The 520,748-nt window shown below is 39.1% G+C and overlaps 1 protein-coding gene and 3 non-coding genes across 4 annotated transcripts; 2 read left to right on the plus strand and 2 right to left on the minus strand.

Moving 5' to 3' along the window:
- Positions 1 to 389: 389 nt before the first annotated feature.
- On the plus strand, positions 390 to 524 carry LOC142454130 (small nucleolar RNA SNORA49). Its single transcript, XR_012785651.1, has one exon. It is a non-coding gene; the product is annotated as a small nucleolar RNA SNORA49 (small nucleolar RNA).
- Positions 525 to 12,506: 11,982 nt separating this feature from the next.
- Positions 12,507 to 235,698, plus strand: THEMIS (thymocyte selection associated). The gene is made up of 6 exons (XM_075553732.1): positions 12,507 to 12,597; positions 46,565 to 46,723; positions 80,573 to 81,031; positions 114,632 to 115,680; positions 230,384 to 230,541; positions 235,641 to 235,698. The coding sequence occupies exons 1-6, from the start codon at positions 12,507 to 12,509 to the stop codon at positions 235,696 to 235,698; spliced, it is 1,974 nt and encodes a 657-aa protein (XP_075409847.1).
- On the minus strand, positions 164,368 to 164,502 carry LOC142454049 (small nucleolar RNA SNORA42/SNORA80 family). The gene has a single exon (XR_012785581.1). It is a non-coding gene; the product is annotated as a small nucleolar RNA SNORA42/SNORA80 family (small nucleolar RNA).
- Positions 235,699 to 407,444: 171,746 nt separating the features above from the next.
- Positions 407,445 to 407,517, minus strand: TRNAK-CUU (transfer RNA lysine (anticodon CUU)). Its single transcript has one exon. It is a non-coding gene; the product is annotated as a tRNA-Lys (tRNA).
- Positions 407,518 to 520,748: the final 113,231 nt, after the last annotated feature.

The raw sequence follows: 520,748 nt of genomic DNA on the forward strand, positions 1-520,748 counted from the left end.
TCATGCCCTTTTTTGTCAGCACCTGTTTTAAAACAATAAGATATTACCATCCAATAAAAGTCAGGTTATTTAACATGAAAATAATAATTTGACCTGCAATGATAAAACATTTATTAGTTGCAAACTTATGAACATGATTTGATTGGAAGCATATTTTCAGCTTTCCTTAAAAAACCAATAACTTCTTCCTGGCAATTGGCTAGAGGTAATATAGGCCACTCTTAATGGGAACCTGGGTTTTGCCACTGTATCACAGCACTGTTTTCTTGAATTTGGTCTCTTCGGTACTTTTTATTACCTACCTTTACATTATATTTGAAGATACACTTTTCGATTGACTATCTAAGACAAATGTATTGGGCAAAGTCACAATCATATATAAAAGAGAGCTCCCTCAGCCTTACTCCAGGGCCTTGTCGCTGTGGAGTGCCGGGGCATTGGCTGAGGATAGATAAGAAAGCTCATGTCCCCCCTCCCCAGGAAGAACCCACTTTCTTCTGGGGACTATACATTGAGCTGACAGTGAAGAAAGAGAGATGAGGCTACAAAATAAATACAAAAGACTGAGAAAGAACAGATAGAAAAGTAGAATGAAAAATGAGGAAAATCAAGGAAGGACTATTCAAGGGGATGGGAATAGGCATAACCCTGAAGGTAAGATATGGAAGGAAAATTTCCCATAAGATATAATTAAAATGCAAAAAGATAATATGCAACGTGGGTGAGGACAGCGTAAAGAAAATGCTGAAGATTACAGGACTGAAACAAGCATATGTGTGTGTGTGTGTGTGTGTGTGTGTTTAAATCTCTATATGTTCAAGAAAAATAGTTTTGTTGCTTTCTAAACAAAAATGTAATTGTTTTATAAGCACATACAATTGTATTGTTTTCTAAGTATATGTCGAACAACTCAAAGTGTTACATTCGACACTTACTATATACATTCTTATCTATGCTGCATCTTCCCTGCTCCAATGTCTTTTAAAGATTCATATTTTAAACTGTTGCAGAATATGAATAATAGAAATCTAGCATCTTGACAGCTTTAAGTGTACAATTCAGTGGCACTAAGTATGTTTGTAATATTGTGCAATTAACAACACTATAATTTACAGAACTTTTACATTCTTTTCAATCATACCCATAAATCCCTACCTTCTCTTTCATCATAACCCCAGCCCTAGACAACCTAATTTTTGTCTATCAATGCCATGAATGTGCTTATTCTAGCTAACTCATATAAGTAGAATTGCACAATAAGTGTCCTTTTGAGTGTGGTTTATTTCGCACACCTAATGCATTCAAGGTTCATCTAGGAGGGAGTATCCCACCCACCCCCAAATGGAAGAAGCTCCACTGGGCAGAGCTTTTGTAGAATGCACTTTTCCTTCTAGGCAAACATCAAGCAGCTCTCTCTGAGTTAGTGCATCCAGTGGTGTCACCTGGGAAGGTCTGGGCTGGTCACGGTGAATTTTTTCATAAAGGCAGTTTTTCTTGAACCTCATTTTTTTGGTGATGGCCAATTTAAGAGAACAGCATGTGGCTCTGAAATGTTGTGTCCTGCTCAGGGAAAATGCCAGAGAAACTGTTGTGATATTGAATACAGCTTACAAGGACAGTGCTATGGGGGAAAATGCAAGTGTACAAGTGATTTTCTCATTGTTAAAAAGGTGAAATATTGATTAATGATAAACCTCATTCTGGACGTCCGTCAACATCCCAAATGGATGAAAATGTAGACAAAAGTCATGCACTTGGGCTCAAAGACTGATGGTGGACCGCTGAAGAGATGGGATATTCTCAGGACTATCAGTGAATTTTAATGGAAGATTTGGGAATGAGAAGTGTCCCTGCAAAATGTGGGCCTCAGGTTCTGACTGACCAGGAATGAAAGTGCAGACTGGAAACATTCTGTGCTCTGAAAGAACAGCTCTGAAGCGACCCAGACTCTTCCCCCGGGCTGTTGCTGGCGATGAGACAGGGTGCTATTCTATGACCCCCAAAGCAAACATCAACCAAGCCAGTGGAAGACGCCATCATCCCCTCACCCCAAAAATCTAGTCAAGTGAAATCAAAGATCAAGACAATGATCATTTGGTTTTTGTTGATGCAAGAGGGATAGCGCTTTGGAGTTCATTCCACCAGGTCAGACTGTTAATCAAGTTTTCTATTTAGAGGTTCTGAAAAGATTGCGCAAAAGTGGTGCAACAAAAAAAGGCCTGATTTGTGGTAGAGTGGGGGCGGGGTGGTTTTGCCACCACAACAATGCACCTGCATGCATAGCCATCTCAGTACACTAGTTTTTGGCAAAAAAACAACAACAACAAAAAAAAAAACCAGAATGCCTCTCTTGCCCCATGCACCTGACTCACCTGACCTTACTCGTGCAACTTCTTGACTTCTTTTTGCCTCTGAGAATGCAGAGGAACTTGAAAGGACTGATTTGACGATGTAGAAAAGGTGAAGGAAAAAAAAAACAAGCAAGGTGTAGTCCGCCATTCAAATAGATGAGTTTGAAAAATGTTTCCAAGAATGGAATGGCAGATTCGATAAATGCATTAAGTGTGATGCAGAGCACTCTGAAGGTGTTAAGATTGTTTTGTTAAAAAAATTAAACTCATAGCTTTGGGGAGAAAAATCATTTTTGTATACAAATCTCATATGTATCAGAATTTTATTCATTCTTATAGCTAAATGAAGGGACATCTAGTAGCTAATCACCAACCCTCGCTGCGGGAGAAAGAGGAGGCTGTTTACTGCTGTTAAGAGTGACAATCATAGAAACCCACAGGGGGCAGTTCTATCTTACCATACAGGGCCACTATCATTCAGAATCTTGATGGTAGTAATTTTGGTTTGAGTTGTTGGTGCTGTCAGATAATCATTGGACCACTAACTGGTTAGTGGCTCAAACCTACCAACTACTCTGCTGGAGAAAAAAAGGGGCTATCCATTCTCATAAAGATTTATAGCTTCAGAAACTCGACATAGGGTTGGTATGAGCTGAAATTGACTAGATAGCAGTGGATCTTGCAGTTGAACAATAATTTATTAATCCATTTATTTTATTTGTTGGTTGAATCCGTTCATAAGCACATGGATTCTACCTTTGCAGTCTTGTGAATGATACACTTAGGAAGATCAGTGTAAAAACATCAACTGTCACCTGATATACAGGTATTTTACCCTGAAATTGTGTAACCAATTTACCCATGCCAAGTCAGGGAAAGAAACAGAAATTTTAATTTAAAGGATATAACAGGATGGGGAGGGAGGGAAGGGAGATGATGTCATGGAGTCCATGTAGAAAAAGAGTGTTTGGAAACTGATTATGGTAGCAATTTTACAATTCTGAGAGACATCATTGAACTATGAAATATAACATATACTAATAATAAAATTTTAATTAGCAGAAAAAATAAATTAATAAAAGATATACCAGTGAGGAGACTACAGCAGTGCAAAAGACTGTTTTTGGTGTGTCCTGTTAGAAAGCAGAATGCATAGGGAATATATATCTTTGACTTTGGAATTTACCCTTTGGGGAGTCACATATAGCTATATTTCCTTAACTCAGAATTCAGGGTAACCCAGAAAACAACTGTTGACCATGAGCAAGCCAGCAGAACGATACGATGCTTTAAATCTTAAGTCAGTCTCTGAATGTCTTTGTTAACTAACTAGATAGCAGGGTCTAGCTTTTAATCACTATCTAGGTAAATAAGAAACGTTTCTCAGCATTTTTCACTCTTTTAGGTGACATCAGCATCCAATCAGTCTTTTGAGAAATGTCGAGAGCTATACAAATTCCATAGAGACTGCATTTAGGAAAGTGCTTTAGCCTAGCTGTGCTTTGTGATGGATAATTTTCCAAGTACATTAAGTAAAATAATGTGGGTTCCAGTATCTATTTGAGACTGCTTTGATTGATTTCCTTTCCGCTTCAGAAGCCTGTTACAGGAGTACATATAATTTGTCTACTTGCTCTGTTTGGGTATCACAGTTATACTGGCTTCATATAATGAGTTTGCCAAATTTTTCTATGCTTTGGAATAATTTTTGAAAGATCAGTATCAGCTCTTCCCTGTGTTCTTGGTAGAATTCTCCTGTGAAGCCAACTGGTCCAGGAGATTTTTCACTGGTAGTTTCTTGATAACCATATCTGTTTCTTCTTTTACTGTGTGTCTATTGAGATTCTTGACCTCTATCTGGGGTAATCTAGGGAGGCATTGTTTTTACAGGTACTTGTCCATGTCTTCCATGTTGTTGGATTCACTAGAATACAGACTTTCATAGTACTGTAAATCCTTAATCTTGTTGGGGTCCATTGTGATTTCCCCAGTTTCATCCCTCATCCTGCCTATTGATGTTGGCACTTTCTGTTCCTTGGTTAGGTTTGCCAGTGGGCTGTTAATTCTGCTGATTCTTTCCAAGAACGAGCTTACTGCTGCATTGATTTTTGCACTGTTCTCTTATCTTCCCACTCCTTTAACTGCTCTGCTTTTTATGATTTCTTTTCTTTTGCCGTTGGAGGTATTGTTCTGTTGACTCTGTTCTAGTTGCTGAAGGTTTTGTGGTAGAATATCAGTCATAAGTCTCTCTTCCTTTTTCATATATACATTAATTGCTATCACGTTTCCTCTAATAACTGCTTTTTCTGTACCTATAGGCTTTGGTATGTTGTATTCTTATTCTCATTAGTTTCTATAAAATTCCCTATTTCCTCTCTAATCTGGACAAGTACTCATTCATGGTGCAGAAGATTGTTATTCATCCTCGAGCTGTTTGCCTTTGTTTTTCTGGTTGGACTTTTGTTGGTATCCAGTTTTATGGTTTGGTGGACTCAGAGGGACATCTGAGTGATCTCTATTTGTTTGAATTTACTCAAGCTCAAGTTGTATCCCAGCATGTGGTCTATTTTTGAAAATGAGCCATGCACACTTGAAAAGAATGTGAATGCTTTTGCATTTCAATGGAGAGCTCTATAATTGTCTGTTAGATCCAGTCTCCTAATTGTAGTGTTTAGCTCTGTATCCTCCTTGCTGAGCTTCTTTCCCATTGATCTGTTTTTCTCTGATAGTGGTGTATTACCTACTATGATTGTTGAGTCTGTGATTTCCTTTTTTATCTTTTGAATAGTTTGATACATTTTGGGGGTCTCTTGTTAGGTGCATATATGTTTATTATGCTTACTGGCTCCTGATCCTTTGAACATGATATAGTGGCCATCTTTGTCTCTTGTTATGGTTTGTACCTTGAGGTCAATTTTGTTGGAGATTAGGATTGCACCCCTCCTTTTTTTTAAGGTGCTGCTTGCCTGGTGTAGTTTCTGCCAGCCTTTTAATCTTAGTCTATTTTTGTTTGCAAGCTTATGGTGTGCTTTTTGAAGTCAACAGATTGATGGGTTATGTTTTCATAGTCAGCCTGCTAACTTTTGTCTTCTAATGGGCAAGTTCAGGCCATTGGCATTCAGAGTTATTAACACCATAGGTGGATTCACTGCTGTCACCTCATACCTTTGTGTTCAGTGTTTTCCTATCTCCCTTTAAATTAGTGGGTTGTGTTTATGTGGGGAGCTTCATTCTTGCCTTCTTTTCTCTCTGAAGCAATTGTTTTTGGCACATTGTCTTCTGGATGGATTTGAGCTAGGTGGAGGTCTCCTGCTAGTGCTTGGTGAGTGTTGGTCTTCTGACCACAGTGAATTGGCAATAATTTTCCCCAGGGTTGGGTGTCTTGTGGCATATTATTTGAGTTTTTCCTTGTTCAGGAACACTCTTACCTCACTGTCTATCCTAATAGATAGTTTGGAAGGGTAGAGGATACTTAGAATGGTGTTTTATTTTCTTTCAGCTTTCAGATGTTACTCAACTCTCTCTGGTATCTGCTGATAAGTCTGAGCATAGTCTTACCTGAGCATCATTGTGTGTAACCACCTTAGTTACTCTTGCTGCTTTTAACATTTTCTCTTTTTCCTCAAAGTTGGATAATTTATTATGTTCTTTGGTGAGTTCCTCATGTGGTTTAGTCTAAATGGTGTGCCCTGCTTACTGTATGAGTGATTCTCATTCATTAAAGTGTGTAAGTTTGTTTCCAGGATTTCTCTCACTGATTTAGCTGTAGACTTCTTTATTGTGTCTTGTTCTGGAAGACCAATTATTTGAATATTGTTCCACTTCATAGCATCTGTGATTGATTTCAGGTTTTCTTCCACCTCTTTTATGATCTTGTTTGACTGTCTCCCATTTGTTGAAGTCTGCCTGCCTGATTGTCCTCGAGATCGCTGGTAAAATTCTCCACCTATTCTAGTCTGTTAGTGAGGTCTGCGATCTTGTGTTTTGCTTCTGTTACCTCATACCTTAGTTCTTGTATTACCTTTTGGTGCATGGACTTAATCCCCTCTATTGTGGACTTCATATCCTCTCTCCTCGCATCCTCATTCTGCATTGCTTCCCTCATATCCTGTATCACTCCAGCAGCATTCTGAAGATTTCTTTGTGTTGAAGATCAGCGTCTGTTTCTTCTATGAGCATCGTTACGTTTAGGAGTATTCCCACTGTTGCATTTCGTTTTCTTGTTGAGGGTGTTGGGGTATGCTGCTCTCTGTGTGTTACTTTGGAAGATCTGGGCACCATATTTCCAGGAGACCCAAGGGCCTTGAGCTCTTTCTCTGTGTGACTAAGTTTGGTTTCAGGGACTATCTGTGATCTACTACGGTGGTGAGTCATACTGGTATGTAGGTAAGGTGCTTTGGTGACTCAGTGACTCAAGGCAGTGGGGGCCTCAGAGGATGTGCTGAGGTCAGTGACTGTAGGCATGCCACTGGACAGGGTTGAGGCAGGCCTGCAGTGTGGGCATGGGTTTGGTCTGGGCTGTCTGGTCACATGATTTGCAGACTTTCAAAGACCCTCTATGGGAGCCCCAAACTGGTAGAGTCAGTTTTTGGCTGGGGCTGTGGTTTTCAACCCCTGACTTTTTCTGCTTTGTTAGGTTAAAATCCTCTAGGCTGTGCTCTGGGGATTCTGAACTCTGTTCTCCTGTTTTGTAGTGCTAATATCATGCTAACAGACCAGGGCCAGGTTTCTGATGGCTTACAGCAAAGGAATACACCTAGAATTGTAAGTGTTAAATTTTTTTCCCCTCTTTATATAATGGGCTTGTGGCATGGCCTATTATTGGGGATATGCTATGATGTCTCCCAAGGAAGAGGGACAAGATTAACCAAGTGGTTTGGGGGGCTGATTAGATCTGAATTCTCCCCTGGCTGCACTCCTGTGTCACTCCTGACTCTATTGCACAGCTATCTCAGGGGGTACTCAATTGTTGCAAATTAGTGACAAATTGTTGTTACCCATGCTGGCAGGCATGGAGGTGTGGAGATGGGGTGAGGGGGTTGCTTATGTAGTCAGTTTGTTCATGGCTGAGGAGGGAAGATTCAAGAGCAGGGTGTCTAGCAGAGAGGGGAACTCTGGTGTGAGGTCTTGTGGCTAGTTCTCAGAGAGCCTGGGATTATGATCCCCTTTAGATAGCTTCCTGGGGAAATTACTGTACACTGTGAATTTTGTATATTGGGCATACGAAGTGTTGGCAGATGCCATCCCACTGGATATGGTGAGGGATTAGCAGAGCTTGCTGGCAGACATGGTGAACTTACAGCATTTGAATGAGTTCTTGAATAACTCCATGAGAAAAAAAATCACAGGGGGAGGTCTAATTGAGACCCTAGTACACAAAATCTATTTTTAGCACCCAGCCTCCCTATATTGGCCTCCTTACCTCTTAATTTTCTGATCTAACAACAGGATCTAACAACTGGTGGGTGATTCTACCTGGATGCCATCTTGAATCCTCGATTTTTTTGTCATCTGTGTTTTTGATGTGAGGGGGATAGTGCATTTAGAGTTCCTTCCACTGGGTCAGATGGTTAATCAAGTTTTATATTTAGAGGTTCTGAAAATATTGTGCAACTGTGTGCAACAAAAAAGGCCTTCTTTGTGGTAAATGGGGGACTGGTTTTTACCACTCTGACAATGCACTTGCTCAAGCAGCCATCTCAGTGTGCCAGGTTTTGGCAAAAAAAAACCAAACAAAACCAAAAAAAACCAACATGCCCCTATTGCCCCACGTACCTTACTCTCCTGATCTCACTCTGTGCAACTTTTGTTGTTTCTGCTAATGAAGAGGAACACGAAAGGACAGTGATTTAATAAAGTAGACGAGGTGAAGAAGAAAATGAGGGAGGTGTTGTTAGCCATCCAAACAGATAAGTTGGATGTTTCTAAGAATAGAACGGCAGATTTGATAAATGTATTAAGTGTAATGGGGAGTGCTTTGAAGGTGATAAGGTTGTTTTGTTAAAAAAAATTAAATACACAGCTTTTAAAATTTTCCAGTTTTTTGGTATAACCCCCACAGTACTGCCCCCAAAACACACACACACACACACACACACACACACACACACACACACACATCATAGCCTTTAGTATTGTGGGGGAAAAGGCATTTGTGTGGAAGATGTTAGTCTTGCAAAATTCTATCATTCAGTCTTCAAGCTAGTTTCTGTCACCAACCCCTCTTTTCCAACTATTGTTCCTTCTTTGTTTCCAATGTTTGCATTCCAATTTCCAATAATTTATCGACGCATCTTGATTGCATGTTTTTTTCAATTTCAGACTGAAAATGCTGGTAGAATTCTTCAACTTCTTTATCAGTAGCTTTTGTTGTTGGGACCTAAAATTGAATAATAGTATTAATTGGGTGTCTTTGTATGCAGATAGATGTAATCCTGTCACAGATAGCATCATACTTCCAAATAGATCCTGAAATGTCCTTTCAGATGATGAATGTGATGCCATTCCTCTTGATAATGTCATCCCCAGAATAGTAAACCACATGGTTTTCTGATCCCAAATGGCCAATATCAGTTTATTTCAGCTCACTAACACCTAGAATGCTGATATTTATGTGTTCTACTTCATTTTCTACAACTTGAAATTTCCTAGATTCTTACTTTGTAAAAATTTTGAGTATTAGTTGATGTTTACGGTGACCAGATGTCCCACTTTTTAAACAATTTTTCCCACGTCCTGTGGCATTTAAAAAAATCTCTGATTTTTGGAAAGAATGCACGACAAGCTAGGGTATACGGTTTTCGGCTGCCATGTGGCTTTGTCGCCAGGATATGAGTTTATCAATGGTGACCAGCTTTACCAGTATTAAAATTTGGTCACCTTAGTTTGTACCTAAGCCGTTTAATTTTGGGTCATGTCCCATTAGCAAAGGAATATCCAGAAGGCTTACTCGCATAGGCTTTACTCCATCTATGTAATAAAGGGTGACTCTACCTGGAGAAGGCAGCTCTTCTTTCGTCATATTTTAAATACCTTCTGACCTGAGGGGCTCATCTTCTGGCACTATCTCCAACAATGTTTCACTTCCTTTCATTACAATGTTCTGATGCTGTAAAAAAAGGGGGGGGGGTTTAAGAGCTAATTCCTCAGAAATAGTAGACTATGCCTCCTCCATTGTGTGTTCTTAGTCTGTAAGCTTGCAGAAGCCTGTGCTCACTTGAGTGGCCCTGCCGGCATTTGAAAGAAACCCAGCAGCAGAGCTTCTAGCACCTCAGCATATAGGACGTGGGTAACAACAAGAGAGGGGATTGGCTCCAAGAAAGCACTCTCTTTGAAGCAGAAAAGAGATGGAAACCTCAGGACCCCTGGAAGTTGACATTAACGGTGGAGTGGTGGAGGGCAAGACCAGAGGCTGAAAAAGAGAGTATGATACAGAATGGAGGAACACCACCAAAATTATGAGACTCTGGGGCAGAGTAGCAGGCTGACTTCCTGGCTCATGAAGGCAGAGAACCAAGGACAATGTGGCTGAGAGGCTGAGGACTAGACAAAGATTTGGCTACTAACTGAGGACAGGTATTAAAGTAGAACAATGACTATACTTTTACTCTTTACTGCTTCTGGCTTCAGGTAACTTTTTAACTTCCCTGACAAGCCACCATGATGGTTAGTATGTCTGTGAGTTATGCATTGTCATTGCAATGCATTATTGAACCCAGAATAGAAACAGAGTGCCTTGGGAGAACGGTTGGTGTCAGAATAGGGAAAGAAGGATGGGACTTGGAGGCATGGCTGGCCTCTATCTCATGGCATTAGGGAAGCCAGATGAGATCAGACATAATTGCCCATTGCCACTGACTGTGTCTATCTATTCCATTGTTCTTCCTTACTTACTGCGTTTTTCAGTTTTGCCTGAGATCATATTCCTTTTGCTAAAGAAAAAAACTTCAGTATTTCTCCATGGTCTGCTAGTGGCAAAATTTCTCAGTTTTTATTTTTCTAAAAAATACCAATTTTGACCTTACTTATTCTTTTTTAAAACTATCTTTAGATACTATTCTTTTTAGGTGGTATTGAGACATTTTGACTCATAGTAACCCCATGTGGCAGAGTAGAACTGCCCCATAGGGTTTTCCAGGCTATAATCTTTGTAAGAACAAATTACTGTGTCTTTCCTCCTGTGGGGCTGCCGGATGAATTTAAACGCTAGCCCTTCTATTAGCAGCTGGGCATTAACTGCTGCAGCGCCAGGACTTCTTTGGCTAATGGGATAAAAAGTTTGACTGAGGATGCTTAGAAGAAAAAAAAAGAAAGAAAAATCAAGTAAGCCCATCTGGAATCAAGTGGCAAATGAAATGCGTTGTAGCACCATTATGACAGATGTATGCTTTTTAAGGAAGAGTTGTATCATATAGTCAACAGTATGAGAAATGCGTTAGGTTCATCAACAATGTTTGCAGTAGAATGAGGAACGTGAACTTTGGGGGAGGGTAGCAGAAAGCAGATCAAGTTTGGGAGACTTACAGGCAAAAACGTTCCAGCACAGGTAGAAGAAACCAGTGAAAAAGCCAACTGTTGATGTAACCAATCATAAATTCTAAATTGACTATGAAAGAAATGAAGTTAGGCAGGTTATTAAATGTCTCAATTGTTATTATAAGCAGCTGAATGAGCATTCCAAAGTTCTATTTTAAAAGAAAGCAGCATTTTAATACATAGGTTACGGAGAGAGAAAATATGATGGAGTCAGGAAGATCACTGACCTTCTCTCTCTGGCTATGCACACTTCTGCCTAAGGCCAAAACACTTTCTAGGCAGAAGTCTTGAGTTTGCTTTATAAGGAGAATGTACAGTTTTCTAGCCTCTTTTACCCTCACATATATTACCAAGTCTTCTATTATTCATCAAAAAATGACTCAGTGAGTATTACTTTGCATTGCATACTCTTGTCCTAAATATTGTTTCAATTAAACACGACTAATAGAGAAATGGAAGATTCTTAATTAGATCAGATTACTTTATTTCCTTTGAATTTGTAGGTTCCCCACTGAATTTCAGCCTGAAGATCAGAATTGTAGATGCTGGGCCTTGGAAGAGAACTTATTTCTCTCCTTTTATTTCCCCCCCATTTTACAGAGGAAATAAACGAAGTCACTCTACAAATCAAAAGCATAGTTCAACCCGGAAAACCCAGGCCTCCTGATATTTATCACTGTTCTGTGGAGATTAGAAAATTCATACTTACTTATTCTATCACTTTGCATACTGCACCCTTATCTAATTCTGCTTTTAAGTTTAAGCAAATTCTCTTAATGCGGTAGAGTAAGAAGTGGTTTTCAATCCTCTTTCTCTAGAGCATCAGGGTTCTAAAAGGAGCTGACACAAAGCACTTTTGCAACCAAATTTCATATAAAACCAGTGGGAATATGCAAATAAGGTATTATAAAGCCAAGCTTTAGAAATGAACTACAGAGATAAATATTTAACAAGGTACCATTTTAAAAATAATCTTATTGGGGGGCTTGTACAGCTCTTATGAAAATTCATACATAGGTCCATTGTGTCAAGCACATTTGTACATATGTTGCCATAATCATTTTCAAAACATTTTCTTTCTACTTGAACCCTTGCTATCAGCTCCTCATTTTCTTCTCATTTGTCTCCCTCCCTCCCCCACCCTTGCAGCCCATGAACCCTTGATAATCAAGGTACCATTTTTAAGGCTAAATTCTAGTCCTGCATTCTCCTCTACTGGTGGACTAGTCATAAGCAAATTTGATCCCAAATAGTCTTGCCCCTGATGGAAATGCACACCTGGACAAGCAACAGATGGAGCAAGCTATGTATGAAGTCTAATTTTTCTGACAATGTGTGTTGAAACAGGCTCACTCCACCCCCATCCTGTTCTACTTCTGTCAGAAGGAAATGAAGCCACAATGAGAACAGAGACCAGTGAGACCTTTGATCTTCTGCCTCTCTCTCCTTTCACAGAGTCCTCCCTACCCAGAACTGCTCCTCCTCAGATCTGCTCTAGCGCGACATTCTTGCTTGCTCAAAGGAGGAATGGTGTACAGGAACTGCAATTGAAAACCAGTGACACTCAGAAGTCGCAGTCCCCTGTAAGAACCAGATCAGCACAGAACCCAAGTCGAAGCAATGGCATTGTCGCTGGAGGAATTTGTCCACTCCCTGGACCTCAGGAGTCTCCCCAGGGTCCTTGAAATCCAGTCAGGCATTTATCTTGAAGGTAAGCACCCTGATAACGCTTAGCTGGCTATAGAGTGCTTATAAAATATACACGCTCTCGGGAGTTGAAAGGGAACATTTAAATACAGAATCTACAAATTCCACTGAAAGAATTATAAAGGGGAAAAAGATTTAAGAGATGAATGGTCAGAATTCAATAGTGTCAGAGAAGGCAGAAACGAGATAGCATTCTAGGGATAAGAAGTGCATCAGTTCTTGAGAATTTTTTAGGTCTTCAAGAATTCGTCATAAATGGTAGGTGAATTATTCTGTCTTTTCATTGACTTTGGCTGTAATTGAGTGACATGTGTTTTAAATATATATATCTATGGTTAAGTTTCTGGATTATAAAAACTTTTTCTTAAAACAAAAAACAACTATCCAAAGCAGTGTTTGGAAAGAGAAATCTCTTTACCAGGTTCTACTATGTCTAAATGTTACTTATTTCAACAATTCTCTTACTCTTTCTGTAGTGGCCTAACATTTAATTCCTCCAGATCAGTGGTTCTCAACCTTCCTTATGCTGCGACCCCTTAATATAGTTCCTCATGTTGTGGTGACCCCCTAACCATAAAATTATTTTCATTGCTACTTCATCACTGTCATTTTGCTACTTTAGGAGTCAGCCAACCCCTGTGAAAGGGTCATTCGACCCCTAAAGGGGTCACGATCCACAGGTTCAGAACTGTTGCTCTAGATAATGACTTTTTATTCAAAGAAATTAGTATTTATTTACTTATAGGATAATTTACTTAAAATATATGCTGGAAAGTCACAGTTTCCTTAAATTTTTGAACAATGAATGATTGAACTTTGGTGTAACTTAACATGATAATTCATGTAAAATAATATCAAAGCCTTCCATGTATATTTAGACTCTTTTAGCAGTTAGTTTGAATACATGTGTGACAAGACTCATTTTTATGCAAATAAATGTGTGTTTCTGGTTCACCAACGTAGTAGAATTGAGAGAGTAGTAAACAGTCTTTGTGGAAAGTAACGTAAGGCTATAAGCAAGTCGTTTTTTATAGGCAAGTCATTTTTACCATTCATAGACAAAATCATGGATTATGTATTCTTTTATAAAATACACGCAAGCTCGACAGATATTAGATCAATTCATAAGCATACATACAGATACATATACCTGGAAGTGAGAAATTGGTACACATTATTATTAGTTTGTAATAGGGTTTTGTTTAATTCATTAGCAAATTGGTTATTTGGAATAACACCATGTTTTGCCATGTCTACAAAATTATGAAATGTCTCTATGTTCCTTAAGTAAAAAAATCAATTGCCACCAGGGGTTTTAAGGATCGCAGTTTAATAGTAGATTTTTTTTATGTGTATCATGCGCCTTTTCTTCTGTGTGGATTCAGACCGCTAAAACTTCAGTCAGCTGCTGAACGTATCAGGCATGTGTACTACCCAGTGGTTATGTATGTTCCTAAGAAGCCCCAAGTCCACTTTTGACTCATGGTTCAGGATTTTGTGTCTTTCCATACAACATTTTTCTTTCTGTCTAGGCTAGAAAGATCTTCTTTGATATTGTTACCTTTTAATCCATTGGAAGATCACTTTTTTATTATGATGCGTCCAGAGCCAATTTCAGTTTTCTTCATATAATAAACCTGCTTTTCCAAACTAGATACCTTTTCCCCATTTTGTGTTGTTACCTTTAAAGTGGTCATATCTCTATCAACCTGTTTCTGAAATATAGCTTCTGGTCCAGTAGTCTATTTTTCCCCTGTAATTGTTTCCAATCACTATTTTTATAACTGGACACTGGGGGAAAAATCTTAATGTTGTCGATGTATTAACTAATTCTTTACGTTTACTCTTCTTTTTCAAAGTTGACTTATATGTTCATAGACATTTACAATATATGTCTGCATTTAAAAAAGAAGTGATTCATTAAAGAATGAAACAGAAATTCACATTGGAATCTATTGCTTATATGAATTAACTTGAGAAAATTGACATTCCTACATTAATTCATTTTAAGTATGTCTCTTTATGTATTCAGATGACCTTTTATTAATCGACTATGGAATACTTCAATTAAGAGAGAAAAACAGTATACCCGTGCTTGTTGGCTTTTCACAAGAAAGAACATCATGTAACGCCATCCTAGTTCGAATATTCTAGTTTCCTAGACATGTTGTCTTGCTCACTTTCTCAATCATTATCCATTATCTTCCCTCAACGTGCCACGACCACGGCTTTGGTCCATTTTGAACGTTATATAATGTGACACTACAGTATGAAATATTTTTTCTGGTTGCCATAAATGGTCATCCTTATGTTTGTGAAATTGATCCAGGTGGCTCATTCATAAAATGTTTTTCTGAATGAATATACCAAAATTTGTTCATCTATTCTGTTGTTCACTTATACTTGAATTCTTTCTATTTTGGAGTTGTTAGTAATGCTGTCATGAACATTCTATCTATAGTTACATGTGTGTACATTTCAAGTGAGTATCTAAGAGGATTATTGCTGGATAATATGGCATGTGTGCTCAGTGTTTGTGGGCAGTACAACCCTGTTTTCCTGAGTGATTGCATCACTGTACATGCCAAACAGCAGTCTATCCAGTTTTTAATTAACTCACATGTCTGCAACGCTTGATCTTGTTGGTCTTCCTAATTTTAGCCATCCTGCGAAGAATGTCCTGTGGTTTTAGTTTGTATTTCCCTGATAATAAAATTGAGCAGCTTTTCATATGTTTATTGGCCTTTTGGCCTAGCTCCTTTATGAAGAGACTATTTAAATCCCTTGCTCATTAAAGAAAAAGGAAGTTTGCTTGCTAACAGCAATTAAAAATATCATGAATGTATTAATTTTATGTATGTCTATTTTTTGATTATATATTTTTATTTCACGTTGATCATTGATTTAATTTTGAATACTAAACAAAGCTTTAACTTGTGATAGAAAACCAATTTAGTCACATAGCATTAAATTTAGTTTCTATTCTTACTTCTCTTGCTCTTTGTATTTTTGGTATCAATTAGGTCATTATATTGATAATGTCTTTGATGTTTTCATATCAAATTATGCTGAATTTAAGCAACATCTTGGATAATGTCCCTTTTCCCCCTTCTAAAGATTTTGTGTAAATTTGGTATTAATGTACAACAATTTGGAAGAATTCTCAAGTGAAGCCAATCTGGGATGAGATTTCTCATCCTGGCTTCAACATTTTAAATTATAAGATCTTTTCCTCAATGAGTGTGGTTCATCTTTGTTCAAAAAAATCATCTTCAAGAAAACGTCTTTGAGTTTGTCTGTTCTGAGTCCCAAAGGGATATTATGTTTCTAATTTAGGTTCTATAAAGCATCTCTATACACATACATTAATATCTATTTCTCTTTCGAATCATATTTGATGTTGGGTAAGTGTTGAACTACTAACAATAGGTAGTCAGTTGAAATCCACCAGAAGAGGCTCTCTGCACCACTAGTCATTTTCACCCTTGGGAACCCAGTACAGGGTCGCGATAAGTTCGAGTTGACTCACTGACTGTGGGCTTGGTACGCTTTTGAATGATATTTCTTCCTATTTCTCACCAGTTATTGTTGAATATAACTAAATGTTATTAGCCATATTTAACGAGTCTCTTAGCAATTCCAATTTTTTATTTAAACAAAATGGGTTCCTAAATAGATATTCATATCATCTGCTAACATAAAGCATTATTTTTCTTCTCTATCACATTTTATAATACTTGTTTCCTTCTTACATTTTACGTGTAGACCAGGTAGGTCCTCCAATACTATGTTAAACTATATTGTGCATTTTTCTGTATTCCTTATCATAAAGAAAATGCATCTAAAGTTTCTTTTTAAGTATAGTACTCTGTGTTTTGGAATTTCACTTTCACCAAATCAAGGAAGTTCCCATCTATTCCTTATGTTCTAGAAATTTTCATAATCTATAGGCATTGGACATAATTGATCCTGTGTTAATAGGTTAAATCCCATTTAAAGATTCTTCTGTTGTTGATAAATTCTTTCATATTTTACTCAAATATATGGTTTTAATGAGAATTTGAAATTATATTTAGGATTTTTTGAATTTATATAATAAATAAAATGAAACAATTACTTCCTTTGCCTTGTACTTATCTGTTCTGGATTAAAGAAGACATTAACTTCCTGAAGTGATTTCAGTTCAACACGTAACCACTGTGCCACCGGGGCTCCCTGAAGTGTTTTCAGTAAGATAAGCTGCTCTACTTGTATGCAGCACAGAACAATGGGTTAGAAGTGCAGTACTCTGCCTACTGGCTAAGTTATAAATAAGACATAATTCTAAAGTCAACTTAAAGTTGTCAGCAATTATTTTTCTGTTGTTAAAAGAGACTTCATCATGTCCTAAGTGTAAATTTGATAGTTCATTGAGTTATTGGACATTAAATATTTAGCAAAATGAGTAGCACACAGAAAATACAAACTGGATCCTAACTGTAATAATAATTATTACCATTGTCCTTGAAATATTATGAGAATAATTTCTCACTATTTATAACACTTAAAACAAATTTATATACCACCCCTATTTCATATACCAATATAAATTAAATATGGATAAATAATAAACTACAATATTAATAATAAAACGACACAAAGGATCCATAGGAGAAGAGTAGACCCAAGAGTTTAAAAACTGGCCATCATCAGGTGCGATGATTTGGTTTTGTTTTTTTAATCCTTTTATCGGGGGCTCTCACAGCTCTTATCACAATCCATCCATCCATTTATTGTGTCAAGCACATTTGTTCATGTTTCCTTGATTATTTGTTAGAAGGACTCACAGAACTCTAAAATTCTGTTATAGCCATGGTTATGGTTTATTAACAAAAGTAATATAGAGTAAATCAGCAATAGAAAAAGGTGATAGGGAAAAGTCCAAGAATATTAGGTGAACATTTTCAGTTATCCTCTTCTAGTGTAACTGTACAAATAATGATTATTTCTTTCAACACAATATCACAACACATAAAATATTACCAACTAGGAATACTAACTCAAAGTTTGGTGCTTAGGGTTTTTATTGAAGGCCAGTCACTTAAGCATGGGGCATCTGTGTGGCTGACATCGTTACTTGGCCTCCAGTCTCTTCCGAAGTCAAACAGCAAAGCCCAGCATACCGAAGAAAAACAGGCGTGCACCATAAATCACCATATTAGCCTAAACTATCTGGCATGGCTCAAAGCCCTAGATATGTATATAAAGAAATCTTATCAGGCAAGATACTTAAAGGGGTTATCAATCACCTCCCCAAAACCTATTTTGCTCAGTTAACTCTTAACAGGACAGTTTTCCTTAGAAGAGTTTAGCACATATATTTCAGTCTGCACGCATCTTTAAGTCTATGATCCATTTTGAATTAATCAGAATTTTCTAACCCTCTAAATATAACCAGTGGAAAGATTCAAAGGATTACCGTAATGAACTTTGCTACCAAGTTGCAAAGCATGATCTTCTTGGATCAGCTTGAGAAAAGTGTAGGAATGTTGACATACTTGAAAATTAAACAAAACACGGAAACTAGTGAAGCTAGAGATAGAGAGCAAGTACAAAAAAAAATCAGAGAGAAAATGGTACAGAATCGCATATGATTTGGGGGACAATGCATGGGTTTTACTCTATAAAAAATGGTGAGCCTGGAGATATCAATTTCAATTAGGCAAAACAGTTAAACCCATTACAGTAAACTCTTCTCTTTGCTCTCTATTATATGTAATGTTCCTTTCCCTGTTTGTCAAAAAGAAAAATTTTCATTAAACTGCACGTATGTTTGCAGAAGTCAACACATAGTTTCACTTAACTGAAACCATAAATATGATGCTCAACATAAAATTGATTGTTTTAATTGTATTTGATGAAACAAAATTCAAATGATAAGAACCTTTTCCCTACTAGTGAATCCAAGGTTTTTAGTTCAATGTTTTGCATTACTTATCTTAAATATTGTATTTCTCATTCCTGTAAAAATATGTCAAAATCATGGAATTAATGAACTAAAATGGCACATCCATTTCTCTTTCCACCCCTTTCTTCTTCTTTAACTCTTTTCATCTCTTAAATAAATAGTGAAGCTTGCCTTTAAGGAGTCCATGGCTTAGTGAAAATATATACTTTTTATTAGTCTTTATCATACTATAAACATGTCTTTATCGACATAATTTGTTTTGAGGACACACAGGAAAGCATGCAGCATCACCTGTGGAAGCCAGAGAAAGCCTCCGAGCAGGTGTGATGTTTGTGCTATGACTTGAAGTTGTATAGCAGATGACCAGGTACACTAGCGTTCTTCGGAAGGAGGGAAGAGTAAACACCCTTGAACACGCAGCCTGCTGTCCAATGCAGTTGAGGGACTAATGAAGTAATTTGTAGTTATATCGTAACTGACTTCTACACTTTGGTAAAGATATTGAATTCATACTCTAATCAGCAGGAATCTTTTAAAATATTACTTTGTATGAGGTGGTTTCCTAATTTCAAATGAAAGCATATTCATTATAGATTATTTGAAGATTGCAGGAAATTTTAAAGAATCCCTGAGATGTTTAAGGCAATAAAACCTGATTTCAGATAAACGGAATGAACCATTCATTCTAGTGGAGGTCTACAGCACTGATTTAAGTCAGAGGTAAAAAGGAAAACATTATCAGCCATTGATAAGGAAGGAGGAGACAGAATCAAGAACTTTTTGGTAGAATTGTTTAACTTTGATTGAAGAGGGAATTTCCAAGTAAGAGAGAGGTGTTGAATATGGCCCCAATGTTTCAGGAGCCAGTAGTTTTATTTCACTGCCAGAGAGTTGATTCTGACTCATGGAGTAGAATTGCTCTTGTGGGTTTCCAAGACTGACTTCTTATCGGAGCAGAACGCCTCTTTTATCTGCCTCAGAGCTGCTGGTGGTTTCGAACTGTGACCTGTGGTTACCAGTCCAACACAAACTCACTGTGCTACCAGGCTCCTTGCAACATTATGTAAAATGTCCTGCCTACGAGTCACAGGACTCTGACTCATGAGGAGACTTGGTGGCATACTGGTTGTGCCGCTATGCATAATGGTTATGCCATTATAGATAATAGAAATATTAATTGAATGTGGAATGATGAGGAGTTGCTGTATTGGAGATGAAGGTATATTTCAGTTATAGTCCAATGAGTTTGAGGGCAATATAGGATATTCAAATGCAAATGAATGCTAGATTGCCCCAAAGTGCATACCCATTAAAGGAAGTGGGAGGGTGCTCGGGCAGGCGCTGCAGCTGTATAAAGGCTCTTCTACTCTAATTACATAGTGCTGCCTTAACCGAAAATGCTTTTTTCTCAACATTTAAATGCTGAAAGCACAAATCAGGGTTGATTCCACCGGTAGCCCTGGGTATTCCTGATCATCATTCTTTGGCTTGTAGACCATCCTCTCAAGGTGCCTCACTTTCTCAATGTTTGTATCTATACTGTTCTGAACGTTTTACAACTCAGAAGTAATTAGGTTTAGGGTGTGTGCTAGTCTGGGTTGACTAGAGAAACAGATTCATAAACACTCATGTGTATAAGAAAGATCTTTATATGAAAGAGCAGTCGAATATTGAGAAAAATCCCAGCCCAGTCCAGATCAAGTCTATAAGTCTGTTATTAGCCCATATGTCTGATACCAATCTGTGAAGCCCTCTTCAGACTCAAGAAACACATGCTGAATGCAAGAGGATCACAGGCTAGTGGGTGGGAAGTCTTGTGGATCCAGGGGCAGTGTAAGCATCTCAGCGCTGGAAGGGGTCTCCACGTGGCACCTCCAGCTCAGGGCACTAGTGTAGCTCCATGTGTCTTCTCAGCTGGAATATCTCCCAGGGAGTCAATCTGTCTCCTGCCTCCAGTAAGCTATTTATCTCCTTAGTGGCTCCAAGTGAGGTCATGAAGCTGTGACCTATTGACAGTCTGGACTCCATCTCTTCACTCTTAATTATCTTAAATTGACAACAGATTATGTAACTACCACAGGGTTACTTCATTAACTTAACAAAAATCAAACCAAACCAAATTTACTGCCGTCGAGTCGATGTTGACCTATAGCAACTCTGTAGGACTGGGTAGAACCGCCCCCCTGAGCTTTCAAGGCTGTAACTCTTTAAGGGAGTAGAAAGCACCATCTTTCTCAGAAAGCCTAGTGGTTTCAAACTGCTGACCTTGAGGTTAGCAGCTCAATGTATAAGCACTATGCCACCAGGGCTCCCTAACTTTACAAAAGAAGAGTCTTATTTTTAAACAGGATGAAATCAACAGTGTGGTAGTTATGTAATCTGGTGACAACTTGAGACAATTAAGAGTGAAGGGGTGGAGTTTACCCTGTTAATCAGGGCTCAGCTTGATGACCTCATTTGGAGGCAAGAAGGCGTAAATAGCTGACTAGAGGCCAGATACAGACTCTCCTTGTGAGCCATCCTCCTTACAAGCCACATGGAGCTATGCTGATGGCAGCCAGAGACTTGGTATGTTTTGCATGAATCCGAAGAGAAATCTACAGACTGGTATTGAACATATGGGCTAATATAAGGTTTATTGACTTGATCTGGACTGGGCTGGGATGTTTTCTTAATAAACAATTACTCTCTTACAGAAATATCTTTCTTATACACATCTAGGTATCTATGAGTTTGTTTCTCTAGTCAACCCAGACTAACACAGACAGATACAAGGTCCAAAAATATAAACATACAGGAAGACCTAATTTTATTGTGCATCGCCAAAACTGAAGTTTTAACAAATTGAAAGTTTGTGACAACCCCATGCCAAGCATCATTTAGGACTGTATTTTCCCACCAAAAAAAGAGAGCTTGCTTTATGTTTCTGTGCTGTATTTTGTTTATTGTCAAACATTTCTATAATGCTATTGCACATTTAACAGGCTACAGGATAGTTCATTCACTGGGGAATGAAAATACTTGTGTGACTCAGTTTATTGTAATATTTATTTTATTGCTGTGATCTGTAACTGAACTCGCAGTCTTTAGGACAGCGTTTACCCCAGACCCCCTTGTTTGAGGGATTGCACTGTGGTGCATGGATTATGTCAGAAGAAGAAGGTGGGCGCATGGCTAGAAGAGAAGCCTGGGAAGGCCATAGAGCGTTAGAGGAGAATCAGGGAAAAGGGAACTGGAGGTCGTTGATGAAATAAAGGACATGAAGTATCAGATGGAGAGAATGTCAAGAGTAAATATGTGTTTAGCAAGTAGATTTTTTATCCAGGTAGATTATAAATTATAATTATAGCTTTCCATATTGAAGACTTTATGGCCTACAAATATGTATATACATAAACAAATAAATGTACACATATGCACATATGGAGAGAGATAGAGAACTCCCTCTGTCAACTCTGACTCCTGGGGACCATAGGTATACCAATAAATAGCATGTGCCCAGTCATGAAGATGAGCATGCTTCAGTCCATTGTTGTGGTTATTGTGCTAATCCGTCTCAAGTAGCAACCCCCTTGCCTTGTTGCCCGTCCACTTCAGCAAACACAATGAATTCTTCTAGTGATTGATCCACCCTGATGACACACCCAAAGCAAGTGAATCAGAAAATGTTCGGTTTTGACACATAAGGGCTATCAATGGCTAACTTTAAGAAGTCGATCACAAGGACTTTTGTCCTGGTCTGTCTTAGCCTGGAGGTTCTGCTGAAATGCATCCTCTATGGGTGACTGTACGGGTGTTTGAAATACAGAGAGTAGCATAGCTTCGTCCATCTCAACAGCATGAAAGCTAGAACTGTTTGAAAAGCTGACAGATGGGGTGGTGGATGTGCATGTATTTCATCTATGTAGACTTCAGTAAATTCATGAAAAAATTGCAGTATCTCTTATTCCATTTTCCCAGGAGTTTTTGAAGCCCCCCTCATACACACACTCAATCCCATACCTTCTGCCATTGAGTTCTTTCTGATTTATAGCAACCCTACTGGTAAAATGTTGGTCTGCTAATTTTAAGGTTGATGGTTCAAACCTACCAGCTTCTATGTAGGAGACAGATGTGACAGTCTGCTTCTATAAAGAGTTACAACTTTGGAAACTCTATGGGGAAGTTTCACTCTGTACACATTAGTCTGACAGTGAGTTGACCATTTGACCATGCCAACAGGTTACTGAAATAAACATGAAAAAAAAACAACCCCAAAGCAAACATCCTTGTCTTGTCTTTTAATGATTCCACCTCCAACTTGCTGCCATCGAATTGATGCTGACTTAGAGCGACCGTACAAAACAGAGTCGAAGAGCCCAGTGAGTTTCTGAGACTGTCACTCTACCAGCATACAATGACCTGTCTTTTGAACTCACAGTGGCTGGTAGTTTCAAACTGCTGGCCTTGTAGTTAGCAGCCCACAGTCATAACAACTAAGCCCTCTAGTTACTGAAACAGGGTGAACATTTTCATAAATAATAAATGTTAGCTGAATACGTGTATGAAATAATGATAATACTTAGAAAACTATGCATTTAATATGAACACGGCTTATAGAGTTGATGTGTACATGAGAATCATTTGGCAAAAATTATTCTCATTTCAATCTTAATATGATTATTATATGGTTGGTTAGATTTCATTTTTTTAGGCTTGATTTAATTAGTCAGTGAAATGGTGGTAAATTCAGAGTAAATTTGAAGTTATACATACGCTACTTAAACTTATTTATATTGTGTTGCATAGACTTTAAATAGTCATACAAAAGAAAAACTTCCCTCATTTAAAGTATATATTCACAACACTGTATGAGTTCAGACAGACTGAAAGTGAGTCAAGTGGAATGAAATTATATTAACATCTAATGAAACATGGCCTGTCAGATGTCTTTATATAATTTCAGCTGAAGAAAAATGGAGACCTGTTATTGTTTCTTTTTAATGAATTTATGTTTGTGAAAATTTATTAAAAATAAGCATTACATTTGTAATGTACAAGGTTTGCTTTGGTTTTCCATTGGAGCAAAGCATGTTTCTATTGACTTTTATGAGTGTAAAAGTGGTCTTGAGATTCAAAAACACTTAAATTCACAGACGTTCAAGATTAAAAACTTTTTTGCATTTTCGCTTTTTAATTAAGCAAAACTTCAGGAGTCCCTTTGTGGTACAAAGGGTTGAAAGGTCTTTGTGACTAACCAAAAGGTCGGTTGTTTGAACTCAAGGGGCTGCCCGGCAGGAAAACCTGGTCAGAGCCTTGAAAACCCCGGAGCTGAACTGACGGCAGCTGTGTGTGTTGTCCTTCTATTCTGACATTTAAAACTGATCACGCTGTATTAAATAAATACCAGTTTCCTTCACTTGTACCAATGGGCTACAATCAAACACCTCTCAGAGCACAATTTGGAAAACGTAAATGTTCAGGGTCACTTAATTATATTGAAATTGTATCGATTTAGTAATATGCAAAAATGATATTTTTGGCTACATTTCTTTAAGGCGCAATCTTGTTAGAAAGAACAGTTGATTTTTTTTTCTTAAATAGATTTTGGGGCCTTTGTTTTTGATCTAAAGTTTGATCCTTGAGCTAATGTATACTTTAGCCGCCAGAGCGCCTGTAGACCCGACAGTATTGGCCAATCAGAACCCTTGCAGTGTAATTAAAAGCATTCAACTTTTGACAATGACCATCAAGCAATGAAGTTAAGAATGTAAATGAACATTTAAAGTTTAGTGCACTTTTGTGCGTGCCCTTGAATAGAACGCTTTCCTCCCTCAAATTCAGCGTTGGCAGGCTTTCTTATTTTAGGAAAGTCTTAAAGCAGGTCTGTGAAAACCAAGCAAAAGAAGCTTAGATAAAAGTAATTTCGGTTGTATTAGGTTGGGAAGCTGGAGAAGAAAATACACGCCATAATTGTGTGTGTGTGTGTGTGTGTGTGTGTGTGCTTGTCGTTTACCTAACCAGAGAGACTCCAAGGTGTGCACGTTGTTTATATCTGGACTAGCGTGCTCACACTCGCCGAGTCCTGACTTGTCTGCAGTTCAGTGCTGAGCTATATTCCTGAATGAGAAGTTAGATCTGGAGCACTTGAAGGTGTTTTCCCTCATAATCACCGAAGTAAAGGTTATTTAGGTGATTGTTGCCTTTAAAATAAACGAAATAAAAAATTCTAGTTCTTATTTTCTAGATTCTCAAATGCTATGGTGTGAAAATTTGGGTTAAAGTGGAATTACCTAAATTTATCTTTAGAGGTTTTTTTGTTTTAACAATAATAACTTATTATTGATCAGTTATTGAGCAATGAGCAATAGTTTCTAAGGGAAAATCAAATCAAAACCCTTCCTTAAGCATCACAGCTTGCATTTGGGTGCTGCTGCTGATTACTAATGAAAATAGGAGAGAAAGTGACTTCATATTAATAAGATTTTTTTTAAATAGGGAATTTTTTAAAGTTTATATTTTCATTTGGACATTTAATTTGTCTTATTCCTAATAAACATTTGAAATCCTGGCACCTTTTGAAGATCAAGACTTTAGCAAAAGCCATTATATTAAATGTATTTAGTGGAAAGGAATCCTTTTTTCATATGAAATATTACTTTTTAGGGAATTAAGCAATGGCTATTTCACTAGGCTTCTGTTGGCATTTTAAAGAAAAACTGTTTACTGAACCTCTCAGGACCAGTTGTGAGAGTGGCGATACCGGGAGGTTGGAGGGAAAGTGAGGGAGAAAGGGGGCACAGATTACAAGGATCTACATATAGCCTCCTCTCTGGGAGACGAACAACAAAAAGTGGGTGAAGGGAGACGTCAGAGAGAGTAAGATATGACAAAATAATAATAATTTATAAATTATCAAGGGTTCATGGGGCATGGGGAGGGGGGAGGAAGGGGTAAAAAGGAGGAGCTGATACCAAGGGCTCAAGTAGAAAGCAAATGTTTTGAGAATGTTGAGGGAAACAAATGTACAAAAGTGCTTGCCACAATGGATGTATGTATGGTTTGTGATAAGAGTTGTATGAGTCCTCAATAAAATGATTTAAAAAAAGGAAATGAAATAAACTTTCTACTTTTATGTTATTAAATGTGACCCAACTTTTTGATTCATACAAAGAATATATTGGATGAAGAAGGGTTGCATTCAAGCCTAGCAGGATTGCTTTCAGTGATTCAGCAGTCATGTCCGTTGAGGAAGAACACCTGCACTTCTGTGATGTGTGAAGTCTAACCGCAGACCAAAGTGCGTCCATTGTTTAAACTCTCTTTCTTACTCTTCTGTTGACAGCAGGAAAAGCTTAAGCAAACTTAAAGCATTTATTGACTTATTCCAGAACTCCTGAAATCCGGTCATGCATGCTTTGAGTTAAAATCAGTTTAAAAACCAGTCTGATTTTAACTTCAGAGGATGGTTGTGTTAGTTGCCTTGAGCATCACAAAGTGGGTGGCTGTGAAGAGCAGACGTTTATTTTTTTCTCAATTCTGGAGATAATCCAGCCAAAGTCAAGGTGAGAGCAGAGCTCGATCCTCTCTCTTTCTGCGTCACCTCTAGGGCAAATATCCTTCCTTTTCTCTTTAGCAGGTTACAGATTGGGTTGCTACCCACAAGTTTGGTGGCTCAATCCCTCCTGCTGCTCAAAGGGAGAACGCTGATGTTCTCTGCTCTTATAAAGATTTAAAGTCCAGCTAACCCCGTATGGGAGCACTCTGAGACAGAGACCAGCAATGGCAGTGGAGTTGGTTTGGCTCAGTTCCTAGTCGCTCAGACATGTCTTTCTTGGGGCCGTGTTTGCCGTTCCTTTTCTTGTAGCCACCCACTGCCACTGACTTGATAGACTCCAAGCTCACTGCCATCGAGTCGATGCCAACTCATAGCAACGCCCTGTGCGTGGCTCTCCGAGACTAGCTGCTTATGGGATCAGAAAGCCCAAGGAAGACCCCAACTTCCATAGCTGTTGTATCTGTTTATTTAGCCAGGCTTGTCGTCTTTCCTCACCCGGCTCATCTTTGTGGTCTTCCCCAGCTTCTTTAAAAGGCGTGGTCCATTCCAAACCTGCTGTATGTGTCGAAGCAGCCCCAGCAGCTGATTGTGATGCTTCAACAATTGGGATTGATTTCAACTGGAATTTTGTTAAAAATTCATACTAATATTGACCCGGAAACATTTTTTTCATGGTCAGCAAAGTATCCTTTTTCTGAAGGCACCCTAAGAAGAGTAAGAAGAGTGATTACCCAGAGCTTGTCTGTAGTCATTCACTAATCGCCGAGATGTGCCTTTATGTGTATTTTGTGTGCCATAAACATATGCATTTTTAAAACTGGAATCCGGGAGCAATACCTTTGGACTTACTCTCACCTCCTTAAGGGATTGATTTTTTTTTCTGTATAGAAATATTTCAAAGAATGTATTTTTTTCTGTTGACAATTAGCAAACTACTTACCATAATACATGCCTTACAGCTGAAATGAGTGTTTTACATGACTGTGGGTAGAAGAAAAGAAAATTTATTTTTTTCTATTAAAAACTTTATTTTCTTAGTAGGAATAATAAGGCATTCATTAGCAAGTTATCATTAAAAAATTGACAGTGCAAATTATCTACTGATAAATGCCATCCATCTGACAGTGACCATTATATTTTTACTGCTCAATGCTGTGCTAGTTGCTTTTCTAAATCAGATCCCTTTGAAAATAAAGCAAAACATTTCACGGAAGTATCTGTTTTTAAAAAACACACTTTCTACTTAGTAAAATTCAGCAGTTTTATTTATTTGGGTAACTTACTGATAAATAGTAATTTAATCCTAATTGTTCTTAGGCGCTTTTAAGTTGACTCAGATGCAGGGAACCTATCCAACAGAAAAACAAATCCTAATAATAAAAGAACATGAAGATTTTTAAAAACCCAAAGAAACACATGCAAGACTTTCTGAGAAAATGACTATTGCCTCAAAGTAAGCAGAGTTTATTTGGTCATTCATTCTTATTCACTATTACTAAATTCTTTTTGGTAGATATTCATAACCTTCAATCCTTTTAAGTAGATAACAGTTACAGGTTTCTTTCCCTAAAAGGCTGTTGCTTTATTATCATGAAAAAAAAAAACCCCAAGCCTTAGACTAAAATTTGCCAAATATGAAGTAGTTAACTTGCAAGTGGGCATAAAAAAGTCAATATTATCGATGAACTCCCAGCCATCTGTTTTTTTAATCAATCTGATAGCACCTTTTATGAAAGATTCTTCAGTAGCTTCTTCAACAATTTTTCAGCAGTAGGATTTTGTTACCAAAAAACAATCGAAACTCACTGCCATTGAGTTCATGCTGAGTCAAAGTGCCTGTCTGTGGATTTCCCAGTCTGTAACTGTTCTCCTGAGAAGAAAGCCCAGTCTTTCTCCCGTGGATCTGCTGGTGGTTTCCAATTGCCAACCATGCAGAGAGCAGATCAACGCATAACCACTACACCACCAGGCATCCTTGTTAAGAATCTGCTCACCTAGTTAAAATCAGATGGCAAAAGATGTTTTCAATCAACTGCTGCTATATAGCTGTTACGTATCTTTCAGACATCATGGTCAGGCTGTGAGTCAATAAATAGAAGGCTAAGACTGGTCCACTAGATTCTTACGTAATCCTCTTCATGGATAGGGGTGCCTATGGTACAAATGCAAATAATCAACATATTTGAAGTTACATTCATTTCGCCAATGAAGTAGTCTTAGGAAAACCTTTGTGTTAATAGCAACTAAATGATAGGTGTTGAGGACTGTGAACTTCCGATGAATCATTTGAATGTTAACCAGTTCTGATTTGTGGACTTCAAATGTTAATCGTATTCCCTCAATTTTCCCCCTGAGTTGTAGACTTAAACAATTGAACATAACCATATACATTGCATGATCAACTTTGAGATATGTTAAGTAAATTATATGCACAATATAGTAATTTTAGGCATTCATTAGCACTCATGCCCCAGATGTTCAATTCTCACTTTCAGTGGAGTTTTCTTGCTTTGTTTTATTTTTTCCCTTTATAGTTCTGACTACTGAAAAATTTGCATGACGGAAGTCCTTAGTCCTGATTCCCCTTTACCTTTTCAACGATTAATAACACTATTCCCCAAGCTAACAACTTTGGAATCTACAGAGGAACTAAAAATCTAAACAAATAAATAAATAAGACCTCATCCTAGACTCTACCCTGAAACTGCTTTTGGATTTCTGGAGTTCAGTTCACAAATTTATTTTACAAACCTGATGCTATTGCAGCCTGTCTGCAGACTGTTTGTTGTAGAGGAATCTGACATGGCTAGCTGACCTTATGGGTGACCATTGACTTAAGAAACAATGCATCCAGAAGGAAACTAGCGGTTTCCTCCCCAAACTTTTCACAACTGTGAATGACATCGTCATTCTCGTTTGACTCCAGCATCTCAATCTGGAACTCATTCTGCTCTCAGTTTCTCCTTCCCTCCAACCAGCGCCTGGTGAACGATTTCAGAATGCACAGCCTCCACCGCAGCGAGACTCTCTCTCACTGCTGCCAAGCCAGAGCCCTGCAGCACCTCGGCGGAACGCATTGTCCATCGATTCTCCTGCTACCCAGAAAGCAGCTTTTAGGAAAACTTTCTTAGAACAATAGTGTCCTATTGGCCTACGTTTCAAATGGAATCATCTTGGAAAGACCAAGGATGCCATACAATTCAGTTGTTGTTAGTTGCCATCTAGTCAATTCCAGATCATAGCGACTGAGTATGCGCAGAGCCAAATTGCTCCATGGAGTTGTCAAACTGTGACCTTTCAGAAACGTCACCCGCCCTGTCTTCCGAGGTGCCTGGGTGGATTTGAATCAATGCCAGCTAATCCTTGACGATGCAATAATTTGTTCACGTCTGAAAAGTGATATTTCTACTTTCTGGAATGCCTTTCCACCCATATCAATAACCAGCCTTTCAAGATTGATTCCACATGGCTGAAATTACACAAGGACCGTATAGGTGGGAGATTGTCCTTTAGCTAATTTGTAACCAACTTCCCCAGCGTCAGATGACAGGTATGCTCTCCATTGAGAGCAAGACTTCAGTGCCTGCTGAGGTTCCCTTCACCTTTGTTTACAGCTGTGCATCGCAATATAACCAGATGTTGCTACTTAAATTTAAATGAATTAAAAGTTAATAAAATGTATTATCTAGTTCCACAGTTACCTTCATTACACGTCAAATGCTCATTGGCCGTGTGCTGTGACTACAAGGTGGGGCAGCTCCAATGATAAAATGCTCATGGTGTCCCTGTGAAGGTTTCCAACATTGGAAGCGCCTCACGTTTTCTCCTATATCAACATGGCCCACTGTTTCCTAAAGGGTTGCTACTGTTTGGGGTCTTCTCCCACTTTCTCTACTTTACTCTCATGTGCTTGTGCCTTGACCCAAGTTTATGTAGTTTGTCACTATAGTGAAAAATTTGCACCTCAGCAAATTTACAAAGTTATTTAAATTAAAATTTTAATTTAAAAATGATTAAAAATTCACATGAAGTTAGTTGTAAGAAATAATGTGGGAAAATCCCATAGCTCCTTTACACAGTTTCCCTTAATGGGGAGAATCTATAGTAAAATATCACAACCAATAAATGACATTGATAAAAACAACAGTCTGTTAAGTAGGATTCTCTAGAGAAACAAAACCAGGACACTTATGATTATATATACTGATAAGAGGATAGGTTTATACAGTGAGAAGTAATATAACAGCTAATTAGTCCACATAGCAGTACAGAGGGCTCAATTCAACTCACTTCGATGAAACAGTTAATATATTGGAAGTCTTTTAAGTCATGTGGACTTCTGGGTCCAAGGTCAAGTAATCGGACATCAGAGTCCTCCCTGGAGCAAGGCAAGCAGAGTCTGCCCACAGCCAGCAAACAGCAAGGTGGGTCAGCAACAGTCAGTAGCTTGGGAGTTTAGAGAAACAGGCCCAGATGGGATATCGAAATCAAGCAATGCAAGGTGACCAGATCCAACAGCCTCAAGCTCAAGGGATGTACCCACCAGCAGCATGGTGAAACATGTCTTGAAGGAGACTCAAGCTCTAGCAACATGATCCATAGGTTGGCTTGACCCACAGGTGGTGTAGTACACAGGTTGAGGCAGAGACTAGCTAAAGCAGCAGCAGCGTGCTGGTCCAATCACCAGACAGCAGGAGAGAGGGGGCAAGCCTTGCAGAGCACTTTATCTCTTTGCTCCCCAGGGAAACTGTGACCCAATTAAGCCGACATGTTCCTATTGGCTAGATTGTCACAATAAACCTAACTATCACAAACGGCAGCAACTATCATTCTAGTCCCGAAGTCTTCCTTTTATGCCTACACCCGTTTTCCATCCACTTCTCCCATGCCCCCCCACCTCAACCTTGGAAACTACTAATATTTTCTTCTGTTTTATACTTCGTTATACCAAAATGCTATATAAATAGATTTATATAGTATGTAAGCTTTTTTTTTGGATTGGCTATTCTAGTTTAATATAAATCTCTGGAGCTTTATCCAGGTTTTTGCAAATATCAATATTATTCTTAGTTGATGACCCTGAATCATGACGACCCCATGTGCCACAAACTGAAAATTATCCACTCCTGTTTCATTTCCATTTGAAATGTTGCAATGAGCTGATGAAACACCAGAAGCACTCACTCATCATCTCTGCCAGGGAATTTGGAAGACAGCTAGTTGGCAACTGACTAGAAGAGAACCATTTTGTAGCAATGCCCAAGAAAGGTGACCCAACAGAATTCTCAAATTATAGAACAATATCATTAATATCACAAGCAAGTTAGATTTTGATGAAGATTATCTAACAACAGCTGCAGCACTACACTGGTGGGACTGGAAGAGGCTTATTAAAAACCTGTGATGTGCAGATGGCACAACCTTCCTTGCTGAAGTGAGGAGGAACTGAAGCACTTGCTGATGAAGATCAAGGATTGAAGTCTGCAGTACAGTTTGCAACTCAATTTGAAGAAGACCAAAATTCTCACACTGGATCAGTAAGCAATATCATGGGAAACAAAGAAAATATGGAATTTGTCGAGGATTTCAATTTGTTTGGATCCACGATCAATGCTCATGGAAGCAGCAGTCAAGAGATCCAAGGATTCATTGCATTGGGTAAATCTGCTGCACAGGACCTCGTTAGAGTATTGAAAAGTAAGGTTATTACTTTGAGGACTAAGGCATAGCTGACCCAGGCCATAGTATTTTCCATGGGCTCATATACATATGAAAGTTGGACATTGAATAAGAAAACCAAAGAAGAATCAGTGCATTTGAATTGTGGTGCTGGAGAAGAATATTCAAAATACCATGAACTGCCAAAAGAAGAAAAAAATTTCTGTTTTGGAAGAGACACAGCCAGAATTCTCCTTAAAGGCAAGCATGGCGAGTCTTCTTTTTCCATGCTTTGTACATGCTTCTAGAGAGATCAGTCCCTGGAGAAGGGTATTATACTTGGTAAAGTAGAAGGACAGCGAGCAAGAGGAAGGTGTTTGACAAGATGGGTTGATGGGTTGGCACAGTGGCTGCATCCTTGAGCTCTAGCGTAGGAACAATTCTGAGGCGAGCACGGGCTGGGCAGGGTTTCATTGTGTTGTATGTAAGTTTGCTGTGAGTCAGACCTGACTCAACAGCACCTAACAACAAGAATCAACTGGACTTTTTCCATTTGAAATGAACAAATGAAATAATCTTTTTTCAACAAGGTGGGAAATTCTCTTATGTAACACACTAAAACTTCTTGTGTCCGTCATCTACTAAATTGTAAGCATCTGTGAGCAAAACTTCTTTTCTTCACTAGGGCAATGGCCTTCCTGTCTTGTCTTTACTGGGGGACACAGTTGGGGAGAGCAATGCAGTTACAACTCAGCTTTAGAACAACAGCAAACTTACCCACTGCAGATATTACTTTGATTTATTGCTAGACAGAGCAAATTACTGTTGGTAATGTGAAATGACTCCTTATTTATGACTAGCAACCTACCTCCTTTGAATTTCTCTGATAAGTACTGTCTCCTCATAAGACGCAGGAGTGCACAACTTTGGAGGCTACCATGGTGCATAATTCCGAAGCATGGCGTTTATATTCACGTGCTGAGTGTTTCAAGTAGTTTTATTATGCACAACTGATGCTATTTGTAATACCCTAAACATAATGAAATGTTTTGATGGCTTTATTTGTCAGAGAAACAACTGGTAACAGCTATTTTCAAACATTTTAAGGCTGTTATGATGTTGTTGTGGTTTTAGGTGCTGCCAAGTTATTTACACCTCCCAGTGAGTTGTTATGTACAGCAAGATCTAGGTCATCCTTCCTATGTTTGCTCCATTGTTCCAGCCACCGTCTTCAATCCATTGCATTGAAAATCTCTTTTTCACTGCATTTCTACCTTATCACATATGATGTCCTTCGCCAGGGTATTTTTTACCTACTGATGAGATGCCTAATGTACTGGAGATGAAATCCAGTGCATCCTCTCATCCAAGGAGCATTCTAGCTATGTTTACAAGACAAACTTGTTTATAATACTGGCAGGCTGTGGTATACTCAGCACTCTCCACTAACACTGTAGCTTTTTTCTGTATGATCTCAAACACAAGAAACAGTTCTGAACTGTGTATTCCGTGCAAACATAGATTGTGCATAACGAAGCGAGTGTTTTTAACAGAGAGACTTACCCCAAAGTAATTAGGTCACCAAAAAGGAATGCCATCAACGTGAATCCTCAAATGTCGCTTGGAAAGCCGTTTCTTACAAACATTGTGTAGGAAATACAGTCTTTGTAACATGTTAGTAGGATAAGATGGCATTTTAGTTCCTGCCTGACATCCAGAGTCTATGATTTGAGAGATCATTAGAGTTTTGACACTTTGCTGGAGATGTAGATAAAACTCGTAACTCATTCTGTAGCTTCTATTGGGCTGTATAAATTTGAGATTATTATTAAGTTTAACTAGATGTTCAGTGTCTCAATTTAGTTGGCTGCCCAGGGGGAAATGATGGACTTTGAGGGTCCATGTACTGCTACCAGATTTTTTTTTTTGACTAAACCTTTGGGAGTAAATTAGCTCAATCTGAGAATTAAAAATTTAAAGGTAAATATCAGTCAAGAGGACTTAAAGAAAACAAGATTAATTTGTCCTGAAGGACTGGGCGGATAATTTAGACCTGGCATGACATCTTTTGGGGGAAGATATTTGCTTGGCAATTTATATTAAGGATGTTTCTTAGAGCACATCTGAATTCAGCTAAAAATGCTCCACTATGATTAGTGATGAGAAAGAAAAATTGGGAGACTATCTTCCAGATATTAGTCACATCTTTCATGGAAAAGATTTGGAAAGCTTTTCAGGGAGAACTCAAGGCGTTCATCTCTGAAGGGAGCCCATCCGCTGGTGACTTTCAACCTTGGCTGTGGAGGTCCATCAACTCAGAGCATGCAGGGTCAATTATAATGTACAATTCAGAATACCAATCTAATAATTTTCAATTAAAACATTACTGTCAATTTGATTAAAATTCTTATGTCCTTTAGTCAGGGCCCCAGGCTACAAGTGATATTGAGAGAGATGAGTTATTAACACTTATTAAGACTTTGTGTATTAAGTTATAACTCTCCTTTTCTCTGGATGTTCACATTTTAATCTAGCCAAAATTATAGCTTGGTTTCCTGAATTGAATGTGATCATATGTTTGTGTTTAATACTTTAGGGAAGTACTTCTGAGACTATCTATGGTAATGATCCAATTTATTTTCTTTTTCCAATTTATCATGGACTGATATGTGAATAAAATACAATTTAAATGAATTAATAAAAAATGAAATAACAAATTATAAGCTCAGGTTTTTATTATTTGATTCAATGAACATAAAATAGCTTTCAACATTTCTATAAAAGTTTCTGCCTTTACTCTCACTTTGTGAATTATAATTTAAAAAGTGTATAGTAATTAATGATTAATAATGGGGAAGCTTATAAAATACTATAGCTTCATTTTTGATGTATAGTGTGAACATATGATGGTGCATTGGAGCCTCTGTATAATCAAAGGAGTAAGTACATTTATATTCATTAAATGGAACATGGAAAACAGTTTATAATTTTAAATAATCATAAAAGTCTACAGTAGCATTATTTTATATTTAAATTATAAAGCATAAGCAAATCTATCAGAGTCTATAACATGTAAGTGAAACAAGTTCCTCATAGGACAATAAACCAATACTCAATGCAACACTATTCAGAAAAGAAATTCAGATGTATTATTTATGATGCCATGGGGGAATTATGGAATTATTTGGTCAACAACAGTCTCACAAGATGTGGAGCCAGTGGTTGGTTCCATCACGATAGGAAAACATATACATCCTTAAAACCTCTTTCCTTTGATGATTGCTGTTTGTGACTTCTATCAGCACCACATCTTGAACACTTTCGTAGTAAAATTCTATTTAATCTATTAAATCAATATCTGATGTCATTAAACAAACATTAAGTTTTTAGTTGATATATGTATTGGAATATTTTTATGTCCCCAAGAAAAGTGCCTTACACATCCTTCCAGTGGATGCAATGTTGCTCACTTTCGGGTTTCTGACTTTGTTACTATTTTAATTTGGAGTATTGACTCACAGGCTCCACTGTCTCCAACTCACAAGAGGCTTTCATTGCCTCGCCACAAACAGCCCTTGGGGATTGCCCCCCATTCACTGCACTCTCTGATACCCCATGCCTTTTAGCTTTACTTCCTGGGCAATACTTAAACTCCTAACTCACAAGCAGAACTCAGTATTATTTTCTTAATGATGAGAGTGACCCTCTTTATACTGATATTTGGGGAGTACCCTTTACAGGGAGAATCCCCATGACTTTAACAGAGATATCAGATCACAGAAATATCTCCCGGTAATATGCCCAATATTTAAATAATAGAATCTATTCCTCGTGTGGTTTCAAGCTTGCTCTTTCATGCCTCCTTTTATGTATGTTGTGCACACATATATACACCAGTAAGACTCATACACACTCAGGCGGCACTTTGATTTATTTATAGACATATTATTCATACAGTAAGAGTGATTTTTCCTTTTATTTATGGAGCATAGAGTCATTCTCTTTGTGGGAGTCTGGCCAAGCAGACTATTGCAGCTATAGACTACTTTAAAGGTCTTTGTTTGGCAAATTACCTCAGGATTCTTTGGAAAATTTAAACATACTTCTAAAATAATGATCCTTAATATTCTATAGACTAGCAAATTTAGTGATATAAGTGCCAATAAAATCATTTCCCACTTACATGTTCTCTATGAGGGGATGCTTCTTTTGATAATTTGCACTATTGTGAAGCATAGGACAATCACATCTGTTTACACAAAGCAAAGATGCTTCTCTAGCAGCAACCCCAATCTGGGGTGTATTTATGTATTTATTTTTTTAATAATTTTATTGCCATATAATTCATGGACCATACAATTCAATAGTTCAATCATATAAAACTCATTTTTGGAATATTTCCTTATTTCCCTCTCATTTGATTTTTTTATTAATCAAAAAAACCTTATTTGTATTTATGAGGGGGCACCCCCCTAAAAAACCCCAGAATTGCTCTGGGCAGAGCAGAGCTTTCATAGGACAGTACGTATTTTTTCCTGCTTAGTGAGCATCCAGTGACTTGCTCTGAGTTGGTACACTCAGTGGCGTCACCTGGTAAGTTTTGAGCAAACCTCGTTTTTAGTGATGGCTGATTTAAGAGAACGGTGTGTGGCTGTGAAATTTTGTTTCCTGCTGAGGAAAAATGCTAGAAAAAAACTATTGTGATGTTTAACGCAGTTTACAAGAACAGCACTATGGGAAAAACTCAAGTGTACGAGTGGTTTTCTCACTTGAAAAAAGGTGAAATGTTGATTGATGACAAACCTCATTCTAGATGCCTGTCAACTTCGCCAATGGATGAAAAGGTCAACTCGCAGTGCATTTGGAGTGTGTTCCACCGGGTCAGACAGTTAATCAAGCTTTCTGTTTAGAGATTTTGAGAAGATTGTGTAACAGAAGTTCTGAAAAGATTGTGTGATTAAAAAAAAGCCCTGATTTGTGGCAGACGGGGGACTGGTTTTGCCACCGCAGCGATGCACATGCTTGTGCAGCCATCTCAGTGCACCAGTTTTGGGCAAAAAAGCCCAGCATACCTCTCTTGCTTCATGCACTTTGCTCACCTGAACTCCCTCCATGAGACTTCTTTTTGTTTCCACAAATGAAGAGGGACATGAAAGAACATTGATTTGATGACACAGAGAGATGAAGAACAAAAAGAGGAAGGGGCTATCAGCCGATGAGTTTGTAAAGTGTTTCCAAGAATGGAGTGGAAGATTGGACAAATTCATTAAGAGTCATGGAGAGTATTTTGAAGGTGATAAGGTTGTTTTGTAAAAAAAAAAATTAAATGCATAGTTTTGAAATAAAAATTCCATTTTTGGCCTGTTCCCCCTCAGATTTAGCTTTCTGACTCCGTGCTTATGCCTTCAACGCGTTCACAATGTTCTGCTCCTCAACAGGGAAGCTCGCTTGATCCTGTCCTGGACATATTTAGCACTCATGGAACTACCATAAGCCTTGCTGACATGGTTTTTGTTTTTGAAAACCTCATGAGAACTTTAAGTCTCCCAGCACTACCCCGAGAAGATGGCCTGGGTACACATCACGTGCAGAAATTTGTGCTTTACCAACCTTCTTCGTATAAAGCTAAGCAAGTCTATAACCAGCACAAGCTGGTGTGCTTCTTCCATGTGCTTTTGAGCTAGATGGCCACTTATTTACCTTCAACCCTTTAAGACCCCAGATGGTATATCTTTTGATAGCTGGGTACCATCAGCTTTCTTCACCACATTTGCTTGTTCACCGGCTTTGTCAGGAAGGTGAGCATCATAGAATGCCAATTTAACAAAAGAGAGTATTCTTGCATTGAGGTAGTACTTGAGTGGAGGCTCAATGTTGTTTTGCTACCTTAAGACTAAACCTATAAATATAGGCACAAAGATATATTTCCCCATCTTCATATAGACATATATTTGCATATGTACATGCCTTTATCTAGACTTCTATAAATACACTTTGCCTCCCAGCTCTTTCCTCTATTTCCTTTGACTTTCCTCCTGTCCCACTATCATGCTCAGTCGCCACCTGGGTTTCAGCAATTCCTCTTGGTTACATCACCCTTGATCATGCCCTACGAGGCTTCCCACACCTTCCTCACCACTGATTAGGATCACTTTTCGTTCCCTTGTCCCTGGCTTTGTTAACACCACTACCTTTTCCCCCAACTTTCCCTCTCCCATGTCCCCCCGGAACTGTTGGTGCCATTGTTTTCTCCTCCAGATTGTTCTTACAGGTCTATCTTAAAGACCTGCGAAGATAATAACATGCACAAAAACAAGACAGAACAAAACCAAGCAACAATATAACGCAAAACCAGAACAACAACAAACCAATGACAAAACAAAACAAAACACAAGAAGAAAGAAAAGCTTGTAGCTAGTTCAAGGATTGTTTGTTGGCCTTAAGGAGTATTTTCCAATCCAGTGTGTTGGGGCGCCACTCCCTGGCCCCAAAGTCCACCTTCGGCATTCCCTTGGCACTCTCAGTTCAGTTTGCTTGCTGTTCTGTTGCACCCCCTTAGTGTTTTGTCTCGGTGTGGCGGGATCAGATCAGGTGCAATGCCCATACTGTGTCTCCGGTGTTGTCCCCTGTAGGCCTATAGGTCAGTGAGAGGTGTCATGTCTCATAGTGCAGCCGGCCATATGGTCTTCTCTGTGGACTGGCTGCTCTAATTGAGAACATTGTCCTCACAACCTGGTGGGCCAGAATATGCTCCACTTTCTCCTCCTCTCCCGTCATAAGCTTCCATGTGCTCTGATCAGATATGTCCCTCTCCCAGAGTAGCAGATTCAATGACGTCCTTTGAAATAAATTCTTCTGGGGGGAGGGGAGGTGTCCACTTAGTAGTTGGGATTGGGGCCTACCCCCCAGACCTCTCCACTGGATCCCTACTCCACGCCGGCATGTTGCATTCACATCTTGGAGCACTGGGTTGAAGTCTGGTCCCTCTTTCCCTGTGGAGATATAAACAATACCCTCCCCTTGGGTGGGTTAGTGCCCTGTGCACCCACTACCCATGTCTTTTCCATTATTTATTTTCTTTTTTTCCTTTCCCCACCTCTTTCTTAGTTGTCTACCGTGTGTATCCCTGTATTTGGTCTGGTCCCTGCCATATTACCTGGTCCTCAACCCAGGAATGTCTGTATACAGTAGCTTTTTCCCTATGCCCCTTTAGCATTTTTTTTAAAGCTTACTTCAGCAGACTCATGTTGTACTTGGCCTTTTGTGCTTGACTCACTTCACTTAACATGATTTCCTCCAGTTCTTCCCATGCAGCGATGAGCTTCATACGTTCATCACTGCTTTTTAGAGTTGTGTAGTACTCCATTGTATGTATGTACCATGGCTTTTTAATCCACTTGTCAGTTGATAGAAATTTGGGTTGTTTCCAATCCTTGCAATTGTGATCTGTGCCGTAATGAACATTGGAGCACAGATGTCTGGCCTTGGTTTGTTTCTTGCCTCCTCTGGATATAAGGCCAGTAGAGGGATTGCTGGGTTGTATGGTAACTTGATATCCATCTGTTTTAGGTATCGCCGGATCTATTTCCATAGTGGCTGTACATACTTACAGGTCCACCAGCAGTGGATGAGAGTTCTGTCTCCCCACAAACCCTCCAACACTTGTTGCTTTTGGATTTTTTGAATTGGGTTACCTTTGACAGTGTTAGGTGGTACCTCATTGTTATTTTAATTTGCATTTCTCTTATGGCTAAAGATCAGAAACATTTTCTCATATGTTTGTTGGCCATTCAGATTTCTGCCCCTGTGAAACTTCTGTTCAGGTCCTTTGCCCACCTCTCAAGTGGGCAATTCGTTTTGTTTTTTTTTTTTCCTTTTGGAAGCTAGCAGAGTAGATTTTAGTAATAGGGCCTTTGTCTGATGTGTCGTTGCTAAAGATGTTTTCCCAGTCCGTGGACTCGCTTATTACTCTCTTGGTGAATTCTTTCGATGTAAACAGATGTTTTATCTTCATTATATCCCATTTGTCAATTTGTGCCTCCTCTGTGTTTGTGTCCTTCCCTATTTCTGATAGCCTATGTATTCCCTGTGTCAAAGTTCTCAAGTTGGTCCCAATTCCCTCATTGATGGCCCTAATAGTTTGGAGTTTAACTTCAAGGTCTTGATCTCACCTTGGAGTGAGATAAGGGTCTTGCTTCATTTTTCTGCAGGTAAATATCCATTTTTTCCCAGTATACTTGTTAATGAGGGCATCTGCTTCCCATTGGATATTTTTGGGCCCTTATCAAAGATCAGTTGTTGGTATGCTGATGATTTTATTTCTGGGTTTTCAGTTCTTTTCCATTGGTCTGTGTATCTGTCATTGTACCAATACCATGTGGTTTTGACAGCTGTGGCTGTATAGTATGTGCTAACGTCAGTTAACGCAAGCCCTCCCACTGTGTCCTGCTTGAGGAGCTCTCTGCTAATTCTGGGCTTCTTCCCTCTCCATATAAGTTGGTAATCAGTTTTTCCATTTCTTTGAAGAAAGATGAGGGTAATTGTATCAGGATTGCATTAAATTTATATAGTGTCTTTGGCAGGACTGACATCTGGTAGCAAGGCAATTCTATATGATAGTAATAGCAAGATCTGAAAGAATTCACCCAATGCTTAATCCATGTGTATTTACTCTTCCCTTGTTTGTTTGTTTTTAACTGAAATAGTTTATAAATAGGTCAAAGGGATGACATGGTTTTTAGACGACAGTGTCATGTAACACCAAGTAGGCTTTGGGAAATATAATTTCCTACACATCCCAAACTATTTCAAGTGATCTCATGACCTCTCTTCTTGAAGTCAAGCTGGATAAAAATGGCACACATATGGTAAAAAGGCAAATTTCACAAGGAGAGTTTCTCGTTTTAGGAGTTATCACTGTGAATGTTCCAAAGGTGGGCAGCATATCTGACACACTTGTATAATTGATATTAAAACATAATTCAAAAATGAAGCACAGCTGCAAATAAATAAAACCCAGAATCCAGCTGCACACCATGCCAAAACCTTGAGCTGACCGTGCCATCTTCCCAGGGACTTATTGCCATTTCACTGTAAAACTCTTATTCGTCAACATTCATTAACGATCTGGGTGACCAACACTGTGTTACTAGCTGCATCTGTTTCAGGGGAGTAGTATATGTTTATTATAATGTATCACTAATATATTTAAGATGATGTCTTTTATCTGAGAACCCATACTCTGTCTCAAAATAGACACCATGCCCGTGATCATATAATAATGCCCTAAACCAGACTAACTTTGATAAGTGTTATAATGGAAAGAGATGCCAAGTGCTATTTGAACAGAGGAGAAAATTCACTGTGATTCAGGTGTGGGATCAAGGGAGGCTTTGAAGAGGATGGCTTTTATGAGTATACTCTTTAAGTTGCTGGAAGAGGGGTGGTCAAAGAAAGGGAGAGTGGGGGCAGCGAGGCTTCTTGAGTAAAAGGGAAAAAAGAATCTAACAATGCAAGTTCCCTCTTCCCCATAGGCACACGGGTTTAACTTCGAAGGTGGTGGCAAGTCTATTGAACCAATTGTTTGGGTTGTTCTGATGTGGTCATAGTACTGTTTATATGAATTGTCAAACAGGAACGAGCTCATAAAAAGATATTAATGTGTCGTTGTTGTTGAGCAAAGTAGCATTACAGAAAAGGTGATTTCAAAGGCACATGGCTCTTTCATTACAGCCTTCAGGGGCAATGTTTGATCACTGAAAACAGGCTGCTTTGTTCCTGCTTTCTCTGATGTTTGGCATTATCCTCAGTACATATGCTCTGACTTGGAAAGAATCATTCTGCAAAGATTTAACAGATTCATGATTTGCATATTCAAAATACATATCTTGTAGTTAAAATGAACTGAAAAACATTTTGCTATCTATGCCTGTATATACACAAACGAATGTTTTAGACACACATCTCAGCAAATTTTAAAAAGCAATTATACATAGTATATGTGCTTGTTCTGGTAATAGGAGATCAGGCTATTGTTAAAGCTTTCCATTTTATATTATTACTGAGAAAAGCATATATTTTGAAGAGATATTATATTGGTGGATATATATCTATATTATATAGATATCTATATAATATCTATAATATATATATAGAAGCCTTCTAGTTTCAAAGGTTTGAGCTTTGCTGTATAGTCTTGCCACGGGTCATAGACTCAGAGGTGTTGGATGAAGTTTCAGGAAGCAGTTCAAATCTACAGACTACATTGAGGGAGAAGAGAGGAGGCAGTCTGCTCCTGTGAATATTTATAGCCTTGAAAACTCCATGGGGAAGTTCTGCTCTGGCCCTTACCCTTGAATCAGATTCCACTGGAATGCAGTATGCTTGATTTGCGCTTGACCATAGACTCAACTTTCTAATGCAGGATGTTGCTGCTCCCTCCTTGTTGATTGGGAGTTAACAGCATTCCTGGTTAGAGAAAAATGGATGTTACAAAATATCAAAGTATCAATACCAGCACCAGTTGCCAGGTAGCTGGCTCTGGCTTATGGCTTCTCTCTCTCTCTCTCTCTCTCTCTCTCTCTCTTTTTCTCTCTAATCAGAACAGGACTGTGCATCTTGTTCAATGCAGCTTGTTCAGTGTGGACATGAATTTCTGTCTTTTCGATTAGTAGCTGGGTGCATTAACTGAAGCACCCAGGGGCTCCAAATATAAAAGAGAAATGGTAAAGACTCATATTTGCATGAGGCCCTTTTTCCTTATATGAGAAGAAGAATGGAAATATTTTTTTTAAGGAGCAAGACATTTGGAAAAATACCAAAAGAATAAAAAATATTTTCTCGGTGACTGAAAGACTCAGAATTTGTTTCTGTAGAACTTTCTGGCCTCTGTTGACTGTTATGAAATCTCACAGAGGTTTCCCCTTTCATTCTGACTTCCAGTTGAACCTCTGAAAGATGGCATTACAAGCCCATCCTTCCGATTGACACGGCATCCACAATTAGACACTCGTGCTGAATTAAGCCTAATCATATTCTCCTGAAATGGACAAGGTTCAATACGTTTCTATTTCCTGGAACAAAGAAAAATAACCCCACCATTTCTCTCCCTCAAACCCTGTCCCATCCCCACTAACAACATGTTGTATCTCAGTGACGCCAGTGCCATTGCCTGGCACGTCCTCCCTCTTGGGGGAGGTTTGTAACCCTCTCAGAACAGAGACTATTGTAGGGATCCATCTGTTGCCCATTCCACTGTTTCTCAAATGTCAGTGCACCTAATAGTTCGCATGGGATTTTATTAATGGCAGATTCTGATTCAGCAAGTCTGGAGGCCAGTTGAGAGCTAACAAGCTCTCAGGTGAAGCAGAAGAACACACTTCGGGGAACAAGAGCCTAGAGTGCATATGAGCTCTCATGAAATTGGTATTTGTGCTTGGAGCCTGATCCCTAGACATGTTGAATTTCTGACTTTGAAGTGGTTCCAGATGTTGAAAACTTTTTGTTCATTTGTTTGTTTATTGGTGATATCATAAAGCCTGCAGCATGTGTGCCATGTTCACTTCTCTGGTTTTATTTCTTAAAATTTTCCATTCTTTTTGAGACAGACTAGCACCAGCCACTATAAGGCCCTCATGTTGACCGCTGAATGACTTGCCACCTTCCCCTCCCATCTCAGAAGGCCTCACTAGTGATTGATTTTAGGATGAACTCTCATGTTCTCAAGATCAGAACTTTATAATTAATAACATTGTTCCTTTGGATGCTGTAACCAAGATATTACTATTTTTATTTTATTTGCCAGGCCATTATAATCAATGTTATACCCTGTAATGCTCACTAAGTCTAAAGAATAGTAACGTTAATTTTGCTTTCTGCTTTTGTCCACACTTGCTTAAGTCCTAGACAAATGATAAATGAGTTTTTGCCTTGAAAGATGGACTGGAATGTCCACTTTACAATCAAGGAATCACTTTTAGATTCTAGAAGTCTATTTATAACCAAATAAAAGCTCTTCTAAATGATCAGGACATGATAGTGGCTGTCATTTATTCGAACCCATACACATCTTACATTTTAACTTGACTGCTTGACACTTTTAGTCTATATCAGGCTCTTTTACAACTCAGCTTCCAGGGAGCTTTCCCTAATTTCTTTCCTGTGTAATTGCTCAATAAATGTCCCCTCCCTATATGCTCCCACGTATGTGCCCTCAAGTTGATTCCAGCTCACGGTCACACTGCAGGACAGAGTCGAATTGCCCTGGGTTTTCTGAAGTGAAAGCTTTATGGAAGCAGGTCTCCAGGTCTGTTTTTTCATGGAGTAGTTTGTGGCTTTGACGTGCCGATGTTTTGGAGGGAAGCCTAGTGCTTAATCATTGTACATGAAGGATCTTCAAGAATTCCCATATTATAGCTTTCTCGTCATCTGTTACATATATTGGCCTCCCTTCAAAGCAACAGCTCTTGGAGGAAGAGATTATGCATTTTATCTCTATAACCATTGTCCATCTCAATACCTGACATATCTTGGGTTTTCGTTAGATTTTGCTGAATGAATGCAGAAAGGAAGTTGATGTGTTGTGGTTATGCACAATTACAGCATGATATTTTCTCTAGAGCTTACAATCAAATTGGGAGAAAGAAATACTAAACTTAGATAACATTGGGTGTAGGAGGAGGTAATGATATAAAATGTCAGTATATGATTATTTGCTAATGGGATTATAGAAAATAACTATCCTGGGTTCACACGAGATGGCATTGTGAATTTATTATTATTATTTTGACACCTCAATTTGTGCCATCAAGGATTTGAACTTGTATTGACGTTAATGAAAGTCTGAACTGAAGGGAACCGTATGAGAGAACAGAGTCGCTCGGTGGGGGGCATGTGTACATGCTCACCTAGGATCCCAACTGTTGGCAGTGTGACCCAAGCAGAGGGGCCTCATTCGCAGATTAGAGAGGACTGGTGATCTCCTTCCTAAAGCTCATGGCCTTGAAAATGATGAAGTAGTTTTCCCTGCACCCGGGGTTCCTATGAATCAAGTCCACAGCACACCCAACAACGAGAAAAGCCTGTCGGAGTACCTACTCAGAGTTTGCGGAGCAGCTACACTGCTAACCAATTTCCATCGAGTCAGGTCTATGTCAAGGTGACCTCCTGTGTGTCGGAGGCACTATGCTGCCGAGGATTATTGACGGTGAATTCATCGGGCCTTTCTTCGTTGGAATGGACTTCACAGGGATAGGTTAATTCTTCAGAAGTCAATTTTCAAGTCTTTCCTCTGAGATGCATTTGGGTGGATTCATTCAGCAACTGAATTTATGCCACCCAGGCGCTCGCAATATCCACCGGGACTGAAAATGACTCCCTTGAAGTAGTAGCTAACAAGGCTGATGATCGTGCTGGGTATGCAGCTCGGCCTCGGCTGGGGATGCTGGTCTCTGTGGGGATGTCAGTGGATTCCTTGTTGGATGGTTCTTCCCTCGATTGGGCCAATAGGATGCCCCAGCAGAAGATCAAATGCAGGGAGAAATTTTAGGTGTGTGTACTTGTGCTTGCGGTGGCCTAGAAGTGACTGTGTCCCTAGTTGCAATTTCTTTCAAGCCATTCTACTGCACACAATTCTATTCGTTGTTATTTGGATCTAAAGGTCGTTGTAACTCTAGTTACTAGTTCAGGGATACTTAACTAGCTTTTTAATACGTTTTCTAGAGCCCATGCCCATGTACTTTGCCCCTTCTCAAATTATTACTGCCACTTGTTTTCTACTTGGGGTCCAATACAGTTGTAGACAGTTGTTTCAAATGGATTTGAAGTCAGGCTTAGGAACATTTAGGATGAAGATTAATCCCTTAAACATGCTTTCGCTGGCTGTCATATATCAAACATGATTCTATGATGTAGGAGTTCAGTAGAAAACACACTTGTCTAAAATTCCGTGTTCATATGCTTTATATTCTAGCAAACTAAAGAGGATATATATTCATCATTTAGTTTACTGTTCCATTAAAACATGATAAAATCCCAAAGATATGGTTGTTGGCTTACACTCCCCCCGTTTTTATAAAGGTAGATTATCCACAAGTTTTGTCTCTTCTCTTTCCTATTGCTCTCACAACCATTATCTTTCCAGCAGGAACATAAAAGATGAAAAGTTACGCTTTAGCATCGACAGCATAAGGTTTGGTGGAAAGAAGACGGGGATTCTGAAGTAAAAAGATTTTTAAATTCACCTAGGCTGGTCTGCCCTCCATTTCTATAAAGATATTGATAGTTGCTTTCAGCTTGCCAAACACCCAGAGTTAAAAGTGGAATAAAAGTCTTATGCTCATAATGATGGAGAGAAACAAGTCAGAAATATAGATATGTTGCTCTTATTACAAAGCCCTGGTGCGCCGACCTTCTCTCTGTCTTTATATCTTAGAGAGTATTACAACCTTTTTCGTAGTTCTTACTTAGATCGTTGTTGACTCATGTAAGCCTAATTCTGTGACCTAGCAAAAATGGAAAATAAATCCCAGCAGGGCTTCCCTGTTTCTAGTTTAACCTTGGAATGAAGAGCGAAAGGTGCTGAAGAGACCATAAATTCAATTTGGAATAATGATTTTTTTTAAAAAGGTTTGTTTATACTTTCCTCAGTAGATACAGTGAAAATCTAATATGTTTCCTGCTACGTACTATATATTTTCCCATGCTTGATTAAATTCCTGTTTAGAAGATAGCTGAGAGGAACTGAGTAAAAAAGTCTATTTTGAGTTTCCTTCCTATTTTGTTCTTCATTGTATATATTTTCAAGTTGGTTTTTCTTTTTCTTTTTTTTAGGCTCAGTTTATGAAATGTTTGGAAACGAATGCTGTTTGTCAACAGGAGAAGTGATTAAAATTATTGGCCTCAAAATTAAAAAGATCATAGCTGAAATCTGTGAACACAGCGAAGGTAGTCAGTCTTCACGATCATTTGAACTGCCTATGAATTTTCCAGGTACAGTACATGACAACCACTTTGGATCAATAAGACCATATTGTTAATAGTTATGTAGATAATAGTTACATAACTCTGGACTCCTCATGCGGCGCCAGTGGTTGAGCGCTGAGTTGCTAAGTGCAAGGTTGACAAGTTGAATCCTCTCTGAGGTACCTTGGAAGATCCCCTGGGGATCCCTCCCAAAAGATCATGGCTGCTTAAAACTCGGTGGAGCACGATTCTGTTCTGACATACATGGGACCCCCTATGAATGGGAATGAACCCAACAGAACGTGATTCATTAGTTTACATCTTACAAAGGAAAACAAATCTAAAAGGCAGTCATTTTCTTTAGGATTTTTTTTTGTGCTTTATTTCTTGGTTATTGGGTGGGGGGATCCTTTTGATTTCAGTATGCTGATGGCTTGATAGTTGAGTGTCTAGCTGCTACCTGGAAGAGTGGTAGTTGGACTCCACCAGCCATTCTGTGGATAGAAGCCCTAGCAATCTACTCCAGTAAAGATTCTAGCTGAGGAGGCCATATGGGGCAGTTCTATTAGGCCCTATAGGGCATTCACTACCATCAAGTCAATTCCAAGTCATAGTGATCCTATTAGACAGGGTTTCCCTGTTGCCCCATGGGTTTCCAAGACGGTAACTCTTTAGGGAGTAGAAAGCCTAGTCTTTCAGCCAAGGAGCAGCTGTTGGGTTTGGAATATCAGCAGCTATTCCGAACATAACCACTACACCGCCAGCACGCCATAAGGTCGCTGTGAGTAGAAACGGAGTCAACTGCACCTAGCAGCAACGGAATACGAATAGAGGCGAATACTTTCCTCTCTGTTCAATAAATGCCCCGTGCTTAAGACAGTCTTTTTAAAATTGATACTTAGTAAGTGCCAACAATATGCACGAGTGACTATGCTAGATGACAAAACCAAACATGTTGTATTTGTAAGATTTTTGGAATTCGTTGTTTGCTATCTCGTAGATACATGTGCCTTCCTTGCGGCACCTCTCTAGTCTCGGGACCATGGCTAAGCTAACCTGTCTGATCTTCTCCACAAAGGAGTTCTGGTGGCAGAGTGGGGTACTCATTGGGCTAGAAACCTCTCTCTCTCTTTCTCTCTCTCTCTCTCTCTCTCATCCATGGAGTCAGTGCTGACTCACAGGGAACCCCCGTGGGTTTCTGAGACAGTTACTGTTGATGGGAGGAGAAAGCGCAGTCGTCCCCATGAAGAGTGCTGTTCGCTTCAGACTGCTGACCATGAAGCTAGCAGCCCAACAGGAGGCACTCCACCACCAGTGCTCCCTCCCTGTGAGTCAGGATTGCCTCAACGGCAGTAGGGTTAGTTTACTGCGACCTTCTTGAAAACTTGACAGCTCTTCTTTGTTTATATAACTCTAGTCACCTTAGGAAATTAATATTATTGACCTCTGTTCACATTCATGGATCCTCTGACCGAAGTATTAAATTTTTTTTCCTTAAAGCTAGGTTGGTAGCCTTCATGTTCTCATAATACCTTGGGCACCAGATTGTGTACTTCACTGGGTGCTCATTAACGATTTCCTTGTTTGCCCTCCTTTATTTCCAACCTAGAGTCAGCCATCATTTTCTGTAAAGGATTAGAGTTTTTTGTTTGTGTGCTAAAGTAGTAAGTTAAAAAAAATAATTCTAACGACATGGTTTCTGTTACAAATATTCCACTCTGATGTTTCAGCATGACTGCGACTACAGACAATACATATACCAATACAGTTACATACACCTTAATAAAACTTTACTTAAAAACAAAACAATAAGCAGATGGAAGTAGAAGTGGCCTCTGGACCATAGTTTATCGAAGTCTTTTCTAGACTAAAACTCCTCGACAGATATGACATATTTGACTTTGTGTTGTCAGTACCAAGCATCTTTTCCAGCAATGAGAATGTTGCACAATAAATGCTTATTGACCTCAAAAGGATTAGTGGGAGAGATAAACTAAGAAACATGCATAACAGAATGTGAGTCATGATGATTGACTCACAGATAAGGAATCAAAGGACCCTTAAAAAGAGCATCTAAGTTTTTTCAGTCATGTTTTAGAACATGGAGTCTGGAGTCTTTATAGCTGAGTTCCAACTCTGTTACATATTAGTTGTGTATAAACTCTTAGGTTTGTAATGTTTAGTTATTTACTCTTCTCTCATGTAAACTGGGAAAAATAACAATAATACCATCAATCTCCTCAAGTTGGTGGAGGGATTAAATATTGAAATGTACTTATAGTGCTTATAATAGTACTTGACCTATAGAAAGTGCTAGATATGTGTTGGCTTTTATCACTGCTATGAAGATTATTGTTATTAGCATCATCAGAAGAGTCAGGAAAAACTTTTCCGAAAATTTCATGTTTTAACAGAGACTTGGAGAATGAAAATAAATTTTTCATATTGAGGAGAGCAATTTTCTTTTCTTTTTAAAAAAAATCGTTTTATTGGGGGTTCATACAACTCTTATCACAATACATACATACATTCATTGTGTCAAGCACATTTGTACATTTGTTGCCATCATCATTCTCAAAACATTTGCTTTCTACTTGAGTCCTTGGTATCACCTCCTCATTTTTCCCCTCCCTCCCCATACCCCCTCCCTCGTGAACTCTTGATAATTTATAAATTATTATTATTTTGTCATATCTTACACTGTCCAACATCTCCCTTCACCCACTTTTCTGTTGTCCCGTCCCCAGGGAGGGGCTTAGATGTAGATCCTTGTAATTGGTTCTCCCTTTCTACCCCACCTTCCCAACACCCTCCTGGTATTGCCACTCTGAACACTGGTATTAAGAGTTCATCTGTCTTGGATTCCCTGTGTTTCCAGTTCCTATCTTTACCAGTGTATATCCTCTGGTCTAGCTGAACTTATAAGGTCGAATTGGGATCATGATAATGGGGCGGGGGGAAGCATTTAAGAGCTAGAGGAAAGTTGTATGTTTCAGAGTTGCTACACTGCACCCTGGAGGAGAGCAATTTTCTAAGCCGTCTCTTCAATTGAAACCCTACCTATTATTCAGTTCTATTTATTCATCCTTTGTCATCTCATTTCTTTACAAATGTTCCTGTACATTGAAAACATTTCAGTAGTGGGTTAGGCAGGGCTCTCTAGATAAATGAAACCAGGACACTTATGATTTTATATGTATATTTATATAGGAGGATGGGTTTATATAGTGAGAAGGAACAGCTAATTAGTCCATGTAGCAGTACAGAGGGCCATGTAGCCTTTTAAAAAAATCCTGATTTGGGGACACTTGCCAAAAATATTCTGATTTATTTGGCCTGAGTAAATTTTGGATGTCAAGTTTTCTCCCAGTTCCCAAGGAGATTCTCATGATTGAGAAGCACTGCTTTATAAGACTTTCCTAAGATGGAGCAGTTCTTTTCAAAACCACTATAGGCTTTTTACACATTTTTCATGGTATTTATCACATATTACATGTAACTGAAATTGTTCGCTTGCTTATATTACCAACACCATCTGCCCAACAAATTACAAGGTTGATGAGACCAGAATCTGAATCTCATTCAATTCTATAATCCTCACAGTGTTCAGGAGAAAATACACACAGTAAGTATTTAGTAAGTTAAAAATGCCTCGAATCTTCTGGTAGGAGTAATGTTTCTTATTATCATAGTTGAAACATGTACCATTTGGCTGAAAGTTTCACTTGAATAGTCGCTATTGAGAGCATCATTCTGAGCATTCTGGAGGCATGATAGAGGAGCCCACAGGGCATCGTGGATGATGTGCTGGGTGGCTAACCCAAAGGCCAGCTAGTTGGAAAACACCGACTTCTCTATCCTTTCTTCTCCCATAAACACTTACAGTCCAGAAGCCGCAAAGGACAGCTCTACTCTGCCCTATAGGCCTGTACAGGGTTGCTATGAGTCAGAATTGCCCCAACTGTTATCCACCACTAACAGCAACTGGAAAATGATGCTCCAGAAAAATAGACTTCTCGTTGGGTAGCTCTACATTAGAAAAATAAACAGCAGCCTCCTACAGAGTCACCAGATTGACCAAACAATGAAAGGTCTCTGGAAATAAGGTTTTGAATGAGTGTCCACAGATTTCTGTTCCCTTCCATGGCTGTCAGACTGCTGGTTTTACTGTAATCAAAACTACCTTAGGACTGTATGGTGGGTTTAGGAATATTACACCATGAAATTCAATGTTCTTTCCAAGATTCTGCACCACCACCCCTTTTAAAGTAAATGTCTCCAGATTACTGAAAATATTTGGTTAATTTGTTGGGTCTTGAAGATGAATTGATTCTGACAGTTTTAATTTTCTCCTTTCTTTGATGGAGGAAACAACTTTCAGAGGTCCTTATTCAGCTCTTTTTGCTGACGTAGCCCATGCTTCCTTATCAAAGCAAAGTATTTCTAAACCCTCAGTTTATTGTAAAAATTCAAAAGTTTCAATGTAAATGGCAATAACCTTGGCAAAGGTGCCTAGTATGGGCTACTTTAAAATAACAATGCTTCAGTGAAGAAAGATCCCTATATATTCTGCCTTTGCTTTATCTGTATCACTAAACAAATACACGATGGAGCAAATGTCAAGAAAGGAAAATCTTGGAGGGATTTTGCAAGGACACTTTCAAAAGACAAACTGGAAGCTGATTTTTTTTCACAGAAATATGAATGAGGAAATAAACTTCCAAGATATGCCACTCAAAAAAACAAAGTCACTGCCATCAAGTCAATACTGACTCACAGTGACCCTGCAGGACAGGGCAGAACGGCCCCTGTGAGTTTCTGAGATGGTAACTGTTTATGGGCGTAGAAATCCCATCTTTCTCCTGAGGAGTTTCTGGTGATTTTGAATTGCCAACTTTACGGATCGCAGCCCCACCCAGGACCACTAGGCCACCATCTGTATCTATATAGTTGTGTCTTTTATGAACATTATGTTTTCATGTTGTCTTTATCTTATCACTTCAGAAATTGTTCAAATATATTAAAATAAACAAGAACAATCATTTCAGTACTATATAAAGCAAACATACAGCTTTAGGAACACAATTTACTCATTTTAAAGACAGATAGTTTTTCAGAACCTTTTTACAGGGTAGAAAATATGCCACTCTTGCCAATACAGCAGAAATATATCTTGATATCTGAGAGTAGATTGTGTACTACTATAGATGGGTAAATCATATAATGGTTGGTTTAAAGTAAAGTTCCCAATTTCTGGGTTATCTCCTGGAAAGATTTGTTCCTCTCTTTTATTGTTACAGAGCATCAATAATAAATATCTCCTCTTTAGTCATGAGACATAGCCTGGAAGAAGTAGTTTCAGTACATTTTTTATGACAAGGGGGGTTTATCGTTTCAAAAAGTAAGTTTACATTAACTGTCTCTGAACCATATATCTAAAAATCTGTGGTAACTTCTATGAAACCATTATTAAGATTACAAGGTTGGATTTTTTAAAAGTCTGAATTTTTATCTATCTATCTATCTATCTATCTATCTATCTATCTATCTATCTATCTATCTATCTATCTATGTTCTGTGTAGGAATGCTACTGCTATACATATGATGCGTGTAAAAATGTGGTAATGCAGGTTAAAGATGGAGACTTCTCTATTACCCTTCACTCTACCTTGCCCATATGACATGCCAAAATAAATATCCTTATTACATTAAAGAAAAAAACTTTGATAACACACTATACCAGCAGGCACTGTTCTAAATGTTTTTACCGATAGAAATGCTCTAAACAGGACGAGAGAATATCATGCCAGAGAAGTCAAGAAACTTGCCCAAGGTCACACAGTAAATGAACGATTTGAATCTGTGCCAGCCTCGTGCAACAGAAATATAATGTGAGCCACAAAATGATCTTAGATGTTCTAGCAGCCACACTGCTCTAGTTATCTATCGCTGAACATCAAGTGACCTCTACATATGGTGGTTTAAAGTAACAAAACTTTGCCCATCATTTCTTAGGACCAGCTCTCTGGGAATGACTTAGCTGGCTTAATTCTGACTGATGGTCTCTTTTGAATTTCAATATATCCGGAGACCGTAACTGCCGTATGGAATCTGGAAGATCCACGTCCATGCTCATTATATGGCTGCTGGCTGGAGACTGTCTGCATTTCTTCACTCCATGTTCCACTCAATAGTGTTTTTCCAGAGTGACTGATGTGAGAAGGAGCGAGAGTGGAAACGTGAAGCCACCACTCTATAACCTAAACCTAGCTATCACATACTATCCTTTCTGCACTTTTCTTCTGGTCATGGTTATATAAACCCACCTTGGAACAATCTGGGAGGGGCCGATACAGGATGTAACGACCAAGAGGTATGGAACACTATGGGCCATCTAGAAGATTCACGACCACAAAATAAAAACACTATTTTTAAAAGAACATTATATTTCTTATTCAATCAAGCCTGTCCAAAGTGTCCTTCCAGTGTTTAATCAATATGTAAAAACATAAATGAGAATTTTTCTGCCAAGTCGTTTAGAGACAGGTACAATCCTACACTTCCAACACATATTTCGGCGTCGAGGAACCACGTTTCCCGCAGTCCTGTGCAAGTGCTCTGCAGAGGAGCTGCAATAGCGAACACTGTATTGGAAATCACAGAAGAGACAGTCTGATCAGAGGATTTGTGTTCTGAATGCTTTCTCTACCGAGAACCCTCGTCACCATCACCAAACCTTAGGAAATGAATTGGCAATTGCATTAGGAACACCTTTGCATTATTGACTTTCGCCAGATTAGTCTCCTAGAAAAACTTGCAGTTTCATGATTGAAGACCTTATAGCAAAGGTTCTCAGCCTGTGGGTCGCGACTCCGTTGGAGGTCGAATGGCCCTTTCACAGGGGTCATCCATTCATAACAGTAGCCAAAATTACAGTTATGAAGTAGCACTGAAAATAATTTTGTGTTTAGGGGGTTACTACAACATGAGGAACTGTATTAAAGGGTCGAGGCATTAGGAAGATTGAGAACCACTGCCTTATAGGAAGCTTAATAGATAGGCATGTACTTATACATCTATACATATTACCTATGTTAAAGTATAATTTACTAAGGCCTTGTATGCTAAAATTATTAGTATACTAAGTATTAACCTATACTGAGCAGCTTCATAGTGATTGGCCTTTGGGGAAAAGTTTGCTGTGGGGCTCAAGCTATGAGGCAAGATTCGCTCCTCTTTTTCCATCTGGGTCTGTGATACCATATGATCCAGCACCGTCCTACATAGGTATCTTTAGTCTCTTGATAACTTGCTATCTGAAGGATCAAGGGTTATTCTTCCATTTTATCCGGGCCAACTTTTCAAAAGCTACCTCTTCCCCTCAGTGCGCTCACTTAAGCAAGATAAAGTCATCCGTGCCTGGTATACAAAGCGTTTTCCTAGACATACTCTCTGAAGAGAGTATGCAAAAACTGTGACTTAATCAAAATAGGCAAAAAGGTCTTTGTACTAATTATTCAGTTCTAATTTCTGGCCTATCTTTGCCCCCTCCCCCTTTCTCCTAATCTTTAGTACATGATCAGACTATTTCTCTGAGCCCTCTATATTTAAACAGCTACCATAACTCTTTTGCGGTAGAAATTATATTTCCTTTATAAATTAAAATGATATTTCACCCACCGGGGTTGCACCTCAGGTGGCCTCTCACAGGCTTTTAAGACGCCTGTCACTACTCAACCAAGTAGGATATGGATTTAGAATATTGCCTTTGTGAACTGTTAGACCGATTGATCTTGGTGTCTGTGTCAACTTTGGCCCTGATACCTTCGCCCATGGCTAAGAAATTTTCATTACTTTGGTCCTTGTGTGATTCACCATGTTCCTGAATATTATTTGCAGCAAAGGAAAATACTCATATACAAATATCCTATGCCAGACCTAGATACGTTCCTGGATCAACTCCCACTCTTACTGCCGCACCTGTTCAGTCAGCATGTCTATCCAGGTATCTGTGTGTAGATTACTGCTATTGCAGGATTGTGTATAAGACACTATTTCCCTCAATCCTTGTCTATCGGGCTTGTGTATATTTGGCTTAAATTTTTGTAAAAATTTATATTACACATTATCTGTAGATTGGGTGAGTTTATTCATCTGTCTCAGTGACCAGTTCTTTAAAAAATCAGTTTCTGCATCTGCAAAGTTGGCATATTAATGCTATTTACTTTATAATGACCCCCCAAATTAATAAACAAAATGAGGTGATGGTTCAATGCTCACTACAACCTCAGCACATAGTAAGTGCTCAATAAAGTAAAACCATTGAAACCTGGAATCTGTATAAGGTGGAAACCTGTCAGAGAAAGAAAGTCAAACATGTTCCATTAATGCGAAGTGGTAAGAAAGACTGTACCCTGTCAGAGGTGGAACACTTAGGAGACCCAGAGAAACCAGGCATCTGTCAAGTTCTACCCCTCACCATGTTTGCTATAAACCCATATTGCTCTTCGCTGTTATTCTTGTTGTTTTTGTTACCTTTTTACAATTCAGAAGTATTCTTCTGTCACACAAGACCAGCATGGGTAGACCTTTAACACTTTTCTCATTTGAATCCAACCCTTGTGATTGCTGAATAAATTCTTTCTACTTCTCAGAGCTGGTCCTTAGTCTTAGTTTGGCGTGTTATGGCCATGTTGCCATCTTTTTCTATCATTTTCTGGGTTTTCCTGTGAATATTTTGTTGGGAATTTAGCACAGCTAAAAATGTTCCGGTCTCCTAATTAGCCAATAGTTAAACCCTTTTCATTTAGGTACAAACCATTCGGGGTTTAAGTGATTAATATCTAGTTCCTCTGGCCTTCCATGAAAACCAATCCATGGCTGATCTTGGGAGAATTCTAGAGGCGTCACTTACATCAGGTCGTCCAGTGCTGTAGAGAGACTCATTGCAAAATTGCTCTGAACTCTTCTCCACCGGCGATCCTATCAGTTCTCCTGCTCCTTTCCAGGTCAAGTTCCCTGGCACGTGGGGAGTTGTCAGTTGAAGAGCCTATTGCTGATGTTAGGTGGGATTTCCAAATTGGCTATTGCATTTAGTTTTTGTTACCTAGTAATATGACACCTGAAAAATATGCTCTGAAAGATATGCTCAGATATGCTGGTGAATTTAGGGGGAGGAAAAAACCCCTCAATTTTCTTTATCATGCAAATAAAAATCTATTTAAATCCTAAGCTCTGAATCCATTTAAAATGTATGCCTATATGAGAAGATTATATCTCTTCCTAATTTGAATTTAATGCAAACTGATTTTTAATTGTTTTATAAAACCATGGGTAACAGATTTTTTTTTGAGTACTGCATGGTAAAAATCAGCAAATATGTCAGACAAAGCATGACATTACAAGGAAACACCACAGCATATGTTGACAGTTATAGAAGAATTGCTGCTGTTTTCACCCTTCACACCAGAATAATTTTTTCAATATTTACCTCCCTTGTGTAGAGATGGAAACATATGGGGCTTTACGTAATCATAAGCATAAACAGGTGGCTACTTAGGTACATTTAATTTGCAGGCAACATCAATACAGAATAACGCAGTCAGCTCCACATGGCTCCCAAACGCTTTCTACTCACATTCCATTAGCAAAATTAAGATCATTAAATTGAGGGAGGGGATACTCCTTCCTCAGCTGGCTTCAACTACCTTTCAGGGCCCTGAATAAAGCACTTTGCTTTTTCTTTTGTTAAAGAGTACTTGAGCAACTGTGTATAATGCATACCTTGTGAATGACTACAAGCAGCAAAACATTTGCATATAAAATGTGCTTACAACTTTTATTTCCACCTCTGATCTGCTCGTATGGGCATACAATTATGGTGGGGAAATTCTGAGCAATCTATCAAAACCTAGGGTCAAATTCCTCAAAATAATTTGAAAATATCTCCCCAAGGAGGCGGTTCACCCCCAAAGTGTCACACTTGAGACTCATTTCCAGGTTCTAGAGTCTTTGATGAACCCTGTGGAAAGAGTTGCTGCGAATTTTTGTGTGTGTATCCTTTTCATCAATTTCTATCTGCCACTAAACTATGGATTTTTATGGATTTTTCATCTGATTAAATTCAGACTGTGGTAGCTAGTTTGTCTTCTTTAGCACTGAACTTTTATACCTGACTACATTACCATCTTGTAATGTCTTGGGATTCTAGATCAAAATAAAATGAAGGGAAAGAATAACTATTGTGTTTGCTTTTCTTTTGGTTTCAGTTTCAATGCCAAACATGTATTAAATACTATCTGAACATGTTATGTAAACTAATTTAATCATCAAGAAGGCAGTATGACTAGAAGTTATAACTGGCCCCATTTTGCAGAATGGGAAAGTGAAGTCTAGAGAATGTAAATTCTCAATTAACATAGCAACGAAGGGTTTGAGATTGGGTTGAAACCTGCTGAATCCACTATCTGTTCTCTTAATGCCTCCAAATTATTGTCAAGATATAGGTTTACCCTGATACTGAAGATTATTCTGCTAAAGTCACTCAGGGGCCAGGATTTTTTTTTTAATGAGGCATTTTCAAGATCTTCCTAAAGTAACAAAATCTAATGATGTGTAAGGTCTATGGAAGAATCTCTGGGTGGTTTTGCTATCCAGTGGTTAGCTGAAAGGCTAGAGATACAAATGTACCCAAAGGTGCTTCAATACAAAAGCAGAGAGATCTGTTTCATAAGGTCAAAGTCACTGAAAATCCTATGAAACACAATTCTACATGGAAACACATGGGGACTGTGAGATCCTTCCCTGTTCTGACATCTCTATGAATCTTCCCATAATGAAAAGGTCAAGGTGTTTCAGTCCTGCAAAGGTCCATAAGACGAATGATTTCATATTATATTCTCTCCCCTCATCTTGTTACGGTGTTCTAGGTGGCACTGAGTCAGTTGTGACCCACAGCAACTCTATGCACTCCAGAAAGAAACACATCCTGTTCTGTACTTCCTCACACTTGTTCCTATGCCAGAGCCTATTGTTGCAGCATTGTGTCAATCCATCTCCCGAAAGGCCTTCTTTTTCACGGACCCTCCACTTGGCCAAGTGTGGTATCCTTCTCCAGGGACTGAATTCTGACAAAATGTTCAAAGAATGTAAGACAGGGTCTTGTCGTCCTTGCCTCTAAGGAGCACTCTGGTCCCATTTCTTCCAAGACAGGTTGGCTTGTCCTTTTTAGTAGTCCCAGGTACTATCAGTATTCTTCAACGGCACTAAAATTCAAATGTATTGATTCTTCTTTTGTCTTCATTATTCATTGCCCTACTCTCATGTGCATATGAGGCCATTGAAAATACCATGGCTTGGATCAGGTACACCTTAGTCCCCAAAGTAACATCTTTGCTTTTCAGTACTCTAAAGGGGTCTCACACAGCAGATTTACCTAATGCAATACGTCTTTGTTTCTCTTAATTGCTGCTTCTATGAGCACCAATTGTAGATTTAAGCAAGACAAAATCCTCAAACACTTCAAACTTATCTCCATTTATCATTATGCTACTTGTTGGTCCAATTGTGAGGATTTTTGGTCTTTTTTACATTGAATTATAATCCGTGTGTTTAAGGAAAGTGAGCAAGGTTGTGTCACCTGCATAACACAAATTGTTAACAAGCCTTTCTCCAATCTTAATACCACATTCTTTTTTCAATGCTCAGCGTACAGATTGAATGAGGATGGTTAGAGGCTATAACCCTGACATGCACCATTTTTTAAACAGTTTTCTTGGCACTTCATTCACCTATAATGCAATTCATAGCTTAGTCATATCAAGAATTGTACAATCATTCCCATAATCAATTTTAGATCATTTTCTTCTTCCTGGTACTCATTTTTAGTAGTATAATTTTTGAAAATTGTGGCAGAAATATATACAACAAAACATTTTTCAATTCAACACATCCTTCGTGTCTACTTCAGTGACATTGATTTTACCCTTTATGTGGTACAACCATTCTGATATCCTTGTCCAAATTATTCCACCACCATTAAAATAGACCCAATACTCCCTAAGCAAATACTCTTCTTCCTTCACCTATAATAACCATAGGCTATCAAGTTTGGTTTCTTTTTTTAAGTAGTTTTGTTTTTACGTACTGCTCACATATCATACACTTCCATAGTTATATTGCTATTCAAAAAGAGTCGTATATGCCTCAACACGTTCAGTTCTAGTGCTCCCTCCTCTTCCATCTTTCCTGATTTAAACCTTGTTATGTTCAAACAACTGACCCTTGATCCATGTACAAGCTCTACCTGAACACAATGAAGTGTTCTGGAATACCATTCTTCTCAAGGTCATCGACAGTTTGTTATGTGCCACACAATGGAATGCTTCTGAATAGGCAACAAACACAAGTTAGCATCTTTCTGGTATTCTCTGCTTTGAGCCAAGATCTATCTGACATCAGCAATGATATTTCTTGGTCTGTATCTCCTTTTGAATCTAGCCTGAACCTCTGTCAACTTCCTGTCATACTACTGCAACTGGTGTTAGATGATCTTTAGCAAAATGTTACGTGCATGTGATATTAATGATATTGTTGGAGCATTCTGTTGGGTCACTTTTCTTTGGAATGGGTGCAAATATGGACCCCTTCAAGTCAGTTGGCCAAGTAGCTGTCTTCCAAATTTCCTGGTATAGTAAGTGCTTCCATTGCTTCATCAGCCAGTTAAATCATTTCAATTAGTCCATCAATTCCTGGAGCCTCGTCCTTGGCAAATGCTTTCAGTGCAGCTTGAAATTCTTCCTTTGGCAACATTGATCCTTGCTCGTATGCTATTTCATGAGATGGTGAACTGTCAACTAATTCTTTTTGGTACAATTGCTATGTGTATTCTTTCCATCTTTTTTTTTGATGCTTCCTGCATCATTCAATATTTTTCCCACAGAATTTATCTTTCAAGATTGCAACTTGAGGCATGGATTTTTTTCCCTGGAGTTTGTTCAGCTTGTATTATGCTGAGCATGCTCTTTTCTTTCGGTTTTCAAATTCTAGATGGTTGCACATCTCATTATAATATTTTGCTTTGTCTTCTCAAGCTGCCCTTTGAAAATTTATATTTAGCTCTTTAATTTCATTGTTTTTTCCATTTGCTTTAACTATTCTAGGATTAAGAGCAAGTTTTGCAGTCTCTTCTGACATCTTCCTTGATCTTCTTGTCTCCTATCTGTTTAATGACCTTTCCTTTCTTCACAAATGATGCTCTTGACGTCCTCCCACAGCCCATCCAGTCTTCTGTCATCAGTATTCACCGCCTCAGATCTGTTTTTGCGATGTTCTCAAATCGCGTTAGGCGAGGCGCAGCAGCTGCTTCTGGCTCTCATGGACTCGCTTTCATTTTCTTCAGTTTTTATCTGAGCTTATGTACGGAATTGATGGTCTCGTCCACAGTCAGCTCCTGGCGGCCTAGTTTTCGTTGATGTTATTGAGCTTCTCCATCATGTCTTTCCACAGAGGTAATCAATTTGATTTCATCTGAAGAAGTCCATCTAGGGAAGTTCATGTGTACAATCATCTTTTGTATTCTTGAAAGAGTATCTTCTGTGAGCAAATTGCTAGTGTTGTAAAATTCTATCATGTGATATCCAGCTCCATTGCTGTCACTGAGCCCATACTTTCCAACTAGTGTTTGTTCCTCTTTGTTTCCAACTTTTGTATTCCAAATGCTAGTAATTCGCAATGCGTCATGATTGCATGTTTGATGAATGTTCGATTGAAGCTCTTAGTAGAATTCTTCAATTTTTTCATAACTAGCTTTTGTGGTTGGTGCATAAGTTTGAATAATAATTGTATTGATTGGATTTCCTTGAAATTGGATAAATCTAATCCTGTCACAAACAATGTTGTACAAGATTTTTTTGACATGTCTTCTTTGGCAATAAATGCAACACCATCCTGTTGATTGTGTTATTCCCAGCACAGTAAATCATGCGACTTTCTGATTCAAAATGGTCAGTTCTAGGCAATCTAAACTCACTTAAACCTAGGATATTAGTCTTGATGTGTTCTATTTCTTTTTTGACCACCTCCAATTCTCCTAAATTTATACTTCACACTGTCCAAAGGCTCATCATCAGCAGATTTTTTGTGGTTTTTACCTCCAACTTCAGTCATGACCCATTGGCAAATGAAGATTGCGAAGTCTCCACTCCCACAGGCTTAACTCTATTCACATCACAAGGGTCAAATGGACTCCAAGAAAGCCCTCCTCCTCAGTCATATTCAGAGTGCCCTCCCACCGGAGGCCCACCCTCCAGCACTCTCGTCAACCATGTCTGCTTTCACTTACTAGGCCTTCAGTATCCGACCATGTTTCAAAGCTAAGCACATGATTTTCAGAGGCTTCTTCCTCTGACGTGCACAGTTGATTCCTTCTTCATTGTCTGGTCTTCGTCTGGAAACCCTGCTGAAACCTGTTCCCTTTGGGTGACCCTACCTGCATTTGAAATCCTAGTGACATAGATTTCAACACCTCAGATGTACACAGGCCACTAAAGTACGACAAACTGACAATTGGTGGTTCCTCCTCTTAGACCTATTCATTCACACTGTTTGTGCAAGGGAAAATTGTAAAATAAGTAAGGGTATATATGACAAAATTACAAATAAGTTATGTTTACAACAGAGTTTGGGGTATAGATATCCAGTTGTAGTATTTTATTCCAAGAGGTAACATTATTCATGTACATTACCTGTTAAACATCTCAAATATCAGATATTACAGTCGCTCATTTCAAGATGTTTAATTTTTTTGAGAATGAACATTTCTTGCTGTGTATTTTCTTATGCAGTGGTTCTAAGAGCTCAAAAAGTATAAACATTTATGATTTGTTCTTTTTATACTATAATTTAAAACACAATGAAAACTGTTAATAACTATTCTAAACAATTTTTATTCCATTATAAGTAAAAATACACCTTAACAGGGGATGGATACACCTTATCTAACGTTAAACACAGGAGATCACACTCTCTGATAGGTTTTCTATCTTCTCAATGAAATTGCTGTATACTTTTTATAACAGTTCAAGCTTTTATCACCTTCCTAATTTATGCTCATGGAAACTCTTCAGTGAAGATGATTGGAATCATCTGGTAGGTTGCACTCCTCAATAATCCTACATGGAATGTGAGAAATACGGAGAATTTTCTCACTGATCGTAAATTATTATTATATCATCTGACTTGGAAGAAAGATAGCTGGCTAATCAACAGAAAGAGATTTTCATCTGTAGCCATTGCATAGAAAGGTGACCAATAGAAAGCAGAAATTATCAAATTATATCATTAATAGCACATACAAAGAAAATTTTGCTTACGTGAATTCTAAAACAGACAGCTGTAGAAAAACATTAACAGGGAGCTGCCAGAAATTCAAGCTGGATTCAGAGGAGAACATAGCATGGGGGAGACATTGCTGACATCAGATGAATCTTGATGGAATGGCAAGACTAGCAAACAGAGGCTACTTGTGTTTTATTGACTATGCGAAAGAAGTTAACTAAATGGATGAAAACCAAGTCTGGATAACAGTGGAAAGGACAGGAATTCCAGAGCACTTCGTTATGCTTCTTTGGAACCAGCACGCACATCCAAAGGTAGTTGTTTGAACAGAACAAGAGGATACTGTGCACTTTAAAATCAGGAAAGATGTGGAACAAGCTTGTAGTCTTTCAATATATTAACTCCATCTATATACTAAATAAATAATCTGAGCAGAAGAAGAATGCAGCACTAGGATTGGAGAAAGTCTTATTCGGAACCTGTTATATGCAGATGCTTGCTGAAAGTGAGGAGAACTTAAAACACTACTGATAAAAAGCAAGAACTGCAGCTTACATATGGATTACAACTCAATGTAAAGAAAACCATATGGATTACAACTCAATGTAAAGAAAACCAAAATCCTTCCAACTGGACCAATAGGTAAAATCATGATAAATGGAGAAAAAATAGAAATTGTCAAGAGTTTTATCTTGCTTAGATCCACAACACAGGCTTTCTTAGTCATTCTCCAGCTTTAAACTTCATGTGAGATTATTGAAACCACCATGGATTGAATCAGGCACATCGATGCTCAAAGTGTTTTGCTCTCTACCACTTTAAAGGATTTTTTGCAGCAGATTTGTCCAATGCAATGCATCATTTGATTTCTTGACTTCTGCTTCCCTGAACATCAATAATGGATCCAAGTAAATTGAAACTTTTGACAACTTCAATCTTTTCTCCATTTATCATGATGATATCTATTTGTCGAGGGTGATTTTTGGGTTCTTTACATTGAGGAATAATTCACCTGAAAATGGCAGCCTTTGATCTTCATAAATTATGCTTCAACTCCTCTTCACTTCCTGCAAGCAAGATTGTATCAACTGCATGTTGAATTTCCCTTGAACTAACCTTGATGCTGCATTCTTCCTCCTATAGGCCTGCCTCTCCCATTCTGTGTTCAGCACCGAGGTTCAATAAGTATGGTGTAAGCAAACCGCCTCGTGCACACATTTCCTCATTTTTCACCATGCACAATTCCCTTATGCTACTCAAATGACTGCCTTGTAGACTGTACACTGATCTTTCACGAGCGTAGGGAGGGGGAGGTACTCTGGATTTCCCATTCTTTGCAATGTTATCCATAATTTCTTGTAATCCAAAGAGCCAAATTCTATTGCATAGCTTTTAATGTACAAGCAAACATCTGTTTGGTATTCTTTGGCTCACTCACAACCCCTTTGACATTGGTAATATTATCCCTTGTTTCATGTCTTCTAAATTCATCTACATTGCTGGCAGCTCTCTGTTTGATGTACTGCTGCAACTGTTTTGAATTACCTTCAGTATGTGTTATTAATAGTATTACTCAGTTTGCTGTATCCTTTTTCTTTGGAATGGGCACAAATATGGGCTTAAACATAGCAACATTTTTGAAAATGGCACAAGGCAGGAAATGTTTCGGGTTGTTGTACATAGGGTCATCGATGGCACCTAATAATAATATCGTTCTGTTTCAGTTGGTTGGGAAGGTAACAGTCTTCCAAAATTTTTAACACACATGAATGGGCCCCTCTAACACTGTCATACCATGTCAGGGTTTTTTTTAATATTTCATTTCTTATTCAGTCAATTCCTGCAGCCATGTTTTTGGCAATTCTTTCAGCGCACCTTTAACATCTTCCTTCAGTATTTTCAGCTCTCTTATGTATGTGCCTTCCTTAAATGACTGATTGCTGACCAGTTATTTTTGGTACAGTGATGGAATACTTAGCTAGTCCTTCTATCTTCTTTTGATTTTTTTGGTGTGTTGTTCATTAAAAAAAAAACCCTTCAGTTTTTTTTTAACTGAAGCTTCCATTTTTGGGGTGGTGGTGGTAGGGGGGGGGGGTTCATTATTTGTGATAAAAGTCAAACAAGTGTTTTCCTTTTGGTTCTCTGACTTGAGTTCTTTTAATTGTAGTAATTTACTTTGTCTTCTTGAGCGCCCCTTCAGGATTTCCTGTTCAGTTACTTCATTTCATCTTTGTTCTAGTTTTTTAGCTTTTCTATGTTGAAGAGCAAGTTTCAGAGCCTCTTCTCACATCCACTTTGGTATTTTCTTTCTTGATTTCTTTCTTTCTTGTCTTTATAATGGTCTTTGGCTTTCTTCATGAATGATATTCTTGTCATTTCACAACTCTCCAGACCTTTGGTCATGAATGTTCAATGTGCAAAATCTGGTTTTGAAAGTTAGATGGGCAACACTCGAAATTGTATTTGGATTCTTGTGGATTTGTTTGAACTTTCTTCAGCTTCCACCTGACCTTTCATATAAGCAATTGATAATCAGTTTTACAGTCTAGTCCTTGTCTTGCTTTGGTTGATAATATTGGAGTCCTCTATCATCTAATCTAATATGTGTAGTTAATTTGATCCTTGTGTATACTATTTGATAAGATCCATATTTATAGTTGCTGAAAAAGATCTTTAAATGGAATAATTCTGGTTTTGCAAAATTCTATCTTGGATCTTTTAGCTTAAGTTCTATCACTAAGGCTATATTTTTCTAGCTATTGATCACTTTATTTCTTTCCAAGCTTGGAATTCCAATCATCACTAATGATCAAGGCATTTTCATTAAGTATTTGATCATTTTCAGATGGAAGAAGAGAGTAGAATTCTTCATTTTCTTTATTAGTCACTATAGTGGTTAGTATAGTGCATGAATTTGAATCATGATGGATTTGATTCAAAATAGCCAATAGTCATCCATTTCTGCTCATTAATGCCTCTCCTGCAACTTGTCCACCATGAGTGTCTTTGATGGTATTTGAGATACCAGTACCCTAGCTTCCAGAATCAAAGCAACACACAGCTACTATGGAACAAAAACTTACAAATGAGTGGTGATGTTTTGTTTGTAACAACCTGATATGTTATTTTGGAAATGAAAGTACAGCATACATGTCAATTGTTAGCATGTTTTAAGATGCTAATACTTAACTAATATTGATTCGAGTGTTCTAAGGAGAGTATGAGAATAAGGGAGTAAAATTTACCCCAAGATTCCTTATCTCAGAGTTTGAGGAAATGTATTCGATAGGAAGTAGGGAAGCAGAATAAAGTTAAGTAGGGGATAAATTTGTGGAGTCATCACTATGATCTTGTGCCATGTATATAGTTATATTATTTTAGTATGTAGGAAAATATCAATTAAAAAATTTCTGTATTTGAGTGGGAATTAATGAAAGGGAAAAAGGGAAATCATAGCAAAAAATATAAATTATTCCTTCTCTTAGAGTTGAGAATTTGGGAAAAGGCTAATTCATGCAAAGAGAGGGCTGGCTTGTAAGAATATATCTGACTTGCGAACTGGAATAGCATATTATCATGAGCTCTGTCCTCGTTATACTTACAACCCAGAGGCCAACTTGACCCGGTGGCATCAGAACAAGGCTTGGATGTCAAAACTCTCTTTCAGCATCGTAATTCATTATAACTAGCTGTAAACATTTGAAACATATTTTGTCCCCAGTAGTAACATAAATATGTTTGATTGTTATTAAAATATTATTGTGAGGACAATAAGTCATATGAAAAATTGTTAAAAATTGTAAACTTCAAAATAAATTTCAGTTGTCCTTGTATATTAAAAATTATTATACAACTGATCTTTAAGACTTAGTCAAAAAACAAACTACACACTAAACCTAATATTTGGGAGGAAGATTTAAAAGTTTAAATATATCTTTCGGTTAATTTTCTACAGCTTTATTTGTTTTATATCCTCGTAAATTTTGTGTCTCAAATGACATAATAATGTTGAACCATGCCTATTAATTTAAAAATAGAAATAAAAATCTATTAGCTGACCAGAAAGGTGGCAATATAAATCTATTTTCTTACTGCTTTTTAATTTTCTCTATGAAGATTTCATATTGGTTTGTTTTATATGAACTCTTGTGATCTGTCATTCCCTAAACTAGGTTTTGTTTTTCTTTGGAAGAGTAGCAAAATGTATTTTCCCCTGTAGAAAACTGTTATGCTCTTTGAAATTGATGAAGAAGAAATTAGTCAAGTTTGAAGTTGATCGGGCCCGATGGGGTTTTATTTTATATTTATCTTCTTCCATTGTGAAAATTAAGTCTGAATATGACGACAAAGAAGCAAAAAACAAAAACATCCCAAAAAACTCTTCGAAGTCATGTGGGACCAAATAACCGTTTATAAGGAGAGAGTCTTTGGTTAGGTTACCATTATATAATGAAAGCTAAGTTAATCAGATAGATTTTCCTGAATCTGCCACTTACTATGTTAAGGTGTATACTTCATCATCTTCTAAGGGAAAGCACACAGATGCATAGATGCATTTTTCTTATAGCCCAGGCATCCAACAAGACAGTGTGATTAACTTGAAATAATGGTGGCCCGTAGGGTTTCAGGCTTTTTCTACTTCATAATATTTTAGCTCTGTTATTACCTTACGTGAGCCCTATTCCCCAAGAAAGAAGATGCAGAATTAATTCCTCTGTGACTTATGTCATCAATAAAACTGGGATAGATATAAAATTGTATGTCTCTACCTTTTATGAGATTCAAGATAGCTATTTTTTAGAACTTAGTTCACAAAACTGCTGAATTTTCTATACCTTGATAATAATCGTCAATGTTTAGAAGTAAATCTCCACACACTGACAAATTGGATTAAAACTTGCATGTGCATGCACACACACACAAATATATTTACTGTGGAGATGGCTATTTTACTGACTTTTTCCTGATACAAGACATTATAATATTTTTTAAATCCCACAAAGTAAATGTTTCTTTCATTTACTGTGTTCAAGCTCGGAGAATTCTGTAGACAAGCACTATTTGATTCTTAAAGGTTCGGGGACAGAATGCACATGCTGCATTTGCCTTTCCTTGTCAGGAGTTTGCCATCTACTTTCTCAGAAAGTTGTTATCTACAAGTAACCTAACTTCACTTTTCTGCTTGTTTCTTGAAGCAAAAATAGACTTCTAAAATATCTAAGTATAAGTCTGTTTAAAAATACATAAAAGATACTACAACCAGTTAAATAATTGTATAAATAGCATATTTAAATAGAATATAAAGTATCTAGTTGGAACAAATAGTACGACTAAAAAGTTAACAGTCCAAACTCGCCCAGGAATGCCAAACCACCTCAAAAGCCAGGCCCAAATGACTTAATTATTTACTTTGGAAAGTTCTCGCAAATCCCAGCTATCAGGTCTACTCTGCACATATGGCATCTCTTGACAACTAACAAAAATTAGTATATATTTTTCAGTAGATTAATAAATGAATTTCTGAATTACATTATTCTAAAAAGAAGCCCTGTAGCCACAGTGACTATGCCCTTGGCTGGTAACCAAAAAGTCATTGTTCAAAGCCCACCAGAGGCTCTGCGAGAAAAAGATATGACAGTCAGCTCCCATAAACCCTATCGGGAGGCGATGAAGGGGATTCAATTCCTTGATGATTCTGATGATTATGACCGATGACTGATGATGATCGAGTAATTGTTTTAGACATTGTCTTCTTAGACCATGCTAGTGCAAATTTTTGCTAATTTATTTTGATTTTAGGACTTCAATATTTTAATATTTTTAATGTGTCCTATAATTTATTAAAATGAAAAAAACACTGCTAAAAGTGACACACATATCTGATATGCCCATAAAACAAAAACAAATTCAAACAGTAGAAGGACTTATATATGCAAGCTTAAAAAACTATGTCATAAATATTGTGTTATTGAAAATTCGGTGAAGGTTTACAGAGCAGATGATTAGTTTTATACTCAATAATTCATACACATTTTATTTAAACTCATCCATTGAAATGCTATTAAAGATCCATTATTAGATCACTTCCTCCCTGTTTCCTGTTTCATTCCTCCTTTTTTTGTACCCCTTGGAATTTTATCTTGTATAAATGCTATCTTAAGTGATTGCTTCTTCTAGTACAGAAGAAGGTCAGTTATAGATCTGAAGGCTTACTAAAGGTCATAGTCTAGAGGGAATTCCATAAGTCTATCTGACCAAGAAGCTTGGTGTCTCTTACAGTTTTGTTTCACAGTTTTCTTCCACATTTTTCAGGATTTTCTAATGTGATCTTTTCCCAGAGTAGTTGGGAACAATCTACTTTTAGTCTTAGGGCTGTGAAGATGGATGATTGTGTGATCCTTTAGTCCTAATGGATTGCTTCCAGGTGTCTTTTGAGTTTCATCATTATTTGTTCTTTGGGACCTGGGAGACCAATAGTTGCACCGTAGATGATCTCTCTGACCACATGTTGGTTAGTGTTTTATTCTGTGGTGGCTTGTGTGAAGCTATGTCACCACTGGTATGTTAAATGCTAGCAAGATCACCCAAAGTGAGCAGGTTTCAGCGGAGCTCCTTGACTCAGATTAGATCATGGAGAAGGATTGGGTGCCCTACTTCAGAGACAGAAGGCACTGGGTATGAAGCATTCTCACATCCTGGAAGGCTACACAAAGGAAGCAGAACATTGTCAGAGATATTGCTGGAAGATGGGCTCCTCAGGTCCGAAGGCATTCAAAATATGACTGAAGAAGAGCTGACTTCTTGGAGGGGATTTGACAATTGTGATCCAAATGGGATAAAGCCTGTGGGAAGAGAGTCGACAGGATCTTCATTTAGTAATGAGAAACAGTTGCACAATCTTCTAATGATTGTAAACTGGAATGTGCAAAGTATGAATTTAGGAAAACGAGAAGTGGTCAACAATGAGATAGAATGCATGCAGATAGATATCCTAGGCATTAGTGAGCTGAAATTTTGTATCAGAAAGTCATGTGATACACTGTGCCAGGCATAACATAATCAAGAAGGTGTGCCAGTCAATGTCAGACTCACGCTAAATCCATCTTGAAGTGCAATGCTATCTATGACTGGATTATATCTATCTGCCTTCAAGGAAATCCAAGCAAAACAAAAATTATTCAAATTTATGCACCAACCACAACAGCTAGCGATGAAGAAATTGAAGAATCCTACCAATGACTTCAATTGGAAATGGAGAAAACATGCTATCAAGATGCATTGACAGTTATTGGTGATTTGAATGAAAGGAAGGAGCAGGAGTTGGAAAATATGGTCTTGGTGATAGAAATGAAGATGGAGATTGCAGGATAGAATTTTGCAAAATCAATGACTTGTTCTTTGCCAAAGCAATGACTGTTCCACAATAGGCGACCATACACATGGACTTCTCCAGATGGAATACACAGAAATCAAATTTACTACATCTGTGGGAAGATGGAATGGAGCAGCTCAATATCAGTAGCTCAAACCAGACCAGGAGCCAACTGTGGAACACACCATCACTTGCTCACATATAAGTTCAGAATAACGCTGAAGAAAATGAAAACAAATTCACTTTGAGTTTATCCCACTTGAGTTTCTAGAACATTTCAAGAACAGATTTTATGCACTGAGCTCTAATGACAGAAGACCCGATGGGCTGTGGGAGCACATCAAGCACATCCTTCAGGAAGAAAGAAGATATGATAGCCTTGGCTCAAAGGTATGCTCTGTGAAGAAATGAACTTTTATTTGGAAAAAAAAGAAGACAGGAAAGAAAGAAAAGATCAAGGTGGATGTCAGAAGAGACTGTGACACTTGCTCTTAATCTTAGAGGAGCTAGCACAAATGAAAGAAAGGCTGACATCAAGGAGCTGATTAGAACATTTAAAGGGCAGCCCCAGAAGACAGAGCCAAATGTTATAATGAAATATGCACGCACTCAGAACTAGAAAAACGGAAAGAGAAAAACATCCTCCACGTGTCTGAGACGGAAAGAACTCAAGAAAAAAATTCAAGTCTCAAATTGCAATTTTGAATGATCCTGTAGGCAACCTATTGAATAATGCAGGAAGATCAAGAGTAGATGTAAAGAATGCACATCCCACTTTACCACGCAGAACTAGTTGACAGTCCGCCAATTCAGGAGGTAGCATACGAGGAAGAACCAGTGGAGCTGAAGGAAGACGTTCGAGCTGCACTGAATGCATCAGCCAGAATAAGCTTCAGGAACGGACTGAAACCCCACTGAAACCCTTCAGGGAGTGTAAGTAGCGCTAGAAGCATTCAAGGGTCTCGGCCAGGGAATTTGTCAGATAGCTACGTGGCCTCCTAACTAGAAGAGATCCGTATTTGTGTCCATGCCAGAGAAAGGTGATCTGACAGAATACTCAAATTAAAGAACAATATCACACACAAATGAAAGTTTGCTAAGTCCACACAATAGTTTCAGTAGTATATTGTCAGGGAACTTCCAGAAATCCAGGCCAGGTTCAGAAGAGGATGTGATTCAGAAGAGGATTGTTCATGTCAGATGGAGGTTGGCTCAAAGCAGAGATGCCTTAAAAATGTTTCTTTGCATTTCGCTGCCTATGCAAAGGCACTCAGCTGTGTGGACCATGATAAACTGTGATGGTCTTGAGAAGAAGGGGAATTCTGAAACACTTCATTGTGCTCATTGAGAACTTGTACACGGAGTAAGAAAGAGGCAGATGGAATAGAACATGGGGATAGAGTGTGCTTTAAAATCAGGAAAATTGTGGTTGTCGCCTCTGACCATACTTGTTTAATCTATATATAGTCAGCAAATCATCAGAGATGATGTATTGTACTAGGAAGAGTGCAGCATCCGGATTGGAGGAAGGCTTATTAGCAATCTTTGCCATGCAGACCACAGAGCCTTCCTTGCTGCCAGTTCGGAGGAATCAAAGCTCCTGCTGATGAAGATAAGACTTGTAGTCTTCAGTATGGATTACAACTCACTGTGAGGAAGACCAAAATCTTCACATCTGGACCAACAGTAAACATCTTCATAAATGGAGAAGAGGTTGAAATTGACAAAGGTTTTATCTTACTTGGATGCACAATCAATGCTTATGGAAGCAACGGTCAAGAGATCAGAAGACACATTGCATCAGGCAAATCTGCTGCACAAGACCTCGTTAAGGTATTGAAAAGCAAGGCTGTTGCTTTGAGGACTACAGTACACCTGACCCAAGCCATGTTATTCTCCATCGCATCATACGCATATGAAAGTTGGACTTTGAATAAGGAAGATGGTAGAACAATTGATGCATTTGCATTGCAGTGCTGGAGAAGAACGTGGACCTATCATGGACTGCTCCAAGGACAGACGTTTCTGTACTGGAAGAAATCAGGCCAGAGAGCTCCTTAGAGGCAAGGAAGGCAAAACTTTGTCTTACCTTCTTTGGGCATATTGTCAGGAGAGACCTGTCCCAGGTGAAGGACACCAGGCATGGTAAAGTGGAGGGGCAGCAGAAAAGGGGGGCCCTCAAGGAGACAGGTGTACACAGGTAGTGTCTTCAACAATGCACTCAGGCACAGGGACACTTACGAGGGTGGAGCAGGACTGTGCAGTGGTATTTTTCTGTTGTCAACAAGATCGCCAGGGGTTGGAACTGACTCGATGGCACCTAGCAGCAACAACTTCCTCTGATGGGCATCTATTCTATGTTGTTTCAATGTTTCTACTCATGACTTTTGCTGTGATGGACATGGGTATGCATGTAGCTATTGGTGTCAGCTCTTTTTCTCTAAGATGTTGTTACCAGCTTATATAGTCTATTCCCAATTTGTTTTTGTCAAGTGCCATACTGTTTTCCTGAGTGGGCGCGCTATTTTACATCCCTACGAGCAATGTATGAGGGAACCAGTCTCTGATAACACTCACCGGCATATTTTATGTGTTTGTTTGTTTGCTTACTTTTCTATCAATGCTGCGGAGAGGTGATATCCCATTGTGTTTTTGATTTGTGTCTTTCTAACAGGTAATGATGGTGATTGTTTCTTCATATGCTTGTTGGCCATCTGAATGCTATCTTTGGTGGATGTTATCATCACACTTACAAAAATCCTTTCTATTCTGAATTAGGTGAAAGGTTACAGAGTACCGTCATTTTGCGTTCAACAACTCATTTGGCCATTCCGATGTTTTCCACTGTTTCCATCATTTTTGCCCACCATCCTCTTGTTGAATCTTGCTTTCTCTTTCACTCAAGTTAACACCTGTCTACTTTTTAGACTCCGTGGCTTCAATTTCTCCCCTGCCTTTCTGACTCCTGGTCACCATCAAAATGTTTCTCTTTTAGTTTGAAATTAATCCCTTGATTTCTAAAATAACAGTAGTCTTATACAATATTTGTTCTTTTGCGGTTCCCTAATGTCACTTAGCATCATATCCTTCCGGTTCATCCCTGTCACATGATGTTTCACAGATGCACAATTGCTATTTATTGTCATGTATTTTCTATTGTGTGAATGTGTGAATTTATCCATTCTCCAATGCTGCCTCGGCCCATTTTCAATCGGATTTTTTGCCTTTTTCTTGTTAATGTTTGGAAGGTTTCTGTACATTTTAGAGATTGGCACCTCGTCTGGCATGTCTTTACCAAAACGTTTCCTCAGTCTCTAGGTCCTCTTATTACTCTTCTGGGAAGAGTTTTTGGTGCACACAATTGTGTAATCTTTAGGAGGACCCAGTCCTCTGCTTTATTTTCTGCTGTTTATGTGCATTTTTCATTATGTTTGATAATGTGTTTATGCCACAGATGAAAGCCCCAAGTTTGTCCGTATTTTTCATAGGTCTATATATAGATGGTTGTACCAATACCAGGCTATTTTGAGTCTGGCTGTGTTTCAGGCGTTGAGCATGGGATCTGAGAAGCCTCCTACTCTGTTCTTTTTTCAGTGGTACATTGCTTGCTGGGGAGTTTCCTTTCTGTATCAACTTGGTAATTAATTTTCCATCCCTTTAAAGAATGATGTTGGAATTTGTACCAAAACTGCATTATATTGGTAGATTGCCGTGGGTGGTGTAGACATTTTACAAGCTCAAATCCTTCTAGCCTTGGTGTCCGTGTTAGGCTGGGTTATCCACAGAAACAAAACCAGTGACATATAATAAAGAGCTTCATCTCAGGAAATAATTTTATATCAAGAAGACATTCCAATCCAGTCTAACTCAAATCCACGGGTCCAATGCTAGGCAGAGTCTTCCTTAGACTCCAGTAGCTGCAGGCTCATGGCACAGAAAGGTGAAGTGGGAAGCGGAGAGAACACAGGCCGGCAGGTACAGAGTAGCATGGCTCCAAGTTCAGAGGGAACGTGGCAGGGCGACCACAGCTGGGCCCACGTTCACACTTGGGGCTTTCATCTGGGGGGGCAGGAAACCAGGGGGGAGGAAGGAGAAGCACAAGAAGATGGAAAGGTTCTCACTGTCCTCTCATAAGAAGGCCACACCCTCAAGGAGTCATCATCAAATTGTGACCTGATAGGTTGGAGTCCACCTATCACCAGGTTAAAGTTGACATAAGATCTTCCTGCCACAGTGGTGTCGTGGGTTAAGTGCTGGACTGTGAGCTGCAAGGTCAGCGATTTGAACCACCAGCTGCTCCCTGGAAGAAAGAACGGGGTTTCTCACTCATGTGAACGTTTACAGCTTAAGAAGTTCTCAGGACAATTCCTGGAGGGTAACTAAGTGTTGGAATTGAAGGCAGTGAATTTGGGTGTTTTTTTGGCATGTGTGAGCATGGTATTATCCCTCTATCTATATAGATAGCCTTTGGTTGCTTGTGGTAATGCTCTGTAATTTCCTTTGTAAAAGTCTTTTGTTTCTTTGATTGTGTTTATTATTAGATATTTTATCTTCTAGGTGGTTATTATAAGTGGCATTGCTTCCCTGAGTTCCTTTTCAGAGCTTGCTTTGATAACATAAAGGTACCCAACTAATTTTTCTATGTCCTTATACCCTGTCACTTATTAGAATCTTTCAGTTACTTCCAACAATTTTTTCACCAAGTTGTTGGTGTTTTCTATGTGCAGGAACACGTCATCTGAGAGCAGAGAACGTTTTACTTCTCTGCCAAGTTGGAAATCTTTAATTTCCCTTCTTGTCTAACAGCGCTGGCTGAGGCTGCCAGCACAATATTGAGTAAGAAGGATGATGAATTGTATTTTGTCTGGTTCTCATTCACAAGGGGAAGGTTTTCCGTTTTACTTTATGTGTGTGGTTTTGTATATGTGCACTTCATTATACTGAGGGATTTTCCCTCTATTTCTATATTATTGAGTGCTTGATGGGTGTTGAATTTTGTCACATGACTATTCTACATCAATTGGCATGATTGTGTGGTCCTTTTCATCTGCTGTATTTATGAGATGGATTACATTAACTGCTCTTCTAATGGTGAACAATAACTGCATTCAGAGTATGAGTCTCACTTGGTTGTATATAAGTTGTATTATTTTTGATAATTGTTGGCATCTATTGAATAGAATTTTGTTGGGAATTTTGTTATACAGTTTTTAAAACTTTATTTAATTTTGTTATATATAATTTATTGATATATAAATATATAAATGAATAAAATATAAATATATATCATATAATTTTATATGATATATAAAATATATAAATAAATACACATTTAATATAATATACAATAGAATAATATATTATTTTGTCAAATATGGTTCTTCATAGTATTTTGTTCTTATCTAGTTTTACATCTATTGCTTCTGTCTTGATGGCATCCATTTAATTTCTTAGACTTATTTAGATCTTCTTTTTCTTTGTTAGATTTGCCAATGGTTTGTTGATTTTGCTGATTTTCAAAGAGCTTTGTTGATGCTTTCTATCCTTAATGTTTCCTGTTTCATTTAGTTCTGCTATAATCTATTTTAAAAGTTTTATTGGGACACAATCCACATATTATACAATTCGCTTGTTCAATCATATCAAGAAGAGTTGTACAATCATTACCACCATGAATTTTAGAACATTTTCTTTTGTCAGCTTCTTCTATCAGTTTACCACCACCACCCAAACTCCCCTGACACACAATTAATCCAATTACAATCTTCATAGATTCACCCCTCCTGGATTTCATTTACTGAAAAACATACAAAAACAAAGAAACAAAAAGCTCATAGCAATAACAAAATAAAATATAAAATAAACTCTATCAAAAAGAGCAGGGAGCTAGGACATTTTAAAATGGGTCACAGAGAAATCAAATGATAAGGTGTTAAATCTTCACCTAACTACATTTACCATAATCTACTTTCTAATATGCGCTGCATGATAGCAAGACTATTCACATCCCTGTTCTGTGTTCAGAGGGGATTCACCAGAAGCTCAATTCACATGTATTTTTCCTTTACTTATTTTTAAACTGATAAAACTTTTAAATGAATCAAAAGGGAGATCAAATAAGATGTTACACTTTAACCTAACTGTGTCTGCTATCATCTTCTCTACAGTAGTCACTGTCTGTGAACAGGACTATTCATATTCCTCTACTATCGCCAGAGGGGAGTCAACAGAGGCTTAAAGGGTGGAACCTGCAAAGGGATTTGGGGCTTCCTCTGTCAATTGTTGCCCTCTGAAACCAGTTGTTCACCATTTAAGCTCTGCTACCATTACCTCCTTCTGATTTGGATTCTATTATTTACAGTCCTTGGATCACACATGTTGGTGTACTCCTTCCATGTGGACTTAATTGACTCCTCACTTAGCTGGCTGGTTGTTTCAAGGCAAGCCCTTAAGACCTCAGACACTATTCTTTCTGATGGCTGGGCACGATCTAGTTTCTTAACCATGTTTTACTTTATAATAACTCATTGTGTTCTAATGTATTTAGGTTTGTTGTCTGGCCTTACCGATGGTCTGTCCTGGAGAACGTGTCATGTACTGTAAAGGAATGTATATTGAGTTGAAATTGGGTGCAGTGCCCTCAGGAGGTTTAGTTGGTTGACTTTCTTGTTTAATTCTTCTGTGTTCTTGTTAAATTTATTTCTAGATTCTCTATCCCTCATAAAGGTATAGTGAGTTGCCACTATGATTACAGGGCTTTCTGTTTGTCTCTTCAATTCTGTAAGCATTTTCATTGTGCTCATAGATGGATCTTGGCTCAGAGCAGAGAACACCAGAAAGATGTTTATTTGTGTTTCATTGACTATGCAAAGGCATTCAACTGTGTCGACCACGATAAACTTGTGGATGACCTTGAGAAGAATGGGAATGCTGAAAAAACTTCTTTGTGCTCTCTGGAACTTGTACATAGATCAAGAGGCAGTTGTGTGTGGTTTTGAAATCAGGAGAGGTGCATCAGGGTTGTATCCTCTCACCATACTTGTTCAGTCTGTATACTGAGCACATCACCAGGGAAGCTCGACTGCATGAGTCCATGAAGCAGCATCAGAGTTGAAAGAAGGCTTATTAACAGCTGTGATATGCAGAGGACACATCTTTCTGCTGAGAGTCAGGAGGAATTGAAGCACTTGCTGATGAAGATGAAGGATTATAGCCATCAGTGTGGACTGCAACTCAATGAAAGCAAGACCCAAATCCTCACCAGTGGGGCAATAGTAACATGATAAATGGAGAAGTTGAAATTGTCGAGGATTTTTGTCTTACTTGGATCTGCAAGCAATGCTTATAGAGGCAGTAGCCAAGAGATCAAAAGACACGTCGCATCTTGCTCTTTCATACTTCAAAGAGCCTTTGCTGCACAAGACCTCTTCGAAGTACCGAAGAGCAAGACTGTTTCTTTTAGGACTAAGGTGTGCCTCCCCCATGGTGTTCTCCATTGCATCTTATGCATATGAAAGTTGGACACTGGATAAGGTAGGCCATAGAAGAAGTAATGCATTTGAATTGTGGTCCTGCAGAAGAATATGAATGTACCATGGACTGCCGAGAGGACAAACATCTGTATTGGAAGAAGTACGGCCAGAGTGCTCCTTAGAAGCAAGGATAGCAAGATTGTATTTTACATATTTCGGACATATTGTCAGGAGAGTTCAGTTCCTAGAGAAGGACATTGTGGGTGGAAAAGTGGAGGGGTAGCAAAAAAAGAGGAAGGGCCTCGAAGATATGGACTGACACAGTGGCTGCATTGATGGGCTTGGACACAGAAACAATCGTGAGGATGGCACAGGACTGTGTACTGTTTTGTTCCATTGTGCACTGGGTCATTCTGGGCCGGAGCTGACTTGATGGCACTAACAACAACTAGCACAGACATTGATTATGGTGGTGTCCAGGGGTGAAGGGAATCAAATATGTAATAAGCAGTTTACTACCTTAAAGTAGTTTATTATTTCATAGTTAATGCTTAAATAAGGACAATAAAAGAAGTACATAAAACTAGATCATAGCACAAAATATTCATGTAAAATATTAAATAATACATGCAAAAAAGTGGTGAAAATTTTATTTAAGATATTTCTATATTGGTTCTTGATTGGCATCCTCAATTGCCATAGTCTTTGCTTTTTAACTAAGTCAACTAGACAATAGTTATTGTGGTTGATATATTAGAAACAAGCAACTTCTCTTCTTTGAATATATTATGTTCATCTTTTAAAAAACCCTTTCTGCTTCTGCTGAATTTACAACAATTATTTTGACAGTAATTTTAGCTCTTTGAACACTTTCAGGAATTGCATAATTCACTTAGAATATCTCATGGGAATTGGGGGCATAACACAAAGCTGGAACAAATGACAGCAAGCCACCCTCTGGCTGGTTGACACTTTCTCTCTTTACATTACCTGTTTGTTTACTGAAGTAACAGATGCCAGGGAATAGAGATGGAGTATTTCATCAAATGTATAACAATGAATTTGTGTGACATGGCCCTGCCTGCTACTTGCTCTCATGATATCACAGAAGAATTGGGTGCCATCAGAAAGCATGGTGAAGAAATCGTAAGGTGTGTGTCTATAAGGAAAAATAGCAACCTTCCTTCTAATTGAGAAGCCATCAAAGTCCACACAGGAGGAGCACTGCAGCCTTCATGATCCAAGGATTATAAACAATAAGATCCAACCCCTTAAGGGGTAACAATAGTACTGCCCAAGTTCTAAGCACCCAGTTTCTAGAACACTGGGGATGATCTTGGAAGCCCCAGATCCATTTGCTGGGTCCCTATGTGAATTGAACACCTGGTGACTACCCGCAGAGTAAGAATGTGACCCTGCATAGTATCAGACGAGAGCCTTGGAAACAGATTCTTAGCAACTGTACATAGACTGGCATGTAACACCTTGCTATGGGATGTCCCTTTGGACCCACCTTCTATCAATGGATCCTAAAATTTTAATTTTGTCTGCTTCTTCTTATATTGAGGTCTTTCTTCCTATTCTCTGTCCTTGTCTTATACGATTTTCTCTCTAGGGAAGCCCGGATTTCTGAAGACAGTAACAGAAATAATAAGTACCTGGGAATATGGAAGTGGGAATCCACCTCAGTGGGTACAAGAAGGAAAGAAAGGTTCCAACGTTGATTGGGGAGATGAGTGCACAAACCTTTTAAATATAATTGAACTAATGAGTAGTATTAGGTGTTCATTATAGCTCAACAAAACGCACACACAAAAGAAGCAAAGAAAGGAGAAAACTGTGGTAGGCGGGCAAGGACCCTCTGCCAGCTAAGGAGTTCTCCGGGGGGGGGGGGGATCATGTAGCTGGGAACGTGTTAGTAAGTAGACTCCCTGCTGGCCTAGATATTGTTTAGCTCAGGGTATATGATGAGGAAGTGTATTTCAAGGTGTCTCGAATTGTGCCTGATGTCAGGGTTTTTACACCCAGAAAGAAGACTTTTGGTTCAGAACGTGGCTGTTGCTAGCATGGATGGTTTAAAGAAGTTCCTGCCTGTCAGGGTTTGCTAAGACTCACATTCTACTAGGCTGATGAGGTGGCGTTCATATACCTTCAGACTTGGGGTGAGCACACAATGCTCTGTCGAGGATGGTGAGCTCTTAACTCAGCTTGTGTAAGATGAGGGTGTCTCTGGCTGGTGGGTGGGTGAAGGTGCTCCTGATCATCAGGAAGGTATGGGTACCAAGGAAGGATCCCACCTCCATCGTCCTCAGCCACCCATGTGCCCAGGCACGGTCTGGAGTGAACGCAGCTTGCAAATATTCAGGTGACCGTGCTGAATCAGGCCAGCTGACACTTCACTCGTCTGTCTCCTCGCTCATGGCTTTTGTTCAGCTTCTTCTTCTCATTCCGCGGAAGCTCACTTGTATGTGGTTCACTTGGTCTCTCTTGCCTCAGTTGTTCAGGGTTTGGGCAGGTTGTCTGTGTAGTTCATTATTTTGCTGGAAGTTTTACAGCTATATCTTGAACATTAATAATTCATTAACTTAGTGATTATCTTGAAAGAGGGGATTAAAACAAAACCCTGCCACAGAAAAGCTCTAACAAAAGTAGTGAGTTAGTGAGAAGAAATAAAGGCCTATAAATAGAGAGAGGTCAATCCAGGAAAAATTATCTAATCTAGAAATTTCCAAAGAAATTTTTGTGGAGTACTAGTATGCTTTGATATATTAATCAGTGTTTTCCCAAATTGTTTTACAATCAGGGGAATTCTGCATGTTATATTTTTCTCCTAGGATGCAGACTCTATCAAAAATTTTTAGAAATTTTAAATGAATTGTGCCTGTATAAAGTTTTACAAGTGTGTTAAAATAGACATCATATACAATTTACAATTTAAAGCAGTTTAAAGTATACCAGGCAATCACATTTGTAGCATTGGCAATGTTGTACGGCTATCTACTTTCAGCTATATAGATTTACTTATTTTAAATTTATTTTTATTTTTGCAAAACACAGATGACAAATTTTCCAGTCCAACATGTTTCATGTATACATTTGAAAGACAAATTAAATCAATTATACTGTATAATCATTACCAATATCCATTGCCAAATGTTCAATCATTGCTAAAATATTTTCTTCTGGAACACATGAATTTATTTTGGTGTTCCTAGGTAACATTCACAGAAATACTGAAACTAGGCCCCTCATTAATTTTATTTTTTTATGTGCTCATGAGAGACTAAATGCCTTGCTCAAGATCAAACAGGTAGTTAAGGAGAGAGCCTGCATCATGTACAGATTTCCCAGTTTGAAGAACTGGGCTTCTATTTCAAGACACTTTCATTAGACTCAATTTACATATCCTGACCTGATGGTCCAGTAATCAATAGCTAATACAATAAATTTTACATAGGATAACTCAGAATTTCAATAATTACCTCCAATCTTTTAAAAAAGGTACATTGTTTTTAAAAGCAACACTGTGTTAGTTTTAAACTTTTCTCATGATAATTTCTTTCTTTCATTTTAAAAAAATTATTGGACCTTAATCCACATGTCATAAAATTCAATAATTCAAGTATATCATAATAATTTTCTTATGAAGGTTTCATTATAAGAACTCTCCCTAATTCACACAATTCCTTTCTTAGGTCTTTTTAAGGTTGTGGCTGATAAAACTCCGTACCTTACCATGGAAGAAATTATAAGAACCATTCATATTGGACCAGGTAGGCTAGGACATCCTTACTTCTATCACCAGAAGGATATACAACTAGGGAATATCATCATAAAGCAGGGCGAACACTTCACGCTCAATTCAGTTGAAGAGGTCAATGGAGAAATTATGGTGAACTGTGGCGTGAACAGAAATCATCAAAATCACTCATTTACTTTGCCTTTGTCACAAGAAGGGCCCTTCTTTGAGTGTGAAGATGAACATATTTATACCCTCAAGGAGATTGTGGAGTGGAAGATCCCAAAGAATAGAGACCGAACTGTGAAGCTTACCGATTTTTCTAAGAAGTGGGACTCAACAGATCCATTTCCAAAAGGCTTTTGTGGCTCTCTGCTTCTCAAGCCTGTTTATGAAATTCAAGGTGTGATGAAATGTAAGTATTCACGGGGAATAATGCTATATCAACATGACTATTATAAGGTTTGGGAAAAAGGAAGGTCTGTGGGTTTAAGGAGTGCCTTGTGTATAAAATGTGCTTAGTTAGACTTCTGTCCCTGACTTGTTTGTAAAATCTACTGAGTTAATCTTCCTCATCTGAAAATTAAAAAACCACATCTTTATTTCAAATTAAATTATGTATATGAAATATTTTCCATATACAGATGTATATATCTGGATATATATATATATATATATATATATATATATATATATACTCATCTGCAGAGGTAAAATGCCATAACTAACTGTTAGGTACAGGAAGATTATAATACTAATTCATTTATTTTACTACCAGTTAAAGTCAGAATAGAACTACAATTTTTTTAAGAGAAAGTATATTTGATTAGAAAGAGACTTTACTTTTATGGAGCTGACCAATAGCAAATGTAAGAAAGCAAAATTTCCTTTAATGTGTTTCTTACTTTTATTCTTCTGCTAACTTTCTGTTTTTTCAGACTCTGGTCACTGGTCATAAATCACCCCTGTTAGTTGAGAGCTCCTCTTTTAGAAAATGAAATGATAAATTAATACACACATCATTGTGCTTCAATATGCAACCTTCAGATGACTGTATGCATTTTAATAGGAGTATCCGGAGAGAGCAGTGTTAACTCAAGTGCATGAATACCTTAATTTTCAAAAATAGGACATAAAATGGGGGCAAGCGGTGGCCCAAAATTTATACACTTGTCAGAATTCCGAATTCTCCTTATGGAACCCTAACTTCATAGTCCATGTCTTTGTGAGTCATTTAAATTACCTATATCATTAGCAGGGTTTTTTCATCCCCTTCTGCCCATCTCTCAGTGCTCGTTTGAAAGTGAAATAATCATCTTTATGTATGATACTTACAGAACTTAAAAATATCATGTAAAATTTGTTCTCATTAATGTTGTTAGTCATTCATGCAATAGTGAAAACTTTGCTGAGACCCTTTGGGTAGGTTTTAGAACTGCATGTTGAACCTTGTTACACACAAATATCTAACTAGCAATGGATCCCTTCCCTGGAGCTAATGGTAACATTACATAATGCCTTCGAAGGAGTGAGTGTTTTTAATTCTACAAAAATTTATAGCCACAGCAACTTTCCGACTTCACATTAGTGTTGCTTGCTAATCCAAAATGTGCCATCAAAATGGATCATTGGGGTTTCCTCATTTTTAATGAATAACGAGAGGCATGTCCCCACTTTCTCAATGGACTCGTGTTTGGAAACGGATGCCATCTGCTACCACCTGGGAGCAAATGGAGGCAAGCCCACAGCCTGCGGTGGTTATCATATCTAAGGACACTGGATTAAGGATAAGGAGGAAGTCTGTGTGTCAGAGACATTTCAATAAAGACTAGAGAGTACTTGGGAGCTACATAAGGTAAGACAAAGCTGGGGGAGGCAGCGCATCTGGGGGAGCGCAGGTAAGCACGCAGGAGAGGAGAGTGCTGGTCTGTCCTGGGTGAGTGAAGAGAAGTAAGGTACTCTAGTCTTGAGACAAATACCAAACACGCACAGGAGGGAGTGGAATCAGTCACGAGAGGTTAGAAAATATACATGCAGACAAAAAGCTCACTGGCATCGAATCAATTCTGATGCATGGAGACCCTACAGGAGGGAGGAGCGCTGCTGAATCAGTGGGTCTCTGGGGCTGTAAATCTTAATGGTAGCAGAGAGCTCGGTCTTTCTCCCTCAGTGAGACTATTGGTTTCCACTTGCTGACCTCGCTCACTACACTCCCAGGGCTCCTAAAACACAAACACTAGGGGTAAGCGTGTCCTAAAGGCAAATTAAGAAAGCGCTTTTGGTGGAGAGGGCCAGTCAGATTTCCTCTTTAAATCGTTGGGAGGGGTGTGGTGTATGTGCTGAGGGGACCCTGGAGCACAGGGCTGCTAGACTGATGGCTTTCTGCTCCCGTAAAGATGGACAGGTTTCTTCCACCAGTTGCCCGGTGCCTTTCTTTCTTCTCCCATAGGTTTACAGGCTCAGAAGCCTCCAGGGCAGTTCTACTCTTTCCATGAGTCAGATGGACTCAAAGTCGGGGAGCTTAGTGTCTTGGTACCTTGGGGTGTGAGGCCAGTGAGAGCTGGAAGTGCACTCTGGAGGTTTACACAAAAGCACCATCAGTGGACACACCCAGAGTGATGCACACGCTTCATGCGCTCAGCTCTGAACTGAGAGCTGGAGGCTGAAGTCACCCAGAGGTATTTTATAGAAAGGTCTGGAAGTCAACTTTAGTAATGATAATAAATCAGCCACTGAGCACGATGTAGCCCAGTTCTAGTACACACAGTTGGGGTTGCCAGGAGTCAGAATCGATGGCACGTGGTTTGACTCGGTGGCAACAAAGAAAAGTAGTTGGGTCAGTCTTGAGGATCTGGAGATCTTTGGGAAGAGGAAAGAATTCCATCTTACCTTTTAGTATTTTGATATGCGCAACTGTATGATGATGGTACAGTCTGCTAGATATGAATACTGGCAGATGAGCCTCCAAGCCCCAAACCCATTTTCACTGTGTTGGTTCCAGTGGAATCTTGCCTCGTGGGGCTTCCAAAGCGGTAGGAAAGCAGATTGAGAGAGCCTTCTCTCCAGAAGCAGCAAATGGGTTCAAACTCACTGCCAATGCCAGGGAGGGCGCCTATGACAAATGAGCTGCAGTGGTGGATGGGATTGTTTCAGTGAAATTAAGTGTGTTTTCCTGCTAACGAAAGTACCAGAAGAAAGTCTTTTGGCTGAAATAAAATCCTTCACAAAATGCTTTCGTCTAGTTTCTATTGCTTAATTCTCTTAAAGTGAAATTTTGATGTTAATTAATTCACATTTTAATTGCTTAGGGCTTGTTTAAAGCGTCAGTCCTTATGGTTTAGCCCTCAGGACAGGTCCTTTGTGTCTTGGGCTGGAGAGTACAGTTTCTGGAAATGGGGGTGGATAGGCATGACGACATGCCCAATATTTTATTTTGTTATTGTTGGAAGTTTTCTTCTAAATATAAAGCACACTATTTTTCAATCAGTTGTGTGTGGCCTTATTTTATAAGATTTTTCTTTTGGATGAATCAGAAATTTGAACCTGCCTTGAAGTCAAGGGGGCATTACTAAGCTGTCTTCCATCACCCTTTAGGAACAAAAACAGTCGAAACCACTCCAGATTCAAGGTTTCTGTGCTAAAGTGACAAGACAGAATAGGTCTGGAGGGGAGGGTGGTGGGGGTAGGGAGTTTGAAGGATCTCTTGCGGGGAAGGCCAGATGAAAAAGATTGAGAACTCCTAGAAACTATGAAATATTGATTTGTTGAAAAGAGAACAGAGCAAGTAAATAGGATAAAAGATATTCTACTCTGAGATGATGACAACTGATAACAGCATCACTCCTGCTGTTTATTAATATACATTATTAATAATTGTCATAGCAGGACGCCTTTCATATTTATTCCTATAAAAATTTGCACTCCACTTAAAGAAAAGTAGCAGAAAGGAAAAAACATTTGTTCCTGGAAATTCTTGGTCAAAGGCCCATGAGTGGTGTAAAGCCCTTCTAATCTTTACAGTGTAATCAGTGATTTTAAATATCTATGTATATTTTAAACATATATATATATATATAACTTTAGAACATGCATATAAATCACAATATAAGATTGCATCAAGATTTGTAACTTTCATAAGAAGATAAAATTCATCATACTGTAATAAACATAATGTCTCCCCCAAAATTAGATTAGCTATTTAAAGTTGCTCATCAAGAACTGTAATTTCCCCTTTAAAACTTTTTAAAGTTGTAATGTTTGATATAATGAATCCTGGTGACACAATGGTTAAGCACTTGGCTCCTGCTAACAGACCGGTCATTTGAGTCCACCTAGTGGTTCCTCAGGAGAAAGTTTCATAACCTTATGGAATAGTTCTATTTTATTGCCTGGACTCATCATGAGTCATAATTATCTTATTGGCACGTAACAGTAAGATATTTTGATACTTAGATTAATACTGATTTCTTCCCTATGTAAATTACAGAAGAGTTGAGAGCGTCTTAATACTTTTAGAAGAAAACCTCAGTGTCTGACCTCTAAAATTTGGCAATACCATTTTTGTTCCCTATGTTGTTGTTAAGTTGGCTCGAACTCATGATGAAAGAGGTATTGCTGTGTCCTGTGCCCATCAACATCCAGTGGAGCGAGATCACTGAGTCCGTGTCATCCTCACAGTTGTTAAATTTAAGTTCAGTCTTGCAGCCACTGTGGCACTTGACCTCCTTGAGGGCATTCTTTTTCTCTGACCCTTCACTTCACCGAGATGATGTCCTCTCTTGAGATCAGGAGCAGCTGTATCCTAAAACATGCTGAACATCCAAAGGAAAGTCTCCTATTCTAAAGTTGAAGGAGCGTTTTATTGTATTTCTTCCAAGAAAATTTTGTTCTTTTGGCAGTCTATGGTGCTTTCAATATTCTTCCCCAAAATTCAAATGAATCACTTCTTCTCTGGCCTTACTTACCTTTTACCAACTTTCACATTCATGTTTAGCGATTGAAAATACTGTGGCTTGGATCATGCCCACCTTCTGCCTGGAAGTTATGTATTTGCTCTCTAACATTATTTTTTAACATTACATGATTTCAATGAATATTTATATGTTTTTAATGTGCAAACTAGCTTCTAGTGTATGTATTTTTAATACATATTCTTTTTAAAAAATCATTTTATTGGGGGCTCATATAATTCTTATCACAATCCATACATATATCTATTGTGTCAAGCACATTTGTACATTTGTTGCCATCATCATTCTCAAAACATTTGCTTTCTGCTTGAGCCCTTGGTATCAGCTCCTCATTTTCCCCCTCTTTCCCTGTCTGCCCTCCGTCACAAACCCTTGATAGTTTATAAATTATTATTATTTTGTCATGTGTATACTGTCTGATGTCTCCCTTCACCCATTTTTCTATTGTCTGTCTCAGCGGGTTATATGGGAATCCTTGTGATCAGTATCCCTTTCTCCCCCACCTTCCCCTTCCACTTTGGTCTGGCCCCCAGGGAGGAGGTCACATGTAGATCCTTGTAATCAATTCTTGCTTTCAAACCTACCCTCCCTCTACCCTCCCAGTATTGGCACTCACACCCTGGCTGGCTCATCTCCTCCCTAAGACCCTTCTGTCAGGGATGTACAGAGACCTACAAATGGGTTTTGGGTCTCCACTCTGTACTCCCCTCTCATTCACTATAATAAGATTTTTTTGTTTTGATGATGCCTGATACCTGATCCCTTCGACACCTCGTGATTGCACAAGTTGGTGTGCTGCTTCCATGTGGGCTTTGTTGGTTCTGAGCTAGATGGCTGCTTGTTTACCTTCAAGCCTCAAGACTCCAGACGCTATATCTTTTGATAGTCAGGTACCATCAGCTTTCTTCTACACATTTGCTTATGCACCCATTTGTCTTCAGTGATTGTATCATGGAGGTCAGTACACAATGATATGATTTTTTGTTCTTTTATGCCTGTTAACTGATCCCTTTGGCACCTCGTGATCACACAGGCTGGTGCACTTCTTTTCTATGTGGGCATTGTTGCTTCTGAGCTAGATGACCACTTGTTTACCTTCAAGTCTTTAAGACCCCAGATGCTATATCTTTTGATAGCTGAGCTCCATCAGCTTTCTTCACCACATTTGCTTATTCACCTGCTTTGTCTTCAGCGGTCGTGTTGGGAAGGTGAGCATTACAGAATGCCAATTTAATATAAGAAAGTATTCTTGCATTGAGGGAGTACTTGAGTGGAAGCCCGATATTCTTCTGTTACCTTAATACTAAACCTAAAAATATAGGCACATAGAGCTATTTCCCCATCTTCATATAGAAATATATTTGCATATGTACATTTCTTTATCTAGACCTCTATAAATGCCCTTTTCCTCCCAGCTCTTTCCTCTATTTCCTTTGACTTTCCTCCTGTCCCACTATCATGCTCGGTTCCCCACCAGGGTTTCAGCAATTCCTTTTACTTACATTACCCTTGATCATGCCCTACCATGCCTCCCACACCCTCCTCACCACCAATTTAGATCACTTGTTGTTCCCTTGTCCCTGGGTTTTATTAACACCACTACCTTTCCCCCTACATTACCCTCCCCCATGTTCCCCGGAACTGTTGGTCCCGTTGTTTTCTCCTCCAGATTGTTCATCCAGCCTATCTTATTTAGATCGGCCTGTGAAGATAACAGTTATGCACAAAAACAAGACAGAGCAAAACCAAGCAACACTATACAACAAAACAACAACAAACCAATGACAAAAAAAATAAATACGACAAGAAAGAAAAGCTTGTAGTCAGTTCAAAGATTATTTGTTGACCTTAAGAGTGTTTCCCAGTCCATTTAGACACTATATCTTTTGATAGCCGGGCACCATCAGCTTTCTTCACCACATTTGCTTGTGCACCCATTTGTCTTCAGTGATAGTGTCAGGAAGGTGAACATCACAGAATGCCAGGTTTTTAGAACAAAGTGTTCTCATGTTGAGAGAGTACTTGAGTGGAGGCCCAATGTCCATCTTCTACCTTAATACTAAACCTATAAATATATGCACATAGATCTATTTCCCCATCATCATATATAAATGTATTTACATATGGACATCCCTTTGTTTAGACCTCTATAAATGCCCCTTGCCTCCTAATTCTCTCCTCTATTTCATTTTACTTTCCTCTTGTCCCACTACCATGTTCAGCTTTCATTTGGCTTTAAGAAGTTCCTCTTGACTACATTGCCTATGATCAAGCCCCACCAGGCATGCTATATCCTCCTCACCATCGATTTTAGATCACTTGCCGTTCCTTGTCCCTGGGTTTGTTAACACCACTTCCTTTCCCTTACATCCCCCATGTTCCTCCAGAGCCATTGGTCACGTTATTTTCTCCTCTAGATGGTTTATCCTGCCTATCTTATCTAGGTAGACCTACAGAGATAATACTATGAACAAAAAACAAGATAGAGCAAAACAAAACAACAAAAGAAAACAACAAAAACAAAAAACTAATGACAAAAAAAAAAAGAGAAAAGCCTGTAAATAGTTCAAGTGCTGTTTGAACTTTAGGAGTGTTTTTCGGTTGAGTCTGATGGGGTGCTAAGCCCTGGCCCCAAAGTCTATTTTTGCTATTCTCTGGGACTTTGTTGCTCTGCTCCCAGTGCTGTTCTGTTGCATGGCCTTAGTGTTTCACCTCCATGTGGTGGGGTCAAATTGGGCACAGTTCCAACACTTTGTTTCCAGAGTTGTCCCCTGTAGCACTGTAGGTCAGTGAGGATGTCTTGTTTCATAGTGGGGCCTGCCCTATGGTCCTTTCTGTGCATTGACTGCTCTGATCTGGAATATTGTCATCAGGTCTTGGTGGGCCAGAATGTGCTCCTCTCTCTCTTCCTCCCCTTCATTTGCTCCTGTGTGCTCTGAGCTGTAGCTTCAGTGCTATCCTCTGAAGTGAAATCTTCTGCAGGCAGAGGGTGCTGTCCACATAGTTGGTATTGGGGCTGGACCCTCAGACCTCTCTGTTGGTTCCCTGTTTCATGCTGGTATGTTGCATTCACATCTTGGAACATGGGGTTGAAGTCTGATCCTGGTAACCAACTAAAACAGGAGAGAGGAAAGGGTGGGAGGTGGATAGTGAGGGAACAGGGCACTAACCTACCCCAAGGGGAGGGTATTGTTTATTTCTTTCTATCTTCTTTTGATGTTTCTTATATCATTCAATATTTTCCCCATAGAATCTTTTAATATTGTAAATCAAAGCTTGAAATTTTTCCAGTTCTTCCAGTTTAAGATATGTGAGTGTGATCTTCCTTTAATTGGGTTTCTAACGGTAGATCCTTTCACATTTCATTATAACATTCAACTGCCGCCTAGAGCTGCCCTTGGAAATGATCTATTAAGTTATTTGACTTCATCATTCCTTCTGTTTGCTCTAGCTACTCTACAATTAAAAGCAAGTTTAAGAGTCTCTTCTTACATCCACTTTTATCTCTTCCCTTTTTCTTGTCTTTTTAATGATCCTTTGCTTTCTTGAGGATGTGCTTGATGTCTCACAGCTCGTCAGGTCTTCAGGCATCAAAGCTGTTCTTGAGATGTTCTCAAAAGTCAGGTGGGTTTTCATAGTTTGACTCTCATGTACTTGTTATAATATTTTTCACCTTCAAACTGGACTTACAAATAACTAATTAATGGTCTGTTCTACAGCCAGCCCCTGGCCTGAGTTTAACTGCTAATATTGAGCTTCCTCGTCCCCTTTTCACACAGATGTAGTCAATTTTATTTCTGTGCATTCCGTCTGGAGAAATCTATGTGTATAGTAGCATTTGTGTTTTTGAAAAAAGGTATTTGCTATGAACAAATTCTTACAAAATATTCTTACAAAATTCTGCCATGCAATCTCTAGCTTCATTTCTATCAGCAAGATGATTTTCCAATTACTGTTCCTGCTTCTTTGATTTCAACTGTTGCATTCCAAAAGCCAACAAAGATCAATGCATCTTGATTGCATGTTTGAGCAATTTCTGATTGAAGTCCTTGGTAGAGTCCTTCAGTTTCGTCCTCACTGGCTCTTGTAGCTGGTGCATAAATTTGTATAATGATAGCATTGATTGCATTTCCTTTCAATTGGATAGATATAATCCTATCAAAGACTACCTTGCACTTCAAATGACCTTGGATGTCTATTCTGAATGCAACACATTTCTCTTCACTATATCATTCGTGGCATAGTAAAGCATATGCTATTTTAAATTCAAAATGGCTACTACCTGTCCATTTCAGTTCACTAATGCCTAGGATATTGATTTTTAAGGGTTCCATTTCATTTTGACAACTTCCAATTTTCCTAGATTCATACTCATGAATACCACATTCTGATTATTAGTAGATTTTTGTAGCTGTTTTATTCTTACCTTGGATCATGCCCTATTAGCAAATGAAGATCCCAAACTCTCCCATCCCACAGGCTTTACTTCATTCACAGGACAATGGTCAACTCCAGTCCAAGAAAGTAGCTCTTCCTCAATAACATTTCAAGTGCCCGCTCATCCAAGAGCCCTATCCACCAGCACTATTTTCAACAATGTTCTGTTTCCATTCATTAGGCCTTCATTATCTGACAATGCTTTGAAGCTATGCGTAAGGTTGTCAATATGTACTTTCTCTGTAATGGGCAGTCAAACCCTTCTTTGCAGTCTCTTCTTAGTCTTTACTTTGGATGACCCACGTGGCATTTGAAATGCCAGTGACATAGCTCCATCATGACAGCAACACACAAGTCACCATAGTATGACAACTGGAAAGACACATGGTGGAAATATTACATACTATGTCTCTACTATTCATTTATCACCTAATAAATATTGCGTATTAGGTGACAAATGAATAGCAGAAAAAGTTCTTTGTCTTTTAGTATTCCAACTCTTCTAAATTTTATTTGTAAATTATTTTCAGACTTTTTTGGCAAAAAACCTTGTGCCCTTGCCAATTTCCGATTTCCCACCACATGTTGCTATACAGAGGTATTTGTCCCTGCTCTCTGGTACTTGTTTTCATAATTTCAAATCATATATATTTATATTGTTCACATTGTTGACTTTAGTCAGTAACATGTTAAATATGAAAATATAATTCTTTCATGTTTCTAAGTTTTCTTTCCCACTTCTCAGTGCATGGCTGACTATGGCTAAACATTAATATTTTCCTCATTGCAATACCCTGATGGCCCTTTAGGGTAAGCATTGAACTACTCACTGAAAGTTTCACAATTCAAATCCCAGGGAGAAAAATGAGGCTACTTCTCTTGTAAAGATTTATAGCCTTGGAAACCCTAAATGGTCCATATGAGTCAGAAACTACTTGGCGGCAGTTGGTTTGGTTTTTGATTTATGGAATGTCCTTCATAGATAAGCCAAGTAGTGTGTTATGACTATAATTCTATCCTCAAATAAACCTTTTGTTTATGTATTGTTGTTCTATAATAATGATCGTACTGCACTCAATGCCTGGTTTTCTTCAGCCTGCTCCAGTTTTGTAGTGCTTTTATCAGCTCAGTACAATAGAAAAAATGTCTATCAATGCACTTTTCCAAAGCCCTGACTTTTAGGAAACTTCTCTCTTGTGCTATTTTCCCCATGCTCCCAAATTCTTTCTCTTAGAACCATTTACTTTTATGTTTCTGTCTCAACTGCTGGCATTTCAATTTCACTCCTCCTGGTGATTCCACTTTGACTTGCTTCTGCGGTGACTAGCTATTTCCAGAACCAACTAATGTACATTTTTCTGAATTGCCTGCTTCCAATATTCATGAAGTCTTTCCTCTACTTGGTTGGAAGTGGGCATGGGAAATGAATTAATCAAATGACATGCATATTTGGAATATCTTTATTCTGCTCATACATAAAATTGATAGAATTTTAAATTGAAAATAGTTTCCTTTAAAAATTTAACATCTTTACTCCCTTATCTTCTACCTTCCAATGTTGGAATATTATCCATGGCATTCTGAAGTGTCACAAGAATGGGTGTTGTGATGTGTCTGCACTTTTATTGCAATGGAGTTTTCAAACTGTAAATTGAGTCATATTATTTCTGGGAAAATTCCTTTTGATAACTTACACTCAACTGCTGGGTTTTTTTTCCTTCACTTCTCCACTTCTAATCTCATACTGATGCTTCCATACCAATATTCTAGGTTTCTTCTATTTCATATATTTGTCTTCGGGAAAATTTTCTTAAATAAAGTTCCAACTGGTCCAGTGGATTTGAAAACATCAGCTATTATATTTATAATTACTAAGATTTATTTTTATATACTTTAAAAATGTTATTGTTTCCTAATTTTAGGCATGCAAGATCATATGTTTCTGAGAATCCTTTCCAAATGGGCCCTAGCACTTTATTTTCCTCTTTTGGTTTCCTTTAAAAAGAATCTGTCATTAATGTTAAATATTTTCTTTAAATGTCTGATATTTATTCATATTTATAGATGAGATGCTGTTTAAAAATTATGAGTGCTATATTAATTGTGTATAATCTTTTATTTATGAATTTTAGGATTTATTGAGCCAGTTTTGTCATTCCCCACAATCAAGCTTTGTGAACTTTCACTACATCCCAGGGATTATTAGAGGGAAAATAGGTGATGGTCACATCAATCACCCTAAAGATTCAATGAGTGGATAAACCAGCTATAATATATTTAGTGTTTCATATTTTCATAGTACAAAGTTCTTCTAGTTAAGTAACAAGTTTATCTTTCTCATTAAGCATAGACAGATTTGACTCATATAATAAATTCAAAAAATTTAAATCATTTCTTTCCTAATACACCCAAAACATATATTAACTATGACTTAAACATTATGTTTGGGATCAATATATGTCACAGTTAATGTTCATTTCATATTTTACTTTTAGGCTATAATCTAACTTCTATTAGAAATATCATAGTTTTTATTTAGTGTGTATATATAAATATATAAGATATGCTTTATGTATATTATTTACTTTATCTATAGGTAGATATGTTTAAAAACAAACCAAAATAACCTCAACTCACTGCCATTGAGTCTTTCCAGATGCATAGTGACTCTATGGGATAGGACAGAACTACCTCGGTGAGTTTCCAAGACCATCACTCTTTACAGGAGTAGAAAGCCCGTCTTTCCCCTTCCAAGCAGTTGATGGTTTCAAACTGCTGACCTTGCAGTTATCAGCCCAATGAGTAACCACCATACTACTAGGGCTTCTCCAGATATTAAACTAGCACACAAACATTTATGGAGTTGATTCTGATTCATGGAGACCCATGTGTTACAGAAAACAACTAAGTCAGGTTTTTATTGGTGGTTTCCTTTACAGAAGATATCACCAGATCTTTCTTTTAGAGGCTGTTGGGTACATTCAATCCACCAGCTTTCACATTAGCTCCTTTGGGCCAAGGGATCTGTGTACATGTATATTCATATATTTATATTCAGTCATAGGATTCAAATAATTTAAAGACCCATTCGCTGGCCTAGTAATTGGTTTAAGTATAAAAAAGATGTACTGGAAGGTGGTTTATCATTTCAACATGATATCAAAACACTGCCGCTGCACAAATGAATGCTAAAAAAAGAGTAAGGACTGTGAATATGTGATTTCCACATTGGGCAGCCACCCAACTGCCCACCGTAGAGAGAACCCTGATGAAAAAGTGCCATTTTAAAAATTGGTTTGCCAAACTCAACAAAAAGTTATTGGTTTGACTAAACCAGTGAGAACCAGCTGAATCCCACGACTGTGTGTGTGTATTTATATTTATATATATATACACATTTATATTTATATACTTATACTTACATTTGTATTTACATACTTATGCTTACATTCATATTAATATTTAGTTCAAACAGTCTTTGAAAAAATCTATTGTCTTTGAATTCTACTTTGAAAATTTATTTTATTTCTAATCCTTTTATTGGGAGCTCATACAGATCTCATAACATTTCATAGTTCAGTCACATCAAGCAATTATCGTAAAATTGCTATCACAATCAGTTTCAAAACATTTTCTTTCTTCTTGAATCTCTTATATCAGCTCCCCTACCCCTTCCTACCTCCCAGAAACCCTTATGTTTTTGATCCCCTATAATTTTTCCCATATCTCACATATCCAATATATCCATTCACATACAATTCTGTTGTTTGATCCCAATCCTATTCAGTTGGCTTATACAGTCATCAATGCTGTCAGCTCCCGATTCACCTTTCCCCCACCCCGTCTCTTCTAATACCCTCAGGGAACCTTTACTCCTGTTACTGTTTCTGAAGGGTTATGTATCTTGATTCTCATGTATCCAACAATCTTAAATATACAAATGAACATATGCAAATCTAACATGATTAATGTGGTAAAACAAATAAGAAGCCATAGCAGTAGGAGGAGGAAATATTAAAATTTAAAAGGAAAAGTATTATTACAAATAAATTCACACCAAATGTAGGCATATTGATTTTTCAATGCAACTCATTTTATTTTAATCATCCTCACAATTAGTGTACCTTATGCATACAAAAGTGACTATTTTTCAATTGCCAAACCAGATCTTCCTGATATCTCTAGACTTACAATGCAACTTCTACCCTGGCCTTTATTTGCTGTGCTGGAGTTCTCCTGGGGCTCTGGGTCTTGGACTGGCTGGTTTTGATTCCTTTTCTTATTTGACCTGTGGTAAAATACAATGGCCTTGTGTCTTCTTGCCCAAGTAGGCTTTTTTATTTGAGTGGACTTTTGGCTTGAAGTCTTTGGAAGGAGTCTTTTCATCTCCATGACTTTCTTCTTCTGTACCTTCCTACTCTCTTTGGACTTAGGTTGATAAGGAGCTTCCTTCTTCCTCCCTTGTGTGCATGTTGTGAGCTTGTGGCTGGTTGTTCCATAATTGTGCAGGTAATCTTAGCCATAATTAAGCCTTCAAGTGGTACATCCACCAAGGCCTCTGGAATTTTCTATATAAGCACCTCCCTGGAACAATGAAGAGCCTTCACTTTTGATTGGCTAACAGCCATTCTCCCTCAGTCAATAGTGGCTGTAAAGGTTTTGATAGTAGAAAACAACACTCTGACACCTTACTGGGGGAAGAAGGTGCTAGGGAGCCCAAGATGTTCTGGTTGGAGAAAGGGGTCATTAACATCCCTTAAAGAGCCTTTTCCCAAACCTGTCATTCTTCCTTATCTCTCTTGACTCAATTCTATCCTTGCTGGTGGCAAAGATAGGGTATTGCCTGTCTCTGGGCCCCACAGCCACCCCATTCAACAGTTCATTCTGGCCTTTTCCAACCTCTATGATTATCTAGTATTTTGGATGTCTCCTAAATACTCTTACTAACTCACTGATGGTGTGAAGACTCTGACTCATGGAGACCCTATAGGGCAGGGTAGACCTGCCCCTGTGGGTTTCTGAGGCTATAACTGTTTATGGGAGTAGAAAGCCCTACCATTCTCTCATGGCACCTGGTGGTTTCAAACGGCTGACCTCATGGTTAGCATTATAATGCATAACCACTATACGACCAGGCCACTCATCCTCATAAATACTAGGATATATTTATTTCTAGAAAAGGCATACTTAGGATATAGATACCTGAAATCACTCCAAGTGAATGTGGCCATATTTGTGGTTTTGTAGAGATATGAATCATCATACTTTTCTGAAACAAATTACCTTTGCATTCCTTAAAGACAATTCACTTTTTGATGGCTACCAGATAACTTTCCCACCCTACTTCCCTTTCTGAATGTCTAATGCTGTTCAGTTGTCCAGACTGACATGACTGCTCTCGGTTCTCAAGTCTTCAGTGACTAGACTTGCTCCACTGAGGAGTCTGGTCTCATTTCAAATCTGGTGCAGTGTCATCATGGTAGATGAAGCACTGTAAGATGAGGTGGGCATTACCAGGTAGCTGAAAGAGCATTCTTTTTATCATGATTGGATGGTTCTTTTCCTCGTCCTGGCTTCCTGTAGGCCTCCCCAATTCTGTAGATGAAATGTCTGGTCCCTGACACCACTGAAGGAAATGGCCCAGGTGACAGGCCCTGTGGGAGGGCAAGCGTGACGACAGGGTGCCAGCTTGTGGGAGGCTGTTCTGTCATGGGTCAGTACATTCCTTTTTCACGACTTAATTTCTCAATGAGGGTAAATGAGAGTTTTTCTTCCTATAAAGCTAGGCAGCCATCCAAAGTCACAGTCTCTGTTTAGAAATAGAAACAGAAGAGCTAGAGGAGAAGCATCTCACAAAATGATATTTCACAGCATAGCTTCCCATGTTAAGAGAAAACTAAATAGATGAGGGAAACTTGATTTCACAGATTATCATAGCAAAAATTGAGACCAAATAGATGCTGTGAAGCAAATTATAATTTAAGGCAAAACATATTAAGTGCTAGGGGGTCCAATAATTGCCATATAGTAAAGAGTATAATGCAATGCAATATGATAAACAAAAAAAATCACTGAGTAAATGAGAGATGGAGATGAAATTGATGAAAGCACTTTTGAGAAACGTAAGTGATAAAAAAAATCACACTTAGAACGTGAAAGCATTTAACAAATATATAAATTATTGATTTAACAGTGGAAGATCTGGAAGTTCTGAGAAATGGCAGCACTAAATTTATAAAACGTGTTGGGTGGGGGGAGGAGAGAAGATATGTGAATCAGATGATCTGGGCAGGTTTCCAGTTTTGTAAGAATGCAGGTCTGATCGCAAGACCCTCACATACTGAGTTGAAATGGAGAATATTTCAGAATTGAATATGCCCTCTCCAATATTAACCACGCTTAAATAGACATTTTTCTCTTAAAAGCCAATTTCTATTAGATTTCCTCAAAATTCAAGCAAGGCTAAGGAGAGTTGTTGCAACCGGAAGTGCAGAAGAGCACCATGTAATGATTAACAGGAGCCCTCACTGCTAAGGGAATTTCCATGAAATCAGAAGTGGAGAGATTAAGTTTAATGAAATGACTAAGCAGCCAAAAGAGGAAACCACTGCCCCTTTTAGAGAAAATGGAATGATAATTGTACTTAGAAAAAGTTCCCTTTGGAAAACCAGAAAACATGCTTAGTGAAAACAATTCACATTCACCAAGAGAGAGAATTTGGGAAGTGTAAAGTTAAGAGTGCAGAAGAATATAATGTTTTTACATTGCTATAGTTTGCCACTGGAAAATGTATAATAAATAATTCAGTCTCTCATGCTCAAAGTCGCTGCCTTCTTTCACTGACATTTTGAAGTTAAAAAAAGTTTCAATAAATAAATGTTTAATAAAATTGTATTCTATTTTAGCCTCCATTCTCTAACAATTCTTGGGGAAGTTAACAGTTGTTTTTCCAATTGAAAGGCAACAAATTTGCACACAAATATGATTGGAACTATATATACCAAGATGTAAGCAGTGGTAATTTGAAGATAAATTTATACAACTTTATGACAATTTTCTTTTCTGTATCATTTGGAAACATATTGTTATAAATCATTTATTTCTTTACCTTTTTGCTATATTAAATTAATCTGCTAAATTCCTACTTTTAATTTGGCCTTTGTATAGTGTAAATATTTTAACTTTCTTCCTGAAGTAGTTATATGTATGGTAACCTGGCATATTTATAGAACAATGGGGACCAAGCCTCATTGTTCTGGTTGAGAATGTCAAAGCTTGATCATTTGTTAATCATTGGGCAGGAGAGCCTGGTTGCTTAGTGGCTTACACAGCAGACTGCTGCCTGCAAAGTCAACAGTTCGAAACCACTCCTGTACAGATTTCCAAGGGCAGGTCTAGCCTACCTTATAGGGTCTCTATGAGTCCGTCTGGATGGCAGCAAGTATTGTGCCCTCATAATTAGAGTCTCAGGAACCCACAGGGGCAGTTCTACATGGAATCAACTAAATGGCAGCTGGGTTTGGGCCTCTGCTTCATTATGAGGCTCTTGCCATCAAGAATAGTATTTCTTTTTTTCTATTTTGGCCCATAATGACTCCACATCCTCAAAAACTCACAAGAAAGCCCTACCTTTCATGACATGTTTACTTAAACCGCATCTTTTATATAATTGAATTTTATCTCCTCAAAAAGGTATGTTGAAGCTCTAACTTCTGTACCTGTGAAGATGTTATTTGGGAAAATAGGGTCTTTTAGTTACATCAGACCTGAGTAGGGTGAGAATTCATTGCAATTGCTTCTGAAAGGTGCTATGTAGAAGGGGAAGAAAGATTTGAAGGGGAAGACACATTAAGAACTCTCAGCTGCCACTGGACGTGAGGACAGAGGCATCAATACTGCCTCTGTCAAAGTCCTGAAGCAGCATCGACATAGCTAATACTCTGGCTTGGACTGTTCGCCTCTAGAACTGTGGGAAAATAAATTTGCTCTTTAAAGCCACCTGTTTTGTAGTATTTATTATAGCATCCCCATGAAGTGAATACAACATCTAAATCTCTATGTGGTAGTCTAAAAATATTTTTTCCTGCCTACTCTGGCTATAATTGAATATTTGGAATGATTTTATATTTTCCTTCTCTCAGTATGTTATTTATACTTCTTTAAAAGTGTTGTCTAGTGGTTGCTCTAGAGTTTACAACATATATATCTATATATATTTACAAATAATCTAAATCCACTTTCAAATAACACTCTTGTTTCATGTTTAGAACCTTATAACAGTATATCCCTAATTCCTTCCACTAATTCATTTTAGCATTTTTATGACTCAGTTCATTTATCCACAACCCATAATCATCCATTATATTGGTGTTTTTATATTTCACATTATTATCTGTTGCAGCAATTAAACATAAAAAACTCACTGCCATCTAGGTGATGCCAACTCATAGTAACCCTGTAGGACAGGGAAGGTAGAACTGCCTCTATAAGTTTCTGAGACTGTAACTTTTAACAGGAGCAGAAAGCTCATCTCTCCCTTGGGGTGGCTGGTGGTTTTGAACTGCTGACCTTGCAGTTAGCAGCCCAACTCACAACTACTATGCCACCAGAGATCCCAAATAAGCATAAGAAAATATTTTATGTTACCTGTATTTACCCCATCTCTAACTTCCCTTACTCCTTTATCTAGATCCAAATTTCTACCTCTTATCATTGTTCCTCACCTTGAAGTACTTCTTTTAGCATTTCTTATATTGTAGGTCTACAAATTCTGGACATTTTTGTTTGAGAAAGTCTTTATCAGAATTGAAGGATTGAAGGGCAAGTTCACAGGGGAGAGAATATTAGGTGGATGATTCTTTTCTTTCAACACCAAACATTTCCTTTTACTCTCTTTCTGCTTGCATGGTTTCTGAAAAGAAGTTCAATTTCACTCTTATTCCAATTCCTTTATTGGTACGGTGCTCTTTTCCTTCCAACCACCTCCAACATTTTCTCTTTGACTTTTATTTTTTGTAGTTTAAGTACGACCATCCTGCATGTAGTTTTAAGGAATATGTCCATCTTGTTCTCTGAGATTTCTGCATAAATCATTTGTTGTCCCTCATGAATTTTGGAAAATTCTTAGCTACTATTATGTCAAATACTGCTTCATTTCTCTCATCAGGCCTATATTAAGGAGGTCTAGTGGTGCCGCCAGCGATGTCTGTAGTTCAAACCCACCAGCAGCTCTCAGGGAGGAAAAAGAGTTTATCTGCTCCTGTAACAATTTATAGCCTTGGAAACTTGGTACGACATCTCCATGAGTCAGAATTAACTCAATGGCATTTTTTTATGTGTATGCTACATGTTTTGTAAGTATCCCATGGTACTGGTTTTTTGTTTGTTTGTTTTTTAACATTTGTTTTTATCCTTGCTCTGTTTGGGAAGTTTCTATTGACATATCTTCAATGTCTGACCCTCACCGATTCTCTCCTTAGCCATGTCTGGTCTATTATTGGGTTCATTAAAGACATTCTTCATTGATGACACACAATTCTTTATTTCTAGAAGTTTCTTTTGACTTTTTTTTTTACAATTTCCATCTCTCTGCTTTCATTATCCATCTATTATAATATTTTGCTCACTGTTTCCACAATGAGTCTTGACATTTGAGATAGAGCTTTACTCATTTCCTGGTCTGATAGCTACACAATCTCTGCTTATCTGACTCTGGTACTGGGGCTTGTTTTGTCACTTCCCATGGTTTTAGCCTGTTAGAATGTCTTGTAATCTTTGCTCTACAAAAGTCAGACATGACATGTCAAGTAAAAGAATGGAGGTACTCACGTCTTTGTTCTTAGATTTTAGATGTAGCTGAGAGGAGTTGTGCTGTGTATACTGTCTGCTGTAGCCAAACATCTATAGTTTCTTTAGTATCCTTGTTTTTGTGCCTCCAATTGTCTTTGTGCTGCCCTAGAGACTCCTTCATTTGAGACGTGTCTTCCAGTTCCTTCAGTTGAAACCCCCTGTTACTATACGGGAGCCCCCGATTAATGTGGTGCTAATGGAAGCATTTGGTAATCCTATGGTCAAGGATCAGTCTTTTAGTGAACCTCTCCCCATAGGATGGATATGAGTTAAAACTGACTGCATGGCAGTGAGTTGAATGCTCTTGGGTTTGACCTTTGCAAGTTTTTCGTAGCTTCTTCCTCCTACCCCTTGGTTGGCAAAGGAAGGAGAGAGGTGTTTGATGCTGCTGCGTATTTTCTTTTTCATTATGTTGAGGGTTAGAAGGGGCTCAAGTGAGATATTTCCCTTCTCCCACGTTGCTTAGGTTCTTGTAAAACCCAGATTGGTTAAACGCTGGTAAAATCGTTTTTTCTGGAGAGCAGGCCTTTATTGAGGGTGACATAGCACTTGCAGTAGGTTACAAGTTGGGTTTCTAACCACAAGACCCACCGTTGAAGCCCTCCAGAAGTTTTGAGATGAGATTTTCTCTTCCTGTAAAGAGTCACAAGCAATAAATGATGGGCATGATGAATAAATGACTTGCAAAGACAAAAAGTGAAACATGTCATGGAAAGTAAATGGAATCCACCAAGTTTCAGGGAGGGTGGCCATTTTAAAAAGAGTAGTTAGGTTAGGTCTCATTGAGAAGAGATTTGAAGAAGATACATTTGCCACCAATGTATTTGGAGTCCTGCCTGAACATGGGTTCAGTTCCTGGCTGCTAACAGATAGTTTGGCATAGGGTTATACCTTCCAAGGGTTCAGTAGCAGCCTGATTTTATAAAAAGACAGCAGCCTTGCAAGCCTTGGTCTGTCCTCGGGTTGCTATGAGCCTGCAGTGACTTGACAGTAATTCTGTCTTTTAAAATTTGACTGAAAGTTGTAAGAAACTCTCTTTTAAAAAAAAGTATAATCTTGTCTGAAAGATGTCAGAATCAGAGTAAACAGGCAATGCAAACACTTGAGTCTGGTTCTGGTGTCTGAATTAATGAGGGGAGGTTCAGCTGAGGGTTGCCTGTGTGAGGTAATGTAGTAGCAGATGAGATACAAAAGGTGCCCATGACCATGCCTTCTAGTTTAATTCTGAGTGAAAAGGGCTGCTCTTGTAGGCCTTCAAACAGCAGAATGATATTGATTGATATATTTAAAAAAATCAACGTGACCATCACATTGAGATATGAGCATCAGGTAAGGCAACTATTGTTATAAACCAGGCAAGCAATCTTCTGGCTTGGACAAAGGTAATCCTAATGTAACGAAAGTGAGATGTCACAGCGAATAGTCAAGAATGCTCTCAAGAATTCAGAACTGAACATGGAAAAAGACTTCATTAACTGAGATAGGAAAAGCCAGGGTTTTTTAGATTTTTTGGGGCAGTTTAGATTTCGGCTTTGACATATCAATTTAAGAAAAATAAATCACTTTATTGGGAGTGCTTACATATATTATAGCAAACCATACATCTGTTATCTCAAGTGGACACGTCCAATTATTGGTATCAACAATTTCTAAACATTTGCTTCCTTCTTGAGCTCTTTGATATCAGCAACTCTTTCCCTCTCTCTCCCCTACCCTGCCACCTCCATGAACCATTAATATATTATGTATTGTTATTACTATTTATACGTATCTTACACCAGCCATTCTATCCCTTCACCTACTATCCTGGTATTCTTCCCCAGTGATTCTACTATCATTGATAGCCATTTCCTCTTTCCCTCCCATTCTTCCCCTTCCCTTCACCTATCCTCCTGTAATTATTGCTCCCATTCCTGTTTCTGAGAGGGTTTTCTTTCCTGAATTCCATATATTGAAAGCTCTCATCTATGCCACTGTCTGTACACTGGTCTAACAGGAATGTCAAGATTGTATTGAGACCATAATAGTGGGGGAAGGAAGGACTGAAGAACTAGAGGAGTGTTGTATATCTCATCAGTGCTAAACTGCCCCCTGGATGCATTTTCTCCCCCGGGCAGCTCCTCTGCATGGAGACATCCAGTTATCCACCAAAGAGCTCTGAGTCTCTAGTTTGACCCCTCTCCATCACCTCAATGAGGTTGTTTAATTTTGGACCTCTGATGTCTGTTCCAATTGACACCTCATGATCACGCATGGTGGTATGATTCTTCCATATGTGGTTTGTTGCTTCCCTATTAGATGGCCACTTGTTTGGCTTCAAGTTTTTTTAAAAATAATTTTATTGGGGCTCATACAACTCTCATCACAATCCATACTTACATCAATTGTGTAAAGTACTCTTATATGTTCATTGCCCTCATCATTCTCAAAATTAATTTTCCACTTGGGTTCCTGGAATCAGCTCCTCATTTTCCTTTTTCCCTTCCACCTCCCTGAGGTTATCACTTTTAATAACCAGGCACCATCTGCTTTCTTCACCACCATTTGTTTATGCACCCAATTTTTCTTCAGCAATCGTGCTGGGGCAGTGGGCATTGCTACTACCACATTATTCTAACAAAGTGTTCTTGTGTTGAGGGAATACTTAAGTGGAAGCCCAGAGTCCATCCACTGCCTCAATATATTACCATTGTAAATATATGTTCATAGGCCAATACCCCTATTGGTATGCATTAATATATTTACACTTGTAGACCTCTATGTTTATACTTTTTTCCCACACCCACACCCTGCCCCGCTCCCCTCTATGTGTATATCTTTATAAAAAGTTTTGCTTCCTAGATCTTTCCTCTATTTCCTTTTGCCGTTATCCTGCCACTATCAAGTTCACCCCTTGTTTGCTTCTAAGTAATTCCTCCAGCTAGATTATGATTGCTCCACCACTACCAGGGTTTCTACTGCCCTAATGCTGTTGATTTTAGAACCCAAGTTGGTCCCCTGTCCGTGACCTTGTTTGCTCACTACTCCCTTTCCCCCGACTCCTCCTCCCTCAAGACGTCTGGAACCATCCAATCTATTGCTTTCTCTTCAGACTTACTTCTGATGCTTATGTTCTATAGGTAGACGAAACAAAACCAATGACGACAAAACACCAACCAGTCAACACTCAACCACACAGAGGAAAAGGAAAGGAAAAGGACCTATACAGAGTTCCCAGTCAGTCCACTGGTCTTTTTTACTATCTATCTCCCCACCCCCCCAGTCCTGCAGGGTTCCAGAGCCTGAAGTCTGTTTTCAGGAGTCCTCTGGCTTTGTGATTTACCTCCCATTGTTGGGCTGTTATATTCCATTCTTTCCCACCCACTCTGTGTCTCCAGTACTGTCCTCTGTAGCGCTCTGCTTCCCTACAGTGACCTCATGCCTTGAACTGTTGTTGGCCCTACAATACTCTCTGTGCCTTAGCTGCTCTGAGCAGGGATGTCCTCTTCAGGACTTGGTGGTCCAAAGTGCGGTCTAATCCATCACTCCCTTTCTTTCTTAGTTTGTTCTTAAGTGAGCAGGATAGGCCAGTCCTTCTCTCCCCTGTAGCTTCACTGATCACCTCTGTAGCTTATTCTTCTAAGGAGAGAGTCAAGATAGCTTGGACTGGGGCCAGTCCTTATGGCTGGGTGCTCCTTGATGCTATCTGCACTCTCCTTTTTCTGTGGAGATATAAACAATACCCTCCCCTTGGGTAGATTAGTGCTCCAATCCCCAATGTCTTTATCCCTCCCCTTTACCCCTGCTACCCCCAATGCCTTCGCACCCCCTCCCCCCAACCTCTCCCCTTCTTTATTTTGGTATGCCATATGCATCATTGGGCTTTGTCTGTCCCCTGCCCATGTGCCTGTCCCTCAACCCTTATATTATGTATTAAGTCATTTTTCTTCTGTACTCACTATGTTGATAGGATTTATCTCAGCGGACTCATGTTGTACTTGTCCTTCTGCAATTGACTAACTTCGCTTAGCTTAATTTTCTCCAGCTCTTCCCATGTGAAAATGTGCTTCATTTATTCATCACTGTTTTTCAGGGATGTGTAGTACTCCATTGTGTGTATGTGTCAGAGTTTACTAATCTATGAAAGGAAATTTAGGTTGTTTCCTGATCTTTGCTGTTATGAATTTTGCCGCAATAAACATTGGAGCACAGATGACTGACTAGTCACGGTCTATTTCGTACTTCTGGGTCTATGCCCAAAAAGGGGATTGCTGGGTCATAAGGTAGCTCAATTTCCATTTGCTTTAGATATCACCAGATTGCTTTTCACAAGACCACCATCAGTAGAGGAGAATTCCTATCTAGTCATATTCTCTCCAATATTTGTTGCTGTGGCCTCTCCTCAAGGTTGTTAGGTGGTATCTCGTAACTGCTCTAATTTTCATTTCTCTGTTTGCTAATGATGGGGAACTTTTTTCTCATATGTTTATTGGCCATTTGGTTTTCCTCCCTGGTAAAGATTCTGTTCAGGTCCTTTGTCCACCTCCTCAGAGGACTCCCTACTTTTTTATTGTTGCAGGATAGTAGGGTATTGTTGATTTTAGTAATAAGACCTTTGTCTGATGTGTCATTGCTAAAGATTGTCTCCCAGTCTATGAGTGATCCTATTACTCTCTTGGTGAAGTCTTTTGATACACACAGGTGTTTTATCCTTAGTATGTCTGTCCCACTGATCAATTTCAGCTTTGTGTGTGTGTGTGTGTGTCTGTCCTTCCCTACTTCGGTTAGTCTATGTATTTCCTAAATCAAGGTTATCAGGTTTGTCCTGATATCTTCATTGATGTCCTTCATAGTTTGAGGTTTTACTTTGATCTGTGATCCACCTTGAGTTTGTTCTTGTGCATGGGGTAAAGTGAAGATCTTGTTTCCTTTTCCTGCATGTAGATATCCATTTATTCCAGCACCGTTTCACCACTTGTTAAAAAGAGCATCCTCTTCCCATGTGATGTTTTTTGGTCCCTTATTGATGATCAGTTGTCTATATGCTGCTCATTTTATTTCTGGGTTTGGTGTTCTTTTCCATAGGTCTGAGTATATGTCATTATACCAGTACCGTATTGTTTTGACAACTGTGGCTGTGTACTACATTTTAAAGTCAGGTAAGGTCAGTCTTCTGACTTTGTTTTTCTTCTTGAGGGGTTCTCTGCTAATTCTGGGCTTCTTTACTGCCCATATGAAGTTGGTAGTTAGTTTTTCCATTTCTTTGAAGAAGGTTATTGGTATTTATATCAGTATAGCGTTAAACTTATATAGTCCTTGGGTAGGATTGACATCTTTACTATATTGAGTCTTCCAATCCATGTGCATGGGATATTCTACTTGTGGAGCTCACTTACGGTTTCTTGTAGTTGGGTTCCTAAGGTATATCCTTAGTATTTAATTTTGTGCTTGGCTATTTTGAAGGGCACTGTCTTTTTTATCTCCTCTTCTGTGTTCTTGTCCACTGTTTATAACAATCCAATAGATTTCTGTTTGTTGATATTATATCCGCATTCCTCTATCACTACCAGTACTCCTGTAGTTGAGCTTTTGGAATTTTCAATGTATAGAATCATCTGAAAATAACGATAGTTTTACCTCTCCTTCTCCAAGACAAATGCCTCTAATGTATTTTGTTGCCTTATGTTGTTAGCTAGGACCTCCAGTACAATATTGAATACAATTGGGGGAAAGGGGCATCCTTGATTGGTCCCAGTTTTCAGTGGGATTGTTTTAATCTTTATTGTATTGACTATGACATTGGCTGTTGGTTTTTCATAGATAGCTTGGATTAACTTGAGGGATTCCCCTTCCATTCCTATCTTCTTGAGTCTCTTAATTAGGAATGGGTGTTGGATGCTGTCAACTGCTTTTTCTGCATCTGCTGATATTGCCATTTGTTTCTTATCCCTTTTTTCCCTCAAGGTGATGGATACTATTGGTGGACTTCAGATGTTGAACCATCTACAATGCTGGAATGAATCCAACCTGGTCATGACACATAATTTATTTTATATACTTTTGTATTTTGCTGTCCAATATTTTGTTTAGGATTTTTGCACTAATGTTCATTAGAGATATCACTCTATAGTTCTCTATTCTTGTTGGTTCCTTGCCTAGTTTGGGTATCAGGGTTATACTAGCTTCATAGAATGAATATGGGTGTTTACCATCTTTTCCTATGCTCCAGAATAGTTTCTGTAAGATGGGTGTCAGCTCTTCCCTGAATGTTTGATAGAATTCTCCTGTGAAGCCATCTGGCCTGGGAACTTTTTTCATTGGTAGTTTTTTGGATAACTGTATCTATTTCTTCTATTGCTATGGGTCTACTGAGGTTCTTGAACTCTATCTGGGATAATCTAGGAGGGATTGTTTTTCCCAGCATTTGTTCATATCTTCCAAGTTGTTGGATTCATTGGAATACAGATTTCATAGTAATTTGTAGTTATCCTTTTACTCTCATTAGGGTCTTTTGAGATTTTGTCTGCTTCATTGATATTTGCTCCTTCATATTCTTAGTTAGGTTTGCAAGAAGTCTATCAATTCTGTTAATCCTTTCAAAGAACCAGTTTTTTGCTGCATTGATTTTTTTTTGCATTGATCTCTTGTCTCTCCTCCCCTTTACCTAGGCCCTGATTTTTATTTCTTTTCTTTTTCTATTGGAGGAATTGTTCTGTTGATGCTGCTCTAGTTTGCAAATGGTGTATCACTCAGGAGTCTCTCTCCTTTCGCACATGTGCATACATCACTATCAAACAAACCAATAACTGCTTTTGCTGTGTCCCATAGGTTTGGGTGCATTGTGTCCTCATTTTTGTTAGTTTCTAAAAACTTCTTAAATTTATCTCTAATTCAGGCCTGCACTCACTCATTTCACAGAAGATTGTTATTCATTCTCCAATCGTTTGCTCTTGATTTTTGATCATTATTTTGTTTATCGCCAGCCTTATGATGTGGTGGTTATCTGAGTGACCTCTATGTGTTTGAATTTACTGAGGCTCAACTTGTGCTCCAGTATGTGGTCCATTTTTTAATAAGAGCCATGTGCACTCCAAAAAGTGAACTGTTTTGCATTTGGATGGAGAGCTCTATAAATGCCTACCAGGTTGAGTGGCCTAATTTGGTATTTAGTTCTGTAGCTTCCTTGTAGAGTTTCTTTCCTGGTGACCTATCTTTCTCTGATAGCGGTGTATTAAAGTCACCTACTATGATTGTTGAATCTGCGATTTCTGTTTTCATTTTTTGGAGAATTTGTCAAATTTTGCATGTCTCTCAGGTGCGTATACATTTATTATGCTCACTTGTTCTTGATCTACTAATCCTTTTAGCATTATATAGTGTCCATCCTTATCTCTTGGTATCGTTTGTAGCTTGAGATCAATTTTGTACAAGATTGGGATTGCAACCCCTGCTTTTTTTGGTTGCTATCTGTTTGGTATAGTTTTAACCAGTCTCTTATTCTTATCCTAATTTTGTCTGTGAGCTGATGATGTGTCTCTTGCAGGCAATAAATGGCTGGGTTATGTTTTCTGAGCCAGTGTTCTAGCCTTTGTCTTTCAATGTGTGAGTACAGACCACTGACATTCATAGTTATTATCACCAACTTGATTCCTTGTTGTCATCCGTAACTTTTGTATTGGGTGTTTTCCTATTTTCCCACATAATATCGTGCTGAGTCTATGTGGCAGGTTTCATTCTTGCATTCATTTCACCATTCAGTCAATGTTATCTTTGTGGTAGTTTTCAGCACACTGACTTACAGATTCAGGTTGCGCTATGTGGTAGTATCCTATTTGTACCCATTGAATGTTGGTTTTCTGATCACAGTGAGTCGGCAAGGATTTTCCACAGGGTTGGCTGTCTTCTGACTTAGTCTTTGAGTTTTTCCTTCTCCGGGAAGACTCTTACCTCTCTATTTATCTTAATAGTTCAGCAGCATAGAGGATTCTTGGTTTGGCATTGTTCACTTTTAACTTTCAGAAGATATTAGTCCACATTCTTCTCTTCATAGTATCTGCTGATAGGTATGAGCATATTTACCTGGGTATCATTGTAAACGACTGCCCTTTTTTCTAGCTGTTCTTATGAGTTTTTCCTTTTTCACAAAGTTGGACAATTGAACTATTATGTGCCTTGGTGAATTCCGCCTGGGATTTAGTCTAATTGGTGTGTTTTCTGCTTCCTGTATGATTGTCTGATTCCTATTCATTAAGGGGGGAACATGTTCTTCTGGGAATTCCCTCGCTTACTTTAGTTGTTGACTTCTGTGTTGTGTCTTATTCTGATATTCCTATTATTCAAATGATCCTATTTATAGCATTTGTCATTGATCTCAGATTTTCTTCCACCTCTTTGTCTTGTTTGATTGTCTTTCCCATTTTTGAAGTTTTCCTGGTTGTCCTCGAGATTGCTAGTATGATTCTCCACCTCTTGTAGTCTGTTGGTGAGGCCTGCTATCTTGTTTTTTGTATCTGTTATCTCACTCCTTAACTCTTGTATTTTCCTTTGGTGTATGGATTTCATCCCATAGATTTTGGACTTCATCTCCTCAATCATTGCATCCTTATTTTGTATTGCTTCCCTCTTATCCTGTATGACACCAAGCAGCATTCTGGGGATTTATTTTTGTGACAGAGCAATGTCTGCCTCTTCTATGAGTGTAATTAGGTTTAGAACTACCCCTGGATTACATTTTGTTTCCCCTGTTTTTTTGTAGAGGGTGTTTAGGTAGGCTGCTGCTTGTGTGTCATTTTTGAGGAGTTTAGCGCCATATTCCCAGAAGACTGGGGGGGAGGGAGGTACTGACCTTTTCTCTGTATAGCTAAGAATGATTTTAGGGCCAGCCTGTGGCCTACTGTGTTTGCATATCAGGCTATAATGTAGGTGAGGTGCCACAGTGGTTTAGTGTCTCGCAGTGGTGGGGCTACTAAGAAGATGGCCTGACCCAGCAACTGTAGGTATGAACCTGGGCTGAGCCAGGGAGAGCCTGCAGTGTGGCCGTAGGACTGGTCTGCACTGGCCGGTATGCCACTGGTCTGTGTCACGTTACAGCGGTACCATGGAACTGGGCCAGGCATTAAGGGACCTGCTGGGCAGGTTTGGGCACTGAGGATGCCATAGGGTAGGGGGTCTTAGGGATGGGGTGGACCCATTTGTGTGTTGGGGGGGTCACGGGGCAAGGGTTGCCCAGTGGATGAACTGTGGAACTTGGGAGAGGGCCTGATGGAGGACTTAGGTGTCCTAAACTAAGGGTTGGGGCAGTCCAGAGTGGGAAGGGCTTGATAGGGGGACTGTTCCTGCCTGGTGGGAGAGCTCCAGGGTTGGGAATTGCTCAGGAGAGAAGTCACAGGGGTCACAGGTGAGCCCTGGGGTTGGGGTCAGGCCAACAGAAAGGCTGACGAGCTGCAGCAATATCACACGTAAATGCCGGGACCAGGGTCATGCCAGCAGGGAGGCCTTGGGGCCACTGCAGCGCTGTGAGTAAGATCCCAGGGTCGGAAGGGGGCTGGAGGAGAAGTTGCAGGTTTACGAAGATCCCAAAAGTAATTTCCTGGGCCACACACTAGCTGGTCGAGAGACCAAGGCGCAATGGCAGTGCTGTAGTAAAGGCCTGGTGTCGGAGGCAGGCAAGCTGAGAAGCTGTGCGGTCACAGCGGTACCGCGTGTATGCCCCCAGGGACAGAAGGTACCTGGTGAAGAAGCTACAGGGTCGCAGCTGCCACATAGGAAAACTTTGTGGTTGAGGTGGCCTGGAAGAGAAATCATTTGACTAGGAGAGACTCACCTGAGGACTGCTTTGCCCCAGGCAGCTCTGAAGGACAATCTGCGGAAGATTGCATGTGGGTCTGACCACAGCTTTAAGAGTGATCTGCCTACATGCTAAAGGTTGTAGACACACTCTGTAGGTATTGAAGTGTTCTATTCATGGCTGTTCGAGCCCTGCATGGATGGTTGGTGGGCTCCTGCGGCAGTGGCACAGGCCACAGTCATTAGATAAGTGAAATCTAGGCATTTCGGACCCACGTGGGGGCGAGAGAGTGGGTAAGTAGGGTGGGGTTCCAACCACAGTGAGTCAAGCAGTGGGCTGGCTGTGTCTGTGGTGGGGGCGTTTGTGGTGGGAATTACCTTGGGTTGATGGTGGATGGGGTCTAGCTATGGCTACTGGGGACACCAGCTAGCAGCAAAGGGTACCAGGTGTGGCAGTGGTTCTCTGCTGTGTGGGAGAAAGGTGCTGCCTGGAGTGGTAAATGTCTTGGGTGAATTTCAGGGCCTAGCTGTGTCTGCTAGAGCCATGAAGGAATGGCAGTGTGGTGTCGCACTCTGTGGCAGGAGCTGCCACCATGTGGGGAGAAAAGAACCGGCTGGCTCCAGGTACGATGATCATGCCAGTGGGGGATGCTTAGCTGGAAGAGAACATGGTGGTGTCCACAGTAGTGCGGACAGCACAGATGGGAGTATCCCTGGGGCCAGGCCGTATATCCCCACGTCTCCAGAGCACATTTGGATTTCTGGGGAAGGTCACCTTCCAGGCTGAAAAAATACTCGGGATTGCTACAGGAGTTAATTCACTCATCTGAATCCCACACTTGGTCTCCCAGTTGGTGAATTAACTGATCACCATGATGCTCCCAAGGTGAGCTGCTTACCTGGGTTCCATCTTGCTGGAATTAGTGGTATGTCAATTTGGATACATATATTAGACATAAAAGTGGAGGACTTAAATAGACCCCTGGAGTGCAGAGAATGATTGGCTAGAAATGTACATTGGATACTCATCAGCATAGAGATAGTACTAAAAGAAAGAAAACTGTGTGAGATCACTGTAGATAGAGGAAGAAAAAGAACAAGAGCGCACCAGCAAATGTGTGTGTGAGGCGTGTGTACCAGCTTTCCTCTGTGTACCACAGGAAAGAAACCAGCACAGACGAACAGAATAATAAATGCGAGAGAGATAAGAGACAACATCTACTAAAGAGAGGATGTCCATTCTTTGTTAAGAACTGCTACTATGTCAAGATGCAATTTGGTAGCATTCCATTTAAATATGAAAGTACTAAAGATGGATGAGGAATTGGATACCAGAAAATTCTACAGAGGTTAGGTAGTCTTACCTGATCATTTTCTCCTGCAATGATAAAATCCTCTTTCAGATCATGGCTATTTCTCACCCATAGCATCTCTGGTGCCCAAACACATGAGAATTTCTCTTACTGAGCAGTGATGTTTAGATGGATCAAGTCACTTTCCATTAAATCCTTGATAGTGCCTAATCTACCAATTTCTTCCTGGTTCCTAGACTTGAGGAATAGCATAAGACCATGAAATAAGTACCCGTATAGAGCCAGTACTCGAATTCTTTTGTGTGTTATGTGTGGGTATCTATTTGTGAATTTGGTGAAAGCTTACAAAGTAGATGGTCAGTTTTTCCTTCTATAGCCTTTATGTTTTGTTTTTACTCATATATAGCAGTCCCCTCAATGAACAATCGTCTATCCCGTTTCCTCTACTTTTTCCACTTGCCATTTCACCTTCTTTCCTGATCTTTTTACCTTTATCCTTGGGTAAATGAGGCTCTTTTGATTTTAGATGATTGCTTTTTCTACCACCTGGGTGAGTTCAGTTGTCGGATTGAAGGATGACTAAAGGACATAGGGTTGGGGCTCTACCTTTGTTGATGACCACCAAACTTGATACTTCTTTGTTTTAATGCTTTTCTCCCACACTATCCAGGACCTTCTAATATGATTTTTTCAGAGCAGATGGTAGTGGTGAGCTGACACCATCCAATCTCTGGTCTCAGAGTTGTGGAAACTGATGTTTGCGTGATCCATTGGAAGAATTGTTTCCATATACTTTTCTCTTTCCATCATTCTTTTTTCCTGCAGACAGGGAGAAATCAGTAGCTGCACATTACATGACTGCTCACTAGAGTGTAAGACCTCAGATGCTACTCACCAAATTAGGATGCAGAACATTGTCTTTGAGCATTATGTCATGCCAATTGACATTGGTGTCCCCCAAGACTATGTGCTTGATCCCTTAGGCAGAGTGGCTCGTTCTTGCAAGATGTTTGGCTATGTCTACAGATTTTTCATAACTTTGTTATGAAAGCTCTCACATTCATGGATATAGTTGCATATGTAAATACATATAAATGGTATATGTATATGTACTCCCATTTTGCTCCCCAAAGTATCTGTCTGTTTCTATTCATTGATCAACACTATTATAGGATTGTCAATTTAAAATATTTGACTATATTGTCTTTAACTCTTGTGAACCTCCCAATGCTTCCCACTTGTTCCATTATTTTTCTGACCTCCCTCTTATTGTGTATTACTTACCCTCTAGCCTATGACTTCTCCTCCTTCCTTTGCCCTCTGACCCTTTTCACCATCTGTGTTATACTGGGTTGACTAGAAAAACAAAATTCAGGGACACGCATTTGTGTGTAAGAAGGAGGAGCTTTATATCAAAGAGAAACTGTATATTGAAAAAGCATCCCAGGCCAGTTCAGATCAAGTCCATAAGTCAATAGGAGTCCATAAATTCCTCTTTAGAGTCAGACAGTATTTGCAATGATGCCGAATGAAGGAAGATCACAGGCTGGTGGGTGAAAAAATCTGTGGATTCAATGCCAGTGGAAGCATCTCAGCACTGCTCTGGGTTTCCACGTGGCTCCCCAGCTGTCCCAGTGTGGGTCCTTAACAGGAAGCTGAAGCAGAGAGAAAGGGTGACCCACTTCCAGGGAGAAAGAGACGAAGTTTCCAAAATCCTCATGAGAAGGCCACACCCACAAGGAGGCATCATCTGGTTGTGACCTGATTGACAGACTAGACTCCATTCCTAAACTTATCTATCAAGTTGACATGAAATTATATAACTACCATACCATCAAAGAGTGTTTCTTTTCAGTGTGAAATCCATTATTTTTGGGGGGTGGAATTTTATAATAGTGGTCTCACATAATACTTATTCTTTTGTGATTGACTGATTCACTCAGCAAGCTTAATATCTTCCAGGTTTCTCCATGTAATGCAATATTTCACAGATTCATCGTAATTCTTTAACAATGAATAGTGTTCCATTGTGTGTATAAACCGAAGGTTATATCTCTTTTCTTCCATTGATGTATCCACCTTTTTTGTAACTGTGAGTGTAGCATTAAAATTCTTAAGTCTAGTTCATTTGATTCAGATGAGCAGGATTTTGGTGTTTCTAAAATTACTTTTGAGTGAAGCATAGTCCATGACAATAATCTCAAAAGCTGAAACATGTTGCACTTTAAAAATGAAATAAAAAAGGCACAAACTGTCCTTTTAGCCTGTTTTCCTAAAAACTGGATCATCACAAATTTTATATACTTTGGTCTGTACTCAACTTTTTTTTTCCTTTTAAAAGCATTCCAGAAAATAATACCTTTTCATGCTGTGTCTTCAAGAACTGCGGTACACAGCATGCCCAAGAATATGACACTAATTATAGAGCTATAGTTTTCAGATGCTGTATAAGTGGTTAATAATATAAAATTAATAATACACATAATGTTTTGCAGGATAAAACTGTCTTCTAAATCTTCTAAAGTGTTCATTTTCAAAAGGATGCAAGGGAGAAAGAATGTTGACACAGGATGGTTGGAGATTTGGGAAAGCAATGAGGAATCAATGAGAGTACAATAAAATATTGTGTTGGGAAACTGTCAAGAAAATAGAAACCATTATAAAATTCCAAGTTAATATTAAAACATAACTTTAGTTTTAATGTCAGACCATTTATCATGATTCTCTATGGCAGAGAACATGGAAATCAGATAACTGGTTCTAGAAGAACATTCTAAGTGTCCCTCTAGATCTCAAACAAAGACTTTAGAGAATGGAGGTGCTTGGAAAAAGATGCACACTCTAGTGCTCAGTGACTCTTTAGACAAAGATACATTGGTAAGCACCCTAGCAGCACACCTGGGGCTCCAGAGGGTTTCTGTGATAATGCCCTTTAATGAGCATAGATCATCTCCTTTTCTATCCAGCCGTTAATGAGATATCCATGGAAGAAAGAAGAACTTCTAGACTGAAAAAAAGATTGTATCTTCATATCCACTTCCACATAGAAATCTAAGTATTTTACGTTCCATAATTAGCTGTGTTGTTCTCTCACACAAGATATAATCTTTCATAAAGAATTAGTCTTGGACCTGATACAGTGGGGTCTAATTTAAACTATCAGAACTCTCCTCTGAGATAATTTTGCATATCAAATCTGGGCTATAAGAACATGATTTTGAATTATAAATTGTCTGGACATACACATATATGCATATGCAAATATTTTTGTGAAGGTATATGCTTACATATGTATTTAACCTTTGTATATGTGTCTGCATATGCACGTGTATTGTATATTCAAAGATGCTATATGTGATAAAACTATCAAGGAAAGCAAGGTGAGTGGTTACTCTCAGATTGCTGTGAGATGAATGTAATCTTGGGGAAGTTCACGGAGATTCAAGGGCTGATGAATGATCTCGCTGAACTCAAGCAGTGGTTGTATGCATATTTGCTTTTTTTAATGTAGATCACCTTAACATTTAAAAGGAGAGAAATAAAATGTAGGAAATATATGCTGATTATCTCTGCTTTTCTTATTCTTTGCTTTTTAATCAAACGTACCAATGGTATTAAGAAATAGTATAATACTATCTCGTAGCAAACTTCTGATGCACAAAAATCCTTTTTCCCCCCCAGTTCAAAAGGATATAGTCCACCTTCTCTCCAGCCTAGATGTTGAAGTCAAAGACATTACTGATCAGTATGAAGCTGACTGGTTTCTTCAGCTCTTATCTACAGAAGACCTGTTTGAAATGACCAACAAAGAGTTCCCTATTGTAGCTGAAGTCATAGAAGGGCCAGAAGGAAAGAAGCTGCCCAGAAACATTTTACAGCCAGGGAAAACCATTGTGATCCACAAAAAGTACCAGGCATCAAGAATCTTAGCTTCAGAAATTAGAAGCAATTTTCCTAAAAGGCACTTCTTGATCCCCATGAGCTACAAAGGCAAGTTCAAGCGGCGCCCTCGGGAGTTCCCAACTGCCTATGACCTTGAGATAGCTAAGAGCAAAAGGGAGCCTCTCCACGTGGTAGCCACCAGAGCCTTCCATCCCCCTGACGACGAGCTGCCATCCGTGTCAGCTGGAGACCAGTTTGTAGTGCATCACTGGCAGTCTACCGAAGTCCTCTGCGAGAAGGGAAAAAGAGCGGTGAAAGTTCTGGCCTGTGAAAAAATCCTCAAAAAGTCTTATGAGGCCACACTGCTGCCTTTGTACATGGAAGGAGGTTTTGTGGAGGTGATTCATGATAAGAAACAGTACCAAATTTCTGAGCTCTGTACACAGTTCCGCTTGCCCTTCAACGTGAAAGTGTCTGTGAGGGATCTTTCTATTGAAGAGGATACTTTGGCAGCCACAGCAGGTCTGCAGTTGGAGGAAGATATTACAGACTCTTATCTACTTGTAAGTGACTTTTTCAACCCCAGTGAGTGCTGGGAAATTCCTATCAGCCGCTTGAATATGACTGTTCATTTAGTTAGTGATTTGTTTAGAGAAACAGAACTGTCTTCCGTCAGGACTCTGGTGGAAGAGATCTCTGAAGAACAATATTATATGATGCGGAGATATGAAAGCTCTCTCTTGCTTCCCCCGCCCCTCCCTCCCAAACATCCCTTACTGGTGGAAGCCAAGTCAACGTTACTAAGCCAGCCAGAGCAAAGGACGGCAGATCGGCCCAAATCTCCCAAGGTAAGACTCAAGTACTGTGGGCTTTCCTTTTGAGTGACTTTCTTGAGCCAGTTTATGTCTTCTCTAAGTTTGTTTTTTGATTACTTTTCTTTCTGCCACACCATGTTTGAAATGAGCCTTTCTGGTGCACAGTCAATGGAGGAGCATCAACAGAGCGACAAGCTGTTGCAGTATTTTGTGTTTTGACGCTTAACCAGCTGATGTGGCTTGAAATTTTTCATGAATTCTAAGTGGCAGCAATGGCATTTAGATATGATGACCCAAACTGGCATTTTAATGGGTTTTGGTAATTAAGGTTTCTTAGAAGCATATCTATTTTATTTTGGATGTTCTGTTCATTTTTCCCTAGGTAGAATTGTTTTAATAGATCATCCAGGAAATGAGCATACATTAAACTCTCTTCTTCTGAGAGCATACCAGTAGCATGCATCTATAACACATGTCTTCATTCTGTTTTATGTGCAGAAAAATGTAAAAATATCTTGGCAGAATTGTGTGTGAGAATATGAGCAGCTGCCCACATTCTGCCTATCTTGGAATTGTTATCTTCCACAGTTCTATTGGAAAACGAAGTCGATAAAATGACAGACAGTATGTGGTGCTCACATCAACAACTCCATTACCACTCTGAAGAGTTGAGGGCATTCAGCTTCATTTTTACTTGAGGTCTTGGTCTTTTGAAAATTGTCTGCTAGCATCCTGGAAAGATCATGTCCTTACACCATGACGTGTGGGTCGTTTATTCATCGGTGGATCTATGGCATGTGGAAGGAAGGATGTTGTGCAGATGTTGTGCTGGCAGCGTGGGGAAACAAAGTAATTAGGAAAACAAAGAGAGATGCTGTGTTTATCTACTCAGGAATGGAAGCAGCCTCAGGCTTCCAATATGTGGATATAGAAGTACTTTTAATTCTACATTTCTAAGATTGCATTCTGAATATGCTGGGGAAATTCTGTTAGATCACAAAACTCATCTTTAGGAAAAACAGAAACCTACAAAGAAGAATTTCCTTTTCTAAGACAATTCATTTTGAAGAATTGCTTCTAATAAATAAAATTTTCCTAGTAATGTTGATAAATAAGCATTTAGAAGTGTGGAGAGTGTCGTTGGCTTCAACTGTTTAGAATATTTTTTTATCGCTTTGCTAGATGATCTAAGAGATGCAATTGTCATTTTTTTAGTGAGGATTTCCACGTGTTGCCTCCGGACAATGCCATGCCAAATACCTGGGAACTGCGAGTATGTCACCTTATGTGGCATTGAAATCTTTACTGATATAATGGCGATTGTGGCCTGAAGATGGGAAGATTGTCTTGGATTATATAGGTTAAAAGTGAATGAAACCATTGCTGATCAATAGATTCTGAGTGATGGTGACTTGTGTTTCCAATAGATGTGACTCAATAGGGTTTTCAGCGAGTATAATCTCACAGAAAAGAGGCCTGGGGACCCAGTGCGTTAAGAACTGGGTTTTCTTCACAGAAGAATGATGAGGGAGTAAGCTTCTGGAAGTAGTTCTGTGTAGCTACCAACCTTTTGGTTACTGGCGTTCCTGCCAGCTGCCATCAAGTTGGCTCAGGCTCACAGTGACCATAAGTACACAGAATGAACCAATGTCTAGTCTAGCAGCAGCCAATTGCCGTAGCCACTGTGTCAGTCCATCTCCTTGAAGTCTTCCACCTTTTCGTTGACCTATTATACCAAGCATGATGTCTCCTCTAGGACAGTGGTTCTCAACTTCCTAATGCTGCGACCCTTTAATACAGTTCCTCATGTCATGGTAACTCCCCAACCGTAAAATTATTTTCATTGCTACTTCATCACTGTAAATTTGGTACTGTTATGAATTGAGTGACCCCTGTGAAAGGGTCGTTTGACCCCGCAAAGGGCTCACAACCCACAAGTTGAGAACCACTGCTCTAGAAAATGATTCTTCCTGATAACTTGTCCAGAATATGCGAGACAAGTCTAGTCATTTCACTTCTAAAGAGAATTTTGGTGTACTCCTCCCAAGACTTTTGTACTTCTTCTTCTGGCAGTACTTTTAATATTCTTCACCACTACAATAATTCAAATGCATTGATTCATTTTCAACTTTTTTTCCCAGTATACAAATTTTACATATTAATTCACTTTTACCCCGTGAAGTACTGGTGGATTTGAACTGCTGACCTTTGGGTTAGCAGGCCTATATTTACCCACTAGCACCACCAGAAATCCTGACATAGGCTTTGATCGAAAATACCACAACCTGGTCTAGGGCACCTTAGTTCTCACTTTGCGCTTCAGTATTTTAAGCGGTCTGGCACAGCAGATCTGCTCAGTGCAGCACTTCACCTGCACGTTAATTGGAGATCTAAGCAAAGTGAAATCCTTGACAATGTTCATCTTTTCTTCACTTATCATGATGTTATCTATTGGTCCAGCTGTGAGGATTTTAATGTTCTTTATATTGATTTATAGTACATACGAAAGGCAGTAGTCCTTAATCTTCATCAGTAAGTGCTGTAAATCCTTACCACTTCTACCAAGCAAGGTTCTGTCATCTGCATATTGAAGGTTGTTGATAAAACTTACTTTCTCCAATCCTGTTACTGTGCTCTTCTTCAGATAGTCCAGCTTCTCTGATGATTTGGTCGGCATAGAGATTGAATGAGTGTGATACAATGATCTAAACCTACAAACTACCTTTCCTGATTTTAAGCTATGTGGTGTTCCCTTGTTTTGTTAAAACGACTCTAGATAGATAGATAGATAGATAGATAGATGAACTTGTCACTGAAGACTCCAAGTTCATTTCATTCAATTTCCTTTTAAATCCTTCTGTTTTAAAAACATATTTATTGGCGCCTAATCTGCATATCATACAATTCAAAATTTTAATCATTCAATTATATTCAGAAGAATTGTACAGTAATTAGCATAATCAGTTTTAGAACACCCTACCCCCATCCCCCACCGGGTTAAACAGCCTTTAAAATAAGTTTTGTAATTACAATAAGTTCTAGTGATCCCACTCCTGCCTTCATTGTTCACACCACAAATAATCCGTCACCCTCCGTATCTCTCACTCCCACTCCTACATCCCCTTTAAATCCTTGCATTAGTTATTATCTTTATGCATCCACTCGTTCTGTGCTTCATAAACTAGGAAACCCAATAAAAACAATGAAAAACAAAATCAAAATAAAGTGTTAAGAATAAAATACAAAGATAAAGATACAAACAGTGAATAAGAAAGAAAAGATTGCCTTAGAAAAACAACCGGTATTTATCCGTGTGTAAAATGCCTGTGAGCACAACGATGTGTCCTGAAGCTCCCACCTTCTTAATTCAATCCATAGCGTGTTATGTTCCAGAGAGTCAAATGCCTTTGCAGAGCCAATAAAGCACAAGAAAACATCTTTCTGGTAGTCACTGCTTTCACTCAAGATCCATATAACATCAGCAGTGGTAGTCCTCTTGCCATATCCTTTTCTGAATCCACTTCAGTTTCTGGCAGTTTTCCCTTTTGCAACCATTTCTGAATTATATTCAGCAATATTTTACTTGCATGTCATATCAATAATATTGTTCTATAGTTTGAGCATTCTTTTAGTTCACCTATCTTTGGAATGAACTTAAATATGGATCTTTTCCAGTCAGTTAGCCAAGTAGTTCTCTTCCAAATTTCCTGGCATAGATGAGTGAGTGCTTCCAGTGCTTCATCAGATTGTTGAAACATGTCCGTTCCTATTCCATAGATTACTGGGACCTTGTTTTTCACTAATATCTTCAGTGTAGCTTGGAATTTTTCCTTCAGTATCACTGGATTTTGATCATAGGCTACCTCTTGAAATGGTTGATTGTTGACCAAATGGTTTTGGCGCAGTGGCTCTGGGCATTCCTCCCATCATCCTTTGACGCTTTCTGCATAATTTGATATTTTGCTTTCAGAACTTTTCAATAATGCAACTCAAGGCTTGAATTTTGTGCTACCTCTTTCAGAGCTATGCTGATTGTGTTATACTGTTTTGGTTTTCCACCTCCAGGTAGATCTTTCCATATTTAATTATAATACTTTACTTTGTCTTCTTGAATCGCCCTTTGAATTGTTTTGTTTTTCACTTTTGCTCCTTCCTTTCTTCCATTTGTTTTAGCTTCTCTGTGACCAAGAGCAAGTTGCAGAGTCTCTTCTGACATCTACTTTGCTGTTTCCTTTCTTTCTTTCATTTGTTCTTTCTTGTCTTTGTAATGACCTTTTTCTTTCTTCATGCACGATTTTCTTGACATCATGCCACAACTCATCATTAGTGTTTAATATGTCAAACCTGTTCTTGATATATTCTTGAAACTGAAGTGGGATAGACTCAAAGTTTTACTGTACTTTGGCTCTCTTGAACTTGTTTTAATTACCTTCAACTTTATCCTGGACTTACACATTGGTAATTGATGGCCTATTCACAATAAGTTCTTGATCTTGTTTTGGCTCTTGATATTGAACTTCTCTTGCCTCGTCTCACAGATTTAATCAATTTGATTCCTGTGTATTCTGAAGGTCCTTCCCAAAAACCACAAGAAAGGACTACAGCCCTATTACACGTTGTTTTTAGTCTTAACTCCCAGAAATTCCGACTTACAGAAATATAAATCATACATTTGTATTCTTGAAGTCATCAAGCTTGTAGTAATTTATCAGAGCACTAAGAGGCAACTGATACAGAACATAAAGTTGGAGGGATGAATAAATACTTTAAATAGTAAAATAAACATATGTTAGAACTTATTTAATTGAAATTACAAAGTGTATTAGTTGTTGTTTGGTTTTAACAAATTTATTAACTCATGGAACCAGATAAAACCTGAATGTATAGTTACGTTTCAGGAAGAATTGCAACTGGAATCCTGAACATGGTCTCTATTTTTCTTAATGCAGAGATTATATTTGGCAGACTTCTTTTGCTCATGTGTGTGGTCTTACTCTGATAGTTCTCATACTTCACATCTCATAGTTTCATCACTGGAGAAAAATGGAATATCTTTGTCTTGTTGTAAGTTTTTTAAAAAAGGATCTTAATCGGGCCACGTACCTGTCTCGGTCAGCTCATTGGCAACCCCAACTAGATACAGAATTGGTAGAGTGGGAGTTAGACAGTATGCCTCAATAGAAGAGATACTGAGACTGTGGGATGTCATGATATGGAAAAGAATAGACATTCATTACAACCAGGAAAAAGAATTTAAAAAATTAAAAATAACTAAAAAGCCAATAATAGTGAAAATAGATTAAAATGAAAAACACTCTTTGACAGAGATCATATAAAAAGAACTCCAGTGTTTGATTAAGAGAGAAACTCAAAACATTCATGTATGTGTAGACATTGAATATAAAACTTCTTCCATCTCTGACTAAATTCACAAATGCATGACATCAAGGTAATAATTCCTAACTGCTTCTTCACTGGTCAGATTTCTTCTTTTCATTTCTAAGTTTCATCTCTAAAGAAAATGATCAATTAATATAAGTTTATTAAAAGATGTTCTGATGTTAAGATGTAAAAAGATGTTTGTTAAGAGGTTCTGAGTAAGATATGACAAAATAATAATTTATAAATTCTCAAGGGTTTATGCGGGAGAGGGGAGTGGGGACGGAGGGGGAAAATGAGGACTAATGGCAGGGGCTTACGTGGAGAGCACATGTTTTGAGAATGGTGAGGGTAAAGAATGTACAAATATGCTTTATACAATTGATGTATGTCTGGATTGTGATAAGAGTTGTATGAGCCCCGAATAAAATTATTTTTAAAAAAAAGAGATCTTGAGTCATTCTCATTGGAGGAATGGTTGAGAGGAAGATTTGCTACTGAGTGATAGCAGCTATGATGTCCATTTAAAAAGCTTCTCTTGAAAAGTGTACAGACTTATTTGCTTTTACAGCACAATGAACTCGACTGCTAGTTGGGAGTCACAGGAAGAACAATGTTGGTGTAACATATCCGAATATGCTTCTTGTCCACAAAAAGATCAGAGTAGCAACAAGGGAGCCACAAGTCAGTGTTGGTTCACAGGATGACTGGTTGGGCTCAAAGTTTAGCAGTTGAGAGACAGGCAGGAATTTTTTTTCTTCTTAATTCATTCTATCCATTCTTGGTTGGTGAGGAAAAAACTACTGTATTGTAAAATCACTTTACAATGTTTACAGGAGCTCAGATTTACCGGTGTCAGCCCTACTGACCTTCTCATTCTCAATAGTGTGTTTTCACCATAAGAATCTGCTTAGAGCAGCGGTTCTCAAACTGTGGTTCACGACCCCTTTGGGGTCAAATGACCCTTTCACAGGGGTCACCTGATTTATAAGAGTATCAAAATTACAGTTATGAAGTAGCAATGAAAATAATTTTATGGTTAGGGGCCTCGCTTATAAGAAGGTTGAGGACCACTGGCTTACAGAAGCATTTGGGGAATACGAGAAGCTCTCTAAATTGCTACATCTGCTCAACTAACATCTTACAATCAACACTTTAAATTATTTTCACAGTGTTAACCTTCCATTCTTTCAGAGGTTCAGGCAGAATGAGAAGAGGATGTGGAACAAATGATATTACTGCTATGTCAGATGGATCTTGGTGGAAAGCGGAGACCAGAAAGATGTGTAGTTGTTTTTATTGACCTTGCTAAGGCATTTGCCTCTGTGGACCAGCACCAGTTATGAATAGCCTTGAGAAGAGTAGGAATTTCAGAACACTTCAGACCTTGAACATGGATCAAGAGCTTTGCAAACAGAACAAGGGAACACTGCATGGTTTAAAATCAGCAAAGATGGACACCAGGGTTGTATGTCCTCACCATAATTATTCAATCCGTATGCTGAGCAAATCATCAGAGGAGCTGCCTTATATAAAGAAGACTGAGGCATCAGGATTGGAGGAATGCTTATTAGCACCTTGTGATATACAGAAGAGACACTTTGATTTCTGAAATTGAGGAGTACCTGAGCACTTACCTGATAGAGATCAATGATTGCATCCTTCACTGCGGACTACTACTCATTGTAAAGAAGATCAACATTCTCAAACTGTATCTATAAGTCAACAACATGATAAGTAGAGACAAATTTGAAGTTGTCAAGGATGTGGTCTTGCTTGGATCTATAATCAATGCCTATGGAAGCAGTAGGGGGAAAGTTCAAAAGATGACTTGCTTGCTGCACAAGATCTCCTAGAGGATTGGAAAGCAAAGATGTCACTGTGAGGGCTAACAGTGCTTTACCGAAGCCACCATGTTGTCAATCGCCCCACATGCGTGTGAACGTTGGACATTGAAAAGAGCAGGCTGAAAAAGAATTGCTGCATCTGAGTTTGGTGCCGGAGAAGAGTACTGAAAGCACCGTGGACGGACTGCTTAAAGACAAGCAGATCTGGCCCGGGAGAAGTAGGGCCAGGGTGCTCCTGAGAGGCAAGGATGGCAACACTTCATCTTACAGACTTTGAACATATTGTCAGGAGAGATGAGGCCCTGGAGAAGGACATTATCCTTCGTAAAGTGGAGGGACAGTAAAAAAAGAGAAAGGCCCGCAAGGAAATGATTTACTGCTTCAACAATGGGCTCAAGCACAGGAACAATTGTGAGGATGGCCCAAGGCCAGGTAGTGTCTCCTTTCATCATGTGTAAGGTCTCTATGAGTTGGAACAGACTGGTTGGCTCCTAACAGCAGCCTTGTATCAGGCAAATCGCTTTCATCAGACCCCTTGAGTTACAAAAGCAAGGGTGTCATATTGAGAACTATGGGGTGCCTGATCCAAGCCATGGTATTTTCAACCACCACATAGTCATTAGTTAGTGAATAAAGAAGATGGAAGAAGTATTAATACATTTGAAATATGGTGTTGGTGAGAGACAGTGAAAGTGCTATTGACTTTCAGAAGGACAAACAAATTGGACTTGAAAGCAGTAGGCAGAAGGCTCCTCTGAAGCCAGAAAGGTGAACTTGTGCACCATGTCCTTTGCAGACATTGTGAGGAGACACCAGTTCTTGAAAAGTATATCATGCTTGGTAGAGGAAGGGATCTGAGATCCTAGGAAGGCTGTTGTGGATACAGATCGACACTGGTTGCAACAATAGACTCAAGCACAACCATTCTGAGGATGTCTCAGGACCAAGTCACGTTTTGTTTTGTTGGAAAAGAGTCCCTAGGAGGAGGAACCACCTGGGTGGCACCTGACGACAACATCATCAGTGCTTTTCAATGGATTGCAAAGGAAATTTTCTGTCCTTTATAAAATGGATGCAGTCATTGAAAGCAAGTCTCTTAAGATTTTGGATTGTGCATGGAATATTGCTTTAAGCAAATACTACAATTTTAAAGGGCTATTTAGAGATTAAATAGTCCAAATCATTTAATTTACTAAAATGCCTTATTACATGCTTAGATAAGAGCCTCGGACATTTCACTGTATGAGTTTACTTTGGTCATTCAATGGATCATTAGCTTTTCTAAATCACTTCTTGCAGTGTGAGGCTACAGGACATATGCATTGGGCAGTGTAAGATGAAGAATCAACATGTATTTAGGATTAACCAAATCTAGCCATAGCAGACATCCATAATCAGCTATGACCTTTACAGGTTAATCTAAGAAGTTTAGAAATTAAGAATATATGGGGACAAGCTATAGAAATTCTCAGGATATGTAGAATTGTTTTGTGATGAAATTACTGTTTTCTCACTATAGTGAAACCTATACAAGCTGGAGTGCGGTAGAAACTTGAGAAAAAATAACTAAGGTGTAGTCAAGAAAAGGGGTATAGGCAAAAAAACAAAACAAAATGACAGCCACCTCCAAATGTGTTCACTTTGTAGCATTGTTTGTGCTGTGGTTGTGTGAATGCGATAGATAACGAAAAAATTACAACACTTATGCAGTCTTCACAAAGGAGTGGGAAGACACCAAATGACCCCAAAATCCCTTTTAGGTTTGCGACATGTCTGTCATAACTCAATATGTCATAAACTCAATATGTGTAAATGGCATCTTTTGGTCTTTGCATTTGTATTCTCACTCATATGAAAACCGTATCATAGAGTGTTTTGGAAAACGAAGCTGGGTCTAAGACTGTGTTGCATATAAAAATGCTGTAGGATGGGCTCTCCTTCTCCAAAGATTAGTTTCTTGTTCACAAGTAGTTTCAGAGAGTTGGAAAGAACACATACTCACGGGGGTTTGCCTGTCTTAGATATATATGACTATGACTTCTGAGGGCCACACAGGAGAAATGTAACTTCTGCATTCTGATGAAAAGACCTATAACCTGAGAGAAAAACAAACCTTTGGTTGAAAGATGAGGTATTGTACTTCTTCAGAGACTGCAGCTGGGACCAGAAATCTTGCATTTCACTAACTCTGTTTGGCCATTTAATGCCCAAGTGTCCACTTTGCTGCTGGAATTCCTAGATTTCTGTCAGACAAGAACACCCAAAGGACACACTAAGGCAAAGAGCCAAGGAGGCAAGCATGGCAGGGCACTGTGAAATGATGGAGGAAAAACGTCCGTACCAGAATTAGAGTGAGGCCTAAAAAGGCAGAAGGAGAGTAAAAGCTCCAGAGAGGAGCAGGGAGAGCACTTCAACAGCTGCCATGGCGCTAGGCAGTCACTTCAGAGCTGGTGTGGCAGAGTGGCGGAAAAGGGTTGAAGAAGCCCACGCTCCTAGACTAAATCTAGATCTTCAGAGAAGGGTATTATTAGGTATCTACAGCATTGGGTCCTAAATGATGTCATTTGTTTTGTTAGTTTGAGGTTGGGGAAACGCATTAGGAATGTTAGAATTTGTATCTGGCTCTGCCCTTATGAAGACATCCCAGGTTTCCCCCTCTTGGTTTAACATAGAGAATGTAGGTCTAGTCACAGGGGAAAATTAGACAATTTCCAAAGGACAGAGGCAACAAAGATGTTAGGTTATTGAATCTGAGTAATCAGAAAATTTAAATGTACTTAGGAATTTTCATTTAAAAGCTCACCAGTTTTAACAGATACATGTTTATCGCATTGTTATTTGATATCTGATTTGGTCTTAATGCAAAACGCGTGCTGTTGATGCTGGGTGCAATTCAGTGGGCTCAGACCCACAGCAACCTTACGCATAACAGAACTAAACACTGGGCAGTCTCGCATCATTCTCATAATTGCTCCATCTGAGCCATCTTACTCCTCTCTCTGACCCTCTACTTTGCTAAGCATCGTCCCCTTTTCCGGGGTCTGGTCTTCTTTGATAACATGTACAAGGTACATGAGATACACTCTTGCCACCTTGCTTCTAAGGATTATTCTGGCTATAATTCCAGGACACATTTCTTTGTTTTCCTGACAGTCCTTGGTATTTTCTATAAATTCTTCCCCAGCACCATAATTCAAATACATCCGTTTTTTCCCGCAGTTTTGCTTATTCACTGTGAAACATTCACATGCATATGAGGAGGCTGAAATATCATGGCTTGGATCTGGCGCACATTGGTCCTCAAAGTGACGTCCTTGCTCTTGAACATTTTAAAGAGGTCTTCTGCAGAAAACGTGTCCAATATGATATGGCATTTGAGTTCCTGACAGCTGCTTCCATGCACAATGCCTATGGATCCAAGCAAAATTAGATCCTTGGCAATGTTGGTTTTTTCTCCGTTTATCATAAAGTTGTCCTTGGTCCAGTAGTAAATTTTTTTCTTTACATCAAGTTGGAATTCATACTGAAGGCTGAAGTCCTTGATTTTTTCATCAAAACCAGTGTATGAAGCTGTTCTTGCTTTTAGCAAGCAAGGTTGTGTCATCTGCATATCTTAGGGTAATTAGCTTTCTTCCAGCCCTGATATCCCATTCTTCTTCACTTAGGTCCAGCTTTTCCTATTATTTGCTCATCAAATAGATCAAATAAATACAGTGAACAGACACAACCCTGATGGGTACCTTTCCTGATGTTAAAAGATGCCGCACTCCCTTATTCTGTCCCCACAACTGCTTCGTGGTCCATGTAAAACTTCCCCATGAGAACAATGAATAGTTCTGGAATTCCTGTTCTTCTTAAGGTTATCTATAGTGTATTGTGGTTCATATCATTGAATGCTTTCGTATCGTCAGTGGAACACAAGTAAACATCTTTCTGGTAGTCTGACTTCAGCAATCGCTGCACCATATCCTTTTGGGAATCCAGCTTGGATTTTGACAGCTTCCTGTTGATGTATGTCGCAACCCTTGGTGAACGAGCTTCAGCAAAATTTTACATGTATGTCATAATAATGATGTTGTTTGATAAGTTCCTCACACAGTTGGGTCACCTTTCTTTGAAATCTTCATAAATATGAATCTCTTGCAGCTGGTTGGTCAGGTAACTGTCTTCCAAATTTCTTGGTTTAAACAAGTGATCTACTGCTAGTGTTTCATCAGATCATCAAAACATTTCAATTGGTATTCTGTCAATCCCTCAAACCTTGATTTTGGCTCATCCATCACTGAAACTTGGACTTTTTTTAAGTACCATTGGTTTAAATTATATTATACTTCTTGAAATGGTTGAATGCTGACTAGTTCGTTTTATTACAGTAACTGTGTATTTGATGTTTCTTCCTGCGTCACTCAGTATTTGGTATATAGAATCCTTCAATATTTCAACTCAATGCTTGAAATTTTTCTTCCATTTTTTCAGCTTGAGATGTGCAGAGATTGTCCTTCATTTTTGGTTTTCTAACCAGGTCCTCGCACATTTCATTATAATATTTTGCTTTGTCTTCTTGAACTTCCCTTTGAAAATTTCTCTTCAGCTGTTTTACTTAATCATCACTGTCATTTCCTTTAGCTACTCTATGACCAGGAGCAAATTTTTGTCTCGTCTGATACCCACTGTGGCAGTTACATAATCAGTCGACTGGCGAAAGGGTAAAGTTTAGCCTGCCAATCAGGTTGTAGCTTAATGACCTCATTTGGAGGCATAACAGAGTTAAATAGGTCACTGCAGGTGAGGCACACTCTCTCTGCTTTGTATTCCTGATGACCAGCCACATGGAGCTACACTAATGGAGCCAGAACCCTGGAGGCTGGAGGAGCCACGTGGAGACCCTTGCCAGCACTGAGATGCTTCCACCACCACTGGGTTCACAAGACTTTCTACCCATTGGCCTATGATCTTCCTGCATTCAGCTCATTGCATGGCTGCATGAGTCTAAAGAGGAATTTATGGACTAGTATCGACATATGGGGTAATCAGACTTACTACGGACTTGGTATGGACTGGGCTGGGATGTTTTCTTAAGGTACAATTGCTCTTTGATATAAAGTTCTCTATTACACACATATGAATATCTCTGGATTTTTTCTCTAGTCAACCCAGACTAACACACCCACTTTGATCTTTCCTTCCTTCCTTCCTCTTTCCTTCCTCCTTCCTTCCTTCCTTCCTTCTTTCCTTCCTTCATTCCTTCCTTCTTTTCTTCCTTCTTTCCTTCCTTCCTTCCTTTTCTTTCTTTCTTTCTTTCTTTCTTTTTTTCTTTTCTTTTCTTCTTCTTCTTCTTCTTCTTCTTCTTCTTCTTCTTCTTCTTCTTCTTCTTCTTCTTCTTCTTCTTCTTCTTCTTCTTCTTCTTCTTCTTAATAACCCATTGCTTTCTTCATGGATGATGTTCTTGAAGTCATCTCAGCTCATCAGGTCTTCTCTCATTACTATGTAATATGCCAGATCTGTTCTTGAAATTTAAGCTGGGTTTATTCAAGGTTGTACTTTAACTGCATTGAATTTGTTTTAATTTTCTTCAAACTGCAACCTGAACTTCTACTTGTACAATAGATGGTCTGTTCCACAGTCAGCCCCTGACCTTATTTTGGCTGCTGATACTGAGCTTCTCTATTGTCTTTTCCAAGAGAGGTTGTCAATTTGACTCCTTTGGATTTTCCATCCTGTAGGGTCCATGCGCACAATCACTGTGTATATGGTTAAAAGACGGTATTTGCTCTGAAGAAGTAGTTTGTCTTTCAAATTTCTCATTAGAGCTCCAGCTTCATTTCTCACTTCTCACTGCCGTCAAGTCAAGGATGACTCATCATGCCCCCATAGGAGAGGGTAGAACTGCCTTTGTGAGTTTCTGAGACTGTACTTCTTTATAGGAACAGAAAGCTCCATCTTTCTCTCATGGAGTGACTGGTGGTTTTGAACTGCTGACTTTGCATACTCGGTCGTATTTTCCCCTCTTTTTTCTTTCATCTTTCCTACTCCAATTGCCAGTGATAATCCATGTATCCTGATTGCATATTTGATTAATTACAGATGGAGGAAGTTGGTAGAATTCTAAGATGTCTTCATCCTTAGCTTTAGTGGTTGGTGTATAAATTTGAATAATAGTTGTATGGACTGGATTCCTTGTAGGCATCTACATATTATTCTACCACAAACAGTATTGTATCTCAAGCTAGATCTTGAATTTTTTTTAATGTTGCATGCAACACCATTCCTCTCGAATTTGTCATTTCAGGCATCTTAAACCACACAATTGTTTGATTCAAAATGGCCAAGACCAGTTTATTTCAACTAAGGTCTAGGATCTCATCTTTGTGAGTTCCACCTCATTTTGACATATTGAATTTTCCTAGGTTCGTACTTCCCAAATTCCATGTTCGGATTATTAATGGATGTTTGCAGTTGTTTCTTCTCATTTTGAGTCATTCCCATTCAGCAAACGAATGCCCTAAAAGCTTGGCTCCATCCGTGTGATTACGGCTGGCTCTGCTGTGAGGCGCAGCCCTCTGCGGTCCCATGACGAGTGCCTACCAACCAGACGGGCTCATTCTCCAGTAGCGTTTCCGATAAAGACTCACTGCTGTTCATATGATTTACAGGGGCCAATCCTTTAGAACTGAATACTCTATTCTTTCTTCATTATTCTTAGTCTGGAAACTACTGGAGTCACCCACCTTTGGTGACCTTGCTGATATTTTAAATACTAGTAATATAGCTTCCAGCATCACCACAGCATGCAAGCCACCATCATCCAACAAACTGACAGGCACCTGGTTGGCAAAACACAAGACAACAAACAAACCAATTCTCTGTCATCATTTGCTTCCAATTTACAGTGGCCCTATAGGACTGCTCCGGGGTTTCCTAGACTAAATCTTTATGGGAGTGGAAAGCCTCATCTTTCTCCGGGGGAGTGGCTGGTGACTTCAAACTGCTGATGTGGTTAGCAGTCCCAGGTATAACCCACTAGGCCACCAAGGATCCTTAGGAAAAGCACATATAGATGAATAAATCATGCCTTCTGAGATGCCTGACACAACCAACTATAATAGAAGAAAGTGAAAAAATTTGGAAGGAGGGCAAAATGAACAAAGGAAATACTGAGTTAAAAAAAACCAACATACTGGAATTTCAACTGAAAGCTCGAGAGCAGTGTTCTGGGTCCAACAGAATGTGCGCAGTATGTTGAAGTCCCTTCTGTGTGTTCTTGGAAGTGAAAGCATAATTCGAACTTTTGAAGTTTGCTCCAGGCATGGAAAGTGCTTTGTTAACACTTGTAGCTAGACAACTGAAGATTGATTTAAAATGAAAAAATACATAGTTAAGATGATAGTGGGAAATATTACTTGGTCTTAAGAGAATTTTAGCAATAAGATGAATAAGGTATCAGACTAATAATAAAGATACTCATTTCCTCTGGAGTATTTATATCTGAGCAACATTGTTTTCATTTTGAGATTATAGAAATCTGCTCCCACTTGGAAATATCTGAACAATCAAAAATTTTGGCTTTCTTTGAGCATTGAACCAATCAAGCCAGTTCTAAGCCAGGGAGTAATGGAAAACATTGGTTACCACTGTCACGCTGATTCCCCACTCCTCTTCTCTGTGGCATCACCATAACAACAAATGTGCGATTAGCATATTTTCAATATTAACAAGTGGTTTTGTCCATATGCTAGAAGTCTTCAGAAGGTTTGTGTATTTTTTTTTTATTCCATTTCCCCCCACAGACCTTCTGAAGCCCCCTTTGACATATTTGGAACTTAGTTTTTGGCTGCATAAATATGAAAAATTTAGTTTTAAAATGACTTATTCTTCCCCATGGATTCAGAGGAAACGACGTGGCCGTCACATCTGACTTCTCCTGGCTTCAGGAGGGACTACAACTCCACACTGGCCCACGCCTGATTGCTACAAGGTAGACAGACGTCAGACAGGTCACTATTCTCTATCCTTCTCTTCCTCTATTCTGACACCATCCATTCCTCCCAAGGGACTCCGCGACTCTGCTGGGTTAGATAAACTGTTGGAATCGCCACATGGAACTCAGACAAGATTCATGATTATGGGGCTTTGTTACAAAAATGGTAGGATACACTTCTTTTGTTAGTAACACTTCTCAGCATTGTTAGAAGACATGTCTGTCTGGCCCTTGGCTTATTAGCCACATTGTCCCCTTGGCCTCTGCCTCCATGGGCCAGGAAGTCCTGCTTCTCTTCTGATTCACAATCCTTTGCCATGCCTCATGGTCTTAGTGTGGTCATCTGATTCCAGATTGTCAATTTTTAAGGCCTTCGGAGCTCCTGCCACTTTAGGAAAGGTTCTTGCACCTGCTCCACTGGTGGTTGTTCTACCTTGATAACCGTGGACTCTCCCTTCCCTCTTCTGAGATGTTTTACTCATTCCAAGAGGAATGGCAAACTGACCAATCCAATCTGCATGATATAGAGTCCTCTACACGTCATTTGCATGCTCCCACACAGTCCCTGGGTGGAAGCTACAGACTATGGATGGAAGAGCCATAGCTAGTGATTTCACTTCCCAACAAATTGGCAAAAATCACTGTATGACAGTGGAGTAAAGCAGTTCCCATTCGAGTTCGGGCTTTGAAGAAAATTCAAAAATAGTTTTCATTTTCTTAAATGTTCATGACCTTGATACCCCTTGAGCAGATAGCTTTTAAACAGAATACCCAAAAATAAAAGGAGGGATATGACCATCTGGAATTTTTAAGAGAATGTGTGAAGCCAAAAAGTTGGATTTCCACAGTCCTGTAATAGGTAGTGATACATTGATCAAATGGCTCAGCTGCTGACCAAGAGGTCAGTGGCTTGAGCTTACCAGCCACTGTGTAGGAAAAATGTTTAACACTCTGATTCTGCAAAAATGTACATGTTTGGAAGCCCTATGCTGCAGTTCTTTTCTGACCTGGAGTGGGAACTGACTCTATGATAGTAGGTTTATTTTTGGTTTGCTTATAGGAGCACTGATGGTTTAGTGGTTACACATTGGGCTGTGATCCGCATGGTCAGCAGTTTGAAACCACCAGCAGCTCCATGGGAGAAAACCTGGGCTGCCTACTCCCATAAACAGTTATAGTTTCAGAAACGCACAGTGGGTCTTTATGAGTCAGTATTGACTCAATGGCAATGAATTTAGATTTTGGATAGGCATGTTAGTGTCATCACCATTGAATTCAATTTGCTGTAGATATTTGAGTTCTATTCCTTAAGATCACGAATGTTGTTTTTGTTTCTAAAATTAAAGTAATAAAAATGGAGTCATTGAGAAGAGCAGAGAAGATAAGTTCAAGGTGGATTTGCAGCTTCTTGAATTGATCTACCTGAACTTCTCATTACTATATTTATCAGTTCTGAATTTATTTTAGGATAGAACCTAAGACATAAGCTATATATTTGAGCAAATGAGTTTTACTACAACTCCCCAGTTCCTTGCAAGCCAACCATTACTTGTAGTCTTTCGGTCTTTCTGTTTTCATTGATGTGAGTGAGACCTACTTCGATGAAAATATTTATGATTCACTTGCCAAACAAAATTTCTTGGGTAAATAGTAAAATAGAAAGTGAGCCTCTAATGGGTATGAAGGAATTTAGAATGATACTCTTCCAAAAATCAGTATTTCCCCCAAATTTTAAAAACTAGATAAGCTAACAAAGACTTTTATCTTAAAATAAATTTTAAAATTGCAAATGAAAGTAGCTTTGAATTTAAAGGTTCATATATATTCTGATAAAACCCACCATAATAAAAAAAAGAAATGATTCTTATAAACCTGTTAATTAAAGGAAAACTCTCAGCCAACTATTTATAACACTGACTATTTGTCTTCATATACTTTTTTTCTCTACAATATGCTGTTAGTATGACTATGGCGTTTTTAAAAAACTTGTATCCAGGACTTACTTATCTATATATACTTCTGATAAAACCAGCTGCTCTCAGTGACTTTGTAAGATAAACTATCATTTAAGACATTTACCATAAACTAAAAAGGTAGCTAATTTTAGATTTGATGAGAAGATCAGGGGGAAAGGGATACCTTATAAAATCTTTAGGCTATAAACTACATAATTAGTCAAATATAAATCAATTTGTTTGTTAATTTCCATAGAAATTCTAGATAATTAATTGCATTGGAGAGCAAGCAAGAACTGTCTGTTCTCTTGGCATAACTGAAGAGAGAATTTTATTCCATGATGCCCTTGTAGATGACTAAACGTTGTATATAATTTGTTCTCAGTAAAAATGTACTGTTAAAGTACTTTTAAAATGTACACAATTACCACTTGTAAACTACACGGCCTAAGGCATTTTTCTTCTTATAAGTTCTGCTTCCAGCTTCTCCTCTGAGCTGTATTAATTTATATTTTTTCCCATCATACTCGTCTCTTTCCCCAAAGCATTGGATTGCTAACCACAAGATTGGTGGTTCAAGCCCACCTTCAGGTCCATGGTAGGTAGATGAAGCTTTTTATTCCCTAAAAGCTTACAGCCTCTGAAACGCTGTAGGGGTCCCTATGAGCAGGAATTGACTCCATGGGAATGTGTTAGTCTTTTCCTACAGCATAATGTTGTCAGGCATGCTGTATTAAATAAAATAGTCGAAGATCTGTGTTCTAAGTGGACCTCAGTGTCTGCAGTCAAATAGCTGCCTACTACTGAGCTCTTCCTTTGTCACTGGTGCTGTGCTAGGTGCTTAAATGTGATACTATTTTATTCAATCCTCTGCACAATTCAGGGAAGTAAGCACTATTATTATCTCAGCTTGACAGATGAGATCATTGAAGCTTAGGTATGTGATGTGTCCTAGTCACCGATTCAGACGGTCAGAGCTTATGGTCACTCCTCAGTCTTCAGCTTTTTGAATGCTGTCAGGTGCCATCTAGGTGGTTTTGACCCACAGCAACCTAACGCACAACACAAGGAAACGCCGCCCTGTCCTCAGCCATCCTCCCAATCACGCCTGTGCACAAGCCCACTGTTACAGCCACTGTTTAAATACTAAAATATTAAACAAGCCAGTTGAAATACTTTGTCTTCCGGAACACCATGCCCTCCTGGTTTCCTCATACTGATGTGTTTGCAGTTTCTTTGCCACTTTGGACTGGCTCGTGGTTAAATGTTGGGATGCTAAATTCAAGTATCACAGTTCAAAACCACCAGTTTCTCCGTGGGGAAAAGGTGAGGCTTTCTACTCCCACACAGTGACACTCTCAGAATCTCACAGAGGCAGTTCTGCCCTGTCCTATGGGGTCACTGTGAGTCAGAATCAATAGGATGGCAGTGACCTTGTTTGGGTTTGGTTTTCCTTAAATAGATGCGTAGGTCCTTTGGAGCTAAATCCTCAATTTCCTCTCTATCAATATTTGTACTTAGGTTCTTATCAATAGCCACAGGTTCTGTGTTTTGGGGCCTGACAAAGTACCTTTGGATTTGCTGCAGTAGGGCCCCATAAAGCTGCTGGTGTATATCCATCCATCAATAAATATTTGTAGAAGAAAGAAGAGAGGACAGAAAGGAGGGAGGAAATGTATTTATTTATTTCAAAATGCACTTCTATGCATACTATATAGTGTGAAGTATCTGCAATTTTGTCATTTCTTGAGTATTTCCAGACTACTCATTCTTTTCTACTTCTTCATTAGACATTCAAGTATTAAATTTCTACACAGCAAAATCTGTTTATAGTTTATGCTTACTCCTAATACCTTTAAACATCCCATTCTAGTGATCTAATACATGTTTAAGTCTACTTACTCCTTGTTATTTTTGTCTAGTATATATATTTATATATACTATTATTTTACCTGATATTCCTTATGCAGGGGATGACAAAATGGCTCAGCAGTGTTTATGAAAGACATTTTCCCAACTTTATGATACTTTATATATTTCCTTATAAATAATCTATTTCTTGATTATGTATCCTTTTCCAGTGCACCTGGTTAACATGATATGATTCTTAGTTACCGTTTAGGTGTGGAAATGAGTTCATAACAACTTAAGCCCCCAGTAGTTTACCCTACTCCCTCTCCTTTGAATCCCGTTTTCCTCCTGTGGATTGCAGTCTTCCCCTTTACTCAAGTTCCTACCTGCCATCCCTCAAGTCAAGCCTCCATGTTCTCTCCTTGGCTCTCTCCCACGTGCTAACCTCCAAAGTGAATCCCGTTTTCCTCCTGTGGATTGCAATCTTCCCCTTTACTCAAGTTCCTACCTGCCATCCCTCAAGTCAAGCCTCCATGTTCTCTCCTTGGCTCTCTCCCATGTGCTAACCTCCAAAGTCAGCTTCGTTTGGTATGAAAGTCTCTGTCTTGTTTTGGTTTCCTCTTCTTCCTCTCTGTAACAGTGGTCTCAGGCAATAGTTGTCCTTTGTGCTTAACTCATTTTACTCAGCATATTGTTCTCCAGGTCGATCCATGCATAAGAGGTTCCATTATTTTTTTAGCAATGTATAATATTCTATTATATGTATGTACCAAAACTCCTTGATCCATTCTTTATCTATTGATGGGTATCTAGGTAGTTTCCTTCTTCTTGCGTTGTGAATAGTGCTGCCACAGCATGGTCATGTATTAATTCTCACGCAAGACAGAGCTCTATAATCTGGATGAGGGAGACCTGTAACATGAGATTGCAATGGCGCTGAAGGGTTTATAGATAGTCAGAGGCTTAAATAGGACTTAGGAGACAGAGGAACAGACATGGAAACATACTTGGCTGTAGAGCAGTACATTTGGCAAGACTATTAAAATGGAATGGGACCATAATTAGGACATTTACATTGTGCTAGACAGAAAATCTTACAATATTGGTGCAGGACCTTTGGACCAAGGCAGTCAGGGCATGACTGGGTGATCCCAGTATGTCACTCTCCATCAAAGATGCAGCAAGGAAAACGGCTAAGGGAAACTGCCTCTCCTGGGGCTAGTTAGGGAGTGGGAGGTGATCTACTTTCTAATGCACTCTGCTTGAGGGCAAGGTTGTTTCCATTCCTGGCGAATGATCCGAAGGAATTCAATGGCGCCTTCATCCACACAGAAACTCTGCATATAGATTTCGGGCTTTCACTGTTATCCATAGCCTTGTAAAATTTAGTGCTCAGAATGTATGCTTTAATACATCGATAACAGTACCCTTGTCTATAAAGTAAGGAGATTGGAAGAAAGGATCAATATTTTATCTTCCAATTGAAATATTCTACCAATTTTTTCAATATCTTTATGTACATGAGGAGCCCTGATGGATTTATGACTTAGGTGTTGATGGCTAACTGAAAGGCCAGCAGTTCAAATCTACCAGTTTCTCCACAAGAGAAAGGCAAGGCAGTCAGCTCCTATAAAAATTTACAGTTTCAGAAACCCTATATAGAATTGCTATGAGTTTGAGTCAATTCATTGGCACTAGTTTTGTTTTGTTTGGTTTAGTTTATAATCCTTGTCTATACACTAGGCAGAGAAGAGTTAACAATATCCGAAAATCTTTGAGTTTCTTAAAGTATCAGCAAGCTTGTTTACTATAGCAAAAAAATTATAGAGAAGAAGCAGGTAGTATCCTCAAAACAGCTTTTTGTGTGTGAGAGAGAGGAATTTGTCTACTGGATGATGTCTCCTGTAAGTGTTTCTCTCCTTGGTATCCTAAGAGAAACTCTCATTTGTAATGTGTTACATAAGATCACTTCCTCTTCTTAATCCTGCATTCAGTAGGAGCTTGTCTCCCTTTTTCATCTCAATTCCCTGCTCCTCTGGAATGTCCCAGAAATTGGTACTCATTTCAATCCTGTGCCTGGTTCGTTGTGGTTGCCTCACTCCACTGGTTTGCTTATGACAGAACACGTGCCAACCTTTTTATCTGAACATCTCCAATGATTTGTCAACCTTTTTATTTTCTCTAGGACTGCTAACACCACCCCAGTCTTGCTTGCTTCAGGCCCGTTTCTCCCGGACACCTTGACCCTTGTACAGTGCATCTGAGGGATGGAGTTGTGCGGCCTACTTCTCTCTGAACAAGGTTGTTCTCCCCTTCTCAAGAGGGTTATGTTTGTGACTTCAGGTCCCTTCCACCGGCCCTGCCGCTCACATCTCACCCACCGCCCCCCCCCCGCCCCTGCACTGAGATGAGAATGGTGATACTAAGTGTCTATGGAATGAAAGGAAGCAGTAGCTTGTTCTTGTAAATGGAAAAGGAATTTACCCACATTTAGCTAAAAGCACAAGGCTTTTCTAATCAAACATTTGACATCATGACCGAGCCTGGGGAAAAGAGTAGCTATTCTGTTATAATTGGTTCTGCCCACAGAAGTGGATTCTGCATTGTCTGTTCAGCTACAGGAAATATGGTTAATAAAAGCATATGTCAGCCTGACTGGAGCTGTTCTAGAAAGCCCTGCCAGACCACTCTGAGAAAGTGTTATTTCCTATAATGAAGACTAAATTCCGAATAATGGTTAAAAGGTAATCAGTCTTTGGGCGAGTGGTCCTGTAGAGGAAAGCAGTAATTCAGATTTGATTGGCAATATAAGCCTGTCAGGAAATAGGCGCATTTTAAGAGAGACAGAAACACGATCCCCAGTGATGATGCTCAGAATTTTCCTAACATCAGGTTATTGGTAAGCACACATTTCTAAGGCTGTGTCTTTCCTAACAACTATAATAACAGTAACAGCGGTTTTCTGTTCTTCCTTTCGTTTGACCTATGGAGCACAGCACTGAGGAGAAGTCAAGTAGACCTGCTCCTGTTCATCCAGGTTTTCTCACTGATTCTACCATTGTCTAATAAAGGTGTACATTTACCTCATTGGAATTGTAATGTGGCCAAGGGCGATGACGGGTGCTGTCTATGAAGAGGAGGACTGCGGATAGAGTGGACTCTGAGTTGGGAGTGACCTCAAGGCTTGCTGCCTGCGAGGAGGCTTTCTGCTTCCATCATGTGGTACGTCTCAGACACCCACGGGGGCAGGTTTGCTCTGTCCTAAACCTTGGCTGTCAGTCAGAATGGACTTCTTGGTGGTGGGTTTGGCTTCTAAATTTGGCCTAAGAAAGAAGATAAAATAATGATGTTATTTCTGGGCCTGCCTTTGAATTCTGCAATTTTATGTGCTAACCAGGTGAACCTAGACTACGCTAAAGTGATTTGACTAGATTGGATATTAGCATTGCTACCAACTTATTTTTCTTTCTTTTTTTAATAGTCATTTTATTGGGCGCTCGTACAATTCTTATCACAATGCATACATCCATCCATTGTGTCAAGCATATTTGTACATTTGTTGCCATCACCATTCTCAAAACATTTGCTTTCTACTTGAACCCTTGATATCAGCTCATCATTTTCCCCCTTCCTCCCCACTCCTGCCTCCCTCATGAACCCTTGATAATTTTTAAATTATTATGATTTTGTCTTATCTTTCACTGTCCGACGTCTCCCTTCATCCACTTTTCTGTTGTCCATCCCCCAGGGAGGAGGTTATATGTAGATCCTTGTAATCAGTTCCCCCTTTCTACCCCACTTTCCTTCTACCCTCCCAGTATCACCACTCTCAGCCCTGGTCCTGAAAGGATCCTCTGTCCTGGATTCCCTGTGTTTCCAGTTCCTTTCTGTACCAGTGTGCATCCTCTGGTGAACTTTGTACAGTTAATGTCTCCCTACTTTCTTGTGTTCATTCTTCCAGTAATGAAGAGCATATCTGGGTGTGTGGATAGTCCTTATTTTACTCAAGAGGGAACAAGGTTTTGTTTAGCCCACAGCTTTACCACAGTGACCTTGGAATTTATTAACTGTTTTTTCTTTTGCTGCTTTATCTGGCGATACTAATGTTTATCCACATGTCTTTCCTGCTTTGTTAGATTAATGATATCCTATATAGCAAAGGCAGTGTTTTGAATGACTGCGTGAGGATAACTAAATGGAACTCAATGATACTCTGGTCTTTGTCTAGTGTTGAGCAATTGAAAAAATTATACCCTGAATTCATCCACGTTCATTGAAAACCTAAATACAGCTCTAAGAATTATTTGTAAGCTACATGCTAATGATACTAAACTGTTTACCAAACAGCCTTTCAGTTGGTTGGAGTGTATAGATATCGCAGAACAAAGAAACTCTTAGCCAGGACCAATAGATCAAATGAGAGTTTATAGGCCTTTGAAAGAATTCTGGATGGTTTGTTTTTCCCATATGAATGAAGCTCTCATAGCTTTGACTTTGACTCATTGCCATTGAGTGGATACTGACTCATAGTGACCTCATAGAACAGGGCAGCATCCCCACTATGGGTTTCCAAGACGGTCACTCTTTATGGGAGTAGAAATACTGTCTTTCTCCCAAGGAGTGGTTGGTTGTTTTTGAACTGCTGATTTTATGGTTAGCAGCCCACCGCTTAACTACTATGGCACCGGGGATTCCCTAGTACTAAAATAACATTGTCAGTAGTCAACTTGCTTTTCTCGAATCTTCATATTTCCTGTTAGAATTTGTCTTCCTGTCTGTTGTTGTTGTTAGGTGCCTTTCAGTCAGTTCCAATTCACAGTGGCCCAAGGTCAATGGAACAAAACACCGACTGGTCCTTCACCATCCTCACAACTGCTTTTATATTTGTGTCCATTGTTGCAGACATTGTGCCAACCCATCTTGTTGAGGATCTTCCTCATTTTCACTGCCCTCAACTTTACCAGTCATGAGGTCCTTTTCCAAGGACTGGTCTCTCTTGATAATATAGCCTAATATGTGAGATGAAGCCTTGCTATTGTGGCTTCTCAGGAACATCCTGGCTATACTTTTTCTGAGGCAAATTTCTTTGTTCTTTTGGCAATCCATGGTACTTTCAATATTCTCTGCCAGCAACATAAAGTAGAGGGGCAGTGAAAAAGAGAAAGGACTTAGACAGGATGGATTGACAGGGGTTTCAAGAATGGGCTCAGACATAAGAACAAGTAGAAGAATGGTGCACGGCCAGGCAAGGTTTTGTTCTGTTGTACGTTGGGTCCCTGGGAGTCTGAACCAACTCAATGCCACCTAACAACAACAACAACAACAACTATGTCACCTTGTTCTGTTCACACAACTGCCTCTTGATCTACGTACAGGTTTTGCATGAACACCATTGATGAATGTTCTTGAATTCCCATTCTTGTCAAGGCTATCCATAGTTTATTATAGGGCACATAGTCAAATGCCTTTGCATCGTCAATAAAACACAAGTAAACACCGTTATATTATTGTTTGCTTTCAACCAAGATCCATGTGGCATCAGTAATTATATTAGGCCAAAAACAAAAAAGGCCACTACAGAAACAAATCCAGAGACATACATATATGAATAAGAGAGCTTTATGTCAAGAAGTATATATATATATATATATATACTTCTTTATATATATATATAAAGAAAACATCCAAGCCTAGTCCAACTCAAATTCATAAGTCCAGTAATAGGCAATAAGCCCTTCTGCAGACTCATTCAGTCACATGCAATGATACAGGATGCAGGAAGATCACTGGCTGGCATGTGCAAAATTGTGTGGATCCAATGGTGGTGGTATAACATCCTAGGACTCTGGCAGCTCCCAGAGTGGCTCACAAGCAGGAAGGTGGAGAGAAAGCTAAAGAGAGAGAGAGAGGGGCATTCAGAGAGCTATATATCTCGGTTACACCCACAAGTGAGGTTGACATGAAATTATGTAACTACCAAACACTAATATACCCCTTGTTCCAGGTCCTCTTCTGAATCTTGCCTGTATTCCTAGCAGCCCTCTTTCAATGCCTTGATGAAACTGTTGTTGGATAGTCATCCGCATAATTTTACTTGCATGTTCTATAATTTGCGCATTCTACCAGGTCACCTTTTTGCTGGAAAGGGTCCAAACACTATCATAATGGTGGCAGGCTGATTTCTTACTATTAATGTCTCAGACATTTATGTCCTGTTGGTGTTTGTATTAATAAAGAGAAAGACTTATTTTATCCTTGTAGTTATTAAGATCCTCTGTCATTTGTTCTCTATGACGCATTCAAAATTGATGCCAGAAATACTGTGTGTACAAACATGGTCCTGCACACACACAGTCTCTCTCTCCCTCTTTCAAGACAATTTCAAAGAAAAACTGAATTTCCCAGGCATTTGTGAGGTACTCGAATTCCTTTGAAATGCAGTAAGTTTAAAGGTGATAACCATCCAAAAAACATGGTGCTATGGGTGTATCAGGATGTCAGAAACAAAGGGGATTCATGCTGGCAGACCTGATGGATTGGTGATTTGGGAACTTTTTATCTGAATGATTAAATATAGCTCATATTAGCTTCCCTCGTTCTTGGAGACAGATGTCAATTTAAAAAATGAAAACCTAGAAAGTGGAAGTTATGTTAAGGAATTAATTAAGAGATAGAAATTGCAATGGAAGTAAGCCATAAACAGTTGAGTCTGAGCTTCCAAAATAAACAATTTTTTGTAACGCTGTTTACCTACTCAGGAACTGGTAAGGGTTTCTGGGGCAAGGTTTCTGGTTTGGGCAGTTTTTAGTCCTGGGACTTTAATGAGTTCTCTAGTGAGTCTAGCCCTAGTGTAGTGGTTATGTCTTGGACTGTGATACACATGGTCAGCAGTTTGAAACCACCAGCAGCTCTGCAGGAGAAAGACTGGGCTTTCTACTCCTGTCAACAGTTATAGTCTCAGTGTGCACACAAATGTTGGGCCTGAAAATTCAAAATGGAGCCTGTAGCAAAGGTATCTGGGACATTTAGTATAACTAGTTTTGCATGTTAATGGCTCCTTTTTCCTTTCTTAAAATACTGGTTTAGTACTGAAACTGCCACGTTAGGTGACTTAGCAGTAATGGGTGTTGTTGCTGTGCATGTTTCTTAGACCAATTGAACCTACTCTTTCAAGAAGGGGAAGTTTGTGTTCTCTAAGACAACTGAAGCATAGACCTTATAGGTCTCACAAGTTTATTAAAATGTCACAATGTCTGTTTTGTTCCTGTTAGTGTCTGTTACACTCCTGTAGGACATTCTTTCTGTAATTTGTGGTTTCTTCATATATTGCTTCCTTCCTCGGCTAATTTAATTTTATAGCCATTGTTCCCAGCTTCTGTCTCCCATCAGCTATCACCACCACCATCAAATGGGTCCTGATTCATGCACAACAGAAAAAAACAAACACTCTGCCTGGTCTTGCTCCATCATTACAATTGTTATGTGTAAGGACATTGTAGCCATTGTGTCAGTCCATCCTCAAGGGTTTCTCTCTCTCTCTTTTTAAAGTATAATGTCATTTTCCAGGGACTGGCCTCTCCTGACAACATGCCCAATGTATGTGAGACAAAGTCGCACCATCCTTGCTCCCTAGGAGGAAGGTGTGCTTCTTCCAAGACAGATTTATTTCTTTATTCTGGCTGTACTTCTTCCAAGACAGACTTTTTTGTTCTTCTGGCAGTCCAGGGTACTTTAAATGTTCTTTGCCAGCCCCATACTTCTAAGACATCTATTCTGCAGAAGTCTTCCTATTCAAGTGTCTAATTTTTATATGCGTACAAGGCATTCTCCGGTACCATGATTTGGGTCAGGCGCACTTCTGTCTTCAAAGTGATAACCCTGCTCTTCAACACCTGAGAGAGCTTTAGTGCAGCCAAAGTCCCCAATACAACATGCTCTTTGATTTCCTCACTGTGGCTTCCACGAGCATTGATTGCGGATCTAAACAAGATGACATTCTTGATAATTCAATCTGTTCCCCACTTAGAATGTGGTGAGGAGGATTCAGGATGTGCCCTCTGTGTTTGCCCAGGTTTTCATGTCTCGGTGCGAAGCAGATGACTGGCTGGGCCTGACTTCTGAAGCACCTCTGAGGGAACCAGATTGTCTCGTGAACTGATTGCTTGAGATTTTCTCGCACCACTGGAATGCACGTGACAGTGCCTCGGCCACCCTGACCTTCACATTTCTACTGACTAGGCAGCTTGAAAGCGTGAAATAAATAAGGCAGATTTATAAGATGAAGGAGATAACTTGCATCTCCATTTTGCAAGGATCTCGTTTATCATCAACTGAAAAGATATTTTACAGCAGAACTGTCAAGAAGCATGTTTATGAAAAAATGAGGCAGAAGCTAATCTCTACATCTTAACCATTGGTTCTTTTTCCTTCTAGTTCAAATGCACTATTGAAGCCCTGCAGTGAATGTAGTGAGCATTTTGATTTCATTATTTTAATTTTCAGCTTGAGAACGTCTTTCTGATTCTTTTTAAGATATAATTTCTGTCTTTAAGTAGTCTTTGGTGAAATGTATTTTATTCTTTAGACATCATTTCTTTAATTCCTTGAACATAGCTATAAAATTTATTGAAAGTCGTTGTCTCCTGTAAGTCCAATCTCTCAACTTCTTTAGGCACCATGTCCGTGTACTGCTTTCCCCCTTCTTATTGTGTGTATGTGATTTTTGCTGACAAGTGGATGTTTTAAATGATGCAATCTGCCAACTCTGGAAATCAAAGGCCACTCCTTCTCCTTCTCCCCTATAGAAGTTTGTCTTTATTGTCATGTGGTTTTTATTTAGGTAGTTTGATTGTTCAGTGAGTTTCATGGATGGACTATTTAATGTTTATATTCTTTGTCATATATAACTAACTACTGATGACTTTGGTTGGATAGTCTACTTGTCAGCTTATTACTGGATAACAATTTTCTTTAATCCTAACCTTGTTAAGTCTTTTATCCTCCTTTAGCAATCTTTGTATGCAAGTGGAAGCATAGCTTCATTCTTAGTTTCTGCCTTCCTCTTAATTCCTGCATATGCTACTCCTTAAGATTAATCAGAAATGAAAAATTGATCATCAAATCTTCCATTTTTCCCCAACAACTTTATTGGCATAATCAATTACACCAGGAAGAGTTGTGTGATCCTTTCCACAATCAGTTTTAGAACATTTTCTTTGTTCTTGTATTAAATCATTATTAGTTTCCCATTTTCATCCAACATCCCCTACCTTACCCTAAAGGAACCATTAGTCCAGTTACTGTCTCTATAGACTTATCTATCCTGGATTTCATATCCCCCAAAATATTTAAAACTAACAAGAATAACAAAGTGACAAAGATATATAGTTCTGCGTTTACATTTGCTCTTCTAGAACTCCAAGAATAGGTCTCGGCTTTCCAAAATCATCTATAAACATCTCATTTCCCACATCTGCTTTTTAAATTCGTAGTCGGGTTCTCATTTGCCACAGCTGGTATCAGAGACTCAGGAAGTGATTACGTTAAAAACTGTTTGTATTGATTGTTTTAAATAAGTTCCTTTTGTGATGTTTTCGTTAGATGCCCAGAAGTGGGTTCTGTTCCACAATGATCCTGTGTCTGACAGAGTGAAATACTTCGGGCCTAGGCCATCCTCAGAAGGGTGGAGCCAGTTGTTGAAGCCACGGGGTCTATCTGTCTTGTTGAGGGTCTTCCTTTTTCCCCTCCCCCTCTACTTTACTAAGTATGATTTCCTTTTCCGGGGACTGGTCTCTCTTGGCAACATATTCAAAGTGTATGTGATGAACTAGCCTTGTAAGGAACATTCTGGCTGATGTTCCAAGACAAGTTTGTTTGGCAGTCCTTAATACTTTCAACACTCCTTGCCAGCACCATAATTTAAATACAATGATTGTTCTTCAGCCTTTCTTATTCAATGACTAACTGTCATGTGCATGAGGCCATTGAAAATACTGTAGCTTCTGTCAGGCACACTGCAGTCCTCAAAGTAACAACAAATGGGGAAGTCGCTCTTGCATGGTTAAGTGGTTTAAGTGTTTATTTGCTAAAGACAAGGTTGGGTTTGGAAACCCACCAGTAGCTCCGGAGAGTGATAAGACAGTATGGTTCCATAATGATTTGCAGTCTAAGAAAACCCCAAGGAGCACTTCTACTCTCTCCTGTAGGGTTATAGTGAATTGGAATTGATTTCATAGCATTGCGCGGTAGTGGTGCTACAAAGAGGTCGCTTCTGGGGAGCTTCGGGATGGGGAATCATGATGGTACTCTGGGTATTGGGGTTTTTAAGCCACTCCAAATCCAGCCTGTCGCTACGAGTGACTACACATTTGCTGGTGTCCAGAGCTACTTTCGATGGGATGGCAGTGGGTTTGGTTTGGTTTTCTGAGAAGCTACTCTATTAAAAGGTTACTGGGGTGGGGAATGGGAATAAAGACAGTTACAATGCAATGAAATGTGTTGTTCTTATTGCAATTCATTTTATTTTAATGAATTAAAGATTCCTAGATTGTTGCAAACCTTTAATTTTCAGAGTCCTGACCATGTTGATTTTGATATATTTTCAGCCGTGATATTTTGTTGTTGTTTTGTTTCATTTTTTGTAGGTGGGGAGTTTTCAAGGTTATTGCCTCACCCTTTCTATTGATCATGGGTCAGTCATTTATTATCCCTTCTTCCCCTGCTACCCCCACTTCCTCATTTGTAAGAGGCGTTTCGATAATAACATGCCTCTGTGAGTTGTGAAGTATTAGCAAGTCAATATAGGAACATGGTTACAGAGTCTATCATAGGATGGGCACCCAATAAAAACTGGCCATTAATATTAGGTAGATTTAATTTGAATATGTAAATGTAGATGTTTAAGGATCTTTTCCTTCTCTCTCTTTAAATTGTGTTTTCTTTTCATTATTAGGCACCTTGTACTATTTTCTGAATTAATTTATCTGGGTAGGCAGACTTACAGATTATATTTCATAAAGCTCCAGATCATAACAGTTGATAATGTTGTTTTACATTCCATTACACTGAATATCCCCTAAAGCTTTTAGGAAGAATAACAGATGGCCAAGCTGTTGGAGATATTGTGATTATATTTACTGTTCAAATATGTAAGCTGAAAACACAACCATAACAGGATAATTTTTCAATTTCTTACCTCAGAATAAGCCTGTTACATTTATTTACACTTTATTTTCAATGTGGTTCATAAAGTTACACTTTTTAGGAAAATTATCTTAGAGTGCAAATATAAAGTTTTAAGTCGAAGAAATTTAGAGCGATCAAGGTCATTGATTTTAATTAAATATTTAAATCTTTAATAACAAATAAAGCTGCTTCCTCAAGAGATTGCTTCATAAAGGAGTGTTGATGTTCAAATATGGGGATCCTTTAGTCCCTGAAATATCAGTAAACTCAAGTTTGTCACACTAAGTAAATGACAACTCAAAGAAAGGGCTAAAAAGAAAAAACCTAAATAACAATTAGAATATTTAGCAATTTTAATTAGTTATCAAAGGTACTATTTTTACTCTTCTCTAAAAAAGACGTTCAATAGAATAACATATGATTCATTTTAATAAAGGCATTCATTTTTATTTCATTATCTTCTATAGTTATTGGTTTCCTCAAGACACTGAATTTTCATAAAGATTAAAATTTCCTATAATATTATCTCAGCTGTTATTTAAGATGGCTTTTATTTTAAAAATCTTTCTGTTGTAACCCTTTCACCACTACAGATATAAAAGTGAGAATGATACTTTACATAAAGCTTTTAATTATAATATGTTTATTGTTATAGAAAAATAATTGTTTCTTTAACAGCCAAATTTTTAACCTCATTTTACATAGTTTTTTTCTTGTGTAACATAAATATTTTTCATATATTGATAGTGTTACTGCCCTTGCTATCTTCTGGTTGGGAATTAAAATCCTTCAACAGATTATTTTTTTAATAATTAGGACTCTGAGTTACTCATGATACAAAATTCATGCAAACACAGCCTGAGTTAAGTTAATTTAAAAATTAACAGTCCAGGTGATAAGCTTTTTCAGGAGTTGCTGGATTCAAAGACCAAATTCTTGAGTATACCTAGGCTTTATTTCCTCTAGGTTCCATCAAAGAATGAACTCAAGTTAAAGCAAATAGCTTTAATTGAAAGAATAGAAAAAGAGATAACAAAAAAATACCTTCACTCAGGGAGAGGGTCATGTCTAATTAGACACAAGGGAGCAAATGAAGAGGGAGGAAGAGAGAGTGGAGCATATCCTGGTCCACGAAGAATTGAGGATAATATCCCTACTCAGAGTAGCCGAAGCACAGAGAGAACCATATGACTGGCCCAACTACAAGACACGACATCCTGACAAGGCACAACACTGCAGACACAGTGTGGGAATTGCACCCAATCTGACCCCACCATACCAAGCAAAGCACGAAGGGTGTGCCACAGAACAGCAAAGGGAGCAGAACAGGAAGTCCCAAGAGATTACCAAAAATAGACTTTGGGGCCAGGGCATGACTGACACTCCATCATGCTTGACCAGAAAACACTCTTAAAGGTCTACAAACAGACCTTGAACTATTTACAGGCCCTTCTTTCTTCTTGTTCTTCTTCTTCTTTGGTCGTTGTTTTTTTTTTTTGTTGCTTTGTTTTGCTCTATCTTGTTTTTGTGCATACTATTATCTCTGAAGGTCTATCTACATAAGATAGGCTGCATAAACAATCTGGAGGAGAAAACAATGGGACTGAGAGCTACAGGGGGACATGGGAAAGAAACTGGTGTTAACAAACCCAAGGACAAGGAAACAACAAGTGATCCAAAATCAGTGGTGAGGAGGATGTAAGAGTCCTGGGAGGGCTTGATCAAGGGGAATGTAACCGAGAGAATTACTGAAACCCAAATGGAGGATGAGCATGATAGTGGGACAAGAGGAAAGTAAAATGAAATAGAGGAAATAAATAGGAGGCAAAGGGAATTTGTATAAGTCTAAATACAGGTATGTACATATGTAAATATATTTGTATATGATTATGGGGAACTAGATCTACATGCATATATTTATAGATTTAGTATTAAGGTAGCAGATGGACATTGGGCCTCCACTCAAGTACTCCCTCAATGAAAGAACACTTTGTTCTATTAACCTGGCATTCCATGATGGTCACCTTCCTGACACATGGTGAAGACAAAGTGGGTGCATAAGCAAATGTGGGAAAGAAAGCTGATGGTGCCTGGCTATCAAAAGATATAGCATCAGGGGTCTTAAAGGTTTGAAGATAAACAAGCAGCCATCTAGCTGAGAAGCAACAAAGCCCACATGGAAGAAGCATACTAGCCTGTGTGATCATGAGGTGTCCAAGCAATTAGGTATCAGGCATCAAAGAACAAAAGAATCATATCATTAAGAATGAGGGGCAGTGCAGAGTAGCAACTGAAAGCCCATCTGTAGGCAAATGGACATCCCCTTACAGAAGAGTGATGGGGAGGAGATGAGCAGTCAGAGTGCAATGTAGCGACAATGATAAAACATACAACTGTCTTTAGGTCTTTAATGTCCCCCCCCCCCACTTTTATGATCCCAATTCTACCTTAGAAACCAGGCTAGACCAGAGGATGTGCACTGGTACAGATGGGAACTGGAAACACAGGGAATCTAGGACAGATGATCCCTTCAGGATCAGTAGTGTGAGTGGTGATACCAGGAGGGTTGAGGGAAGGTAGGGTAGAAAGGGGGAACCGATTACAATGATCTACTTTTACCCCCCTCCCTGGAGGACAGACAACAGAAAAGTGGGAGAAGGGAGACATTGGGCAGTGTAAGACATGACAAAATCATAATAATTTATAAATTATCAAGGGTTCATGAAGAAGGAAGGATGGGGGGGGAGGGAAAAATGAGGAGCTGATACCAAGAGCTTGAGGAGAAAGCAAATGTTTTGAGAATTATGAGGACAACAAATGTACAAATGTGCTTGACATAATGGATTGTGTATGGATTGTCATGAGTTGTATGAGCCCCCAATAAAATGATTAAAAAATACCTTCACAAATTGGGACTCACAAGGTCCAGAAGATTCTGAACTAAGTACTTCAAGGAGTAGGCAAACCCAGGTTAATTTTTAAAGAAAATACAAGGAACTTTAATGATAATTCAGGGTTGGAATTTAGATAGCACACCAAACTCACCACCATGGAGTCCCTTCTGACTCAGTGCTCCTCTAGGACCTAGTTGTGCAACAGGACAACTGCCCCTGTGGGATTTTGAGATTAAATCTTTATGAGCATAGAAAGTCCCACTCTCTCCCTCCTAGGAGTTGGTAGTTTTGAACTGCTGACCTAGCAATTAACATCCCAATGTATAACCCATTATGCCACCTTGACATTTAGATAATGGGTCACAAAATTGGGTGCATTTGGCATTAGAACAATTATGAGGCCCTCCTTTTGTGATGGCCAGGAGGATATATGATAGCCTGTGGGTATGTGTAGGGCTAGAAATCACAAGGTCAGCAAGTTGAAACCCCCAGTTGCTCTGAGGGAGAAAGACATCACTTTCAACTACTACACATAGTTCCAGGATTTGAAACGCCCAGCAGCAATGCTGCAATGCTATGCTATCCTATTGGGTCACCACGAGTTGGCCTGGTCTCTGCGGCATTGGTTTTTGTTTTGTTTTGAGAAAACCTTGTTCTATTTTGAACCTGGTTTTCTGAACAAGGTGCATTCTTAAACAGAATTTAAGCAAGTAAAACTACTGTTAAGCAAACAAAATCACATTCTTCTCTCCAATTGTTTACCAGGTAATTTACTCAGGTTTAAATGGAGAAACATAGAAATGATTGGCTATGGCTTCTTCTTGGCTAGAAGTTTCTTTCTATTCAAATTGAATTTTGGCCTTCAGATCTTAACAGAGCCACCATCTCAAGTTGGTTTATCTTGAGTATGCATGTCTTCTTGCCCACTTCGTTCTGTTCATAGTTCCATGGCAATCTAATATCTACTAGATTCTACAGGGCCACCTAATCAAGCCATTTGATTCCCTGAAAGGAGAGGGTCTACGTCACCAATGACTCACACCAAGCAAAAACAAAGAAACAAAAAAACCAAATTCACTGCCATCAAGTCAATTCTGACTCATGTCAACCTTATCAGACAGGGTAGCACTGTCCCTATGGGTTTCCAAGACTGTAACTCTGTGCAGGCGAAGAGGCGTATGTCTGTCCTATGGAGCAGCCGATGGATCCAAACGCTTGGTATTGGAGTTAGCAGCGCACTGGGCCACCCGGGCTGCTCTGACTCACGCAGACGTCACAAATGGAGGATTGTTCTCTTCTCACTGGCATGTGTGAATCTTTGGACCATGTGTGGATCTGTGAGGAATTGTGTGTGTCTGTGTGTGTGTGTGTGTGTAGCCAAGAGGATGAAATGGACTAATCTAGGCTGCATATGCTATTTTAGCATTGGATATGAAGCTTCATTCAGTTCTAGTGGAGTGAGTGGAAGGATATATCCCCCAAATGAGTAAAGACTTTGCTGAATAAAGGGAAGGTGGACTCAAGGAGATGAATTTTGATGAAAAATGTTACCATATAAATAAACTGTCCTCCAAACTCTTCCTTATAAAACAAAATGTTTTGAAATATTGATAGAAACAAAACTGTGTAGGAGAGTACAATGAGATCAATTATATTTTAAGGACTGTCCTTTCTTAACATGTGTTTTAATAGAACAATGAGAGTCGAAGAAGGTGCCGGGAGTTTTGTTGAGAGGTGCACCATTTTAATTACTTTTCAAATTAAAGGCTTTACAATTTTAGAGAAACCTGAACTAAGAGCATCAGAACATATTTTTATTATAGCACTTTGCAAAAGATATTAGAAATATTGTTTTCATATAAGTAAGTCATTGAAGGCAGAAACAGTATTTTATTCTGTGGCGCATACACATTTTTAATGACTTAAAAGTTTGGTTTGCAGATGAGGGAGCAAAGGGACACAGGTGAAGTCATGAATAAATGATGGAGGACATTTATTCCTCCATGACTGGAGTTCAGAACTCTATCCGAAATTCACCATCTATTCTCATGACTCACTTGCAACGACAATGTACATTTCCCTTTTTCTGTGATAATATACTAAAACTTCACCGTTATTATTACATCATAGAGATTTGGGAGGGTGTATTGTGACAGAGAATGAGTGTGAAGTAAGACTCAATTTAAAGGCACAGTTTATCATTGTTAAATGCTGAAGGTGGAACCAGGAAGGAAGAAGGGCCTTCACTTCCTTAGAAAAAATGATAAACGCTAGAGGAAGTGAGGTCGAGCACTCAGACGGAGACGTGGGGTCTCAAGCAGGCTCCCTACTATCTTTCTGAAGGACTGACTGAGCATCATGGGTAACCAGTTCTGTAGTTTCAGTTTTCAGCAGAAATTTTCTTTCATGGAGTTCTTGTCTATGATTCTCAGGAGAGAGAAAATTTTGTAATAACTCAATATGTACCTCCTGGAGATATATAGCATGAAGTGACTCCTGAGTTAGATAAATCTGCTTTTGTGCAAGATCATAAAATTGAATCCATGGAGTGAAAGCTTGGGTCCAAGCAGCATTGCGGGCATTATTCCTTTGTGCTTCAACACCTCTCACTTTTTTAGGATAAAATGATCCCCCCATTTGGGAAACTTTCATTTCTAGACTTTAGTAAACACATTTCAGGAACCTGGAGGAATGAAGTACTGTGTTTTATAACTCACATAAAAATGAAATCTAATGCAAAACTGCGCATTCTGCACAATCAAGAAAATGAACTCTTTGTCCTGATTTCCTTTTAAAGAATAAATGGTAGACACATGGAAAATGATCATTTTGGTGACATGGCTTAAATATTTTGCTGCTTGGTTTAAGTGGATGGTGAATTAAAAAGAGAGAAAAAAAGCTTAAACATGTGAGGAATCATGAAAATATATTTGACGAGTAAACCCCCTGAAAGAGATCGCAGTGTCGTTTGGTGCCAACCAATGTCGAGGGTGGGACAATAATCATTTTTTAAAAGGGAAAGCTAGTTTATTATATCTAAATTAGAATTCAGTCCCAAATTCAATCTCCACATTCTGTGCTATAGGAAAGAATGTCATCTGTATGTATTTCTCTGTTTGTTAGATGGTGCCAAAATGGTTGGCAATTTCAGAGCCTTGGCTTTGAGACCTACATTGCTATCTCAAGGGCTCAATAATTCTCCCAGCTGTTTGATATGAATGTATTGAGATCTTTATATTCAGCTTAGGCATATACTCTACTTAACAAAATTCTGGAAAGGAACCTGTGGGTTTGATTTCATTTATGTATTTGCCAAGCTCTAACCTTTGTAATAATAAGAACACATTTAAAAGAGCGGCTTCACGGAAAGGCAGCAATGCAGCCTGAGCAAGCCAAGAGAAAGCGCGTCTCAGACAGAAGCTGTAACCTTGCTTATACTCAGATCTCAGAATAAGATCTCATCGCTTCCGCCATATTGGACTTGTTGGAAGCTAGTCACTACACCCCGCTCGCATTCGATCAAGATCTTGGAATTAAACACCCACGACCTCCCTCAAAAACAGCAAACAGAAACCTACCGCCACTCAGTTCATTCAAATTCACCAGGATCCTACAGGACACCAGAATTGCCCCTTTGTGTTTCGGAGACTGTGAATCTTTACCAGAGCAGACAACGCCATCATTCTCCTGTGGAATGGTTAGTGGGTTTAAATCATCCACCTTGCAATTAGCGGCACAGTGCGCAATCGTCTACACTACTACCAGGGCTCCGAGACCGCATCACATCGTTAATATCGGCAGGCAATGATCATTAGGGTGATCTTAGAGACAATCTAGTATGGATGTATTCTGGAACATTAGATAATGCTGAAAAAATATATTTTGAGGGGCTGCTTTGTTACAAAGGTAAGTGTTAATTTTAGCCATTTATAGATTCCAACTATCCTAAGTGTAATGAAAATATATGTAATCTTGCTGTTGTAATTATAAATTTTCTTAAAATACTTTAGTGGAAGTTTAAATTTACAACTGATTATCAATTATAGGAGGATAAATACATTTTATTTCATAAATATAAATTTTAAAGGAGATCTTTGAACCCTTTTTTACGTTGTTCTAATTTGAATGATGGTGAAAGGTTAAGGAATTTCACTCAAACATGTTATACAAATGGAAATATTCTTTTGAACATGTAGAGCATTAAGATTTGGTCTATGCATTGTGTCGTAATGTATCATCAATATGCGTGATTATGAGAAACAGTAGTTCTTTAATACACTGGTGCTACAAAGACTCTGATAGACCTTAATGCTTACACATGAGTTTGGCTATAGGAGGTCATTTAAAAAAGTGATATTCTTCCTCTAATCCCCAAATAAACGCATTTCCGGCCTGTGTCTTTATTCTCTTCTCAGTAAACTCTTGGGATTATTTCTAACTTCTTACTCATTCTTCTCCAGTTAAAATCATGCACAAAGTTATGCAAATCCTTTAAGTAATTAGATTGTGTCAGCATGCCTTTCTTTCTTTAAAACAATCGTTTTATTGGGGCTCGTACAGCTCTTATCACCATCCATCCATCCATCCATCCATCCATCCACCCATCCATCCATCCACCCATCCATCCATCTACCCATCCATCTACCCATCCATCCATCCACCCACCCAACCACCCAACCATCCATCCATCCATCCATCCATCCATCCATCCATCCATCCATCCATCCATCCATCCACCCATCCATCCATCCATCCATCCATCCATTCACCCATCCACCCATCCACCCATCCATCCATCCATCCATCCATCCATCCATCCACCCATCCATCCATCCACCCATCCACCCATCCATCCACCCACCCATCCATCCATCCATCTATCTATCCATCCACCCACCCACCCATCCATCCATCCATCTATCCATCCATCCATCCACCCACCCACCCACCCACCCACCCACCCATCCATCCACCATCCACCCATCCACCCATCCACCCACCCATCCATCCATTGAGTCAAGCATATTTGTACATTGTTGCCGTCATCATTCTCAAAACATTTTCTTTCTACTTGAGCCCTTGGTATCTGCGTGCCTTTCTAAGCTTAATTCAAAAACCCGTTGCCATTGAGTCGATGTTGGCGCGTAGCTTCCCTAGAAGATCGAACTGCCCCTGTTGGGTTCTGAGACTGTAACTCTTTATGTGGATAGAAAGCCAAGTTTTTCTCCCTGGGAGCAGTTGGTAGCTTTGATCTGTTACCGTGTAGCTAGCAGCCCAACACGGAATACACACATTGAATTCTGGTGCTTATTTTAAACGTGATTTAAAAGAAATTCACTTTTATATTGAGATTAAATCTGGCTGAGTTAACAGAAATCTAACAAACAAATTTTGCCTCTTCTAAAATAACAATTCCTTGATAACTGAGTTTCTCTCATGTTAGTGTACTGTCTGTGTGAAAAGATTGCACCTCTACAGACTTAACTAGAAAGAAATTTCTTACATATTTTAGATTTTTGGAGACTATAAACATCAGAATGACATGGGATTAAAAAGATATTGCTCTTGTTAAAAGGAAAGAGACATAAAAATTAGAATCAGTTGGCAGGATACTTCTAAATAGGTGGCGTGTATAGTTTATGGAGTGGCGGGGAGTATAATTCTATTTTACCAAAAATAAATAAATACATAAATAACATCTAAGTTTCTTCAGAGGATGGTCAAAAACTAATCTTTAAACAAATGAATAATAAAGACAACATTTAATTAGCTCATAATCAAAGATGCTTCCTTAAAAATTCTGAGTGAACTAACAAACGCCCTCTCTGGAAAAAAAATTGACCGATGATACGGATAGTTCACAGGAATACAAGTGGTCGATAAACACATGACCAGAAAACCAAGCTCACTGGCATGTGGTTGATGCTGACTCAGGAAACAAGTCTGAGTACCAGTGAAAAATAAGGAGAAGAAAACTTTTAAACCAGGGTGTTTTCCCCCATGGGGGCAAAGATTTTTTTAAAAGATTTGAAAAAATAAAGTGTGAAGGAATACATTTTCGAATCCACTGTATATTTTTGATACAGCAATTCTACTTTTTATTATCTACCTTATAACCACCCTCATATGTACATTATTTTAAATACTAAGCATTCGGAAGCCAGCTACTGAACCAAAGACCATTACTGCCTTAGTCAATTACAACTGATAGTAACTTTGTAGGCAGAGAACCGCCCCCCTGAGGTGTCCAAGACTGTAAATCTTTATGGAACCAGACTGCCACATCATTCTTCAATGGAGTGGTCAGTGTGTTGAAATTACTAACTCTTCAGTTAGCTGCTGAATGCTTAACCATGAATTTCCAGTGCTCCGGGGAAACATTTAGAGAACTAAATAGGGGAATAATTTAGCAAGCTAGGAACACCTGCACTAAAAATCATTCTAAAAGAGTGAGGAGGATGAAGGTGTTTTAGAAAGTAAAGAAGATTAAGAGGCATCATTATGTGAGTTAATCAAGTATTTAAACAAGTCTATAATCAAGTATTTTAAAAGCAATCATACTATAGACTACATTTCCATAGCATCATATATGTATGTATGATATATCCATGTGGTACACTAAGGGCATATCATGCTTTTTAAGGAACCATGGGGAGTGGGAAAGGATAAATGATAAGGTAAGGGTGTATATTTTAATGTGTACTTGACCACAAGCCACAAAGAATGGGGGGTGGGGGGGATCATTGATGCAATTAACAGATCTTATCTTTGGTGGTAAATGATCGTTAGGCAAACTTTAAATAAAAACTTGCACAGTTCCAATTTCCACAGTAAGTTTAATAATTACTAAGAAACAGAGGGTAATTTTTAAAATCCCTTATCTAATGGCATTAAAATAAAATCCTCTTAAGCCAGCCGGAACACAGGATTGGCAATAGAGAGCCTGTTAGTTCGGACTTTGTGCCTCTTCGCCTCTGCTTTTCTCCTCACCTGTAAAATGAGATTAGATACCTCTTTGATACCACAGAAAATAGTGCATGGAAAACCCTTCATACATTGCCACGTGCTAGAAAAGTCCTCTAAATGTGGTATGTGTTTTCATTTATTGATAATAAGGATAAAAAACTTATACTTGGAGGTCTAAAACACTCTTTCCAGTCATTGAGTAGATCAAAACTAATCAAGCTAAGGAGCACTAGCTCAAGTGATTTGACCAAATTAACAGGAGCCTTAAAAATGTTAGTTTTAGTCTAGTCTGTTTCTTTCCTAATTAAACCTCTTGTTTGAAGCGTGGCTTTAGGAAATCAAATAATTCTCCCCAAATATAATTAACATTTTAATCTTCTTTTAGAGCACAAAGTTCACTAGAATTCAGTGAACCACCTTGCAAAAAATAACTTCCAAATGAATTTGAATGCATTCTGTACTCTGATGCTGTGTTCACACTGTCATCATGTCTGACAGAGTCGAATACTTGTGTTGTTTAAGATGCACAGATGTAGTGGAATGGCCATATGTAAGCAAAAAAAAACGCTATGCCATAGGATCTAAGGCCAGGACAACTAAAAACATTAGAACCTGATGTTGCTCTTAGATACCTTGGAGTTGATCTCAATTCTTAACGGCCTCTTAAGACAGAGGCGTCCCTTAAGGGTGACTTGGCTATTCTCTTTATTACAGCAGAGTTTACCAGATCGCGTGGCATAGAGGTTACTGGTTAGGCTGTGGTCCTCAAGGTTTGCCATTTGAAACCACTGGCTTCTCCTCGGGAGGAAGATGGGACTTTCTATTCCTATAAGGAGTTAGTCTCAGAAACTCACAGGGGCAATTCTACCCTGTCCGGTAGGATCACATGAGTTGGCAGCATTGTCTCCGTGGCAGCTAATGAGTTTTCCCATGGACACACGTATGTTCATTATTAGACTATAGAAATTATGAGTAACACGTGGGCACATTTATTTGGAAATATTTTAATATGTTTGAAACTCCTCAATTTTTATCTGAATAATTCTCTCCATGTAAATAATTGAGCTAATTGTGTAGTTTTAATATCTTGAATTTTAAAAATATCACTAACAGTGTTTAGAAGTTCTCTTGCACACTTAGTCCCAATTCTCTCCTAAAAGCCTGTGTGTCCCTTTGTCTTTTGTCTCTTGGAGGAAGAGACATACATATTTCAAAAGGAAACAGCAATGAGGATCCTTCTTCTGTTATCTCCATGGGAAATTCTAGTGCCCTTTTAGGTAAGCCAAATCTCCCTTCGGAGTACACAGCTGATGACCAAGCAAGAAACATTAGTGCTTTGAAGTCAGAAGGCACAGCTTGTTGGGTTGACAGCAGCAACTGGGGAGAAAGGTGCATGCAGTTGTTAATGGACTCAGAAACAATGTGGCATTAAGTTAGTTAGAAGGGAAGAAGAAGAATCCCTGCAAGATAAATAATGTTACCGCACATTTATTCTGCACTGGAAAAAAAAACACGCTTAAAGCAAAATCCTATATTGTAAATTAGGTGAAGGTTTATAGATCAGATCATCAGAAATTTAATAATTTATACATATTTTGTTTGAAATCATCCATTCCATTCCCTCCATGTACCATTCCCTATTTGTTTTCTCCAAGTATTTCCTGTTTCCATTTCCTCCTTCTTTCTTATGCCTCTGAACTTGACCATTGAGTAAATCCTGCACTTCTGAGTTTACAGTGCTGATTATTCTAGAACTTGAATGAAGTCAGTTCCAGACATGAAGGGGGATTGAGGGCCATAGTCTCTTGGAGAACACCTAGTTCTTTCCCACCAGTAGACCTGGCCTCTTGCTCTCTTTGAAAAAAACCTAAAAAACAAAACCAAAAACTTTTCCTTATGGCTGCGTGCAAGTTTACAGAGCAAGTTGAGTTTCCATTCAAGAGTTCATGCATATTTTCTGTCGGGACATTGATTGTAATCCCGTAATATAATAGCACTCTTCCCACTTCCTCCCTGTGCTTACCATTTGCATGCATCCTTCGTTTCAATCCCTTTCTGCCTTATGAGCTTTTTCCTGTGCAAATGCTTCCCCTTTGATCTTTTGTTAGTCTTATTGACATATAATTCATGTTCCATACAATTCAATGGTTTAATTATGTTAAAAGGAATTGTATAACCCTCAGCACAATTAACTTTAGAACATTTTCTTCATTCTTGTATCCATTATTATTAGCTCTGCATTTCCTCAACCTTCCTGGCTATATAACTCTACAAAAATGTGATCTAGTTACTCTCTATATAGATTTACCTATCCCTGATTTAATATAAAGAAAATTACACACAGACAAATGCGACAACAAAATAAGATGCAGAAAAACTGCAATCGAAAAGAAAACAGATGATACCATTAACCTGAAAAAGCTGAAAATGAGTCAAAAGGGAAAGAATGATGTTAACAAAGTTTAACAATAGTTGTAAAACTTTAACCTAACAATATCTGCCATAGGAGCCCCAGTGGTATAATGGACCATGCGCTAGGCTGCCAGCTGAAAAGTCCAGCAAACACAACTACTTTACGCAGAAAGATGAAGCCATTCTCTCTCACAAAGTTTTAATCACAACTGTCCCAAATGGGCAGCTCAACTCCACCCATAGGTTTACCACAAGCCAGGAACCTACTTGATGGCAGCAAGTTTTGAGTTTGATATCTGAAGTAATTCATTTTCCAATACACTCTCTCTGAAGGTAAGATTTTCCACTCCCCTGGTCAATGGTTCCAGGGAATTCAATGGAAGCTTAATCTACATAGGAACTCTACCAACGTATTTTGGACTTTCACTGTCATTCATAGGCTTAGGCAAACTAGGTGTGCAGAATAGAAGGTCAAATTAATTCCCTCCTCTGATCATGGATTTTGTTGTTTACAGTCTTTGAGTTAGACAGACTGGTGTGCTCTTTCAGTGAGCTGACCCCTCACTTAGATGATTGCTTGTTTTAATTTCATACAAGCCTTTCAGATGCCATCCTTTCTAATAGCCGAGCACCATCTGATTCCTTCCCTACCTGTTGCTATAGCATCCATATCTTCAGTGATCACTTCATGAGGGCAAGTATCAAGCAGGGTCACATTACAAGAATGAATTATTCTTAGATTAAAAGCCTGGTCTCTCGGTGATTTTGAGTTGTGCATAAATTTTTTCTCCTACTCTTTCCAGGACCTTCTAATGTGATCCTTTCTAGAGCACTTGGTGGTAAAGGCCAAATACTATCTAGTTCTTCTAGTCTCAGGGTTGTGGGGGCAGATTTTGTATGATCAGTTGGTACATTGGAGAAATTGTTTCTGCATGCTTTTTTCATTTTCATCAGTATTGTTGTGCCTAGAGGACTGCTTGAGGATAAAATGATAATTATTTAATTTAATGGGAGAGCATAGTATTCCTTCACCACCCTTTATTTTTTATTTATTTATTTTTTTAATTAAAAAACATTTTATTAGGGGCTCATACAACTCTTATCACAATCCATACATATACATACATCAATTGTATAAAACACATCTGTACATTCTTTGCCCTAATCATTTTCTTTTTTTATCTTTAAAAAAATTTTTTTTTAATTTTAACAATTTATTAGGGGCTCATACAATTCTTATCACAGTTCATACATATACATACATCAATTGTATAAAGCACATCTGTACAGTCCCTGCCCTAATCATTTTTTTCTCCTCTTTTCTTTTTTTACATTTTATTAGGGACCCATACAACTCTTATCACCATCCATACATATATATACATCAATTGTATAAAGCACATCCATACATTCCCTGCCCCAATCATTCTCAAAGCATTTGCTCTCCACTTAAGCCCCTTGCATCAGGTCCTCTTTTTTTTTCCCCTCCCTCCCCTTTCCCCCCTCCCTCATGTGCCCTTGGTAATTTATACCTCGTTATTTTGTCATATCTTGCCCTATCCGGAGTCTCCCTTCCCCCCTTCTCTGCTGTCCCTCTCCCAGGGAAGAGGTCACATGTGGATCCTTGTAATCAGTTCCCCCCTTCCAACCCACTCACCCTCCACTCTCCCAGCATCGCCCCTCACACCCTTGGTCCTGAAGGTATCATCCACCCTGGATTCCCTGTACCTCCAGCCCTCATATGTACCAGTGTACAGCCTCTGCCCCATCCAGTCCTGCAAGGTAGAATTCAGATCATGGTAGTTGGGGGGAGGAAGCATCCAGGATCTGGGGGAAAGCTGTGTTCTTCATCGGTACTACCTCGCACCCTAATTAACCCATCTCCTCTCCTAAACCCCTCTATGAGGGGATCTCCATTGGCTGACACTTGGGCCTTGGGTCTCCACTCTGCACTTCCCCCTTCATTTAATATGGTATATATATACATATACACATATATACACACACTTATATCGTTGTTGTTGTTTTTTTGCATGATGCCTTATACCTGGTCCCTTGGCACCTCGTGATCACACTGGCCGGTGTGCTTCTTCCATGTGGGCTTTTTTGCTTCTGAGCTAGATGGCCCCTTGTTCACCTTCAAGCCTTTAAGACCCCAGACACTATCTCTTTTGATAGCCGGGCACCATCAGCTTTCTTCACCACATTTGCTTGTGCACCCATTTGTCTTCAGCGATCCTATCATGGAGGTGTGCAGTCAATGATATGATTTTTTGTTCTTTGATGCCTGGTAACTGATCCCTTTGGGACCACTCGATCACACAGGCTGGTGTGTTCTTCCATGTGGACTTTGTTGCTTCTGAGCTAGATGGCCGCTTGTTTATCTTCAAGCCTTTAAGACCCCAGTCACTATCTCTTTTGATAGCTGGGCACCATCAGCTTTCTTCACCACATTTACTTGTTCACCCACTTTGGCTCCAGCCGCTGTGTCGGGAGAGTGAGCATCATAGAGTTCCAATTTAATAAACGAAGGTATTCATGCATTGAGTCACCACCCTTTATTTTATGTGAATCAAACTACTAAAGATCTAGGCCCAGACTATGTAGGGTAAGTTTTGAGTCAAGGACATGTATATCATAGGTCAATGACATGAAGTATAAGGAAAAAGAGGATATTTTGGAGGGTCTAATATAAACTATCAAGAAACACTCATCATTTACTGTATCAGCACCTGCTATATTGTTTTACTGCTTCTCAACTAGTGATGTGGTCCTTATCTTAAAAAAATGATTTCCTTAGTTCTAAAGCAAAAGAGAAAAGAGCTCACTCTTTTTACAACAACCAACATTTTTTAAACATCAAAAGCATCACTTCATTTCAGATATTTAAAACAAAGATTTCCAAATTCTAATCAATAGTATGCTTGGCTCACGTTACATTGAACATAGTTATGTATTTTGGCATGAAACCACCAACAATAAAAAAGCTAGATGGAATGTGTGAAATTCACTTTAGATTTCTTGCTGTGTACCAAAAGGAGATATGCAGTCCATCCGACAGAGCAGTCCAAACTGCCACGTAATGGGTCCAGTGATGCTGACTGAGAATGAGATTTCTCATATCAGGATTCACAGACAGATAATATTACACACCATTTCAAGTATTAACCACAATTGAAAGCCATGAGGGCAGATGATCTGAAATTTGGTTACTACCTCTTGATTTCTTTGATATTACATGAGCCCTATGATGAATCCCTGAATCTCAGTAAAGATTGATTTAAGAATGATGACAGATTTTTCTGAAAAAATCATATGCCATTGTCCACCTAGCATCTATCCAATCCAATTAGACTTTGATTGTATCATTTGAGTAAGTCCTTATGTTTGGCATTACATAATACTCTTCATTATTTGCAAACACTCTTGAAATGTAACAACAGATGCAATCATCTGTAGTTTTCTCAAGACCTGACATTTAATCTCTTATTCTTTGAAGCTAGTGTACTGCATTCAGCCTCTTCATCCATTTTTCTTAGTTGACAATCCATCTCAACTCCGGCTTTTATTGCTCTCTCTTCATCATCTCCCACAGAGTTACATTCATGGCGTGATGAAACTTTTGTTGCTTTCTGAAATATTTCCCAGAAAATAGCCAACTAATAATGTTAGCGAGCACCAAAGAAGCCAATGAAAATAACAATTTGTATTCCCCAAACAGATTTATACATGGTTTTGGCCCTCCATTTATGGAACCATTAAGAGTCTGAAGAGACCACTTCCATTTTTTTATTCTGTATTACTGATTTTTTTAGCCAGAAATTATGTACTATAATAGTATTCTTGACTTTGAGAATTCTTGAAAGTCTCAGGGGTGTCCCTTGAGAATGCAAGGGTCTCCTGTAACAGGACTAGATTTATGGGACACTTGCAGTTTACGTGAAGCTTTGAAATGCACAGTTAATGAGCTTTCCCTGGTGGTGGCCCATACAAATGGAGATGTCAAAACAAAATGAGGCATAAACTCATACAGCAGTTGGGGGGTCTAATTTTATGATAATGTGGAGGAAGAAGGAGAATAAATCATACAACAATATTTATATCATTCTTTAAGGAGAAAAATCAAGTTAGAACAACTTCCTAAATTTTAGGTAAGAAGTGAAAAGCTATATATCCCTCCTATGCTGCCCCCTCTGCCTTGTCCACTGCTATCAAGTTGGCTCCAGCCCAAATCGCTGCCCTCAGGCTCTTTCTGACTCACAGAGAGCCTATAAGACAGTGGATAACTGCCCCTGGGTTCCTGGACCATAAAGAGCATCATCGTTCTCTTGCAGAGCACCTGGTGGTTTTGAACTCTTGACCTTGCATTTCACAGCCCAAAACTTAAACCATTATACCACGGAGGGCTTCTTTGGCAGCAGATCTTTATAAGAGCAGATAGCCTCTTTTGTGTGTGTGTGTGTGTGTGTGTGTGTGTGTGTGTGTACCCCCAGAGGTCTGGTGGGTTTGAATCGCTGCCTTTGCCTTTAGCAGACCAATGATTACCCAACATGGCACCCCCAGGGCTCAAAATTTGCCTGGGAGAATTAAAAAATTCAGACAATAATGTAAGTCACACAGATTACTAAGGCATGCTACTGCCTTCAACCAACCAAACAAACAAAAAGCAAAATACAAACCCACTGTCATAGAGTCAATTCTGACTGCACAAACTCCCTATAGGGAGTTTGAGACACTGTGACTTTTTATGGGGGTAGAAAGCCCTCTCTTTTACACACCTCACATCCCCCAGCCCCTCAGGAGAGCTGGTGATTTCAAACTGCTTACCTTGTGGATCACAGTTCAATACTTAACCACTCTACCAGCAAGATTTAAATATATATATTTATTTATATTCCCTTAGGACAATGCCAGTATACAATACCCATCCATCGTACTTATACTGGATCAGTGATTACCAAGTGCATTATTTTAGGAAATTGAGCTTGAAATATTTAAGATGGGGCTGGCTACTGGACTAGAGTTCCATTCAGGCCCTCTACAAGGCTTTACTATCTGTGTGTGTGTGTGTGTGTGTGTGTGCGCATGTAGGTGTTTTACAAAAATTATTTTGTACTCCTTTAACTCATAGGCAGTTTGTTTTATACTTAACATCGTTTTGATCACAGCCTTCTCTTGCGCACACACATTTTGTACCACACTGACTTTTTAATGCTTCCTCAGTGATGACTCTCTGTCAAAATAAAGGGAAGCTACTGGGGTAAAGAAGCCCCCAGTTGGACGACTTCAGCCAAAGAAATACATTTGGGGAGGGGGAGGGGGATTGAGCTGATGTAACAATATAGACAGTAAATAGTCTTAGTGCTTCATCGAATATTAAATGGGGCCAAGCATGTACAAAGCTAGGTATTTAGCAATTTCGTAGCCAGTGTTCCCATTTGTAAAGACTTCTATCAATCTTTGTATATGTATTTTTGATGTCTTTCTTACTAAATGAGTAGTAGAGAACTTTGTGCTCACATTTATCTCTTCCCTAATTAAATGTAAATAAATCAGTCCTTAGCAATTGGTGAGATTTGTCTATTGTGTCTCCTTTTGAAAGGACCTGTCCAATAATAACATAATGAGAGCATATATATAATTTAAATTTTCTGATAGACATATTTTAAAAACTAAAATGATATAGATGAAATTAATTTGTGTCATTTACATTACTTAAACCAGTCATTTTAAAGTGATGGATTTCACTGGGGGACATGTGACTAATGTAACAAGTATTAATGAGAGCTAATTTGTGTTACCTATAAGAGCTCAAAAGCTCGTGTGTATTTTCATGTGAGCACAGGCACATTCCCTGTCTCAGTGGTCACCCAGACTTGTGTTGTTGCTTGCCTTCAAGCCAGTCCCCACTCTTTACAACCCATGAATGCAGCAATGACCACTAGCCAACCGGCTTTACTTCAACCAACTAGAATTAAGAATTTAGTTTTTCAGTTGAATTGGTCACATTGCAAGTGTTCAGTAGTCAAGTGTGATGGACCATACAAGTACAGAACATTTGCATCATCCAGAAAGTTCTATAGGGATAGCTCTGCTATGGAATAACAGAATACTCTTTTGATTCTGAAATATAGATCTTTAAAATGTTTCCATTCTAAAGTAAGGTGATAAAGAATTTTTTTGCTTTTCTATTTTTTCAGTTACCCCCCACAACAAAAATCAAAAATCAGTAGAAACTTTCTCCCCCCTCCCCCCACTGTGCAACCCGCCTCAGTGCCTGAAGCCCACAGGGGTAAAGCCAGGCAATGGTTCGGGGTGACAGTTTGCTTTCGCATGGGACACTGTGAGAGGCCCATGGGATTGGACCTGCCACAAATCCAAACCCATGCAAGAAACTTTCTCATGAAGGAATGTCCCTGTTGAAAGTTCATGATATTTTTCCTACTTTCAGGAAAAAAATCCAATATTAACTGTGGTGGCATTTTCTTGGGGGATTTTGAAAATTGGACTGTCAGGAACAGGCACATTTTGATGTTCAAGGAGATATTGCTGCTTCCTGAAGAAAGATAAGTGACAGACAACGCTGATGAAGGTCACCTTTTGAAAGTAATTTGTCTTACTTAATAAAATCCAAAAAATTGCCTGCTGACTCCAGCCTCTTTTTAAATTTCTGTAGCGAGATGGTTGCCATGTAATCACATAGTTAATAATTAGTGCACAATGTTTGATGATGCAACTGAGTGAAGGAAGAATTACAAGAATAACACCAAACACTTCAAACACACAATTAACATTTCCAAAATGCTTTCCAAAAATGTTTGTATACCAATCATAGTCATTTCCTTATTTTTATTATCATCTTGTCAAAAGTGGCCATCAGAGGCAGTGGGCATTCAGCCATCCTGAATAAAATTAAATTTGGGCATGGAAGCATTCTGCTAGAGAATGTCATACAGTAATTTGCATCTTCTGTGCTGTTGCAAAAGAGAAACTGATTGCTGATAACATGAAGTGTGGCAGACATTTTCCCAAGAATTTATAGCCCCACTTGTGGCATAGATCTGCAAGTTAATGAGATAATGGTTGTGTGCTAACTTCTTAACTTGACAGGAGCTAAGTATGAATTGTACTTGGAAAGCCATAGAAATAACTTGCTTGCATATTGGGATTTTACATTAGGAATTTTAGAAAGTCAACTTAAAGAAGGGGACCTAGTGGTGCAGTGGTTAAGTACTCAGCTGCTAACCAAAGGACAGGTGCTTCAAATCCACCAGTCACTCTGATGAAAGATGTGGTAGTCTTCTGCACAGATTACAGCCCCGGGAGCACTATGGAGTTCTACTCTCTCCTGTAGAGTTTCAGCGAGTCTAAGCAACTCAATAGCATAGTAAGAAGTTTGTTTTAATTTTTGTAAGTTAAGGAAGTTGAGTTAAAGTTTCTAATAATTTAAGGAAGACAACATACTTCTTAAAAAGTAATTATTTAATGATACATCTTAGTTACATTCCATGAATCATTTTCTAGGATTCAATTGATTTATAACTGATTGCTAACTTATATATAGGATGAGAATGTTGCGGACATTCTGCTGTTCCTTTGAAGAGAACTTGTAAATTACATAATTAAAAGTCATATTAATTGATACCAAATCGGTAACCAGTTTTCTTGATATGACATGTGCTATGTCATCTCAATATGCCATAAGATTCTTTTAGCATTGTAGGACAATGAAATGATGTATATTCTGACAACATGTAAGATGCTAAGCATTTTACTGGAATATCATAATTTGTGTTCACTGACATCACCACCCCTATCTCAATAGAAATCCAAAGTTTGATGAGACCTGTAAGCTACTTTTATTTGAAAAGCATTTAGATATTTTTTAATTTAGGAACTCAAGACCTATTAATGTCTATTAAATTATATTGTTATTAGGTGCTGTTGAGTCAGTTTCATCTCATAGTGACCTATATACAACAGAATAAAACACTGCCTGCTCCTGCATGATCTGCACAATTGCTTGGTTGCAGGCACTATGTGAATCCATCTCTGGGAGGCCCATCCACTTTTTTGCTCACCATCTGCTTTACCAAGCATAATGTCCATTTCTAGGGATTGATCTTGCCTTATAACATGTCCCAAATATGCGAGATGAAGTCTCACCATACTCTCTTTTATGGAGCACTCTGGCTGTTCTTCTTCCAAGATAGATTGATTTGTTCTTCTGGGTGTCCATGGTATTTTTAGGATTCTTCCCAGTAACATCGTTCAAATGCGTTAATTCGCCTCTAACCTTTCTTATACTTTCACCTGCATATGAGGTTATTGAAACATGACTTAGGTCAGGAGTATCGTAAAAACTCAAAGTGACATCTTTGCTCTTTAAGATTTTAAAAAGGATTTGCTGCAGATTTGCCAATATAATATGCCTCTTAATTTCTAACCTACTGCTTCCATGAGCATTGACTGTGGAGCCAAGTAAAATGAGATGCTGGACAACTTCAGTCATTTACCTGTTTATCACAATATTGTGTATTGGTTCAGTTATGAGGGATTTGGTTGTCTTTACACTGAGTTTCCATATTATTAAAGGCTGTAATTTTTTAAGCAGTATCAGCAGGGGTTTCCATTTCTACTTGCTTGCATCAAGTGGTGTTTTTTGCATATTTAAGGTTGTTAATGAGCCTTCTTTCAACATCGATGCTGCATTCTCCTTAGTTTTTTCAGATTATTTGCTCAGTTTACAGGCTGAATAATTATGATGCTGGAAGACAAAACGGATGCATACCTTTCCTGCTTTTAAACCACACAGAGGTAGCTCTTTGGTTTGAACAATTGCCTGAGTCTACGTGCCACAGTAGAACAGTGTTCTGGAATTCCAATTCCTAGTAATTTTATTTATATGATTCACACAGTTTAATGCCTATTTATAGTTAATAACACACAAGTAAACATCTTTCTGGTGTTCCCTGCTTTCAGATAAGACCCACCTGATGTCAGCAATATTATCCCTTGTTACTCAGCCTCTGCTGAATTCTACTTCGACCTCTGGCAGCTCCCTGTCAATGAACTGTTGCAACCTTTGTGGGATGATCTTCAGCAAAATTTTACTTGCATGTAATATAATGATATTGTTCCATAATTTGAGTATTCTATTGGGTCACTTTTTCTTGGAATAGGTACAAGTGTGGATGTCTTCTTGTGTGTTGGCCGAGCAGCTGCCTTTCCAATTTCCTGGCATAGATGATTGAGTGCTTCCAGTGCTTCATCAGCTTATTGAAACATTTCAATTGGTATTCCAACAAGTGCTGGAGCTTTGATTTTGCCTTGAAATTCTTCTTCAAGTACTATTGGTTCTTGCTCAAATGTTACCTCTTGGAATAGTTGAATATGGATTCGTTCCTTTTGGTATAGTGACTCTGTATTCTTTCCATCTTCTTAGGATGCTTCCTGCATCATTCAATATTTGTCCATACAATTTTTCAATGTCATAACTCAAAGATTTAATTTTTTCTCGAGTTGTTTCAGTTTAAGGTACACTGAGCACGTTCTTCCATTTGGATGTGTTTTCTAACATTAAGTCTTGGCACATTGCATTATGAGGTGTGACTGTCTGATAGAGCTTCCCTTTGAAATGCTCTGCTCGGGTCAGTCACTTCATTTATTATGTGCGCCCTAGAGAGTCTATGTTTAAGAGAAAGTTTCTGACATCCAAGCTGATCCACCACCTCCCCCCGTATTTTTTAACCACCTTATGTTTTCTTCATGAATGTTGTAGTTGAGGTCCTCCCACAACTAATCAGTCTTCTGACATTTAGTGTTCAACGTAGCAAATCTCTCCATAAGATGCTCTGGAAATTCATGTGGGATAGACTCCAGGTCATATTTTAGCTCTCACGGATTTTTTTTTTCATTTTCTTTAGTTTCATCCTGACAGTTGATGCTCTATTCCATAGTCAGCCCCTGGACTGGTTTTAGCTCTGAAAGTGAGCTTCTCCATCAGGTCCTCTCATAGATGTAGTCTGTTTATTTTCTATGTATTCCATCTGGGGAAGTCTATGTTTGTTTTGTGGTAAAAAAAATACTTGCTCTGAAGAAGTTATGGTTTTACAAATTCTATCATGTGATCTCTGACTTCATTTCTATCATGAAGGCCATGTTTTCCAACTATTGTTCTTTCCTCTTTGTTTCTAACTTTTGAATGCCTACCACCAATAAATATTAATTTATCTTGATGGCAAGTTTGATCAATTTCAGATGTTGATAGATTTGGTGATTGATGCAGAAATTTTAATAATAATTATACTGATTTGGCTTCTTTAAACGCAGATAGAGATAACTATCATGGACAGCATTGTACGCACTGTACTTGAAGATTGATCTTCAAATGCCCATTTTCATGATGAAGGCAACCGCATTCCTTTTGAGTGTGTCATTCCTAGTGTTGTAAACCATATGATTTTCTGGTTCAAAATAGCCAATACCAGTCCATTTCAGTTCACTAATGCCTAGAAAGTCCATCTTTATGCGGTTCGTTTCCTTTTTGACAACTTCTAATTTTCCGAGATTCATACTTGGTACCTTCCAAGTTCCCGTTACTCATTGATGTTTAGAGATGTTACTTCCTCTTTTGAGTCATGCCTCAACGGCGAAAGAAGGTGGCAAAAGCTCTGTTCTCACAGGCTTTACTTCATCTGCACAATCCTGGTGAAGCGCACTGAGGAGGCAGCTCTTCCTCATTGACATTTTGAGTGCCTTCTGCTCTGAAGGGCTCAGCTTCTTTTACTATCTTTCACAGTGTTCTGCTTCTTTTCAAGAGATTTTCAGCCTCTGACAAAGTTTCTCTTTTGTCTGTTCCTCAGAAATGGATAGTCTATTTCTTCTTCATAGTCTGCTGTTGCTCTGGAAGCTCCAATGAAACCTATTCATTTGGGGTGACCTTTCTGGCCTTTGAAATACTGAAGACATAGCTTCCAGAATCACAGTAACACACAAGGCACCACACTATGACAAACTGACAGACAAGTGGTGGAATTGACATCAGATGAATGGTGGTAAATTGTTATTTGGTGGTGATAATGCTAATTCTTGATGTAGTGTTAGAACATTATACATTTATGTAGATGCTTGTAGTTTTAATTAAATATGTCTTGAACATTGGGACTCTACTCAATCCATCCCTCAATGCAAGAACTCTTTGTTCTAATAACCTGGGATTCTGTGATGCTCACTTGCCCAACAAGATCGCTGAAAGGAAAATAAGTACATGAGAAAAATGTGATGGAGAATGGTGCCTACCTATTAGAAGCTAGAGCATCTGGGGTCTTAAAGACTTGAAGTTAAACAAAAGTGGCCATGTATCAGGGAATCAACAAAGACCACATGAAAGAAGCACACCAGCCTGTGTGATCATGAGGTAACGACAGGATTAGGTATCAGATATCAGAAGATCCCAAACAAGCAATCACGTCAAGGATGATCAGAATGGAAACCTAAAGCCCATTTGTAGATAACTGGACATCCCCTCACAGAAGGGTCACAAGGAAGGGATGAACCAGCCAGGGTTCAGTATAGCACCAGCAAAACACACAACATTCCTCTAGTTCTTTAATGCTTTCCCCCATCCCCACCCTCATGACCCATTTCTACCTCAAAAATGCTGCCAGCCCAGATAAGAGCTCTCAACACATGGAATCCAGACATATAAGCCCCTCAGGAAAAGTAATCAGAGCAGTGATACCATGAGTATAGGGGTAAGGTGGAGGGAGAAGAGGTAGAAAGGGGGAATTCATCGCAGTGATCAATATATTAACTCCCCCCCACCCCTCCAAGGGAGACAAACAACAGAAACCTGGGTGAAGGGAGACAGTGGATGGTGAAAGATATGAAAATAATAATTGTTAATAATTTATCAGGGGTTTCATGGGGGACGGGGAAGGGCAGGACAAAAGAGGAGCTGATACCAAGGGTTCAAGTAGAAAGGAAATGCTTTGAAAATGATGATGGCAACTTATGCACAAATGAGATCCATTCAGTTGATGTATGGATTGTTATAAGAGCCATAAGAGCACTCAATCACATGATTTTTAAAAAAGATATCTTGTAGACCACCAATAATAAGTTGGCATATAGTATTTTATGATGGTCTTTTGTAAAGAATGAATGTGATAGAGTTTTAAGAGAATGCTTCATGTTTATTAACAATGATTTCTAGAAATGCCACCCTACCTAAATATTACATTGTGATTATTAGAAATAGCCCCCACATTATGAATAGATTATGTACAAGCAAATTACTCATTGGAATGGTTGTCACTACTCACTGCTCTTTGCTTTGCTGTTTTTATTGTTTCACTGCTCTCCTCCAAAGTCAGAAAACTGCATTCTGAGCATTGTGTTGTCTTTGTTATTCCTAATATAACCTCTCTTTAAAAACTTCCATCCCTAAGTAAAAAGATGTTTTCTGATTTATCTAAGGCAATTTTCCTGTCAGCATTATTGGTCTGAAGCTGGGTATAGGAAACAATTTTGTTCCATCAGCTCTGTGGAGAAAATTGTCTTCTTTGGTTGGGAGAGATTTCTCTTGCCTTCCGGTGAGTGTGAGGAAGCATTTAATTGAGTAGCTTACAGGTTTCTTGCCATAAGAAGAATTGTCCAGAAGACAAATTTGACATGCATTGTACAGAGTAGGCCTATGGCAAAATTATGGGTGCACCATCAGTTGGAACTCTGTGTACAGTTAGTTCACCATTGCAACATGAAAACTATGTGTTAAGCATACATTTCAAACTAGTTTTTGTAATAAATTTCAGCTTCGGTGGAAAAGACTGAAAGCTTAGATACATGGTTCAGAATATTTCACTTTAACTTTCTCTAAAGACACACTCTGTAGTTGGGGAATACTTGTATAATGTATGATTTTTAAAGCATGTATAAGTACTATGAAATTAATATAAGCAGATTCCTCATTATATATTAACTTTTCCTTTACTAGCAATCATCAATTAAATTTGTTACCAGAAATTAAGCCATAAGTCTTAGAACAGATATTTTTGTATCTCAAGTCAGAGAGAAAGATCGAGTTTGACTGTTTTGTGTCATTGCCATAGGAAAGTAATTCAAACATTTATTAATAGAGTTGTACTTACATGAATGATTCATTGACATACTGGCTTAGACTTTCTGATCGAGTAGGAATGAATGGTGCTTATATATACATTTTAAATCATTTTATTGAGAGCACTTACGATGCTTATTACAACCCATACATCAATTGTATCAGGCATATTTGTACATATGTTGGCATCATTCTTTTCTAGACAGTTACTTTCTATTGAGCCCTTGGTATCAGCTCCTCTTCCCCCCCCCCCCACTACCCTCGTGGCCCCTTGATAGATTATAAATTATTATTATTTCCATGTCTCACACTGAGCACTGTCTCCCTTCCCCCATGGTTTCCGTTGTTCTTTCTCCTGGAGCAGTGTGTGTGGTTGCATGTCGATCATTGTGATAAGATCCATCTTATTCCCTTCCTGCCACCTCCTCCCTTCCCATCTGGTTTCACTCTTCACATCCCTGCTCCTGGGTTGTTGTGAGCTCTTATCTATTAGCTGTGTCTGTGTACATGCTCCGGTCTAGTCAAAAGTGAGAGGCAGCACTGGGGTCATGATGGTGGGGGTGAGGAAACACCAAGGAACCAGAGGAATATTGTGTGTTTCATTAGTGCTTTACTGAACCCTGATTCACTCATCCCTTCCCTGACACCCCTCTGTGGGGGATGTTCCATTGTCTACAGATAGGCTTTGGGTCTCTCCTCCAATCCCTTTTGTTCTTAACCATATGTTTTTGTTTGTTTGATTGTTAAGGGTCTTCTGATGCCTGTTATCTGGTTCTGATGACACCTCATGCTCACACAGGATGGCATGCTTTTTCCATGTGGGCTTGGTGTTTCTCTGCTGAGCAGCTGCTTGTTTCACCTCAAGCCTTTAAGACCCCAGATACTATATCTTTTAATAGCCTGGCACCATCTGCCTTATTCACCACATTTGCTTGTGCACCCATTTTTGTCTTCAGTGATGTGTCAGGAGGGTGAGCATCTCAGACTGCCAAGTTATTAGAGCAATCTGTTCCTGTATTGAAGGAGGATATCAGCAGAGGCCCAAAGTCTATCCACTACCTCAGTATATTGTCATATAAATATATGTACATAGGCCAATACCTCTATTTTTATGGATTAATATATTTACATATGAACACCCCTAGCCTTATACCTCTAACCGTAGCTTTGCTTCCAAGACCATTTCTCGCTTTCCTTCTGCCTTCCTTCTGCCCCACCATCATGCTCACCCTACTTCTGCCTCATAGTACTTCCTCTCAACTAGATTGCTGTTGTGTCAGGTCCCAGGATCTCTATATCTATCGCGTTATTGTTTTTTATTCCCTAGTTTTTTTCCTGTCTATGGCGGTTTGTCCACTGTACCTTTCCCCTGTCTCCTTCTCCCTCTAAGTCCCCCCAGGACCATTGATCCTGTTGCTCCCCCTTCGAGCTTGCTTCCCATGCCTGTTTTGTGTAAGTAGGCATACCAACAATGGCATAGACCAAACAAATAGAAAACAAATGAGTTACCAGAAAGAGAAACAAAAACGCCCCACAACAAGAGCAAAATATATGCATGCTTCCAGGTCTGTTTACTGACCTTTATGACTATCTCCCCACTGGTCCTGGGGGAATTCCGGGAACTTCCATCCTAACCTGAAGACTATTTTGTAGGGCTCTTTAGTTGGTTTTGCTTTGCTCCTGTTACTGATCTTTTGTGTTCCCTTCTTAGTTTGCCCCCCTGCAGGGGTTTCAGACCGCACTTCCTCCCTGCTGTGTGTCCCCAATTGTCTAAATGTTGCTGGTTTTACTTATGGGATTTCTGTTCTTGTCCACTGTCTAAGTATCTGTCATTATGCTAGTACCAAAATCTTTGACCACTGTGGCTGTGTAGTCGGCGTTAAAATCAGGTAAAGCTAGTCCTCCGAATTTGTCTTTCTTCTTGAGGAGTTCTGTACTAATTCTGAGCTTCTTCACTCTCCATATGAAATTGGTGGTAATTTTTTCCAATTCTTTGAAGAAGGCTGTGGTATTTGAATTAGAATAGCATTAAAACTTATAAAGTGCTTTGGGTAACATTGTCAACTTTACTACGTTGAGTCTTCCAATCCACAAGCATGGGATGTTCTTCCATTTGTGGAGGTTGCATTTGGCTTCCTGTAGTAGGCTATTGTAGTTTCCTTGTATAGGTCTTTAGTTTTTTTAGTTAAATATATTCCTAGGTATTTCAATTTGTTCTTGGCTATTGTGATGGGAATTGCCTTCTTGGTCCTCTTCCATGCTCCTATCTGACATATATAGCAACCCGATAGACTCCTGCTGTTGATCTTGTATCCTGCCCCTCTTACATGTTCCTCTTTAGCTGTAAGTACTCCTGTTGTGGAGCTTCGGGGATTTTCAATGTACAGAAATATGTTGTCTACAAATAGCAATAGTTTTACCTCTTCCTCTTCCGGTTGGATACTTTTAATGTCCTTCTGCTGTCTTATGTCATCAGCTAGAACCTCCAGTACAATGTTGAATAGAAGTGGGGACAAGGGGCCTCCTTGTCTGGCCCCCTTTTTCAGTGGGATTGTTTTAGTCTTTTCTCCATTGACTATGATGTTGGCTGTTGGCTTTTTATAGTTAGCTTGTATTAGCTTGAGGAATTTGCCCCCATTCCTATTTTTATGAGTGTCTTAATTAGGAATGGGTGTTGGATGTTGTCAAATGTTTTTTCTGCATCTATCAATATTGTCATATGGTTCTTATACTTTTTCTTATCAATGTGGTGTATGATATTAATGGATTTCCGGATGTTAAAACATCCCTGCATCCCTCAGACAAATCCTACCTGGTCGTGGTGGATGATATGTTTTATATACTTTTGTATTCTACTGGCCAATATTTTGTGAAGGATTTTTGTGCCTATGTTCATTAGAGATATTGGTCTGTAGTTTTCTATACCTGTGGGATCTTTATCCTGCTTGAGTATCAAAGTTATACTGCCTTCATAGAATGAGTTTAGGAGTTTGTCATCCTTTTCTATGCTCTGGAATACTTTGTGGAGGATCGATGTCAACTCTTCCCTGAATACTAGGTAGAATTCCCATGCGAAGCCGTATGGTCCCGTGTTTTTGTTTTTTTTATGTTGGCAGCTTCTTGATAACCATATCTATTTCTTCTTTCCCTATAGGTTTGTTTAGGTTCTTGACCTCTGCCTGAGATAATCTAGGGAGGGACTGTTTTTCCAAGTATTTATCCATGTCTTCCATGTTTTTGAATTCATTGGAATACAGTCCTTCCTAGTATTTTGTGATTATCTTTTTAATCTCATTGGGGTCTGTTGTGATTTCCCCTGTTTCATACCTTATCCTGTCTATTGATGTTTGCTTCTTCCTTTCCTTGGTTAGGCTTGCCAGCGGTCTGTAGAATCTGTTGATCTTTTCAAAGAACCAGCTTTTTTTCTGCATTCATCTTTTGCATTGTTCTCTTGTCTTCCCACTGGTTTAAGTCTGCTCTGATTTTTATTATTTATTTTCTTTTGTTTTTGGAGGGGTTGTTCTGTTGACTCTGTTCTAATTGCTGGAGGTTTTGTGATAATGTATCAGACCAAACCTCTCTTTTTTCATATATGCATATATTGATATAAAGCTTCCTCTGATAATTGTTTTAGGAGTATTCCATCAGTTTTGATATGTTTTATTCTCATTCTTAGTAGTTTCTAGAAACTTCCTAACCAACTCTCTAATCTGGGCCAGTACCCATTTATGTTCCAGAAGATCATTATTCATCCTCCAATTGTTTGCTCTTGCTTTTCTGGTCGTCCTTTCATTAATCTCCGGCCTTATGGCATGGTCATCTGAGAAAGACATCTGGATAATCTCTGTTTGTTTGAATTTACTCAGGTTATACTTGCGTCTTGCATGTGATCTATTTTTGAAAATGAGCCATGTGGGCTTGAGAAAATTTTTATTTTTATTCAGCATTTGGATGGAAAGCTCTATAAATATCTATCAGGTCCACTTGCCTAATTGTATTGTTTAGCTCTATAGCCTCTATGCTGAGAGCTCCTCTCCCAGTGATCTCTTTTTCTCTGATAGCAGTGTACTAAGGTCCCCTGCTATGATGGTTGATTCTGTGATATCTTTTTTCATCTTTTGAATAGTTTGACAAATTTTGCTGATCCATGCTTAATGTTTCCAGGTTTACTGTTCTTTTGAGCATCATATAGTGTCCCTCCTTGTCTCTTTTTATGGTTTGAATCATGAGGTCAATTTTGTCAGAGATTAGGGTTGCCAACCCTACTTTCTTTACGTTGCCATTTGCCTGGTATACTTTCCGCCAGCCTTTTATTCTTAGTTTATTTTTGTCTGTGCACTTAAGATGTATCTTGCAAGCAATAGATTGTTGGGTTATGTTTTCTGAACAATTCCTAAATCCTTTTTCTTTTAATGTAAGAATTGAGGCCATTGGAATTCAGAATTGTTATCATGATCTGTGGATTCATTGTTGCCATTTTGAGCTTTGTGTTTTGGGTGTTTTCCTATCTCCCTTTAGATCAATGTGCTGTGTTGGGGTCAGGGGGTGGGGCGCTTCATTCTTGTCTTCTTTTCCCCCTGAGGCTGTGGTGTCTTGGTAATTGTCAGCACACTGGCTTCTAGATGGAGTTGGGCCATATGATGGTCTCCTGCTTGTGCTCGGTGGATGTTGATCATCCAACCATAGTGAGTCGGCCACTCTCTTCTGCAGGGTTGGGTGTCTTACAGCATATTCTTTGAGTTTTTTCCTTGTCCTGAAAGAACCTTATCTCCCCATCTACCTTAATGGATAATTTGGCAAGGTAGAGGACTCTTGGGCCAACGTTGTTTTTCTTTCAGCTTTTGGAATATGTGGCTATACTCTCTCCTCCTCTTCGTGTCTCTGCTGCTGAGTCTGAACATTGTCTTACCTTAGCTCCCTTGTATGTGACTGTCTTCCTTTCTCTTGCTGCTCTAAAATTTTCTCTTTTTCCTCAAAGTTGGATATTTTCACTATTATATGTTTTGGTGAGTTCTTCTTGTATGAGTGTTTGATTCTCATTTACTAAGATGGGAAAGTTTACTTCCAGAAATCCCTTCACTATTTTTGCTGTAGACTTGATTGTAGTGTCCTGCTCAGGTAGACCAATTATTTGAAGTGTTCCTCTTCATAACATCTGTCATTAATCACAGGTTATCTTCCACCTCTTTTCTTTTCTTATTGGACTGTTGCTGAGGTCTGCCTGAGTGTCTTCAAGATCACTGATACAAAGATCTCTGCCTGCTCAAGTCTAATTGTAAATTCTGTCATCTTGTGTGTGGCTTTTACTGCCTCACCCTTCATCCACTCTATCGTGTTCATCCCCTCAATTGTAGACTTCATCTCCTTTATCATTGCATCCTTATTCTGCATTGATTCCTTCAACTCCTGTATTACTCCAAGCAGTCCTCTGAAATTTCTTTCTGTGGTAGATCCACGTCTGATTCTTCTATGAGAGTTGTTAAATCTACTATTGTGTTTTGTCTCTAGTTGTTTTCTTGTTGAGAGTGAAGTGGTTTGCTGATACTTCTTCCTTGACCCCACTGTGGGGATAGACGCCGTGTTTCTTGGAGACCGGGGCCCTGGGCTCATTCTTGGTATTACTGAAAGAGTGCTTTCAGGGGGCGTGGTCTACTGTAGACGTTGGTCAGTCTGCCTTGAAGGCAGGGGTTCTACGGCAATTCAGTGGCCAGCAGTTTTGAGCAGTTTCAGTGACAGGATTGGGGCCTGGGTCACTAATCCCCTGGGTCCTGGAGCTAGGCTAGAAGTGGGGGTTGTGTCTTCTGGATCAAGAATGAATGCTCTGCTACTCCTCGTAGGCTTGGAGGGACTGTGGGGATACTGAGGAGCCACGGTAGGCTCTGATGAATCGTGGAAAGGACCACCAGCTGTGCACTGCTTCCCACAGCCCTGCCGGGTCCCAGGGAGGGTCACTGGAGGAGGGGTGCGCACACCTTTACATGGTGCTGCGGGGGCACTTCCTCTTCAGGCAGACCTGTAGTGTCTGGGGGAGGACCGCTAGGGGTGACACTGCTTCACACAGTCCTGCAGCTTCTGGAGAAGGGCCACTGGGGGCATGCGCTGCTTCATGGGCTGTGGCTCAGCTGAGCTGCGGGATACCTTGCTAGATATTGCAGACGCGGTTATTGCAGGGGTGAAACCTCTGGCAATGATGGAGGTGTGGCATAGACCACCCACTTACTGCAGGTAAACTCTGGCTGCCCCCTGGGGTCTTGGGTAGACAATGGGAGGAACCCTAGCTTGGAAGCCAGACTGCTCCCAAGTGGAGGAGGGGGAACTGGGAGAAGGGAGCCGCTCCCCTAGGTGGGTGCCTCCAGTAGACAGCTGTTGTTTGGGAATCTAGCTGTGGCTGTGAGTGTTACGGCAGGGTAGCCACCTAGGTCCTGGTTTAACAACCAGTTGGGGAGTGGGTGGGTGAGGGGGCTATAGCTGTGTGGTATGTCGAAGCAGCACTGCCACCTGGATCAGGAAACCACGGGGAACAGATCGCAGTTCTCTGGGGTCTTGGACATATGGTGGTCGCCTCCCGGGGCCAGGAAGCACTCGAGTTGTCATGGGTGGGGGGGGGGTGTCCCATTATTCACCAGAATCCTCTCACTCGTCCTCCTGGCCACCCGATTCACCACTGACCTTGGAGCTCCCAGCACGGGTAGCTTACCTGGGTGCCATCTTGAATTGAGAGGGGTGGTGCTTATATTTAATATGTTGTTTTATATTTTCATTGTTTACCCATATAGAATATTATGTTGAAACTATTTTTAAAAGTAGACAAAATTAATGTATAGAATATATGTATGAAGGGGTACTTTTCATACAACCATACTGTAAAATAAGCCAGGCATGACTAAGGCATACCATTTCCTTTTTTTAGTATTTAAATAAGAGAAACTATTTGAATTTTATTTTTTCCAAAGATGGTGGCTGTAATATGATATTAATAAGAAAAGATTGACAGCAATTTTTCCTATCTCTATAAAGACAGCTTTTCCAATCCTGTAGTTAGTTCAGATCCCCAGAGAGTGTGGTGATATATCCATAAGAACAGCTCTCATAACAAGACCATTTACACTTTGTCCATAGCACATGCCTGATCAGCTTTTCCGTGTTTTCTAGGATGCAGTGGCCCTGATTTAGAAAGAAACAAGCAGAGATTAGGAATGGATTTTTATTTGTATACCAGAAAAGATGTCAAGCAAATTGCATTTTTATTAATACCTTGGTCTACTCAGAACTCTAAATCTATTTCCCACGTTCTGTAAAAGTCATGACATGGTGTTCTTGTGGTCAGTGGAGCTAGCAGCAATTCTCCATGATGTATTATGGTCTAAGAAACTTTCAGTTCAGTTCGACGTCAGAGGATAAGGTCCTTTTTATGGCTTAAACTTCATCTTCAATCTAGTAAGGTCCAGGAACATTTAACCCTCTGGCCCGGTAATGCTTTGCCGGGGTCTTAGAGAATAAGATTGCTTAATTGGAGTCCTAACCTTCTTTCACAAATTCTCTTAAGAGTATCTGGCTCTGTCACAGAATCTATTTCGGACTTACCTGTACGTTTACTGCTGCTTTAGGGATGCCATATCACGTGACGGCTCATGACACAGACAGCACAAATCCTGAGGGAGGATTGAAAATGTAATACAGCCTTTTTATGGAGATGAATCATCCTTTCTTTCAAAATAAGCTACCAATGTACAATGCCCCCTAACTAGTTTTGTGAAAATTATTCTTCCTCACCAATGTAACATCTCAAATATCAATCTAGGAGTGTAAATACGTATCCAGTTCAGTGGCTTTGCTTACAGCCAGTTAATAACTGCTACATATCTTTATGCTCTTGTCAGATTTGAACAACGGCGTACTTGGAGGGCCATAAAACCAAAACTAAACTCGCTGCTATCAAGCTGATGTTGACTCATAGGTACCCTATAGGACAGGGTAGAACTGCGCTTGTGGGTTCCTGAGGCTACAACTCATTAAGGGGGCAGAAAATTCCATAGACTAAATAAAAGCAGAATAATTTTCATCCTTCAGTGAACACTAGATTCTAGGGTGTGCTACCCTCAGGGCTGGGCCAGGCTATCCAGGTGAGTAGATTTTGACTGAAGACAATATTCTAGCATATTACAGTGTCACCACGGTCATACTCAGAAAATCAGGGAGCCTCTAGTCAGAAGAGGAACTTAGTTCATTTTATCCAACCTTTCACATATGGACACACTTATTAGCTCCAATACATTGTCCAGCCTACAATCATCAAAACGTCAACAGTAAAAAGCTAAGAATAGACACTTGAGTCTCTTGACTTTCAACCCAAGGTTTACTTTCCCTAGGACATCATTTTAATTGAGCAAAAAATAAAATAAAATTTTAATTCAGTAAACCTTCTAAATTATATACCATTATATTATTTTAGGTTAACAAAGTAGTAAGCTTATTTTCTATAAAAGTGTGCTTTTCCAAGATTCTGTTCATATAGTAATGGTATATAAGATATAAGAACTAAGATTAAAATTTTAGCTTCTTGGTACCCATTTTGGTATAATTATCTATAACATCCCGTGTAGCCTTCAAATTATTGTTATATGGATCAGCATAGCAGAATTTTCAAGTGAAGACTCTCAAGTGCATATGATTCACCCAATAGAGATAAGACTATATATAGCCTTAGTAACAAACACATCTTGTCACCTGTCAGCCCCAGGATGGGGAACTGACATGAAGAGAAGCTCCTGGTAAACAAGCAGAGGCAATGAGCCTTGTATGTTGGTGCCTTCCTAAGATGTGATATTTATTTGAAGATGGTGTTCCATTTCCATAGGTGTTATGAATCCCTTGAGAATTTTGTGGGATGCTGGTGGAGGTGAGGAGTTTGAGGAACAACAAATGTCTAAGATAAAATGGGAGGAAAACATGGAAACATAATAAAGAAAAAGAAGATCATTATATATGTGTGTGTGTGTGTGTGTGTGTGTGTGTGTGTGTGTGTTTCTCAACCATCCTTTGGCCAAAATGTGAAAACTCTCCAGTGTGGATTCACTCTGTGCTTTTGATGCTGATGTTTCTTTTCCCAACCGTCTTGGTCATCAGATCTGTTAGCTGAATTGAATGCAAAACCAACATTTTGCATGCACCAGACTATGTTTTATGGACGTTTTAAGTTATATAGTTTGCCTTGCATTTTAGTTGCTTTTTGTTTCCTGTTTTTTTAAATAATTATACACAAAACTTTTATAAGCAGCCCACTCTTGTTAAACCCTTTAGCATATCTTTGACTTGTATGTTAATGTAAATAGCTAGATTGATCATTTCAAGATCAAATTCTCAAAGTTTTGATCAAATAGTCTTACCATATTTGAATTACATTTGAAATATCATTAACCAAATATTTTTGCATATGTTTTGTGCAAGGTGATCTAGGCACTGAGGCTATAATGAAGAATGCAGTCTATGTGATATACCTTTAGTTGTTTTCTAGTTGTCCCTCTGCATGTCCTCCTCAGTAATGTAGAAGCTCTGATTTTTAGGTGTATATAACTGCCAATATAAAGACTGTCTTTCTAGTTTCCCTTGGGTCTGGTTTGTTCATGTGATTCAGTCAGTTTAATGAAATAGAAATGTGAAATGGTACGGTCATCGACTGGTTGCTGGAGTGGCTGCCATCACTGGAGCTTCATCTGTCATCTGGGAAACATACAGCATAGGCTCTCAAACGGATTTAGCCTCTGCCCCCTTTACAGAAAAACATTACTCAGCAGCCCCTGCCATTTAAAAACTATATCCCACAAATGAGGATAAAGTGTTGGTATCTGCTTTGGCAGCCATCTACCATAGAAGAAAGTATATTTTGAATTGAAAAGAAAAAATGAGGAGCAAGGAAAAAGAACGGGCAGGCAAGGGTGAGGGTGAGTGTGAGGGCAGATTGCTTGAGTCTCTGGGAATTCATATCCACTTTACCCAGCCTGCTTCTCACGGATTTCCTGTGAACAGAGGTCCATGGGTAGCACAAATAGTGACGCGCTGGGCTGCTAATGGAATGGTGCTTTCGATCAACCCAGAAGTTACTACAAAGAAAAGTCTGGTGATGTGCTATATAAGGTCAAGACCTTATGTTTTGAAAATAATCATCTACATTGAAACACAAAGGTGTTAGGATGAGCTGGAATGGACTTGTTGGCAACTTTTTTTTAATGGTCTGGGATAGCATAATAATATTGAAAGTGGCTGGCAAATTTGGAAGACGGAAAACCAGAAGAGACTACTAAAGAAAAAAATGGTTTGCACTGGGAATTTTCAAATGATCAATCTCTCTGTGAACCTCCTAGGTTAAATAACATGACCATCCTGACAAATGCAAGAAAAGTATTTGCTGCATGTGCAGCATATTAGGAAATAATTGCTTGGCATAATGTACAATCGATTAACTGGTGATGCTGATCTTTGTATTTGGTATCAGCTACTGGAAACTTGGTCACTTTCAATGAAATAAGAAAAGTTTATTTTGGAATCTAGTCATTTGTAATATCTACCTTATTCTTCTTTTTCATTTAGGATGGGCCAAAAGCAATTCCCAGAGGACAGCATATAGTTGGAAGGGAAATCTAGTCAGCTGTTTTTCTTTTACCTAAAGAAACGCCTTTAGGCATAATACAGAAACGATAAGCATAACATTGAAAAGCATAGATGTGCTTTTCACTATTTACACATTGTTTTCGATGCAGCATTCTAAAATAAAAGCTTTGCTTTTATGATGCACTGTGTTTCTGGGAAATTTGGATGAAGATTTATGAAAAGAATTGATTTAATGATCATCTTCATCACCACACATACGTGTAGCCCCTGGGGCACACAAAGAGATTTGTAGTTTTGCTTGGATTCAGCATCTACTCACAAAAGCAACACCATAGCAACTAAGAAACCCTTGTATATCTTCCGGAAGAAACCTTTTATTCTTCATCCCTGTTGCATGTAAAGACAGAATACTGAGTGTGTCATGTGACCCTTGCAGTCCTGACCTACTCTTCCGCTCGACCCCTGCAAGGATCCAGTCTTTAACTTCCCTTTAACACCAAGCATATTTCTAACATGAGCTTCTTCCCGTCCTCCTTTTCACATCCATATATTTCTAAATGCCAAGGAGATTTTTTCATTTAACTTGGCTTTGGGTGGGGAAAAATGGAGGAAACGGCATTTTCTTGGACTTAGATTTCATATCTGCAGTGTTTGATACCCAGAGCATTCACAGGAAAATTATGAACTTGAAATTAAGGTGACTAAATAAATGTAATGCTATCAAATAAGCTGAGATACACACTCTCTCTTCTTCCTTTAATGAATCACCTTTGTGTGTGTTGTGTATTATTTCTAAAATAATTTGTTCTTTAATAAGTGAATTTGTTCAATAAATATATATATATGTGGCAAAATCCAGAGAGAAATCACCATTATGTCATTTACACTTGCCTCCTCTCATATTCTGGGCTTTCCTGTGAGGAACTTGTTGGAAGTGTATGCATGTATTTTTTGTGTGTGTAAGAACCACTTCTTTTGCCCATTTTTCTTGCCTCCCCACTCTTATGATCTACTTTGGGCTCTGTCCTTTCCTGGTGAAAAAGTGTCCAAATGTTGATGATTCCTTCCATCTCCCATCTAGTTTGAACAGTCATATAGAACTTTGATCCTTTGTCTTGGGCAGCTAGTAAATGTTATTCCCACTTTTCAGTTTAATACATTAATTAGATGATCAGATCCATTATGAGAATAAATTGGTTGTGGTAAAGAATTAACTTAAAAATAGACTAATCATAAATGACGTCCACAAGTCACTGCAGGCATTTGCGATCCTGCTTATAAAATCCAGGTTTCTAAATTCCTAGCTCAATGCTCTCTGCTGTGCCTTTAGATTTTCACATAAATCAAACCTTAAAAATTTATTCCAGAACTATTGTATCTCCTTTCATTGACTTATTGTCCTCTTTCAACCCATTTTGCATCTTTATTTTGTTATGAAGCTTAGCGCATTATGTTAGCAGCTTCTTCCTCCCTCTATGCTTCTAAGTCTATAACGTTGCAAATGAAATTTGATAAGCAACATCAAACAATCCTATTCTAGGAGCTCTTTTAAGATCTGAAGAGATACCAAAGGAAATAAAAATGGTAATTTCTTATTTAAATGAACTGTAGATCATTGTTTGACCCTTTAAAAAGTGCCGAGATTGTACTAGAAAATCTCATAGAAAGTCAAAGAAAATGTAAGCTTACCCATAGTATTACCACTTACGTATTGTGGACTGTTATTTTTTTTTTGAGCTTCTGTGGCTATAAACCATAGGTTGGTTGATAAATAGTGAAGTTGGGAAGTATGCTTTCTAATTTAAAGCCAAATTCCTTACAGAGATATAGTTTTTGTAGAATTTTATTAAGGTCTCATAGATGGTATGTCTAAAATTTAAGTATTTTTCAGGTGTGGGCAAGTTCACATGGAAGGGAAGAAAGAGATGGAAATATTTTCAAGCATGATTATGAAGCAAACATTTTAAAAAGCTTTTGGATTTGGGTTAGAACACTTTCCCCCTAAAGTCTTATTTCTTTTAAAAAACATATAAAATACCACCCCAATAAAAATACAACAAAAAATGTTTGTAGCAAATGGATTGCAGCTTACATTTTGAAGTTCAAGTACCTCAAATGCTTTCTGGGTACATAATGCTATGTTCATAATAAATTTCTTTTATAAGTAAGTTCTTTTCGTCACAGCTACTTGCAAATACAAGCTAGCTTTATTTTCAGAAAGAAAAAGGGGAAAACATACTCAAGTTGCTTATGCCATTCTGGCTTCTATATCAGGGTTACAAAATGAGGCTGGCCTTATTTGAGTTATTTTTTAATGGTATTGGGAGCTTTTAAGCCAATTAGAACCACTTTAAGGGCAATCAGTTTAATTGGCTATGAAGTTTTTTTATTAAAATCACATTATTAATCACTTCTGTTCTTTTCCCATTATCGAAAAATAACATAAACAGTTTGAACTTTATATCCAATAACAATCTTTAGCAATATTCAAAATAAATAAAAGTACAGGTGGAATGCTTCTCAGAACTGATGATGGCAGTACTTATCTCATGTTATCAAAAGAGCAGGAGAGTCCAGTCCTTGAAAAGGACAACATGCTTGGTGACAAGAAGCAGCAAAAGAGAAGATCTTCAATGAGATGGATTGATACCGTGGCTGCCATCATGGGCTCAAACATAACAACAGTTGTGAGAATGGCGTGAGTCTGATCAGTGTTTTGTTCTATTGTGCATAGGATTTCTATGAGTCAGAATTCACTCGAAAGTACCTAAAAATAAGTTAAACAGAAGCTTCAATCTTCAGAAGTATTCTTCAGACAGGGCACTCTCTTTTATCAGAGGTCACAGCCTGGCAAAGTCAACCCCGGAAGGAATTACAAAGAGGGCCTTACTTTTCTTTCTTTTGCCTCTTCCCAGCCCTGATCCATAGGCCCTAATGGTATTTGGTTTCCAAGAATTAATTTCAAAGGTGTTTTATATTTGTGATAAGATATCCACAATTGTCCAAAATGAAATGCCAAATTCAAGAAAACAAAAATAACAACAACCAACACACACACAATAAAAACACACAAATCCCAAGTGTAATTAGACTTTTCTTACCACTGATGAAATTACATTCCCACTTGTTTCCTCGAGGAACTGAGTGAGAATCTATCCTTGGCTTTCAAGACCAACGCCTCCCTTCTTATGTGCATACAACTAGGGATAATACTAGCAAAATCAATATGGACACAGGTCAATCAAAGATGCCTACTTAAGAATGTAGGTCTGGTTGTCTAGAGAAACAAATCCATTGGTACTCATCTATGTATAAGAAAGAGTTCTACATAGAGAATAATTACATATCAAGAAGGTATCCCAGCCCAGTTCAGCTCAAGTGCATGAGTCTGATATTAGTCCACAAGTTCATCTTCCAACCCATGTCACTATGTGCCAGTGATGCAGAATGGTGAGCCAGGAAGCAGAAAGATCGCAGTCTGATGAGCTGCATGAATCCAAGATGGGTGGAAATGTGGCGGGGGGCCTGTAGCTCTCAGGGTTGGGTGACCCAAAAGGGGGCCGTGCCTTGAGGCAGGGAGAGTTCCAGCAGGCAGGAAGGCAGAGAGGCAGAGAGAAAGCAGTTCCTCTCACTCTTACACCAAAGACACCAAGGAGTGTTATCAGGCTACAACCTGTTTGACAGGTTGAACTCCTCCCCTTGCCTGGAGTGTCTGGTTGACATAAAATCATCTCACTACCACCATGGCCTCCCCTTCTTTCCTTCAATTACTGCGGGCCCTGCTATCAATAGTACTAGAAGGCATTCTCTGGTTTTCACTATTAATATATAGGAACCATAATGTACAAAAAATATAGGCACCAGGACTACCTGCAGATATAATTTCTAAGACTGGCACAATTTGTTTGGTATAAAAATTTAAACCATCTCTTCCAGGCTCTTCCTGCTCACTTGAGCCTCCCCGCCTTGCTATTGGATTCCTCTCTCATTCTTGCCTTGGAGGGAACTGCAGGTTGCATTAATCAACTTTTGCTTCCTACTCAATCTCTCCACCAAACTCCGTTTTTCCTTGAAAATAAAATTTAAGTTTTCCTTTTGGACATCCTATCTTTAAGTAGCCCCGAAAGCCACTGGGACAGTTCTACCTTGTTCCCATAGGGTTGCCATGACTTGGAATTGACTCTGGCTTATGCTTTGATGGAGCCCTTGAATCTAATCCCCAAATATTTCTCTTTAGACCCACATGTCTTTTGATCCCTCCTGCTCCAAAACATTTGCCGAACTGGCTGATTGATACTAGAATGCATGAGTCAGATCCATCTTTTGAATTTCATACTTACCTCCAGATTCTTCTTCATGCTGTCTCTGGCTCCCTCTTGTTCACTCCAAGCTTTGAATATATTCCTACTTCACTCAGCAATGGCATATCACCTGGATTAATATACCAATGTTCTGTTTCAAGTTATAGAAACATCTGAGCTTAATGCTCCTAGCCAGGAGAGCCTTGTTTAATAGACTCTTTGAACTCACTTTGGAGTATGTGTTTTCATGTGCTTAATTGTCTGCTCTCAGGTGTTTGTGGGCTAAATTGTGCCTTTCAAAATGATATGTCCATGAATATTATTCATTTACATGGAAGAAGTAATAAGGCCTGTCTGGCAAAAGGAGTGCTGGTGGTGCAGTGGTTACGCATTGGGCTGTTAACTGCAAGGTCAGCAGTCCCAATCCATCAGCTGCTCCTGGGAGAAAGGTGGAGCATTTTACTTCCATCAAGTATTGGAAACTTGCAGGAGCAATAGGCTCATGATGAATCAACATCAATTCTCCAGTGGTGAATACAGCTTTTCAGTTATAAGGAAAAAGGTATGATTAAATTAAGGATTTTAAAAGGAGAAGCTAGTTCTAAATTTATCAGGTGGGCCCCAAACGCCTTGACACATAGACTTATAAGAGAGTGTAGACATACTGAAGCATAGAGAAGAAGACAGACACAAAATGAAGGCCATGACGGGAATGATATTCCTCTAAGTCAAATGATAGCCACCAGAGGCTAGATGAGGCAATGAATGAATTTTTCTTAGAGCCTCTAGAGGTCAGGTTGGCACCATTGATAGCTCTGGAGAGAAACAACAATCACTGTCAATTGAGTTGCCTCCATCTCATAGCAACCCTGTGGGACAGAGTAGAACTGCCCCTGTGGGTTTCCAAGCTTGTAACTTTTTATGGGAATAGAAAGCCTCATCTCTGTAATCTGGCCTCCAGAACTGAGAGAGAATAAATTTGTTGTTTTAAGCCATCACACATGTGGTAAGCTATAGGACTATCTAAGAAAGATGAATAAATATGGCATTCCTGGGCATTTGGGAATTTTCCAGAAATAGACTAACCAGAAAAAAATATCTCAGGAACTAATAAAGTGATGATTTTTGCCTATATGTAGTAGGCGTTAAAGTGGACATTTCATAGGAAAACAAGTAGAAAGATAGCCAGGAGCACACTGTCTAGTAGAACGGACCTGGAAATACGCCATTACCATGAGTCTATTCACAGTGACCTATGGGGTAGGGTGTACTGCCCCATAAAATTTCCAAGACTACAAACTTTTTTGTTTTTATATATACTTACTTCTTTTTAACTATTTTTTTTCCAATTTGGGTGAAAGTTTAACAAGCAATTCAGTAATTCATTCAATAATTAATACACATTTAATTTCATGCCATTTATTTTTATCCAGACAATGCAATCCTCTTTTTGTATCCCATATTCTTCTTTCAAAATGTTTTCTGCCTTCTTAGCTTTGTCCCTGTGCAAATGCTGCCCTTTGATCTCCAGCAGTTGATTGCTCTAAGAAAAGCAGACTGTCCCTGGTGTCATTGTTTACTTTATATGCTTATCGTTTGGCGGAATTTTTAAGGCGGGGGGGTGAGTTTAGTTGGAGGGTTAAAGGGTGACTAAGAGTCAGGGTCACAGAACAACTGTGAGGATGGTGCTGGAACCCGTGGTGCTTCTTTCTGTTGTACGTATGGTTGTGCACAGGGTTAGAATTGACTCGATGACAGGACAAGAAGAGCCACAGTTTAGGGGTTCTACCAGCCTATAATTGACCAGGGCGCCTGGCCTTTTTCATGATTTTAAGATTTGTTCAACATTTTTCTTTTACTTTATCCAGATTCCTCTATTGTGATCTCCCCCAGAGCAGTCAGTAGTGATAGGTGGGTGTAATCTAGTTCTTCTGGTCATGGAGATAGAGGTTTGAGTGGTCTTTGGATTAGTTGTTTCCTGGCGTCTTTGATTTTCTTCACTCTCATTTTGTCTGGATGGGTATGGACTCATAGTTGTACGTTAGATGGTCTCTCGCAAGCATTGTAGATCCAGCCTCTATTCACTGAAGTGAACGTAGAATATTTTCTTTGTCGGCTATGTTTTGCCAATTGACCGTGTCCCTCAAGACTGTGGTCCTGAGCCTTTAGGCTCAGTGGCTAATTCACTCAAGGTGTTTGGTTTGCCATTTTCATAGCTTTAAAGTTGTGAATCTCTACAGAAGTAGATCGGCACATCTTTCTTCCAGAGAGCAGCCAGTAGGTCTGAATTGCTGATCTTTCAGTAACAGTCAGGCATTTAGCCTCTGCACCTCCAGGACTCCTCTGGAAATCAGCCAAGTTGAGGCTTAATGAGGGAATGTTAAAGCACAGCATCATAGGCGAGCATAAGATGAGACTGCATAACTTTCAAGGTTAAGTGAAGTAGCCTGGACTCTATTCTATGGGAATGTAAGACATGATAGAAGGATTTTGAAAAGAAAAGCTAAATTGAAAGTTCTAATTTATATGTAAGAATGTATGACTTTGCAAAAAAATAGGATTAAATATGCACTGTTTTTCATTGGCATGAACAATATGACAACCTCTCATTTTTGTTTTGAGATATAAATAAGTTGGTCTCACATTCCCCATACATAGAAAATTTCTTTTTCTAATATGTGATTGTAGCTACATATGTCAACTTATTTGGATGTTGGATTACAGTATAATTCTCCATGGAGGCCTCTAAATTTAGTTCTGAGTAATGAATATTGTTTTACTTAAATTTAGAGTGAATTCTAGTAGCTTCTAGATAGTATGCAGATTAAAAATAGTTTATATTCTCTAGATTTAAAATGTACTGAGAATGAAGAATGTACAGAGGATGAGAAAAAGGGAAAAAAAGAGTCTAGGGCAGGTAAGGACTTACCCATAGCTTTGATAAACAACTAGTACTTTCCTTTGTTAGACATGGGTAGGGCAAAAATGAGCACGCTGATAAAGACAGAGTTCCGCCTTAACTGTGCTCCATAAACTAAGAAGTGCTCTGTCCTCCCACCATTTTTCTTCAAATTCAAACTCTTTGCTCTGTGTAGGGCTTCAAGCTTTGAGAGTATTCCTAGCCCACTGGAGCCCTGGTGGCATAATGGGTGTGCATTGGGAAGCTCACTACAAGGTTAGCTATTCAAACTCACCAGTTGCTCTTTGGAAGGGTTTCTTCTGTCCTAAAAATTTAAAGCCTCATCAACCCTACATAGGAGTTCTGCACCAGTGCTTCCTATAGAGTCACTATAGGAAGGCCTAGTGGCATTTTCAGGTAAAGGAAGGATTGTTAAGCAATGGGTGCAGTTCAAACCCACCAGCCTCTCTGAGGGAGAAAGAGGAGGCTTCTGTCAGGATTTACAGAGATTCCTAAACCCAATATAGGGTCCCTGTGAGTCAGAGTCAATTTAATGGCTGTAGATTAAGTGTTGTTTTATTGTTTTAATTCTCTGTATCAAAAGCTTTGATGGTGCACTCTATTGTGCTTTGGTGCACTCTATTGTGAACCAAAAGTTTTGTGGTTCAAACCTGTCAACTGCCTGATGGAAAAAGGATGAGGCTATCTATTTCCATAAATATTTATGGCCTCAGAAACCTGGGTATATTTCTACTCTGTCATGCAGGGTTGCTATGCATCGGAATCAACCTGACAGCAGGAAGTTTATTCCCTGTATGAATTTGCTCTACTGTGGTGATTTACATGTTGCTGTGATGTTGGAAGCTATATCCCTAGTATTTCAAATATGGTAGGTTCACCCATAGTAGATCGATTTCAATTGAGATCCCACACTAAGACAAACTAGGAAGGAAAAGTTGGCAATTAATTTCTAGAAAAATTGGCCAGTGAAAACCGTATGAATAGTAAGGCACCATCTTCTGATATAATACCCAAAGGTGATCCCCTTAACTTAGAAAGCACTCTAAATGCAACTGGGAAAGAACTGCAGCATCAAACTGGAGTCTACTTTAGTGCCCTGGATGAAGCAAACCCCACTTCAATGGCACTTAACAGGAACATTACCCATAAGGAATTAGTGGGTAGTGAATGGCAGCTTGGTCACTAGTTGGACCTGCAGATGCCTCAGGAGAAAAGACTGGCTGTTTGCATCCAAATAAATCACCCATTGAAAACCCTGTGGGTCACATGACTGGTCTGACACACATGGGATCACCGTGAGTTGGAACTGACTCAACAACAACTGGGGGACGAACTAAAGAAAGCCCGTTGTAGACTGCAGTGGCGGTGCACTGGGAGAAGTCCAAGTTTCCAGGAAGGAGTCCCAGGTTTGAGTCCCAGACAGGGAACTCCGTGTGCAATGACCATCGCTCTCTCAGTGGAGGCTTTTGTGGTTCATGGGTACTTAACAAGGCTCATGGGAGCTTCCAGAGTAAAGTGGACCAGGAAGAAAGGCCTGCTGTGTTCCACTTCCACATATCACACAATGTAATCACACCTGACCCCGGTGAATGAAGCTACAGGACTGGGAATCAAATCAAAAGTTTTGCATGAGCTCACCAATAGTTGAAGCTGTCTTAAAGGCAGCCAATAACAGCAACATTCTTGGCATACAAACTAAAACTCGAAACGAGTTGCCAATCAGACAATGCCAACTCATCGGATCAGAGTACAATTGCCCCTGTGGGTTTCTGAGACTAACTCCTATTTATTTATTTATTCATTCATTCGTTTGTTTATCTATCTATCTATTTATTATTTTTGAACAGTGTTATTGGCATAGAATCCACATAGCACAATTAGTTTTTATGATGCTGAAGAAATAATGGTTGTGACTTCTTTTTAAATTTTTAAAAAATTGTGAATTATGGAGAGGTTTACATATCAGATTTTTTTTCAGTTTCTTTTTTCTTTAATTCATTTTATTGGGGGCTTGTACAACTCCCATCATAATCCATACATCCATCCATTGGGTCAAGGACATTTGTACATTTGTTGCCATCATCATTTTCAGACCATTTTCTTTCTACTTGAGCCCTTGCTATCAGTTCCTCATTTTTCCCCCTCCTTTATCCACCCTCTCTCCCTCCTGAACCTTTGGTAATTTATGAATTTTTTTCATGTCTTACACTAACCAATGTCTCCCTTCACCCACTTTTCTGTTGTCTGTCCCCATGAAAGGGTGTTATAGGTAGATCATTGTGATTGCTTCCCCTTTTCTTCCTGCAGTTTCCTCTTAGCCTCCTGGTATGGCTACTCCCAGTATTGGCCTCCAGGGGTTTATCTGTTATGGATTCCCTGTTTCCAGCTCTTATCTGTAACCATGTACATCCTTCGGTCCAGCCGTATTTGTAAGGTAGAATTGGGATCATGATAGTGGGGAGGGGGCAGGGGGGCAGGGGGAGAAAGCACTAAAGAACAAGAGGAAAGTTGTATGTTTCATCGGTGCTATACTGCACCTGACTGGCCCGTCTCTTCCTTGTGACCCTTCTGTAAGGGGATGTCCAATTATCTACAGATGGGCTTTGGGTGTCCACTCCTCACTTCCCCTCATTCACAATTATATGATTTTTTTTGTCCTGGAGCTTTGATGTGTGATACCTGAGCCAATCAACACCTCATGATCACACAGGCTGGTGTGCTACTTCCATGTGGGTTTGGGCCTTGTTGCTTCTCAGCTAGATGGCTGCTTGTATATCTGCAATCCTTTAAGACTAGATACTATAACTTTTTATAGCCGGGAACAATCAGCTTTCTTCACCACATTTGCTTATGCACCCATTTTGTTTTCAGTGATCTTGTTGGGACAGTGAACATCACAGAATGTCAGGTTATTAGAACAAAGACTTCTTGCATTGAGGGAGTACTTGAGTAGAGGCCCAATACTGAGACTAATCTTTATGGAAGCAGAAAATCCTTCTTTCTTCTGTGGAGTGGCTAGTGGTTTCTAACTGTTGACCTTGCACCCTGAAGCCCAATGCACAATCACTATGACATGGGGGCTTGATTTTTCCATTCTTTACCTACAAGATCATGCGAATCCTGTGTTTACAAAGTAGCCCTTGGGTACAGAATTGTGTCACACATCTGAATCTGTTAGAGGTGGAAATGAAAAAGAAATAAGTTGGAAAAATGTACGAAGGTTCTTTCAAGGAATATAGTGAGTCAGTGAATTCTCAGTTGCTGATAGTCTCTGAATGCAAATGTCAAGTACAAAATGCCTTTTATACTTGAATTAGTTTATGATGCATGTGGGTTAAAATCCTCAAATCTAGCACATTAGTCAAGAAGCCACAAGGACACATGTATATCTATATATAAAAGGTACAATTCAATGTATTTATATAGTTCTTTGCCAAGAAAATGAAAATGTTTTAAGTAAATATTCTCAGAGTTAAGATGAGATGAGAGTATGTGAGATACAAGTGATATTTGGACACTTCTCACTTGGCTCTGTTTTAAGAAACACAATACTCTGAAGCATTCTCGCGCGCATTTGCCAGCCTCTTTAACTCCTGACGATCTATGAAAGGTGCCAACTGTGATTCGGAGAGGTTCAATTTGAGCCCGGAGTTTATTTAAATAGCCTTTGTCCTGAAGACAGAAGTAGGATTCCAGAGTGCCTGAGCATCTCTGCCCAAGGAAGTCTCCTCCCACAGGAGGCTCTCTTATTCCTGGAGCTACAGAGGCCTGGCAGACTTCCCACAGTGAGTCCCAGTCCAGACAGTCCCCACATTAGCAATGCCCAACGTGCTTGCAGCCAGAGGGGAGGCCCCGAGGACCCCATCTGTGTGGCCTCCTGGAGTGAAAATACGGGGACAATGGACATGAAGGAGGCAAGTGGAGTCTTGCTCGCTCCCACCGGTCTTTTGGTGGTCCGCTGGGCTGCCCACACATCCCTAACTCAGAACCCCGTGCGAGCTCTCAGCGCAGCCCCTAGGCTGAGCTGGCTCCAGCTGGGGCTCATGGGCCTGGGCTTCCCTGCACACTGCCCTCTGCACACCCTGGAGTGGGGATGGGTGACCCCAGATCTTGACCAGGACCTGATTATCCCCAACCTGTTCCTACCACCGCCATCCCCACCCCCGAGCCCCTACCGCCAGTGCCTTCTGAACTAGGCCCTGGGCTCCCAAGGAGGGGAGGAGGGAAGGTCCTTGGGCAAAGACAGCTCCCATGCAGAGGTGCCCTGACCACTCCTGGCAAGCCACACTAGTTCATTATAATGAGCAAGCACTACTTTGCAATGCGCATCAAATGTGTTGTTATTATTCCTGTATCACCCTAAAGGTGTTTTAGTGTTTCTGGAAACGCTTCTTTAATGTCTTCATACCTAAAGTTGTACACTGCACATTATGTACTAAAGATGAACATTTGAGTATTGTATCCGGCGGTGCTGATTTACCTACAAACTCCACATATGGGCAGACTTAGGAACAGGCCTCTTTCTTCACTCTGAGGGCTCTCTGTGCATTGCTATGCCAGGGCGCGCTCTGTCGGCAAGAACTCACTAGACTGAAAGGCCACTGCCAAGAGCCAGGGTACACTACCATCTGGTGGTAAAATAACACTACTGCAGAAACAAAAGACACTCCGCTGGCCCCTCCCAGCTTGCTTTAACAAGTATTTGTTTACAACACACATTTTAAGACAAGAGTGAAATGAACGCTTAAGTCAAACACCACAGGGATCAAATGAACTGTGTTTTAATTAATAGGCACATAATTATGAGTGATTTGCAATAACTGTGTGCTCTAGTTCTTTTACCTCTCCTCTGACATGCTAAAGAAAATCCCTCTCAGCTCAGTGCCATCTGAAGAAACTCACTGAGCCGAAACAAAGACACAGCCAAAATTTTTTCTGTTATTCTATTTGATCATTCTGTGTTTCTTCCCTACTCATTTCATAGTTTTCAGAAATTGAGATAGATCGTATCATTAAAATGCCCACCCAGGTCACTGAGTAGATTCGCACTCAGGGCAGCTGTAGATGACGGAGTAGAAGAGCTGCCGAGGAGTTCTGAAGCTGCGTTTTCAGTACACAGCCTCAGCTTCCTCCCACAGAGAGCGGGAGGGTTTGAACTGGTGATCCTGCGCATTTGCTATCCATAGATCCTTCTAATTAAAATGTAATATGCAATATAGATTGTAATGAGTGATTGAGATCAATATAGAGAACTGCAAATAATAAAAAGGAATCGCATCACGGAGATGAAAAGAGCTAACCTTCATCCTAGACTTTTCACTGGCTTACATTTGAGGAAACCGATTAGTTTTTTGTACCTGAATTTTATTTATCAGCTTCAACTCTTATGGGTTCCTTGCCAACTGGTTCCAACCAGGCAGATGAAAAAGACAGATCACCCATTTGTGTAAATTTTAATGTATTTGAAATGCCTATCTGATTCTCGGAACAAATTTTGGTGTTATCAAACCCATGTCAACACATGTACAGCTCTTTAGCATTGTTTATCACCGGTTTCATTCTCTTAACTTTTCTCAATTTCTTTTTCTTCCTTGAGGGCAGGCTAAAGATTTTTCTGTAAGTTTCCAAATAGTATATGTATGGGCACATATGTGCATATATACTTAACTATACTCTTTATTCAATATTTTCTCAGTGTGAATTTAAGGATTCTTCACTTACTGTATACATTGTAATAAAATTATTTTTGTCTCAATGCAAAGCTTTAAACATGCATTACTAAAATCCTAAAATGAAAGTGACCTATCTAAATGCTTGATTCTTTATTATATAACAATTTCAGTGGTAAGTTGAAAGATACGTGGGCCCAATCATTCTTTTTTTTTTTTTACTCTCCCTTTCCCATAGCAAATCGAGTGCAAAATCAATGATAGATGAAGAACTTGACTGCACTAGAGGATCTAGCTTGTGTTACTATCTACCAACAAGTCCTTCAAGAGAGGTCCAGATGGATATTACTGGGTTTATGGATGGTTTCCTTAATTAAAAATATGCACGTGCTTTGATGCAAGGGCCTTGGTGGTGCTGTGGGTTAGCCCTTGGACTGCTAACCACCAGGTCAATGGTGAAAATCCACCTGCTGCTTACATAGAAAGTTATAGTCTCAGACCACCTATGTAGGGTCACTATGAGTCAGAGCAGACTCACTGATAGTGGACTTAGTTTGGCTTTCAGTTTTGATGAGTTCTGACAGACATCTTCCAGAAGAGCACGTATTACCTTGTTTCTCTGGCATTCATTCAGAGAATCACCGACCATCATTAACTAAGCAATCTCCAATGTTCCACATCCTACAACGGACAACACGGAGTTTCCCAAATAAGAAGCAACTTTATCACCCATTAAAGTCTACAGTTCAGAGGAGTCGTCTTCTGATAACACTTGGCTGCAGTCAAATTGCTTCTGAAGCACAGCAATCCCCTGAAAACCAGAACAAAAACGGTCTGCTCTGTGCCATCCTCACAATCATTCCTGTATGTAAACCACGGGGTCACTTTATCTTACGGGGGGAGGGGTATCGGTCTCTTTTCCCCAATGCTGTACTTTCCCGAACACGCTGACCTTCTCCAGGACCGGTTCCCTCCTGAGAACACAGCCAAAGTACATGCGATGCAGTCTTACATTCCTCACGTCTACTGAACTTTTTCCAAGACAGATTTGTTCATTCTTTGCGCAGTCTATTAGACATTCCATATTCTTTGTCATCATCATATTTCAAGTGCATCAATTCTTCTCCAGCCTTCTGTATTCATTGTCCATCTCTCACAAGCATGTGAGATGGTCGGAAATACCATGGCTAGGGCCATTGTGAGTTGGCATAGACTTGACAGCGTTTTTGGTTTCTAAGTCGAGTGAGAGACTATGAAAGAATACTTATTCTTTATGGATAATTAATGTTAACTGAAAATGGTCACATGAATACGCAGGCATCAGTTGTCCATGGACTCCCCTTCACTGAAAGCAGTGCTGCAGATATTAACATTGGTAAAGCGGGACACCAGCGGGACACCATTGACAAAACTCTGATCCTAGCGAAATAGCCACATGGCAGCCGAAAACTGTGTACCCTAGTTTGTCATGCATTCTTTCCAAAAAATTGGGACTTTTTAAAAACACCACACGACATGGGGAAAATTGCTAAAAATCGGACTGTCCTGCCCAAAACGGGATGTCTGGTCACCTTAAACTTGACGGAACAGTTGAAGTTGCTATAAGCAATCTTGATTTATGTGTTTTTCCAAGACAAGTACTACCTGTTTCCAACAGGCCTGGTAGCATGCCTTCTTTAATCCCTTTGAGATGTTTCCGAGAGCAAGTTTAAAAACAGCCCAGCCTCAGTTTGCACAGACTTATTAGGTTGAAGGAGCAAGTGGTCTATGATACCTTGTTAACCTACAGCAGTGGTTCTCAGCCTTCCTCATGCCAGGGCCCTTTATACAGTTCCTCATGTGGCGGTGACCCCCCTCCCACCGTAAAAATACTTTTGTTGCTACTTCATCACTGTAATTTTGCTACTGTTATGAACCGGAGACCCCTGTGAAAGGGTCATTTGACCCCCAAAGGGGTCACGGCCTACAGGTTGGTGATTTAAACCTATCCAATGGCTTTGTGGAAGAAATTGCTTCTGTAAAGTTTCCAGCTCAGAAAACACTATGGACCAGTTCCAGTCGGGAATTCATGGGGCACCAAGGGTTGAAGGACAGGGCAATGGATTTAGTCGCGGGTTTTTGTTTTTGCTTCTTAGATTGCAGCACATCATTCCCCCCCTCCCCCCGCTCCATCCCCACAGTAGCGTTGTCTAAACTACAACTTCCTGCATAGATTTGGAAAACAGAGTCACATCCCTGAAATGTTCCTCCTTTATAGCTGAGACCACAGGTAATCAAACTATATTCTGCTCAAGAATTAACAACTAACCACTATTTTAGGATGAAAAAGTAACTCAAATAGTAACTCATTTTCTAAAATCGAGGATATTTTCCATTTGCCATTACACTGTACAGATGGATACCTGCTATTGTCTTGATCCTAGGCCAGACCTTTCTTTCTTTCTTTCTTTTTTTAACTTTTGGAGAGAACAATATAATGAAGTTTCAACTATAAATTCAAGACCGATCTTGCCTCATTTGTATTCTTTGCTCCTTAACCTTATGGGATTTCTTTGGAGAAAGGAAAAAAAAAGAACAGAAATATTATTTCATTTTTGGTAATCAAAAAATACATCAGGAGGTGTATTAACATTCTATAAATGGCAAAGACCCTTAGAACACAGAATTTAATTACTATACCTGAATACTTTAGTAATTTCTTAATATCATCGATTATTAAACTAGGGTTAAACTTCCCAGTTTGTCTTTTCTTCTTCTTCTTCTTTTAAAATTATTTTATTGGGGACTTATACAACTCTTATCACAAGCCATCCATCCATCCATGTGTCAAGCAGGTTTGTATATCTGTTGCCATCATCATTTTCAAAACATTTCTTTCTATCTTTGTATCAGCTTCTCATTTTCCCCTCCCTCCTCCACCTTCCCTCCATTCTTATAGTTTGAACCAGAACCTAAATACTGTACATAAATTGCAAGTGTATTCCTTTGAATAGATGAATAAGAGTGGAACTAGTGTTCTTTTTGTGTTTGTGAGTTACATACAGCATCCTCATGCAGACACTTGAATTAACACATGATGTCCTTCTGCTGATTTCCAGACATCTTCTATTCCTCCATTCTATCTATCTTGCATAGTGCGGCCATTACCTAATGTGTCAAGTTGACATGTAGGGGTGGAGTCTGGCCTGTCACTCAGGCCTGATGGCGTCTCCTTGTGGGCGTGGTCTTCTCATAAGGCGGCCCTGGAACCACCCCCTCTCTCTGTTTCACCTTTCTGTTGGTGAACCACGAGGTTCAGACCTGCCAGAGCCTTGTGATGCTTCCACCGCCATTGGATCCACAACATCGCACCTACCGGCCTGTGATCTTCCTGCATTCTGCATCATTGCATGTAGCTGTGTGTTTGAAGAGGGATTTATGGAGTAATACTGGACTTATGGACTTATGGGTTTGATCTGGACTGGGCTGGGATATTTTCCAGATATGTAACTACTTTTTGATATAAAACTCACTCTTAACACATATATGAGTGTCATTGGATTTGTTTTTCTAGTCAACCCATCCTAACATATATAGTATTTCCTTATGTCATTTTTGCTGTTTCCTGGTCTAGATATAATGTATTCCTGATCTCATATATCCTAGAATTATTCGCCGGTGAGGAAGTTTCTCTGTAAATCTTCTGGCCCATTTTTCTATGAATTGTTTATTACATTTAGAGTCATGATAAGGTTCAGCTTTAACTTTTTGAATAGATCACTTTGTAAACATTATTATATATTTTAGCTAGTATATATACTGCAGTTGTTTCTTTTAGTCATTTTAGCAGCTAGTGTGAGCCTTATAAAGTCAAATTATAGGGAGTTTCTGGCTCCTGGATCTTATTTTTGTTTTCTGAGACTAAGTAGCTGTGAACTTGGGACTTCATATTTCATTCAACCATGTAATGCAGGTTAGGACCAAGACTTGTGAAGGCCCTGCAATGGTTAATAATATGTTGCCTCTTCAGACTGCTTTCTTTAGATATCTATGAAGAGGAAGAAGAGATAAAATATTCTTTAAATAATGAAAATTGTCATTTGATGTATAAATGACTTTTTAGCTAAGAAAAACTTGTAACTTTTTGTGCGTAAATATTAATTTTCTCCAAAAACATTTCTTGAGCATCTTTTATTAGCTGGAAACTATTTGGTTATGGAATTAAAATTATCAAGTCCCCTCATTCATGAACTGACATTCTAGTAGAGCAGACAAGCATTAGGCATGAAAATATCAATACGTCGGTAAAACTACGTTATTGTTGGCAGGTTCTGTCAAGTTGGTTGTAACTTGTAGACAATTGATCTACAACAGAACATATGGACAACAGAAGTTGATTCTGACTTGCAGAGAACTTATGTGCAAGAGAACGTAATACTGTCAGCCTCACAAACCATCACTTGAGCTTGCATTTACTGCCTGAGTATCACTGTTGTAGCCTCTATGTTCACTTCCTCTCGTTGCGGGCCTTCTCTATTTCTGACCCTTTACTTTCCCGAGCATGAGATTCTTTCCCAGGGTCTGGCTTCTCCTGACAACATGTCCAAACAGCATAAAGATGAAGTACTTAAATGAGAAATGATGTTGCAAAGAGAAGAAAAGCAAGACAGAGTATGAGTTAGAGTGTGAGACATATTCTTTTTATAACTATCTGGTAAAGAGAAGTCTGAATAGACAACTGAATGAAGGGAACAAGACAGACAAAATTTGAGTACAAAATATTCCAAGTCTTCATAACCCATGTGTCTTGTCTTCTCTTTTTCTACTTCGCCCAAGTCCAAATTGGCAGAGAAATTTTTATTCATGCCATGGAAGCTTGCATCTAATTTTACATTCAGACTTCAAATATTATGCACAAACACGATTGTGCTGAAATAATACATGTTTTGTTTGTAGGGGAAAGAAAAAGTTTCCCCCAGCATTTTTTCCTGTTAATCAAAATGTTTCAGATTAGCTGCCATAGTAATATCTTAAATTTATTTTAACAATATGAAAGAAAATGATTGGAACTACTTTTCATTTTGTCAGTTATGTAGAGCTCTTGAATGAAGTCTAAATTAACTGGTACCTTATTCTTGATTTATTTCAATAATGTCATGCTACCTTTTAAGTTTTCATACCTTCTATTCCTAACTTTCTTGTATGCTATGGCATTTTATATAGAATTTAAAATTTTTTTCTTATTTTATTGGGAGTTCTTACATCCCTTATCACAATCCATACATATATCCATTGTGTCAAGCACATCTGTACATATGTTGTCATCATCTTTTTCAAAACATTTTCTTTCTACTTGAGCTCCTGGTATTTAAGCCTGTGAACTGGTTCATATTGCTGTAGACTTTATGGATGGCCTGTCCTGATGTGACTTTGTTTATGAATGCGGATTTCACAAGGTTCCAATTGGAATGAAGATATTTTAGGTTGAAGAATATGATTGTCTCCTCAGAGCACTGGGTTGATGTAAGTGAGCAACATAGAAACTGGATACCCAAAATTGGGAGGATAAAGGCATGAAGTGATTGGTTTACAAATGTTCATAGGTGGGGCAATATACTAATAGGATTATAGGATTAAGGTGTAGGAGTTACGTAACTGCAATTGTTAGGCATAAAATGTTTTTGTTTAGTCATTTATAGATTATTATGTTTAAATGAAAGTGGCACATATTGGATTATATATATTTTAGTTTTATCCTGTTAGGTACAGACATGACTTTATTATTGTGTGAAAATTATATATGCTTAAAGAGTTGTGTGAAAGTGTCAAATTGACAAGGGGTGGTCTGTGGTAGTTAGATAATCTGGTGTCAATTTGAGAGGAGAGGATTAAGAGAGAAGGGGAGGAATCTATTCTGTTAATCAGGTTATAGCCAATGAAATCTCTATGTGGGCATGGCCATCCCCTGAGAATTCTGGGAACTCCTGTATTTTCCTCCTTGGAAATGGGAGACACTTCTGTCTGCTGACTCCCTGGGAGACATTGCAGCTGACAAGACAAGACACATGGAACTACACTATTGCCCTGAACTGGAGAAGCCACATGGGTCTACCCTGATGCAACCAGACCTCTGAAGCTGGAGAAGTCTCATAGAGACCCCTGCCAGTCTCAAGACTTTCTACCCAGACTAACACATCCCCTTATAGGTCTGAGGGGTTTATCTGCTCTGGGTTCCCTGTATTGCGAGCACTTATCTGTACCAGTATACATGTTCTAGTCTACAGATTTGTAAGATAGAATTGGGGTCATGGGAGTGAGGGGTGGGGTGGGGTTGTGGGGGAAGCAAGCATTGCAGAATTAGAGGAAAGTTGTGTGTTTTGTCGGTGCTATACTGAAACCTGACTGGCTCTTCTCTTCCTTATTGCTTTTCTGAAAGGGGGTGTCCAATTGACTACTGATGGGTTTTGGGTCTCCACTCTGTCCTCCCCATCATTCACATTGGTATGATGTTTGTTTGTTTGTTTTGGTTTGGGTCTTTGATGCCTGATACCTGATCCTATCAACACCTCATGATCACACAGACTGGTGGGCATCTTCATGTGAACTTTTTTTGCTTCTCAGCTAGATGGTTGCTTATTAAGCTTCAAGCCTTTAAGCCTCCAGATGCTATATCTTTTGATAGCTGAGCACCATCAGCTTTCTTCATCACATTTGCTAATGTACCCACATTGTCTTCAGCGATCGTGTCAGGGAAGGTGAATATCACAGAGTGCTGTGTTGTCTTGCATTGAGGGAGTACTTGAGTGGAGGCCCAATATCCATCTGCTGCTGTAACACTTTATAAATAAATATATGTACATAGATCTATTCCCCTATCATTATATATAAATGTATTTACCTATATACATGCCCACATTTAGACCTCTATAAATGTCCTTTGCCTCCCAGTTATTTCCTCTATTTTCGTTTACTTTCCTCCTGTCCCACTATAATGTTCAACCTTCATTCAGGTTTTGGTGTTTCCTCTCAGATACATTGCCCTTGATTGAGCACCAACCACCCCCCCGCTCCCCAAGCATCCTATGCCCTCTTCACCATCAATTTTATACTTCCTTAGTCCCTGGGTTTGTTGGTACCCCCATTTCTCCCTTTCCCATGTCCCCTCCATAACTGTCAGTCCCATTTTTATTTCCTCCAGATTGTCCATCCCACCTATCTTGTCCAGATAGACATGCGTAGACAATAACATGAATGCAAAAACAAAGCAAAGCTAAAAAGAAGACAAAAAAATAAATCAACAACAGTTAATACAGCAAAACAAAAAATAAAGAGAAAATAAAAACCAACAGCAAAAACTGAAAAACCCACAAACAGTTCCAGGTCTGTCCATTGATCTTTCTTGAGTGTTTTCTAGTCGAGTCCACTGGGGTGCTACGCCCTGGCCCCACATTCCACCTTTGGCACTCCTCAGGCCCTGCAGGGCTTTGCTCCCCTGGCTGCTCCGCTGTACACCCTTAGTATTTCACCCAGGTGCAGTAGGGTCAGATCAGGCACATCTCCCACATCATGTCCCCAATGCTGTCCCCATTTGTGCTATGTGTCTGTCAGTGAGGGACGTTGTCTCTTGTGATGGGGCAGGCCCTGTGATCCTCTCTGTGCATTGACTGCTCTGAGCCAGAAGATTGTCCTCAGGGTTTTTGGGACCCGGGTGTGTTTCACTCTTTCCTTTCCCCTTCATTTCTTCCTGATCAGATTCGACCCACTTCCTGAGCTTCAACTTCAAAGCTGTCCTCTGAAGTGCATTCCTCCAGGGGCGGGGTGTGTGTGTGTGTGTGTGTGTGTGTGTGTGTGTGTGTGTGTGTGCCCATGTAGTTGGGTTTGGGGGCCAGCCCTGCAAACATTTCTCTATATCAAATGGTTCCTTAGTTACTACTGTAGTGAAGGGAAATTTCTTAATATGGCCCTTCTATTCTTGTCTCTGTGTAACTCCCACCAGATGATTGGGTGGGAATAGGCAAATAGGGTGTGGGAAACACTAATAGAGGGCACCGCTCAGTTTTGGGTGCCATTTCCCTCTCCAGAAGAGAGCTATCTTGGAAGTAGGAACAAAGAGAACTCCCAGGCTTCCAGGGAAGAAGAATCACCATTGGATTAGGTTCAAGGTTCCCTCCTGAAATGGTGAAGGCTGAGACCAGGGGCACCAGCGGTGGGACAGAGCAAAGGAAGGACCCAGAGATACAGCAGAGGGGCAGTGCTGCTGAGACTGTGAGCCAGCGAGGTAGAGTGACAGCTGATCCTCCTGGCCCACCGAGGCACAGGCGAAAGGGTCATGGACCTGCTTCTTTCCCTTGCTTTTTGACTGATTCATATTTATGTATGGTGTATCCAGTCCACAAGGGTAGATTTTATTGGCTGCTCTTATAGGACTTTCTTATAGGGCTGCCTGTTTGTTCAAGTATTTTAGAAAGCTTCTCCAATTTATTTGTAATGATTTTATTACCAATAAATGCTTAGTTGGCAAACCAGAACCCTTAACATGATAGGATTTTGTATCTGCAGGCCAACTTCTGCCACTTTCTGTGGGGTTTGTGGGAAACCTCTGACTGTGGCAGCTTTGAAAGTTTTGTTTTTTTTTCCTTCTCCTACATTTGGGATAATAATAGCTAGGACCAAAACTAGTGGTGAAAATGAAGTGAGAGCATGTGGAAAATATTGGATGGTAAATAGGCACATGTGGCAATGAATATAAAGGAAAGAGGAATTACTGCATATCATAAAGGATTCCATTTTTAAATATCCACTGATATTTTTCTTTCTAAAGTTATTTTAAAATGTTTATTTGAATGTTTATCCTGGTAACTTAATTGTTTTAATATCATAAAAACCTGTGTGTTGTAAAAACCAAATGCACTTGTCCCTTATAATTTATATAATAAAATTTATTTTAATCATTTTAATAATAAATAGCAGAAAGCTATTTTAATAATAAATTTTGTGATAAGACAGACAACAGACTTAAAAAATCTCTTTATTGTGAAGTGGGGGGTTTTCATGAACAGATAATCATTTTTATGTTAACAATTCATACACATTTTGCTTCATCAATTTCATTACAATCCCATCAATGTAACACCATCTGACTTCTTAGTGTTTTCTATCTCCCTTCCTCCTTCTTTAATAATCCTTTTGAACTTTATCCTTGGGGAAATGGGTTCCATTTTTATCTCAAATAGTTGATTCTTCTAAGGTGTGTGTACCTCCCTTGTGTTTTTGTTCCCAGTATAGACCTATCTGTTGTTTGGCTGAAAACTGAGTCATGGGGTTAGTTCAGTTCTAGACTTGAAGGAAGACTAATGGCCACAAGTCTGTGGGTCCTACGAGTCTCTATCTGACCAACAAATCTAGTATTTTTCTATGATTTTGAAGTTTGTTCCACATTTTTCTCATCTTCTATCCAGGACCTTCTAATGTGATTCTTTTCAGAGTGGTTGGCAGCGGTAGCCGGGCGTTCTTCTCTTCAGGCTGTAGAGACTGATGTTTGCGCACTCCATGAGTTCACTGGACTGATCTCTTTGCCATGTCTTTTGATTTTCATTAATCTTCTTTCTTCTGGATAGTAAGAGATCCAATACTTGCACCTTAGAAGGATGTTCATAAGCTTGTAAGATTCCAGTTGCTACTCCCCCAAATAATATGTAGAACATTAAAGAAAGATAACAGACTTGGGCAATGGAGATGCCTCGAGAAAGTTGAAGTATGACTGTGCCAGAGGGGCATTCACAAAGTTTGGAGGGAAATCCCATTTTTTTTCCGTGAGCTTTTTCAAAGTTTGCCTGCTTACATAGACTCCATGTAGAAGTTTTCTTTCTTTAATCCTGCTATCTCACCAAAGTCTGAGAGCAGTTAAATGGAATATGTCCAGAAATATATTGAAGGGCTAATTTCTTCAAAGAAACAAAAGTCAAGTAATTTATCTTTGCCTCAAGGAATTTACAATCTCATTGGTAGAAGACTGTATGGAATTAACTACTAAAAATTCAAGTCAGTATGGAGGAAGTTGCTTTAATAAAGGCTAACACCAAGGAGAGGAAGTAACTTGGACAAAATTTTAGGGGATTCCTACTAAGGAAATCTTGAACACCTTTAAGAAGTGATACCTTTTTTCTTTTCTTTTTTTTTAAATTGCACAACAAAGAATTGACACTGAGCCAAAGTCCCAGAGGTGGGAAAACCAGGGCTTTCTAGGGAGAGGACAAGAGCTGTTTTATGGAGCTCAAATTCTGCTTCCTGCAGAGGACAGAATCAGTCACGAAACTGAGAAGATTGTACGAGACTGTATGTATTGTGCTTCTTTGCTCTGTAGGTTTTTGAAAGGACATTCTTGTAGCTGTGAATTTCATTTAGGAAAGAATTACAGTCAGTAAGATCAAATATGAGATAATGTAAATAATCCTCTCAGAAAGTGAAGAAATTTCCGCAGAAAATGAAGTAGGAAAGTGGAGATGGTAACTGAAGGAAACAAACAAATCCAAGATAGTTGACGCCTACCCGTGGGTGATGGCGTCTCAAAGATGACTACTATTGTCTGGAAAAAGGACGGATTGTAAAAGACTAGTACGACATGAGAAAGAGTTGTCTGGGGCCTGATGAAGATATAATAATGGGTTATTTTCATACATGTTGCATTCTGACATGGAATACCTGTGGGACCTTCAAGAGTACTGCTAGAATTTCTTCTCTGAATTTGAGTACAATGATCAGAGCTGTGTTTTGAAAGGTGGTTGTGGGAATGGTTAGAGCTGACCTAAAAGTTGACTTTTCTCAAGTGGAAGAGATTGCGAGTAGAAGAGGCATGTCCTGCAGGAGGCCACCTGTTTAGTAATCTAAAGAAAAAGATGCTTATTTCCCCTGCCTGAGTAATAACTTACGGGTGCAAAGTGGCACCCTTGATTTATGAGAACTGCACCATACCGAGGATAATAGGAGTTTCATAGACGTCGTCTGTCATTTTATTTCCCAGTTTAAATTTTTATTTTATAATCTCATCACAACGTTGACAAATTTTTATTTTTAGTTACTGAAAGATTGAGAGAAAAAAAACTTCTCCAGATTAATGATTGTACTAATAGAGACATCATTAAATGAGTGAAAACAAACAGCCTACAGGGTTGAGGAAGCTATTTGCATAACAGATAAAGGACACTAAAAGGACTTACAGTAAGAATGCATGTGAACTTCAAATATGCATTATATTGTAATTCCATTTTCCCATCGATTTTGATGCCCTTGAACTCCAAGAATACTTTAGACTTCCTTCTCCAATACTGCCCCCCCCTCTCCCCGAGAATGCAGCTGAGCTCACATTGGTCTCCTGTCTATGCTAGCTCATCAGGGCCAGCAGGGCAGCGGATACCACTGGCTCTGTGACCCCTTGAGCCAGGGAATGTCTCACAACTCTCTACCATATATTAATAAGGAGGTCTCTAAAGGGATCCAAAGGCAGATTTTAAAAAAACAAAACATCTAGAATTGAGTTCTTGGTTCTCACTGAATCTTAACTTCAATTGGCAAACAATCCATTCTTACATCATGATCCTGCTCAATACTCTCCCTCAGGAAGGGAGCACAGAAGATACAGGTGCTACAGAAAAGTGTGGTAATGAAATTAGATGGTGCCCAGCTGTCAGATAAAATAACATCTGTGGTCTTAAAGGCTTCTTTCCAAACAAGCAGCCATCGAAGTGAGATGTCAACTAAGTCCACATGGAAGAACACCAACATTAGCCACCAAAGGCCTGTAAATCATACCGTCTGAAGCAGAAGGAGGGAATAGTGTCAGAGCCTAATTTGTGAGATTCTGGCAGAATTTTTACTATGGTTGAAAATGCAAAATTCTGGATAATGAGACTATTCATTATACTGGTGAGCTTTAGAACACAGAAGGCGAGATTACTGGATTGAAGCATGAAGTAACTGCACGAGTGAGGTGCTATTGAGTCAGCTCCCACTAACAGGGACCATTCATAATACAACCAAACGAAACATCGCGTAGTCCCGTACCATTCTCATAGTTGTGTTTATGTTTGAGCCCATTGTTGCGGACACTGTGTCAGTCCATCTTGTTAAGGAAATTCCTCTTTTTTGCCGCCCCTCCACTTTACCAAGCTTGATGTCCTTTTCCAGGGACTCGTCTCTCCTGACAACAAGTTCAAAGTACGTGAGATGAAGTTTCATCTTCGTTGCCTCTAAAGAGCACCCTGACTGTAGTTCTTCCAAGAAAGATTTATTCTTCTGGAAGGCCGTGGTACTTACCATATTCTTTGCCAGCACCATAATTCAAAATGCATCCACTGTTCTTCACTGGATAACTTGAGGGAAATTCATGATTATTTCCAGATTTAAGTGGTGGTTACATGAGTGGCATTCAATTTTTATGTAGTCATTGAGTGTGAAATCTATTATTTGTGCCTTTTTGCAAATATCCCATACTTACACAAATAAAATTATTAAAATATTATAATATAGCAGAGCATTGATTTTAAAAAGTAGAACTGACAGTTTTCACACTTTTAGTATTTCTCCACCAGTCACATATAGAGGAAAAGAAAAAAAACAAGCTGAGCCAGTCATATTTATTAATATGTCCAGAATTTGAAAAAATAAATAAAATCTGGACAAAAAGTTATGTGATATTATCAAAATTTGAAACCAATTAAAATGAAAATTTACACATACTCCAATTTAGAATGAAGTTCATCATATTTTAAACTGCTCTATGATGTATTAGCAAAGGAGAAAGTGAAGCTATCATAATTAATTATATATTTTAATGAAACAATAAAAGACAATTGTCTATAATGCTTTTTAAAATTGCTACGCTCAAACCCTTATTTTATCACATTAAATTTCACTGAAATGAATGTTAATTCTTTCTCATTGCTTTAATAGTTTTAAAAAAAAAAAGGCTATTGGGCACATATTGAGGACAGTATTTCTTCCTAAAAATGGCTAAAATAAAACAAAGAAACAAAGTGATGAGAAATTAAAACTATTTCTTTTTCTGAAAATGCTTGGTGATGCTTAGGGAAAAAATGCTAAAGATTTCAATATGCTAATGCCTGTAACTGGCTTAGAACAGTACCTGACATGATAGTAAATGTTATGCCAGCTGATGTTATTACTTATATGAACAAATGACTTGGTGAAGGAGAAGTTCTTTCAAGTTGCTTGAAAGTTTGGCTTTGCCCCTGACATATCTGTTTACTGTATTTGCTAGATTGTGTTTCAGTAATGAGATCCATGAAAAAAAATTATTTTTCATGCTTTGGAGGAACCATTATTCTAACATTTAATGACTTCTTCAGTGAAAGCAGTGCTTTATAGATGCACCGCGTGAGCACAGTCATTGATGGGCAGCTGCATTGTCTAGAATATGTTCAGTGATTCTGCAGGAAGGTTAGGGAGACACATCCACTTATGAAATGCACTCCCAGCGTCCATAATAGTCAAGCTACTGCGGCAAGTAATTGAAACTAGAATTTTGCAAAATTTTACAGAATATTCTAAATATGGTAAATGTACAGCACCCTGGTGGCATAATGGATTACATATCGGGCTATAACCACAGAGTTTGCAGTTCGATCCCACAGCTGGTTCGTGAGAGAAAGGTGAGGCTTTCTGCTCTTGGACAAACCCAGACACACAGGTCTCCACTTTCCTACAGGCTATTTCAGAATTCACGGGATGGCATGGGTTTGGCGTTGACTAGGGGTCACTGTAAGGCAGAATGTGTGTTCTTTTGGTTGTTCATATAAACAAAGATGCCTATTGTGAATATTTTAAATTTTGTTTTATTTTGTTGTTGAGAATATCTACAGCAAAAGATACACACATTCGCGTTTCTGCACGTGAGGTCCACTGGCATGGGTCATGTTCTGGGAGTTGTGCAGCCATTCTTGGCCTCCTTTCTGTAAGTTTTCCTTCTCTTTCCTCTGTTTTCTTCTTGATTTTTTAGTGTCAATTGGCATTTTAATCCTCCACAGATTACAAAAGAATATAGTGCTCAAAACAGACATTCTTAACTAAACTAAATGACTCTGGTTTTAAGATGCTTTCAGTTGATATTTTTTGGTAAAAAAATTAAAGATTACATTTGGACACCAACTTGAGAAGTTAATTTAGCCTCTGTAGGTCATGAAAGTCTGTGAAATTCTATTCTACATTTTCTCCCTTTTGATTGGGATTATTCCACAGATTTTTTCGTCAAAACATTCAACAATGGTACCAGGATGCCATCCAGTGTTTCTGGTCTTATAGAAAAGGAAGCAGCTAGGTGTGGAGGCAATTCACCACAAATTACATTTTATCTTTCCATTGATTATTTTTGTTCCGTTTCCCCCCCCCCCCCCACCACCCATCTGTTGGTCCAGGGGAATGCCCACATTTCTCTGCCATCTGATTGATGTTAACCCCTCGTGACCTTTTGGAGAGTAGAACTCTGCCCCTTTGGATTTCCAAGACTCCAGACAGCCTTATCTTTCTTCCTCCGAATGACTGGTGAGGTCAAACTTCTGACCTTATCGTTGAACAACCCCACCTGTCCTTTAAGGGACCATCTCTATTTCTGGTGAGTAGAGCCAACCATTTCTTTCTTGAATAGCCAATTCCAAGCTTTTATGACCTCAGGCATGACACAATGAGCAGATACACGAAGCCCATTATTACACCAATAAATGTGGATGCCTCAGAAAAACCATGATCCTAACCCTCCAAACCAAGGCATAGAATCCCACGAAGTGTTTGATTGAATGTGAGAAGCCCAAATAGATACATTTACTTATTTGTTTTTGTTATTATTTTAAATATATCAATCATAATGTTTGTCCATTTATAGGTTTCTACTTATTGATAGGTTTAAGTTTTATCGACAGTACTTCCATTAACCAGCTGCGCAGTACTGTTAATTCTTCTACCAATATAAAGCAAAGCTCAGTATTCCATGAGACATCATCTCACTCCAAGTGCCTCCATTCCTCTTGCCTTAGGCTATCACAAAGAAACTTTACAAATACTTCCCTTTTCTTGTCTTTTTGTTTGAAAGCATTCACTATCCATCCGCTAATGGCTTATTTTTCTGAGCATATTGTCTTCAGGTTCCATCCTCATTGTTCCATCGGAATGCTCCTTAGAAGCAAGGATGGCAAGGTTTTATTTCACATACTTTGAGCATGTCATCAAGAGGGTGAGGTGCTAGGGAAGGATGACATGCTTGATAAAGTAGAGGGTCAGTGATAACAAAAGTAGATTTTCACGCAAATGATGGATATAGTGGCTGCCAACATAGCAGCGCCAACATAACAGCAGGTGTGAGGACGGCACAGGGATGGGCAGTAGTTTGTTGTGTTGTGCATAGGGCTCTGTGTCAGTCCTAACTTGAAGGTACATAGCAACATGTGAAAAGAAGACTTCGTTTTTCCTGCTGGCTGAGTAGCATTTCGTTGTATGTATCTATGTTTGTTTGCCCATTAGTGCATCAATGGAAAACGAAACTGTTTATGTCCTATGGCTACTGTAATTAGTGCCATAATGAATACTGGTATAGTTTTCTGTTTGAGTCTCTGCTTTCACATCTTTTGGATCATGAGGATTGAAATTGCTAGGTCATATGGTAGTTATACTTTTAATGTCACAGGGTTTTTTTCACAACAGCTTTACAGTTTTGTATTTCTATCAGCAAAGGATAAAATTTTAAAAGAAACAATAGTGTTAATTTTTATCTAAGCCATCCTGATTCACTACCATCCAGTCACTTCCAACTCATAGTAACTCTATATACGGTTTCAGAGACTATAAATCTTTGAAAGTGGAGATAGCCCATCTCTCTCCCATCAAGCAATGAGTTGGTTTTGATGGCAACTCTTGTGCTTAACAGCTCAGACTCACCTGACAGTGCCATCTGGGCTCCTTATTCACCAGCCTAGTGGGATTGAAACACTTCCATTGTCATTCCATTAATCCATGGTGGCTTGTTTGGGGCTACTCCTTTGAATTTCTTCCTTCAGTACCATTGGTTCTTGTTCATATCATAACTATCAAATAGTTGAATGTTGACTAGTTCTGTTTTATACAGTAACTTGGTCTACTATTTTCATCTTCTTCTGATGCTTCCTGCATTGTTCAATATTGTGTCCAAAGACTCTTTCAACATTGCAAGTCAAGGCTCCAGGAATTTATGAAATAACAATAAAAATGTTTCAACTAGCTCAGTGATTCTCAACATTCCTAATGATGTGACCGTTTAATAAAGTTCCTCATGTTGTGGTGACCCCAACCATAAAATTATTTTCATTGCTACCTCATAACTGTAATTTTGCTACTGTTATAAATCATCATGAAAATATTTGATATGCAGGATATATTTTCATTGTTAAAAAATTGAACTTAATTAAAGCATAGTGATTGATCACCAAAACAATATGTAATTACATATTGTAAAATATTTATTTCTAATTAATAATAAATGAAATTTTATATTGAAGCAAGATGTAGCATGGGTAACAATCTTCACGCCAGGTCCTCATTTGTGGGCATATCTGCACGTGAGTGACCCGCCTGGAGAGGGATAGAGGAATGGTGTCTTGGTTCCTAAGACCATCAGAAATATGTGTTTTCCTATGGCCTTGGGCGACCCCTGTGAAAGGGCCGTTCGACCCCCAAAGGGGTCATGACCCACAGGTAGAGAACCGCTGAACTAGCTAATAAAGCACTGGAAGCACTGGTCTACATCACAGAATTTGGAAGACAGCTAGTTAGCAACTGACAGCAAGAGATCTATATTTCTACCCATTCCAAAGAAAGGTGACTCAACAGAATGCTCAATTTATGCAACAATAACACTGATATAACATACAAGTAAAATTTTTCTGAAGATCATCTCTATTAGTCTGGATAGACTAAATAAACAAATCCACAGAAACTCATATGTATATGAGAGAGTTTTATATAAAAGGTAAGTGTACCTTAAGAAAGCATCCCAACCCAGTCTAGTCCAAGGCCTTAAGTTCAACATTAGCCCATGTCCGACATTGATCTACAAAGTCCTCCTCCATCCCACAAAACACATGCAATGATGCGACTGCTGGAGGAAAGCCAAATCAGTGAGTATGAAAGCATCTCAGCACTGGCAGTGGTCTCCACGCAGCTGCTCCAGCACCCAGGGCTGCATCAGGGTAGGTCCACGTGACTTCTCCTTAGGGATATCTTGCAGGAAGTGAACCATGCCAGCTGAGTCAAAGAACTAGTTAAGGCAGCCGCACACTGGTCTGACCACCAGAAAGCAAGAGACCAAAGAACTAGAAAGGCAAGGCTCACAGAGCCATTTATCTCTTGGCCCTTCAATTAATCCCACATGTGTTTATCGGCCTGGTTGGCATAATAAACCTTAACTATCACATCATCCAACAAGGGTTGTAGCAGTCCATTGACAGGAAGCTTCCAAAGATTCAGGCAGGACTCAGGCAACGATGTTTAACAAGGGTTATCATTGATGATATCAGATCCTGACTGAAAGCAGAAAATACAAGTAAGATGTTTACTTGTATTTTATTGACTATCCAAACACATTCAAATGTGTGGACAATAGCAAACTATGGGTAATCTTGAGAAGAATGGGAATCCCAGGATACTATATGGTGCCCATGTGAAACCAGTACATGGATCAAGAGGGAGTTGTGGGGGTGGAATATTGCATGGTTGAAAATCTGGAAAGGTGTGAATATCCACTTACCATACTTATTTAATCTGTATACTGAGCAAATAATCAGATAAGAAGGATTTAATGGCATTGGGATCGGAGGAAGGCTTATTAGCAACCCGTGCAAAGCAGATGACACAACCTTGCTGGCTGAAAGAGGAGGACTTGAAGCACTTGCGAAAGTCAAGGATCGAAGCATTCGTATGGATTAAAACTCAATGTGAAGAAAGCTAAAATCTTCACAATTCAACCCAGAAGTAACATCATGTTCAACAGATAAAAGATTGAAGTTGTCAAAGACTTTGTCTTGTTTGGATCCATAATCAGTGCTCATGGAAAGAGCAGTCAAGGGATGTTGTGTTAAGTAAATTGGTTACACAAGACTTCTTTTAAAGTGTTGAAAAGCTAAGATGTTCCTCTGAGGACTAAAATGCTCCTGACCCGAGACATGGTATGTGAAAGTTGGACATTGAATAAGGAAAACTGAAGAAGTGTGGTGCTAGATAAAAATATTCAAAGTACCGCGGACTGCCAAAAGAACAAACAAATCTCTCTCAGAAGTACAGTCAGAGACTCCTTATAGGGCAAGCATGGTGAGACTTCTTGTCATGTACTTTGGGCATGTTGTCACGAGAGACCAATCCCTGGAGAAGGACATCATGCTTGATAAAATAGTGGGGCAGTAATAAAGAGGAAGACCTTTAACAAGATAGGTTAACACAGTGGCTTCATTGATGGGCTCAAAAAACAATTGTGAGGATCACAATTTAATCTTTTGCACATATGGTTGCTATGAGTTTGAATGGACTTTACTGCATGTGACATTGTAATGGTATCTTACTGTGGTTTCGATTTGCATCTCTTTGATTGCCTCAGGAGTTGAACGTCTCTTTGTGTGTTTGGTGACTTGAGTGGCCTTTTGTTTAAATGGGTATTTACAAGTGTTTCCAGGGGGACACATTTAGGAGTCAGCCCTATGGAAGAAGGCATCAAGACCAAATTTATAAACTACCGAACTGCCCCATGTGCCAACCACTTCCCCAATCAGAACCAAGCCAGGAACTGCTGACAGAGTTACCTGGGTTTCCACTGCTACAAAAAGGCAAGGAAAGCCAAAAGGCATGATGTCTCCATGAGTCAGTGGCATCAGCATGTGTACACACCCCTCTGCCCCATACCCTGAGCCCACCTGGGAAGACCACAGGGCAGAAGGCACATCATTTCTGGAAGATCTGAACTGGTCCTCCTTACTTCTCTCCTGGGATCCTGACTCATGACTTAGCTAATGATAAAAACTCATTGGAAATTTGTTTAAAAAAACGTGTATTCAAGTCCTTTGCCAAATTTATGATTACATTATTTGTTTTTGTTAATTTGTTAAAGCTATATATATTGGTTATTAGATTTTTATCAGATATATCATTTCTGAAGTTATAAAATAAGTATAATCTTTATGATAATTTATAAAATATGGAATGCTCTAGAATTCCTTTGCACCACATAAAGATTTTCTAATTGTCTCATTGCAAATAGTTTTTCCAAAATTGAGGATGTAATAATATCAAGATTTTTTTCAACAACAAAGACAAATGATCAAATCTGCCTATTTAATCCATGATCACAAGTGCCTATCACCGAACACACACACACACACACACACACACACACACACATTTGACCTGAGTCTTCAATAATGTAACTATCATAAAAGAATCAATCCAAAGAAAAATTTTGAAAGTGAATTGTTTGGGAATATGTTCAATAGTACATAATTTTACATACTAAAAGCGTGAATCCTAAAAAAACCCACTCATCTTATAAATTTTAAAACCTTGGCAATGGAATTGCTAATCATTTATTAAACCTTTCAGAGAATTTCCATGGGTTTTGAAGCTAGTAATAAAAATATTAATTAATACAATATTAATTTAAATGATTTCATTAGTTTTTAAAAAGTTGATTATCAATGGGAAAGATAGAAATTTACTATCCAATTTCAACAAAGCCATTGGAAAATTGCTAGAATTGAAAATATGCATCATGATTTAGTGAGAGCAGTTAATGTATTTTTCCAATTTGGCCCTTGGTGAAGCATCCTTCCTAGCTTCAATCATCATTAACGCTCAGTGTATAAGTAAACAAAATTATGAATCAAGCAATTTAATTGATCAATCACAGCATGCTAAATCGAGGTTTAAAAAAATAACAAAAACTATTCAATCTATTTTCCCTTTGTAAAATTTGCCTAAATTTTTCCCTTTCAACTTTAACTTATTCTTTCAAAGTTTCCACTTTGATTTTGTTCTATAATACACATTTTAGAGGAGTAAATGTACATAAGTACATATATGTTACATATACAAATACCATATATATATTTATATTTATGCTGACAATTTTTATTTGCGGCCATGGCATCAGAACAGCTCTGGGGAAACAACAATGCTGATTTAGATAAAGGCTAGGAGGCAAGAAGACAGACAAAATGCTTAGTGAACGAGGACCTCTGAGAGAAATGGGAGGAGAGTCCTGTGTTCATAGAGACTGAAGGGAAAAGGAGACGAGGTAGTGAACAAGGTTACGTGTAGCACAGAGCAGAACGCGTACGAAAACAAAATCTGGAAAGTGGCTGTGGGGCCACACTGATCATGAAAAAGTGACCTACCTGTGCCATGTTTTCAGTAAGCTGGTAGGAACAGAGACCAGAGGCACCCAGGAAACAGTCAGAGACTAAGTGGGAAGGAAAGAAAGGGAGCAGAAAGATTAGATCATGGCTATTAAAATTCAGCAACAAACTAAGGAAGTGACAAAGAAAAAGAGTCATATCATTCAAGATAAATAGACAATGTAATTGATTAAGCCAAGGAGAAAGTTGGCGAGGAAGGCTTATGATCAAGAGAAGAAACTTTAGAAAGAGGACAGGGCTGTTTTTAAATCAGTAAGGGACATAAATGCTTTTCTCAGATGAAGTAGGAAACTGGTGATTAATTTCAGATGGCCACATGTCAACGAGTTAAGTGATTGCCCATCTTCTCGAAGTTAACAAAAGCTGAATTATCATTGTAAGCTTAATAAGAGAGGAAAATATTTGAAGTATCTTCTATGGAGTCCTCTGAAGGAATTGAAACCCTCAAATAACTGAGCAACACTTACGGTAGGTTCCAGATGTCATTGGGTTTGGATGACAAAGAAAATTCACAAAATTCTAGACTTCAGACTGAAAGAAGACAAAGAATAGAAAGTGAGGCTCCTACCACAATAGTAAGGAACCAGGTAACACACCTGTTCCATGGATCAACTGCGTAGGGAGACATGTGAGACCGGGTGAGGGCAGATAGAGCAGAATGTATTGAAGACTGAGAATAAAAGGCAGTGTTAGTAAACACCGAGTGTGATCATAGAAGAGAGGGTTAGATCTTGAACATAAAATGCTTAATGTCACTGAGGAAATGACATAGGGCCTGTGTTTGACCGCCCCCGGCTCCACAAAGGGAGGAGCATCCAACTCTATACCAACCCAGGACTGACCACGCCAAAGCAGAGGTCAGGCTTGTCTTCACCCTCCATTGTTCTTTGCCCCCAGGTGACACCAAGCAGCTCTCCCAAAGCCTCTACTTCTCTGCTGGGTTTGATAATGAATTGCAATGGCCACACAGAACTCACAGACTATGTTCATGATTATGGGGGGTTATTAAAGTTCTTGTATTTGCAGTGCCTCTTCTCAGTCTTGCTGTCAGGCATATCTCTGATCCCCAGCCTCAGTCTGTCAGCCACACGGTCCGTTGGCCAAGAAGCACACTCACAGCTGTCTCAATCTCAGCATAGCTCCTCTGCTCGGCCTTGTGGTCTCAGTGCTGCAACCTCTGCTGTTTTTGCTGCTCCTGCTGCTTCAGACAGGAATTGGATGCTCCTCTTTCTTGATGGTCCTGGGATTCTCTCTTTTTATGAGATGACTTTCTTATATTCAGAGGAATGGCAAAACTGACCAGTCTCCACTATCAGTGTTTACACCTTCATTTGCATGGTCACATCCAATCACTTGGTGGGGATTACAAAGACATGGATCCAACAAAAACAAACTCCCTGACATTGAGTCAATTTTGGCTCATAATAACTCTATAGGACAGGCTGAAATTGCTCCTTTGGGTTTCTCAGACTGTAAATCTTTACAAGACAGGAAGGTGGGTTCAAATTGATGACCTTGTTGTTAATCCACAACACCTAATCCATTATGGATTGGTGTTCCATATTTAGACAGATTCATTTCATCATGGCTAAAGACATTTTCATGGACAATGAGGTCTATGCTCTGATTGTCTTGCAAACCAAAACAACCCCTAATCCCATCAAGTCCATTTTGATTCATGGCAACCCATCTATTACAGATACAATGACTCGATCATGTTTTCTGGGCTGTAATATGGAAGCAGATTTCGAAGCTTTTCTTCTGTGGCACCATGGGATGAACTTGAGGTTGACCTGCAACACTCAGGCACCTTCCCTGACTGTACTAAGAGATCATTTTTTTAATAGGAGAAAAATATTCCTTCAGAGATGTGCAAGTCATTGTCCTCTGATGTCATGTTATTAGAGGGATGGCCAAGAGAAGAACATGAGCCAAAGTACACATTCTGTGCTTCAATGAGCAGAATCATCGAAGAGCCTTGAGATGCCATGGGCAATGCTGAGATTCTATAGAAATTCCGAGCAGGTAGTGGATAGCGGCAGCAGACAATGATTTAAAAGGGGCAGAGGGAACTGGCTCTTTGAATTGGCAGAAGTCAGAAACAGAGCAGCCTTTGCTGGGAACGTTTTCAAAGAAAACTTACATGGAGATAAAGTGTGGGAAAGCAGCTTTCAAATCCCACATACTAAAGTGGGATACTTGTTCACAATTGCGTGATCTTTTTACTTTTTAGAGACATTTTGGTGGGTAGAATGTCTGTTTGCATTGATAAAATATGAATGCTGGAATGAATGGAGAGATAAGTCATACCTCTCAAAATAATTTCTAGCTCAAATAATAATATGGAGATATTTTAAATTGTTGCCCCCACTTTATCCTTTCAAGGATTTATGTGAAAAGTGTGTGTTTTAATGCTCAGGAGGTTAAATGACTTCAAATGTAACTTTTAAGAACTTCCCTAGATACATAGCAATTATGTGTGGTCTACTGTGGGTCCCATCTGCCATCTGTGGCAAGATCTTCTCTGTTGGCCACTGCAAATGCTATTCATATGCCCACTAATTCAGAACTAATTCCGCCAAAAACTACTCTGACCAAAAATAGGTCAGATAGTCTATTATGTTATGATTTCCACTTGCATAATTCAAAATTAAATTAAAATTTCTGCCCTTTAGCTACATTATTACCCTCACAGAGCCTAGGAGTCTAATAACCTATTATGATTTCACAATTAAAGCAGAGGCTTTGAAAGCCATGATAGTAAACATGTGAGTGAATAAGTTTTAAATTTGCAGGGAGGTAAAGTCAAGAAGAAAATATTTTATATATATATATATATATATATATATATATATTCAAGTATTTGCATCAATGTATATGAAACTAACATGTTAAGTAAGCCAACCTTGGCATTTTAAAAGGAGCACACTTCTACGGTGAAAACGCCTTGAATGCCTGCCCAGTATCTGGATTGACAGGACTACTATAATTGTTGTTGTTGTTGTTTATAATACTTTTATTGGGGGATCTTAAATCTCTTATCACAATACATACAATCCAGTGTGTTAAGCACATTTGCACGTATGCCACCATCATCATTTTCAATGCATTCTCTTCTCGCTTGAGCCCCTGATATTCACTCCCCATTTCTTCCCCCTCCCTCCCCCACCTGCCCTCCCTCATGAACCCTTGATAAGTTATAGATTATTATTTTCATATCTTACATCATCCTCCATCGCCCTCACTTACTTTTCCATTATTTTTCTCCCTGGGAGGGAGTTGTAGGTTGATCCTTGTAATTGATTCCCCCTTTCTCCCCTCACTCTCTCCTAATCCTCCTGGTATATCTCATTGTTGGCCCTGAGGGGTTATATATCCTGGATTCCCTCTTATCTTTATCAGTGTGCATGCTCTGGTCTAATCTGATTTTTAAGATAAAATTGAGGTCATGATATTGGGGTGAGGAAGCACTAAAGAACTAGAGGAAAGTTGTTTTTTTCATTGGTACTATACTGCACCCTGACTGGCTCATCTCTTCCCTATAACCCATCTGTGAGGTGATGTCCAATTGTCTACAGATGGGAATTGGGTCTCCACTCCATGCCCCCCATCCCCATTCATATTGGATATGATTTTATTCTGGGTGTTAGATGCCTGATCCCTGATCCCATCGATACCTCATGATGACACAGGCTGGTGTGCTTCTTCCATGTGGGCTTTGTTGCTTCTGAGCTAGAGGGCTGCTTGTTTATCTTCAAGCCTTTAAGACCCCAGATACTATATCTTTTGATAACCGGGCACCATCAGCTTTCTTCACCACATTTGCTTATGCACACATTTTGTCTTCAGCGATCATGTTGGGAAGGTGAGCATCACAGAATGCTGGATTGTTAGAACAAAGTGCTCTTGTGTTGAGGGAGTACTTGAATGGAGGCCGATGTCCATCTTCAACCTTAATTCTTAACATAAAGATATGAGTGCATAGTTCTATTCTCCTCCCATTATATATTTAATTACCTATGTACGTGCCTGTATTTAAACTTCTATAAATGGACAGGACTACTATAATTGATTCACATAGAAATGGACAAGAAGATTGTGAGTGAGTGAGTGAGTGAGTGAGTGAGTGAGTGAGTGCGTGCCAGTCAGCCCTGCAGTGAGTTGGTGAGTGAGTAAGAACATCTTTGAGGGCAGAAGACTTCTCTTTGACCTCTTTAAGAATGAAAGTTGATGCAGATCGATTGTGTACTTAGATGCCATTCTGAGGTAAAAGTATGTTGTCAAAGCATTGCCTCAGCTGCCTGCTCCACTCCTGGTTCAGGTCCCATAATATGAGAGTGGCAAGAAGCAGGTCCACGTGAGCTCAACTGTAGGGTATGAAGATGTTCTCCACGCTGAAGACTGGGGAAATTTTTTTTTTAATTGTGTTGATCAAATAAAGTGTGAGTATCTTCCCTAAAAAAGGGCCAACTCACCATCAAATCCAGAGAGTGGGATTTCTCTGCTGGCGTCGTTTTGTTGGGTGTTATTCTGTTCATTCCTACTCGTCGCGACTCAGGTACAATAGAAGGAAACACTGCCCGATCCTGTGCGCACTCACAGCCATTGTTATGTTTGAGCATATTATCGAAGCTTTTGCATCTCTCCGGCTCACTGAGTGTTTTCTTCTTTTCCCTTGGTCCTCTATGAAACATGATGGCCTTCTCCAAGAATAGATCCCACCTTCTAACATGTCCAAAATATGAGGTAGTCTCACCATCCTTGCTTGAAAGTACATTCTGGCTATACATCATCTAACCGAGATATGTTAGTTTACCTGGTAGCTCATACCAGGGCTCCTTCAACTTTTTCCACTCACAGCTCTTTTTCACCAAAAATATGTGCAACACGGGCAAGTGCTGCCCCAAATACCTCAGATTCATGGCTCTGTTCATTTAATTCATTTTTGGCTTCTTATGTGTTCACAAATCATATACTATTGTTAAAATGTTCTTGACACCCCCCACTCATTCAGTTCTGGTACCCCTTATAGGGCTGTAATTCACAGTTCAAGAAGCCTTGTTCACTGTTTTCAATATTCTCCAGCAATATCAAAATTCAAATTCATCGATTTTACTTTAGTCTTCCTTGTTTACGAGTAAGCTTTCACATGCATATGAGACAACTTAAAATACCATGATGTGGATGGGTATCTCAGTTCTCAGGAAACATCTTTGCTTTGTAGAACTTTGAAGAGGTCCTTTGGGGCTTGTGGATGTCAAATAGCCTAGTTTCTGGTTTTCAGCCGAGAAATACAGAAGGGTACGATATATGAGTGCTGCTAATCTCTAACTGTAGGGCATGATTTGTCTTACTAATAGAAAAGATTTATTTCTCAAGGAACATAACCAGATCTCTGACATCTAGGTGTGCTACATAATGAAATCTCCAACACAGAGCCAGTGGTGATTCTTTTTCTTGGACTGTGTCCAAGGCAATCCAACAGGTGGAGGTGGTCCTTCAGGGCCTGTGATAGGAGACTATGCTCTCTTTAAAGGGCAACTAAGGAAGTAATCGCAGGGAACTTTCCTTTCCTTGAATCTATTTCTCCTTCTCCGGTCCAAGGTAAAGGGCAGGGCAAATTAAAAAAACCCTACATCTGTTAAATTAAAATTCTGAGCTTGCTGGGAGTATGTGGAGCAGACAGGGGGAGGGGGCTTCAGAACTACGTGTCAACCACAACTAACCCAAGAGTATCTGAGTGTCAGTATACCTGCAAACCTAGTGAATTCCTCAATCCACTGCTTGCTTGGGTAACCACCAACTTAAATGCATTTGAAAAAGAAGCTGGGTGTGGTTGTGGACCACAGGGTGGAAGGCCATGAAGCAGAGAAGATAAATGATGACAGGTCAAGAATCTCAACTGGAAGGATCACAGCCAGAAGCTCTGAGTGAAGTGAGAAATGAGCTTTACCAAACAAGGCCTACTAAATACAGACCTACCAAACAAGGCCTACTAAACACAGACCTGGGTAAAACCCATGGGGGGGGGCGGGGAAACGGAGAGAAAAGCAAAATGCTGGAAGAGCCTCCACTTGGGATCAAGTAGAGCAAGCTCAAAAGCATTCTCCTTCAATTGGTATATCAAAGAAGAGAAGCCTTCGTGTGAACGGGCGGGGGGGCACTTTTGGAGTGTAAGTAGATAACTTCATATAGCCTGAGCATATTGTCTGAGCGGCGTGTCTACATGGATGGTCAGCTTCAGTTTCTCTTTTGTCACATTTATCATCCTGTTTCCTTACATGTTTCCTCAGAAACACCAGCCATTTTTCTCATCATTATAAAAAAGCAATGAGAACTGCATTACCTTTAAGTCACTTGATAATCTTCTCAATTATTCATGATAAGTCCACCACATAGTAAACAAAAGAAAAATAAACTAAACAAATGGACCAAATGAACTACTTAGAGGATTGCATGTTCTCTTGAAATGATCGTTTGAATTACACCGTAAATAATCCTTTATTTTAACATAGGCTCCAATTTTTTTGTGGTTATTCTTCTTTTCAGTAATATTTAATTCAGAGAAAGAAAGCCAGTTAGTTAATAAGAAATACTCTCTCAAGGTTTACTTTCTGAAGTGAAAAGAGCAGGCAGTGGAAAGGAACAGGTGCTTACATAAATAAAGAAGGAGGGTTTTCCCCTGCCTCTTTGCCAGTTATGAGAATAATAGATTCTCATAATAGATATTTTACAGAGTAAAATGTAAGGTATAGTATTTGAAATGCTATGATGTTTTCAATATGAGTAATAGTTTTTCGCTGTTTCAACACAGGCACTATACAGCTTTCTAAGGAAAAAGCAAGTCCATTTGAAGAGAAAAAGCACAAATGAATATAAACATGGTCTGGCAATCTCAGTAAATTATTTGGAATACCATTGTTCTTACCCAACAACATGGCATTGGGTAGGAGATGAAAGATGAATTTGAAAAATATTACATTCTTTTTTCACAGACATATAGGTTATGCTTTTTTGAAGGAACAGGTAATGATAATATTTTCACCTCTTTGTTCATAAGAAAAAAATGCAGTGCCTTATAATTGGAACTAAACACTAAAACACTAGCATTTTTTAGCAAAAAATATGAACAGTATGCAAAATGAAAGTCAAGAATAACCTAAAGAGCATATTAATACTCACTTTATATTAATATATACAGAAACCTAAAAATTCACTTGTAATGACAATTTAATAATAAACAAGATTTACTTTTAAAGCACATGTGCTGAGTGGTCACGATGGCCTGATACAGGATAAATTAAATGTATGCTATAGTTTTATGTATTTTTTGCACATATTTTAAGACTTTTCATATTTTTCCAGATATGCTCTTGGGGTTTTATTTCTTTAATTGGTGTTATACTCCAATGTCATGTTCAAAGATACAGGACCTCCTGTGTGTATATACTTTGCTCTCAAGTTGCCATTTTCTCTAAACCTAATAGTCTTTAATTTATAATTCCAAATATAATTGACTGATCTAACCTGAACACTAGAAATGATGAGCCATTATATAATCATCATATTTATAATAATTGCAGTAATGAGTTCATATAAAAACAGCATTTGTTATATGTGCTTTCAATGAATAAAATAAGTTAAGCATATCTGTGCCCTTCAAATATATACAAATCATTAAAGTTAGAAAGAACTATTTAGTTTTACTGATGTATACGATTCTGTGATTGTGTAGTGCTTTGGTAAGGTGGCCAAAGAAACTGATATGAAAATGATGAATGCTTTTTCCATTCATTTAATAAATTGCTTTTTAACACCTACTGTATTTGAAAATGAGGGATCCTGGTGACATAGGTATTGGGCTGCTAACCACAAAGTAAGCAATTTGAACCCACCAGCTGATTCTTGGAAGAAAAATGGGGGTTTCTACTCCCATAAAGATTTAAAGCCTCAAAACCCCGTTGTGGCAGCTCTATTATGCCCCATTTTGTTCTTCTGAGTCACAAGGGGATTCTGTGGCAGAGAAGTGTTTTTCCTTCATGTTTGAAATACAGGGTGCATTTCATTGTGCATGAAAGCTGGACAAGAACTATGGAAGAAGAATTGATGCCTTTAAGTTCTGGTGCTGACAAAAAGATTACATATGCCACGGTGTACCAGGAGCACGGACAAATCTGTCTTGGGAAAAGTACAGCTAGAGTGATCTAAAGAAGTAAAGATGAGAAGGCTTTTGTATCACTATCTTGAGACATGTTATCAGGAGGGATCTGTTCCTGAAGAAGGACATCTTGTCTGGCTGAGGACTATTAGAGAGAGAGAGAGAGAGAGAGATAACCCTCAATAAGATGGATCAAAACAGTGGATTCAAACACAGCAGTGATTGTGAGGAAGGCACAGGACTAAACAGTGTTCGTTCTGTTGTAAATAGAGTTGTTATGACTTTGAATGGATTTCATGGCACGCAGTGGGCTGCAACTTGAAAGGCCAACAATTTGAAACAACCAGCCACTCCTGGGGAGAATGACAGGGCTTTCTACTCCTTTGAAGAGTTACAGTCTCAGAAACTGTCAGGGGTACCCCATCCTGCCCTGTAAGGTCATTATGAGTTGGCATGGACTCAGTGGCAGTAAGTTAACTCACATAAGTGTTCATTTTGAATGGAGTCCCTTTTTGGCACAAACAATTAAATTCATGACTAATGACCTTAACTGTAAGGAGCAATCTGGCTGTACTTCTTCCAAGACATATTTGTTCTTTTGGCAGTCCATGGTACTTTCAATATGCTTTGCTGGCAGTGTAATTCAAATGCATGGATTCTTCTCCAATTTTCCTTACTCAAAGTCCAAATTTTATATGCATATGAGACAACTGAAAATACAATGGCTTGGTTTAAGCTCACCTCTTCCCTCAAAATAACTTCCTTGATTTTCAACACTTTAAAGAGGTCTTGTGCAGCAGATCGACCCAAGGCAACATGTCCTTTGATCTCTTGACTGCTGCTTCCATGAGCATTGATTATGGATCCAAGTAAGATGAAATCTTTGACAACTTCAACCTTTTCTCCATTTATCGTGATATTACCAATTGGTCCAGTTGTGAGGATTTTGGTTTTCTTTACAATGCATTGTAATCCAAACTGAAGACTGAAATTCATGATCGTCATCAGCAAGCACTTCAAGTTCTTCTCACTTTCGGCAAGCCAGGTTGTGTCATCTATATGTCAGAGGTTAATAAGCCTTTCTCCAATGCTGATACCGTGTTGTTCTTCATATAATCCAGGTTTCCTGATTATTTGGTCAGCCTACAACTTTAATAAGTACAGTAAGAAGATACAGTCCTGATTCACACCTTTCCTGATTTTAAGCCACAGAGCATTGCCTTGTCCTGTTGGCACGACTACCTGTTGATCCATGCTCAAGGACCACGGGAGCACACTGAAGTGTTCTGGGCTTCCCATTCTTCTCAAAGCTATTGATAGTTTGCTATGATCCACACAGTTGAGTGCATTTGAATAGTCAATAAGATACTAGTGAATTTTTTTTTCTGATATACTCTGCTTTGGGCCAATTCTCTGACATTGACAATGAGATCCCTTGTTCCTCATCCTCTTCTGAATCTGGCCTGAACCTCTGGTAGCTCTCTGTCAATGAAACTGTTGTTGGATGATCTTCAGCAAAATTCTGCTTGCCTGTGCTATTAAAGATATTGTTTTATAATTTACACATTCTTTCTTTGGATGGATACAAACATGGATCTCTTCCAATCAGTTGCCCAAGGAGCTGTCTTCTAAATTATTTTCTATATACAAGTTAGTGCTTGCAGTGCGTCCCCAGCTTGTTGAAATATTTCCATCTGAATTCTGTCAACCCCTGGAGCCTTGTTTTGGTTAATGCCTCATTGCAGCTTGGATTTCTTCCTTCAGTTCCATGATTGAAGCTTCACTCTAGAATGAAGGCTCCAAAATGGAGAGGAAAACAGTAATTTAGGCGCTACAATATTGATATCACAAGGGCATCTGACCAGAGATAAGGAGATCATGTTCTAACATTCCATTGAGTCAAAGGAAGCCCAACGGATACGACAAAATCAGAGTAGTTGGGGAAGCAAAGGAAAATTATATGGGGAGCAAATGAGTATAGAATTGTCGTCAGGTGCAGTCAGGTTGTTTCCACCTCATAGCACCCCTGTGTACAAGAGAACACAACATCGCCCAGTCCTGCTCCATCATCACAGCCGTGTCTGTGCTTCAGCCCGTTGTGGATCTTCATTGTAGCAGTCACTGTGCCAGTCCATCGACTGGAGGGTGTCCTTTTCCACTGAGGTTCTGCTTTATCAAGCATGCTGTCCTGCTCCAAGGACCAGTTTCCTCTGACAGCATTCCCAAAGTACAATGGACAAAGTCAGCATACTCCCTCCCAAGGAGCATTCTGGCTATCCTCCATCCAAGATAGAGTGATGTATTCATTCTTTGGCAGCCTGTGGTATTTTCAATATTCTTCAAAAACACCATAATGCTAAGGCATCAATCTTTCCTTATTCACTGTCCACCATAGGAGACAACTTAAAAGACCATGGCATGGGTCAGGTCCACCTAAAAGATCATGGCACCGATCAGGTCCACCTTAGTCCTTAAAGCGACATCTTACCTGAAGCATTTTAGAGAGGTCTTTTGTCTCAGATTTGTCAGTGTAATATATCATTTAATTTAGCTGCTTCTTGGGCATGGGCAATCATCCGAGTAAAATGTTATCGTTAACAATGTTCTTTTCTTTGATTATAATGATGTTGCTCATTTGTCCACCTGATACAATTTTTTGTTCTCTTTATATTGAAATGTGATCTATAGAGAGTTCTGCAATTGTTGATCTTCACCAGGAAGTGCTTCAGGTTCTCGTTACTCTCAGCAAGTAAAGTTGTGTCATCTGCCAATTACAGGTTGTTAATGAGTCTGTCTCTAATCCTGATGCTGCAGTCTTCACATAATTTTGTTTCTTTGATTATTTTTCTCAGCATAGAGATCAAACAACTAGAGTGACAGTGTATAATGGTGACATACACTTTTCATGATTTTAAACTGCAAAATATCCATTTATTGGAATGGCTATCTTTAAAAAAATCATTTTATTGGGGGTTTGTACAACTCTTATCATAATCCATACATACATCCATTGTGTCAAACATATTTGTAGATTTGTTGCCATCATAATTCTCAAAACATTTTCTTTCTACTTGAGCCCTTGGTATTAGCTCCTCATTTTCCCCCTCCCTCCCAAACCCTTGATAATTTATAAATTATGATTATTTTGTCATGTCTTACACTGCACTGTCCAATGCCTTCCTTCACCCACTTTTCTGTTGTCCATACCCCACGGAGGGGGTTATATGTACATCCTTGTGATTGATTTCCCCTTTCTCCCCCTCCTTCCCCTTCTCCTCCTGGTAATCACTCCTTTCATTATTGGTGCTGATGGGGTTTATCTTTCCTGGATTTTCTGTCTTACCAGCTCTGATCTGTACCAGTGTACATTCTCTGGTCTAGCCTGATTTGTAAGGCAGAATTGGGATCATGAGAGTGGAGAGGAGGAAGCATTAAAGAACTAGAAGAAAGTTGTATGTTTCATTGGTGCTATACTGCACTCTGACTGCTGGTCTCCTCCCCATGACCCTTCTGTAAGGGGATGTCCAGTTGCCTACAGATGAGCTTTGGGTCCCCACTCTGTGCTCCCTGCTCATTCACAATGACATAATTTTTTGTCCTTTGATGCCTGATCCCTGATCCCTTTGAACCCTTATGATCACACAGGCTGGTGTGCTCCTTCCATGTGGGCTTTGTTGTTTCTCAGCTAGATGGCCACTTATTAATCTTCAGACCTGTAAGACCCCAGATGCTATATCTTTTGATAGCCGGGCACCATCAGCTTTCTTCACCACACTTGCTTATGCGCCTGCTTTTTCTTAAGTGATTATATTGGGAAGGTGAAATATATGTATATGAAGTATATGTATATGTATATCTCTTGGTATATGTCCAGGTTCCATAAGAAAAAAAACTGTCCTGGAATCCCAATTCTCCTCAATGTTTTCCAGTGTGTTATGATCCACAAGTCAAATGCCTTTTGCAACAAAGAACAGGTAAATATCCTACTAATATTCTATGCTTTCAACCAAGATCCATCTGACACCTCATACTATATCTTCTAAATCTGGTTTGAATTTCTCTATCTCTATACCCCTGCCAATATTTAAAAAAAATATTTTCACCAAAAATTTACTTGTGCATGATATTATTTGATAATTTCCACATTCTGTGAGATAATCTTTCTTTGGAATGGGCACAAATGTGGATTTCTTCCACTTGGTTGGCTGGATAACTGTCTTCCAAATTTCTTGGCATAGAAAAGTGAGCATCTCCAGAGCTAAATCTGTTTGTTGAAACACTTAAGCTGGTATTCAGTCAATTTCTGGAGACTTGTTTTTCACCCATGCCTTCAGTGTAGCCTGGGCATCTTCCTTTAATACCCTCTGTTATTGAAATGGCTGATCATCAACTAATGGGGGGGGGGTTGCGTAAGGGTTGACAATGACTGTGTATTTCTTCCATGTTCTTTTGAGGATCAACGTTCCCCCACATAATATTTCAATATTACAACTCATGGCAGCAAGTGCTTTTAGGCTGTTATTTACAACTTGAGAAATGCTGAGCATATTTTGTTTTCTTTTTATTTTCTAACCTCAGGTTTCTTCACATTATATTCAAACATTTTATGAGGTATCCTTTGAAAATTTCTATTTTATGAGGTATTCTTTGAAAATTTCTTCATCATTTCTTACATTTGATTTAGTTTTTCTATGTTCTACAAATTTCAGTCTTTTCTGCATCCATTTTGATCTTTTTATCCTTTCTTTTAGTTTTAGTAATTTTTATATGATATCATCTCCCAATTTGGCTTACCTCCAGTCATTAGTATTTAATGTGCCAGTTCTATTCTTGAGATGGTCTTTAAATTCAGGTGGGATATACTCAGTCTCATGTTCTGACTCTCATGTACTTGTTTTAATTTTCTTCAGCTTCATTCTAAACTTATTGGTGAGCAATTGGTGTTCCAAGCCATATATTAAGCTTGACCATCATTTCTTCCCACAAATGTATCCAATTTATTTCTGAATATTCCATCTGGTTGGGTCTATTTGTATAGTCACCATTTATGTTCTTGGTAATAGTACTTGATTTTCAAAAATTTGATTATTAGATCTAAAGTATAATTTCTATCACAACACCAATATTTTCCAACTACCAACCCTTTCTTTTTCCCCTAACCTTTATATTTAAATTTCCAGTAATTATCAATGCATCTTAATTTCATGTTTGATCAATTTCATACTATAGAAGTTGATAGAAATCATTATTTTCATGGTTAGCATTAGTTATTGGTACATATATTTGACTAATGCTCTTATTAAATGGATATTGACATGATACATATTAAAATCTATTTAAAGAAGAATATGCTGCCATTCCTCAATCTGTCACTCACAGCATAGTCAATCATGTAATTATCTGATTCAAAATAGCCAATACCAGTCTATTTCAACTTACTAATGCCTAAGATATTGATTTGTATGCATTTACTTTAATTTTTGAAAATGTTAATTTTATTTAATAAATAATTAAATAATGTTTCAATTACTAATGGAGGTGTGCAGCTGTTTTCTCTCATTTTGATTCATGTTACCTTAGCAATGAATGTCACCAGAATTATACTCCATCCATATGATTATTTTATAGTTTTCTTTCAGAAGGCAATTCTTCTCATCATATTTTTAATACTTTTCAACTTCAGAGGCTCATCATCTGGAATGAAATCAGATAATCTTCATATGCTATTCATAACATTTTCAGGAACCAGTTCTTTCAGAGTCAGACCATCATATTATTTTCCCCACTCTATCTTAATAGGAAGAATGAATTCAGAGAAGGGTGAAGAATTGAGGCCATTCGTACTTACTTGAATGAATAGAAGAGCAAATCAACTAGGGAATGAAGCAAGGAGCAGTAAACTGAGTCAAGGGACACATCGTGAACACTCATTTTATAGTACAGACAGTCTATAGGAAGATATTTAGGGAAGACTTATCTTATTTATTATTAGGACATTTTATCCAGAGAGATCTGTTCCTGGAAAAGGATACCATGCTTGCCAATGTGGAAGGTTCGTAAAAAAAGAAGAAGGAGAAGAGGAAGAATGCCTTCAGCAGGAGGGATGGAGTCACTGGCTGCAGCAATAGACTCAAATATAAGAACAATTTGAGGTGGTTCAGGACCAGGCAGCATTTTATTTGGCTGTGCATAGTGTCATTATGAATAGGAACCAACTTGACAAGATCTAACACAACAACATTTGTTATTCTATGCTAACTAAGCCAAAGTGTTTGGTTTGGATGGCAAAAATTGACCAGCTAATTTTAACTCAGAATGTTTGAATATTTTTAGTCGCATTCAAACTGTAAAACTTCTTAGTCTGAGTTTTGGTATAAAGAAAATTAATGAAAGTTCAATTTCCTATTTATTCTTTTGCCCTTAGGTCTGATGATTCTTTTGAAGTATACAATATGTCAGTATAAATCAAACACTATGACATTTATTATATGTGAGATGAGTTTTAAGGGCTGTTGATACTTTTTTGCCTTAATACGCCGTTGTTATGATAAATTGCTATGATTAAGTAGATAAGAAGATCACTGTCAAATTTTTGACATGCTAATTTAAATATAGGTTATTTTAAAGTAACTGTTATGATTTGCTTTATGTAAAGCAAATTGAGAATAGGTAACTGAAATCCACTCTTCATTTGTCCATCACACACATATGTAGTATAGAATGAAATGCTGAATTATTTATAAACGTTTAAACATGAGTCGATATAGTCTAAATGAAAATTTATTTAATGAAATATACAAGAATAAAGTAAGATACATAATTTTTTAAGATAATAGCGTTTGGCTGAGATGGCGTCTTATTCTCATTACTTCTGTTGCCTTAAGTATCCCACACTTAGATTACCAGCTTTATTGCTGAAAACACAATTTTCAGCTCACTTTGTCACGTAGAATGTTCCATTTCAGAATTATAAAAATGACCTGTTATGTAACGAATGTCATATCACTGGGTGCACTTATTTTGGTGTATATTTACATTTTCTTGTTGAATTGATCATTGTGGTGTGCATCATTTCAGAGTCACCATGTAGACATGGCCAAGAAACCACACTCCAGTCAAGCTGGCCTGAATCCCAAAGAAGCAGGTGGTTGTCAGAATAATTCCGCCCATGTGGAGAGAGAGAGGAGCAAGAGTGGGACAACTGCAACTGCAGACACCAATGTGACCACAGGTCAGTTAGGCCACCTGATATTGATGTTAGCTGTCTACATGATCAATAAATACACAATATACATATCTTTTCTACCATATTGGTTAGAATCTGTGGTTCAGATAAAGTGGCTGGCCTGAAATTCAGATTTCAATGAAACTCAATTTAACCAGAGCATAATGCTAAACAGTCACAATGCTAAGGGGGTCGGTCTGCTCACTGCACTTCTTTCCAGTATTCAATTTTCTGACTTATGGTTTCATGGTCAAGGAAAACATCTTATTTTGAGATTTATTATATAAGCATAATAACAGTTTATCTACTTATTTACTTACTTACATCTTTATTCATTTGTTACTAGAAGGATTAATGGCTTGAGTAAATAGCTAAAGTCATTGATATTTATTTGAATGTAGGGAAAATCTGCCAAGTATGTCATCTAATATAAATATGAATTGATAGTGATCTGATCGTTTTCGTCTTCACTGAGGGCAAAATAAGAACAAATAGACTTGTGCAGAAGTTGACAGCATTCAATATGGCTACCAGAGTATTTTCTCTATTGTGGAAATCTAGGATGAGTTAGCAAGGGAAAGAAGAATTTTCTTTCTTGGCAATATTTTAAGCAAACTCCTAAAATTCTATTTCTATTTTGCTTGGTCTTTGAAATTTCACATTTAGCTTGTAGAAAATTAAAATTGTAATTATCCTTACACTTCTATAGAGTATGCTCATTTCTCATCCTTATTTGGTTTTCAAGCTAGTATACTTTTTCCCCCCAAGGGCATGTAAAAGTCAAAATACTAGATATAAAGTCTCTGCAATGTTTCTGTTCCAAATGCTGTCAGTATAACCTGAATTCTTTCATGTAATTAGCTTACTGGCTTCTGACACTCCTATAAAAACATCCCATAGAGTTTTTCATATTACCTTTTCATTGACTCTTTCCAAGTGATAAAAAAAATGTGTAAAAGGCTTTGAAATCATGCATATTGCAGTTCCTCTAAATTTCGAATTCTCATCCAGGGTGACTACAAACGAAACAACTGCATCCGTGAACAGAGCTGCAGCATGTTGAAGCTCAAGTTATTAGTAATTCATTGGAAACTAGTTTTCCCTTAAGATTATGGGCCCTAAAAAGTATCCTAAAAGTAACACAATTCCTGAGATCAAAGTTTTTGTTTCAATCATAGGAAATCTGGTTATCTGACCTGTCCCTGTCTGTGCATCTTCCTGTATGTGTAATGGTCTAACAGTCAACACCGTGTTGCTCCTAAGTGAATCATGTTGACTGGGTTACAGAACTGGGAAGCATCTCGTCTGAAATATTGCTCTCAATGACAGACGAGAAAAGGACAGCTGAGCCTAAAGAAGTGGTGCCAGACAGATGAGACTTCCTACCTTCATCCAAAAGCTTAAGTCCTTCGTTTAAGTTCATTGCAACATGTATTTGTCTAGATATTACCTAGTTAGCTTATCAGGATAGTATTTTTCTTTGCTCCTCTATCTATAAATATAAGAAATTAGGTATTTTTCCTCATTATGAATTATAACTCTCTCTATAAAAATACAAACATAAAACAAAAATACATTTTCAAACCTATACATTTTTCTTCTGGATATAGTATGCAGTTCTTTTTTCCTTAACAATACAGTTTTATTGGCACCTAATCCATATAACATACAACACAATAATTCAATTATATCCAGAAGAGTTATACAATCATTACCACAATCAATTTCAGAACATTTTCTTCTTGCTCGCACTCATTAGTAGCATTCCCCTTCCACTCAACCTTCCCTGTAATCCCCACCAAGTAACCATTAATTGAGCTACTGTCTCTATAGCTTTACCTACCGTGGACTTCATATGCAGAAAAACACCAAAATACTTCACCACTAACAAAAAAGCTCAAAATAATAACAAAGTAAAATGGTGGAAAATTCCAATGGAAAAAAGTAGAGACTATTGAAATGAGAATAAATTTTAAATGGGACAAAGGGGAGATGGAGTGTTCAAGTATTCAGTTTTAAACTAACTGCATCTGTAGTAACCGACGGTCCAATGCACTCTGCTTGACCGCAGGCCTGTTCGAGTCCCCAGGCTGTGGCTCATTCCACGTGCATTTCCCCTTCACAATAAACAAACAAACAAACAAAACGGAAACAACTTTTAACTGGGTCACAAGAGGGATCAAAGGATAAGATACTACATTTTAACCTAACTATATCTACCATAATCTCCTTTATAATGAATGCTCACTGTCTGCTAACAATACTATTCACAGCCCTCAACTTTGGTCAGAGGAGGCTTAATATATGGGGTGCACCCTGCAAATAGGTTTTGGGCTTCCACTGTCATCCATTGCCGCCTTCATATTGGTGTTCATAACTTAGGCTCTGATAGCTTTCCCTCCTTTGGATTTGGGTTATATTTTAACAATCTTTGCATCACACAGGCTGGTCCTGTTTTTCCACACAGACTTAGTCGATTTCTCACTTAGATGGCTGCTTATTTGAAGCCAAGCCTTTTAGACCCCAGAAGCTATTATTTCTGAGAACTGGGCACCATCTAGTTGCTTTAATGTGCTTTAGCATATTTTGCAATAGCACCATATTCACGGATTGCTTCGTGAGAGTGAGCACCAAGTAGGACCATATCACAAGAACTATTTTTTCTTAAATTGGGGCTCTAATTAAGTATGATCCCCAAATCAATTCATATAGCTGTGATTTTATTATGCATTTCTTCATTAAAAAATGAAAAAGACTAATTGGGTCCATGTTTACTGTTCACCATACTTGTAATGGATAGTTCATCTCTAGTAGTTCAGGACGGGAAAATGATCCCCTCTCTGAGCTTTTATCTCCTTAATTCTTAGATGTTAGTCAGTAATATCCTATGCTGCCTCAGCGTGAATGTGGCAATTTCAGAGACTTTGTAGCATATATAAACAGTCGCTGCGTGGGACAAGTGGTTTATATTTGACTACTAACCTTATTGTTCATGATTCAAACCCACCCAGCACCACTGCAGAATAAAAGCCTGGCCACTGTTTTTGCAATGGTCCCAGGGGAAAATCCCTTTGAACAGTTAGACGCAGTACACACTGGGTAGCTACACGATTAAGCTGAGTTCACTGCAACCAGCTTGGTTCTTTGGTTGTTGGTGCTTGCTTATTTGGTAGCATATCAAAAAAAATTTCAAATGTTTGTTGAGATAGAGATACTGCCTTAATTAGGAAAAAGATGACTTCTTTAATAAATGGTGATGGTAAAATGAAATACTGGTTTGCAGAAAATGAAATATAGTAAATAAAATATACAAACGCTAACTCATGATGAATCAAAGACCTAAATGTAAAACCTAAAGCTATAAACCTAAAGCTATACATCTTCAAAGAAAAATAGGAGCATACTATGAGTCCTATTTAATGACATAACCAGACTACCAAACATAACAAGAAATCAAAAAACAGCAAAAGATAAGACTGGAATTCTCTAAAAATTAAACAGTTATGTTCACAAGCAATTTCTCAAATAAATAAAAAGAGAACCTATGTATTGGAAAAATATTTGGACATGATATATTCAACAAGCAACTAATGTAGAAAATACTAACACCTGAACACCCAAAAGACAATTCAATTTAAAAAATACGCAGAGGACATGCAGAGACTTCACCAAAAAATGGGTTTTATTTTGGGGGGATCTATGTTAGGCCAAATGATCTTGATGCCCACCCACTGGACCCCATGAGAATGGATTCACGTCTTCAGGCCCAGTGATCCATTCCCTCATATTGTATAGTGATGGGTAAGACATTTCCATAAATTTCCCCCCTGCTTCCTCTTCTATCAACATTGATGTATTATTTGTGAACTAGCTTATGCCAATCCATCACTGTGGACTTTTTGAAGCCCCCTCATATGGAAAACGTTATGGCACCTCTTTTAAAAATTTAGAAATAGAAATACCATTAGATATAGCAATCTCACTAACATGTATATAGAAATAAAAGCCAGGAAATGGACAGATATAAGTAGACCTGTGTTCATTGAAGTCCAGTAATAATAATAATAACAAAAACATGGAAGCACGCTAAGGGCCCTTGAATGTATAAACAAAATAAGGAACATACACGCAATGAAATACTATGCAGCTTTAAAGCATGATGAACAATATGTGAAGCACCTCATGCTGTGGATGAACCTGTGTGAAATACGTCAGTCACAAGAAGACAAATTTTGTATGGAGCCATTAGGAGGAAAAAGTCAAGAAAAGGTTTATATAGAGGGGGAAAATGATACCAGAATACACAGAAAGGGAAGGGAAAATTATTAATTGGGTAAAGTACATGTATTAATTTGGATTCTGGAAAAGGCAATAGTCAAAAAGTAGATGATCAAAATAATATTAAAGAAAGGGAAGGCACAAAGAAGTACACAATTCAAATACAATCAAAGTAAATACTATTAATAGACAATCCTGCCTTATCAGCAATAGTAGGCATGACTCTACAAGTGTACGCATGGGAAAACAGACCAGGAAAATAGGTCTTAGTAACCAAAAAGGACCATACTCATGATCATAGATAGCTTTATCAGATGATATTTCCACATATACATGTGTGTGTGCTCTAAATATATCAATGTTTATGGTAGAGGAAACAAGAGAAATAGTTATGTAAATCTCATAATTATGACTCAACATTTTGAAGGACTGAGTCACTGGGACTGAAGATTTGAAACCAAACTCGTGGGTAGAGGAGGTGGGCAAGGCCGATTGGCCTCACATAGTTTACAAAGATAATATGCTGCATCCTACTCTGGTGAGTAACTCAAAACCAAACTTCCTGCCATAGAATTGATTCTGACTCATAGCAACCCTTTAGGACAGGATATCTGTCTTGTGAGTTTTTGATACTGTAAATCTTTATGGGGGTAGAAAGCCTCATCTTTCTCCCTTGTAGTGGCTGGTGAATTCAAACTTCTGACCTTGAGGTTAGCAACCCAGCATAGTATACAATATGCCACCAGGGCTGCCCTTTGGGGTGTAGTAATTGGACATGACAAGCTTGCTAGCAGCCACCTAAGTTGCAACGATTGGCCTCACCCTATCCAGAACAAAGGAGAGTGAAGAAAATCAAAGGCTCAAGGAAACAATTAGTCCCAAAGATTAGTGGATCACACAAATTACAGCCTCCACTGACAGCAGGACCAGATGATGCTCACTCACCACTGCTCTCTGATTGAAAAGAGATCACCATAGAAACCCCCAGACACAGTGGGAGAGGAAAACAGGAAAAAAAAACTCTAATAACAAAATAGGCCACCTTATTGATCTGACTGAGATCGTTGGAACCACTGAGACTGTGGCCCTTGGACTCCCTTCAGGCCCAGAACTGAACTCACTCCTGAGGCTCAACGTTCAGCCAAACAGTAGACAGGCCCACAGGCGAACAGTAATGCCAGGGCTGGAAGCCTTCTTAGACTTATCAACCACAATGATTGGAAGGGATGAGTGGAAGAGCTAAACGCAAGGAGGAAGAGGAAAGAGTGCTGTTACTTTGTGGGGGCTACAATTGATGTACATGAATTATTGATTGGAAGACCAATTTGCTTTCTAAACTTTCATTCAGATAATACGAAAGTTTTTAAAAGACAGCAGTGGTGCACCTCTAGTTTTGCTCCTTCAGGACACCATTCAGACCCCATTCCTTCGCTTGATGAGGTGCCTCTAGTAAGAATTCCAGAGGTAATGTTTTCATTTTGGAATTCCATGAAATCAATCAAAGAATCTGCTGTGGTGACGGCTTCCTAGGTTCTGTCTAGAAAGCAATCGGCTAATCCACCATCACTGCCGTCAGTCCCCTTTCACTAAATCCTCTTTCATTGAAGCACTGATGAGAACACCTCACATCTCCCAGTGACCTTTCACCTGTGGCTCTTTTCTTCACTCTGGTTGCTTGGCGACACCTATGTCTTGCTTTAGGAACACCCGTTCTTAATTCTATACATTGTCTTGTCAATAAATTCCTTTTAAAAAAGAGTCTGAGGAAAGTGGGATGATGAAGGCGCTAACCTTTGTGGTCCAAACTGAGAGTAAGTTTAAACGTTGCCCAGCCTCCAAGCCCAGTTGTGTTCATGCACAATTTGTTAACCTCCCCATCGCCTTCTTTGCAAAATTGTGTTAACAATAGTGATACCTCGTAGGGTTATTCTGAAATTTTTAATAGATAAAATAAGTTATAGTTCATATAATAGACTAATTGGATCATAGCTATCATTGTTAGCTGCATACTATTTTTTAATGTAATGCTAAGAAAAACTTCCCTTCTCTACTTATTGTCTTAAGCTGAGTTCTCTAGAAAAGCAAAGTGAGTTAAGTTTGTATACATTTATGTTGCTGTTGTTGTTAGGTGCTGGCTCATAACTATTGTGTAACTACCATAGCTTTCAATTCCTGTAAAGAGTTACAGTCTCAGAAACTAGCAGGGCAAGTTCTACCCCTCATGGTGGGACTCATTCCTACAATAGAATGAAACATCTCCTGGTTCTGGGCCACCCTCACCATTGTTGCTATGTTTGAGCCCATTGTTGCAGCCACTGTGTCAGTCTGTCTCACCTAGGTTCTTTCTCTTTTTTGATGCCTTCTATTTTGCTGTGTGTGTATCATATATATATCTTAAATATATGGACTGTCACAACCTCTGTGAATGCTATGAGTATGAGAGGAAATTAGAAACAATTTTTACCAATGAGTCACTAATTCTTCAGAGTCCCCAAACACACTGATTGTGCAGACACGTGCAGGCTCTGACTTCCCCTGACCTCCGCATCCATAGGTTAGGAAGAGCCAATGGACTTCGCTGTTCGATCAACTTAAGCACAGTTTTTAGTAGTTGTTATATGATTAATGCAAATATTAGTGCTGAGCTATTTGTTTCATAAATTGTAAGAATCACATGTGGGCAACATCTAACCCCCTTTGGCTTCACATGGAGGAAGAAAATAAAACCAAACTCACTGCCATCAAGTCAATGCCGATGCAGAGAGACCCTCTAGGACAGGGTAGAACTGTCCCTGTGAGTTTCTGAGACTGTAACTCTTTATAGGATTGGAAAACTGTAGCAGTTACATAATTTCATGTCAACTAAAGATATATGAAAGTGTATAGGTGGAGTCTAGCCTGTCAACCAGGTCACAGCCTGATGGTGACTCTTTGTGGACATGGCCTTGTAATAAGAAGGGTCTGGGAATCTCCCTTTTCTATCTCTCTGCCTTCATCTTCCTGAAGCCAGACCCTGGTTGCCTCCAAAGGCCTGGAGATGCATCCACCACCGTTGGATTCATAAGAATTTGCACCCATTCTCCTGTGATAATCCTTCATTCTGCATCATTGCATGTGGCTCTGTGAGTCTGAAGGAGAACTTATGGACTAGTATTGGACTTATTGTGTTATTCTGGGTTAACTAGAGAAACAAATCCAGAGACACTCACATGTGTGCAATAGAGAACTTTATATCAAAGAGTAATTGTATATTACGAAAACAACCAAGCCCAATCCAGATCAAGTCCATAGATCCGATATTAGCCCATATGTCTGATACTAATCTAATAAATTCCTCTTCACATTCATGCAACTCATGCAATGATGCTGACTGCAGGAAAATCACAGGCCAGTGAATGGAAGGTTTTGTGGATCCAGTAGTAGTGGAAAAATGTCAGCACTGGTGTGGGTCCCCATGTGGCTCCTCCAGCTCCAGGCTCTGGCTCCATCAGTGTAACTCTGTGTGACTTGTCAACAGGAATGCCTCATAGGGAGATAAGAAGAGAGTGTATCTGGCCTTCAGGAAGCTGCTAGTTATCTCCTTTATGCCTTCAAATGAGGTAATCAAGCTGTGACCTGATTGATACATTAGATTCCACCACTTTGCAAGTTGACAGGAGATTATGTAACTGTCATATTTAGGGACTTGATTTGGACTGGGCTGGGATGTTTTCTTTATACCTTTTGATATAAAAGGCTTTCTTACACATGTGTGATTGTCATTGGATTTGTTTCTCTAGTCATCCGGCTGAACACAAAAGTCTCATCTTTCTCCCTCACAAGGGGGAAGGAGAAAAAAATCAATACCAGTTCAAGGTAGATGTCTATGAACCTGAGATCAGACATGCCTTGAACTCAATCCTTCTTTACTAATTTTGACCCCAACCGTCCCGCCCATGGAACTCCCTGCTGGGTTATATAATTTATTGTAGTAGCCATGTAGACTACAGATTATACTCAAAATTGTGATATTTACTGGGGGTGCTGACAGATGAGAGTTCAGGATCAGAAATCTTAAGAGTAGAGTTATTTTTTAGGACAGCCTGTTCTCAGCCATTCCTACAGGCCTACTTTTCCCTTGTTTTCTGAGCAAAGTGATCCCAATGGTACATAACCCTTCCAGTACTGTCAACAAATGTCCAAAACACCAAGCCTAGTTCTCCTGAATAAATGTATGAAGGCACTCTATAAGCAAACTTCCTGCTGAAGACTTTGCTCGCTCACTGCTCTGCCCCATGCTCTTGGTTCTGCTGTTACCTCTCCTCTGCCACTCTTCTGGTATCATAGCACTGCCTCCTGGATTAAAGAAATTCACTGCAGGTGTTTTGTGATCTAAATGATGTGGTCTACTCCTACCTCTTCTTTCTTAATGGTACTGATATCTTCTCTTCCTGTTTCTGAGATGGCTCATTTTATACACAACAGGATGGCAAATTGACCAATCCCAAGGTAGAGTTCCATGCTCTGTATTTACATGTTTGACCCAGTTACAAAGACTATGGCTAGAAGACCCTTATCACAAAATTCACTACACCACACCAGTGCCCTGGAATGATTTGCACATGGATTATGCACTGAAAAACATCTGTAAGAAGGACCCCCGCGGCAGAATAACAGAAGGAAGTTGGACAGAGAGACTAATTACTTCATGAGATAATCACAGCAAGACCTCGATTAATCCTCCAGTGACCTTTGTCACTCACCTGGTTCTTCACATGGGCATTTCATGTCCTGAAATGGGGCACACAGATCAGGACTTTATTTATTTATTATTTTAAAATTAAACACTTTTATTGGGGGCTCTTAAATCTCTTATCACAATCCATACAATCATCCACTGTGTCAAGCACATTTGTACATATGCTACATCATTATCATTTTCAAAGCATTTTCTTTCTACTTGAGCCCTTAATATCAGCTCCTCATTTTCCTCCTCCCTCCCCCACCCGCCCTACCTCATGCACCCCTGATAAATTATCGATTATTATTTTCATATCTTACATCATCCTGTGTTGCCCTTCACCCACATTTCTGTTATTTGTCTCCTTGGCAGGGGGTTATATGTTGATCCTTGTGATCAATTCCCTCCCCCCCAACTTCCACTTATCCTCCTGGTTTCTCTATTTTCATTGTTGGACTTGAGAGATTTATACTATCCTGGATTCCCTGCATTGCAGGCTCTTATCTGTAGCAGTGTGCATGTTCTGGTCTAATCTGATTTGTAAGGTAGAATTGAGGTCATGATAGTGGGGGGAAGGAAGCATTAAGGAACTAGAGGACTGACTCTTGTCTTCCTGAGACCCTTCTGTGAGGATATGTCCACTTTTCTACAGATGAACTTTGAGTCTCCACTCCATCTCCCCCTTGCCCCCCATTCACATTGGGTATGATTTTGTTTTGGGTCTTAGATGCCTGATACCTGATTCCATCGACACCTCATGATCCATGTGGACTTTGTTACTTCTCAACTACATGGCTGCTTGTTTATTATCTTCAAGCCTTTATGACCCCAGATACTATAACTTTTGATAGCTGTGCACCATCAGCTCTCATGTGCTTATGCACGTGCTTAAGCACGCATTTCGTCTTCAGCAATCGTGTTGGGAAGGTGAGCACCATCGAATGCCAGATTGTTAAAACAAAGTGTTCTTGTGTTGAGGAGTACTTGAATCAAGGCTCAATATCAGATCAGGACTTTATACTCTCTCAGTCAGTAAGTTATTACCTGTAACTGTTAGGGGAATGGTGACTTTATTCACCAAGAACAAATTACTCAGCATGGGAGGATTATTTAATTGTAATGAGAATCTTTTTTTATAATTAAGTCCATTCATTTAAACTGCGATTGCTTCTGTTTTCTGACTGGGTAAACAGGAAGCATTTTATTTTTCATTCCTATGTGCCTGTCCAGGTGCTATAATATTTCCCAAAAGGCAAAATTTTGAGTATATGTTTATGCTTAGTGCACTGAGAAAGATTAGAAGAGCTCTCAAGTTTATTGCCCTAAAACTTGAACTTGGAACTGAAGCCATTTTGAACTTGAACTTGAAGCCATTCCTGATGGTCTTTTACTCAAATAATAGGTTGACTTATAAAATAAACAATATCACCCATGAGTACATTGATCCCTTGAATAATCAATTATATGAAACCAAATTGTGAACATTGGCCTTAAAACAAGATGATAAGTTACCAAGTTACAGTGTTCCTGGATAGGCTGATTAAATATTGTGATAATGTCAATATTACCCAAAATACTTTATGAATTAAATAAAATTCTGTTCCAAATCCCAACATAATTTTTCAATGAAATTTTAAAAACGAATTACTAACTTATTATGTGTATAAAACTAGGATAAATAAACACTATTTCAAAAAAAGAACAAAGTAGAAGGCCTTTCATTTCTATACCTAAAACCTGCAAAATAACCATGGTAACCAAAGCATCCTTTGACTGGTACAATGGTAGCTAAGAAGACCAGTTGATTAGAAATGAAAACCCATAAATACAACCAAGTACCTATAGGAATCTAATTTTGATAAAGAAATAAAATACATTAAATGAGCAAATGACAGCATTTTCAACAAATGATGCTGGAAAAATTGGGTCTTCAGCATGAAACAAGACCAATACCGCACACCATGAACAAACAAAAAAAACTTAAGAGGGATCAGAGACCCCCAAATCACACAATTATTAAAACCATCAATGAAAAAATTGGGACGAACTTAAGGACCCTAATACAAGGCATAAACAGACTACCAAATATAATGAAAATTATCCACACTATAGAAGAGAAAATAAAAAAACTGGGATCTACTAACAATGCAATATTTATACACAACAAAAGATTTCATCAAAAGAGTCAACACTCACGTTAAATGAGTCTGCATAGAAAGAGAACACCAACATCTGTGATTCCAGATTATGTAATCCAAGTCCAAAGGAGGGAATGCTATTAGAGCTTAAATTGTGAGACTCTAGTGGGAAGAAGGCTATGGATAAGAGTAGAAGCCAGAAATATATTCGCAGGATCTCCACAGGGAATAAGCCTCTAATGATTTTCTTCTAACCATAATTGATCAGAATAGCCTGGTGATCAATCAGACAGAGTGTATTAGAGATATGACTATCATAGATTAAATGATGAATCTGACATGAATGTCTAAAACCTTGTTACTTGATCTCCCTTCTGATACACTTTGAGCTTGATTTGTATTTTAATATTTTCTGTTTTTTTTCATATTGGGCTTTATCTCTGTTGTATTTTTGTCATTTTGCGTAGCTTTCTCGACTCTATGGTATGCATTTTTCTATGTTTTTGGTATAGGAAACCCAAGGTGGATGAATCCACAGAGACAATAACTAGAATAAGAGTTCCTGGGGGGCAGGGGAGATGGTGGTGGGGTCATAGGGAGCTGACATCAAGGAGTATAAGAAAGAAGAAAATGTTCTGAAACTGTTTGTGGTAGTTATCGTACAGTACTGCTTGATATTATTGAAATATGGACTGGTACGATGTTTGAATTAGGTGCTAATAATCGGTTTGCAAGAAGGAAACAAAAGAAGAAAGGTTTAAAGAAGTGGAAACACTGCTTTCATAAATGTAAAGTCCAAGATGGAGGATAGGTTGAGAAACAACAGCTTTATATTTTGATATTTTTGTTTAATTAAAGTTTCTGTGATTTTGTAAAAATAAATAAAATACTCAAGAATCATTTGTTTTTTTAAAAAGAGTCAACAGAGAACCCATAAGTTGGGAAAAACCATGCATTAATCATACATCAAAAAGGGTGAATCTCCAAAACCTATAGAAAATTATAGCATATTACCAAGAAAAATGCAAATAATCCAATAAAAATAGGTACAAGACATGAATAAGCAATTTACCAAAGATGACACACTGATGGTCAACAACCAGATGAAGAAATGTTCATGGTCATTAGCAATTCAAGAATAAATATTAAAACAAAAATAAGATATCACTTTGGCAAAATTCAATAAAACAGAAAATAACAAATTCTGGAGGGTATGTGGAGAGGTAGATACACTTTTACAGTGCTGGTGGGACTGTGGAATTGGATGACCATTATGGAAATCAGTATGGCACTTCCTTAAACAGATCAAATAAAGATACATTAGGATCCAGCAATCTCCCTACTGAATATATATACCCCAAAGAAATCATGAATATACATGAACAGACATGTGTACAGCTATGTTTATTGCAGCAATTTCCACAGTATCAAAAGCATGGAAACCACCAAAAACCCCAACTCTGGAGGAATGGATAGAGAAGCTCTAGTGCATTCATAGTATGGAATTGTATGCATCATTCAAAAACAATGACAACACTCCCAAACACCGCAAACCCTGGACAAAAGTGGAGAACAATATACTTAACAACCTCAGTCAATCTTACAATGATAAATATTTCGACCACCATGGTTATAAAGAAAAAAAAGAAAGAATTTAGCTTATGGCTCAATAGATGAGACTTTGATGTCTATGAGGAGGCCAGGGACGGGGCGGGAACAGGGAAAGGGGAAGGATGGGCTGGCACAGGAGGGGGAGGGGAATGGAGGGTTTCACAGGAAAGTAAGATAAAACAACTTTCTTCATGAAAAAAATAATAATGAAACCTCCAGATTACTTACCCCTCAGATCTAATATTGGTCTGTATGACTAAAAAGAGAGGAAAAGTAAATTAAAGTAGACTTAGGCCTTTAATGCCATATAAGTTTATTTCAAACATATATTTAAAAAACAAAGATGAGAAGATAAGATGGGGGAAGGATGCTAAATTCGTGAAAAAAGAACAGAGCCATGAAATCATGAAAATGTTTACATATGGTGAAAAATATAACCAATATAATATCATGCAAATTTAGTTTAGTTTTTAAACTTTCCCTTAAAACACAATAAAATAAATATAGTTTAATAGGCCTGCTTGCTTTCATGTAACATAAATATTCTCCACTGTGTAAATTTGAGACTTTTCCTGATCCACATTCCCTGATATTATTATTTCTTACAAAACTTAAATTGTTTTATTCTGATCATTACTACATCTTTAGTCTAAATGTATGCCACACCATTTTTCCTCCAACACAAAACTCAGGTAATCTCAGGTCTAGTCCCGCATCATGATGTAGGCTTTTAAAGGACATTTCACTTTTGTGAGCTTCACTTAACTCACCCAAATAAGAGGGAAGCAGGTAACTTATGCGCTGTCAATTCTGAAAACATTATGGTTCTGTGCTTACGCTGATATCATAGTGCAGTGCAGCTCTTGGGTGCAAAGTGACCCAACTAAAGCAGGAGCCACATAGAGATGATTCACCATATCTAGGTCTCTATTTGGAATGGTAACTTAAAGAGAAGAGAGAAAAACCAGGAATCAAGAGTGTCATTGATTGATCATGTTGGGAATTCCAACATGAATTCATGACCAATTCGAACAGGGCTTTCTCTAGGAAGAACACATTCCAAGTGTTTACTTTGATCAGAGCTGCAAAAATAATGGAAGCCGTGGTACACAAGCTGGATATTGAGTTTATGTGGACTACACAAGCCACTAAATGTAAATGAGAAAGTTTCTGGCGGACAGAGAAACCAAACAACAGGGGCTAGGGCAGCCCACAAAGCAATTAAACAATGAGCCAAAAACAGGGATAAACTCACCACTGAATCTCATAGTAAGCTTATCATAAAAGGTATGACAGAATGGGTTGATAAACAGAACAAAATGACTGTATAACAGCTTCTAAAGAGATGTCAATTATTTTGAGAAGATTATCAAGCTTCACAAGACACCAGTATTAAGTGGAAGCATTTTCTCATCATCAAGGCATCAAAGGCAATGAAGACACTGTTAGATTGGACACAAGAAGGACCCATAAAATGAGACTTCACTTTCATCAGAGGCTCTCTTGGTTTTATCTCCTGATGCCAACTTCCAAAGTTTGATTCCCTTTTACTCTTGGGCATTACCAACCTCTTTGTCATTTAATAAAAACAGACATTGAACTTGGAAAAGAAAATCAAGAGAGGAAATAATCTTTTCTAGAGCCAAAGTGGAAGCTAGAGACTAAGGAAAGGATTGTCAGGAAAATAAAGAAGTCTTTGTTTCTTACTGAATTTTATTTTAAACTTACTTTATTCTTATATATAATTTCAGGAGGCCCAGTTGACAAGAGCGCCATAGCACTTCCTTGCAAGACGTTGAACTTCCTTGCAAGACATTGAGCCACCTCAAAAGAAACAAACACAAGAAACTCTATTTTAGAGAAGAAATAAAGTGTGACATTCGGGCCCAGCCAAGAAGTTGGACCATTGCCAAGAAACAACAGATGGCCTAAGAAGCCACTGCCTAAAGTGTGGGGAAACCCGATAAGACTTGACTTGGACATTGGTGACGTCAAAGAGCCAGCCAAACTGTCCATTTAAACCTGGGTAGAGACACTGACTTTTTGGAGAGCTGGGAACCAAGGAGACATCCACTCCTGCTCTCTCCAACTCTACCCAGGGCGAGTACACTGATGAAGGCAATGCTTGTTGGGACCATGATGCTAGAATGCTATGTGTGAAGAGTGCTGTCATTATGCCCTTATGCTCATACTTGCCCTAATACTCTTATCCTTAGTAGTTTGACTTATTATTAGATTGTTTGATGTGTGTTTGCAGTGAATAAACTGAGCATTCAAAAATGCCTAAGAGCATTAACTAATTATTGATCACGCCGCTCATGAAACCAGTGGTACAGTGTGATAAGCATTGGACTGTTAACCACAAATTTGGTGGTTCGAACCAATGGGGGGATTCAAATAATTAACAACTGGTCACTGCCCTAATGACTCTATTAAGCATAAAGAAAGATCTATTAAAAGGTAATTTATTATTTTGCACACATAACACAAACAAGAACAATGAAAGAGGTACACAAAGCTAGATTAAACCCTAGGAAATGGTTTTAACATACTAATGAAAAACAATATAATGCCTGACATAGGATAATAAAATAGTATTAAAACTATTTCCATATTGCATCTTGATTGGCATACTCACTTGCAATTGCCTTTGCTTTTATCTGAGTATTGTTGACTGTGTAATTTATCCGTAACCATTTTTACATTATAAGAGTAGGATCCCATTTCTTTAGAAATAGGTTAATTAGACAATAGTCCATGTTTTGTAGAGGAGACATCTCTTCTCTGAACATATTATGCTCATCTTTGGAAAACCTCTATTTTCTTCTGCTGAATTTATAAAAATTGTTTTGATAATATTTTTAGCTCTTTGAACACTTTCAGGAATTGTTTAATACACTAATAATATCTCATGCAAAATTCATATAAAAGAAGCTGAATTCCACCACTGGTTCAAATCCACCAGCTGCTCTACAGGAGGAAGGTGAGGCGGTCAGATCCTGTAAAGATTCACAGTTTCTTACATCCTAACCTGTTTTGTAAGGTCGCTATGATTTAGAGTGGACGCAATAGCAGTGAGTTTGTTTTGGGGTAGTGTTAATTTAACCTTTACACTTTATTTTTATGATAACAAATAAAACATAAGCCAGTTCACTGTTAGAACTATTTTGATCATTTGACAAGATGTGGAATCTATATTAAACAAACTGATTGAATGACTGAAAATAGGTCTAGAAATTTGTACTTTAGAGACTGTAAAACACATTGGTCCTTTTTAATTTTAATAAAAGAGAATCTCAAAAACACTAAGTTGTGTGTAATTCTAAACCAGGTAATTATATTATCATTTAAGACTGGAAAACTCGTTTTTTAAAGGTTGTATAATCACAAATCTCAAAGAATATTTAATAAATCTTCTGTCTTTCTATTTGACATCAATGCAAAATTTCTATAATATAAACAAATAATGACATGAGTCTAATTTCTCTCACATTTCTAGAAATATTATTTTAGTTTGTAGATGCTGACAGCCTAAAGTAAAATGTTATAAGATTTCATTTTGTAGTAACTTATTTCCCTCTTCTCAAATGGTTTAAATGTTCACAAATATGCTGGCAGGAGGACCTGCAGTCATTTCACTCTTTAAACAATTTCTCAGTGTTATTTCATATTAGGCAGTTGGGTGAGCACTGACAGCCTTGCCCTTCCCCTTCTCTAGAGATTAATTTATTTTCTGCAGTGCTGGCTGTTCATGGAAAATCTTATGAGTCAGCCTTCACCAATGGGAGATCTCAGCAGCAGAATGATAATTATAAAAGCAAATCATATACCACGTTGAAAGGGAAAAAATCTCTAAGCAAAATAATCTCCTCTCACATCCCCTCGTATGCTCCCTTCATCTCTCCTCTGCTGTCCTCTCCTCCACTGTCTTCTCTTCTCTCCATTTTCTTTTCCATATCCTTTTCTTTTCTCTTCACACAAATGTCTTCTTAATCTGTGGCTGGACCCGACCATTAACCATTGGGACATCTTTCCAGGAAGTCAAGCAGTATATTCCCAGGCATGGCAACCAGACAAAGCCAAGATTGAACTCTCAGAATTCTAAGAATACCACTGTGTGCAGATTAACTAATTACTTTTTTTTTAACCTCTTTTCTCCCCCACCCCCGACAATTTTGCCATCCTTGCCTGTAAGGAGCACTCTGATCGTACTTCCAAGATAAATTGGTTTGTCCTTTTAGCAATCCCTAGTACTTTCAATATTCTCCAGCACCACAGCTCAGATGCATTAATTCTTCTTTGCTTCCTTATTTAATGTCCAGTTTTCACATTCATATGAAGCAATGGAGACTACAATGGCTTGGGTCAGGCGCACCTTAGTCCTCAAAGTTAATCCTTGCTATTCAATACTTAAAGAGATCTTGTCCAGCAAATTTACCTAATGTCATACATCTTCTGATCTCTTGACTGCTGCTTTCATGAGCATTGATTGTGGATTGAAGCAAGACAAAATCCTTGACACCTTCAAACTTTTCTCCATTTATCATGAGGTTACTTATTGGTCCCATTGTGAGGATATTGTTCTTCTTTACATTGAATTGTATTTCACACTGAAGGCTAGAATCCTTGATCTTCAACAGCAAGGGTTTCAATTCTTCCTCACTGTCAGCGAGCAAGGTTGTGTATATTACAGGTTGTAAATAAGCCTTCCTCCACTCCTGATGCCACGTCATCTTCGTATAATCCAGCTTCTCTGATTCAGAGAAACAACTCTTCAAAGTGTTATTTAAACTAAAATAGGCTATTGAGAGGGTCAGTGTGAAGTTCTTTTTGTCCTCCATATCTTGTCCTTTTATCACTTAACTCTTGTGAGTTTCTGATGTATTTATAATTTTCCACATTAATAAATTCCTTTAAATGATCAGAAAAGCTAATACTATTTGTTAGCAGCTTCATGTCTATTTCCACATGATTTCATTTTTAACAATTTATTTTATTTATAATAGAAATATGAAAGTATTATTTGATTAAATCTCAGGAATAAATGGGTGCATTTAGCCTAAGAACAAAAGACATGGAAGAAAAAAACACATACTCATATGCACATGTAAATAAATAAATACAAGACACTAGAAGAAGGAGTAACTGAAGAATTAGGTGATAATATAAAAAAAGAAGAGCCATCGTGGAGTAGGCACATAAAAATTAAGACTTTATGTAATGTAATTGCAACCACAAATGAGCTATGAGCCTACTGTGCATCTCATGATGGATGTTATCATTTTATATATAAATTATATTTTTCTCAAGACCGTTAAGAATATTTTAATTTTGGTATGCTATAGTATCAACAGGGGCCAAGCCATATAAATACCTATGTTTTTTATCTTTATGATATCATCTACAGATCACTGGTCCTTTTTAATGTAAAAGCATTTTTTAAGTTAAAAGGCTAATAACTTTAAGACATTCTTGGAGGCTCTAATTTCTTCCTGAGTAACTTTAAACCTTCTATTTTATTTACACTCTTCTTCCTTCTAAGTCTTTTCTGGGTTACAGGTGAAGATACTTTATCTGTTAAAAACCAATTGCAGTTTTTTATTTCTTCCAAGAATTGCATGTTTATTCTGACCAATGAGCCAAGTAAGGTAAACAGGAACCGATAACAAAAATTCCCTAAATTTTCTCAGTGCTCTTTAAGTTCTTGTGCATAAAGATCACTCAAGGAGTATGTGCTTTGCTCTTTAAAACAAATTTCGCAAACTATGATTTACAGACTAAATCTGGTCCACCGCTCATTTTTGTATTTTAATAGCCCATTATTTAAGGTATTTTCCTCTCAGTTTTAAATTATTTGAGGGAAAAAATTCCATGTCTTTTCTAACATATGAAAATAAAATTTCCCAGATCCTGGATGCTTCCTCCCCCAAACTACCATGATCCGAATTCTACCTCGCAGGACTGGATAGGATAGAGGTTGTACACTGGTACATATGGGGGCTGGAGGCACAGGGAATCCAGGGTGGATGATACCTTCTGGACCAAGAGTGTGAGGGGCGATGCTGGGAGAGTGGAGGGTGAGTGGGTTGGAAAGGGGGAACTGATTACAAGGATCCACATGTGACCTCCTCCCTGGGAGACAGATGGCAGAGAAGGGGGGGAAGGGAGACTCTGGATAGGGAAAGATATGACAAAATAACAATGTATAAATTACCAAGGGCACATGATGGAAGGGGGAGTGGGGAGGGAGGGGGGGGAAAAAAGAGGACCTGATGCAAAGGGCTTAAGTGGAGAGCAAATGCTTTGAGAATGATTGGGGCAGGGAATGTATGGATGTGCTTTATACAATTGATGTATGTATATGTATGGATTGTGATAAGAGTTGTATGAGCCCCTAATAAAATGTTTAAAAATAAATAAATAAAAATAAAGAAAGAAAGAAAATAAAATTTCATTAGCTATAAATTAAGTTTATTGAATCACTGCCGCAAGCATTTCTACATTGCTTATGCTAGTTCCCAGTGCTATGTGGACTTAGTTGAGTAGTTAAGATAGTGACCATATGCAAAGCCTAATAGATTTACTGTTTTACCTTTTAAAGAAAAACAAACATTTTTTCTATCCTCTGTTTTTAGATAGCCTGATTCATAAGTTCTCAGGTAGGATGTAAGAACATATTTCTCTCATGATCCTGAAGCAGGGAGCCTATGCACAAGTTTTTAAAATTAATGCAGAAGTAATGTGAATACTTTCCCCTTTCTCACTCATAAGACCCAATCTGTGAGAAATTCCCATTAGTTTTACCTTCAAACATTATGTTTTACTATGTCCACTGCTATCAACCTAGTCAGAACCACAACCACCTCCCATTTGAATGCTTGTCTTTGCTCTGTGTCTTTCCTTGCTGCATACTGTTCCTTCTCAACATGAGAGCTAATACAGAAATACACTTCTGTAGCACCTCTCCTCAAAATTCTCTAAAAAAACAAATCCATCGTCTTTGAGTTGATTCTGACTCACAGTGACCCTATAGGGCAGAGTAGAAATGCCCCTTAGAGTTCCCAAGGTTGTAAATTCTATGCAAGCAGATTGGCCCAACTTTCTATTTTAAAATCAGTTTTATTGAGCTATAATTCACCCATCATGCAATTCAATAGTTCAATGATATTAAGAAGGATTGTGCAATCATCACCCAATCAACTTGGAACATTTTATTTCCTGTACCCATTGTGTTGGCTCCACACTTCCCCCACTCTCCCCTCGTGTGCCCCACTGTAATTACCATTTCAGCTACTATCTTTTGTAGAGGAGTGGCTGGTAGGTTCGAACCACCAACCTTTCCATTAGCATATGAGCACGTTAATCACTGTACCACCAGCAGTTCTCAAAATCCTCTAGTGGCTTCTTATTATGTTCCCTGTTTACTACTACTCTAGTTTATCACTGCCTTGTTTACACTGGCCTCCTAGCGGTTGCTCAAAGTCTCTGAGGGGCCCCCATTCTTGAAGACTGCACCAGTTGTTTTCTCTACTCCCCCCGGATACCTACGTGACTTCCACTTTTGCCTTCTTTGAGTCTTTCCTCAGCTGTTACACTTTGATAACTTAGCCTGCTTACTTGAAACAATACCTTATTTTTATTTTTAAATCATTTCATTGGGGCTCATACAACTCATCACAATCCATCCATACATCAATTGAGTAAAGCATCCTTATACATTTGTTGCCCTGATCATTTTCAAAATTCGCCTTCCACTTGGGTTCCTATAATAAGCTCATTTTCATTTTTCCCTCCTCCTCCCTCCCCACTCCCCTCTCCCTCATGAACCCTTAATAATTTATGAATTATTATTTTATCATATCTTACACTGCCCAGTGCCTCCCTTCACCTACTTTCCTGTTGCCCACCCCCCAGAGAGGAGGTTAAATGTAGATCCCCAAGATCAGGTCCCCCTTTCCACCCCCGCTTCCATCCCAGTATTGCCACTCTCACCGTTGGTCCTGAGGGGTTCATCTGTCCTAGATTCCCTGTTTTTCCAGATACCAACTGTACTACTGTGCATCCTCTGGTCTAACCAGGTTTGCAAGGTAAAATTTGGATCATGATAGTTGGGGGAGGAGGAAGCGTTTAAGAACTAGAGTAAGGTTGTGAGTTTCATTATTGCTACACTGAACCCTCCCCACTACCCCTCTGCAAGGGATGTCCAGTTGTCTACAGATGGGCATTGGGTCCCCATCATGCACTCCCTTCATTCACAATGATACGATTTCCCCCCGCTTTTGTTTCTTGAAATCTGGTCCCCGTTGGCCCTTTACTTTCAAGACTTTAAGTCCCCAGACGCTATATCTCTCAATAGCCGGGCACTATCAGCCTTCTTCACCACACTTCAGCACTTATGTGGGGAAGGTGATCACACAATGATGGTTTTTGTTCCTTGGTGTCTGCTACCTGATTCCTTCGAAAGACACCTTGTGTTCACTTAGGCTTGTGCGCTTCTTTGTGGGCTTTGTTGCTTCTGAGCTAGATGGCACTTGTTTGCCTTCAAGCCTTTAAGACCCCAGATGCTATATCTTTTTGATAGCTGAGCATCATCAGCTTTCTTCACCACATTTGCTTATGCACATGTCTATCTTAAGCTATCATGTCGGGAAGGTGGGTATCTTGGAATGATATTGCGGGAGTGCGTGCAAGGAGGCCCGATGTCTACCTGCTACCCTACTACTGAACCTATAAATATATGCCCATAGGTCTATTTCCCCCATAATCATAAATATAATTACATATGTACATGTCTGTAGTTAGGCTTCTATGTATGCCCTTTGCCTCCTACTCCTTTCCTCTATTTCCTTATAGTTTCCTCCTGTCCCACTACCATGTTTGGCCTTCATTCTGGTTTCAGTAATTTCTCTCAGTTACCTTGCCCTTAAATTTCTTTAAAATTAGAACTTCTTTATTAACACTGTCTAGCTTTCCCATGCTATCTAATATACCATATATTTTACTTCTTTAATTATCAGTCTCCCCATGGATATACCGTAAAATCAGAGTTTTTTAAAAACCACTACATTCAATCCTTTGTTTTTAGAAGAATTACTGGATAATAGGAGATGCATAAAAAATTTTTCTGAAATCAATAAATGAACACCAGACTTCTTTTCAAAACAATCTCAGAAAAAAGCACTGACAAAACATAATCCTATCTGACACTTATCCTACCTTTCCTATATGCAAAACAATTGCCAGGCCTACAAATTTAGCAATTATCTGAAAAATGATGCAGTGTCGATTTGATCACTATGAATGAGAGCAAGAAGAAAGGAACAGTAAACTAGTATTGCCTGGTCAATTTCAGGTCACAACTTCATTACAAAAGGTGGTATAGAAAAGAACTATTACCCCTTTCTCATGATCGCACCGGTGGTGTGATTCTTACATGTTGGCTTTTCACTTCACTGCTCAATGGCGGCTCGTGTAACTTCAAGACTTTAAAACCCAAGACAATATATTTTTAATAGCCGGGCACAATCTGCCTTCTTCACCACATTTGTTTAGGCACCCTTTTTATCTTCAGCGATTGTCTGGAAGGAGAACATCTCAGACTGCCGATTTGTTAGCACAAAGTGTTCTTGTATCAAGGGAGGGTATGAGCAGAGGCCCGAAGTACATCCCATACCTCAGTGTACTGCCGAATAAATATATGTACATGGACCAATACCTCTATTTTGTGGGTTAATGTATTTGCATATGTCCACTGCTATGTTTATACCCCTATCCATTGCTTTGCTTCCTAGTTCCTTCCTCTGTTTCCTTTCACCTTCCTCCTGCCCCAATGCCACTTTCCACTTTTTTCTGCCTCATGGTACCTCCTCTTAGTTAGCTTGCTGTTGCTCCAACACACATATCCCTTGGATCCCTGTCTCCTCCTTGTTATTGACTCCAACATCCCAGTTCTTAGGCATCACCAGACAAATAACAAACAAAAAAACATATTATTGAGAATGAGGGGAGTTGGAGCAGAGATCCAAAGCCCATCTGTATACAATGAACAATCTCCCCATAGAGGGGTCACAGGGAAGGGAAGAGTCTACCAGGGTGCAGTCAAGCATTGTGAAACACACTATATTCCTCTGGTTCCTTGAGGCTTCCTCACCCTCCACTATCATGACTCCAGTGCTGCTTCTCAATTCAGACTAGACTGGAACATGGGAGATGATGACACACATAATCCAGGAAAAAGATTGGGAATAGTGATACCAGAAGGGTAGTGGGAAGAGAGGGAGAGGAAGGGAGAAAGGAGGAACCAATCACAATGATTGACACATACCCACACACCCCTCTACAGGGGGAAAAAAAAACAGAAAACATGGGGGAAGTTAGACATTGGTCGGTGTGAGAGATGAAAATAATAACAATGTACCATCTATCAGGGGGCATTAGGGCTGGGGCGGGGGAAGGGGAGCTCATACCAAGGGCTCAATAGAAAGCAAATGTCTAGAAAAGAATGCAGGCGACATATGTACAAACATGCCTGATTCAGTCAGTGCATGGATTGTGATTAGAGTTCTAAGAGCCCCCAATAAAATGATTTAAATCAATACATAAAAATAAAAGATGAATCTAACCAAGTAGAACCATTGTTTAAATGGTTCTTTGTCATCTACAGAATAAAACTCAAAAATATTTTGGGTGTAAAAAAAAAAGGAAAGGAAATTAGAGGGTGAGTGCAGGCATACAAGCATACATGACATGCAGGTGAAAACGTTAAGAAGGTGTTCCAGGACACCTCACCTTAGCAGCTAGCTAGCTCCTAGAGAGCGTAGGCGTGCTTATTGCAAGATTCACTGCTCTTGTTCAGCTTGCATGATTTTAGACCAGCACTCAACTTTCCCAAGAGGGGAATTGAGCTGAGAATGAATAGCCTTACTTCCAATTAATGATTGAGGAAACATTGACTTAAAGAGAGAATGTAAAGCAGTTTTAGGTTGTAATTAAACTTGAATCCTGTAAAGTTAAGAGAAAATGGAGACGTCTTTCACTTCACAAATGACTACCCATGCCATTCAATGCAAAACTTCATTTCAAAATTTAATGATGTCTTATTTTTATTACAATGTAAATTTTGATTGTGAACGATACTTCCTCAGTCCATCCTTTCTAGGGAAGACAAAGCAACAAAATGATATTCTGTGTCTGTTTCTTCTGTGAACAAAATTTTTGTCTTGATCTGAGAATAACAGAGTCTGGACACATCCAAATCACTCAGTTAATTTTATCATCTGCATAATTGACTCAGTGGTCAATTCATTGTAAAGTACATCGCCTTCATGTTAACCTTCTGATATCTCAGAAGTGATATATCACTTGCCCCCAAAAGTTGAAGAGTTAAATCAGTTTTAAAACCTATATAATTACCAGGAGGAAAAAAGTCCCTGACTAGTTAGGGGATTTGTTGAATGTTAATGTGACCCTGAAGTACAAAATGTATAGGAATACAGTTCATATTTAATGTGAAATCTCCCACTCAATCAATTCCTTCAGGCCACTAGAGCCCAGACTAGATGTAAACCAAACCCAAACAGGTCACCTTCAAGTCAATACTGACTTTTAGCAGCCACATGGGACCCTGTACAACTGCTTCACTGTGCTAGCAAAGCTGGGATATCACGGGAGCTGATGGTCATTCTTTGTCCTATGGAGCCTCCGTGCTAACCTTCTGATTAGCAAGTGAGTGTGTAATCCCTGCATCACCAAAGCTCCTAGACACTGTGCAGAACACTGTTCCACAGAGGGGAACATGGCCTAAATCAAACAGTGAGATGACTAAAAATCCCTGCCAGACACCAAACTAAACCTCCCTGCCATCGAGTTGATTCCACTCCTAAAGGTCCTATAGGGCAGGCTATGACTGTCCCTGTGAGTTTCCAAAGCAGCAAATCTTTCTGGGAGTATAAAGCCTCATTTTTCTCCTGGAAAGCAGCTGGTGGTTTCAAACTGCTGACCTTGCAGTTAGCAGACCGATGCATAAGCCTCTATGAGACCAGGGCACCTCTACGCCACCAGAATTCATTTAAATCCTATTATTATACTTTGAGATAATATACTCCTTAATTTCTCTTAATTTCCTTGCCATTTTTTTCTGCTGAAGCTTGTGCTTCTTAAATCAGCTTATTGACAAGAGTGATTCTAATAACTGTCAAGATGACAGATTCAACATTCGGAGTATAGACTGATAATAGGTTTATGTGCATACGAGATGCAAGTCATATTTCTGTAGCACTTTATATTTCACACAGCATTTTCAGATTTCATTTGGTATCTTTCAACTCTGGGATTTGGTTATCATTATTAAAACTCATACACTGATAAGAAAATGGAGCTCATAGATTCCTCAGGAAACAGCTAGTAAATTGTATAATTGGAAATTGGGTTTCAGAATCTATTTCACTATCACACAATATATTTCTACTTTGTTTGTCCTCATCCCCAGTCCCTCCTACCCATTAAAAGTGACATTGTGAGGGAACAATATTGTTATCCCTTTTTAAAGGTAAAATCCCCAAAATTGTGATCGCTACCTGCTGCTGTCAGATCCATTCCCGAACTGTGGCTCCGAAAGACACGGTAGAACCGCTGCACAGGGTTTCCGAGGTGGGTCATCTGCATCGAAGCGGACTGCTTCATCTTTTCCCGTGGAGCCCCCAGCCGGTTTGAACGGCAGACCTTTCTGTTAGCAGCCCAATGCTTCACTCGCCATGAGTGCACTGAACACAATTCCTGTGTGCTTTCATTTATAGTGCATAATTCTACAGTGTATGGTTGGATAGCAAGACCGAAGCAGATGTAAGGACTGCATTTGGGGAAAGTGGATCCGGAAGAAAGGGAGGCCATCGGGAAACCCATGCAGCCCAGGCTGCCTCTCCCCACACAGCCCCCTTCTCAAGACCAACCTGTCGGAGAGGGTGACACAGAAGGCATACTCAAATCGGGGGAGTAACGAAGAGGCACTGGTGGCGCAATGGTTAAGCACTCAGCAGCCAGCTCAAAGAGCAGTTATTCAAACCCATTACTCACCCATTCTGCAGGAGAAAAGATTGGGGATCTGCTCTATAAAGATTCCAGTTAGGATGCCCTATACGGCAGCTCTACTTGGTCACTATTTGGAAGTGGAACTGACTGGACAGCACACGACAAGAGGAGTTAGTATGATGTACGAAGAAATTCCCTATCTTTCTGTGTTCCTAGACTGTGTACTTTGGTCTTTCTACTCTATAAACATAAAACATAGCCAGTAGATGGTAAGAGAGCTTTAGGCTTTTAGTATTTATTTTAACTGATTTCATTGTTTTTAAAAGACATGATTATTTCTTTCCACTTTTTTCTTAAAGCTGAGGAAAAGGGGCACAGGAAGGTTGGGTAACTTGATTAAAATAATACAGCCACTATGCAGAGGCCCAAGGATGTGAGGGAGTATACACGGAAGCACAGGGGAAAGGGAGCAGGAGAGCACAGGCCTCCGGGTCACAAGCCTTAGCGTATTCCTCTCCACGTCCACAGGACTAGCATTTAACAGAAATCTAGCACTGTAGAGGAGCTGCATAGTGTTGCTGGTGGCTGTGTGTGTGGAGGGGTGGTGGTGGTGGTGGTGTTGTATGAAGCTTGTAATTCAAGTCCACTTGGATGCACCTTAGGCAGGTGGAAGGAAGGTGGGGGGGAAAGGGGGAACCGATTACAAGGATGTACATTTAACCTCCTCCCTGGAGGATGGACAACAGAAAAGTGAAGGGAGACGTCGGACAGTGCAAGATATGACAAAATAATAATCATTTATAACTTATCAAGGGTTCATGAAGGAGGGGGAGCTGGGAGGGAGGGGAAAATGAGGAGCTGAAGCATTTGAAAATGATGATGGCAACAAATGTATAAAGGTGCTTGACACAATGGAAGTATTAAAAAATAAACAAATAAATAAAAGAAGAAAGCACTGGTAATTCTGAAAAATCAACCATTGAAAACCCTATGTAGTACTACAATTCTGTTCTATAATACATCAGGTGGCCATTAACTAATCTCAAGAGTAAGGTGTTTTGGGGGAGGAGGAGCAGTGGTTAGTACAATAGGCTATTGGAGAGCTAGAGAGGTAACCTTTGACCTTCTTTACCTTATTTGTATATATAGCTCTGATAGTGTAGTGAGTACTCCATGGGCTGCTGATTGTTAAGTCAGCAATTCAAATCCACTAATTACTTCAAGGGAGAAAGATGAGGCTATAAAGAATTAGTCTCAGAAACCTATAAGGGTCACTATGAATCCAAATAACCTGTATGGTAGTAGGTTTGACCTCTAATTTTTATGTTTTTAGCCTTATTTTAGCTTTTTAGTGCTTGCTGTTAGAGCTTAGTTCGTATTTTGTTTTTTCTTTAATCGCGAACCCTTCATGCTCCACAAAGACATTCTGGAAAGAGGTAACGTGCTTTGTTTGAAGACTGGCCAAATTAATATTTTCATTGTAGCTTTCTTCACAGGAGGGTTTGCTATAATGCATTGGTTGGAGGTCTGGGTTCTAATCACTGCCCTATGTTAACTCATTCAGCTTATGTTTGAGAACTTTTCTTCAGTCAGCATGAAGAAACATATAAATTTCCTTTTTTCTTTCCTAGTCCTTAGAATTTCTCTAAATGTGGTTCTTTATTCAGTAAGCATGTTGAGCATTGGGTCTCGAATCAGCTTTAGATCATAAGCAGCTACAGACCTCATTTTCTATATCACTGCTTAAGGGAGAGCGTTGTTTAACTTCACCATGCCCTGTATCACCTACCTAGATAATAGAGTTTTTGTAAGGACAAAATATAATGCAAGTAAAGCATTTTGTAAACCAAAAGCACTTTACAAATTTAGTATTATCTTCTGGCTCGTGGAAATATCAAGCTTGTTTCTGAGTTTTTTTTTCTTTTAGTCTCTGTTTATTTTGCTCCCCATTACTTCTAAAAATGCTTATCTATGTGTTCTATAAACAGTATTTGAAAGACTTGCTGGTAATTTCCAATAGGTATCTCTAATGCACAATTCTTATTTTTCTTTTCTTACAGAAATCTTCCAAAATGAAAAACATAAAAAATAACGAGATGTGACTGAAGCCACTTGGGCAATGAACCTAAATGTTGCACTAGAAAAGGAAGTCTTGCCTTTGATCTGAAAAACAACTTTTCCCCAAAGGACCCAGAAAAAAATGCGTCTGATTGCTGCCAATGAGAAAGCAATTTTTAAAGTTTTAACAGACTAAAACTTAAAGATGGGCCTTAAATAGAATTCACACATTATATTATGTAAAAATTTGTATGCATTTTTCATTGCTGCTTAGAACCTACTTATTTAAAGTACACATCCCCCATCTGTGCTTCTTAATTCCATCACCAATAATTAATCAATGAACATAATTTTATTAGAATGTTTAGGTAATATTAACCCTGTTTTATATGTTTGGTTGGAAATGTGTCTAGTGCTATCATTATGACTGTTAAGAACTATTTTTAAAGAACCAAAACTGTCCTTTGAATTTAGAAGTGAAGCTCCCCAGTGTGAGAAGAAGCAGACGGCTGCTATCCCAAGGCTATGGATTTAGAAGTCAGTGGACTTTGGCCCATGTCTCTTGTTTTTGAGGTGACCCAGTGTTTTGCAATGAAAGATTACCATATTTTCTATTTGCATAATGCCTTTGCTTTCTGGGACATGCTTTAGTCCTGCAGGCATAGGGATGCCTTAGTGAATGAGCATGATTGTATTCTTTGCTTTGTATCTAACTCTCATTGCTCCCTTTAGCAGTGTTCATCTATTTACATTTTTAACTTCAGCTATTTACATTTTGTATCAGTGAACATTCCAAGTACGTTATTCTAAAAATCTTTCCCATGCATGTATATTTTCTTTTTCACAATAGTACTTTTAAAATCTAAACTATTGGCCAGATTAATTAGAATAATCAAATGTCTTGTGGAGGTTATTTTGCAACAAACTTATAATGCTGCCTTTCAACTGGCCTACAGATATATAGAGACCTTAAAAACAGATTTTGAGGTTGTACTTAAGCACAAGCCCTAGTCTAACAATAACTAGTTCTTACAATGTGGCCCAGCTCAACACCTGACTTCAGGAAGTGATCACTGAAGATATGCGTGTGATGGCAAAGTGTGGTGAAGAAATCAGATGATTTCAGACATAACAGAGTGTAGGATCTTAAAGACTGTCTTAAAACAAGTAGCCATTTAAGTGAGGAGTCAGCTAAATCTACAAGGAAGGGTGCACCAGCCATTTGAAAAAGCCCATCACCTATTTACAGAAGCTACCCAGGGATTGAGCCTCCCCTGAATTCCCTCAGAGTATTGACGAGGGATGTGAATATTCTTGCCCTTGGACAGATTGTACTGGAACGTTGACTACTGCAGCTATTGTTAGGTTAAAAATTAATATACCATATGAACTCAAGTATAAACCAACCAGAATATCAATCGAGGCATCTAATTTTGCTACAAAAACTGCATTAAAAATATGCTGGAAAAAGTTGGCTTATACTCAAGTATATATGGTACATCATTTGTTTTCCCTTTTGACCCATTTTTAATATTTTTTAGTTTCTATTATTTTCTGCTGGATTTAGATTTTCCTGTTTTATTTTGTTGTCATCATTGGTTTTTGTTTTGTCTGATTATCTTTATATGAAATCCAGAATAGGTAATCCTAGTGACAGTGATAGATTAATCGTCCCTTGGGTTATGACAGGGGAGGTTGGCAAGTAACAGGTAGCTATTAATCATGAGTATAAGAATGAAGCAAATGTCTCAAAATTTATGTGCTTATGATTGTAAAAGTGTTTAGTATATTATACCAATAAATTGTTTGGTATTTGAATATATGCCAATAAAATTGTTTTTAAAATGGAACAACTTAAAATATATATGTGTAAGAATTATTTAAAATACCCAAGATGCTTATCTGATTGCTGGGAACTGTAGAATTGAGTTTGCTCCCAGTCTTTAGTTCTTTTCATAAATGCATTGTAAATAAATATTTTTGGTATTCAACATTGTGAACCAGAGAAATTTTCCATAATCTCCAAACTCCTCTGCTCCCCTAAGAACCAGACTATAACATCACCAATTTCTGATGCCTTATAATTTTATGTACAGTATATGATTACCCTTTAGATGACTATTTATTACAAATATAAGAAAATCATTTAGCTAATTATAATATTTGAAGGTAATAGAATGTAATGAGTTATAATAAAACCAATCAACTAGAAATCAAAGTAATTGTTAACTGTACATTGGAATAACTCTTTTACCTTTGTTCAACTAAATCCAAAAAATTGCTTAAAGGCTAACCTGTTTTGATAGTTTATCTTATTATTATGTAGTAAGCAATCAGGAAGATTATTATTTTGGCTCTAACAAAATTGAGAGACAATGAAATTACCTGTTTAAAACTACTCAGATTCAAAATAATAATTTATAAATTATCAAGGTCTCATGAGGGAGAGAGGAGTAGGGAGGGCGGGGAAAATATGAGGAGCTGATGCCAGGGACTTAGGTGGAGAGCAAATGTTTTGAGAATGATGAGGGCAATGAACAAATGTGCTTTACATAATTTGATGTATGTATGGATTGTGATAAGAGTTGTATGAGCCCCTAATAAAATTATTTTTAAAAACCACTCAGATATTTAAGGTAGGCCTAGAATTTAGGAATCAAATTTTGTGATTCATAGGTCCTATATTTATAAACAGTGTTAGTTAATTTCCTATTTCAAAATTATTTTACATTATGAATAGAAATTTTCATTGGGTTAGCAGCATGGAGTTTCTGAGGACAAAAATCCATAAGGCAACTTTTACATAGAAAAAATATTACAACCTTCTATGCAACATATATATTCTAACAGCCTATTGACTCCCAATACAATAAAGATTATTTGGTGATTTGATTGTGGTAATATCTTTTTTAATATACAACTTCTGAAAATTTTTGGAATGGTTTCAGTTTTATTTATCTTGCCAGTTGTGTCAATAAGTACAAAAAATTTCTGTCCCTAAATTTTATGATTAAAATCTATAGAAAATTCTGCCTCAGTCCAACAACTACACTCAGTCAGACAAACTATACCTTAGTGGTTTGGGACTCAGAGCTCACTGGCTAATTTGGTGTTTTTCAAATCATAGTGACTAGTTAGCATGTATTATTATTATATATATGCGAGCAATTACATTTCACTTTCAGTATGTATGATTCAAGAGAACAAATGCCTTAGGTTAATTTTAAGTCATCAGAAGCTTTCTAGTACAAAGCTTTGTATCTATGTTACATTTCTGAAGTATAAGTCCTTTTACACAAGGGATATCAAAAATCAAATGGAAAAAAGATATGCATTTTTCCCACTAGACAAGCATCCAGAAACTCACTCTGAGTTATTTCACCCAGTGGCGTTAGCTGGAATGGTTCTGTCTGGTCACAGTGAATTTTTTCATAAAAGCAGTTTCACACAAACTTTGTTTTTTTTGTGATGGCAGATTTCAGAGAACAGCATGCAGCTGTGAAATTTTGTTTCCAGCTTGGGAAAAATACTACAGAAACTGTCGTGTTGTTGAATACAGCTTACAAGGACAGTGTTATAGAAAAAACTCAAGAGTATAAGTGGTTTTCTCTTTTCAAAAAAAACAAAACAAAAAACGGTGAAATGTAAATCGATGACATAGCTTATTCTGGATGTTCATCAACTTTCTCAAGCAGACAAAAAAGGTTGACTAAATTCATGTACTGTGATTGAAGATTAATAACAGACCTTTGAAGAGATGGAGAAGTGATCTGGACTATCTTGGACCACAGTTCAACATATTGGAATGGAAGATTTGGGTGTGAGAAGGGCCACGGTGAGATTTGTGTTCATCGGTTCTGAATGACCAGGAAAAAGAGCATCTAATGGACACCTACTGTACTTTGAAAGAACAGCTCTGAAGTAAGCTGCAATTTTTCCCAGGTTCATCACTGGTGATGACACATGGTGCCATTCTTATAACCCTGAAACAAAATATCAATCAAGCCAGCAGAAGACATCCTCATCAGCTCCCCAAAACTGGCCAAGTGAAATCAAAGATCAACATGATGATCATTTGGTTTGTTTTTTATGTGAGGGAGATAGTGCTTTTAGAGTTCATTCAAACAGGTCAGCCTGTTAATCAGGCTTTCTATTTAGAAGTTCTGTAAAGATTGCATAACAATGCGTAACAAAAAAGGCCTGATTTGAGGCAGACTGGGGACTGGTTTGGCCACCATGACAATGCACCAGCTCGTGCAGCCTTCTTAGTGTGCCTGTTTGGGGTAAAAACAGTCTGCCTCTCTTGCCCTATGCACCTTATTCACCTGATTTCACTCTGTGAGACTTCTTTTTGTTTCTGCAAATGAAGAGAGACGTGAAATGACAGTCTTTGAGAATGTAGAATAGGTGAAGAAAAAACCAAGGGAGGCGCTGTCGGCCATCCAAAAAGATGAGTTTGAAAAATGTTTCTAAGAATGAAATATCATATTTGACAAATTTATTAAATGCAATGGAGTGTACTTTGAAGGTTATATGTTTGTTTTATTAAAAATTTTAAATACATAGCTTTGAAAATATGTCTGGTTTTCTTTAGGTACCCCCCTCAAACATGGTACTATTTCCAGAATCTGTCTCTTTCTTTAAGAGTAATTTTGATATTCAAAAGTATAAAAATGACTTTATGGATTATTGTGAAAGATTGAAAATAAAATATCTCTTATTTGTGTTTGTGCACTTTTTGCCAGGTTTAACTGGAGAATCCCCAGTAATTCTCTCTCTCCTGAAGTTCTTGGTTGAGACAAATCATCAGGGTGGTTGACTGCTAGCCATGAGCTTAGCAGATGGAGCACCCCAGAGGCACCTTAGGAGAAAGACTTGGTGTGCTACTTCCCCAGAAAACAACCAAACAAAACAAAATTGAATTCACTTCAGAAGACAGCACTGATGCTATAGCTGAAGAAGAGGGGAAGAGGGACTGGGCTGGTCAGAATACACAGGAGCCAACCAGGGGGCATAGGGGGAAAAAGAAAAGAAAAAAGAGTGATGCATATCCTGGCTCACCAAGTCCTGAGGACAATGTTCCTGCTCAGAACAGCAATGCAGAGAGATGACTACAGGGCCAGCCCCACCAGGGGACACAGAGTTCCTCATTGACCCATAGAACATTGGGGACAACACTAGAGACATACAGCAGGAATTGTGCCCACCATGAGCTCACCACGCTGAAGCCAGCCTCTGGGGGCATGCAGCAGGAGCAGCAGGCAAAACAGAGCAATGAAGTTCCCAGTGATAGAGGTGGTGCCAGGGCATGGCACCCCATCAGATATGACTGGAAAGTACCGTGAAGAAAAACAAATAGACCCTGAACAATTCATACATTTATGTGTGCATGCGTGTGTGTGAGTTGTTGTTGTTGTTATAGCTATTGTTTTACTTTCTGTTGTTGCTTCGTGGTATTCAGTCTTGTGATAGTACAGAGCATGTCTACCTGGAAGGGATATGCAGAATAAACAAGCCAGAAGAGAAAACAACAAGATGACAATTTCGGGGGGACCTAGGGGTAGGGGAGGCACGGGAAAGAAAGAGAGTGTTAACAAGCACAGGGACAAGGGAACAACAGGGATCCAAAATCAATGACAAGGAGGGTGAGGGAGAACTGGCAGGGCTGCATCAAGGACAATGTAACCGAGAGGAATTTCTAAAACCCAAATGAAGACATAACATGATAGTGGGACAAGAGGAAAGTACAAAGAAACAGAGGAAAGAACTAGGAGGCAAAGGGTAGTCATTTAGATTTAAATACAGGCATATAAAGATGTAAATATATTTATATATGATGAGGGGGAAATAGATCTATGTACATATATTTATAGGTTTAGTATTAAGGAGACAGATGGACAGTGGGACCCTGCTCAATTACTCCCTCAACACAAGAACACTTTGTTCTAACAATTCGGCAGTCTGAGATGCTCACCTGCCTAGTACAACTGCTGATGACAATGGGTGCACAAGCAAATGTGGTGAAGAAAGCTGATGGTGCCCAGCTACCAAAAGATATAGCACCTGAAGTCTCTGAAGACAATGGGTGCACAAGCAAATGTGGTGAAGAAAGATGATGGTGCCCGGCTACCAAAAGATATAGCACCTGAAGTCTCTGAAGACAATGGGTGCACAAGCAAATGTGGTGAAGAAAGCTGATAGTGCCCAGCTACCAAAAGATATGGTACCTGAAGTCTTAAAGACGTGAAGATAAACAAGCAGCCATCTAACTGAGAGACAACAAAACCCACATGGAAGAAGCACACTGGCCTGTCCCAACTGGATCGCTGAGGACAAAATGGGTGCATAAGCAAAAGTTGTGAAGAAAGTTGATGGTACCTGGCTATCAAATGATATAGCATCTGGGGTCTTAAAGGCTTGAAGACAATCAGGCGGCCATCTAGCTAAGAAACAACAAAGCCCACACGGAAGAAGCACACCAGCCTAACCTGACATGAATGCTGAAGACAAAGCGGGTGCACAGGCAAATGCGGTGAAGAAAGTTGATGGTGCCCAGTTGTCAAAATATATAGAATATGGGGTCCCATAGGCTGGAAGATAAACAAGGGGCCATCTAACTGAGAAACAACAAGGCCCATATGGAAGAAGCACACCAGCCTGTGAGATGACAAGGCGTCAAAGGTATCAGGTACCAAGCATCAAAGACAAAAAAAATCATAGCATTGTGAATGTGGGGTGTGCAGACTGGGGACCCAGGACCCATCTGGGGTAAATTGGACATCCCCTGGAAGAAGGGTTGTGAGGAGGTGACGAGCCAGTCAGAGTGCAGTGTAGCAACAATGAAACATGCAATTTTCCTCTAGTTCTTAAATGCTTCCTCCCCCACCCCCTATCATGATCCCAATTCTACCTTACATGTCCGGCTGGACCAGAGGATATACACTGGCACAGAAAGGAATTGAAAATACAGGGAATCCAGGACAGATGAATTTCTCAGGATTCGTGGTGAGAGTGGTGATATTGGGAGGGTGAAGAGAGGATGAGGGAGAAAGGGGGAACAGATGACATGGTCTACATATATCCTCTTCCCTGGATGACAGACAGCGGAGAACTGGGTGAGGGAGTTGTCGGATGGTGTAAGACATGATAAAATAATATTTATAAATTATCAAGGGTTCAAGGGGAGGTGAAAGGGGGAAAATGAGGAGTTGATACCAAGGGCTCAAGTAGAAAGCAGGTATTTTGAGAATGATGATGGCAACATACGTACAAATGTGCTGGACACCAATGATATGTGTACGTATTATGAAGAGTTGTATGAGCTCCTAATAAAATGATTATCTAAAAAGAAGAAATTCTTGATCAGAATGATGATTATGAAGGCTTTCAAAAGAACTATGTGTTTGCCATAATGACTGGCGTCTGCCAAAGATTCAAGATACAGGGTAGACTCAATTTTTACCTGTTTACTACTCTTTCTGTGCTGACTTTAAAAATCAGTTAACCAACATACCTCAGGGAATCTGCAGGTACCTCTTTTGTTCTGCTCACTTCCTTGAAAAGCAGACTCCTAGCAAGAGCATCGCCCTCAAATTAGCCACAAAATAAGCTTTATGTGACTGAAACTTTATGGTTTGCATAATAATGTGGGATCTTATACCTGTTAAATCGCAATTTTGTAAATGTCTAATCAGAATTTTTTTCTTGTAAGATATTGTATCCTTTGCATTTATGTTCTGTCAAAATATCCTTTTGCTCCTGTGTTTGGTACATTCTTAAAAATTGTTGTCTAATTGGGCCTCCACTTAAGTACTCCCTCAATGCAAGAATACTTTGTCCTAAAAAATTGGCATTCTATGATGCTCACCTTCCTGACACCATCACTGAAGACAAAGAAGGGATCAGTTATCAGGCATCAAAGAACAAAAAAATCATATTATTGTGTGCTCACCTCCATGATACGATCACTGAAGACAAATGGGTGCATAAGCAAATGTGGCAAAGAAAGCTGATGGTGCCTGGCTATTAAAAGATATAGCATCTGGGGTTTTAAAGGCTTGAAGGTAAATAAGCAGTCATCTAGCCCAGAAGAAACAAAACCCACAGGCAAGAAGCACACCAATCTGTGTGATCACGAGGTGTCGAAGGGATCAGCTATCAGGCATCATCACAACAAAAAATCATATCATTGTAAGTGAGGAAGAGTGCAGAATGGAGACCTAAAGCCCATCTGTAGGCAATTGGAAGTGTCACAGGGAGGAGACTAGCCAGTGAGGGTGCAGGGTAGTAACAATGAAACATACAACTTTCCTCTAGTTCCCAAATGATTCTCCCCCCCACCCTGTCCCCCAACTATCATGATCCCAATTCTGCCTTACAAATCTGGCTAGACCAGAGGATGTACACTCGTACAGATAGGAAGTGGAAACACAGGGAATCCAGGGTGGATGATCCCTTCAATACCAGTGGTGAGAGTGGTGATATCCAGAGGGTGGAGGGAAGGTGGGGTGGAAAGGGGGAACAGATTACAAGGATCTACATGTAACCTCCTCCCAGGGGGTGGGGGGACAGACAACAGAAAACTGGGTGAAGGGAGATATTGGACAGTGCAAGGTATGACAAAATAATAATTTATATATTATCAAGGGTTCATGAGGGAGTGGGGAGCAAGGAGGGAGGGGAAAATGATGAACCGATGCCAGGGACTTCAATGAAGAGCAAATGTTTTGAGAATGATGAGGGAAATGAATGTACAAATGTGCTTTACAAAATAGATGTATGTATGGATTGTGATGAGTTGTATGAGCCCCTAATAAAATGATTAAAAAATGAAAGAAAAAATTCTGAAATGGTTGTGGTGATGATTGCACAACTTGTCTTAATATGACTAAGCAAACAAATTGTATGATGTATGCAGAATATACCAATAAAACTATTAAAAAATTTTATTGTTGCCTAATCTTTGATCATTTGTTCCTTCAAAACTCTAATTTTAACAGGTATATGATGTTTGATATTTCTTGATGTCAGATGTGGAATGGGGATAGTTATCCAAAACCTATGATAAAATTTATTTTTAATAATAGGTAGATCTCTAAAATTTTGGAGAAGGAAGTGTCAAAATCAATATCTAAACATATCCTCATATATTGGAATACTAAATTCTGAATATAGAAAGATAAAAATAATAGGCACTAATGTAAAACTCTACACTTCAGTCCAAAAATTAACTTGATAAATACAGAATAAAGGATAAAAGATTTTAAAGTAGCACAGGTTCAGTTTATATTCTCATGAAATAGATTTTAAAACTATAAGAGAAAAACTTATTTTATAGGCTGTTCTAGCCAGCCTTGTTTTTAATGAAATGAATAAAACAGGAGATTCTAACACTTCTTTTAGCTGCTACAAAAACATCTTCTAATTACGGTGAGTTAATAGTGTGAAGGCAAAATAAGGTAATAATCAATGTGTGAAATCCATAACTCAGGCATTGAACCTCTTCTCTTTCTCTCTCTAATAATAATTTCCAATATTCATTTCTTCCAAATATTATGCTAATGCCAGTAGGTAGGAGTAATCAATCTAATCCTAATATAGACAGGTCCTAAACACAATTCTTTTGAAAACACTCAAGTTCAAGATTCACTTATATTATTCAATTTATTTGCTGTGACAGTGGGATCAAACCAGGGGGCCTGCCTTCTATCAGTCATTTTGTTTAAGCAGCATGGCTTTTGCCTGAGGGACCTTCAAAAGTTGATTCTCTTCACTGAGCTGAACTTTGATTTCCAGTACAATTCTTTTTCCCATTTTAGGTAAGAATAATGAAGGACAACTTCTAAGAATCAATAGTTTTACTTCCCATATGCTTTCCCATAACCAACTGTTTAAGCTAAAGAAATTAAAACAAGTCCATGGGAACCAAAACCAAAACCTGGAGTATATCCCACCTGAATTTAGAAGACATCTCAAGAACAGATTTGACACATTGAACACCAATATCAGGAGCCCTGACCAGCTGTTGGATAACATCAAGAAAATAGTCCATGAAGAAAGCAAAATAATAAGACAGAGAGTAAACAAAAAGCCCAACGTGAACTTCAGCATACTGAAACTTGTTCGTCAATGCAAAGTAGTTAAGCAAGTAGAAGAAATTATGAGTAAAATAATTGAATGGAAAATTTCAAAGAGAAGCCTAAGAAGACAAAGTATTACAATGAAATTTGCAGACCCAGAGTTATACAAAAAGGAGTTATACACTCTCAGTATATCCCAAGCTGAAAGAACTAAAGAAAATTTCAACTCTCTAGTGTCAAGAATTAAATCATTCAAGAGGTACCACTGGTTTTAAAAAATAAGAAATAAGAAGACCAAGCTACACTAAGGCATTAACAAAACGCGAGGCTTCATAAACTGACCAAATACCAATCAAAATGTCTCAGTAAGTTTATGAAGCACTGGAAGTACTAACTCACCTATGCCAAGACATATGGAAGACCAGAGGTCCAGAGGACTTGACCAGTCCTCTGGAAGAGATGCATATGTCTTCCCACTCCAAAGAAAAGTGACTCAACAGAATGTAAACATTATTGCACAATTTTATCATATCACCTGCAATTAAAATTTTGTTGATGACAATTCTAAAGTGATCGTAGCAGTTCAGTAACAGAGAGCTATCAGGGACGCAGGTTGAACTCAGGAGAATGTGGCAGGGTCATATCGCTGCTGAGGTCAGATGGATCTCCACTGAAAGCAGAGTGTGTTGGAAGGATGTTTTCATGTGTTTTATTGACTACACAAAGGCATATCACTGTGTGCAATCATCACCACAACCATTTCAGAATTTTTTTCTTTCATTTTTAATCCTTTTATTAGGGGCTCATACAGCTAACATATAGCATAATCTATAGGTAATATCGTAAACAGGTAACATAACAAGCAAGCAAGGAGGTGAGTCATTGTCTTCACCTAGTTCTAGTTGACCTAAAACCTCCGCATAGGGTTGCTATATTTTAAGTAGTTTGCCTATAGAACATGATTGCCCTTATTTACAGATTGTCCTAAGGCATAGTGAAGTAGCCAGACACAGAAATTACTAGCATATTATGGTACCTTCTTTAAAACTGCTCCTAAATAGAGGGTGATTGTGGGGGCTTGGGGGAATGGGCAGGCCCTGTATTAAGCCTGGAGTATGTGTATTTGAAAACATTTCTATCCCGGAACAAGTGAGAGTGTTCTCAAAATAGGGCTAGTTTTCTGTGCCACTTGCTGTGGTGAGCATAGAAATAAGGTCAAATTCTTTCTACCAAGTCTTCAGTTTACCACAAAATAGCAACAATTAGTTCGATGGATTAATTGACCATATAAACAGCAGTCTCTACCACCCTCCAGACCAGAAGAACATAAATAAAACAAAATATTAAAAATCACCTGAATCAATGAAATTAAGATAACTGATCAATTTCAGCACCCAAACCTGTTGAGAACACTTGCCACAGTAGGGATAGAAAACAAATTCCTCAGCACAATGAAGGATGACATATACATATACCAACCCAGCATCCAACATGATTCTCAGTGGAAAGAAGCTGAAAGTATCCCCTTCAGAATGGGAACTGCAGAGGTTTTCCTTTATCAACACAATTATTCCTTAGTGTACTGAAGCCCCAGCTAGAGAAATAAGGCAAGAAAAAATATAAGGCATTCAATTTGGAAAGGAAGAAGTAAAAATCTTCTTATTCACAAATGATATGATACAATATAGAGAAAATCTCAAGATTCTATGAGAAGTTTTGGAGCTAACAGAAGAACTCAGCAAAGTGATAGGGGACATGGTCAACATATAAAAATCACATAATTGTGCTACACACAAAAAATAGGGGTGGTGGTGTACTTTGAAAGAGAGATAATGAAAAAAACACCATTTACAATAATTTCCCAAATAATGAAATATCTAGTAATATATCTAAGCAGACTTATACAAATAAAACAATCAAACACTACTCCAAAAAACAAACAACCAACAAAAAATGGGCATTCATAAATTGACAAACATATCAATTTCATGGCTAGGATGTGTTAGTATTATGTCAGTGTCAATATTACTCCAAATGATCTAAGACATAAGCAATCATGATCCATATTCTAACATGATTCTTTAATGATATGGAAAAAGTAATCTCCAATGTTTGTAGAAAGAAAATAGGCCTCTGATATTTAAAACATGACAGAACAATAACAGCCACTGTAGGTAAAAGAGGTGGCAGTCTGCTTCCATAAGGATTGCAACTTGGGAACCACATGGGACAGTTCTACTCTGTCCTCTAAGGTCACTATGCACCAGACTACACTCTTCAATAGTAAATTGTCTGTGTGTATGTGCATTTTAATTATTAGCCAGTAAGTTTTTCCTGTTTTTTAAAAGGTGGGGACATTACTTCTATATTATTATAAATCTTTGAAGATGACACTACAATGTATGTGTATGTTAAAACAAACAAATGGTAAACACACATCTCATATTACTCAACCTTGGGTTAGGGATTGAGGAGAGATTGGAGATGGGAAGCACAGGGATTTCAAGTGTATTGGTAGTAGTATATTTTATATGACATATGGAGTCTAATCTTTACATCTTATGTATTGGATATATTGTATATGCTTCATAATAAAAATAGAAAATTGGCATAAAAATTTTTATCATGTCATCAGACTAACAGGCAGTTATTCAGCAAATGCTGAAAATAATTTATTTAAAATCTTCATATACTATCTTTTATTATACATAATGTTACTAAAATCACATTCTTTCCCCCTCCTATCTTTCTGGGAACATTTTTCTATTGGGATGATCTCATAAACATTATCTTATATTCAGTGCACATGCTAACAGAAGATAAGAAGTACATTTTCTCTAGTATGTGTCTTACAATGCTTCCAAATCCTTTCATTGAAAATAAATGTTTTTTACATCCTGTGTGAAATTCTTATCTTTGGTAATATTCAAAAGAAATGGTAATGTCAGTGCCATCAAAATACTTAATGTTTAATACAAAATATGCACAGTTAATGCGTGTGATATTTATACTCTTATGTTTAAGACAGAGTCTTTGTGTGTGTGTGCTTGCATTTCTGAAGAAATCTGAAGCTTCTGTTGAGTAACTTCAATACATGGAAAGAGTCATAAAGAGTTATTTTTCCTTAGTTATAGATTAGCAGTAAAAGAAATCTATCTTGAAGTACACTGCTACCTATGGTAGGATAATATCTGCAGTCATATAAAAACTCCAGCTAATATAAGTCCATTCAAATATATACACCAATCAAAGCTAGTGATGAAGAAACTGAAGAATTCTACCAACATCTTCAGTCTGAAAAATGATCAAACTTGCAATCAGGATGCATTTGTTAATCATTGTTGATTGGTGTACAAAAGTTGGAAACAAAAAGCAAGAAACAGAGGCTGGAAAATATGAACTTGGGTCATGAAAACAAAGCTGGAAATTGCATGACAAAATTTGCAAGATTGTTTGCTTCTTCATAGAAAATACTTTTACCTGACAACATAAATGTTGACTAAACAGCCAGACTTTTCCAGATGGATTCCCCAAAATCAAATCGACTATATCTGTGGGCAGGAACAATGGAGAAACTGAATATCAGCAACTAAATTGAGGCCAGTGGCTGACTGTGAAAATGACCATAAATTGATCATATGCAAGTTCAGATCAAATTTAAAGAAAAATTTAAAAATTACATGAGACCCAAAATATGGCCTTGGGTAACATCATAAGAACAGATTTGACCCATTAAACACTAATGACAGAAGGACTGTATAGTTGTTGAATGATATCAAGAACACTGAAAGATAGGAAAAAAGAAAAGATCAGAGCTGGTGCCAGAAGAAACTGAAATTTGCTGTTGATCATATTGTCAAAGGGAATCTTGAGAAAACAAACAAGGTATTATAATGAAATGTGCAAAGACCTGGATTTAGGATATAAAGAAGGAAGATGTTCAACGTATCTTTAAACTTTAAGAATTGATCTTGGCTTCCTTAGTCCCCAACAATTATGCAAGTTAGGAAAAGCTTCTGATTTAACATCTGGCTTGGAGCCTGTCTGTACTTGGACTTGCATACTTCCACAGATGTATAAGCCATTTCTTGACATAAATCTTTTTATACAAATAGTTGTGTTAGGTTGAGTTCTCTAGAGAAGTAAAACTAGTGATACTTATACAAATATATAAAGAGGTAATTTTATATCAAGAAAGTCACTAAGTCCAGCCTGGTTCAAGGTGCACATCAGATATCAAGCTGGAGATTTATCCTGACTCGTAGCTGCCAGGATAAAAGAACTAAAAAGTAAGAAGATGAACCCGGAATAAGGAAGACCACAGACTAGCAAGGAAGGCCCCCGGCTGCAAAGTTGACTGAATCCAGGGTCAATAGGCACTAGGGCAGGCTGCTGATAAACTCCCCAAGTTGATGAGGGAGATGCAGGAGCCAGACCAGCAAGATGGGAAGACGCCTTCTCACAAAGTATGCTTAAATAGGAGAAGCACACACCCCAAGCAAATTTCCACATTCATGGATATATTTGCCCCAAAAGTAAATACATGAATGCAAATATCTATCCTCTGTTCAACCTCTCTATATATTTGTAGGAACCAACCACTCGCCCTTTCTTGCCTGTTCAATCTGCATGTCTATCCAAGTGTCTACTTGTCCATCCCAAATATTGCAGAATTGTATTTATAGTAGTATTTGCCTCTTGCTTTTGTAACTCACCCCCAATATCTTCCTTTGTTTCCATCATTTTTTGCCAACCACCCTCTTTTTGTATATTGCCCTCCCTTCACCTAAGTCAACATATGTTTACCCTACAGCCTGTGAGTTTCCCTCCTTCCCCTAGTACCCTAGGTAACCATCGATGAATGCTTCTCTTAAAATGAAAACCTTTTAGGAGTGGTGACCTACAATATTTGTTGATTTTCGTTTGGCTAATTTCACTCAACCTTATGTCATCCAGGTCTGCCCATTTTTAAGAGGTGTTCATTACTACTTGTTAACATTGAGCACTCTTCCATTGTGTATGTATATTGATCTGTTCTTCCACTGATAGGCATTTAGGTTGTTTCCACATTTTTGCTATTGTGATGAGTGCTGACGTTAACAAGGGTGTACATTTATCTATTTATGTAACATCTATTTCTCTAGGAAATATATGCCAAGTAGAGAGAGTGCTGAGTCATTTGGTATTTCTCTCCTCAAGTTTTGAGGAACATCATATCCAATTTCTTTTGGTGTGTATGTGGGGGGGGTATGTTCAAATTTTTCACTTCAGTCTGTTAGTTTTAGTAGATTATGTGTTTATAGAAATGGGTCCATTGCTTTTAACTTTTCAAATTTGTTGGAGTATAATTCTTTAAACAAATAATCTCACTACTAACAAGTGAATTTTGACTCTTAGCAACTCTATATGAGTAGGTTGAACTGCTTCTGTGAGCTTTCAAGACTAGAACCCTGTTCAAGAGTAGAAAAACTCATCTTTCTCCTGAGCACTTGACTGGTATTTCAACCTGCTGACCTTGTGATTAGCAGCCAAATGAGTAACCATTATTCTGTTATTGTCCTTGTCCTTTTTATTTCAGATGGTTCCTTTGTCATGCTGCCCATTTCATTTCCCCTGTGGTTTTGAGACTGTAATTCTTTATGGCAAAGAAAGCCTTGTCTTTCTCTCACAGAGCATCTGGTGATTTCAAACTGTTGACTCTGCAGGAGGCCATCCAGTGAGCAGTCACTACGCCACCTGCTGCTCTTGAAGAGGAAAGCATTAATGGTAAATGAATATGTGGTACTTGTTTAGAAACAAATATTACAGACGTTGACAATTTTGCATTGCTGTTAGTGGAATTGTTGAGTGAATATAAATTCATTTCTCAATTTTCATTTCACATAAGCTTATTGTCTGCTTGTCCTGATTATGATTATGCCATTGAAAGAGATGTTGCTTAAGCTATATTAGATTTTCTGATTTCATGTCCGAATATTCCACAGTAAGATTTGTATTTCTTTGCCTTTCCATTTTTTCTTTCAGAGTGTTTATACAGAACAGTAGGAGCCATGGTGGCACTGTTGGGTAAATGATGGGCTGCAAACCACAGGGTAGGCAGTTCAGTCACATCAGCTACTCTGTGGGAGAAAGATGAGGTTATCGGTGTCTATAAAGACTTAAAGCCTCAGAAACCCTGTATAGGGTAGCAATGCATTGGAATCAAGTTAATGGCAGTGGATTTGATTTATATTCAAAATTGTCAGAATAAGGGCTTGTTTGCTTCTGACGCTCATTGTTTCTTTAAGCACCACTCTTCAGTGTGTGTATATATGCCACTTGTGAATCTTTATTTGCAACAAAGACTTAACCTTAGTAGCAGAGAAAGTCACAGACATCCAGTTTTAAGATGGTAGGAGCAGCACAGGACACGTGCTTAAGTCTTGATCGCGCTCCTATATGCTCCTACTGTTATAGACAAACCAACATTAACCTTCAGTTCAATGATGTCAAACCATAAACTGTGCAAAAAGAAACAGAAGATGTTTGCCCCGCTTTCCGGAAATAACAAAGTTCCTTATATCTCATTTCAAATATTATAACATATGCTTTCCTAAGTGAAATTTTATAATACTAACTACTCTTTATGTGATTTCTAGGGAAATTTCTTTTTTATTTATTTTTTTCTAGGGAAATTTCAGTAAATTTTATAAGGAAATATTTTTCATAGTGAACAATGTGGTTAAAATTTGTAATCATTATTTTAAATTACCTTTATTTGTTTCCTCTAAATTAATTGAATGATTATCACATTCTGAGAAATACTCAATTCATATTTTCAAAATAATCTGAGACTAATTATCTTCATGTTTTAATAGCTGGCAATTGTGTTAATTGCTTTTAATAATATGATTACATGGATATATAAACCATGTAATTAATGGAAAAAATTATAGTCTATCAGGTTTGTTGCTTATGTTTTAAAGTTTTTTTGATAATAACATTGACATAAAACTTTAAACATTTTTAGATCTCAGTACTTAAAATTTTTGTTTTGTGATATGAAAAATCAACCATTTTAAAAAAGCAAAAACAATGTTTTCATTAGTTATGTTATCAATAACATGCATAAAACTACACAAGATTTAAAAGTGTATGCTAAGTTAAGGACAGAATTTAAAGGTACAGAAAAATTAAATTAATACATTTACTGTATTTACTTATGCTTTTGAAGTATTGAGACAAGGCAAAGGAGCACAGGTGTAGATCTGGGCAGAGCACACACAGAATAAATGCCATTTGGGGATATATTTCCCAGAATCCCTGGCTACCCTGGAGGATATTCTCAAGAATCTTCTGTATGTGGGAGCCCTTAAAAGTACTGATGTACATGATGGAGGACAAAAATATACTGAAATTGGCTGTGCAGGCTGGTAAGGATTTCTTCCTAGGAATCTCTAAATAAGTCTCTTATAATGCATTGTTTTCCAAAAATATATCTTTCTTCTGGTAAGACTACAGTATAATTTCATTAGCATATCAAATAAGCCAAAGCAAGTGAAAAAGGGGGTACTGGAAAATAACAATAGTAACAACAACAAAAAATCCATTGTTCTTCACCAGGATAGCATCAAACCAGATACCATTCAAGGAAATGGGAGGCCACCAGAATCCCTGGCAATTTTGCATCTTCTCAGCCTTCTAGGTAAGAATACAGCCAGATCCAACAGTGAGAGAGCTTCACTAGAGAATGTTTCTTCTCTCCTCTCACTTTTAGCTATAGGGTTCATTGCTCTATTTTCTCCTATTTGGGATAGTCTCTGTAAGGTCTGTATGAGATGAAACATTTTCTTTGTGTCTATGAGACTCACTTTCTTCAGATTGTCTCAATTTTGCCTGGAAAACTATGTTTTTATTGCCTTCATTGTGTTCAGAAGTTTAAAGATTTTCATGTTCTTTTGCCTTGCATTAAAATTGTTTTGAGTTGGAAATGGAGACGAGAATGTTGAATTTGACCCTTTCAATGTGGGATTAATTACTTGTCCATGTAGGTAAAAGCAGGTGGGGAATGAGGCCTGTTTATTTCTGGAAAAGAAAGAAAAAGCATGGGCAAGATGGTGATGGCCAGGGTGAAACCTGTGCTTCCCCACGAGGTAAATGAGCCTCCACTTCGGAAATCTCTTCTGGTATAATAAACATGCTATACAGATTCTTTATTTCCTTTAGGAAGAAACTGATTTACATGTCTTAAATAGGACAATCTAAAGAGGCTGGCCCCAGTACCAAATATTAAGTGGATGCCTGCCCCCTCTCCTCCCCAGAAGAATTTGTTTCAAAGGACGACATTGATTCTGCAGCTCCGGGAGATGGACATATCTTATCAGAGCACACAGGAGCAGATGAAGGGGAGGAGGAGAGAATGGAGCACAGCTTGGACCACCAGGCTGTGAGGATGATGTCCCTGATTAGAGCAGCCAGTTCACACAGAGAGAACAACATGGATGGCCCCACTATGAGACATGATGTCCCTCAGTGACCAACGGCGCTACAGGGGACAGCACCGGAGACACAGTGTGGGAATTGTGCCTGACCTGATCCCACCACACCAAGGCAAAGCACTGGGGGAGTGTAGCGGAACAGCAAGAAAATGGAGTGGCAAGGTCCCCAGGGATTGCTAAAAGTGGACTTTGGGGCCAGGGTGTGATGACCCAACAGATTGGACTGGAAAACACTCCTAAAGGCCAACAAACGTTCCTTGAACTAACTACAAGCTTTTCTTTCTTGATGTGCTTTGTATTGTTCTTTTGTCAGTGGTTTGTTGTTGTTGTTTTGTTGTATACTGTTGCTTTGTTTTCCTCTGTCTTGTTTTTGTACATGTTATTATCTCCACAGGTCTGTCTAAATAAGATAGGCTGGATGAACTATCAGGAGGAAAAACAACACGACCGACAGTTCCGGGGGGACTTGGGATAGGGGGAGGTGGGGGGTAAGGAAGTGGTGTTAACAAACCCAGAGACAGGGGAACAACAAGGGGTTCAAATTGGTGTGAGGTGGGAGTGGCAGGCCTGGTAGGGAATGATCAAGGGTAAGGCAACAAAGAGATATAGCTGTAACCCAGGTGGAGAAGGAGCATGATAGTGGGGCAGGAAGAAAGTCAAGGGAAATAGAGGAAAGAGCTAGGAGGCAAAGGGCATTTATAGAGGTCTAGTCAAAGACATGTACATGCAAACATATATATGAGGATGGGGAAATAGATCTATATGCCTATATTTATAGGTTTAGTATCAAGGTGGCGGAAGGACCTTGGGCCTCTACTCAAGCACTCCCTCAATGCATCAATACTTTCTGCTATTAAATTGGAATTCTATAATGCTCACCCTCCCGACACAACTGCTGAAACCAAAGCGGGTGTATAAGCAACTGTGGCGAAGACAGCTGATGGTTCCCGGCTATCAAAAGAGATAGTGTCTGGGGTCTTAAAGGCTTGAAGGCAAACAAGCGGCCATCTAGCTCAGAAGCAACAAAACCCTCATGGAAGAAGCACACCAGCCTGTGCGATCACGAGGTGTTAAAGGGATCAGGTATAAGGCATCACAAAAACAAACAAAAAAAAACTTAACATAGTGAATGAAGGGTGAAGTGCAGAGTGGAAACCCAAAGCCCATTTGTCGGCCACTGGAGATCCCCTCACAGAGGGATCTAGAGGAGGATATGAGTCAGTCAGGGTGCTATGTAGCACCGATGAAGAATACAGCTTTCCTCCAGTTCTTAAATGCTTCCTCCTCGCCCACTACCATGATTCGAATTCTACCTTGCAAGTTTGGATAGAGCAGAAGTTGCACACTGGTGCAGATAGGAGCTGAAGGCACAGGGAATCAGGGTGGATGATACCTTCAGGACCAGGGCTGTGAGGGGTGATACTGGGAGGGTAGAGGGTGAGTGGGTTGGAAAGAGGGAACCGATTACAAGGATCTGCATGTGACCTCCTCCCTTGGGGACGGACAACAGCAAAGAGGGTGAAGGGAGACGCCGGATAGGGCAAGATATGACAAAATAATAATTTATAAATTATCAAGGGCTCATGAGGGAAGGGAGAGGGGGGGAGGGGAAAAAAGAGGAGTTGATGCAAAGGGCTTAAGTGGAAAGAAAATGCTTTGAAAATGATTAGGGCAAAGAATGTACAGATGTGCTTTATACAATTGATGTATGTATGGATTGTGATAAGAGTTGTACGAGTCCCTAATAAAATGTTTTTTTTTAAAAAGAGTGCACTATTTCTTTTCATTGGTATAACAAGACCTTCTAAAACAAGCCCAAATCATACTCCCTGACATTGTGTGAATGTGGACTCAATGTGACCCTTTAGGAGAAAAAAAAACCTCACAACTGGACCAATAGTTAACATCATGATAAATCATTTTAAAAAAGGTAACTCTCAAGGATATAATCTTGTTTGAATGCACAATCAATGCTTGTGGAAACAGGAGTCAAGAGATCAAATGATGCATTCCATTAGGTAAATCTACTACACGAGATTTCCTTAGTTTTGAAAATGAAGGATATTACTTAGAGGACTAAGGTATACTTGAGTCAACCCGTGGAATTTTCTATTACCTATATACATGTGAAAGTTGGATTTCTTTTTTACACAGAGCTAGACAATGGGCCACAAAGCTACATCCTACAACAGCCCTATAGGAACTAGATTTATTTGAGTGGCTACCATTAGGGATGTGCACTTCAGTAAGGTTAATTTACAAGGGATACAGATGAATCTCATCTGCTTTGCAAACATAATATTATCTTTCACTGCTGTTTTACATGTAGTAGAAGAAAAAGAACCACTTGGACAAGGTTATTAACATAAGCTTTGCTCAACTCTATAAAGTTTCTTGGTGAAAACAGATGAGATGGTGTCCAGTGGAAAATTAGCACTGTGAGTTTAAGGAGCCTGCTATCAGTGCCGTCGTGAGTGCATATAAACCCACGCTGAGTATCAGTGTGCTCTCTTCAAGCTCTAATCAAGAGGAGGTAGTTAGTGCCAGAAGCCAAAAGGGACTTGTTCTGCACACTTCTCCAAAAGACCGGGTAATAGCCTGAATTAGAGAGGAAATCAGGAAGTTCCTAGAAAGCAATGAGAATGACAACACAACACCCCAAAACCTATGGAACACAGCAAACGCTGTTATCAGAGGTCATTTTAATGCAATAAATTCAACATGAAAAAAGAGTAGAAAATCATTGTCATAACCTTCACAAAAAACTCTTACAATTATAACTCTAACAATTATGTAACAGAATTAATAGCACAAACCTTCCAACACAAAACAAAAGAAATCATAAAAATTAGAGTGGAAATAAATGAACTGAAAAACAGAAAAATAATGGAGAAAAAACCAACAAAGCAAAAAGTTGGTTCTTTGAAAGGATCAACAAAATAAATAAAACTCTAGCAAACTTAACAAAGGAAAATAATGAGCAGACATCAATATCTACAATTAGGGATGAAATGGGAAATCACAGCAGACTCTAATGAAATCAAAGGAGTAATAATGCAGTTACTATAAAGACTGTGTTACAACAACTGATTTTTGACAAAGGCCCAAAAAAACATTAAAAGGGAAGCAGAGGCCCTCTTAAATAAATGGGATTGGAAAAACTGGACAACCACCTGCAGAAAAATGAAACAAGATCCATATCTCACTCCTTGCATAAAAACGAACTCAAGGTGGATCAAAGATCTAACTGAAAAGCTCGAAGATATCAGGATCATCAATGAGAAAATGGGAACAAACCTAGGAGCCCTAGTGCGGGGCTTTCAAAAATAATAAAGGAAACAGCCCTAGTTGAAGACAAAATAGAGGAGTGGGACATATTAAAACGAAACATTGGTTATGTTGAAAGACTTCATTAAAAGAGTAAAAACAGATAAAGGACTAGTTACTAAAATCTAGAGTATTTTACAAAAATAGAACAAGAAAAAAATCAATAACTATCAGATAATGTGTGCAAAGGACCTGAACAGACAATTCACAAAGGATGACACTTGAATAGCTAATAAACACTTGAGGAAATGTTCCCGGTAACTAGCCATCCAGGAAATGCAAGTCAAAACTGCCATGAGATACCACCTAACACACATAACTGTAGCCCAATTGAAAAGGAAAAAAACAAAAATGGAGAAAAACAAATGTTAGAGAAGTTGTAGTAAAATAGGAACTCTTTTTAAAAAAATCATTTTACTGGGGCCTCATACAATCCATACAGTCATTGTAACAAGCACATTTGTACACTTGTTGCCATCATCATTCTCAAAACATTTTCTTTCTACTTGAGCCCTTGGTATCAGCTCCTCATTTTGCCCCCCTAACTTCCCCACCCTCCCTCCATCACAAACCCTTGATAATTTATAATCTTTTTAATGTCTTATACTGTCCAACATCTCACTTCACCCACTTTTCTGTTGTCTGTCCCCCAAGGAGGGGGTTATATTTATATCATTGTGATCGGTGTCCCTTTTCTCCCCCAGCTTCCGCTTCCCGTCCTGGTATCTCTCTCTACTCTCATTATTGGTGCTGAGAGGTCTATCTGTCCTGATTCCTGTGTTTCCAGCTCTGATATGTACCAGGGTACATCCTCTGGTCTAGCCGGATTTGTAAGGTAGAATTGGGATCATGATAGTGGGGAGGGGAGGCAGCATTAAAGAACTAAAGGAAAGTTGTGTGATTTATTGGTGCTATACTGCACTCTGGCTCGTCTCCTCCCCATGACCCTCCTGTAAGGGGATATACAGTTGCTTACAGATAGACTTTGTATCCCCTCTCCATACTCCCCTCATTCACAATAATATAATTTTTTTTCATTGATGCCTGATACCTGATCCTATCAACACCTCATGGTCATACAGGTTGGTGTGCTTCTTCCATGTGGACTTTGTTACTTCTCAGACAGATGGCCACTTGTTTCTCTTTAAGCTTTTAAGTCCCCGGACAGTGTATCTTTTGATACCTGGGCACCTTCAGCTTTCTTCATCACATTTGCTTATGCACACACTTTGTCTCCAGCGATCATGTCGAGAAGGTGAGCGTCACAGAATGCCAGTTTGATAGAACAAAGTATTTTTGCATTGAGGGAGTATTTGAGTAGAGGTCCAATGTCCATCTGCTACCTTAATACCAAACTTATGAATATATGCACATAGATCAATTTCCTCATCATAAATATTTATGAAATAGCAACTCTATCCCCTGCTGGTGGACTTGTAAAAATGTGCAGCCACTGTGGAAGGTGATATAGCAATACCTTAAAATAAATGACAATTGAAATACCATATGATTCAGCAATACTTTTACAGCAAGTATACTCCAAAGCAGTGGTTCTCAATCTTCCTAATGCTGTGACCCTTTAATACAGTCCCTCATGTTGTGTTGATATCCCAACCATAAATTATTTTAATTGCTACTTCATAAATGTAATTTTGCTACTGTTATGAATCGGGTGACTCCTGGGAAAGGGTCATCTGACCCCAAAAGGGGTCACAGCCCACAGGTTGAGAACTGCTGCCCTAAAGGAATAAGAAACAGATCACAGACAGACGTTTGCTCCCTCTTGTTCAATGCAGCACAGTTCATGATAAAAGCTGGAAACATCCTAAATTCCCATCAGTAGAAATTCAATGAAAACTCTGGTATCCACACACAGCAGAATACTATGCATCCCTAAAAAAACAGTAATGAAACTGGGAAATAACTTGACATGGAGGGATCTGGAAACCATTATGCTGAACGAAGTTAGTCAAGCACAAAAGGACAAACACTGTACGAGTCCACTGATGTAGGAACAAGCAGCAGAATGGACACGAGCTCAGCTGTGTAGGGCATCCAGTCTTCCGGTTGGGTGTCAGACAGTCTGGTAGAGAACCTGGCTGTACCAATGAACCACACACCGTCAGCTCTAGGTGGGTATTTCATATGTCACTCAACCAGAGGTGCCTCATGTCAGATGGGAGCAGGCCAAGGAAGGAGATAGGGGTGATGTGCACTGATTGGGTAACACGTAAAGCTATAATGAACACACACACACACACACACACCATGAGCATGTAGAAGCCCTATCAGAGGGATGTAGCAGAAGGGAAAGGGACAATGTAGCAGAGGGGAAAGGGAACACACCTAGGGGAACACAAAGACCTATCTGTTGGTAGGAAAAGAGAGAGGACTGACCTCCAAGTGGAGGAAATCATGACTGAAAATGCTTTTTGAGACACTAAGTGGGGTGACTTTCGTGACATGCAACAAATGGGTCACATTGAACTCGGGAGTCTAGGGGAATCTGGATCACAGGGTCACCGAATTCTGGATCTTCGGGGCACACATCATGCTCCAGAATCTACGCCAGTGAGATCCCAAACAGGAACGAGACTGGATGAACTGGACTCTACTTCAGACACAATTGTAACCTTAGGATTTCAGGTGGATAAGGCATGGTGTCTGAGGAAATGGAAGACAGCTGTACCAAGACTGTGGAGCTGTCGGTAAGCAGACAGCATGGTCTTGCTCCATCAATGGACTATGTGCTCATGAAGAGATGTGTTGCTCTGACAATCGATGAAGGACTTTCTGCTTCATTTTGCTTATGCTTGTTCACAGAGCTACTATCTCATTGGGGGTCACCCTATGGAAGTTGGGTAATTTTTCCTGTTTTTCGGTAAATGAAACCCAGGATTCATGAGTCTATAGGACAGCAAATAGAACAAAGGGGGAGGGCCAAAGGGAGATGACATGAAGGAGACCAGGCAGGAAAAGTATGTTGGGAAACTGAATATGGAAGCAGTCATACAATTCTGTTTGACAATATAGAATTATAGAATGATATGACATGTATTGGGGCCCAACTAATAGCAAATTAAAAGACAACAAAACAAAAACATAGATCCAGAAATGGATTTTGGGCTCACGATAAATCCAAGCTCCAACTTAAGAACAACTAATTCTTACATCATGGCCCTGCTGGATACTCGCTTTCAGGAAGAAAACACAGAAGACATATGTGCTATAGCAAAATGTGGCAAAGAATGTAAAGGGTGCCCGGATATCAGGTAAAATAGTGACTGGGGTCTCAAAGGTTGTTTCCAAAGAAGCAGCCATCTGAGTGAGATGTCAACTAAGTCACATGGAAGAAACACACCATCATCAGTCACCGAAGGATGTAAACCATATAATCCTAAGTCAAGGAGGAAATAATATTTGAGCCTAAATTGTGTGAATCGGGTGTACAAAAGGCTACAGTTAACAGTGGGAGTCTGAGATTCGTTCGTGGAGCTACATAGCAAATAAGGCTCCGGAGATTTCCCTCTATCTATAATTGAGTGGTGGGAGGAGAGTGGGTATGGAAAAGAGAGCTTTGGAGAGATGATTATAGAAGATCTAAGGTGGAAATCTGACTTGAACAGTTAAAACTTTGTCAGTAGATTCCCTGCTAAGATTCATGCTGGACCAGATATGGTTTCCAAAACTTTCTGTAGTTTTGTTCTATATTGTTTTGTTTGTATTTATTAGGGGGTATCTCAGGAGTGTCATGTCATTGGAGGTCACTCTCTTGAAGTTGTGTTATATTTTCTCCCAATTTTTGGTGCATGAAACTCAGGATTGATGATCCTATAGAGACAGCAAGTAGAGTAAGGGTTTCGGGGAGAGCGACTACAGTAGTGGAGGGGCTGAAGGGAAGACGATGTCAACGGGTCCTTGTAGAAAAAGGATGTTTGGATACTGATTGTAGTAGCAATTGTACAATTCTGCTTGACGTAATTGAACTGCAGAATGTTATTACATATGATATATATTTTTATGACATTACAAAAATATATATATATATATTTAAAGACCTCTTTAAAGTATTAAAAAGCAAGTATGTCATTTTGAGGGCTGACTTGTGCCTGAATCAATACATGGGATTTTTATTTGCCTCATGTGCCCGCAAACACTACACATGAATTAGGAAAACAAGAAAACCATTGATTTCTTTGAATTACGGTTCAGGTAAATAATACTGAGTTAGTTTATTGTGCCAACCTGGCCAATAAACACATGTGGGATTAATTGAAGGGTAAAGGGTGGAGGTGAACCTTGCCTTTTGTGTTCTCGGTTCTCTTGCTTTGTGATGGTCGCACCAGAGTGCAGCTGCCTTAACAGTTCCCTGCTTCAGCTTGCAAGGCTCACTTCCTGCAAGACATCCCCAAGGAGAAGCCACATGGACCTACCCTGATGCAGCCCTGGGTGCTGGAGCACCCGTGTGGAGACCCCTGCCAGCGCTGAGATGCTTACACACTCACTGACTCAGTTTTCCTCCTGCAGTCGGCATCATTACGTCTGCTTTGTGAGCTGGAGGAGGACTTTGTGGACTGGTGTTGGACATACGGGCTAATGGGTGAATGTTGGACTTGTGGACTTGGGCAGCACTGGGCTGGGATGTTTTCTTGATGCTCACTTAACCTTTATATAAAACTCTCTCTTAGACATGAGTTCCTGTGGATTTGTTTCTCTAAAGTACCTAGACTAATACAAATACTGAATACGATGGGGTACCCACAAATTTGGAATTCTTTTTTCAAAGCTATTTACATTTTCTACAAATATCATGATTATCTTCAAAGTACTCTCTGTTACACAATACATTTGTCACATCTGTGATTCCACTCTTGGAAAAAAATTTCAAACTCATCTCTTTGGATGGCTTACAGCACCTCCCTTGCTTTCTTCGTCACCTTTTCTACATACTCAAATCACTGTCCTTTCATGTCTCTCTTCATTAGTGGAAACGAAAAGACATCACATGGAGAAAGGTCAGGTGAGTCAGGTGCATGAGGCAAGAGAGGCAAGGTGTTTTCTGCCCAAAACTGGCACACTGACATGGCTGCATAGGCAAGTACATTGTCTTGGGCCACCTGTCACAAATCATGCCTCTTTGGTCACAGATTGTTATGTAATCTTTTCAGAACCTCTACATAAAAAGCTTGATTAACAATCTGACCTGTGGAAAGAACTCCAAATGCACTATCCCCTCACATCAAATAAACAAATGAGCATCATATTGATCTTTGATTTTACTTGATGAGCTTTTGGGAGGCAAGGTGACCATGGCATCTTCCACTGGCTTGATTGATGTTTGCTTTTGGCATTGTCAGAATAGCAACATGTCTCATCACCAGTAATAACCTTCGGAAAAAGTCTGGGTCACTTCGGAGCTGTTCTTTCAAAGCACAGCATGTTTCCCGTGGACGCTCTTTTTCCTGGTCAATCAGAACCCGAGGCACAAATTTCACAGCAACTCTTCTCCTTCCCAAATCTTCCATTAAAATTTGCTGGACTGACCTCCAAGATAGTCCAGATAACTTCCCCATCTCTTCAACTGTCTGTCCTCGGTCTTTGAGCACAAGAGCATAAATTTTGTTGACATTTTCATCCATTTAGAAACTTGATGGACATCTAAAATGAGGTTTGTCATCAATCAACATTTCACCATTTATTTTTCAAAATGAGAATACCACTTGTACACTTGAGTTTTTCCCATACTGCTGTTCTTACAAGTTGTGTTCAACATTAAAACAGCTTCTGTGGCATTTTTCCAAAGCATGAAACAGAATTTCACAGACACAAGCTGTTCTCTCTTAAAAAATGAGGTTTGAGCAAAATTGCTCTTATGAAAAAATTCACTGGGACCAGAGAGCACCTTCTCAGGTGACACCACTGAGTGCACTAACTCAGAGCGGGTTACTGGATGCTCAGCTAGTGGGGAAAAAAGCACACTAGAAGCAAATATTCTAAAATTTATGGTAAAGTTGATGTGCAGTCGATTTAATTTCTGTGCATTCTATCTAGAGAAGTACAGATTTATAGTTGTCCTTTGTGCTGTTGGGGAAAAATGTATTAGTGATGAAGTAATCACTGCATCAAAAAGAACTGGTCCACATTCAATTAGTTCAAGAGATCACATGTAACCAAGGACCGAAGGTATTGAAGGCAGAAGCCCAACATGCACTGAAGACATTAGTGAAAACCGTGGCGCTAAGAGTTGACTAAATACTAACTGAAACCTTTCAACAAGTGGATGCCCTGCTGGAAGCACTTATTTGTCTATGCCAAGGAACTTAGAAGACAGTTAGCAAGCCACGTGACTAGAAAATATGCAGATTGTACCAATTCCAGAGAAAGGTGTTGAATTAGAATGTGGAAATTATCAGGCGCTATTAATTAATACCACACACAAGCAATTAATATCATAGAGAAGTAAAACCGATTCCACATAAAGTAAAATTTTGTCAAAGATAATTAAAAAATGGAAGCAGCAGTGCATTGACAGGGAGCTGCCAGAAATTCAAGCAGAATTCAGGAAAGAAAGAGATTTGATCCTAGGGACCCTGTGCAGTATACAGTATATACAGTGTATTGCATACAGTGACCCTATCAGTAGAATTGTCCTTTGGGGTTTGATACTGTGGATCTTTTAAAATCATTTTATTGGGGGATCTTATAGCTCTTATCACAATCCATTTGTACATTTGTTGCCATCATCATTTTCTTTGTATTTGAGCCCTTGGTATCAACTCCTTATTTTTTCCCTCTCCACAAACCCTTGATAGTTTATAACTTATTATAAATTATTATTACTTTTTCATTTGTTACACTAACTGATGTCTCCCTTCACTCACTTTTCTGTTGTCCATCTCCCCTGCCCCCCAGGAGGGGGTTATATGTAGACCAATGTGAATGGTTCGCCTTCCCTCCCCCCACCCTTTCCCTTACCCTCCTGGTATCGCTACTCTCAGTATTGGTTCTTAGGACTTTATCTGTCCTGTATTCCCTGTGTTTCCAGCTCTTATCTGTATCCATGTTCTGTTCTAACTGGATTTGTAAGGTCAAATTGGGTCATAATAGTGGGAAGGGGGAAGTATTAAAGAACTAGAGGAAAGTTTGTTTCATTGGTGCTATACTACACCCTGACTGGCTTGTCTCTTCCTTGTGACCCTCCTGTAAGGGTCTCTTCCTTGTGACCCTTCTGTAATTGTCTACAAATGGACTTTGGGTCTCTACTTTGCTCTCTCCCTCAGTCACAATGAAAGAGACTGTAATTTTTAAAAAATCATTTTATTAGGGGCTCGTACAACTCTTATCATAATCCATACATGTATCCATTGCATGTCAAGCACATGTGTACATTTGTTGCCCTCATCAGTCTCAAAACATTTTTTCTACTTGAGCCCTCATTTCCCCCCTCCCTCTAAGCTCCCCTTTCCCTCATGATAATTATAAATTGATAATTTATAAATTATTATTTTGTCATATCTTACACTGTGCAATGTCTCCCTTAACCCACTCTCTGGTTCCTATCTGTACCCGTGTACATCTTCTGGTCTATCCGGATTTGTAAGGAGAATTGGAATGATCATAATAGTCAGGGGGGGCAGGGAAGAATTAAAGAACTAGAGGAAAATTGTATGTTTCATCGTTGCTACACTGCACCCTGACTGGTTCATCTCCACTCCCACACCCCACCCCCGCTGCCTCAACCCTTCTGTAAGGGTATGTCCAGTTGCCTACAGATGGATCTTGGGTCCCCAATCTGCAAGCCCCCTTCTTCACAATGATATGATTTTTTTGTTCTTTGATGCCTGATACCTGATCCCTTCGACACCTCACACAGGCTGGTGTGCTTCTTCCCTGTGGGTTTTGTTGCTTTTGAGCTAGAAAGCTGCTTGTTTAGCTTCAAGCTTTTAAGACTAAATTTGTATGGTGACAGAAAGCATCTACTTTCCCTCAAGGAGTGGATGGTGGGTCCAAACGGTTGACTTTTTGATTAGCAGCCCAACGCCTAACCTCCTACTGATATCCGATGAGTCTTGACTGAAAGGAGAGGATACCAGAAAGACATTCTCTATGTTTTTATTGACTGCACACACGTCAACTGTTTTGACCATAAATTATGGGAATAATAAAACCCCTAGAACAGTTCATTGTGCTTCTGTGGAGCCTGCAAATTAAACTAGAGGCAATTGTTCCATCGTAACAAGGGACTGCTACCTGGTGTAGTATCAGGAAAGGTGTGCGTCAGGGTTGTATCATTTTACCATACTTATGCAATCTTTATGCTGAACAAATCATTTTAAAAGCTGTAACATATGAAGAACTCAACATCAGGATTGAGGGAAGGCTCATGAAAAACCTACACTATGAAAACAAACAAACGTGCTTGCTGAAAACAAAGAGAATTTGAAGCATTTACTAATGAAGATCAAAGATTGGGAATGTTTTGGTTAGCTTTCATAAGAACATTATGAACTTAACAGATTTAAAGGCACCTAACTACAACAAGGACAGTCTCTTTTATTAAAGACATGGGTATGTGAGTATATGCACACCTTTTTAAAGAACAAAATGCTTTAAATAGGGTTGTACAAAAATGGTCTTTGTGGTGAGGGCCTATGTTACAAAGTTTGAGTTTTTAAATAAATATGTTCCTTATAAAAATCTCCCTAGGAATAATTTGACTATATTAACCAGGAAGTGTTACTGAAAAGTAAAGAGGAATAATTAGTCACTGAGATTGGTGCCTACATGAACGAAAAGGCCAGATTATACCAGTTAATATGCAAGGGTCATCAGTTCCTTCTCATCACATTTATAGAAATTATTTTCCCTGGGAGGATTTCTGCCCCACTTCAATTGGGCTAATGGACTGCAGCATCAAGCCTCCCTTCTAAGAATTCTACACAATTAGCACAAGCAGAGACCGTCCTGTATTATCACTATTGTGTTTCTTGTACAAGAATATAAGTATGTTCAGACTTAAGACTATGTCTTATACGGTTTTATTGAGTTTCTGGTGTTGGGTAGTTAAGTCTTCTTTTACAATTGATTCTTTAATTACTACATCATGTCCTTCCATGCCTCTTTTGCTAAGTTTTTCCTGAAAGTCTATTTTTTTCATAAAGTCATAAAGCCACTCCTGCTCAATCTTGGCTTGCATTTGCTATATATATAGTTTCATCCTTTGATTGTTAGTCTATATTGTTGATGTGTCTAAGGTGAGTCTCTTATCAATAGCATAGTAATTCATTTGCTTATCCATTTTGCTACTTTTTATCTCTTGACAGGTGCGTTCAATTCACTTGCATTCGGTTTAATGACAGATCTGGGTGCCTCTATTGGTGTTATTTTGGAATGCTGTTTTTCATCTGGTGCTGTTGGTGTCTTTGTCTCCATATAACTGTATGCCGGCTTCAGATGGGAAAAAACCCGAGGGACTTAGCTATGTGAAACAGGAAGTGCTACTAAAAAGTATGAAATGAATAATTAAGGACTCGGAGTGGTGTTGGGGTGAGAGGATATGCACGACTATGTCATTTAAATGTCCAAGAGGCATCGGTCTGTTCTCATCACCTTTTAGAAACTGCCCCACCTGACATGACTCCTTTAGTTCATAGGATTCCTTGTCTTTTATTCACTGATGTTTTTGTCATGTTCATAGAGTCCTTACCATTTTTCTCTTTTTTGTTTTGATGAGAAGGCTTACTATTTTCTTTGAGAAGTCACTGTAATTTATCATTTTCTTCCCAAGTTTGAGTCTGTTCTTTCTTGAAATCCTTTTGACTTTCTCTCCATTCGGAATTCTGTAACTACACTGTGTATCTTTTTAATTGGTAGTTTTCCTTATAAATTGTTACATCTGGCTCCCTAATTTTAGTTCTGTATGTTTATTTTAGTTTGGGTACTTCTATATCTGGGTTGATTTTGGGATGATGTTGTCACGTGTGTTAATCCATGTTGTCTCTTGTTCTGTTGGTTCTCTGTCTGAAGAATCCCTTTAGTATTTATAATAAGGTTGGTCTGATCTCAACAAATTCTCTTAACTTTTATTTATCTAGAAACGTTCAAATTTCATTGTCATTTTTGAGGAACAATATTTCTGGGTATATAATTTTGGTTGGCAATTTTTTTTCTTTCAGAGTTTTATATATGCAATTCAATAGCTTCCTTTCCTATTTGATTTCTACTGAGAAAATCAGGATTTATTCTTATTTCACTTTTGTAGTTAACTTTTTTTTAATTGTTCTCCTTTGTACATAGCTTCTCATTTTCCTAGCCGAATTCAGGATTTTTGCTTTGGAAAATTTTATTATGATATGTCTTTGTGATTTTATTTTGGGGTCTACCTTGATTGAGGTTCATTGAGTTTTTGAACACATAACTTGACATCATTAATAATGTTAGGGAAGTTTGCTTTCAATATATCTATGACAATTTTCTCTGTGGATATTTTGGCCTTTTAATTTTTTAGAATTCTGATCACATGGTATTCCTCATGAAAAAATGGAATAATCCTCTTAATGTATGGACTATATCTTGATGGAATAGCTTCCTGATTTTTAGACTTTCTTTATTTTCCCCATTTTTTTGAGTTTTCTTATTGCACATTAGTATTGAGAGATTTATTTTCAAACTCTCTAATCTTGTCTTCTGTTGATTAATTCTACTCTTTTACTAATCCTCTGGAATTCTATTTGTTGTTTTTGTATGCTTTGAAACTTGTCATTTGTTTCTTAGTTTGCTCTTACAGTGCTTTACTGAAATATTCTATCACTTTGTGTTTTTCTTGATTTTTGTCTACAGATTCCTTAATTTTTTTCAGTCTATTGAGGTATCTAACTATCACTCTTTTGCATTTTTTAATCTAGTAGCTACAATACCATTTATTCTTCAAGAATATTTTGACTCTGTATTTTATTTAGCCACTTGTTTGAGATCCTGCATTTTGTTTCACCATGTGAACTGAGATCTATTGTCTCTTAGACATTATGCTGTTGTTACATTCGTATTTAATTGTTGGTTATATTTGGTGTGTTTTGCCCAGGTCTCTTGGACAAGGTGAAAAATTGTGGGATTTTGCCCAGTAGCTTGGCACGACTTAAGCACACACACACACACACACACACAAAATCTATCTCCTGGATGGAAGTGTTGCACTCTTCTCTGTTTGCTGTGTGAGTAAAGCAGGTGAAGCCTGTGAGGCTGGTGTTGGGTGATATTTATTGTATATCAAGTGTATATCAAGATTGAATGATAGCAATCACCCAGTGGGTCGGACTAAAGGAAGTGCAGGTTTGACTGAGTAGTGTGTACATAGTTGCTTTCTGGATGCCAGCCACTAAGTTGGAGGCTTGTGCAGTCCTGAACAAGCAGAGATGATTATCAGGTGAATATCTGAATTGGTATCTTTCCCGCAAATGCTGAAAATGACCATGCTGTTTCAAACCACCTGACAATTTATCATCCCATTCCTCATGTTTACCATTCTCTTTTATCCTCTCTTCCTAGGTGACATTCAGGACACTTCTCTATCCATTCCTTTGAAGCTCAGGGTTCAAGGATTGTCATTTAGATCTACTTCATTTGCAATCTTTTTTCTTTATTATAAAATATTTAGGTAGTCTGTATGTCTAATGTATTATTTTTCTAGATGGTTGGTATGTGCCTTTGTGACGTGAAATTTAATATGGCTCTTCTACCCATATCTCCATAGCTCCCACCATCTGATTGGGTGGTGTTAGGGTTCTCTAGAGAGACAAAGTCAGATTGATAATATATCTGTACACAAATAGATATATAACACAGTAAATGAACAGTTAAACTATATACAGATAGATAGATATATAATATAAGAAATGAACAGTTAAGTTATAAAGCAGTACAAATGGCTCAGTGCAACTCACTCCCGTGAGAGAGTTGTGAGACACTGGCAGTCTTTCAAGTTTTGAGGGCCACCAAGTAGTCCTCTGTAGAGAGAATTCTAGTTATCTTAGCACAGGCAGCAAACAGCAAGTTAGGTCACCAACTGTCAGCCAGATCACCAACAGTCAGTCCCCAGCTCAAGAGATGTAAATTCCAATTGTGTTGCAAAGCAGGTCTTGAAGGAACCTCAAATTACAGCAACACAGTCCACAGGTTGGGTGTCCCACAGGGCAGCTGCACACTGGTCTGATGATCAAAGAATGAGAGACAAGAAAGGTGAGGCTCGCGGAGCCATTCATCTCTCTGCCCTTCAATTAATCCCACTTGTGTTTATTAGCCAGGCTGGCACAATAAACTAACTTCCTCAGGTGGGACTAGGCAAATCAGGGAGGTGTAATATTAATATGTGTGATCAGTCTATTGTCATTACCCAGGCTTATTAAGAATGAGCCCTTTTTAAGGAGGTACACAGATAGAAATTCCAAGACCACTGAAAGAACATGTTCTAGATCTCTGTCTGAAGTGGCAGAGGGTAAGAACAGAGATGCCAGAGAGTGGCATAGAGACTCAGATGAGTAGCACTGAGATTTCAGGGTACCTTCTCCTCATCTGGCATGAAAATGTGAAACTGCGACAGAGAGGGACAGGTAGTCTGGCTTACTGGAACCTTGGAGGGAGAAGCCAAGGGAGCAAGTATCTGAGAGAATGAGAACTGGAGAGGCTACTGACTGAGGAAATGTGCTTTTGTGGACCAATGGATGCATCTTTACTGTTACTGATCCTGACTTATGGTAACCTATTAACTTCCCTAATTACCCCCTATAACTGTCAATATTGTCGGTGAGTTCTGTGTGGTTATAGAAGTAGCGTGCCCAGGGAGACAATGTTTGTGTCAGAATAGGTCAAAAAGGGCAGAGCCGGGAGGAATGAAAATTGCACCTTTGGAAGCCCTATGAGAGGTTCTGCTCTGTCACTTAAGGTTATAATTCAGAATCGCCTCTACGACAATGGGAAATTGTTTTCAGGGGCCATCCATTGAAGTCTGACGATAGAGACACCATGTACAACAGGATGAAATGCTGCTATAATGGTGGCGATGTCTGAGCTCATTGTTGTAGCCTTTGTGGCCCTGCATCTTGTTGAGGATTTTCCCCAAGGTCCCCTTTCCTTTTTGCGGACCATCTAGTCTAGAAAGCATCATTTCCCCCCGTCACTGATTCCTCCTGACAACATATCCAATTGTATGAGATAAAGTCTCACTCTCCTTACTTTGAAGGAACATTCCAACTGTAATTCTTCCATGAGAGATATTTGTTCTTCAGACAACTTATGGTATGTTCAATATTTTTACCACCACCTTATTTAAAGTGCATCACTTCTTATTTGATTTTCTTTATTCCTTCCTTGCTCAGTGTTCAAATGTACACTAGACAATTGAAAATACTATGGCTTGGGTTAGGTATACCTTAGTCCTCAAAGTCAAATTTTCTCTTTGACACTTTAAATATTTGTTGCAGAGATGCCTAATATAATACACTATTCAATTTGCTGACTTCTGCTTCCATTAGCATTGATTCTGGACTTAAGTAAAATAATTCTTGACAACTTCAATTTTTCTCTGCTTATTAAGGTGCAGCTTATTGATGGTGATGTGGGGAATTCTATTTTCTTTTCATTTAAAAAAATTAGTTCCAGTATAGATTTTAACATTATTAGATTCTTTAAAAAATTATAAACCTTATATTCTTCAGATTTTAAAAGTTAATTGGTTTTTAATACACATATCATATCACTCCATATTTCAATCTATTTTTATGGTGATTGAGATGCATCCTGAAGACTGTAGTCTTTGATTTTCCTCAGTGAGTCTTCCTTGTTTAGCAAACAAGGTTGTGTCATTTGTATACTGCCAGTATTAAAGAATCTTCCTTCAATCCTGATACCCATACTCTTCATATGGTTTTGTTTCATGGACTGTTTTCTCACCATTCATATTGAATAGGTATATAACCCTGATGCATATCTTTCTTGATTTTAGACCAATCAGTATCCTTTTGCTCTACTATCTCTTGATATATTTATGTTTGTCATAAACAAAATTAAATTGTTTTAAAATTCTCAATTTTTCACAATAGTATGTCATGCACACAAGGAAATGCTGTGGCAGAGTCAATTAAACACAGATAAACATCTTTTTGATGTTTTCTGCTTTTAGCCAAGATCCATCTGATATCAGCAATGATATACCTCATTTGATTTCCTCTTCTAAATCTGGATTGAATTCCTGGAAATTCCTTGTCAATGCACTGCTGCAACAATTTTTAAATTATCTTCAACAACATTTTACTTGAATATAATATCAATAATATTGTGCAATAATTTATATCTTCTACTCACTCACTTTTCTTTGGAATGGTTAGAAACATGAGCCTCTTCTAGTCAGTTATCTAGATGGTCTTCAAAGTTCCTTGGTATAAGCAAGTGAATACTTTTAGCATTTCATCCATTTGTTGAAATATCTCAGTTGTTATTCTATCAACAACTGGATCCTTGTTTTTACTAATACCTTCAAGGCAATATGAACTTTTTCTTTTGATACCATTAGTCCTGAAATGGCTTAACATGAACTTAAAAGGACTTAACATGGACTTAAAATGGCTTAACATGGACTAAAAAATATTTTGTACCATAACTCTGTATACCCCTGTCACCTATTGATGCTTTCTACATCGTTCAATCTTTTGTCCAAAGGCCTTTTCAACATTGCAACTTGGAAGTTTAATTTTTTTCTTTAGTTCTTTCAACTTGAAAACTGCCAAATTCATTCTTCCCCCTTGATGTCCTTACTCCAGGTCTTGGCAGATTATATTATAGTTCATTATTTCGCCTGCTTAAGTCATCCTATGAAATTTTTATCCACATATTTTGACGTACTATTTCTTCTTGTGTGTTTCCTAAGCAAAATTATTAGTTATTATCATTAGGAGAATTAATAGTTATTTGCATTTCTTAGCATGCATGAGTCCTTATTGCTAAATTACTTGTATTTAATTATTGAAAATTAGTGCTAATGTAGCTTGATTTTAAAAATTGAACAAAATAAATAACACTTCATAAATCCATAGTATTTCTACCAAGTAAAATAGTAGCTAAAGTTAGGTATAGTAAGAGTTTTAAATATTGATTTAACTTTTAGGATTAAAGTGGTAAAATTCTGCCTATACCTTATATATGTTGAAATTGTAACCTTTCTCTTGACTGTGAAAGCAATTGAATGCTCTCTTAAGTAAGCATTATCCAACATAGTAAGTTCTTTTGGTCATAAGCCCAAACCAAAAATTTTAAATAATAATATTTGCATTGAAGACTTGTATATTGAAACTAATCTAACCTTATATTTTTGTATATTAATACTAATCTAACCTTGTATTTTTGTTTTCTTTCTTTGTTATGACAATTTCAAATACCTGCCAAGACTTGGCAAGTGACTAAATTCTAAGAGAAAATAAAATAAAGATGAGTGTTGGTCATGAGAATAACCACTAGATGATGCTAGTTGCCCAAGTTTTAAAAATTCAGCATTTACATTCTTTAAAATATGCTGTTATCTTTTCTTCACTGATGTTTTCAATAACCCAGGCTTCCATACATTATTATATGTGGCAATTACTCAAACAGCAAATAACCAAATGTTATATTTCAGTTAATTTTGGATTTTTTAAAAGCTAAAATGTATCACATCCAAGTTTAAAATATTTGCTTCTAACTGGCATTAAATTTAATATCCTTACATCACAAAACTAAGATAGATTACAACATCCAAATTTAGACTATCCTCATAATATATAGTTATTCCGATAGTAACACTTAAAATGCCAAACTTATCTTTTCCCATATCAATATTTAGTTGAATGTTAATTTTGCATTAAAGTTTACAGATGATCTAATTGTTGTATCTTGGTTCATTTGTAACATTAATTCTAATACTAGGATAATTATGGAACAAGAAAATGAGTAATTTCACATTCATTTATAGACTATTTCTATTTTTCTCATTGATAGGAGTTGGGGAAGCAGAACCCTTCTTCCATGAAGAGAATTTTGGGAAGGAATTTGGGATCACATGTAAAACTTTAAGAACTGGGAAGACCAAGTGTAGCAAGACAGTTACATTTATTGTTTTGGTTAGCCAGGTTATATTTTGGAATTTGTGTAATTGCTTTTTGTTAAAGAGGATTGGAAGAAGTAAAATAACAAGTCCTATAAAAGGGTTATATAGGCTTCACTTTCCACCCAGAGCAATCAAAAGGCACATTACAGACCTACTGCATGAAAACACCATGCAGTAGGCAGAGGAAGGGTGGAAAGGCCAATACAGGTAGTCATTTGCTGTGGTAAAACATGTGATTGGGATCTCCGGAAGTCATAGCTTCTTTTTCTAGGTGTGTTAGTCCAGGTAGACTAGAGAAACAAATCCAGGAGGACTGATATATGTATAGGAAAGAGCTTGATATCAAGGAGTAATTACATATTAAGAATACATCTTAGCACAGTCCAGATCAAGTCCATATGTCTGATATTAGTCTTTTTTAATTTTTAAATTCCTCTTCAGATTAATGCAAAACATGTAATGATGCCAAATGCAGGAAGATCACAGGCTGGTGGATGGAAAGTCCGGTGGGTCCAGCAGCAGTGAAAGCTCTCATGGTTCTATGTGGCGTGTCAACAGGAATATGAAGCTTGGCTTCTAGTGTGGAGTGTCAACAGGAATATGGTTTGGCTTCTAGTGAGCCATTTATCTCTGGCATGCCTCCAAATAAGGTCTGCAAGCTGCAACCTGATTGATGGGCTTAACTCCACCCCATTCACTCTTACTACCGTCAAGTTGACAGAGGATTATTTAACTACCACACTAAGTATGTATTGCAGTGATCTATGCAATATCTATGATTCCACTATCATTTTTTTCTTTATCCTATTTATATTCCATTCGATGTACATATTTCAAATCTCTTATCTGTAGAATTTGGGGAGACATTTTAGACAGAACCACACCGTGTTCAGAAATTTACTGATGTCACTGGTAAAGAGGGCTGTATCAGTCAAAAAAAACACCTTTGGTGATGGATTCACTAGAAGGAACAATTATGACAACCTATTCTTATTTTTTAGTAATGAGTGTTAGAGTGACGTAGTCCACAGATCAGGTCAGCATATTGCGAATGTTAGCATAATATTAAAATCCAAAGGCGATTAGAAGAGGCCTGGTGAAACAATTGTTCGGTGTTCTACTGCTACAAGAAAGGTCAATGGTTCCAACATGCCACATGTCCTGCCGGGGCAAAAGCCTGTTGACGATCTGTTTCTGGTAAAAATTATATTGTAGGAAACCCTGTGGCACCTGCTCTTTTTATGCTGTGGAGATATCAGAAAAGATCTGTAGAATTTTAAATTTATAAAGAATTTTCATGCTTAATTATCATTTATTCTACCTTGTGGTCAATTGAGGACTTGGTAGCATGTATTTGGCCTTATTTCTAGGCAACCATGAACTTGGAAAACTAGCCCTATTTTGAGACAAATCTCCAGTGTTCCAAGATAGAAATGTTTTCAAATACACACGCTCCGGGCCGAAATGTGCCACCTCAGAATAGCCCTCCATGAAGGCACTGTCATAAAGGAGCCTTCATACAAGAAGAATCATACCTGCTTCTAGCTGTTCCTGTGCCTGGAGGTTATCTGCAGATACGAGCTGCCAGGTTCTATAGACTCAACCACAGTAAAATGTAACAAAACCTTCTGCTGATGTCTGTTGTTGATACTGATCAGAGATTACTCCCCTGGGGAGGGCTCAGAGGTGTTCCAGGTGAACTAGTATTAAGTCAAGATGATGATTCACCTCTTTCTTATTTATTATATACCTGATTATGATATTATCCAGTGACTATGTAATATGTTCACTGGATGATATGTATGCCTTTTGAAAGATCTGCAAGCCCCATTATATAAACACTGTATATACTCCTGTATAAGCCGAGTTCTTCAGCACATTTTCTAGGCAGTTTTATGGTAAAATTAGGCACCTTGGATGATATTCGGGTCAGCTTATACTTGAGTATATATGATACTCATTGAAAAATACATTCCCTCTCTTGGTCCTGAGATAGGCACAAGGAATCCCTATGCCCGACTGTCTGTCTTTCTGTCTGTCTTTATCATTATCCAAAATTTCAAGGGCTCCTGAGGACCCGTTTGAGTGTGGTGACCCCCCATTCCATATAACCTCATTTAATAATGCTTTGTATAATTGAAAAGAGATAATTCCATTATCCAGGGCCAGGATTAATAACACTATTTAGAAATATAGAGCTGAAAATAAAAAGCTACTGGGGCAGAATTTCTGCTGGAATCTGGCAATTTATTAAATTCAGCTCTTTTGGTAATAATACAGGAAACACTTAGAAGGTAAAACACCACTGAGAAATAACTTTCAGATGTTTTTTAAACATGTGACATTTTTGTAGTTTACCAAATATTTTGGCAGTCTACCAAAACAGCTTTTTTCACTCAAAAGATTTTTTTATTTAAGGGAATAAAAATTGAAAATATATGTGAAAGGTAAGTGATGAGCATACAGTCTTAGATTATTTCCTGATACCTATCAAGGAAGTGTGAACACTTTACTTGCTGAAACTGGAGAACTGGTAGCACTTACTAGAAGATCAGGGCTGGCAGTCTTCAACATGGCTTACGATATGGATGTAAAGAAAAGTAACATCCTCACAACTGGATCCCAATAAACAGAGAAAAGATTCAAGCGGCTAAGGATTTCAGCTTTCCCACTTGACCACCTCAATGACCATGGAAGCAGCAGACAAGAAATCAAATGGCATATAGCATGGGTGCATCAGCTTCTCTAGATCACTTTAAAGTGTTGGAGGGCAAGCTTGTGACTTTGAAGACTAAGATGCATCTAACTAAAACCATGGTACTTCCATTTTTCTCCTACGTATATGAGAATTGGACATTGTGTAAGGAAAACTGAAGAATTTTTTTGTCATTTTATTGGGGGCTTATACAGCTCTTATCACAATCCATACAACCATTGTGCCAAGCACATTTATATATATATGTTGCCATCATCATATTCAAAATATTTTATTTCTACTTGAGCCCTTGGTATCAGCTCCTTACTTTTCCCCCTCCCTCAGGTACCCTCCCTCCCTCATGAACCTTTGACAATTATTATTATTTTTTCATGACAGATGTTTCCCTTCACCCACTTTTTGGGGGTCCATACCCCTGGGAATGGGTTATATGTCAATCATTGTGATCTCCACCCATCTTCCCCTTACCCTCCTGGTATAGATACTCTCATTATTGATCCTGACGGGTTTATATGTCCTGGAATCCCTGTGTTCTCAGCTCTGATCTGTACCAGTGTACATGCTCTGATCTAGCCGGATTCGTAAGATGGAATTGGGGTCATGATAGTGGGAGGGAGGAAGCATTAAAGAGCTAGAGGAAATTTGGATGTTTCATCAGTGCTATAGTGCACCTTGAATGGCTGCCTCTTCCTTGTGACCCTTCTGTAAGGGTATGTACAATTGTCTACAGGCGGGCTTTGGGTCTCCACTCCTCGCGCCCCCTCATTCACAGTGATAGGATTTTTTGTTCTGGGTCTTTGGTGTCTGATCCCTGATTACAGTGACACCACATGATCACACAGGCTGGTGTGATTCTTCCATGTGGACTTTTTGGCTTCTCAGTTAGATGACCACTTTTATATTCAAGTATTTAAGTCCTCACACACTATATCTTTTGATAGCTGGGCACCATCAGTTTTCTTCACCACATTTTCTTATACATCCATTTTGTCTTCAGCAATTGTGTTGGGAAAGTGAGCATCACAGAATGCCAGATTATTAGAACAAAGTGTTCTTGCTTTGAAAGAGTACTTGAGTAGAGCCCCATGTCTGTCTGCTACCTTAATACTTAACATATAAAGATATGTACATAGATATATTTGCCTATCATTATATATAAATATATTTACATATGTACATGCCTGTATTTAGACCTCTATAAATATCCTTTGCCTCCTAGTTTTTCCCTCTATTTCCTTTTACTTTCCTCTTGTTCTTCTACCATGTTCAGCCTTCATTTGGGTTTAAGTAGTTCCTCTTGGCTATATTGCCCATGAACAAGCCCCACCAGGCATCCTATATCCTCCTCACCATCGATTTTAGATCACTTGTTGTTCCTTGTCCCTGGGTTGGTTGACACTCCCCTGCCTCCACCTCTCACATGTACTGAAGAAGAAATTTTGCATTTGAATGCTGGTGCCGGAGAAGAATATTTAAAATACAATAGACTTCCAAAAGAACAAACACCTGTTTTGGAAGTATAGTCAGAATGTTCCTTGGAAATGAGGATGGTGAGACTTTGTCTCACATACTTTAGACATGTTATCAAGAGAGGACAGTTCCTGGCAAAGGACATAACTTTGGAAAATAGGAGGGCAGCAAAGAAGAGGAAGACCCTTGAAGAAATGGATTGTCAGAGGACCTGCAACAGTGCCTCAGACATAACAACAAACGTGAGAATGGTGCACGGCCAGATAAGGTTTCCTTCTGGTGGAAATAGATAGGATATTGTGAGTTGGACCTGACTAGAAGGCCCCTAGCAAAAACAACAATAATATCTATGAGTGTAACGGAGATTCCTTGTAAAATATTTTCAATCTAGCTGGTTTACCAGGTGAAATCTTATTCAACCTTCAAGAATGAGAAAATAAGTAAGTATTTCAGGAAACGTCCCCATTTTCCTGAGGGGCAACTTAATAATTTGTTCCTCCTCTGTACTTCTTTATCAGCTTGTTTTTCTGTTAGGCACCAACTCATAGTGATTCCACATACCATGAAGAAAACATGCTCCTTCCTCACCATCATTCCTGTTTGAATCCATTGTAGCAACCTCTGTGCTCATCCATCTTGTTAAGGGTTTTACTCTTGCTGTTGACCTTCTGCCTTACCAAGCACAATATCATCTCTAGGGACTGACCTCTACTGATGACATGTCCAAAACATGTGCAATAAAGCCTCCCAACCTTAACTTCTAAGAAACATTTCGCATGAACTTCTTCAAAGCTGAACTTGTGACTTGAAGTACATCCAAGTATAACCAGGATGTACTTGATGTTCTTTGGCAACATCATAATTCAAAAGTGGCTTTCCTCTGTGATATTCCTTGTTCATTGTCCAGCTTTCACATGCATGAGGAGATTGATGAGGGGGTGGGGTAAATTGCTTGAGACAGACTCACCTTTGTGGTCAAAGTGACATCTATTCTTTGAACCAGATGAAGGATATTTTGCAGCACATTTGCCCAATGCAATATGTCCTTTGGGTTTATGAATGCTGAGTCCATGGGGATTGTTCAGGAATCCAAGTAAAACGAAACCCTTGACAACTTCAAACTTTTCTGTCAATTGTCAAAGAGTAAACAAATTGGTTGTGTTTTGAGGATTTTTGTTTTCTTTATATTGCCGTGTAATCCATCTCAAAGGAGGTAGTCTTTGATCTTCATTATTATGTGTTTCAAGGATCTTCGTTTTCAGCAAGTAAGGTTGTGTCATCTTCATATTGTAGACTCTTAACGTCTTTCTCTCCATATTCATTTACTCCAGCTTCTCAGCATATAGATCAAATGTTGTTTTTAGGTGTCATTGAGTGGTTTCAAACCCATAGCCACCCTAGGTACAGCAGAAGGAAACACTGGCTGGTCCTGTGCCATCCTCACTATTATTCCTTTGCTTGAGTCCATCGTTGCAACCATGATAACAAACCATCTTGTTGAGGACCTCCATCTTTTTCACTGCCACTCTACTTTACCAAGCATGATATCCTTCTCCAAGGACTGACCTCCTGAAAACATGTCCAAAGTACATGAGATGAAGTCTTTCCACCCTTGCCTCCAAAGAGAATTCTGGCTGTACTTCTAAGAGAAATGTGTGTCTTCTTTTTGACATTTTGTGCTTCTTTCAATATTCTTTTCCAGTACTATAAAAAATGCCTAAATTCTTCTTTGGTCTTCCTTATTAAATAAATGTTCAACTTTCCCATCCATATGAAGCAATTGAAAATACCCTGGCTTGGATCAGATGTGCTTTAATCCTCAAAGTAAATTCCTTGCTCTTCAAAATTCCAAAGACGTCTTATGCAGCACATTCACCCAATATTGTTTGAGCTCTTGACCGCTGCTTCCAGGAGCATTGATTGCAGATCCAAGTTAGACAAAAGCTTTGACAACTTCGAACTTTTCTCCATTTATCATGATGCTGAGTACTGGTACAATTGTGAGGATTTTGGTCTTTTCACTTTGAGTTGTAATCCATATCGAAGGATACCACCTTTGATCTTCATCAGCAAGTGCTTTAATCCCTCCTCACTTTTAGCAAGCAAGGCTCTGTGACCTGTAAATTGCTTCAGGTAGCCTTCCTCCAATCCTGATGCCACATGATTCTTCATTTAAACCATTCTCTGATTATTTGCTCAGCATATAGATTGAATAAGTATGATGAGAGGGTACAACCCTAGTGCATACCTTTCCTGATTTTAAATAATTCAGCATTCCCTTCTGTTCATACAACTACCTCTTGATCCATGTACAAGTTCTGCATGAGCACGGTGGAATATTCTGGAGCTCCATTTATCCTCAAGGCTATCCAAAGTATGTTATGACCACACAGTTGAGTGTCTTTTCATAATCAATGAAACACAAGTAAACATCTTTCTGGCATTTCATGCTTTCAGCCAAGATCCATCTGACATCAGGAAGGATATACCTTGTTCCAGGTCCTTTTCTGAATCTGGACTGCACATCTGGCTTCTCCCTGCCAATGTACTGCTGCAGCCATCATTGGATGACTTTCAGTGAAATTTTACTTCATATGATATTAATATTATTGTACTATAATTGGAGCATTCTCTTGGGTCACCTTTCTTTGGAATGGTTACAAATATTGATCTCTTTCAGTCAGTTGTCCAAGTAGCTGATTCCAAATGTCCTGCCATCGACGAGTAAGTGCTTTCAGTGCTTCATTAGCTTGTTGATATGTTTTAATTGGTATTCAATCAGTTCCTGAAGCCTTTTTATTGCATTCAGTATATTCCATTTTTTGTTTATTCTTCTTCCATAATTTAAAATTAATATTCAATATTAAAGCTCAAGGTTTGAATTTTGACTTCTTTCCATTTAAGATTCACACACACATATACATATGTGTATGTATATATATATAAAGTATGGGAAGGATACACCTCTGATGCACAGCTTTCATGACTTTAAGCCATGTTGTATTTCCTTGTTCTGTTCATATGATTGCTTCTTGGCCCATGCACAGGTTCCAAAGGAGCACAAAGATTTGTTCAGAATCCCCATTCTTCTCACTGTTATCCATAGTCTGTTATAATTCAGAGTTGGATGCTTTTGCATGGTCAATAAAACACAAGCAGACATATTTCTGGAATTCCGTTCTTTCAGTTAAGATCCATCTGACATCAACAATGATATTCCTGTACTTCATCCTCTTCTGGTTCCAACCTGAATTTCTGGAAAGTCCTTGCTATGTACAGCAACATTTGATACTTTACTCATTCTGTTGTGTCACCTTTCTTTAGAATGGCCACACATATGGATCTCTTCCATTTGATTGGCCAGGTAGCTATTTTCCAAAATTTTTGCATAGACTAGTTAGTGCTTCCAATGCTTTCATCAGCTTGTTGAAACATTTCAGTTTGTATTTCTTCAATTCCTGGAGCCTGGCTTTCTCCTAATATCTTCAGTGTATCTAAGACTCCTTCTTTCAGTAGCCTTGGGTCTTGATCATATGCTACTTCATAAAATAGTGGAATGGCTACCAATCTTTTTGGTATAGTGACTCTGTATTCCTTCTGTTCTCTTTTATGTTTTTCTTAATTTATGTATTAATGTGTAGTAGCAATATAAATCTGATTCTAGAACTTACTCCCTGCTTGGGATTTGCTCACAGTACACCTTGTCATAGAACGACATGGAAAGTAATTAATATACTCTTCAAAACCCCACAACTAGCTGTCAAATACTTGTTTAATGAGCCCATATGTGTTTTCAATAAGAATAACAAACAATAATTTCATCTCTGTACTTGAAATAAATTTCTGGGGATAAAAAAGAAATAGATAAAAAATGATAGAGACTTCTGAGAAGATGGTGCTGAAGTAGAATACCCGAGTTACATCTCTCTTCGTGTGACTCAGAGCACAACTGGTAAGGAGGTCAGTAGGGAAACCTAGACATAGGGCCTAGAAGATTCTCAGCACTGTAGGATTCAGTTCAGACTCCCCATTCTGGTTCTCCCCCATGGGGATGGCTGTGGAATCTTGCTGATGTCCCCCTTCCTCCATGTCAATGAAGTTCCCCTCTGGCACTAGTGGAAACCCCACCCCCTACTGAAGCAAGCCAACTCAATGAATGTAGAAGGGGCACCTAGGACTCAGGGCACTGCGGGAGTGTTTCAGACTTTCCACCCAGATTCTCCCTCATGGGGAACACAGTAGAACGATGCTGAACCCCCACCCACCCCACTCCTAGGCCAGCACATTCCTCTATCTAGTTGCTGCTGGCACCCCACCACCTGCCAAAGCAGGCTAATCAGGGAACACAGACATGCAACCCTGATTCAGGACAAGAATGGATTGTCTCCAGGGCATGGCCTGGCTCTGCAGTTAGATAACCCCAGCTTTTTAAGGAGGGAGCGAGCTGTCAGGGAGACAGAGACATGACTCAAACTCGCATTATAGCTGGCTACAGATAGTTGTTAGACTCTTGAGGGCCAGTTGCCAGGATGACAAAGTCACTGTTAGTCTTGTCCAGAAGTCAGGGAGTAGGGCGAAGTTCAAGGCTTTGTGTTTCCCTTCACAGTAGTAATGGTCTCTATGAGAAGCAAACAAATCAGCTAATGGGATTTACTCGTTTAGAGTCAAAGTACCATGATGTACTAAGAACAAAGTATAAAGTCTTGCCTGCCAAGTTCCTCAAACAGATTGAATATAAGCTTTACCATAAAGTTGTTCAATATTGATCTCTAATCAGACCTCCTAATCTCATTCTGTCTCTATTTCTCTTTCTTGTATCCCTACCCCACATTCAGGTTCTACCATTGTTGCTGTGCAGGTTGCAGCAAGTGGCGCCCAATGTGGGGCATGAAAACATAAGAAAAAGGGAAGGGACCCCAACGTGTTGGGGGAAACATGAAGTTGGGGTATAATAGTCATTGGGAGTAAAAAATCATTGGACAATTAGAATCTAAAGAAAGTAATTTGTTCAGGTTTTGAAATATATGTTAAAAAGCTGAGGAACTAAGGTATTAGAAAAACAGAGAAATTTTTGCAATTCATACAAGATATTTGCCCCTGGTTTCCAGAACAGGGCACAGCAAATTATAAGACTTGGGATGCAGTAGGAGAACAATTAAAAGGATATTATAATAATCATGATCCTACAAAAATCCCAATAGAGGTTTTTTCATTATGGGCTTTGCTGAGACTATTTAAACCCTGAGTAAAAGTTCACACACTCTTAGAACACCTTTAGCTCCCCAGCTTACTGGGACATCTCAATAACTTATTTCTGCAAGAAACCAGAATAAGCTTGACCCTCAGGATGAGCAGGACCTTGAAGAGGCAGCTTTCCCAAATCATCAGGATAGTGAAGATGAGGACTCTGAGCTTTTTCCTCTTCAAGAACACGGGGGTACTCTTTGGTAGCTAAGAAAGAATACCAATCTTTGCCTGAGGCCTTGCAGTGTCTAAAAATTTCTTGTGATAAAATTTCTGCAGGTGAAGAAAAAGTGGAGGTGAGGGCTGCTGCACCTCCTGCATCTGCTGCTTTGCCTTACTGTTCAGAGACTGTTCAGAATAAAATTGACATGACCCCATTACAAACATCAGTGATGGATACAAGAATGATGAGAGAGCATGTGCTTGACTTTGAGACTTCCCCTGTTCTAGAAAGACAGGATGCTAAGGAAGACAATATAAGATAGTATCAGTCAATTCCTCTTAAATTTCTTAAAGAATTAAAAACTGCTGTGACCCAATATGTTACCTTATTTTAAGTGAATCAATCACCAATGATGCTACTCCTGCTATGGGTTGGTTTAATATATCTCAAGCTTGATGATGTGGAGGGGATTATATTCTGTGGAAGTTTGAATATATTTATGTGGTACAAGTACTTACCAACCAATTTTGATATATTCATGGGACATGGTCAATATACTGATGTACAACAGGTTGTACAGAGGCCTATGGGCAAATAAATATGATTGCTTTACAAGCTTTGGGTAAGTTGCCACTGGTGGACCAAAAAAAAAAATCTTTCAAAAATAAGGCAAGATCCTGATGAACCTTATCAAGGTTTTGTGTCTTGCTTGTTGCAGGCATAGGAAGGGTAGTTGTAGATGGGGAAGTAGGGACCATGTTGGTAAGACAGCTAGCTAATGAATATTCCAATGCTGTCTGTCAATAAGCTATCTGGCCCTTTCAAAAGGAGAATTAAGTGATTATATCATTATCTGCTGACATTGGGCCTTCTGATTTGCAAAGAGTTGCCATGGCTGCTGCCCTGAGAGGGACATCAATCAATCGAGTGGTCAGGGAGCAGCAGAACTCTTTTCTGGAACTTGTTTTAAATGTGGAAATAAGGGACTTATGCAGAGAGATTGTAGCTCATCTTTGGATCACAGATCATTCCAATCTAGAAGTGACCTTCCTTTCCCAAGGAATTTGCCCAAAGTGCAGAAGAGGCAAACATTGGGCCAATGAGTGTCACTCTCAAACTGACCTTGAAGATAGACCTCTTAAACAGGAGCCTTCAGGGAATGGGAGGAGGGGCTGCCTTAATCCCCAGAACTATCAGGCCAATACAAAAAGAGTTTGAAAGTCATCAGGATTTTAGACTTGTTCTGAGCCACCTGAGTGAGTGCCAGATTGGATCTCAGACACACCACCTACTACGTATCAGAACTTGAAATGGGCCACAACCTATTCCTACTAGAGCGGATATCCCTTGACCTCAAGGGTGTGTGGGTTTGATTTTAGGAAGGAGTAGCTTGACCATGAAAGGGCTTCAATTTTGTCCTGGGGTTGTGGACTCAGGTTATGAAGGAGAAATTAAGATAATGGCACATGTACCTTATAATGCTATTACTCTTCTTTCAGGAATAAAGATAGCACAATTAGTTTGGGTAGCTAGTGTCTCAGAGGGTAAAGTATTATCTCCCTACACTACGGAAACAGGTGGATTTGGCTCTTCTGGCCAGGCTTATTGGGTGCAAGTTATCACAAAATATAGGCCAGAAAGGAAGATTATGATCAATGGGAAAGAATTCCCAGGGCTACTAGATACTGGAGCTGAGGTCTCCCTAATAGGGCTAAAGCATTGGCCTTCACATTACCCACTTTCCTTTGTCATGCCTACATTGCATTGAATAGGGCACTCTCAAACTCTTTTATAAAGTTCTCAGATATTAAATGGAAAGATGAAGAAAGATAAGGAGGCTCTTTCCAACCCAAGCGTTGCCACATTTGCCTATTAATCTGTTGGGTAGAGACAAGTTACAAGGAATGGGTTTTTTTTAAAGGAATGGGCTTTTGTTAATTAATCCCAATTCTGTGGTGTCTCAGGTTATGTTAAATAGAGAAATTGTCACCGACAAAGGTTTGGGGGAAATCCACAGGATAAAACTGAGCCTTTGCAACTTCATGGTAATCAAAATCAGCATTGAGTTGGCTACATTTGTTAGGAATTTTAGGAAGGGTCACTGATTCCCCTGTTGCTTGTCCAGCAGGTCCTTATTACCTGGTTGTCACCTGACCCTGTACGCGTAGATCAGGAGCCTTTAACTAAAGAAAAAATTACAGCAGCAGAGGAGCTGGTGCAGGCGCAGCTCAGGCTTGGAAATATAGGCCCCTCCACTGTGGAATGGAATTCCAGTCCAGAATGTAATTCTCCTATTTTTGTGATTTAAAAAAGTCATAGCAATGCAAATTATTACAGGACTTACGTGTTATAAATAAAAGCATGCAATTAATGGAGGCACTCCAGCCAGGATCTCCCTCCCCAGTATCTGTTCCTGCACATTTCAAATTAATCATTTTAGATTTAAAGGACTATTTTTATACTATTCCTTTGGTTCCAGATGATTGCCAACGTTTTGCTTTTAGTGTGCCCTCTATTAATGTTAAAGAACCTATGCAATGGTATCCATGGGAAGTTTTGCCTCAGGGTATGACTAGCAATTCCATTCTGTCAGAAATTTGCATCTGATACTTTACATGAAGTAAAGCATCCTTTCCCTCAAGCTTATATAGTGCATTATGTGGATGATATCTTCCTTATGTTTTCCAGAGAAGAATCAATTGTTGGAGTTTTTTACAGGGACACAAATGAATTTACAAGAAAAAGGTCTTGTTGCAGCTCTGGGAAAGGTTCAAAGTCAGGAACCATACTCTTTTTTTTTTTTTTTAAGGTAAATTAATCCAGGGACACCAAGTTAGGCCACAAAAATTACAATTTAGGTAAGATTATTTAGTAACTTTAAAAGTTTTTCAAAAGTTTCTAGGAGATATCAACTGGATTCAACATTCTCTGGTAACTACAATTGGCCAATTTAAACCTTTATTTGATATCTTAAAGGGTGACAGTAATCCTCTTTGTCCTAGAACGATTACCTCTGAAGCATGAAGAGCTTTTTAAAATTTGGTCAATCAGCAAGACAGAAAAGCCATATAGGAGAGATTATTCACAACCTTGGCAGTTTTTAGTATTGCCAACAGAACATATGCCTACTTTCCTGTTCTGGCAAAATAATCCTATTGAATGGATGGTGCATTTGAACCATCACGGTAGAAAAAGAGCTGTAGAACTTTTTGGATTAGATTGCCCCTAGTGCCTTATACTGCTGCTCAACGCTCTTGGCAGGAATGGAACAGTAGTACCTGGCTGATAGCTCTGGCTGCTTGTGTGGAACAAGTGATTCCCTTTATCTTTCTTCTAAATGATTACATTTTTTCATACAACATCCAGTTATTTTCCCAGAATAATGCAGATCATCCCTACAGAAAATGCTGGTTTAATTTTTATTGCTGGATCTAGTAATGGAAGATCAATGGTGGTGATTAATGAAGTACATCACACCTTCCAGACTCCACATGAATCAGCCCAGTGGGTGGAGCTAGTTTCAGGCATTCAAGCTTTTAAATTATCCATAGGACAAGCTTTTAATTTGTAGACAGATAGTCGTCATTGGCTATTCTTATGGATCACTTGAAGACAGTTTCCTGTAATGCTGGGGATTCTTCTGATGTAATTAAACTTTTTATTCCATTGCAAAGCTTGATTGGATTAAGAGATTTTTCCTGTTAATTTGTACATGTTCGAGATCACTCTTCTTTACATGGAAAAATTGCTGAAGAAGATGCATTGGCTGATCAAATCACACTAGCTATTATATTTATTACTTTTGAACAATCTTTGGCAGTTGCAGCAGTGTCCCATAGATTGCACCACCAAAATGCTCAAAATTTTCAGAAGCATCTCCATATACATGAAATGCTCACCAAATTGTTAGAAAATGACCTTCATATACTTCAGCTTTGCTCCCACCCCCATGTTATGGGGTAATCCTCATGGTATTCTTCCAGGGCAATTGTGGCAGATAGATGTAACACACGTGCCCCCTTTCAGCAAAATGAAATTTGTTCATGTCACTATCAGTACTTATCCAGGCTTTGCTGTAGCTACTCCTTAAGTAGAGAAGCTGTTAAACATGTGGTTCATCATTTACTACATTATTTCTCTGTTATGTTACTCCTAACTTCATCAAAGTGCACAGTGGTTCTGCCTGTCTTGGTAAAGGGTTAACTAATTTTTGTCTCAATTAAATATAGCACATAAAACTGGCATTCCTTATAGTCCACAGGGACCGGGTATTGTTGAGCATACATATGCAACCTTAAAATGGTACATTTTAAAAATAAAAGAGGGGGAATTTTACCTACAAACACTTCAAAAGGCTATAAATCAATAATTATTTATTTGAAAATGTTTAACTTTAGACAAACAAAGACAGAGTGCTTGACTGTTTCACAAGAAAAATTGCCAGAGGTGGTTTGGAACGATCCTTTGACAGGAAAGTGGGGTGATCCAGATACACTGTTAATATGGGTTCAAAGATCTGTGAATGATTTTCCTAGGTTGGTTGAGGTACCTCAGAAGATCCCAGAGAGGCTGGTGAGGCAGTGTGGCTGAGCTCAAGGAGTCCAAGGACATTATAATCAACCATCAGCTGATCCCCCCATTTAAGAAATTGAAGATCACTCCCCATTGACAATTCTGGAGAATGAAACTACTCAGCTGAAGTGACTAATGCTTTGTTAATATTTTACAGAATGTCTTTTCTTAAAAACCATTATTGCGGACTTCCAGGAAGATGGTGACAGAGTAACACATACCAGAGGCACTCTGCAGAAATCAGTCCAGGAGAGCTACTCAGAGGGAAATTCAATGCTGCTGGACCACAGGAGGATCATCATAAAGAAAAGTAAGCAGAGACCCACAAGGTTTTGAGAGGCTGGGGGCTTTTGGCTTACCACAGTTGAGGCCAGCTAGGGCTTGATCTTAGCCACATCACTGTCTAGGCTGGAGCCAGGACCATTTGGAGCAGGCGCAAGGGCTTTAACTCGACACAGCCATAACTTGCCACTGCCTCGGGGCAGGGCCTAAACCTTTGCAGCTTCATAGGCTGGGATCTGGGCTCAGCTACATTATTACTTTAGCTTCCCTCTCTTCTCTCTATCTCCTGACGGCCTCAGCCGGCTGCACAGGGGCTTTTTCTCAACACACCCACAGCTTGCAGCCTCCTTGGGCAGGAACTAAACCAGGGGTCCTCAAACAACGGCCCACGGGGCCATACCACCAAGGACATTTATCCAGCCCGCCCTTTTGCCTAAGCTGCCTCTCCTGCTTAGCAGCTGATTCATCACGGCCCACGGTGCGCATGTGTGGAATGTGCACCGCACTCTCCGACTCTTCTCTCTGTCTCTCGACTCCTCCTGACGAGTATGAGCTTGCCGATGCAGAGCCTGCTGCTGCCTGATGATCAAGGCAAGAAAAAGTTAGGATTGTTGTTTTTTTTAAGTTAGGAGGTCTATGTTTTTAATTTTGCCGTTAGTAGGACCCTTTTTTGCGGTGAAGGGGGGCCTTTTTTATGAAGTTAAAAGGTCTCTTTTTTAAGGTAATGCAAATGGTCAGTGCTCAGTGGTAATGATAATTGTTAAGTGCTCAGTGGAATGAAAATGGCCAGCGGTCAGTGTTAGCGCATGGGAGCACCAAACTGATCATCTGCTGAGGGCCCCATGGAAACTTAATCTAGCTCTGTAGACAGCAGAGGAGTAGGAAACCCAATTTAATTGACAGTAAGTGCATTTATATTCTGATCGCGATTCAATTGTGTATGGTGTTGCATGTTGTGTGCTGTGGAAGACCCGGTCACACTGTTGAACTCGCGTTAGATTTGGATGAAAAAAAGGCAGACGTGCCTTCTTTTTTCCTGCAGTGGAATCTGATTACATGGGTCTTCACACCCATGCGATCAGATTCCTGTGCGAGTTCACAGATCGCAGTGCGGTTCGCACAGGGTAGTGTGAACTGGAAAGGTGGTGGGGGAACCGGTTGTGTAAACGTGCTGGTTCCCGCACCGCACCAGTGTGAGCCGGAGGTAAAAGCAGAGTTCCACCAATATGAGCACTGGTGAGGCTGAAATGATGTGGACTGGCAGGGCTGCATTGATAGACACTGATCAGACTGCATTAATGGGCACTGATCAGACTGCATTAATGGGTAGTGCAGTCTATATGTCTCTGTGTGGGCAGTTATTGCTGGCATTTTTTGTAACTATATATATATATATATATATATATATATGTATGTATTTTACTAATAGCAATTTGGAATCCCTAGGAAACAATGATATCAAGAAAGAGAAAATTTGACTCAGAGTGTAGAATATTCAAAGAACAGTGGACTTATGATTACTTTTTCATGCAGTACAAGGAAAGAGCTGTGTGTTTGATATGCATTGACACTATCAAACTCAACATAAAGATTTGGTCGGAGAAGTGAGAGAAGATAAAATAAAATCTTAAAACTGAAAAATACATGGATAACTCAGCAAAATATTTTTTTGAAACAGGAGCAGCTCAATATTTCATCACTGTGAGCAAGTCTTCAAGTTGCCAAGCTACTAGCATGCACTAGCAGATCATTCATGGAGGGACAACTTGTTAAAGAATGCCTTCTTTCCATTGCCAAAGAGATGTGTCCAGAGAAGGCAGATTTATTTAGTACAGTGAATCTTTCAGGACCTACAATTACATGAAGGACTGAAGAAATGAGAGACAACTTGCATCAGCATTTTCAATACTGCGCAAAAAAATCTTTCCTATTTTTCCGTGGCACTCGACGAAAGTAATGATGTTCGTGATTCTGCACAACTTCTAATTTTTATTCATGGAACGAATGACTATTTCAAAGTCACAGAAGTGCTTGTTGCACTGCAAAGCATCAAAGGAACAATTACAGGAGAGGATGTCTATAAGAAGGTTTGCCAAACTGAATGGTTTTGAGCTGGACTAGGCTAAACTGGCCAGTGTGACAACTGATAGTGCCCCTAGCATGGTGTGTCTAAGAAATGAGTAATTGCTCGCATTAACCAAGAGATGGACAAACATAACCATTCTCATCCAATAGCCATACACTGCCTCATCCACCAACAGGCGCTGTGTAGTAAATCACTGAAGTGGGACTCTGTGATGTAAATTGTGGTAACTTCTGTTGACTTCATTAGAGCTAATGCACTAAACTACAGGCAATTGCAGGAATTCCTGTCTGAGCTAAATGTTGTCTATGAAGATGTTCTGTACCATACAGAAGTCCGTTGGCTGAGTCAAGGGAGAGTTTTGAAACATTTATATCACTTATTTCCACAGATTATAGCTTTTCTGCTTTCATAACACAAAGAAGCACCAGAGCTCAATGATGCAGAATGGAAATGGCACCTTGCCTTTCTGCCATCTCCCCACAACTAAAACTCTGTTAGCAGAAAAACCGCTGGTGGATTCATTGGAAAGTTGCAAAAGGAGTTCCAATTTAGATTTAAAGAGCTTCATCTCCATGAACAGGACTTACAGCTTTTCCATAACCAATTTTCTATTGACATTAAAAATGTGGATACAAATTACCAAATGAAACTGACTGAACTACAGAATGGTAACTCTCTGAAAGATGCATTCAAGTCAAGCAGCTTTCCTAATTTCTATTCATCTCTCCCCTCTGAGACAGATCCTCATCTCAGGAACCATGCACTCAAAATGGCAACCATCTTTGGCAGCACTTACGTCTGTGAGCCAACTTTTCCAGAATGAAACATCTGAAATCTCCAACCAGATCTAGACTAACTGATTGCACACTTGAATCACTTGTTACAATTGGCAGTGACAAATATGGAACCAGACATTGACCATCTCATTAGCAAAAAGCAGGCCCATAGTTCCCATTGAAATACTGGAAAGTTTGTTGATTGAACTTTACTTGTTCTTCATTTTAAATATTGTATTTGTTCCCATTTTGGTTTTTTTTCTTCAAAATAAGATATGTGCAGTGTGCACAGAAATTTGCTCATAGTATTTTTTAAACTATATTCCGGCCCTTCAACCGGTCTGAGGGACAGTGAACTGGCCCCTGTTTTAAAAATTTGAGGACACCTGTACCAAATACTTGCAGCTCCAAGGGAAGGGCTCAGGGATCAACTACATTGTTACTTTTGTTTCCCTCTCTACACTCTGTGTCCCCACAATCTCAGCCAGTTTACTTTTGAATTTTTTTCTCTCCTTTGTATCTTTCCTGTTCTCACACTCCAGGGCTTTGCCCAGCTTCAGGCAAGCTGCAGTATGGGGAAAGCCCTGTCAACCTCCACCAGGGGATATTACGCCCAACTTCTTATTGGGGAATTCCTGCCTGTGTGGCTGGGTGGGAGCTCTGATTTCTCCTCTGTTGTCCCACGTGACTGAGGGAATTTTCTCCCGCCTACCTTAGTGTCTCACACGGGCTAAGGCAGGATGGCCAACAATCGTCAATGTTCCAAGATGCTGCAGGAACCGCTGCCCAACCTCCAAAACACCAAAGCAGGCAACCCACGAGTTTCTAGGGTACTTCCCTGAGAGAGAAGCCACAGGAGGATAAAGGGATGATTCCATAGTAAAATTAGCTTTAGGGTGTTTGAAGAAGCATTCCTACAAGTCTCCCAGAGAGAGCCAGTACTCTTCAACTCCCTGGAAATGGAACCTGGCTCCACTAAAGCAATGCAGCGCAAGCAGCCATCAGCTCCAACGACCTCAATAAAGAAACAGGAGAAACAAAAGGCAATGGCAGAAGATGTCCTTAACATAACGACATGCATAGAAGAAGCAGATATTGAGATGCCACAAAAAGGAATTTTCAGAATGCTCCTGGAGTCATACAAGATATAAGGGAAACAATACAGGGCTGAGAAATGATGCAGGAGATAAAGTCCATATACCAAAGGGAAATAGAAGAGCTTAGGGAAGAGATAACAAAAAACAAGTAGTAGACACATGGATCTCGAAAATAAACTGGAGGAAGCAGAGAACTGCACCAATGACTTGGAGGACAGCCAAGCAGACTTTAACAATTATAAACAAAGATTTAATAAGATCATCAGAGAAGCTGAAGAAAACCTAAGAGCTATGTCTGATGCTATGAAGAGGGACATTAGAATTATTGGATTACTGGAGGAAGACACAACAAAGAAGTCATCTGCAGCATTAGTAAGAGAATTCTTGGAGGAAAACTTCCCCAGCTTAATGAAAACAAAACAAAAACAGGCAATCATTCAAGAAGCTGAAAGAACACCACCTAGACTGAATCCCAAGAAGAAGTCACCAAGGTACATAATAGTTAAATTATCCAACTTTGAGAAAAAGGAGAAAATCATGAGAGCAGCTGGAGAAAAACAATCAATCACATATAAAGATTCCCAATAATATGCTCAGACATATCAGCAGAAACTATGAAGAGAGAGTGGAGTAACATATTCCAAAAATTGAAAGAAAATAACGCAAACCCAATAATACTTTATCCAGCCAAATTATTTATCAAGATAGATAGAGAAGTAAGAGTCATCCCAGACAAGGAAAAACTCAAAGAATACGTTAGAAGAAAACCAGCACTACAAAAGATCCTTGCTGACTCAGTATGGCCAGAAGAACAACACTCACCAGAGACCACCACATAGAAAAACCTCACCCAGAGGGCAACGAAGAGAAAACAGACCCAAGATAGTATTTGCTTAAGGATAGAAAGAAGTCAAGAATGACACACACACACATATGAATAACACACAAATAAGAAAGGAAGGTAGGAAAACACCCAATACAAAAGGTGTAAGATGACATCACAGAGTCCACAGATGGAGATAATAAGCCTGAGTATCAATGTCCTGAACCCAGGCGTTAAAAGACTAAGACTAGCAGAATGTCTTAGAATACACAGTCTATCAATCTCCTGCCTACAGGAGACACAGTACAATACTACAGACAAAAATAGGCTGAGAACAAAAAGCTAGAGAAAGAAATACCAAGAAAACACTAATTCAAAATAAGCAGGGGTTGTAATCCTAATCTCGGATAAAATTGACCTCAAAGAGCAAGCCATAAAGAGATAAGGAGGGACACTATATAATGCTCAAGGGAATTGTAGACAAAGTACCACTAAGCATTGAAAACATACATGCCCTGAGTGAGAGACCCACTGAATACATCAGTGAAACACTCCAAAAGATGACAAAAGAAATCACATCTTCAACAAATTATAGTGTTTGACTTCAATTCACTGCACTCTTAAAAAGATAGATTATAGGGGGAAAAATTCAACAAGGAGGCTAGAGATCAAAACACTACAATTAGACAATTTGACCTGATAGATATTTACAGAACTTTGCATCCAAATACCAAACTTATTCACACTCTTTTCAAGCCTGGACTGCACACATTCAAAGATAGGACACATGCTAGGGTATAAGGTGAATCTATATAAATTTAAGCACATTGATACCATACAGACCTCTCTCCCTGACCACTGTGCCATAAGACTGAAAATCAACAAAAGGGAGATGAAGAAAACAAGAGCAAACAATTGGAGGGTGAATAACTCCTTTGCAAAAGGAGTGTGTACTGGCATAGATCAGAGAGGAAATTGGGAAATTTCTAGAAACCAACAAAATGAGAACATGGCATACCAAAACGTATGGAACAAAGCTAAGGCAGTTATCAAAGTAAATTTCACAGCAATACATGCACACCTGAGAAAGGAAGAGAGACTCATGATTGATATGTTGGCACAAAATTTACAACTAGAGGACAGTCAACAGGACAATCCTATAAATAGTAAATGAACAGAAATAATAAAAAATCAGGGCTCATATTCAGAAGAGGGAAAATAAGAAAACTATGGGAAAAATTAATGCTGCAAAAAGTTGGTTCTTAGATAGAATAAACAGAATTGACAGACTGCGGTCAAATCTAACTAAAAGAAGGAGGGAATGAATTTCAATAGCAAGAATGAGGGATAAAAGAGGGGACATTATAACAGACCCTAATGAAATCAAAAGGATAATTACAGTACTACGAAGGATTGTACGCCAATGAATTCAACAACTTGGAAGACATGGACAAATTCTTGGAAAAACAATCCCTCCCTAGACTGTTCCCAAAGGATGTCAAGAATCTCAACAGACCCATATCAATAGAAGAAGTAGACTAGGTTATCAAAGGATTACCAACAAAAAAATCCCCTGGACCAGATGGCTTCACTAGAGAATTCTACCAAACATTTAGGGAAGTACTAACACCAATCCTACACAAATTCTTCCAGAACAGAAAAAGATGGCAAACACCCAAACTCCTTCTATGGGGATAGTATAACTCTGATACCAAAAATGGGCAAGGATCCCAAAAGAATAGAGAACTACAGACCAATAGCCCTAATGAACATCCATGCAAAAATTCTTAACAAACTATTACAAAAGTATATAAAACAAATAATTCACCATGACCAAGTAGGATTCCTAACAGGGATGTAGGATGGTTCAACATATGAAAGACCAAAAGTGTCATTCGCCACACTGACATGAAAAACTTTAAGAACCACATGATAATATCAATATATGCAGAAAAAGCATTCAACAACATCCAACACTTAATCCTGTTTAAGACACTTGAGAAGATAGGAATGGAAGGAAAATTTCTCTAGACAATACAAGCTATAAATGAAAAATCAACAGCCAACGGGGAAGTCAATGGAAAAAAGGCTAACACAAGCCCACTGAAAAAGGGAATTAGACAAGTATACCCCTTGTTGCTACTCTTATTTAGCATTGTACTGGAGGTTTCAGCTAACAGCATAAGACATAGAAAAAACATCAAAGGTATTCATCTGGGGACAGAAGAGGTGAAACTATCATTATTTGCAGATGTTATGATTTTACAGATGGAAAACACCAAAAGCTCCACAAGGGAGCTTGTCAGAGTGGCAGGATACAAGATCAACAAACAGAAGTCCATCGGATAATACACAACAGATAAGACCACAGAAGAGGAGATCAAAAAGGTCATACCCTTCAAAATAGCCAAACACATATGGGAATAACTACAGATATACCTGACTAAAAGAACAAAAGATCTATATGTGGAAAACTACAGAACACTATTACAAGAAACCAAGAGTGACCTCAACACATGGAAGACTATCCCAAGCTCGTGTATTGGAAGACTCCATATATTAAAGATGTCAGTTCTGCGTAAGGCACTATATAATTCTAATGTCATCCCAATACAATTACCCTCATCTTCGAAGAAATGAAAAACTGATTACCAACTTCATATGGACAGGGAAGAAGCCCAGAATTAGCAGAGAACTCCTCCAGTAGGACACAGTGGGAGGGCTTGCTTTACTTGACTTTAGGACATATTATATAGTCACTATTGTCAAATTGGCATGGTATTGGTACAATGATGGATAAACAGACCAATGGAAAAGAAATGAATACCCAGAAGTGAAATCATCAGCATACAGACAATTGATCTTTGAAAAGGGTCCAAAAAATATCCAATGGGAAGCAGATGCCCTCTTTAAGAAATTATGCTGGGGGGAAGTGGGCAGGGCAACAAAAAGAAATGATGCTGGAAGAAATGGATATTTACCTGCAGAAAAATGAAGCAAGATTCTTATCTCACTCCATGCACAAGAATAAACTCAAGGTGGACCACAGACCTTGAAGTTAAACCACAGACTATTAGGGCCATCAATGAGGGAAATGGGATCAACTTGAGAACTTCAGCACAGGCATAGATTATCAGAAATAAGGTAGGATACAAACACAGAGGAGGCACAAATTGACAAATGGGATATACTGAAGGTAAACCACCTGTGTACATTGAAATAATGCACCAAGAGAGTAATGAGAGTCTAAAGGCTGGGAAAACATCTTCACAATGACATCAGATGAAGGACTAATTACAAAAATCTATAATATTCTGCAATCTCCGAAAATTAAAAAAAAAACAACAAATTTCCCACTCAGGAGGTGACAAATGACCTAAAGATAAGTTTCACTGGGGCTGAAATCCGAATGGCCAACAAACATATGATAAAATGTACCCGATCTTTAGCCATTAGAGAAATGCAAATTAAAACAACAATGAAGTACCACCTCACACCCTCAAAGATAGCCCAATTCAAAAAATCAAAAAGCAACAAGTGTTGGGGGGGGCTGTGGAGAGACAGGAACTCTTATCCACTGCTCTTGGACCTGTAAGTATATACAGCCACTATGGAAATTGATCTGACGATATCTAAAACAGATGGAAATCGAGTTACCATATGACCCAGCAATCCTCTACTGGGCATACACCCAAGAGACAAGAAACAAACCAAGCCCAGACATCTGTGCTCCAATGTTCATTGCAGCAGAGTTCACAATTGCAAGGAGTAGGAAACAACCCAAATTTCCATCAACTGACGAGAGGATTAAAAAGCTGTAGTATATACTTATAATAGAGTACTATGCATTGCTGAAAAGCAGTGATGAACGTATGAAGCACATCACTGCATGGGAAGAACTGGAGGAAATCATGCTACGTGAGGTAAGCCAAGCACAAAAGGGCAAGTACAACATGACTTCGCTGAGATAAGCTTTAAAAAAATTCAAAAGTGGCATAGGGAAAAAGTTACTGTATACAAACCTTCCTGGGGTGAAGACCAGGTAGTATGGCAGGGATCAGACCAAATTCAGGGATACATATTGTAGCCAACTAAAAAGGAGGTGGGGAAAGGGAAAAAAAATAAGAAAGGAATGGGTAGAGGGAGCACAGGGCACTAACCCACCCAAAGGAAGGGTATTATCTATATCTCCACAGTGAAAGAGGGACCAGATTTCAACCCATTGCTCCAAGATGTGAATGCAGCACGCTGTTGTGGATTAGGGCACCAGTGGAGAGGTCTAAGGGGCCGGCCCAATCACAACAATGTGGACACCTGCTCCTCCCCCCAGAAAAATTTATTTCACAGAACGGCACTCAATCTGCAGCTCTGGGATAGGTCCATGTCTGATCAGAACACACGGGAGTGGATGAATGGGGAGGAGGAGAGAGTGGAGCACATCCAGGCCCACCAGGCCTTGAGGATGATGTTCCCACTCAAAGCAGCCAGTCCACAGAGAGGACCACATGACTTGCCCCGCTATGAGACACGACATCCCTCATTGACCCATAGTCCTACAGGGGACAACACTGGAGACACAGTGTGGGAATTGTGCCTGATCTGAACCCGCCACACCGAGACAAAACACTAAGGGGGTGCAACAGAACAGCAAGGGAACAGAGTGGCAAGGTCCCCATGGAATACCGAAGGTACACTTTGGGGCCAAGGCTTGGTGCCCCACAGACTGAACTGGAAAACACTGCTAAAGGCCAACAGTCCTTGAACGAACTACAAGCTTTTCTTTCTTGTGTTTTGGTTTGGTTTTTTTGCCATTGGTTTGTTGTTGTTGATTTGTTTTATATTGTTGCTCCTTTGTGCTTTGTCTTGTTTTTGTGCATGGTTTTATCTCCACAGGTCTGTCTAAATAGAATAGGCAGGATGAACAATCTGGAGGAAAAAACAATGGGACTGACAGTTCTGGGGGGACATGGGAGAGATGGAGGTGAGGGGAAAGGAAGTAGTGTTAACAAACCCAGGGTCAAGGGAACAACAAGTGATCTAAATTGGCAATTAGGAGGGTGTAGGAGGCCTGCTATGGCATGATCAAGGGTAATGTAACCAAGAGGAATTACTGAAACCCAAATGAAGACTGAGCATGATAGTGGGACAAAAGGAAAGTCAAAGTAAATAGAGGAAAGAGCTAGGAGGCAAAGGGCATTTATAGAGGTCTAAATAAAGGCATGTATATATGTAAACATATTTATATATGAAGATGGAAAACATATTTTTGTACTTATATTTATAGGTTTAGTCTTAAGGTAGCAGATGGACATTGGGCTTCCACTCAAGTGCTTCCTCAATGCAAGAATACTCTGTTCTATTAAATTGGCATTCAATGATGCTCTCTTTCCTGACAGAATCGCTAAAGACAAAGCGGGTGAATAAGCAAATATGGTGAAGAAAGTTGATGGTTCCCGGCTATCAAAAGATATACCTTCTGGGGTCTTAAGAGCTTGAAGGTAAACAAGCGGCCATTTAGGTAAGAAGCAACACACCCGCATGGAAGAAGCCCATCAGCCTGCATGATCACAGGTTGCCAAAAGGATCAGTTATCAGGCATCATCAGAACAAAAAATCATATCATTGTGAATGTGGGGTGAGTGCGGAGTGGAGACTCAAAGCCCATTTGTAGGGCAGGCCAGGGACATCCCCTTACAGAAGGGTTTCGGGGAGGAGTTGAGCCAGTCAGGGTCTGATGCAGCAAAGATGAAACACACAATTTGCCTCTAGTTCCTATATGCTCCCCCCCACACCCCACTATCATGATCTCCATTCTACCTTAAACATCTGGCTAGACAAGAGGATGTACACTGGTACACATAGGAACTGGAAACATAGGGAGTCCAAAGTGTATTCCCTTCAGACAAGTGGTGGGATTGGCGATACTGGGAGGGTAGAGGGAGAGTGGGTTGGAAAGGGAGAACCGATTACAAGGATCATACATATAACCTCCTCCCTGGGGATTGGACGACAGAAAAATGGGTGAAAGGAGACATCGGACAGTGAAAGATATGACAAAATAATAATATATAAACTATCAAGAGTTCATGAGGGAGGAAGAATGGGGAAGGAGGGGGGAAATGAGGAGCTGATGCCAGGGGCTTAGGTGGAGAGCAAGTGTTTTGAGAATGATGAGGGCAATGAATGTACAAATGTGCTTTACACAATTGATGTAAGTATGGATTGTGATAAGAGTTGTATGGGCTCCTAATAAAATGATTTTTTAAAGAGAAAAATGAGGCTATCTGCCCGTGTAAAGACTTTTCAGCCTTGGAAATCCTAGCTAGAGCTGTAGTGAGTCAGGATGGCAGCAGATATTATTAATTAAAATTCATATTTTAATTGGAAAAAAAACCATTATTGCAGTGGTTCTCAACCTTTCTAATGCTGTGATCCTTTAATGCACTTCCTCATGCTGTGGTGAACACTAACCATAAAATTATTTTCATTGTTTTTTCATAACTGTCATTTTGCTACTGTTATGAATCAGGCATGCCCTGTGAAAGTGTTGATCAACTCCCAAAGGGGTTGTGACCCAGAGATTGAGCAACGCTGCATTATTGTCTTATTTGTGTGCATTTTTAGGAGTAATTATATTCATATCGGCTGTTTTGTTTACTTCAAGTCTTCTTCAGAATTGAAATAAAATCCATTCGAAGTGCTCATCGAGAGCTCTATAACCTCAATCATTTTTTAAAGCTAGTATAATACTGATACAAAAGTCAGGCACGGATCCCACAAGAGTAGGAAACTGCAACCCAAGATCTGCAATAAATATAGATGCAAAAATCTATAACAAATTTCGGCCAATGGGATACAAAAGTATATCAAATAAATAATCCATCGTGACCAAGTAGGATTCTTAGCAGGGATGCAACAGCTGAGAAGCCATCAAAATTATACTTCACATAACAAGAAAAGGACAAAAACTGCATGATAAGATCAATAGATAAAGAGAAAGCATTAGACAACATTCAACAAACATTCTTAATATAGACACTCAGAAGACAGGATTTGAAGGAAATTACTTCAACATAATAAAAGCTATATATGAAAACCAATAGCCAGCTTTGCAATCAATGGTAAAAAAAAAAAGACAAAAACATTCCCACTGAAAAGGAGCACCTGTCAACGATATCTCTTGTCCCCACTTACATTCAACACCATCCTGGATGTCCTAGCAAATAATACAATGGAAAGACAATGGAAAGAAATCAAAGTACAGGTAGACTAGAGAAACAAATCCATAGAAACTCATATGTGCATAAGAAAGAGTTTTATATAAAGGGTAATTGTACATTAAGAACAGACCACAGTCCAGTCTAGATCAAGTCCTTAAGTCCAATAATAGCCCACAAATCTGATACCAATCTATAAAGTCATCTTCTGATTCCCAAAACACATGAAATGACACTACATGCAGGATGATCACAGACCAGTGAGTAGAAAGTCTTTGGATTCAGTGGCATTGTAAGCCCCTTGCTGCCAGCAGAGGTCTCATGGGGTTCCTCTAGTTCCCAGGGCTGCCTCAGGGTAGGTCCATGTGACTTCTTCTTGGAGATGTCTCTCAGGAAGTGAGCAGAGAGAGAAGTGTCTCCTGCCTCCAAGGAGGAAATTAACACTAGATTAGGTAACTACCACACAAAGGTATATGTTTGGGGAAAGAAGTGAAATTATCGTTATCTGAGATAATATGATTTTATATATTGAGAACACCAAAGGCTCCACATAGGATTTCTGGAAACCATAGAGGTGTGTGGTAGAGTGGCAGACTATAAGAACAACGAGAAGTCTATTGGATTGCTATACACCACAGAGCAGATTACAGAAAAAGAGATAAAGAAGGTAGTACCCTTCACAATAGTCAAGCATAAATTGAAATAGTTAGGGGTATAGCTAATCAAAAAAACCCAAAAGATCTGTATGAGGAAAATTTCAGAACATTATTACAAGAAACCCAAAGTAACTGCCACAAATGGAAAAATATCCCATGCTTGTGAATTGGAAGACTCAATATTGTAAAGATGTCAATCCTGCCTAAGGCACTATATAAATTCATTGCAATCCCAATACAAATGCCAGCATCATTATTCAAAGAAATGGAAACATTGACTAACAACTTCATATGGAATCGAAAGAAGCCTAGAATTGACAAGGAATTCCTTAGTTATGGGCTATCAAACATAAGGAAGTGCATACACACAGAGGAAGGTAAAATAGATGAGTGGGAACTTCTAAAGATAAAACACTTGTATACATCAAGAGATTTCATCAGGAGAGCTAGGTTCTTAACTCAAGTCACTAGAGGTACAGGGGTTACAGGTTGGAATCCAATCCACAAAGTTGGTAATTTGCATCCATCACCTGCTCTGCAAGGCTTATGATGTTGATGTCCTCGCATAGCTCAGCAGGTCTTTTCTCATTAGTGTCCAAAGAGTCCAATGTTTTTTGGATATGTTATTGAAATTCAGGTGGGATATACGCAAAGTTGTATTTTGAGTCTCATGGATCTTTTTGTTTTCTTCAGCGTCAATTTGAACTTACATAACAACTTTGGTGGTCTGTTCCACAGTCTGCCCCCAGCCTGGTTTAGTGGCTGATATTGAGCATCTGCGTGACCCTCTTTAACAGATGTGGTCAATTTGATTTTCGTGGATTCCTTCTGATGAAGTCCATGTGAATAGTCACTGTCTCTGCTGTAGAGACACAACCATTGTTGTGAACAAGTTGGTGGTCTTGCAAAATTCTTTTTTTAAAATCATTGTATTGAGGACTCATACAACTCTTATAATAATCCATACATATGTCAGTTGTATAGAGCACACTTGTACATTCGTTATCCTCATCATTCTCAAAACATTTGCTCTCCACGTAAGTCCCTGGCATAAGTTCCTCACTTCCCCCTCCCTCCCTGCTGCACCCTCCATCATGAACCCTTGATAATTTATAAACTATTATTTTGCCATACATTACACTGTCCGATGTCTACCTTCACCCACTTTCCTGTTGTCCATCCCCAAGGAGGGGGTTATATGTAGATCCTTTTAAGCGGTTCCCCTTCTCTACCCCACCCTCCATCTACCCTCCCGTTATGGCCACTCTCACCACTGGTCCTGAAGGGACCATCCATCTTGGATTCCCTAAATTTCCAGATCCTATCTGTACCACTGTACATCCTCTGGTCCAGCCAGTTTTGTAAGGTAGAATTGGGATCATGATAGTGGGTGGGGATTAATCATTTAGAAACTAGAGGAAAGTTGTATGTTTCATCGTTGCTACACTGCAACCTGACTGGCTTGTCTCCTTCCCACGACCCTTCCATAAGTGGATGTCCAATTGCCTACAGATGGGTTTTGGGTCCCCATCCCACAGTCCCCCTCATTCGCAATCATATGATGTTTTGTTCTTTGATGCCTGATACCTCATCCCTTCAAAACCTCATGATCACACAGGCTGGTGTGCTTCTTCCATGTGGGCTTTGTTGCTCCCAAACTAGATGGACACTTGCCTACCTTCAAGTCGTTCAGACCCAAGATGCTATATCTTTTGATAGCTAGGCTCCATCAGCTTTCTTCAGCTCATTTGCTTATGCACCCATTTGTCTTCAGTGATCTTATCTGGAGGTGAGCACACAAGGATATGATTTCTTGTTCTTTGAAGGCTGATATCTGATCCCATCAACACCTCGTTATCATGCAGGTTGGTTTGCTTCTTCCATGTGTGCTTTGTTGCTTCTGAACTAGATAACCACTTGTTTACCTTCAAGCCTTTAAGACCGCAGACACTATAACTTTTGATAGCCTGGCTGCATCAGCTTTCTTCAGCACATTTGCTTATGCACCTGCATTGTCCTCAGTGATTCTGTCGGGAAGGTGGGTATCATGGAATTCCAGTTTAATAGAACAAAGTGTTCTTGCATTAGAGAATTCTTGAGTGGAGGCCCAATTCTCATCTGCTACCTTAATACTAAATCTATAAATATATGCACATAAATCCAATTCCCCATCCTCATATATAAATATATTTACATATGTAAATGCCTTATTTAGACCTCTATAAATGCCCTTTCCCTCCTAGCTCTTTCCTCTATTTCCCTTTACTTTCCTCTTGTCCCACTATCATGCTCAGCCTTCATTTGGGTTATAGTAATTCCTCTTGGTTATATTAACCTTGATCAGGACCTACCAGGCTTCCTACACCCTCCTCACCACCGATTTGGATCACTTGTTGCTCCCTTGTCCCTGGGTTAGTTAATACCACTTCCTTTCCCCCCACCTCCACCTCTCCCATGTCCCCCCAGAACTGTTAGTTCCGTTGTTTTCCCCACAGATTTTTCATCCAGCCTATCTTATGTGGACAGACCTGTGGAGATAATAACATGCACAAAAACAAGGCAGAGCAAAACCAAGCAACAAAACAAAACAACAACAAAAAGGCAATGACAAAGAAAAGCAACCACAACACAATAACATAACTGCTACAAAGCTTGTAGAAGTTCAAGAGCTGTTTGTTGGCCTTTAGGAGTGTTTTTCGGTTGAGTCTGATGGGGTGCCAAACCCTGGCCCCAACGTCTATTTTTGGTATTCCCTGAGGACTTCATTTGCTGTTTTCCCCTTGCTGTTCTGTTGCATGCCCTCAGTGTTTTGCCTCAGTGTGTTGGGATCAGATTGGGCACAATTACTACACTGTGTCTCCAGTGTTGTCCCCTGTAGGGCTATGTGAGGGATGTTAGTGAGGGATGTCATGTCTCACACTGGGGCCAGCCATATGGCCTTCTCTGTGCATTGGCTGCTCTGAGTGAGAATATTGTCCTCAAGGCTTGGTGGGCCAGGATGTGCTCCACTCTCTCATCCTCCCCCTTCATTTGGTCCTGTGTGTTCAGATCAGATATGTCCATCTCCCTGAGCTGCAGCTTCAGTGCTGTCCACTTAAATAAATTCTTCTGGTGGAGGGGCAAGTGTCCACATAATTGGGATTGGGGCCAGCCCCTCAGAACTCTCCACTGGTTCCCTACTCCATGCCAGCATGTTGCATTCACATCTTGGAGCACCAGTTTGAAGTCTGGTCCCTCTTTCACTGTGGAGATATAAACTATACCCTCCCCTAGGGTGGGTTAGTGCCCCATTACCCCACTACCCATTTCTATTTTATTTTTTCCCTTTCCTACCTCCATTTTAGTTGGCTACTATATGTATCCCTGGATTTGGTCTGGCCCCTCCTGTATTACCTGGCCCTCACCCAAGGAATGTTTGTATACAATAGGTTTTTCCCTATGTCCTTTTTGCATATATTTTTAAGCTTACTTCAATGGACTCATGTTGTACTTGTCTTTTTGTGCTTGGCTTACTTTGCTTAGCATGATTTCCTCCAGTTCTTCCCATATGGCGATATGCTTCATATGTTCATCACTGCTATTTAGCGATGCATAGTATTCCATTGTATGCTGTACCACAGTTTTTCAATCCATTCATCAGTTCGTGCAAATTTGGATTGTTTCCAAATCCTTGCAATTGTGAACTGTGCTGCGATGAACACTGGAGCACAGATGTTTAGCCTTTGCTGTGTCCCATAAGTTTTGGTACGTTGTGTTCTCATTCTCATTGGTTTGTAGAAATTTTCTAATTTCATTTCTGATCTTTGCAAGTACACACTCCTTTTACAATAGTTATTCATCCTCCAATTGTTTGCTCTTCATCTTCCTGTTGTTGATTTCCAGTCTTATTGCTCAGTGGTCAGAGAGAGAGTTCTGCATGATATCAATGTGCTTACCTTTATGTAGATTCATCTTATGCACCAACATGTGGTCTAACTTTGACTATGTGCCATGTAGGCTTGAAAAGAATGTGAATCCAAATACAAATTTGGATGAAAAGCTCTATAAATATCTATCAAGTCAAATTATCCAATTGTAGTGCTTAGATCTCTAGCTTCTTTGTTGAGTTTCTTTCCCTGTGATCTATTTTTTTTCAGAGACCAGTGTATTGAAGTCACCCACTATAATTGTTGAGGCTTTGATCTCTTTTTTTCACTTTTGGAGTGTTTAGTTGACATATTCAGCAGGTCTCTCATTCAGGGAGTATGTTTAAAACACCTAGTGGTGCTTTGTATACCGTTCCCTTGAGCATTATCTAGTGACACTCCTTATCTGCTTTTATGGTCTTTACTTTGAGGTCCATTTTATCCGAGAATAGGATCAGAACCCCTGCTTTTTTTAAATTGGTGTTTGCTTTGTATGCTTATCTCCATCCTTTGATTCTCAGCCTATGTTTTTCTGTAGCATTGATATTTGTCTACTGTAGGCAGCAGATTGATGGGTTGTATTTTCTAAGCCAGTCTGCAAGCCTCAGTCTTAACCCCTAAGTTTAGTCCACTGATTTTCAGGGTTATTCTTTCTATCTGGCAACTTATACCTTTCATGTTGGGTGTTTTACTGTCTTCATGCTTATTAGTGTGTTCTACATATGTGTGTGTATCATTGTTTTTTAAAACATTTTATTAGGAGCTAATACAACTCTTATCAAAATCTATCCATACATCAATTGTGTAAAGCACATTTGTACATTTATTTCCCTCATCATTCTCAAAACAATCACTCTCCACCAAAGTCCCTGGCTTTACCTCCTCACTTTTTCCCTTTCTTCCCCTTCTCACCATTCCATCATGAACCCTTTATCATTCACAAATAATTATTTTGTCATATCTTGAATTGTCCAACCTCTTCCTTCACCCACTTTTCTGTTGACTGGCCCCCAGGGAGGAGGTTGTATGTAGATCCTTGTAATTGGTTCCCCCTTTCCAACCCACCCTCTCTCCACCCTTCTGGTATCACCAATTCACAAAAAGATGATTTTTTTTTGTTCCGTTGATGCCTGATCCCTGATCACACAGGCTGTTGTGCTTCTTCTATGTGGGCTTTGTTGCTTCAGAGCTAGGTGGCCGCTTATTTATCTTCGAGCCTTTAAGACCCCAGACGCAATATCTTTTGATAGCTGGGCACCATCAGCTTTCTTCACCACATTTGTTTATGCACCAACTTCTTTCCATCCCTAAGCCAATGCTATTTGGGCTCTGTTTTACCTTTGTTGACCTCTGGGTGAGGTTGTTATATGTGACAGTCCCTTATTTATGCTTGGGGAGTGTTGTTCTGCCAAATTTTTCGAATATGTAACTCCTCGTCTTCAGAGCTTCTGCTAATATGTCTGAGCATATTCTTATTTGAGAAACTTTATATGTTATTGCTGCTTTTCTCTAGCTGCCCTCATGACTTTTTACTTTTCCTCAAAGTTGGATAGTTGAACTATTTTACCTAGCAATTCTAAAGTGAGACTATATGTAAAGTATCCAATGCTTCAAAATTGAATTTCAGAAAACACATTCTATGAATTTGGGGATTTTTTTTCCATGTAATATACATAAAAGTTCTCACACATATTGTAGATAGATATATGTATGATATAAGTATATAATAAAAGATGTGATTATACATATTTAACATGCATATAATATAGTTTACACTTATATGTACTGATATATATATATATATATACATATATATTTCATTTGGGAAACAGGTCATTAATACCTGTAAAGATTTCTTAACATGAATCAAAATTTTCATTTTCTCTGCCATAATTCAAAATGAAAATGATCTGAAAACAGAGGGATAAAATGAAGTGATTTATATATTAAAAGAGTATTCTGGGAAGTCACACTAAAACCCATAGTGACATCATGTGACAGAGGAGAGCTGCCCCTTTGGGTTTCTGAGACTCAGAAACTTGACAGGAGGAAACAAGCTCGTTTTTACCCTGAGAATGGCACAACGGGAGACCCAGTTTGCCACCAGTGCTTCCCGATCGATCCCAGCGAGGCAATATTACTACGTGGTTTGGACACACCCTTCATGGAAACAAATCAAATGCTTCAATAGGAACCACATCACTGTCGTATCCAGGATGAATTTGTGAAGATGGCTACTTATAGATGGGCAAGAAATAGCAAAACGTCTCTTGTCCTCCTCACTTGCATTACACAAATCAGCTGCTAAATGTCTCTTTAAAGCTTCCAACAGCAAAGACATCACTTACATGACTAAGGTGAGCCTGACCAAAGTCATAGTCAGTTGCCACGTACATATACAAAGCTAGAAACTAAAAGAGAAAATCAAATAAAAATTAATACATTTAAATTATGGAGTCTCCACTAATATCTTGAAAAAATATACAGGGAGTTTGCTACTTAGGAAAAGAAAAAGACAGACTTTATCTTGAGTACTTCAACACGTTATCAGAAGGATCAGTCCCTGGGGAGGACACTGTACTTGGTAAAGTAGAGGGTAGGTTAAAAGAGGAAGAGTGCCAATGTTATTGATTGACATGATAGTTGCAGCAATGAACTCAAAGGTATTGATTATTGTGAGGATGACACCGGTCTAGACAATGCTTTGTTCTATTAAAAGTCAAAATGTACTTAAAGACACCTAGCAATAAATATAGTAATGTATTGAAAAAATATTCACAAATGTGCCAGAGTTGGCCTGGTAGTGATTCTTCTTGGAAATGAATCCCATTCTTCAATCTGTCAGCAATGCTAGTTAACAGGAATACCAAAACCACATGTTTCTAAAGTATGGGAAAAACTGAATCTTGTGCATTAACTCTTTCTCAGTCATTATCACCCAAACGAGATTTGTTTGTTTCTTTTCCAGATTGATAAAAGAAAAAATTAGGCTGAATTAATTGATCTGCAGAACTGGACGTTTGCAGTGTCATCACTTTAGTCAGGTATGCTGTGGGAACTAACACCGAGGGAAACCTGACGAGGACTATATTACCTAAATTTAACAGAAGGAATCTGAAAAGCTAGTATTCCACGGTAGGAAAGATCTCCTGAATTTGAAATAAGAGCTACCGTGGAATAACAGCTTTCCTACCATGGAATAACAGCTACAAAAAAAGTATTTCCTGCACATTAATTCCAGCTGAAGCACAAGTTGCCACATGGCATTTTATTCCACATAGTTTTGCACAAGGCATAGGCAGGAGGCTGACGCCCAGCTCCTCTACTTCAGAAGGGAAGTCCTGCTTCTTGGTTTGCTGCATGTGTTGCTATGATGACCCAGCTATCAAGAAGTAGATGGTTGGCCTCTGGCTGATCAAGGTGTTTACTAATGGGTGACTATTTAGTCCCCTGTGCCTCTGTGTCTTTGCAGACAAAAGCATTGCAAAATGACTGTTATTTTGACTTTGCTGCTAAAAACATTGAGAGATAACTCAGTTATTTATGATCTCTTTGATGCTCTCTTTAATCTTGCATATCTGAATCTTGCATACCCCTGTGATTGTCTTTGAACTTAGTGCTTTTATTATTCTAAGGTTAACAAACTGTGACTAGTTAAGTAACATTTGCATAGATAAGAGTTTAGGAATGTTTCACTTCTTTGATGTTTGTTTTGTAACAAATTCCCTTGTGCAAGAAGAGTATAAAACCAAGCTTGAAATATACTCTAGACTTCAGTCCATTAGATTGAAGTCCTCCCAATCCCATACTTTGTACATATCTCTTTCTTTTCCTTTCATCAGCATGCCTCATTTCGAACACAGCTTGATGCGGGATAGCTGGTCTAATCCTCCACAATGTTCTTTACATAACCATAAAGGATGCCACAGAACCATTAATATACTCCATCATTCATGTAGTACATAAAATGTGTTCAAAGCAGATAGATGCTGGCCTTCCTTGTAATGTTAACCCTTAGCCAAAAACAGTTCTTATAACGTGGCCTTTAACCCTATTAAATGTCTTTTCAATATCTTTAGCATGTCTTCAAGGTCTGCAACATAGAAAGAATTTTGAGCTTCCTGAGAAGAAACTTCATTAATTTTTGGTCCAGCATGTCTTTGGCAGTAAAATTTCTTTAAGGATCTCAATTCAACACTTCATTACTAAAGTTGGTTATGGTTTCTTGATATTCATTTGAAATGCAATGACATGTAAAACTAAGAGAGAATTTAGAGAAATTATTTCCAGTTGTTGGGAAAGGCAATATTCCTGGAATTCCAAATCCCACTGAATAACAGGTTCATAGCCTTGTCACAGAAGTGGAAATATTCTTAGTGCCCATTGGGCATTGGGTGACCTGGGATAGCCACCTAGAGCTGCCACAGCTAGAGCTTGGATAAAAAGCTCATGCTGCTCAGGGAGCTGACCCGCTACATCCACTGAGCCCAGGCAGCCACTATCCACCCATCTCGCTGCCTCTATATTACTTCTTTCATAATGGGCATGGACTGGCAGGATGTTTGTGTGTATGGTGGCATAACGGAAATTATATCTATGAGAACTAGTAATTTAAGCTTTCCATAACCAAAGCTGGTCAGACTCGAACCACTGCTGAATGCTCATCACATAATGTATAGTTACCATGGGCCATGTCCACTGGAAGTACTCACTAGTCTGTGCTAAAAAAAATTATGAGAGCTACTTGGCAAAACAATTGGAACACAATCATATTTGTATGCAGGAAAGACAAGGGACCAAAAAGAGTGAAGGCATTATCAAAACAATATCATTAATATCACGTGCAAATATAATCCAATGAAGATCAATCAAAAACAGTTTTAGCAGTAAATTGACTGAGCAATGCCAGAAATTCCAGCTGGATTCAGAAAAGAATCATTGTTGACCTCGGGTGAAGACTGAGAAAATAGAGACTATCGGTAAGATGTTAACTTGTGTTTTACTGACTATGCAAAGGCCTTCAAGTGCATAGACTGTGTGACACACTAGAGCCCTGCTAGTTTAGTGGTTATGTGTTGGGCTTCAGTCCTCATGGTCAACAGTTCGAAACCAAAGCAGTTCAGTTACAGTGTCAGTAACTCACAGGTGGTCGCTATGAGTCGGCATTGACTTGATGGCAGTGAGTCTATAGTTTCTGTTGGGATGAATAGCATTGTGAGTTCCAGAACACTTAACTGAGCTCATGAGGAATCTGCACGCAAACCAAGAGGTATTTGTTTGAACAAAATGAAAGAATACTTCCTGATTTAATATCAGGACAGTGTATATCTGAGTTGTATGCTTTACCCATATGTAGTCAATCTGTATGTTGAACAAGTAATCCAAGAGACTGAAGTATATGAAGAAGAGTGTGGCAATTAAGATTTGAGGAAAGAGGGAGGAGTCAAGATGGTGGACCAGGGGAGGTGCACACTCTGGGGTCTCTTTGGAACAAGGCAGGTTTAGTGTCCAGGTACCAAGTGGAAGGAATCAGGTGAGTGAAAGATCCTCCTGGGACAACACCCCACCCTGACCCAATACACTTGTCCTGAGCTGGGTTCTCAGTGACCCAGGAGTTGATATCCTGGGACACCTCGGGCTCATCAGGCTGAGAGACCCCACGACACACCGCCACTGCTGCAGAGATCAATGAAAGAACCACTCCACACCCAGACTGGGCCTCCATGCCAGGAGTTGCTTGGCTGCCCTTCTGAGACACAAGCAGCTATGGTAGGAACCCCTACAGCAGGTGCCCACTTGTGGGACCCCACTAGGAGAGAAGTTCCCCTTTTCTGCAGGTCCCCTATCTCCCTCTCCCACGTGGCAGTCATCTGCCCTTGGACTCAGGTCCCTCCCTCCATTCATCCAGGGCCCCTGTGCCTGACTTGTCATCTACCTGTAGCTGGCTGGGCGATCTGTACTGGGATGACCCATCCCCATTGCTGCCTGGGACCTCACCACTGGCACCCCCATTTGTCCAACTGTTCCCATCAGCTCTTCCCGGCCCCACTCCTTTCCTGGGAGGCCATGCTGAAGCTCACTCTGAGCTGCCAGCTGCACACTTCACCCCAGGTGCGAGCCCACTGCCTGAGCCAAACCTGCTTCTACCCATGTTACTGTGTTTCCGCTGCAGCCACTTCAGGCTGGCCGCGTCCCTGTGGGGCCCTGTGTTGTTCAGAGTGCTGGCGTCGCGGGAATGCTAAGCCTGCCTGTCCCAGTGCGTTCCCCAGTGCGGAGGTCTGTCCCTACAGCCTTCTGTTTCCTGCCGGGAACGCTGCTGTCCAGTCCCAGCTCAGCCCACGCTGCTGCGGAGCCCTACGCCATTCACTGTGCCAGTGGCTCAGATGATAAGTATACCTGCCTGCCTGCTAAGAAGGATAACAACAGGGCTTTGCATTTCCTGCTAGAGTTGCTGCTGTCCGCTCCAGCTGACCCACACTATTGTGGTGCACTTCAGGATTCCCAGCGCCAGCAGCCGCAGCCCTAAGCCTGCCTACCTCACCGTTGTACCTTTGCCTACCAGCTTAAAACTACAGGCTTACATGGGCCTGGAGAGTGCATGCTCCATCTGAAGAGCATTTCCCCTCACATAGCCTGACTCAAGAGACCTAGAACAACACCACTTCCCATGGCAGCAGGGCCTCCCCAACTTTCGAATTCTATTAGGCATCTTTAGAATTCTGAGGGGAAAGGAGGGGAAATTTATTTCTTTTCTCTTTCTTTTTCCTTTTTAATTGTTATTATTACTTCTTTTTTTCATAAAAATATTTTTTATTAAACATGAAAATAGGCTGCCAAGTGTGCCCTGCCAGACCAAGTCAAAGGAGCCTGGGAGCATTCATTGAGGCTCCAGCCCCCACTCGAGTCACTGAAACTTCTGACCACTGTCGGCCACTAAGCCAGAGAGGAACCCTGCCTACATGGCAGTCTGACCCATATTTATAGTAGGTCATAAGCTGCCCCTGAAAGAATCCTTAATAGAAACACAGAGAAGGTCCTAAGGGCCCACTGGTCTGCCAGAAACATGGGGCCTATGAAAGGAACAAGGAAAAGTCAACAGATCACATCACTCCCAACAAAAAATCAGAGAGACAAAACAAAGTAGCAGAGCTAACGATTCTCATAAAAGAATCAGAAACTGATATGACACAGAAGGAAATCTTCAGAAGTCTGCTGGGTGTAATACAGGAGCTGAGGGAAGCAACACAAAATAAGGATGCAATGGTAGAGGAGATGAAGTCCACAATAAAGGGGACGAAGTCCACAATAGGGGGGGATGAAGATCACACCAAATAGAAATACAGTTGCTAACAGAGGAGGTAGCAGAAACCACACACAAGGTTAGAGAATTTATGATTAGGCTTGAGGAGGCAGAGGACCACATTAGTAATGTTGAAGAAACTCAAACAGACAAAAGGAAGTGGGAAGACAGTCAGATAGGAAAATTAAGGAAGCAGAAGATAGCCTGAGATCAATGGCAGATGCTATGAAGAGAAATTATATTCGAATAATTTGTGTACTGGAGCAGAACACACTACACAAATCGACAGCCAATATAGAATTTCTGCAAGAAAACATTCTCAGCACTATACAGGAATCAGAAAGGACACCAGTTAGACTAGACCCCAAGAAGAACTCCCCAAAACATATAATAGTAAAAATATCCAACTTTGAGTAGAAAGAGAAAATTTTAAGAGCAGTAAGACAAAGGAAAACTGTCACATACAAAAGAGCTAAAGTAAGAATATGATCAAACCTGTCAGCAGATACCATACAGAGGAGAGAATGAAGCAACAGCTTCCAAAAGCTGAAAGAATAAAAATGCCTCTCCCAGAATCCTTAACCCTGCCAAGTTATCCATTAAGATGGATGGGGTGTCCTAGGACAAGGAAAGAGTCAAAGAATATGCTGCAAGACACCCGACCCTGCAGAAGATACTGGCTAATCACTATGGTCACAGTATCAACCTCCTCCAAGAAATAGCAGAAGACCACCATATAGCCCATCTCTATCCAGAAGACAACATTCCAGCAAAAATTACCAAGACTACAGGGTCTCAGAGGGAAAAGAAGAAAAGATAGAAACTCCCCACAGAAACACAACACACAGATGCGAAGGGAGATAAGAAAATATTCAAAACACAAGACAGGGTATGACACCTATGAATTCACAGATCGTGATAATAACTCTGAAATCCAATGGACTCAATTCATAGATAAAAGAAAAAGGCTGGAGGAGTGGCTCAGAAAACATAATCTGACAATCTGTTGCCTGCAAGAGACTCGTTTGAAGCACACAGACTAAAATAACTTCAGATTATAAGGCTGGTGGAAAGTATTCCAAATAAATGACAACTTATTAAAAGCAAATGTGGTGATCTCATCTCCGACAAAAATACCTCAAGGTACAAACCATAAAAAGAGACAAGGAGGGACACTACATAATGCTCAAAGGCTCAGTAAACAAGGGACCAGTTAGCATATTGAATATTTGAGCAGCAAATTTCATCAAAACAATTATTAGAAAGATGAAGAACGAAATCACGGATTCCACAATCATAGTAGGTCAATTTAACACTCCACTAACAGAGAAAGACAGATCAATGAGATAGAATCTCAGCAAAGAGGTTATAGAACTAAACTATGTCATTAAGCAACTGAGCTTGATAGACATTTATAAAACTTTCCATCCAAACACAAAAATATTCAAATTCTACTCAAATCTCCATGAATCATTTTCAAGAATAGACAACATGCTGGGACATAATTCAAGCCTGAGCAAATTCAAACACAAAAATACTATGCAGACATCTTTCTAAGATTATGATGCCAAAAAGCTGGAAATTAATATGAGGACATCAGAAATGCAAGCACAATCAATTGGATGATGAACAATGATATTCTGCGACATGAATGGGTACAGGCCCAGATTAGAGAGGATATTAGGAAGTTTCTAGAAGCTAATGAGAAGAAGAATACATCGTATCAAAACTTATAGGATGCTGTGAATGCAGTTATCAGAGGTAGCTTGAGTGCCATTAAATAAAAAATGAAAAAAGAAGACATTCTTATGACAGATATGTTATCACAAAACCTCCAACAACTAGAACAGAGTCAGCAGAACAACCTCTCCAATATCAAGAGAAAAGAAATAATAAAAATCAGGGAAGAGTTCAACCATTGGGAAGACGAGAGAAAAAATGCAAAAGATAAAAGCAGTTAAAAGTTGGTTCTATGAAAGGATTGACAGAATTGATAGACTGCTGCTGGTGAATCTAACCAAAGATAGGAAGGAGCAAACATCAATAGCCAGGATGAAGGGTGAAACAGTAGTAATTACAACAGACCCCAATGAGATTAAAAGGATAATGACAAAGTACTATGAAGGTCTGTATTCTAATGAATTTGGAAACATGGAAGAAACATGCATAAACACTTGGAAAAGCAGTCTCTCCCTAGATTATCTCACACAGAGGTCAAGAATTTAAAAAATAAAATAGCGAAAGAAGAAACAGATAAGGTCACCGAGAAGTTACCAACAAAAAAAATAACAAAACCCTGGGCCAGATGGCTTCACAGAAGAATTCTACCAAGCATTCAGTGAAGAATTGATACTGATCCTTCATAAAGTATTCCATAGCATAGAAAAGGATGGTAAACTCCCAAACTCATTCTATGAAGCCAGCATAATTTTGATACTCAAACATGACAAAGACCCCACAGGTATAGAGAATTACAGACCTATATCTCTAATGAACATAGATGCAAAAATCCTTAAAATATGGCTAATAGAGTACAAATATATATAAAACATGTCCACCACACCAAGGTAGGTAGGATCAATCCCAGGAATACAGGGGTGGTTTAATATCTGAAAATCCATCAGTATTATATACCACATCGATAAGAAAAAGGATAAAAATCATATGATGATATCCATAAACGCAGAAAAAAATCATTTGACAACATCCAACACCCATTCCCAATTAAGACACTCAAGAAGATAGAAATGGAAGGTAAATTCCTCAAGCTGATACAAGCTATCTACAAAAAGCCATCAACCAACATCATAGTTCATGGAGAAAAGACAAAAACAATCCCACCAAAAAAGGGTACAAGACAGGATGCACCTTGTCCCACTCCTATTCAATATCGTACTGGAGGGTCTAGCTAACAACATAAGACAGTGGAAGGACATCAAAGGGATCCAAATGGGAGAGTAGGAGGCTAAACTATTGCTTTTGCAGACGACATGATCCTGTACATTGATAACCCCAAAAGCTCCAAACAAGAGTACTTACAGTGATAGAGGAATATGCAAGAGTGCCAGGATACAAAATCAACAAACAGAAGTCCGTAGGTTTGCTGGACACATCAGAGAGGACCAGGGAAGAGGAGATCAAGAAGGAAGTACCCTTCACTATAGCTAAGAACACACTGAAATATCGAGGAATATATTTAAGTAAAACAACTAAACACCTATACAAGGAAAACTACAAGCCCCTACTACAGGAAACCAAGCAACCTCCACAAATGAAATAATATCCCATGCTCGTGGAGTAGAAGGTTCAACATGGTAAAGATGACAATCTTATCCAAAGCACCTTACAAGTTCAATGCTATTCCAATTCAAATTGAAACAACCTTCTTCAAAGAAGTGGAAAAATTGATCACCAATTTCACAGGGAAAGAGAAGAAGCCCAGAATTAGTAGAGTACTCCTCAAGAAGAAGAGCAAAATTGGAGGACTCGCCTTACCCAGTTTTAATGCCTATTACATAGCTACAGTGGTGAAAACAGCACGGTACTGGCACAATGACAGACACTCAGACCAGTGAAAAAGAATAGAAAGACCCAGGAATAAAACTATCAACATATAGACAACTGATCTTCAACAAAGATCCCAAACCAACAAGTGGGAAGCAGAAGCACTTTTTAACAAATGGTGCTGGAAAAAAATGCAGAATATGAAACAAGCTGTTCACCTCACCCAATGCACAAGAAAAAACTCAAGGTGGATCATAGACCCAGAAGTAAAACCCCAAAACACCAGGACCATCAAGGGGGGGAATCGGGACAAACCTAAGGTCATCGGCCCAGGGAATTCATAGGCTCACTGCAATAGGGAAGGGTACACACAGAGGTGAACTGGAAATCAACAAAGGGGATTTAATAAGAATAAAACACCTGTGCACCTGGAAAGACTTCACCAAGAGAATGACAAGACAGCCCACAGACTGGGAGATGATTTTTAGTAATGACATATCAGACAAGGCTCATTACTAAAATCTATACCCTCTCATGGCCTGCTACATGAGGAAAATAGTTAACCCCCCAAATAAGTGGGCACCAGAACTGAAAAGAATGTTCACTAGGGAGGAGATCCGTATGGCAAATAAGCATTTGAGAAAGTGGTCCCGGTCATTAGCCATAAGAGAAATCCAAATGAAAACAACCATGACATACTGTCTAACACCCCTGAGGCTAGCCCAAATCAGTGACTCAGAGAGCAACAAGTGTTGGAGGGGCTGTGGTGAAGCAGGATCCCTCCTCCACTGCTGGTGATCGTGTAGATTTGTACAGACACTATGGAAAGCAATCTGGAGATACTGAAAGATAATGGAAATTGACCTACCTTCTGACCCAGTCCTCCTTCCCCTGGGCCTATCCACAGAGGAGGTAACAAATAAAACACAGTCATCTGTGCTCCAGTGTTTACTGTGGCACAATTCATAGTTGCAAAGACTTGGAAACAGCCTAAGTTTTTATTGATAGACGAGTGGATTAATAAACTTTGGTCCATACACACAATGGAGTACTGTGCAGCACTGGAAAGCATAGACAATCACATGAAACACATCGTTTCATGGGAAGAGTTGGGAGGAAGCATGTTAAGTGAGGTAAGCCAATCTCAAAAGGACAGGTATAACATGAGTCCCCTTAGGTAAGTACAATCAGCACGGCATAAATAGAAGAGTAGACATTTATCTTACAACACACTGGTGGAAGCATAGGTAGTCGGGGGGAGAGCATACCACACCTAGGGGGGTACATGTGAATCCAACATAAAGAAGGGGAAAGGGGGAAGGAGGAGGAAGAAAGAGGGTTGGGGAGAAACTGAGATAATGACATGGGAGGAGGAGGGCGCTAACCCACCCAAGGGGAGAGTATTGGTTGTGTCTCCACAGAATTGGAATGTGCATACAGACTCCTCCATGATGTGCCAAACAAGGAGTGCAATGTAACATGTGTAGGAATCCATAAAACGACTGAACTATAAGGCTGGGCCCAACCAGAACCAGCTTGAGCCCCACCATGGAAGAGTGTGCCACAGAGAATGGAAACAAAACTTCTGGTTGGGGAAAGGAACTGACCTACCATACCCAGAGGGAAACGGAACCTAATGAACGGAAGAAAAGGAGTGGAGCACTTCCTGATCCACCCAGCCCTGAGGAAAATAGCCCCACTCAGAGCAGCCAATGCACAGAGAGGACAATATGGCCGGCCCCAGTATGAGATACGACATCCCACACTGACCAATAACCCTCGATGGGACAGCATTGGAGACAACATGTGGGATGTGTGACTGAGCTGACCCCACCACAAGGAGGCAAAACACTAAGAGCATGCAATAGAACATCAAGGGAGCAGCACAAAGAAGTCCCGAGAGAATACCAAAAATAAACTTTGAGGCCAGGGCATGGCACCCCATCAGAACCTACCATAAAACACTCTTAAAGGTCAACAAGCTTTGAACTGTTTACAGGCTTTTCTTTCTTTTCTTCTTTTGTTTTGTATGTCATTGGCTTTTTTGTTGCTGGTGTCAACATTTGTTCTTGTCACTTGTGGGGCCCTGTCTAGTTTTTATGTGTATATTATTATCTGTGTAGGTCTATCTGGATAAGATAAGCTGGATAAACAATGTGGAGAAGAAAACAATGTGACCAGTGGTTCCAGGGGGACGGGAAAGAGGGGGGTATGGTAGAGGGTATGGTGGGGGAAGGGAAGTGGTGTTACCCAACCCAGGGACAAGGGAACAAGTGATTCACAACCAGTGGCAAGGAGCAGGTGGGAGGCCTGGTAGGGAGTGATCAAGGGCAAGATAACCGAGAGGAATTGCTGAAACACAAATGAAGGATGAGCCTGATAGTGGGAGAAGAGGAAAGTAAAGGAAATAGAGAAAAGAGCTAGGAGGAAAAGAGCATACAGAGGCCTAAATACAAGCATGTACATATGTAAATACATTTATATATGAGGATGTTGAAATAGATCTATGTACATATATTTATAGGTTAGTAAGGTAGCAGATAGGCATTGGGCCTCCACTCACGTACTCCATCAATACAAGAACACTTTGCTCGACTAAACAGACATTCCATCATACCCACTTTCCCGACACATTTGCTGCAGACAAATGTGTGCATAAGCAAATGTGGTGAAAGAAAGCTGATGGTGACCAGCTATCAAAAGATTTAGTGCCTGGGATCTTAAAGGATTGAAGGTAAACAAGCGGACATCTAGCTGAGAAGCAACAAAGCCCACTTGTAAGAAGCATACCAACCTGTATGACCATGAAGTGTTAAAGGGATCAGGTAGCAGACACCAAAGAACAAAAATCATCAGTATTTGCTCACGTTCCCCATAGAAATGATGAAGACAAATGTGTGCATAAGCAAGTGTGGTGAAGAAGGCTGATGGTGCCCAGCAATAGAGAGATATAGCATCTGGGGGCTTAAAAGCTTGAAAGTAAACAAGCAGCCAACTAGCCCAGAAGCAACAAAGCCTACATGGAAGAAGCCCATCAGCCTGTGTGATCTTGAATGGTGGGAGGAATCAGGATTCAAGCACCAAAGAGCAAAAAAACATAACATTTTGAATGAAGGGAAGTTCGGGGTGGGGAACCACGGACCATCTGTAGGCAATCTGACATCCCTTTGCAGATGGGTAGCAGGGAGATGAGCCATTTATGGTGCAGTGTAGCATCGATGAAACACACAACTTTCCTCTAGTTCTTAAATGTTTCTCTCCACCCACTCCCCAATATCATGATGCCAATTCTACCTTACAAGTCCACTAGACCAGAGGATGCCAGTGGTGCAGATAGGAACTGGAAACACTGGGAATCCAGGACAGATGATCCTTTCAGGACTAGTGGTGAGAGTAGTGATACTTGCAGGGTGGAGGGAAGGTGGGGCAGAAAGGGGGAGCCGATTACAAGGATCTACATATAACCTCCTCCCTGGGGGATGGAGAACAGAAAAGTGGGTGATGGGACACGTGGGCAGTGTAAGATATGACAAAATAATAATAATTTATAAATTATCAAGGGTTCATCAGCTAAGGGGAGCAAGAAGGGTGGGAAGGGAAAAGTGAGGATCTGGTTCCAAGGGCCCAAGTAGAAAGAAAATGTTGTGAGAATGATTGGGGCAACAAATGTACAAATTTGCTTGACACAGTGGATGTATATATGGATTGCGATTAGAGTTGTATGAACCCCAAATAAAATGATTGAAATATAAATAAAATAAAATAGAGACTCTTAGAAAAACACTTTAGGGAAGCTCCTTCACAATCTGGAATACATAGTTGACACAATCTTGCTTGCTGAAATTGAGAGGACTTGAAGCACTTGTTGATGAAGCTAAAAGACTATAATCTTCCATATGAATTCAAATTTATGTAAACAAAATGGAGATCTCCAAACCTGGACAGATGTGAATCATGGGAAACAGAACATGTTGACTTTGCCTAGAGGATTACACTTTGCCTAGATTCATAGTCAAGGCTCATGGAAGTGGAGATCAAGAAATTAAATAGTGGTTAAATGTGCTGCACACAATCTCTTTAATTTGTTAATGAGCCAAGATGTCACTTTGATTGCTACGGAGCATTTGACTCAAGCCATGATATTTACAATAAGCTCATATGCTTGTGAAAATTAAACAATGAATCAGAAGACTACAGAATAATTGACTTCTAATTTTGGAAATGTCAAAGATTATTGAAAGCACACGTACTGTGGGAAGAACAAACTAATCTGCCTTATCCAAAGTACACCCAGAATGTTGTTAGGTGCCATTGTGTTGACTCCTACTCAAGCGACTCTGTGTGCAGCAGACTGAAACATTCATCGGTCTGTGCCATGCTCACTGTTGTCCTGTGTGAGCCCAGGGTAGCAGTCACTGTGTCAGATTATCTCAACAAGGATCTTCCTCTTTCCATGGGCCCTCCACTTCACCAAGTGAGATGTCCTTTTCCAGGGATTTATCCATCTTGACAATATGCCCCATGTATGTGAGACAAAGTCTCCTTGATTCCAAGGAGCATTCTGACTCTCTCTATTCCAAGACAGACCTGCTTGTTCTTTTGGAAGTCCATGGTACTTTCAATATTCTTCACCAGCACCATAGTGAAAATGCATCAGCTCTTTTGTATCTCCCTGATTCAATGTTCAACTTTCATGTACATATGTGGCAATAGAAAATGCCATGCCTTCAATCAAATGCACGTTAGTCCTCAATGTAATATCCTTGCTCTTCAATAATTTTAACAGTTTTATTGGCATATAATTCACATCCCATGCAAGCCAATAGTCCAATCATATCAAAAAGAGGTTTACAGCCATTACCACAACCAATTTTAGAGCATTTTCTTTTCTGCTTGATGTGATGGAAGTATGGAATGATCTGACTTATGAATTAACTCCCAAGTAATAATACAGTAAAAGAAAAAAACATACAGATTCAGGAATTGTTCTTGAGCTCACACTAAATCCTAGCTCTAGCTCCAACTTAAGAACAATTAGTTCGTGTGTCATGGTCCACCACAATAATCTCCATCAGGAAGGGAACTTAGAAGATATGGGGTGCTGTCACAAAATGTGGTGAAGAATTTAGATGGCGCCTGGCTATCAGATAAAATAGCATCTGGAGTCTTAAAAGCTTGTCTCCAACAAGCAGCCACCTAAGTGAGATGTTACTAACTCCACATGGAAGAGGCACACCAACATCAGTCACTTAAGGATTGTAAATCATATAATCGGAAGTTGAAGGATCTCAAACTGTGAGCATGCGGTTGGCAGAAGACGAGGAATGACAATGAGAGCCCAAGACTCATTTGGGAATGACACAGGAGATAAGCCTCCAGTGAGCACCCTCCGTCCACAATTGAGGGTGCAAGAAAATGGTTACTGAACAGAGCACATGGAGATATGAGTTTGGAAGATCAAAGTCACAGATCTGACCTGACTCCAGCAGTTAAACTTTGTCAGTTGATCCCCCTCTGATACATTATGGACCATATCCAGTTTTCAAAATTTTCTGCATTTTTTGTTCATGTTAGGGTGTATATCAGAGGGGATGTGTCGTTGAAAGTCACTCTCTTGAAGTTGTGTTATATGGTTTTCTATTTTTTTGGCATATAAAACTCAGGTTTGGTGAACATATAGGGCAGCAAATAGAGTAAGAGTTTTTTTTTTGAGGGGGTGGAGCGCGGGCAGTTGGGGAGTAAAAGGGAGACAATGTCAAGGAGTCCAGGAAAAAAGAATGTTTGGAAACTGATTGTGGTAGCAATTGTACAATTCTGCTTGGCAAGATTGAACTACGGAATGATATGATCTATGTATTAACTCCAAATTAAGTAATAAAAAATTTATAGGGAAAAGAAGTAAATGCAGGCAGAGCAGCTCCAGGAAACAAACAAACAAACAGGAAAGGTCTTAGAAACTGCAGGGACAGTTCCATCCTGTCCTGGAGGGTCGTGCCGAATGAACTTGACATCAATAAACAGTTCAGGGGCGGCGTGTCTAGTAAACTTTTCAAGATCTGCCATGCACACGTCGCTTACACTTCTTTATTCTTGACTGATAGTCCTAATATATGTGCCAGGAACAAAACAAAGCACATTGTGAATAATACCAGATGATGCAGAAGAATTGATCATTTCCCTTTAATGTGTCCAAAGGGAAAATGTTTGATTTCTCCATTGTCCTTTCCTCTCTCCCTTCTTAGCCTCCTCTTTCTATTTTTTTCTTAACATTATCTCAGAGATAGGCTTTATATGAGACTGAAAGGATTCATTTGGGTTAAATTTGAGGCTATGCTTTAAAAAATTGAAAATGCTATGTACTTTAAACTACAGGAAATATTGACTATTTAAACTTCTGAAGTGAATGATCCGTGCAGATTATTAATTGGAAGCACTTTGCAATCACTTTGGTCTTTTTTATTTACTTAACTTATAATGGTAGATCGCACTTATTTGTTTTTCGCCTTCGTTCAGGGATCAGTGTCTGATGACAGACACGTCATTCCCTAACTGAAGACAGTGCTTGACATTCACTGTTATATAACTTGCTCCTGCTTGAGACAAGCTGAAGCACTACGGGCAGTGACAAGATGGGGTCCTTTATGGTGATTCATACGTCTCTCTTCCTAACCTTCTTTTCTGAGGGATTGGCCCAAAATTCAGGACCTCTTGCAGATGACATAAACAATTACCCTCCACTTTGGGACCAGGTTAAAGGGAGCATAACAGAGTTCCCAGTAGAGGATAACACAATCATCATCAATCCCTGGAAGTATGTGGATCGACTGCAAATGTATAAGATTCTTATGGGAATCACAAATGACAATGATAATGAAAATGTACTATGGGCAATCACCCTATTTTATGGAAGGCTTGCTACCACAGGTAAGAACAGTTTGATGATTCCCAAGGAAGGCTGGGTTTGTCTTTGTTTTCTGTTTCCTGCAAATATTTTTATATATAACATTTTACTCATCTTCTTAATGCTCAAAGAAGATATGTCAATGTAATGATTTATGCTGTAGTCTTCAGAATTAACTAGGGTATAATTACTTTTTTCTGGTAATAAGTATATTTGATATTTCTCTATTTTCTAGACTTACCTAGAAAAGAAATATCATACCCTAAACTTAACATCCTCAGTTTCTAAAATACCAGCATATCGAAGCCTCTTGATTTACTTTAGAGAAACCTGGTCTATTAAATATCTTTGTTTCATGTGGTGGGACGATTGTGCAATATATAGCAAAATTTTTTAGAACTATGAAACTTGGGGTGAGATCTTATAACAATTAGGTAAGCGACATGCCAGACCTTATAAAGCCTGGATTCTTTTCAAAAAGATAAAGATATGGTTCCTTACAGATTCTTCTTTCCATTGGACATTGAGTTTCAGGCCAAAAGATGAATTGAAAACAAAAGCAGAGGCAGTCTAGTAATTAAGCCATCCTCTTCTGGTACTGAAAGAAGTACACTGGGGAAACCTAGTGGACATGTATGTGATGCTTCTGCAAGGAATTCAGTATTTCTGGAAAGCTCTTTTATTTCTCCCTTCCTTTTTATTAGCGATTCTATCTGTCTTTGTTGTTCTTGAACCAATTTTCTCATGACTGAGTTTCGATAACTGAAGCAGGTTCTTATTTTTATGAAACCCCCCCTCCCAATTATCTCCTTTGTGACCAACTAATTCTCAAGAAACTCCAGCAAAGCACAGAATGAGGAGTTTGAAAATCTGACACCTTTCTATATTTTCAAAAGTGACTCCTTGAATATCTACATGATTGCAAGTCGGTGTAGGTGTACTTAGGGAGAGCCACAAGACCAGTAGAGGCTGCCTAGGAAATGCGACTTTTATTCCTTGGCTTAGTCCAGAAGAATCTCTCCTGGTTGGTGGCTCTGAAAGGCTGACAGCTTTTAAAGTATGTGAAAGCAATGTGATGCCACGACTATATTATTAGCAGGTATCAACCATTTTTCTTATTTATGTATAAGGTGGAAATTTTGAAAGCATGTCTTTTTCCTAGGATTTAAACCTTCATCTTAAGAGCTGTTTTACATTTGTGTTTATTCTGCAGGTCGATACTCAGACCCATCCAATAGCTCAAGCTCTTATGAGACTGAGGCCCCTGACTGGATCTCTATCCACAGTGGCTGGGGAGGTAAGCGTTTCCCTGCACTTCTCATATGACGTGCAAGAGGGAGACCTGCTCTGCGACTATGTAAGGTATACGGGGGTATATTCTGATGATATTCTATAATTTTATATAAAAGGTCATGAAAAAAATTCCATTATCTCTAGTCTATTAATTCAAATCATCGAGAAACGATTTGAAGTCTCTCACTCATATATCTATGTATTCATATATATTGATATATCTATATATAGTGATATATTATATATCTATATATTCATATTTATTTCATTCATATACACGATATGCATAAGACTTATACCTGTATATATATGAAATACAATGTGAGTGATAATTCTTATTATGACCATCTCTAAATTATTGTGTATAATTTTGTATAGTGTATTATTAATTTTAGGTAACGAGCAAACATTTTCCTTTAAGGTACATAGTGTTCCATAGTTTGTATATTGCTCATTCTGTAGGCTATCAGTCCCTTCTCAAATAGCTACTATTTAGTCCTCAAATAAAGGAATCTTAGTGGTACCATGTTGAATTTCTTAGCCCCTAATCAAAAAGGTCAGCCTAGTAAAGCACAGGAAACACAATGGGCAGTTCTGCGCTGTCTCCCAGGTAGCTATGAGTCAGAGGTGACTCACACAACAACATTTCACGCGTACCACATGCCAGCACCTATCTAACCCTCCGAAGAAATTGTGAATTCAATTCTTGACACAATATCCTTAGACAACTCTTAATGGACCCACAGTACAGACACTGAAACAGGCTAAGAGAAGTCAGGTGATTTGCCCTTTTTCACAAAGCCAGCAACAAATTCCAAACACCAGCTCTACAATACATTTTCATAACCTGCTTCACTTTGCTTCCTTCACTTGATTTTTAGTGTGGTTTGCTCTCTTGAATTGTAATCCAAGCTTATTTTTTTCCTGCCGTCAGAGCTTGTATTGACAACCATCCATGTAATTTGAGAGACGCAGAAAGAAGTGAAAGCAAGTGAAATGAGGTTACCTTCTATAAATTTTCAAAGAGAAAATGATTTGACTCCCTACAAGACTCATAAGCAATCCTTGAATGACTGTGTTGTTGTTGTGTGATGTCGAGGTGATGCTGACTTACAGCGATCCCATAGGACGGAGCAGAATTGCTCCATAGGGTTTCCTCAGCTAATAGCTTGCTGGGCGCACATTTCCAGGGCTCTTCAGCAGTGAGTGCATTCCAACTGCTGACCTTGGGTTAGCAGCTGAGCTCTTAACTATTTGTGCCACAGGAGTTCCCTGAGTATTTGTGCAGATTAGTCTTGATGTTTTGTACCAGTTATTGTAACTTCTCCTTGGCCACCAGATTGATCATTGTAACAGGTTTGTGCTTTTGAAGAAGGTATCTGGCAGGAAACGGCTCATTAATAGAAAGCATGAAAGTCTGACTGTGACCACTACATCAAGACTGAGGAACAGTTTTAATAAAAACACAGGTCTGGGAGCTTCCAGAAGGCTGTTAAAAATGACAAACACAGGAATGAAGGCACAGCTAAATAGTGTAAAGACAGACTATCCACAAATACTAGGTGCACACCTGCTTGAAATGAAGCAATCCATGCAAGGAACCAGAAGAAAGACACCAGGTGGAAGTTGAAGAAATATATTAGAAAACTAGTCAGAAACATAAATCTCTTAAATAATTGAAAGAGTGGACGCGTGTAGTTCTTTAGGCAATAAGTCCCCCCATGACGCATATATTGAGGATCATTTACATAAATCCCCAAAATGAGGACTGTTTGTTTGTTTGTTTTCCGGTCACGCCCATTATCAGTGTTTGAATCTGAGTTTGCAGTTAGGTTTGCGGTTGGGTGCAAAGATCCAGACCCATGTACATGCATCTGCTCTGAACGGAGAAAACTGCCAGGCTCTCCTTATTTCTAAGCTCTCAGCTTTTGTACATTTCTTAGAGTCAACACATTTAATCTCGAGAAATAAATAAAATTATAGTATATAGCCTTGGACATGTTGCTAAATTCTCCTTTGAATAGGCAGTGAACGGTTTCTTTCTTTCTGTTACGTTACAGGCATTAGCTTCTATGTGATTGTTTTACCTTTCCTTGCTGCACTCGAATCTCATGTTTTGGGAGATGTGACACATGAAGTAAAGCTACTACCTCAAGAAGAACACCGATCCAAGTTCTGTTACTCAATTGCAGAATGCCGAGCATCCTACCCACAAGCTATGGATGCAGCCAAGAAATTTGTACTGGTAAATGAATTAAATCCTTTCTGTTTTGTATCCCGTGAATGAAATCATTGAAGATTTATCATTAGATTTATGATTTCAAAATTGATTTCATTTTATATCTACATTAATGTGAAGCTATAAATACAAGTGTGTTTTCTTCCTCTCTATTATCACTCTTGTCCTTATCCTGAAATGATATAAAAGTATAACTAATAGAAATTTAATATATCAGTTATATCATTTTTAAAGGCAAGTGATATAATTGGAAAATTGTTATGTATGCAATTCACTAGCACTAATCTAATTTATAAATTTAATAAAGTTAAATACCAGCTTGATGAATCAAATATAATTCCTATGATTATATTTCTGTTAGGTCTTTCAGAGACAGAGTGAGACCTTCAATTAATACATTTATTGAGGGAGGTGAAGTTTGTAGGGAACAGAAAATCAAAGGAAGTAAAGTGAAAGGAGTGCAGAATAGGCAGATAGAGAAAGATTAGAACTTTCCCTTTGTCTAAAGCCAAGGCATAAAGTCCACAAGAGCCGCTATTACATAAAGGAAGAGAAAATTAGGTTTAACCCGGGCCCCCTAAAAATCTGCAACAGAGTTTGGCGAGGAAATAATTAAGCAGCTCTGCTACCACAGCTCAGGGAATCAGCAGAGAAAGGGGCAGAGGAAAACGTGCCCCAGAGACAGAGCAGGCTTTTCAGCTAGCAAGCAGGGGTGAGAAGCAGGAGAGGAAAGGAGAACAGCCAGAGAGTTCACAAAGGCTGATTCCAGGTATTAAGTCTTTGGGGTGTCTATAATCCTTTTAGACAGGAGGGTTCCCGTGCATCTTTCTGGTTGGTGCTGATAACTCCAGGCTGGGTACCTTCATCAGGCAGGGAGATGCACAGAGTAAAATTTGCAAACAGATTTGTCTGCTGTTGTCCTTAGTTACATTGCCGGGAACCCTAAATGTCTAGACCATCAACTAGCTGAACATTTCATAATATCCTAATCATAATTTCTATTCATGAGATTATTGTATTTATTTTATTTCAGTTTAATTAATTACATTTGAATTTTTCTCTTCATAAGATCTGTTACTTTAAGAAAAGATCTGTTACTTTTTATCTGTAGTATATGAAGTCCATCAGTAACTTGCCCATTATCAAAGATAATCCTGTCTCCAAAGAGCAAGCAATTGCTTACATGTGGGAATGCCATCAAGCAGCTATTGATATTGGAAAACCAATGTTCAGTGAAATGTAAGATAATTTCTGTCTATCATGAAATTAATTTCAACTTAATTCTGGCATTGTCAATCATAACACATATATTTCAGATGACTTAAATATCCATGTCACACATTTTTAAGTGACTCAAGAAATAGTTTGAATTTCTCTTGCAATATATATATAGTCATTGGCCCTACCAATAAAATTATATTAATTAGGCAGAATGACTGCTTGTGTACATATTTTTAAGGAGGATATTTTGAATCATATTTTGGCAATACAGTTCATAGTAAAGAAGTTCATCTTTATGTCCAATTTTTTCATGGATGCAATATGCGTTGAATTTCAGTTCTTAGATTCTAGATCACTTACCTAATAATAACTACAAATGTAGACTGGCAAAACATTTTTCACCCAGACCCCAGTTTCTCAATTCCTCACCCCTCACCCTAAAAGAAGGAAAGACAGAAAGAGGAAACACATTAAAAGTTCAAAGTACGAACTTGATATTTATATGTCTTTTTAAAAAATTCACTTGAATGCACCAGTTCCTAGTCAATGCAACACATTTCCAATAACATTTACAAATAATTTAGCCAATAAAATTACAGACAATAAACCACGTGGAATGGACATGCTTAACATAAGCTCTGGTAAATATAAGGACATTGTATTTAGTCGCTGGCACTGACTGAGGTGTTGTCTGTGATGATGTCCAAACCAGCCTTCTCGTTGATACTGATAAAATAAATGCCTTTGACAAGAGAAGCCTAGGCCCGTGGTCCCAATCCCAGTGCCCTTCTTGGTCTTCTGTTCCTCTGGTTCCAGATCATTTTTCACCCCGATTGTCAGTTTCTGTGCCCCAACGCATACAATGGTTCATGATTTCCTCATCAGAAATGTTACTATTATTATTATTTTAGCTATAAAAGTGGGTTGCAAAGTATTTGTGCAGGTATAAAGCTCTGAATGCAAGGATGGAGGGGGGACAGCGATGGGAGGCAAGTGTAGAGGAGACAGAGGGTTGGATGGCCGTGTAAACATGGGAGGATATGGGGGAGGGTTCTTCCATTTGGAGGACTACAATCAAAGTCACAAAGCAGAATGTGTACATTGCTAAATGGAAATCTGATTTGCTCTGGAAACTTCACTCAAATCAAAATAGGAAATTTCAAAATAAAGTGAGTTGCAGATTTTAAAGTTTCCAAACTTTGATTATCTAAGTTCAGTCCTAAAAAATGAGACTTTGGATCAATCACAGCTTTCAAATCATGCTTTGCTATTGTTACCTTTCTATAAAAATATAGAGCTATGGAGACTTCAGAAAACGCTGAACAGATACTCATCTTTCATTGCAAATGTCATCTGTAGTTACCTTTATAAAGCATGTTCTGTTTATATTGTGAATGAGGGATTTTCATCTTTAGATGAGGGTTAGATAATTATATATTTACAGGTAAACAGTTTTGGCAAAATGTGCCCCGCCCCATCCCCACCTCCCCAATCATGAAACAGAAACCACTGGGTGATGCAAGCCCTGGGTCAGCTACCAGTCTAAAGGTTGGAGGTTTAAACCCACTCAGAGGCACCTTGGAAGTAAGACCTGTCCATTCCCTCCCCAAACATCACAGCTATGAACACTCTGCTCAGCACCGTTTAACTGTGAGAAGTACCAGATCTCTGTGAATCATGATTGATTTGACGGCAGCCGGACAGTTTGTGGGGTTTTATTGATAAAATATTATTTTGCTGTTTCTCACTAGAGGTACTTTTTCTCCACACCTCTACTGTGTTTTAATAGTAATACTTAAAGTGCTTATAAATGCTTCTATGATGCTGACTATAGATTCACGAGCACCCCATCCAGTAAAGTGCATTCACACCTGAAGAACCGTGGGAGAAAACGATGGGATGTGGATTGAGGCTTAGAATGCAAAATTTTGTAACTTATGTTGCTTATTATGTGTCCCTCTTTTAGATCACAATATTCTTCTTCAGTGGAACAGAACTTCAAAGAGGATTTTCTAACGGCTATAGAGTTTTGTGAGGCCACACACTATCGCCCATATTTTGAAAGTTCATTTGAATTCCTTATGGGTTTCCCACCAAGGCCACTCACAAACCAAGATCAATTCTTTATCACAAGTGACTTCAGCGTGCATGTAAAGGCACAGTTGAATGCAGTGAAACTCATTTCTGAAACAAATAAAACCACAGGTATGATTAATAACTAATATCTTGGTTAGGATTAAATAAACAAATGGCATGTAGGATCTGAATTTATATAATTATTCATTCAATGTGTATTCATCGGGTAAGTAAGAATCAACTCAATCACAAGGAATATCCAGTTAGGCATATTGAATACATGTGTGATAATTAATAAATGTCACCCTCCTAAGACTTCATATGTTACTAGACCCAAAAGATGCAAAAACTCTTGCTGAAAGCTATTTTCAACAGTATACTGGATTTTCAATAAATATAAGCATCTTCAAATTTCTTATATGACATTGAGGTAACAAAAGCGACGGTGGCTAAAATATGCATGAGTGTTCCAGAACTTTCACTTCCTCTTAGCTTCCCAGGATGCTGTCATTCGTCATTTGTTCTTTTTACTCTTTCCCTACGAAACATCAAAGCTTATTGTTTGACTTAACAATGATATAATTACTATTAAAATTAAATCCCTGGAGACACAATAGTTAAGTACCTGGCCATTACCCTGTGAAAAGGCAACTTCTCTGTATTCACACAAATCTTTAAAAAAATCGTTTTAACAACGTATAATTCATATATCATACAATTCAATTGTACAACCATATTAAAGATAGTTGTTGATTACAATCATTACAATCAGATCTACAGCATTTTATTCATAACTCCACAGTCTCCTGATGTTCTGGACCATGGTATGCTGTTTCCCCAACATAACAAGACTTGAAGGAACATGAAAATAGCTAATACCACTCAATTATAATATCAATTGGAAAAAAATCTGGTCCTCTTCCACCTATAAAATATGCCATTGTACCAAGACCTGTACATTGAGACATAAATAATCCCTAGGCTTAACATTTTTGACTTACTGATAAATTACTGCTGCCAAATATTTTTAGTGAACAATAATAAATATTGTTATTGAAAAATAAAGTACAGTGATCATTACATTTGTGAGTAGGCTGCCCCACATAAGGGTCTTCCTTATAGGGCTGCCTAAATTGAGGTCAACCAGAGTAACTACTTTGGTGAATTATATAGTCAAATTTAATCTACTTCATTTGGTGAATCATATAGTCAAAATTTTAATCTAATTCATTTGATACAAGTTAATATCTAAAAAGATTGGTACTTTAATTAACTGGTGGCATGAATTTCTTCTACTTTCCCAGGAGGGCTCTTTCTATGTCTCTGGAAGGCAGCGATGAGTACAGACCTGGCACGGGCTGCTGCACGACACCTCATTCAGACACTCCTCTTACTCCCACCACGCGGTTAACACTCTGTGGGGACATAGTAGTAGGTTAGTCATTGTAGTTCAATAATAAAAAGCAATTTAATTCAATGATTTTTGTTTCATTAAAATTTTTTGTGTCTTATCTGTTATCCTTCTATAACTTCTAAAATTACAAGTCACTGGTTCCTCCCTCCCCCAACCCCAGTGGTTAGCTGCACACTTTGAATATACAGATATTTGTGTTTGAAAATAGCTTATACTACTTAGATTTTCTCATATTGTTCCAGCAGTCTTGCAAACAAGGCAAATTTTCTCTAATAGAATGATTCTACAAGAATAAACTGCAATAACCTGGAACAGAAATTTTAAGTATGGTCTATTCTAGTACTGAGCATAAACTACATGCTAATCTGAATATAAGTAAGTTCCTGGAAAAGGACATTATACTTCATATAATAGTGGGTAAGTGGAAAAGGGGGAAATGCTCACCTAGATAGGCTGGCACAGCAGCTGCAAGAATAGGCTCAAACATGACCATTGTCAGGACACCGCGCGACCAGGAGGGGTTGCATTCTGTTGTCCACGGGATCCCTGTGATTTAGGACCAATTTGATGGCCCCTGATAACAACAGCACAGTTGTCAGCTCACATAGTGGAGGAAGCTGTTTACTGAGTGACTGAGCACTGCAGCAATAATTTCCACCATTCATAAAAATCCTCCGATCTATTCAAGCACAAATCACTCACCAAAAAATTTTTCTTCTTCCTCCTTCCTTCTTTTAACTGCACAGAAACCATTCCATGAAACAAAATATACCAAAAATTAGAAGTGCAAGTTTGTCTAAACTTCACCATCTTCAGATCTTTGTTGATTCCATTAATCAAAATTATTATATTACGCAAAGGAGCATCCAGTAAAAATGTGACACTTTTATTCCCCAGGGATCTCAATATCATCTAATTGATTCCCCATAAAATCGTACCTTAAGAAAAGGCAAGAAAGAAAAGCAAGATCTGATGTTCAAAAATCCCATAACTGGTTATAAAAATGCAGTTGAGGTGGTATCTGACCTCTGGCCTCATTAGTAGGAAGGACAGTTAAGCTCAGGCCCAGTCCAAGGCCAATTCCTCTCAGATACAGGCCAGACATGCCTCCATTCACATTCCATTTTTATCAATATTTTTAATCATTTTATTTGGGTTTCTTAGAGCTCTGATAACATTCCATACATCAATCGCATCAGGCATGTTTGCACGAAGTTGCCATCATCATTTTCTATACATTTACTTTTTAAGTGAGCTCTTGGTATCAACACCTCTTTTTCTCTTCCCTGCCTCACAACCATGTGATCGCTTGATAAATTATAAGTCATTTTAAAAATCAAATTTAACCCCAACAGTCCCTCCAAGGGCACACTCACCTTTTCTACTGGACTCTATAATTTGCTGCAGTGAGCTCCTAGAAGTCACAGACTATTCTCACAATTACAGGTTTTACTAGAGAAATTGACAGGTTACAATTTTCAAATCAAAAATGCCTGGGACACAGTTCTTCAGTTAGGACAGCCTCTTCCTCGCTGTGCCCAGGCTTCTCTCTGGTACTCAGCCTCTCAGTCCTATGGACCTTAACCTCTGCCCTGCTTAGGCCAGGTTACACAGGTCTTTTCTGATACCAATAAATACCAAAGAGCACACCACTTCACCATGAGCCTCAGTGAGAAGGCACTTGCTCTCCTTCTGTGGGTCAGCAAGCACAGCTCCCCTAAGTAAGTGCCAGGAGAAAGCCATTGCACAGCTGAGCTTCCAGCCCATAGGTCCTCAAGGGTACTCATGCTCTTGGGGGTGCTACCTCTGTGGGTACCCCTTCTCTGATTCCACAACTCAGTGTCCTGGATTGTTGAAGCCAGTGTGCAGGCTGACAGGACACAAAAGGTGCACATCACTTTCGGTTCCTGTATCTTAATTGTAAACAAGAGACTTCTCATTCCTGATTCTGAGATAGTTAATTTTATACCAAACAGGATGATAAAATTGACCAATCCCCAGCTTGTTACTCTAAGTTTCACAATCACCATTATGATTTTTAGTAATGAAGTATCGGACAAGGCTCATTACTAAAATCTATAACACTCCCATGGCCTGCTACATGAGGAAAATAGTTAACCCCTAAAAAAGTGGGCCCCAGAACTGAAAAGAAAGTTCTCTAGGGAGGAGACCCATATGGCCAATAAGCATATGAGAAAGTGGTCATCAGAGAAATGCAAATGAAAACAGCCATGACATACTGTCTAACACCCCTGAGGCTAGCCCAAATCAGTAAACCACAGAGCAACAAGTGTTGGAGGGGCTGTGGTGAAGCAGGATCCCTCCTCCACTGCTGGTGGTCATGTAGATTTGTACAGACACTATGGAAAGCAATCTGGAGATACTGAAAGATAATGGAAATTGACCTACCTTCTGACCCAGTCCTCCCTCTCCTGGGCCTATACACAGAGGAGGTAACAAATAAAACACAGTCATCTGTGCTCCAATGTTTACTGTGACACAATTCATAGTTGCAAAGACTTGGAAACAGCCTAAGTTTTCATTGATAGACGAGTGGATTAATAAACTCTGGTACATACACACAATGGAGTACTGTGCAGCACTGGAAAGCATAGACAATCACATGAAACACATGGTTTCATGGGAAGAGTTGGGAGGAAGCATGTTAATTGAGGTAAGCCAATCTCAAAAGGACAGGTGTAATATGAGTTCTTAAATGCTTCTCTCCACCCACTCCCCACTATCATGATCCCAATTCAACCTTACAAGCCCACTACACCGGAGGAGGCACACTAGTGCAGATAAGAACTGGAAACACTGGGAATTCAGGACAGATGACCCTTCAGGACTAGTGGTGAGAGTGGTGATACTTGAAGGGTGGAGGGAAGGGGTGGCAGAAATGGGGAACCAATTATAAGGATCTACATATAACCTCCTCCCTGGGGGATGGACAACAGAAAAGCGGGTGATGGGAGATATAGGGCAGTGTAAGATATGACAAAATAATAATAGTTTATAAATTATCAAGGATTCATGAGTGAGGGTGACCAGGGAGGGGGGAAGGGAAAAGTGAGGAACTGTTTCCAAGGGCCCAAGTGGAAAGTAAATGTGAGAATGATTGGGGCAACAAATATACACATTTGCTTGACACAATGGATGTATATATGGATTGTGATAAGAGTTGTATGAACCCCCAATAAAATTATTTAAATAAAAATAAAATAAAATGGAGACTCTTAAACAAAGACTTGAGGGAAGCTGCTTCACAATCTGGAATACATAGTTGACACAATCTTGCTTGCTGAAATTAAGAGGACTTGAAGCACTTGTTGATGAAGCTAAAGGACTGCAATCTTCCGTATGAACTCAAGTTTATGTAAACAAAATGGAGATCTCCAAACCTGGACCGATGTGAATCATGGGAAACAGAAAACATTGACGTTGCTGAGGATTTCACTTTGCTTGGATTCACAGTCAAGGTTCATGGAAGCGGAGATCAAGAAATTAAATTGTGGTTACATCTGCTGCACATAATCTCCTTAATTTGTTAATGAGCCAAGATGTCACTTTGATTACTAAGGAGCATATGACCCAAGCCATGATATTTACAATAACCTCATATGCTTGTGAAAATTAAACAATGAATCAGGAAGACTTCAGTATAATTGAGACATCTAATTTTGGCCATGTTAGAGAATATTGCAAAGCACACGTACCGTGGGAAGAACAAACAAATCTGCCTTATCCAAAGTACACCCAGAATGTTGTTAGGTGTCATTGTGTTGACTCCTACTCAAGGCGAATCTGTGTGCAACAGACTGACACATTCATCGGTCTGTGCCATGCTCACTGTTGTTGCCCTGTGTGAGCCCAGGATAGCAGTCACTGTGTCAGTCTATCTCACCAAGAATCTTCCTCTTTCCATGGGCCCTCCACTTCACCAAGTGAGATGTCCTTTTCCAGGGATTTATCCGTCTTGACAATATGCCCCATATATGTGAGACAGTCTCCTTGATTCCGAGGAGCATTCTGACTCTCTCTATTCCAAGACAGACCTGCTTGTTCTTTTGGAAGTCCATGGTACTTTCAATATTCTTCACCAGCACCATAGTGAAAATGCATCAGCTCTTTTGTATCTCCCTGATTCAATGTTCAACTTTCATGTACATATGTGGCAATAGAAAATGCCATGCCTTCAATCAAATGCACCTTAGTCCTCCATGTAATATCCTTGCTCTTCAATAATTTTAACAGTTTTATTGGCATATAATTCACATCCCATGCAAGCCAATAGTCCAATCATATCAAAAAAAAGCTTTACAGCCATTACCACAACCAATTTTAGAGCATTTTCTTTTCTGCTTGATGTGATGGAAGTATGGAATGATATGATTTATGAATTAACTGCCAATTAATAATACAGTAAAAGAAAAAAACATACAGATTCAGGAATGGTTCTTGAGCTCACACTAAATCCTAGCTCTAGCTCCAACTTAAGAACAATTAGTTCGTGTGTCATGGTCCACCACAATAATCTCCATCAGGAATGGAACTTAGAATATGGGGTGCTGTCACAAAATGTGGTGAAGAATTTAGATGGCGCCTGGCTATCAGATAAAATAATATCTGGAGTCTTAAATGTGTGTCACCAACAAGCAGCCATCTAAGTGAGATGTCACTAACTCCACATGAAAGAAGCACATCAACATCAGTCACTGAAGGATTGTAAATCATGTAATCGGAAGTTGAGGAGCCCAAACTGAGAGAATGAGGTTGGCAGAAGACTAGGAATGACAATGAGAGCCCAGATTCTATTGGGAATGACACAGGAGATAAGCTTCCAGTGAGCAACCTCCATTCACAATTGAGGGTGAAAGAAATGGTTACTGAACAGAGCACATGGAGAGATGAGTTTGGAAGATCAAAGTCACAGATCTGACTCCAGCAGTTAAACTTTGTCAGTTGATCCCCCTCTGATACATGATGGACCATATCCACTTTCCAAAATTTTCTGCATTTTTGTTTTATTCATGTTAGGGTGTATATCAGAGGGGATGTGTCGTTGAAAGTCACTCTCTTGAAGTTGTGTTATATGGTTTTCTATTTTTTTGGTATATGAAACTCAGGATTGGTGAACATATAGGGATAGCAAATAGAATAAAATTTGTTGATGGGGTGCAGCGTGTAGAGTTGGCGGGTAGAAGGGAGACAAGGTCAAGCAGTCCAGGAAAAAAGAATATTTGGAAACGGATTGTGGTAGCAATTGTAGAAGTATGCTTGGCAAGATTGAACTATGGAATGATATGATCTATGTATTAACTCCCAATTAAGTAATAAAAAATTTAAAGGGAAAAGAAGTAAATGCAGGCAGAGCACCTCCAGGAAACAAACAAACAAACAGAAAAGGTCTTAGAAACTGCAGGGACAGTTCTATCCTGTCCTGGAGGGTCTCGCCGAATGAACTTGACATCAATAAACAGTTCAGGGGCGGCGTGTCTAGTAAACTTTTCGATATCTGGCATGCAGACATCGCTTACACTTCCTTATTCTTGACTGCTAATCCTAATATATGTGCCAGGAACAAAACAAAGTACATTGTGAATAATACCAGACGATGCAGAAGAATTGATCATTTCCCTTTAATGTGTCCAAAGGGAAAATGTTTGATTTCTCCATTGTCCTTTCCTCTCTCCCTTCTTAGCCTCCTCTTTCTATTTTTTTCTTAACATTATCTCAGAGATAGGCTTTATATGAGCCTGAAAAGATTCATTTGGGTTAAATTTGAGGCTATGCTTTAAAAAATTGAAAATGCTATGTAATTTCAACGACAGAAAAATATTGACTGTTGGAATTTCTGAAGTGAATGATGCATACAGATTCTTTATTCGAAGCACTTTGCAATCACCTCAGTCTTTTTATTTACTTAACTTATAATGGTAGATCGCACTTATTTATTTTTTGCCTTTGTTCATGGATCCGTGTCTGATGACAGACACGTCATTCCCTAACTGAAGACAGTGCTTGACATTCACTGTTATATAACTTGCTCCTGCTTGAGACAAGCTGAAGCACTACGGGCAGTGACAAGATGGGGCCCTTTTTGGTGATTCATACTTCTATCTTCCTAACCTTCTTTTCTGAGGGATTGGCCCAAAATTCAGGATCTCTCACAGATGACATTGACAATTACCCTCCACTTTGGGACCAGGTTAAAGGGAGCATAACAGAGTTCCCAGTAGAGGATAACACAATCATCATCAATCCCTGGAAATATGTGGATCGACTGTGACTGTATAAGATTCTTATGGGAATCACAAAAGAAAATGATAATGAAAATGTACTATGGGCGCTCACCCTATTTTATGGAAGGCTTGCTGCAACAGGTATGAATAGGTTGATTATTTCTAAGGAAGGCTGGGTGTGTTGTTGTTTTCTGTTCCCTGCAAATATTTTTATATATAATATTTGTAGCTCATCTTCTTAATGCTCAAAGAGGTTATGTCACTATAATGATTTATGCCATAGTCTTCAGAACAAAGTAGGGTATAATTACTTTTTTCTGGTAATAAGTATTTTGATATTTTTTTATTTTCAAGATTTACCTGGAAAAGAAATATCACACCCTAAATTTAACATCCTCAGTTTCTAAAATACCAGCATATTGAAGCTTCTTGATTTACTTTAGAGAAACCTGGGCTATTAAATATATTTGTTTCATGTGGTGGGACGATTGTGCAATATATAGCAAAATTCTTTAGAACTATGAAACTTGGGGTGAGATCTTATAACAATCAGGTAAGGGATATACCGGGCCTTAGAAAGCCAAGACTCTTTTCAGAAAGATAGTTAAAGATATGGTTCTTGACAGATTCTTCTTTCCATTGGACATTGAGTTTCAGGCCAAAAGATGAATTGAAAACAAAAGCAGAGGCAGTCTAGTAATTAAGCCATCCTCTTCTGGTACTGAAAGAAGTACACTGGGGAAACCTAGTGGACATGTATGTGATGCTTCTGCAAGGAATTCAGTATTTCTGGAAAGCTCTTTTATTTCTCCCTCTCTTTGTATTAGCGATTCTATCTGTCTTTCTTGTTCTTGAACCAATTTTCTCATGACTGAGTTTCCTTAACTGAAGCAGGTTCCTATTTTCATGAAACCCCCCCCTCCCAATTATCTCCTTTTTGACCAACTAATTCTCAAGAAACTCCAGCAAAGCACAGAATGAGGAGTTTGAAAATCTGACACCTTTCTATATTTTCAAAAGTGACTCCTTGAATATCTAAATGATTCCAAGTCAGTGTAGGTGTACTTAGGGAGAGCCACATGACCAGTAGAGGCTGCCTAGGAAATGCGACTTTTCTTCCTTGGCTTAGTCCAGAAGAATCTCTCCTGGTTGGTGGCTCTGAAAGACTGACAGCTTTTCAAGTGTGTAAAAGAAATGTGATGCCTGGACTATATTATTAGCAGATATCAACCATTTTTCTTATTTATGTATAATGTGGAAAGGTTGCAAGCATGTCTTTTCCCCAGGATTTTCTACATAAAGTTTGTGTTTATTCTGCAAGTCGATACTCAGACCCATCCAATAGCTCAAGCTCTTATGAGACTGAGGCCCCTGACTGGATCTCTATCCACAGTGGCTGGGGAAGTAAGCGTTTCCCTGCACTTCTCATATGACGTGCAAGAGGGAGACCTGCTCTGCGACTATGTAAGGTATACGGGGGTATATTCTGATGATATTCTATAATTTTATATAAAAGGTCATGAAAAAAATTCCATTATCTCTAGTCTATTTATTCAAATCATCGACAAACGATTTGAAGTCTCTCACTCATATATCTATGTATTCATATATATTGATATATCTATATATAGTGATATATTATATATCTATATATTCATATTTATTTCATTCATATACACGATATGCATAAGACATATACTTGTATATATATGAAATACAATATGAATGATAATTCTTATTATGACCATGTCTAAATTATTGTGTATAATTTTGGATAGTGTATTATTAATTTTAGGTAACGAGCAAACATTTTCCTTTAAGGTACATAGTGTTCCATAGTTTGTATATTGCTCATTCTGTAGGCTATCAGTCCCTTCTCAAATAGCTACTATTTAGTCCTCAAATAAAGGAATCTTAGTGGTACCATGTTGAATTTCTTAGCCACTAATCAAAAAGGTAAACCTAGTAAAGCACAGGAAACACGATGGGGAAGTTCTGCGCTGTCTCCCAGGTAGCTATGAGTCAGAGGTGACTCACACAACATTTCACGCGTACCACATGCCAGCACCTATCTAACCCTCCGAAGAAATTGTGAATTCAATTCTTGACACAATATCCTTAGACAAATCTTAATGAACCCACAGTACAGACACTGAAACAGGCTAAGAGAAGTCGGGTGATTTGCCCTTTTTCACAAAGCCAGCAATAAATTCCAAACACAAGTTCTACAATACGTTTTCATAACCTGCTTCACTTTGCTTCCTTCACTTGATTTTTAGTGTGGTTTGCTCTATTGCATTGTAATCTGAGTTTATTTTTTCCTGCCATCAGAGCTTTTATAGACAACCATCCATGTAACTTCAGAGACGTAGAAAGAAGTGAAAGCCAGTGAAATGAGGTTAACTTCTATAAATTTTCAAAGAGAAAATGATTTCACTCCCTACAAGACTAATAAGCAATCCTTGAACGACTGTGTTGCTGTTGTGTGATGTCGAGGTGATGCTGACTTACAGCGATCCCATAGGACGGAGCAGAATTGCTCCATAGGGTTTCCTCAGCTAATAGCTTGCTGGGCGCACATTTCCAGGGCTCTTCAGCAGTGAATGTATTCTAACTGCTGACCTTGGGTTAGCAGCTGAGCTCTTAACTATTTGTGCCACAGGAGTTCCCTGAGTCTTCTGTGCAGATTAGTCTTGATGTTTTGTACCAGTTATTGTAACTTCTCCTTGGCCACCAGATTGATCATTGTAATAGGTTTGTGCTCGCTAAGAAGGGATCTTGGAGGAAACGGCTCATTGACAGAAAGCATGAAAGTCTGACTGTGACCGCTACATCAAGACTAAGGAACAGTTTTAATAAAAACACAGGTCTGGGAGCTTCCAAGAGGCTGTTAAAAATGACAAGCACAGGAATGAAGGCACAGCTAAATAGTGTAAAGACAGACTATCCACAAATACTAGGTGCGCACCTGCTTGAAATGAAGCAATCCATGCAAGGAACCCGAAGAAAGACACCAGGTGGAAGTTGAAGAAATATATTAGAAAACTAGTCAGAAACATAAATCTCTTAAATAATTGAAAGAGTGGACACGTGCAGTTCTTTAGGCAATAAGTCCCCCCATGACGCATATATTGAGGATCATTTACATAAATCCCCAAAATGAGGACTGTTTGTTTGTTTGTTTTCCGGTCACGCCCATTATCAGTGTTTGAATCTGAGTTTGCAGTTAGGTTTGCGGTTGGGTGCAAAGATCCAGACCCATGTACATGCATCTGCTCTGAACGGAGAAAATTGCCAGGCTCTCCTTATTTCTAAGCTCTCAGCTTTTGTACATTTCTTAGAGTCAACACATTTAATCTCGAGAAATAAATAAAATTACAGTATATAGCCTTGGACATGTTGCTAAATTCTCCTTTGAATAGGCAGTGAACGGTTTCTTTCTTTCTGTTACGTTACAGGCATTAGCTTCTATGTGATTGTTTTACCTTTCCTTGCTGCACTCGAGTCTCATGTTTTGGGAGATGTGACACATGAAGTAAAGCTACTACCTCAAGAAGAACACCGATCCAAGCTCTGTTACTCAATTGCAGAATGCCGAGCATCCTACCCACAAGCTATGGATGCAGCCAAGAAATTTGTACTGGTAAATGAATGAAATCCCTTCTGTTTTGTATCCCGTGAATGAAAACATTGAAGATTTATCATTGGATTTATGATTTCAAAATTGATTTCATTTTATATCTACATTAATGTGAAGCTATAAATACAAGTGTGTTTTCTTCCTCTCTATTATCACTTTTGTCCTTATCCTGAAATGATATAAAAGTATAACTAATAGAAATTTAATATATCAGTTATAACATTTTTAAAGACAAATGATATAATTGGAAAATTATGTTTTCGATGCAATTCACTAGCACTAATCTAATTTATAAGTCGACTAAAGTTACACACCAGCTTGACGAATCAGAACTAATTTCTAGTATTGTAATTCTGTTAGCTCTTTCAGAGACTGAATGAGACCTTCTATTAATACATTTATTGAGGGAGGTGAAGTTTGTAGGGAACAGAAAAATCAAAGGAAATAAAGTGAAAGGAGTGCAGAATAGGCAGATAGAGAAAGATTAGAACTTTCCCTTTGTCTAAAGCCAAGGCATAAAGTCCACGAGAGCCGCTATTACATAAAGGAAGAGAAAATTAGGTTTAACCTGGGCCCCCTAACAACCTGCAACAGAGTTTGGCAAGGAAAAAGTTAAGCAGCTCTGCTACCACAGCTCAGGGAATCAGCAGAGAAAGGGGCAGAGGAAAATGTGCCCCAGAGAGAGAGCAGGCTGTTCAGGTAGCAAGCAGGGGTGAGAAGCAGGATAGCAAACGAGAACAGCCAGAGAGTGAACAAAGGCAGATTCCAGGTATTAAGTCTTTGGGATGTCTATAATCCTTTTAGACAGGAGGGTTCCCTTGCATCTTTCTGGTTGGTGCTGATAACTCCAGGCTGGGTACCTTCATCAGGCAGGGAGATGCACAGAGTAAAATTTGCAAACAGAAGATTTGTCTGCTGTTGTCCTTAGTTACATTGCCGAGAACCCTAAATGTCTAGACCATCAACTAGCTTAACATTTCATAATATCCTAATCATAATTTCTATTCATGAGATTATTACATTTATTTTATTTCAGTTTAATTAATTACATTTGAATTTTTCACTTCATAAGATCTGTTATTTTAACAAAAGATCTGTTACTTTTTATCTGTAGTATATGAAGTCCATCAGTAACTTGCCCATTATCAAAGATAATCCTGTCTCCAAAGAGCAAGCAATTGCTTACATGTGGGAATGCCATCAAGCAGCTATTGATATTGGAAAACCAATGTTCAGTGAAATGTAAGATAATTTCTGTCTATCATGAAATTAATTTCAAATTAATTCTGGCATTGTCAATCATAATACATATATTTCAGATGACTTAAATATCCATGTCACACATTTTTAAGTGACTAAAGAAATAGTTTGAATTTATATTGCAATATATGGATAGTCATTGGCCCTACCAATAAAATTATATTAATTAGGCAGAATGACTGGTTGTGTACATATTTTTAAGTAGGATATTTTGAATCCTTTTTTGACAATACAGTTCATAGTAAAGAAGTTCATCTTTATGTCCAATTTTTTCATGGATGCAATATGCGTTGAATTTCAGTTCTTAGATTCTAGATCACTTACCTAATAATAACTACAAATGTAGACTGGTAAAACATTTTTCACCCAGACCCCAATTTCTCAATTCCTCACCCCTCACCCTAAAAGAAGGAAAGACAGAAAGAGGAAACATTGAAAGTTAAAAGTACGGACTTGATATTTATATGTCTTTTTAAAAAATTCACTTGAATGCACCAGTTCCTAGTCAATGCAACACATTTCCAATAACATTTACAAATAATTTAGCCAATAAAGTTACAGACAATAAACCACGTGGAATGGACATGCTTAACATAAGCTCTGGTAAATATAAGGACATTGTATTTAGTCGCTGACACTGACTGAGGTGTTGTCTGTGATGATGTCCAAACCAGCCTTCTCTTTGATACTGATAAAATAAATGCCTTTGACAAGAGAAGCCTAGGCCCCTGGTCCCAATCCCAGTTCTCTTCTTGGTCTTCTGTTCCTCTAGTTTCAGGTCATTTTTCACCCCGGTTGTCAGTTTCTGTGCCCCAACACATACAATGGTCCATGATTTCCTCATCAGAAATGTTACTATTATTATTATTTTAGCTATAAAAGTGGGTTGCAAAGTATTTGTGCAGGTATAAAGCTCTGAACGCAAGGATAGAGGGGAGAGAGCGATGGGAAGCAAGGATAGAGGAGACAGAGGGTTGGATGGCCTTGTAAACATGGGAGGATATGGGGGAGGGTTCTTCCATTTGGAGGACTACAATCAAAGTCACAAAGCAGAATGTGTATATTGCTAAATGGAAATCTGATTTGCTCTGGAAACTTCACTCAAATCAAAATGAGAAATGTCAAAACAAAGTGAGTTGCAGATTTTAAAGTTTCCAAACTTTGATTATCTAAGTTCAGTCATTAAAAATGAGACTTTGGCTTAATAATAACTTTCAAATCATGCTTTGCTATTGTTACCTTTCTATAAAAATATAGAGCTATGGAGACGTCAGAAAACGCTGAACAGATACTCATCTTTCATTGTAAATGTCATCTATAGCTACCTTTATAAAGCATGTTCTGTTTATATTGTGAATGAGGGATTTTCATCTTTAGATGAGGATTAGATAAGGATATATTTACAAGTTAACAGTTTGGTAAAATGCGCCCTGCCCCATCCCCACCTCCCCAATCATGAAACAGAAACCACTGGGTGATGCAAGCCCTGGGTCAGCTACCAGCCTAAAGGTTGGAGGTTTAAACCCACTCAGAGGCACCTTGGAAGAAAGACCTGTCCATTCCCTCCCAAACATCACAGCCATGAACATTCTGCTCAGCACCGTTTAACTGTGAGAAATACCAGATCTCTGTGAATCATGATTGATTTGATGGCAGCCGGACTGTTTGTGGGGTTTTATTGATAAAATATTATTTTGCTGTTTCTCACTAGAGGTACTTTTTCTCCACACCTCTGTCGCTTTTTAACAGTAAGATTTAAAGTGCTTATAAATGCTTCTATTATGCTGACTCAGTAGATTCACGTGAGTTCTCGATTCAGTAAAGTCATTCACACCCGAAGAACTATGGGATGTGAATTGAGGCTTAGAATGCAATATTTTGTAACTTATGTGGCTAATTACGTGTCCCTCTTTTAGATCACAATATTCTTCTGCAGTGGAACAGAACTTCAAAGAGGATTTTCTAACGGCTTTCGAGTTTTGTGAGGCCATACACTATCGCCCATACTTTGAAAGTTCATTTGAATTCTTTATGGGTTTCCCACCAAGGCCACTCACAGACCAAGATCAGTTCTTTATCACAAGTGACTTCAGCATGCATGTAAAGGCACATTTGAGTGCAGTAAAATTCATTTCTGAAACAAATAAAATCACAGGTATGATTAGTAACTAATATGTCTGTTAGAAATAAATAAACAAATGGCATGTAGGTTCTTAATTTATATAATTATTCATTCAGTGAGAATTCATTGGGCAGCTACAAGTAAGAATTGAATCAGTCACAAGGGATATCATGTTAGGCTTATTGAATACATTTGTGATCATTAATAAATGTCACCCTCCTAAGACTTCATATGTTAATAGACCAAAGAGATGCATAAACTCTTGCTAAAATCTATTTTCAATAGCACAATGGATTTTCAGCAAGTATAAGCATCTTAAAATTTCTTGTATGACATAAGGAAGTTTACAAAAAAGCAAGGGGGGAGCTAAAGAATTTCTTGTATAAATGAGAAAACGTGCATGAATGTTCTAGGTCTTCTACTTCCTCTTAGTTTCCCATTTGTTCTTTTTACTCTTTTCGATGAAACATCAATGCTTATTGTCTGACTTAGAAGTGATATAATTATTATTATTAAAAAAAACCCTGGAGACACAATAGTTAAGTACGTGGCAATTACCCTGTGAAAAGGAGACTTCTCTGTTTTCACCCCAAAGTTTAAAAAAAAGTTTTATTGACACATAATTCACACACCATACAATGCAGTAGTACAACCATATTAAAAAGATATATTATAATCAGTTCCAGAGCATTTTCTTCATAACTCCACAGTCTACTGAAGTTCTGCACCATGGTAGGCTGTTTCCCCAACACAACAATTAAGACTTGAAGCGACATGAAAATATCAAGGCAATAATAGGACTAGGACATAGGAATTAAGAAAGAGGGGAAAACAGACCAGGGATCAGAGATTTTGTGTTATGTAGGTAGTGTACTGTGTACAAGTAGTGTACAAATATAGAGTTGTCTAATATCACTCAATTATAAAAATAATTGTAAAAAGATCTGTTCCTCTTCCAACTATAAAAATATGCCATTGTACCAAGATCTGTACATTGAGACATAAAGAATCACTAGGCTTTACATTTTTCATTTACTGATAAATTACTGATGCTAAATATTTTTAGTGAATAATAATAAATGTTGTTAGTGAAAAATAATGTACAGTGATCATTACGTTTGCGAGTAGGCTGCCCCGCATAAGGCTCTTCCTTATAGTGATGCCTAAATTGAGGTCAACCAGAGTAACTATTTTGTGGTAAATTACATAGTCAAAATTTTAATCTAATTCATTTGCTACAAGTTAATATCTAAAAAGATTGGTACTTTAATTACCTGGTGGCATGAATTTCTTCTACTTTTTCAGGAGAGCTCTTTCTAAGTTTCTGGAAGGCAGCCATGAGTACAGACCTGGCACGGGCTGCTGCATGATGCCTCATTCAGACACTCCTCTTACTCCCACCACGCGGTTAACACTCTGTGGGGACATAGTAGTAGGTTAGTCATTGTAGTTCAATAATAAAAAGCAATTTAATTCAATGATTTTTGTTTCATTAAAATTTTTTGTGTCTTATCTGTTATCCTTCTATAACTTCTAAAATTACAAGTCACTGGTTCCTCCCTGTCCCCAATCCCAGTGGTTAGCTGCACACTATGAATATAAAGATATTTGTGCTTGAAAATAGCTTATACTACTTAGATTTTCTCATATTGTTCCAGCAGTCTTGCAAACAAGGCAAATTTTCTCTAATAGAATGATTCTACAAGAATAAACTGCAATAACCTGGAACAGAAATTTTAAGTATGGTCTATTCTAGTACTGAGCATAAACTACATGCTAATCTGAATATAAGTAAGTTCCTGGAAAAGGACATTATACTTCATATAATAGTGGGTAAGTGGAAAAGGGGGAAATGCTCACCTAGATAGGCTGGCACAGCAGCTGCAAGAATAGGCTCAAACATGACCATCGTCAGGACACCGCGCAACCAGGAGGGGTTGCATTCTGTTGTCCACGGGATCCCTGTGATTTAGAACCAGTTCGATAGCCCCTGATAACAACAGCACAGTTGTCAGCTCACATAGTGGAGGAGGCTGTTTACTGAGTGACTGAGCACTGCAGCAATAATTTCCACCATTCATAAAAATTCTCTATTTCAGTACAAATCACTCAAACAAAAAAAGAATTTCCTTTCTTCTTCCAACCTCTTTTTTTATTTTAACTACACTGGAAACCACTCAATGGAACAAAATATACCAAAAATTAGAAGTGCAAGTTTGTCTAAACCTCACCATCTTCAGATCTTTGTTGATTCCATTAATCAAAATTATTATTTATAGGGAAAGGAGCATCCAGTATAAATGTGTGACAAATCTATCCCCCAGGCGTCTCAAGATCATATTTCCCATTAATTTGTACCTGAAGAAAAGGCTTTCCAAGCAAGATCTGATATTCAAAAACCCCATAAGTGGTTGTAAAAATGAAGTAGAGGTGGTGTCTGACCTTCTCTGGTTTCACCAGGGGGAAGGAGAATTAAACTCAACCCCAGGCTTAGGCGAATTCCTCTCAGAAACAGGCCAGACATGCCTCCACTTACTTTCCATTTTTTATCAATATTTTCGTGTTCTAATAACATTCCATACATTAATTGTATCAACTATATTTTATGTATGTTACCATCATCATTTTCTATACATTTACTTTTTATTTGAGCCCTTGATATCAGCTCCTCTTTTTTTCTCCTCCCTGCCTCACAACCTTGTGATCTCTTGATAAGTTATAAGTCATTTTTATCAAAGTTACCCCCAACAGTCCCTCCAAGGGCACACTCACCTTTTCTGCTCTATAATTCACTGCAGTGGACTATTCTCACAATTACAGGTTTTACTAGAGAAACTGACAGGTTACAATTCAAGATCAAAAATTCCTGGGACACGGTTCTTCAGTTAGGACACCCTCTTCCCCGCTGTGCCCAGACTTCTCTCTGGTCCTCAGCCTCTCAGTCCCATGGACCTTAACCTCTGCCCTGCTTAGGCCAGGTTACACAAGTCTTTTTTGATACCAATAAATACCAAAGAGCACACCACTTCACCATGAACCTCAGTGAGAAGGCACTTGTTCTCCTTCTGTGGGTCAGCAAGCACAGCTCCCCTAAGTAAGTGCCAGGAGAAAGCCATTGCACAGCTGAGCTGCCAGCCCATAGGTCCTCAAGGGTACTCATGCTCTTGGGGGTGCTACCTCTGTGGGTACCCCTTCTCTGATTCCACAACTCAGTGTCCTGGATTGTTGAAGCCAGTGTGCAGGCTGACAGGACACAAAAGGTGCACATCACTTTCGGTTCCTGTATCTTAATTGTAAACAAGAGACTTCTCATTCCTGATTCTGAGATAGCTAATTTTATACCAAACAGGATGATAAAATCGACCAATCCCCAACTTGCTAATCCAAGTTTTCACAATCACAATTCCCCTGTTAACAATCATAAACAACTAAATCATATCACAAATCAGCATCTTCCTCCCACCCCTCCTTCTCTTACCCAGACATATCATGAACAAGGACATATATTCTATGTGCTTGATTTCACACTGTCATTGGTGGAGAAGTATCCACTACATCAATTCCAGCATGAAAGGAAGGTGGTGTTTTCAGGTGCTATCTAGTCAGTCCCAACTTGTGGGACCCTACTTACAATAGAGCAAACCACCAGCAGGTCCTGCTCCACCCTCACCACTAGTCTGTGCTGGAGTCCACTGTGGCAGCCCTTATCTGTGCATGTCCTGGCTGTACTGCCCTTTTCCCTGCTCCTCCATTGTTCCAAGGATGATGTCCTTCTGGAAGGACTGCTCTCTCCTGACAACCTGTCCAAAGTCATTAAATGAGGTCTCATCATCCTTGCCTCTTAGGTGCATTATTCCTGCGCTTCTTCCAAGATATATTAGTTTGTTATTTTGGACATTTCAGTATTCTTCTCCAGCTCCATAATTCAAAAGCATTGATTCTTCTTCAGGCTTCTCTATTCAGTGTCCAACTTGCACATATGTGTGAGACCATTGAAAATATGACTTGGGTCAAGAACCACTCCCCCAAGTCCTCAAAGTAACATTTTTACTCTTCAACACTCAAATGAGATCTTGTGCAGCAGATTTACCCATGAAATGCATAGTTTTGTCTTTTGACTGCTACTTTCCACAATGTTGATTATGGATCCAAGCAAGACAAAACTTTTGAGTATTTCAAACTTTTCCACATTTCTCATTATGTCACCTATTGGTCAACTTGTGAGGATTTTGTCTTTTTAACAATGAGTCATAAGTCATACTGAAGACTGCAGTCCTGGATCTTCATCAGTAAGTGCTTCAAGTCCTCCTCACTTTCACAAGCAAAGGGTGTCATCTTCATATCACCTATTGGTAACAAGTACTCCTCTCATCCTGATGAGCAGTCTTCTCCATATAATCCAGCTTCTCTTCTTATTTGCTCAGCACATACATTGAATAAGTGTGGTGGAAGCATAGAACCCAGCCCTACAGCCTTCCTGGTTTTCACCCATGCCAGCTCTTTGGCCAACTGACTGAAAGAGACTCATCTTTGTACCCATTCCAAAGAAAAATAACCCAACTGAAAGCTCAGATTATATAACAATACCATAATATCACTTTCAGTAAAGTTTCACTGAAGATCCTTCCACAACAGTTGTAGCAGCACATGAACAGGGAGCTGCCAGAGGTTCAGGCTGGATGCAGAAGAGAACATGGTACGTGAGGTATCAATTCTGATGTTAGATGGATCTTTGCTGAAAGCATAGAATACCAGAAAGATGTTTTACTTATATTTAATTCATTTTGTCAAGGCATTTGACTTTGTGGATTGTAAAAATCTATAGATTATCTTGAGAAGAATCAGAATTCCAGAACACTTCACTGTGCTCATGAGAAACGTGTAGGACCTTGATCAAGGGAAAGGATGCAGCAGGAAGAGGATGAGGGAATCGTGCTGGGTTTAAAATCAGGAAAAGTGGATGACAGGGTTGCATCCTCTCATAATTCATTTTCAATCTGTATTCTGATCAAATAATCAGAGAAACTGGCTTCTATGAAGAAAATGTGCATAAAGAATGGAGGAAGGTTTATTAACAGCCCGAGAAAGGCGCATGACTCAACCATGCTTGCTGAAAGTGAGGAGGACTTGTGTGTAAACAAGACCCACATCCTCACAGCCAGACCGATAGGTAACACTTCTTTATAGCAGCAGTAAAAGGCTCGGTCTTTGGCACTCAGAATACATTTCATTTAACTAGACAAGGAAGTTAGAACGCTTGAAGCTATTGTACAAAATGCCGAAGGCTAAAACTTCCTGGGACTGTGGCTGAGAGTGTAGCAAGAATTCCCCTCCAAGGTCTTGCATGAAAATGCATGTAGTATATTTGTAGTATTTCACAGAACCCTGTAATTCACACATCTGGCCTGTTTTTCTCCTGAAACCTCAAAAATCCGGATCAGTGTAATTTAACCATTATCTAAAAGGTCCTATGAGATTACAATATTATGGTATGTAATTTTACTGTGTTATCAGGTGTAACAAATAAGGGATTGGTCTAGGGAAAATGGAAAGGTCATGAATGTTTATGTAAATTTTAATAATTAAAATTTGTAATTTTTCCTATTCAATCTCTAGTTAATTTTTGATTATCTAATATCCTTTTATTAGAAATTCATAGTATACTTAAAATCCAGTTATGAAGCAGCACTTAAAAATCTCAGCTTTTAATGAAGTAATGCATTTTTAATTTATTTATTGAATTACCTGATGATGCATATCTGACCTAAATGAATACCTCTCAATGTGGGAAGTCTGCTATGAATGCTGGTAGAAAGAAGTATCACAAAATGTGAGAGGAAAGATGCTTACCCATCCAAATCTGAATAAAAATATGATACATCTGGCAATTTGACAAACTCAAATAATCTTCATTAGTTAAAAATTTTGCATGAAAAACAAATAGTGTATTTCTAAGTAATTCTGTTTGAAAAGAAAATTACATGATCATTCCTTTCTTAGGTGCTGTGAAGTGGATTGTGACTCACAGTGATGCCATGCCCAAAAGAATGGAATGCTCCTAGGTCCTGTTTGAACTTCAGAATCTTTGTTTGATCCCGTTATTGTAGCCACTGTGTCAATCTATTTCCTTGACAGTCTTCCTGTTTTCTAATGACCTTCTATGTCTCAAACATGCTGTCCTTTTCCAGGGACTAGTCTCTTTTGACATGTCCAAAGTACGTGAGATGAAGCCTCTCCATCCTTGCTTCTAAGGAGTATCCCGATTTTACTTCTTCTGTAGTCTATGGTAATTTCAATAGTCTTCTCCAATGTCATAATTAAAACACTGATTCATTGTCCTATTTTCACATGCTTATAAGCTGATTGAAAATAATTGATATCAATAAAAATTAAACAATGCATATCAAAATTGTGTGCAAAATTGTACATAAAGGGACATGTAACACTTAAATGCATTTCTTGGTACATTGTCCACTATTCTACCAACTGCAATAGACTTGAGTTTGAATTGACAATTTGTCTCCATGAGTTCCAATAAGCTCCCTCCACCTGTTTCTAATGGGAGACTTCAGGGTCCTGAGCTCATGAATTCCCTCAAGTGGGTCTTGGTGGCAGTTGATCCTGTGGACTGGTGGGGACACTGACTCCTTAGCTCCTTCTGGCAATGGCAATGACAATTAGAGGAGCCTTGGGTACATGTGGACATTGCCGGCAAATCCATCTGCTTTTTGCCACACTCTGAGGCTGGATGTGTATTTGGTGCTAGAATCCTTTGCTGGCCTCTGACTTCCTCCCAGGTCCGTGTTATTGGTATGAAGGGGCTGCCAACTAACAGGTTTCTCACATCTCCTCTGCCCTGCACCATGGAGGGTTCCTTACTTTCACATCAGATTTTAATGTTTTCTGAGTTCGCTGCTTCAATTTTAGGAACAGACTTCTGATTCAAATTAAGAGTTCAGATGACTTTCACACCTTTGTATGAGAATGAAAGTCTCCCCACCTTGTGTCTGAAGGGTATCGCCATTTGAGGTCATCTATTGTAAGCCCATTTCTGTGCAACCATTAAGAGAGTTGACTGAGGAAAGGCATTTTATAAAACATATTATAAACCAGGGAGAGTGCTGCTAGTCTTATTGGACTATGTCCAGAACTGAAGCAGTTATACAATACATGAGTGCCTTAAAGAGCGTTGTTGTTTACCTCCACAGCAGTGGGAGTCCGCAATGCATCTATCCCAAATAAAAGTCGATCAACTTCTGGACAATGTCTATACCAAAGAGAAAGGTATGTTCCAGTGTGAACCTACCTAAAGCTTAAGACTCTTCTTTAAACAGCAGAAATCTGAGCAGAAAGACTGAATAGATTTAACTTCTATAGGTGGGAGAGACATCTGACTCTCCCCCGGCGCCCCTTCACAAACCGAAAATCCGATCACTGCCACGCAGTCAATGCTGACTCAATGTGATCCCCCGAATGTTTCCAAGACCATCACTGCTCATGGGAGTAGAACACTCAGTGTTTCCCACAGAGCTGCAGATGATTTCAAACTACCGACCCTGTAGACTAACACGTAACCACTACACCACCGGGCCTCCAGCTTTAGCTTTGGAGCTTGGTGCTTATCAACCAGAAAGATAAAAAGGCATTTGCTCCATATACAGCTTAACCCTTTGCTTAGTTAAAAGTGGTAGAATGCTCACATTCCACAATTGCTTAGCTTGTCACGTGAAAGTTAGCAAGAGAAAAGAATTTTTATCCGAAATCACCTAAACCACAGCCAAAGAGCAACAACTATCCTGCCACTTTCACATTGAAAGAAGAGTCTGTGCTTAGGGGTCCCATATCCAAAGACTCAGACTGGTCTAATATTACATTTCGTGCACCAGTATCCCACAACCTTAGTAACCATTCCCAGGGGCATTCTCCAGGCTTTTGCTTGTACGTATTTGAGAACTCGAGCAGGTCTTTATGTGTGTAGCGCACTTCTTCTTGGGTAATCCTCTGAACCTCACCTTTAGGAGGTTTCTGATACTTAATTTTAGTGACAGGTCTAGCAGAAATAATGGGTGGTGAGGGTGTTTCCTGGGTGCTCTCAGCAATATCTTGCGAGGCATCTTCCTCAGGTAATGCTAGATGCAGCCCCACCTGGCATATCAACTTGAATAGTTTGGCTAATCTGCTCAGGTGTTTCTAAGGGCTCAATATCCTCTTCTTCTGGATCATCAGCCCATATGTTCCCATCCCATGTTTCAGGGTCCCAACTTTTCCCAAATAATGCCCTTACTTTGGTTTCAGACACTACTCCAGATCTGCAATTCAGCTGCCGTTGTAATTCAGCCACTCGTGTAATGAGACTCTGGACCTGGTTTTCAGCAATGTCAGCTCTTTTACTAGAGAAGGCTCTCCTTTGTAGTACAGATGGAAGTTTTCAAATCTGTTAGTCTGCACCTGAGGCGTGCTTTTGAGGCTCTGAGATCATCCCTCTCCTTAATCACACTTTCCATTGTACGAAGGACCAGCCAACCAGCTTCCTTATACTTGTCATTATCACAAAGCTCCTGGAAAATATCAAATATACAATTGCCTAGAGCATCTCCTTTATCCAGCACGTCATCTACTTTAGGTGCTACTTTAGGTATTTTCTTTGCTATTTCACACCATGGGTTAGTATGGGTAGTAGATGTATCCACGTCAAGACTAAATAGGTTGGAAAGCCAATTTAAGAAATCCATATTTATAGATTATTCCTCTAGAAGCACTCCTGGTACCAAAATGTATTGGACATGGTTCTCTAGAGAGACAACCGGATAGCTAGTAATTATTTATAAATATATTTATAAAGATAGATATATAATTCAAGAAATGAACTGTTAAATTATATACAGATAGATAATACAAGAAATTAACAGTTAAATTATATAGCAGCGAGACACTAGCAGTCCTTTAAGGTTTTGAGAGCTGCCAGTTGCCAGTCCCCTCCTGTAGATAGAGCTGGGCTATATATACCCAGGCAGCAAACAGCAAGGCAAATCCCCAACTCTCAACTGTCAGTCCCCAGCTCCAGAGATGAACATTCCAATCGTGTGGGCTTAAAGGGACCTCAACTTACAGTGACACAGTCCACAGGCTAGGCACCCCACAGGTAGTGTACCCCTTTAAACTGAGGCACAGAACAACCAAGGTGAGGCTCACCGAGCCATTTATCCCTCTGCCCTTCAGTTAATCCTACTTGTGTTTATCGGCCAGGCTGGCACATAAACTATAGCACATAGCAGCCACAGTCCTCGGGGAAAGCTGCGGGAAGGCCTGGCCTCCTGAACAACCCTTCACACAACTGGCTGCAGAAATGAGCTGAGTGGGGCTGAAACTCGGACCCTCCCTAGAAAACCTTTAATGATCAACTCATTTGAATTAATGTGCACAAGGCCCTTGGCACCTTTTACAGCACTCCCTTTGCGTGACTTCTCCCGACCCAGGACTTCGTCTGCCCACATTCCTGCGACCCACACCACGGTGGGCCAATTCCTTTACTTGAGTGGGCCACACACCCAGCGTGTGCCTTCCAAAGCATACAGACTGGAAACATATTCTTAGCTGAAAGCTTCGCCAAATACCAAAAACTCATTTCACGGAAGAAACCGCCGCCCTTATGGGCCGCTGACAGATCAAACCAACGTATTATCTCAAGCTTCTTCCGACAGCAACTGCGTGGCTGGCCTCTATGTCGGTGCACTCCACCCACAACTGTGCAGAGCCGCCATTTATCCCACTCCGCCCGCTGACCATGTCACAAAAGCTAAAACCATGCGGGTCGCCATTCTGAGAAGAATCGCATCCTGAAATACCAGCCCAACCACTCACCTGACTGGACAGAACACCTGGGATTTGGCCAAGGACGCCCTATTTCAGCCTGCGCACCTATCCCGCCGTAGAGCCTGTGCGCAAAAAACACCAACCAGGAAAAGCATAAAAAAATTCCAGAAATAAAACAACAACTGTTAGCTTGAGTAGACCAGAGGGAACTCTTTCTCCATGTAGCAAATGTAAATGGCTCCAATTCATTGTGTCCAACCCAGCCACCATTTCATGTACTAAACAGTCTAGCTTTGCCACGAGCCTTCAAATATGGGACAGTGGCAGAGGCCACCTCAGCTGAGCGTTCTCCCCAGACATTGGCATCTGTCTCGACACAAATGAAATCTTCTTTCTGTGCAGTACCAGTACGTACCTTGGTCTCTCAACAAACTGGACTGGACTCTGTACAGTAGTGTACCAGGCATCCGATAGCATACTCCTTCCGGCTTAATTCAGCATGCCTGTCTCACTTGAAACACCATTCTCAGCTACAAAACTCAAGCATGCCACTCCCCTGATTGCCCTCCGGGTAGACCTAACGCCAGGTGTGGGGCTGGGGACAGAAGGCATAAGCACCTCCCTGCATATCATGCTAAACTTACCAGGAGAAAAAACAGCAGCTCAGGTGCAGTCTCAGAAGGGAGCCATCACTGCAAGCTCTGCAGACTCCCTCGCAGCAGCAGTCCTGCAAGACAGGAGAGCTTCAGAACTCCTCACAGCTGAAAGGTGGCTTGTGTCTCAAGTTACAAGAAAACTACTGCTTTTGTACCAATAAAGTCAGGAATTGTCCAAGAAATCATCTCAAAACTGAACAAAAGAGCCATTAACTGCAGCAACAGTTGGATGGCACCTGGGATTTGAATCTCAGACCCTCTAAATTCTTCCTGGGCCTCACAAGTCACTGCCATGCAGCCCGTGCTGACTCAGAGTGACCCCACAGAGCAGGGTAGATAGAGCTGCCTGTCAATTTAGTAGACTGCAACCCTTCCCGGGAGTGGAAAGTCCTTTCTTCCCTTGACGCAGCTGGTGGTTTGGAACGGCAAACCCTTCGTTCACAGCGCAGTGCATAACGACCTGGGCTCCGTTGTAGCAATAGTTTCTAAATTGTTTTTGCCCTGTGTGTTTTAGGTCTAGTCATAAAACTGGTGATCAGTAGGATTACACCACAATTCCAGCTCCTACTTAAAGATGAAACCCAAAATATTCTCCCACGTCAGTGCCAGCAACATGGGTAGCAACTAACCAGTTAAAAGCACACTCAGTGTTCTACTGCCTTCTGATAAAGCAGTATTCCATAATCACCTGGACTACGTCATCACGCACCTTCTCCTACCTCCATGGACAGGAGTGAAGGGTGAAGCAAGGATTTAGTTTTGTTATTGCTGCTATTGTCGTAAAGATAATAGATTCCCTTAAGGGAGGAAAAAACCGGAAAATATTCATCAACATTTCTCCACGCACACCTCACAAAAGCAGAAAAAAACAGACCTACAATTTATGGTTTTGTATCTTTCAAAACTGTGTTTCTTGCAAATTAACTGATTTGATCAGACATGTTTCTTTTACTTAAAAATCATTCCACATATCATAAAATATTGCTAACAATTTCTTCATTCATAATAATTTATACTTAATAATATTTTATTTCCTGGGGTATTATTCTTCCTGGTTTTTTTAAAAATATATGTAATATAATTAAAATTGAAATTACACAAAGAACTGTTAAATAAAAATAACAGTAATTGTTTCTACACTTTCCACCAACCGGTCCTGATAGCTTGCTTAATATTTTTCAAGGAGATTTTGGTCTTCATGTGTCCAAAATAAATGAATTCACATTGCAATGATCCAAATGAATGAATAATGCTTTCTGTTTTCAAAAATGAAATCGGATATAACTCATGGCTTAGCACTATTTTATTAAATATTTTAGGAGCTTTAACTAGAAAATCAGCAACATTGACACCTATCATTGTAAAGAACATATGGTTGTTGTTGCTGTTGTGAAATGCCGTCAATCAGTTTTGAATTAAACAACACTTTATAGGATAGACGGAAACACCGCCTGATCCCGTGCCATTCTCACAATTGGGGTGATGTTTGCCATCATTATCGAGTCCGGGCCTTTGCAAGCAGTGAAAGAAGAACACTTCCTTTATGTTTTTGTTAACGTGATTGTTTAAAATACACATGAGTTTTTGTAAATGAATTAGTGGAGTCGATATTCTTGAGCAGCAGTTAGAAAAGTGTTTTGTTGTCCATACTCCTAAGACTTTAAATGGTTCTTGTTTCTACTAACAATTGGTAAAGCAAACACCTAGATTTGTCCTGGTCTTGTGGGTTAAATCGGTCTTATACTGTAAGTGCATTTTCATTCTTTAAATTGTCATTTTGTTAAGGTGTAATCCATTCTGAAGGTTATAATCTTTGATCTTTGACAGTAAATGATTCAAGTTCTCTTCATTTTCAGCAAGCAAGCTGTGTCATCAGCATATTTCAGGCTGTTCATGGGTTTTCATCTTATCCTCATGTGTGTTCTTTATAGAGTTCAGTTTCTAGGATTATTTGTTCAGAAAACAGACAAAATAACTATGGTGACAGGACATAACTTTGTCATATATCTTTCAGATTTTAAAGATACATGTAAAATTATCAGTGATATCTCTCATTCCACATCCTCTTCTGAATCCAGCTTCTGGAAGTTTTCTGTAAATGCACTGATGAATCCATGTAAAAATTACCTTCAGCAAAATTGTACTTGCATGTAACATTAATATGACTGCTTGATGATTTCTGCATTCTGTTGTTCCACCTTCCTTTGAAGTGGGCACAAATACGTTTCTCTCCAAGTCGTTGTCTAGGGATGTCTTCCAAATTCTTTACATATATGAATGTGTGAGTGCTTCCAACTTTACATCTATTTGCTGAAGTATCTCAATTGGTATTCCACCAATTGATTGAAGTACTTTTCACCAATGTCTTCATAGTAGCTTCTACTTCATCCTTTAATGCCACTGATTCATCAATACCAAAGTGAATGTGTGTATCCCAACTGGTTATTCCAAGCATTTTTTTTTCAAACTTTCCTGCGTGTCAACATCTTCATTGAAAAAAATTAAAATGTATAGAAAAAATTAAGACTATTAGGAAATATCGACATTGTACTTTTTAGCAATGAGGGATTCAAAACAGAGCATAGTGAACATCTAGAGTATTATCTACAGCACATTTAAGTGTTATAAATCATCCATAAATTTTGGATGAGCAAACCCAGGATAATTGAAATTTATTAAATCAAAAAACATTTATCAGTACTGCATACAACTCCAGAAATTCAAGTATAAATGTGTGAGAGAAAGAGAGGATTGAGAAGTCCAAACTCTATAGCTGACTATAGTTTACAGTGTTTTCTTCAGAGCAGTGATTCCTAGAAGGATTGGTTTACCCCCAAGCACATCTAACCCTCTTTCCTCATCCTCATCCCATCAGATTGCCATTTTCACCACAGCATCTTGTCCACACTAATGGCCTGTAGATTTTCCAGTCCAATTGTCATGTCTCTGCTCTTCCCCAATTAAACCCTATTTTCAATTGTCTCACATGCAATTGAAAGCTGGGTACTGAATAAAAGAAAACCAAAGAAGAATTGATGCCTTTGAATTGTGGTGCTGGAGAAGAATATTGAATGGACCCTGAGCTTCTGAAAGGACAAACATAACTCTCTTGGAGGAACTGCGGCCAGAGTGCTCCTGGGAGAAAAGGATGGCGACACTGTCTCACATTCTTTGCCCATGTTGTCAGGAAAGACTGGTCCCTAGAGAAGGACATAATGCTTGGCAATGTGGAGGGGCAGCGAAAAGGAGGAAGGCTCTCAGGGAGATGGGTTGATACTGGGGCTGTGACAATGGACTCCAGCACAGGAACAATGTTAAGAAGGGCGCAAGACCAGCCAGTGTATTGTTCTGTTGCTAAGAGTCAGAACTGACCTGATGGTAACCTAACAGCAGCAACAACAGTATTGGGAAAATTCAACCTACTTGTCAAAATATTTTTTCATGACTTCATTAATATCCTTAGTTTCCCTTCGCCGCTCCTGACAATATCCCTCTCTGGTAAACACAATATGTAAAACTTTTCCATTATGTCATGGTACCATTATTTTCTTCTGCTACTTAAAAATTCTAATTTTAAAAATTCCCCAGACTTCTTGTCTCTTACCACTTTCTTTTTTCCATCTACATTCTTCACCTAGGTGATCTCATTTACATTCATTTCTCCAAATTCTATTTTAAAGAAGTTAGATGAATGAAGTCATGTGGCAGTTAGTCTTTTGAGACTTCCGTTCACTCAACAGAGAACCTTAAACTCTGCTCATGTTATTTCACTCTATCAATCTACCTACCATCAAGCCAATGCTGACCAATAGCGATCCTATAGTACAGGATAGAACTGATCATATGGGTTTCTGAAATGGTAAGTCTTTACGGTAGTAGAAAACCTCTTCTTTCTCCTACAGAGGATCTGGTGGTTTCAAACTATTGACCTTGGGGTTAGCAGCCCAATGCTTAACCACTATGCTACCAGGGCTCCTAGTGTACTTTTTATTCCTAACTAGTGTTCCATTTTATGGATATACTACTCCCCTTAAAAACTACAGTCTCAGACACTCACAAGAGCAGTTCTACCCTTTCCTATAGGGTTGCTATGAGTCAACATCAACTCCTCGGCCATGAGTTTGGTTTGGGTTTTGAACAAGTTTGTTAAACCTTTCACCCATTGAAAGACTTTTGAGCTGTTTCAAGGTTTTTGCTATAACAAATAAAGCTTCTGTGTACATCCATACACAAGTTTTTATATGCGCACCGGAAGTTTTATTTTCCAGGATGTCCAGCACAGATTTAGTTTGATAAGAAATTCCAAACTGCTTAAATTCACATTTCACTACACAGGCATCTCTCATTTTATTGTTCTTTACTTGGGTGCACTTTGAAGATACTGTGGCTTTTGCAAAGTAAATGTCTGTGGCACCACTGTGTTGGGTAACGGCTGCATTTTCAATAGCATGTGCTCACTTGGTGATTTTGCTTTTATTTTACTAATTCTCAAAATATTTCTAATATCTTCATAATGCTATTGTAGATTTCACAGAGACAGCATATTGCAAACACAACTTTCATGTGTGACTCACTTATTACAATTGATTTTCATTGTAGTTGTCTGGCACAAAACCTGCAATACCTCTTCAAGCTATGCATTGAGTTTTTCATTCCATGAATATAGTGTCTCCAAGTATTTAGATTTTTTGATATCATATATATCCTATACTTATTTCTTATCATTACATCCAATTAATTTTCTTTGTAGCCAGTGAAAACATTTTTGTAAATTATGTATCTTAATTTTCCTCATTTGCTCTTTGCCAGTACATAGAAATGATGTTTTTCTCCATTCTGTTCTGTCATATATTGGTTGGAATATTTTTTATTGTTTGCACCTTGTTTATGTTTTGAACATGTGAAATCCAGGATAGGTAAATCTACAGAGATTGTAACTGGGTTCATCATTATCGTGGGGCATGGCAGGGGGAAGTTGGGGAGAACTAAGGAGCTCACAACAAGAAGCCCGTGAAGAAAATATTCTGAAATTGATTGTGGTAATGATTGCACCCCTCTTCTTAATAAGATTGAATGATTAAATTGTATGAGTTGTGAAATATATGCCAAAAACACTATTTTTAAAAAAGAACTATATATGTGGCATCAAACGAGAGCCTTAGTTACAAGTTGAGCGGCTAACTGCAACATCAGCAGTTCAGAGCCACCAGCTCTCCACAGGAGAAAGGTGCGGCTTTCTGCTCCCATGAAGACTGAAGTCTCAGAAATCTACAGAAACAGTTCTATCCTGTCCTACAGGGTCACTGTTACAAAAACATCAACCGAGAAGAAAGCAAAATTATTCAAACTGAAAAAACTTTAAAATGTGTCTAAAGGGCGATCAGAAAATAGGGTATTGCATTTTAATCTAATTCTATTCGTCCCAATACACTCTTAAATATTTCTGTCTGTTAATAATGCTATCCAAATCCTTGGACTATGGTCTGAAGGGATTAACTTCAGGATTAATCCATGTGAAGATCCTGCAAAGAGATGTGGGGTTTCCACCGTCATCCATAGTCTTCTGCATACTAGGTGTTCAGAATTTAAGCTCTGATACCATTCTCTCCTTTGAATTTGGAATTTGTTATATACAATCCATGAATTTCACAGGTTCGTGCACTTCTTCCATGTCGATCAGTGGTTCTCAACCTTCTTAATGCTGCGACCCTGTTAGTAGAGTTCCTCATGTTCTGGTGAGCCCCGACCATCAAATTATTTTTGTTGATACTTCATAACTGTAATTTTGCTACTGTTATGAATCAGGCAACCCCTGTGGAAGGGTTGTTCAACCCCTCCCAATGGGGTTGCCACCCACCGGTTGAGAACCCCTGATGTAGACTTAAGTAAGCCTCACTTAGATGGCTCCTTGTTTTAAGACAAGCCTTTTAAGAATCCAGATGCTATACTTTCTGACAGCCAGGCACCATCTGATTTCTTCAACCAACTTATGTTATTGATTTTGGTTGTTGGTATCCTATCTTGGGAGAATTACTTGCTATTGTCTGTTATTATTTTTTAGCTTCAATGCTTTATGGTCAAAGAACATAATCTGTATGATTTAAATGTTCATTTTTAATGATAAGTTTATGGCCAATGTACAGTCTATTTTCATGGGCACTTGAAAATATTGTATTTTGCTATTGTTGGGGGATGTATCCTATACATGTCAAATAGATAATGAAATATTTTTATGATACCTGTTTTGTTCAAAGTCTAGACAGATAACTTTATTATTACACTTGTCTATTGATTCTCTTTTCCCATTCAAATTGTGGATCCTAGTTCTTAGTTGATGAGTGATTTTGATTGTGGCCTGGACATTTTGGTTCTTGTATTAGAACACTTTTAAACCTTCCATGAAGCTTGCATTTTAGTTGACAATTAATCATTTACAGAATGATTATAATTGTAATCATAAGTTATCATCGACTTTATGGACCTTGGTCCCAAAGAAAGCTTAATGTTCCCATCCATGACCATGATATTCTCTTGCTGTTGGGCCTCCATTCTTTAATGACCTTTCACTTTCTTCATGTATCAAGTTCTTGATCACATCATCAGGTCATTAGTGTTCAATGTTTCCAATCTGCTGTTGAGATGCTTTCAAAATTCAGGTGGGATATATTTAAGGTCACATTATGACTCTAGGGGATGTGTTTAAACTTTCATCAGCTTCAACCTAAACTTACAGATGAGCAGTTGATGGTCTTCTCCACATTCAGTCTTTGGCCTAGTTTCAGCTGCTAATATAGAGCTTCTCTACCATCTCTTCCCAGAGATGTAGTCAATTTTATTTCTGTGCATCCATCTGAAGAAGTCCAATTGTATAAGCACCTTTTGTGTTGTTCCAAAAAAAGTGTTTGATACAAAGAAGTTGTTGATCTTGCAAAAAAATCTTGATAATGTGGTCTTAATCATATGGTAGCTAAGGCATATAGAAAAAATGATGAGGTTAAAGAAGTGAACATAAAATTTCAAAGAGTAGCTCAAGATAGAAAGTAAAATATTACAATAAAATGTGCACAGAACTAGAGTTAGGAAAACAGAAAGGAAGAAGATGCTCGGCAGACCTGAAATGGAGAGAACTGAAGAAAAAATCAAACTGTGAGTTTCAATATTGAAAGGTTCTATGGGCAAAATATTGAGTGACCCAAGAAACATCAAAGGAAGATGGAAAGGATGCACAAAGTCAGTGTACCAAAATTAATTTTTCAACTTTCCACCATTTCAAGAGGTAGAATATAAGCAAGAAGCACTAGTACTGACAGAAGTCTCGGCTGCACTGAAGGCATCAGGCAAAAACAAGGCTCTGGGAATTTATAGAATACCAATCAAAATGCTCCAACAAGCTGGTGAAACACAGGAAGCACTCATTGGTCTATGCCAAGAAATTTGGAAGACTGTTACTTAGCTGACTGAATGAAGGGATGAATGTTTGTACTCATTTCAAAGAAAGATGCCACGACAGAATGTGAAATTAAAAACAATATCATTAGCATCACATGCAAGTAAAATTTTGCTGAGGATCATCCAACAATGTTTGCAACAGTACTTTGACAGGGAGCAGCCAGAAATTAAGATCAAATTCAGAAGAAGACATGGAGCTAGGGATACCATTGCCAAAGAAAGGTTAATCTTGGTTGAAAGCAAATATCTGAAATATATTTCTGAAGAAAAAAAAAGAAATGCCACTTACTGCCATTGAGTTGATGGTGACTCATAACAACTCTATAGGACTGGTAAGCACTGCCCCTGTGAGTTTCTGACAGTAAAATTCTTTATTGGTATAGAAAGTCCCATCTTTCTCCCTCAAGGCAGTTGATGATTTTAAACTAGAGACCTTGAAGTTATGGACCCAGGTCATAACCACTAACCCACCAGGGCACATATTTCATTGATACTACAAAAAGCCCATGACTATGCGGACCACAACAAACTATGGATAGCCTTGAGGAGGATCAAAATCCCAGAACACTTAATTGTGCTCATGCAGAACTTGACCATGGATAAGAGGTAGTGGTGTGAGCAGAATAAGAGAATAATGTTCCTCAGAAGCAAGGATGGGATTCTTGGCCTCATGTACTTTGAACATGTTATCAGGAGAAAATGATCCCTGGAAAAAGACAGCATGCTTCATTTAAAAAAAAAAAAAGAAGAAGAGTTAATCCCTCCTCAAGATGGTTGGACACTAGCTGCAGCAATGGGCTCAAACATAAGAACAATTGTTTTACTGAGATAGTTAAGGTTTATTATGCCAACCTGGTCAATTAAGACATGTGGGGTTAATTAAAGGGCAGAGAGATACATTTATCAGTGAACCTCACCTTTCTAGTTCTCATGTGTCTTGCTTTGTGATGGTAGTACCAGGGTGCAACTGTCTTAGCCAGTTCTCTGCTTAAGCTGGCAAGGCTCACTTCCTGTGAGGCATCCCTGAGGAGAAACCACATGGACCTACCCCGATGCAGCCCTGGGTGCTGGAGCAGCCGTGTGGAGCCGTCTGCCAGCGCTGAGATCCTTACTTGCTCACTGATTGGGCTTTCCTCCTGCAGTTGGTGTCATTGAGTGTGTTTTGTCAGCTTGAGGAGTGCTTTGTGGATTGGTGTTAGACATATGGGCTAATGTTGGACTCATGGGCTTGGACATCACTGGGATGGGATGTTTTCATAATGTACATTTACCCTTTATATAAAACTTTATATAAAATGTGTATATATAATGGCATATATCATATATATAATGATATATATCATATGTGTATGTGTGTGTTTCCCTAGTTTACCAAGACTGACACATTCACATAGGGTCGCTTTGAGTTGGAACCAATTGGACAGTACCTAACAACAGCAATATTGGGTCTCAATCTCTCTGGAGGCCAAAAGAAGCGTCTCTAAGACATTTACAATGATGGGAGGTGAGACTGGAAAACACGAGTAGAGGGAAGAGAGATAATGAACTTCACTGCGACTACCACTGTTGACAAAGGGAACTACCCACTCATTCCCTAGGCTGTGGGGTGGGTTCTCAAGTCACTTGGAGTTTTGACCCTACCACTGGCTCTTACTGACATCAACAGATTAGATTTCAAGCTACTGGATACATATTGATTTAGAATCACTATCTTTCTGTTGATTTGAATACTTCATCATTAAGTAGTGACCTTTTTAAAATTTTGATATTGGTTTTACCCAAAACATGCGTTTCTAGTGTTAAAATAGCTACACTGGAATCCTTGTGCTTGCTTTTTTGTTATGCGATGGGAATTTGGTTCAAAGTCATAGTGATCCTATGTACAACAGAACAAAACACTGCCCTATTCTGCAAAGTACTGCATTATCCTCACAATTGTTAGGTTTGTGCCCATAGTTGCAGCCACTGTGTACTTCCATCTTATCAAGGATCTTCTTCTATTTCATTGGCCATCTACATTACCCAACATAATGTCTTTTTCCAGGATATGCTCTCTCCGGACAGGTCTAAAGTACACGAGATAAAGTCGCACCATTTTTGCTCTGGGGAGTATATGGGTTGTACTGTTTGTTTGTTTTTTAAATCATTCTACTGGGGGCTCATACAACTCATCACAATCCATACATGCATCCATTGTGTCAAACACATATGTACATTTTTGCCATCATCATTCTCAAAACATTTTCTTTCTACTTGAGCCCTTAGTATCAGCTCCTCATTTTTACCCCTCCCTCCCCATCCCCACTTCCTCATGAAATCTTGATAATTTGTAAAGTATTATTATTTTTCCATGTCTTACGTTGTCCAATATCTTCCTTTACCTGTTTTTCTGTTGTCCATCCCCCAGGGAGGGGCTTATATTTAGATCCCTGTAATCAGTTGCCCCTTTCTATCCCACCTTCCCTGCACCCTCCCAGTATCACCTCTCACATCACTGGTCCTAAGGGTTTTATCCAACCTGGATTCCCTGTGTTTCCAGTTCCTATCTGTACCAGTGTACATCATCTGGTCTAGCCGGATTTGCAAAGTAGAATTGGGATCATGATAGTAAGAGGAGGAAACATTTAAGAATTAGAGGAAAGTTGTACACTTCTTTGTTGTTACACTGTACCCTGACTGGCTCATCTCCTTCTTGTGACTCTTCTGTAAGGGGATGTCTAGTTGCCTACAGATGGCCTTTGAGTCCCCACTTCATACTCCCCCTCATTCACAATGCTATGATTTTTTGTTCTTTGATGCCTGATACCTGATCCCATCGACACCTCATGATCACACAGGCTGGTGTGCTTCTTCCATGTGGCCTTTGTTGTTTCTTAACTAGATTGCCGCTTGTTTATCTTCAAGCCTTTAAGATCCCATATGATATATCTTTTGATAGCCAGGCACCATCAGCTTCCTTCACTGCATTTGCTTATGTACCCTCTTTGTCTTGAGTGATCCTGTCAGAAAAGTGAGCATAATGGAATTGGACGGTACTTCTACCAAGACAGACTACTTTTTGTCTTTTGCCAGCCCATGATACTTTCAGTATTCTTTATCAGGACCATAATTTAAATGCATGGATTCTTACTCTGTCTTCCTTAGTCAATGTCTGAATTTCACATGCATATGAAGTTACCAAAAAATACCATGGTTTGGGTTAGGCACACCTTAATCCTCAAAGTAACATTCTTGCTTTTCAATACTTAAAACATCTTGTGTAGATTTTGCCAATGCAAAGTCCTTTTACCTCTTGAATGCTGTTTCTATGAGCATTGATTGAGGATCCAAGCAAAATGAAATCCTTGACAATTTCAATCCTCTTTCTTTTAATCATGATGTCATGTGTTGGTCCAGTTGTGGGGATTTTTATTTGTTTACAATGAGTTATAAGCTATACTAAAGCCTGCACTCTTTGATCTTCATCAGCAAGTGCTTCAAGTCCTCCTCACTTCTAGCTAACAAGGTTGTGTCACCTGCATATCACAGGTTCCTCCAATTGTGAAGCTGGGTTCTTCTTCATATAGTCCAGCTCCTCTGATTACTTTCTCAGCATACAGATTAAATAAGTGTGCTGAGAGGTACAACCTGATGCACACCTTTCTTGATTTATAAACATGAAGTATTCCTCACTGTTTACACAGCTGCTGTTGGACCTATACACAGGTCCTGCATGAGTTCACATTCGTCTCAAGGCTATTCATAGTTTGATACGAGCCACGTGGTCACATGTCTTTCCCTGGTCAATACACACAAACATCTTTCGAGCATTCTCTGCTTTCAGCCAAGATTAATATACTATCAGGCCCTTGTTCCACATTCTCTTATGAATCTAGCTTGTATTTGCATAGAATTTGTCTGCAATACCTGTTTATTTTCCATTTATATGTATTATTGTTTTGATTTCATACACATTAAATACTCATATATATTATTTATAGATAGAAACTATTTAAAAATTTATCTTCAGCAAATTAGACTTTCCAATGATGCTTGTGCCAATAGATGCCAATCCCTCATGCTTTCTTAATAATGAAACATTAACATTTCTTCAGTGATTTGTGGAATATATATATATATATATATATGTATATATATATATCCTGTATTATGAAGGAAACTATGGAAGTGGAACTATGTAGTTTAGGAGAGTTTGTCATAAAAGGTTATGCTGGTTTAGGGCATGGACATTCTGTCCTCCCATCTAAAATGTGTATTGAAACAGTAGGCTCATATTGGAAAGACCACTTGCATGAACAACCTGAAACCCTAAACTCACAGTGGTCAAGCCAATACTGACTCATAGTGAATCTCCAGTAAAGCATAGAACTGCTGATAGGGTTCAACGTGATAAATTATTAAAGAACCAGCATACCTCATCTTTCTCTTATAGTCCTATTGGTGTGTTTAAATAACTAACCAATTAGCAGCCCAATGTTTAATACATTCTGATATCCGTGCTTCATGGACAAACAACAGAGGACTAGCACAAGAAATTTGCATAAACCTACCTGTTCTCGTGTTTGCTACTAGAGTCCTCCCAGACCAGACACCAGAAATATAAAGAAGGGCAAAAACTATTTTAGATCAATTCATCCAAGATTTGTCCCAAGGATATGGAGATTTAAAATATCTTAAATGTCAAACTTTTCCAAAACACTACACCACTCCATTATTGCCGGTATAAATCACAGCTCCTTCCCTTAGGATGTTCCCTCCCATCTCGAGGTTCTACAGCTCACTGCAACTTCAGAAATGCATACAGTGTTAAGAAAACAGCTCATGTGGTGGTTGGTGCTTTCAAATCCAAGTTCACATATCTGTCTAGAAGATCTTCGTCATCCACAAGTTTTCAGAAAGTGGTGAAATCAGGTCAGGTGATAGGCCACAACCCAAGTCCCAGGAACTGGAGATCAGAGAGAGGCAAGCCCTTTGCATCAGGTCCTCTTTTTTCCCTCCTCCCTCCCTGATCCCCCCCTCCCTCATAAGCCCTTGATAATTTATAAATTATTATTTTGTCATATCTTGCCCTGTACAACATCTCCCTTCACCCCCTTTTCTGTTATCCGTCCCCCAGGGAGGAGGTCACATGTAGATCCTTGTAATCAGTTTCCTATTGTCAACCCAGTCACCCTCTACCTTCCCAGCTTCACCCCTCACACCCCTGGTCCTGAAGGTATCACCCACCCTGGATTCCCTGTGCCTCCAACTCCTATCTGCACTGGTGTACATCCTCTGCTCTATCCAGACTTGCAAGGTAGAATTCGGATCATGATAGTTGAGGAGGAGGAAGCATTTAGGAACTGAAGGAAAGCTGTATTCTTCATCGGTGCTACAGCGCACCCTGACTGACTCATCTCCTCCCCTAGACCCCTCTGCAAAGGGATCTCCAGTGGCCGACAAATTGGCTTTGGGTCTCCATTATGCACTTCCCCCTTCATTCACTAAAAATAATACGTTCTATGAACATAATAAAACACATTTTAAAATAGACACAGACTATTGCTTTTCAGCCTTTTGGCTAATATCAAATGTAAAAGTAGACATGGACTGAGATTGATGATAGCAATTACTTTACCAATTCTGCAGAGAGATTATTAGTTTATACATGGTTAAATGAAATGTGATGAGATTTGTTTCCCCTTCTTGTTCTATAGGATTTTATAGTAGCTTCAACAATGGTAGCATAAAACTAAATGACAAAAGATAAAGACCTTCAGGCCAGTATCAAATACTGAGTCTGCATAATATTTACAGTTACTTCTTCTAGATGTGTGCCCTATTACTACTCATAGCTGTCCATGTTATGTCCTTTACACAGTGTTAGGCACTGATGTCTCACACAATACTATTTGTAGAACAATCTCTTCTCTCGTTGTTAATATTGGTTAATGATACAATTGAACAAGATTTTATTGCAGGGAGAAAAAGTTTTGCATTTGTTCAATTATCCATAAGATTTTTCTTCGCTTTAGAAGTTGGAGTTCCCTTTCTAAAGGCTTGGATGAGCTGTTGAAGTCCTTATGGAGGGCGCGTATGTCAACCTTGAGGAACACTCTCCAAACTTTTGAGAATAGGTGAGATTCAATGCTAAGTCATTTCTATTTAATGGCAAATGATCTTTGACCTTGTTAATGACTTTTCTTCTATTTACATATCTCTAATAAGTAATAAATACAAGCAGTTAGGTTTATAATAGGTGTCAACATTTTAGTCTGATCAAGTTTAAAAAATCTTTTTGAAGAGAAGTCAACAATATGAGAAATGGAAACATATTTTCATTAATAAAAAAAGAAACTCAAAATGTAGTGAAATTTGCTACTGTAGAAAATGAACTAGAAAATAGAGATCTGACCATTTTTATTATTTCGATGACAAATACATAATATGATGGACTCTATTGGGTGAGGAGGATCAACTAGCAGCAGTGTGAGCACCAGGTAGTCCTGCTTATAAAGGCACTTTCAGGAGAAAGTCTAAGAATGGTTTTTTATTATTATGTTGGACATGAAATCAGCCAATGACAAAGAGGCTTGGGGGTAGAAATCTGGGAAGGGCAAATAGTAGGAATAAAAATATGAAAATCCAGGCAGATAGTTTGAGTATGCTCCCCTGATTCCATCATTAGCAATGTAAATTGTTCAGCAAATGCAAACCATTTCCTCTTCTATGCATTGGGTATGTCACCAACTGTATATTTTGTATACAATTTATACATTGGAGCAGTCTGAGAGTATTTGGGTTTGCTGCCATCTTAACAGCTATATAAGTGTCTCAATTGGTCTTTCTTTTTTATTAAAAAAATTTTAAATTATTATATTGGGGGCTCATACAACTATTATCACAATTCACACATAAATCCATTGTGTCAAGCACATTTGTACATTAATTACCCTGATCATTCTCAAAACATTTGCTCTCCACTTAAGTCCCTGGCATCAGCTCCTCATTTTGCCCCATCAATTGGTCTTTCTAATGACAGAAAAACGGATTCAACTTTCAGACAAGGATTTCAGGTCTAAGTTGTCAATCTTAATATTTTAATCAATAGCAAATCATCATACCAGATGGCTTTCTTTTTATTTACTGGTGTTTCAAGTTCACATTAAAACAACAAATCACTAGAGAATACAACTTTGCACATTGAGCACATACCCACTGTCACCAAACCGATTATGACTTGGAGGGAGTTCTGGTGGGATAGTGGTAACAACTTGGGCTGATAACTGCAAGGTCAGCAGTTTGAAACCACCGTCCCTTGTGAGGGAGAAACTGAGACTTTCTACTCTGATAACTAGTTATATTCTCAGAAACTCACAGAAACAATTCTACTATATCTTCTAGGTTGCTATGAGTCCTCATTGAACTCACTGCAGTGAGTTTGTTTGTTTTCCTGCATTCCTGTGAGTCGTCCCATAGAGTTTCCAAGGCTGTAGGATGTGCAGACACATGTGTAGCACTTAGAGCTACATCTTTCTGCCATAGATCCTGACCTTTTCGCTGGCAGCTGGGTGCTTAACCACGGTGCCACCAGGGAAAACAGGTGTGTTTTGAATGGTAAACTTCAAGATTGCAGATATTTTCCCTTGTAGCTGTATTTGTTTTGTTTTGTGAACTTAGATGCTTAAGTACATTGTATTTTATTTACTTTAAAAATTTCTCTAAAATCACACAATGTATGGAATTTCTGGTGAATAAATTTACATCTGTATGACCACTTTCATCATAAGAATGAAACTAATCAAATATTTCCTTTTCTGTTATAAGAAGAAACTTCATTCTCACTAACTTCAAAAATATTTTCACTAGAAAATTTTATTTTCTGTGCTTCTATCTTTCTAACTTGACTTTCCATTTAAGTGTCAATCTTTTTATTAAATAATTTTATTGAGGGCTCTTACATCTCTTATGATCCACACATTCATCCCTTGTGTCAAACACATTTGTACATGTTCTTCCATTATAATTGTCAAAGCATTTTCTTGCTACTTGAGCCCTTGATATCAGTTCCTCATTTCCCCCCTTAGGTGTCAATTTTAAAGCTATACTATTTATTAAGTGTGAGGACAAGAAATATTTTTAAACATTAAAGATAAATACAAGATGCAGCATTATGTGCTTTCATGTAATAGACCTCGTTATGTGCTTTCATGTAATAGTTGTTTCAAAACAACTCATTGTTATAGGTGATAATATAAGCCTGCTCTATTTATCATTTTGTTAACATTACACAACTAGTAAATGACAGGACAAGCAATAAAATATGACTTGGTTTCGTGGCTCATTTTACTCTAGTAGGATCAACTATAGTTACTGTAATAACTATAACTGTATATCACCTCCAAAATAGATTTCATGGATCTATAACTATCAAGGACTTTCATCTGATCTTAAGAGCTAGAAAATGAAGAAATAAAAAAACCAAAACATCTGCACTGTGCAATGAAATGCAAACAAATTAGGCAGAAATAAAATATGACTCATTTCCTGTTGTGAAGACTCTTTCAATCTTGAGAAGAGATAAACCAGAGAAGCAATCACTAACGAAAGTCAGAGCTTGCTCATGGTTGTCTCCCCAGGTGAGGGAGTGCAAGCATGGCCTCCTGCCTTTCCAGTCAGAGGGGAGGATCAGCTCTCTTAATCCTCCTCCTGAGGCAACTATTGTTTACATTTAAGAGACCTTTCTTTAAAAAGTACTTTTAGTTTATGTTACACACTTTTATATGCTAATGGATAAAGAGTCAAACCATTGAATGAGGGTTGCCTTCTTCACACACACACAGACACACACACAGATACACACACAGACACACGCACACACAGACACACGCATACACACGCGCACACACACACGCACACACAGACACACACAAACAGACACACACACACACGCACAGACACACACAGACACACACACACACACACAGACACAAACAGACACACACGCACAGACACACACACACACATGCACAGACACACACACACACACGCACAGACACACACACACACACACGCACAGACACACACACACACACAGACTCACACACACACACCCCAAACAAAAATAACATCTGTGTCTGGAGAGCAACACTACCATTATTAAAATTTCCTGACGATTATTTTTATACTTTCAATTGTATTTTTAAAACCCCAGTAGCCACTTTCCATCATTTTTCAACTTTAGATATTGAATGACCACTTTGGGAAAGTATGATTTAGCTCTTTTCGCCTCACCACTGCACACTGTCACCCTTCCCCAATTCCCTATTCCCTTTGCGTGTACTAAGATGTTCCCCCCTCAAAAGGGGAAAAAGCCTCGCTGAGCAGAGCTTTCATGGTATGCATCTCCCCCTTAGGCGAGCATCAAGCAACTCACTCTGTTGGTGCATCCAGTGGCATCACCTGGGAAGGTTCTCGCTGGTCACAGTGAATTTTTTGGTAAAAGCAGTTTCACTTGAATCTTTTTTTTTCTTGTGATGGCAGATTTAAGAGAACAGAGTGTAGCTATGAATTTTTTTCCTGCTTTGGAAGAAATGCCACAGAAACTGTGTCAGTTATTAGCCACGTGCTTAACTACGGCGCCATCAGGGCTCTGTGTACATAGCACCAATGCATCTCAAATAATCAAACTAAGAGAATATTCTCTTCAGTTACCCCAAAGTATTAAGAACTCTTCCTATTTCTTCAAGAGGTTGGTTACAGAGCTCTGCGAATGGCTCTAATCTGCTCAGGTAGCCAGATAGAATCCTATGATCTCTCTGTTTTACTACACTGTGAATATCCTTTACCACTTCCCTATATTGAATCACCATAAGTAGCTCATTTCTTTCTATGTCTTGAAGTACTTTGTTTTGGTAGGTCATAGCCTCTAGAAGATTCTGAATGGGTATATGATAAGTAAAACTGACACTTTGTATATCTAGAAATACCTTAATGTTCTTGACTGATTCCTTCATAGTTTATAGAAATCCTGGTTATAAGAGTTTCTTCAGAATTTTAAAGACAATTTCTCTGTTAATATTTTTGTGGTAGTTTGACCCAGCTTGATTCCTGATATCTGTATGCAAATCACTTCCCTTCTTCTTTTGTTTGTTATTTTGTTTTGATATCCTCTATCTTTGGAGTTCACCAGTTATTAAGTTCTAATATAGACTCCATTTGACCTGCGAACCCAAATACTTGTAAGCTTGGTTTTATCATCACTAATGGTACACAATACGTAGAGTTTTATGGATGGTTAGTTGAGAAATGCAGTCAGCAAACTTAACACACCAAGGCATATGCGAAACATTAAACATAAAATAACCATTTTTATCATGACTGAACAGAGTAAAAATATTAATAGAACAATATGAGCTTTAAATAAATAAATCCCCGACCCTCCCCATGTCCCCTTGAGGGCAGAGTGGAGACCCCAAGTCCATCAATAGTCAACAGGAAACCTCCTACTAAAAGGGTCACAAGGAAGGGGATCAGTAGAGCGCGGATGAAACACTCCATCTTCCTCTACTTCTTTAATACTTCCCACCCACCCACCCACCCACTATCGTGGCCCAAATTCTATCTTAGAAATCTGGCTAGTGCCCCTCCCCCCAGAAGAATTTGTTTCAAAGAACGACATTGATTCTGCAGCTCCGGGAGAGGGACATATCTGATCAGAGCACACAGGAGCAGATGAAGAGGGAGGAGGAGAGAGTGGAACACAGCCTGGCCCACTAGGCCGTGAGGATGATGTTTCTGAGCAGAGCAGCCAGTCCACAGAGACAACAACATGGCTGGTCCCACTATGAGACATGATGCCACTCAGTGACCAATGGCGCTACAGGGGACAGCACTGGAGACACAGTGTGGGAATTGCACCTCACCTGATCCCACCACACCGAGGCAAAGCACTGGGGGAGTGCAGTGGAACAGCAAGGGAATGGAGCGGCAAGGTTCCCAGGGAATGCTGAAAGTGGACTTTGGGGCCAGGGCATGGTGCCCCAACAGACTGGACTGGAAAGCACTCCTAAAGGCCAACAAACGATCCTTGAACTAACTACAAGCTTTTCTTTCTTGATGTGTTTTGTTTTGTTCTTTTTCAGTGGTTTGTTGTTGTTGTTTTGTTGTATACTGTTGCTTTGTTTTCCTCTGTCTTGTTTCGGTGTATGTTATTATCTCCACAGGTCTGTCTAAATAACATAGGCTGGATGAAATATCTGGAGGAAAAACAATGGGACCGATAGTTCAGGGGGTACTTGGGATAGGAGGAGGTGGGGGGTAAGGAAGGGGTGTTAACAAACCCAGGGACAAGGGAACAGCATGACATCCAAATTGGTGGTGAGGTGGGAGTGGCAAGCCTGGTAGGGAATGATCAAGGGTAAGGTAACATAAACAAGAGGTATAGCTGTAATCCAGAGGGGACAGAGCATGATAGTAGGGCAGGAGGAAAGTCAAAGGAAATAGAGGAAAGAGCTAGGAGGCAAAGGGCATTTATGGAGGTCTAGACAAAGACATGTACGTATACAAATATATATATGAGAATGGGGAAATAGATCTATGTGCCTATATTTATAGGTTTAGTATTAAGGTGGCGGAAAGACATTGGGCCTCTACTCAAGTACACCCTCAATGCAAGAACACTTTCTTCTATTAAATTAGCATTCTATGATGCTCACGCTCCCAGCACAACCGCTGAAGCCAAAGCGGTGAACAAGAAAATATGGTGAAGAAAGCTGATGGTGCCCGGATATCAAAAGAGATAGCGTCTGGGGTCTTAAAGGCTTGAAGATAAACAAGCGGCCATCTAGCTCAGAAGCAACAAAGCTCCCATGGAAGAACACATCAGCCTGTGTGATCACATGGTTCCGAAGGGATCAGTTATCAGGCATCAAAGAACAAAAAATCATATCATTGGGTGCACACCTCCATGATATGATCGCCGAGGACAAATGGGTGCATAAGCAAAGGTGGCAAAGAAAGTTGATGTTGCCCGGCTATCAAAAGAGATAGTTTCTGGGTCTTAAAGGCTTGAAGGTGAACAAGCGGCCATCTAGCTCAGAAGCAACAAAGCCCACATGGAAGAAGCACACCAGCCTGTGCAATCGCGAGGTGCCAAAGGGATCAGGTATAAGACGTCATCACAAAAAAAAAATCTTACCATAGTGAATGAAGGGAGAAGTGCACAGTGGAGACCCAAAGCCCATTTGTCGGCCGCTAGAGATCCCCTCGCAGAGGGGTCCAGAGGAGGAGTTGAGTCCGTCAGAGTGCTATGTAGCACCGATGAAAGATACAGCTTTCCTCCAGTTTCTAAATGCTTCCTCCCCCTCAAGTATCATGATCTGAATTCTACCTTGCAAGTTTGGATAGAGCAGAGGATGTACACCAGTGCAGATAGGAGTTGGAGGCACAGGGAATTCAGGGCGGATGATACTTTCACGACCAGGGGGGTGAGGGGTGATACTGGAAGGGTAGAGGGTGAGTGGGTTGGAAAGAAGGAACCGATTACAAGGATCTACATGTGACCTCCTCCTTGGGGGACAGACAACAGAAAAGGGGGTAGAGGGAGATGCCAGACAGGGCAAAATATGGCAAAATAATAATTTATAAATTATTAAGGGCTCATGAGGGAAGGGGGGCAGGGAGGGAGGGGGAAAAGAGGACTTGATGCAAAGGGCTTAAGTGGAGAGCAAATGCTTTGAAAATGATTGGGGCAAAGAATGTACAGGTGTGCTTTACACATTTGATGTATGTATGGATTGTGATAAGAGTTGTATGAGTCCCTAATAAAATGTTTTTTTAAAGAACTAAAAAGAATATATTATGTTAATTGCTATAATTATTATGTTCTACTCATACATAATGATTTATTAATTCTCTTGGAATAAGTTGATTACCTCCTCTGAAATCACTTCCAAAATCACAGTTTTCCCCCTAAAGGCTATTCTTTAATTGACTTGAAGTTCAAATTAGCCAGAATTGTCTGCTCTCTATTCATCAAGTTATCCTGTGTACTTACATGCATGTGTAAAATTTATTTGTTGTGAGAAAAGAAATCAGTTGTGTGTTACTGCTGTATTTGGAAAGCGAATGCTGATGGCACACTCTACTGCAATGATTACTTTCATACAAAGGAAAAGAGCACACCAGTCATTATGCACCAAAAGAAATTCTCTTGCCACCTCTTAAGAGTATAACTTATAGATCTGAGAGAGGGAACCTTGTAAAACTCCTTCCACATGCCCATTGTCTCTGGCAAGCATGAACGGCAGGTAGAAACATTAGTACAAAAGAGCATCTGATCCTTGGGTGGTGGCAAAAGGGTGACTTGGTCTCATGATATCCCCATTATACTAGACTCAACCGCAGCAAGGAAAGGTAGTGCATTCAGAAAATAATTGATACCTGTGAAGCAAAGATTTACTCTTAACACAAGCATTAGCAACTGTCATAGGACATTTTTATTTTCCACTTTTTATAACAACTATTTACCAATTCAATATTTTTGCAGGTACGATTCAGTAACACTGATGCAAATGTCACCACGATTCCATTTCCACAATATTGCACACAATTAGCAGAAAGTCAGTTGCTTCTGAGCAACAACTCCCACTTGTCTCTTCCCCCGCGTACTGGTAACCACTCATAAGCTTTGCTCTGTGTAGCTTTGTCCATGTAGGTAAGTGGGATATACATGATTTATCTTTTGTTACAGACTTATTTCATCAACATAATGTTTTAATGATTCATTCGTGCATGCTGCAGCATGTCTCAGAACTTTATTTCTGTTTATGGTTGAGTAATACTCTATTGTATATGTATTCCACAGTGTTAGCATGTATGTAAATATTTTGTTTATCTACTCATTGTTGAACATTTAGGCTGTTTATACTTTGCAGATATTGTGAACACAATGAACTTTGTGTACCTTGTTTCTGTTTGTGGTCTTGTCTACATATCTTCAGTATATATAATGAGGAATGAGATTATTGGATCCCATGGAAATTATCAGGAGGATTTGGGGCCCAGTTGCAACAATATTGGGTTGCTAACTGCAAATCCAGTGGTTCAAACCCACCAGCTGTTCCTCTGGAGAAAGATGAACTGTCTGCTCCCATTGAGAAATTCAGTCTCAGAATCTAAGCAATAGTTCTACTCTGTCCTAGGGTAACTGTGAGTTAGATTGGTCGCAAAGGCAGGAAGTGGGTAGTGGATAGTAATTCTGTGCTCAACTTTTGAGGAACCTTCAAACTACTTTCCACAGCAGCAGGACCACTTGACTTGCATCCACAGTGGATGAGTGTTCCAATGTGTCCACCTCCGTGCCAACATCTGTCATGTTCTGCTTGTTAGACTCACAGTCACTATACTAAGAGTACATTAGTGTCTCATTATGGCTTTAATTTTTAGTTAATATAAATGGTTCTTTAGTGTGCTTTTCAGAATTCTCACTGCTAATATATGGAAACCAAATTGATTTTGTGTGGTGACATATCACTTTGAAGAATTTGTTTATTAAGTCTAATAGCTTCCTTGTGATCTCTTGTGGCTTTCTATTTCTAGGACTAGATCCTCAACTACAAAGAATGTGTAGTTTTTCTTTATCCTAAATAATTTAGTATGTCCACCACAACTTCTTGACTAATTGCTCCAATTGGAAGTTTCCAGTAAAATGCTGAGTACCAGTGAAGAGAGTGGGCCCACATATCTTGTTCCTGATCTTCCTGGAGATGTTCTCAATCTTTTTTCTATTGAGGATGATGTTAACTGTGTGCTTTTCATACCTGTCCTCTAGTACAAGGAAGAGTTCCCTGTTATCCCTTTCTTGTTGAGTGTTCCAATCATGAAAGTCAATTGAATTGTCAGATGTTTTTCTGTGTCAATTGAGAGAATCATGTGGCGCTTTACTTTTACTCGATTAGTGTGGTATATTACAGTAGTTGGTTTTCTAATGTAAATAAGGAACTATATTAACAATTAGGGGGAAAGGTCACTGATGCACAAACATGATAAAAGTTAAGCTACAAATACTCCTAAAAATGATATGTATCACGTAAACATGCTTATACCAATAACCTTATAACTATGAATAAATGTGTGTTAAAATGTTTAATATAATTAAATTTTATATAATATTTTAGATAATTTATAGTGTCTATCTAAATATAATTTAAGTATAGTATCTTAAAACAAAATGTTATTCTAAATGACTTAGCAATATTACATTTTATTCAATTAATTATCACATATTCTCTTGTATAAGTCGAGTTTTCAGCACAAAAAGTGTGCTGAAAAACTGGGGCTTGGCTTATCCACGGGTCAGTGATACCCCAGCGAGGTGTAATATCTTGCTGGCCCGTGCCCCTCCCCTCCGCCCCCTGAGATATTGGGACCAGCGCTCCTTATCTCTCAGGTGATTGCCATTTCTCTGCTGTTCATTCAAAGCCCCACTGACACTGCAGGGATTTGAATGTTTGTTTACTCACATCTAAACAATCAGACCCGTCCTATGATGTGTATCTTTGAATAAGCCTTTTAAAGACCTTGTGGGAAGGATGTAGCATGAATAGATGTCATCTGGTCAAGTCTGACTAACAAAAGGAGGAAATCTCATGAAGTCTGACATAGAGTTAATAGCAAAGTGGGTTCGAGATGCATGGGAAGACATTCCAGAAGACATGGTGCCACGTGCCTTCCAGAAATGTAGTATTTATTAGTAATGCTATGGATGGCAGTGAAGACTGTGTTTTGTATGAAAATGACAGCAGTGATGGTGATGACGGCGATCTCAGTAAGGACAGAGTCTATGATGACCTCACACGAACTGAAGCTCTGCATTCGGATACGGACGATGATGAGAATCCAGTTTTGAAGGATTTTAACTCTTTATAGTTTAGCTTGGTTGCTGATTGAGCTCAGGGAATAGTACTCTTAAGGTATCATTGTTGATGCCTTATTGTTTTTGTTGAACCTATTTTCAACTTACTGTGCTGGTTTACTAATGTTAAATGACTTGCTGTCCTTTTATTTATGTTTTTATTTAAAATAAATATTTAAATACATTACCCCACTGATGTCTCCATTTTTAGTAATTTTCATTTGTTTTGATTATTGAAACTCACCAATAGCTTCTGCATTTCCCACCCTAGGTTTATACTCAAGTCAATCAGATTTTCTGGTTTCCCAGGTAATAATTAGGTACCTTGGCTTATACTCGGGTCAGCTTAAATTCGAGTATATACAGTAAGTAGAATAGTAAGAAAGGTACACACATATCCACAAAATTGTGCAGAGCCTCTCATTGGTGCATATAAGTATCATTTTTAAATGGTATTTGTAAAATACTCTAATGTGATTATAGGTTTGATATGGTCATATTTTGTATTTTAATACATACAAGTTGAATTAACATTAATGCTTGCAACTATGTCTAAGCCTGTAGCTAAGGTTGAATACATTATTTTAAGAAGGTAAATAATTAGCTGTTTTTCTATTGAAATTAACTTACTGGCCCACCAACTGTCCACAGAGATGCACAACTTATTTTCTGATACATAGCCATAGGTTGTTGTATGGGTGGGATCAGCTAATCTACCTAGAAGAAAGAGAATACAGAGTCATATTGATTTTTCATGTGTGTAAACTGCTTGTGGTTGCCACTGGCTAGATGTATTTTGTTTTTTAAAATGTCTAAAGCTTTCAAAATCTCTGGCATGTCTTTTGTCTTTTTTTCATCATTTTATTGGGGGACTTATACAACTTATCCCAATCCATACATGCATCCATTGCGACAAGCACATTGGTACATTTGTTGCCATCATTATTTTCAAAACTTTTTTTTCTACTTGAGCCCTGGTGTCAGCTCCTCATTTTTCCCTCCCTCCACTGCCCACTCCCTCATGAATCCTTGATAATTTATAGATATTTTTTTTCATGTCTTACACTGACCGATTTCTCCCTTCACCCACTTTTCTGTTGCCCATTTTCCTCAGAGGTGGTTATAGGTAGATCATTGTGACAGTTACCCTTATCTACCCCTACCTTCCCCTTCCCCTCCTGGTATGGATACTCTCAATATTGGTCCTGAGGAGTTATCTTTCCTGGATTCCCTGTGTTTACAGCTCTAATCTGTACCCGTGTACATCCTCTGGTCTAGTCATATTTGTAAGGTGGAATTGGGGTCATAATAGTCGGGGGGTAATAAAGAATTAGAGGAAAGTTGTGAGTTTCATCGGTCCTATACTGTACCCTGACTGGCCTGTCTCCTCCCGTATCCCTTCTGTAAGGGGATGTCCAGTTACCTACACTCCATACTCCCACTCATTTTAAATGATATGACCTTTTGTTCTGAGTCTTTGATGACTGATACCTGATCCTATCGATAACTCATGATCACAAAGGTTGGTGTGCTTCCATGTGGGCTTTGTTGCTTCTCAATTAGATGGCCCCTTGTTTATCTTCAAACCTTTAAAACCCAAGGCACTGTATCTTTGGATTGCCAGGCACTATCAGCTTTCTTCACCACATTTGCTTATGCACCCACTTTGTCATCAGCTATTATGTCATGAAGGTGACATTATGGAAAGCCATGTTAATAGAACAAAGTGGTCTTGCATTGAGGGAGTACTTGAGTAGATGCCCAGTGTCCATCTGCTACCTTAATATTAAACCTACAAATATAAGTACATAGATCTGTTTCCCCATCTTTATATATAAATATACTTAAATATGTACCTACTTGTATTTAGATCTTTATGAATGCCCTTTGCCTCTGAATTCTTTCCTCTGTTTCCTTTTATTATCTTCTTGGTCCATTAGCATGTTCAGCCTTCATTTGGATTTCAGTAATCCTCTGTTACATTGCCCTTAATGAAGCCCTGCCAGGCCTCCTATACCCTCCTCACCATCAATTTTAGATCATTTATTGTTCCCTTGTGCCCAAGTTTAAAACCTACTTTCTTACCCCTGCCTCCCCCTCTCTCATGTCCCCTTGAATCTTTCGTCCCGTTGTTTACTCCTCCTGATTATTTAGCCCACCTATCTTACCTAGATAGACATGCAGAGATGATAATATGCACAAAACAGAGCAAAACAAAGCAACAAAAGAAAACAAAACAACACAAACCAATGACAGAAAAAAGCCTGTAAGTAGTTCAAGGTCTGTTTGTTGACCTTTAGAAATGTTTTCCAGATGAGTCTGATGGGTTGCAATGCCCTGACCCCAAAGTCTATGTTCGGTGTTCCCTGGGGACTTCATTTCTCTGTTCCCCTTGCTGTTCTGTTGCACACCTTTAGTGTTTCACCTCCGTGTTGTGGAGTCAGACTGGGCACAATTCCAACACGGTGTCTCCAGTATTGTCCCTGTACCCATCACTGTTTATCTCTTGTGTTCAATCTTAACACATTTTTCTTTCCCAAACAGCACCATAATTATCTATTTTTAATTATTTGTCTTACGTTTTATTCGCTTTTCTAATTATTCTCTCTTCTACTTCATTTGATAAATCCTTTCCATATAAGGGAGGAAATGAGGAAAAAAGAAGTCTAGAGTCAAATTCAGGATCCTTGGTGATATAGAGGGTTAAGCATTGAAATATTAACCATAAGTTCATAGTTCAAATCCACCAGCCACTTGACAGGAATATGATGAGGTTTTCTGCTTCTGTAAAGATTTACTCCCCCTATGAAATGTTAAAGAGAAGTTCTGCTGTGCCCTATAGGATCACTAAGAGTTGGAATAAGCTCAACAGTACTGAATCAGCAGCCACACTGAATCCTTGATCAACCATTTATTGGCTTGACCATGTCTAAACGCCTTAAGCTATAATACTTTAGTATTTTCACCTCTATAATAATTAATAATAATATTAACTACCTCATAAAGTTGTCATATCAAATTAGAAAAATCACTAAAAATTTTTCCTTTGATTTTTTACATTTTGTATGCTTATGCTGTTAATATTATAAAATATATCTACTCTCCAAATGATAATTTTCTACCTCTTTTGTCTTTTGCTCATCACTTCTTATTTTGTTTCTTAAGTTTCCCCTCTCCTTTAACTGTTGTTCCTTGGTTTTAAGCTAGTTCATCTATAGTTTGTTCTTTCCAGTCCTGCTCTCTCCTCCCTCCCCCTTGATTTCTTTGCCTAGATCTACGGCTTAATCTCATTTTTCAAGCCAAAACTTGCCATCAGATCTCTACTGATTTACATGTTACATTTTCCTGTTTTCTTATTGCCGTTTATCTGTGCACTCACTTTCTCCTCTTTATGTTCCTCTACATAACCTCTTAATTTGTCCCTTTAATATGCTCAAGAGCATGACAATTCTGCTCATTGCTTTCCCCACACATATGTTCAGTTATTTCTTTTTCAATGTCATTCTTGCCCACTCAGCTTTTCTTTTCTTGCTTACACACAAAAGCAAAGATGCTAAATAACTTGTTAGTCCTGTTACACAGTGGGAATAGCAGAATTGTATATGGTTCTTAATCAATTATTTTCAAATTACTAACTTTTAATGAAAGATAAATCCTAATTCTCTGCTCCAGCTATTTCATCTTCTTTGGGGGTTAAGCTTACTCCTTCCGGTACCCTACTCCTTTGGTTTCACTTACTAACTTAAAGACCTTTCTTTTCCGGCTTAAGTGGAGAGCAAATGCCTTGAGAATGATTGGGGCAGGGAATGTATGGATGTGCTTTATACAATTGATGTATGTATATGTATGGATGGTGATAAGAGTTGTATGAGTCCCTAATAAAATGTAAAAAAAGAAAAGAGGAGGAAAAAAAGAGAAAATGATGAGGGCAAAGACTGTACAGATGTGCTTTATACAATTGATGTATGTATATGTATGAACTGTGATAAGAATTGTATGAGCCCCAATAAATTGTTAAAATTTTAAAAAAAAGACCCTTCTTTTCCTTTTCTTTCTTCTTTTTTTAAGAATCTTGTTTCCTTTTAATGCCCATGGAAAGATATGTCGCCATCACCTTTTTATACCTTTGACTCCCAGAAAATAGATAAAAGTGACATTCATTTTTGAAGTTACTTAAGTTAGCTAAAGATTTCTGATATAAATTATTTCATTTTTTTAATTTAATCATTTTATTGGGGGCTCATACAATTCTTATCACAATCCATATATGCATCCATTGTGTCAAGAACGTAGGTACATTTGTTGCCATCATCATTCTCAAAACATTTGCCTTCTACTTGAGCCCTTAATATCTGCTGCTCATTTTCCCCCTCCCTCCCCACTGCCCCCTACCTCATGAACCCTTCATCATTCATAAATTATTATTATTATTTTGTCATATATTACACTGTCCGGCATCTCCCCCTGCCTTCTTTTCTGCTGTCCCTCCCCCAGGGAGGAGACTACATGTGTATTCTTGTAATCAGTTCCCCTTTCTACCCCACATTCTCTCCACCCTCCAGGCATCGCCACTCTCACCACTGGCCCCTCTCATTCCCTATGTTTCCAGTTGCTCTCTGTACCTATGTACATCCTCTGGTCTAGCCAGATTTGTAAGGTAGAATTGGGATCATGATAGTGGGGGGAGGAAACATTCAAGAACTAGGAACGTTATATGTTTCATCGCTGCTTCCTTGCACCCTCACTGGTTCATCTCCTCCCCACAATCCTTCAGTAAGGGGTGTCCGGTTGTCTACCAATGGGCTTTGACTCTCTACTCTGCACTCACCACATTTTCGATGATATGATGTTTTGTTCCTTGATGCTTGATACCTGATCCCTTCAACAGCTCGTAGTCACACAGGCTGGTGTGTTTCTTCCATATGGGCTTTGTTGCTTCTGAACTAGATGGCCACTTGCTTATCTTCGAGCCTTTAAGACCCTAGACGCTATATCTTTTGAAGCTGGGCAACATCAGCTTTCTTCAACACATTTGCTTATGCTCACATTTGTCTTCATTGATCATATCAGGGAGGTGGGTATCCACTGATATGATTTTTAGCTCTTTGATGTCTGATAATTAGTCCCTTCTGTACCTTGTGGTCAGACAGGCTGGTGTGCATCTTCCATGTGGGCTTTGATGCTTTTCAGCTAGATGGTCACTTAGAGCCTTTAAGACCCCAGACGCTATATATTTTGATAGCCATGCACCATTAGCTTTTTTCACCTAATTTGCTTAGTCTTTTTGTAGTCAATAACGATGCCTTAGCCCTCACGTCATGTCCAGTAGAAGGAGTCAACCCATTAAAAAGGATTTATGGAGGATGAGAAAAGTAATGATCATGAAGTTTTGTAAAAAGAAAAGAACATGATAAAACATATATAGAGTCTCATTTACCAATTACCTCATGGATGTATTGGAGGACCATCAAAATGAAACAGAGAATCACACTTACCTGTAAGAAATTGCCACCCATTCTGTAGAGGCAACCCCCATAAGATATTTTGCTCATTATCTTGTGCAAATCTTTCAAAAGACTTGCCTGTCTGAGACAATAGTATTTTAATACATGCCCATTCACTCAGGGTATATCCAAGGATCAATAATATACTGTCCATTCTTCAATGGGTAGTCACTGAAGTGACAGGTCTCTCATCCCACAAAGGAGGATAGAAATTTAAGGCATTGGATATTTCTACAAAAGAAGCAGAAAGACATCCAAATATTGCATAGGCCCAAAGAGCAAAGACAGCCATGGTGCCAATGGCGGGGAGGCAGGAAGGGTAGTGCTTTTGATGGTAAATAGATTAAGAAGTTATTGATTTTTCTTACAGCCCAGCCAATCAAGATTTTGTTTACTTCTCCTGGTGATTTTGGATAATGATAGATTGACTTAGGAACAAAAATATCATGTTTTCTTTATTAAATTTCATTGCTAATAAAACTTGTTATTCATGAGACATTTGAAAAGAATCATTGGAAGATGTTGATACTGTACAAGTTAAATACTTGCCCTTGGGATCCTTATTGTTTCTGCTGGTGAGTGGCTAGTAGGCTTTCGGATCCTCATCAGTCATTGCCAAGTAACTGATCTTTGGGAGTTATGTAACTTCTGGATTCTACTGATTTACCTGTACCCTGAGAATAGTGTGTCTTCTTACATAATCATCTCTGGTTATGTCTCTTGAGAATTAAAGGTGTTACCTCAGACTCAACTATCTAGCCCTCTATCCTATTCACTGTGTTGGAAGGGCAACTTATGAGGTTGCCTACACACTTTGCGATCCGTTTTCTCAGTACACCTGTGAGTGATCCACCCCTGATACTCCTATGTTCCCAGCTCTATCTGAATGTCTCTATAGACCATATGAGAGGTATTGGGAGAAAGGGCTGATGTGGGGAGAGGTCAGAAGTTTACAGACATCCTCCCCGAGGGAAGTTAGTCACCAGACTACAGGGTAGGCCTGTAGGGCAGTTAGTCACCAGACTATATGGCAGGCCTCACTCCCTGCTACTGGGGACAATAGACTATTCCTCCCTGAGTCCTGCGACCAAGCGTTCTCACCCTACCAATAATGATCTCTATCAGTTGAGTCAGGGAACAGGCCAAACTGACTCTGACATCCAAAGTTAAGTTATTCGCCCATCTTATCACATGTATACCCCCAATCCCTCCTCTTACTATTGCATGTATGTCCTTAGACCATCCCCTCTCATTTTGTATTACCTATAGCACAAGCCCTCCCTGTGATGTATGTACTCACCTATAATTAGGGGGCTTGCATGACCCCGGAGAATATAAAAAGCCTGGGCTAGTATTAAAGATAGCTCTCTCCCTCCACGCAGACCATCAAGGGGGGCTGAGGTGAGCATGCTACCATGAGTCATGACTGACTCCATTTATTTCAATACTTCTCTTCTATCTCTCTCTCTCATGCTCTCTATAACTTTACTATGATCTTTGTATATTATAGGGGCTGGCTTCCCCTGACATATGGCGCCCAACATGGGGCACGAACCCATGACCCTGGGATTAAGAGTCTCATGCTCTACCGACTGATCTAGCTGGGCTTGCAGAACCCCAGCCCCTGTTCTGGCTGCTATAACCCTGATTAACCAAGAGAAATCTCAGAAGCCCTCACAGCAGTTTGCTGATTCTAAAGAACAGGAGCCTCTTATTGAAAGAGTAATACAGTTGTTATCAGGAAGTTTTAACCTAAGTACTCAAGAAATTAAAATTAATACTGGAGTTGATCAGAGTTGTGAAGTAAAGCCAAAAGCTGTTATTAAATCAGAAATTATTAAGAGTGGTAATTGGGGTCCACTACTCATAGGATGTTTACCTACCTATAGAACTATAGGATGTTTATTAGGAATGTCTAATGTAAATTCTCAAGGTGTTTTGATTGCTGCTGGAATGATTGTGCAAGATTATGAAAAAGTTATGGCAGTGATGAATTCTGATATATCATGGTTTATAAAAGAAGATCGCTTAAGCCAATTTTTGCTTCCTTGCTTTCCTAGAGTAAAAATGTATGTCTATCAGGAAAGAGTACTTGAGAAGTCTGACCGCCCTTTAAATCAAGGGGTCTTTTGGAATGCTGTTGTGTGGAAACAACAGCGCCCCCACATGGAATTATAAATTGAAGAGAAAAGGTTTTTAAACTTTGGATGTAGCGTCATTTCTTTAGGGCATTCAGGAGCGCCTAACACCCTCCCATTAACTTCCCCTAAATCCAACTTGGTAAGAATGAGTTAAGCTAACCAAGAGAGATGATTGCAAGATTGTAAAATCATAGAGTGTAAGAAGCCTGAAGGACAAAGAGGTTTAATTGAGCCTGTAACCTTATTGGTAAACTTGGAGAAAAAATGTCTGCTTGGTAAGTTACTTAAAGAACAGCCGAATAAATTTATTAGGAATTTTTTCAGTCTTTCAAAGTATTGCAAAAAGTTCTCTCATTTTAGCTCTCTAGATTCCCTGAGAACTGGAAGCCAAAATCTGTTTAACAATGAAGGATATCTAATTAGTCCTTATACTGGGACAAGGCCTAGCAAGTTAACTGAGAGTGCTAACAGTGCTTTGAAATCTAAGTTGTTAAAACAGAAGGGGGAAAAGAGGAATCTTATGTGTGACAAAGTTCATTTAGTCATTTTAACTAAAAAAAATTTCTCCTAACTAAAAACTTGTAACAAAATTAGGGCAGATAAACATGTTTTCACTTCTACAGAGAAAATTGATCCTAAGAAATCCGAAGATGATGGAAACTGTGTTTGGGATCCAGGTCCATTCACCTGGAAAAAGGGCTATGCCTTTATGTTTTTACAGAATAAAGCTGTTGGACTCTCCTTAGAAGGACGCAACCATGTTTGGAGAAAGATGAACAAGGAAGAGATGGAGAAGCCACCCAATATTAATCATAATTCCTTTTTCAGGTTACTGACGCCACGAAGAGAGGGGCTATTTGTTTATATTTTCACAGGCAAAGGAGATAGGTGGATTTCTCTTCAGCCAGAAAGGCCCAGAAGAAAGGAGGGAAGCTGATGTGTGGCCAGACCCTGTCCTGTTACTGAAGTTATCCAAAACATCAAGAAGACCTCGCAGATTCCTGAAAATGGTGACTGCTGACTGCTGGGATCTTTCTTCCATTGCTGACACTGTCTAAGAGAAATTCTGGGACTCTATCACAACGGAACTTTTTATACAATAGTGGCTGGACTATTACTGCAGACTTTTGCTGAAAGGTCAAGATTTTGGAATGAAACTGCTCGCAGTGCCACTTGCCACAATTGTAACCTGTTCACTGGCATTAACCATGCTCTGCTTATAAACCTTTCAAAAGACAGCATCCTCATCCTAAAGAGCAGGATGGGGGTGTGGATCCCGGTGGAGATGAAGTGCAGATGGGAGAGCAGTCCGCAATCGTCCTTCTTGATGCAAGTGGTGTCGGAGATGCTGAGAAGGCCTCGACGATTCGTGGGAATGCTGATCGCAGCTATAATTGGACTCATAGCCATTGCCACCACTGCTGCCGTCGCTGGGGCTGCTCTACAAGAGTCCATCAAGACTGAACATTTCGTGCAAAAGTGGCAAGTGGACTTGCATCAGCTCTGGGCCACTCAGGCAAAGGTGGACGATGAACTGGGCGGGGGAAGTAGCGGAGCTGCAGCAAACTGTCCAGTGGTTGGGAGATCAAATCATGGACTTGCAACATCAGTTAATGCTGAAATGTGATTGGAATGCAACTGACTTCTGTATAACCCCTTATCCTTATAATAAGACATTGCATTATTGAGATTTGATTAGGAAGCATTTGCAAGGGTTTAAGGGAGACATTTCATTAGATGTTGATCAGCTTAAAAAGGATATTTTCTATACATTCAAAGACAAGCTGGAGGCATCTCCTGGCTCTGATATAATTAAGCAGTTGGTGAGTGGCATGGAAGGGTTGGACCCATGAGCTTGGGTACAAAGTATCTCACATAGCTTAAGTTTCTGTCTGACTGTGTTGTTTATCATCATAATTGTGATGCTTGCAGTCTCCTGTCGCTTCTATAGGAAGTTAAGACATATGAAAAGAGACCATGTTGCCTCCGTGACACTATCAAATGTTAAATGTAATGCTGAGAGGGGGAAATATGGGATACTAGCACTGTAGGGAAATAAAAGTGGGACTCATTCCCTGACTTGAACGGAGGGAATCTGGAAGACTAGAATTCCACGGCTGGAAGACCACCACTCTGGTAGTTGGGGACATAGTCCAGGTACATGTTCCTGTGGTTGTCTAAGTTTTCCACAGTTTCTCCCTTAAAGATGTGCTGCCGAGTGAGCACATGGTTGATTCATTCTCCCAATGGAAGCAGACATTCCTATTTGGCTCTATTTTCTTCCCGCAGCGGCACCCAGCCCCTCTCATACGTTCCTCCAACAGCAGATGGGCATAGGGGACTTTTTCCCCAGTGCCTGGATTCAAATGTTTCTATTAAGCCTGAATTTTTGGCTATATTAATTGGATCATGAAGTTTTGCCTTGACAGAGTTTAATGTATAGAAAATAACCATATCGCCCATGTGGCTTTTGAATTTTATATATAAAACAAAAGGGGGACTTGTGGGGAGAGGTCAGTGCTTACAGAAATCCTCCCTGAGGGCAGTTAGTCACCAGACAACAGGGGCCCGTAATGATGTGTTAGGGGCTGGCTTCCCTGACAGGCTAGAGTATCTGCTGTCCTATTGCTAAGCTTCTCTCATATACGTTAGGGTAAGAAGAGAGGGCTTCGGGGTCTTTACGTTTCCTTCATCTGTGCTATTACAATTAATATAACAAAAGTGAAGTTAATTATACACTATTTAAGATGCTGTGGAGTGAGTTTACCAAGGCAGACCTTTGTGTATAAAACTATGTGTCATCCTCACTCTAACACAGGAAAAGATCAGATAATCTGCAAAATCCTAACTTTTCCTGAGCCCACCTAGGAGCGATGACATAGACAAGTCAGTGAATGGAACTATAGGACATAGTGTCTTCCAAGGAGACAGGAAACTCATGCACAGCTTGTCTTTGGCAAAACACATAGTTAAATGTTGAAACTGTAAAGTGAGTAAAAGAAAAACACGAAATTTGTTTTACATTAATACAACTTTATCCACTGAACCTCAAGCAAAAATCTTGTTGATTTTTCAATAATATTCTTTGTACATGCATGTCCCTCTCTGAATCCAGGCTAAGTTTTAATTCAAGATAATGATTTTCATTTAATTCTTATGCCTCTCCTGATTATTTTATTTTTAATCATTTTATTGGGGGCCCTTAGAACTCTTATCAAAATCCATAAATCCATCCATTGAAAACACTGAAATTTTACCAGCTTCTTAATATCTTTGTGTAGGCTAATGTGATACTTTAAAATTCCCAGGATTCACTCAGAAGTGAATGAATTGTCAAATGTCTAAGTGCAAGGCAGGAGTCATGCAGAAATTTCTTCAAGTTGTGCAAATGATCATTTGTTGCTGCTGAAAGATTAGTATCCTGCACAATTATCTCATATGAAGCAAATGATTGAGCTGGAGGGTATGACATCTTCTTGCCTGTGGTTTCAGAAAATGGATGGTTGCTGTCGCTTGTGGAAGACATAGATTCAAGACCATCTCCCACTGTAGGAGGCGAGGAGACCTGTTCATATCCAAGACCCTAAAATGATATAAAGCTGAAGTTGGCTGCTTCTTAGGGGAGGTCAATAAGTTCACTCATAAAACTTCTACAATTACAAAGTGGAGTTTACCTGCCATAAAGGACAGTGGCAGGAATGCTAAAAAAAAAAAAAAAAAAACCACTCTCACCCTCATCCCAGCTCAGATGCAGCAGAATCTCTTTAAAATTGAGACCGGAACAGGAATTGCATAAAAATATGCCACACACTAGCCTTCATATAGCAGGAAAATAGAACAGGAATCATAGGGTTTACTATACAGAAAATGGCACAATCAAGAGGAATGGATTTCCATTCATTGTCAAAAAGGATATTTCAAGATCTATCTTGATGTACAATGCTGTCTATGATAGAATAATACCTATCAGCTTATAATGAAATTCAATAAATACCACTATTATTCAAATGTATGCATCAAGCACCAAATCTAATGATGAATAAATTGAAGAATTTTACTGTCTTCAGTCAGAAGTTGATCCATCAAGATGCATTGATAATTATTGTTGATTGGAAAACAAATTTAGAAACAAACAGGAATGAACAACAGTTGGAAACTATGTTCTTGATGAGAGAAATGAACCTGGAATAAACACGATAGAATTTTGCAAGACCAACGACTCTTCCATATAGAATACCTTTGTTCAAGAATAAAAAGGTAAAACACTGTGACTTGGTGCCATTCTCACAATTGTTCCTATATTTCAGTGATTCTAAACCTGTGGGGCGCAATCGCTTTGGGGGCTGAACGACCTTTTCACAGGGGTCACCCCAATTCATAACAGCAGCAAAATTACAGTTATGAGGTGGCACCGAAAATAATTTTATGGTTGGGGTCACCACCACATGAGGAACTGTATGAAAGGGTCGTGGCATTAGGAAGGTTGAGCACCACTGCTATATTTGAACCCACTGTTACAGTCACTTTGTTAATCCATCTTGTTGACGGCCTTGCTTGTTTTAGCTCCCCCTTCTATTTTACCAAGCATATTTTCTCCCGAAAATATGTCCAAAGTATGTAGAAAGGAGTCTCACCATCCTTGCCTCTACAGAGCACTCTGGCTGTACTGCTTCCCAGACAGGTTTCTTTGTCATTTTGGCAGCCCATGAGACTTTCAATGCTTCTCACCAGCACCATTAATCAACTGTATTTATTCTTCTTAGGCCATCCTTATTTAATGTCCAACTTTCACATGTGTGTAAGGTGATGGAAGATGCCATGGCTTGGGGCAGGCAGATCACAGCCCTTAATGTAACATGCTTGCATTTAAATATTGTAAAGGGGTCTTGTGCTGTGGCTTTACAAATGCAATGCATGGTTTAATCTCTTGACTTGGATACAAGTCAGATTAAATCCTTCATAATTTTCAATATTTTCTTCATTAGATTTGTGACAACTTTGATCTTCTTCGCATTGAGTTGTACTCTACACTGAAGGCTGTGATCCTTGATTATCCATCAGTAAGTGCCTCAAATTCTCTTCATTTTCAGCAAGTAAGATTGTGCTCTCTGCATACTTAAGGGTGTTACTAAGGGTGTTAATATGACTCTGTGTATTTTTTCCATCTTTTGTGGATGTTTTCTATATCATTCAATATTTCGTCCATACACTATTTAAATCTTGAAACTTGAGGCTTCAATTTTACTTGAGTCCTTCTAGCTTAAAAAGCTGAGCATGCTGTTTCTTTGGGATTTTTAACTCTAAGTCTTTTCACATTGTATTATTTTGCATTATTGGAATATATACATTATAATGTTAATGCAGTTTCACTGCCTGTATTTTACATGCTGATTAAAATAAATTACAGAGATCAAGAAACAGGGTGGTGGATTGTGAAGACATTTTCTCACAATGTAGTTGACTTACTTATTGAGGTGCATCGATTTAGCCATACTAAATTATGCTACATGCTTATGTCTTTCCTAATTATGCTGATTTTCTTATTTTAATTACAAATTCAGGTCCCTGAATGACTATTAATTAAAAGTTTGGTGATTTCAATCTGGTAAGAGGCACCTGAGAGGACATGCTTTGTGAACTGCTTCTGAAGGGGCACAGCCTTGAAAATCATGTGGGGCAGGTACATTATGCAGACATGGCATCACTCTGAGTTGGAATCTACTTAAATGCGACCATTCACAGCAACAATGACACCACTCAACACATTACATTAAACCTTGAGGTCCACTTGACCAAGTCACGATGGCCGCTACAGTTTGATTATTTGAAAGGTTTTCAACCAAACCCAATTGTTTCGGGCAAATAATACTTTTATTGTAATCAAAATCATCTTCCTTCTCCTTTTTTTTAAAATTGTTTCCACTTGGCCAAATAGTTCTCCCAAATAGAACTCTATCCCTATCTACTCCATTTTAACCTATTGTACATTTGATCTCACGTATTTTTTTCTTACACAAATATTTCATGATCCAGCACATTGTCTTACATGGTACAGGCACATGACTCCATTTGTCTTTGGAAAATAAAATACAAACTGAGTACAGTGTAAGTAGGACAGTGCACAGGAAAAAGAAGGGCAAAGGTACCCTGAAGAAGGTTTTCTTTTGGTTCTAAATTATTTGTGCCAAGGAGAGTTGCGTACTTCATATTTATTAGTTATTCTTTTTGTGTGCAAGTTTAATACTGCTGAATTTTCATTGCTTAAAAATTAAGCATCATTCTTGTGTTGACTAGAGACATTCCTTTACCAAGGGTTGTGAAATTTTAGCTACCTTAAGTTGAAGCAGGAGTGTAGCATCACCTGATCGAAAGCCCATTGAAAGCTTTATTAATTGCCCTTGGTTTTGTTTTGTTGTGTATGAAAAGGTTTCCAAAAGTTTGTGAAAAAAAAATCTATTTCCTTTTCATTCCATTTTCCAAGAATTTTTGAAGATCCTCTCACATAGTCTTCAATAAATAAATAAATATTTTTTCAGCCACAATTTTATGTGTTAAATCCACTATGACTTCTATTGCTCTTCTGTTGTAATTTCTTCAAACTTACCTGAGGAGAAACCCTGGTGCTTTCACACAGGGATGGAATAGTGATAACCATGGGATGGTTCTGCACTGAAATAATAGTGATTCAAGGATTGTACAATGACAATTCTGCAATTCTGATTATGCAAGGTGAAGTCTTACATCCAATATTACATGTTTTAAATTACAATTCTTTCACCTTTATCACCTCTACCATAGGGTTGAGACGCCATTAGGTAACATAAAGTTTAAATGTTGTTGTGGTGTAATATTCTCGAATAACATTCTTTTATCCATATACATGAATATAAGTCATGAGAAATATCAAATATTATTTATATACCTCGTACTGGGGCCACTGCCCTAAACTAAAATCTTGAATTGTGGCCACGTCTACTGCTACCACACTCCTCAATTCATCATAATATCCACACCACTCCTTGAAATAAGTTATCCTCTACGTTAGTGTTTTATTTTTATTTAACAAATACTTCATTTCTTTATGAAGCTAAGTACCTGCTATCATATTTCTCTCACTTGAAGAATTTCCTTTCATATATATTTTAAAGGTCAGCTGGTAATAAATTCTCTCAGCATGGAGAAAGCTTTTCTTCCTTCATCTCTTGAAAGCTATTTTCTCTGATTATAAAATTCCAGATTTATAGTTTTGCATCATTTCTCTTTCAACACCATAAAATGGCATTCAATGTCAATAAAAGACAGAATAGATAAGTATAACTTCACTAAGAATTAAAAAGATGCAAGGATTTACTGTAAGAAAATGAAGAGATAACCTACAGAGTGGGAAATATGTTTGGGAACCATATATATTATAAGGGTTTAAGAAGAAGTATGCCTACAATTCACAAAAAGACAAACACATTAAAAATTGGAAATTCATGGACATGTCACAAAGAAAAACTATAAATGGTCAGCAAAAACATGACAAGATTCTCAATGCCATTAGCAATTTGGGCAAGGCAAATTAAAATCATGAGATACTAGTTCCCCCTCACTAATGACTATTCTGATGGTCACTTTGTTGTACTGCAGTAGCTTGCAGGCTCCCATGATGCCAGAAGAGTTGTCTCTGGTATTTCAAATACCAGCAGGATCGCCCTTGGTGGACAATTATCAGCTTAAATTAATCTGCGCTAAAGTAGATCAGGAAGATAGGTCTGGTGATCTACTTCAGGAAATTAACCATTTGACTAGATGACTAATTTTGGTTTTGAGTGTTATTGTCTTACCTGTGATGAAAATTTCATCAAAATTTTGAGACATGAATAATATTTAAAAATATATGCAATGTGCCATGGAAATAGACAAGAATCTAAGGGTAAATTTTATGTAATTAGAAGACAAAATCCTAAAAATAATGAAAGGAAATTAGATATATTTCACATAGTAAAATAAAAGTAAAAATTTTATAATAGCTTGCTTTAGAAATTATGTAAACCAGAAGATAATGGATTGGTGAACACTTATATTTATATTTATAGTGGTGAATACATAGATAACAAAAATTCCATTTCAATATTGTATATGCATAATCCATTGATGTTATGAAAATCATGTTGTACAACTATAACCACTATCAATTTCAAATTTTTCTATGGCCTTTAACAAAAACTTAATTGTCCTCCCACCTAGCAATGACTCCCTCTACGTCCCCTTTTCCTCTCTATTGTTTATATAAATGTGATCATACAATATTTTCCTCTTGTGACTTACTGACTTATTTTACTCAGCATGATATTTTGAGAGTTTACCCTTATTTACCTCATTTCTCTTTATGCCAGATTGTGTTCGTCTGGGTAGACTAGAGAAACAAATCCACAAAAACTCATATGTATATGAAAGAGAGTTTTATATAAAAGGTAAGTGTACATTAAGGAAGCATCCCAACCCAATGCTGTCCAAGCCCATAAGTCTAACAATAGTCCATATGTCCAACACCGACTGAGTTAGTTAGTTTATTGTGCCAACCTGGCCTATAAACAAAAGTGAAATTAATTGAAGGGCAAAGGGACAAATGGCTCAGTGAGCCTCGCCTTTCTAGTTCTCGGGTCTCTTGCTTTCTGATGGTCGGACCAGGGTGAAGCTGCCTTGGCCAGTTCCCTGCTTTAGCAGGCAGGGCTCACTTCCTGCAGGAAATCCCTGAAGAGAAGCCATATGGACCTGCCCCGATGCAGCCGTAGTCGGCATCATTGTGTCCATTTTGTGAGATGGAGAAGGACTTTGTGGAATGATATCAGACATATGGGTTAATGTTGGACTTGTGGGCTTGAGCAGCACTGGGTTGGGATGTTTTCTTGATGCTCAATTAACCTTTATATAAAACTCTCTCTTATACATGAGTTGCTGTGGATTTGTTTCTCTAAAGTATCCAGACTAATAACAGAAACTTACCATATATACTCATGTATAAGCCGAGTTTTTCAGCACAAAAAATGTGCTGAAAAACTGGGGATCGGCTTATACACTGGTAAATGGTACCCCAGCAAAGTGTAACATCTCACGGGTGATTGGCGTTCCTCTGCTGTTCATTCAAAGTCCCGCTGACACTGCATAACTTTGGACCAATCAGAGCCGTCCAATGGCGTGCACAACTCCAATACACAGAAGCACCCATAGTGATTCACTTACTCTGGCAGCTAAACTGGTAAGAATGTGTCTGTGGCTGTGCTCCCTCTCTTCCCTCTGGCCTCTGTGTTACTTCACATACTGCATTTCCAACTCTAGGCTTATACTCGAATCAATCAGTTTTTCTGGTTTCCCAGGTAATATAATTAGGTGCCTCGGCTTATATTCGAGTATATATGGTATTTATACTCATATTAGCATGTAGTTTATGTTCCGTACTAGAATAGACCATACTTAAAATTTCTGTGCCAGGTTTTTTCGGTTTGTTCTTGTAGAATTATTCTATTAGAGAAAATTTGCCTTGTTACAAGACTGTTGGAAAAATATGAGAATATTTAAGTAATATAAGATATTTTCAACACAAATACCTGTATATTTATAGTGTACAGCTAAAAACTGGGATTGGGGAGAGGGAGGAACCAGTGACTTGTAATTTTAGAAGTTATAGAAGGATAACAGATAAGACACAAAAAATTTTAATGAAACAAAAATCATTGAATTAAATTGCTTTTTATTATTGAACTACAATGACTAACCTACTACTATGTCCCCACAGAGTGTTAACCGCGTGGTGGGAGTAAGAGGAGTGTCTGAATGAGGCGTCGTGCAGCAGCCCGTGCCAGGTCTGTACTCATCGCTGCCTTCCAGAAACTTAGAAAGAGCCCTCCTGGGAAAGTAGAAGAAATTCATGCCACCAGTTAATTAAAGTACCAATCTTTTTAGATATTAACTTGTATCAAATGAATTAGATTAAAATTTTACGACAAAGTAGTTACTCTGGTTGACCTCAATTTAGGCATCACTATAAGGAAGAGCCTTATGCGGGGCAGCCTACTCACAAACGTAATGATCACTGTACATTATTTTTCACTAACAACATTTATTATTATTCACTAAAAATATTTAGCATCAGTAATTTATCAGTAAATGAAAAATGTTAAGCCTAGTAATTCTTTATGTCTCAATGTACAATGGCATATTTTTAAAGTTGGAAGAGGAACAGATCTTTTTACAATTATTTTTATAATTGAGTGATATTAGACAACTCTATAATTGTACACTACTTGTACACAGTACGCTACCTACATAACACAAAATTGCTGATCCCTGGTCTGTTTTCCCCTCTTTCTTAATTCCTATATCCTAGTCCTATTATTGCCTTGATATTTTCATGTCGCTTCAATTCTTAATTGTTGTGTTGGGGAAACAGCCTACCATGGTGCAGAACTTCAGTAGACTGTGGAGTTATGAAGAAAATGCTCTGGAACTGATTGTAATATATCTTTTTAATATGGTTGTACTACTGCATTGTATGGTGTGTGAATTATGTGTCAATAAAACTTTTTTTAAACTTTGGGGTGAAAACAGAGAAGTCTCCTTTTCACAGGGTAATTGCCACGTACTTAACTGTTGTGTCTCCAGGGGTTTTTAAAATAATAATAATTATATCATTTCTAAGTCAGACAATAAGCATTGATGTTTCATCGAGAAAGAGTAAAAAGAACAAATGGGAAACTAAGAGGAAGTAGAAGACCTAGAACATTCATGCACGTTTTCTCATTTATACAAGAAATTCTTTAGCCCCCCCCCTTGCTTTTTTGTAAACTTCCTAATGTCATACAAGAAATTTTAAGATGCTTATACTTGCTGAAAATCCATTGTGCTATTGAAAATAGATTTTAGCAAGAGTTTATGCATCTCTTTGGTCTATTAACATATGAAGTCTTAGGAGGGTGACATTTATTAATGATCACAAATGTATTCAATAAGCCTAACATGATATCCCTTGTGACTGATTCAATTCTTACTTGTAGCTGCCCAATGAATTCTCACTGAATGAATAATTATATAAATTAAGAACCTACATGCCATTTGTTTATTTATTTCTAACAGACATATTAGTTACTAATCATACCTGTGATTTTATTTGTTTCAGAAATGAATTTTACTGCACTCAAATGTGCCTTTACATGCATGCTGAAGTCACTTGTGATAAAGAACTGATCTTGGTCTGTGAGTGGCCTTGGTGGGAAACCCATAAGGAATTCAAATGAACTTTCAAAGTATGGGCGATAGTGTATGGCCTCACAAAACTCGAAAGCCGTTAGAAAATCCTCTTTGAAGTTCTGTTCCACTGCAGAAGAATATTGTGATCTAAAAGAGGGACATGTAATTAGCCACATAAGTTACAAAATATTGCATTCTAAGCCTCAATCCACATCCCATGGTTCTTCGGGTGTGAATGCACTTTACTGAATCGAGAACTCACGTGAATCGACTGGGTCAGCATAATAGAAGCATTTATAAGCACTTTAAATCTTACTATTAAAAAGTGACAGAGATGTGGAGAAAAAGTACCTCTAGTGAGAAACAGCAAAATAATATTTTATCAATAAAACCCCACAAACTGTCCGGCTGCCATCAAATCAATCATGATTCACAGAGATCTGGTACTTCTCACAGTTAAACGGTGCTGAGCAGAATGTTCATGGCTGTCATGTTTGGGGAGGGAATGGACAGGTCTTTCTTCCAAGGTGCCTCTGAGTGGGTTTAAACCTCCAACCTTTAGGCTGGTAGCTGACCCAGGGCTTGCATCACCCAGGGGTCTCTGTTTCATGATTGGGGAGGTGGGAATGGGGCAGGGCGCATTTTACCAAACTGTTAACTTGTAAATATCTCCTTATCTAATCCTCATCTAAAGATGAAAATCCCTCATTCACAATATACACAGAACATGCTTTATAAAGGTAACTATAGATGACATTTACAATGAAAGATGAGTATATGTTCAGCGTTTTCTGACGTCTCCATAGCTCTACATTTCTATAGAAAGGCAACAATAGCATAGCATGATTTGAAAGCTATTATGAAGCCAAAATCTCATTTTTAATGACTGAACTTAGATAATCAAAGTTTGGAAACTTTAAAATCTGCAACTCACTTTATTTTGAAATTTCCCATTTTGATTTGAGTGACGTTTCCAGAGCAAATCAGATTTCCATTTAGTAATGTATACATTCTGCTTTGTGACTTTGATTGTAGTCCTCCAAATGGAAGAACCCTCCCCCATATCCTCCCATGTTTACACGGCCATCCAACCCTCTGTCTCCTCTACCCTTGCCTCCCATCGCTGTCCCCCCTCCATCCTTGCATTCAGAGCTTTATACCTGCACAAATACTTTGCAACCCACTTTTATAGCTAAAATAATAATAATAGTAACATTTCTGATGAGGAAATCATGAACCATTGTATGCGTTGGGGCACAGAAACTGACAATCGGGGTGAAAAATGATCTGGAACCAGAGGAACAGAAGACCAAGAAGGGCACTGGGATTGGGACCACGGGCCTAGGCTTCTCTTGTCAAAGGCATTTATTTTATCAGTATCAACGAGAAGGCTGGTTTGGACATCATCACAGACAACACCTCAGTCAGTGTCAGTGACTAAATACAATGTCCTTATATTTACCAGAGCTTATGTTAAGCATGTCCATTCCACGTGGTTTATTGTCTGTAATTTTATTGGCTAAATTATTTTTAAATGTTGTTGGAAATGTGTTGCATTGACTAGGAACCGGTGCATTCAAATGAATTTTTTAAAAAGACATATAAATATCAAGTCCGTACTTTTAACTTTCAATGTTTCCTCTTTCTGTCTTTTCTTCTTTTAGGGTGAGGGGTGAGGAATTGAGAAGTTGGGGTCTGGGTGAAAAATGTTTTACCAGTCTACATTTGTAGTTATTATTAGGTAAGTGATCTAGAATCTAAGAACTGAAATTCAACGCATATTGCATCCATGAAAAAATTGGACATAAAGATGAACTTCTTTACTATGAACTGTATTGTCAAAAAAGGATTCAAAATATCCTACTTAAAAATATGTACACAACCAGTCATTCTGCCTAATTAATATAATTTTATTGGTAGGGCCAATGACTATCCATATATTGCAATATAAATTCAAACTATTTCTTTAGTCACTTAAAAATGTGTGACATGGATATTTAAGTCATCTGAAATATATGTATTATGATTGACAATGCCAGAATTAATTTGAAATTAATTTCATGATAGACAGTAATTATCTTACATTTCACTGAACATTGGTTTTCCAATATCAACGGCTGCTTGATGGCATTCCCACATGTAAACAATTGCTTGCTCTTTGGAGGCACGATTATCTTTGATAATGGGCAAGTTACCGATGGACTTCATATACTACAGATAAAAAGTAACAGATCTTTTGTTAAAATAACAGATCTTATGAAGTGAAAAATTCAAATGTAATTAATTAAACTGAAATAAAATAAATACAATAATCTCATGAATAGAAATTATGATTAGGATATTATGAAATGTTCAGCTAGTTGATGGTCTAGACATTTAGGGTTCCTGGCAATGTAACTAAGGACAACAGCAGACAAATCTTCTGTTTGCAAATTTTACTCTGTGCATCTCCCTGCCTCATGAAGGTACCCAGCCTGGAGTTATCAGCACCAACCAGAAAGATGCAAGGGAACCCTCCTGTCTAAAAGGATTATAGACATCCCAAAGACTTAATACCTGGAATCTGCCTTCGTTCACTCTCTGGCTGTTCTCCTTTGCTCTCCTGCTTCTCACCCCTGCTTGCTACTTGAACAGCCTGCTCTCTCTCTGGGGCACATTTTCCTCTGCCCCTTTCTCTGCTGATTCCCTGAGCTGTGCCAGCAGAGCCGCTTAACTATTTCCTCGCCAAACTCTGTTGCAGATTTTTAGGGGGCCCGGGTTAAACCTAATTTTCTCTTCCTTTATGTAATAGCGGCTCTCGTGGACTTTATACCTTGACTTTAGACAAAGAGAAAGTTCTAATCTTTCTCTATCTGCCTATTCTGCACTCCTTTCACTTTACTTCCTTTGATTTTCTGTTCCCTACAAACTTCACCTCCCTCAATAAATGTACTAATTGAAGGTCTCACTCTGTCTCTGAAAGACCTAATAGAAATATAATCATAGAAATTATTTTTGATTCATCAAGCTGGTATTTAACTTTATTAAATTTATAAATTAGATTAGTGCTAGTGAATTGCATACAAAACAATTTTCCAATTATACACTTGCCTTTAAAATGATATAACTGATATATTAAATTTCTATTAGTTATACTTTTATATCATTTCAGGATAAGGACAAGAGTGATAATAGAGAGGAAGAAAACACACTTGTATTTATAGCTTCACATTAATGTAGATATAAAATGAAATCAATTTTGAAATCATAAATCCAATGATAAATCTTCAATGATTTCATTCCCGGGATACAAAACAGAAAGGATTTCATTCATTTACCAGTACAAATTTCTTGGCTGCATCCATAGCTTGTGGGTAGGATGCTCGGCATTCTGCAATTGAGTAACAGAACTTGGATCGGTGTTCTTCTCGAGGTAGTAGCTTTACTTCATGTGTCACATCTCCCAAAACATGAGATTCGAGTGCAGCAAGGAAAGGTAAAACAATCACATAGAAGCTAATGCCTGTAACGTAACAGAAAGAAAGAAACCGTTCACTGCCTATTAGCAACATGTCCAAGGCTATATACTATAATTTTATTTATTTCTCGAGATTAAATGTGTTGACTCTAAGAAATGTACAAAAGCTGAGAGCTTAGAAATAAGGAGAGACTGGCAGTTTTCTCCATTCAGAGCAGATGCATGTACATGGGTCTGGATCTTTGCACCCAACCGCAAACCTAACTGCAAACTCAGATTCAAACACTGATAATGGGCGTGACCGGAAAACAAACAAACAAACAGTCCTCATTTTGGGGATTTATGTAAATGATCCTCAATATATGCGTCATGTGGAGACTTATTGCCTAAAGAACTGCACGCGTCCACTCTTTCAATTATTTAAGAGATTTATGTTTCTGACTAGTTTTCTAATATAGTTCTTCAACTTCCACCTGGTGTCTTTCTTCTGGTTCCTTGCATGGATTGCTTCATTTCAAGCAGGTGCACACCTAGTATTTGTGGATAGTCTGTCTTTACACTATTTAGCTGTGCCTTCATTCCTGTGTTTGTCATTTTTAACAGCCTTCTGGAAGCTCCCAGACCTGTGTTTTTATTAAAACTGTTCCTCAGTCTTGATGTAGTGGTCACAGTCAGACTTTCATGCTTTCTATTAATGAGCCGTTTCCTGCCAGATACCTTCTTCAAAAGCACAAACCTGTTACAATGATCAATCTGGTGGCCAAGGAGAAGTTACAATAACTGGTACAAAACATCAAGACTAATCTGAACAAATACTCAGGGAACTCCTGTGGCACAAATAATTAAGAGCTCAGCTGTAACCCAAGGTCAGCAGCTGGAATGCACTCACTGCTGAAGAGCCCTGGAAATGTGCGCCCAGCAAGCTATTAGCCGAGGAAACCCTATGGAGCAATTCTGCTCTGTCCTATGGAATCGCTGTAAGTCAGCATCACCTCGACATCACACAACAGCAACACAGTCGTTCAAGGATTGCTTATGAGTCTTGTAGGGAGTCAAATCATTTTCTCTTTCAAATGATATAGAACTTAACCTCATTTCACTTGCTTTCACTTCTTTCTGCGTCTCTCAAATTACATGGATGGTTGTCAATACAAGCTCTGAAGGCAGGAAAAAAATAAGCTTGGATTACAATGCAAGAGAGCAAACCACACTAAAAATCAAGTGAAGGAAGCAAAGTGAAGCAGGTTATGAAAATGTATTGTAGAGCTGGTGTTTGGAATTTGTTGCTGGCTTTGTGAAAAATGGCAAATCACCCGACTTCTCTTAGCCTGTTTCAGTGTCTGTACTGTGGGTTCATTAAGATTTGTCTAAGGATATTGTGTCAAGAATTGAATTCACAATTTCTTCGGAGGGTTAGATAGGTGCTGGCATGTGGTACGCGTGAAATGTTGTGTGAGTCACCTCTGACTCATAGCTACCTGGGAGACAGCGCAGAACTTCCCCATCGTGTTTCCTGTGCTTTACTAGGTTTACCTTTTTGATTAGTGGCTAAGAAATTCAACATGGTACCACTAAGATTCCTTTATTTGAGGACTAAATAGTAGCTATTTGAGAAGGGACTGATAGCCTACAGAATGAGCAATATACAAACTATGGAACACTATGTACCTTAAAGGAAAATGTTTGCTCGTTACCTAAAATTAATAATACACTATCCAAAATTATACACAATAATTTAGACATGGTCATAATACGAATTATCATTCATATTGTATTTCATATATATACAGGTATATATCTTATGCATATCGTGTATATGAATGAAATAAGTATGAATATATAGATATATAATGTATCACTATATATAGATATATAAATATATATGAATACATAGATATATGAGTGAGAGACTTCAAATCGTTTGTGGATGATTTGAATTAATAGACTAGAGATAATGGAATTTTTTCATGACCTTTTATATAAAATTATAGAATATCATCAGAATATACCCCCGTATACCTTACGTAGTCACAGAGCAGGTCTCCCTCTTGCACGTCATATGAGAAGTGCAGGGAAACGCTTACCTCCCCAGCCACTGTGGATAGAGATCCAGTCAGGGGCCTCAGTCTCATAAGAGCTTGAGCTATTGGATGGGTCTGAGTATCGACCTGCAGAATAAACACAAATGTAAAACAGCTCTTAAGATGAAGGTTTAAATCCTAGTTAAAAAACATGCTTTGAAAATTTCCACCTTATACATAAATAAGAAAAATGGTTGATACCTGCTAATAATATAGTCGTGGCATCACATTGCTTTTACATACTTTAAAAGCTGTCAGCCTTTCAGAGCCACCAACCAGGAGAGATTCTTCTGAACTAAGCCAAGGAAGAAAAGTCGCATTTCCTAGGCAGCCTCTACTGGTCATGTGGCTCTCCCTAAGTACACCTACACCGACTTGCAATCATGTAGATATTCAAGGAGTCACTTTTAAAAATATAGAAAGGTGTCAGATTTTCAAACTCCTCATTCTGTGCTTTGCTGGAGTTTCTTGAGAATTAGTTGGTCACAAAGGAGATAATTGGGAGGGGGTTTCATGAAAATAAGAACCTGCTTCAGTTAACGAAACTCAGTCATGAGAAAATTGGTTCAAGAACAAGAAAGACAGATAGAATCGCTAATAAAAAGGAAGGGAGAAATAAAAGAGCTTTCCAGAAATACTGAATTCCTTGCAGAAGCATCACATACATGTCCACTAGGTTTCCCCAGTGTACTTCTTTCAGTACCAGAAGAGGATGGCTTAATTACTACACTGCCTCTGCTTTTGTTTTCAATTCAGCTTTTGGCCTGAAACTCAATGTCCAATGGAAAGAAGAATCTGTCAAGAACTATATCTTTAACAATCTTTCTGAAAAGAGTCTTGGCTTTCTAAGGCCCGGTATGTCCCTTACCTGATTGTTATAAGATCTCACCCCAAGTTTCATAGTTCTAAAGAATGTTGCTATATATTGCACAATCGTCCCACCACATGAAACGAAGATATTTAATAGACCAGGTTTCTCTAAAGTAAATCAAGAGGCTTCAATATGCTGGTATTTTAGAAACTGAGGATGTTAAATTTAGGGTGTGATATTTCTTTTCCAGGTAAGTCTAGAAAATAAAAATATATCAAATATACTTATTACCAGAAAAAAGTAATTATACCCTACTTTGTTCTGAAGACTACGGCATAAATCATTATACTGACATAACCTCTTTGAGCATTAAGAAGATGAGGTAAAAATATTATATATAAAAATATTTGCAGGGAACAGAAAACAACAACACACCCAGCCTTCCTTAGAAATAATCAACCTATTCATACCTGTTGCAGCAAGCCTTCCATAAAATAGGGTGAGCGCCCATAGTACATTTTCATTATCATTTTCTTTTGTGATTCCCATAAGAATCTTATACAGTCGCAGTCGTTCCACATATTTCCAGGGATTGATGATGATTGTGTTATCCTCTATTGGGAACTCTGTTATGCTCCCTCCAACCTGGTCCCAAAGTGGAGGGTAATTGTCAATGTCATCTGTGAGAGATCCTGAATTTTGGGCCAATCCCTCAGAAAAGAAGGTTAGGAAGAGAGAAGTATGAATCACCAAAAAGGGCCCCATCTTGTCACTGCCCATAGTGCTTCAGCTTGTCTCAAGCAGGAGCAAGTTATATAACAGTGAATGTCAAGCACTGTCTTCAGTTAGGGAATGACGTGTCTGTCAACAGACACGGATCCATGAACAAAGGCAAAAAATAAATAAGTGTGATCTACCATTATAAGTTAAGTAAATAAAAAGACTAAGGTGATTGCAAAGTGCTTCGAATAAAGAATCTGTATGCATCATTCACTTCAGAAATTCCAACAGTCAATATTTTTCTGTCGTTGAAATTACATAGCATTTTCAATTTTTTAAAGCATAGCCTCAAATTTAACCCAAATGAATCTTTTCAGGCTCATATAAAGCCTATCTCTGAGATAATGTTAAGGAAAATGTAGAAAGAGGAGGCTAAGAAGGGAGAGAGGAAAGGACAATGGAGAAATCAAACATTTTCCCTTTGGACACATTAAAGGGAAATGATCAATTCTTCTGCATCATCTGGTATTATTCACAATGTACTTTGTTTTGTTCCTGGCACATATATTAGGATTATCAGTCAAGAATAAGGAAGTGTAAGCGACGTCTGCATGGCAGATGTTGAAAAGTTTACTAGACACGCTGCCCCTGAACTGTTTATTGATGTCAAGTTCATTCGGCGAGACCCTCCAACAGGATAGAACTGTCTCTGCAGTTTCTAAGACCTTTCCTGTTTGTTTGTTTGTTTGTTTGTTTGTTTGTTTCCTGGAGCTGCTCTGCCTGCATTTACTTCTTCTCCCTTTAATTTTTTTATTAATTAATTGGGAGTTAATACATAGATCATATCATTCCATAGTTCAATCTTGCCAAGCAGAATTGTACAATTGCTACCATAATCAGTTTCCAAACATTCTTTTTTCCTGGACTCCTTGACATTGTCTCCCTTTTACTCCCCAAATGCCCACACTCCACACCCTCAAAAAAAAACAACTCTTATTCTATTTGCTGTCCCTATATGTTCACCAATCTTGAGTTTTATATACCAAAAAAATAGAAAACTATATAACACAACTTCAAGAGAGTGACTTCCAACAACACATCCCTCTGATATACACCCTAACATGAACAAAACAAAAATGCAGAAAATGTTGAAAACTGGATACGGTCCATTATGTATCAGAGGGGGATTAACTGACAAAGTTTAACTGCTGGAGTCAGATCTATGACTGAACTTCCAAACTCATCTCTCCATGTGCTCTGTTCAGTAACCATTTTCTTGCACCCTCAATTGTGGACAGAGGGAGCTCACTGAAGGCTTATCTCCTGTGTCATTCCCAAATGAATCTTGGGCTCTCATTGTCATTCCTATTCTTCTGCCAACCGCATTCTCACAGTTTGGGCTCCTTCAACTTCCAATTATATGATTTACAATCTTTCAGTGATTGATGTTGTGTGCTTCTTCCATGTGGAGTTAGTGACATGTCACTTAGATGGCTGCTTGTTGGAGACAAGCTTTTAAGACTCTAGATACTATTTTATCTGATAGCCAGGCGCCATCTAAATTCTTCACCACATTTTGTTACAGCACCCCTTATCTTCTAAGTTCCCTTCCTGATGGAGATTATTGTGGTGGACCATGACACACGAACTAATTGTTCTTAAGTTGGAGCTAGAGCTAGGATTTAGTGTGAGCTCAAGAACCATTCCTGAATCTGTATGTTTTTTTCTTTTACTGTATTATTACTTGGGAGTTAATTTATAAGTCAGATCATTCCATACTTCCATCACATCAAGCAGAAAAGAAAATGCTCTCAAATTGGTTGTGGTAATGACTGTAAACCTCTTTTTGATATGATTGGACTATTGGCTTGCATGGGATGTGAATTATATGCCAATAAAACTGTTAAAATTATTGAAGAGCAAGGATATTACGTTGAGGACTAAAGTGCATCTGATTGAAGGCATGGCATTTTCAATTGCCACATATGTACATGAAACTTGAACATTGAATAAGGGAGATACAAAAGAGCTGATGCATTTGAACTACGGTGTTGGTGAAGAATATTGAAAGTACCATGGACTTCCAAAAGAACAAGCAGATCTGTCTTGGAATAGTGAGAATCAGAATGCTCCTCGGAATCAAGGAGACTTTGTCTCACATACATGGGACATATTGTCAAGACAGATCAATACCTGTAAAAGGACATCTCACTTGGTGAAGTGGATGGCCCATGGAAAGAGGAAGATCCTTGGTGAGATAGACTGACACAGTGACTGCTACCCTGCGCTCACACAGGGCAACAGTGAGCATGGCACAGACCGATGAATGTGTCAGTCTGCTGCACACAGAGTCAGTTGAGTAGGAGTCAACACAATGGCACCTAACAACATTCTGGGTGTACTTTGGATAAGGCAGATTTATTTGTTCTTCCCACAGTATGTGTGCTTTCAATAATCTTTGACATTTCCAAAATTAGACGTCTCAATTATGCTGCAATCTTCCTGATTCATTGTTTAATTTTCACAAGCATATGAGGTTATTGTAAATATCATGGCTTGGGTCATATGCTCCTTAGCAATCAAAGTGACATCTTGGCTCATTAACAAATTAAGGAGATTGTGTGCAGCAGATGTAACCACAATTTAATTTCTTGTTCTCTGCTTCCATGAACCTTGACTGTGAATCCAAGCAAAGTGAAATCCTCAGCAACGTCAACGTTTTCTGTTTCCCATGATGCATATCAGTCCAGTTTTGGAGATCTCCACTTTTTTTACATAAAGTTGAGCTCATACGGAAGATTGCAGTCTTTAGCTTCATCAACAAGTGCTTCAAGTCCTCTTAATTTCAGCAAGCAAGATTGTGTCAACTATGTATTCCAAATTGTGAACCAGCTTCCCTCAAGTCTTTTTTTAAGAGTCTCCATTTTATTTTATTTTTATTTAAATCATTTTATTGGTGGTTCATACAACTCTTATCGCAATCCGTATATACATCCACTGTGTCAAGCAAATTTGTACATTTGTTGCCCCAATCATTCTCACAACATTTACTTACCACCTGGGCCCTTGGAATCAGTTCCTCACTTTTCCCTCCCTCCTCCCTGGTCACCCTCGCTCATGAACCCTTGATAATTTACACATTATTATTATTTTCTCATATCTTACACTGCCCTACATCTCCCATCACCCACTTTTCTGTTGTCCATCCCTCAGGGAGGAGGTTATATGTAGATCCTTGTAATTGGTTGTCCCTTTCTGACACCCCTTCCCTCCACCCTCCAAGTATCACAACTCTCACCACTAGTCCTGAAGGGTCATCTGTCCTGGATTCCCAGTGTTTCCAGTTCCTATCTGTACTAGTGTGCATCCTCTGGTGTAGTGGACTTGTAAGGTAGAACAGGGATCATGATAGTGGGGAGTGGGTGGAGAGAAGCATTTAAGAACTAGAGGAAAGCTGTGTGTTTCATCAATGCTACACTGTACCATGAATGACTCATCTCCTCCCTGATACGCATCTGCAAAGGGATGTCAAATTGCCTACAGATGGGCTGTGGTTCCCCACCCCAAACTCCCCCTCTTCCAAAATGATATTTTTTGCTCTTTGGTGCTTGATACCTGATTCCTTCGACCATTCATGATCACAGAGGCTGGTGTGCTTCTTCCATGTGGGCTTTGTTGCTTCTGGACTAGTTGGCAACTTGTTTACCTTCAAGCTTTTTAGCCCCCAGTTGCTATATTTCTCTATTGCTGGGCACCATCAGCCTTCTTCACCACACTTGCTTATGCACAGATTTGTCTTCAGCATTTGTATGGGAAAGGTGAGCACACACTGATGATTTTTGTTCCTTGGTGTCTGCTACCTGATCCCTTTAACACTTCATGGTCATACAGGTTGGTATGCTTCTTACAAGTGGGCTTTGTTGCTTCTCAGCTAGATGTCCGCTTGTTTACCTTCAATTCTTTAAGACCCCAGGCACTAAATCTTTTGATAGCTGGTCACTATCAGCTTTCTTTCACCACATTTGCTTATGCACACATTTGTCTGCAGCAAATGTGTCGGGAAAGCGGGTATGATGGAATGTCTGTTTAGTCGAGCAAAGTGTTCTTGTATTGATGGAGTACGTGAGTGGAGGCCCAATGCCTATCTGCTACCTTACTAACCTATAAATATTTGCACATAGATCTATTTCAACATCCTCATATATAAATGTATTTACATATGTACATGCTTGTATTTAGGCCTCTGTATGCACTTTTCCTCCTAGCTCTTTCCTCTATTTCCTTTACTTTCCTCTTGTCCCACTATCAGGTTCAGCCTTCATTTGTGTTTCAGGAATTCCTCTCGGTTACGTTGCCCTCTATCACACCCTATCAGGCCTCCCACCCGCTCCTTGCCACTGGTTGTGAATCACTTGTTGTTCCCTTGTCCCTGGGTTGGGTAATACCACTTCCCTTCCCCCCAACACCCTCTCCCATACGCCCCTCTGCCCCGTCATCCCAGAACCATCGGTCACATTGTTTTGTTCTCCACATAGTTTATCCAGCTTATCTTATCTAGATAGACCTACAGAAATAATAATATACACATAGAAACTTGACAGGGCCCCACAAAGTGACAAGAATAAAACTGACACCAGCAACAAAAAAGCCAATGACACACAAAGTCATAAAGAGAAGAAGAAAGGAAAAGAAAGAAGCCCTGTAAATAGTTCAAGGTTTGTTGACCTTTAAGAGTGTTTTTTTTTTTTGCTAAATTAAATTTCAAATTTTAATTTTTAATTACAAATTTAAAAACAAACAAAACTTTTTCAGTGGAATCTCAATGCTGGTTTCAGAATGTTCATGAACAAAGTGATGTTACCATCCCAAAATAGAGTTGCTCTAGATCAGTATACTTTTTCATTAACTGGACCATTTCCCCTTCTTTTTTTTTTTTTTTTATAAAACATTTTATTAGGGGCTCATACAACACTTATCACAATCCATACATAGACATACATCAATTGTATAAAGCACATCTGTACATATTTTTCCCTAATCATTTTCTTTTTTTTTTTTTTCTTCTTTTACATTTTATTAGGGACTCCAACAACTCTTACCACAATCCATACATATACATACATCAATTGTACAAAGCACACCCATACACTCCCTGTCCCAATCACTCTCAAGGCATTTGCTCTTCACCTAAGCCCCTTGCATCAGGTCCTTCTTTTTTTCCCCCCCTCCCTCCCTTTTCCCCCCTCCCTCATATGCCCTTGGTAATTTATACCTCGTTATTTTGTCATATCTTGCCTTATTCGGGGTCTCCCTTCCCCCCTTCTCTGCTGTCCCTCTCCCAGGGAAGAGGTCACATGTGGATCCTTGTAATCAGTTCCCCCTTTCCAACCCACTCACCCTCCACTCTCCCAGCATCGTCCCTCACTCCCTTGGTCCTGGAGGTATCATCCACCCTGGATTCCCTGTATCTCCAACCCTCCTATGTACCAGTGTACAGCCTCTGTCCTATCCAGCCCTGCAAGGTAGAATTCGGATCATGGTAGTTGGGGGAAGGAAGCATCCAGGATCTGGGGGAAAGCTGTGTTCTTCATCGATACTACCTCACACCCTAATTAACCCATCTCCTCTCCTAAGCCCCTCTATGAGGGGATCTCCATTGGCTGACACTTGGGCCTTGGGTCTCCACTCTGCACTTCCCCCTTCATTTAATATAATATATATATACACATACATATATACATATACACATAAATACACATACATACACACACTTATATCTTTTTTTTTTTTTTTTGCATGATGCCTTATACCTGGTCCCTTGGGCACCTCGTGATCGCACTGGCCGGTGTGCTTCTTCCATGTGGGCTTATTTGTTTCTGAGCGAGATGGCCGCTTGTTCACCTTCAAGCCTTTAAGACCCCAGACACTATCTCTTTTGATAGCCGGGCACCATCAGCTTTCTTCACCACATTTGCTTATGCACCCATTTGACTTCAGCGATCCTATCATGGAGGTGTGCAGTCAATGATATGATTTTTTGTTCTTTGATGCCTGGTAACTGATCCCTTTGGGACCACTCGATCACACAGGCTGGTGTGTTCTTCCATGTGGACTTTGTTGCTTCTGAGCTAGATGGCCGCTTGTTTATCTTCAAGCCTTTAAGACCCCAGTCACTATCTCTTTTGATAGCCGGGCACCATCAGCTTTAAGAGTGTTTTATGGTAGGTTCTGATGGGGTGCCATGCCCTGGACCCAAAGTCTATTTTTGGTATTCTTTCAGGACTTCTTTGTTCTGCTCCCTTGCTGTTCTATTGCACGCACTTAGTGTTTTGCCTCTGTGTGGTGGGGTCAGCTCAGTCACACTTCCTACACGGTGTCTCCAGGGTTGTCCCATGGAGGGTTATTGGTCAGTGTGGGATGTCCTGTCTCGTACTGGGGCCGGCCATATTGTCCTCTCTGTGCATTGGCTGCTCTGAGTGGGGCTATTCTCCTCAGGGCTTGGTGGATCAGGAAGTGCTCCACTCCCTTCCTTCCGTTCATTTGGTTCCGTTTCCCTCTGGGTATGGTAGATCAGTTTCTTTCCCCATCCAGAAGTTTTGCTGTCATTCTCTGTGGCACACTCTTCCATGGTGGGACTCAGGCTGGTTCTGGTTGGGCCCAGCCTTATAGTCCAGTCTTTTTACAGATTCCTACACATGTTACATTGCACTACTTGTTTGGCACATCATGGAGGGGTCTGTATGCACATTCCAAGTTTGTGGAGACACAACCAATACTCTCCCCTTGGGTGGGTTAGTGCCCTCTTCTTCTCATGTCATCTCAGTTTCTCCCCAACCCCCTTTCTCCCTCCTTCCCCCTTTCCCCTTCTTTATGTTGGACTCACATGTACCTCCCTAGGTGTGGTATGCTCTCCCCCCAAATACCTATGCTTCCACCAGTGTGTTGTAAGATAAATGTCTACTCTTCTATTTATGCCGTGCTGATTGTACTTACCTCAGAGGACTCATGTTATACCTGTCCTTTTGAGATTGGCTTACCTCGCTTAACATGCTTCCTCCCAACTCTTCCCATGAAACCATGTGTTTCATGTGATTGTCTATGCTTTTCAGTGCTGCACAGTACTCCATTGTGTGTATGTACCAGAGTTTATTAATCCACTCGTCTATCAATAAAAACTTAGGCTGTTTCCAAGTCTTTGCAACTATGAATTGTGCCACAGTAAACATTGGAGCACAGATGACTGTGTTTTATTTGTTACCTCCTCTGTGTATAGGCCCAGGGGAGGGAGGACTGGGTCAGAAGGTAGGTCAATTTCCATTATCTTTCAGTATCTCCAGATTGCTTTCCATAGTGTCTGTACAAATCTACACGATCACCAGCAGTGGAGGAGGGTTCCTGCTTCACCACAGCCCCTCCAACACTTGTTGCTCTCTGAGTCACTGATTTGGGCTAGCCTCAGGGGTGTTAGACAGTATGTCATGGTTGTTTTCATTTGGATTTCTCTTATGGCTAATGACTGGGACCACTTTCTCATATTCTTATTTGCCATACGGATCTCCTCCTTAGTGAAAGTTCTTTTCAGTTCTGGTGCCCACTTATTTGGGGGTTAACTATTTTCTTCATATAGCAGGCCATGAGAGGGTTATAGATTTTAGTAATGAGCCTTGTCTGATAAGTCATTACTAAAAATCATCTCCCAGTCTGTGGGCTGTCTTGTCATTCTCTTGGGGAATTCTTTCCAGGTGCACAGGTGTTTTATTCTTATGAAATCCCATTTGTTGATTTCCATTTCACCTGTGTGTGTACTCTTCCCTATTGCAGTGAGCCTATGAATTTCCTGGGCGGTTGACCTTACGTTTCTCCTGACTCCCGCCTTGATGGTCCTGATGGTTTGGGGTTTTACTTCTGGGTCTGTGACTCACCTTGAGTTTCTTCTTGTGCATTGGGTGAGGTGAACAGCTTACTTCATGTTCTGCATTTTTTTCCAGCACCATTTGTTAAAAAGTGCTTCTGCTTCCCACTTGATGATTTGGGATCTTTGTCACAGACCGGTTGTCTATATGCTGATGGTATTATCCCGGGGTCTTTCTATTCTTTTTCACTGGTCTGAGTGTCTGTCATTGTACCAGTACCATGCTGTTTTGACCACTGTAGCTATGTAGTCGTAGGCATTAAAATCTGATAAGGTGAGTCCTCCAACTTTGCTCTTCTTCTTGAGGAGTTCTCTGCTAATTCTGGGCTTCTTCCCTTTCCATATGAAATTGGTGATCACTTTTTCCAATTCTTTGAAGAAGGCTGTTGCAATTTGAATTGGAATAGCATTGAACTTGTAAAGTGCTTTGGATAAGATTGTCATCTTTACCATGTTGAGCCACAAATGGGATATTATTCCATTTGTGGAGGTTGCTTGGTTTCCTGTAGTAGGGTCTTGTAGTTTTCCTTCTATAGGTGTTTAGTTGCTTTACTTAAATATATCCTCGGTATTTCAGTGTGTTCTTAGCTATAGTGAAGGATACTTCCTTCTTGATCTCCTCTTCCCTGGTCCTCTCTGATGTGTCTAGCAGACCTACCAACTTCTGTTTGTTGATCTTGTATCCTGGCACTCTTTCATATCCCTGTATCGCTGTAAGTACTCTTGTTGTGGAGCTTTTGGGGTTTTCAATGTACAGAATCATGTCGTCTGCAAATAGTGATAGTTTAACCTCCTCCTCCTTTAACCTCCTCCTCTCCCTTTGGATCCCTTTGATGTCCTTCCACTGTCTTATGTTGTTAGCTAGACCCTCCAGTATGATATTGAATAGAAGTGGGACAAGGGGCATCCTGTCTTGTACCCTTTTTTGATGGGGTTGTTTTTGTCTTTTCTCCATTAACTATGATGTTGACTTTTCGTAGACAGCTTGCATCAGCTTGAGGAATTTACCTTCCATTTCTATCTTCATGAGTGTCTTAATTGGGAATGGGTGTTGGATGTTGTCAAATGATTTTTTTCTTTGTCTATGGATATCATCATATGATTTTTATCCTTTTTCTTAACGATGTGATGTATAATATTGATTGATTTTCAGATATTAAACCACCCCTGTATCCCTGGGATTGATCCTACCTACCTGGGTGTGGTGTACATGTTTTATATACTTTTGTATCCTATTGGCCAATATTTTGTTAAGGATTTTTGCGTCTATGTTCATTAGAGATATAGGTCTGTAATTCTCTATGCCTGTGGGGTCTTTGTCCTGTTTGAGTATCAAAGTTATGCTGGCTTCATAGAATGAGTTTGGGAGTTTATCATCCTTTTCTATGCTATGGAATTCTTTATGAAGGATCAGTATCAATACTTCACTGAATGCATTGTAGAATTCTCCTGTGAAGCCATCTGGCCCAGGGTTTGTTTTTGTTGTTGGTGGTGGTGGTGGTAGCTTCTTTGTTACTCTATTTCTTCTTTTGCTATGTTTTTTTTTTAAGTTCTTGACCTCTGTCTGAGATAATCTAGGGGATACTGTTTTTCCAAGTATTTATCCATGTCTTACATGTTTCCAAATTCATTAGAATACAGACCTTCATAGTACTTTGTCATTATCCTTTTTAATCTCATTGGAGTCTGTTGTAATTAGTATTGCTTCACCGCTTATCCTGGCTATTGATGTTTGCTCCTTCTTATCTTTGGTAAGATTCACCAGCAGTCTATCAATTCTGTCGATCCTTCCATAGAACCAACTTCTAGCTGCATTTATCTTTTGCATTTTTTTCTCTCATCTTCCCAATGGTTTAACTCTGCCCTGATTTTTATTATTTCTTTTCTCTTGATATTGGAGAGGTTGTTCTGCTGACTCTGTTCTAGTTGTTGGAGGTTTTGTGATAACATATCTGTCATAAGAATGTCTTCTTTTTTGATTTTTTATTTAATGACATCAAGCTATCTCTGATAACTGCCTTCACAGTATCCCATACATTTTGATACGTTGTATTCTTCTTCTCATTAGCTTCTAGAAACTTTCTAATATCCTCTCAAATCTGGGCCTGTACCCATTCGTGTCGCACAATATCATTGTTCATCATCCAATTGATTGTCATTGCATTTCTGATGTCCTCATATTAATTTCCAGCTTTTTGGCATCATAATCTTAGACAGATGTCTGCATAATATCTCTGTGTTTGAATTTACTCAGGTTTGACTTGTGTCCCAGCATGTTGTCAAATCTTGAAAATAATCCATGGGGACTTGAGGGCAATTTGAATATTTTTGCATTTGGATGGAAAGTTCTATAAATGTCTATCAATCCCAGTCGCCTACTTACATTGTTTAGTTCTATAGGCTCTTTGCTGAGTTTCCATCTCAGTGATCTGTCTTTCTCTGATAGTGGAGTGTTAAAATGACCTACCATGATTGTGGAATCTTTTATTTCTTTTTTCATCTTTCTAATTATTGTTTTGATGAAAACTGGTTCCTGGTTTACTGAGCCTTTGAGCATTATGTCGTGTCCCTCCTTGTCTCTTTTTAGGTTTATACCTTGAGGTATTTTGTCGGACATAAGATCACCACAACTGCTTTTTTAAGTTGCCATTTATTTGGAATACTTTCCACCAGCCTTATAATCTTAGGTTATTTTTGTCTGTGTGCTTCAAATGAGTCTCTTGCAGGCAACAGATTGTCAGATTATGTTTTCTGAGCCACTCCTCCAGCCTTTTTCTTTTATCTATGAATTGAGTCCATTGGATTTCAGAGTTATTATCACAATCTGTGAATTCATAGGTGTCATACCCTGTCTTGTGTTTTGAGTGTTTTCTTAACTTCCTTCACATCAGTGTGCTGTGTTTGTGTGGGGAGTTTCTATCTTTTCTTCTTTTCCCTCTGATACCCTGTAGTCTTGGTAAATTTTGCTGGAATATTGGCTTCTGGATAGAGATGGGCTATATGGTGGTCTTCTGTTATATCTTGGTGGAGGGTTATCCTGTGACCATAGTGATTAGCCAGTATCTTCTGCAGGGTCGGGTGTCTTGCAGCATATTCTTTGACTCTTTCCTTGTCCTAGGACATCCCATCCATCTTAATGGATAGCCTGGCAGGGTTAAGAATTCTGGGGGAGGCATTTTTATTCTTTCAACTTTTGGAAGATGGTGCTCCATTCTCTCCTCTGCATGGTATCTGCTGACAGGTTTGATCATTAGTCTTACCTGAGCTCTTTTGTATATGGCACTTTTCCCTTGTCTTGCTGCACTTAACATTTTCTCTTTCTACTCGAAGTTGGATATTTTTACTATTATATGTCTTGGGGAGTTCTTCTTGGGGTATAGTCTAGCTGGTGTCCTTTCTGATTCCTGTATGAGTGCCTGGTTCTCACTCATCAGGGTGGGAATGTTTTCTTCCAGAAATTCTATATTGGCTCTATTGGCTTTCAATTTGTGTGGTGTGAAATTATTTGAATATAATTTCTCCTCATAGCATCTGCCATTGATCTCAGGTTATCTTCTGCTTCTTTAATTTTATTATCTGACTGTCTTCCCACTTCTTTTTGTCTGTTTGCGTTTCTTCAACATTACTAATGTGGTCCTCTGCCTTCTCAAGCCTAATCATAAATTCTCTAACCTTGTGTGTGGTTTCTGCTACCTCCTCCGTTAGCAACTGTATTTCCATTTCGTGTGGACTTAATCCCCCCTATTGTGGACTTCGTCCCCTTTATTGTGGACTTCATCTTCTCTACCATTGCATCCTTATTTTGTGTTGCTTCCCTCAGCTCCTGTATTACTCCCAGCTAATTTCTGAAGTTTTCCTTCTGTGACATATCAGTTTCTGATTCTTTTATGAGAGTCATTAGCTCTGCTACTTTGTTTTGTCTCTCTGATTTTTTGGTTGGGAGTGATATGATCTGTTGACTTTTTCTCATTTCTTTCATAGGCCCCAAGTTTCTGGGAGACAAGTGGGCCCTAAGGGCCTTCTCTGTGTTACTATTAAGGATGCTTTCAGGGGCTGCTTGTCACCTACTATAAAGATGGGTCAGACCGTCATGTAGGCAGGGTTCCAGACAGCAGCCTTTCCGACAGGAAACAGAAGGCTGTAGGGACAGACTTCCGCACTGGGGTACGCACTGGGACAGGCAGGCTTAGCATTCTGAGTCGCCAGCGCTCTGGACAACACAGGGCCCCCGCAGGGATGCCGGCCAGCCTGAAGGGGCTCCAGCGGAAACACAGTGCCATGGGTAGAAGCAGATTGGCGCAGGCAGTGGGCTTGCACTTGGGGTGAAGGGCACAGCTGGCAGCTCAGAGTGAGCTGCAGCATGGCCTCCCAGGAAAGGAGTAGGAACGGGAAGAGCTGATGAGAGCAGTTGGACAAATGGGGGTGCCTGTGGCGAGGTAGAAATGGAGGTGTATCATCCCCAGTGCAGATCGCCCAGCCAGCTACAGGGAGATTGCAAGTCGGTCACAGGGGTCCAGGATGAATGGAGGGAGGGACCCGAGTCCAAGAGCCGATGGCTGCCATGTGGGAGAGGAAGAGAGGGGACCTGCAGAAAAGGGAAACTTCTCACCTAGTGGGGTCCCACGAGTGGGCAGCTGCTGCAGGGGTCCCACCATAGCTGCTCATGTCTTGGCAGGGCAGCCAAGCAACTCCTGGCATGGAGGCCCAGTCTAGGTGTAGAGTGGGTCTTTCATTGATCTCTGCAGCAGTCTCTGCAGCAGTGGCGGTGTGCCGTAGGGTCTCTCAGCCTGATGAGCCCGAGGTGTCCCAAGAATCACCTCCTGGGTCACTGAGGACCAAGCTCAGGACAAATGTTTTGGGTCAGGGTGGGGTGTTGTTCCAGGAGGATCTTTCACTCACCCCATTCCTTCCACTCGGTACCTGGATACTAAACCTGCCTTGTTCCAAAGGGACTACAGAATGTGTAGCTCACCTGGTCCACCATCTTAATTCCTTCCTCTGTCCTCAAATCTTAATTGCCATACACTCTTCATATACTTCAGACTCTTGGATTATTTCCTCAACATACAGATTGAATAAATATGGGGAAAACATACAACCCAGATACACACATTTCTGACACTAAATCAGGAAGTATTCTTTCATTTTGTTCAAACAAATACCTCTTGGTTTGCGTGCATATTCCTCATGAGCTCAGTTAAGTGTTCTGGAACTCACAATGCTATTCATCCCAACAGAAACTATAGACTCACTGCCATCAAGTCAATGCCGACTCATAGCAACCACCTGTGAGTTACTGACACTGTAACTGAACTGCTTTGGTTTCAAACTGTTGACCATGAGGACTGAAGCCCAACACATAACCACTAAACTAGCAAGGCTCTAGTGTGTCACACAGTCTATGCACTTGAAGGCCTTTGCATAGTCAGTAAAACACAAGTTAACATCTTACCGATAGTCTCTATTTTCTCAGTCTTCATCTGAGGTCAACAATGATTCTTTTCTGAATCCAGCTGGAATTTCTGGCATTGCTCAGTCAATTTACTGCTAAAACTGTTTTTGATTGATCTTCATTGGAATTATATTTGCACATGATATTAATGATATTATTTTGATAATGCCGTCACTCTTTTTGGTCCCTTGTCTTTCCTGCATACAAATATGATTGTGTTCCAGTTGTTTTGCCAAGTAGCTCTCATAATTTTTTTAGCACAGACTAGTGAGTACTTCCAGTGGACATGGCCCATGGTAACTATACATTATGTGATGAGCATTCAGCAGTGGTTCGAGTCTGACCAGCTTTGGTTATGGAAAGCTTAAATTACTAGTTCTCATAGATATAATTTCCGTTATGCCACCATACACACAAACATCCTTCCAGTCCATGCCCATTATGAAAGAAGTAATATAGAGGCAGCGAGATGGGGCCATAGCGGCTGCCTGGGCTCAGCGAAGGTCGCGAGTCCGCACCCTGAGCAGCATGAGCATTCTATCCAAGCTCTAGCTCTGGCAGCTCCAGGTGACTATCCCAGGTCACCCAATGTCCCATGAGCATTAAGAATATTACCAGTTCTGTGACAAGGCTATGAGCCTGTTATTCAGTGGGATTTGGAATTCCTGGAATATTGCCTTTCTCAATAACTGGAAATAATTTCTCTAAATTCTTAGTTTTACATGTCATTGCATTTCAAATGAATATCAAGAAACCATAACCAACTTTAGTAATGAAGTGTTGAATTGAGATCCTTAAAGAAATTTTACTGCCAAAGACATACTGGACCAAAAATTAATGAAGTTTCTTCTCAGGAAGCTCAAAATTCTTTCTATGTTGCAGACCTTGAAGACATGCTAAAGATATTGAAAAGACATTTAATAGGGTTAAAGGCCACGTTATAAGAACTGTTTTTGGCTAAGGGTTAACATTACAAGGAAGGCCAGCATCTATCTGCTTTGAACACATTTTATGTACTACATGAATGATGGAGTATATTAATGGTTCTGTGGCATCCTTTATGGTTATGTAAAGAACATTGCGGAGGATTAGACCAGCTATCCCGCATCAAGCTGTGTTCGAAATGAGGCATGCGGATGAAAGGAAAAGAAAGAGATATGTACAAAGTATGGGATTGGGAGGACTTCAATCTGATGGACTGAAGTCTAGAGTATATTTCAAGCTTGGTTTTATACTCTTCTTGCACAAGGGAATTGGTTACAAAACAAACATCAAAGAACTTAAACATTCCTAAACCCTTATCTATGCAAATGTTACTTAACTAGTCACAGTTTGTTAACCTTAGAATAATAAAAGCACTAAGTTCAAAGACAATCACAGGGATATGCAAGATTCAGATATGCAAGATTCAAGAGAGCATCAAAGAGATCATAAATAACTGAGTTATCTCTCAATGTTTTTAGCAGCAAAGTCAAAATAACAGTCATTTTGCAATGCTTTTGTCTGCAAAGACACAGAGGCACAGGGGACTAAATAGTCACCCATTAGTAAACACCTTGATCAGCCAGATGCCTCCTACATACCCTTCTGCAATAGAGACCCAAGCCATTTGAGAAGTATAATTCACGTTGGATAGGAGAACCAAAGTGTGACTCAGCCTTGGTAGGATCTTTGAGTGCTGTCGCCTGCTGAGAATGCATGTAGGCGCTTGGATGCATTTTTAAAACATAGGTGCTTACACTCTAGCTGTTGTTTCTACTTTCCATGGGTTCCAGAGGCCAACCATCTACTTCTTGATAGCTGGGTCATCATAGCAACACATGCAGCAAACCAAGAAGCAGGACTTCCCTTCTGAAGTAGAGGAGCCGGCGTCAGCCTCTTGCCTATGCCTTGTGTAAAACTATGTGGAATAAAATGCCATGTGGCAACTTGTGCTTCAGCTGGAATTAATGTGCAGCAAATACTTTTTTTGTAGCTGTTATTTCAAATTCAGCTTGAAGTAGGGGTGGGGGGGAGCATTTATCCTAATTTCTGTTAGTGTTGAAATGTCTTTACAAACGTATGGTTGGCACGGATGCACAGGAAGATCAGGAGATGGTGCTCACACTTCTCTATGTTTTATGGAATCCGTTTGAATATTTTAATAAGCATTTATATTAACTTTCAAACATGTTAGTAAAGAGTGCATGTTACTAAAGAATTACTAAAGAGAGCACCTGCCTAGGGTTTGCAGCTTGTCCAGTGGCAGAATTGGACCAGAGCTGAGTGTTGTGACCTTTTAAAATATAAAGTATATTTCAATAATAATAATCAAAAGGAGAAGAAGAAGAAGAAGGAAGAAGAGTTACTACTTATATCACTCCTTGCAAGCTAAGCAAATAACTCGACAAGTTATTTAAGGTATCTAACTTCTTTCCACAGGGGAAAAGGCTCTATTTCTCTTGCCTTTCGGTGCTGTACTGTCAGAGGAAACCAGCTTCCAACAACTGAAGGGCCAGTAGATGCAATTTTACGGCAATGATAAATAAGGATTATAGTAATGTCATAGATGATAGGAAAGATAGAAGAGAAAATAAAATAAAGGAGTCACCTCAGCTGTTCTTGATGCTCAATGTGGAACTGGGAGAAGGGTGAGAACCCTTACTATCTAGGGATTTGATAGGTAGCCATAAGATTGCACTTTCAGTAGTTACATGCTCCACAATGTGGATGTTATCTCCAGTAGGTCCCTAAGCTCACAGGTAAGCAAACTTGATACTTGCATTGGGGGAAGGTGTGAGGGGGCCTCAGTGACAGGGCAGGAAGAGAGAGCAAACGGATGTCTGTGTCTACAGGGAGACAGAATTAGCCATGCGCCCACTGTAAGGCAGCCTAGCTGTTAAGGGGAGGATCTGTGGGAATATTTAAAGCAGGATGCTGGACTAGGAATTTACCTCTAACTTACCAAAGTGGAGGCTTTCCGACCGTGGAATACTAGCTTTTCAGATTCCTTCTGTTAAATTTAGGTAATATAGTCCTCGTCAGGTTTCCCTCGGTGTCAGTTCCCACAGCATACCTGACCGAAGTGATGACACTGCAAACGTCCAGTTCTGCAGATCAATTAATTCAGCCTAATTTTTTCTTTTATCAATCTGGAAAAGAAACAAATCTCTTTCGGGTGATAATGACTGAGAAAGAGTTAATGCACAAGATTCAGTTTTTCCCTTAGTTTAGAAACATGTGGTTTTGGTATTCCTGTTAACTAGCATTGCTGACAGATTGAAGAATGGGATTCATTTCCAAGAAGAATCACTACCAGGCCAATTCTGGCACATTTGTGAATATTTTTTCAATACATTACTATATTTATTGCTAGGTGTCTTTAAGTACATTTTGACTTTTAATAGAACAAAGCATTGTCTAGACCTGTGTCATCCTCACAATAATCAATACCTTTGAGTTCATTGCTGCAACTATCATGTCAATCAATAACATTGGCACTCTTCCTCTTTTAACCTACCCTCTACTTTACCAAGTACAGTGTCCTCTCCAGGGACTGATCCTTCTGATAACGTGTTGAAGTACTCAAGATAAAGTCTGTCTTTTTCTTTTCCTAAGTAGCAAACTCCCTGTATATTTTTTCAAGATATTAGTGGAGACTCCATAATTTAAATGTATTAATTTTTATTTGATTTTCTCTTTTAGTTTCTAGCTTTGTATATGTACGTGGCAACTGACTATGACTTTGGTCAGGCTCACCTTAGTCATGTAAGTGATGTCTTTGCTGTTGAAGCTCTAAAGAGACATTTAGCAGCTGATTTGCGTAATGCAGGTGAGGAGGACAAGAGACGTTTTGCTAGCTATTTCTTGCCCATCTATAAGTAGCCATCTTCACAAATTCATCCTGGATACGACAGTGACGTGGTTCCTATTGAAGCACTTGATTTGTTTCCCTGAAGCGTGTGTCCAAACCACGTATTAATATTGCCTCGCTGGGATCGATCGGGAAGCACTGGTGGCAAACTGGGTCTCCCGTTGTGCCATTCTCAGGGTAAAAACGAGCTTGTTTCCTCCTGTCAGTTTCTGAGTCTCAGAAACCCAAAGGGGCAGCTCTCCTCTGTCACATGATGTCACTACGGGTTTTAGTGTGACTTCCCAGAATACTCTTTTAATATATAAATCACTTCATTTTATCCCTCTGTTTTCAGATCATTTTCGTTTTGAATTATGGAAGCGAAAATGAAAATTTTGATTCATGTTAAGAAATCTATACAGGTATTAATGACCTGTTTCCCAAATGAAAAAATATACACACACATATATATGTATGTATAAGTGTAAACTATATTATATGCATGCTAAATATGTATACTCACATCTTTTATTATATACTTATACATATATCTATCTCTAAAATGTGAGAACTTTTATGTATATTACATAGAAATAAATCCCAAAATTCATAGAATGTGTTTTCTGAAATTTCAATTTTGAAGCATTGGACACTTTAGACATAGTCTCACTTTAGAATTCCTAGGTAAAATAGTTTTTGTCCATTTTTGACATTATATAAATACTATCAGAGTCGTTTCTAACAATAATAAACCTACAGTTCACAAAAATGACTTGAAAATTCTGAATCTATAATGTTTCTACATCTAAATATTGCCGTCTTTTAACCTTGTACCAGCCTGAAAGGTTAAGTAATGTTATTTATTTGTGGGTTGTTTCTTTTCACATTGCTCTATTGGTATGGTTGAACATGTTTTAATATGTGTTTACTTTTATTTTTCCCTCTTTATGATTTTTTTAAGCAGCGTTGATAGCACAGTGGTTAAGAGTTTGGCTGAAATCCAGATTGAAGCCACCTGCCATCCCCGGGAGAAAGAGGCTTAGTTCTCCCTTAAGCACTTTCAGTGTCCCCGCATCCTGTCAGGGTGGCTTGGAGCAGTGACAGTATAGTGGGGTGTTCAGTGAGCTTTGATGACTTTCACTCCTCCTCTGTGGCCAAGTTACCAAGTGAAATGGGTGGAAGTGCCCTTGCTTTGCTTGTCTGCCAATCACTTGTAGTTTCCTGAGTACTCATGAAGTTCAGTACAGTTCCTGGTGGCCCTTTCTGGTAAGCATTATTCTGCTAACGGCGAAGTCAGCGCTTCAAACGCGTCCGTGCTGCGGGGGGAAGATGAGGATGTCTGCGTCCTGAGGATTTACAGTGCCCAGAGAACTCTCAAAGGGTTGCCGGCAGTGGGAATCACTCGAAAGCAGTGGGTTCAGTGGTTGGTTAAGGACTCATTTAATCATTTGCTCTGTGATTTGTCTGCTTTTTCCAATTAATATTTTCATACAGTCATAGCACTTTGTATTCTGCTATTAAAATTCATCCTCTATTGTATAGATTCTTTTTCTGTTTTTATATGATGACTTTGCTATAAGTCAATTATTCGTAAATAAATATGCGTGTCTCCTAGCACTGGTGGCATCATCGGTTATATGTTGAGCTGCTAACAAGAAGGTGGGTGGTTTGAACCTAGCAGCCACTCCACAGGATAAAGTTGAGGCTCAGAAACCCACAGGGGCAATTCTACTCTGTTCTGTAGAGGGGCTCTGCATTGAAATCGACTTCTATGGCACTGAATTTTACTTTGTTTTATTTTAATTCCGTTTATGAAATCTAAAATCATGTCCTGATTTTAAAATCTCTTCCATCTTAATTTTATGCAGTTGTATAATGTTTATTCTAATTATTGTGCTTTTATTTTCACCACATTTTAAACAATGAATTATATCACGATCTTTTATTTTGATCCAAAGATTAATTTTTCATTTTTTTAAAAAGGATACTTTCCCATATTTAGCCCAAAGGAAAAGATATACATGTGTATTTGTTAACTTTATACAAAAATCTGAAATATTTTGATTTAATCAATCTAAAGTTTGTCAGTACACATTTTATGCCAACACTTCTAATAACTACACCACTTTTCATTTAAACAAAGTAATATCACTAATCTATTTTTCTCTTGAACCAAAAGGAACCCATAAATGATTGTATAAAGTGTCATTGTAAATCACATAGACCAGGACAAAATGATTAATTTTATTGTTCGAATTATGCAAAAATTGTCACTTTGTATATGGCCCAAACCATGGTACTCTTAAATCATCCTGTATGCATGTGGAACCTTTATGAGAGTGAAAAAGAGCTGTTTTAAATTATGGTGTTGATGAGGAACATGAAATGCACCATGGATCACCGTGGAGAAGCACTTCTAAACTGACTACAGTCCTACATCGCTTAAGGTATATAATAAGATGGCATCTGAGTTAGACCTTGTCTGCATATTTTATTCTATATCGCCATAATCCAGTCAGTCTCTGAATTCTTAATTAATTCCAGTCCTAAGTCTGTCTTTGTCAAGACCTATTTTTTCATGTGTCTGAAAGTAACTTGTGTGGCACCAAAGATTTCAAGTCCATTTCAGTTTTACTTTTCCTCGTTTTTAGTGATTCAGACCAATATTTAGGTTTGAGGGATAAGACATCTAGAGAGATTTTTGTTTGTTTTAAAAGAAACACACAATATATATATTCATGTACCCTACCTCCCCTACCTCGAGAAATGAAATCAAGAACAATATCCTGTTAAGTCCTCCATAGACATTGTTTTCTTCCCCACCCTAACCCATTCATCTTCCTTCCTGCCTCAATACACTGTCCCTGCCCACTTTTGTTCCCACCTTGTCCCTGGCCTCCTTGTAATCATCAAAGTCTTTTATTTTGGTGATTAAACCATGTTTCTTTTTCTTTGTTTTTCCTTAGAACAATAGTGTTATTTAATATTTATCACTGTAAGATCGACTAAGTTTTTTAAGCATAATGTGTGTTTTAGTTTTGTCCATGTCTTAGGTCGTTTGAGAGAGTTGGCATTGTTTTCCATTAAAGCATAATGTTTCATTATATGATGTTCCAGAGTTTATTTACCAATTCCTCTACAATTGAGGGTTTGGGTTGTTTCCATATTTTTGCATTTATAAAAATTGTTGAGATAAACATGGGTGTTCATATGTCATATGTCTGTTCTTGTTATATTATTTATTTATTTATTTAGAATATATATTCATAGAGAGGTTGCTAGATCATAAGGTCCTTGCATCTTCATGTGTTTAAGGAAGTTCCACACCAATTTCCATATGGGTTGTACAAGTCCACCGTCCCACCAGCAATGTAACGGCATTCTGATTTCTCTGCATTCTCTCCACATTTACTATTTTCTGTTTTGATGGATTTTGCTACAAGTGTTAGTGTTAGGTGGTATCTCATTGTTGTTTTAATTTGTTGATACTATCTACTGTTGTACTAGTGCCAGGCTTTTTGATACCATGATTCTATAATAGTTTTTAAAGTCTGGTACTAAAAGACCTCCTACTTTGTTTTGAGTTTTTCATTGTGTTTTATTAATCCTGGCTTCTTTCATTTCCATCTAAAGTTGGTGATTATTTTTTTACACTCATTTAAAGAATTGTGGAGGGATGTATATTGGAATTGCATTAATTTTTAAAAAGTATTTGTTGATATAAACATAAGTCAAATTGGCATGTATGCAGTCCAGAAGAGTTTGGATGGCTTGAGATATTGTTCGTAGCTAATGTCAGTTAATTAATTTTTTGTCTTACTAGGGGCCATCAAGTGGTTTCTGACTCAGAACAACTCTATGCATACCAGAGTGAACCACAGCCTGGCTCTGCATCATCCTCACATTGTTACATTTAAGCCCGTCATTGCAACCATAATGCCGATCCATTCTATCGAGGATCTTCCTTTCTTTCTATACTTTACCAAGTATGATATCCTTCTTCAAGACTGATGTCCTTCTGCAGGACTGGCCTTCCTCAACAATATGTCCACAGTACTTAAGATGAAGCCAAGGATTGCATTTTGATATGGATTCCAACTCAATGTAAAGAAAACTAAAATCATTACAACTGAATTAATAGATATTATTGTGATAAATGGAGCAAAGAGTCAACTCCTTAAGGATTTCTTCTTGTTGGAATCCACAATCAATGCTCATAGAAGCAGCAGTCAAGTGCCAAAAGGGCACATGCCAGTGGGCAAATCTGCTGCACAAGACTTCTTTAGAACGTCTCAAAATAAGGATGTTACTTTAAGGATTAAAGTGTGCCTGACAGAAGTCATAGTATTTTCAGTCATCTCATATGCATGTGAAGGTTGAACGCTGAATACTAAATAAGGAAGACAGAAGAACAATGAGTGCATTTGAACTGTGGTGCTGGAGGAGGACATTGAAAGTGCTATGGGCTACCAAAACACAAACAAATTTGTCTTGGGAAAATTACAGTCAGAATGCTCCTTAGAAGCAAGAATGGCAAGATGTGGTCTCAAGTACATTGGCTATATTGTCATGAGCGACCAGTCACTGGAAAAGGACATCATACTTGATAACATAGAAAAGCAGCAAAAAAAGTGGAAGACCATCTACCAGATGGATTGACACAGTGGCTGCAAGAATGGGTTCAAATATAAAGTGTAAAAGAACTATGTGAGGATGGTGCAGCACTGAATCGTGTTTTGTTTTGTTGTAAATAAACAGGGTCACTAGGAGTCAGAAGTGACTTGATAGGGCCTAACAACAACAAAAGAATAGTACAACACAAAACTATATTCATGTTAATTAAAAATAAAATGTTACAGAATTAGTAACTTCAATGAACATGAAAGAAAAATGATAAAAAGGTTAAAAAGAAATGCTTCTCTAAGTGAGAAAGTAAATGACAAATATAGGCACCAAAATCACTTAGGATAAAGTCAATTAAGCAGAAGAAACTGAAGATAAATATCATTTTATCCTGTGATGACTTCTTAGATGACTTCTAAGCCTGGGAATTACTGTAGAGGGTTTATGGAGAATGAGGAGCAAGAATAGCTGGACTCATACCACAATCAGGATTAGGCTTTGAAATGTCATAGTAATTCCCAGTAATCATTTATCCTTCAGTGTCCATTAAACAAATATTTACTTCTGGTCTTACGGGAGTTCCCAGAAAAAGAGATTATAAAAACCAAATGTTTCCGTCTTTGAGGTGTGTTTTTCCTTAAACCTATTTATAACGCTTTTACTTGTCCCAGTATCTTTCATTCACTGCTAGCAAATAGGTTTTGATCCATAAAACCATATATTTCAGAGTAGAACTGCAACTATGGGTTTCCAAGACTGTAAATCTTGACATAATCAAATTAAATATGTGGAAAACGCCTCATATTTCCTTCACAATGTGACTAGTGGTTTTGAACTGTTTATCTTATGATTAGCAGTCCAATTCATAACCCGCTACACCACCAGGACACCTGTTATAGTAGAGAAATGGCAGAATTTTAATTAAATATCATGTAGATAGATGGATGATGAATGAATATATGGATTGATAGATATAGATAAAATGAGTTTTGAGCTCTTTGTTTTGTTTTACTTTACTAAAGGCTCGATTAAAAAGAATTGGAAAGGGGCGGGGGGGAAAAAAGAATTGGAAAAATACTACCTCATTAAATATGAGCACTGAGAATTTGTAGAAGTATTTTGCAATGATGTTAGTAATGAGGGATATTGAAAATGTACCGAGTTTATAGAAACCTATCCAGGAAATCATAAACCAGGGAATACATAGTCTTAAAAAAGAAAGACAAAACTGAACTCCAAGGAACCAACTCAAGAAAAGACTTTGACCTCAGGTTAAGCACTGGCTGGTTTATGAATGCCGTTAGGTTTTAAATTAGACTAAAACATCTAGTCAAGCTTGTGTATTTTGTTTTATGATTCTCTACTCAATTTCCTTGATTAAATGACCAGCTCCCTCCTCAACAAATATTCAATCATGAAAACTTCTGCTGAGCTTCACTTATGCTTTTGTGCTCTCAACAATGACAGTTCAAAACCACTTAGCAGTGCTATGGAAGAAAGACTTGCATTCTACTTCTGGAAAGAGGGCAGCAAAGAAATTTCGATGGAACATAGTTGTATTCTCTAGCACTTGGGCTCTCAATATGTTAGAATTGAGGGAAATGGGCTTTCTTTTGAGTTTGATGTGAGGTCCGGGCAATATGGGAGGGACCAGATCAAATCCAGGGATACACATGGTACACAACTAAAAAGGGGGTGGGGAAAGGACAAAACATTTTTAAAAGAAAGGAGTAGCACGGGCACAGGATACTAACCCACCCAAAGGAGGTTATTGTTTATATCTCCACAGGCAAAGAGGTACCAGACTTCAACCCAGACTTCAACCCAGTGCTCCAAGATATGACTGCAACATGCTGGTGTGGACTAGGGAACCAGTGGAGAGGTCTGTGGGGGCCAGCCTCAATCCTACCTACTAAGTGGACACCTGCCCCTCCCCCCAGAAGAATTTATTTCAAATGACAGCATTGAATCTGCAACTCCAGTAGAGGGACATATCTGATCAGAGCCCACGGGTAGTGATGAAGGGGCAGGAGGAGAGACTGGAGCACATGCTGGACGTCCAGGCCTTGAGGACCATGACCCCAATTAGAGCAGCCAGTCCACAGAGAGTGTTAGCGAGCGAGACCCTCACCCAGACCACTCACTGAAACAGAGATGGAAACAGTAAAGCTTTATTCAGACAGATTCGAATCTGGGCTCTCACCTGCAACTGAGGCAGGCTCAGTCTGTAAGGCGAAAGCCCTGAACAGCATCAAAGCAGAGGTATTATACTTTTTTGTGGGGCATCTTGCCAAGCAAGGGGAGGGGGAAGGCAAGTTCTTGTGTGAAACTGGCAAAGCATTCTCAGGAAGGTGAAACAAAAGTTTTTAAGTCTAACAAAGTAAGTTTTACATTTAAGGTCAGTTTGTCCCCAGTGGTCTGCCAACTGATACTGTAGGAAGGCTAGGCTGCTTCTTGGAGCGTAAACATCCTGGGCTGTGCTACACCTGTTTCAGGCTGCAATTTTAAAATTTTCCATTTCTGACCGGGGGGTGAGCTGCCTGTTACTGTTACAGGGCACCCATTCCTGACCAGGCTGGGGTGACCTGGCTGTTATTGTTGCAGGGCACAGTGTCACAGAGAGGACCACATGATGTCCCTCACTGACCCATAGTTCTACAGGGGACAACACCGGAGACGCAGTTTGGGAATTGCACCTGATCTGATCTCACAATACAGAGGCAAAACACTAACGGGGTGCAACAGAACAGCAAGGGGATGGAGAGACAAGGTTCCCAAGGAATGTTGAAGGTGGATTTTGGGGCCAGGGCGTGGTACCCCAGCAGACTGGAAAACACTCGCAAAGGCCAACAAACAGTCCTTGAACTAACTACAAAGTTTTCTTCTTCTTGGTTTTTTGTTATTTTTTTGTCATTGGTAAGTTGTTTTTGTTTTGTTTTTTATTGTTGCTTGGTTTTGTTCTGTCTTGTTTTTGTGCATGTTATTATCTCCACAAGTCTGTCTAAGTAAGATAGACTAGATGAAAAATCTGGAGGAGAAAACAACAGGACTGACAGTTCCAGGGGACATGGGAGAGGACGAAGTGGGGGGAAATGAAGTGGTGTTAACAAACTCAGGAACAAGGAAACAACAAGTGATCCAACTTGGTGGTGAGGAGGGTGTGGGAGGCCTGGTAGAGCATGATGAAGGGTAATGTAACCAAGAGGAATTGCTGAAACCCTCATGGCAATTGAGCATGATAGTTGGATGGGAGGAAAGTCAAGGGAAATAGAGGAAAGAGCTGGGAGGCATAGGACATTTCTAGAGGTCTAGATAAATATGTATAAATGCAAATATATTTATATATGAGGATGGGGAAATAGATCTATGTGCATGTATTTATAGGTTTAGTATTAAGGTGGCAGAGGACAATGAGCCTCCACTCAAGTATTCCCTCAATGCAAGAATACTTTGTTCTGTTACATTGGCATTCTATGATTCTCACCTTCCTGACACAACTGCTGAAGACAAAGCAGGTGCATAAGACACCATCATTTCTATTCAATTTTATCTATATTATTTTTTTGACTGTCAAATACTTGTAACTACCTTCTCCCTTGTTTGAATCACCAATTTGGGACCTCATATCTTCATTTTTATTATGACCCTCTATCATTTATTGGTTTTTTTCATTCTAGTTCAAAAGCATTTTAATGGACAGATTTGACACATCCTCCTGTGAGAATATTGGTCCATAATTTTGTATGGGTAACATCACTGTGGTCATTTTTAAAGGGCCACGAATTTCTTTATGTTCAATTCATGAAGAAAGTGCTCATTTCTTAACTTCTTTAACTGGGCTGATGTGTGACCAACTCTGACCTATAGAATTTGGTGAAAGGGAAGTTAAGCTGCTTCCAAGTCTAGATTTCATGATGCCTTGTGGTTTCCACTCTCGACTACACTATGTGAATTGGCTTTATTTAATGTTCTAAAGCCAACCATCTTCAGCCACCCTAAGACTTCCAGCTTCAGGGCAACCAGAAATGTGTTGAACTAACAAGCGTTATGTCCAGGGGAGACCAGCAGAATGGTCCAGCTGAACTTAATCCAAATTGCAGAATCACAGATCATGACTGCATAAATATAGTCATAAGCTCCAGATTTGGGGATGGTGTGTTACAAAACAATAGATCATTGATAGAACCACAATAGCAATTTTGTACTTTGGGGGTTATTTTTAGATTGGAGAAAGAAGATAGGAATGGATAAAACACAAGTAAACACCTGATGCTCTCTGCTTTGGGCCAAAATCCATCAGGCATTAGGAGTGATATCCTTTGCTCCTTGAACTCTTCTGAATCTGACTTGAACGTTTGCAGTTCATTTCTAGGTACAGCTACAGGTTTTTATTTTTTAATTATCTTCAGTAAAACATTGATGTCTTGTAATAGTAATGATACCGTTCAGTAACTTTTCCATCCTGCTTGGTTACCTTTCTTTAGTATGGAAGTATATCTGGTTGAGCAGGTAGCTGTTATCCAAATTTCCTGGCACAGATCAATGAGCACTTACCAGCATTATCCATTTGTTAAGGCTTCTTTTTGCTTTTCTATCACTTCCTGAAGGCTTTCTTCTTTCATGAGTACACCTCAGTATCCTCTGTACAGCTTAAACTTCGTCCATTAATACCACCAGTTCTTGATCATACACTATGAGAAATTGTTGGACATTGACCAGTTTTTCTTGGCTGTCCTTACAGTGGCTCTGTGTATTCTTTCTACCTTATTTTTATACTTCCTGCTTCATTTAGACATTTGATCATAGACTACATAATAAATGTAACTTGAAAATTGAATCTTGTCTTCTATCATCTGTAGAAACATTGATCACATTCTTTCCTTTTGAAGGTTTCTAACTTGGGGTTTTTGCACATTTCATTATCATATTTCATCATATCTTCTCCAACTTCCACCTGAAATTGGAAAGCCACCCCTCTCTAGTAAGCATTCAATTGTCATGAGTCAGCAAGTCCAGAACCCTCAAATAAGTGCCCAGATGTACCCCACTCCACAAGCCAGCCCTCTGCCCAAAACCATTCAGCTTTACTTGCCCCATGGCCTGGGAAGTCCACACTCTTGTCTCCTGATCTGACCCCTGGTTCTGCTGCTGTTGCTGCTCCTTTCCTGTCACAGCTGTCTTCTAGATCAAGCAGGGCTGCTGTTCAGGGAATCCAGGGTCCAATGAAGGCTGTCAGGGGAAACCAGTCCCTAACACCTCATTACGGGTCTGGTAGGCACAATTGTACAGCGATAATAAGTAAAGATCATAGTAAATTTATAGGGAGCATGAGAGATAGAAGAGAAGTGTTGAAATAAATGGAGTCAGACACAATTCATAGTAGCATGCTCACCTCAGCCCCACTTGATGGTCCATGTGGAAAGAGAGAGAGAGATATTTAACACTAGCCCAGGATTTTATCTTTTTGGGGGGGGAGGGGAACGGGACATGCAAGCCCCCTAATTACAGGTGATGACATCCGTCACAGGAAAGGGCTGTGCTAATACAGTAATGAGAGGGGGTGGTCTAGGGAAATACACACAATAGGAAGAGGAGGGATTGGGGTTATACATGTGACAAGATGGGCGGATCCTAGATACAGGATGGCAGCCTAACCCTGGATGTCACAGATCTGGTTTGGCCTGTTCCCTAGCTCAACTGATAGAGACCATTATCAGTGGGGTGTGAACTCCACCTACAGGAACCAAGCTAAAGGTCACCCCTGTGGTGTGGGGGAACAGCAATCTGGCAGGGATTGCCTTCAGGGAAGATGCCTGTGAGTATCTGACCTCCCCCAACAGAAGGCATTCCACTCCTGCTTTTTACTGGTAGTGAGATTTTTCCCACGCTCTGCATCTCAGAGGGCTCATTTAATACCCAGAAGGATGGCACTCATATATATCCCTTTAACAATTATTCAAGAGTGTCCCCCTTCATACGCAGTCCCATGCTGGAAAAGGTCATGTGCTGGGAGTTACAGAGTCTTTGCTTAAAAGAGCTGTACTAAATAATTCACGAATCCTGCAGTTATTACTAAGAGTAGACAATCCAGCACCAATTTATTTATGTGGTAAATCATTTTCTAATATTTTATGGATACTGTTTTTCAGTTTAAAGGAGCTACTTTATAATCCTAGTTGTTACGTTTTAATTTTTATCATCATGAATAAACAACGAATTTACCTTATGCTCTCTGTCCCTCTGTGGGCATATGTGTGTGTATATCTATGTAATCATTTTATTGGTGGCTCTTACAACTCTTATAATAATCCATACAGTCATTGTGTCAAGCACATTTGTACATATGTTACCGTCATCCTTTTCAAAACATTTTCTTTCTACTTGAGCCCTTGGTATCAGCTCCTAATTTTTTTTCCTCCCTCCACTACCCTCATGAAACCTTGTTAAATTATAAGTTATTATTATTTTAATATCTTACACTGTCTGCTATCTCACTTCACCCATGTTTCTGTTGCTCATCACCCTGGCATAAGGGTAAGGGTCATATGTCAATCATTGTGATCAGTTCCCCTTTTCTACTCACCCCACCCCCCTTCCCCTTGTCCTCATGCAATTGCTGCTCCCATTATTTTCCCTAAAGGATTTATCTGTCCTCAAATCTGTGTGTTGAGAGCTATTATCTGTACCAGCATACATACTCCCATCTAGCCGGATTTGTAAGGTAGAACTTGGGCCATGATAGTGGGTGAGGAGGAAGCATTAAAGAACTAGAGGAATGTTGTATGTTTTGCTAGTGCTATTCTGTGCCCTGGGTGACTTGTCCCTTTTTTGGGACCCTTCTGTGAAGGGCTGTCCAATTGTCCACAGAAGAACTTTGAGTCTCCACTCCCACTTTGTTCATATCAATATGATTGTTTGTTTTGAGTCATTTGATCCCTGATTCTGTTGACACCTTGCGATCACACAAGCTGGTGTGCTTCTTCAATGTGTGCTTTGTTGCTTCCCAGCTAGATGGTTGCTTGTTTATCTTCAAACCTTTAGGACCCCAGATGCTATATCTTTTAATATCTTCACAACATCAACTTTTTTTGCCACATTAGCTTATGCACCCATTTTGTTTTAAGTGGTCTTGTTGGGGAAAGTGATCATCGCAGAATGCCAGGTTATTAGAACAAAGTGTTCTTGTGTTGAAAGGGGACTTTATTGGAGGCCCAATATCCATCTGTCACCTTAGTACTTAACATATAAATACATGTACCTAGATCTCTATTCCTATCATTATATATACATATATTTCCATATGTGCATGCCTTTGCTTCCTTGCTCTTTCATCTACTTCCTTTTACTTTCTTCCTGTTCCACTATCATGTTTGACCTTCATTCAGCTTTCAGTAATTATCTAGGCTACATTTCACTTGATCAACCCCCACCAGGCATTCTATGCCCGTCTCACCATCTATAGATCACTGTTGTTTCATTGTCCCTGGGTTGTTGGCTCCCTTCTTCCTTTCCCCCACCTGCCCCTCTCCCATGTCCCCACCAGCACCCCGAAACTGTCAGCCCCATTGTTTTCTCCTTGGAATTGTTTATCCTATATAGAGAGACATGGAAAGGAGGAAAAATAAACCTATAAATAGTCCCAGGTCTGTCTGTTGACTTTTATGAATGTTTTCCCATCTGATGAGGATTTCAATCCCTGCCCTCCAAGACTATTCATTGCTTTGCTCCCCTTGCTGCTCTGAACACCTTTGTGTTCACCAGATATGGGGGATCAGGCTGGCCAAACTTTCTGCACTGGGTCTCCGTGTTGTCCCCTGTAGTGCTATGAGTCAGTGAGAGGACGCTGTGTCCTAGGGTGGGGCTGGCTCGCTTGGTGGGCCAGGATGCGGTTCTCTCTCTCCTTCCCTCTTAGTTTGCTCCTCTGTGTTCTGAGCAGACCTGCCCCTCTCCCCACACTGTTCTCTGTAGAGCATTCTTCTGTGGGGTGGGTCCACGTAGTGTTTATATATTCTTACTTAATCTGTTACTGTGATAACCACTGGTTTTGACTCTTTTTGTTATTAGAGAAATGCTGATCTAAAGAGTAGTGCCCAATAGAACTTTCTAGAATTATGAACATTTTTATTCTGTGTTCTGTTCATTGTAGTACTCATTTATCCTACATGGCCACTAATAATTTACCATTACTATTTGGCTAAAGAAACAAAAACTATGAATTTGAAGTATGTTCATTTTTATTTAATCTATATTTAACTTGACACATGTGATTAATGTCTACTGTATGATACAGCTCTAAAATACACTGGAAATATTTCCCATAATGTGCTTGTATGAATAGGATGTAGAATGATCTGTTCCTTGAAAAATTAATGAAACCTGCCATTGAAACAATAGGGTTTTTATATGTGAATAATTTATCTAAAATTACTGAAATAGCAAAAGAGCTACTGAATCCATGTATTTCATTTTTAATTATGATAAATTATGTTTTTCTATGTTTTCTTTCAAGGGTTCCTTTGATCAAATATTGCTTTTAGAGATATTTTCTTATCACCTTTATTCTTTACTATGCATCTTTGATTTTTTATGAATACAGTGCCTACTATGCCTATTTTGGTAGAATATTTTTGCCTTTCTTTGGCAATCATCTTTTGACTCTGTTGCTTGTAGTATATTTTGTTTCCTACTAATTTTAATTAGGAATTTTTGTATTTTTCTAGTTTCTTTAGAATTTTTTCTCCTTTTGATTTTGACCACTAGAAACATAAAAATTCATTTAAAAATTTTATTCATTCTTAATATATAAATTTCCTTGAAGTCTTGTTGATGTTCCTCTGCATGTTGGTTGTTGGGGTTGGGTGCCGTCAAATCCTTTGGACTCAGAGTAACCCTATACACAACAGAAATAAAACCACCCTGTCCTTGCACTATGCTCCCAATTGTCATGTGTGAGGAGATTGTTGCAGCTTCTGTGTCTCCTTGAGGGTTTTCTCTGTTTGTTTGTTTGTTTTTTACTGATCCTCTGCTTTATGAAGCATGGTGTCTTTTTCTAGAACGACTTCCTCTTGATAATATCCAAAGTACATTAGGCAAAGTCTCTAAATCCTAGATCCTTTGGATCATTCTAGTTGTACTCCCAAGACAAAGTTCTTTGTTCTGGAAGTCCATGGAAATTTCAATACTGATTCAAGTGCCTCAATTCTCAGTCTTCTTTACTCATTGTCCAATATTCACAAGCATGTGAGGGCACTGAAAATACCATGGGTGTGTCAGGTTCACCTTAGAACTAACAGTGACATATTTGCTTCTAACAGTTTAAGAAGATCTTTTGTAGCAGGTTTGCCCAATACAACGCATCATTCAATAGCTTCACTGCTCCTTTGATGTGCATTGATTGTCCGAAACCAAACCAAATTCACTGCCATTGAGTGCATTCCAACCCACTGTGACCCTCCAGGACAGAAAAGATCTGCCCGTGTCTATTTTTGAGATGAACTCTTTACAGGAGTCTCTCTCCCAAGGAGTGGCAGGTGTTTTCCAAGTGCCCACTTTGCAGCTAGCAGCCCAACTCATATCTCACTACACAATCACAGCTCATAAAATCATGATGTGGCTTATTTAGGTAATTGTTAGGATTTTTCACATTGAGATGTAATCTATACTGAAGGCTGAATTATTTTATCTTCATCAGTAAGTGCTTCAAGTGTGATTCTTTTAACAAGTAGGGTGGTGTTGTCTGCATACCACAGGTTATGAATGTGTTTCCACCATTCCTGATGTTGCTTCCTCTTCATAGAGTGTGGCAACTTGAATTGCTTGCTCAGTACACAAACTGAGTAGATGGTAAAGGATATAGCCAGATGCACATCCTTCCTGACTTTGAGCCATGCAGTATCCCCTTGTGCTGTTCAAATAGCTGTCTTTTGGTATATCTACAGCTTCAGCATTGGCACAACTGAGTACTCTGGAATTTCCATTTTTCCTGTAATTAGCTGTGGTCTGTCATGTTCCACACTGTCAAATGCCTTTGCATAGTCAATGAAACACAAGTAAACCACTTTCTGGTGTCCTCTGCTTTCCACCAAGATCCATTTGACAGCAGCAATAATATTCCTCTTCTGAAAGCAGCCTGAATTTCTGGCAGCTCATTATTGATGTACTGCTTCAGTCATTTTTAAATTGCTGTCAGCACTTTTACTTAAATACATTATTAAAACAGTTTGATAAATTTCACACTCTGTTGGGTCATCTTCTTTGGAATTGGCACAAATATGGATCTCTTAGTTTTAGATACATGATGTTTTAGCCAGAGTTCTTTAGAAAAACAAAGCCAAGATACTTGTGAATATTTATATAAAAGGATTGGTTTGTATAGCAAGAAGGAGACAAGAGCTAATTAGTCCACACAGAAGGACAGAGGGCTCATTCCAACTCACTGTCAGGGAAAATACTCATAATGGCCACTGGTAAAATGTCAAGGAAGCAGAAAAGGAGGTGTGGAGTCTACCTTCAGATAAGACAAGGAGTGTCAGTCCATAGGCAGCAGACATGACAGGATGAGGCAGCAACAGCAGGAAGATGAGCTATGGAGGCATGGCAGAGGCAAATAGTGCAACAGCATAGTGAAGTAAGTCCCTATGGAGCCTCAAGGTATAGAGATGCACAGCATGATAACATGATCCACCATGATGCATGGGTTGGCTTGGCCCAAAGGTAGCACAGAGCAGCTATCTCAGGCAGCACCATGCTGGTTTGACCACCAGGGAGAAAGAGGAAGTGATCAGCCTCCGAAAAAGGTTTATCACGGTGACTCTCCATTTGAGCTGCAACCTAATTGACAAGCTAAACTCCATCCACCTGTTTCTATGGGAGCAAGGTGGCACAAAAAATCCCTACCAAGTCCACCCCTTAGCAACTTGGTCCTAATACACAATTCTTTAGCCATATATAATTTGCAGATATTAATGAAATCATATGTACACCAAACATCATATAGCTAGCATACATGTACATGAAAACATACTGAACCTATTTGTATGTGGTATATCATACATGAACAAGGGAAAGAGTTTCAATAATCACATATGAAGTATACTAGCAATCACAAACCTCTCCTTGGCAATTGATCACATGGTCATAACTGATAGGTAGAAATGCTTTCCTCCATTACTCATTCTGTATTCCCTTGGCCCTCAGCCAGCACATCAGCTGGTCATGGTTCTTTTCCTGGTGGTGTGACCCAAACCTTCATTCCTGAGGGGTCTGGATCATTAAAAGTTCTGTCAGAATTGGGTTGCTGTAGTTTTCTATTAACTTTAATCACGGGGCTTTGTAATCCTAAGAGATGACCTAAGGAATCTCTTGGAATCCAAACATAATCTTCTTTACCTCCATTATGTAGCACCAGTCCAATTACCCCTTGGTATTCAGGATTAATCACACCACTCAGTACAGTGACACCCGTCTTTACCTGTTTATCCAAAGGCATGAGGAGCCTAATGTGGCCAGGGGGAATTCTTAACTGCCAGTTCAATGGAATCAGTGCTGTTTCCAAGTGGAAATGTTCCTTCCTTTGGAACTAAGAAGACCTCCAGGTCTGAAGAGCATAGGGTTGCTGGGACCGAAAGCAAAAATGCTGCAAGAGGATCAATAGGAGTAATAGTGAGTAGTGCCACTCCAGCTTCCACCCCTTGGTTCCTGGACCGATGAATCCTGGCTATTGGGGACACAGCACCATATATTGGCCACCAGTTTAGAGCATATACAGCCTCCTGGAAAACATTGCCTCAGCCCTACAAGGTGTTGCCACGTATCTGGCACTGCAATTTTGTCTTTAGGAGACCATTCCATTGTCCTGTCAAGCCAGCTGCTTCAGGATGATGAAGAACATGGTATGACCAATGAATTCCATGGGCATGGACCCTGTGCCACACTTCATTTGCTGTGAAGTGAGTTCCTTGATCTGAAGCAATGTTGAGTGGGATGCCATGCCAGTGGATAAGGCATCCTGTCCACGAATGGTAGTTGTAGCAGAAGCATGACATGCAGGGAAGGTAAATCCATACCCAGAGTAGGTGTCTATTCCAGTAAGAACAAAACGCTGCCCCCTCCCTGACGGAAGGGTCCTAGGTAATCAACCTGTGACCAGGTTGCTGATTGATCTCCCCGAGGAATGGTCCCATATCTTGGACTCTGTTTTGTCTTTTGCTGCTGGTAGATGGGGCACTCAGCAGTGACACTGACCAAGTCAGCCTCGGTGAGTGGAAGTCCATGTTGCTGCAACCATGTATAACCTCATCCCTGCCACCATATCCACTTTGTTCATGTGCCCATTGGCCAACGTCAAAAGTGGTGGAAGAAAAGGGAGGACTAGTCTCCATATTGTGTGTCATCTTATCCACTTTATTGTTAAAGTCCTCCTCTTCAGAAGTAACCCTTTGATGAGCATTCACCTGAGACACAATTATCTTTACCTTCTGGGCCCATTCAGAGAGGTCTGTCCACATACCTCTTCCCCACACATCCTTGTCACCAATTTTCCAATCGTGTTCCTTCCAATTCTCTGACCATCCAGCATTAGTGAAAAATAAGGTTCTAGAAATTGGTAAGTTTCAATTGAAATATTCAACAAACTGATATAGCACTAGAAGTGCTCACTAGTAATATTTAAATTGCCTTCCAAGCCTGGGGACTCATCTTTTCTCCATCTGTAGTCATCAATCATATTGTTGGCAGGAAAACAAACAAATAATTTGTGATGAAAAACTCATTCATCTTGTAGAATCCAATTATGTGATATTTTGCATCATTTCAGTCACCAAGATAGTAGTTTCCTTTGGTACCAACTTTCTGGCTCCAATCAACAATAATTATCAATGCATTTTATTGCACATTTGATTAATTTAATTAAAATATTTTTCTATTGTTTTGTATTCTTTATTTCTTTAGGGTATATAGCTAGTAGAACTATTGCAAGATCATAAGATAATTGTATTTGCATTTATTTAAGGATGCACCATGGTGATTTTCTTTCTCCTTTTTAAAAATCATTTTATTGGGGGTTCATATAGCTCTTATCATAATCCATACATATATCCATTGTGTCAAGCATATTTGTACATTTGTTGCCATCATCATTCTCAAAATATTTGCTTTCTATCTGAGCTCTTGGCACCAGGTCCTTATTTTTTCCTCTCCTTCCCACTCCACCCTACCTCATGAACCCTTGGTAATTTACAAATCATTATTATTTTGTCACATCTTACACTCTCTGAAGTCTCCCTTCACCCATTTTTCTGTTGTCCATCACCCAGGGAGGAGGTTAGATGTAGATCCTTGTAACAGGTTCCCCCTTTCTGTCCGACCTTCCCTACAACCTCCCGATATCAGCATTCTCACCACTGATCCTAAGAGGTTCATCTGTCCTGGATTCCCTGTGTTTTCAGTTCCTATCTGGTCCAGTGTACATCCTCTGGTCTAGCCAGATTTGTAAGGCAGAATTGGGATCAGGATGGTGGGGGTGGGAGGAAGCATTTAAGAACTAGAAGAAAGTTGTGTGTTTCATCGTTGCTACACTGCACCCTGACTGGCTCATCTCTTCCCCAAGACCTTTCTGTGAGGGGATGTATGACATCCATTTATAACTTTTCTTTCACTCTTGTATTTTCAATGACCTTTGGCTCTCTTCCTGTATGATTTTCTTAATGTCATCCCACAGTTAATGAGGTCTTCTGCCATTAGTGTTCAATATGTCAGATCTGTTCTTGAAATTCAGGTGCGCTATACTCAAGGTTGCATATTGGCTCTGGTCGATTTGTTTTAATCTCCTTCAGCTTCAACCTGAACTTACATATAAGCAATTGATGGTCTGTTCAACAGTCACCCCTAGCCTGGTTATAGCTATTGATATGTCTCTCCATCATCTCTTCAAACAGATGTAGTGAACTTAATTTCTGTGCATTACTTCTGGAGAATTCCATGTGTGTTGTTGTGTTGTGTTGTTGAAAAAGATATTTGTGATCAAGAAGTTATTGGCCTTGAAAAATCCTATCATTTGATCTCCAGCTTCATTTCTTTTATAAATTTAGTTAAATACTTTTATTGCAGGTTCTTACATGTCTTACCACAATCCATAAATTCATCCAGTATGTCAATCACATTTGCACATATGCTGCCATCATCATTTTCTAAGCATTCTCTTCCCACTTGAGCCACTGATATCAATTTCCCATTTCATCCCCCTCGCTCCCCCACCTATTCCCTCCCCTGAACCCTTGATAAATTATAGATTATTATTTTATATCTTATATCCTCCTCCATCACCCTTCACCCACTTTTTCCTTATTCATCCCCCTTAGAGAGGGTTCTCGGTTGTTCATTATAATCAATTCTCCCATCCTTCCCCCACACTCCCCTAATCCTCCTGGTATTTCTACTCTCCTTGTTGGCCCTCAGAGTTTTATCTATCTTGAATTCCCTGTGTTATGGGCTCTTATCTGTAGCAGTGTGCATGTTCTGGTGTAATCTGATTTGTAAACTAGAATTGAGGTCGTGATAGTGGGGGAAAGAAGCCCAAAAGAACTAGCGGAAAGCTGTGTGTTTCATCGGTGCTATTCTGCACCCCGACGCCAGCGTCATTTCTATCCTCAAGGCCTTACTTTCCAACTACTGCTCCTTTCTGGTTTTTTCCCATCCTTTGCATTCCCATCACCAAGAATGATAAATACATCTTGATTATAAGTTTAATCAATTTCAGACTGAAGATATTGGTAATATTCTTTGATTTCTTCATTACTAGCTTTATTGGTTTGTGCAATTTGAATTATAGTTGTATCAAATGAATTTCCATGTGTGTGTATAGAGACAGAGACTGTCTTGTCAAAGACAGTATTGTACTCCAAAATAGATCTTGAAATATCCTTTTTGATGATGAATGTGACAACATTCATCTTGAATTTGTGAGTAATCCAGAATGGCTAATACGAGACTCTTTCGACTCCTGAATGCTTAACATATCCATCTTATTGTGGTCCATTTCATTTTTGATTACTTGCCATTTCCTGAAACATACATTCCAATTCCCATTTATTAAAGAATGTTTGGACTCATAAAGCCCTTAAATATATCCAAATATAGAATGAAGAATATTTCTCTAAAGGGGTAAAAGGTGATTTTTTTTTTAGGTGTTGTGGGGGTGGTAGTGGTAAGTTTGCTCTTTTTCCCCCCTACAACTTTTCACAGAATTCAGAATAAAGCTAAATATTAGATAAGATACATTTCATCTATGGAATTTGCCTCAATAGGCAAATATACCTGAATGAATTCATCCTACATACCATGTTGGTAACTGGTGATGAACATCTCTGAATGCTCATTGGGGTTCTTAATCACTATAACTGCCTCACTATAATTCAGAGTATTGTGTTTTGCTGCTTTCAGCAATGTAGTCTCTAGTATACATCAAAAGAATAACAACCAGGCACCTTTGATAACACTCCCTGAGCTCAAGCACTATGCAGGATGCTTTCCACACATTATAATAATAAATGTTTCCAATATTTTAGAAAATGTGTATTTTTGTCTGCGTTTTAACAGCATGAATGTTAGGTTTTAAAGAATTGAAATAGTTTTTACAAGAACATCAATGTCTGTGAACAGTGATGGAATCCAGTTCCGGGAGGGTTGAACTGGATACCTGAAGGAGGTATGAAGTCGGCGAACTCAGATGAGACAGATATGAGAGATGTTCTGGTAGAAGCAATCTCTGCTGAGTTGTTCCAAACAGCTTTATTTATACCATAAAAAGCTTTGCAGACCACTACATAAAAACAATGCTTTATGATTAACTCCAAATCACCCTTATTGTTTCCACTAAAACCTGATAAAAGACCATTATAAGGTCTGTACTTTTTTCTATCACTTTCTGTCCTCTTCCTGGTTATTTCCCCCTGTACTGTTTGTCTTATACGCCTCATACTATTCTTGATTGAGGTGTTCAGAAAATTTGGTTAGACTCATATCCTACTCACTGCCCTATTTTTTGCTCACTATGTTTCTTTCCTAGTTGACTAACTTAACATAATTAAACTACCTCATATGCTACTTCAAAGCCTAATATCTATAAGCAGAGTTAAATGCTTCTCAAAGTTAAATATTTTCCTTTACAAATTCTCCCACGGTAACTGTTCCATTGTCTACCTATGTCTCTTTTATTTTTTATACTCCTGAGGCATCATGGGGAGCCAAACTGTCTGATTATTTGCCAAAGACTCAATGTTTCCCATTTTCTATTAATGTTAATCATTCTCTCTCCCTCTATGTAAGCTCCTGTCCAAGGTAAAGGGGCATCAGCTGGGGAAGGCAGTATATAAGGTCCTCTATATCGGAGAGGCCAAAAGATTCTCCCACTACCTAATCTGAAGGGAATCCAATGTTTCTCAGTGGGTTTCATTTTCTCCTCTGACCTCAACTTTGGGGTTTCTTCCTCACTCAATTCCCACCTATCCTTCTCAGAATTCCCAAAGATGTCTCACTGTCTAAGCCTCTCCAATGCCTCAGTTAAGGAAAGCCAGTCATATTGAAGCAAGTTTTAGATCTGGTTTCATTCGGACTTCTCAAGAATGCCCTCGCATCCACTCCAGGTGTGGTAAACATGACAATGCACAGAATTCTCAAGAATGGACTTAACAACAGTAAATATTTGAAGGAGGAGAGTGGAGAAAATGGCGACCAGATAGGACTCATCCGTCCAGAACTGCTGCTGCCAGACCAGAAAATTTGTAGATGGTGAAGGAAACGGAGAGGCGGAGTCCTGAAATTAGAACTAGGGTACCAGGGTTTCTCCTGAACCCCTTTTTTGTGTGGGATTTCCACTCACAAAGCAAACCAAGAATTCTCTAAAGCACTCTAGCTTTGGCAAGCCCTTGGGCGCCCGCTGTGCCCTTGTCAGGAGCCATGATTTCTGCAAACAGACGCCCGAGAAGGGACAAAATCTCAGACACGAGGGGAATCCCACTCTGAAACTATCCATGCGGTTGCCTGCCTTGAGCTCACGGCCAGGGGAGTGGTGGTGGTGAGTAGCCATAATTTAGAGTAGAAGAAAAAGAATGTTATTACCTCAGGAAGATTGTGGTGTGGGAGAAAATAGGCAGAAAGTTGGAAGTCTAAGGAGAAAATTTAGTTCCAATTGGCCAAGAAGGAAGCAACACCCCCTGATAAGCAGGATATCCCCCTCTGGGGGTCAGTCTGACAGCCCCCAAATCGGAGCACATCACAGCATAATATTTTAAAAAGTGAAATATATATTATTGGTTTAAAACTAAAACTCAAGTCTGGTTGCTCAGCTCCAAGGAGCACATTGGCGGAGGCCCTTAATATACATCAGCATAAGAAGTAACCTAGCTAAGGAATGGGAGAGCTCAGCTACAGGGCCTGGTGGCTTATAGCATAACAAAGACCCAATGTAGCAAGTGTCAGCTTTAAACAACAAAGAGCTGCAGCCCAGTGACTGTGAGAGACAATTCCATTTGATTTTATTCTAACTGGCCAGGGGGATAAAAAAATAAGAAATAGAATCCTATGATCTACTAAGCACCAGCAGACTAGATAGGACAATAAGCCTAGCGTCCCTCTCAGTGATTCTGCATATAGCTGGGGAGGCCCTGCCTGTCCAGGGGCCCTAGTTGGAGCTGAGGGAACATCGCAGTGCCCCCCTCCCAAACTCTGCTGCAGGGTTATATACAGCACAAGGCAGGTACACCAGAGATCTCTAGCACCCAAGTGACTCCTGGCCACAGGCGTGATATTGCTTTTGAAGTAATCCCACACAGTATCTATGGAACCCTACATCAAACGGGTGCACCACCCCGCTACCTTGAGGAGGAGTTGGAACTCCTCCAGCCTCACAGACAGGTGATAAAGTCTCAGTTATTTCCTTACCTGCAACTCTATTTCTTTTCCCTTTATTCACTATCCCTTCAAACTTTCCCACCGCACTCAGTCTCAATGAGCTCAGGTTTGTGTTGGGGTTTCATTTTCTCTCTTTCTTATTTATCCCTCTTTTTTTATATTTTTCCCCTCCTTCTCCTCTTGTCTCCAAATTTATCCTATCATATGCCACTACTAGCTTCCAGGTCACTACCCTCCACTTAGGGCAAATCAACCCAAATAGCAGGAGGAACTCCAGCCTGCCCTCCGTGGGAGTGCTGTACACTAAACAATGCAGCTTGGACAAATACCTACACCATGCTGCGCTGCTGAGGAAACCTCCGTCAGATCAGACCTCTAAGGTGATCTCATCAGCTAGGCCAATTCTGCCCAGTACCACTGGGTCCTGGCATTAAGAGGGCACACCAACCTGTCATTTGGGGGCAGAGTCTAAACCCCTATGGCCCCACATTCAAGAAATCAGGGATCAACTACCCCTTTATTCTCTATTTCCTCCTTCTTGCTCTCCTCCCGATTTACCATCACAGCCAATCCTAGTGAACTCAGTTGGGTTTATTTCCTTCTTTCGCTTTATTTTCTTTTTCTTTTTTTCCTTTTTCTGTCTTTGTTCTCTTTGCGTCTCTCTCTGATTATATGATTCTCTCTGCTCCCTCTCATTCCTTTCACATGCAACTGCTGGTTCCCAGAACCCTACACACAGCCTAGGGCAACCCTGTCCCCTCAGTGGGCAGCCTGACCCCTAAGACAGTGCTGCACACAGGACAAATCAGTGCTACACACAGCGCAGCACAGGGTTAGCTCTTTCTTTAACTATTTTAAAATTCTCTCTCCTCCTCCTTCCTTTTCTCTTCTCTTTTTTTCTTTCCTTTCATTGCACTCTTCTTACACGTTTTCTTCTTTTCTCCTCTCCTTCAAGCTCTTCTCTATTTCCTACGACAGCCTCAACAGATTTAATTCTGTTTTTTAGTTGTTGTCTTTTCTTTCTTCTTTTCTTCTTACTGTTTTCACCTTTGTTTACTCTGTGAATTTTAGTTGTGTGTGTGTGTGTGTGGGTGTCAGTTTGGAATTGATGCTCCAGTCTGTCTTCCTGTTTCTCTCTTTTTCCTCTCCTTTCACTCTCTTTCCTATTACAAGACACTAGGGTCCTCCAGGTCACTCCCTTCTACCTAGGGCAACTCTGAAGGCCCAACTGGGTGAGTTCCCACTCGCATTTATTGACAAGCAGCTGTGGAATTCACATGGGTCCTCTCTCACACACCAAGCAGCAGGGGGGTTCTTCCCTACAAAAATTGGGGGCATCCCCAGTCTAAATTCTGAGGCCCTACAAGTGACTGGGGAAACACCGGACCACCACTTGTGGGGCTCCACGCTACTGCAGGAACATCCACTCAACCACCAAGGTGATCTCTCTTTCTATGGTAATTCTTCTGCCAGCTACAGAGTTCTACACCAAGGAAGGTATACCCGCATGCCCTCCTCAGCACTAAAGTTGCAGAGAAAAACACCACAGGCCAGCCAAGGTGCTCCAAGAACTGTGAGGCCCACTTAGAGATAGGCTAGGGAAGCGACGCAATCATGGGCCCACAACAACCTGACCAGTGTCACATGAGAGGACTATCCAATACACATTCCAAGTAACAGAATTCTGGATGGCTAGGATAAGCATGAAACCACAGGAAGATATAGCGATAGCCTGACCCCTCAGAACAGCAACCAGCAGGTAGTTCATAGAAGTACTCATACAAATCCCCCAAGAGAGAGCCCAGGGGTCTTTGACTCAGGAAGATGGATCCAGGCTCTTTTAAAACAGGACGTAAAACAGCCACCAGTTCTGACAGCTTCAATGAAAAACAGGAAAAACAGAAAACAATACCAGGAGAAGTCATGAGCCTAATGACGTACATAGAAGAAGCAGATATTGACCTGCCACAAAAAGAAATTTTCAAAATGCTGCAAAAGTCATAAAGGATATTAGGGAAGCAATGCTGAAAAAAGATGAAATGATAGAGGAGATAAACACACCAAAGGGAAACACAAGAATTAAGGGATGAAATAACAGAATCCATTGACAAATTGACAGACTTGTGAATAGGCTTGAGGAGGCAGAGAATCACACTAGTGACCTGTAGGACAACCAAGCAGACCTTAGCAAACAAGAAAAGCAGTCAAATAAAACAATCAAAGAAGCTGAAGAAAACTTGAGAGCCATGTCTGATGCTATGAAAAGAACTAATATTAGAATAATTGGACTACCTGAACAAGAAACAACAAAAAAGTCAACAACGAAAAGAGCAAGGGAATTCTTTAAAAAAAAAAAACTTCCATGGCTTGATAAATGAAAATCAAGCAACCGTACAAGAGGCTGAAATAACACCAGCCACACTGAATCCCAAGAAGAAGTCATCAAGACACATAATTGTCAAACTATCCAACTATGAAGAAAAGGAGAAATCATAAAAGCAGCTAGGGAAAAGCAAACTGTCATGAATAAAGGTACCCCAATAAGAGTATGTACAGATCTATCAGTAGAAACAATGAAGAAGAAGAGGGAATGGAGTAACATATTCCAAAAATTGAAGGAAAACAACGCAACCCAGGAATACAATTCCCAGCCAAATTACCTATTAAGATAGATGGAGAAGTAAGAGTCTTCCCAGACAGGGACAACGTCAAGGAATACATAAAAAGAAACCCAGCCCTACAAAAGATCCTTGCTGATCCAGTATGGGCAGATCAACACTCACCAAGGGCAAATAAGAGACCATCACATAGAACAACTCCACCCATAGGGCGACAAAGAGGAAACAGTCTCCAGGATAGCATCAGCTCAATAGTGGAAAGAAGGCAAACATAAACCACTCACACAAAACAAGCGGATAAGAAAGGTAGATAGGAAAATATCCATCACAAAAGGTATTATATGACATCACAGAGTCCACAGATAGATATAATAACACTGAATATCAGTGGCCTAAACTCATGCATTAAAAGGCAGAGGCTAACAGACTGGCTCAGGAAACATAACCCACCAATCTGCTGCCTTCAGGAGACTCATCTCAAACTTACAGACAAAAACAGGTTGAGAATTAAAGACTGCAGAAAAATATACCAAGCAAATGGTAATGCAAAAAAAAAGCAGGGGTAGCGATCTTAATATCTGACCAAATTAACCTCAAGATGCAGGCCATAACAAGAGATAAGGAGCGTCACTATATGATGCTCAAAGGAACAGTAGACCAAGAACCAGTGACCATAATAAACATATATGCACCTAAGGAGAGACCTGCGAAATTCATAAATCAAACACTCCAAAAGATGAAAAAAGAGATCACAGGCTCAACAATTATTGTTGACTTTAATACACCACTCTCTGATAAAGACAGATCATTGGAATAGAAACTCAACAAGGAGGCTACCAATCTAAAAAGCACATTGGACAACTTGACTTGATAGACATATTCAGAGCTTTCCATCCACATGTAAAAAATTCACATTCTTTTCAAGCCTACATGGAACATATTTGAAAATAGACCACATGCTGGGACACAAGTCAAACTTGAGTAAATTCAAGCACATAGATATTACACAGACATCTCTCTCCTATCATTGTGCCATAAACCTGGAAATTAACAGAAGGACAGTGAAGAAAACAAAGGCAAACAATTGGAGGGTGAACAATTTCCTATTGCAAACAGAGTGGGTATTGACCCAGAACAGAGATGAACATCAATGCAAAAATCCTTAACAAAATACTGGCCAATAGAATACAAAAGCATATTAAAAAAATAATTCACCATGACCAAGTGGGATTCATACCAGGGATGCAGGGATGGTTCAACTTACAAAAGATCATCAACATTATTCACTACATTGGCAGGAAAAATAATAAGAACCACATGATAATATCAATAAACGCGGATAAAGTATTCGACCACATCCAACATGCATTCCTGTTTGACACTTAAGAAGATAGGAGTAGAAGGAAAATTCCTCAATATTATATAAGCCATATGTAAAAAACCAACAGCTAATGTGGTAGTTAATGTAGAAAAGCCTAAAACAATTCCACTAAAAAGGGGGACCAGACAAGGATGCCCCTTGTCCCCACTCCTATTTAACATGGTACTGGAGGTACTAGCTAACAACATAAGACAAAGGAAAGATATTAAAGGTATTTAACTGGGGAAAGAAACGGTGAAATTATCATTATTCACAGATGATATGATTCTATATATTGAAGATCCCTTAAACTCCAAAAGCGCAATGTTGGAAGCAATAGAGGAATATGGCAGAGTGGCAGCATACAAAATCAACAAACAGAAGTCTATTGGACTGCTCTACACATCAGACAAAACCACAGAAGAGATGGTTAAAAATGTAGTACCCTTTACAATTGCCAAGTACAAATTGAAATACCTAGGGATATACCTGACTAAAAAAACTAAAGATTTGTATAAGGAAAATTATAAAACGCTACTTTAAGAAATCAAGAGTGACCTCAACAAATGGAAGAATATCCCATGCTCATGGATTGGCAGACTGAAAATAGTAAAGAAGTCAGTTCTGCTCAAGGCACTATATACGTACAATGCTCAAGAAGAAGGGAAAAGTGGGAGGGCTTGCTGTACCTGATTTTAGCATGTACTATACTGTCACAGTAGTCAAAACAGTGTGGTACTGGCATAATGACAGATATTCAGAAGTCCCAGAAATAAAAACATGAGCATACAGGCAACTGATCTTTGATAATGGCACAAAAATATTAAATGGGAAGTAGATGCCATCTTCAATAAATGATGCTGGAAAATGGATATCTACTTGCAGAAAAATGAAACAAGCTCCTTACCTCACCCCATGCACAAGAATAAACTTAAGGTGGATCACAAATCTTGAGATAAAACCCCAAACAATTAGGGTCATCAATGAGGGAATTGGGACAAACCTGAGAACCTTGGCACAGGTAATACATAGGCTATCAGAAACAGGGAAGGATACAAATACAGAGGAGTCACAAATTGACAAGTGGGATATACTGACGATAAGACACCTGTGTACATTGAAAGGATTCACCAAGAGAGTAATAAGAAGGTCTACCGACTGGGAAAACATCTTTAGCAATGACACATCAGACACAGGCCTTATTACTGAAATCTACAATACTTTGCAAGCTTTCAACAAGAGAAAAACTAATTGCTCACTGAGGAGGTGGGCAAAGGACCTGAACAGAAGTTTCACAGAGTTTGAAATCCGAATGGCCAATAAACATATGAGAATATGTTCCCGATCATTAGTCACAAGAGAAATGCACAACAAAACAACTATGAGATACCACCTAACACCCTCTAAGATATCCCAATTCAAAAAACCAGAAATCAACAAGTGTTGGAGGGGCTGTGGTGAGATAGGAACTCTCATCCACTGCTGGTGGACCTGGTATGTACAGTGAAATCAATTTGGCGATTTCTCAAACAGATGGAAATTGAGTTCCCATATGACCCAGCAACCCCTCTACTGGGCATATACCCAGAAGAGGCAAGAAACAAACATGGCCAGACATCTATGCTCCAATATTAATTGCAGCAGAGTTCACAATTGCAAGGAGTTGGAAACAACCCAAATTTCCATCAACAGACGAATGGATTAAAAACTGTGGTACATACATACACAATGGAGTACTATGCATCACTAAAAAGCAGTGATGAACACATGAAGCATATCAATGCATGGGAAAAACTGGAGGAAATTATGCTAAGTAAGCCAAGCACAAACGGACAAGTATAACATGAGTCCGCTGAGGTAAGTCTATATATATATATATATATATATATATATATATATATATATATATATATATATATATATATATATATATATATATATATATATATATATATATATATGAGAACAAAAAGGTAACTGCAAAAGGGGCACAGAGAAAAGCTACTGCATACAAACACTCTAGGGGTGAGGTCCAGGAAGTATGGCAGGAGCCAGACCAAATCCAGGGGTACATATGGTAGCCAACTAAAACAGGGGTGGAGGGAAGAAAGGGGAAAGAAAAAAAATGTGTGATGGGAAAATAGGGCACTGACCCACCCAAGGGGAGGGTATTGTTTGTGTCTCCGCAAGGAAAAAGGGACCAGATATAAAGTCAGTGCCAGATGCATGCAGTGTGCCGGCAAGGAGTGGGGAGACAGTAGAGGGGCCTGAGGGCTGGCCCCCATACCAGCTACGTGGACAACTGCCCCTCACCCCTGAAAAATTTACTTGAGAGGATGGCACTGAAGCAGCACCTAGGGGAGAGGGGCCTGCTTGATCAGAGCAAATGGGAAGAAAAAAAGGGGGAGGAAGAGAGGGTGGCGCACATCCTGACCCATCAAGGCTGGAGGACAATATCCCCGCTCTGAACAGCCAATGGACCGAGTGGACAACATAGCTGATCCCACTATGAGACACACTGTCCCTTGATGGCCCAGAGCCCCAAAGGGGACAACACTGGAGACTCAGGGTCAGGACTGGCCCAGATTGACCCTGTGACACTGAGGCAAACCACTAAAAGCGTGCGGCAGAGCAACCATGGGAGCAGAGCAGGGAGCCCCTGAGGGAGTACAAAGGACAGACTCTGGAGCCAAAGCATGGTATCCCATGGGACCTGACTGAAGGACACACCTAGAGATCAAAAATCAGACCTTGATCTATTTACAGAATTTTTTCGTTAATTTATTCTTTTATGGGTAATTGGTTTCCTTTTTTGTTGTCATAGCTGTGTTCTCACTCATCGCCTATCTTGCTATGACTTGATTTTTGGTGCATATTATTATCTCTACAGATCTATCTAGATAAGATAGACTGAATGAATAGTCTGGAGGAGAAAACAACGGGACCAATGGTTCCGGGGTGACACAGGAGAGGGAGAAGTGGGGGCAAGGAGGTGGTGCTGACCAACCCAGGGATAGGGGAGCAATAAGTGATCCAAAATCAGTAGCAAGGAGGGTGTGAGTGACCTGGTAGGGATTGAGCAAGAGCAAGGTAACTGAGAGAAATTACTGAAACCCAAATGAAGACTGAGTATGATAGTGGGAAACGAGGAAAGTAAAAGGAAATAGAGGAAAGAGCTAGGTGACAAAGGGTATTTAAAGAAGTCCAAAGACTGGAATGTACAAATGTAAATATATTTATATGAGTGTAGGGAAACAGATCTATGTGCATATATTTATAGGTTTAGTACTAAGGCAGCAGATGGACATTGGGCCTCCACTCAAGCACTTACTCAATGCAAGAACACGTTGTTCTATTAAATGACATTCCAGGATGCACACCTTCCCAACATGATTGCTGAAGAAAAATGTGTTCATAAGCGAATGTGGTGAAGAAAGCTGATGGGGCCTGGCTATCAAAAGATATAGCATCTGGGGTGTTAAAAGCTCAAAGATAAACAAGTGGCCATCTAGCTGAGAAGCATCAAATCCCACATAGAAGAAGCACACCAGTGCTGACCACAAGGTGCAGTCTGGCTGACCACAAGGTCTGGCTGACCACAAGGTGCAGAAGGGACCAGTTATCAGACATCAAAGAACTAAAAATCATATCAATGGGTGCCCACCTCCCTCATATGATCAATGAAGACAAACCTGTGCATAAGCAAATGTGGTGCAGAAAGCTGATGTTGCCCAGCTATAAAAAGATATAGCATCTGGGGTCTTAAAGGCTCGAAGATAAACAAGTGGCCATCTAGTTCAGAAGCAACAAAGCCCAAATGGAAGAAACACACCAGCCTATGTGACCACGAGCTGTCGAAGGAATCAGGTATCAAGCATCAAGGAACAAAAAAATCATATCATTGAAAATGTGGGTGAGTGCAGAGTGGAGACTCAAAGCCCATCGGTAGACAACCGGACACCCCTTACTGAAGGATTGTAGGGAGGAGATGAACAAGTCAGGGTGCAGGGTAGCGATGATGAAACATATAACTTTCCTCTAGTTTTTAAATGCTTCCTCCCTCCACTATCATGATCCAAATTCTGCTTTACAAATCTGGCTAGACCAGAGGATGTACATAGGCACACATATCAACCGGAAACACAGGGAATCCAGGACATATGACTCCTTCCGAACCAGTGGTGAGAGTGGCAATACCTGGAGTGTGGAAAGAATGCAGGGTAGAAAGAAGGAACTGATTACAAGAATCTAGGTATAGCCTCCTCCCTGGGGGATGGATAACAGAGATGAAGGCGATGGGAGATGCCGAACAGTGTAACATATGACAAAACAATAATAATTTATGAATGATGAAGGGTTCATGAGGAAGGGAGGAGTGGGGGGAGTGGGAGGGAGGGGGGAAATGAGCAGCAGATATTAAGGGCTCAAGTAGAAGGCAAATGTTTTGAGAATGATGATGACAACAAATGTACACATGTTCCTGACACAATGGATGTATGTATGGATTATGATAAGAATTGTACGAGCCCCCAATAAAATGATTTAAATTTTTTTTAATTAAAAAAATATTTGAGGCATGTTGGAGATCCTCCCTTGGAATCTCTGCTCTGCAAATACTTCTTTCACCAGGCTGTAACTTTGCTAGACACCATGGCTGGAATGGCTCCCAACAGGAAAGACTGAGATAAGTGACCTAATTATGTTATATTCATTAATCTTACATGAATATGGCCATCACCTCACTCAATATCCTCACTATAAAGCCCACATTTGAATGGTAATGCATAGGAGGCCTGGTAGGGCATGATCAAGGGTAATGTAACCGAGAAGAATTACTGAAACCCAAATGAAGGCTGAGCATGATAGTGGGACAAGAGGAAAGTAAAAAGAAATAGAGGAAAGAACTTGGAGGCAAAGGGTATTTATAGAGGTCTAAATACAGGTATGTACATATGTAAATATATTTATATATGAGGATAGGGAAACAGATTTATGTGCATCTATTTATAGGTTTAGTATTAATGTAGCAGATGAACACTGGGTCTCCCCTCAAGTACTCCCTCGATGCAAGAATACTTTGTTCTATTAAACTGGCATTCCGTGATTCCAATTATCAGGGATCAGGCATCAACAAACAAAAAATCATATCATTGTGAGCTCATCTCCCTGATATGATCATTGAAGACCAATGGGTACATTAGCAAATGTGGGAAGCAAGCTGATGGTGACTGGCTATCAAAAGATATGGAGTCTTAAACGCTTGAAGGTAAACAAGTGGCCAGATAGCTCAGAAGCAACAAAGCCCACATGGAAGAAACACACTAGCCTTTTGTGATCATGAGGTGTCGAAGGGATGAGGTATCAGGCATCAAAGAACAAATATCATTGTGAATGAGGGGGACTGCAGAGTGGAGACCTAAAGCCCATCTGTAGGCAACTGGACATCCCCTTACAGAAGGATTGCAGGGAGGAGATGGTTCAGTCAAGGAGCAGTGTAGCAATGATGAAACATACAACTTTCCTCTAGTTCCTAAATGCTTCCTCCCCACCCACTATCATGATCCCAAGTCTACCTTACAAATCTGTCTAGACCAGAGGATGTACACTGGTACAGATAGGAACTGGAAACACAAAAAATCCAGGATGGATGATTCCCTTCAAGACCAATGGTGAGAGTGGCTATACTGGGAGGGTGGAGGGAGGGTGGGGTAGAAAGGGGGAACTTATTACAAGGATCTAAATATAACCTCCTCCCTGGGGGATTGACAACAGAAAAGTGGGTGAAAGGAGACATCAGAAAGTGTAAGATATGACAAAATAATAACATAAATTATTAAGAGTTCATGATGGAGGGGGGAATCTGGGAAAAATGAGGAGCTGATGCCAGGGGCTTAAGTGGGAGAGTAAATATTTTGAGAATGATGAGAGTAACAAATATACAAATGTGCTTTATACAATTGATATATGTATGGATTATGATAAGAGTTGCATAAGTCCTGAATAAAATGATTGGGGGGAAAAGAAATAAATATTTCATGATATATAACTTTAAAAATAAATAAATAAATGGTAATACAAAAACTTTGTTTAAGAAGCATATTTATTTATTTTTTTTTAATTTTAACAATTTATTGGGGCTCATACAATTCTTTTCACAGTTCATATATATACATACATCAATTGTATAAAGCACATCTGTACAGTCTTTGCCCTATTCATTTTTTTCTCTTTTCTTCTTTTACATTTTATTAGGGACTCATACAACTCTTACCACAATCCATACATATACATACATCAATTGTATAAAGCACATTCATACATTCCCTGCCCCAATCATTCTCAAGGCATTTGCTCTCCACTTAAGCCCCTTGCATCAGGTCCTCTTTTTTTTCCCCTCCTCCCTCCCCCTTCCCCCCTCCCTCATATGCCCTTGGTAATTTATACATCGTTGTTTTGTCATATCTTGCCCTATCCGGAGTCTCCCTTCCCCCCTTCTCTGCTGTCCCTCTCCCAGGGAAGAGGTCATATGTGGATCCTTGTAATCAGTTCCCCCTTTCCAACCCACTCACCCTCCACTCTCCCAGCATCGTCCCTCACACCCTTGGTCCTGAAGGTATCATCCACCCTGGATTCCCTGTACCTCCAACCCTCATATGCACCAGTGTACAGCCTCTGTCCTATCCAGCCCTGTAAGGTAGAATTCGGATCATGGTAGTTGGGGGGAGGAAGCATCCAGGATCCGGGGGAAAGCTGTGTTCTTCATCGATACTACCTCACACCCTAATTAACCCATCTCCTCTCCTAAACCCCTCTATGAGGGGATCTCCATTGGCCGACACTTGGGCCTTGGGTCTCCACTCTGCACTTCCCCCTTCATTTAATATGATATATATATACATATATATACATACATATATACATATACACATATATACACATACATACACACACTTATATCTTTTTTTTTTTGCATGATGCCTTATACCTGGTCCCTTGGGCACCTCGTGATCGCACTGGCCGGTGTGCTTCTTCCATGTGGGCTTATTTGCTTCTGAGCTAGATGGCCGCTTGTTCACCTTCAAGCCTTTAAGACCCCAGACACTATCTCTTTTGATAGCCGGGCACCATCAGCTTTCTTCACCACATTTGCTTATGCACCCATTTGTCTTCAGCGATCCTATCATGGAGGTGTGCAGTCAATGATATGATTTTTTGTTCTTTGATGCCTGGTAACTGATCCCTTTGGGACCACTCGCTCACTCAGGCTGGTGTGTTCTTCCATGTGGACTTTGTTGCTTCTGAGCTAGATGGCCGCTTGTTTATCTTCAAGCCTTTAAGACCCCAGTCACTATCTCTTTTGATAGCCAGGCACCATCAGCTTTCTTCACCACATTTACTTGTTCACCCACTTTGGCTCCAGCCGTTGTGTCGGGAGAGTGAGCATCATAGAGTTCCAATTTAATAAAAGAAGGTATTCATGCATTGAGGGAGTGTTTGAGTAGAGGCCCAAGGTCCTTCCGCCACCTTAATACTTGACCTATAAATATAGACACATAGATCTATTTCCCCATCCTCCTATATATATTTGCATGTACATGTCTTTGTCTAGACCTCCATGAATGCCCTTTGACTCCTAGCTCTTTCCTCCATCTCCCTTGACTTTCCTCCTGCCCTACTACCAAGGAAGCATATTTAGACACTACCAGAAAAGCAATACAAATGTCTTGAAGCAATACAAACATTGTGTTATACAGGGTGCTCTAGAGATACAAGTCCAGGACATTAATAATTTTGTATATATTTATATAGATAGGTAACATAAGAAGTAAACAGTTAATTAATCTATAAAGCAGTACTAATGGCTCAGTGCAACTCACTCCCATGATACAGCTAGTATACCGGCAGTCCTTCAAGTCTTGAGGGCCACCGAATAGTCCTCTGCAGAGCAATTCAGGGTATCCGACCACAGGCAGTAAACAGCAAGGCAGGTGAGCAACAGTCAGCCAGATGACAGGGTCCAACAGTCCCCAGCTTAAGAGATGTAACTTCCAGTAGCGTGACGAAGCAGGTCTTGAAGAAACCTCAAGTTCCAGTGACACAGTCCATGGGTTAGGTATCCCACAGGTAGTGTAGCTTGCAAATGGAGGCACAGAACAAGCAGGCAGCCGCACACTGGTCTAATGATCAAAGAGCGAGAGTGAGAGTGAGAGCGAGAGCGAGAGAGAGAGAGAGAGAGAGAGAGAGAGAGGCTCGCTGAGCCATTTATCTCTCTGTCCTTCAACTAATCTCATGTGTGTTCATTGGCCTACCTGTTCACAAGAAACCTACCTATCACAAACACCAAAAGGTATTTGGTTAAAATGTATATTACCATTAAAATTTAAATCACTGTAGATATTTTTTAGAAGACAAATCCATTTTAGTAGTAACCTGTATGGCATATGAATAATGTTTAGGATCATTCTATCATGATATTATAATCTATCAGTAGCTCTAGGAAGGTGATTGATCATATGACAAATGAAAAACAATCATTAATTTATTCATTCATTCCAGACAAGGTATAGATACCAGAAAACAGATGATGATCATAGAAATTATGTTCTCTCCTGCTTACAATGCATTTTCATGCTGACTACCTAATTTGCTAAAACTCAAATAGGACTCCACCTTTCCTCCTCCAGAAAGCACAATAAATACATGCCACTTTTACCTGTATTAATAGAGAGAGTAATTTAAGCGTCAGAAAGGCTAATGTTCTCTTTGGCAGAAATAATAGGAGGGAGTCAGAGTAATTGCAAGAAGTATTAATAAAGAAATATTTACTGATGAGTGGGTTCCGACTCACAATGAACCAAGCAGACAGAGTAACACTACTGCTCCATAGCGTTCCCGATGCTGGAAACGTTTATGAAAGCACTCTGCCACATCTTTCTCCTTCCAAGTGCCTGGGATGCTCAAACTCCCAGCCTTTCAGTCAACAGACAGAGCGTAACTGCTGTGCCACCAAAACTCCCTGACAAGTATCATCTACACTGACATTTAGCTAAGCCATCAAGTAACTTCGGCCTGGGGGACCCTATTCAGAGTTTCTAAGACTAAGAATCTCTCTCAACAACTCACTGTCATTGAGTCAACGACTCGTAATGACCATCGGTGGGCTTCTGACACTATTACTGTTTATGGGAGTATAGAGCCCAGGCTTTCTCCCGCTGAGCTGCTGCTGGTTTCGAACTGTCTACCATGAAGATAGCAGCCTCACACCTAAGAAAATCTCACCTTCCACCCCTCCACCCCCAGCCACTGGCGTGTTTGAACTGCTGATATTGGGCTTAGCAGCCAACAACACAGGACTGCTTGAAAGTTACTTCATTTCCAGGAATTAAATGTTCTGAAATAGATATAATTTTCATGTTTGTCAGTTCAACCACAGATACTATATCTTCTTTGACAGAGAAAATCTTCATAGTAAAGTAATGGAAAGAAAACTGGCAGTGCTGGCATGGCAGCTTCGCAGAAAGGAACTCTACACTCAGCCTTTGATATGAGCCACAATGTTCACGTGCTGCCACCATGCGGCCAAGGGGATAGGCCCTCCCTCCTCGCTAAAAAGTAGAGCGCGCAGAGGGAAGCAGCTAGCCGAATGGGAAGTTTTGAGGAGGAAAAAACTCCTTTTTAAAATTTCACTTCTTTTTAAAAAATCATTTTATTAGGAGCTCAAACAAATCATCACAATCCATAAATACATCATTTGTGTCCAGCACATTCGTACATTTGTGTCCAGCACATTCGTACATATGTTGCCATCATCATTCTCAAAATACCTGCTTTCTACTTGAGCCCTTGGTATCAGCTCCTCAGAACTTATAAACTAAGAAAGTAAGCATTACTTACACTCACTCTCTTACTTGCATAGTATTATATATAATATAATTATATGAAATATGTTGTTGTTGTTGTTGTTGTTGTTGTTGTTGTTGTTAGGTGCCATCTAGTCACTGCTAACCCATAGGGACTCTCGCACAACAGAGGAAACAGCGCTGTCTCGCACCATCCTCACAATTGTTCCTACGCCTGAGTTCATTGTTGCAGCCACTGAATATACAACCGATATGAAAATTTCACTGAATAGATTAAATGAATATATAGGATCTTGAGCTTCCATTATATCGATGGGCTGCCTACGAAAGCATAGTATATAATCATTTGGGCACCACAGGATTTGTTATTGAAATTCAAAAAGTCTAGTTAAGTCTAGTTTTGTCTCCTGAAGAACTTACAAATAATAAAACAATTCAGAGCGAGTAAGTAAGTTTACAAGTTTTGAAATCATGACTTCCATATATTAGTGGAATAAAATCATTCTATATACTCACCCTCCAAGCTATTGAAATGGCCCAAGGGTAGTCTCATTTTTCCCCTCTATCCCCTCTCCCTCCTCCCCGCTGAAGCCTTGATAATTTATAAATTATTATTATTTTGTCATATCTTACACCATCGACATCTCCCTCACCCACTTCTCCACTTTCATATGTAGACCTTGTAATCTATTCCCCCTTTCTCCCTCACCTTCCCTCCACCCTCCTGATATCATCACTTTCACCACTGGTCCTGGGGGGTTCATCTGGTCTGGATTCCCTGTATCTACCTTACATATCCAGCTGGACCAGAAGATGTACACTGGCACAGATAGGAACTGGAAATACAGGGACAACTTTTTTTCATTTAAATTAAAATTTTATGTGTTATATAGGCAAAATATTTATAAAATTTTGCTGAGAGTTGGAAAGTGCGCAGATTTATTTAATAAGGGTCATATGTAAATTAATATACTTTTCCTAAATTTATTGTGAAACACTTTCCAAAATTTAATTGTGTGTATATTCTGACTTGAGGAAAAAGGCTTTCTTATGTTATTTATTTCTTATGGTTTTTTGAATCATTTTATTGAGGTTTCATACAACTCTTATCACAGTCCATACATTCACCCATTGTGTCAAGCATATTTGTGCATTTGTTGCCATCATCATTTTCAAAACATTCTCTTACCACTTGAGCTGAGCCCTTGGTATCAGTGACTCATTATATTTCATATAATAACCATATATATTTATATACATATATTATCTAAATATACACCTTCACATAAATATGCTTTATAGATATACATATATGTAATTGAACTACTGCTGCTCCCTATCCCCAATCTCCAGTAATATCATCTCATCCAGATATGCTTAATTTCCCCAAGACTTTGTAATTTTCTATAGACTGTAGGACACTATTCGGAATCTCTATGAAACACAAGTTCTTCCACCCCGTATTAAATCCAGCCAACCAATTTAAGTGCATTGCTTTCTCTGGATGTGTATAACTATTTCCTTAACTCAGTGATCTCAGATTAGATTATAGAAATCCTATCCTAGCTCTTCTTTTCATCTTGTTCACATTCACTCTACTCTTGGTCCTCAGGTAATCTCCACTCGCTTATATATCTGCAATGTGTCCCTAATGCTTTTCTTTTAAAACAGAACCTGCTTTGGTATTTGAAACCTCTACCATTTCTTTTTCTCACTTATTCATGCGTTCGTTTTTATCATCTACTTATTCCTCCATTCATGCAAAAATTAAACATTTTTAATCTATTTCCTGCATCCTAAGGATATTACAATGAACACAAGCAATTCAAAACAGAACAAATAAAAAGGATTTGACCTCCATTCCCTTGTTGAAGAGGAGAAAGACTATAAACAAATAAAGTAATACATGGTATGTCAGATGGAGTTAGGGGCTATGTGGAAGAAGTATGAGACAAGATAATGGGGAATAAAGATTTGTGAGTGGACAAAACTTTATATGAAGAAATCATAGAACAGAGATACTAAATTTTGACAATATTAAATCTCACTAGATTATAATAAATAATTAAAAACAAAAGCTTTATTCAAAAGTAGCTTCTCAGGTGGACTTTGGGCCTCTTCTAAAATCCCACCTAAGTACAAGAACGGTTTGTTTTAATAAAGTGGCACTGCATGATACTCATCTTCTCAACAGGGTTACTGAAGACATCATGGGTGCATAAACAATAGTGGTGAAGAAAGCTAATGGTGTCCAGCTACAAAGAATATAGCGTCTGGGTTCTTAAAGGGTGGTAGTTAAACAAGTGGCCATTGAGCAGGGAAGCAAGAAAGCCCACATGGAAGAGGTACATCAGCCTGGGTGATCATGTGGTGTCACTGGGAATAGGTATCAGAAGTTCAAAACAAGCAATCAAATGGATATGAAGGAACGTAGACAAAGTGGAGACCCTCAACTCACCTGCAAGACCATTGGGTAGGTCCTCACAGAGGGACCACATAGGGGGACTGAGAAATGCAGGCTAACGTATAGCACTGATGACACTCATAACTCTCCTCTGGTTCTTTAATATTCCCTCTCCTTACTATTATGGCTTAAGTTTCACTTTATTAATCCAGCTAGACTACATAGGTTCAGCTGTGTAAGTAAGATCGCTTGATGCAGGAAGGCCAGGATGCATGACCCTACAGAAACAGCAATGGGAGCAATGAGGAAAGAGAAAGTTGGGGACAGGGGAGGGGGTTACTGAAAGCAATGATGACTGTATAACTCCACTCAAGGGGAGAAAATAACAGAATTGTAAGTGAACACATATAGAGTAGAATATTAATAATAATATATAACAATAACATCAAGGGTCCTGGGGGTAAGGGTGTGGGAGGGAGGGGGGATAGGGGGAGCTGACATCAAAGAGTTCTAGAAGAAAGAAAACATTTGAAACTAATTGTAGTAGCAACTGTACAATCATGCGTGAACTATTTGAATTATGGAATGTTTGACATCTGTAAGAGCTCCCCATAAAATGATAGTGAAAAAAAATAGCTTCTTTTTTGTTTACTACTATGAACTGGTCATTGCAAGTTATGTCTCTTCCTGGAAAGATGCTATTGTTTAAAATTTAACACTTCAACCAAGATGCTTGAAACCAGTTTGCTACGCTGCTGCTATTTTTTCTCATTATTCAAATGTGTAGTGGGGAGGGAGGGTATATGTGGTAGTTACATAGTCTTTTGTCAATTTGAGGGTATTAAGAGTGAAGCGGTGGAGCTTAGCCTGTCAATCAGATCTCAACTTGACCTCATTTGGAGGTATGATGGAGATGAATAGCTCACTGGAGGCCAGACCCACTCTCTCTTTGCCTACCCTTTCCTGCTGTCGAGACACTCAGAGAGCTGGAGGAGCCATGTGGAGATCCGCGCCACCATTGAGATGCTTCTACCACCACTGTACCCATAAGACTTTCTACTCACTGGTCTGTGATTTTCCTGCATTCAGCATCATTGCATGTGCTGCATGAGTCTAAAGAGGAATTTGTGGACTAGTATTGGACATGTGGGCTAATATCAGAATTATGGACATGATCTGGATTGGGCTGGAAGTTTTCTCACTACACAATTGCTCTTTGATATAAAGCTCTTTCTTATACATATACAAATATCCCTGGATTTGTTTCTCTAATCAACCCAACCTAACATAGTATGAGATGTTCTTGTGTGCGTCTCAGAGAAAATTTCTTCAAATTGTCTTAGGTCATCATTGCCTGTGACATGTATAGCCTGTGAAAAATGCTGAGATTCATAAAAGATGATGACAGAAATAACCACAAAATGAGATGAACGTCTTTAAGGCAGGCTCTCTTTGATGAGTTAGCAAGATTTGAGACGATCATAAAAATGTAAATTGACTTTTATTTTTCAGATTCTTGTTTGCAAAAGAAAAAGAAAAGGCCTTCCTTTCTCAAATGAGAGTCAGTAACCAAAAACTTACTCAAGTGCAGAAAATTGATTCACCCCCATATGGGCTAATTCACATGACATTAAATTTATTACTCATTATAATGAATGCATTCAGTGAACATGTTATTTCTCTTTGCTATTCTCTTTGTTTTTCCAATGTATAAAATACTTATATTCTTTATTTCTATAGAAAATCCAAAAGCGCTTTTCCAAGTTTTCATTTGTAAGAGAAGTTTCCAAAAATTAGTTGAAAAACAGAATTTACAATAGCGTCCTGCTTTTTAATGGAGACAAAACTCACTAATTATGGCTTTCACTCATAGCATAATAAATAATTAGCAGACATCCCTGGAAAATGTTCTGTTCACACCTGATGCAAATGTTTTTGAATATTTCAAAATAGAACCAAAAGAAAAGTGCAACCGCATAACAATAGCGAAGACATGTTTAACCTTTGGGAAAATTCAAAACCAATGGAAGGAGATATTATATTTATGTATATGTACATACTCTCCGCATTGCTCCCGCTACTGATCTCTTATGTTCCCTTCTTGGTTTACCCGGCTGCTGGGGGTTCAGACTGCACTTCCACCCTGCGATGTGTCCCCAGTATTGTCCTCTGTCGCAGTATGATCCAGTAAGGGGACAACATGTCATGAGCTATTGATCCTACAGTCTTCTCTGTGCCTTAGCAGCTCCATGAAGGGACATCGTCATGTGGGTTTGATGTGCCCATATGGGGTCTAGACCGAACCTTTCTTTTTTCTTTCTTGATTTTCTTCCATGTGAGAGTGATATGCCAGCCCTTCACCCCAACCTGTAGGTTTATTGCTGTTCTTTATCACACGTACTTCTAGGGAGGTGGTCAGTTTGGCTCTGGTTGAGACTGGCCCTATAGTCCAGTCTTTTCATGCATTCCTCCACGTGGTTACATTGCCCTCATTGTTTCGTGCTCTATAGTGGGGTCTGAATACACACTCCCAATTCTGTAAAGACATAACCAATACTCTCCCCCTGGATGAGTTAGTTCTCTGCTCTTCCCATGCCATCATCTCACTCTTCCATCCCCATTTTCTCCCTCTCCCTTATCCTGTTCCCCCTTCTTTGTGTTGGATTAACATATACCTCTTTGAGTTCGGTCTGACCCCCATCTGACTGCCTGTACCTCAATTCGTATATTGTGAGATAAGTGGCTTTTCTTCTATATCTACTGTGCTGGTTGTACTTATATCAGGGGACTTGTTGTACTTGACCTTTTGTGCTTGGTTGACTTCTCTTAGCATAATTTCCTCCGATTCTTCCCAAAAAACAACATGTTTCATGTGATCATTAGTGCTTTCTTAGTGAAGCATAGTACTTCATAGTGCGTATGTGCCAGAATTTGCTAATCCACTCATCTATTGATGGGAATTTAGGTTGTTTCCAGCTCTTTGTGATTGTGAATTGCGCTGCAATAAACATTGGAGCACAAACGACTGGTTGTGGTCTATTTCTTACCTCTTCTGGGTATATGCCCAGTAGAGGGATAACTGGGTCATAAGGTAGATCAATTTCCCTTTGTTTTAGATATCGCCAGATTGCTTTCCACAGAGGTTGTACATATATATCTATATGACTGCCAGTAGTGGAGGAGAGTTCCTGTCTCACTACATCATCTCCAATGTTTGTTGCCCTCTGTTTTTCTGATTTGGACTAACCTCAAGGGTGTTAGATGGGATCTCATCATGGGTGGGGAAAGGGAGGCAGGGGAGAAAAGGGAGAGCTGAAACCAAGGCCTCAATAGAAAGTAATTGTCTGGAAAAGATGATAGCAACATATGTACAAATATGCCTGATACAATTGATGTACGGATTTTAATAAGAATTGTAAGGGGAAAAAAACTTTTAAAAGTACTATAATATTATAAAAACAGTTATTTTCCCAAACAAAATCAAATTATTACATCAAGATTTTATAAAAACTAATGAGCTTATTTTGATGTTTAGTTGAAAGATTAGATGGACATGAAAAGATTTCTATGGATGAGTGAATTTGCCCTATCAGATATCAGCATGGTCTGTGAATTCTTAGTAATTAAGACATTATGCCCTAACACAAGAATATGTAAATTATCAAAGTAAGCAGTGAAGCAAAAAGAAACCATATTAATACTGGAAGTTGGGATATGATAAAATTAGTATAGTAGTGATGAACACTATTATCTTAATTTTATTCAACTGCAGGCGTCTGTGTGGATTGCAACACAGTGACAGAAAACCAAATCTTCACCACTGGACCAGTAAATAGCATCATGGTAAAGAGAGAAAAGATTGAGGCTCCCAAGGGTTTCATCTTGCTTGGGACCCTGATTTATGCTCATGGAAGCACCAGCCAAAAAAATTAAAAGTTATTGCACTGGCCATATCTGCTGCACCTGACTTCTTTAAAGTGTTGAAGAGCAACAATTTCACTTGAGGACATTGTTCAGGATACAAGTCATGGTTTTTTCAATTGCCCCAAGTGCACGAGAAACTAGCTATTGAATAAGGAAGACAGAAGAAGAATCAATGCATTTGAATCGTGGTGTTGGCAAAGAATATGGGAAGTACCATGGACTGATAGAAGAACAAACCAATCTGTTTTAGAAGAAGTGTCACCATAATGCTTCTCAGAAGTGAGGGCGGCAAGACTTTACTTCATCTACTTTGAACATATTATCAAAAGCGACCAGCCCCTCACCTTTGTAAGTGAAGAGGCGGCAAAAAAAGTGGAAGACCCACAATGAGGTGGATGGATACAGTGGCTTTGATTGTGAGGATAGCAAAGGATTGGGTGGTGTTTTGTTCTGTTGTGCATGGGATCACACCAAAACACATCAGGAAAAGAACATTCATTCTGAAACCTGAGTTTTTGGTTTCTGCTTGGTTCTGCAACTACTGGTTTTATCACTTGGGAAGATCAGGTGTTTTTCAAATTCAGGGGAGATAAAGTCAAGGATGTATTTTTGTTACTATGGGCTTGTTTTAATGTTCTTCAGCTTCAAATTGAACACATGAACAGTTGCTGATTTGTTCCACAGTCAGCCCCTGGCCTTGTTTTGACACTGATATTGAACTTCTCCACTGTCTTTTCCCCAAAATGTAGTACACTGGATTCCTGGTATTCCCTGTAGTAAGGACCATGAGTACAACTCATTTACACTGTTGAAAAAAAGGGGTTATTGCAATGAAGACAGAGGTTTTGCAAAATTTTACTCTGGAATCTCCAGCTTCTTTTTTATCACCAAGGCCATATTTTCCAACTAGTGTTCTTTCCTCTTTGTTTCCAATTTTTGCATTCCAATCACCTTTACTTATCAGTGCACCATGATTGCATTGTTGATCAATTTCAGACTGAAGAATTTGGTAGAAATCTTCAATTTCTTTATCACTAGCTTTAGTGGTTGGTCTGTGACTATCAATAATATTTACATTAACTATTTCTTTATATGAATATTGATATTAGTCTATCGCAAATGGCACTGTATTTCAAGAGATATCTTGAAATGTCCTTTTTGACAATCAATGCAGCACCATTCTTCCTGAATTTGCCATTCATAGTATAGCAACCCACGTGACACTCTGATTTTAAACTGCCAACACCAATGCATGTCAGCTCACCAATGCCTAGGGAATCAATCTTTATGGAGTCCATTTCATTTTGGGTGATTTCCAATTTTCCTAGATGAATAACATTCTATGTTCTGATTGGTAATAAATGTTTGCAGCTGTTTATTCTCATTTTTAGTTATTTCCCTTTGGCATATGGGTACCGAAGAACTGTTCCCTCCATGTCATTATAGTCAACTCCATATTGAGCAGGAAGCTTTTCCTCAGTCATATTTTTGAGTCTGAAACTGTTCTGTTGCAATTCATAAGACTTTCAGTATATCGGACAATGTTCCAGTGCTATTCACAATGTTTTTAGTAGCTAAATCACTCAGACATGGGCGGTGTTTTTCTTCTCTGAGGTCTATTCTCAGTGTGGGAGCTCTGCTGAAGCCTGTTCACCCTGGATGATACTTCTGGTATATGGCATATTATTGACTTAGCTTCCAGAACATAACAATGCAAGGAGGACGAGCAAGTGATGGTTTAGCAAAAATAACAGGACAAATCTTTAAAGACACCAAGGAGCTTATACTTCAATCAGAAGGTCACTTCTGGGTATCTAGACTAGAGAATAATACAAGTACCAATATATACTGAATCTTTTGCATTATTTGTTATTAAAAGTTATAAACAATATAAAAGGCTTAAACATTTTGGAATAGTTATATTTTGATGGACTAATCAGCAATTAGAGAATAAGTTAATCCATATAATCACACAGAAAGTACTGTAACTAATATTAAAGCTCTATATACTCATAATATATGTAATGTATTTATATCATTTGCTCTTTGCAATTTCTCTTACCCCATTGTATCTTATTCCATTCATATCATTACGTTCAACTCTACATTGTGAAGGCAGCTTTTCTTCAGTCATATTTAAGTCTGAAATTGTTCTGCTGCAATTCATAAGGTTTATATCATTAAATACACTACTATATACATATATTAATGTCGATATGTCATTATATATACTAATAGTAAGATCACACTTATTTTTTAATTCATATATTTATAATTCAAGTTTATGGAAAAGGCCAACAACTGTACATACTAACCTCTCAACAATGATGACCCTTGTGTTGGAAAATGGGCTGATAAAGAGATGTGAAATTAGATTTTTCACATTTAAGTATAATATATATTTTTATATTTAAATTTTCTTTATAATAAATTTAGGCATCACTTAATGTATATGAAATAAATCGACAAAGCTCCTTTTGGTCCTGTACCTAATGCTGAGTAAATGCTAGGGACAGATTACCCAATAACCTAAGAAAACACAGGATGAGGTCATCAACAAAACAGGGACACCAAGCAGACCAAAAAGAGCAAGTTTCCCGGGAAAAAGAGCGGGCAGGCACTAGATGAAACTGACAAGCATTTTGTACACTTTGGATTGTTGTCTGTTGTTGGGTGGCATGGAGTCCGTTCCAATTCATAGTGACCCTATCCACACGGAATAAAACACGTCCTGGTCCTGTGCTGTCCTCACAATAATTGTCCTGTTTGAGTCCATTGTTATAGACACAGTGTCAATTCATATCCTTACCAATCCATCTTCTGGATTGTCAATCCAAATTTTGTAAAGTATGATAATTATCTTCCCTGTTTCATTCCAGACCAATGGAGTTTAAGCTCACATTCAGTTCTCTCTTGTTAACCACATAAGAACACACCAGGGACACCGTAACCATGTTAATCATAATCTATTTGGTCCAGCACAAAGTGAATCAAGTACATCTTCAAATTGCTTATGTCTTTATATTTATTGCATGCTCATTGCATTTGCTCATTCCCAACTGTGTATCAGCAGTCACCCAATGAACTGTGAAGATGTAATATCAAAGGATGGAGAGTGAATGTGTACATTTTTAAATACTATTGTAAGCAAAAAATATATATCTCTTTGCTGGAGATCAGTGAAAGGCCCATCAACAAACTTCATAAATTAAATACTTTCCAATTGCTTTATAGACACTACTTCCTTTGAAGTACTCAGGTCTGAAAAACAAAATTTCAAGTTCTCAAATAAATAATAATAATTTTAATAATTCTCAAATATAAAATTTTGTGTTAAAGTAAAAATTAGAATGAATTTATTTTATAGATTTTACTCGTCTTATTTATTGTCTTATTTATTTATTTTTAATCATTTTATGGGGAACTCTTACAACTCTTGTTTTTTTTGTTTTTATTTTTTAAAAATCATTTAAATATTATTTGTTTATTTTTTGTTTTGTTTTGTTTTAAACGTTTTATTAGGGGCTCATACAACTCTTATCACAGTCCATACATATACATACATCAATTGTATAAAGCACATCTGTACATTCTTTTCCCTAATCATTTTCTTTTCTTTCTTTCTTTTTTTTTCCTTTTCTTTTTTTACATTTTATTAGGGACTCATACAACTCTTATCACAATCCATACATATACATACATCAATTGTATAAAGCACATCCATACATTCCCCGCCCCAATCATTCTCAAAGCATTTGCTCTCCACTTAAGCCCTTTGTATCAGGTCCTCTTTTTTTTCCCCCTCCTTCCCCGCTCCCCCTTCCCTCATGTGCCCTTGGTAATTTATACATTGTTATTTTGTCATATCTTGCCCTATCCAGAGTCTCCCTTCCCCCCCTTCTCTGCTGTCCCTCTCCCAAGGAAGAGGTCACATGTGGATCCCTGTAATCAGTTCCCCCTTTCCAACCCACTCACCCTCCACTCTCCCAGCATCGCCCCTCACACACTTGGTCCTGAAGGTATCATCCACCCTGGATTCCCTGTGCCTCCAGCCCTCATATGTACCAGTGTACAACCTCTGCCCTATCCAGCCCTGCAAGGTAGAATTCGGATCATGGTAGTTGGGGGGAGGAAGCATCCAGGATCTGGGGGAAAGCTGTGCTCTTCGTCGGTACTACCTCGCACCCTGACTGACCCATCTCCTTTCCTAAATCCCTCTATGAGGGGATCTCCAGTGGCTGACACTTGGGCCTTGGGTCTCCACTCTGCACTTCCCCCTTCATTCAATATGGTATACACACACACACACACACACACACACACACACATATATACACACACACACATATTCTTTTTTTTTTTTTTGCATGGTGCCTTATACCTGGTCCCTTTGGCACCTCGTGATCGCACCGGCTGGTGTGCTTCTTCCATGTGGGCTTTGTTGCTTCTGGGCTAGATGGCCGCTTGTTTATCTTCAAGCCTTTAAGACCCCAGTCATTATCTCTTTTGATAGCCGGGCGCCATCAGCTTTCTTCACCACATTTACTTGTTCACCTACTTTGGCTTCAGCCGTTGTGTCGGGAGAGTGAGCATCATAGAGTACCAATTTAATAAACGAAAGTATTCATGCATTGAGGGAGTGCTTGAGTAGAGGCCCAAGGTCCTTCCGCCACCTTAATATTAAACCTATAAATGTAGACAATTAGATCTATTTCCCCATCCTCATATATATGTTTGCATGTACATGTCTTTGTCTAGACCTCCATAAATGCCCCTTGACTCCCAGCTCCTTCCTCCATCTCCCTTGACTTTCCTCCTGCCCCACCACCATGCTCCGTCCCCACCTGGGCTACAGCTATACCTCTTCTCTACGCAACCTTACCCTTGATCCTTCCCCATCAGGCCTGCCACTCCCCCCTCACTACCATTTTGGGTCCCATGTTTTTCCCTTGTCCCTGTGTTTATTAACACCACTTCCTTACCCTCCTCCCCCTCCCCCACCCGGATCTGTCTGTCCCCCCAGAACTGTCTGTCCTATTGTTTTTCCTCCAGATAGTTCATCCAGCCTGTCCTATTCAGACAGACCTGTGGAGACACTAACATGCACAAAAACAAGACAGAGGAAAACAAAGCAACAGTATACAACCAGACAATAAAACAACAAAAACAAACCACTGACAAAGAACAAAACAAAACACGTCACCAAAGAAAGGCTTGTAGTTCGTTCAAGGATCGTTTGCTGGCCCTTAGGAGCGTTTTCCAGTCCAGTCTGTTGGGGCACCACGCCCTGGCCCCAAAGTCCACTTTCAGCATTCCCTGGGGACCTTGCCACTCCATTCCCTTGCTGTTCCACTGCACTCCCCCAGTGCTTTGCCTCGGTGTGGTGGGATCAGGTCAGGTGCAATTCCCACACTGTGTCTCTGGTGCTGTCCCCTGTATCACCCTTAGTCACTGAGGGGCATCATGTCTCATAGTAGGGCCAGCCATGTTGTTCTCTCTGTGGACTGGCTACTCGACTCAGGAACATCATCCTCACGGCCTCGTGGGCCAGGCTGTGTTCCACTCTCTCCTCCTGCCCCTTCATCTGCTCCCGTGTGCTCTGATCAGATATGTCCATCTCCCGGAGCTGCAGAGTCAATGTCATCCTTTGAAACAAATTCTTTTGGGGGGAGGGGCAGGAATCCACTTAATTTCTGGTGCTGGGCCCTACTCCATGCCGGGATATTGCATTCACACATTGCGGCACTGGGTTGAAGTCTGGTCCCACTTTCCCTGTGGAAATATAAACAATACCCTCCCCTTGGGTGGGTTAATGCCCCATGCCCCCACTCCCCTTTTCTTCCTTATATTCATCCTTTTATTTTTCTTTCCCCACCTCCTCCACTGTTGTCTACCATGTGCATCCCTGGTTTTGATCTGGTCTCTGCCATACTACACAGTCTTCACCCCAGAAATGTTTGTATATAGTAGCTTTTTCCCCTATGCCACTTTTGTATTAAAAAAATTTTTTTTTAATTTAAAACAACTCTTGTTACAATCCATACATCAATTGTATCTGACATATTCATACATGTATTCTATCATTCTTTTCTAAACCTTTACTTTCCATTGAGCCCTTGGGATCAGTTCCTCTTTTATCCCTCCCTCCTGTCCCCCCAATCCTCATGGCCTCTTGATAGATTGTAGATTGTTAATTATTTTCAAATATCACACCAACCGCTGTCTCCCTTCCTCTCTGGTTTCTGTTGTTATTCCCTCTGGATGGGGTATGTGGCTATGTGCCATTCATTGAGATCAGTATCCCCTTCCCTTCCCAACTCCTCCCCCTTCCCCCTACCCTTTTTGGTATCTCTATTCCCATTCCTGTTTCTGGGTTTCATGTGTTGTGAGTTTTATCTTTTGCCTATACCTATGTACATGCTCCCGTCTCGTCTAGATTAGGAAGCGACACTGAGAATGTGATAGAGGGGGAGGGTGTGTGTGAGGGGGACTCGAGGGATCAGAGGTATATTGTGTGACCCATTAGTGCAACCTGATTGAATCATCCCCTCCCTGCAACCCCTCTGTTGGGGGATGTTCCATTGTCCATATGACTTTGGGTCTCTGCTCCAACCCTCCTCCATTCTCACCAATGCATTTTTGTGTGTTTACTGTTTGTTGTGAATCTTCTGATGCCCGTTGCCCACTCTCAATGACATCTCACCAGCTGGTGTGCATCTTCAATGTGGGCTTGTTGCTTCACTGTTGGATGACCGCTTGTTTAACTTAAAGCTTTTAAGACCCCAGACACTGTATCTTCTAATAGCTGGGCACCATTTTCTGTCTTCACCACATCTGTGTATGCACCCATTTTGTCTTCAGCGATTGTGCAGTAGGGGGAGGGTGAGCATCACAGAATGCCAATTTGTTAGAACAAAATGTTCTTGTATTGAGGGAAGGTATGAGCTGAGGCCCAAGGTCCATCTGCCGCCTCAGTGAATTGCCTCATAAATATATGTATATAGGTCAATACCATTATTGTTGTGGATTAATGTATTTACATAAGTGCACACCCCTGTTACTCTACCTCTCTATGCCTTTGCTTCCAAGATCTTGCCTCTGTTTCCTTTTGCCTCCTCCTGCCCTGCCATCACGTTCCCCCTTCTTCCCCCTCTCAGTGCTTCTGCTCCACTAGCTTGGTGTTGCTCTAATACTCACGGGATCTCTAAGCTCTCCTAGATGCTGGTTCTGCTTCCCTAGTTGTCCCCCTGCCCATGACACTGTCCGCTCACCACACCCTTCTCCACACCTCCTTCATTCCCCTCTACCTTCTGGGGCCATTGGCCCTATTGCCTTCTCCCTGAGCTTCCCTCCCATGCCCAACACATATTTTAGGCAACCCATTCATGTCCATGTTCTAGTCCAAACAATAAGAAAATCTACAGTTGAAGAAAGAAAAGGAAAGAGAAAAGGAGGAGGCGGGAGGGGGGGAGAGAAAGAAAGAAAAAAAAACTCAACCCTACATAGGTCCAGATTTTTTTGCAGGTTCCCATGAGACCCTCTCCCTGAGTGAATTCCGGGGGCTGCCCCTCCTAGCCTGAAGTCCATTCTTGAAGCTCCTCGGGGACTCTAGGACTCAGCTTTACTCCAATAGCTGATCTGTTTTGCTCCATTCCCACACTGTCTCCCCGCATGTGTCGCCATTATTGTCCTGTCTCCATATGCTCCAGTCAGGGGGCAACATGTCTTGAGTTGTTGGTAGTCCCACGGTTCTCTCTGTGCTTTAGCAGCTCCATGCAGTGACCTCATCCTCTGGACTTGGTGTGCCTATGTGGAGCCTAGACCGACTGCCCTTCTTGGTTTGCTTCTGTCTGGGTATGGTAGTCAGTTCCTTTCTCCCACCTTGGAATTCCAGCATTGTTCTCTGTGGCACACACTTCCAGGGTCGGGGTTAGCCTAGTTCCAATTTGATTTATTTTCAACTGTTCATAACTATTTGCTAAAGTAGAACCAAAATTTGAAAATGACATAATTGTGTAGCCAGATACAATGAAATGGCAGCAACCAAATGGTGTGGGAAAATGAAAACTCACAGAGGAGAAAAAGAGAAAGGCTTGTGAATCTCTAAAGACAATTCCAAAATTAACTTCCTCTTAAAATGTCACAAATCTGGTATTCAGTCTTCAAATCTGATGGGAGCAAATTGTTGTACTAACACTTCTAGTGTTAGAATTACTATTACCAAGACAAAGATAACAAGATTCACTCCAAATTCTGCATCTATTTCCTTACTGTAGTGTGTGTGTGTGTGTGTATATATATATATATATAGTATATATGTGTGTGTGTATATATATATACATACACTGTGGTGCAGATAATGAAACGATTTTAGAATCTGAAATCTGTAGCCACCCTAAATAACAGAACTACATATACTACTTGATAGGTCGAGCTGAACGTGGAACAGCGCCTGGACATTTTGAGCGTCTCATGTAGGGGCCTCTCCATTCTGCTCTCCTGACCGCCCTTCACCCTGCTTTTCCAATCTCCCTTCACTCTGTCTTTCCACACACCCTCCTCTGTGGAGAGCACTTTTGCCAATATAGCCTGTAATCTGATATTAGTGTTTCAGCCTGTTCCATTTTCCACCACTACTTTGTGGAATAATTTCTTCTAGTGATATGAATCATTAGATTAAAAGGGGGCCAAGTGGTTGACATCATAGTGGACCATTAGAAAATGTATGTCAAAATTTCTGCATAGTTAACCAATTCCGTAATCAGAACACATTTCACGAATGCAAAGTTAATGGTGAAAATTATAAGAGGGGGTGGCTACTGTATACTGTATGTTGGCTCTGTTTATGGTGTTTTTTTTGCAAACTAATCACTATGAAACATTTTAATTTTCTATAGATGGATTTATCAGTAGGTGTAAATCAACTGTAATAAGTTCAATTCACAAAGATGGCATGTTGCCATATTTAAACTGAGGACATGGTTTTGACTTAACTCTTGAATTGGAAATAAAAATTAATGAATACCATCAGTATTATAAAGCTACTTTGCAATGTATTATTGATGCCCTTATCACAAGTGCAGAAAGCTGACTTTCTTACAAAGAAATGGAGCTTTTTGTTAACTACAAAATGGATTTTTTTAAGTTTACTTGAACTTGTTGCTCTTTGATCTGCTTTTAACATGTCATGTCTCAAAATACAGTAAAAAAGGAAAGGGTATCACATGTTCTAGTCCTAAAACAAATATTATGGTGAATAAATATATGAGGGGATATTCAGAAAAAATGGAATTTTTTTCAAAGCTATGTAGTTAAGTATTTTTATAAAACTACCTTATCACCTTCAGAATACTCTCCATTACACCTGATACATTTGTCAAATCTGCTATTCCATTCAAACATGTTTCAAATTCATTTGTTTGGATGGCTGACAGCACCTCTCTCGTTTTTTCTTGATCTCTTCTATGTCACCAAATCACTGTCCTTTCATTCCCTCTGCATTTATGGAAACAAAAAGAAGTGTCATGGTGCAAGGTCAGATGAGCAAGGTGCATGGGGCATGAGAGGCATGCTGGGTTTTGCCCAAAATTGGTGCACTGAGATGGCTGCATGAGCAGGTGCATTGTCGTGGTGGCAAACTAGTCCCCCATCTGCCACAAACCAGGCCTTTTTTCTTGCATACCTCTAAATAGAAGGCTTGATTAACAGTCCATCCTGGTGGAATGAACTGCAAATGCACTGTGCATTGACATTTTTGTCCTTCCGGGAAGTTGACAGACATCCAGAACAAGGTTTATGATCAATCAACATTTCATTCACCTTTCTGAAACAAGAAAACCACGGGTACAGTTGAGTTTTCCCATAGCGCTGTCCTTGTAAGCTATGTTCAACATCACAACAGTTTCTGAGTCATTTTTCCTGAGCAAGAAACAAAATTAAGTTGCACATGCTGTTCTCTTAAATCGGCTTTCCCTAAAAACGAGGTTTGAGCAAAACTGCTTTTACAAAAAATAATTCAGTGTGACCAGAGAGAACCTTCCAAGGCAATGTCACTGGGTGCACTAACTCAGAACAAGTTGTTCAATGTTACCCAGCAGGAAAAGTGTGTAATATGAAAGCTTTGCTCCGCCCAGCACAATTCTAATTTTGGGAGGGTACCACATTGTATGATTGAAATAACAAAGTTCGCTGATTTATTTTCTTTGTCATAGAATATGTGCAATATTCTCTTTATAGAATGTGATAGCTCGCAAAAACCTTAGTAACACACTTGATCTTAGCCAAAAGGCCGAGAAGCGATAAAGCCTTAGTAACACACATGCACTAAATTTTTATGACCTAGTTCATCTCATTCCACTAAAAGGGAGTACGTTAATTTTGTTCAATTACTAATATTATTACTATTTAGAAAGAAGTAGCATTATTGATTGATAAAACATGCAACTCATATATATGTATTTGAATGTCCAAATAAGCGGACAGTACGTGCACCATCACGAACTTTTAGTGCTTAAGACCCTCAATTTGCTTGCTGGAAGCAAAGAGTACATGGGATATTGAATGAAGATCAAAAACTACAGCTTTCAGAATGAATTCCACTTCAAAATCAATTAAACAAGAATCCTAACAACTGAACAATTATTTTATGATAATTATTTTACTGATAATATGATGAGTGGAGACAAGATTAAAGTTGTTCAGGATTTCATCTGCTTGAATCCTCGTGGAAGCAACAGGCCAAGAAATCAAACAACATGTAGCATTGTATAAATCTACTGCTAAGATCTCTTCAAAGTGGTAAAGAGCAAAAATATCACTTTGAGGATTAAATCGCCCCTGACCGCAGTATGATATTTTCAATTGCTAGATATGCATGTGCGAGTTGGACAATAAGTATGGAAGACAAAAGAATAGCTGCATTGACTTACGATGCTGGTAAAACACTGCATAGAGCATGGACTGTCAGAAAAGCAAACAAATCTGTCTTGAAAGAAGTACAGCCAGAAGGGTCCTTAAAAGCAAGGATGGTGAGATTTCATATCACATGATTTGGCCATATTATCAGGAGAGAGTACTTCCTAGAGAAGAACGTCATGCTTTGTAAATGGGAAGGTCAGTGAAAACAACGAAGAGCTTGCAGGAAAAGGATGGACACAGGACCGAACCAATTGTGAGGACGGCACAGCACCAGGTGTCCTTTGGCTCTGTTGTGTAAAGGGTTGCTGTAATTCAGAAATTACTTCATAGCACCTAACACCTGGGACCTCACATACTGAGCCTCATTTATTTCTCTTTCTCCAGCTAAGATTTTCCACCATCCAAGGAAATTCAACTTCCTTCCCCAATACAATTTTTTTAAATATTTAGGTTTATTATCATATAGCTAATTCTAAGATGTCCTGGTACCAGTAACATTGACACAGCTATAATGGACTAATTTATCCTCTTAAGAATCCTAAGTAACCTTATTGGGGCGGGGGGGCATTGTACTATAAGGATGTAATACTCTGAGGCAGCATGAATATCCTAAAAGAGGTAATACCAAGAGAATATGAGAGTAACTCAGGAAAATCTGAACAATATTAAGCTTTATGATATTAACATTCCTAGGACTACTTGCCTCTTTAACTCTGTCTACAGGTAAGACTATCCTGATACCTAAATCTCCACACTAGAGCCCTGGTAGGGTAGTGGTTAAGAGTTTGGCTGCAATCTGCATGACCAGCAGTTAGAAACTACCAGTTGTTCAAAGAATAAAAATGGGGCTTTCTACTTCACTATCCTGATGCCAATTCTACCTTATGAATCTGGCTAGACCAGAGGATGTACATTGGTACAGATAAGAACTGGAAACACAGGGAATCCAGGACAGATGATCCCTTCAGGACCAGTGGTGAGAGTGGTGATACCTAGAGGGTGGAGGGAAGGTGGCATAGAAAGGGGGAACCGATTACAAGGATCTACATATAACCTCCTCCCTGGGGGGTGAACAACAGAAAAGTGGGTGAAGGGAACATCGGACAGTATAAGATATGACAAAATAATAATAATTTATGAATTATGAGGTGTTCATGAGGGAGGGGGAGAGAGGAGGGAGGGGGGAAATGAGGAGCTGATATTAAGAGCTCAAGTAGAAAGCAAGTGTTTTGAGAATGATGATGATAACAAATGTACAAATGTGCTTGACATGATGTATGTATGTATGGATTGCAATAAGAAATGTACGAGCCCCCAATAAAATGATTTATTGAAAAAAAAAGATATACCCTCAGAAATTCACAGGAACTGTTTTATCCTGTCCTATAAGGGTTGATATGAGTCAACATTGACTCGATGGCAGTGAGTTTTTAAATCTCCACTTAAAAATCAGTAGATGATATTTCATGTGATTCCTGCCATATATGGAAAGCAAGCAAGCTAGAATTGTGCCCCCTTGGTTGTCACTGCTGTCTCTCTTCAGCCCTGAGCTCTAATTCTGAAGGTCTCCACGTACACTCAAGTTTGGACTAATATTTACAAGGAATTCAGCTTGTACTGGTTGTCAACTTGTATCTAGAGTTCTTCTCTGGTATTGAGTTCTATTATCTGAGGGCTCCCATACGTTTCTCCCTCTCCTTCTCCCTGTCTCTAGGAAAAGCCTCCTTGTGTTGTTAGTTGTGAAGAGTCCATTTAGAATCAGGATAATAATTCTTGGGAAACTGTGATGAGAATGCCTGAGCTTCCCTATGAATTATTTGGTCATATATTCCAAAGTGTTATAGTGTATTGTTATATAGAAGTAGACATTCCTCTCTTTTTCTATTAATATTTTTTTATCATTTTATTAGGGGCTCATACAACTCTTATCACAATCCATACATATATCAATTGTGTAAAGCACATCTGTACATTGATTGTCCTCATCATTCTCAAAACATTTGCTCTCCACTTAAGCCCTTGGCATCAGGTCCTCATTTTTTCCCTTCCCTCCCCACCACCCCCCTCATGAACCCTTGATAATTTATAAATTATTATTTTGTCATATTTTTCCCTGTCCAACGTGTCCCTTAACTCACTTTTCTGTTGTCTGTTCCCCAGGGAGGAGGTCATATATAGATCATTGTAATCGGTTCCCTCTTTCCAACCCACTCTCCCTTTACCCTCCCAGTATTGCCACTCACACCGCTGGTGCTGAAGGCATCATCCACCCTAGATTCCCTGTGTTTCCAGTTCCTATCTGTACCAGTGTACATCCTCTGGTCTAGCCAGACTTGCAAGGTAGAATTCGAATCACGATTGGTGGGAGGAGGGGAGGAAGCATTTAGGAACGAGAGAAAAGTTGTATTTTTCATCGGTGCTACATCGCACCTTGACAGGCTTGTCTCCTCCCCTAGACCCCTCTGCAAGAGAATCTCCACTGGCCTACAAATGGGCTTTGGGTCTCCACTCTAAAACAACGCCCCCCCATTCACAATGGTAAAATTTTTTTGTTCTGATGATGCCTTATACCTGATCCCTTTGACACCTCATGATCACACAGGCTGGTGTGCTTCTTCCATGTGGGCTTTGTTGCTTCTGAGCTAGATGGCTTCTTGTTTATCCTCAAGCTTTTAAGACCCCAGATGCTATATGTTTTGATAGCTGGGCACCATCAGCTTTCTTCACCACATTTGCTTATTCACCCGCTTTGTCTTCAGTGGTTGTGTCAGGAAGGTGAGCTTCATAGAATTCCAATTTAATAGAAGAAAGTATTCTTGCATTGAGGTGTATTTGAGTGGAGGCCCAATGTCTTTCTGCTACCTTAATGCTAAACCTATAAATATATGCACATAGAGCCTTTTCCCCATCCTTATATATAAACATATTTGCATATGTATATGTCTTTATCTAGATGGGAACAAATGATCCAAATTAGTGGTGAAGTGGGTGTGGGAGACCTGGTAGGGCATGATCAAGGGTAATGTAATGAAGAGGTATTGCTGAAACCCAGGTGGGGACTGAGCATGATAGTGGGACAGGAGGAAAATCAAGGGAAATATAGCAAAGAGCTGGGAGGCAAAGGGTATTTATAGAAATTCCCCTCTTACCTTCTCATTTCTTGACAGAATTCAGCTAAGCATTTTAGGGACTACACATCAGTGACTATCATTTAAAGATTCAGAGACAGAGTAGCTGTTTACCTTGAGACCAAAGTACATACCTTTGTTTGGCCATCTCAGCACCAGTCTTCCATTCTTTTAGCAACAGAGCATCAACACATTTAGAAAACGTAATTTCCCCATCCTATCTTTGTGAGCTGCTGGGACCAACTCACCACTTGGCTTAAATAATTGACTGTGACCTTGATCTTGTAACGATAGTTGCGCGCTCTTATGAGCACTGTGAGGGTAGGTTCAGGTCCAACATGGAACAATGTAAACAATGTCTAGAATTTTTCTAGAAGTACTAGAAAAGAGATGTTCTTATGCTCCCAGGTTTCCAAAGTCTTGAGCTGTTGTTGGGTTCTCTAGAGTGGGTTCTGACTCGTAGAAAGACTATGTACAAAAAAAAAAAAAGACTATGTACAACAGAATGTTCTGAACACTTTCTGGTCCTGTGCCCTCCTCATAATTGTTGTCTTGTTAAAGCCCATTGTTGCCGCCACTTTGTCAATCCAACTTGTCAACACATCCTCTTTTTCACATCCTTTGCTTTTACCAAGCATGATGTCCTTCTCCAGGGATTGGTCTCTCCTGATCGCATGTCCAAAGCAAATATGTGAGATGAAGTCATGCCCTCCTTACCTCTACGGAGCATTTTGGCTGTTTTTTTCCAACATAGATATGTATGTCTTTTGTCAGTCCATGGTACTTTAAACATTCTTTGGCAGCACCACAATTCAAATACTTGAATTTTTATTCAGTCTTCCTTGTTTAATGTCCAACTTTCAGAAGCATATAAAGTTATTGAGCATACCATGATTTGTGGTCAGGTTCGCCTTAGTCCTCAAAGTACCATTCTTCTTTTCAATGCTTTATAGAGGATTTGTGCAGCACATTTACCCAATGCAATGTATCCTTTGACCTCTTGACTGCTGCCTCCATAAGCATTGATTATAAATCCAAACAAGATGAAATCCTGGACATTTCTGACCTTCTCTTTTTTTTTGTAGTCAGTTTTCTTTTTTATTTTGTTAATTTATTATTAATTGGCAGTTCATACATATATCATCTCATTCCATCGTTATATAATTCATGTCAGACAGAATTATATACTTACTACCAAAATCCATTTCCAAACTCAGTTCCAAACATTCTTTTTCTCTCAAGACTCCTTGACAGAGTCTCCCTTTGACCTCACCACCACCACCACTGCACCCCCTGCCCCCTCAAACCCTTATTTTACTTGCTGTCCATATAGGTTTATCAGTCCTGAGTTGCATACCAAAAAACACAACAGCATATAACACATCATCAAGAGTGTGACATCCCCCCTCACCAATGACATCAAACCTCTGAGATATACCCTAATATGAATGAACAAAAACAAAACAAAGCAAAAATAGAGAAAATGTTGAAAACCAGATTAGGTCCAGCATGCATCAGAGGGGGGATCAACTGACAAAGTTTTATCTGTTCAAGTCAGATTTATGCCTTTGGTCTTCTATCCTCATCTCTCCAACTCCCTCTGTTTAGGAACCCCTTACTCCCCATTTCTCAATTGTGGATGGAGAGAGTTCACCAGAGGCTTATTTCCTTCATAGTTCCCACAAATGAATCTTGGTTTCCGACTGGCATCCATAGCTGGCAATGCTCTCAGCTCCCCATTCCGCCTCTCACCCTTCTCTCTTTCCATACCCTCAGGGAATCATTACTCCTGTATCTATTTCTGGAGGATTATTTATCCTGACTTTCATGCACCACATAATCTTAAATATAAAAATAAACATATGCAAATCTAACATGATTAATGAGGTAAAACAAACAAACCATAATAGTAGGGGGAAGAAATATTTAGGAACTAGAGGATAGTTATGTAGTTCATCAGTCCATACGGTACCCTGAATTTATCATCCCTTCCATGTGACCCTTTTGAGAGGGGTTGCCCAATTATCTTATAGGTGGGTTTTTGGTTTCCACTACATATACGCCCCTTCATATCAATTTGGTTTTGTGTTCTTGGATTTCTGATTTCTGATCCCATCGACATCCCATGAACACACAGGTTGGCATGCATCTTTCATGTGGTCTTTGTTGCTTCCCTGCTACATGGCCACTTGCTTTACTACAAGCCTTTAAGAACACAGATGCTATATCCTTTAGTAGCAAGGTACTATCAGCTTTCTTCACCACATTTGCTTATGCACCCATTTTGTCTTTAGAAATCATGTCAGAAAGGTGAGTATCATATACTGCCACATTGTTAGAACAAACCACTGTTGTACTGAGGCAAGAGTTAGGTAGAAGCCCAACGTCCATCTGATTCCTTGTTTCATATATTTACATATATAAATAAATACACATATATTTATATATTGGATATTTTTCTCCTACCGTACTATTATGTTTACCCATTGTTCACCTCTCAGTAATTTTTCTCAGATACAAATCGACTAAACAAACACAACCAGAAAAGCCACACTCTCCTCGCCATCAATTTTAGAACACTTACTATTCCCCTGTACCCATCATTGTGGGCTCCCCGCTCACCTCCCCTGCCCTTACCCACTTCCTTCTTCCCTGAACCCATCGGTCCAGTCACTGTCTTCCTAAGATTCCATATCCTTCATGTCTTGTATAGATAAACATCAAACAAACAACAAAAGAACATGTAGTCACAAGTCTAGCAGGGACCATGACATAGACAGGATGTGTTTTATCTATATAGAGAGAGGTTATAAATATTCTGTCTTGACATCATTTCTTTCAGATTTGCCTATCTTGACCCCGTTAATCTAACAACACATACACCTTTTTAAGTCTTCATCCATCATGTACGAAAGGTAAGGATTCAATAAGACCATGTTGCTATACCTGCATTCCCACTCCACCCAGTTATGCCTTAGACTTTCACTGTGGCCCCTTTGTGAGTAATTCCAAACCAGTTCAGATGGGGTGCCAAGTGTTGCCCTCCAAGTCAGAAGTCTACAATAAGAATTCTTCGGGAGCTTCATAGCTTCGCTCCCATCACTGGTCTGCTGCACTTCTAGCTTGTTTCCCCCATTTGGGTGGGTCAGGCCAGCCTCTCTCCTCAAACTTTATCTTCAGGGCTGTCCTCTGCAGAACGATCATCAAGGGAGAGGATGTCATGTCTTGGGCTGAGGTCAGCGTTGTAGTCACCTCTGGGAGTGAACTGCTTCGAGCAGGAACCTTGCCCTCGTGAATTGGCATACCGGAATGAGGTCTACACTCATCCTCCCTTTCCTGTGGAAATATAGACAAGACCATCCTCTTGGATTGGTTAGCACGCTGACCCTCCCCGATTCTGGACATTATTCTCCTCCCCCCCCCTATGTGGGACTTAAAGGCATATAAGAGGGAGTAAATGATGCCCTTCAGTGCAGGTGCTATCTGTATCTGGTGTTGATGACATAGTAATCATTGGCTGGCTTTTGTCAGAATATCTGGTCCTCAGACCGGGAATTAAGTGTTGTATGAGTTTTCCCTTATGTCTGTTCTGCTGTTTGAACTTATGACAGTGTACTCATATTGTACTTGACCCTTAGGGCTTGGCTTACTTCACTTAGAATAATATCCTCCAACTCTTTCCATGAGATGAAGTGTTTCATGGTTTCATCACTATTTTTTATGCATGCATAGTATTCCATTGTATATTTACCAGGGTTTTTATCCATTTGTCTATGGATGGAAATTTAAGTTGTTTCCAACTTTTTACAATTGTAAACTGCGCAACAATGAACATTGGAGAGCAGATGTCTGGTCAGAGTCTGTTTCTGGATTCTTCGGGTGTATGCCTAGTACTGGAATTTCTGGGTTACATGGTAGCTCAATTTCCATATGTTTTAGGTATCACCAAATCATTTTCCACAGTGGCTGAATGAATCTACAAAACCACCAGCAGTGGGTAAGAGTTCCTATCTCACCACACCCCTTCCAAAAAGCATTGCTTTCTGGTTATTTCTTTAATTAGGCTCTACTTTGGGTGTTCGGTGGTATCTCATAGTTGTTATTATTTACATTGCCCAGATGTCTAATGATCAGGAGCATCTTCTCCTCTTCTTATTGGCCATTCAGATTTCTTCCTTTGTGTGTTGAGGACCAACTGCCAGGATGGCAAAGTCACTATTGGTCTTGCCTAGAAAGTCAAGGACTTAGGTGATGTCCAAGGCTTTTTGTTACCTTTCAAAAGTGTAATTGTCTATATGACAAGCAAAAATAATCAGCTAATGGATGTACTGGTTTAGTTTCAATGTAACCTGAAGTCCTAGGAACAAGGTACAAAGTAATGTATTGCCTGACAAGTTCCTCATACAGATTTAATGGAAGCCTTGTAATAAAGTTGCCTGAGGCTGATCTTTGATCAGAACTCTAAATCCCATCTTTTCTCTGCTTCTCTTTCTTGCAGCCCTACTCCACTTTCAGGCTCTTTCCTTGTTGCTGTGCAGTTTGTGGCCTTTGTGAATCTCTGCTAAAGTCTTTTGCCCACCTCTTCAGTAGACTATTCATTTTTTTCTTGCTGTAAGCTTTCAGAATTCTGTAGATTTTATTAATAAGTGCTTTATAGATTATGTCATTATTATCTTTTCCCAGTCCGTGGGCTCTTATTGCCCTCTTGATGAAATGTCTTGGTGCACACAAGTGTTTTATCTTTAGTATGTCCCAGTCATCTATTTTATCTTCCTCTGGGTGTGTATTTCTTATTTCTGATAGCCAATGCATTTCCTGCCCAAAGGTTCATAGCTTTGTTCCAATTTTCTCATTGATGCTGCTGAAACTGGGGTTTTTACCTCAAGGTGTGTGATCCACCTTGAGTTTGTTCTTGTCCATGGAGTGAGATAGGGTTTTGTTTCGTTCTTCTGCAGACTGATATCTTCAAGCTGTTGCTGATTTTTCACATATAACTTTTATTTTATTGAGGTCATTTCCTTCTAGTCCCTTCTTCTTGAGGGTCTAAATTAGGAAAGGCTCTTGAATGTTGTCAAATGCCTTCTCTGCATCTATTGATCTTATGTGATTCCTGTCTTTTTCCTTTTAATTTGATGGATAATGTTGATTCTCTTTTGAATGTGGAACCATTCCTGCATCATGGGTATGAATCCCAGTAGGTCATGATAGATTATTATATATGTAGTGTGTGTGTGGCGGGGGAGTGGGGTAGTCTATGTAGACTAGAGAAACAAATTCATAGACATGCCTATGTGTATAAGAAAGGGCTTTGTATACAAGAACAATTGAATATTGAGAAAATATCCCAGTCTAGTCCAGATCAAGTCCATAAGTCTGATATTAGCCCATATGTCTTTTACCAATCTATAAATTCCTCTTCAGATTCACACAGCACATACAATGGTGGTGAATGCAGGAAGATCACAAGTCAGTGGGCGGAAAGTCTTGTGGATCCAGTGACAGTGGAAGCATCTCACCACTGGTAGGCGTCTCCATGTGTCTCCTTTATTTGCAGGGCTCTAGTGTAGCTTCATGTGTCTTGTCCACTGGAATGTCTCACAGGGAGTCAGTGTGTCCTGCCTCCAGTGAGATACTTATCTTCTTAGTGCCTCCAATTGAGGTCATCAAGCTGCAACCTGATTGACAGGCTAAACGCCACCCCTTCACTCTTAAATCTCAAATTGACAGCAGATTATATAACTGCCACAATATATTTTGTATTCAAGATTTTGTTAAGAATTTTTGCAACTATGTTCATTAGAGATATTGGCCTATAATTACCTATTCTTGTCTTATTTTTGCTCGGCTTTGGTATCAATACCATACTAGTTTCATAGAATGTGTTTGGTAGTTTACCGTCCTTTTCTATCTTTTGGTAGAGGTTGTGTAGGATTGGTGTTAGCCCTTCCCTGAATGCTTGGTAGAATGCTACTTTGAAGTCATCTGGATCAGGGTTTTCTTTAGTTGGGAGTTCCTTATTAACCTTATCTATTTCTTCTATTGCTATAGGTCTGTTCAAGTTCTTGATGTCCATATGTCCATAATTTGATGTCCATAATTTGGGGAGGATTTATTTTTCCAGGTATTTTTCCATGTTCTCCAAGTTGTTGAATCGATTGGAGTATAATCTTTTGGTTGTTGTTGTTTGTTTAATCATTTTATTAAGGGCTCGTACAACTTTTATCACAATTCACCCATATATCAATTGTGTAAAGCACATTTGTACATTCATTATCTTCATCATTTTCAAAACACTTGTTCTCCACCTAAGCCCCTGGCATCAGCTCCTCATTTTACACCCCCCTCACTGCTACCCCCTCCCTCATGAACCCTTGATAATTTATAAATTATTATTTTGTCTTATCTTGCCCTGTCTGATGTCTCCCTTCACTCACTTTTCTCTTGTCCGTCCCCCAGGGAGGAGGTCACATGTAGATCCTTGTAACCAGTTCTCCCCTTCCAACTCACCCTCCCAGTACCACCACTCACACCACTGGTCCTGAGGGGATCATCTGCCCTGTATTCCCTGTGTTTCCAGTTCCTATCTGTACCAGTATACATCCTCTGGTCTAGCCATATTTGTAAGGTAGAATTGGCATCATGATAGTGAAGGAAGAGGAAGCATTTAGGAACTAGAGGAAAGTTGTATGTTTCATAATTGCTACATTGCGCACTGACTGGCTTGTCCCCTCCCTGAAACCCTTCTGTAAGGGGATACCTTGTGGCCCACAAATGGTCTTTGGGTCTACACTCCGCACTCTCCACCTCATTCACTATGATATGATTTTTTTGTTCTGATGATGCCTCATACTTGATCTCTTCAACAACTCGTGATCGCACAGGCTGGTGTGCTTCTTCCATGTAGACTTTCTTGCTTCTAAGCTAGATGGTCGATTGCTTACCTTTAAGACTACAGACACTATATCTTTGCTAGCCGGGCACCATCAGCTTTTTCGCCACATTTGCTTATGCACTCATTTGTCTTCAATGATCCTATCAGGAAGGTAAGCACACAATGATATGAGTTTTTGTTTTTTGATGCCTGATAACTGATCCCTTTGGCACCTTGTGATCACATAGGCTGGTGTGCTTCTTCCATGTGGGCTTTGTTGCTTCTGAGTTGGATGGCCACTTGTTTATCTTTAAGCCTTTAAAACCCCAGACAGTATATCTTTTGCTAGTCGGGCACCATCAGCTTTCTTCACCACATTTGCTTGTTTGCCCGCTTGGTTGGAGTACAATCTTTTGTAGTACTGTGTAATTAGTCTTTTCATTTAATTGGGGTCCATTGTAATTTCCCGTGTTTCATCCCACATCCTGGATGCTGACATCTGCTCTTCCTCTCTTTTGTTAGGTTTGGTGTGGTTTGTGAATTGTGTTGATCCATTTGAGTTGGTTTTTGCCACTGTTTGGGGTTTTGTTTTGTTTTCCCACTCATTTATCGCTACCCTGATTTTTATACTTGCTTTTCTTTTGCTACTTGATGGATTATTCTGTTGACTCTGTTCCAACTGCTGAAGATTTTTTGACAGGGTATCAACCACAAGTCCCTCTTCCTTCTTCACCTGTGCATTTCTCATTCTCAAACATCTTCTGATAGTTTGAGGATGCTCATTTTCATTAATGTCTATAAACTTCCAAATTTCCTCTGTATTTGGGGCCAAAACTAAGTACTTTTTTAAGTTATTTAACTTTCATGTATTTTCCCTTACTTTCTTGTTCTTTATTTCATTTACTTCAAGCTTTATAGCATAGTGGACAGTGTTCCACTGTACACTGGTACACTGTGTATGTCTGTATTTACTCAAGTTTCATATGTTCCCAGCATGTGATCTATTTTCAAATACATGCCATGTACACTTGAAAAGAATGAATATTTTTTTCAGGTGGGTGGAGAGCTCTGAATAAATCTATCAGGTTGTATTGTCTGATTGCAGAGTTTAGTTCTGTTAAGCTTCTTTCCCACAGATCTGTGTTTCTTGGAGAGTGGTATATTGAGGTCTCCTACTATGTTTGTCCATCCTGTGTGTTCTTTTTTCATTTTTTGAATGTTGTGGTTGAAAATGTTTTCAAGTCTCTCATTTGATGCTTATGTTTATTATGCTCATGAGTTCTGGCCTACTGTTCCCTTATGCATTATATAGTGCCCATATTTATCCCTTGTTATGTCCTGATTTTAGATCCATTTTATCAGAGATTAGAAATGAAACTCCTACATTTTTTTAAGATTGTCATTGTGATACGTAGTTTTAATGTGCCAACCTGGCCAAGGAACACATGTGGGATTAATTTAAGGGTGGAGAGATAAATGGCTTGGTGAGCCTTGCCTGTCTTCTCTCTTGCTCTTTGATGATGAGACCAGTGTGCAGCTGCCTTAGCTTGTTCTCTGCCTCAATTTGCAAGCTAAACTACCTGTGGGTCACCTAACTAACTCGTGAATTTTGTCACTGTAGTTTGAGGTTTCTTCAAGACCTGCTTTGCCATGCTACTGGAGTATACATTGCTTGAGGTAGGGACTGTTCAACCCTGTCATCTGGCTGACTAGGTGACCTGCCTTGCTGTTTGCTACCTATGGCAGGATAGCCTGAATTTTTCTACAGAGGAGTACCTGGCGGCCCTCAAGACTTAAAGGCCTGCCAGAGTATTAGCTGTCTCACAGAAGTGAGTTGCACTGAGCCATTTGTACTGCTTTGTAGATTAATTAACTGTTTATTTCTTATGTTATATAATCATTTGGTGTCCTGGTTTTGTTTCTCTAAAAAACCCTGTTTAACATAGCCATTCACTTGATATCCATTTTGCCATCTTTTAATCCTCAAAGTGTATTTGTCTGTAAATTTGAGATGCATCTCTTCCAGGCAACAGATTGATAGGTTTTGTTTCCTAATCCAGTTAGCTAGTCTTTGTCTTTTAATGGTTGAATTGATGCTCAGAATAATCACCTCTATCTGTAGATTCTTTGCTATCATCTTGTTTACTTTGTGTTAGATATTTTCCTCTCTCCCTCTTTAGCTGTGTGTTGCGTATTTATTCTTGCCTTCTTTCCTCCATTGCACCAAAGAATTTGGGGGTGTTACTTTCAGTGTGATGACTTCTGAGTAGTGCTATGCTATGTGGTTGTCTCATGCTTGTGTTGTGTGGATGTTGGTCTTTTTGTCCAAAATGAATTTGGAAGTAGTTTTTCTAATGCTCTATTTTCTTTTCCATATATTCTCTAAATTTTGCTTCACAGAGAAAACTCTTATCTAACCTTTTATTTTCATGAAATTTGGCAGGATAGAGAATTCTTGGACTGAAATTATTCTCCTACAAATTTTATTTCCCCTTTTTCATGGTTTTTGCTGATGTCTTATTACTCTTATAGATGACTACATTATCTTCCCTAGGTGCTCTTATGATGTTCTCCTCTACCTCAAAGTCAAACACTTTGACTACTATATGCATTGTTATGGTGTTCCTGGGATTCAGTTTTTTTTTGTTGTTGTTTTCTACTTTCTAAATGGTTGTCAGATTCTCTTTTATTATATTGTGGAGGTTTTCTTCCAGTAATTCCCTCACAATCTTGACTGTTGATTTCTTTGGTGCAACTTGTCTGGCATTCCAATTACTCAGATATTATTTCTCTTCATAGCATTGCTCATTGTTCTCAGGTTATTACCTTTATTATTTTCTTTCATGTTTATTGAATTATGCTTGGCTATTTCTGAGGTCACTGATAGGATTCTCCACCTCTTCTAGCCTGTTGGCAATATCCTTTACCATTTGCTTCACTTCTGTTGTGTTTACCCTTAACTCTGGTTGTTCCCTTTGGTAAATGGACTCTATGCTTTCTTTTCTGTATCAATACGCTCATATTTGTATGGCTATAAGCAGAATACTGAGCATTTCTTTCTATTGCCGTTCAAAATCTGTTGTTCTTTGTCTTTTAATAGGTGAGTTCATACCTTTGATGTTCAAAGTAATTATATCCATCTGTGGATTGTTTGCTGTCATCCCATATCTTTTGTGATAGACATTTTCCTCCCTATTTCCTTAGCAGTGTGTTATCTATGTGTATGTGTGGATTTATTCTTTTCTTCTTTGCACTTTTCAGTCAAAGACCTCCTGGGCATTGCGTTCAATTCTCTGACTTCGAGGTAGTGTTACAGTATGCAGTAGTCTCATGTTTCTGCTCTGTGGATATTGGTTTTCTAACCAAAGTGAGTTGGAAAGTAATTTTTGTTTTGCTGGGTTTTTTTCCCATAGTTTCTAAGTTTTCCAGATCTGGGAAAATCCTTACCTCTCATTCTATTTTGATGGAAAGTTTACTGGGATAGAGCATCCTTGGGTTACCATTATTCTCTTTCAACTTTTTGAAGATGCTGCTCCATTCCCTCCTCTGCTTTGTGTTTTTTGCTGATCAATCTGAGCATATTCTTATCTGATTACACTTATAGGTGGCTGTATTTTTCTCTAGTGCTCTTATGATTTTATCTTATTTTGTGAAAGTTGCGTAATTGACTACTATATGCCTTGGTGTGTTCTTTGTCGGGTTCAGTCTAATTGGTGGCCCCTATTCTTCTTCCTGGATGATTGTCTGATTCTTCTTCATTAAATTTTGGAAGTTTCCTTCCCCGAAATTCCCTTGCTATTTTGGCTGTCATGTCTTGCTCCGTTTTTGTTTTGTTTTTTTTTAATGTCTTGCTCTGGTATCCTAATTATTAAAGGTTTGTTTCTCTTGATAGCATTTCTCATTGTTCTTGGGTTTTATCATCTTCTTTGGTTATCTTGTATGATTATCTTTCATGTTTGTTGAATTCTGCTTGGCTGTGTTCAAGGTTGCTGATACAATTCTCCATGCATTGGTAAGGTCATTTACCGTTTGCTTTGCTTCTGCTTTGTTTTCCCTTAATTCTTGTATATCCCTTAAATAGAGTATATTCTCTCCATTGTTTCATCCTTTTTTTATTATTGATTCCTTCGTATCCTGCATAACTCTAAGCAGTATTCTGAAGATTTCTTACTGTGGCAGTTTGAAGCTTGCTTCTTTTATTTATGTCACTAGGTTCAGGTCCTCTTCAAACATTGTGACTTGTTTCTCTTGCTTTCTTGTAGTAGCTGCTACTGTGAGCAGTTGTCTGCATGGCACTTTTGTGGAGCTGGAGGTAGTATCTTGCATACAGTATGTACAGTACAGGAGAGAAGCCCTGTGTTTTCTATCTTAGAGACTAATAAGAATAAGTCTAAGAAATATCTATTGCCAGCTATGCCACAGTTTTGAGCTGCATCTACTCTCACTGGGGCTAGGTGTCTCTCTAGAAAACTGAGGTTATCTATCTGATGGGCCTAGCTGCACTGCACCTTACTATTATTGGAGTATGCAGGAACCCGGGAATGCGATTATCTAGATAAGTATTAAGATCTGCTGACCTCAGCAGTCTCTAGTGTGCAGTACCTTCAGAAGGGCTCATGGACATCCTGTGATACTGTAAAGGGACAGTCTATCCTCAGTCTCCTCCCTGCACAAGGGGTAAGCATGTAAGTCTATAGAAGAATTTGTGGACTAATATTGGACATCTGAGATAATATCGGACTTATGGGCTAACATCAAATTTATGGCCTTGGTATGGACTGGGCCGGAATGTTTCTGTTTTGTTTTGTTTTGGGTGTTTGTTTTATTTTATTATTTTTTTTATTAAAAAACATTTTATTAGGGGCTTATACAACTCTTATCACAATCCATACATATACATACATCAATTGTATAAAACACATCTGTACATTCTTTGCCCTAATCATTTTCTTTTTCTTTTTTTTTCTTTTTTTTAAAATTTTAACAATTTATGAGGGGCTCATACAATTCTTATCACACTTCATACATATACATACATCAATTGTATAAAGCACATCTGTACAGTCCCTGCCCTAATCATTTTTTTCTCCTCTTTTCTTTTTTTACATTTTATTAGGGACCCATACAACTCTTATAAACATCCATACATATACATACATCAATTGTATAAAGCACATCCATACATTCCCTGCCCCAATCATTCTCAAAGCATTTGCTCTCCACTTAAGCCCCTTGCATCAGGTCCTATTTTTTTTTTTCCCCTCCCTCCCCTTTCCCCCCTCCCTCATGTGCCCTTGGTAATTTATACATCGTTATTTTGTCATATCTTGCCCTATCCAGAGTCTCCCTTCCCCCCTTCTCTGCTGTCCCTCTCCCAGAGAAGAGGTCACATGTGGATCCTTGTAATCAGTTCCCCCCTTCCAACCCACTCACCCTCCACTCTCCCAGCATCGCCCCTCACACCCTTGGTCCTGAAGGTATCATCCACCCTGGATTCCCTGTACCTCCAGCCCTCATATGTACCAGTGTACAGCCTCTGCCCTATCCAGTCCTGCAAGGTAGAATTCGGATCATGGTAGTTGGGGGGAGGAAGCATCCAGGATCTGGGGGAAAGCTGTGTTCTTCATCGGTACTACCTCGCACCCTAATTAACCCATCTCCTCTCCTTAACCCCTCTATGAGGGGATCTCCATTGGCCGACACTTGGGCCTTGGGTCTCCACTCTGCACTTCCCCCTTCATTTAATATGGTATATATATATATACATATACATATACACATATATACACACACTTATATCGTTTTTTTTGCATGATGCCTTATACCTGGTCCCTTGGCTCCTCGTGATCGCACTGGCCGGTGTGCTTCTTCCATGTGGGCTTTTTCGCTTCTGAGCTAGATGGCCGCTTGTTCACCTTCAAGCCTTTAAGACCCCAGACACTATCTCTTTTGATAGCCGGGCACCATCAGCTTTCTTCACCACATTTGCTTATGCACCCATTTGTCTTCAGCGATCCTATCATGGAGGTGTGCAGTCAATGATATGATTTTTTGTTCTTTGACGCCTGGTAACTGATCCCTTACAGATAGTATTTGGGTCTCCACTCCACCTTTCCCTCATTCACATCTGTATGATGTTTTGTTCTGGGTCTTTGATGCCTGTTACCTGATACCATTGACACGTCATGATCACACAACCTGGTCTGATTCTTCCACGTGGACTTTGTTGTTTCTCAGCTACTTAGACACTTGTTTATCTTCAAGTTTTTAAGACCCCAGATGTTATATCTTTTGATAGCTGAGCAATACCATCTTTCTTTACCATATTTGCTATGCACCCAATTTGTCTTCAGCAATCACGTCCAGAATGTGAGCATCACAGAATGCCAGATTATTACAACAAAGTGTTCTTTCTTTGAGGAACTACTTGTGTGGAAGCCCAATGTCCATCAGTTACCCTAATACTTAACATATAAATATAATATATTTGCATCTATTTCCTTATAGTTATATAAAATATATTTAAATGTGTATATACCTGTATTTAGACCTCTATAAATGTCCTTTGCCTCCTGTTTCTTTCCTCTATTGCCTTTTACTTTCCTTTTGTCCCACTATCATGTTTGGCCTTCATTCAGGTTTCAGTAATTCTTCTCGGCTTCACCAGGCATACTATACCCTTCTCGACATCAATTTTAGATCACTTGTTCCCCTTTCCCTGGGTTTGTTGGCACCCCCCTTCTTTTCCCCTACTTCCCCCTCTCTGATGTCCCCAGAACCGTCGGCCCTGTTGTATTCTCCTCTGGATTGTTTATCCCACCTATCTTATCTAGATAGACATGCAAAGAAAATAATAAGCACAAAAATAAGACAAAGCAAAACAAAACAGCGAAAGAAAACATAAGCAAAAACGACAACAAAAGAAAAGCCTATAAAAATCTCCAGGTCTGTTTGTTGACTTTAGGAGTATTTTCTGGTAAAGTCTGAAGGGGTCCCAGACCCTGGCTCCACAGTCTATTTGTGGTATTCCTCCAGGACTTCATTGCTTTGTTCCCCTGATGCTCTGACGCATGCCCCTAGTGTTTTACCCTGGTGTGTTGGGGTCAGATTGGGCACAATTACCCCCACTGTTTCTCCAGTGTCGTCCTATGTAGAACTATAGGTCTTTAGGGATGCCATGTTCCCTAGTGGGGCCAGTCCTACTGTCATCTCTGTGTATTGGCTGCTCTGAGCAGGAATATCATCCTCAGGGCTTGGTGGGCCAGGATTTGTTACACTCTCTCCTTCCGTCTTCATTTGCTCCTATGTACTCTGATGTTTTCTTAATATACAATTACTCTGGGATATAATACTCTCTCTTACACACATATGACTGTCAATTTGTTTCTTGGTCAACCCAGACTCATACAATATAGTTCAATGTCTTTGCATCATAAATAAACACAAGTAAAGATCTTGCTGATAGTCTCTGCTTTGAGCTAAGATCCATTTGACATCAGCAATGATACCCTTTGTTCCATGCTCTCTTTTAAATGCAGCCTAAACTTATAGCAGCTACCTGTCAACATACTGTTGCAACTCTTTTTGAGGGAAACAAATTTTTACTGGCATTTTGTATCAGTAAAATGTGCTTGCATGTGGTATCATTGATATAATTCTAAAATGTATGTATTCTGTTGGGTCACCTTTCCTTGAAGATATTGGTAGTCCCTACAAAATGAAAGTCTACGTGAGATTGAAACCAAGAACCAGAAGGAAAAAAAAGACAAATTGGAAATATGTTTTGAGCACAGAGTTCAAGTATATCAGCTATTCCTGCAGTTATTTCTACTCCTGGTCTGCTTTTCCTCGATCAGTATTTTTTCGCTTTATTTTTATGCTTTAGGCATTACATATGTTTTATGCATGAATCCCTAAATAACATATTGCTTAGCTTTTCATGTAAACATTTGTTTAAATTTAAGTTTCTATGTATTCATTGATTTACTTCTTTTGCTTAGCACTATATTCTCGAGAACCATCTCTTGATGGTTGTAGCTGTACTTCACATATTTTTTGATAAACAGCACTACATTAAATGGATGTATCACAAGGTATTTATGTGTGCGGTTTTAAAATAATTTTATTAGGGGCTTATACAACTCTTATCACAATCCATACATACATCAATTACACATTTGTACATCCATTGCCTTCATCATTCTCAAAACATTTACTCTCTACCTAAGCACCTGACATCAGTTCCTCATTTTGCTCCCTCCCTCCCCAATCCCCCTCCCTCATAAACACTTGATAATTTATAAATTATTATTTTGTCATATATTTCCCTGTCCAAAATCTCCCTTCACCCACTTTTCTGTTGTCCATCCCCCAGGGAGGAGGTCACATGTAGACGGTTGTAATAGGTACCCCTTTTCAACCCACCTTGCCTCTACCCTCCCAGTATTGCCCATCACACCACTGGTCATGAAGGGATCATCCGCAGGGGAATCCCTGTGTTTCCAGTTCCTATCTGTACCAGTGTACATCCTCTGGTCTAGCCAGACTTGCAAGGTAGAATTGGGATCATGATAATGGGGGTGGGGGTTGGGGAAGAGAAGAAGCATTTAGGACCTAGAGGGAAGTTGTATTTTTCATCGTTGCTATGTCACACCCTGACTGCCTCATCTCCTCCCCAAGACCTTTCTGTAATGGGATGTCCAGTGGTCTATAAATGGGGTTTGGGTCTCCATTCCTCACTCCCCACTCATTTACTATGATACAATATTTTTGTTTTGGTGATGCCTGATACCTGATCCCTTCAACACCTTGTGATTGCAGAGGCTGGTGTGTTTCTTCCATGTGAACTTTGTTGCTTCTGAGCTAGATGGCTGCTTGTTTACCTTCAAGTCTTTAAGACCCCAGATGCTATATCATTTGAAAGCTGGGAACCATCAGCTTTCTTTGCCACATTTGCTTATGCATCCATTTGTCTTCAGGGATCGTATCATGGAGGTGAGCACACAATGATATGATTTTCTTTTTCTTTGATGTCTGATAACTGATCCCTTCAGAACCTCTTGATCACACAGGCTGGTGTGCTTCCACCATGTGGGCTTTGTTGCTTCTGATCTAGATAGCCCCTTGCTTACCTACAGGTCTTTAAGATCCCACATGCTATATCTTTTGCTAGTCAGACACCATCAGCTTTCTTCACCATATTTGCTTATTCACCCACTTTGTCTTCAGTGGTTGTGTCAGGAAGATAAGCATCATATAATTCCAATTTAATAGAAGAAAGTATTCTTGCATTGAAGGAGTACTTGAATGGAAGCCCAATGTCCTACTGCTACCTTAATACTAAACCTATAAATATATGCACATAGATCTAATTCCCCATCCTCATATATAAATATTTTTGCATATGTGCATGCCTTTATCTAGACCTCTATAAATGCCCTTTACCTCACAACTCTTTCTCTATTTCCTTTAACTTTCCTCCTGTCCACGTACCTTGCTCAGTTCCCAACAGGGTTACAGCAATTCCTCTTGGTTACATTACCTTTGATCATGCCCTTCCTAACCTCCCACACCCTCCTCACCACCAATTTGGATCACTTGTGGTTCCCTTGTCCCTGGGTTTGTTAACACCACTTCCTTTCCCCCCAAGACCCCCATCCCATGTCCCTCTGGAACTGTCGGTCCCGTTGTTTTCTCCTCCAGATTGTTCACCCAGCCTATCTTATTTAGACAGACCTGCGGAGATAATAACATGCACAACAATGATACAGAGCAAAACCAAGCAACAATATACAATAAAACAACAACAAACCAATGACATAAAACAAATGCAAGAAAGAAAAGCTTGTAGTTAATTCAAGGATTGTTTGTTGGCTTTAGGAGTTTTTCCCAGTCCAGTTTGTTGGGGCACCATGCCCTGACCCCAAAGTCCACCTTCAGCATTCATTGGCGACCTGACCACTCCACTCCCTTGCTGTTCTGTTGCACCCCGTTAGTGTTTTGCTCGGTGTGGCGGGATCAGATCAGGTTCAATTCCTACACTGTGTCTCTGGTATTGTCCCCTCTAAGGCTATGGGTCAGCGAGGGGCGTCATGTCTCATAGTGGGGCTGGCCATGTGGTTCTTTGTGTCAACTGGCTGCTCTAATTGGGAACATTGTCCTCCCGGCCTGGTGGGCTAGGATGTTTTCCACTCTCTCCTCTTCCCCCTTCATCTGCCCCCATGTTCACTGATCAGATATGTCCCTCTCCCGGAGCTACAAATTCAATGCTGTCCTTTGAAATAAATTCTTCTGGGGAGAGGGGTAGGTGTCCACTTAGTAGTTGGGATTGGAGCCGGCCCCCCAGACCTCTCCACTGGTTCCCTACTCCACGCCAGCATGTTGCATTCACATCTTGGAACACTGGGTTGATTTCTGGTCTCTCTTTCCCTGTGGAGATATAAACAATACCCTCACTTTGGGTGTGTTAGTGCCCTGTGCCCCCGCTACCCATTTCTTTATTATTATTTCTATTATTATTTTCCTTTCCCCGCCTCCTTTTTAGTTGTCTACCATGTATATCCTGTATTTGATCTGTCCCCTGCCATATTGCCTTGCCCTCACCCCAGGAAGTTTGTATACAGTAGCTTTTCCCCTATGCCCCTTTTGCATCTTTTTTTTAAAAGCTTACCTCAGCAGACTCATGTTGAACTTTTCCTTTTGTGCTTGACTTACTTACTTAGCATAATTTCCTCCCGTTTTTCCCATGCAGCGATGTGCTTTATGTGTGCATTTTCAGTTTTTGTTGTTAAACATGTCTCTATTGGCACGCATAATGGTAAATGTCTACAAAAGTTCTAGTACTACAATGGAGGAGGCAATTTGTGTAATTGTACATCTTCAACATTACTGCATAATATGACATGAATTTCCAAGGTGATTGTCCCAATTTACAATCCAATCAGCCATATATGTTGTTATTTCATACACGTTTCAATATTCAGCTTTATAGACTTTTCTGCATTTAAAACTATATTGGATATGATGTGGTCATCCAAGTATTTTTACATATATTTCTTTTTTAACTAATTATATTGAGTATTGTCATGTACTGTATTACTTTACTTGGCCTTTCTAGTTGTAACCATCACTAAAAAACTTTGTAGGACTATACAAATGTGAGTTCTTTGTGTCCCACCAAGACTATTGGATAGGTTGTTAATAATGTAAATAAAGTACATGACACCCTTGTGGGTATTAGACCATGCAAACAAGGTGTAATTAACACACAGTGGGGATTGGTCAATATTACCATTTAACTAGGTTTAAAATGAGCCCTCCTAGAAGCAGCGAGTAGAATGTCACTTCCATTAATAAAGATGAACTGAGATTGGAGTATGTCCTTTACATCTAAAATCTATATTTAACCCCCTTAATCCAAAAACCAGAGAGCCGTGAGGCTGCAGTGATGAGAGATAGTGGGAGAGAAATGGCAGCAGCAGAAGTGAGAGACACAATGAGTCAGAACAGTGAGACTCTCAGCCCACAAAGTGAGATCACTGATTGCCTTTGGGTTCAGGTTTACTGGTCGAGTGAGTATCTCTAGGAACTTATTATAACTAAAAGAATCTTGTAAAACTTGCCAGATCTGGCCAGAGGCAGGTCAAGGACCTGAGGACTAGAGAGATGCATGACCATGCAAACAACTGAGAAGTAAGTATCCTGACCAAAGAACTACGTCCTGAGAATTTCTGAACTTATTACTTCCCTAGTAAGGCCCATATGATGGCAAATGTTGCCTATTTGACCATTGTATTATTAAGCCAAACATAAGTATAGAGTGCTCTGGGAAAGACAGTCTGTACTAAATAGGAAAAATGTTTGGAGAATGGAGGTATATCTGACCTAGTCTTCACTGGAGTTAATCTTGGGCAGGTAATGCTGATGCACTTGATTATTTTTCTTCCCCTTTTGAAATTAGAGATCGGACATTATCTCCAATCAAATAATGTATTGCATTGAGGAAAGCTGCTTTACAGACCTATTTAAAGTATTAAAGAGTAAGGTTGTCACTTTGAGGACTTAGATGTTCCTGACTCAGGCATGGTATTTCCAAGCATCTCATATACATGTAAAACTAGAAAATGAACAAGAAAGGCCAAAGGAAAAAGGCTGCATTTGAATGATGTTGGTGAAGAATATTTAAAATACTATGAACTGCCAGAATAAAAAATATATATTTCTTAGAAGAAAGTACAGCCAAAATTCTCCTCCAATGAGGCTGGTGAGCCTTATCTCACATATCTTTGGACATAAAATCAGAAGAGGTCAGCACATGGGATAGGATCAAGCTGGGTAAAATATAGGGCCAGAGAAAAAGAGGAAGACCTTCACTGGGGTGGACTGACGCAGTGACTGCAATGATGAACTCAAGCATAACAGCAATTCTGAGAACCGAACAAGGTCTGTTATGTTGCACATTGGGCCAGCTCTTTGTTAAAGCTAACTCATTGGCACCTAACCAATACCAACAGTTCTGTATTATGGGCCATTTATGATGCTCTGCTGTGGTTTTTGTCACATATTTTGGCCTTTTTCTACTGAACTTAATCTCTTAAATTTTTTAATTTGTAAGAGCATGTTTAAATATTCTGGATACTCATCCTTTGTTGTCATACATATGAAGTTCACTCCTAATTCGTGGCTTGTTTTCACTCTATTTCCCACATAATCTGCTGATGAATGAAAATTCTTATATTTATATAGTCTAATGTGTGTGTCCTTCTATTTATATTAAGATATTTAATTTTTTTCTTATCCATAACTAAAAGGCCCATTCCCCTAGCTTCTTTTCTAATTGTTTTAAAGTTTTGTTACTCACATTAAAATCATTAATCCATTACCAAGTGTGTTATTTTGTATTCCATATGATGGAATCCACTTTTATCAAGATGAGGTAGATTTTGTTATCTTACTACTCTTATAAGAGGGAATAGCACAAACATTGAAGGGGACCTGACTACCATCAAGAAGGGTGAGGAACTGAGTGCTTCTTTTAGATGGTAGATCTGGAGTCCTACTTTGAGAATCTTCTAGAACTAGAAGAAAAGGGAAGCACACGGACTTCCAGGAAGTTGGCGACAGAGTGACACATACCAGGAGAATACCACAGAATTCAGCCTAGGGGAGTTGCTGAGAGGGAAATTCAACGTGGCTGGAACACAGGAGGAGCATCATAAAGATAAATGGGCTCAGACCCATGGGGTTTTGAAGGACTGGGGTCTTTGGTTTCCTCAGGGGGAGCTGGCTGGGGCTTGACCTTGGTCCCGCCATGGTCTCTGTTGGAGTCGGGACCATTTGGAGCCTATAGGGGGGCTTGGTATCAACAGAGCCGCAGTTTGTCACTACCTGCCTTAGGGCAGGGACTGGACTCTTGCAGCTCCATGGGCAGGTATCTGAGTTCAGCTATATTGTTGCTTTTGTTTCAATCTTCCCTCTCTTTACCCCCACGATCTTAGAGGGCTGCACAGGGGTTTTTTCTTGGCTGCAGTGGCTCGCCTTGCTGCCACCTTCTCCAGGCAGGGACTAAATCTTTACATCTCCACGGGCA

Source organism: Tenrec ecaudatus, chromosome 7, assembly GCF_050624435.1.
Source record: "Tenrec ecaudatus isolate mTenEca1 chromosome 7, mTenEca1.hap1, whole genome shotgun sequence".
Taxonomy (NCBI): domain Eukaryota; kingdom Metazoa; phylum Chordata; class Mammalia; order Afrosoricida; family Tenrecidae; genus Tenrec; species Tenrec ecaudatus.

Excerpts from the sequence above, each read along its gene's own strand:
- THEMIS (XM_075553732.1), top strand. The coding sequence starts at position 12,507 with ATGGCATTGTCGCTGGAGGAATTTGTCCACTCCCTGGACCTCAGGAGT. Across the intron at positions 81,032-114,631 it reads AATTCAAGGTGTGATGAAAT|TTCAAAAGGATATAGTCCAC; the intron begins GTAAGTATTCAC and ends TTTCCCCCCCAG. Across the intron at positions 230,542-235,640 it reads ACCAATGTGACCACAGGTCA|AACAAAGGAGAGTGAAGAAA; the intron begins GTTAGGCCACCT and ends CACCCTATCCAG.